The sequence below is a fragment of the Bos taurus genome, chromosome 16 (genome assembly GCF_002263795.3).
Source record: "Bos taurus isolate L1 Dominette 01449 registration number 42190680 breed Hereford chromosome 16, ARS-UCD2.0, whole genome shotgun sequence".
Lineage (NCBI taxonomy): Eukaryota > Metazoa > Chordata > Mammalia > Artiodactyla > Bovidae > Bos > Bos taurus.
The window spans coordinates 20,929,732-21,506,447 of NC_037343.1; the positions used below are offsets into that span (position 1 = coordinate 20,929,732).

The 576,716-nt window shown below is 38.5% G+C and overlaps 2 protein-coding genes and 1 long non-coding RNA gene across 12 annotated transcripts; 1 reads left to right on the forward strand and 2 right to left on the reverse strand.

Annotated features, from left to right (window-relative positions):
* Window positions 1–471: 471 nt before the first annotated feature.
* GPATCH2 (G-patch domain containing 2) lies at window positions 472–196,016 on the reverse strand. 5 transcript variants are annotated; one of them, XM_005216786.5, is made up of 10 exons: window positions 195,865–196,016; window positions 182,318–183,037; window positions 176,604–176,665; window positions 173,394–173,576; window positions 172,852–172,931; window positions 81,797–81,864; window positions 60,882–60,921; window positions 52,273–52,343; window positions 20,022–20,110; window positions 472–2,575 (listed from the first exon to the last, which is right to left on the reverse strand). In XM_005216786.5, the coding sequence occupies exons 1-10, from the start codon at window positions 195,918–195,920 to the stop codon at window positions 2,355–2,357; spliced, it is 1,590 nt and encodes a 529-aa protein (XP_005216843.2). In that variant the 5' UTR covers window positions 195,921–196,016; the 3' UTR covers window positions 472–2,354.
* An 87-nt stretch (window positions 196,017–196,103) lies between these two features.
* SPATA17 (spermatogenesis associated 17) lies at window positions 196,104–461,199 on the forward strand. Of its 6 annotated transcripts, none has more exons than XM_002693949.6 (11): window positions 196,104–196,405; window positions 228,154–228,243; window positions 230,268–230,349; window positions 244,493–244,543; window positions 261,410–261,513; window positions 305,435–305,558; window positions 347,275–347,478; window positions 352,875–353,023; window positions 379,075–379,210; window positions 427,322–427,404; window positions 442,283–461,199. In XM_002693949.6, exons 1-10 carry the CDS (start codon window positions 196,338–196,340, stop codon window positions 427,400–427,402), a joined length of 1,089 nt encoding a protein of 362 aa, XP_002693995.2. In that variant the 5' UTR covers window positions 196,104–196,337; the 3' UTR covers window positions 427,403–427,404; window positions 442,283–461,199. The 6 variants fall into 6 exon arrangements, 5 of the variants coding, with proteins under 5 accessions (XP_002693995.2, XP_005216848.1, XP_059731647.1 ...); XR_009490826.1 differs by lacking the exon at window positions 442,283–461,199 and adding an exon at window positions 399,158–399,239 and having other exon boundaries at window positions 196,118–196,405; XM_005216791.5 differs by lacking the exon at window positions 442,283–461,199 and adding an exon at window positions 431,261–431,567 and having other exon boundaries at window positions 196,118–196,405.
* A 35,516-nt stretch (window positions 461,200–496,715) lies between these two features.
* LOC112441782 (uncharacterized) lies at window positions 496,716–498,361 on the reverse strand. Its single transcript, XR_003029647.2, has 2 exons — window positions 497,891–498,361; window positions 496,716–496,870 (listed from the first exon to the last, which is right to left on the reverse strand). It is a non-coding gene; the product is annotated as an uncharacterized lncRNA (long non-coding RNA).
* Between the last annotated feature and the right edge of the window lie 78,355 nt (window positions 498,362–576,716).

Consider the following 576,716-nt stretch of genomic DNA (forward strand, 5'->3'; position numbering starts at 1 on the left):
CTGAGTTCAGTGATATCTTAGAAAGTTTCTTCAGCAGATTGATGCCTGTCCAGGAGAACAAGAAAAAATATTTATAAAGCTGCAACATATAGCTAAGGAGTCTCACGTGCCAGCTCATGTAAGGTCTGCTCTTCCTCACTGTGAGAGATAGACCATGGTGAAGTGAAAAAGAATGGTCAAGTCCATGGGAATTTGGGATCAGTCAGTCTCACAAAAACCTCATAGTGTTTTACCTGTGGCTCCAAATTTGGCTTTTCAAAATTCTAGGATTTTAAAAGATCTTCAGGCAGTGGGAATAAAACAAACTTATGAACAGGCCTTAGAGTGCTATACGCTACCATAAAGAAGTTTCAAACCGAAATATAGACAATCTCCCCCAGCTTTTTGCACCTTATGTAGATAGAATGAGTATTCAATAAAAAATATATTTTTTTTTAAAATGGCGAATTTTCAAGTAACAGACATTTAGGAAAGCATCAAACAAGTTACTTTATTCAATAAGAATGCTCACCTGGTAGGCTAAGAAGGGCATAAGAAAAGCAACTCACCTGGTAGCCTATGGTTCCCTAACCAACTTGTCCTCTTACCATGATAACCCTGCTTTAAGAAGATAATTCTTAAAAGGAACCTGTAAGTTGGCAAACCAGTAAGCCTTTCAAATAGCACGCTGAACTTCCTCTCCCCAACGAGCAGTATTTTCTTTTGAGGACCACGTGGGACAGGTCTATTACACGCACAAACCTCCTCTCCCCACTGTGAAAGACTCTTGGCGACTGTCAAATTCCCAAAAGCCTGTTAGACAGGAGCCAAGAGGAATTTTATCACAGTAAAATTACTCTGTGTGATCCTACAATGGTGCAGACATGTCATTACACATTAGTCCAAGCCCATAGAATGTTCCACACCAAGAGTGGACTGTAATATAAACTGTGGAGTTTGGGTGATTTTGATGTGTCAATGTTACAGCTCGACAGCTGTAACAAATATACCACTCTGGGGGGAGGATGTACATAATGGGGGAAGCTATGCATGTGTGCGGGGAGGGGATACTTCAGAAATCGCTGTACCTTTCCCTTGATTCTGCTGTGAATCTAAAACTGCCCTAGAAAAACAAAGCTTAAAAAACATTAGAGGGTTGATTCACATGTGTTATCTTGGCCTTCACTCAACCAATAAAGGTCATTACAAAAGAGAGTATCATTATTAGTTCTTACTAATGAACAACATCTAAACTAAGAGCAATTCAGAATCTTGGACATTATGAAGCAGAGGATTCAGATGTAACAATACTAGGCACATAATACAAATGACTTGTTTTGCTTCGTTTTAAAGTAACTGCTTAGGTGTTAGAAAGGGCAAACAGTACCGTTCATTTTTTTTTTGTTGTACTCCTTGTAAATGGGCTGGATCTTTGCCCAGACATCTGAATTCTTGGGAGAGCCATTAAAATCTTCAAATAAATTGAGTCGATATTCTAACTTACTCCGACGGTTAAAATCAGTTTACTACAGTTGAGTTGATCTTAAAAAAAATATCAACCTTTGGGAACAAAGAGGTAGAAGGAAGTCTAGATTATTAATAGAGTTTACAACTCAGTCATGGTGAATTTAAAAAATACATTTTTCTTTCCGTAATTATTTTATGTTCTAAATGAGGTAAAATTGATAAGATCTGCAGTAAAGTCATGTTGAGGGCACTGTGGTGATCACAATGATGAGGTTTATTTTTGTCGACATGTCAGAGGGCAACATTAATTGCTGTTTGTCAGCTGTGAACTTCAGGCTACAGTATCCAAGGATAGAAGACGAATGGGTGTCACCCTGTTGAGGAATCCTAACAAAAAAGTCAAATTCAAGGAATACGAAATTGGCCAGCCTTTCAAAAAAAAGATGTGCTTAGGACTTCACTGATGTGATGACAGGTGTTTTCTGTTAGGACAGACAGGGATGAGGTGAAATACAACCCTTTCCGGCCAATCCTATTTTAGAAACACGTAGGCGTGCTCAGTCACTGGGGCATCAAGCGCACACAGGAATGAATCAAGCTAAAACATGAGAAATTACTGACAATACAAGATCAAAATAAATAAGAGAAACGAGCTGTTCTTTACACCTAGAATGCGAGTCACTGAAAAATTTTAAAAGGTGAAGGTTTTTACTTTAGCACCATGGACTGTGATGAAATCCCATTTCTATCACTCTGGCAGAACTGTAGCAGCTAGGAAGCTAGAGGGACAAGTCTGAGGCTTTGATGTTAGGTTTCAGCTTCAACCACAGAAGCTATGCTGTCATTTTAGAACAATGGGCTATAGCGAGCGAATAAAACTTGTTAAACAGCGCCTCTGCTTTTCCTCTTTAGGCGGATTTTCCTGAATTGGAGGCAGTGGTTGCAGAGGTGCTTTTTGGTAGAGGAAACCCAAGTCCTAATCCTTTTGGCCTCTGCAGGGCTGGAATCGGCTCAGCGATCCCCTTGCCATCTCGTCCGAGGCCTGTCCCAGGGGTCCAGCCCATATTCTGGAGCATTCGGTTCCCAATGTTGTTTTCTAGGATTGGCTGGGCGTTTTCTCCTACAAATCCTGGAATTAGAAAATGACAAAAACAAAACAAAATCCCATGTTAGTATGAACACAGATGAAGGCCTTCTTAGGCTAAGAAAACCACATTCTTCGAAGTTTTCCTTTCAACAAAGTACCGCGGAGGGTTCTTTATTCATCTTTGGATAAAGAGCTTGCTGTAGTAGAAGGCTCAATGGAAAAAAGACCGTGGTTAGTTTCAGCTCTTTAAGTTATTTAACCTCTTTGGGTTTCTGTTTTCTGATCTGTAAAACAGGCATAATACAAAGCAATCAAAACTCAAATTACCAGACCATTTCTTGTGGTTATTCTTCCTTGATAAATAAGGGAGTGATCATCAAGCGAGCTGATGTTACAGACTGTGTAGGAAGAAAAGGGGTGGAAGTATGGACTCCCTGGTGGCTCAGTGGTAAAGAACCCGCCTGCCAATGCAGAAGACGCGGGTTTGATCCCTGGGTCGGGAAGATCCCCTGCAGAAGGAAATGGCAACCTGCCCGTTTTCTTGCCTGGAAAATTCCATGGACAGAGGTGCCTGGAGGGCTACAGTCTGCGGGGTCGCAATACTGTTGGACACGACTTAGGGATTAAACAGCAGCTTAAAACCATCTTGGTTTTAGGGAGAACATATTCAGTACCATCTCCTATATTGGGGCTTCCTCGAAAGTCTGTTATAGAATTCTGGGCTATAGTGTTTGCCCATAATTCCATCCCTAGGGTTCCAGGGATGAAGATGGCCCACTTTCTGAAGGTCTGCAGGATGCCTGTGGCATCCGAGCTCCGTCCTGGGTCCAGCATGTTTGTTTTGAAATGAGGGCTGTGTTTTCCGAGATAGTCTGAGAGTTGAAATGTGCAGGTGCTGACATCACTCACTGCTGTCAAAGGCTTGAGAGTCAGCTGTCTCTCCTGTGCCCTCATCCCCTTCCATCCCTTTCCCATCATCGTCCATCTTTTTCCTGATTTGGGTTTCTAACAGCACCTTCTACCCCACCTCTACCCCCCAAATTGGGATTCTTCGTCCTCCTCTTTCTCTAAGACTGTATATAAGGATCCTTTTAAGCACCAATAACAATAACAAAAATATTACCTATGGGACCGCAGTGTATAGTGTTCTGTTTCTTGATACGGTTAGTGGCTACAGTAGTGACCAATTTATTATTGTTCTTTAAAACTCTACCTACGTATTTCATTCCATTCTCTGTATATGTGCTGCTCAGTTGCTAAGTCACATGCAACTCTTTGTGACCTGATAGACTGTAGCCTGCCAGGTTCCGCTGTCCATGGGATTTTCCAGGAAAGAATACTGGAAAGTGAAAGTTGCTCAGTTGTGTCTGACTTTTTGTGACCCCATGGACTATACAGTTAATGGAATTCTCCAGGCCAGAATACTGGAGTGGGTATCCTTTCCCTTCCCCAGGGGATCTTCCCAACCTAAGGATGGAACCCAGGTCTCCTGCATTGCAGGCAGATTCTTTACAGAGGTTGCCATTTCCTCCTGCAGGGGATCTTCCCAACCCAGGGATTGAGCCCGTGTCTTCTGAGTCTCCAGTATTGGCAGGTGGATTCTTTACCACTGAGCCACTTGGGAAGTCTCTGGTAACAAAAGACATGTCAGAGTTGAACTAACAGTATATTTAATCTGGTAATTTGTATCTGGTTTTCTGGAGAATAGTGAGTGGGTTGTTCTTTAGGATTCTAACTTACAGAAGGGAATTGCAAAGTGATAGAGATGAGCTATATAACTGAAACTGATAATTTATAACTAAAACTGGTGAGTTTTATAATGAACTATAGAGTAATCAGTGGATTTTTGCAAGACCTTTACTGAACATTTTGATATTCTTAATCTTCAGAGCATCTTCAGACTGAGAACAGAATACATTGCTGTCATTGCTAACTTCATTACAGGGAGTGAGAACTGGATTACCACAATAACGAGTCGGTTTTGGACTTGTCAGATTGGTTTTTAGCTCACTGAAGCAAGTATCTTAACATGTAACAGACAAAAACCCTTCAATTGCCAGCAGCTTGAATGGCCAAAGATTGGCACCAAAGGAAAACTCTGGACTCATATTTACTGCTTGACAAACGCAAAATAAAAATACACAGAGATTTTATATATTTATCTAATTATACACAAAAATACATAAACATATAAAATATAAAAATGGGCTTCTTAATTACCAAAGAAACAAAACAAAGAGAAGCCTTTTGTTAAAACTTGTTTAATAACAAAAAGACAATTAAGGTTTTTCTTTTAAGTTTTTACTTTAAAATTATGATAATGACAACAACAAGGCATCGAATTTTTTTCTGAACAGCTACTTCTCAGGCGTGTCGGGTTACATGGCGTACTAGCATTTTGTCTTATATCCCTAATTTTTCTGTGATCACCAAAAATTAATTTAATGCATTGATAAGCTAAAGTCAGATCAGAGGTCTAAAGAAGCTTCAGGCTACACATCTGTTATATTTTTGATACAAGAGATTGCAAAGGTTCAAGTTTAAACTTAAATATTTAAGAGAAAATACAAAGTCAATTTAAACCATCTCTGCAAAAACCGCAGGTTAGTTTTGAGTTCTGAAATGAACAGCAAGTAACTGATTCATGACTGTAGTTTTAAAATGTTGGCATTTCAAGTGTGGTGGCTCAGTAGTGGCCACTCAACTCCACCCTGCTTTTTTATTTATATTTTAAATTGATGTATAGTTGATTTACAATGTTGTGTTAGTTTCTGGCGTATAGCAAAGTGATTCAGTTATACATACATATATAGTATATTTGCATTCTTTTTTACATTCTTTTCAATTACGGTTTATCACAAGATACTGAATATAGTTCCTGTGCTATACAGTAGGGCTTTGTTATCTATTTTATATATAGCAGCTTGACTGAAAATCAAAATCTGCTCATCCCAAACTCCTATTTTATCCCTCCCCCATTCCTTTCCTCTTTTGGTAACCGTAAGTTCATGCTTAGTTTTTATACAGGAAGAAAATAATTCATTCTATCTTTTTAATGCTGGTTTATTTCTCTTAATTAAAATTAAGCATTATTATCATGTTAAAAAAAAAAGACCACTTGATTTCTTAAATGCTAAATCTTTCCCCACAGCAAAAGATTTCTGAAACAAACAAAAAACAATGGCTATTCTATATAACTTTAAAAAAGAAAAAACAGATACTTCATTTTTCATGGAAAATGACTCTGGTGTGAGATCTACTGTTGGTCTCTCATCCTTCTTTTATGAGATTAAGACATGGGAGTGGAACAACTCCGTCTCAGCACAGCATCCGACAACCATAATTTCCTTTTCTTTTGCTCCTGGCGGTGCTAAATCCTTTAAGTCCTTTCCTGGGAGGCTCTCCTCCTGCTCGGGCAATTTTAGCAATACATAGCCTGCTAACCCTTCTGCAAGCTCCCGCTCCAGCCCCCTTTATTCTGGATCTCTTATATCTATTACAGCTGAGTCGGTCCTTTCCCCTCAAATCTTCCAAAGAGTATTGTGGATAGTAATTCACTTGCGTAATTGGCTCAAGAGATGAAAATCTTGTATCGGCCTCTCTTAGCTGCTAATCTATCCAGCTGACTGCAAGCCTAATTGGCAGCTTGTTTAGTAATTTGGCTCCTAAAGTGTTGTATTGATGTTGGATAAACAGCCAATGGAAGGGGAGGTGACACACGCTGCTTCCCACATAACACAGTGCATCGCTTCAGTCCTGACCCCGTATTCAGAAGGCTTTCAGTGGCCTGTGCTCGTTCTTTCTTCCCACCCTCTTTCCCCATTACTTTACTAGTCAGCTGAAGAGCATGGTTATTATTATTATTTGTGACATTATTAGAATTGCCAGTTCTCATACTGTCCTCTGGTCTCAGTAACTAATTTAGGGACATGGGTTTTTGATTGCTGTTAAGAAACAGCATTGAGCACAGATTGGGCTGTGAGAAAGTGGTGAGGGTTACTACTTTTTGTCAAATGTTTTAATTATTTCATTTTTTAATATAGAAAAGCCTCACTGAGATCATTATACACTTTATCGGCAATAATGCAGAAGCTTTTCATGTGAATTCTGCAAAATAAAATCGGTTCAAATAGCCAACTGCTTAAAAATACAAGGCTCTTACTTTTTAAACAATGAAATGTAAAATTAGTTTCTTGTTTTTTTTTTAACTAAGTGAAAAAAACTTCGCATAGTAGGGAATGAAAGACACGGTTGATATTGACATGTTTGGAGAAGGGAAAGCTTTTATTGACAGATAGTTTGGTTATAGGGGCTTCCCAGGTGGCCCTAGTGGTAAAGAATCCACCTGCCAACGCAGGAGCTAGGTGTGTTCGACCCCTGGGTCCAGAAGATCTCCTGGAGGAGGAAATGGCAACCTACTCCAGTATTCTTGCCTGAGAAATTCCATGGACAGAGAAGCCCGACCGGCTACTGTCCATGCGGTCGCAAAGAGTTGGGCACGACTGAGCACACACATTTTGCTTATACAGATACATTTCTTATGGGACGATTGTATTAATATATCAAAGAATAGTGTTTTCAGAAAACTAAAAAAAAAGTTTAAAAACTATTGGTTCTGAAGGCACACGGGGATATTTGTTTGCTAATATGATCAGGACTATTTATGGTCTACCTACTATGTACGTGGTCTGTGCTTTACTTGTTAGGAGTGTGGCATTCATAATCTCCATTCCTCATAACAACTGTGCAAGGCGGGGGGAGTACTGATATAATGGGCCTCGGAGAGATGAACTGCTTGACCATCACCACATAGTAGGCTAAGATTCGAACCTTGGTGAAGTTTATTCTAAAAACCTACGTACTTTCCATTACCCACACTGCCTTCCTACGAGAATTAATGGCAAGCAAACAACTTCAGTGGAGATGATGGTCCAAATTATTTTTAAAAAATTAATTGGGTTACATGTCAATTGCATTATCAACTTCTCTCAATTTGCATTTGGACAATACACAGCATAGTACTCACAATGACACAGTTGGATAACTTACAATATAATGTCTGTGACTCTCAGAGATTCCCAGTGCTTCTGTGGCCGTGATTTCTTTTGATCTTCCTCAGCAACCTGCAATGTTATTATTGGCTCCACTTACAGAACAAACTAAGGTTTAAAGAGGTAATAATGATTGTTGTTTAGTTGCTAAGTCGTGTTCAACTCTTTTGTGACCCCATGGATTGTAGCCCCCCTCCCCCCAGGCTCCTCTATCCATGAGATTTCCCAAGCAAGAATACTGGAATGGGTCATCATTACCTTCTCTAGGGGATCTTCCTGACCCAGGGATCGAACCCATGTCTCCTGCATTGGCAGGTGGGTTCTCTACCGCTGAGCCACCAGGGAAGCCCTTAAAGAGGTAATGCATCAAAGTCACCCAGTTAGAAAGTGCCCCAGTTAGACTGTGAATTTAGGACACCTGAATCTTAATGTCACCCTTTCACTGACTGAACATTGATCTTAAAATATTCTATCATCATTAGTTTCTATGATGTCATTTCTTCTGCCACATTGTCCCAAATGACAGAGATTTTAATATATTCACAAATTTTCTGGAAAAAACTTCATCTAAATTAACATAGCAAGTCTGCTTGAAGAGTGTTTCAACCCTCCTGAAATACCTCAAAATTCACTTTGATATTGACCCAGCTACTTTTTCTTTGGCTGATATTTAATACTGTGAACAGCGTGTACTGAGTTTTGTTTATTTATCCATTATAATAATCCCAGAATTTAACTGATGCATTTACTCCATTTACATTTATTGTGATCATTGATATATCTGGGTTATTTTTACAATGCTATTTAAAGATATTTACCTTGCTTTCTCTATACTTTTTACTTTCTCTTTTCTGGCATCCACTGCTTGCTTATACTAGCTTGAAAATTATATATTATTTCTCTATTCTTTAATTTTTAAACGTCAACATGCATACCTGGCTTTATTATTCCCTCACATTTTACATCTTGTTCAGAGTTTTAGCTCCATCTTACTTTCTTATTTAAATTTATTTATTTTTAATTGGGGGATAATTGCTTTATAATATTGTGTTGGTTTCTGTCATACATCAACATGAATCAGCCATAGGTATACGTATGTCCCCTCCCTCCTGAGCCTCCCTCCCACCTTAAACCCCATCTCACCCCTCTTGGTTGTTGCAGAGCACCAGATTTGAGCTCCCTGTGTCATACAGCAGATTTCTACTGGCTTTCTAATTTTACACAGGTTCATGTATATGTTTCAATGCTACTCCATCTGCCTTTCTACACCCAAATGAATCCACCCATGGTCACTGTCACCAGCATCACCATTACTTTTATACATTCAGTGTAAAGTTTAGCTTTATGCACACTTAACAATTACTTTGCTCCCAATTCCTTCTTGATTTTTATTCTTTTTTTTTATGGACTCTTTTTTTCTACAAAAGTTATTTAGTAATGATGGGTCTTTATCTGAAAATGTCTCAGTTTCATTTCTTGGGAAATAATTTAACTGGGATAGAAAACTCTAGGTTGATTCAGTTATCTCAGCACTTTGAAAATATTATCTCTTATTTTCTGGATTGTATCACTCTTTTTAAGTTTGTTGCCAGTGTAATTTCATTCCTGTGTAAGTTATATCTTTTCTCCTTGGCTGCCTTTAAGTTCTTCTCTTGCGTTTGATGCTCTAAAGTTTTATTATGGTGTGTCTAGGTATGACTTCATTTGTATTTACTATTTCCTGATAAAGGCTTATACTTTTGTACATGAAGATGTAAGTTTTCTTCAGTTGTAAAAATTCTGTTATTATTGAATTCTATAAATATTCTCCTGGAATAGTGTACCTCATTCTTCTATTTTTTCTGGAAGTTGTATTAGACATACACTGAACTTCATGCTCCTCCAAGTACCCTGACCACGCTTTCACATTTTCCACGCTTTATCCCTCTGTGCCCTCGGGCTTTCCAGGTAGCTCAGTGATAAAGAACCTGCCTGCTAATGCAAGAGACACAGGAGATGTGGCTTTGATCCCTGGGTTGGGAAGATCCCCTGGAATAGGACATGGCAACCGACTCCAGTACTCCTGCCTGGAGAATCACAGAGCAGCCTGGCAGGTTATAGTCCATGGGGTCAAAAAGAATCAGACACGACTGAGCAACTGAGACCATGCTTCTTTTAGGTAGTCTCTTCAGATTACTTTTCAAATTCACTGTTTTTTTGCTGCTGTAGTTTGTTCGTTTGGCTGTATCTAATGTGCTATTCAACCCATCAAGTGAAGTTATGATTTTTAAGATTTTTTTTCAAAACAAAATAATCTCAAATTTTTTTTTTTTTTTACCACAGCTGTCTTTTCTCTTTCTAGTTATTCCCTTTCATTTTTTAATCTGTTTTTACAACTAGTTGTTAGCTTTGGATTGTGAGACCATCTTCAGTAGGTTTTCATTTGTAGTGATTCTTGAGGCTTGGGTTGAAGGCAAGTACCTCTACAGCGGTTTTGCATTTCCTTCAAAGACCAGTTTTGATGCTAAGTTTTGGCATAGTGTCGTTTTAAACTAGAGTCTCAGGTAGGGACTCTTCACTTTCATGCATTGGAGGAAATGGCAACCCACTCCAGTGTTCTTGCCTGGAGAATCCCAGGGACGGGGGAGCCTAATGGGCTGCCATCTATGGGGTCGCACAGAGTCGGACACGACTGAAGCGACGCAGCAGCAGCAGCAGCAGCAGCATGTAGGGGTAGGCTCTTGGTTACATATCTTCAGAGTTTCCAGTTAGAGCCCAGGTAGAAACCAGATTCTTTATTTTCGTGTCCTTGTGAGTGAGTTTTGTTTCTAGTTTTCCCTGTTCTGAGGACAGAGCTTTTCAGATATTCTGCTCCCCAGCTTGGCTCTTTCCAAAAGGAACCAACATTCCTCCAGATTTCCTAGATTGGTTCCTTAGAATGAGTTCTCTTTTTCCCGCAGCCTCAGTAATGCATCTAAAGAGATGGTTTTACATTGTATTCAGCATGTCCAGGTATTCTGTAGTTTGAATATTTTCTTACTAGTCTTTCATACTGTCAGGAATAGAAATTATTTTCTTTCTTTTTTTATTGGAGTATAGTTGCTTTACAATGTGTTAGTTTCTGCTGTAGAGCAAAGTGAATCAGCTATACATATACATACAGTCCCTCTTCTAGGGATTTGCCTCCCATTATTCATCACAGAGCACTGAGTAGAGTTCCCTGTGCCATATGGTAGTTTCTTATTGGCTATCTGTTTTATACACAGCAGTGTATGTATACGTTAATCTCTATCTTCCAATCCATCCCACCCCCTCCCTCCTCTCCTTGATGTCCAAGCATTGGTTCTCTATGTCTGTGTCTCTATTTCTGCTTTGTAAGTAAGTTCATCTACACCATTTTTCTAGATTCTGCATAGATGCGTTAATACACAGTATTCATCTTTCTGTTTCTGACTTACTTCACTCTGTATGACAGTCTCTAGTTCCAGCCACATCTCTGCAAATGAAACGATTTCATTCCTTTTCATGGCTGAGTAATATTCCATTATATATATATATATATATATATATATATATATATATATATATATAATATCTTCTTTATCCATTCCTCTGTTAATGGACATTGAGGTTACTTCCATATCCTGGCTATTGTAAGCAGTGTTGCAGTGAACATCAGGGTGCATGTCTGTAATTACTGTCTATCTAATATGTATGCTTACTCTTTCCTTGAGTGTTTCTTGTATCATATGACAATGGAGAGCTGTTTAAAATGCTTCTGAGACACATAACTGAAAGGTGGTTCATATATCCAAGAGGCAGAGGGTAATGTATTTCCTAGGCTTTTGCTATATGTTCGGATGTGGTTTGGTTTCAAAACGAATAACAACAACCCCCTTCCCCCACCAAGTCTGCCTGTTTTAAAATCCGGGAAGAGATAAGATAATCTATAGTGGTCATACAGATCCAGGGATAAAAGAAAGTAAAAATATAATTATTGATAAGATAAATTTGAACAACTGAATAGTTATAGCACCTTGGAAAGGAGCTTGAGTACATCAGACATTTCCTGATTATGTTCAGTATGACTTAAAAGAATACCTTTGAAAAATCTTCACCCTTTATGATTTACAGTCTGCCTTTATCATCTTCAATATTTATAAAGATTATTTTATTATTGAAGTATCAGTAGGATGCAGAGGAAAAAACAAGAGCCATAAAAAGCTATAATGTAACTCCCTGCTAAGAACTTGCATGTTCACAAAGACACAGTTACTCTGGAGCAATATCTATACTGAAATATTGAACTTCAGTAGGCATTTCTCTGCATAATTTAAAACATAGAAAAGAAAGTCTACTACTTATGGTGAATACTTTCCCTATGGTAATATTTCAATAGAAAACAACATAGAAATAGCAAGTACTAACTGTGGATCACAATGAATTTAGTAATGCATAGAAGACAGAACATTTAAAAAATACGGTAGCCACAATATCTCAATAAACATACTGAAATCTTTTTAACTATCAAAACCTCAGTAAGCTATGACTTCTACCCCAACACAAGACCCTAACCAACACTGCTGATGGCCTTTAAACACGTGTTAATAATATCCCTCCTATTTTGTTCATTTCTTTTCTTTACCCTTACTGATGACATTTTTCAAGCTATAAAATGCACTCTGCCGGCAAACCTTCTTGCTTCAACAATTCTCTCTTTTATAACAGTAAGTCTACATCCTGTGCTACTGAAACATTCCACTATCTTTTGGTGTGTGACTTTGAATGAGGCAGAGAACAAGCCGTACATTTAAAAATCAATACCTAACCTTATCAATATTCATTTTACTTTGTCAATACGAAATACAAAGGTGAAAGAGCAGTAAATAAGCTAAAGCACTGAAATAAATTCGGTGTTCCTGTCACAATTAATAAATGTTCAACTGGTAACACTGCTGGCTGGTCTATAGCTTTATAAAGCGACTCAAATCATGCTTCAGTGTTACTGCTACACAGGGTGAGTGAAATTTTCAATACACTAGCAGGTAAAAAGGATCAGATTTGGGGTTATTAATTTCACAGGGGACTTTAAATCTTCAAAAACAATATGACTTATTATGAATATAAAATATGTAACTGTTTATCTTTAGCATCTTAAATTATTGTATAAACATAGTTTGGGATTATAAAGTTAAAGTGCCTAGTTATAGTTTTCTAACAATTTTTTTGCTAAACCTTTCCTAAACCTGCTGTTTTGTCCCCATCCTATTTCATATATATACCAGAGGGGATCACTGAACAATATTCAGACCATCAGCCTTTAATTCTTATTCTTGATTTCAAATCAGAAAGTGTTACCCTCATCTGCCTTTTTCCAGCTTAGGTTGAATGTTGACTAAAGGTAAAAGAACTGTGAAAACACATCTCAGTTTCAGAGGAATAGTTTCCTTCAAATCATTCTACATTCTAACCTACCTTGGAAGCTTAGGAAGATAAGATTCTTTGTTATGTGACTGACTATATATTCCAGAACTTGAAAAATATCATTTTTGGAGACAAGATGATCTAGGATTCATAACCTCATTAACAAAGTGTATTTATGCAAAAGCATTTCTTATGTGAATTTGGATAATAATCTTCACCTTAGAGTTGATTCATTAGTATTAGAAGATATTCTTTTTAAAACTAAGGATTTTTAAATAACGTCATTCTCTTCCTCCTTGAGATGAACAGTTATGCATGGATTTTTAAAAATGCATGAGTAACATAATTCTCCTACTCCAATACTATTTGATTAATTACAAAAATGCATTAACTTTCTATGAATTATGTTTTTTTAAGTAAAACAATGTAGTAATAGAATCAAACTCTTGAGTTGTAAGGAGAATCACAAAAATTTTGAAAAATAACATTTGGAATATGCTGGTAGATGCTTAGGAATGTTTTAGGCTAAAGTTTAATCTTTATACCCATACTCTATAAAAAATGATTTCTTCTGATGCTGTTGAGTTGTCACATCAAAATCACCCTGTAGATATAATTATATTATCCTCTTCCCAACCATTACGTATTTTCCTTCTCACTTCACATATGTTAGGACCTGACCCTGACAGTCTCTCTTACTTATTGCTGGCTCTGAAGTGCTTTAGTCACATTCCTAAGATTGTTCTTGTACCATTTCTGCCACAAATGTTTGAATCATTGAAAGATAAGAGAATTCAGGAGACCATTCAACCAGAATGGGAGTATTAAAGAATCCTACACCCGCCTTATGCATGATTTGAATTCAAAAACTTATGACATGTATTTAATCTAAAAGTGGCTATATGTTCCTGTATAAAGACATACATTAGAGATATACTAATGAATGTTCTGTATTTCTGCACAGCAAATTTAGATAAATGTTTTTGGCACTTCAGATATATAATAGTCTGTATAAAAAATAAACTATATAATAGTTTCTCTCTATATATAATTACATAAAAAACATGGAATATGATGGTCTTTACCTATATATTCTTACAAAGGGACCTAAGTATATTGTCACTAAAAGAAGATGGGTTTAGGAGTAATACAGACATTGGCTTGAATCCTCCCTTTGCCCTTCAATCATTCTACCTTCACAGATAGCTAAGAAGAAGCCCACACATGTCTGAATCTTCATTTTATGCTGTACAGTGAATGATAATAACATGTGAAACACCAAGTTGTTGCAAAGATAAAAAACAATAATAAAGGCTTTGGTACATAGTAGGCACTCAATAAGTGGTAAATATTTATCTACATAAATATTTGTTGTGGTTGTTCAGTCTCTAAGTCTTGTCCGACTCTTTGTGACCCCACGGACTGCAGCATGCCAAGCTTCCCTGTTCTTCACCATCTCCCAGCGAAGAGCAAACTCACGTCCACTGTGTCAATGATGCCATCCAACCATCTCATCCTCTGTTGCCCGCTTCTTCTCCTGCCCTCCATCTTCCCCAGGGTCAAGGTCTTTTCCAATGAGTCTGTTCTTTGCATCAGGTGGCCAAAGTATGCAGGAGTATTGGAGCTTCAGCTTCAGCATCAGTCCTTTCAATGAATATTCAGGGTTGATTTCCTTTAGGATTTACTAGTTTGATCACCTTGCAGTCCAAGTGATGCTCAAGAGTCTTCTCCAGTACCACAATTCAAAAGCATCAATTCTTCAGCACTCAGCCTTTTTTATGGTTCAGCTCTCACATCTGTCCATGACTACCTGAAAAACCACAGCTTTGACTATACAGACCTTTGTTGGAAGAGTGATGTCTCTGCTTTTCAATACGCTGTCTAGGTCTGTCATAGCTTTCTTTCCAAGGAGCAAGTGTGTTTTAATTTCATGGCTACGGCCACTGTCTACAGTGATTTTGGAGACCAAAAAAATAAAATCTGTCACTGTTTCCCCTTTTCCCCCATCTACTTGCCATGAAATGATGGGACTAGATGCCACGATCTTACTTTTTCAAAATATTGAGTTTTAAGTCAGCTTTTTCACTTTCCTCTTTCACCCTCGTCAAGATGTTCTTTAGTTTCTCTTCACTTTCTGCCTTTAGAATGGCATCATTGGCGTATGTGAGGTTGTTGACATTTCTCCTGGCCATCTTGATTCCAGCTTGTGCTTCATCCAGCTTGGCATTTCCCATGATGTACTCTGCATATAAGTTAAATAAGCAGGGTGACAATATGCAGCCTTGATGGATTCCTTTCCCAATTTTGAAATTGTTCCATTGTTCCATGTCTGGTTCTAACTGTTGCTCCTTGATGTGCATACATGTTTCTCAAGAGGCAGGTAAGGTGGTCTGGTATTCCCATCTCTTGAAGAATTTTCCAGTTTGTTGTGATCCACACAGTCAAAGGCTTTAGCATAGCCAGTGAAGCAGATGTTTTTCTGGAATTCCCTTGCTTTTTATATCTAAAGGATGTTGGCAATTTGATCTGGTTCCTCTGCCTTTTCTAAATCCAGCTTGAACATCTGGAAGTTCTTGGGTCACATACTGTTAAAGCCTATCTTGAAGGATTTTGAGCATTACTTTTCTAGCATGTGAAATGAGTGCAACTGTATGGTAGTCTGAACATTCTTTGGCATTACCCTTCTTTGGGACTGGAAAGAAAACTGACCGTTTCCAGTCCTGTGGCCATTGCTGAGTTTTCCATTTGTTGACATACTGAGTGCAGCCTTTAGCAGCATCGTCTTCTAGGATCTGAAACAGGTCAGCTGGAATTCCATCGCCTCCACTAGCTTTGTTTATAGTGATGCTTCCTAAGGCCCACTTGACTTCGCACTCCAGGATGTCTGGCTCTAGGTGAGTGACCATACCATCATGGCTATCTGGGTCATTAAGACCTTTTTTGTATAGTTCTTCTGTATGTGCCAACTCTTCTTAATCTCTTCTGCTTCTGTTAGGTCCTTGCCATTTCTGTCCTTTATTGAGCCCATCTTTTTATGAAATGTTCCCTTGATATGTGCAATTTTCTTGAAGAGATCTCTGCTGCTGCTGCTGCTGCTAAGTCACTTCAGTCATGTTCGACTCTGTGCGACCCCACAGACGGCCTCCCACCAGGCTCCCCCGTCCATGGGATTCTCCAGGCAAGAACACTGGAGTGGGTTGCCATTTCCTTCTCCAATGCATAAAACTGAAAAGTGAAAGTGAAGTCGACTCTTAGTGACCTCATGGACTGCAGCCTACCAGGCTCCTCCGTCCATGGGATTTTCCAGGCAAGAGTACTGGAGTGGGGTGCCACTGGCTTCTCCATGAAGAGATCTCTAGTCTTTCCCATTCTATTGTTTTCCTGTATTTCTCTGTATTTTTCACTTAAGCAGGCTTTCTTACCTCTCCTTGCTATTATCTGGAACTCTGCATTCATTTGGGTATATCTTGCCCTTCTCCTTTTCTTTTCTTGGCTATTTATAAGGCCTCCTCAGACAACCACTTGTCTTCTTGCATTTCTTTCTCTTTGGGATGGTTTTGGATACCACCTCCTGTACAGTGCTATGAACCTCCATCCCTATGAACATATTCTGCATGTAGATGCTTCCTACTTCCAAATTCCAAAAATTCAACAAAATTAAGAGGATGAAGATCAGATATTAAACTTACAAATACATGCATAATTTCATGCATGTATCCCCCATCCCTGGGATTCTCCAGCAAGAACACTGGAGTGGGTTGCCATTTCCTTCTCCGATGCATGAAACTGAAAAGTGAAAGTGAATTTGACTCTTAGCAACTCAGGTAATGTTTTATGTGAATGAACAACTGTATTATGGGTGCTCCAATTTTAAGTTATTCTTCAATTTTTTAGTGTTGAACTATGGAAAAGGTCTCTGAAATAGAGAATTTAAGCTTCATATCTTCTATTTCCTTGAAATCATGTCAAGACATCTATCTATATCTGTATTTATGTCTGTATTTTCCCATTCTCACTGCTTACTCTCCTGTTGATACAAATCTTATTTTCATATTGTATAATTCATCATGGCCAAAGTAACTCTTTCAATGAAAGAATTCCCAAATGAGGCTGAGAGAGATGGTTTATAAATCTGAATGGTTAAGGATCCCAGGCAATAGGCCAATGCTATAAGAGTAACTTTGTAATTGATCTTGTGTTCCTATTGTTTAGTGGGTAAGTTGTGTCTGAATCTTTTACAACCTCAAGGACCGTAGCCTGCCAGGCTCCTCTGTCCTTGGGATTTTCTAGGCAAGAATACTGGAGTGAGTAACCATTTCCTTCTCCAAGGGATCTTCCTGACCCAGGGATCAAAGAAAACATCTTTTGCACTGCACGAGGATTCTTTAGTACTGAGCGACCAGGGAAGCCCGTGTTCAGTACCTACATGGAAAACATTTTCTCAGAGTCATTTTGCTGAATCACAGACTTACTATGGTTCATTGTGGTTTATTTCCATATTGAAAGTGAAAGGTTTTTTTGCATCTACTTCTGCTTTATTGACTATGCCAAAGCCTTTGACTGTGTAGATCACAACAAACTGTTGAAAATTATTAAAGAGATGGGAATACCAGACCACCTGATTTGCCTCCTGAGAAATCTGTATACAGGTCAAGAAGCAACAGTTAGAACTGGATATGGAACAACAGACTGGTTCCAAATCGGGAAAGGAGTACGTCAAGGCTATATATTGTCACCCTGATTATTTAACTTATATGCAAATACATCATGCCAAATGCCGGGCAGGATGAAGCACAAGCTAGAATCAAGATTTCGGGGAGAAATATCAATAACCTCAGATATGCAGATGACACCACCCTTATGGCAGAAAGCAAAGAAGAACTAAAGAGCTTCTTGATGAAAGTGAAAGGGGAGAGTGAAAAAGTTGGCTTAAAGCTCAACATTCAAAAAACTAAGATCATGGCATCTGGTCCCATCACTTCATGGCAAATAGATGGGGAAACAATGGAAACAGTGAGAGACTTTATTTTGGGGGGCTCCAAAATCACTGCAGATGGTGACTGCAGCCATGAAGTTAAAAGACGCTTGCTCCTTGGGAAAAAAGTTAAGACCAATCTAGACAGCATATTAAAAAGCAGAGACATTACTTTGCCAACAAATGTCTGTCTAGTCAAAGCCATGGTTTTTCCAGTAGTCATGTACAGATGTGAGAGTTGGACTATAAAGAAAGCTAAGCGCCAAAGAATTGATGCTTTTGAACTGTGGTGTTGGAGAAGACTTTTGAGAGTCCCTTGGACTGCAAGGAGATCAATCCTGAATATTCATTGGAAGGACTGATGCTGAAGCTGAATTTCTGATTCTTTGGCCACCTGATGGAAAGCACTGACTCATTGGAAAAGACCCTGATGCTGGGAAAGATTAAGGGCAGGAGGAGAAGGGGACGACAGAGGATGAGATGGTTGGATGGCATCACTGACTCAATGAACATGAGTTTGACTAAAGTCCGGGAGTTGGTGATGGACAGGGAGCCTGGCATGCTGCAGTTCATGGGGTCGCAAAGAGTCAGACACGACTGAGCGAATGAACTGAACTGAATTGAAAGTGAAAGTTAGTTGCACAGCTGTGTCCAACCTTTTGTGATCCCATGGACTGTAGCCCGCCAGGCTCTTCTGTCCATGGAATTCTCCAGGCTAGAGTATCGGAGTGGGTAGCCACTCCCTTCTCCAAGGGATCTTCCCTACCCAGGGATCAAACCTGGGTCTCCTGCACTGCAGGCAAATTCCTTACCAACTGAGCCACTAGGGAAGCCCTTATTCCCATGTAGGTGTCTATACTTTAATAACCAGTTGGCTCCCTATCGCAGGTCTTCATCTCTGCCTCCCTTACCACTGCTCTTGCATGAGACCTTGTAATACATGCTAATCTTATTTATATCCATCCCAACCATGCTTAGGTCTTTGCTGTCTTTCAGGAAGGCCTCCTATTCCCTCTGATCTAGTGTCTTGTCTCAGCTCAACACTTGTGGTTTTCCCTATGCTACACTCATTTGAATGACATGGATTTTGAGGTGGAAATGATGAGAGATTTTTTATTCTAATTCTAACTTGTCTAAGTAAGGAAAGACCAATCTAAGATTGCTGCAGAACTGGGTCTAGGAACCAGATTGCTGTATTCATGGCCAGGCTGCCATGTACTGAAACATGGGTCTTGTGTTTTCAGAGTGCTTCAGTACTTTAGAAATAATTAATATTAATTTCTTCTGGGGTTATCTGCCTTTTCATCTATTTATGCTTTGTTTTTCCAAGTCTATAATTTTCTTGAAGCCAAAGACAGCCTTTGAAGTTTCTGTATTCTGTAATACCTCAGTTTTGCAGGTATGTGTGTGTGTGTGCTAAGTTGCTTAAGTTATGTCTGTCTCTTTGCGACCACATGGACTTTAGCCCACCAGGCTCCTCAGTCCATGGAATTCTCCAGGCAAGAATACTGGAGTGGGTTGCTGTGCCCTTCTCCAGGGGATCTTCCTGACCCAGGGATTGAACCTGTCCCTCCTGCACTGGCAGCTGGGTTCTTTACCACTAGCACCGCCTGAGAAGCTTAAGTGTTAAAGTACACATGTAGGAAGTACTTGGGCTCAGTAGTAAAGAATCCACCTGCCAATGCAGGAGATGCAGGTTTGATCCCTGGGTCGGAGAGATCCTCTGAAGAAGGAAATGGCTACCCACTCTAGTATTTTTGCTTGACAAATCCCATGGCCAGAGGAGTGTAGCGGGCTACAGTCCATGGCGTTGCAAAAGATTTGGACATGACTTAGCAACTAAACAACAACAGCAAGTGAGTACTCTAGTGATTGGCTGCCAGAAAAACTTATGCAAGGAACACTCGATACATCCTGACACCAAAGGCAAATGACTTGCTTTACTGGTTTCTTAGAACTGTGCTTCTTCCTCAGTGCAAGCTAAGGATTATCCGTGTTTCACTCCTGATGATGTATAAAGTTTGTATGTGTGCTCTGCCCCGAGCCCGCTTTCTTTTACCTGCTGTTGTAGGTCCAGGCAAAGGTGCGGCTTTTCTTCTCCGTTTGATATCTCCTGTGCACAGAGATCCTAAATGCATGCTTGTTTGCCTACAAGTAATTATCAGAAAAAACTATTAACAAAGGAGGAAAAAAATGACACATAAATACACAGCTTGTATAATCTGAACCTAAATCAAAACATTCTCAACAAAGATGGAGCAGCCTAGCCAAACCACCAATCTTGTTTATATCGAAACATAATTACGTTTGTTGACAAGCGTTCAGCCGCTAAATGCGCCATCATAAATTGTTACTGGAATGAATAATATAAAAGGAATGCTTTTTAATTTTCAAAACTGGCAATCTTTCTGGCTCAACATAAAATCAAGCACTGTTGCTTCTGACAGGAAAATAGCTAAGATTAATTATCTAAAGAGATCACAATATTGTTGCTAGGTTATCAATTGGTTACTAATGCTTTACTGTCAGAACAACATTTATTACAGGAAAAGTATGATCAATTTCCTTTAGGATATTATATGGCAGTGAATTCTCTTAAAACATTTTACGTAGATAGAAGGAAACAGTGATGTTCTTCCTTATAATTCACATGATTAGAATTCTTTAGTTATTTATTAGCTAGGTGAGGAAACATAATTTGAATGCATTAATGCTGGTTTACTGATACTAGACAGGCTAACATGCTATTGGATTACCTTTGTAAAGATATGATTTATAAGAACTAAGAAGCAGACCTTCTGTTATTCTTGGAGTAAGTCCAAATTAGATTTTTTTTGTTTAACCATGGACTCCTAAATTTAAGACTTTTAGTACAGTTAGAAATGGTTCAATTGGAAATGAAGACAAACTAATAAGATGGAAAAAATTTAAAAGCCTTCAAAAATTTCAGGCTATAGGGGACTCTTGTGTTAATTTCCTGGATTATAATCCCTGACATGGGGTTAGGATGGTGTCTAGGGGTCATGAAGCAGAAATAAATACAGCAAGTTTATTAGGAAACATGACATTTTAGTAATTCAGAAAAATATGTGGCAGTATCCTGAAGTTTTATAGGGTCCGATTTGAAAACTAGGTATTTTAGAGAAAAATGTAAAAGGAAAAAATGAATTCAGGTAAAAAAAATAAGAAAAAACATACATTTACACCCAGGTATTTAGATATAATGAAAAATTGGAGTTGGAGAGTAAAATTACTTGATATATAGAGTGTATCTATAACACACAAAGTACAATTAGTGATCTGGCTAATCCAGTGGGTGTATAATCTATCAATATAGGTAAAAACAAGTGGGTATATATTTAACTAGTTTTCTCTTCCATTTTGTATTGAGTACATACTCATTCTCTTTTATGGAATAAATATAATTATTAAAATACTTAAAAAATTAGTTCACTCAACTAATGACTAACTTTGCAGAAATACGTATACACATATATATATGTTGAAGTGTTTCTGAACATACATAACTGTGGCATTTTTATTGCTTTTTTAAACAATCTTTTCTCTCTTGACTGTGCTGTACAGCATGTGGGATGTTAGTTTCCCAACCAGGGACCGAGTCCACGCCTCCTGAGTTGGCAGGGCAGAGTCTTAACCACTCGACCACCAGGGAAGTCCCTTTATTGGATTTTGAGATGTGGGTTTTGGCTCATATTGCCAAGAAAAAAAAAAAAAAAGTTACAATCATAGCTATTTTTAAAAACTATATAGACATTTTAAAAATGGAAAATTATGTCTTTTATAAAGCCAGCATCATTTTTATAAAACAATTAATGAATTCACTTTTGGCAAGCAGTTATTAGTATCCACTACTGACTTAGCATAAGACCTTATAGAGGAGGTGAAATGAGAAGAGTAGGAAAAAGGAGGTGGAAGATACAAAAGGAAATGGAATGTTTAGTTCTTATTACTGGAAGAGTTTTAAATCCAAGTGAGGAGATTAAGTCGTAAGTATGTGAAATAATTAGGAACAGCAGAGGTAGTGGCAGGCACAATGAGCTTTCTTAATACTATTAGAGATTACGGTATTCAGTCCTTACCATAAACCTGAACACGTTTATTGAATATACCATTTTTCTTTGTAGGGAAAAAAAAAATCTGTGCTTCAGTAGAAAACTATAGGGTATACCTTTCTAGTCACGGGATTCTGAGTCTGTGGGCGCTATCTAAGTAACAGATAACTGAAAACAACAGAGGATAATTCTCGTCTGTAGTTATACAGATGAATTCTGTCCTCGGGAAGGACAGTCCTCCTCCTGTGGAAAACGCGTTTATATCCATCTGCACAGTCATTCAGTCTTCCTTACTTCACATACATTGGTGCTTCTTTCGTTTCTCTTTGAGCCCATTATAACATCTGCCTGGCTCCCTCATTAATCGATGAGTTAAAGAAAATCTCAAACGCTTATTCATTTTATATCTGTAAGAGAGACCTGACTTCATCTTTTTGTACATTATCCTCCAACATCTCTGGTCCCTCTTGGGACCTCCCCACTAGAAAAAGACTGGAGCAGCTGACCTTGTGCACACAGCATGTACCTGACAGTCTCTGACACCAGGACCAGGTGAGGAGGAGGGGAAAGAAACATTCTAGAGTCAGGAATAAAGTGGGAATCTGAATTCTGCAGTGTGGCCCTTCTCTGAGCGAGCCGCAAAAACCAACCCACGGACTCTCTACCTCTGATCCTCCAGTTAAAACGTAATGAATATTCTTAAATTAAGCCACTGCTGGACAGGTTTTCTATACCTATTGCTGAAAGTATTCCTAAATGGTAAAGAGTTTGCTCTGTTCTGAGAATTATGAGTAACTTCAGGATGTCTGGGGAGCAGTGTTTGCAGAAGGGACTGTCTCACACGAGGGAAGAAGAACACTGGGCTGTACCATGAGCCGTGCGTGTCATACATGCCCCGGAAGCCGTCTGGATTTTATAGCTGATGTAGAGTCGGACACGACTGAGCGACTTCACTTTCACTTTCATGCATTGGAGAAGGAAATGGCAACCCCTCCAGTGTTCTTGCCTGGAGAATCCCAGGGACAGGGGAGCCTGGTGGGCTGCCGCCTATGGGGTCGCACAGAGTCGGACACGACTGAAATGACTTAGCAGCAGCCGCAGCAGAGTCATGAAAGGTCATAGAGCAGAATAAAGCTGGTCAGATTCATGGGATGCTGATGAACTGGGGTTGGGAGGGTAACCAGGTTTACGGGTAGTTCAGACACACAGATCCTCCCAGGGTATTAGTCTCTGTTATAATGAAGAATAATATCAAATGGCCACACAGTGAAGCTCCTATGTGTGGACATGTCTGAGTGAAGATGTGGGCAGGGGTGGGAAGGCAGTCAATGAAAAGTCCTGATTCTGGATTATTTGAAAAACTAAGCTTGTTTTTGATTATTTTTAGATTTAAAGTTCAAACTGCACATAAAAAAAATTAGCCAAGGGAGTCCTTTTTAAGAAATACCTTTTAGAAATCATTAGAAGAAATATTTGAGGGTCTGATACATAGTATTAATAATTGCTCTTTGTGACTCTTAAGAAGGCTGACTTCTACTTACAGTGTTCTTGTACTAGTTGTATGGAACTGGAGTCTTCTAATTGTTTGAAAAAAATCACTCTCCCAAGTCAATGTTGCCTTTAAAACTTTTAATTTTTTTACACTGTTCAAATTTATTAGGGAGGTCTGCTTGCAAAGAGAGCGAAAAACAAATCTCAAGAACAACTCCCTCTTCTAAGCCTTTTTCTCATCTGCTGGGCCCCCAATTCCCTTTGTGGGTGTCTTTATAGAACAAGTGGGATAGATTGTTTTCCTTCAGCTCCCCTCCCCTACCCCCAACATAGCTACATAAAGTAAAAGAGACAGACCTTTTCAAGGAGAATAAAGTTAAAGTTAATAAAGTCAGTACACTGAACCCAAAGACCTGAGCCATGAGAAAAACAGCCAGCTGTATTTCAGTAATTCTATCAAGAATTGACTACCTGCTTCAGCACATTGAGAGATTGGGATTATTGATCACTAAGATTACCTTGTTGAAGCATGTCCCCCTCCCCACCCTGCTTCAGAGAGGTGCAATAGAGTTCCTACAAATAACACTAAATAAGGTCTACTCCGTTATTTAGTTGTCACTCTTAATGTAAAACAGAGCAGTTATTTTTTAATTTAAAAATCAATGAACGTCTCAAAGGCAGCCTAGTTGCTTTAGCCTAAATGAGTCATTTGTCTTTGCAAAGCAGAACACACGGATTATTATTCAAGGGGATAGCCGGCAATTTTGGGGTTTTGTTTGTTTTTCTGCTGTGGTGTTTTGAAAAATGACCATACACTGTCGTATGAAGAGACTCAAAATTGTTCAAAAATGTTAAGCTCTTTTTGTAAGGAAATTACCAATCAGCTCTATCAGTCTGTCTGTTTCAGTTACAGCCTTGGCTTGGGTAGAAAAGCGAGGAGAAAAGTCAGAACCTGATCACATTATGACTAATGACACCTTAAAATACTAGGTGTAGACACACATGTATCTTTAAGGGGAAAGGATAAAGAAATAATGCTTTTCTGTGATGGATTAAATAAGCAAAGTCACTGAGTTATGATTTGAAACACCATTTCCCATTGTACTCATGCTGAAAAATTTCCTGTTAAATATGCGAAAGCAGAGCTCAAAAAGAAACCTTTTCATTTTGTTTTGCTTTTGAAACAGACTTCACTTGGTTTATCTCATCATTTCTCTTTTTTTTTTTTTTTAAACATTTTTTTTAATCTTTTTAAAACTTTTTATTTTGTACTGGAGGATAGCCAATTAACACTGTTGTGATAGTTTCAGGGGCACAGTCAAGGGACTCAGTGATACATGTACATGAATCCTTTCTCCCCCAAACTCCCCTCCCATCCAGGCTGCCACATAACATTGAGCAGAGGTCCCTGTGCTGCACAGTAGGTCCTTGTTGGTTATTCATTTTAAATATAGCAGATCGCTATCATCCTTTTAAGTGAGGTGGTGGGAGGAAATGGGGCATTTTATCCAGAGGAAAAAAAAGTGAAAAAAAAAACAAACAGAAGTCTGGGAAAAAACAAAAAAACAAACACAAAGCAGAAACAAAAAATCTTAGGGAGGACCTGAGAACCTGGCTTTTGACAAGGGCTGACAAGGGCTGAAACAGGCAGTGTCAAACACAATAATATTAAAAGGAAAGACAATAACAACTTGTCCCTTCGCGGCAGGCGCATTTACAAATAGAGCTTTTCAGAGAATGAGGCCTCCTGAAAGCTGCCCCCTGGATAAAATGTGTTCCCGAGCAGCCTCAGACAAGCTGCAGAGAGAGACAAACAGATGTGACTATGGGCCCTGGCATTTGGCAAGAACACTCACTGTCAGTTAGAAAAATATAAGGCTGGACAGGGCATCAGCTGCACAGAGATGAAGCGGGTCTGTGGTGTCACTGGAGGAGCAGGGCAGTGCAAACCCAGCCCCGTGTGAACCCCCTGCTAGATCCAAATTACCCTCTATTCCCCTTTATTTGGTGTCAGTATGTCTCAGCGTATTAACTGAACAAGTAAACATCAGTATCTAGCTCTTTCCCTTCTGTGCCAATATGCACAATGTCAAGTACCGTTGAGCATAAATTTATTTCGTAACTTCTAGGATCACATTACATCCTTGTTCTTCATGGTTTTCCTTCAAAGCCCCATCTTGCGCATGAAAACCCTTTGCATTTGGTATGTCCTTCATAACCCGATCAGTTTTTGGTTCTGGCACCTTCTCTCTCATTTCTTTGGTCATGTGACACCCTAGTCCATCTCAAGCCCATTTCCCCTCCCTTTGGAACAATCCTGACTTCAGAGAGGGGGACGTTAAGTTATAATTCAGTGCACTGAATGCAATACTTGTGTCCTGGGAATCGAACTCTTGCTTTATTCTGGACATACCCTGTATTGTTATAAACCTTCTGATGTTTTAGGTCATTGCCCAGACTTCCCCAGATGCTAAAATGGACATAGCCACCAGGTCCCTCTCTAACACTATGGGCTGACCTTCTTCAAGCATCAGCTACTCCTGGTCCCCATGCCTACCTGCTACCCCACTACCTACCTGCTCGGGTGGCTCTTTACTCTGCATCCATCAACCTCAGGTCACCTGTTGTCAAAGGCTCCAGCCCTTGGATACAGTGACCTGCCTGCCAGTGTGCAGTTCCCAACAGCTTCTGAAGGATCTGTCCTGTCTGTGCCTCTTCCATCTCTTCTGAGAGGTCAAGTCCACATCTACTTCTGCCCAATCTGCTTTATTCTGCTGTACCCAGGTAACTGGTGGCTGCTGCTGGCACCGTTTCCTATGTGTTTCCTCCGTGCCAGGTTATAGGCCAATTAAGGCTTCCCCTCTGAAGCTCCTTGAGGGATGGAAGCTGTGTGTCAGGAGTTTCCAGGGAACTCAGGGACCAATGTCACTAGCTAAGGACTCTCCAGGGTCCTCAGAGAAGAGCAAGTGTGGATGAACTGTAGTGAATGGGGCGTAGGGGGGAGAGAATGGGAGGTGGGGACATGGAGGAGATAGTGGGAGCCTTCAGGGCTGCACTGGTGGCTCAGATGGTAAAGAATCTGCCTGCAATGCATGAGACCTGGGTTTGATCCCGGGGTTGAGAAGATCCCCTGGAGAAGGGAATGGAAACCCACTCCAGTATTCTTGCCTAGAGAATTCCATGAACAGGGGAGCCTGGAAGGCCACAGGAGTCACAAAGAGTCGGACACGACGGAATGATTTTCACTATTCAGGTGGGCCGGGAGCCTCATGAAACCAAATGCAAAACGTGTGTACTTTTTAGTAAGAGGATCCATGGTTCCTAACTGATTCTGAACTATTAATGGAGGCATTAATACCAAACACCATAGACTGATACCAAACTAGTATTCATAATCTAAAATAGAAAACACCTATCTTAAAATTTCTGTGCAAAGTTTAAAATATTCTAAACACATAGGCCACCCTTTCTACTTACAGTATCACAAAGAATAGAATTTAATAATGTCACTTAAAAAAAAAAGCTTTATCCAAATATCTATGGATATGTTCTATCTGAAAAGCATCCCCTTTCATTCTCCAGCTTCTCATCCTGTTTTATTTTTCTTCATGGTATGTGTGTGTGTTAGTCACTCAGTCGTGTCCGACTCTTTGTGACTCCATGGATTGTGTAGCCCATCAGGCTCCATTGTCCGTGGAATTCTCCAGGCAAGAATATTGGAATGGGTTGCCATTTCCTTCTCCATCTTCATGGTAACTAAATTAATATCTCCAAGTCAATGACCATGCAAAGGTGTTTGCTGAAAAGTATGGAAACCATGCCACAAATACTGGTGACGATTATCTCCCATTTGCTGGAAACTGTCTTCTCTTTGCCTCCCATTTATGTTGGACTTTATTTTTACAATGAGCATGGAACAAAAAAATACAAATTATAATGAGATGAATCAGAAAACAGCAAACAGGATTAATCAATGCAAGTGGTTTTGGCAGCTGAAGGTATTTCTTTGCCAAAGGCAGGTGGAACTTTTCCCACTGTGGAAGCTGAAGTATTAGACGAAGCTTTAGTTCTGTTGGCCTGATCTGCTTGAGTCCTCACCTAACCCTAATGTCTGACACCACCATTTCTGTTTTCCCAACTAGTTCTCTCAAAGAGCCAACTTATTACCGTATCTTGTCAATGTGTGAGAAGGACTTTTCCTAACCTTTGGCATGTTACTTAAGCTCCCTTGGCCGCAATTTCCTTACCTTCAAGAACTGTGATTAGATTAGTTATCTACCTCAAAGGTTTTTTGAAGATTTTATTTTAAAGATTGTTTGTGTAAAACACTTGGCACAAAGCCTGCCCACAGTAAGCAACTGGAAACTGTCAGCTATTCAATTTACTATTATCATCATCTCCGCTTAACAGATAAAAAGCCCAGGGCACAGAGAAATAAAGCAATTTACCCAGGATCTCACAGTACAGGGGACGTGATGGTAGGTAGCCGGGAGAATGCCTAGTGTAGAGTATCAGGAAACAGACACGAAATACACACACGACTGTATAAGCTCGTTTCATCTCAATACTATCAATGTGATAAAGATAATATCAATATAATAAGGGTATAAATCAAGGTCATTTCTAAATAATGAGTAGGAATTTTTTTGGGTAGTTAATAGGAAAGCTAAATTTTTCCTTAGAGTGATTCTGCTGGCTTTAAAGGTGTCACAGCATGTTAAGAATAAAGCGCTCATTTTCATTTCAAAAACTCATTAAAAACCCATGAACCTCTCACGAGTCTGAAGCCCACTGACTTTCTCAGGTCAACCCACTGCCACGGCGGACCTTCTCTTGGCCATCTCTCAGTACTTTCCACTTCAAAGGCGACTTGCTTCTCCATCGTGTGTTCCGTACCTTAGCTAAAGCCTCGAGGGGCTGTGATTCTGGTGATATCACTTCTATATCCCTAAACAGCTCATTTAAATCCTTCTTCTTCTTCTTTTTTTACCTCTTCATTATAATAAACAAATGGTACCTGAAAGGTGGCGGGGGGTTATTGTATGCAATTCAGGTAGATATTAGAATGTTCTGAGTGTATGTGAATGAGGACATTCTCATATTGGGAGGAAAGTTAATCTTTTCAGAGAGCAAATTATTCAGGAAGGTTTCTGCATTTCTATTTGGGAGAACTGCTGCTACATCTTAGCTTCCCTGGCACTGCCATCATCCTTCCCATATTTGTTTAATTTCTTCAGATTTTGCTTTAAGAAGTGCCAGTCACCAGGTCTATGTATATGAGCGAACACGTAAGACAATGGGTTCTACGCACTTGAAAAAGCTTCCTAATTCTACCATCTTTGAGAGCCTGCCCTTTCACCCTTCAAAGTTCTCCCTGCATTTAAATCTAAATGTTTTTTCTCTTCTTCAAACTTTCCTAGGCTCATTATTTTTCCAAGTGCTTTTTATTTATATTTCTTACCCATCTGTGTGCGTCTCTGTCATTACACTTATCCTATGGTATGGCCTCAAGTTGCTTTCAGATTAGAGTGGATGTCAGTTAAATACATACTGGAAACAACTAGAGGCTAAGCACCATGTCTAATTCGAAGAACCTAGCTTTGCCTCTGTCATCTCTGAGAAACAGGACAAATGTTTATTGAACTAAAACAAATCAAACTATGGTAACAACTGTTGCCTCAACATTTCATTTGGCAATCAATCATGCGTTTTTTTTTTTGGAAAACACTTTCTTAAACTGTTATTTAAATTCACTCAAAAACACTCATTTAACAATTAACAAAACTTGACCTTGAATCATGTAATTCACAAGACACTAAACGAAACACCAAGAATAAGACAACTCCTACCATGGAGGGGCTCATAGCCTAATGCAGTAGACACACATGAATAAGAAAGTACTATACGATGTAATCGGAGAAGGCAATGGCACCCCACTCCAGTACTCTTGCCTGGAAAATCCCATGGACAGAGGAGCCTGGTGGGCTGCGGTCCATGGGGTCGTTGAGAGTCGGAAACGACTGAGCGACTTCACTTTTCACTTCCATGCATTGGAGAAGGAAATGGCAACCCACTCCAGTGTTCTTGCCTGGAGAATCCCAGGGACGGGGGAGCCTGGTGGGCTGATGTCTATGGGGTCGCACAGAGTCGGACACGACTGAAGCGATTTAGCAGCAGCAGCAGCATACGATGTAATAAACCCACATAGCTATCTATAGTAGCAGGCCACCATTTTGGGGAAATTGCAGAAAATTTATTTCACCTGAGTTCAAATTTTGATATTGTCTCTTCAAGCAGAATCTATGATATTTGAGGCACCTTGGAATATTCTTTTATTCTTCACACCACAGTGAAAGTGAGAGTTGCTTAGTCGCGTCCGACTCTTTGTGACCCCATGGACTATGTAGTCCATGGAATTCTCCAGGCCAGAATACTGGAGTGGGTAGCTGTTCCCTACTCCAGGGGATCTTCCCAATCCAGGGATCAAACCCAAGTCTCCCACATTGTAGGCGGATTCTTTACCAGCTGATCCACAAGGGAAGCCCAAGAATATTGGAGTGGGTAGCCTACTCCTTCTCCAGCAGATCTTCTCAATCCAGAAATAGAATCGGGGTCTCCTGCATTGCAGGTAGATTCTTTACCAACTGAGCTATCAGGGAAGCTATCGATACTGATTTGATTTACTTGATTCATACCTGTAACTATACATTTCTGGAATCTGATTGCAATTGCACTGATATTTAGTATAGAGTCAACAATAAGTTTATTCTAATTCCCTTAAAAAATGATCAAGCTAGTATTGACACTCAGAGAGACTTACTCAAAATAAATGATTCTTTTAGATATCTCCATTAAATGCAATGAGCTATGTGTCTATTCTTGATAGCACCTTGCATCTGACATAAAGGAACCATCAGATCAGACTATAGATGCAGATAGAATCCCACATTCCCTTTCTGATCAGACACTATGAAATGCTTCCCAGGATGGTATTTGATAGTTGCCATTTTTAGTGATTAATACTATTATGAGTATTCATAATATTTTTAACTTTTAAAAGTGAAGTCCATGCACTTTTCATTTTCAGATCTACTTCATCCAATACCATATATAATATTTGAATTTGTTTATTGAACTGACTTTTTACCTATTGTCCTATTTGATGATTTCTGACTCTAAATGGAGCTTTTAGTTCAGTAGCATTGTGGAACATGAGTGCTGAGTTTCTTTCTTTTACTAGCTTCAGGGAATAATGGAGTGAAAAGGGCAGGACAGAGAATATATTTTATTATCTTAAAAATTATTTTGAACACATGTTGGGTTCTTAAGTCTTACAGAATTTATTATCTAAATTACCAGGAACATCCAAGCTTATTGACTGTTTCAGTTATATATGGGGTGCTATGCCAAATATTTTCACATACTTTATCTTTTTTAATCGTCACATAAACCTGATATACGTCTGAAGAACCTGAGATCCACAGAAACTGTTATTCATCAAAGATCAGGTAAATGAGAAGTAAAGTCCTCATATTTGAGCCAAGAAATGCTTGCCTCAAAAGAATCACTTTTTCCCCTATACCATAGTACCTCATTCAACTTAGTTTATTACACTCCATTTAATAAGCATCTACTGAAAATGTAATGCATGCCATGCCCTATGCCATAAAACAGGATTGAGAAATAAAAAAGATATGGCTTTCATTTGCTTTCATATGCGTTTCATTCATAGGGGTTAAAGTCTACTGATCATGTGGGAAAATGATTTCCCCTCAATATGCAAAGAGAATTCCAAACCAGCATGTAAGGCATTCCAGGCCCCTTGCTGGGAGAAGTCATCTGAAGAGGCACAGATGCCATGAGGTGCACACATGAGATGCTGTATCTGGGGCTCTGTAAGCGATTCAACATGGCGGGAGCTGGGCCGTAGGAGGGAGAGGGGGGAGGGGCGTCTCCTTGTAGCATCGAGTGTTGATAAATCCAACCAATCTGTCCATTCACAATTATTTTTAAATTCTCTGGAGAAAAAGAATGGAGCTGCCTGTTTGACTGTATTAATCAGTTTATCAACTAAATTGATGATTAAACTCATTGGGAAAATGATCATAATTTTTTTGTAGATATAATTCTGGATTTCATTGCAGCTGTAGGCAGAAAGTTATTGCACTAATGAAGAGATGGAATCAAATGTAGATCCCTTTCCAAGGCAGCTCCTGAAGTTGAGAGGTTTTGCTCGTTCTAGTAGAGTCTACAATTCCCTTGCATGACTGAGTTGGCAGATACAGGCTTAAGACTGAGTGCAGCTTAGTTTTGTGAAGGCTCCATGACTTTGCTTGTTGAGAGGGGACTTACAGTAATATCATAATTCTATATGCTGTAATGTACATTGGCTGAGCATGAATATAGAAAAGCAAAGGAAAATATGGTTGTCACTTTTAACCTCCAGGTTGAGGAGGTAATAAAAACTGAATTTTTAAATAATAGGTCAGCATGTCTCAAACTTCTGAAAGATGTACTACTTTGGAATATGCCAGACAATGTTACCATTTGGGCTTCCCAGGTGGCTCAGTGGGTAAAGAATCCACCTGCAATGTAGGAGATGCAGGAGATGTAGGTTCCATCCCTGGGTCCAAAAGATCTCCTGGAGCGGGGCATGGCCACCCACCCCAATATTCTTGCCTGGAGAATCACATGGACAGAGGAACCTGGCAGGCTACAGTCCGTAGGGTCACAAAGAGTCAGACATGACTGAAGTGACTGAACATGCACTGAACATTACCATTTAATATAACTTACTTGAATTTAGGTTAAATTATTGCTTACGAACAGAATTCAGTTGAGAGTCTATGACCCAGGTGAAATGCCACTTCCATTTTATGCAGTCTTTTCTAATTGCCACTGCCAGAATAATCTCCCACTGCTCAGAGAAAACAATGTTTTCTACTTTAAACTACAGCTATATATAAGTACATGAGCTAATTAATACTCTAGCCAGACTGTTTAGTCCTTGAAGGCAGTGGGGTCCACATCTGACTTATTAAGTAAAATCCCCTTGGTTCTTGCAAGCCTTATAATTCGGGCATTTATTAAACAGTTTGAATGAAATTTACCAAGGCATGCCAGAGTTTTTGGAGTGACTTGTTTTTATGATAATCAATATTCTAAAATAAAGAAGTGTTTACTTATGGAAATAGAAAACTAGAAAACTTACTTGGTCCATACTTTGGGCTCTGGGATATAAATGTCTGCAAAACCAAGCTTGCACACATAAACCAGCTTTTATAATACATGTAGGCACCTTGGCGGTAAAGTGTTTTACCTTTCTACATAATTTTGCATTTCATTAAGTGTAACTTTGTGAAAAGAATGCTTTCAGTTACTCCTCTTCCATGATAGTTTCTGGCAGATGAATGAACATTCCGAATGTAAAATTTCTGCAGCTGTTGCTGCTACTCTTTAGTCGCTAAGTTGTGTTCAATTCTTTTGCTATCCCATGGACTGCAGCCTGCTAGGCCCCTCTGTCTGTGAGATTTTCCAGGCCACAATGCTGGAGTGGGTTGCCATTTCCTTCTCCAGGGGATCTTCCTCACCGAGGGATCAAACCCACATCTCCTGCATTGGCAGGAGATTTCTTTACCACTTAGCCACCTGACTTATTCGCAAATGTTTACTAGACTGTGAAATATACTGTAAGAGCTAGGTAAGCTACTAGGGACGCTTGTGATGACTATGGGAACACTAATGCTCAATAATCAGGAGGGAGAGTACTTCAGGATTCTCCCAGTTCAATTCAATTGAAATATTCGCAAACTTGGAATGCATTAGTCTATATCAAGGGTTAGTTTTGCATCAAGATCTCTGAACCAAACATCTTATGAAATTTTGGTAAATCAGGTTATTACCTCTGTATCTGGGAGGTCTCTTGCCTCTAAGTGTCCATGAAGAAATAGTCAAAAGAAATTAATGGCAAATCTAAATCCTTTCCTCTTCTGATTTACATAATCAATTTCTTTGGAAAACCATGGAAGCCCTGACAATTTTTTACTTTTCAGAAAACAAATGCCAAATGACCAAACAAAAGTCATATTAGCTGTGATCAGTCAAAATGTCACTTTTTCTCTAAATAATGTATAAGTAATCTGAATAATGCTAAAAAATTACTATTTCAGAAGACAGTGGTTTTTCTTAGAAACAAGATACTAGATTTGAGAAAATGGTCAAGTGAATTTTTATATGCCTTAGAAGACTTGGGGGAAAAAACAATAAAGACTGTTGTATAAATTATCTACAGTTTGACCTGGGAAAGTTATTTAACTCCTCTGTTTTCTCATATGCAAAATGGGGATAATAAGAGTCTCTATCTCGAAGGGTAACTATGGAAATTAAATGAGTTAAAATAAAATACAGTTCGCACTCAGTATCCACAAGTTTTGTACCTGTGGTTATTATATAAAAATATTAATGAAAAGGTAATTATTAGAAAAAATAAACCTTCCTAAAAATCAAACAGTATACTGGAGTGAGAGTAAGAGTGAGAGAAAAAAGGAAGTGGAAAAGTAGGGCAAGGAAGATAGGTCTGCTTATCTTAAAAATAGAAAAACAAAGCCAAAGGAAAGATAAACCATAAAAAAAAAAAAAGCAATAGCCACCTGTATGAGGAGGTAGGAATAAGTGGTGAAAACTGAGTACAAGTCAGACTTCTTTGAAAGAAATTTCCTGATGAGATTTGATTGTGGAAGCTGTAACAATTTTTCTATTGTTATAAAACAAAAACAATTTTAAAAAACAGTCTCTACACCTAACTATGGATTAATATATCTATCCTTGGAAACTATTTCAAGTGACTTTAAAATACATGAATTTGTGCATTTCTAGTGAAATATAATACTAGGTACAAAAAGAATACAAAAAAGAAAAAACCTAAACTATTTTCGGTAATAATTTTATTAGTGGTCATGACAGTATGGTGATTCTGAGACTATTATGTATGTATGGTATGATCGATAAAATGAACAATTATTACGGTGTCACTAGAGGTAATACTTTTAATGTTAAAAAGGACATTAAAATCAATGACAGAAAATTTTACAATGAAGTCTTGCATTTGAACTGGAACTACTAGTATAAGCCAACATGTTAAAAAATTTTAAGTCATTTCATTATAAATGTCTAGAAATAATGACACCCCTCATATGCAGACTGTGGTTTCTAAAACTGTTTCCCAGTAAATGAATCAGTAATTCTTAAAGAAATGGTTGATTCTTGGTCTAGGCTGGAAAAGGTCCAAGAAAGCCTAGAAAATATAAATATACCAGACAGCAAAGAAGAAAGCAAAATCTCCTGGCAAGGAAAGATTCAGGAACCCATTTAAATAACCTCCCACCGCCCAAAAATGGGCCAATTTAATATCAATTAGGACGATAACAAATGGAGTTAAACGTATTTAAACATGAAATCTGTTTAAACCAATGAGTTAAAGAAACAGAATAAAATTTCACCAGTCACCTCTGGAAAGTGTAAGAAATCAATTAATTTTGAAAACTGATAACTAAAGGGAAAGGAGCAAGTATTCATCTTGCTTTTCCTATGTGATCTGTACCTCAGTAATCAAGTATTGGAAGGGGCTAAGTTTGAAACAGAAGTAATCCAATTAATGAACCAAAGTGTGAGGACAGAATTAACATATCGTCATCCCATGACCCTTAGTGAATGAATTTGGGCGATGATCTTTATGACTAACAAATCACAGAGAGAGAGATGCATAGAGAGGGAAGTCTAGGCCACCATCCCTCGAACAGTTATGCAGAAACAAAACAAAACAGCAAAACTGAACCTGAATCAAATTGATTCTCTAGCTCGAAATACCCACAGCAGAAAACTCAAGGGACAGAGGAAGAGGTTAAATGACACCATGTGGATAAAATCTGCAACATTCCTCAGATGTGAGAAACTTTATAGGACAAACAAGCTGACTTCTTCAAACAAAAAATTTCAAGGAAAAAATGAAAGGGGAGGAGGGTTTATAAATCAATGGGAAGTTACATATATATATCAAACAATTTTAACAGATAGATCTCATCTGGATCCCAATTCAAACAATGTGTAAGACAAGAGATTATAAAATAAGTGGAGACATCTGCGTATCAGCTATAATTAAACACACATAAACATATATATATATTCCTATATATTAAAGAATTATTGCTTTTTTAATAGATGTGATAATGGTACAATGGGATTTCTTTGAGACTGTTATGTTTTAGAGAAATATACTGACATATTTCAGTTGAAATAAGATAAAGATGAAATAAGGCTGGCCACATGTAATTACCTAAGCCAGTTGATATATTACCTAAGCCAGTTTATATTTTTCTCTGTATTTCTGCTTGTGATGACATTTTCCATAATAAAATATTGTCAAAAACTGCTTTTGCCATCTTGATATTGCAAGTGCAAAGGCATCTTTTCAACTCTTAAGACTGAAAGTATTAAGTCATCATAGGTTTTTCACATATTAGTGAGACTCTCCATGATTTTTAAGTGATCAAATCTGAAATTAAATAAAGTTATCCATGAAGTCCATGTTATTTAGTCTGTACACACCCAGGACTATAACTTGATACAAAAGGATTATAGAAATCCCTCTCTGAGGTTTATTGTCCTTAGAAAGGATAATGCATAGTTTTTATTCCATCTTTCTAATTAGTAATTTAAGCATATGTTCAGCATTTAACTCTAAATGTTTGCCTTTTCCCCAAGCTCGAAGACAGCTGTCCAAGATTTGAATGCCAGAAAACATTTAAATATCAACATCTGTTGAATTATGTTAATTTAGTGTAATATAATTGGGCATGAGTTGGAATTGATCAGAAGTATATGAAATAAACAAAAGGTAAATTCCCCCAAAATATCTTAGTATACAAACAAATCACTCTGGAGTGATGGAAAAATATTTCTAAAGAGTAAGGGCAAGGATAATACCACGGATTATGAAGAAACTGAGTCTTTTAAAAACATAGTTCTAACTCTGTGGGACATTATTTTATGATACTTGAATTTATTTTTGAATTGGCTTAGAAGTGAAAGGTCGTTACTATTAGCTAAAAAGTGATAGTTAATAGTTTAATATATGAACCTGTTCATAAATTATTAGATGAAACATTAAAACATTCTAATTACTTATATTTGCATTAAATTTTTTTAGATTGCAGATGACTCCTGTTATATAATGAAGAGTTACATACCTCAGAAATAAGAGTGGATATAATTTCTCTTCTATAGACATAAAATAGTATTTTACATTGAAAGTGTTTTCTATGTGGCAGATGGATTTACTAGGTTTATTCTGGAGATTGGAAGGTACAAATTATCAGTAGATGCTTTGCTTACTGTACTGCTGGTTTAAAACACTAATTTTTATATCAATTCTTTTACGAATCAGTTCCCTAACTGATCCTTTTGTATCAAGACTGTGCCTGTTGTCCTGGGAAGTATTCCGGCACATATATGCACTGTATGAACAGATCCTCGAATGTCCCTGTAATGCAATTCTAATTCAGGCCGCAGGAGTGCTACAAGCTGTTGCGACGTGGCCCCGCGGGTGTGCAGGCACCACTTCCTGGGGAACCATCTCTAGGAGGTAAAGGTGAGCTCGGTGTCCATGCCCGTTTAATCACAGGACCAATTGGAGAGTGCCAACCGCGAAACAGACACCGGTCTTTAAGGAAGTGGACTTCAGACAACAAATTTATTTCAGCTACAGGTCACTGCAACAGCTTTCATATGCTAACTATTCTTCATTATTAGTGACCATGGCCAAATTCAACTGCTGTTCCAGAGGTGAGAGGCTGTGCATACTTTTAGTCGTTTGAAAATATCTAGCTCATCTATCAGATCCCAAGAAAACAGGGAAGTAAAAATGAATGTTTCCCCAGAGTACTTGATTGCTTTTTTATTTACCATGCCCTGAACGTATTACATATTCCAAATGGCAAACCCCTTTTTCTTTTCTGTGTGGGTTATTCACATTAAATTTAAAAGCAATTGCTCAAAATTCTAATTGCTGATAATTTTCTTTAGGTGTAATCACAATTTAAAACAACTCTCTATAATCATTAGTTTAAAATTTTGGCAAGGTAGCTTAGAACTTTAGGATGCCAAAAGGACACGAGGCAGGACCGACTTTCTGAGAATATTGCTTTTTAAAATAAATAATTTGGTCATATAAAGAAAAATAGATTAATTAAATTCTTTAGAAAGCATTTATGCTGCATATGTGGGATGTTTCCAATTATTCCACTTTAAATACTTCCTCTACCTAGAACCTATTGAATTAAAAAAAAATTAGAACACATTTGCTATTAAATGTATTTCAATTAAATAAATATGGAATGCATAGATTCAAATTAAAGTGACTATGTGAATACTTGCTAATTGTTCATTCACACATACTGATGAATGAATTAAAATAATCTGAAAGATAGTTTTCTTTCTTTTTTTTTTTTTTTGAAAGATAGTTTTCTATCTGGAAGATTGAGTAAACTGTTTTAGAACAATAAAATCTAATGCCAATTTTAGGTTTGGAAAGAAAAAAAATAATAAAGGATTATAATTTTTTAAAATTACCATTTAAAAGCAGTTTCAAGCCATTATTTTGGAATGTAAATATTAAGTACACAAAATGTTGACTGATATAACTTGCTTTAAAATATGGTGTTGAATTATTAGTTTTATATGACAAAAGAGAATTTGTTTTAAATTAAATCTCTCCTACCATAGGATAGGTAATTCTCATTTTAAATAATTAAAATAAAGCATCATTTAGTTGCTGATACACTTGATTTTGTTCATACATTTCTGTGAAAAGCAACACTAACCAAATATAGTCTATGTCATTAACCAGTACTCTAATGAACAGTTATCCCAATTTATTAACAGCTGCTCAAGAATGTAGTAATTAATAGTTTCATTTATTTTTGGCAAACCTGCAAAATGACAAATAGTTTTATATCTGTTGCAAATTAGGTCTCCTTCCCAAATAACAGATGACACTATGGGGAAGGCTGAGCAAACTGAATCCTTGAACATCTTTGGATCTTTAGAAGATCAAATAAAAAACAGCTGCAATTTTATTTGTTGCATTTCCAAAAAAACACAGTGACTTGTATCATGATGTGAAAACAAATATGCTCTGTATTAATGTAAATAAGAATGTTTTTTCTAATTTGATGGAAGAAGGTTGACATGAATGTGTGTGTGTGTGTGTCTGTGGCTGTGATGGGATTTTTGATCCTCTGATTAAATCTATTGCCATTTTTCATTTTAGAAGACTCTTTTTACTACTAATTGGGTAAGAAGGTGACAGCAAAAAAAAAAGTTCACTACCCCTCCTCATTACTAATCGATATCACAAAAAATTAAGAGCACACAGCATCCAGGGAATTTCATGTCCTTTACCACTAGTTCGGTACAGTTCAGTCGCTCAGTTGTGTCCTACTCTGCGATCCCGTGGACTGCACACGCCAGGCTTCCCTGCCCATCACCAACTCCCAAAGCTTGCTCAAACTCATGTCAATCGAATTGGTGATACCATCCAACCAACCAACTCCTGTTGTCCCCTTCTCCTCCTGCCTTCAATCTTTCCTAGCATCAGGGTCTTTTCCAATGAGTCAGTTCTTCACATCAGGTGGCCAAAGTTCAGAGATTCAGCTTCAGCATCAGTCCTTCCAATGAATATTCAGGACTGATTTCCTTTAGGATTGAATGGTTTGATCTCCCTGCTGTCCAACGGACTCTCAAGAGTCTTCTCCAACACCATAGTTTTAAAGCATCAATTCTTTGGCACTCAGCTTTCTTTATAGTCTAACTCTCATATCGAGACATGACTGCTGGAAAAACCATAGCTTTGACTAGATGGACCTTTGTTGGCAAAGTACTGTCTCTGCTTTTTAATATGCTGTCTAGGTTTGTCAAAGCTTTTCTTCTAAGGAGCAAGTGTCTTTTAATTTCATGGCTGCAGTCACCATCTGCAGTGATTTCTGAACCCCAAAACATAAAGTCTCTCACTATTTCCGTTGTTTCTCCATCTATTTGCCATGAAGTGATGGGAATGGATGCCATGATCTTAGTTTTTTGAATGTTGAGTTTTAAGCCAACTTTTCCGCTCTACTCTTTCATCAAGAGGCTCTTCAGTTCTTCACTTTCTGCCATAAGGGTGGTATCTCTGGAAATCTGAGGTTACTGATATTTCTCCTGGCAATTTTGATTCTAGCTTGTGCTTCATCCAGCCTGGCATTTCACATGATGTATTCTGCATATAAGTTAAATAAGCAAGGTGACAATATACAACCTTGACATATTCCTTTCCCAATTTGGAACCAGTCTGTTGTTCCATGTCCAGTTCTAACTGTTGCTTCTTGATCTGCACACAGATTTCTCAGGAGGCAGGTCAGGTGGTCTGGTATTCCCATCTCTTGAAGAATTCTCCAGTTTGCTGTGATCTACACAGTCAAAGGCTTTGGCATAATCAATGAAGCAGAAGTAGATGTTTTTCTGGAACTCTCTTGCTTTTTCTAGGATCCAATGGATGTAGGCAATTTGATCTCTCATTCCTCTGCCTTTTCTAAATACAGCTTGAACACCTGGAAGTTTACAGTTCACATACTGTTGAAGCCTGGCTTGGAGAATTTTGAGCATTACTTTGTTAGCATGTGAGATGAATGCAATTGTGCAGTAGTTTGAACATTCTTTGGCACTGCCTTTCTTTGGGATTGGAATGACTTTTCCAGTCCTGTGGCCACTGCTGAGTTTTCCAAATTTGCTGGCATATTGAGTGCAGCACTTTCACAGCATCATCTTTCAGGATTTGAAATAGCTCAACTGGAATTCCATCACCTCCACTAGCTTTGTTCATAGTGGTGGTTCTTAAGGCCCACTTGACTTCGCATTCCAGGATGTCTGGCTTTAAGTGAGTGATCACACCATTGTGTTTATCTGGGTCATTAAGATCTTTTTGGTACAGTTCTTCTGTGTATTCTTGCCACCTCTTCTTAATATCTTCAGCTTCTGTCAGGTCCATACCATTTTTGTCATTTATTGTGCCCATCTTTGCCATTTATTGTGCCCATCTTTGCATGAAATATTCCACTGGTATCTCTAATTTTCTTGAAGAGATCCCTAGTTTTTCCCATTCTATTGTTTTCCTCTGTTTCTTTGCACTGATTTAACACTAAGCAGATGACAAATATAATACTACTAAGGACTAAGTAAAAGTGAATTAACAAACAGAAGTTTCTAAAAGATATTTAAAAATATAAGTCCAATTTAATAATATCAGCAATAAAAATATTTTTACTTGATTTCAAATTATGTATCAGACCACTAGATAAGTTAGCTTTTGTGCATCACAACAATAAATGTAAATGGCAAAAATCATGTAAGTAGGGGAGCAGGGCAAATTTTTGAAAAAGGTTACCAGATCTAAAACCTTGACTTGACCTACTATCAGTCTTTGTGAATGGCTTCTTAGAATGATGGGCTTCCCTGGTGGCTCAGCTGGTAAAGAATCTGCCTGTAATATGGGAAACCTGGGTTCAATCCCTAGGTTGGGAATATCCCCTGGAGAAGGGAAAAGCTACCCACTCCAGTATTCCGGCCTGGAGAATTGCATGGACCGTATAGTCCATGTGGTCACAAAGAATCAGACATGACTGAGCAACCTTCACTTTCTTAGAAAGATAACGACTAATCACTAACATAAAAATGGGTTAATGGGTTTAAAAAAGCACGATCTTTTCATGAATGGCACTTTAGTTAGTGTCAGGCATTGCTCTATGTATCTTTTACTGACTTTCAATTGGGAAGTCTATATTGAACTTTCTCATACTAATCAAAGGTTATGAGAATGAGAAACAATGTGGAATTATTTAATTGTAAATTCAAATGAGGTAAAAAGAGAGAAAAAGATCTAATTTTGAGAAGCATAAATTTGAATACTGAAATTTAAAAAAAAGGGGGGTTGAATATCAAGTCTGGAATTTAAGAGAAAGATACAGGTGAAAGAATAACTTTAGATGCTACTAGCACTTTTCACTTTCATGCATTGGAGAAGGCAATGGCGACCCACTCCAGTGTTCTTGCCTGGAGAATCTCAGGGACAGAGGAGCCTGGTGGGCTGCCGCCTATGGGGTCGCACAGAGTTGGACACGACTGAAGTGACTTAGCAGCAGCAGCAGGAGTTTTATAAAACACTTAGGTGTGTGCATGCTCAATTGCTAAGTTGTGTACAACTCTTTGTGACCCCATGAATTTTAGCCTGCCAGGCTCCTCTGGCCATGGGCTGTCCCAGGCAAGAAAACTGGAGTGGGTTGCCATTTTCTTCTCCAGAGGATCTTCTTGACCCAGGAATCGAATCTGTGTCTCCGGCTGCTTCTTTATCACTGAGCTACCTACGAAGCCCATAAAATACTTAGGCGCATTGTTTAAATGTTTAGCTGAGTGTGTGTGTGTTTATGTGTGTGTGTGTGTTCCACTTTGGCTAATAAGCAGCTGCATGCAACGATAACTCAAAAACCATGGCTGTTATTTATTAAATATTGACAGTGATAGTTAATACATGATGGTTTTTAAAAGCAACAGTTGTATATGCTTTCATGCACTTATATGCTGAAAGTGCTCTCTGTTTCTCTGAGTTTGTTTTCAAAGGCTTGCTGCTGCTGCTGCTAAGTCGCTTCAGTCGTGTCCGACTCTGTGCGACCCCATAGACGGCAGCCCACCAGGCTCCCCCATCTCTGTGATTCTCCAAGCAAGAACACTGGAGTGGGTTGCCATTTCCTTCTCCAATGCATGAAAGTGAAAAGTCAAAGTGAAGTTGCTCAGTCGTGCCCGACTCTTTGTGATCCCATGGACTACAGCCTACCAGGCTCCTCCGCCCATGGGACTTTTCAGGCAAGAGAACTGGAGTGGGTTGCCATTGCCTTCTCTGTTCAAAGGCTTAAAGTTATGAAAAAACAACAGAAGGGCATGAAGAAACTCTAGACATGTATTCAATACTGTTGTTGTTTAGTCACCAAGTCATGTCTGACTCTTTTTTTTTTTTTTAAACATCAGTCTTGGGAACCCCAGAGCTCTCCGTCGCTCATTTAAACTCAATTCCGGGTCTGCAGGATACTCCATGTCTGACTCTTTTGCAACCCCATGGATTGTAGCCTGCCAGGCTCCTCTGTCCTAGGCAAGAACACTAGAGTGCATTGCTATTGCTTTCTCCAGGGCATCTTCCTGACCCAGGGATTGAGCCGGCGTCTCCTGCATTGGCAGGTGGATTCTTTACCACTGAGCCACCAGGGAAGCCCCACATTCAATAGGAGAGATAATACACAGTAAGACTAATATGAAATGTCATAGTAAGAAAATGAACAGAGAACACTGAAGAAATGGAAGGATGATTGGAAAATAAAACCCCACAGATTAATCAAACAGAAACATTAGATGGGAATAACCAATGAAATCTAAACAAAAGAGGAATGTAAGACAGGAAAGATGTAACTTTAAGCACTGCAATGCAAAATATGGGGAGAACACATTTACTGAACACATGAGGATACTGTCATGATGAAGAAAGTTCACACCACTCAATATCTGACACACCTATACTATAATAAGGGCTCCCCACAGAGAATAAAAATGAAGCAACAAACTAAAAGACGTCTAAGATCAATACCACTGGAATCAACTAGATCAAATTATACCTCTGTCAATAATCATTGTTTGTTTAAATTATGTAGCTCCTTTGTGGCTCAGTCAGTAAAGAATCTACCTGCAGTATGGGAGACCTGGGCTTGATCCCTGGGTCAGGAAGACCCCCTGAAAAAGGGAATGGCTACCCACTCCAGTTTTCTTGCCTGGAGAATCCCATGGACAGAAGAGCCTGGCATGCTACAGTCCAGGGAGTCACAAAGAGTCACAAAGGTTTTAAATTATATAAACCTATCTTTTTCCCTTTTTACATTTTAACCTTTTTTTTTTTTTTTAATCTTTGTGAATCAGTCAAAACTTTGAATATAGGACCTATGAAGTATCACATCATAAAAGAATGGCAATGTTAATTATGTTTACAATAAGTATATGAACAAATAAAATGCATTAACATTTCATGAGTAACTCTCTGGATATGATGGAATGGCATGTGATGACAGGCACTGTTGCTGGTGAACGAAGCTGGTGAGTGGACGTTTGCAAATGAGAAACAAGTAGGAAATTCAAAGGAGCATTGCCCTCTGGGGAGGCGGAGGTACAGGAAACCTTGGAAAACAAAGTCCATCACTGATGAGAACTTCCTGAGATAATGGACTGAAACTAAGTGGGTTAGATGTTTAAAGGAGACTTTCAGGTTGTTCCCTCCTTGGTACTGTCGGACATAAAACAGTCTAAGGAGTTGGAAAAGAGACAATTCCCCAGCACCCATAATTGATTTAAAGAGCCGAGATGAACATTAAAGTGGATCTGGCAACAAAAGGAGAAATGCCATAAACTGCAAACCTAGAAAACTGCCAAACTGCATTATAGTTAGTGGCATTGGTGTGGCATTGGTAAATATGTCGGCAAAACCCTTCTATGGAGCTCTTGACCATTCCCCTGGGAGCTGAGGGTGAGATGGCTTATATTCCAGAGGTTAAAGCCACAACCACACAGCCCTTTGTACACTCAGAGCTTCAGTGAGGAATGCCCACCTCAAGCGCATCCTGTAGTCCTGCATGTCAAAATCTCAGCTTTGAGTCATTAACAGCAGACCTCTTGCGCTTTTATCTTTTCTTATGTGCCTGGTATGTTTCGGAAGTAAATGGTCCTAAGATTTATTGATTCAATGCATTACAGTTCTCTTCTCTAACCTTTATATGTTTCCATAAGTTGAAAAAGAGGAGTGCAGTCACTCAACCAAAAGGGGTAAGAAAAGTCAAGACCATATTAAAAATACCAAGGAAAAAAATGGCATCAAGGGAGGAACAGAAAAATTCACACAGATAAAGAAGACAAAAAATTTTCATCTTGCAATTAATAAATGTGTAAAAAAATTTAAACTTGAGTCTTTCCTTGTGTTTGTTTCAGCTTTACAGGTTGCCTCATGCCTAATACTACTGATAACCTCAGAAGGACAAGTTCTATCAAACAAGACTGAGAGCACGTGGAGAAGGCATGTTCAAAGAAGCGAGGTGAGCTCTTGGAAATGCAATTAGAGAACTTTTTTAAATCCATAAAAGATTTGAGATATACCATTAATAAAACTGCCCAGCAATCTTTGAAGGCAAAAGTATAAAAAAGTTTAAAAAAAAAATGGAGGGTCATTTAAGGGTGCTCCAACAGCCAAATAAAAGGAGAAGAGAGAAAATGGCAACCACTGGAAGCTGAAGGCACTGGAGCAACGTCTTTACAACTCGGAGGCAACAAGGTTTCCAAAGCAGAATTCAACTCCTGATGAAATGAATTAACGCGAGACTAGAATAAAGATGACATTTTCAGAGATGCAGAGTCTCACAAATATAACCACACCTGTTCTCTTTTTCAGAAAGCTCAGGGAAAAAAATGGCATGGGATTCAGGGAAAAGGAAATTCCAGATAGGAGAGAGATGAGGAAATCCCTAGGGGTGATAAGTCAAGAGGGATCCTAGGACATCAGATGTACAGCAGGTCCAGACAGCGAGCAGTTCACAATGAATCTGACAATGGACAGCTCCAAAAAAACGGTGCCATCAAGAAAGAGATTTGAGGGGAGTTACACTCCTGTGTAGAGGTGGTTGATAAACTGCGGTTGGCACAAACTTAGAAAACAAAGCCAATGAAAAACAAGATAATTATGTCCACAACAGGAAAGTTATACATCTATAAATAATATCTACATATATAATCATACTAATGCAAACAATGAATATTAACTTGGTCTGGATGTTATGATATAATCATTAAGGAAAAAGAAGGAAAGAAATGCAAATACGGTGTGTATGTGTGTGTGTAGGGCAGAACAGGAAGTCAATAGGTAATTCTAAACTAAAACCTTCAAAAAACAGTAATATAAGCATGTAATTAATTTAGGTCAATACTGGAAGAGCTAACAGTTAAAAGTAGGTTCTTTTGGAGTAAGAAGTTAGAGAATGTGGAAAAACAGAACTGGGGCCTACTGTACTCTGTTACGTCTTATGGAATGACTTAATGTTCTAAATTATGCATAAGAAAAATAGGATAAAATAAAATTGAACAAGTGCTTAGGAAGCACACAGATGTAAACAGACTTATAATACCAGTTAACATTAAGAACTCATATTTTAAATGTTTTATGGGCATACATTCATAGATTCCTTATAACAGTGTTATTGCTGCTGCTGCTGCTAACTCGATTTAGTCATGTCCAACTCTGTGCGACCCCATAGACGGCAGCCCACCAGGCTCCCCTGTCCCTGGGATTCTCCAGGCAAGAACACTGGAGTGGGTTGCCATTTCCTTCTCCAATGCATGAAAGGGAAAAGTGAAAGTGAAGTCGCTCAGTCGTGTCCGACTCCTCACGACCCCATGGTCTGCAGCCCACCAGGCTCCTCCGTCCATGGGATTTTCCAGGCAAGAGCACTGGAGTGGGGTGCCATTGCCTTCTCCAACAGTGTTATTAGATAAACACAACTAATTAGTTTATTTCACAGATAAATAAACTGAGGGACACAGAAGTTGAGTATTATCTCAGGGTCACCCAGCTGGTGAGTGGTGAAGTCAGGATCAGAAGTCAGAATTGCAGAGGCTGCACAGAGACCCCAAGACAAGGATTCAGTCTACTTCCATAGAATCAATTTCAAATTCATTCAGCAGGTATTTTATGCAGCAATATTTATTGTCGACGTGATGGGCATTGTTTCTGACACTGGGGGTACGCCAGTGAGTAAACCAAAGATTCTGCCCTCATGAAGCTTTAAGGTAACGGAGACAATGAGGGGTAGTAGAGGCGAGAAGGACGGCAGAAAGCAGAGCTGGTAGAGACTGAACACAGACTTAAAGGAAGTGGGGAGCAAGCCACACGAAGGGTGTTCTAGGCGGGGGGAAGAGATGTGCAAGGGCCCTGAGACGCAAGTGGGGTTGGCATGTTGGAGAACAGGAAAGAAGCTGCTGCACCTGGAGCAGGCAAGTAACGTGGTTCAAGTGGGAGGAGATGAGGTGAAGGAGGAAAAAAAGGAGGGCAGGTGCAGATCACATATGCCCTTACTGGCCAAGGCCAAGACTTTGGCTTTTACTTGGAATGGAACAGAAAGCCGTTAAGATTTTACTAAGTATGCTGCCGCTGCTGAGTTGCTTCAGCCGTGTACGACTCTGTGCGACCCCACAGACGGCAGCCCATCAGGCTGCGCTGTCCGCAGGATTCTCTAAGCAAGAATACTGGAGTGGGGTGCCATTTCCTTCTCCATTTACTAAGTATATATATCTGTCATATCTCTATGAGGTGTAGTTGGCATAAGCAAGACACACTGATTTTTTTTGGTCATGCTGTGAGGCCTGCAGGATCTTAGTTCCCTGGCCAGGGACTGAAGCTGTGACCCCTGCAGTGAAAGCTTGGAGTCCTAGCCTCTGGACGACTAGGGAAGCCCTGCACTACTTTTAAAGTGTGTAATTTCCTAAGTTTTGACATATGTATATACAAGAGAAACCTTCACCATAATCAAGATAATGCAGATACCCATCACTCCAACAGTTTCTTAATACCCCTTTGTAATCCATTCCTCCAGTACCTCCCTGGCCCTCACCTCATGCCTGTGCAATGACTGATCCACTTTTAGTCACCATAAATTAGCTTGCTCTATGGTATGAGGTATAGACTAGAGTTCATCATTTTTTTCTTTTGCAAATGGATACTCAGTTTTTCCAGTAACATTTGTGGAAAATAGTTTTTTTTTCCCCACTAAAGTAACTTCGTACTTTGTCAAGAACCAACCAATCATATATTACTGTATGTAATATACGTGGGTATATTTCTTTGATCTATTTTTCTATCTTTGCACCAATACCACATTTTCTTGATTCCTACACCTTTGTAATTAAGTCCTGACATTAGGTAGTGTTATTTGGCTATTTAAAAAGTTTGGCTATTTAAGTCCTTTGCATTTTCATATAAATTTTAGCAGTTGCTTCTCAATTTCTACAAAATAGCCTCATGGTATTTTTGTTTGGGCTATACTGAATCTGTAGATAAATTTTTGGAGAACTGACATCTTAAGAATATTGAGTCTTTTGACTCATGAACAAGGTATATCTCTCCAGTTACAAAGACCTTTTAAAATTTCTCTCAGCAACATTTTCATACACCAAAAAATATGGTAAAATGCTTAGGGATAAATCTGATAAAATATGTGTAACACCTATACAACGAAAACTCAAAAATACTGCTGAGGAAAACTGAAATAAACTTAAATATTTGGTTCTTAATTATGTGTTGTATTTCTTGTTTTATATTGTTATTTTCTTCCTATACCTCCTTTAGTTAATATTGATAACACTAATCAAAAATTTTTTGACTTGTCCTAACATTTCCGATTTCTCTTGGAGTCTGTAGTCCAATATATTTATTGTTATTTCTGAAAGGTTGTTTTCTCCTCAAAGGTCTTATTAACGGATTCTGTGAGGCAATGCTATAGGCAAAGGGCAGTCTTCCGTGTCAGTCCAAAGCAGTTCAGGAATTGGAGGTGAGTGAACCTGACTTACGAGTACAGAGGTCCAAGCACCAGAAAACCACAGTCACCACAGTCTTCCCCACAAAGTAATTCCTCTGTCAGAAAAACATTCCCCTTCCTCATTCTCAGAGAAAATGAGAACTGTAATCCTCTAGCCCTGCGGTTTACAGGGGGCTGAGTGAAGACACGATAATTTGTCATCTGGTCCCATCAAGCTTTCCCAGCTCCTCACAAAAACAGCACTGTGAGCTGCCCTGACTTTGTCCCTGAAAACACCTGGACCAGAGACCTGAGTCTTTCTGTAAGGGGTGGATGTCATATGTCCCTTGGCCATGGCCCATGATATGAAAGAATTCCAAAGGTTCTGCTCACATCTTCTTCTTCCCTCACTCAGGCTGAACTGCCTCTTGCCTCAGGTCAGAGCACACAAGCACATTTTGTGTATCCTCATCTCACGAACACAAGTTCAAAATAGCATCCCCCTCCTGGCTTCCCGGTGGCTCTAGCAGCAAAGAACCTGCCTGCCTGTGCAGCAGACATAAGAGATGCGGGTTTGATCCCTGGTCGGAAAGATCCCCTGAGGAGGAAATGGCAACCCACTCCAATATTCTTGCCTGGAGAATCCCATGGACAGAGGAGCCTGGGCGGGGTACAGTCCATGGGGTCGCAAAGAGACATGACTGAAGCGATTTAGCACGCATCCATGGTTACTTTAATACTGGAAACGTCTTGTAGATTTCTGCTTATTTTCTCTTTCTAAATACCTGCTGGGTTGATCTTAGAAGACAGAAGCAGGTATCTTATAGTTTAGAATCAGTAGTCTTATAATTGAGAATCTTGAACTAGCAACAGGACTGGGACCAAACTTCTAATATAAAACTTTCAAGTAGTCAAGTTTCCTCTAACTACCATCTTAACACACCCACAAGTTAAGGTACTATCATTATGATTTTTTTGAAATGAGTTATTTTAAACTGTATTTTTAATTTCAAACTTTAAAAAATTATTTTTCTAAATGATTTACCTTAATCATATTCAAGTTAAAGAATATGTTCTTTATGATACATATTCATTAAAATTTGTTGATAGTACCTTTGGCCTGTTAAGTGGTAAATTTTTGAAAATATCACATGTGTCTTTGAGAAGAATGTATGTGGGTGAAAGAGCTTATATAATAACATTAAGTTTGTTAATCATTTGTTATGCAAATTTTCTGATGGCTTAAGCTATCAGTAATATGAATGTTCTATTGAAGTGGGAGCGCCAAGATGGTGGGTTAGTGAGTTTCTCCATTCATTGATATTAATATTTACTTTATATATTTTAATGTACAAAAGAATAAAACCATTATTTTATTAATAAAATAAATGTTAATATTATAATATAAATTAATACAATTAATATATTAATATATATTCATTATATATTAATATATTATGATATAATATAATATAATATAATGTATATTAATAAAATATCAATTTTGGTAAGTTGAACCTTTTATCATTAAATAATGATTTTCTTAAGCTTGTTAAGGCTTTTGTTCTCAAGTCGGTTTGTTTGGTATGAGAGCTCTCTTTTACAGTATATCTGATACATGCTCTTCCATCTTTTAGTTTTCCAACTTTCTTTTGGCATTATTTCAGGTATGTCTCTTGTAAAGAACATATAGTTGCACTTTAAAAGAAAAACCAGATCTGCTTAGCTTTGTTTTTAACAGACAAATTTAATCCATAAATATTTATTATAGTTACTAATACATGGATTTGACTCAGTTTTCAATTTTTTTTTTCCCCCTCTGGGTCCCATTTTCTCTATGCTTCTTTTTCCTTCTTGACTTTTTAAATGGATTTTTTAAGGGGAGTAATATTTTATTCCATTCAACCCCACCTCTGCCAACCGGCTTGGAATTTACATACTCTATTTTTTTTGATTTAGTGGTTATTTATGATATTTTGCCATGAATACTTAATATAATCTTATCAAGTCATCTCTTAACTGACCAATGAAGTAAACATTCCCAAACAATTCAAGGACTTTAAGTTAGACTTTATCATCATCAGCATTATTTTCCATTATCTTAGATTGTTTTTTGAAAAGCTTTACAAATTACATATTATAATTATCAATTTATATAAACAATAGTTGTTTAAATTTACTGAAATCTTTAACCATTTATTGGCTTAGTATTCATTTTTTCATCTTGGACTTTCTGGGGAGATCATTCCCTTGAAATACATCTTTTAAAAAGTCTTCTAGCAAGTGTCGGGAGGAAACTTGCTTAGTTTTTTAAAATCTTAAACTGTTTTTACTTCATCTTCGTATGTGAAAGATGTTTTTTTCTAGGTACACAGTTCTATGCTGACAATGTATTTTCACCCAGTACTCTGCAGACTTGTCCACTGTCTCTGGTATCATTGTTGATACCCAGAAATCTGATGAGGTACATTCCTTTGTAGTAATTCATCTCTTATCTCTGGATTCTTTTAAGATCTCTTTGTTTTAGGAGTACTACAGCATGCTACTAGGTGTGGGTTTCCTTTGTTTATTCTAATTGGTATTCATTGTGCTTTCTGTATAGATTTATAACATTTAGCTGTTTTGGGAATTCTTAGCCAACATCTCTTCAACATCATGTTTTTTTTCAGCCTTTCTATACTCGCCATCAAAACCTCTGATCAAATATATCTTAGACCTTTTCTGTGTCTCTTAACCATTCTTTCATTTTTCCATCACCTTATTCAATATTTTTATGCTACATTCTAGCCTACTTCTTCAGTTCTATCTCCATTTCACAATCATACTTCTCATTTCTAATAATTATATGCTTTTGATTCAATTCTGCTTGAACAATTCTAACAGTGATCTGTTGCTTGCTTATTTTATTTCTATAAACATGTCATCCATAGTTATTTATAATCTGTCTAAAATTTCTTTAATCCATACTTTATAATTTTAGGATCTGACCTTCTTAGGGGTAACTATATTAGTTTTATGTTGACTATCACTGACCTGTCAGTCAACTTATTATGCGTGATAGTTTTTGACCGTCTAAATAGGATTTATGTTAGCTTCTGCAGATACCTAGTGGGTTCTCCGTCAGGGTTAGTTTGTACAACATGGTACTTGGAAGTTACATAGCTTGCTTGGGAGTGTTAAAAACAGTGGCAAGCACCCTAACAATGAGAGAGAGAGAGGGCTGCCAAGGTCAGTTATCTTGTTAAAAGTTGGGTTGGTGTAAATCTCAGGGCAGTCGTTCTGATCAATATTCTGATAGCTATTTTCACCAAAGTACAAATGAAGTCTTTAGAAACACCACATGCAAAATTTGGAAATGCGCTGTCTGAAACAATAAACTGGGGGCACTTCTTTCTAATATGAAAAAAAAAAAATAGCATTGACTAAGCAATATAACCCTAAGCACTTTTAAAAAAGAGTGTATTTTCTATATACTTATTTATATACATTATAATATACATGTTGCTGTCTCACAAAACCATTTAAGTTTTGGGGAAAAGATTAATTCTATTTTTTATAGTTAAAAATAATTATTCCTAATCCTTATCTAAAATTCATAAGCTATGGATTATGAACAGAGATTTCTTCTAAAAATGCGTTCTTTATTTTTCATCACCTTTAAAAAATACAAATAAAATGATGTATTTCTATTCATTACTAGTAATCCTGAAGTAGATTCTGATAAATGACACATAAAATAATGCTGACACTTTAGAGCCAAAGGCACCCTAACTATAACTCATCATATTCATAGTGGATTCCCTGGTGGCTCAGTGGATAAAGAATCTGCCTGCAATGCAGGAGACCAGGGTTTGATCCCTGGGTTGGGAAGATCCACTGGAGAAGGAAATGGCAAGCCACTCCAGTATTCTTGCCTGGGAAATCCCATGGACAGAGGAGCCTGGTGGGCTACAGTTCATGAGGTTGCAAGAGTACGAGACTACTTAGTGACTAAACCACCATTCATACTGGCATGGGAAAAAAAATTACACGATTCAATGATCAGGAGAAAAGGTGATTTTAAATTGCTTACCTGCTGGCTGTTTTCACAGAACAGTTTTTCTTGTGTCCTCTTTCAGCTCGGTTATCTCTCAGGAGCTGATGCTATCCAAAGTGTTTAAAACAAAGTTGTAGAAACAAAAATATTTTCATTACATTATTTCGTAAGTAGAAAAGTATGCTTCTCATTCAAAGGGGCTGTATTTATTCACTTGCATTACTTTTTTCTTTTTTTTTTTTACCGGTTTTTCTTAAAATGAAGATGACTAATTTTGCTAGAGATGCTACTGACATGCTTCTGAAAATGTCACTAGGAGATGCCAATGCTTCCTTGACAGCTGAACAGTGCTCAGAGTCACTTAATACACAGCCTAGAGCTGGAGGTCTAGAACTCAGTTCTAATTCTGGCTCTCTGGGTAGTCCTGGTGAAAGTCACGTAACCTCTCTTCTCCAATGCTCTACCACTGCATTCAGCTGTGAGTTTTTTGGGGCTTTGTCACCTCCGATGACATAAAATATCTAATCTTACTTCTCCGTATTTAGTGGCCTAACATGGTAAAGAAACACTTAAAAACATTCCTTTTCAAAGAAATTACTGGCTTGGAAATATATAATTAGAAAAAATATATATCTGACTGCCTCCTCAAAATGCCTCACCACCCAACTCCCCTTCACACTTGCTTTACTCTAACTAATTGGAAAGAAAGAAAAGCAAGTAGTCAATACTTTTTGCTGTGTGTATACTCAGACTGTAGCTTATCTCGGTTATACAGAAATGTGATTATATGCAAGACTGGGCTAATGAGAAGTTGTGCAGCATATTAGAAATTAACCCTAATAAAAATAGAAATCTTAGAGCAGTAATAGTGCAGGATAGATCTGGGTTCGAATCCCAGCTGTACCAGTAACAAGTCGCTGGGTTTTAAAAACAGGTCTACCAATTTATAAGCTGTGTAATTATCTCTAAGTCCCAGTTTCCACCTGGAAAATGGAGATAACAATACTATCCACCTGTAGGGCTGCCATGAGTGTCAAATAAGATAAACCATGTAGAACAGTTAGCACTAAGACCAGAACATAAAAAGTGCTGAGTAAATGGTTCAAATGCTACAATTATAATTAATGAACCTGACTGTCAGTGGCTATTGTCTGACCGGTATCAATAACTTTTAATAATATAACTGCTTTGAACTATCTAATGACAACATTTAGAGTCAATTACTAGCCACATTTGGCCATCTTTGAGAAGGAATAGAACTTAATTAGATCACAAAGAATGTTGTTAGATCATTATTTCAGGAATGTCTTAACTCAATAAGTCTACCTTAAACTTCTCCTAAATATCTGCTTCTTTCCATCCCCACGAACCACGTTCCAGTAGTGGTCTCTCCAGTGGCCTCCCTGCCTCCAGCCTTGCTCCCATCTAAGTCCACTCTCTACACTGAAGCCAGTCATTCTAAAACTAGATGTTATTACATTATACTCCTTAGATAACACCCCCCTCCCAAATCTTACACAAGGCTCTCATGGCCCTACATAATTTGATTGTATTTCTAAACTTGCAATTTATTATGCTTCTTCCTACCCCAACCTAACCTCCTTACTTCTAAATAATATATTCCAGCCATTTTAAACTTGTTAGTTTGGAATGTGTACCATATTCTTGCTCACCTTTGGCACTTTGCTTCAGTTATTCAATCTGCCTGTGTCTCCAAAGCCCAGAACAGTGTCTGGGACATTTTTAGTGTTTAATAAATATTTGTTGAATGAATGAATGAATGAGATAAAGAAACAGGCAATGAAATCTAGTATCTGATATGTAGCTGAAACAGTATCTCATTATTACTACTTATAGAAAATAGCAACAGTTTATCTTAAGTCCATTAATCTGAAAGTGTTTCAATGTAGAAACACTTCGTACCATGAAAACTAAATTGCTTCTGAAAATAAAATAAAAAAATTAATTACTTTGGCATTTCTAATTCTAGTGCCTTTGTAAAAAAACATATTCAAACCAACATTTGTGACACAGATAGCTAGAGGTGACATGATAAAATCTCTACCACCGCTTTCAATTAATATAGTAGTTAACTAAGTTTTCTAATTTTTAGATAAAAGATAGATATGGGACCACTATTCCTGTTATTTGTGTTAAAACAGTTTAAACAAAGAACACAAAAAGTCCCAAACATACTTTTCTGAAATAAAGGAATTCAACAATTTAATTAAAGAAAAATGCAACTACAATGACCAAAATAAATGTTAGACTATGTATGGAACTCTGAGGTCAGAGATCCTTCTATTAGAGTCACATGAGAATTTCTTTCTCAAATGTATAGCTTTGATGGGCTTTGTAGGGACAAATATTGGAATCATTTAATAAAATTCACCTATATTTAAAAAGTCATCACACAAAATGAAGCTCAGAGGAAAAAATACAGGCTCAGATCTCTGGGTCATGAATTTAACAAGTTAATACGGGAATCTAGATCTTGTAAGGGGGCAAAGATGAAAAAATTAATCCAGGGTTATTTGAACAGAAAACATGTTATTTGCCTTTGAAAGATTCCCACAAGACACAAACATGTGTCTGCTCTGCCCCAAAGACCAAACAAACAAACAAAGGGTGGCAGAGGGCTGGGGGGAGGGGGAATCAGATCAGGAACTGATGCCAAGACACAAGAGGCCTGGAGCTCTGCTCTGACAAGCACGAGTAGCTCATCAGGTTTGGGGAGAGTCTTCATTTCTCTTATTGCTAACGTTTCCTGTCTTCCTTGGACTCCTATCAGTGTCACAAGTGAGGTCAGTGTTCAGGGTTCTGACTCAACAATGTCAACTCCAGTTAATAACAGAACTTCTGAATATGGTGCGAAGTGCTTCTTACCTCCAGCTCTCAGATTGCTGGACTTAGGCCAAGCGGAGAGACAAGTCCCTTATTTAGTGACCTGCAGATGTATATTAAAAAATGACTCATGTAAGAATGACACAGACATTCATAAACACAAAAGCTAGTACAATGTGAGGTCTTACAAAAGGTACACAATTTTAAAAACTGCTGAACAAAAACAAGGAAGAGAAATGTGTCACGCATATCATGGCTGCTCCTGTGGCAGAAAGGGAGCTGAGGATTTCTGTGGCTATTCGTGATTATTTTAAAAAGATTATTAAAAGTTTCACATTCCTAACACAAGAGGAAGAAGGAAGCAAAGAGCAGAATTCCTGCTCCACAGCAATAATCTCCTGATATTCAGAAAGGATTCAAGCTCAAGACTGTTTCTGTTAGCAGCCACTTTTCAGGGACCTTCTCAAATGTCTACAAAAGAATTTCAAATCTCTCCATACTTGGCCTTTCACAAGGTCCTCACCTTAAGAGGAGAACTAAATAATCTCTAAACAATGACCTATGGCTCCTTAAGATACTAGTAAACTCATTCAAAATGTCATACTATTAGATATTCAAGGACGAAAATCCTCACCATTAAAACACACATACACACACACAAATGAGGCTGCTTAGAGCTGCTTCTGTCTCCTTACTTCCACTTCTAAACCAACTTTCACATGTCGCTTCTGTGGTCTCTATGACGCCCTCCCAGTGGTTTCCTTCAACATTTATCAATACACTATAATTACTGCTTTCCTACCCACATTTTAACCACCTTAGAGGAAAAGTTATGTTTTTTTTTTTCTTTTTAAACAAATATCTCTTTTTGTAAAAATAAAGAGTACTTGATAGGTAACGACTGATGGACAATAGTGATTTACTAAATGTGTAAAAAAGAAATGTTAGGTGAGCATGGTGTAAATGAAATGGGACTTCTTATTAGAGAACAAAAAGGAATCATAAGATGGGGGGAAAGCAGTGAGGGGTGGGATTTCAAAAGTGAGGTTAACACTATCATTTCTTTATGTTGGTAAGTTGATATGGGGAAAAAAGGGGTGATCATGCATGCTGATAGTCATTCATTCAACAATATATTGAAGGATTTTATTTCTTCATGGTCTTGCATTTTATCACTTGGACCTAAGATTTAGCCAATAGTTCACTGGGATTCCCTGGTGGCTTAGATGGTAAAGAATCTGCTGCAATGTGGGAGACGTGGGTTTGAACCCTTGGTTGGAAAGATTCTCTGGAGAAGGAAATGGCAACCCACTCCAGTATTCTTGCCTGGAGAATCCACATGGACGGAGCTGGGCTACAGTCCATGGGGTTGCAAAGAGTTGGACACGACTGAGCAACGAACACTTTCACTGGGCTAGTTATAAGCTGAAATAAGACATTTTAAATCCCTCAAAATATGAGTAGTTTGTATGTGCTTCTATATACACACATACATGTGCCAACTGTTTCTCATTATTCACTGATTCTGTATTCACAAATTCACCCATTTGCTAAAATGTACTTGTAATGCTCAAATCAGTACTTCTGGTGCTTCTGGAGTCATTGGCAGACATGCACAGAGTGGGGGAAATCTGAATTCCCGTTACTGCATGTTCTCAGCTGAGGTCGGACAAGACGATATCTATCTTCTTGCTTCAGCTCTCTTACTGTAAACAAGTGTCTTTTGCCTGGTCCGTTCAATGCTACATTATTTATTTATTTATTTATTTTTAAAGCATTTCTGTCTACTTGTGATGTTCACCTTCATTGTTTCAAATAGCCTTCTAGTACAGGGCTGACCTGCAGTCTGGTCTTCCCCCGTGCAAGAGAACTGTGATGGACCTTATAGAGAAAATATGTTCATTAGACAAGCTCCCTTCAGGCATAAGTTACAGCACTGCTGGCCATGAGTTCAATGCTAACAAATCAATAACATGTATTAAATATGGTGTCTTTAAACAGAAATACACATCAAACAAGGATATGTATTGATCAGTTAATGAAAATGTGGCCAGAGGTTCTCAGGAACCTAACCCTGTATTTTTCCTGGAAGCAGTTTTTTCAATATTTGCTACTTTAGGGTTCTTACCAACCTCATAGACTACAGCTACCACAACAAGCAAGAATCAACTGTATTCCTTAACTAATAACCTATCTAGACAGGATTAAAATCTGAAATGGTATATCAAAGCTTAAGCCAAAGGCTAATCCAAAAATCTGTTTCAAATATTTAAAAAATTTTAAAATGATGCATCAACTTTCTTGTCTATATCATATTAGCTATTTGTTAACTGCAGAAAAAAGTTTTTACTGCAGTTAGATTATAATCTAAAGCTCAGATTTATAACATCACTTTAGTATTTCTCAAATTCTAGACCAAAACCATCCCAAGAAACAGAAATAGAAACCAAAGTGGTTGTCTGAGGAGGCCTTACAAATAGTTGATAAAAGAATAGAAGTGGAGGGCAAAGAAGAAAGGGAAAGATATACTCAAATGAATGCAGGGTTCCAGAGAATACCAAGGACAGTTAAGAAAGCCTTCTTAAGTGAACAATGCAAAGAAAGAGAGGAAAACAGATTGGGAAATACTAGAGATCTCTTCAAGAAAACTGGAGATACCAAGGGAACATTTCATGCAAAGATGGGCTCGATAAAGGACAGAAATGGCAAAGACCTAACAGAAGCAGAAGATATTAAGAACAGGTGGCAAGAATACACAGAAGTACACAAAAAAGGTCTTAATGTCCTGAATAACCACGATGGCATGGTCACTCACCAAGATCCAGATATCCTGGAGTGTGAAGTCAAGTGGGCCTCATTACTATGAACAAAGCTACTGGAGGTGATAGAATTCCAATCAAGTTATTTAAAAATCTTCAAAGATGATGCTGTGAAAGTGCTGCACCCAATATTACCAGCACATTTGGAAAACTCAGCAATGGCCATAGGACTGGAAAAGGTCAGTTTTCACTCCAGTCCCAAAGAATGTTCAAACCACCACACAATTGTGCTCATTTCATATGTCAGCAAGGTAATGCTCAAAATCCTTCAAACTAGGCTTCAATAGTACATGAACCAAGAACTTGCAGATGTACAAACTGGATTTAGAAAAGGCAGAGGAATCAGAGATCAAATTGCCAACATCCACTGAATCATAGAAAAAGCAAAAGAACTCTAGAAAAACATCTACTTCTACTTCATTGACTACACTAAAGCCTTGGACTCTGTGGATCACAACAAACTGTGGAAAATTCTTCAAGAGATGGGAATACCAGACCACCTTACCTGCCTCATGAGAAATCTGTATGCAGGTCAAGAAGCAACAGTTAGAACCAGACATGGAACAATGGACTGGTTCAAAATTGAGAAAGGAGCATATTAATACTGTATATTTTCACCCTGCTTGTTTAATTTATATGCAGAGTACATCATGTGAAATGTTGGGCTGGATAAATCACAAGCCAGAATCAAGATTGCCAGGAGAAATACCTACAACCTAAGATATGAAGATGATACTACTCTAATGGCAGAAGGCGAAGAGGGACTGAAGAGCCTCTTAATGAAGATAAAAGAGGAGAGTGACAAAGCTGGCTTAAAACAACATTCAAAAAACAAAGATCATGGCCTCTGGTCCCATCACTTCATGACAAATAGATGGGGAAAAAGTGGATAGTGACAGATTTTATTTTCTTGGGCTCCAAAATCACTGCAGATGGTGACTGCAACCATGAAATGCTCCTTGAAAAAAAGCCATGATAAACCTACATGAAACAGTGTAGTAAAAAGCAGAGACATCACTTCACCAACAAAGGTCTGTATAGTCAAAGTTATGGGTTTTCCCCTAGTCACATATGGACATAAGAGTTGGACCGTAAAGAAGGCTAAATGCTGAAGAACTGATTCTTTCTTTCACTTTCAATTGTGGTGCTAGAGAAGACTCTTGAGAGTCCCCTGGACTCAAGAAGATCAAACCAGGGAATCCTGAAAGAAATCAACCTGAATACTAATTGGAAGTACTGGTGCTGAAGCTCCAGCATTTTGGCCACCTGCTGCAAAGAGCTGACTCACTGGAAAAGACCCTGATGCTGGGAAAGACTGATGGCATGAGTAGAAGTGGGCAACAGAGGATGAAATGGCTGGATGGCATCACTGACTCAATGGACCATGAGTTTGAATAAACTCCTAGAGATACTCAAGGACAGGGAAACTTGACTCAGTGACTAGAGAACAACAGAGAATATAAAATTATTTATTTAAAAAATCTTATTTGGGGATAAACTATATCCTGAGGTGACTTACTACTGGAAGCAGAATCTTATATAAACACAGAGGGTATGAACCATTTGGGAATGCTGAATAGTTGACATAATTATGTAATAATTACATTCTGAATAGACATACCCCAGAAGCAACTTAGTCAAGTTAACTTACAAAACTTTAGAAACATATACTGGTTGTTGTCATTTAGTCACTAAGTCGCATCCAACTCTTTGCAACCTGATGGACTATAGCCCACCAGGCCCCTCTGTCCACAGGACTTCCCAGGCAAGAATACTGGAGTGGGTGCCAGTTTCTTCTCCAGGGGATCTTTTTGACCCAGGGATCGAACCCACATCTCCTTCACTGGCAGGCAGATTCGTTATCACTGAGCCACTAGGAAAGTCCAGAAATAGTAGTACATATTCTATTATTAATGTGAGAAATAAATTTAAAAGTACACATCACTCTCAAGGAAAAGAGCCAAGTTTATTAAAAAAATCATTAAATCTGCACTGACATATTTTTCTTTGATTAGGTACATGTGTATTAAGAAATACATTATAGTTTATAATGAAGTATGTGGCACTTTCCTTTTATACGAAAAAAGAAATATGGCATATGCAACCAACTCTAGAACCTGTTGACCAACCTAAGAAATAAGATATCACCAATACATATAGTAATGTTACGAGTTACCACCACCAAGTGCAATCTCCTCTTCTATCTACCTACTTATATATCCCTCAGAAGAAATGATCCCTGAGAATCTGAGGCTTTTCTATGCATATATTATTGACTCACTCAAAAAATAACTCTTACAATCCACAATGAAAAAAGAAAAAAGGCTTAGCAAGAATGTAAAGCCTAAAACATATATGCTTTAAAACCTACCAATATTTTAAGCCCTAAATTAGCTTACCACACTGCAGAGAGAGTACCAGCACATTCAACAGACAAAGAAAACAGACAACTTATTTTATATGTAGAGTTAATCAGAATGAATGTTAAGTTCTTGCTAAGTCATCTAATCATTGTGCTGCCATGAAACTAGCAAGAAATTAAAAAAAAAGAAAAATCTCACCTAGAATACAGCATAAAGTGTAAGAAACTCTTATCATCTTATAAACTTCAAAAAATAAAAATATTCTCTTGCTGGCTAATCTAGTTTAATAATAAAACAATTGTTTAAAGCATAGGTACTATTTTCGTGCCTTTGTGAAAAACATATGGAAATGAGGAAGTCCTATAAACTCTAAACTGAACTCTAGATCCTTTCCACGGAGGTGACATGTGTGCTGAGGAAGGGAGAAGCGAGGTAAACAACTCTGATGCTCACTGACGGTCACTCTCTTGGTCAGTGCATTAGCACCGGCACAGTGAACTCCTTTTTAAATAAGCTAGGATGTTATCCTTTCTCATAAAGTTGATCTACTATCTTAAAGGGAAATAGTTAAATATTTGAAAGACTGAGTAACTTCCTTTTGGGTTAGAATGTTCCTTACCTGGCCATGCTCTGTCCTAGCCCCAGGGCTAAACCAATGGCTGCAGAGGAAAGAGAAAAGCAGTTAGCGGGAAACTCACTAAAAGCATGTGCTCTCGCATGATCAGTCTGCATGTGCTGTAAGAAACATATTTGCCACCTGGCAACAGAGCCTTACATACGCTGCATCTGAATGGATAGTTCATGTAATTCTAGGTTTACACCAATTTTGATAGAAATGTAAGAGTGCTCATAACCCAGTAATTTTCAATTAAATAAGCAAACTCAGAATTACATTTCCATTTAATTATGTTAACATAAACTGCTGGGACTGTATTCATTTTATGAATCAATTCTGGTGAGAAAATCTACAAATGCTATCGTTTACCACAACTTAATTATAGCATCATTACAACAAATGATGACCTTTTGATTGTTGGAGTTTAAAAAAAAAAAAACAGGAAAAATACAAGAACATTATATCCTCTGCCTATGCCTCCAGGAACAGTCACATAAAGCCCTTGATGTGAATTCTAAAGCATCAGCTGAAGGTGCCTTGAACCCATTCCTTCCATAGTTGTAACACCTGGATTCTGGTTCACAGCAAGTCCAACAACACTGAAAATACGCAAGTCATGGCGCAGCTGAAGCGTTCTGGTCTTGCACTATGCCTCGCCCTGCCTCACTTATCCCATACTGTTCTGGAGGCAACTTGGACTTTTAATGCATCTCATGATACCTTTTCAACAGGAGTTATCCTAAGTTGTGTGCTCAGTCCTCTGACCAGTATTCTGCTTAGAAACTAACTAAACATCAAGGAAATTGAGAGAGAGAATGTGGAAAATAAACCAGTGTGCACGCGTATATGGTAAGTCGCTTGTCGTGCCTGAATCTCTGTGACCCTTTGGACCGCAGCCCGCCAGGTTCCCCTGTCCATGGGATTCTCCAGGAAAAGTATACTGGAGTGGGCTGTCGTGCCCTTCTACAGGGGATCTTACCAACCCAGGGATTGAACCTGCATCTCTCAAGTCTCCTGCATTGGTAGGTAGGTTCTTTACCACTAGTGCCACCTGGGAAGCTCAAAAAAACCAGTAAAACCCCACAAATATAGGGAACGGTATTAACATTATGATTGCGTGTGGGTGTGTGTCAGTTGCTCAGTCGTGTCTGACTCTTTGAGACCCCATGGACTGTAACCCACCAGGCTTCTCTGTCCATGGGATCCTCCAGGCAAGACAACTGGAGTGGATTGCCATCCCTTCTCCAGGGGATCTTCCTGACCCAGGGATTGATCCTGGGTCTCCTGCATTGCAGGCAGATTCTTCACCATCTGAACCACCATGGAAGCCCCCAACATTATTAATGCTATTTATTTTTTCATGAACCATTGTACTGAACACATGCATGTGCCACGCACTCTACAGACACGTGACACGTATGTGTTGTTTTCTATCCTCAGAAAAACCTTACAAGGTTTTGCTCATGTTCCAGGTGCAAGAATGACTGAGGCTGAGATGTTTATTTGTCCAAGGTGCTCAGTGTACAAAGGACAAAGGGGTTTACATTGAATGAGCACATTTCCTGGTTCCCTCCAACACTTCTATGTATTCTCTGGCCTCTGTGGTATTAAAACCTGGGAATAAACAGCCTTGACATTAATAGGATGTGGCTATGCTCTTACCTGAACATTTATTTTTCAAGCTCATAGACACTGATGCCCTTTGGCAGGTCAGATTCCACTTTTGTTGTGGGAATCGACACTTACTGGTATTTGTAAATGACGTGTGGATTAATCAGCAACCAGAAATTAATCATTTAGTTCAGTTCCCTGAAAACTTGCCTGAAAAATTTCCCCTCTGCTTGGACTGTGCCTTTTCCTTTAAAGAAAAATGTTTAAAAAAATCAAATGCATACATGCATTTAAATGAAACAAATCAACAAAAAAGTCTGAAAAACAGCATTGTTTCATCTATCCTGAACCCCTAAGCTCTGTTTAGAGAGACCACTGACTCTGCATTTTCTTTTGGTATTTAATGATGTGTTTCTACAGAATATGGTTATACTGGCATGCTGTGGTTAATTTTAGACATTAATAAGTGACTTTCTATTTACTGTAAATTTAGCTCTTTCATAGCTCCCAATCCTCTATTTCAAGTTATACACACCACATTTGATTAGTCAATAGTGAGTACAGATATTACGACTACATGAACACTTTCTGCGGCTGAATTTTTATTTTTGCCCCTCCCAAAGTTGAGAGTTAACCTGTTTTTCTTCCTTTGCTAGTTTTTGGTGATCTTTGCTATGTACTGGTGATCTTTCCCAAAAAAGTTTCCAGGAAGGGCTGTAGAAAGAATCTGAACTATAGTGTTATATAAGTGGGTGTAAAGAAATGGGATGTGAAGAAGTGAAGTGGGCGTAGGATAATTCACGCTATCTAGAAGTTAGGCTTTCAAAGTATGAGAAAGATCAGAAAGAAATAGAAAGAAGTATTTAAAAATTTAAATTTAAAATTTAAAAATGTAGTATATAAGAAAAGACGCTATTGGAAGGAAAAAAAAAAAAAAACTTCTTCCAATCAGAACACAGAGATGCTGGAATCAGTCCTGGACAGAGGAAAGCTATTTTCCTTTAATACTAAGAAAAAGGAGAGCCAAAGAAGGTATATTTGGATTGTTGTTGTTGTTCAGTAGCTAACTCGTATCTGACCCTTTGCAACTCCATGGACTGCAGCACATCAGGCTTCCTTGTCCTTCACTATCTCTTGGAGTTTGCTCACACTCATGTCCATTGAGTCGGTGATGCTATCTAACCATCTCATCCTCTGCTGCCCGCTTCTTCTTTTGCCTTCAGTCTTCCCCGGCATTAGGGTCTTTTCGGATGAGTCCGCTTTTCTTCACTGGAAGGACTGATGCTGAAGCTGAAGCTTCAATACTCTGGCTACCTGATTTGGAAAAGTTCATCCAAATTTGTGGACTAATAGCCTTACTTTGGAAAGTTGAAGACAAAGTCAAGTTCTCGGGGCAGGGGAGAGGATGTGGGCAGCTTATTACAGGGACTTGGTGACAGGACACAGAATAACTTTTTGGGGACAAGAGAAACAGGAAATGTTGTTGTGGAAGGTCATGTGAAAGCACTGACGAAAGATCTACTGTTCAAAATTATTAATATATATCTGTGTAGCAACAAATCACATAATTTTGTGATTTTATTCAGCAGTGCTCAGTGGACGAGCTATGGCGGTGGGTAGATGGACTGATTCATCCCAGGTTAGGAGTTTATGGAGCAGGATGGCAGGCAGAATTCTAAGAAGACCCCCAGTGATCCATATCCTTGTACAGCTTGCTCTCTGAGTGTAGAAAGGACCCATGCCTATGATGGGATAATCAGTGCTATAATTAGGGTGTGTACTATGACATAACTGGCTTTAAGGAAGGAGGATCATTCTTGGTGGGCTTAAGCTAAGCAGGTGATTCTTTGAAGGGACTGAACTCTTCCTGGTGAAAGATTCAAAATATGAGCGTTTCAACATGAAGATTCTCCATAGTTGGCTTTGTAGTCGAAGGACCATGTTCTTAGGACCTGAAAGGAGCCTCCAAGAACTGAGAGAGATCACTGGCTGACGTGTCGTCAGCAAGAAAACCAGGACTTCAGTAGTACAGCCGCAGGGAACTGCATTCTGCCAACAACCTTCAAGAACTTGGAAGTGGACTCCTTTTTAAAAAAGCCTCTAAATGACAACATAGCTGATGCATGCTGTGACTTCAACCTTATCAGACACGGAGCAGGGCACCCAGCTGGGCTCTGCCTTTTTCAGATGTGTGATTTGCAAATACTTTCTCCCAGTGCATGGCTTATATTTTCATCTTATTAATAGGGTGCTTTACAGAACAAAAGTTTAAATTTTGATGAAAAGCTTTTCTTCCTCCATTGAATTGATTTTATCCTTTTTAAAGAATCAATCGAGCATACTGCTGTTAAAGTGGGTCTATTGCTGGGTTCTCTATTCTCTTACGTTGATTTATTTGTATACTGTTCTGTCAGCACATAGAGTCTTGATTACAGTACTCAAGAGAACTGTGAGCCAGTACATGGGTATTCTTTGAGTCACTAAGTTGGGGGTAATTTGTTAAGCAGCATAGAAAACACATACACAGTGAGGAGACTGGAGATGATATAATAAAGGACAGAGAATAAATATGAAAGAAGAGGGAGCTTCAAGGAGGACGAATCAGAAAGTGGAGGCGTTTTGGAATGCAATCTTTATTACAGTATGAGGACAGTGAGCATAAGAAAAGAGAAGAGTTGGAAGAAGACCAGGCTGTGATAAGAAAATAGCATAATAAATGTCAGATATGTACGGGGAACCAAGCTAATGGTCATACAAAGATTAACTCATTCAAACCTCACAACCTTATGGAAGAGTTGTAGTGCTATTCAAGGCCACAGAGCTGGCTGGAGTCAAGATTGGGACTAAGTCTGTCCAATTCCACACCCTGTATTCTTTTTTTTCTTAATTAATTATTTTAATTGGAGGATAATTACAATATTATGATGATTTTTGCCATATAGTGACATGAATCAGCCACGAGTGCACACATGTCCCCTCATCCTGAACGCCCCTTCCACTGCCCTCCCGACCCATCTCTCTGGGTTGTCCCAGAGCACCGGCTTTGAGGGCCCTGCTTCATGCGTCAAACTTGCACTGGTCATCTATTTTACATATGGTAATATACATGCTTAATGCTATTCTCTCAAATCACCCCACCTTCGCCTTCTCCCACAGAGTCCAAAAGCCTGTTCCTTACATCTGTGTCTCTTTTGCTGCCTTGCGTATAGGATTGTCATTACCATCTTTCTAAATTCCATATATATGTGTTAATAGACTATCTTGGTGTTTCTCTTTCTGACTTACTTCACTCTGTATAATAGGCTCCAGTTTCATCCACCTCATTAGAACTGACTCAAATGTGTACTTTTTAATAGCTGAGCAATATTCCATTGTGTATATGAACCACAGCTTCCTTATCCATTCATCTGCCAATGGACATCTAGGTAGCTTGCATGTCCTAGCTATTGTAAACAGTGCTGCGATGAACCTTGGGGTACACGTGTCTCTTTCAATTCTGGTTTCCTTGCACACCCTATATTCTTAACCACCATTCTCCTTCATTGCCTTCAGTTATTACAATTTGGGGGAGGGGAAGTCTATCTCTTTTGTTCTGTTTCCTTTTTTGCTCTTTATTAATGTCCTCATGAAACATAAAAGTTACTTAATTTTTTAGTGAAAACATAAGCAAAACAGGAAATATAGAGGAAACAGTGTCCTTGAAAGCCAAAGAGTCAGATTTATATAAAGACAGCAGAGGAAATGAAGGGCATGAAAGAGGAAGATGTTATAGAGGAGCTTATTTCACCAGAGCCAAGATTCCCAAGGAGACTTACGAGGGGGTTAACAGTGAAAGACACATCTGGGAGGAAGGGGCACAAAAAGAGTGAAGCTGATCGACTGCCCTAGGTGGTCAGGCTGAGACAGGGCTGCACTGTCTGTCTGTTCTCAAGATTCCGAGGGGCTAACTGTGGTTTCTGGGCTCTCTTCTCCCTCTGGGACATGGATGCCTTTGGGGGATGCCTAAGAACTAAGCCTGGTACACGTGACTTCATTTAAGCCTCACCTACCATGCTGAGAGACAGGGGGGCCTGGCGTGCTGCAGTCCACAGGGTCACAGAGTTGGACACAACTAAGCGAATGAACAACAACCACCACCCCGTTGACAATGGGAATAGCCATCACCTACGGAGCCCTCTCTACAGCCTTCTTTTTAGTAGAGCAATGCAGTCGGTAACTGTGGAGTAGAAGGGGGGTTTGGTTTTTTGTTTTCCTTTTAAGTAAGAAGTAGATAATAAATCTTTAGGGAACAAGGTTTTTTGAACTAAAATCTCTGCAGATGCAGAGTTCCACACTAATTCTTTCTCATTTAATCCCTTGCCCCCACCTATGGGACTGAACTACAAGTAGCAGAAATGTATAGCATTTTGTGAGAAGTCAAATAATATTACACCTATGCAAAAGGACAAAAACAACTTCAAATTCTCTTCTAAACATGTACTTTTCAGAAGGAAAGAGCTACAGCAGTTTATAATACAGATTTTTATTTTTATATAGAGCTTCTATTTTTTGACTCAGCAGCATAATTTTATGCTTAGTGTGCTGTGTACACATCATGGTCTAAATTTGTGCTCTCTAATATGGATACTGGGACTCCCCAGGTGGCTCAGTGGTGAAGAATCTGCTTGCCAATGCAGGAGACTTGGGTTCGATTCTTGGGTCAAGAAGACTCCCCTGGAGGAGGAAATGCAATCCAGTATCCTTGCCTGGGAAATCCCATGGACAGAGGAGCAGTTGCAAAAGAGTTGGACGTGATTTAGTGACTAAACAACAACAATATGGATACTAGCCATATATGGCTATTTAAGTTAATATGAAAAATTAGGTTCCTCAGTTGTACTAGCCACATTTCAAGTGCTCTAGACACACATGTTTAGTGGCTACCATAATCAGCAGTGCAGATACAGAACATTTCCATTACTGCAAAAAGTTCTATAGGATAGCACTAGTATAAATAGGTTATCATCGAAAATTTGAACTAGCTTTGGAAGTGTATATAATTTACAATGAACATCTTCCCTGTGAACCATCAGTATTTTACTGAAGAGACTCTGAAGTATGAATAAGTGTATAACTTATTTATGTTTAGGGGTGTTTAGGAAGTGCTTCCCTGGTAGCTCTGACAGTAAAGCGTCTGCCTACAATGTGGAAGACCTGGGTTCGATCCCTAGGTCGGGAAGATCCCCTGGAGAAGGAAATGGCAACCCACTCCTGGAAAATCCCATGGACTGAGAGGAGCCTGGTAGGCTACATTCCATGGGGTCGCAAAGAGTTGGACACGACTGAGAGACTTCAGGAGAGGAGAGAGAGGAATGGGGAAGAAGAAATGTCAGTCAAACTCCTAACTCAATACCCTTTAATAGGGTCAAGAAATGGAAATAAAAATAAAGGTGAGAAGAGAGAGTATTAAGAAGAAGCCACAGAGCATGTAAGAACTACATCCTCGTAGCAACTATAACTGAGGATGCCAAAAGACCAAGGCACATGTGTCAGTGTAGAAGACACTGACAGGGAGTTCTGCAGGACCGTCACACGTGACCTAGGATGACACGTGAAATTTGGTGCTTTTGGTTCTATCTCTGCCTGTGATTTTCAAAATGTTGTCTTCAAAGTGTATTCTATGCAGCCCTGGGCAGCAGAGAGAAGTCTGGTCTTGGTTTGGAGAGAGGAGGTCCCCAGAATACTGAACTAGAGGTCTTTGCATTCCTCACTCCAATGAACTTGCAAGGGCCAAAAAAAAAAAAAAAAAAAAGCCAGTTTCACTTAAGAATGTCCTTGACATAGCAAGATTCCAAGGGAATCACAGCAAATCAGAAGAGGAATTGATCCAGTCTGTTTTATTTATCACCATCTAAAGCTGAAGCTATCTTCACCATAGAGACATAGATGCTAAATTACAAACTGTAAATGTATGTTAATGTATTCCCAATGACCCTAACCTTTAATCTGGGCAAATCTTACATTAAGCAAACTCGATATTTACACAGAAGATAAAATAAAGGGTGAATATCTGCTTTATAAAGGAATTTATCATAGGATTGTAAGCAGTTACTTGTGTGCATTTAAAGTAAGTTTGGATTTACACACAATTTCTCACATAAATTTCCTAGACTTTCAAATGAAATAAATGCAAAATTTAAGTATCAATGTAAAAATCAATTAATAAATTATATTTACTCAATTTAAAAACAAGTATCTCATAAATAATTAGAAAAATATTGGAAAGAAAAAAATTCTGGACCACTTACAGTCAGTATATAAAGGAAAATGGAGTGAATAAAAAGTAATCCGTTTGATACGTTTAATATTTTTTAAAACTAGGTAGTCATAAAATGATTTTTATTTTGCAGATTTTTATACTTGTATCTTCAAAAAGTCAACCCAATAATTAAATGTGAATTTCAAAAGTTAGCATGTTATTTTTAATCAGACATTAGAGACTAATTTCTCTCCTTTAGTCAAACTGAGATTCTTGTCACATTTTGTGTACCTCTCCATAGTTATTTTAATGAATATTTCATTTGTCTGCATTATATTTTTAATTAAAAGAAACTTATCATATATCATTGGCTTCCCCGATGGCTCAGCAGTGAAGAATCTGCCTGCAATGCAGGAGACACGGGAGACATGGGTTCGATCCCAGGGTCGGGAAGATCCCCTGGAGGAGGAAATGGCAACCCACTCCAAAATTCTTGCCTGAAGGATTCCATGGACAGAGGAACCTGGTGGACTACAGTCCGTGGGGTTGCAGAGAATCAGACATTACCGAGAGAATGTACACACACACGTCATCGTATATTACTAACAACTGGACTTTCAACACAGAAGTACATGTTCCACGGAAACAATGATTAGATGGAATATAAAACAAGTAGTCTGGGCTTCCCTGGTGGCTCAGATGGTAAAGAACCTGTCTGCAATGTGGGAGACCTGGGTTTGATCCCTCGGTTGGGAAGATCCCCAGGAGGAGGGCATGGTAACTCACCCTAGTATTCTTGCCTGGAGAATCCCCATGGACAGAGGAGCCTGGCAGAGGGTCACAAAGAGTTGGACACGACTGAGCAACTAAGCATAGCACACAAAACAAGTAGTATAGTGAAAATAATAACAGTTTCATAGTTATGACACTCTCCGAGGCTCTTTAATATCTGTACAGAGCACATGTGAGTTTACCTTTAAAACCAAGGCTCCATAATCTAACATGAGTGCAGCAAAGTTGGCTGTTCATCAGATTTCTACAAGTAATCTTATTTTATACCTGAAATTTTGTAAAATATCTTTCTGGAAACTATTCAAATTTTAATGACTTAGCTCCACTATTCTCATATACTGCACTGAAAACTTCCAGTGAGGTGAGTTATTCCACACTGAGTCCCATGCTGGGGACTGTTCTATTACTTTAAAACCATACACTACTATGTATAAAATAGATGACTAGTGAGAACCTGCTGCATAACCGGGGAACTCTCCTCAGTGCTCTGTGGTGATCTAAATGGGAAAGAAATCCGAAAAAGCAAGGGATGAATGTATACGTATAGCTGACTCACTTTGCTATACAGAAGAAACTAACAAAACATTGTAAAGCAAATATACTCAAAAAAAAAAAAAAACCCTAAAAAACTATCCCTTTCTCTTCCCTAGCTCAGCAGCTCTGGTTCTTAGATTTGACACTTCCAAAGTCCCCCACACCAAACTTTATTAACTATGCAATCACTGGTACTGAAAATTCCCAAATGCTATTGCAGTAGAACCTGTAAAATATTTCCCCACATTTATTAAAAATAAAATTGTTGAAATTCTATGAAGTAAAAAATTTGAGATTCATATATCAGATTCTTTTTTTGTAGTTCATCTTCCAAAACAAAACAAATACCGACTTAGAGGAGTCATCAACTGAGTCGTAATTATCGCCTACTATCCAGTAAGAAGCTTCTAAAGGTGATTTTAACTGACTATTTTCAGGTGGTTACTACAGCTCTGAGGAGAGTGCAGTAGGATTACACAAAACCACAGTTCATCTATGCCTTCCCTATGCCCTGTGCAAGCATCAGGAAGGGAACTGGGGTTGTCTCTTTATTACTAGGCAGTAGTGGAACTTGATAACCTTGATCGCAGAGCCAATGAGTTTTTAATTAATTTATTATTTATTTGGCTGCACTGGGTCTGGGCTGCACTGGGTCCTAGCTGCTGCACATGGTATCTTTGTTGCATCATGTGAGATCTTTCACCATGGTACATGGGCTCTCTCTAGCTGGGGTGTGCAGGCTTAGATGCTCTACCACATGTGGGATCTTAGTTCCTTGATCAGGGATTGAACCCGTGACCCCTGCCGTTGCAAGGTGGATTCTTAACCACTGGACCACCAGGGAAGTCCTGAGCCGATGACTATCGATATGTGCATTGTGTTGTATATTTTGAGAAATTTAAGAAAAAGAAAAAGCTTCTATCCTTAGCAAATTCATGGTCCATTAAAGGAATTATATGCATATAATAACTACAGTCTAGAAAATAATGTAACAAATATTATAATCCAGTAGAAATAAAGACCTAAAGGCAGAATAGAGAAGGTGCTGAGAATTGCTGGTGGGAATTTGAGGGGAAAAAAAAAGATTTCTTGAAGGATATTGTAGCAGATACTGTTATGGCCTCCTCAATAGCTCTAGAATGTTCTAATTCTAAATTTCTGATTATGTCAGTATACTAAACAGCTACCTGTTTAAACCATTATTTGTAGGATATTTCGTTATTTTTTCCTGACAGGGGTCTCCAAAAGAGTGATCTCCAACCATTTTTGAGCACATAGTGCCTGAAACAGTTATGAAAATATCTTCTGCTTGCATATTTTATGCAGACATCTAAAATTTTCACTGTAATCTAAATATTTGTAAAGGACTCATTTTATATTACATATATATATTGATATTTTAAAGTCAAATAATTGCACCACTCTTTGAATATATACATTGAATCTAAATATCACTGTGCTTTTTATACCAGCCATCAATCCATTAAAAAAAGATACTAGGAAAGGCATTTCTTTAAAAGTTGAAAATTTTACATGGTTTAATTTTCTCCTGCAATTCCTTGAATTTCCAATTCACTCCCTCACAGAAGTGTATCCTAATGTAATATAATTTTATTCTTGAAAGCTTTTTCTTAGTTACCCTATCATAGTATTCTGCAACACACACATATATATATTTGCCTGAGTGCTCAACTTCTAAGTCGTACCTGACACTTTTGCGTGCTCAGCTGTGTCCGACTCTTTGCAATCGTACATACTGTAGCCTGCCAGGCTTCTCTGTCAATGGAATTCTCCAAGGAAGAATACCGGAATGGGTAGCCATTCCCTTCTTCAGGGAATACACACACACACATTTGTGTGTGTGTGTGTGTGTGTGTATATATATATATATATATATACACACACACATACATATTTACATATATATACACATACATACACATATATACACATACACGCCTATAACATTTTCTTAAAGATTTGTGATTATAATACTGGAACAAAATTTTTAAGAAGTTTATAAGTTAGTCAAGCTAATAATAATTGCTGTTAGTTGATAACCATCAATTACTTAAGATCTGAAAAAGTTATCATTAGTATACAATTAACCAAACATACAAACCAACATAAGTATATTTTGATAATACTAAAAATAAAAATAAAATTTTATTAGAAAACTATCATTAATAAGCTTTTCCCCAAATTAATTCACGTACCCATTGATGAATATTACTTTGGCATCAATTCTATTTGTATTTTTAATACCTTGAGTGCTCAGAAACCTTGTTCACACAAATTGGTAAATGGAAATAAAATAAAAGGAATTTGGTTAAAACCATCACTTGATTATTGAACTCCTTCAGAGTTTTATGCCTAAAAATATCACACAATGACTTCAAGATTCAGGGGTATTTTAAATCATCTACCAGATGCTGAAAACAAAGAATTAGAAACTATCTAGTTAAATTGCATTAAGCTTTGTGACTTAGTCATTTGATTTAATCTGTCAACATCAATATCAGTACAATATGAATGACCCCCTGTTTGGAACCCAAGAGGATTTTAAACCTCAGGGCAATGTGCCAAAATAAAATTAGAACTGAGAGGGCATCTTTTTTTTTCTAAGGTGGAAGAGAGGCAATTTTAAGACTCCCACCCAAAGCATCCAGTTCTGAGAGTCAAAGGTGTGTAGCAGAAAGAAGCAGTTCTTAATGGTCATGTGAGCACTCGCTGTGGCTATCCCTCAAGGCTTAGCCCACAGGGAGCAGAAATGTCCATCTTCCAGTCTTTTCCTGGAACAGTTCTGACTGCACACTTTACAAGCTGCTGTCTGAGGTTCTACAGTGTAATTTAGCATGCATCTGTGAGCCTCCTCAGAGTTCAGGGCGTGGTGGGCACTTCCTCTGCCTTCTCACTCCTGCTCGCTGCAAAATATAAACAGGCTGCCAGCACTTCTCTAGGAGGAATTTGTACACAGGTCTGGTGCCCTGCTTTTGTACTTGCCACCCGAGAGACAGACCCCTGGATTTCCTGGTTTTGTCAGCCAATGGAGCTTGCATTCACTGGTCCACAGGACTACAGCAAACAAAGAAGCAGTTTTTAAACAGGCACAGGAACCATGTCCACTTATGGCAAAACAGTGTCCCCTCAAGATCAGTGCTGAGGGAGCAGGCAAAACAGAGTCCCCTCAAGATGAGTGCAGAGGGAGCAGGCAAAACATCCATTTTTGTTTTTCCATGGAAGGGCCTTAGCTACATACTTTCCCAGTTGCTGACTGAGAGTCTGGCTTATAATCAGCCTGTATCTGAGGTGCTGCCTGTAATCCTTCCCTTTTGGACACTGATGATCTTGGCACACCCTCAATTACTAGGAGCCACCGAGAACAAAGATGGTGGCTTGGCTAATCACAAAGATTTGTGAGACAACCAAGAGCATCTCCTACATGAGACTAGTCTCATTGGTACACAATTAACTGAACAAACGTAAATATATTTTGATAATACTAAACATTAAAATTTGATTAGAAAGCTATCATCAATAAGCATCAAATAAGTAAAATCAGAAATGAAAGAGGAGCCATTAGAACTGATCACACAACAAATACTAAAATACATAAGGATCATAAGAAAATACTATAACCAATTGTACTCCAACAAATCAGATAACCTAGAAGAATGGAAAAAATTCCTAGAAACACACAATTTACCAAACTGAAATCATGAAAAAACAGAAAATTAGAAAAGATTAATAACTAGGGAGGAGATTGAACAGTAGTCAAAAACCATCCAAAAAAATTAACAACTGTGGGAAATAGATGGGGAAACAGTGGAAACAGTGTCAGACTTTTATTTTTTGGGGCTCCAAAATCACTGCAGATGGTGACTGCAGCCATGAAATTAAAAGACGCTTACTCCTTGGAAGGAAAGTTATGACCAACCTAGATAGCATGTTCAAAAGCAGAGACATTACTTTGCCAACAAAGGCCTGTCTAGTCAAGGCTATGGTTTTTCCTGTGGTCATGTATGGATGTGAAAGTTGGACTGTGAAGAAGGCTGAGCACCGAAGAATTGATGCTTTTGAACTGTGGTGTTGGAGAAGACTCTTGAGAGTCCCTGGGACTGCAAGGAGATCCAACCAGTCCATTCTGAAGGAGATCAGCCCTGGGATTTTTTTGGAAGGACTGATGCTAAAGCTGAAACTCCAGTACTTTGGCTACCTCATGCGAAGAGCTGACTCATTGGAAAAGACTCTGATGCTGGGAGGGATCGGGGGCAGGAGGAGAAGGGGACGACAGAGGATGAGATGGTTGGATGGCATCACTGACTTGATGGACGTGAGTCTGGGTGAATTCCGGGAGTTGGTGATGGACAGGGAGGCCTGGAGTGCTGCGATTCATGGGGTTGCAAAGAGTCGGACACGACTGAGCGACTGAACTGAACTGAACTGAATCAATAAATGTGATACATCAAATTAACAAAATGAAGAATAAAAGTCATGATTATCTTAATAGATGCAGAAAAAACATATGATAAAATTCAACATCTTTTAATGATAAAAATACTCAACAAATAGAAGGAATGTACTGCAACATGGTAAAGACCATATATGGTAAGTCCAAAGCTAACATCACAGTCAATGGTAAAAAGCTGAAAGTTCTGCCTCTAAGATTAGGAAAAAGACAAGAATGCCTACTACTCTTGCCACTTCTATTTAACACATATAGGAGATCCTAGACAGAGAAATCAGGCAAGAAAAAAAAGTAAAAGCATCCATATCAGAAAAGAAGAAGTAAAATTGTCTTTGCAGATGACTTGATACTATATATAGAATATCCTAAAGACTCCACCAAAAAGCTAGTAGAACAAATGAACAAGTTCAGTAAAGTTACAGGACACAAAATCAGTGTACATAAATTAAATTGGCTGTGTTTGGATACACTAACAACAAAGTATCAGAGAAAAAAGCTATGAAAACAATCCCATATACAACAGCATCAAAAAGAGTAAAACATTTAGGAATAAATTTAACCAAAGAGGTGAAACTTCTATACACCCAAAACTATAAATCATTTTGATATTTGGCAAAACTAATACAATTATGTAAAGTTAAAAAAAAAGTTAACTTAAAAAAAAAAAGTCATGTGGCCACATATGAAAAAAAATAAACCAAAATAAAACATTGATGGAAGAAATGGAAGAAGACACAAATAAATGGAAAGAGATTTTGTATTCATGAGGGGGAACAATTAATACTGCTAAAATATCTATACTATGCACAGATATCCATACAGTCCACAGATTGAAGGGAATCATAAAAATTCAAATGGCATTTTTCATAGGAAGAAAAAAAAATCCTAAAATATTTGTGGAACCACAAAAAACCCTAAATATACAAAGTAATCTTGATAAAGAAGAACAAACTTGAAGCTATCACACGTCCTGATTTGAAACTATTTTCAAACTATACAAACTGAATATATATATATATATATATATATATATTTGCACAAAAATTACAGCAATCAAAACAGTATGATAGTGGTTAAAAACAGACACATAGATCAATGGAACAGAGAGCCTAGAAATAAATTCATGAATATACAGTCAAGTTATTTATGACAAGAAGCTAAGAATATGCAAAGAAAAAGGGACTGTCTCTATAATAAGTGGTGCTAGGAAAACTGACAGCCGTCTGCAAAAGAATGAAACAGGGCCTCTATCTTACACCATACACAAAAAACACTCAAAATGGATTAAAGACTTTAACATAAAACTTAAATCCTAAGATTTCTGAAAGAAAACGTAGGGGGGTAATCTCCTTGATACTGGTCTTGGCGATGATTTTTTTAAAAATTTAACCCCAAAAGAAAAGGCAACAAAAGTAAAAATAAACTAGTGGGATTACATCTAACTAAAAAGCTTCGATGACAGCAAAGGGAGCATCAGCAAAATGAAAAGGCAGCCTACTGAATGGGAGAAAATATTTGCAATCATATATTTGATAATGGGCTTCTCTGGTGGCTCAGATGGTAAGGAATCTGCCTGCAATGCAGGAGACCCAGGTTCGATCCCTGGGTTGGGAAAACCCCCTGGAGAAGAGAATGGCAAACCACTCCACTATTCTTGCCTAGAGAATCCCATGGACAGAGGAGCCTGGTAGGCTACAGTCCATGAGATGGCAAAGAGTCAAACATGACTGAGCAACTAACACTTCCACTTCACTTTCACATCTGATAAAAGGTTAATATCCAAGATACACAACACAGGGAAGTTATACAACTTAGTAGCAAAAAAAACCCCAAATCACACAATTAAAAAATGGGCAAAGAATTTGAATGGATGTTTTTTCCAAATAAGACAAACAAATGACCAATGGATACACGAAAAGGTGTTCAACATCACTAATCATCAGGGGCTGCGGCTGCTGCTCCTAAGTTGCTTCAGTCGTGTCCGACTCTGTGAGACCCCATAGACGGCAGCCCACCAGGCTCCCCCGTCCCTGGGATTCTCCAGGCAAGAACACTGGAGTGGGTTGCCATTTCCTTCTCCAATGCATGAAAGTGAAAAGTGAAAGTGAAGTCGCTCAGTCGTGTCCGACTCTTTGCGACCCCATGGACTGCAGCCTACCAGGCTCCTCTGTCCATGGGATTTGCCAGGCAAGAGTACTGGAGTGGGGTGCCAGTGCCTTCTCCGAATCATCAGGGGACTGTAGGTCAAAACCATAATAAGAACATCTCACACTTGTTAAGATGCTATCATCAGAAAGACAAGAAAAACAAATGCTGGTGATGATGTGGAGAAAAGCAGACCCTTTTATATTGACAGTGGTAATGCAAACTGGCACTGTCACTATGGAAAATAATATAAATGTTCCTCAAAAAATTAAAAAATAGAACTACTATACCATCCAGTAGTACCATTTCTGTGTATTTATCCAAAGGAAGCAAAATCATTAGCTTGACAAATTTGTTTTTTCCCACTAACTTGAAAAGACATAAGCACCTTCATATTCACTGTAGCATTATTTACAATAGCCAAGACATGGAAACAACCAAAGGAAATAATTCCATTTATGATCACATGGATGAACCTGGAGGGCATTGTGCTCAGTACAATGAGCCAGACAGACAAATATAAATGGTGCATGATATCATTTATATATGGAATCTTAAAAAAAAAAAGTTGAACTTGTAGAAACAGACTAGAATGGTGGTTGATAGGGGCTGGGGTGAGGAGTGGGGTGGAGGAAATAGGGAGAGGCTGATAGAAGGGCACAAACTTTCGTTATAGATGAATAAAGCCTGAGGAGCTAATGTACACTGATGGCAACTATAATTAATATTGTATGATGGGAAGTCAGGAGATAGATCTTAAATGTTCTCACCAGGAAAAAGAAAAAAGTAAATATGTGAACTGGGATAGATTAGTTTGATGGTGGGAATTCTTTTACAATGTGTGTGTATGTACGTATAATTATCATGATGTACATTTTAAATATTTTGCAAGTTTTTATTTGTAAATTATACCTCATTAAAGCTGAAAAGGAAAAGAAAATGTATTGCAAAAACTGTGTAGCATCCTTAAAGGGCATCTCCTGCAATGGACAGATCAGCTGTGATCTTACAGTATAAATACAAGGAAGTCCTCCAAGAAAGCAAATCAGGACTGTTTGCCAAACTGGATGTCTGTGTTGTGGCAAAAACTGAGTACTGAGTGCTTTCTTCAGTAAATCAGAACTTTTGTGAAGTATCCTGTATTTTCTGCAATTCTATATTTTGTATGCAGGCATCTTTAATTTATACTACATACCACATACTACAAGGAGCCATAGCCAGATCTGATTGAAATTTCATGTCACTTGGAGGACTTCGATGAGGTTTTGAGATAGATAAGTAACTGGATGAGACTTTGAAGTGGTCTTCTTTGGAAAAGGCAAGAAAGGCATTTCACATGGTATGTATGCATGGAAGGAAGAGTGTGTGTTAAAAAGTCAATGAGCTAAATATGACACATTTTGTTAGCTCTACGCAACAGATAGTTTCCTCTTCTAATCCTTACTTTGTTAGGGGGCTTCCTGGTGGCTCAGATGGGAAAGAATCTGCCTGCAAAGCAGGAGACCTGGGTTCGATTCCTGGGTCAGGAAAATCCCTTGGAGAAGAGAATGGATACCTACTCTAGAATAGAGAGAATTCCATGGACAGAGAAGCCTGGTGGGGTACAGTTCATGGGGTCCCAAAGAGTTGGACATGAGTAAGCAACTAAGACTTTCATTTTTTCATGTGCCATACTCAAGTAACCTATCATGCCTGATTTAAACCTCTGCTAGATATCTATATTCCTAAACTCCCTTGCAGTTTTTACTAGGTTACTAAGTGACCTAGTAACCCAGTTCTGGCCAATGAGAATTAAGGGAAGGTGGGTGAGTGATTTTGAAATTTTGCTTCTTGAGGAAAGCTGCTTGGCCTGGTCTTTCCTCTTCTTCCTATCTTGAATGTAGACATGATATGTGGAACCATCTTGAGACTATGAGGCAGTAAATATGTATGTAAGAGAAAAAGACCAGGAAGATGCTATGTTGAAATGCATGCCCCTGAAAGATATGTTGGAGTCCTAACCCCTAGTACAAAAAACGCATGATCTTATTTTGAGATCAGGTCTTTTCAGAGGTAATCAAGTTAAGATGAGGTCACTAGGGTAGGCCCTAATTCAATACAACCTTATAAAATGCTGTTATATATCTGTATCTGTGTCATTACAAAAAGCAGAAAGTCAGACACAGATACAGGTACAGGCAAAAGGCTGTGGGAAGCTGGAGGCACAGGCTGGGGCGATGCAGCAAAAGTCAGGGAAGGACAAAGGTTGCCAGTCAACCACAAGCCAAGGGGGAACAAGGGAGAGATTCTCCTTCAGTTCCCTTGGAAGGAGCCAATCCCACTGACACTTCGATTGTGAATGTCCAGCCTTCAGAAATGTGAGGCAGTCAAAGCCCTCTTAAGGAAGAAAGAGCAAACCTTGAGGTTTCACGCTCCCTGATTTCAAACTATACTACAAAGCTATAGTAATCAAAACAGTACAGTACAGAAACAGTTACACAAATCAAGGGAACAGAGCAGAGAGCCCAGAAATGAACCCACACTTACACGGGTGCTTAATCTATGACAAAGGAGGTGAGAGCTTACAATGGGAGAAGATAGCCTCTTCAGTAACTGAAACCAATACATCACTGTGTGTTACCTATACGTCAATGAAAAAAAACTTTTAAATATAAAAAATTAAAGGGAGAGTACAAGAACACAAGAGGAATGTTATTCTGCCACAGAATAAAAAGTATGGAAAAAGAAAATAACTATGAGGCAATACATTTGTTTTCTAGGCCACCAGTTTGTGGCCTTTTGATACAATACCCCTAATAGTACACTAATACAGATGACGAAACAGAAAAAGAGAAACAGTCTGGCCCCTGATAATATCTTTATGGCTAGTGGCAAACTCTAGAACCTTCTTCCTCCTAACTTTTCATGTGAGAGGGGAAAAAAAAACCTTTTGGTTTGAGCTAGTGTTAATTTCATATTCTGTTACTTGTGCCTAGTACATCTTATAAATAAATGGTTTTTCAAACAGCCTTGAATAACAAATAAGGTTTTGACAGATATGGGTAGGAAGAAATGAATTGAGCAAAGAAAGTCAGTGGCTATAGAAGCCAGTGAAGCAGAGTACGTTATATTCAGGGAACAGAGGCAGACGGCCGGAACGCGGGTGTTCCGAGGGAGAGGCAATGGAACAAGCTGACGGGAAACTGGAGCCATAATGTGGAAGGTGTTTAATCAGATGCTAAGGTTTCTCTGCTGTCAAGAAGAATACTGGAAGTTTTCAGAGGGGAATAAAAGGATCAGAACTGAAATTAAGTAGCAGAAGTAAGTAGTGTGTACTGAAATAGTGAGAGAACAGAGGCAGAAAGATACGTATACAATATAATGGAGTTTTAGTTAAAATAATGGAGCAGGATATGGAAAAGAGGAGGTCAGACGAGATTACTAAAATAAAGTGGACTAGTAGCATGTAGAGTGCAAGGTAGAACAATGACCATTGTAGACCACTTTAGTCATTGACTGACATTATCCTGAGCACTGAGAGAATGGTAATCAAACACCTTGGGATGACCTGGGAAACTCTGAAAACAGTGGCATCTAAGTGCCATCCCCAGAAACTCTTTTTTAATTGATTGAGAACCACTGGGAGATGGGTGTGGAAGGATGTCAGGGTATTACAAATGAGGGTCAGACCTGCTAATTTGAGACGAAACACTCGACTGACATTACCAAGTTTGTCCTATTTTAAATACAAACTTCCATGTCTTCACTCATTCAGTAACTAGTACCAGGCTATGATGGTGATAAAGAGATCGTTTGCCCTCAGAGCATTGAACATTTTTATCAAATGTAATTTTTGACTTAAATATAGCTCCAGATCTATTTTCTTGAGTATTGGTTTTATATCAGAACAAAGACTGAGATGAAAACATACAAATGGTTGTCGTTCTGAGATTAAAAAATGCTTTATCCATTTTTCTTTTCTGTTTGAGGGAAAAAAATAGAGAAGGTCTTATAGGATAATAAAAAATGAATAAGATAAGCTATTAAAAGGGAAGATTGTGATATTGTAAGCTACAAAAATAAATATATAAAAATAATTTATATAAATAATCCTATCTCACATAAATTATATTAACAAAATTTATAAATTAAGCTACATATGAACAAATAATTTATGTCTTATATAAGTAAATAAATTTAAGAGGGAGGGGATATATGTGTACATGTAGCTGATTCACACTGTTGTACAGCAGAAACTAATACAATATTATAAAGCAATTATACTCCCATTTTACAAAAGTAGATTTAAAAAAATAGGATCTAGTGGGTACTAATATAATTGTTTTCCAGAAAAAAATTCATTCAATAATTAATTCATATCACTCCATACTTTAATGGCCTTTCTCAAGTTCAACCAGCTTCATGGGAGACAATAGGGTATTGGGACAAAATACACAACTTATTTAAGGTTTTCCAACAAAGATGTATTTAGAAACAGAATCAGCACCTAGAAAGCCACCCCATAACTCACTAATTTGCTGTTGTTCAGTCGCTAAGTTGAGTCCAACTCTTTGAGACCCCATGGACTGTAGCACATCAGGACACTTGTGCTGTGGTATCTCCCAGAGTTTGCTCAAATTCATGTCCAAACTCACTAAGCCAAAGCTTTACTTTTTTTTCAATTATCTAGTAAATTAGTCTCTTCTTTTTGTTGTTAAATGAAAAATACATTCTGGGTCCTTCACAGCTCATGTTGGACAGGAGCAGAGGGTACAGAATTAATGAGAGAAAGAATCACTCACTCTTCATTTCAATACTTTAGAAACGACTGTGGGAGGAAGGAAGTGAGAGCCTGATTCTACTTAATGTAATGAAAGTGTAAATGCTTTAAGATAATCTATGAATTTCAATAACACATGAATTTCAAATTTTATCACAAGTAAAAGAGAGACAGTATTTAAAAACCTTTCTTTAAATTTCTGCCATGGGTTTCATTTAAATTGTTCTATTAGACTACTGTTATTGGCAGATGATGTTTACTCTTTTTCAAGGTGTATTTAAATTAAACCGTCTTTACTAGCAATAGTTACCAATTTCCTCCCCCCCAAAAGATGCAGAATAGTCCAACAAGATTATACAGTGCACACTCACTCGTGGTGATGAGAATCTGGAGAAAAGTGAACCATTCTCTTGTTACTGACTGGGCCAGGAGTTGTCACCTGAAAGGAGATTTAAAACCAAAACCAGTCACAGGTGAGTCTGTAAAAAGGCAGTGAATAATAGGGATGTTTTCATTTGAAGACATCCACTCTGAAATGCAGAATGTAACAGTTCTCAAAATCTAAGACACAACTGCATGGACCAAAAGTATAATTAAATTCCTGGTAAGAATGAACTACTTCTTTCAGTCTAGCATAGTTCCTCTGCTAGAATTTTACGACTATTTAAAAAGTATCTTTATAATAGAAAAAAACAACTTTCTTAAGAACTAGACCACTGAGTCTCATTTCCAAATACTACACAAATGCAAATATATTTAATTGTATGTAAAAAAAAGAGGTTTACTTAATTAGTGTTGAGAAGATGGTATTTGCTAGGAACAACATCTTTGTATTTAATTCTTAAATGTAAATAACATGTATTATAATGCACACACTTAAATGCATACAAATTAATATGTACATACTCCTCTACATAAAACAGATGAGCAACAGGATCTGCTGTACAGCACAGGAAAAGATATTTATTATCTTGTAATAACTTACAACGAAAAAGAATATATACATACAAATATATATAACTGAATCACTTTGCTGTACACTTGTAACTAATGCAACATTATAAATCAACTGTGTGTAAAAAATGCATACAAAAATTTAAATTGAGGGAGCAGTGAATAGTCCTTTTTATCATTTTCCCATAAAGTTAGGAATTATCTGTGTATTTACATAGAACAATAATTTCATTTAAGAGAAAAGATTTTATGCCTTTATTTCTAAATCAAAGTAAAAACCTGATAAAGAATTAAAGGTTCATCTTTTTTGATAATGCAAGCTATTCCCATTTGCCAAGAAAATGTCACACTTTTCTGTCTAATCGAGGGTTCTCAGCAGGGACATAAACATAGCATCATGCAAGAAAGAATCCACAACCACAGCTGACAAGAGATAAAGTTACAACTTAAGGCTTTACGTTATGCTTCATCATATTAAAAAATAAAAACAAAACCCTCTATAATTACAGGAGTGCCACTTAACATACAGAATCCAGAAAGGCACGATGAGGCAACAAATGCCTCTGAAAAGAAACGAACATTTTCAAAAATGTATTTCATCTTCTTTCACTCGGGTAACAAGGATGCCAGCACACACTGAAATTCCAAGAATTGCAAATACTGCAAATGTGCACAGATGATGACATTAATAACCCTATGGTTTGAGCACCACAGGTAAACATGTGGCTCAACTCCAGGACTACATCCTGCATTCATCTCAGAATGAGGTTTTCATGCTACTCCAGTGGGTAACCCTGGAATACAGTAATCCATTTTCTACACCGTGGCTATGAGAAAAGCCGACTGTGCCTATGTCATGCTTTGTTAGAGGTTCATGATCACATTATCTCAGGGTGGACCTGACACTTTTATTCAGTTTACAGTATGTTCTATGTACAGGCAACTTATTTCCTTTGCCAGGGCTGCTGACAACCTTTTCCACACTATATTAATCTTGTTTACTGACTTTATCTGGGTACAAATATCAGAAAACTGAACTTTTTATCTCAGAGAAAAAATAAACAACATGTTGACAGAAGCAGAAGCTATTTTCAGGGCTAAAATTGCTTGTTTACCTGCAGCTATACTTATGGAAAAATGTTTAAGTCTTGCTCTGGCTTGAGATACATAATCTGAAATTTAATAAATGAAAGAATTTCACATACACCCATGTGATAAATTGCCCAATGAAAAACAATGCAACTGAATACAATAAAACAGAATTTATAACTAATTTATACCACAATACAAATGTAAGCTTTCAATCTAGTCAGAAATAATCATACTATATATTTCTCAGAAATCATATGTAGAAACTATGAGCACAATTCAATTGCTGTAAACAACTCACAGAAGATTTATAATAGCAAATGTAGATATTTAAATGAGTCTACATATTTACCTAGTACATAGCCCCCCTTTTTAACAAGATGTAAATATCCCATTTCATTATTTCAAGTCAATTTTGGTTTTACTTTTAAAGATATTCAAATAGGCATAATTTAGGATTTTTTTAAATGAAACAAACACTGAGATCTATATATAGTCTTTTCAGGTCAATGACACTGGTCTGACTCAGGAGTAAAATGTTCTAATAATGAGAATCTTTTGCTACTTTAGGTATTAGACACCTTTACCAAAAAGGTGAGAGAGATTGAGAAGGGAGTACGACAAAGCTGTTTACTGTCACTCTATTTATTTAACTTATACACAGAGCACATTATGTGAAATGCTGGGCTGGATGAATTACAAGGCAGAATAAAGATTGCCAGGAGAAATAACAACAACCTTAGATGTGCAGACAATACCACTCTAATGGCAGAAAGCAAAGAGGAGCTAAAGAACGTCTTGATGAGGGTGATGAAGGAGAGTGAAATAACTGGCTTAAAACTCAATTAAAAAAACTAAGATTATGATAGCCGGTCCCATCACTTCATGGCAAATAGAAGGGGAAAAGTTGGAAGCAGTGGTAGATTTCCTCTTCTTGGGGTCTAAAATCATGCAGATGGTGACTGCAGCTATGAAATTAGAAGACTCTTGCTTCTTGGAAGAAAAAAGTTATGACAAAGCTAGACAGTGTGTTAAAAAGCAAAGACAACACTTTGCTGACGAAGGTCTATATAGTCAAGGCTATGGTCTTCCCAGTAGTCACGTACGGATGTGAAGGCTGCACCATAAAGAAGGCTGAGTGCCAAAGAACTGATACTTGCCAACTGTAGTGCTGGAGAAGACTCTTGAGTCTCTGGGACAGCAAGCAGATCAAACCAGTCAATCAACCCTGAATAAAGGAAATCAACCCTGAATACTCATTGAAGAACTGATGCTGAAGCTGAATCTCCCATACTTTGGCCACTTCATGCAAAGAGCTGACTCACTGGAAAAGACCTTGATGCTGGGAAAGATTGAAGGCAGAAAGAGAAGAGGGTGACAGAGGATGACATGGTTGGATAGGATCACTGATTCAATGGACATGAACTTGGGCAAACTCCGGGAGATGGTAAGGGACAGGGAAGCCTGGAATACTCTAGTCCATAGGGTTGCAAAGAGTCAGACATGACTTGCTGACTGAATAACAACAAAATCTTATTTTAGAATTCAGCTTATGAAAATCGGGGCTATTCTAGAGTTTCAGTGTATTTTAAACTTGAAAACATGTGTTTAATACAATTGATTATTAGTAGTTACTTCAAAGAATTATAAAATATCAAGAAACATTTTTATAGAATTCTTCCTAAAAATCATAATTCAGGGTTAATCTTTCTAAAAATAAAATGAAGCAATTTAAATTATCAGGTCAAATTATTAATTTCTAGTAAACATTCAAGTATGGTGATTATTTTATTCTCTTAAAAAAGATGCCTTCCAGTTATTTCAAAAATGTCTTAGAAAGAAATGACAAATTAAAAAAAAATCATAACTCTTTAAACATCCTATAAGATATTCATGTTATAAAGTTTGTTACAAAAAGTTGATTTTATTTCACAAGGCCAGATAGGAAACAGGTGTTCTGTTCTTCATGAGAAACAGTATCTCCACAATCCAATTCTTGTTGTTTGTTAAAACGCTAGAGACAAACATTTATATTAGTTTTTATTTTATTAATTAATTAATTATTTATATTAATTAGCCAATATTTACTGATGATAACCTTAAACACCACACTATATGCTCTGAAATTTTATGATTCATTTGTTAAATATTACTATATCAATAGTGACTACAATCCTAAATAAAGTAAGCATATTTCTTTTCATTACTATGCTTATATGCAAATTATTTAAAAAATTAAAGTTCGATAGGAATGAATGGTCTCTGGGTAGTATAGTGTTTGTGTCAACTTCTGACCTTATAGACTGTGAAATAAACTTTAATGCTAAAAGATCACAGGGGTCTCAGTCTTCACTATTGTTATTTACAATCAACTTATCAACCTCAGAAGATCACAATATAGCAGTGCTAGATGAAAATGTCGGAGAAGGCAATGGCACCCCACTCCAGTACTCTTGCCGGGAAAATCCCATGGATGCAGGAGCCTGGTGGGCTGCAGTCCATGGTTGCAAAGAGTCGGACACGACTGAGCGACTTCACTTTTACTTTTCACTTTCATGCACTGGAGAAGGAAGTGGCGACCCACTCCAGTGTTCTTGCCTGGAGAATCCCAGGGACGGGGGAGCCTGGTGGGCTGCCGTCTATGGGGTCACACAGTCGGACACAACTGACGTGACTGAGCAGCAGCAGCAGATGAAAATGTTGGAGAAGGCAATGGCACCCCACTCCAGTATTCTTGCCTGGAAAATCCCATGATGGAGGAGTCTGGTAGGCTGTAGTCCATGAGGTCGAAAAGAGTCGGACACGACTGAGCGACTTCACTTTCACTTTTCACTTTCATGCATTGGAGAAGGAAATGGCAACCCACTCCAGTGTTCTTGCCTGGAGAATCCCAGGGACGGGGGAGCCTGGTGGGCTACCGTCTCTGGGGTTGCACAGAGTTGGACACGACTGAAGTGACTTAGCAGCAGAAGCAGCAGATGAAAATGTAATAGCTGTACAAGTAACACCATCAAAATTCATAAGGTCAATATGAACCCATATAAGGGAAATTTAGCCAAATTATTTCAATGACAAAGTATCTTTCTCAATTTTATTAGAGATGTTAAAAGAAATTTCTTATTTTTTCTATCACTGATTTATTAACACAGATATTATGACTTTCTCTCAAAGATAAACAAAACAGTTGGCTTTATATCTCATTTTCATTTTGTTACTGTTACCAAACCCACTGCATCTCATCCCATTCTTCTATAATTAAGATGGCTGAATGAGTTACTTTCCAAATCAGGTAGACTTCCTGAGACACGATGGTCCTATGAGATTAATAATGAGTTTATTCAATACGGATGATACCTCACTTATGTTCTCCACAAGTAAGATTCCTTCTATAAATTCACGACGTGTTATGTCGCCAAACAAACCCAAGAAACCATCCGTCCAGGCTTCTTTCTCTGCCTCTAGTAGAGCCATTCTCCTCCAACTTTTCTCTCTTAAAATTATATTTTATTTGCCTTCCAAATGTTATTCTGCTTCAGTGCCTACACTGACAAACACTTAGGTTGGCAGGCTGCCATTCAAAAGAAGGCCTTTCAGTTTTGTGAGGACGGCCCAATCAAATCTGCCTGGCCTCCAGGCTGCAGGGAGACATTGTCTGAGCCTCCCTGCCAGTTTGTCAAGACCCAGAAGTTTCCTACTTCTCGAAGGACTGTTATTAATTTGACTCAACTTCTCAGAAGAAAGAAACAAGCCTTTTAAGTTTAGCAGGCTCTGCATGAAGGCCCCCCTGGTACATTCAACAAATGTGTCAGTCAAATACATGTGACAGATATTAAGGAAAACAACTCAACAAAAAGGAGCTTAAAAATAGAACTTTAAAACCTAGGGACAAGAAGTTAAGGAGACGAAAGCAAAGAGGTAGAAGGAAACTTACTGTAGTTGCTAGTCTATACTTTCATCTTCATTTAAAAATAAGTGGAAGAAAATAATATTCTAAACATCTTAGAATAGTTGATTTTAATTCATAGTTGTTAAAATGAATGTGTCAAGTGTCCATCTTTTAATCACACACAGGAGAATAGAGAAAGATTCTCCAAAATATTTCCCATGAGGGCAACTGAGTTTTATATTGGTGTTCTAAAAAACTGGTACAAGACAGTTGGGAGAATGAATAAAATATTTCACTGTGTTATCTATTATCATATATAATATTACAGAATGGTCACAATTCACAAAAGGTACAATTTATTCGGGGATGGAAAACATTCAAGAAAATAACATTAGAATCACTTTTAATATAACATATACAAGAGTGGAAATTACTTTAGGATAACTTTGAAAGTAAACACAACAAAGGGACAAATTCAGGTAGTATAAATGGATATCATTTATAAGATTAAGGGGAAACAAAGCAGTGATCTGATTTCAGAGGAATAAGGGGGAAGAAAATCACCTGTGAGAAGGGAGTTGTATGCAATTTCTTTCTCCCTTCTCCAATTCACCTTACCAACTCACCAAATTCAACTTTCTAAATCACTGCTTTTCAATGTGTTGATTTTCTCATGCCAGAGCCATCCATAGCTCTTCACTGAAAGCAAAACTAAAGCTAATAAGAAATGCATTCAAAACCCTCTCTAATCTCATCTCTGCTTCCCACTGTGATCCCTCTCCAGCTTCTGATGCAATAGCTGATTCCTCCTTGTTCTAAACCCCAAACTGCTCTACTGGAAACAATTCAACAGATATTTACTAGTTATTACTGTGCACATAAAATCATGTCAAAATTTACTATATAATGAGTGGTATTCCATTCAGTTGGGTAATTTTAGTTATATTGTTACATTGATCTACATTGATTGTTACATTGATTTAGTTACATTGTTACAAAGATCACTAATCTTTATGATATCATGATAAAGTCCTGTGTTAAGAGACTCCTTCAATTTGCAGGTGTTTTTTCCTAAGAAAGGTCAGTAAATAATTCATGCACTAATCCATATTTTACTTTCATTTGTCTAGACTACTATTAAAGTAAACGTGAATTTATATGTTGTTGTTATTTAGTTGCTAAGTTGTGTCTAACTCTTTGTGACCTCATGGACTGTACCCTGCCAAGCTCCTCTGTCCATGGGATTTTCCAGGCAAGAATACTGGATTGGGTTGCCATTTCCTTCTCTGTGGGATCTTTCTGACCCAGGGATTGAACCTGTGTCTCCTGCATTGACAGGCAGATTCTTTACCACTGAGCCACCAGGGAAGCCCTGTGAATTCACATAGTAGACTACAAAAAATCCTCTTCACTGGCTATAAGAAACTAAAAAAGTAATAGGCGAAACTAGAATGCCCTATGTGTGCAGATAAGGTGCTGGATCTGAGCCCACCAGAAGTATTAGCTTCAGACAATGTCCTTCTGGAAAGAATAAACAATATACAATATGACATTGAAACATGTAAAATATCATGTAAGAAACGAGTTGCCAGTCCAGGTTCGATGCACGATACTGGATGCTTGGGGCTAGTGCACTGGGATGACCCAGAGGGATGGTATGGGGAGGGAGGAGGGAGGAGGGTTCAGGATGGGGAACACATGTATACCTGTGGCGGATTCATTTTGATATTTGGCAAAACTAATACAATTATGTAAAGTTTAAAAATAAAATAAAATTTAAAAAAAAAGAAAGAATATACAGGATGGAAGATCATTTCTGAGAACAACTGAATTATCTGAGATTGCAAAAACTGTTGTAGTAAATTATTAAATTTGTACACTAGAGTTTGGTCTTCCAATTAAGAAGATGCCTCAGAATTTGGGATTTTATAAAATCTAGTAACATTACAAAAAGATGTACTAGGTTCGCATCATTATTCATATCTTTATGTATAAGATATTCACAACCAATTTTGCTCTTATCAGCTGAGTTCACACTGGTTAAGACTTTCAGGGGTAAAAAAAACTGTCTTATTAGCAGCAACTACTTTCTTAACCTTTGTGTTAATTAGATTATATTATAGTAGAGATGTAAGGCTTCCCCTGAAAGCTCAGTTGGTAAAGAATCCGCCTGCAATGCAGGAGACCCTGGTTCAACTCCTGGGCTGGGAAGATCCACTGGAGAAGGGATAGGATACTCACTCCAGCATTCCTGGGCTTCACTTGTGGCTCAGCTGGTAAAGAATCTGTCCAGTGAATGTGGGAGCCCTGGGTTTGATCCCTGGATTGGGAAGATCCTCTGGAGAAGGGAAAGGCTACCCACTCCAGTATTCTGAAGAATTCCATGGACTCTATTATAGTCCATGGGGTCACAAAGAGTCAGACAGGACTGAATGACTTTCATTTTCATAGTAGAGATGTAACACAGTGAGTGAATCTGATGACTTTTACCTGATTGTCAAGGTTAAAGGGTCCACACTGTTCCATTATACTTTTACTATGCAATTTTTAACCCTTCTTGGGCCGATGTAAGCATGAACAACCCAACAAAGAAAGTGTGATAATGACCACTGATGACACATGAAGAATTAATAGAATTTGTAGAAACACTATTGTGATTAATGATGACAATTACATTGTCATCAGTCTTTTATCAGTTTTGCCGGCTTATAAGGTAAGTTTTCACGGGCAAGATGGCTAAAGTGAGTAGACATCATTATTCTCAAACACTAGATGAAGAAAGTAATACTCACTGAGGTGAGGGCACATAACACTCAGATTACAAAGACTAAACAGAGCTAGATCTGAACCTCAGTTGTTCTATTCCCAATTGCCCCCGACAGAGGACCACACAGAGGAGACAATACACCAAAATAAATGTTTCCTGTGTTGGGGAATTTGCCACAGAAGATGCTGACTTGAATGGAGATTATATTGTTGGAAACTCTTCAGCCTATAGTACATCCAAGGACATTCTGGTCTTTACTTGCGACTTCGGGGTACCCCATGGGGCTATTTTAAACGCAGGCAAGTTTGAGCATGGCATCTCAAACAAGGTTGTCAGTCCATGTTACAGACAGACTAACAAGAATAACAAATGGCTCCACTACAAGTCATTACAGGCAAAGTAGTGAAAAAAATTAAAAACTGCACTGGAGAGGAGTAAACATTTCATGATGAGAGTATGTGAAGGAACTTGGACAATTAGAGAAGCTGGGCTTTTTTTTTTTTCCTTCAAAAGCAGATAACAATGTAAATGTGAGATTACACCTTCAATCCAGAAAGGTTTTATGACCCAGAGGGATGGTACGGGGAGGGAGGTGGGAGGGGGGTTCAGGATGGGGAACACGTGTATGCCCATGGCGGATTCATGTTGATGTATGGCAAAACCAATACAATAAAGTAATTAGCCTCCAATTTAAATAAATAAATTTAAATTAAAAAACAAACAAAAAAAGAATAATTAAAAAAAAAATCACAGGAGATAAAGCACAGAGAAGCTCAAGGCTTTCAATAGAGGATTAGTCATCCTGGCAGAAATCGTATGTGTCAAAAGAAAGATGCTAACCTTTCAGCTGCTAGCGTCACGTCAAGTAGTGACTGCACACAGACTCCAGGTAATCTGGAAGTAATCTTAGTACCTTTTCAAGTAACACCAGTACATATATATCTTTAAAATAATTCTTAATTGCATGTTACGCTAAGCTGATGAAGATACAGAAATATACAAACATACATGTAGATATATGACAACGTTAGCAATTCTTATATTTTTCATTCTAAGACTAAACAATGTAATTGTTTTAAATCTTCACTTTAAACAGTTTTTTCCTAGTTAAAATAAGTCAGCATTAATAATTAAGAATTTAGAATTATTGGCCTATTAGAATAATAATGCTTCTAATTATTAAGTGTATAAATCCTCATTTCTGGTCTACAAAATGATGATCTAAAAGATTTAATAGAAAAGATTAATCACTATATAATTAAAGAACAAATACAGTGACAACTGTTTTTCACACTGCTCCATGGTAATTTTTTTTTTTTAGAGTAAGGAACTAAAAATTAACCAGCTCAGAATGATGGCCAATAGTGATTAAAGAAAGAGTTTCATTCTGCCGTCCTGTTTTAGTAGCAAGCTGTGAGTGGCCTCTGCTGGCTGACCAAAGGCTTCTTAAATCACTCATTTATGATGCTCACAATACCATGGGCTTCAAGAATATAAGGATATGTCTACATATGTTTACACAAAATCCATTGTGCATACAAAACTGCCTTTTATAAGAATAGATGCTAAAGTAATAAAAGGTGTATAAGATGGTGTAAAAATCTGTATCATCTTATCCCACTTCAACATTCTTAGATTACACACCAAATCTATACATTTCCTAAAATTCCAATTTATAAGCCATAAGTGTATTAATGTGGATTATCTTGTTCAATTCAAATCAAATAATTCACTTCTACATTTAAAGTATTTTCTTAAGGTTCATTTTATAAACACACACACACAAACTTTTTCTCAAAATTAAGTGTAATATTTAAGGGAAATGCAAAGGATGACTGAATTTAAAAATCTTTCAAAGAATTAGTGATCTAAAAAAAAAGACATTAACATTTTATGTAACGGTGTACGAAGACACTAATCGGGAAACACAGTAAAACAAAATAATTTAAAATTTTTCTATATTATTGTATCTATGCTTGAGTAGAAGTAATTTTATATTCAAAACTTAAAATTATAAGAAGCTGAAAACTTACTTAGTAATAGGTACTGTTGATTTAGTAATCATAATAGAGAAGAAAAAAGTTTCAATTTTTTTTTCTCAGCAACTTTCTATTAATAAAAATCTCTTGTGCATGATAGAGTTTGTGATTTTTTTTTATCTTAAACATACCATTATATATGATTCTCTTCATACTTGACCCAATCTATCCACTTAAAATATACCCCATTAAGAATTATTATCAAATATGCCTAATGATGTCAGAAGGTGACTACATTTATTTAAAAAAGTTATTGTTCTCATGTGTGACAATATTCCAGTACATTTCAACCCTCATTTCAGAATTCAGTCCCATTATCTTGCCTGCTCAAAACTGTTCACAGGGTTAGCTAGCTGACATATAAGATAACCCTCCATCTCACCAGACACCACTGGGATATGACATACTGACCCACAGTAAGCCCTTATTATTAGCCTGAAATATATAGCACACAAAGCAGCTCCTGCCAGGGAATTTGTTTATAAAAATTCCTTTATCTCTCTGGACACTCAAAATGCTTTTAAAAATAATGTCCAACTATTTAAAGGAATTTCAAACAATAAATAAAAATTTTAATGGGTGTTTTGAAGCTTCTCTTTCCATCTCTCACAATTCTGCAGAATCTAAAAAATAAAATAAGGAGTCATATCAGGAAATAGAAGCTGGACAGTGTTTCCTCCTTGGAGCTTAGCTTACACATTATATAAAGAACACACTTAAAAAACAAAAAGGATAGTTAATAATTCCCATTTCTAACGAGAATTACAATATGCTGGAAAACTTGGTACATGTAAAAAAATCTTGTTTTTGGTGGTAGAAGAGATTTAGGGGTAACATGGCAGTGAAGATGGTCACGATATTCAGCGAACATGACTGATAATGTAAAAAAGTTATGAAAGTTTTTTGGACAGAAATTCTATCACATACATTAAAAATTTACTTTGGGAATATAAGCAGACTAGGAAAACTTTTCAGTGCTTAGTTATAAAATTACCATAAATTTTTGAGTAAACATTTAGTAAATATTTTTACTATTTTATTATTTTTAATAGTAAATTTTACTAAATTTATTATTTAAAATACTTAAATTATTCTGAATCTTGGAAGACATGACCAACATTTCAGGAGCTAAAATTATTTTCTTTCCACATTAATTATTGATAATTTATTATAACACTATCAGTTGTGCATATGCCCTTTTAAAAATGCAAAATTTTCAAATTGTTTTTTAAAACTAGCTTATTTCTTTCTACTATAAGCTGACAGTGATGCATGAAATTTTAATTTACATCAAAAGAAAAAAATTACAGCTGGTTTTGACGTTTAAAAGATTGCTTCTAAAAATATCAAGGATACATTGATAGTAATTTATGAGAAAAATACTGAGAGTTTCCATATTTAAAAACTGATTATCTTAACATGGTTTATATTTAGCAAATAAAACACTTAAGATATTATATTCTACAAGCTGTTCTCCTTAAGTAAAGACTCAGGCAACCACCCAGTCTTGTATAATATAGATCAAGATTAGATTATTATACTGTTAATTGCACTAAAACATGTCTATAATTTAAAACCACATAACTACAACTTGAGAGGGGAAAGAAAAAGATCACAAATACAAACAAGCAAATTATTCTTATAAGTATATATAAATGAATGAATGAAAAACAAATCAAATATTAGTGAATAGATAACAATATAATCTTAGCATATTACAAACTATCTTTCTCAATGAATGGCTATACAAAACACAAATAATAACCTGCAACTCTGACCAATAATATTCTTTGACTAATGGCAATGGCACCCCACTCCAGTATTCTTGCCTGGAAAATCCCATGGACGGAGGAGTCTGGAAAGCCTGTGGTCCATGGGGTTGCTGAGGGTCCGACACGACTGAGCGACTTCACTTTCACTTTTCACTTTCATGCATTAGAGAAGGAAATGGCAACCCACTCCAGTGTTCTTGCCTGGAGAATCCCAGGGATGGGGGAGCCCGGCGGGCTGCCGTCTATGGGGTTGCACAGAGTTGGACACGACTGAAGTGACTTAGCAGCAGCAATATGTATTTCAAGTGAAAAAAAAAAACACAGTTAGACCCTCATATCTGGGGGTATTTGTTAGTAGAATTAGCTTTAAATTCAAAGAATTTAAAATTCTTTTAAATTGAAAGAAGTAAATATCTAGCATAACTCTGGTTACATCAAAAAATCAGTAAGACAGACAGAGGTGGTCATGTGAGATAAGGCCTGGCCAATAACAAGTATGTCAATCACTCGATGGAGCTTCTATGGAAGATTCTTTCAGCGGGATTTACTAGCTGGTATGTACCTTGTACAGTCTTTGTACTTCAGGATGTCTGGGGTGAAGGCAACAACACCCAGTTTTTGACTAGGAGTGAAAGATCAAAAGAATCAAAGGCTTCCACACTGCCATCCTTAATTTGGATAACGAAGCCATCAAATATCTTCTCATGACATTATGCTATGCTATGCTATGCTAAGTCGCTTCAGTCGTGTCCGACTCTGTGCAACCCCATAGACAGCAGCCCACCAGGCTCCGCCATCCCTGGGATTCTCCAGGCAAGAATACTGGAGTGGGTTGCCATTTCCTTCTCCAATGCATGAAAGAGAAAAGTGAAAGTGAAGTTGCTCAGTTGTGTCCGACTTTTAGCGACCCCATGGACTGCAGCCTACCAGGCTCCTCTGTCCATGGGATTTTCCAGGCAAGAGTACTGGAGTGGGGTGCCATTGCCTCATGACACTAGGAAGAAACAAAACAAAACTCTCTTTTGATCAAGTCATCGTTTATTTGGGCATCTTGTTACATGCTCCGAGCCCAATCTTAATTAATAATAATAATAATAGCAATAATGCTAACTGTATCCAGCAAGTTTTACCTTTATTCTTAAAACAAAACAAAAAATAAGAGCCATCCAGTGGCTCAAAAACAGGAGATACCGAACTTCTGTTTGACATGCCCAGCACTCCGTTGGGTGAACAGAACAGTGGTCCCCAACCTTTTTGGCACAATGGTTTCAGGATGGTTCAAGCACATTATATTTCTTATGCTGCCGCTGATCTGATAGGAGGCGGAGCTCAGGTGGTAATGTGAGTGATGCGGAGCGGCTGTAAATAGAGATGAGGCTTTGCTTGCTTACCTGCCGCTCACATCCTGCTGTGCAGCCCAGTTCCTAACAGGCCACAGATGGTGAGCGGAGTTGGGACCCCCTATCTACAAGATTCTAAAGAACTGCATAATACGAACCCTGCTAGCTAACATGTTACAAACTGAAAATATACAAGCTGACTAGACTAGAAGTCTGAGTTGGATAGGTAATAAGAGTTTAGGTAAGAAGAAGTAAGGTAATAGGTAATAAGAAGTAAGAGTTGGATAGGTAATAAAGTTTCAGAAATCTGGGAATTTGGTTCATTCTATAAAACACACTCTATGTTTGCAGCTCCAAACATTGAGCTAGGGTATCCTGACTGGTTGGTACTGTCAGACTCCAACAAGAAAAGGGTGCTTTCAATCGAAACACACAAAAGATGGTATTGTCATAATTTAGGTCACTGTACTTTCATCTTCAGTAAATCCCAACTCCTGTTGCTTCAGGGTCCCTATTATCAAGAGCCTGGGAGATGCAAAACAGTTTCCTCTCGCTGCAACAGAAACAGACAAGCCCTTCTGCTGATGACGGCTGGGCCCAGAGGCTCCTGCCTTCCCACTCCTGTAGAGCATGGGAAGGAGAACGGAGGCTGAAGCAGGGGGGGTAAGATAGAAACCACTGTGGTAGCTGCCCCCGCTCCTGTGGGGTAAAATGAGGGGGAACTGAGGAATGTCTGCCCAGTTCCAGCAAGCTGGTGAGGAGGGGAGTCTCTAGGAGAGTCCCAAGCTGGAGTTGGCACTCTGCCCAAATTGGAACAGAAGTAAAAATGTTGCATTGGTGGAGGGTGCATAGGGCTAGATGCATAGCCTGAGAAAATGCCAGTGGTCCCCCATGGCCTGGGGTGCTGGACGGGTAATCCAGGTGTTTCGGTAAACTAATAGGGAACCAGTGGATGAACAGTCTTGGGACCCAAAGAAGCAGAGGAGCTTGAAGATCAGAGACAAATGGCTGGAATATATGGGCTTCAGTGACGGGTACCAGCATAGTACCTCCAGACACCAAATGCAACTAGACTTACACAAGTGAGTGAAGTGCTGGGGTGCAGATCAGACTAGCCAGCCAGAGGTCAGTAGGGACCAAGGAGTAGCGCATGGTCAGTAGGATGATGCTTGGCTGAAAGTCATCTCCATCACCCCAGGACACATAAACTCCCGACTGCCCTCTTGGGGAGAAGCAGATGGGAGGGGAGGAGAAATGCAAGACCAAGCATTTGTTAGGAAGAGACTAAGTTTCCTAGCTGGAAGAAATACTTAATACTGAGGTACGGTAATTGGCAAATCTGCTTCACTTCCCTTGACTCCTGCATCCTAACTGACACACTCCTTCCCCATACTGACCCCGCTAATATGTGGAAACTCATGAGAAATATCAAATATAATAAACAAAGAAGCTATATTTTCTTTTGTCCAGGTCTTCATCTTTAGCCCCACTACACTTACAAACTGACATCAACCTTTCAATACTCAAGAGTAGAAGAGTTATCCTTACACCACGCTAGATGGAAATCTTTCTGTGTGATCTATAAGTAAGTAGTAAAGCATTAACTGTAGTTTAAGCTTTCTTAGTATTTTATAGCAAAATTCCACATAATGTAAATCACATTTTTCCATCTGGAGGTTACAAAATCAACTGTGACCAAAGCATCTCTTTTATAATAAGATTAGAAAACAAAGTGATAAGCAGTCCTATTAGTAATTCTTGCTGTCCACTGCAGTGATCACAATGGGATAGGATCATCCACCAGGTTTAAAATAATAAACTAGAATTATAGGTTTCATTCATTTTCTTTTTCTCCAGTATATAAAAAAATAGATTTCATCAATTTTCTTTTTCTCCAGTTTTTAGGAGCAGAACAACATCACGATTAAAAGTGTGGGCTTTGCGAGCCAGATGGCCTGGGTCTAAATACTGATTCCTCCAGGTTTCAGCAGTATGACTGCCTCAACTTCTTCTTCCATAAAATGGGGATTAATGCAGTACTCATTTTATAGAGCTACTATGAGAATGAAATGAGATAATCTGTGAAACACACAGATCCGTATCTCTTAATTATTACCATTTGTATTAATTGTCTCAAAATCTAATGTAATATGTATGGAATCTAGAAAGATGGTATTAATAAACCTATCTGCAGGGCAGCAATGGAGATGAATACATAGAAAACAGACTTGTGGACACACTGGGGTAAGGACAGGGTGGGACGGGTTGAGAGAATAGCATGGAAACATATACATTACTATATATAAAATAGACAGCAAGTAAGAATTCACTGTGTGACACAGGGAGCTCAATCCAGTGCTCTGTGACAACCTAGAGGGGTGGGATGGGGTGGGATATGAGGGGGGCGGTTCAGGAGGGAGGGAACATATGTATATCTATGGCTGATTCACGTGGATGAATGGTATAGACCAACACAATATTTTGTAAGCAATTATCTTCCAATTTTAAAAAAACATCGAATGCAAAGTACACTCTCAATAATAAGATAACACAATAAATATTACAATAGACGTAAGCAAGAATAAGTTTTTGTAGGACTGCTGTGAGTCGGAAGCAAGGAGAGTATGCATGCAGGGGAACAGTGCAATGGAGATGTTTATCACTGGGACCATCAAGCACTCTTTTCAGTGAATTACTTGAAACAGTTGAGCAATTGCTCCCCATGAACATATCTGAAATGCTGGTACATATTTAATATACAAAACACATCAAATTATAAAGAAGAGTTAGTTTACAAATGAAGTGAAAACCACAAGGTAGCCAGTCTAAATCACAAAATTTAATTCAGTAATTTCCACAAAGACATCATTAGTTACTATATAAGCTGGTGCTTTTCTGATGCTTTTCAATTAGTGGAAAGGTCATGAGTTTAAATAAAATAGAGTTAAGTATCTTATCTATAATAATGGTCCGTAAATTGAATGTTTTATAGCTGAATTGCTGTTCTTGGCCAATTTTAAGGGCCTGAAAGAAACCTGAACTGGCAAACTATTCAAATTCATGTTATTAAAGTAATAAAAGGAATGCACTGCCTCCCATGCCCCAGATGAAACACACACACACACTCACAGATATACATTAGGATTCTTTGATCACACACAACAGAAATAATTTCTCTCTCCACTTTGAATCCCTATACTTCATCGCCTCTTTCTTATATCATGTAATGGACTGCTTCATATTAAAATTTATATGTTTGTCTCCTCTATGTGAAAATACCACCTCTGGAAAGCAGAGGTTACTGTCTAATTTACCGATGTATCACCAGCAGAACTTGGTACATTTGTCTATACTGACCCATGTGTTGAATTCACCAGAAGGATACATACACTAGAGCCCATTTGCATTTTGCAATAGTTGCAAAACAACTTAGTATATATTAAGAAGAACTCACAAACAGGTTAAATACTATAGTCTTTCAAATATCTGCATAGTTTGTCTTAGAAGCCATGTCACCCTCTGTATAACTAAAACTATTCTAACACCATTTTATAAAATTAAATAGTATAAAACCCAAAACTTGGTAGGAAGTATGTTGAGTCATCTGAAAAATGAATTATAATTTACTAGGTGTTCTGCCTAAAGAATAGTTCATAATTTTCCAAAAATACAGAAAATGAAAAAGATGCTAATACTATCTTTAATGAATTCCTAGAACACTTTCACTCAAGTGTCAAAAGTAATATAGAAGGAACCCCAGAAAAAAGAAAGAAAGCTGCTCAATTATCATTCTGGAGTAGCACACTATTAAATGAATTCATAGACAGAAGCAAGTATTAGCATATATTCTAAGAGTATGGCAGGATATGCTCTTAAAATTCATTCTGAAAAACAAAAGCGTTAGTCACTCAATCATCTCTGACTCTTTGCAACCCCATGGACTGTAGCCCACCAGGCTTCTCTGTCCATTGAATTCTCTAGGCAAGAATATCGGAGTGGGTAGCCATTACCTTTTCCTGGGAATCTTCCCAATCCAGGGATTGAACCTGGGTCTCCTGCATCGTAAGCAGATTCTTTGCCGTCTGAGTCACCTGGGAAGCCTCTAAAATTCATTCTAGAAGGAAGCTATCCATAAAGCCATGGTAGCATCGAAGCATGAATATACCTAAGAGACTAGATATCACTAAAACTATTCTTGAGTTGCCTCATGGTAATAACCATGAGCTCCATAGATAGTAAACCACAGCATGGAATCTCAAACAGTTATCTTCTCACATGGGTAGTGTGTGAAATACCTTCAGGATGTCACTACAACCCAACTCCGCGGAACTGGCTGCACAATCAGTATACCTGCCAAGTAGCACACCCCACTGGACGGTGAAAACCAACAAGTACTGGGAGACTGTTTTATTCTTTTCTTTTTGTCCTCTGTGATGAACTCAATATGTATGCAGTAAATAGAATCTATTATTACTAATTTCACCAAACACTGACTGAGCACTTTCTAGGTTGTCCAGGTTCTTGGAAGCCGCCTAGAAATTTTTTCTCATGCTCACAATTCTGCAAGATTCTAATTATTATCTCAAGCTCATGAATAAGGCTTAGAGAGATGAAACAATCCACCTAAGACCACCTGCTTCACAAGTAGCCGAGCCAATATTTGTCTAAAAGTATCTGGTTCCTTCACTCAGCAAGAAAATACTGAGCCTTTACATTATTTTCTTGTTGAATAAAGGAACCAGATATTTATAAGATAGATAACCAACAAGGACCTACTGTATAGCACAGGGAACTCTACTCAATATTCTGTGATAACCTGTAGGAGAAAAGAATTTTAAAAAGAATGAACATATGTGTATGTGTAACTGAATCACTTTGCCGTACACCTGAAACTAACACAACGTCGTAAATCAACTCTACTCCAGTAAAATAAAAATATTAGAAAACGAAGAAAATATTGAGCCTTTACCATGTGCCCTGGGTTAAGGAATAGGAGGAGATATACTAGCAAACAATGAGGAGAACTCTGCACTGATAGGATGGAGAGACACACTGAATTAAAAACAAACCAATATGCACCAATACCACAGACTGCTGGAAAATACTGTGAAGGAAAGAAAGAAGGAGAAGGTGGAGGGGAAGGGGAAACTAAGTTGAGCTGAGTCTAAAGGATTGGATGGAGCACTCAAGCCAAGGAGAGGTGAGGTGGGAATATCCTTAGTCAGAAGTATCACATAGGAAGACCGGGAAGCGAGGAAGAGATGTTCAAGTAGTAGCTTGGAAGGCAGTGTGTCCAGGGCAGACTGGTCTGGGAGAGGACAAACAGCAGAAAGGAGTCAGAAAATTCAGTGTCCTGGTGACCTTAATTTTAAGAAGCTGTGCTCATTTCTACATGCTGGTAGTTCTCAAGCTCTATATTAAAAATGATTGAGGACTCCAAAGAGCCTTTGTTTTATGTGTATCGATCCTCAGTTCAGTTTCAGTCGCTCAGTCGTGTCCAACTCTTTGCGACCCCATGAATCGCAGCACGCCAGGCCTCCCTGTCCATCATCAACTCCCGGAGTTCACTCAGACTCATGTCCATCGAGTCGGTGATGCCATCCAGCCATCTCATCCTCTGCCGTCCCCTTCTCCTCCTGCCCCCAATCCCTCCCAGCATCAGAGTCTTTTCCAATGAGTCAACTCTTCATGTGAGGTGGCCAAAGTACTGGCGTTTCAGCTTTAGCATCATTCTTTCCAAAGAACACCCATGGCTCATCTCCTTCAGAATGGACTGGTTGGATCTCCTTGCAGTCCAAGGGACTCTCAAGAGTCTTCTCCAATACCACAGTTCAAAAGCATCAATTCTTCGTCACTCAGCTCTCTTCACAGTCCAACTCTCACATCCATACATGACCACTGGAAAAACCATAGCCTTGACTAGATGGACCTTTGTTGGCAAAGTAATGTTTCTGCTTTTGAATATGCTATCTAGGTTGGTCATAACTTTTCTTCCAAGGAGTAAGCATCTTTTAATTTCATGGCTGCAATCACCATCTGCAGTGATTTTGGAGCCCAAAAAAATAAAGTCTGACACTGTTTCCACTGTTTCCCATCTATTTCCCATGAAGTGATGGGACCAGATATCGATCCTACTGGAATTTTAAAAATGCCTTAATTTTTTTTAACCCAGGAATATATAACACACTTCATGGAGACTCGGGAAAATACCACCATATACTTGTGAAAAAAATGAAGCGAAAAATACAAATAATATCTTGGTATTATTATGAAAACAGTTTTCCCCTTGTGAACTCCCTGAAGGAGTCCCTGGGATCCTCAGACCACACTTTAAAAAGCACTGCTTTCTGCCACGGCTGTCCAAGTGTGGTCCCCAAGTCAGAGGTATCAACATCACCTGGGAACCTGTCAGAAATCAAAATTCTCAGGCTTCACCTCAAACCTACCGCATGAGACCCTCTGTGGGGGTGAAGCCCCACCACCTGGGTTTTATCAGGCCCTGCTGGTGATTCTGATGCTCACTGAGGTTTGAGCACCACTGTGCTAATAGACTTTAGGGAAGAAAGCAGGACAATGGAAGAAAAACACCAGCAGGGAGCCGTAAGAGATGCTTCTACAGCATGGAAAATTTGATTGTCGTAAGCATAGAGGAGAAGCTTAAAACCGAATGCAGGGGAAGAAAATTTTAAAAAGCTGAAGCAAGATAGAGAATCAATAGAAGAGACATTTCTTTTTCAATAAAGGTTTCAGACCAAGTGGAAACGGAAAAGGCAAAACTGGAAACCTTGACTGATTCTGCAAATATATATGGCAGCAAACTAAATTGTCAGTCTTCATGGGCAGACGATACCAGAAGGGCTAGGGTGGAAGTGTTGGTCCTGGGTATATGGTGGCCACAGACAGTAAATGGTACCAAAGGTGCTAACCAAGACATTATATTTATGAAGCGATAAAGCTACTTTTTTACTGAAATATCTCAGTTCACACAATTTTTCATAAAAGAGAGTAACACTAAATAACTCATCAAACCTTTTGGCAGAGCAAAGGAACAAATGAATGAGCTTGGTACATGATACATATTAATATCCTAATGCATTTAAAAACTGTCATTGTGTACCAAATAATATTTTGGTTCCTTTCATTGTATCTTACATAAGTCCTATAATATTATCATGTACTTATATCCATAATGATATAAGATCACCCTTTTGGCTTCCCCACAACCTCTCTGTATTGTAAACACTGTACTTTTATCATTTATTACGTTGTATTTTAATTAGCTGTTTACTTATCTAACCCTCCAATAGACTATAAGCATCTAAGGACTGGGAACTACGTCTTATTCAGCTTTGTTTCTCCCATACACTGCATAACATCTGGTACGTGGTTAGATATGAAATGAAACAGTATTCACTTGCGGATTTAAGTATTTATGTTCTACCTGGACACCTACATGAAAATCTCAAACCAGGGCCAGAGTTGACATTTTAATTGCTTTGAATTACATATAACAAAATCCTAGGTACACGTTTTCAAAAAGCTCTTGCTTACTGAATACAGACATATATCTTTTGTAAATGACAATGGGAATAAAACATAATTAGTGGGAAAATTCAATGTGCTTCTTTAATTATATATAGAAATATTCCAATGAATGCAAAATAAGATCAAAAAGATTCTTACAGCTCTTACAGTTAATTGCCCCCTCTCCATATTAAAAAAAAAAAAATTCTACACCACTTTCATTTTGAAGATGTAGGAGCAGCCATAAAAACATGGGCAAATACTATTCAATTCTCAAATCAGAAACCTTAGACTGCAATTTAAAAATATTATTGACTAAAGTGTTAGTTTTTTACCTAGAAACTACTCATGTTCTATAATCAGGACCTCGATGGTCCATATGAAAACAAGGCTACACTTCATATTCAAAATGAAATTCTGCCTTAAACTGCTTCTTCTGTTTACAAAACTATTTATCACCTGTGAAAAAATTCAGGATGTCTAGAGATAATAAAAGTTCACAACGGGTACCCTCTGCAGCACCACTACCTGGATTAAGCAGCCTCTTTAAATCTGGACGGCTTCTGTTCTCTCACCATTCTCACTGGGTGAGCAGATGCCATGTGACCACATAGTTGGCTGGGGCACAATATTTACTGTAACATGGGCTGTAAAGGTACTAACTACACTCAGCTTAGGCTATTACAGACAGCTGGCTCAGTTATGTAGCTCAACTTGGCATTCAATAATGGAGGTTCGGAGAAGGCAATGGCAACCCACTCCAGTACTCTTGCCTGGAAAATCCCATGGACAGAGGGGCCTGGTGGGCTGCAGTCCATGGGGTCGCTAGGAGTCATACATGACTGAGTGACTTCACTTTTATGCATTGGAGAAGGAAATGGCAACCCACTCCAGTGTTCTTGCCTGGAGAATCCCAGGGACGGGGGAGCCTGGTGGGCTGCCGTCTATGGGGTTGCACAGAGTCGGACACGACTGAAGCGACACAGCAGCAGCAGCAGCAGCAATGGAGGTTAGTGTGGATTTGAAAGTCATACTGTATTGTTCAAATTCATGCTTTGCCACTTTCTAGCTGTATAAGTTATTTCACATTATACTTCTGTGCAGGAGGGCACAGGGCAATAGTAATAACAGCCTCACAGGTCTCTTATGAGAGTTACATGCATTAATGCATCCCAAATGCTTAGAAAAATGCTTATTAGCAAATACTAAGGACTCAACAGATGATGGGTATTAGTCATAGCAGTACATCAGATTTTATAGCCTCAATCTCTTTTAGTTGACATCTTACATCAGACTGCGTTGTTGTTGCTGCTGCTAAGTCGCCTCAGTCATGTCCAACTCTGTGCGACCCAGAGATGGCAGCCCATCAGGCTCGGCTGTCCCTGGGATTCTCCAGGCAAGAACACTGGGGTGGGTTGCCATTTCCTTCTCCAATGCATCAAAGTGAAAAGTGAAAGTGAAGTCGCTCAGTCGTGTCCGACCGTCTTCGACCCCATGGACTGCAGCCTTCCAGGCTCCTCCATCCATGGGATTTTCCAGGCAAGAGTACTGGAGTGGGGTGCCACTGCCTTCTCCAGACCGCATTGTTAGGGCTAGTCAAATTTTTGTTCTTACTGTTTAATTCTAATCACCTGACTTGATCTTTTTAGATTGTTAACTCGGTCTCAAGTGTCTACTCACTCAACTTGAGTAGATGAGTACTTCACATTGAGGTAACAATCTAATAAGGAGGAAGTTATTTTCTTTTTAGGTTAATGGGCAAAATTAAGTCAAGCCAAAGAAAAGTGTTCAAAAGGCAATCTGTGTATCTAAAACAGTACCTCTAACATCTGTTGAATGAATGGATGCACAGCTGACTCAGGTTTTAGGTGGATATTCAGTATACTCAGAATCAGAAGTAAAACCGACAAGAAAGGAATAAGTAGCCTACTACATGGAGAAGGCAATGGCACCCCACTCCAGTACTCTTGCCTGGAAAATCCCATGGACGGAAGGGCCTGGTAGGCTCCAGTTTATGGGGTCGCTAAGAGTCAGACACGACTGAGCGACTTCACTTTCACTTTTCACTTTCATGCATTGGAGAAGGAAATGGCAACCTACTCCAGTATTCTTGCCTGGAGAATCCCAGGGACAGAGGAGCCTGGTGGGCTGCTGTCTATGGGGTTGCACAGAGTCGGACACGACTGAAGCGACTTAGCAGCAGCAGCAGCCTACTACAAACTCTTATTGATTTACTTTCATCGCCTCTATTGATTTCAGATTTCAAAAATGTGTAAAAAGTTTTTTATTCCTTATCATTTCACCTACCTCTTTTCCTTCCCAAAATAACTTTACGCCCACCCCCTCCCCACTTTCTTCTTTCTTTGATGGTTTACTGCAAACCATGCAGAATTTTCTGTTTGTGTGGTTAATCACTGTGACCCTCTATATAATTATCCAAATTTCAAACCCACATGTGTATCATCAGGCATGAGAAAATTTCTGGATTATAGAAGACAGACATAATTAAGGCATAATAAAATCTGGTGGCTCGTAACAATGATGCATCAGCATACAATAAAAACCAAAGAAAACCCTGCCAAACACGAAGACAAAACCATCACACCTACACATTTATCTCTGGCAATGGAAACACTCACTTCCAATTTTCCAGAGTCATATCTTTTGCTCTTTCTTTTCTGTACACACTCACATTCTGGAAAAGTGCATCACCTCTTAGCCTCACTCATTATCTTTTACTTATTTGTTTTTGGCTGTGCTGGGTTTTCGCTGCTGTGCGGGCTTTTCTCTATAGTTATGGCGAGTGGGGGTTACTCTGTATTTGTGGTGTGCAGGCTTCTCACTGTGATGGCTTCTCTTGTTGCAGGGCACAGGCGCTAGGGGCACCGGCTTCAGTAGTTGTGGTTCCCAGGCTCTAGGGCATGGGCTCAATAGTTGTGACACATGGGCTTAGCTGCTCTGCGGCATGTGGGATCTTCCAGGACCAGGGATCAAACTCGTGTCTCCTGCATTGACAGGTGGATTCTTTACCACAGAGCCACTGGGGAAGCTCCAGTCATTATCTTTTTATTGACTGGTCACACATATATACTGTCTTTTCTCATCTGGTGTTCCATACTTCCAACAACTAATCCCATTCTTCCAGAAATCCTTTAGATATATCTTCCTGGAAATGCTAGAATCACCTTAGACTCATTATATCCATAAAAAATTCATTATCATCCTTCTCAGATCAGCTTATTTTCATGAAGTTCAATTTTTACTTATGTTTTACTGTCTACTCATTTATCTATGGCTACTGGGAAGTGACAGCCTTTTTCTAGTCTCACACATGAGAATGTAGGAGTCATTTAACTAAGGTCATGGTATGGAAGAAAGAAAGAATGAATACTTTCCAGCAAGATGAAGTAATCTTGGCTCTGCCACATATTAACCACGTAGCTAAGGAAATAATTTCTCTGTGCCTCAACTAGTCTCATCCATAAATTGGGCCTATTGCCGATCTCACAGGTTTTCTGTAAAGATTCAGAACAGAGAAAACAGGGGAAAAGGAAGTACAACATTCTGGCACATAGTAGACACACACACACAAACACTGAATATTTTATCAAGACTTTGTGCCAGGAATTGTCACTCATACTTCAAATTCACTCCAGCCTCTTATTTCATTTTTCTTTTATTTTCAGGGTGCCTCTTACACTCTCCACCTATCCAAACCTTGGACCCCACAGGTGGCCGCTAGTGGTAAAGAACCAGCTTGCCAATGCACTAAGAGATACAGGTCTGATTTCTGGGTTGGGAAGATCCCCTGGGGAAGGGCAAGGCAACCCACTCGTGTTCTTGCCTGGAGAATCCCATGGACAGAGGAACCTGGCGAATCCAAATCTTGCTTACACATAAGACTAAATTCCTACAGTGCATCATTTATTGGTATCAGTCTACGTTTTTCTCATCTTTCTTTGAAATCTTGTCTTTCTTTCTTTGAATTTTCCAGGCCAGAATACTGGAGTGGGTAGCCTTTCCCTTCTCCAGAGGATCTTCCCAATCCAGGGATTGAACCCAGGTTTCCCTCATTGCAGGCAGATTCCTTACCAGCTGATCCACAAGGAAAGCCCAAGAATACTGGAGTGGGTAGTCTATCCCTTCTCCAGTGGATCTTCCCGACCCAGGAATCGAACTGGGGTCTCCTGCATTGCAGACGGATTCTTTACCAACTGAGCTATCCAGGAAGTGGGGCAATTAGCAATTATGGAAAATACTATACAATTCTGAACTTAATTGTTTGCTCTCCAGTCACTAGGAAGATTTAGCCTGAATGGTAGCCTCTGTGAGTACACTAAATCCTTAATCAGTGACTACTCTAAAAAAGAAAACAAAAACAAAACTCAGGTGTATGAGCTTTGATAAGTCACTTTACGGCCCTGGACCTCAGTTTTGTAATCTGTAAAAAAAAATTTAATATTTTCTTTAAAATCCTTTACATCAAAAGCATTCTGTCATTCTAAGTTGAGTTTTCAGATCATTTTCATATACTGCTAACTGCTAAGTCGCTTCAGTTGTGTCCGACTCTGTGCGACCCCACAGACAGCAGCCCACCAGGCTCCCCCGTCCCTGGGATTCTCCAGGCAAGAACACTGGAGTGGGTTGCCATTTTCTTCTCCAACGCGTGAAAGTGAAAAGTGAAAGTGAAGTCGCTCAGTCATGTCTGACTCTTCGAGACCCCATGGACTGCAGCCCACCAGGCTCCTCCATCCATGGGATTTTCCAGGCAAGAGTACTGGAGTGGGGTGCCATTGCCTTCTCCAATTTTTTTTTTTTTTTAAATATAGGTTAGAAATAAAAGAAAAGGAGTCCGGGTTTTTTGGCTCTTTCCTTCTTTCTGGATTTCTTTGGCCCTTTGTTCACTCCATTAATAAAGAACTTACCTGGCCACAGTAGAATAAGTATAAGCTCACCCTGCTAAACTCTACTTTGCCTGCCTGAGGCGAAGAGCCAACTCACTGGAAAAGACTCTGATGCTGGGAAAGACTGAAGGCAAAAGGAGAAGGGGGTGGCAGAGGATGAAATGGATAGCAACACAGACTCAATGGACATGAATTTGGGCAAACTAGAGGAGACAGTGGAAGACAGAGGAGCCTGGTGGGCTACAGTATATGGGGTCACAAAGTGTTGGACTTTGCTAAGGAACAACAACAACGCCGAGACAGCAAATCCCTTGACAGTAAGTAGAATCTGTTTCAATTAATCATTGTACCTGAAATTACTGAAGACGATATCTGGCACACAGTAGGCACTTAGTAAGTATTTGCTAAACTGAAATTAATTAAGAGTTTTAAGAAAGGCAAAGAATGTATAAGGCTACGTGCCTTGTACTAAACACAGGTGATCTCTCTTGAAATCCCTGTTCATTGCCTCCACACTACTTTCTCACTGCTATAATATCTTGACATTACTCAAAATACTAAAATATAGGAAATAAAATAATCATCACCACTGTACATGAAACCACATCAAACAGAAGAATCAAATTCATTAAAGTACAATTAAATCATTTAGGACTTCAATGTCCATACAAGTTAAATAAGAACAAAAAGGAAATGCATAAATTAATTTGGTAAATACAACTTTCCCACTAATTCAATAATTTGGATAATTTCAAGAATTTCAAGTTGACAATGATATAGGAATTTATTCTTCAAGAATTTCACCCTAATTAGAAACTCCTCCTAAATAAAATACTAAAAAAAAAAAAAAAAAAAAACTAAAGTAAAAAAATTTAAAAAATGGAAAACTTTAAAAAATGATCAGATTATATTATCTGAATACTTTGTAGATTTCTTTCCTTCAGACAAACACTGGGTTATAATCACAGACTATCTCTCCCTTACCAGGACCTCTGGTTTTCAGACTGTATAAAGATGAAATAAGTATAAAAGCAGTATCTCAGCCTTACCTTTTCATCATAAAACACATTGATTCTACACCCTTTAGAAAAAAAAAATTAAACTAAGAAGTTTTGAAATAGAATTTATTCAAGAGTCCCAAAAGGCATGTGATATAGTCATTCATAATTCTGAAGCAGCTCTTTTTTTTTTTTTTTTTGCATTCCACAAGTATTTACTGATCACACTAGGCCCTGTGCTAGGGACACAGGTGTGCAAGAGGTAGGTCCCTGCCATCCTAGGGACCTCTCCCCTCCCACCCATACACACCACTGAGGGCTGCTACTCTCTGAGCACAGGACTGTGATCATTACCCTCTTAGCAAAAGCTGAATGGGACTAAGTCAATGATCCTGCAGGCAGATCCCACCTGGAAGAACTCTGATGGAGAAGAGCAGAAGGTGGCCACCAAAAGGTGGCTGAAAATGAAGTGAATGTGTTAGTTGCTCAGTCGTATCCGATTCTTTGTGACCCCATGAACTGTAGCCTGCCAGGCTCCTCTGTCCATGGGATTCTCCCGACAAGAATACTGGAGTGGGTTGCCATTTCCTACCTCAGTTCTTTAGCAGTTCTAATGCGAATCACATGCATGGAGCAAGTTCATAACAAGAAGGCTGAGAATTCGTATCTCAGTGTTTTCTCTAAATGCCATCACATCATGCAACTGGCAGATTCTATAAATTTGGGATTAATGTTACTAAAATAATATTTTTATGTAGTGTGAAATTTATTTTGGTGGGAAATTTTACTTTAATAGCTTTACACTTTGGGGTTTTGTGTGTACAGAATCATTAATGGCCTAAGGCATACTTCATATTTTTGGTTTTTCTTTACTGGAATGGATATTACAGGGAACATAAGATGCTATGTTCAGTTCAGTTTAGTTGCTCAGTTGTGTCCAACTCTTTTCGACCCCATGCAGCACACCAGGCTTGTGTGTCTATCACCAGCTCCTGGAGCTTGCTCAAACTCATGTCCATCGAGTCGGTAATGCCATCCAACCATCTCATCCTCTGTCATCCCCTTCTCCTCCTGCCTTCAATCCTTCCCAGCATCAGGGTCTTTTCCAATGAGTCAGTTCTTCGCATCAGGTGGCCAGAGTACTGGAGTTTCAGCTTCAGCATCAGTCCTTCCAATGAATATTCAGGACTGATTCCTTTAGGATGGACTGGGTGGGTTTCCTTGCATGCTATGTTACATTTTCCCATTTGCAGTACCTGAATGTCTCAAGACAAATCTCTTGTGGACGTCAAGGATCTATTGTAATTGTTTCCTGTCTACCCACTGAAACTTAGCAAATGGGTGATACCCTGGCCTCTCCATTTTGAAGTGATTTGGGTTGGAGAGTTAATCACCATGAAGAGCAGAAGAGCTGAACCTTCAGCATTAAGCTGGGCAAAAATCCTAAACCACACTGCATGCTTTTTTGCCAACTGGCTCTTCAGGTCACTATAGGTCAAGTCATGTCCATCATTGGTACACTTAGCCGGACCCTAATTTTTCACACTGTTATGAAGATATGCTATTGAAAAGCATCGGTTCAGGGATAGATTCAAGCCCATGCCTTGTGCTGACTGCCATTATCCTTTCCCTTATCAAGTCAGTTTCTAGAACTCTGACCATCAAAAGGCAGACCAGTTGGTTTATCAGTGCTGAAAAGACATGCCGCAGTTTGGGGACTGAATGTTGGTGTAGTGAGTGCATGGGTAAAATTTAGAACTTTTGTGTAGTGAAAAGTGAACAGTTCAATAGGTGTTCAGTTCAGTTCAGTCGCTCAGTCATGTCCGACTCTTTGCGACCCCATGGACTGCAGCATGCCAGACCTCCCTGTCCATCACCAACTCTGAGCTTACTCAAACTCATGTCCTTTGAGTCAGTGGAGAGTTAATTAAATCCATAATTCTACACAGGAAGACATTACTAACAGTTTTTCTCTCAGTAATTCAGAAAAACAAACAAACAAAAAAACGTGACAAGTGAGAGTTCAAGTATAACATAAAGGCTAACTTCAGAATGAGAAGCATCCCAGTAATTCTTCCAAAATGTAACCTCTATGCTGAAGAAATGGTTATTTTCTCAGTTAAAAGAAAAAAAAAGGGGGGGGGTTATTAATTTTAAATCAAAAAGTTTTTATTTTTAAAACCATATATATTTGCTCAATTTAATAGTGGAGATTCTATCAAGACTAAACTGATGCACTACTTGAAATCTGAAAAGGGCAATGTCCACGTTGCTCCGCCGGTACTGTAACAATGGCAGGTCAAACTTTCGTTCCTCTTGTCCTACAAACAATTTTCAAGCCCTGGCTCGATAAATAAATTTGGTCTCAGCACTCCCAATCAGGGCCGGGCAATCCCCTCAGTAGCAGAGCTATGATAAATGGACTTATTTTCCCAAATCAAACACTTGAATTTAAATTCAGATGAGTTAATGCAAAGGTCAACATTGTAATCAGTTCTTTTGATCTTTATAGAATTTCTGGAGTAATACATAATAAATCTGAAACAAGGCAATTTGCAGCTCTGTATGTGTGGCTGGCAATAAAAATCTTAACGATCAGAGCCTTTATGTACTTAGGGAACGTTTTATAGTAATGGCTATGGTGAGAGCTCCAATGCATAGGGAACAATGGCAATAGATAACCCTGAAAGGCTTGATTTCTTGGTTGTTTCTACAATTTATTTGTATATGTATTTATGTAAAAACTTAATGAATGCACATCTATGTTTACTGTATTTTTGAAACAGTCACTACTTTGATGACAAGCACCTAGTTTTGAATTAAAATGTGGAACATAAAAATTGCTAAGGAGAAAAATTAGCATATCAGCTTCAACCTAAAAAGTTTCAATATTTAAATGACAATTCCATTTCTTTGGGTTTGTTTTTTTTTAACATTAAAATTTGTGGGGGAGGTTAGGCTATTTAAAACCTAAATAGTAGACTTCAATTTTACAACTGAAAAGGAGAGTACTTCCACAAAGGGGTTCAGGTACTTTTTAAATGGAAATTTAAGGAAGGAAGGAGGGCAGAAGGAAGAGGGAAAGGGAAAGAAAAGCAGATGGACAAACAGATAAGTAGAAAGCAGGCAGAAAAGCCTGCAGCTTAGTGCCCCCTCCATGGCCCTATTGGGAGGCATTGGGTGTATAGTTTCAGGCTACCCTCTTCCTGGTAAGTGTCTTAGAACCTTGTGATAACAATTGACCCTAAAGCATTAGAGTTCTTGGCTTTTTAACAAAATATTATGTAATTATTGGTGGAATAACATGAATTTTTATATTGCTAGCAGTGATAAATAATAACCTGCTAAGTTGTTTAATCTTTTTTTTTTTTTTGGTAATATAGCAGTGATCATTCTTCTCTAAATAGCAAACCCTTCTTGTTAACGTTATTACACCAAAGCTCACAGTGCTTGCAGGACAGACCAAGTCTTTGTGCAATTCTGATTCTAGTTCGTGAGAATACTTTGAAACATTCTGGTGGTAAAAGTACTTGACTTAACATTCAAGATAAGCCTTTAATGAAATGAATAATATGAAAAAGCATTTTGATTTCTAGCAGTGAGGGACCGATTGTCTACAAAATTTGAAGCAGGTGTCCTCAAGGACTATGGAGCTGAAGGTGAAAATTAAAAAAAAAAGGCTCCAAGTGTCATCTTCTATCTGTGCTTCCCCAATCTCTCTCTTCAGACCTATCTCAGAGGTAATTACCCCCAAATCTACTCTTGGTGGCGATTCTAACAATGAGCTTGAAACAGGGGACTCTCACAAAGATTTATTGTCATCTGGTTTTCTGGAGACTCAAGGAAAATACCAGTACTTAAGAGGCAAAAGTGTCCTGTGTTCTTAGGGGACAACATTTATGATTCCATTGGATTTAAACACTGCACAGGGTTTGGTTACAAAGGCAGAACTTATACAAACCTGGGGAAAACATGTAAGTTCCTTCCTTCATAAGCAAATCTGGTTAAGGTCCATTAGTAACTTTTGCAACATTACTATACTGACATTAGTTCTTTCATTCTAAGTTTTTATTTTTAATATATTTTTAATTGACATTCTAAGATTTGATCTTTTAAGACAGAGAAGAAGAACATGACATGGGAAAATGCTATCAATTTCTTCAAATCTGTGACTTTATTTCCGCAATAAGCCTAGGCTATTTCATATATTTCTGATCCCACTGGACTCAAGACAGCCCCGCAGTAAGAAAAGACTGGGTGGCTGTACTTTCTGAGACAAATCAGCACGGCTCTTGTTTCTTTCCCCTGCAGTTTCAAATTTACAGTGTACAGATGTCCTGTCATAGCAGTTAAAAACTACAGTCTTGTGAGTCACTAGGGGTCTGACAAGTTGCGTCTCTCAAAGTCTGATAAAACCCAAAGTCCTTGATCTGAGAAAAGGGATCATTCCATTTTTTTCAGCAAGTTTCTACAATGTACCCTATACGAAGAAAACAAGCAAACAAAATCAGAAAATTTAAGCTTCCATATTTTTGTTCAACCTCATAAATACCCTAGAAACTGGCAACAGCTAAACGCACACACGTGGAGAAAATCCAATTCTCTTCTTAATCCTTGACAATATTTATTTATGACTACAATGGGCAGGACAATGGATTGGGTAACTCATTACATCACACAATAATCTGATCTGTCAGTTCACGACATAAACCTTTCAGGTGAATGACACAGCAGAAGCAAAGAAGATCCAAATTTCATTTGAATAAAATGTTAAGCTACCTTAACATTCTGTTAACTTACCCCTTTTGTGAGTCGTATTTTAGATGTTCCATCTGGGCAGAGTAAAGCGGTTTCCGATATGAAGACCAAACTTCCTGATTTTCATATTTAGCATGTCCTATGGTCCAAATATATCATTCATACTCAAAAATGAAGTAAGATTCCTTTTCAGTAAAGAATTCTAAGATGTGTCCTGAGGTCAAGAGGGTCTAGTTTATACACATAAGCTTTCTCTCTTAAGGAATACTTGCTTGGTTGAAGCCTGCTGGTTGGGTAAAATCACTTTTTCTTTCTTCTAATAGTATTCTTGTCTTTTTCCACATGGGCGTACCCTTATTCCATCCTTAGAGTACAAGGTACAGCGAAGCTCTGTCTGCTTCTCAAGCTCACGCCTGGACGGTCACAACTTCCATCCCATGTCCACCGTGTTTGGTTCAAAGACGTGGATGTGACCTAGGCAAGGTCATTAAGAGTCTATTCCAGGATATTTTTGGAAGTATTGTGAAGAGAAGATTCCTCATTCCAAGGGGAAGGGGTGGGATTACAGACGTAAGCTACAAGCTTCTAGGGGTTGCAGTCATCCTGCCTCCATGAGGGCCTGTTTAAGAATGGAGTCGATCTTGGGCAGGGGGCGGGGGGTGGGAAGCAGAGCCAGAAACTTAAGGAGTCAGAGTTGGTCCCAATGCCATGATGTAAGTCTGTGCATCCAGCACTGCAGTTACCTGAGCCAGGAAGCTTCTCTTTTCAACTGCATACGGCAGGCTAAATTGAGTTTGTGTTTCTTGCAATTAAAAAGCCTTAAGGATTAATATAACCCTCCTGAAGTGGAAACTTCTGATGGTGCCTATGGTTTAGTATTCTCCCCTAAATTTGCCAGCATGCTCTTTTCTTCCACAGGCTTTTTCACTTTTCTTTCAAGTTTTTTTTTTTTTTTCCCCTCTGCTTTCTCACTGGCAGCACAGGGCAGAAGAGTGATGTCTGAGAGAAGCAGCCATCTGCACACCTCACTAAAAGCATAAGCCATTCCTGAACTGAAAGAGCTGGTGCAGGTGGCATTTGGGGGACACGAAAAGAAATTAATAGTATCACCAAGCACCTGCCGTGAGCCACACACCACTCTGGTTGTTTTATTTACCTCAGTTTCCTTATTTTCTACCTGCTGTAGTTTTGTGAAGAAGAAAGACACATATAGAGGTCAAAGAATACAACTGATCAAAATTCAGGACAGAGTAATGGTTGGGTGTGTCCACTGTGAGTCATCAGAGGCAACATCAACACAAAGCATGATCGTGCTAGTGTTTTTAATCTTGATGAAAGTGAAAGAGGAAAGTGAAAAAGTTGGCTTAAAACTCAACATTAAAAAAACTAAGATCATGGCATTGGGTTCCATCACTTCATGGCAAATAGATGGGGAAATAATGGAAACAGTAAGGGACTTTAATTTCTTGGGCTCCAAAATCACTGCAGATGGTGACTGCAGCCATGAAATTAAAAGACGCTTACTCCTTGGAAGAAAAGCTATGTCCAACCTAGACAGCATATTAAAAAGCAGAGACATTACTTTGTCAACCAAGGTCCATCTAGTCAAAGCTATGGTTTTTACAGTAGTCATGTATGGATTGGAGAAGGCAGTGGCACCCCACTCCAGTACTCTTGCCTGGAAAATCCTATGGACGGAGGAGCCTGGTAGCCTGCAGTCCATGGGGTCGCTAAGAGTCAGACATGACTGAGTGAATTCACTTTCACTTTTCACTTTCATGCACTGGAGAAGGAAATGGCAACCCACTCCAGTGTTGTTGCCTGGAGAACCCCAGGGACGGGGGACACTAGTGGGCTGCCATCTATGGGGTCGCACAGAGTTGGACACGACTGAAGTGACTTAGCAGCAGCAGCAGCATATATGGATGTGCGAGTTGGACTATAAAGAAAGCTGAGCACCAAAGAATTGATGTTTTTGAACTGTGGTATTGGGGAAGACTCTTGAGAGTAACTTGGACCGCAAAGGAGGTCAAGCCAGTCCATCCTAAAGAAAATCAGTCCTGAATATTCATTGGAAGGACTGATGCTAAAGCTGAAACTCCAATACTTTGGCCAGCTGATGCAAAGAACTGACTCATTAGAAAAGACCCTGATGCTGGGAAAGACTGAAGGTGGGAGGAGAAGGGGACGACAGAGGATGAGATGGTTGGATGGAATCACTGACTCGATGAACACGAGTTTGAGCAAGCTCCCGGAGTTGGTGATGGACAGGGAAGCCTGGCGTGCTGAAGTCCATGGGGTCACAAGAGTCGGACATGACTGAGCAACTAAACTGAAGGCTCATTTTCCCCACTTGCAATGGAAAGATCCTTTAACCTGACCTATGGGAACAGAGTTACATCAAATGTTTTCTTCAATATTTGGCATATTGTGCGCCACTCATAGCAAAGCCTGAAATTGAGCCATGGTAAACAGAAATTGAAATATTCTACAAAAGTATAATAAATGAACTGATATGAGGAAATGACCAATTCAGCACAGTTTTATTGGTTGTTGTTGTTTAGCTGCTATGTTGTGTCCAACTCTTTGCAACCCCATGGACTGCAGCACACCAGGCTTGTTTGTCCTTCACTATTTCCTGGGGTTTGCTCAAGAGTGAAAGTGAAAGGTGCTCAGTCCTGTCTGACTCTTTGCGACTCCAGTGGACTGTAGCCTGCCAGGCTCCCTCTCTCCATGGAATTCTCCAGGCCAGAATACTGGAGTGGGTAGCCTTTCCTTTCTTCAGGGGATCTTCCCAACCCAGGGATTGAACCCAGGTCTCCCATGTTGCAGGCACATTCTTCACTGTCTGAACCACCAGGGAAGCCCAAAGAATACTGGAATGGGTCACCTAATCTTTCTCCAGCAATCTTCCCAACTCAGGAATTGAACTGCAGTCTCCTGCATTGCAGGCAGATTCTTTATCAGCTGAGCTATCAGGGAAGCCCCAACTCACGTCCACTGAGTCGGTGATGCTATCCAACCATTCATCCTGTTACCCCTTCTCCTCCTGCACTCAATCTTTCCCAGTCATCAGGGCACCCTCCAGCTCAAACATGTGAGTGGAGAGCAACACTGAGGTCACACCAGACTGCCACCAGCAGTGACAGTGCCAGGAGGTACATGGGAGATTTTGGGAAAAGGATTGGAAGGAGTTTAGGGTGAGGTCTTGACCTCTGCAGTCCTCCTCATGCAGGGCCCTGGGGAAGCACCCAGAGTCTGGGAGCATAAACATGCATCTTTACTATGGTCTTCTGGCAAAAAGGGAAAACAAAAGGATTTGTCTTAAAAAAAAAAACAAAAAAAACACAGACTTGCCCAATCAGAAATTATCTGTTCTTCAATGAATAGTTATACATTTAACAAACAGTAATTTGATTTAATAGCTAGTTGTTTAAAGACCTCACTCTTGATTTTAGCCTTCTTGGCAGTTACACTATCCACCATTTTTCTGTGCTGCTCATCGCACCAAGCACAACTGGTTAAACCAAGAAGCCAGAGAATCACAAGGCCGAATTAGAATTTTGAGGGGCCCTGATGTATGTTTACAGTATGTTTAAAGTACATAAGAATTTTTTACAAGCTGTGATGCACCAGAAAACTATAAAAGTATGTTACACTAGATTCTAATATATATTTTCCAAGTTCACGGATAAATGTTGAACAGACATTTGTTATCTTATAAAGCCAATGATGACATTTCAGTATCTTTCTCTGACTAAAGAGCTAGACAAATGGGTGAAATGAATGGTGGGTCTGAATACAGGCCAACTCTTATGGTCTTACGGGTGAAATAAAGATTCTCTTAGCAGTGAGTCTTTACATGATAAAGAATGGTGAACATGTGCTGCAGAAACACTCAGTGACACCTGCTTCTCTGTATCTATGCAAAATAAAAAATACTTTGCTTGGGGCTAGTGCACTGGGACGACCCAGAGGAATGGTATGGGGAGGGAGGAGGGAGGAGGGTTCAGGATGGGGAACACATGTATATCTGTGGCGGATTCATTTTGATATTTGGCAAAACTAATACAATTATGTAAAGTTTAAAAATAAAATAAAATTAGAAAAAAAAATACTTTGCATATTCACAGGCTTTTATAAAATGGACTCAAGAACTTGTTCATTTAATTCAATTTTTTATGGATTTTTTTTTTTTGCCAAGATTGGGAGGATTGTGGTTTGGAGAAAGTGCTCCATTCTTAAAAAAAAACAAAAAAACAAAAAAAACCACCCACAAACAAACAAACAAAAAATCATGCTAAGAGTTAACACCTGAAGAGGTTTAACTGCCAGGCACAGATAAGCATTTGTCTTTGTATACAACTGCTTGTTCTTTTTCTCCTTCTAAACAAGCTTTGTCTAATAGTATCTAAACACCTTCTTTCAAAATATTTAAATGTTGGCTTAGTCTCTCTAGGTCTTTTCAAGCAGCACTGATCTAAGGCCACAGTCTCTCAGTTCAATTACAGAACCATTTCCTGAGCACCTATTATGGGCTGGGCACCATGGGAGATATTAATTCATTTCAAGTAATGACCAAAGGATAAATGATAACTCAGATAAATATTTTAAGGTTTTTATCAATCTGGTTATAAATTTATATTTCCCTTCAGGCTAGAAACTTTCTTCCCTAGATATCCTCACTCAAATATTAGAATATGCGTTTCAGGACTGTCAGTCATAGCCAACATTTATGAAATGAAGATGGTAAATGTTGCTCTGGGGTGAACATGCTCCAGAAGCATTTAAGGTATTCCTACTACAGTGTATAGAAAGATCAGGATCCCCTGAGCAAAATTTGCTTGATTTGATATCTTCCTTTTCCATCTTTGATCTTATGATACAAATGAGTGGTTTCACTCCATCCGAGTTACAGCTCACACCAGACTGTTCAAAGAGAAACATGAAGTTCCAATGGCCTCTTGTCATTTATTAACTACTTTGTTAATAAATGAATAATCATTTATCATTCAACAAGCATTTACTGGTCACTCATATCCCTTGGTAAGATAAATCCCTTCAGAACTACATATGAGGATGAACAAGGAAAGAGTCAACTTAGTCCACCAAGGTAAAGAAAACATACAAGACATCGTCAGCAAGTGAATCCAAAAACTAACTAGTCCTACGCAAATTAGAGGAGTTAGAAAAAGGGAAAAGTTTAATATCTGAAAACTTTCACTGCCTTTAGGGTCACAGGTTAGTTGGGTGCAAAACAGTCACGCTTTAGTTGAATGCCAATTGCTTTAAATTATATGCAAACAAAAATCAAACCTCATTTCCTTCTGATTAGTTCTTTAATGGGAGAGCTCCGCAAGGAGTATCCATGTACTCCCAGTCAGCTTCCAATCTTCCTAAATGCTCATCTCAAGTGTTCCTTTCTTTTCTCTCTGAATACTCTACATCTTCCGATTTTATCCTTCAGAATATGAAATTTTGATGCAGCACAGTTTAGTGCCAAGAGCTTAGGCTCTGTAGCATAAAGACAAGGAACTACCATTCGTTAGCTGTGACGTGAGGAAGGTTTTTAATCTCTCCAAGCCTAGGTTCCTCAATAACTAATATCTATTGTTATAGGTTGTGATGAGGATTGAAGACATGTGTAGTTACCTAGCAAAAGACTTGCCATCTAGTTGATGCTCAATAAAAGGTAATAATAATAATAATTTCTAGGATTTCATTTACACATCAAATATTTACAGGTACCTGCTCACAGTGCTGGGAATGATTGGACTTTAAGCACACAGTGTGGATCAGAGAAGACAATCATTGTCCTCGAAGCTGTCATTCCCATGAAGGGAGATAGACTTTAATCACATGAAAAAAAAAAATCATTTAAGATAGTGTTGGGAGAAGGCAATGGCACCCCACTCCAGTACTCTTGCCTGGAAAATCCCATGGATGGAGGAGCCTGGTAGGCTGCAGTCCATGGGGTCGCTAAGAGTCAGACATGACTGAGCGACTTCACTTTGACTTTTAATTTTCATGCATTGGAGAAGGAGATGGCAACTTACTCCAGTGTTCTTGCCTGGAGAATCCCAGGGATGGGGGAGCCTGGTGGGCTGCCGTCTATGGGGTTGCACAGAGTCGGACACGACTGACGCGACTTAGCAGCAGCAGCAAAATAGTGTTAAATACAAACTGATTATGCAACCATCATTAAGTATAATTCTTTTTAGTGAAGGATATTCATTCACAACTGAAGGTCAAATTTTCTTGCTACCTTCTTCGTTTAAAATGACTAACAAAGATTTATTGATAAATTAAAAGTGTTTAATAACTTGTTTCAGAAACAGAAACTCACAAAATTTATTTTTAGAAATAAAGTATAGCTTACTTTGTACTGGAAATAAACTAATTTTAAAATGTGATCTTTTAAAACCATTTACTTCTATTGGCCAGTCAAAGATGACTCTCTGCTTTATATAATCTTAGTGAACAAATATTTTCACTATGAGCAATAAAATATGATACTGAGCTGTATTTTTATAATTATATATTATACTAATATAATTATTTAAATACATGTAGGAAGGCAAGTAAGACATGATAATTAAAATATGCAATTACATGATTAGTAAGTGTAATTATGTAGCATACAATCAGAAACATTAAGGATAATTTTTGCTTACATGGACAGATAATTTTTCACATACTTCTGTGTTATATCATAAATCTCTAAAAAGATTCATAATTTGATATAATAGTATATTTCAATTTAAATTGTTTTAGAACCCCAAACTTCTTAAGAAAATGATAATTTTTCATTAATCACTGAAGAACACAGAGAGAGAAACCTGGACCAGTCAGGAGTACAAGGCTGGTAAGTCAGGTACAGAAAAAGATGTCTGATCAGGAAACTAAGTCAGCTCTTTGTAGACTGTACAGGTGTTCTACTTGATGCCAAGGTCACTAAGTAGCAAACACAGAGTCTCACAAATTAGTCCCTTTCCATCTCAGTATCAGTGAAAGAAAGAATTTCTTTAGATCAGTGCTCCTGGAAGCTTTAGCATCACTTGGAAATTGCTTTAAATGCATGTTCTCAGACTGTAACCCAGACTGGCTGATGAGAATCCCTGGGAGCAGTGTCCACCCTCTGGTATAACCAGCCCCCAGGGGATTCTGATAAACAGAGAAGTGCGTACAGGGCTCTAGGGTAATGAAGTCAAAGAATCCAGACTGCTAATCCTTTCTATCTGAACCTTGAAAACGGTGCCCCCAATATTCCCTATGCCAAGTAGTTTTAGCAGTCTGAGCCATACACTGAGAAACAGGAACACAAATGTCATTCTATGATGTATTTTGAACAATTATGTCCGATAACTTTTGAAAATGTTGTGCCAGAAATCATGTGAGACAGTTTATATCCATTTACACCATAAAATGCTATGAGAGGAGTACCATTATTCACCCATTTTACTAGGGGGAAACGAGCACTAGTTAGAGGAGTTATGTAACTAGTATAGCATCCGATGATTAGAAAATAAAATAGCATGCTTGAAGACCACCAAAAAAACTACAATCACTTAATATCATCTGCTTTCAGGTAAAATTTTCTGTTACCAGTCTTAGATGACATTGGTAATATTTCTCAGCATTAAATGCCAAGGGTTTTCATAAGAAATTAAAATCAATTCTTAAATAATATCCCATTCTAACATATCCATGAGTGGTATGTCTAGATGGGGGATGCCTAGAGGATATACGGACTGCCACACTCATAATCCAACTTAATATGTATGAGTGAAACTTCATATACTTTTTCGAGTGCCTGAAGCAACCTGAACTCCAGTACCCCTTTTTCATAGACAGGAGACACTTAAATACACAGCTATTTGTTAGATTCCTAAGCAGGTTCATATGACTTATCCATATCCATACTTAAGCTATGCAAAGTATCTTCTTTTAATTTAGTAACTTCTCTAGCAGAAGGCATATGTGGCCTAATACAAATCCCTTACTGGTGGATCCCTTCCAGAGACAGCCAAGGTAGAGAAAGGAGCCACCAGAGGGCAGAGGGAGAAGAGTCTATGTTCAACAGAGAATTTCATCTGGACAGTGATGAAAAGTCCATATGCTACCGTGCCACCATAAATTATGTGAGAACGGACGGTCAGGCCACAAAGGGGTTCCAAAAATAGGTTGAAACTGCTCATAGTCTGAAAACAAATTGCCTAAATTCCAATATGAGAAAACAATGTTCTTGACATATATTTTCATGTGGCCACGACTGGGTGAAGCGAGGTCTACAGAGATGAAATACAATATGCTTTGGCTTTGAAATTGGAAGTTGTTATTCCATCAAGACACTCAAATGCAAAGAAATCTGCATGAGTCTGGCGCCTCAAGGCTTACAGATTTATTAGGAAGGCAAGACAAAATGAACGATGGCATGTCAGTTGGCCTGAACCGTGGGAGTGAACCTGCATTTTGGAGAAATGGAAACCTTACAAGTCTTGCTTTTTCATCATCTCCGGAGTTAAAGTGAATTTGAATTATGCAATTATTGGTTTATCTAAAAATATACACTGAAGTGATAATGGCAGGAATATCATAAATCAAAAGCAAAGGAGCTCAAAGGATTCCACTGTCTGTTATTAATGAGTTCATTTTTCTTAAAGGCCAACAGCAAATCTAAAATGTTAAGAAATAGTTATATGATCTTTTTCTTGAAATGATGGAAAGTAAACAGAAAAATAAAAGGTTAAAAAAACCAGACTAAGAGGATGTTCACAGTCTTTATTAAAGACTGCTGGGATTAATAGAAAGGGAAATCAATCATCCAAGTTTGCAGTTACTAAATTTGCCAATTTTCATTTTGAGAACATCATAACCACAAGAAAGGCAACATACAAAACATGTAATTATATGGTCTCCATAAATGAATTCTGAGCCAACTCTATTAAAAAACAAAACAAAACTGGATATGTCTCTAAGGGGTAGAACAATCAGTCTAAGAATAATATTATATTGATTAATCTTATCACAGAGCTAAAATGTTGAAGGAGCCAAGTGAATATGGCTTCATTTGAAATCAAACAGTATTCAGTTGTCAATTTTGACAGTAAGGCCACAGGCCACACTACTAAGAATATGCATGCTATCTATATCAACAATAGTAAACTGTTTAAGGAGTATTAAGTGCCACTTTAAACAATAATTTTAAAGTTCCAACAGTTTTTTGGTATTTTCTATTTTGTTGCTTTTGAAATTATAAGTGTTAAAAGTTATATTATGCTGAAGGAAATATAAAAATATTATTCAACATAACCTCATAGGAGTCAGGACAGATTTCAAATGTGATTCAGGCTGAATGAAAATTATGTTCCCATTTGAGAAGCCATTTGTTAACAATGAAAAATATCATTAGCTCAGTTTTGTGAAGCAGAATGGCATTTTTAAGGCAACTGAAAAGTAACCAAAAGCTTTCAAACAGGGTAAAAATGTTATATTGCGCTACCAAGAGAGAACCGAGCAGTGTAAAGCCATATTGTCCCCCAGCATGAAGTGATCAGATACCTGCCTAACATGATGGACAGCTCTGGCCTAGTGAACAGGCAAAAAAAAATCCATTTGCTCTCATCCAGATGGGACCAACTGGACGCTTCAGCGCAAACAACTCATCCTTCTTCGGACCTTCTTGTCCAGCTCCTGGGCTAGCTCCAGCTGATAATGATGAATATCAAGGCTACAGTGAAGTGGGTGACAACAGAAGCCTTGTTATAGCTGCCAGTCTTTCGGTCTTGTCATTATTACACATTGAAGATTTATTTGAGTTTATTGTTGTGCACAGGGGCTAGCCATTTGCAATTCATCACCTACTACAGAAAGTTCAAGATAGTGGCCGAAGCTGTAATTGCCACCTCCACCTGCTTCTGGAAATTATGGGGTCACTAGCTAGGGCAGCCTAGTCTTCACGGAGCCCCCAAAGTCACAGAAGCCTCCAGGATAAAATACTCAGGCCTTATCTTCACTTGAGCATCTCTTGAGATCACATTAAAAATGCTACATTGCTTGGCAATTGATTACATCCTCTCTATAGTACAGCTGGCTCTATGGCAAACACTAAAAGGTTACTTACAGCCACAGAAACGAAATCATGACACTATTAGAGGTGTAGGAATCTAAGCATTATTGTTATTGTTATAAATGCTATAGTTACCATGTTTTTGATTCAATATACACACCCATTAACAAGGCACATTTCTTTCATTTAATCTGATATAATCTTCTCTTCTTCAGAAATCAAACTAGTCTTTTAAACTGCAAATCTGCTTTAAAAGCAGGCAGAATATAAACCCTATATGAATTTTTAAAAAACCCAGCACTTTGGTAGAATCAGCAAGAAAGTGAAAATTACACATAAAGACATATATTGCTTCTATTCAAGATATTAAAAAAAAAAACCTCATACAGTTGGTATTTGAATGTAGACATGCCAGTTAAATGAATTTGACTCAGTGAAAAAAGGCAATAATAAAATAAAAGCAAGCTTTTTTATTCTGAAATTAAGTCTTTTCTCCTGTATTAGTTTTATTTAAAGATATAAACAGTTTCTTTTTTTAAATTTCTCCTCCAAAATTGCTGGAAAACTTTCTGAGAGCTTTCCCCCGTACTAATGAGCCTTCAAGGTTTACAGCCAGTGCTAAAAACAAGCAGAAACTTACATGATTTCCAGTCTTCTGAAATGTATGATTCACTCATCAGTGTATAGGTGACTTGAAAATTTATGATAGCTGAATCTTTTCACACTTGGTATTATGCCATGGCGTGGTTTCTACATCCTCGCTGTTAATGGATTTCTAAAACCAAGATTTACTGAGATAGGTATTTTTTTTGTTTCAGATCCTCTTTTAAAAATCAACGTTGCGAGTAATGCAGAAAAAAAAAAAAAAAGGTAAGCTAAACTCTTAATTTAAAATAAAGCCTCAACTATTTATAAAGATTGTTCATATCTTATTTTATTCCCCAGAGTTTAATGATATTCAATGATTTCTTTTTATAAGGTTATAGAGGAATCAAAGTTCTAAGTGGCGAGTTTCTTAGTGGTTTTGTATATCCTGTAGCCTTCTGCCACACTGACTATAAGGTCAGCTCAAGAGGACACTATTTCCCATCCGATTCCTGTTTCTATGCTAGGGTATGAGGGTTTCGACGTGCATGATCAGAGGTTTGGTCCCATTTTGAGTCTCAGCCAGACTCACCTCAGGAACACTGTGAGGTAAGAAGTGAAAATGCTTGTGATACTTCTTAAACCATTTCTCCCAAACCATAATGTAACCATAAGCACCTCATTTAGCTGTCCTGGGTTGTCACTTGCTGGAAGGCTGCAGAGAATCAGATGCTGAAAGCCCTTCCCCCCCTCAGTTTTCCCCTCTGCTGACCAGAGGTTCAAAAAAGAGACACTTCTGATTTTCAAATCAGATTCAGCAAATCAAACTCGTATTTTGGTTAGGTGTTAGCTAGGGCATTCAGCAACAAAGAAGGGTGAGTGGAACTCTGATCTCATACAGATACAGGTTTTAAAGTAACATTAATATTTGTCCTTCACCTTAACCACTATGAACTCATTTTACGTATGTTCTCCCATAACAATTTTGTAAGGTAGGGATTAATATCCATTTTACATAAGGAGAGGCTGAGGCTCAGAGAGGGAAGGGAAGCCACACAGCCAGCTAAGTTGTAGAGCTAGACCTTAATCACAGATCTTACTCCAAATTCTTTACTTGGTACAAAACCCCAAACCCCAGGCAGAAGAAAAAGTCGTTCAGTCTGATGAAAAACTGCTCTTTCCTTCCTAAAACTGAAAAGATTTTTGAGATTATGTACTGAATGAATTTACAACTTTATATTTTCTCCAAGAAAGCTTATCTCCCCACTCCCCGCACTGCCCAGAACATGAGTCTAACTACTAACGGAAAAGAAACAAAAATAAAGAATAACATACGTGCTCATTTTATAAATACATAATTAACACTATATGAAAACACAGGATTGGTTTAAGGAACAATAATCCAGGCCAAGAAATAGAAGGTTAACAAATTCCAGATGCCTTGGTCCACACTGTTAACATTTATCTCATCCCTCTTCTCCTGAGGTAACCACTACCCTAAATCCTGATTTAATTGTTCTTTTTTATTCATTAGTTTTACTACTGCTTTGTTTCCCCAGTAAAGAACCCACCTGCCAACGCAGGAGACAGACATAAGAGGTGTGGGCTTGATCGCTGGGTCAGGAAGATCCTCTGGAGCAGGGCATGGCAACCCATTCCAGTAATCCCATGGACAGAGGACCCTTGGGGGGCTACTGTCTATAGGGTCACAAAGAGTCTGACATGACTGAAGTGACTTCACACACATATACACGCTTCCTTAAACAATATGGTTTGGTTTTTGTCAATCTTTGAACTTCATATAAATGGAATCATACTTGTATGATTGTATAACCCTGCAACTTGCTTTTTTCTTCCCATATTTAAGACTTATTGTTGTTGATGCATGTAACTGTAGTTCACTCATTTTTATTGTTGATATAGTACTGTATTCAATGAATATACTCTCTCTCACTAATTCATCCACTCTCTCACTAATACACATTTATAGGTGTTTTTTTGGGGGGGTCTAGTTTTCATTTTACAAAGACTGTTACTGTGAACTGCTATTATTTTTGAGGGTATCTAGGGCAACTGCAGGAGAAGGCAATGGCAACCCACTCCAGTACTTCTGCCTCGACAATCCATGGATGGAGAAGCCTGGTGGGCTGCAGTCCATGGGGTCGCTGAGAGTTGGATGCGACTGAGCAACTTCACTTTCACTTTTCAGTTTAATGAATTGCAGAAGGAAATGGCAACCCACTCCAATGGTCTTTCGTGGAGAATCCCAGGGATGGGGGAGCCTGGTGGGCTGCCGTCTCTAGGGTCGCACAGAGTCGGACGCGACTGAAGCGACTTGGCAGCAGCAGCAGCAGCAGCAGGGCAGCTGCAAATTCATGAGACAGGTACTCTTTAAAGGCTATTGCGTTTTTCCAAATAGTAGTAACAAGGTACACTCAGAGGCAATGTTTCTGGGATCCCATCAGTCATTATCTTGCTAACAACTTGTACTGTTCATTTTCAAGTTCTATCAACCTGATGAGTGCGAAGTCATATTTCAGTGTGATTTCAATGACATTTACCTAAATTCTAATGAAGTTGAACATATTTCACGTTTATAGGCCATTTATACTTCCTCTTGGAAAAAATACCCTGTTCTTTTTGTTTGCCCATCTTTTCTATCAGGTGCTTATTTTTTATTCACTAATTAATATTCTTTATATACTTTAGACTTTGAAGTTGGTAGTTAATTGTGTCCCTAAAAGTTCTTCTCTGCCTGAGCCATGGGGCACGGAGTGTATGTTTTCACTCTCTTCCACAAATGTAAAGTTCATAATTTTAATATGATGACATCAATCCACCTTTTCCTTTATCGTTTATACTTTACTTTTGATCTTGTTTTAAAAATTCTTTTGGTTTGAGGAAGCTGTGTGCCAATATTAACTCTACCCAAGTGTTACAGTTCTGCCACGCCACCCAAGTGTTGGATCCACTTGGAACAGACTTTCGTACGAACTGTGACATAGGGAACTCCAGTTCTATTTCCCCCATGTGAATAACTCATGTCCCTTCATCCCCGACTAATAAGTCCATCCTTTCCCTGATGACAAATAATACCACCTTTGTCATATGTCCAATGGCACTATTTATGTGGTTTTGTTTTGGGCTCCCTGTTCTGTTTCATTTGCAAACTGCCCATTACTGTACCTAAGATATTATCGTGAATTCTAAAAATTTTCAGTACATGCTGTTCATGCAGTAAAACAAGCAGAAGTCAAACTTTATTACCATTTCAACAAGTTAATAAGCTGAAGATACAAGATAATCTGTAAAATGCTTCTGAATCACAATCCACCTCTTATGATCCTCCAACTGATGATTTTCTAATCCACTGACTTTTTCAGAGCATTTTCATGCTATCTCACCATCTTGAACCTAAAATGATGACTGATTATATAAAATGTCTTGAGATTATTGTGGAAAAAGTATAGGCTTTAGAGTCATACCAATAAACGATTAGAAATAGGGCTCTATAGAGACCAAGTCCATAATCTTGGGGAAGTCATTCACCTTCCTGAAGCTGAAAGTCACATGATCTACACAGCATTCATCACTACTGTCATTAAAGGGTTTCTGAACATAGGAGGTAATATATTTAAACAAGCAGCACTAGGCTTGACATAGGGTAAGCTCTAAATAAATTATATATATTTTAACATTGAATATATGTGAATCAGGTATCTTTTACTAATAGGGCTTAATCTACAATAACATTAAATAACAATAAAGTCAGACAGCAAACGGACAAATTTAATGATCTGCTGCTGAACTTACATGCACAATAAAAGCCCTTAAGCTGACTAAATGCATTCAACTGACTATTAACAAGTCAAGAATGAACCCAAGAACTTCATCAGCCATTGTGCCACATAATCATGTTCTTCAGCATCATTAAAAAAAAAAAAAACTGAACTGTGATATCTGCCCTGTTTAGAGCTCACATATCCACCCCATGCAATCCCAAAGTAGTTCTGGGTTAACTTTAAATGGAAACAGATAATGAATGCAATTCACAAAGCCCTGCTTCCCTTCACTTCATCCAGCTACGTTTGTGCTGCTGTGCCGTCCTCAGTCACTTGTGTCCGACTCTCTGTGACCCCATGGACTGCAGCCTGCCAGGCTCCCCTGTCCATGGGATTCTCCAGGCAAGAATACTGGAGTGGGGTGCCATCTCCTTCTCCAGGAGATCTTCCTATCCAGGGATCGAACCCACATCTCCTGTGTCTCCTGCGTCGGCAGGCGGATTCTTTACCACCATGCCACCTGGGAATTATGCTTGGCGGGAATCAAATCTTGCTCATCAGACCCACTGATTCTCTCTCAAATACAATGTCTCCCTCCTCAACTCCAACTAGACTCACATCCCCACCCTGCCATAGTAGTACATATAAAGAAATAATTCAACAATGAATTAAAAACTGCTCCACATCTTGAAAGTTACAACAAAATTCTAGGAAAACAATACAATTATTTTAGAGCTGAGAAAGCAGAGGCAGGAAGAGGTTAAATGCCACCTCAGCTCACACCCAGAATGTGAACCAGATCAGCTAATACCAAAATAAACCTCCCACCCACCATGCTATGCCATGAGCTATTATTCTCCACTGTAAGCTTCGATTACCTCCCTGCTCTGAATTCTTTACAAGGTGGTGAGAACTGACTGGTTCTAGATATATTCTGAATATAGGGCCTTCAATGGCACCTCTCTACCTGTGACATGAAACATCAAACTCCTTTTCCTAATCCTTGATTGAGAGCTGGCCACTACCTTCCGGGAGTCCTGTTTCTCATTATCACCCACTTTATACTCCTCTGTCCTTAATAATAAAGGACTCGCCTTACCTTTATCTTGCCACATTATAAACATACATACTGGATTAAGGGAATGGGAAATGGGGAGGTTAAAAATACCTGACAACAAGGCAGGATTGAAAGCCAGAGGGAATGTGGGCCCAGGAGAGCCCAAGCTTGTATGCGACTGAAACACTGAGACGACCAGGAAGCACCATTCAAGGACAAACCAGAGATCGCGCTTGGCCAGAGAAACCAGACAGCAAGCAAGAGCCCCAGGTGAGAGACAGCCAGAGAGCTACGGAACTGTGAGCACACGAGAGAGCAACAGAGATGGAAAGACACAAAAATCCAAGGACAGAGAGAGCCCCACACCCCCCGGCCCCTCACCAGGCCGTTCTGTGCCTGGCTTGCCTTCTCTTCTTCCTCCTTCCTTCCGTTCCTGGTTACATCTGACTTGTCCTTTGCAGCTCAGCTCAGAGATCTTTTCAAGGGAGTTTTCCCCACACCCATCCTAGGAGGGCTGATCACCGCCCTTCCGGTCTCATCTGCACCCCCAGGAAAGTCCTTACGGTTAGCACAAATGGCTCTGCAAATTCCCCTATGACTTTCCTCATCATTCAAATGCCAATTTGTCAGGAGTATTTCCTTTCCATCTTTACTCATCAATGTCTAGCATACAGTGGGGTTCAATAAGTGCCCAGTGAGTGAAAAACTCTAGTATTTCAATTTCTCCAACAAATGATTTCCAAATAGAATACAGAAACACACTGTCTTAATCTCAGTTATAACACACACACCCACACAAATAAACACACTTTCTCAAACATATGTTTTCTTTCATCAGACTGAGCATCACCTATAGCACAGAGAACTATACTCTATATTGTGTAATAACCTATAAGGGAAAGAATCTGAAAAAAAGATACCTGTGTACATATAAGTGGATCACTTCACTGTATACCTGAAACACAACATCGCAAATCAACTATACTTCAATAAAAATAAATTAATTTAAAAAGATGAAATGTTATTAAATAAATCATTAAGTGAGGGACTTCCTTGGAGGTTCAGTGGTTACGATTCTGAACTTCCATTGCAAGGAGCATGGGTTTAGTCTCAGGTCGGGGGGCTAAGCTCCACCCAGATCAGCTTAAATAAATGATGATATAACTCAAATACCCTAAATACAATGGCCCAGTAACTATGAGCCATGGCTTGTGCACGGGCTTCATTTACAGCAGAGTTTCTCAGTCCCTGTGCTAATGTATGTCATTTGGGGACAGAGGGCGTCTGGGCTTCCCAGGTGCCTCAGCACTAAAGAATCTGCCTATCACTGCAGGAGATGCAGGAGACGTGGGCTCCATCCCTGGGTTGGGAAGAGCCCCTGGAGGAGAAAATGGCAACCCACTCAGTATGCTTGACTGGAGAATCCCATGGACAGAGGAGCCTGGCGGGTTACGGTCTGTAGGGTGGCCAAGAGTCGGACATGACCGGGCACATGTGCACATAGCACAACTCTTTGCTGTGGGATGGTCCTGCGTGCTGCAGGATGTTTAGCAACACCCCTGGTCTCTCCCCACTAGATGCCAGTAGCACCAATCCCCTCCTTGTTCTGGTCACAACTGCCTGGTCTCTTACAGGGATCAAAATTGCTTGTGCCTAAGAGTCACTGACTTAAAGTAATCTTCGTTTTCTTCAGGCACTAATGAGTTAAAGTTGGAAGAAAACCTATGACCAACCTAGACAACATTCTAAAAAGGAGAGACATTACTTTGCCAATAAAGGTCTGTCTAGTCAAAGCTATGGTATTTCCAGTAGTCATTTATGCATGTGAGAGTTGGACCGTAAAGCTGAGCGCCAAAGAATTGATGCTTTTGAACTGTGGTGTTGGAGAAGACTCTTGAGAGTCCCTTGGACTGCAAGGAGATCCAATCAGTCCATCCTAAAGGAAATCAGTCCTGAATATTCACTGGAAGGACTGATGCTGAAACTGAAACTCTAATACTTTGGCTACCAGATGCGAAGAACTGACTCCTTGGAAAAGACCCTGATGTTAGGAAACGCTGAAGGTGGGAAGAGAAGGGGACGACAGAGGATGAGACGGCTGGATGGCATCACTGACTCGATGGACATGAGTTTGAGTAAGCTCTGGGAGTTGGTGATGGACAGGGAAGCTTGGCGTGCTGCAGTCCATGGGGTCGCAAAGAGTTGGACAGGACCAAGTGACTGAACTGAACTGAATGAATTAAAATATCATTTTAACATTCCATAAGGATAGCTCCATTTTAACATCTTAACCTTGTCACTGACTGTGGTATGGGTATTTGACAGGGTAGAGGGGAAAAAAGCTTGATTAGCCCAACTTCCCTTGACAAGGCAAAGGAATACCAGAAGTTTGAGAATAAAGTCTTAAATGTGTAACTATGTATGCTGATGGATGTTGACTAAACTGATCATGGTAATCATTTAAAAATATACACCGAAGACTAACACAATGTTGTATGTCAATTTTGTCTCAAATTAAGAAAAAGAAAAAAGAAAAAAAAAGTTTTGATAATATGAATAATTCCATTCACATTTGGAAAAAAAAGAAAAAAAGATACTGTGTGTGTATTATTGACACCTTTGGGGATAGCTACAGTTTTCAAAGTCATTTCTGCAATATACTTGATTTTTTCCTTATGGGCAGAATCAAAGCAGACATTTAAAATTACAACTCAACGTGGGGGTAAATAACTGCATCTGCTACCAAACTTAATAAAATAATCACTGACACCACTGCTCTGCTGACAGGAGGAGCTCTGATGTCATTAGAAATGAGGAAAAGGTTTATTTAAAAACATATGCACAGCAGTCACTGGTATCAAATTAAATTTGGAGGGTAAAAAACTGAAAAATCTGTGGCACTTCAAGCAGCAGGAAGATTTATGATGACATTTGTCATGTGTGTGTGTTGTATTAAATGTGTTTCATGCAAGCCTACCATATTCAGCTGAAGGGCCTTCTCTCTCTTTTTTAACTGTATAAGATGCCCTTATTTCTCTTCATATTTTGATTGGTGCCAAGTTCATTTTCAAAACTGGATCTTCCCAGACTGGTACTCATTTCCTCTTCTCCTAATGTTCTTTTCCCCCAGTTTCTTCTGAGATGACAGCAGTTAACCAGAAGACTCACTGAAGGTGTGAGTGACTCATCTACAGACTAAGCACCCATCAACTGGATCATCATCTTTATGCCCAGTCTCTGGGGTGCCCAGCTCAAAGACACCCCTCCTCTGCAGGGTTTGGCTACATACTTGCTTTGCTTTTGAACTGACCCCTAAGATCTTTTCTGGGCATGTCAAGCCCTTAAGGACAGAAGAGTCCTCTCTCTGAGAACTGCTTCTGGTTTGGGTTTCTCTAAGCAAGTGTACTGGAATCTCAAAAATGAATGTACCTCTTCTATCAGGCATGCTCAGTTTTGATCCCCACCCCTGTGCATACACGTATTCATCTCCTTGCCAACAGGTGCCAGGGTACAGGAAAACAACAGCCACTCTGTGACCTAGAAGTCAGTCTCAACTCTTAGCAATTCAGTGACTGAAGAATGCTCCAGTGTCGATGAAGGGAACAAGAGATGTGGAAATTATACTGCAAAGTGGCATTCAACGATGCCTCTTTTCAAATATATATATATATGTGCGTGTGTGCGTGTGTGTGTGTGTGTGTTTTATACTAACTTCATCAGCAAGTGCACACAGAGTTCCAGTAATAATGTTTAATGTAGTAGAGCTTATTTCACAACTTTTCAGGCAGAGGGAATTTTCCTAATAAATTCTTGTTCAGAACCTCAGGCTGAATGAATGACTATGACAGACAGCAGGTTGGATTCCCGTCTTCTTAACCACTTTCTGGCACCTTAGCCACGCCTGAGGCAACTTAGGGGACTCCAGGGCTCCACAGAACACAGTTGGAAAACTATGAGGACAGAAAAACACTAATCAAGAAAATGCAGGGCCTGGTCTTCAGAACATGAGTGGAAAACAACAAAGTCAAGAGCAACAACAACAGACGTAGAGTCAAAAGACTGGTATGTGGACCACAGTTCTGCATCTTGGTTGTTCAGTCATTGAGTCATGTCCAACTCTTCATGACCCCGTGGACTACAGTACGTCAGGCCTCCCTGTCCTTCACCATCTCCTGGAGTTTGCCCAAGTTCATGTCCATTGCATTGGTGATGCCATCCAGCCATCTCATCCTCTGACGCCCTCTTCTCCTGCCTTCAATCTTTCCCAGCATCAGGGTCTTTTCCAGTGAGCTGGCTCTTCACATCAGCTGACCAAAATATTGGAGCTTCAGCTTCAGCATCAGTCCTTCCAATGAGTATTCAGGGTTGATTTCCTTTAGGATTGACTGGTTTGATCTCCTTGCAGTCCAAAGGACTCTCAAGAGTCTTTTCTAGCACCACAGTTCAAAGGCATCAATTCTTTGGTGCTTTGCCTTCTTTATGGTCCAACTCTCACAACCATACGAGATCACTGAGAAGACCACAGCCTCGACTATACGGATCTTTCTGCTTTTCAACAGACTGTCGAGGTTTGTCATAGTTTTTGTACCAAGAAACACTTCTCTTTGTCTAATCTGAAACACACGGTTCAATTCACTGCCCTTCCATTTTCTCATTCGTGAGCTAGGCAGACATATTTGCTCAAACCACAGGGTCTGATTAGTATCAACTCAGTCACTTACTGGCATCCCCAGTGGCTCAGTGGTAAAAAATTCACCTGCAATGCAGGAGACCTGGGTTCGATTCCTGGGTAGGGAAGATCCTTGGGAGAAGGAAATGGCAACCAACTCTAATATTCTTGCCTGGGAAATCCCACATACAGAGGAGCCTGGCAAACTACAGTCCATGAGGTTGCAAAAGAGTTGGACATACAAGAGCCACTTACTAGCAGGGTGATCCTGAATAAGCTACTTAAGCTTTCTGTGCTTCAGTTTCTTCATCTGTTGAAAATGGGTAATATCAATCTATCCCACAAAATTATGGTAAAGATAAACTGAGATACCTGGCACACAAGGAAACAGTGAAGATGAACTATTCCTCCTACTGTTTTCTAGCAGTAAATCTTGAAAACTATGGAAGTACTATAAAATATTACGCAACGCACTATTTTCTTGTTGCTGTTATGGACATTGACCCTGGTCCAGTTGCTAAGCTGTTATGGGATTTCCATTGAGTTCCAGTGGATCTTTAGGTTCCAAAGAGTCCCCATGTGTCTAATCTTTACTGTCAAATGTAAACTGGCCCACAAATAAGGGGTACTCTCCCTCTCCTCCCTGCTCCTTTTGTTTAATGGTCTCAGCTGGAATTTCTTTTCAGAATTTCACACCAAGCCAGGGGATTCTCCAACAGAGCAATAATTTGTCCATTTATGTGAACTATAGCTATATGGCCACTAACCCTGAGACAATAAATTATGTCTATATTCAGGAACATCAGTAAACACAAAAACTAGTTACACTGTTCACCTCTTCATATTTTTAACAAATAAAAAATTCTACTGTATAAAATGCTGCCTCGTTAATATGTTAATAAAATGCTGTTAATAAGACTGGTTCAAAGGTGAACAAACATCTTTCTTTCTATGAAGACCTACTGTGGTAGTGAGGCATAAAACACAGGCTCATGAATACAGTCTTACAACGGGAAAAAAAAAGAATTTTAATTCAACTGATGAACAAAGTACCTTTCTGCTATTATGCGAACGTCTGACGTTGAATTTTCAATACCTAAAAAAAGCCTACATTTCCAGAAATTACAGAAATAGAAAACAAATCCATTTTGACTGAACCTAACTATAATATTCTCCAAAATAAAAAGTAAATTAGTACGGCACTCTTCTTTACAGTGTATACACATGTCACAGGAGTGAAGAGAAAGTTTTAAAGGAGAATATGTGAAAAGGATAATTTATTCCAGAATAATTTACAGATAGAAAAGCATGTTGCAAATTACTCATGCAGTTCAAAAAGTTTCTTTAATACTTTCCTTGAAGTCTGATAAACATCCTCACTTCAAAAACGGGGAACAGTTTTGCAAATTGAGCAAGAGGACCCGACGATAGCCATATATAATCAGTTGTCACCTTGCAGCTCAATTAGCCCTCATGTAAAAACGAGGCATGTAAGGAGAAATGAGGTTTTGACATTATCTCTGCCAGCAAGATAATTACCCAGCCTTCATTTAACAGTAGGGCAACACTACTGCAGCAACAAATTAACTCAGCCCCATTTGCAATTCATGGTGTGTTTTCTCATTTAATACCATTTGTCTTACCCCAAGTGAATGTTTCCATTAGTTTTCTCTAGCACAGCAAATGCTCAGTGTGACTCCACACATTGTATCACTGCGTCTATGCTTACCTTCCAGCAACGCTTTGAAAGCATATTCACAATGCAATAGACTCTCCCATGTTTCTGTTTTAGCTACCACTTTTCTCTGGTTCACGTCCAGACAATACAGTAGTTGTATCTGTGCTCAGCCATCAAAGAGATGAAATTCCCTATGCCTACATCGATTTCAGAGGTGTTTTCCCTTTGCAGAAAGAAAAATCAAGAAAGACAAATATTGCCAAGTTCTAACCTGGAAGTGAAGTGAAAGTGTTCGTTGCTCAGTAGTGTCCAATTCTTTGCAATCCCATGGACTGTAGCCTGATGGGCTCTTCTGTCCATGGGATTTCCCAGGCAAGAATACTGGTGTGGATAGCCGTTTCCTACTCCAGGGGATCTTCTCAACCCAGGGATTGAACCCAGCTCTCCTGCATTGTAGGCAGATTCTTTACCATCTGAGCCACCAGGGAAGCCCCTTTCTAACCTGGGCACACTCATATATTAAGTTATTAATATATTTCCAGAAGACATTTTAGGAGAGAAACCTTTTTTTTTTTTAATGTGTTGGCTGATATGTTTATATAATAGCCTGAACAGATGACTTCATCATATCCTTAATTTTTCTTTCCACACTTTACATTAAAAGTTTTCCTAAGTGTGAGCTTAAAAGCCACTCTCTGCTCCTAAAAGCAGGGACAGTTGAGGACAATATTTTAAAAAGGAAGAGCATTAATGTTTAAAGGGTCATGAGCACAGAAACCAAGAATTGTACTGTCATGAATGGGCCTGTCATTAAATTTCACATTCATCTTTAATAGGTACTGCTAATTTGACTACTGATTTATTATTTGAGATTTTACACACTGAACATTTCACTACTGACAATACAAGAGGCCCTTAAAGTCCTCACAAGACTCAAGTCCCCAGAACTGCTTCAGTACAAGAAGACAAACCCATACAATGAATGCTGAGCTTCAAACACTCAAATATGTCAAGTATATTTATTTATAACTAATGTATGTTAGTAGGAGAAAGAAGGAAATTAACTCTGTAAGTGAATATATAAATATTCCAAAATAGGGGATTTCAATTTTTAAAATAAACAGTCACTAGTCCTCATGAAATTTAGGGAAATTCTTGAGGAGCAAAACAATACTTTCAAGAGTTTTATTTCATTTAACATAAGATTTGTGTAAAACTACATTACTTCATACTCTCAGGAATTAGGAAGAAAAAGATATATGTATGCACACTTCACAAAAAGTTGCACTGCTAAACAGTTACTTTAACCTTACAAACTAGCAAAGAAGTATCCATGATATACTAGATTTTTGTTTTTATTCTTTAAGCATTAAATAATTCATCAATATCACAACAGCTTCAGTAACTAACTGTTCTACGGAATAGATTTAAGGCTTGACACTTAACATATAGACAAGCTGTATCAAAAAGAATGTTCTATGCTTCATTATATGGTCCAACCAGTCTCACAGCTCTAGTCAAAGTGATGGCAAGTGGAAGAAGCTGAAAGAACCAATTTTTTTTTTTTTTTTCCAGTTCTTACATAAGCATTTTAGGAGTGAGGATTTCTTCTCAATTCAGAAAAATCTTTTATATACTTAATTGTCACCCAGCCTTGGCTTCACCAATTCAAATACAGAGAAAAAGATATGAAATAAAAACAAGGGAAAGCTAAATTTTCTTTTTGCGCTCTCCTGGTCTTACCAATCACACAGTCATCCGGTTGCTGTGAGGAGGGTAAAACGCTTAATCTGTAGATGTTCGTCTATCATTAGCTCTAAAACTGAGTGTGTATTACCACTACACCGCTAGGCTTCCATTCGGTATACTGCAATAGTAAATTACAAACAAGATGAAAGATAAGGAATTATATTATCTTTGTCATACACAGTGAATACAAATCAACACTTGGTCAAAGAAATATGAATGGATATTACATCCAGTATATGGAAAATTGATTCATCAGTCCAATCACTAATGAAATATATAACAAAATACTCATTCTTCTCTTTCATTGCTCATTAAACCTGCCTTTGGAAAAGATAAAGACAGGCAAGTATCCAAAGGTGATACTTAAGTTAGAACTTAAAAGATGGATATGAATTATCTTTAAAGTATGCAATTAAATATACAATAAAAACACTGATATACTATAACTGCATTTAACACAAAGTAGACAGATAAAATATGAAACAGACTTTTGCTAGTGCACGAGATTTTCTTCTAAGAAACTTCACAATCTTTAAAATGTAATTAAAAACAATTGTTTCACTGGGAAATGTGGTTGGAGGATTACTTTGAGACTCACAATATCATAGTTATTTTCAGGCAAATAGTTAAATACTAAAAGGTTTTTTATGGTATGAATATAGAACTGTAAAATGTAACTCTCATTAGGCAAATATAGCTCTTAATTATATCTTGCTTTGGCATCAGAGTATTGGCCTTTCTTTATCAATTCATGATCAGCACTATCTTTAATGTGGTGCTTTATGCATTTTAAAAAAAAAAATCATCTCTAATGAAGCACAAAGATACTAAAACGATGCAGCTGTGATGTACGGGATACCTTACCTTAGCTGGTTTAATTCAAGTAATATTCTGTTGCATCCAGTTGGCTTTGTGAACATACAAACATAATTCAGGAGAAATGACCATGGGCAACGTTGAGGAGTAACTGATGAAACAGATTTATTTAGACACTATTGATAAATTGGTATAAATATTTTGGCTTTAAATATCTAAGAATACCTGTAGTCTTCAACAAAGCAATTCCATTGAAGTAATTTATTCTAGGGAAATAATAGTGTGTTATGTATGTGTATCTTAAAAGGGGGAATCCTTCATGTACAAAGATGCTCATCAGAGTATTACTTATAACAATTTAAAAATGAGAACCTAAACAAAGGAAACACTTCACATCTACAGGATGGAATAATATCACTATTAATATCTATGGTTATAAATATACACTTATATGTTAAGGGAAAATGCATGATTCAAAACTGCATTACAGTGCACATTCATTCATTCATTTCTTAGTTCATTCAAACACTGACTGCATGTCTACTTCAGGCTATGGGCACACAGCAAAGAAACAAGACAGACAAGAGTATCTGCCCTCATTGGAGCGTATATTCTAACAAGAGGAAACATACAATAAACAAATACAGATGGTAGTTCAGGTAAGTGAGATCCAGTGCTGGGACAAGAGGGATGTGGTTTTTAGTCAGAGAAGGCCTCAAACGAGTGAGAGGGTGAGCGTGGGGCATACCCACTGGAGGAACATTACAAGAAGCGAGTACAGCTAGATTGGGAGCATGAAAGCAAGGAGGCCAGTCTTGCTGAGAGGAGAGGAGCGAGCAAAGAGACAAGCAGGAGGAGGTCAGAGAGGTTTGGGGGGAAGGTAGGGGAAGGGGGTTGTACTGAGGCAGCACCTTGCCTTCTACGTTACTGCAGGCTTCTGCTTTTACTCTAGTGAGAGAGAGGCTTTAGAGGGTTTGGGGAAAAGGTATGATGTAATGGGACTTCCATCAAACTGGTCACTAGCTGCTGCTTTGAGAACAGACTGTAGGAGAGCAAAGGCAAAAGCCAGCAGCAACAAGATCAAGGTCACACAGAAAAAGACAAATATCATATGATACCACTTATATGTGGAATCTAAAAAAATGATACAAATGAACTTATTTATAAAACAGAAATAGACTCACAGACGTAGAAAACAAACATATGGTTACTAAAGGGGAGAGCAGGGTGGGAGTGGGGATAAATCAGGAGTTTGGGATTGACATATACACAAATAGATAAACAACAAGGGCCTACTGCACAGCACAGGGAGCTATACTTAGAGTTTCCTAAAAACTAGTAACTGACGTCTCAGACTAATTTCAAGGAAAGATTCTGGTAACCTACACGTGGCTGTGCCTTTGGCAAGTACAGTTACTATTAAAATTAACAATATGCATTTAAATAGCAAAACAAAAAAGTCACATTTAGATAAGAATCAGTGATATACAGTGTAGAGGAATATTCTTGACAATCAAGTACAAAAGATCTGGTTTTTCAGTGGCTACTGAGGCAATAATAAAACAATTTCTCAAATCAGTATAATCTTTTGCAATTTCAATGGAAGTATAACTTAATGAGTTAACTACCATGTGTCAGGTCCTTTCCTAAAAATGTACTAAGTACTTCATTACAGTTTATGTAATCTAATATTTATAACAAACTTATAAGGATAGAGGGACTTACAAAGGTTATAAAACTTGAAGACCCATTTGCTGACTGGAGCCACGATCTGTCCAGTTCTGAGGCACATACTCTACTCAATACCACATCCTAACAGACACAGTCTGTCCAGCTCAATGTGCTCTGTACCAGGAGAGTCACTACACAGGACAAACAGTTCTGAAGACGTACCGTCACACATTAACAAATGCGTGAAGCAAGATGTAAGAGGTAGTGAAGGAATCACAGAAGTCTCTATGATGTAATGAGGTTATGAAGAGAAAACAGGTTTTAGGTAATAAGAAGACAGATGAAAAGCTACAAATGGAAAATCCTGAGTTCTAATGTTAGGATTGTATAAGAGAATGAACATATGTTCTGGAACCAAAAAGATTTAGGTTCAAATCTGTGTTTCAAACTTAACCAGTAATGTGATTTTTTGAGTAAATTATGTAATCTCTCTAGGCCTCACTTTCATCAGTTAATGTGTAGGTAACAATATTTACCTTGAAAAGGCATTTCAAGCAATGAATGAAATAACAAATACAGCTTAGAACAGGTACTTGAAAGGGAAATTAGTGGTTTTTTAAATTCCCTTTGCCAGCCCAAATGCCATTTCTATTCTAAATCCTCTGCAAATACTGCAGCTCAAGACAGAGACAAAAGAACATTTATTGTTTTTAAATTAGTTCAAATCACCAGGCTCATATAAATATTCAAATATTTCAAAAATAATCCTGGATTTGCATTTTCTTTTTATCGATAAAATTTCAGGAAATTTACAAACTAATAATCAACAAAGTGATGACGAGTGGAGGTAAAATTCTATATCAGGCTATTAAACAAAGAATTTATGAGGCCCTGGAAAGAAGACAATAATCACTGAGCTTATAAGGGTTCACTAAGAATAAGTCTTGCCAAGAGAATGGCATTTATTTTACTGGCAAGGCTACTATCCTGAAAGGAAGATGGAAAAATATTATAACTTCAGAATGGTATCTTGCAAACTCTTTAATAGGATTTTTTGCATTAAGAGTAGACTATGGCTGGTGAAGAGTTAGGTGGAATTATACAGAGATAATTGATTAACAGATTGGAATAAATCTGCAAAGAAGCTTCCGGTGACACACATCCTTGGTTTCTTCTGTTTAGTCATTATTATCAAAGTATTGGAATAAAAACATAGAAAGCTTGTTTCTTAAACTTAAGGTACAAGATCACGACAGGTGACAGAAATAAAGTAGTAGGAACACTATGATGTGTGTTTTTTTATACACACACAACACACACAGTTACTGCTCTAGAGAAAATGGAAGATTTCTACCTTGATAGAAGTTTATGTAAATTAGAGATTTTAATTGCAAATTCATAGATATGCTCAACAAAAATATTAGCCTAAATGTGATGTGGCAAAACTCCTTTCCACCTCCATCCCCAAATGAAGCACTTCTAGGCTGTTTTAAGGTAACTCATGTCCCATGGACAGAGGAGCCTGGTGGGCTACAGTCCAAAGGGTCACAAAGAGTCGGACACGACTTAGCCACTTTGCACTGCAGCACTAAAGTAACTCATGTCACAGTGTCCAGAGGAAAAAAAGAAAAATATCCCATGAATTCAATGGTATTTTACGTCTGGATACCATATTTGAAATATAAGCACATTTAAAAGAGAACAATCAGAAAGGTGAAAGGGCTTGGGAAAATGTGAAAAATAACTGATGATCTAGAATGAAAAAGATAAGATGTAGAATTCTTCCAATTCCAAATGCCATAATGTGGCAACTCTTAGTACCTTTCATTTACCTGAACACCCATCTTATGGGTGAAAAAACTGAGGTTTAGAGAGGTTACACAGATAGCCAGTAGAAGAACTGAAACTTAAATTTAGGTCTTGTGACCTTATGCTGTGTAATGCCAGAGAGTGAAACTAGAACCAATTATACTGCGAAGCTAGATTTCAGGTCACTCCAAGGAAGAAATAACGACCAAACCTGTCTCTTCATGTATAAAGTTTCCATGAAGTCTGGACACAAAGACAAATCTACATAGTGTTATCAAGAACACCTTCAATCTATAAAAACACGTCATCTATGTTTCCAGACATTATGGGCACCTGTATAGACTGAACAACCATTATGCAAGGTGGTCCACAATCCCTTAATCTGCCCAACAACCCCAATGAAACAACAGAATCCTACTAAATACTAAAAATAACTTCCACAAGGTCTTACAGCGAATACCTTAAAAGAGAATTAAAAAACAGTGAACCAATTAAAATCACAAGTCTTCTTGATTCTTTCTCCTAGAGTACTGGTACCTTGGCCACACGTTCAAATCACCTAATGCCTTTTAAAAAATACCAGAATTGTTCTGAGATGAGGTCAGCTGCTGAGACATGGATATGTCTTCCTGACAACTGGGTACAGATTTGGCCATACATACAGGACAAAAAAGCTATTAATACTTCTCTGGGGGAGGGGAAGGGTAACCATGAAAAGTGAGAAGAAAATAGCAAACAGCCTGTTCAGGCATCTTCACAAAAATGAAATTCCAATGCAATTTTGTACCCACGTAAGATACATTCAAACCTGAGACCCAAAATATATTATTTCGGATATCCAATATTAGATCTATATTAGATCTAACATATTAGATCTATATCCAAAATATTATAAGTACAAGAAGAAAGGCAGTCTGACAAGTAAAGTTCAGGACCCACTCATCTGAAATATGCTTTTTAAACAAATAAAATGACACTTTTTAAAGTCAAATACTGTAAAAGATCACTTGTCTTTTGCACAAGTGGCAGATCTGTTATCATTCTCATCATATTGAAAGCTTATCCAACAGATGCCCTCTCTGTACCCTCCAATGGCTCTTTGTGCACTCAAAATTAACCCACTATCACAGTGTTTCTTGGATTAACCAATGTAAGATATTTGAAGAGGGTCTTTGTTGTTGCAAAATGAGAAAAGTTGCATTACAAGCATTAAAATAATTGTGCTCACATGGAGGAAAAAAAAAATCAGCAAAATAGAGTGGCAGCATTTTATGGAAGCCATTTCTTGCAAACAACTAATACAGTTTTCAAGCTCTTTAATTAAAGAGATATTCTTTAAAATTGGGAAGAAATGTTAACTTGAATGTCATCCCTTTCCTCCTAGAATGAATGACCTCTGATAAGTATCTGAACCATTCAAACACAAACACACATAAAATGTGATTTTTTTTTTTTTAATTTGACAAATACGAACTTTGGTGTGGGCAAAAGCAAAGCAAAGAACTATTTTCTAAATTTAATTAAATAGAAAAAGACAGAGCTGACAAGCAGGTGAGTTGTCTAAACAAACTTTATTAGATATTAAGAAAAGGAGTGTCATTTTTTGTTATAAGAGCCCAAGGTGACTGCTTAGATTTTGTACTGCTAGTTAATTCTAGCTGGAGCACAAATCTTGTCTTCTCTTATAATTAATTCTCAGTGTCAAAACTGTCCAATGTCCTTTTCAGAATCAACCCATCCTGGCTGTTAATTATATTACAGAAATATGTTCAAATAATGTTAATGGTCTGATTCTAATGCTCACAGAACAAGTTATAGGTAAAGCTCAATTAATGACTGAGCTAAATATGTTTACTTAATTATTTTGCAGAGAACATGAGAATGATTTGCTTTTTGCCAAAGTGATACCTGAAGAGATGAGTTTTAAAAAAAAAAGAAATATGTACCTTCTGGACACAGGTACAGGACAGGAGCCACAGCTTGGATATTAAGACAAATCCTGATTATTCTTAGAAGTACGCATGACTGAAATATTATTTCTTAGATTAGGGGGTTTCTCAAATATTGAGAAACAGACACATAACAGAAACACAGGGACCAAGAAAAAGTCTTCTGAAGGGTAGTGCTACAAAATGTGCCTTTTAAACATTTTTATATATTCAATTACAGTGGTCTTATTTTCTTAGTGGTCCATATTTCCATAAGTCCCATCCCAGACAGTGCCCCAGAGGCGGCCACGGAAATCTGAATTGAAACCAAGAAGCCCACAACTGCCCCAGGGAAAGCCTGGAACTAAGAGTTGGCTTGCAACTCCCCAGAGCTCCAAGACTCGTCTAAGTGCAGGAAGTGCCCTTCCCCGGGTGCCAGAAATGTACCATGACATTCGATGATTGCATTTAGTTTCTGGATGGTTTATCTGTCTGTGAACAGCTAGCATGTAACTTGTCAAAGTGAAATGAAACAATAAAGGAAGTAATCATAGAGCTTATAAGAGAGAGGGGAAAAAAATGAATTTTTCTTAGCATGTATGATGGGTTAGCCATGTTGCTAGAATAAGATATTCATTCAACCTCTCTTCTCCCATAAGCACTGTAATATATATATATATTATTATCCTCATTTGCAAAAGCAGAAAGATTAAGTAAATTATCCCAAATCACACACTCAATAAGTAGTAGGTCCAACCTGCCACCAGGTCTTTTTGGCTGCAAAGAGCATGCTTTTCTCCAGCAATGTACAAAGAAAAGTAAAAAAATCAAGATCAATTCAGAGATAAGGTAAATACAAAATTCAATCTCATATGTGCATAGTTGAAGTGTAAAGGACCATTTTTCCCCCTCTTTAATTTCTGACTAACTTACACACAAGTTTGAGAGTCTAATCAGATCAGATCAGATCAGTCGCTCAGTCTGTCCGACTCTTTGCGACCCCATGAATCGCAGCACGCCAGGCCTAATACATAGCCCTTTTCCGGTGTCTAAGGACTGACTGGGCCTATGGTGACTTTTGCACTTAGAATCATAACATTCACAGGCTAAAAAAAAAAAAAAACAAGGAAAATCTTAAGGCGTCTTGATTCTTACACATGAGGAGACAAAGACATCTTAAACATCTTGCCATCTTGTTCAAAATCACAGCACTTGATTTTTGCAAAGCTGGGGTTAGATCTCAGATCTGACCCATGGCCAATGCTTCTTTCAGTTACAATGTACTGGGATTTTTTTTTTTTTTTTTTTGCTTTGTTATGCTAGTTTTGTTTCTCCCTCATATCTGGAAAAGGCTGTAGCCAGTAGTTATCATAAGAATATGATACAACCATGAAAATGTCATAAAAATCCTCTCAAAAATTAGTATATTCAATCATTGCCTTAAAAAGAAAACAAATCACCTGTTTTGTTAAAAAAAAATAATCAAATGGTATTAAGAAAAAGATGAAACTAGGTAAGCTTACTTAACTAAAATAAAATTTGGATTTGTAGGTCAAAATTCCAGGTAGCTTAGATTTAAAATATAACTGATGTAAAAAAATCAATGCATCATGACATGAGAAAACTGTTACTGATTCTTTATGTGCTTCCAATTTGATTGCTTTGGCCTTCCAAACAAATACATGGAAGTACCAGAAACCTATTAGTATGATAATAAAGCTTCGCTCCTGGATGTGTACAATCTCTTTGCTTGGAGGATAACAAACAAACAAACAAAAATCAGTGTAAAGATCTGCTCCAGATTTCACTAAAAGAATATTTGAACTAAGTATAAAATGCAAAATTTTTAAAAATGTTATAATAAGCAGATTTCCTTCACTTTTAGAATAATCAGCTTGTCTTCCTTTAAGGCCTTACGGAAATCCATTTCTACATGTCTTAAAAGCTAATAGCCTACCCTATTGTTCCTATTCTAGTTCATGTTTTCTTCAAAATTTCAACTTTTAAAAATACAAACCTAACTTCAAGTTATTATCCTCTATCACCATCCAAAACACGGTAAATAAAATGAGTCCTTTTACACACAGAAAATAGTATAAGTTGATAGGAATATGTTTACTAGTCAATGTTATGAGCATAAAAAATGGAAATATACAAAAGGCAGATACCTATACACTGATGAATACATATATGTGTGCATATATATATATATATACATACATATATATACACACACATTTATATACATCAATATTTGGAATACTTTTGCTTGGATCATATATCTTCTACCCCTTAAATCAAAGTTGTATAATAATTCTAAAATGCACTTTCTTGTTATGAATACATCTTGTTCCTGTCATGTGGAATGAAATAATTGGAACAGTGATGACAAATTGGCTGGTAATTCAATAATCTATTTAAAGTGAAAGTATAGGTTCCGAGAACTTAATATTGCTAAATCGCTAATGTTTCAGTATTGCAAATTACATAGTATTATAAAATACTGACTGCAAAAGAAACTGGGTAAGACTCTTCCTACCTTTGTTCAACCTATGTGACTCTTGAAAAAGAATCACATGTACACATCCATGCTAATGGGGTTTTCCTAGATTTTTATATATTCTATGTACTCAATAGTAGCTGGCCATATAATTCACATGCAGAACTATCCCCCTTTGAACTAAATGAATTCTGTTATAATGGAGAGTTGAGACTTGAAAAAAATTGCTTACAATTGCACATACAAGTGAAAAAGATAGCTAAGTCTAAATTAAGATGTTGGCTATGAGGTTTCCAATAGGACCTTGACATGACTGGTGACCTACTCATGACATGATCACACCAGTACGGATTTGGAATTCTATTAGTATTACCAGAGGAAAAAAAGTCAAGGAGTCATCAAGAAAACAAATCTATATCTTCTACTCCATCAGCCAATTACTGTTGTTAAAGTGGAATTAGATGGGTATTGACAATGCGAAGGGGAAAAGGATTAAGCAGATGACTGAATATATCACAAGCAGTGGTGATCATAGTTTGGATTTTTAGCCCTGTTTTGTTTTTGCTGTACAAAGTTTTATAAAAAATTTCCAAAAGAGGAATGTGCAAAATGATTAACTACTGCTAATATGCCCGACAAAATACAAATCATAATATATTTGCTAAATGGATGATGCACAAATATTTTGACATAAGGTTCTATTTTATACAAGCATATATATTCAATAGCTTAGCACAGATTTACTAGAGATCTGTACCAGTCCAGAAATAAAAGGACCCCTAGAAAGATTAAATAAAATATTATTTTAATTTGCTAATATTTCAAGGAAGAAAATTTCCCAATTTTATTTTGAAAACTGAATCGTCTTTGTAAAAGTAAGGATAATGCAACTTAACTGATTATAAAACCAAAACAGTTTTATTGCATGAGGAGGCAGTATAGTATAATACTTAGGAATGTGACCTTTGACTTTAGAGAGACCTAGTTTCAAGCTTGGGCCCTGCCATTTGCTATAATATGATCTTGAGCAAATTACTTAACCATGTCTTACTTTTCCAACCTGTAAAAGTGAGATATAATACCAAGTTATATGGCTTGTGAGGGTTAAATGACTGTGCTTGTGTGAAAAAGTCTGGCATTGTATTCAATTATTGTTAGCTTTTGCTATTATAAAAACTTAGAGCTATAGTTCTATGAACTCACCCAGTTATTTTTTTCTACAGATAAATTCAGTTTTGTTACATGGTGATTAGGATTTCCTTGGTTGCTAAGTGGTCAAAGTCAAGAAAAAGTCATGAAAGTATTGGTTATCAATGCCAAGGTAGTATGTTAGAGGCAGGTTTTACCCTACACTACACACCCTACTCCACTGGGTGGGGGGGCGGGGGAGGGGATCACAAAGCACAGGGCAGATTTGATTTAAAGGCAGGGAAAGAATTATTGGCTTAAACTGCAAACATTACCATCAAGACACACAAAAAGTTTGGGTACTTAAAATAGAATTATTACATCCAGGGCTTGATTAGTTCACTAAATTCTGGTTAAAGTTTCGGGTATGATTTTTTTGCCATTTTCTCCTTGTGTCTAAGTTTTTATCCATTTATACTGATTTTACTGATTGAGTAACACTGCCACCTTCCCCTTAACACAAAATTCACGTATTTTGATATTAAATATAATCATTACAGTCTGTTCTTTAAAGTCAAGTTTAGATGGTATATAAGAGATGAGTGTATTTATGCCAGTCTAAAATATCAATGTGAAAAGTAATCAGATGAATATATCATTGAACTTGGATCTATCATCATCTCATGCTACCTGTCTGTCTTCTTAGTGTGTGATTATAGAAGAGTGATCCTCTCATTCAACCTAGGTCTATGATGACTGATATTCTGCTGCTGCTAAGTTGCTTCAGTCGTGTCCGACTCTGTGCGACCCCATAGACGGCAGCTCACCAGGCTCCCCCGTCCCTGGGATTCTCCAGGCAAGAATACTGGAGTGGGCTGCCATTTCCTTCTCCAGTGCATGAAGGTGAAAAGTGAAAGTGAAGTCGCTCAGTCGTGTCTGACTCTGAGCAACCCCATGGACTGCAGCCTACCGGGCTCCTCCATCCATGGGGTTTTCCAGGCAAGAGTACTGGAGTGGGGTGCCCTCGCCTTAGTATATTAAAGTACGACCAGAGCCAAAATCTCCCAATTATCTCAAAATCACAGTAAAGATTTGCATCTCACACCCTGCCTATAATTTCTCTTTATAATTAGTATATAACTTTCCTTCAGTAATCATTCTTTACTCTTGTCATCATTCTCTTTTAAAAATTCCCCTTCCATAAGAGTACTGGAGTGGGGTACCATCGCCTTCTCCGGACTGATAGTCTAGGTTAGTTAAAATATGTAAACAGAATTTTCACTTATAATATCAGAAAGTAACTTTATTCACACTTAGAAATTAGGGTGTATCATGCCTACCCATTTTAAATCTTCACAAAACTCTTATTTTTAATAAACTGAGGTAACTTCATTTCTCAGTCTGATCTTTTTAAGAGTATAAGTTCTCCTAAACTTAAAATTCACAAAACAGTATATAAAGGAATATGACTTAGTTTTGTAATTCAAATAAAATTCAAACAAAAATAATTTTACAACAACATTAAAAAATAAAAATATACTGTTTAAAGAAACAGTCGCAAAGAAGGCCAAGAACACAGTAAGGAATGTAAAGGTTTCCAATGGAAGTTCACTCAAGATAAAAGTCACAAAAAATGCAAAGAGGCATGAAAATGTGTTACGAAAACTCTAGCTCTAGTTTAAAAATAAAATTGTAATCAAGAGTAAAAACGCAAAGAGATGCCTAAACACAGACAAGGGAAAAAAAAAAACCTCTAGCAAATCTAATAAATTTAACTTGCCCTGCCAGATCTTTTCAACTTATTGGAAAATTCGCTTGACTTAATATTGACACAGAGATGTGTAAATCAATACATTCAGAATGAAAGATATATTTTAATTTAAAAATGTTCAGACTGCAGCAGTAAATCTATGCACTTAGTACATAAAAATCATCAAGAGTTTAAATGCTGAGGTATAGTATTGGGGCTAAATAACACCTAAAGGTGAATGCAAATGCTGCATTTTTACCATTAAGACTTTGACTTTTTAGACTGCATGCTAAGGTAATCTTTACAAAATTTACTGAAATATATTTACAAGCAACAGATAAGCTGAATTTCATTGAGAATCCATCAAAGCCTGCAACCAGGGCACCACCTATCTGCTGTTTATAAAAAGTCCTATTTTTATATACAATTAGCAAGCTATTGTGATTTTTCCAAATGAAATGAGAAACAAAAGAAATGAAAGTATCCCCTAATCTCAGTGATTAGAGTCCACAGTTTTAACTGGTATTCAATATGGTAGGCTGATTAAGATTTTTGAGCAAACTCCAGGAGATAGTGGAGGGCAGAGGAGTCTGCAATGCTGCAGTCCATAGGGTCATAAAGTGTTGGACATGACTTAGCAACTGAACAACAATTAAATTAAGATGGGTTAAAATATGAAATACACAATAGATTTTTGAGTACAAAAAAAGTCAAATATATCATTATTATTTTTGCTAAAATAATTTTACCAGTATATACACACATTTTCAGGGTACAAAGCCAGAAATAATCATGTGTTTCACTTAGGAAAATGTATTACACAAGAAAGCTAGACTTAGACAAACATAAGAATATAGTTTCTCTATCTTCTTAAATAAATTTACCATATGTGTACAAGTTTAATTTGGTCAATCACATCATAAATCTAAATGATCTTTAGATTGGGAATCCCTCTCTTCTACATACTCCCCATCAGATACTATAAAGAAATGAAAACTAATAATCATAATTCTGATCACTGGTAAAATAACCTTTCAACTAACAAATCTGAAAGTTAATAGGGAAATGTTATATCCTTAAAAATTCTGTTTCAAACAAATAAGGATTAAGACACGTTTATATTTACTGCTGCTGCTGCTACTGCTGCTGCTAAGTCACTTCAGTTGTGTCCAACTCTGTGTGACTCCATAGATAGCAGCCCACCAGGCTCGCCCGTCCCTGGGATTCTCCAGGCAAGAACACTGGAGTGGGTTGCCATTTCCTTCTCCAATGCATGAAAGTGAAAAGTGAAAGTGAAGTCACTCAGTTGTGTCCAACTCCCAGCAACCCCATGGACTGCAGCCCACCAGGCTCCTCCATCCATGGGGTTTTCCAGGCAAGAGTACTGGAGTGGGGTGCCCTCGCCTTAGTATACTAAAGTACGACCAGAGCCAAAATCTCCCAATTATCTCAAAATCACAGTAAAGATTTGCATCTCACACCCTGCCTATAATTTCTCTTTATAATTAGTATATAACTTTCCTTCAGTAATCATTCTTTACTCTTGTCATCATTCTCTTTTAAAAATTCCCCTTCCACAATCATCCTCTCAAGCTTCACTACTTAAAAGAAGGGTCCTCAGACCAGATGTAGCAACATTTTCTAGAAGCTTCTTAAAAATGCAAAAATCTCAAGCCCCACCCAAGACTTACAGAATTAGAATTTACATTTTAACAAAGTTCACCACACCCATTCTCCAAGACTTGCTGGGTGACTAAGAAGTACTGCTTTAGACTTGCTGGAAAGAATTTCCATCTTCACAGTGTGTTTCTCTTGTTTTTATCCTTTACAGGTCTTGACTGGTGTTCAGGATATAGGGTTAGAAAGCATCTTAGAAATCACTGATTTCAAACTTTCAGGTTACAGATAGGCACACTAGAACTATGTAGTAACACAGAGCACAAGAACTTTGCATAAAAAGGCACTGATAAATGTCAAGTTGCAAGACAAAGGCAAGAAGAGAAATTGAAGCTGAAAGGGATTAAGGTCTTACACAAGTTCATGTGGTTAATTAGTTGCAGGGATTAAAACAACAATCTATGTCTCAGGCTGATTCCAATGCCCAATGCTCCGTCCAATACAAGAGGCTACTAGCAAGACAGGGCCGGAGTTCCGGAGGGATTCCAGCCCTCCTCATTCCTTGCTGGGATGTGTAGGAGTGTATGCCTCTTGTGACTAGGTGTGTGTGCGTACATGTGGACACTCACGGGAACACACATGCATGCCTAGTTCTGGAGTGCCTTGCAGAGCAACAGTTTTATTAATAACCAGTTAAAGCCTAAAATTCAAGTTTGCAAACATGGAGTCTATTTTTTCAGCTTGAAGTCAAATTTCCTTTTCTACAGTCTTTGACCATCTTCACTTCTATCAAAACATATCTGAGGTAGCTGAGAGGTGGGAATCAGGAGGTCATGAGTAAAAGTCACGTGAGGTACACTGCAAACAGACGCAGCAGCCTTAACTGGCCGGGCGCTATTACTTGAGCTGGTCCCTATTCATCTCTCCTACTTCTTTTCTTTCATATGCTTCTTCCTCGCTGTCACCCTCTTCCTGTTCCATTGCCCTGGGTCCTTTTCTTTAACTGCCACAGAATAGACAAAGTCCAAAAAGTAACTTATACAATGCTTGACACTCCTGGGGAGAAAAGCACTACCCAAATTATTACTAATCATAACTTATAATTGGATAGTATTTTAAATTTTGTACCAAGTATAAAAGCACTTGGTATAAAAGCACTTTATAAAGCATTTTCAGAAAAATTTTCTTAAAGCTATCACAATACCATAATGTCAAAATGCTTTTGGTAATGACAGTGAATATAAAGATTGACTCCATATAAGGACATTCTTTGGACATGGCTAATTGGTTTACATTTTCTCAATTATTAACATGCTATGAAAAATCGTAAGAGAAAAAATATTTGTGTGATAAGACCAAAAAAAATAACAGAAAGGGCAATACTACATTTATAAAATTTTACTTTTAAAAAAGCAAAAATACGTGTTAAAAAAAAAAATATATATGTATATAGTGAGGCTAAAAGATGAATGTTTCACATCAAAATATCACAGGGCTAAAAACAATGAATTACATCATGTCCTATCAAAGACTAGAAAAAAGTGGCAGAATGTAAACAATTCACAGTATATAACCAGTCAACAAATTATTAAACATAGAAAACTTTAATGATTTAAATAATTGCCTTGGTTACTTATTCAGCCTTATTCTCAACTAACATTTGAGTATAAAATATACTTAACTACAATAAACAGGTACACCTAGAGATTGTAGAGTTTATACTACAACAGAAATAAACTACTGAAATACACCAATCATTGTAAGAATGCCATATATGGATAACTTTATTATAACAGCAATAGAAATTAGAAATTTTGAGACTGAACTCCTTGGATAGGATGCAGTAAAACATGGGTAAATGAAAGACTACTAATGTCTCATAAACAGTCACTGTATTTAGACTACTCCCATTCCCCCCATTAACAGCACAGATGAATTAAACAGTAGATGAGTTACAGTTACCTCTAAGACAAGTCTGAAGGAATTACCTACAGTGTGGGACATAAAAACAATGGAATGGAAGCTAGGAGAAAAGGGTTATGAGATATTGAGAGTAAAATGAGAAAGTGCAACATACATCTATCTGGAGTCCTAGAGAAATAGAAGACGCATAATAAACAAAAGAGAACATTTAGATAAGGGCTGAAAATTTTAAAAAGCTGGTTAAAGACAGAAATTACTAGTTGCAAGAAAGACAATATAAAAGTGGGGTCAGTAAATTCACATCTGTGCATAATGTGAAACTACAGAATATCAAAGACAAAAAAAAAAAAAAAATTCAGCCAGAGCAGGGGGAAACAAAACCACATTGTCTAACGTGAGTCTGACAACAGGTTGCTTAACAGCAACAACAAATGCCAGGAGGCAGTCACAGAGTACCTTCCAAGTGCTGAGAAAAATGATTTAACCCAGATTTCTATATGCAGAAAAACTACTGTTCATAAACAAAAGTGAAATGAATCCAGTTGCAGATTTAAAACAGCAAATTTACCAGTGATAGACACTAAGATACCTTCTAAGAACTTACCTGAAGAAAAGGATCTTGCAAGGAAAATTTAAGACTATGTAGGAAGAAATGCTAAGAATCTGGTAGACTTTTAAAATCTAAAAAATTATATATTAATATTAACATCTAATTCATACATTTATAAAACGAAAAAAATTGGAGAGGAAGAGAATGTTTCGGCTTGAAGAAGTATGATCAAAATTAGTTTCATGGTCTTTGTATTATCAGAAGTCCTGACATTACTACGGATGTACCTTAAATTTAACACACAGCTGAGAACTCAGTATTTCTTAAACAGCAAGGCATTTTTACAACTCTTCATCTTTGGTTTGCTGACCTAAATTACTAGACTTAGAATTGGATGACCTAAGTTTCTGCAAAAGGGATACCTACAAACAAATCTGTGTTGATCCTCACAAGAAGCCCACGTTCATTCATTCAGTACTCTCACTAATAAACTGAGCTCCTACAATGTGTCAAACATTGTTCTAGATTCAAAAGAGAGAGGCCAACAAGACAGACAAGAGTCCCAGGCCCTAGAAGCATAAATTCTAGCAGTTGGAGACAGATGTAAGAAAAAAAATTTTTTCAAATTAAGTTAGGTGCTATAAAGGAAAGGGAAAAGGTCACATAAAGGAAAGGGAAAAGGTCACATAAAGGAAAGTAAGTAAAAGATGGAGGGAAGTAAGTGATCAAAGTAACTTTGCCTAAGACTGTGTAACAGTGAGTCAAACAGAGCTCTAACTCCAAATCTCCTAACCATGCTACTATATAACGCTACCTTTCCTATTTTTTGTGGAAAGACCTGATCAAAGTCACAGCTCAAATACCCTTTTGATAACCACTAGTAAAAGCAACTATTCTTTTTCTGGTCTCAATAGCGCAACTGGTTTAAGTCTCTGTAGTGGAACTTTTCTCTGTGTACACGCAAACACCTATAGGACCCTTGAGAGTAGGGACATTGTGTCATTCATTATATTGGATTTCAGGGACCTGGTACATAGAAAATCTCAATACCTTTCTATTCTTCAACTCAATAATGGTTTTGATTTTAAATATAGTCAAAATAAGTGGCATTCATTTGTATGAACTATACTTTCTTCAATTAAAGATTTGGGCATGCCATCAAAGAGACAAGAATAAATGGTAAGTGTTTTATTCCCTTATGGTACTGCCACGGCCAGTATCAAGTGCGGTGTTTTGGTTTTTTTCCTTTGTTGGCTATCAAATCTTAAAATGTTTTGAATCTGAATATCTTTAGTTAGTGTGCAGCTGTCTCCCTGACACCAAGTTACTTCCCACATATATGTATATATTATCTGCTGGCCCCTGAAGGCATTTGAATTTGGACTCCTGAAGTTAATGTGTAATAATAGTATCTTTACAGCTCACAAAATCCTATGACATATCTTATTTCATGTTATCTTTTATTATCCCTATTTAGGGATGAGGAAACTGAAGCTCAAAAGTGTTTTCTCCAAGGTCATATAGCCAGTAAATCTGAGAGAAGGTATTCTGATTTCTGATTCTGTGCTTTTGGCTTGAACTGTTACCAGCAGGGGCTAACACATGGTTCTCTGACTGATAAAGTGACGGCGGTGGGGACTCTGCATGAGAGGAGAGATGCCTCCTGGCAGGGAAGTTTACAGGTAAGATTTGAATGAAAATGTATTTTGATGAATGGGCAAGATTTCCCCAGACTGACATGAAAATGGTGATATTTCAAATGGTAAAAACAGCAGGAGCCAATTGACAGATGTTGGAAAGTTCAAGACTTATTTAGAATCCATCAACTGAGGGGGAGTTAGGATGTGAAGATGGGAAGACAGCGGAAGTCCTAATGGCAAAGACCTCGAACAAGAAGAAAAGGAATTTACACGCTTTTGGTACAGTAGTAGGTTTAATGTTAGAAGTCAAATGGGGCACAGAGATCACATTAGAAATTGAGGAAAGTTGATGATGGCAAGAAAGTAAGTAGAGAAGGAAAGACTAAATAAGGAGACTAGTTAGGATACATCAATGGTCAAAGACACTGAACTAGAGAATTGGAGAAAAATAATTACTAATTCACCTTTTTTAAAACATACCTTTTGCTTGAAAATGGTGAAGTTTACCTGGCAATTCCAAAATCTATGGTTAAAAATGTTAAAAACTTCAGTCTCCAGGATGAATTCACATTTAACTAGAAAGGCTACGGAGAGGCAGGTGGGGAAAACAGAAGAGGATTCTAGACCAAGAATTAGACTATTGACCCTGATCTGCTTATTAGTTAAGTCAGTTACTTTTCTCTTCAGAATCTTAACTTCCTTTTTTGAAAAAAAAAAAAAAAAAATGCTGTTACCCTTTGCAAAACTGAATGCTACCATGCAAAGGTAACAACTGTGATCTTAACAGTTATTGTTAAAATCTTCATTAATGAGAGTAATAGAAAAAAACTATTAACACTTAAGCAATAAATTGACTCTGTATTATTAGCCAATGTTTATGAAACCACCAGAGGAATACCACTAAAACCTGTTATTGGTATTTAAAAGAGAAGCATAAATGTTTCAGCTGATCTTTTTTTATGTAAAAGAGCATTATTTGATTTACTTTCATATCTAATGTGATGTGAAAATCAAATTAGAAGGTACACATAAGTCAGAGATTACTTTTAAGGTTTTCACAGCTAGCTAAATTTATTAAAACTTCTAATTTGTTAATATAGAAATTAATTTGGTAAGTACCAATGACTAACACACTTTATATTAAAGAATCCATATATCAAAAAATTAATAAGTTCACAGATTAAAAAAAAAAGCAGCACTACTTTTAGATGAACAAAACCTGTAATTCATGTCTGATCTTTGCCTTAGAAAGCATGTGTTTTCTTTACCAGTTAGCTCAATTAATGAATGCTATTTCAGCTATTCTGGCTATACAAATTACATTTTTTTACCTGCTAAATTAATCATATGACATCTTATATATTAGTGATGATACAAATTTGCCAGTGAGTTACAGGTTTGATTCAAATTAATGTCACTTCCATTCCTAATAGTATCACCTTCAAAAATATATTCTAGAATTTTAACTGATATAAAAAGTGTCAACTTAACATCAAGCCTCAGAACATGCTGACTGCAAGCACATTTTCGTAGATTTGTGGGAAAGAAAATTGATTCTTACTTTCATTTTTAAATTCTATGTAATAGCACAGTAAAGGTGCAGGTGGAAAAGAAAGGGGGATACCAATCTGACTTCACTGTGAAATAAATAAAGAAAGGTACACAATTAAAATGACAAAATCAGTGTTCACCATCTAGTATCTGAACATCTACTTTAAGTCTAAAGATAATATGAAGAGTATAAAGAATGGGAAATGTTAATGCATCATGTACTAAATTAAAAAACAAGAACAACTACATTCTAAAATACCATGTGGAAAACCAATCTGGTTTCACACTTAGGATACATTAAAAAAGAACAATCTGAAAATGTATACACAGAGATTTAAAAAGTAAATCTGGAGATTAATGAAGGGAAGACCTCTGTGTCAGACACACAGAATATAGTTGATTGCTATGTTTCCTTTTGGGTTACTGCTATCAGTGGAAAACAAAAGGAGGCTCCCAATATGACCCTAATCCAAACGAGTATTCCCTCTTCTTTGTACCAGGTACTTACATGGGATCATGCTGCGACTCTGTGTGTCTCTTTCTCCCCACATTTTGATTCTAAAAATGGATCTATGACAACAATCATCTAATAATCGCCAAAGCGCTTCTTTTATGAATCTGGCCTTTCCTCAAGAAGTTAAGACTGAAAAGTCTTTTAATCTCTTTCGGAAAAGAATTACTGGATTGCATTTAAGTTCAAGTTCAAGGGTATTAAAATGTACAGTGGAGAGTGAAAAAGGTGCTAGGTTATAGATTTTAACTTCTTAACTAGAAAACTGACTCAAAATAGATTTTCTAATTTACAATGAATCAAAAGAGAAAACATTAGACCATAGCAAAAGTGGCACAAATGTATCAAAAACCAAATGAATAAACATTTGAGGAGATTTATTATTAGAAATTGCAATAAATTTTGGAAAGATGAATTGATTTTAGTTAAAAGGTATAACTGACAATTTATTGGGCGGGAAGATGCATTATTTTCCAATTGTTATCCATCTACAGTAAAACTGATTTGTGTCCTATTGTATTTTATGGAAAAGGAGAGTGCAACTTTCAGTGATTTAGATTAAATGTATTAATCATAACCAGGCACTGTGAACTATATATCTACTATTAAAGAAGATTTTTGACATTTAATTCTGTAGCAATATTTTGGCTCTGTACCACTCTTCCTAAATCCAATTCCTGCTACAGTTGGCAGGTTTCTCCCTTTTAATTTTATGAGGCTTAAAGTAGCATTTAACCACCCATGCGGTAAATAATGCGGGATTAGAAATATTTAGTGTTTTGTTTCCCTTTCAAGAGTGGTAATCCATCAAATCCAAAAATGTTCTCTAAAATTTTTCTATATTTTTGGCAATCTCTAATATACGATACCATAAAAACTATAAAATTAAATAAAATGCATTACACAGCCAGAATAGATCTGCTTTTCTAAAGAACTGTGTGAACCAAAAAGAACATATAAAGATCACTTTGAACTAGCAACACGAGTCCCCTAATAAAAAAACAAAATAAAGTAAAACAAAAAAAATATGGATTAAAACATGATACTTGATTAGAATGTTTTAATTTTATTCCCTTGGGTATGAATATTAATGTGTGTGCAAATTATTTCTAAGCAGTTTAACCATTTAATATACATCTAAACCATATACTATTGAGAGACAAAGTATTAGAGTTATATAGGAAAACAATTATTAAAACATCTAGAGAGCTAGGTATTTGGCTAAGTGCTCTATACATGTAAAAATAAATTTTAAGTTTAGTACATTATCTGGTACACATTTGCCCCCAACAAATTAAACTGAATTCACAATCTTTTTCTCATACAAGTGAGGTACAAGATGAAAATGAAATGACTAACCTACAGAAGTTTCTAACTATAATCCAGAATAGTAACAAAACACTTTTACATTTAACATGTGAGCTTAAAAAGAATTAAAAATTTCAATTAAAAAGTATAATTCCGCTATGAAATCAAAGTAACTACTGGAAGTAAAACTGACTTTAAACAAAATCAAATTCCACTTTTAAAATTTTAATTTAATGAAATGTTCATTTGGTTATTAGTGAATCCAAATTATTACAATAATCACACTATAACTGCACGTGGTACTCTGAGATACATCAAAGTAATAAAGTAACCTGTCAAATGAGTAATTATCTATATTTAATCTATATATAAAACAAATGGTCCAGAAATGAGTAAAGTCTGTAATTCACTCTAGACACACTGATGCCATATATTCATGGTTAGAACATCTAATTTCTTCATGCATATTCATATCTTAATTCACTTTAAGTTTATGATGACTGTTATGAAAACAAGTGTATGTCCTCAAAGTGTCTAAATGAAATCAAGAACCACCTACAAGAAACAATATAATCTAAAAAGAAAATGTGTGTGTGTATGTATGTATGTGTTTGTAAAGGCCCTTTTTTCATATATAAAGTGTCTGCCTTGCCCTTGGTTTCATAGTGCCAGACTGTGACACTTAGAATTTTCTAGTGAGAAAAATAGGAGGAAAGAAAATTCATCCAGTCAGCTAGACAGCCAGCACCTCTAAGTAACATTACAATGGAAAGTAAAGGCATTTCAAGAACAATCATATGATCAATATATATAATTAGGTGTTTAAAATGTGTTAGTAACATATATGTACAATTTGCTGAAGAAAGTGTAATATAAATGAAACAATTTACTGAAGAAACAAGATGTTCAATCAAGGAGTCAGATTAATTGGTTTTTCCTATAAACAGACAATTCCAAAGACTGTATTAGACCTGTGCTAGTACTTTAAGATGCTAACTGAGGAAGGAGGATTAGGGGAAAGTTGTGATGCTAATAAATATGAAGAAAGCTAATGCCAAATTCATTGCATGAACATAATTTGCAACAACTTAAGAATTAACAATAAAAACTCATAAATCTTTCCTCAAAATAAGTGAGTGAGTGAGTTAAAGTCTCTCAGCTATGTCTGATCTTTGCGATCCCATGGACTATACAGCCCATGGAATTCTATACAGGCCAGAATACTGGAGTGTGTAGCTGTTCCCTTCTCCAGGGGATCTTCTCAACCCAGGGATCAAACCCAGGTTTCCTGTATTGCAGACGGATTCTGTACCAGCTGAGCCACCAGGGAAGCCCAATCAAATTTTGAAACAGACCACCTTTTCAAGCTGACAAGAAATTCAAGTGTCAGGTCTCATGGGATCAAAAGCTAACACTCAAAAAAAGCTAAATCACTACAGGTCCGGCTAAACAGACAGAAAAGAGTGTGACTTCTGATAATTTTCATGTGTAAGAAGATCAGCGTTCAGAAGACCTGGCTCTGATCCTTCATGATGAAGCTAATTCTTTGAAAATCACTTGAGTCCATACAATGAAATTACAGTAATACTTAAATCACAGGATGCTGGGGTTTGTAAAGATGCTCTTTACAAAATATTCCATTCTATTTAAATATTTATTGCTGTCACTCACCTTTTTGGATATGAAGAACCTAACTGATGATGAGAAAGAAAAGATATAAATGTCAGCAAGGGCCTAGTAAGTTAAATCAACAGGTACCAAAGGAAAGGAGAGAAAAAAACAGAAGAGTTGATAAGAGACATGGACAGCATAGTTACATGATGAAAATTATTACATTGAAAAATACAACATATATCCAATTCAGTAGATTTAACTTGATCAACTAAACACAGAGTAATTACGTACCCAATATATTCACTAGATTGACCAAACTATACATAACTAAGATGTATTATTTCAGTGGGCCATTAGGCCTGTCAATTTTTTACAAATTAAAAATTAATTGGAAATATTTTTACCCTTCAAGGGGAAGAGGCATAGCTTGATGGCTAAGTCTTTGAGGAGTGGGTCACAGGGCCAGAGTTTAAATTCTGACATGAACAATTACAAGCAGTGACCCTGAATAAGTCATTTAAGCCATTTGCCCCTGTTCTTGGCTGATAAAGTGGAGAGGAGAATATTTATCTCAATAGGCTTTTTTTTTTTTGAACATTAAATAAATTAACACACATAGATTGGAATACCACCTGGCAAATAAAAACTCAATAAATGTTAGCTAATATAATTAACAGTAATCAAATATCTCTGTCCTTTCATATTAGTTACACAAAATAAAAGCAGAATTATTTAATAATATACTAAAATGAAACATTATGCAGCCAAACAAAAGAATAAAAATAGGTATAATTTATAATCTCTTAGACTTTTTTTAAAGTTTAAAAATCACAGTGCAGATTAACTGATGCTGTATTTGTATAGATGGGTATGGGAAGAATTGGATATAGGGCACTTCTTGTGATATTTGTCTCTTAAAACCTGTGAATCTATTACTATTAAAAAAACAAAGTCAAAAGAAAATACTAGGTAGCATTTACCAATAAACATAACCCACCCACGAATCATACATTTCAGCTCCCTCTCAAAGCCCCACTAAAACGACAGTATGGAATAAAAAAGGTGTAACTTCACAAGGACAAAGGAGACAGGAAAGAAGATACCACCAGGCAATCTGTGTTCACAAAATCACAGAAGAAGAAAACAAAACGATCGCGCAGCTGACCACTCAACATTCTCCAGCAATGGGGTAGGGAGCGGGTGGCAAGAAAGTAAACGGACTGAAGCAACAGGTTCCAGAAAGTTTCAGAAATTGGAGGCTCCAGATATCTCTTAAATAGGGAACTGCTCAAAAACCTATTTTTTAAAGTTGATTCTTGGTCCCAATCCTTGGCCAATCAGTCACAGAACATTACCACCCCACCACCCCTTCCCTAGATCCCAACTGAAGCACAAAATGTATGGTAAGATGATGTGAAAGAAAGGGCCACTGACATATCTTTAATAGAATTAAGAGAATTCAGTGAAAGTCTGTAGACAAAGTGCCCAGGCTTCTGCTTTGTAATCAGAATGCTGGTGAGTGGAGTCAAACACGAGCCCACCCCACTCCCCAGCCCCCAACATCCTACCCTGCTTGAGACAGGAGATTACTTATTAGGAGATTATTGGGCTTCACAGGTGGTTCAGTGGTAAAGAATCTGCCTGCAGTGCAGGAGAGGCCAGAGACACGGGTTTGATCCCTGTGTCAGGAGGATTGCCTGGAGGAGGAAATGACAACCCACTCCAGTATTCTTGCTTGGAGAATTCCATGGACAGAGAAGCTTGGTAGGCTACAGTCCAGAGGGCTGCAAAGAGTCAGATATGGCTGAATGAATGAGTACAGTACATCCAAAGGATATCACTATGGATAACAACATTTAAGGATCCCCTAACCAAAAGGTGAGCATCTGTACACGGGGCATCCAAGCAGCTTTTTAGTGCCCTGCAGATGGAATCTTACCTGCATCACATCATGAAGTGCATAAAAGGACAAATTAAAAACAATGAAGGAGTTCCCTGGAGGTCCAGTGGTGAGGGCAGGGTACTTTCCCTGCCAAGGGCCTGAATTCAATCCCCAGCCTGGGAACTAAGATCTCAAAAGCTGTGCAGCATGGCCAATATTTTTTAAAAAATAAAAAAAAAAAAAAACCCGAAGAACTTAGATACTAACATTGGTAGGAAAAGATGTTACTTAAGGTTGTACTAGCAATTGGACAAAGGGTTGTAGTGGTGGAAAACTCCCTAAAAAGTATAAGGAAATACCCAGTAGACCCTATCAACATTTAAAATATTATTAAGCGCATGTTGTGGGCTAGGAGCTGGACTCCTGTCACTGGGGTGCTATGTGCTTGGGATACAATGCAAACATAAGATGAATTGTTTAGCTGCAAAATCGTGCCCAACTCTGCGACCTCATGAACTGTAGCCATGGAATTTTCCAGGCAAGAATACAATCTGTGTCTCCTGCATCTCCTACATTGACAGGCAGATTCTTTACCAATGAGTCACCAGGGAAGCCCCATGAAGATGAGTAACAGTGTAAAATAGAAAGGTCACCAGTGAATGAATGAAAGAATGGTGTTTCAGAAGATGGAGTGATCACTGAAGTGTGATGAGCTAGAGAAGGTTTTGAAGAAAAGGTATCGAGCCTGAACTATTCCTTGCAGAACATGAATCTAACAGAAAGAAGACGGGTGCACTATTGTGAGCAAAAGTATAGAAAGAATGAACATGGCTCAGTAAGGGCAGGTTGAGGGAGAGGTAGGGATGCTATGACCTAGTACCATCTGGAAAAGAGTGAAGTGTTATCTATAGGTCATAGGTGAACAGGGAAAGTCAGAATTACAAACCTGACTTTGATGATAAAGGGGGTAAAAACTATTTTTTTGGCTAGGGTGTAGCCATGTTTTAAAATGTTTACATGGAGTCACATGTCATATGGATTAGAGGGAGGAAAACTGGAAGAAAGCCCAGGAAGGAGACTAAGGTACTGTCAAAATGTAAGCTTATGAGTAACTACGATAGGGCACTGATAGATGAAAACTGGAAAGAAAGGGCTAAAAATATAGACAAGGAAAGGAGTGAGATACAGACATGTCTAGATGTGGAAAGAGTGGAGGAAAACAAAGATAACACATAAAACTAAAATATTAGTTGAACAATGAAAAACAACTTAGGAGCAGTGCAATTGAAGAATGAAAAATAACAGGATCAGTGCATCCCGTAGCAAATAGGTCTCTCTTCTCTCTCTCTCTCTCCATGTCCCAATTAATTTTCACCAACCAAACTGCAAGCTACTGGGGGACAAAGACATATCTTATTTCCCCACAGTGAAGACACCACATGCTTTCATTACATGTGCGTAGAACTGAACGAAGAAGTCTATGGCTGAAAACACAAGTAAGCAAGACGTCAAGTTTCTGAGTGAGAGGTAACATACACTTACTTTTTCATCCAATAAATGATATATTATACTTCTTTAAAACATTCTTGTTTTAAAGATCAAAAAATTAGAAGAATGTGTCAGATATATGTAAACTAAAAGGGATGACATAATATCTAAGTAATAATTTTATTTTCAGGATTATGTAGTTTTAAAAGAAACATTTCTAGTCTGCTGCTGTGTGCTGTGCTTAATCACTCTGTTGTGTCCGACCCTTTGCGACCCCATGGACTGCAACCTGCCAGGCACCTCTGTCCATGGGGATTCTCCAGGCAAGAATACTGGAGTGGGCTGCCATGCCCTCCTCCAGGGGATCTTCCCAACCCAGGGATCTATACACTTTAAAATCTATACTATATACTTCAAAATCTATACACATCTGAGAGACTTCAAAAAGGCCAAGAATATTACTATGACACGCCATTGAATATTACTATGATGGTGAACTGTTATAAACAAAGATCAGGTTTAAATATGAAGTTCTAAGAGGAAGATGCTATACTGTGAGGGGCATAAGTCATCACTTCTTGGTACACAAAGACATCATTAAACTTTTAGTTTATTCCTCTATTAAGGTGCTGGTAAATATTTTAGACACTTGTGATTTAACAGCAACAAACATTTTACAAGTTTTATTGGCTTAAAGTATATATACCTGTTGGCAATGGTCTCTTGTTTGTCAGAATCCAAACAGGACTGGATGACATGTAAAAAATATCTGGTTATCATTGGCTGACTATAGCATAGGGACCCCTTTTATTTCTAAGACTTCTGAGTGAATTCTCAGTTGTTCAAATTGACCTTCAGTTGGAGGATTTGCAGGTGACTTCAATATAGAAAGCACTTGTTAAATATTATTTGGAAGTGTTCTACCCATCATTGATTTTGAACTTTTCTGCTATTAGATACTTGACATATCTGAAGGCAAATTAGAAAGCTGAGTTTTATAGACCATCAAAATAATTCTATCAGCAACATAAAAGGCAGAAAACCAGAGTAGAAGCTTTGAAGAAAGTGAAGTGTTTGCAGCATTTCTGTTTCCCTGATTTTGATTCAAAAAAAAAAAAGGAAAGCAAGAAAAAAATTGGAAACTCTGACAATGTCACAATTTTAAAGAGCAACAAGGAATGGAATGTAAAAAATAATGTAAGTGAATCTCTATACAAAAACAGACACAGAAAACCAACTTATGGTTTACTAAAGGGAAAAAAGGGAGGTGGTGGAGATAAATTCAGAGTACAGAATTAACAGATACAAAATACCATACATAAAATAGATAAGAAACAAGGATTGACTGTATAGCAGAGGAAACTACATTAAGTATCTTGTAATTACCTATAATGGAAAATAACCTTTAAAAATGTACACATATAATTGAATTGCTTTGCTGTACACATGAAACTAATACTCGATTCAACTATTGGTCACTAAAAATATATATCTCACAAAAGGACAATCAATGTGATACAACTTACATAAAGAACTGAAACAGGAAAAGCTGACATATTGTTTAGGAATACATATGCATGTGGAAATCTTTAATATAAGAAGTTTGAGATACACGGAGGATTAGAAAATCCTGTTTCTGAAGGCAGCTGTTGAGAAAAAGGTTTGATTTTTGGTTATTCTGTAAACTATACATTTATATTACCTATGCACGTATCTTAGTGCAAGATTTTTCTCAATAAAAATCAGGCCATACATAAAAAAAAAAAAAAAGGAGCAACAAGGAAATGGGTCCTTAATCTTCATTTATGGAGTCCAATAGTTACCAATCAGCAGTTTTAATTTCTTAAAAGAGCACTTTACAACATATTGCAAAGCTTTTTAGGATAAAAAAGAAAAGAAAAAAATTTTTTAATGTTAAGCAACATCTTAAAAGAAGTATTTAAAAAAAATCTCAAGTGTTTTCAATCCAATACTTTTAAGAAGAATCATTAAAAAGTCCAAAATAATTTCCTTAAAAAAAAAAAATCAATCTTAAGCCATTTCCTTATTAATAAATGTGAATGATCTGAAACTGAATTTGTATGCAAGCACCAAAGTAAAGAAAATGAAAAAGAAGAAAGCACGGCATTTCATGATCTTTAGAAATATAATAAAAAGACTAGTTGCCCTGCACAATATTCAAGTAGCCATACAAGCAGAATGACTATATAATATTAAAATATTACATATCCAAACATTATGATTTAATCTAAACAGGAAGACCAGAATGCTATATAAATATTTGACACTTGCAAACTTTTTTAAGTAAAAATACAAAACAAATATTCAAAAGCATCAGAATTAATACTGTACTTTATAAATAAAAGTGTCCTTTTGCTACCTGCAGGCCCACCTTCAGTGACATTTAAAACCAGTGGTCAATCTGGACTGGAGTCAGGAGAGATGTCCAGGACATAACCGAACTTCCTGAATGAACAAGTGTGAGAATCCCGTTTCTTTTTCCATATTGTTAATAAAAGCAACGAGAAGAAAGGCACTAATTGATCAAGGCTGTAGATTCACTCAATGGACATGAGTTTGAGCAAGCTCCGGGAGTTGGTGATGGACAGGGAAGCCTGGTATGCTGCAGTCCATGGGGTCGCAAAGAGTCAGACATGACTGAATGACTGAACTTAACTGAACATTTACTCCAGCCTGGGAATCATATTCTCTCTAATCACCTGCACATCCTGTGGTTCACTATTACACTGTTATTGTTTAATCACTAAGTCATGTCCAGCTCTTTGCAGTTCCATGGACTGTGGCCCACCAGGCTCCTCTGTCGCTAGGATTTCCCAGGCAAGAATACTGGAGTGGGTTGCCATTTGCTCCTCCAGGGGATCTTTTTCTTCACAGCCATTTTTACTTACTCATCCTCCTCCCCAATCAAGTTTATTTTTACTTACTAAAATATAAGCTTCAGGGAACCTTGTCTGCCTTGTTCACCAGTGTAAACCCAAGGCTTAGAAGAGTATCTTGCATATAGTAGAGGCTCCATAAATGTTTGTTGAATGAATGGATACTATCCAAAGGTCAATCAGAATATCAAGTCTGGTAAAATAAAGGGTTTAGCCTACTGTGTGTGGATCCCACCTACTGGGAAAGCAGGCAGACAGCTTTAGACTCCTAATACAGTCTTAACCTGTAATCAGACAATGTACACTCTATACCACTGCCCATGCAACAGGACAAAACTGCCTGCCTTAATTCCTCAGAGATTACATCAGTTCACACGCATTCCCATGGACCACAAAGTCTGAAATGATCTAACTCCTGTCTACCTTGCTAACCAAATCCTGTCTGTGACATACTCAACACAAGTACTTGTACTTTAGCAACTCTGGATTCAATTTCCTGAATATTCCATGCTGTTTCAAACTTACACCTTGCCCATCCACACTTTTCTGTCTGCCAATTCCATCTCCAATAAGTTAGTGAGATCCAACTCATACTTGCAGATATTCCTCCTGTGTGAAGTCTACCCAGAACTTTGCCAAGCTCCATTAGAGGAAGGAAAGGAATAAGAGAAATAGAAAGGATATTATCATAGCTGAACTGAAGAAGAAATGTGAGAGCTACTAGGCACCCTGTTTATGGCTGGAGAGATACTGAGGAACCTTGGAAGGCATGTAGGGAGAACCACCTGAAACAAAGAGCAAGGAAGTAGACCTGAAATGGATGATGCAAAAGATCAAGAAGAACGTATCATAAACTACCAGAGAAATAGTGAGAAGGATCGGAACAGAGGATGTGGGTCCAGTGATTCGTCTGCTGGAAGCAGTAAAACATCTCAATTATTACTTTTACTATGGCACACACCTTGATTGCGCTCACTATTCAAGATAGCACAGAATACTGCAAAGATTTCAAACTAACTCACACTTCGAACAGGATTTTGTTAGAAAGGAAGATTTTTTTTTTTGTGAAGATAATCTATTTTTATTTATTAGTAACATGACGAATAAACTTCCAGACTGCGTTAAATTTGGCTTACTAACGGAAAAGTTAAATGTGTAAATCGTAAACATTGACCTATTATAGGGATTTTCTTAGAATTAAATGAATTACAATAAATAAATAGAATGTGGGAAAATGTCTGGCATATAGTAAGCATCATCCTAAGTGCTTGCATTCACTGCTAACATTTGCTTTGCCGAGTTCCAGGCTTCTGAGGTATTACAAACCAAAACAACAATATACGAAGTCAAGGCAATTCTAGTAATAAGTTGTTGGAGAAGGAGGCATAAGTACTTTAAATATATGGGGGGAAAATGTGTAAGTAGCCACATTTGATAACAGTAAAATACCAAGACTGAACATATGCTTATGCAATTTTTTCTAAAGGAATTTTAAGATTAAATATGGAGAACAGAATAAGCATTCAAATATTTGTTGAATGAATGAATGCATACTATATACCTGCATTATTTGAATTTATGTATATATATATATATATATATATATATACCAGTAAAGTGTAATATAATAAAAGTAAATATTAATACTAATATGAATACTACTTTTCATGGAAGAGAATAAAAATTGTTAAATTCATATTTTCAAATACCAACCAAGGATATTAAATTTACATGACATGAAATATAAAGTTGTGAATAATCACACCAAAATAGAGAATTTTAATTCAAACAAGAGATACTGTTAAAAAGTCTTCTGTAAAAGAAATATTTGTTATACATCTATTAAGCAGTCACTTTTCTATGATACAAAACCTACTTTATCTCAAAAGAAATTCTAAGAAAAAAATATCAGTTTCTAGGGTGAAATCTTCAAGATCAGATAAAAACTAAATTATTATCATACATAGTGATAGATTAGAATATACATGATGTAATTTATATTTAAAATATAAAAATTCTAAATATATATTCTTTTTCTATTCTGTAAGGTATCCAAAAATTCTTTAAAGATACAAATGAGTATCAATTCATAGATTATAATTAAGCATTTAATTATCAAATTCCATTGAAAAAAATAGATAACTAACACATGGTCAAATTACAGTTGAGGACAAATGCTGGGAATGTTTTTAAAACTCATTTTAGGTCTGTTTCTATCATAAAATCTCAGACTAGGCTAAAAGAAAGTTTATGTAGTTCCCTTATTTAAACCAAGTCCATTTAAAATGGCCCTCCCGTTATAAAAGGCTATAAATCAGACTAAATATTCCTACTCTAGCATCCTAAGAAACAATAAAACAACAGTTGTGTAAGACATATAGAGTAAATCATTACAGTAACATTATCAATATGCCACTCATGAAATCCTGTCTATGACTTCATAAATGAAGAAAAAACATAATATTCTTTTTCTCTTACAGAATGAATTGACTCAAGTGTCTGAAGAGATATAAGCTACTACATTGTTGATTATAAGCAGTATGCTTACTTGTATAGCATGACAATTTAGGTAAAGGACTGATGTTCACATTTTTTCAAATATTTAAACTTCATCAATGTATATTAAATAAAGTCAGTAAAATCAGATTCATTTGACAAAATAACCACCACCACCATCACACTTTCTCTTTACAGCCATACAAAAAAATGGACTGAAATAATTATAAAATCTTAAGATAGAACCCTTATGTACAATTCTTTATGTAATATTTATGTTGGATATTGGGTACTGTATTTTAAATGGAGCCATTTATTTTCTGATCTTTCAACAGACTACTCAATTTGAATGCTAATTTAGATAAATGTAACATTGTAGAAAGACCATCCCTTTTCAAAAAAAGAACATAAAGATCTTTCACCTGCATAATGCACTGATTAATTATGATGCTTAGGGATAGCACATGCTATCTAACTTAAATGCTATGCTTAACTCAGTTAATCAGATTCACTTTGCAAATACAGTGGTATCCCAAAACTGATTCTGGGATAGATCATTATTCTCAAGATTATTATTCTGAATTATACTTGATGCACAAATTCTGAAAATACAAGAGACTCAAGCTAAATCTCTTGGATAACGGCCAAAGGGTATTCCTTGGAATTATTGTTTGTTTAATTCTCCTAAAAGAGGTGAATGTAAGAGGCTGGTGAGCTAGGCTTCAATAAATTAGTGCCTTATTCGAACAGAAGACAGCAACAGTTAATTCCTCTCAGCATTAAATTCTCAGGACTTTGTCTGGATTCCCTTCATGCACATGAAGAAAATTACTTTTAAGAATCAGATAACTCTGGACCAAAATCTCCTGACCATTACTGGTCTTTCTACAAATAAATATTAATAGCTTAATAATTGTGGTAGGAGGAAGGGGGGAATGGAGAAAAGAAGCTTAAAACAATCTTTTTAGTTTGCAGTTGAGTTTTAAGATTTAATGCAGTGTCTGTCAATCTAAAATTCATTCAAAATTATTCTGCACAGACCACATTAAAGACAAAGACTGGCTCAAATATGAATCAGGTATAAAAGAAACATAAAAAGGCTGTAATCTAAAGCATTTTAAATATTAAATATGAAGGGATATTATATCTAAAATATGAACAGGTAAGTTTTAAAGTCTAAAATCCTGTACTTGAACCTATGATACAAATGTTCTCTACATCATGAGCTTCTGTGTTTCATATATCTAATAAGTGTGATGATCATTTATTTCATAAATACTCTGTAACAGAGATGGTACTGGGCCCATTATGGGAACATAATCGCATTTAATCCTGATAACACTTCTGCAAAGTAATCATTGTCTCTCTTTAACAGAAAGAGGAAATAAGATTCAAATTGTAATTACAAGCAAAAAGAAGAACCCGGGTGGGGATTTACCAATATCTGACTTCAAAGTCTGTAAACTTTATATTAGGCAGTACCACTCTGCTCTTTTACAAAACCAGCTAGAGTCAATGCTCACCCCTATTTAATTATAGGTCCTACATAGGCAACTGTGCATATTTACTAAAATTTATTTGTAACCCCTAAGTCAACGCTTACACAGTGCTTTCATGGTCATTCAGAGGCATGAGTAAAGCAGTGAAAAAAATGTGAATCATTTGAGGCACAAGTGCATTCCCCACTGAGGTCAAGTAAGGCAACAATCTGCTTTCTTGTTTCAGCTCTAACACTGTCAACAAGTGTCGTCTTTGTGGTTTACTTACGGGCACATTTTCCACCTTTTTGTGCTTTTTTTGGTGATTCCCTATCTTAAGTGGTCCCCAGCCATACTGTGGCAGTGCTGTCTACTGTTCCTAAGCACAAGAAGGCGGGCATGTGCCTTATGGAGAAAATACACGTATTAGATAAGCTATGCTCAGGCGTGACTTATAAGGCTGTTGGTCATGAGTTCAATGTTAACAGATCAATAATATATATCAAGTAAGGTGTTTTAAAACCCAAACGTACACATAAGGTTATGTATCGATTGCATGATGTCACGACCTAAGTGCACAGGAACCTACCCTGCGGTTTACCTGAGGAGCAGTGCTTCAGCATTCATTAATTCAGTGAAGTGTACAGAACACTACTATGGTGAATAATAGAATCTGATTGGAAGTTTTTCTCCAAAAATGTTTACATTAATATTTCAGTAGAGATTCTCCTTCTGTCATTTCTCTCTGAGAACATTATATTTGTGTAGTCATCACCCATCTGTTTAAGAAACCCCTTGCTGCCATTCCATTTAATGGGTTTGCAGCTACATGTGTCTAGCTTTGCTCGGGAAACTCATTTCTCTGTAAGGCAATCTGGCTTTCCAAGTGACAGTCTAAGCAATCAAATTTCATTTCTTACTACTGGATGTTACAGCTACCGTTTAAAGATGACTGTTTTGTAAGGTTATGATTTTTAACACTAGACTGTTACACGTAATGTGGACAGTACAAGCAACAACAACGAAAGAAAACTTAGCACAGGAATTTAAAAATATCAGCACAAACTGGAACTCTTACCTTTCTTGCCCAAGTCAGATATTTTATTGAAAAAAAAAAAAAGATTACAGTACTTAAAAATCCAAACAAGGACAATTCAGAATTGAAAGAAAGAAAACTGGAAGGAGCTCATTGTCTTCAATAAAATTTTGAATACAAAAAACATGGACCAGAAAAACAGTTTATGGCCTAATGCACTAGTTTCATGATAAACACACATATATAGTATATCTCCATCAAGTGAAACTTAATCACCTTTTTACAATTGAGAGACGAAAGGCAGCTTTTACTATGGTTAAGCCATGTATCATCAATACCATGAAGCTAGCCTATCAGTTGTAATAGCTTCTATAAAATACCACAGTGAGATTGCAATAAGCCTAGAAAATGGGCTACAAATCCCAGCTATGCTCAAGCAAGCAGTGAACCAAATATAAAAATAGGTAAAACTGAACCAAGAACTAGAGAGCATTCATCTAGATTCATGATTGGTAAGGCAAAGTTCATAGGCCAAGGTTTTAAAGTGACTTATTCAGGTCTAAAAGACAGTCATTATACAAAATAAAAGCATTTGTGTAATTCAGGAAAAAAAAAAAAAAAAAATCACGAAGTTTCACTCCAAAGGACATAGCACAAAAACGGTTACTTACAATGACCAAATACCACATTATTGTACCTTTAAAATATCGCTTTAAATATGCAAAGGTAAAGAGACTCAAAGTCGCACTTTATCACTTTTAATCTCTCCGGTTTAGACAAGTAATCTAAAAGATGTCACATATTCCTGCTTGATACATTTGCTGGAATCTTTCAGGCTATAACAACTTTAGGGAAAGAAAATGTCAACTTCAAGTTTCTTTTCCAATGATCATATTTAAATTAGCCATTAAATGCTGAATTAACAATGAATCTATACAATAATATAAAAATACATGTATTGAATCACAATTTTCATCAATTATTGGAAATTAATAAAAATAGTAATCATTTCAATAGAACCATTTTGAAGAACTCAAATGGTCTGAATGTAGTATAGTATCTATATCACCAATAGAAATGTTACATTTTCCCTTCTGCTTGGTAAAAATGAGCGCAAGCAAGTATCTTTGACACTCACAGTGACACACACATTTTCCATTCTAAGGATGTGTAAGCAGGTCTCACTTTTAAACATGACAATATGATTCAGTCATACAGTATTTGTTGCAATACCAGCTTTCACATGATTTCAATATGGTCTAAGCCAAAATGATCATTTTAACTGGTTTCAGGTATCAGACAGAGGAGATAGTTTAAAAGGTAAGAGTAAATGATTCCACTAGCACAGACTAGGTATCACCGTGACTAGTTTAAAACTAAAGATGACTTTTTCCAAGTACAATAAAAACTATTCTATAAAATACAATGAGTTTTCAATACAGAGCAGATTATCCAAGTAGAATGCAAACTTGAACAAAATACAAACTCTAGTAGATTATCAACCTTACCTATGACTCATCTTAGCCCTTATTAAAATACCCTGAGTAAAATTCAAATATTTTAAATAATGTTGGCTATGTACGATTTCTCTAAAAATGAACCATAAACGTCAATGCATCATGTTTTTAAATTACAACAGTCAGATATGTAAAAATGAGTTCTTATCCAGTCACAATATAAACATTAAGGAATACTGATGTGAAATCTGGAAGTTTTTAATTCTCTAGCTTTTGTGAGCAATTTGGCAAAGCAAGTGATACATATATGGTTTCAATGTAAAAAAAAATCATAAAAGAGAAAAATATATAAAATTTACAGTAGTTTCTACCCACCCTGGGCCAACCTAGATCCCTAAGAGCCTCGCCCATCAGGTTCACTTCTGACTAAAGGAAGAATACCAGTCCTCCAGCAAAAACAGCCCCATGCTTTCATCAAAGAGGCTCTCACTTCAGTGATATTCCTCCAGGGGAAGAGGACAGGAGCCAGGTTCCCTCGAAAGTCATTCCCCAGATGTTCAAAACGTAACTAATTTATTAGCATTAGAAGATTTGGTTTATAGGGGAATCTCACTGGTCCAGTTTGTAGCCTACAAAAAAATGGATTATTTTTAAGTATAACATTAGAATACGAATAAAGGATGAGGATGTGGCTTTTTATTCCACAGAAATGGATACATTTCCAAACATGACAAATAAACAAGAAAGCATGCCTACCATTGAAGGTGGGGTCCCTCCCGATTTTTTAATATTCTTGGAAGGCATTCCATGAAGGCGACTCAGTCTGGCTTGGAAACCTGGAAAATCAAAGTTCTCAGTTGAAGGAGAGTCTATGATCATTGGAGCAGAGAATAAGATCCTATCAATTCAGAAATCAGAGTCAGTTGGAGGAAGAAATATATTGAACAGTAGAGAGGAAAAGGTGAAATTCACACTTAAAAGATCCAAAGCAATGCTTAGTAGGGTTCTAAGGCAGCCGGCACATGACAATCAATTACTTAACTGTCAGTATTATCCAGGGCTTCTCTTTCCTCTCAATTTATCTATCATTTCAACATTTTTACCACGGGCCTAGCAAGAAAGCAAGTTAACCTTCTTAATAAAAGCAAAGAAGTATGGGAGCTGAATTACTGGTCACCATGTTTCTTCACAGCATCTTGTGTCTAGTCTTTCACTTCTACTTAGCACTTCCTCTGTCATGACTATTCCTAACTGACTACAGATCCCCTCTTCTCCACCAGTCAGGCAGTGCTACTGACCTCTTCTTCCCGGATGTGACATAAGGGGGAAAGAACCCGTTAGGATACTTTCAAAGACGGGATCAGGTAAATTTTTGTCTAGGTCAGTAGGATCTTCCTTTTCCCACCATGGAATGACTCCAGTGATGCCACAAGCTCCCCCTGATTCCTTTTCGTAGAACCAGTCGCTCTGCTCATCATCACCTGTGCAAATACAAGAAATCCCCCAAGGATTCAGTTTTATCATCCCAAGAAACAGAGTTGTCAGATTTAGATTTAAAAAATAAAAGACAGTAACTAAACCAGAATTTCAGATAAATGACTCATTTTTACTATAAATATATAGTGGTTGCATAAATTTTTAATATATGTCCAAATGTAAAATGTGCTCAGTCACTCAGTCGTGTCCGACTCTTTGTACCCCATGGACTGTAGCCTGCCAAGCTCCTCTGTCCATAGGATTCTCCAGGCAAGAATACTGGAGTGGGTTACCTGGCCTTCTTCCAAGGGGATCTTACTGACCCAGGAATCAGACTCTTGTGTCTCGACTGGCAGGCAGATTGGCAGATTCTTTACCACTGAGCCAAAGGAAAAAAGCCCAAATACAAAATGGGGCATATTTATACTGAAAAGTAATTACTTATCTAAAATTCAAATTTAACTGAGGATCCTGTATTTCATCTGGATATAATCTATAAAGAAGACTTTTTATTCTGTATGACAATTTCACTTAAACATTTCTTTAACATTATAAGAATTTCCATCAACAAGAACATAAAACGTTATGTTTCAGAACCAGTTTAAAAATGTGAAGACAATAATACACTGGTTAATTCTTTGGCAAAAACTGTAGGGAAATCCATTTAAGTTACTACTCTTTCCATATTAAGGAAAAACAAGCCTTAATCTCCTGCCAGGAATTAAAAAGTATAAAATTGTAGAACCTGTTCTTTGCAGCTGATAATGGTATATAATTAGCTTAATTTCATGATTTGTATGGAGTGCAAAAGGGGAAACAATCATGAACAGATGTGACTAAATGAAATTAATCTGATTAAGTTCATTAAGAAATAGTTGTGAAAAAGTTGATTTTAAATGAAAAGTGACAACACCACAGAGTTCACAGAGAAACTACACTGAACTACTACAAGCAAAGTATTTTTAAAACAGAACACTATTCATAGGAAGTCTGACTTTGGGGAACATCCTTGAGTGCAATCATGGAGTAATGATCAATTTAAAATTCAGCATGAAAAATATGCCCTCTGTATCAATCGACAGTATTTTGTGATTTTTTTTTTTAAGAAATAATAAAAAGATGTATAAGCAGTCAAAAAAAGAAAAAAGAGAGAAAGCAGATGGTTTTAAAAATAAGAGACAAATAGCATTTTGAATAAGATCTGAGATTCATTAGTCTTCTTCATGATTCTTAGAAAAGCTACTAATTCTAGATCCTAAGAGGGTCATCATAACTGCTGTAAACTTTTTCCCTTTACAGAACATTTCTGATTTCTAAAATCTCTTACTACAAATGTTTTTAAACATAAAAATGCCCTTAAACTTTAATTGAAAGTGATTTTATGGGAAATGCTGTATTTCAAATTATGAAGGAATGAAAAATATAAAAAACTTGGGAAATCAAAGTCACCTGTTTATTTCAATTGAGGATTCCATAGAAAATATTTTTTAAAAAGTAAGCATAATCCAAAGCACATATACATTGGTACTTTCATTGAGAGTTATACTAAAAGTTCACAGATCAGGTAAAAACATAATAAATGAAGGGGAATCACTTAAAACCATCTACCCTAGATCTTAATTCCAATTAGACAACATTATCATAGAAAAATGGGGTTATCTTAGTTTTGCTGTGATGCACTTTATTCTTAATAAAGAAATCAAATAGCTAGAGATTAAGAACTTGGATTCTAAAGTCAGAGAGACCAGACAGAATTCCACAGTTTTGTGACACTGGGGAAATTACTTCAAATGTAGTAGGCTGAGTTTCATTGTCTAAAAGCAAAGAAATGGGGAGGGGACCTTGTAGGGTTGTTTTCAGAATAAAATAACAACTTCAATGTAAAAACAAAACAAAACACTCTTAGTAATGTGAAACATAGGAGGCTCACAATAAATTCTAGCAGATTATTCGAAGCCATTCAATGCTTCTCAAAGACTGAGAGGCTTGTCAGAGTCCTTTTTTTAAAAGTTTTCCCATTTCATTTCATTGCCAAAACCAATGTTTATAATATAACTTCGAGTAGACATAGGTATTTTAACAAAAATTCATGTATATTAAGGTAGTGATGCTTACTCTCAGCCCTAAGGTTCTAACATGTTTCTGCGAAGTCTATGGTCTTGAAAACAGTTATGTATCTACTTACTGGGGACAAATGGCTTTTAAGTAAGCAGAAAGAGTAATAATTTAATTTACTTAATCTGTATTGCCAAGAGGAGGAAAAGACTAAGAAAGAAAACTATGGGGCATCTATTATTTTATTCTTTGTTTCATAACATCATTAAACTATTTAGACTTAAAAAAAAATAAATTTTGTGTTTTTCTTCCCCCCTTAGGTGTTACTGCTTTCCTCTAAAGATCTCCAGAAAGGAAGAAAACGCTTGTATTTGTATGTATCCTGTTCCCTTTTTAAGGATTTCGTAATTTCTAACCAAAGCAGGGAGTTTCAAAATAATGCCATGTTGAAGTATGAAAAGCTTCAGGAAATTTCAAAGATGGGAAAGATGTAAGTTGCAAGACTACTGTTTAACAGTGTACAATACTAAATTCATGAAAATGGTCTAATTACTTACAAACTGGATAGGATGAATGTCACAGCTGAATAAAAATGAAAAATGACTTGCAAATCCACTTTTATTAATGCTTAAACATAATCAAATACATATGGAATCAGGTGGAGAATGAGAACCAGGGTCTTGTGAACTTGCTAAGAGACAAAATTGAAAAGACTGAGGTATGTAAAGCTTTCTCAAGGAAGATAATCCTTCCTTAACATTATTAGCTCCCCAGACTAGCTTTTGGAGATAATCAATTACTTTAGGTTATGAAGACATAGCATGGAAAGGAAGTAAATCCCAGTCCACTAAGTAGTGTGTGGATTGCACGAAGGTAAATGGATTGAAGTCATCAACTCACGAAATAATTAGTAATAAGCACAACTTTAAAATGAAGGCGTTTTTCCCAAAGCAAGAAAAAAAATAGTATCTCAGTACCTTGTCTTCCTTCATCATTGGTAAACAAACCAGCATCAGTACTGCTGAGACTGCTGGAATCACTAAAATAAGGGAAAAGAAAAAAACAGATCAAAAGAACAATTGATCTCTCAGTCATCAAATTTTAAAGAGACATGGCAGCTCAGAGATGGAACTTAAGCTTGACAAAGATCTGCAAGAAAATAAGATGATTTTTTTTAATCAAACTGCAAACATCCCAGTTCCATTAACTACAGAGCATATTATTTTTGGCACATAAAACCACAGGAATCTAATGGGACTCTGACAGCAAGCCAGATGTGACTGCTACGAGGTGCTGACACAATTGATGCATTTTATTATCTGCTTTCATCAAATGCTTACTGCTCCTTTCTTATTCCACGCAATTCAGCTTTGAGCCCTGAACAACACTGCTCAATAAAATGGGGAAGTCTCAGTCAAAAGCAAGCTCAGCCTTTCTTCAGCACGTGAAATAAATACAAGGGCCTGGGATGGAATTATTTTTCATAACCACATTTGCAGATATTCCTGAAAGACATTACCTAGGAATTCCCAACAACTCTATTACTTGGCAAGGAGGAAAGAAGTTTACAATGGTAACAATCCATTAAATCAAAGCTAAGGTCTTTGTGAAGAGAAAATGAATACTGACAATTATTAAGGAGGAAGGATTAAAAAAATAACAGGTTCTCATTACTTCAACAGAGTTGGAGCGTATGATAGAGTCAAACTTAACATATAAATGAAAACAATAGGAAATATTCCACTGACATGAATTAAACAGTCACTGTTAGTTTTACTAGAAGCAATGCTTATATGAGAATCTGCTGCTGCTGCTGCTAAGTCACTTCAGTCGTGTCCAACTCTTCATGACCCCATGGACTGCAGCCCACTAGGCTCCTCCATCCATGGGATTTTCCAAGCAAGAGTACTGGGGTGGGTTGCCATTGCCTTCTCCAATATGAGAATCTAGTTAGTTTAAAAAAATCACAAGGACAAGGTCAGATGATAAGGGGTCTGGTCTTTAAAGAATATTGAGTGATGTTCTTAAAAAAATTCTCATATACTCTCTTTTTACTGTAATTCTTAATACTAACTGATCAGGAATTCACCCCAAGTGCTTTTTAAATTATGTTTTTTCATCAACAGGAAGAACTCTGTAATCTTAGTTAAAAAAATCATATTAATCTGTTTTAAAATATTTCAATTGAGAGTTCAGGATTAAAATTACAAATGAAATTCTAAATTCTGAATATAAAATATTTCAGTTTTTGTTTAAAAAATATGAACAAAAAGGTTAAGAATTTAGGTGGCATATTCTTCTAAGGACCTCTGATTTAGTACCTTTTTAACTTTCTTCAAATTAAGTGAATGTATGAAACTATATTGCACATGTGTTAATGAAGCAAATACTTTCTAAAAGCATCCCATCCATACTTATTTTCTTGTTTACAATCAGGTATGTTTTTCTATACATAGTGATATTAGAGTAATAAAAACACTTCAGAAACATTATCTTTCTGCTATTTAGTTGTTCAAGCTACTATAGATTTTTTTTTCCTCTGTGACTGAGTAGTGCTTTCTTGTCTTCCCCCATCAACACAAACACTTATAAAGGACCTTCTTGTACATGCTGCTGCTGCTGCTAAGTCACTTCAGTCGTGTCCGACTCTGTGCGACCCCAGAGACGGCAGGCCACCAGGCTCCCCCGTCCCTGGGATTCTCCAGGCAAGAACACTGGAGTGGGTTGCCATTTCCTTCTCCAATGCATGAAAGTGAAAAGTGAAAGTGAAGTTGCTCAGTCGTGTCCGACTCCTAGCGACCCCATGGACTGAAGCCTACCAGGCTCCTCCGTCCATGAGATTTTCCAGGCAAGAGTACTGGAGTGGGGTGCTACTGCCTTCTCCTTATTGTACATACCTTGGGTTAAATTCTTTTTCTGAAACCCTTGAGGCAAAATTATTCAAAATTCATACTTTTTACACTTTTAGAAAGGTTCATTCTAAAATGCCTAACAGATCTGGGATAGCACTTTGTAATCAAATATACTAATATATTTTTCAATTACATGAAGGAATATCCACATTAAATACAGGTCAGGTTAGGTCTGGCCACAAATTCTTTAGTTTTTCACAGCTTTCAGAATTTAGATTTACAGATAAAGGAGGGTGTGAACCTATATGCTTTTCTTTTTGTACAATGGTTTTCCAATCTCTCTGAATTCAGATTTAGCCCCTCTAATCTATTCTACAGATAGCCAGACACATCTTTTCAAAACATAACTGGTTGACTAATATTATAATATCCTGGACAGGATCCCGGAGCAGAAAAAGGGCAGCAAATAAAAACCAAAGAAATTCTAATAAAGTACTGACTTTCGATAATGTGTCAACATTGGCTCATTAGTTCTGACAAATGCATTAATATCAAAGTAAATGGATGATACTAACAACAGGAGAAACTGGGCGTGGGATGTGAGGGAACAGGGTATACAGACTACACTTTCTGTACTATCTTTGCAACCTTTCCGTAAATCCAGACCTAGTCTAAAGAAAGTTTATAAAACACACAGGTACATATATGTACGTGTATGTACATGTCTATGTAAAACACAGTATTCTACTAAAATTCTTAAATTACAGCCTCACATTTACTGGATTAAATGTAGATTTCAAGGCTTTTCATGGATAGGCCCCCACCTAAATTCTTTCCATTCCATCTCTGATCCTTATGTTCTTTCTCCAAGCAGTATCCCTGTCTCTTTCTTCTCTGCCTGGAGCTCTTCTTAAACATATAAGAAAATCGGAATTCCCTAAGACCAGCAATTAGTCCTTAACAATCCTTGTCCTGCTTTGAGATGTTTTTCCCTGTGTTCTCAACAACACGCTTTCTTATTTACATCTCATCTAACTGATATTTAGTAGTGCTCACATCATGTGGCTATTAGTGTGCTTAACAAATCAGAAAAAGAACCCCTGTAGAAGGCATTTTTCACTTTCAACAGCTGATAGTCATTATGGCTCATTTCCCAAAGCTACCTCTTCCCACTTTTTTTTAGTATGACTTTTATAACACAGTATTTAGAGAACAGACTTATGAATGCTTATTGATTTAATACATGTACACCAACTCTAAAATCCTGTCCCAGTCTGCTCATTGCCTATATTTTCTCTTCTTGATAACCTGGGCATCATCTGAGAGTTCTCTTTCTCATTTATCTTCCCCAAAGTACAGTCAGCCAACCTTCACTGATTCCAATTCTTAAAACTGCTCCCACGGTTTTATTCCTCTACTATCATCACCATGGTTTTCCCTGGTAGCTCAGATGGTAAAGAATCTGCCCGCAATGTGGGAGACCTGGGTTCGATTCCTGGGTTGGGAAGATCCCATGGAGAAGGGCATGGCAACCCACTCCAGTATTCTTGCCTGGAGAATCCCATGGACAGAGGAGCCTGGTGGGCTAACTCCATGGGTTCGCAGAGTCAGACACGACTGAGTGACTGAGCACATCACCATCAAGGATGGTCTGAAGGTCAGCCAAAACCAAACAAGACACTGTGGCCAAGATTAGGGATCCTGATCAAATGTAAATCTAATTATGCTAAAAATTCCTGATTTTTCATTACTTTTATAACGAAATTCACACTACCAGAGCTCACAGGCCTCCAAAGCACACTTATTGCTGTAGCCTCTGTTCCCACTTCAAATTGCAGTAATAAGGAACTACATATACTTGCTCACATACATTACACTTGCCTCACAGCCCACGCCTCTGGATGAGCTATTCTGTCTACCTGGGATGATCTGCCTTAAATCCTCCAATATCTGAACAAGGCTTCCAATCACCAGTACCTTCTGCTTAGCACGTTTCTTTATCACCATATGCTTGTGTGGCTATCCCAGATTATGAGGCTGGAGAGAATCAGGTTTGTCTTGGGATGAGTGAACATTACACAGTAGTTATTCAAATGTGTGTTAAGTCATTTGTGACCCCAAGGGCTGTAGCCTACCAGGTCCTCTGTTTATGAGATTTCCCAGGCAAGAATACTAGAGTAGGTTGCCCATTTCCTTCTCCAGGGGATCTTTCTGACCGATATCAAACCCAAGTTTCTGGCACTGCAGGCAGATTCTTTACCATCTGAGCCACCAGGGAAGCCCTAAATCACACACAGAGAAAAGCTTTCCATTCTTATCTATAAATCTTCCCACAGAAGGAATATATACCTAATTCTTAAGTGACCATAAGAAATAGTTGTATAAGTAAGTCTAAAATACAAGGAAAAAAAAATAATTTATTCAGGAGTGAAAACATCCTTTTTTGAAACTCGTAGAGTGATGACTGCTGGGTAGCCTGATTACAACCTAATACTCACTCTTTACAATGAAAATAAATAAAAGAGTTTCATCTCAGTTCTCGTCCAGGGCATACTGTCAATAAAAGGCACACATCGATAAAAGGAGGGGCTTCCACAATCAATCTAGAAAGCAGGTAACCTGGGAATAATCCAGAATTGAGGATTTACCTCAAATGCCACACATCCTCTTTCCCAGCAACTGAGCAAGATAATTACTTTCAAGTCAAGCTGGATGGTCCTCAGCCACAATGGTCCGATACTAGCATACAAATAATTCTCATTCCAGTAGAAAATGACAACTTTTTTGGAAGAAATGCAGGTAAGAAAAGTTTTCACAATCTTCCTAAAACATTTTAAGTAATTTTTAGTTTTTTAGAAAAATTACATAAATAGCAAACCACCTTTAATAAAAGGTACATGCTACAAACTTTTAGTAGGTCCTACTCGTATCTGTAACCACATTTACAAGAGAGAAAAAAATTACATATAAATATATAGAGAGAGATCCATAGCTCACACTCCACATGATTAAAATGATGCCAATCTTACCAACTAAAAATCAAATATTCTTTCCAGACCATTTTTAAAGAATATTTTTTCTTGATCATAGTTTTGCATTTGATTTTAAGGATACACTTAAAAGGATGAACAGGGTCACTGTTTTCTCATTCCTATAGGTAACATTAGTTCTGTGTAAAAGAAAAGTGATCACTTACCTTTTGAAGGTGTCAAAACAGTCCTTAACAACTCTTCATTGTGATAGACCTGCTTTCTAGAATGGACTGATTAGACTAATTGCCAGAAGATCGCTCCTTCTCCCATTTGTGTAAAAACAAGGTCAGGAGTTTCTGGACTATATATTGGGTTTTACAGTTCATAAGTGATCAGAATTCCTAGCAATCTACAGACTTCTTAAAATATCTAGTCACACACTGTGAAGTGGTATCAAGGTTTGGTTCTCAGAAATTAGAATACACCAATGGATCATGACACTGAAAAGCACCAACGGCTAAAGCTCTATAATTACACAAAAACATAATTATAAATGCAATGCTAAGAGTTATAAATGCGTTGTTATTCAAAAGCATTCTTTCCCATTGAAAATCCACTTCCTTGTCTCTTTGTAGCTGAAAATTAAGTCATTAGGACACAATCAAAAGACTCTGTATAAATCAAACAAGCAATTTTGCTTTGTGTGAAACATCATAAATTATAAGTAAACAACTGTGGTTAAACAGTAGTATCACTACTGTTATTATAACTTATAATCACTTTCAAATAGCATCAATTAAAATCTAAAACACAATCAACCACAAACATTGGAGACATATTTTTATATTTAGAGAACAGAAAAGTCACCTTTCACTCATGAGTTCATCTGAGACTTTTTGCTCTTCATATTCCATTTTGTCCTTATTGGTCTGGCTTATTTCCTCACTTTCTAAAACTACTCCTTCATCTTGGATTTTTGGTCCCTGTCTAACTATTTTCAATTTCCTTTTTTTGACTTTGTTCTTGGAAAACTCTTGATATTGGTAAGCTCTGTTGTCATTGTCCATGTCCTGATCTCTGCAGCCTTCCAGGGGCTGGGTCATCGTCCGCTTGTTGGGGTTCTCCGGTGGGAGGTCCACAGCCATGCGCTTGACCTTCCGCCTCCTGCGCAGAGTCCTGTTCCCAAGGCTGTCCATGGCAAAATCAGACTCATGCCAGAGGGGTCTTTTCCCTCGAACATTATTATTCAAGTTGGATGACGGCCTGCGCTTTGCCACTAACATTTGGTCGTCAGAGTCACTGTGATCCTTTTTATTATTATTGTGGTTCTCTCTATAATCCTTGCTTGGTTCTTCTAAACTAGAATCAGAGCCTTCACTTAAGCAGTGACCGGTCTCCCATGGGTGATGCACATTATACGACCTCCGTTTTCTCCCCCTCCGCTTCCTGGCCTGGCGTTTCAGAGGGCAAGAGATACTTCGAGAATGGTCTCCCGTTTCAGCAAATCCACCTCGAGCTTGCTCGGAGCTCTCCTCCAAGGCTGAGACAAGATCATGAACCAGTTCTTCCATGGTTCGACTGAAATGCCTACGTTTTTTTTAAGGAGAGAAAAAAAAAATTAAGTAGTCAGAGTTAACCACAATTCACACTAAATCTGACTAGAATTAATAGTTAATACAAAGAAATATTTAAAAGCTACTTAGTTTTTCTATTCAAGAAAATACAGTTCCAAATATTCTGACTCATTTTTAAGCTTTTTCTTGTATAAGTTATTTTATTAAACATAGGAATTACTTCAAGATAGAGTAAGCATAATACCCACAATGAAAGAGCTCAGTAATTTTATATTTTTATTGTCCAATTATGGAAAAGTTATTTCCCCTTAAATCTCCATACTTTAGTCTACAGCTGTCCTTTTCCTAGAGCCAGTTTTTCTAGAGCAGATGTAGGAGTAGAGAGAACTTTCTCAATCCCCTGCTGCCCCACCACACACACATACACACACACACACCAATTTCTAAGGAAAATACAATCCTCTACTCACCACATGCTCTACTCAGGCACTGCCATGATATGCAAGGCAGACAGACAGGCAGGCAGGCAGGTACATTCAAGATTTGTAATACATGTGAAAAAAAAATTTAACCAAACATAGGACATATATTTGCAGTGAAGTGAAAGTTGCTGAGTCATGTCTGGCATTTTGCGACCCCACGGACTATACAGTCCATGGAATTCTCCAGACTAGAATACTGGAGTGGATAGCTGTTGCTTTCTCCAGGAGATATTCCCAACCCAGGGATTGAACCCAGGTCTCCCGCATTACAGGCAGATTCTTTACCAGCTGAGCTACTAGGGAAGCCCTGGGCTAATCTCACAAGCCAGTGAAGCAGAAACTATGTTCATGTTTAACCTGGAGCCTCACTGGTCTCTTATGGCCCATGATTTGTTTACAATCAATCTGAAGCAGTTGCTTAGGGCTTAAAAAAACAGAGACCAAAACACTGAACTATGTGAGAAAATCATCCACTAGTCAGCAAGGATAAACATCAGTATTCTTTAGGAACCCTTGTAAATTACATCAATTCTTTCCAAACCCAACTCTCAAAGATTCTAAGTATGTTGGTAAGACACAGGACGCAGATATATGATTTTATCTTTGAAACACTAGAGGTAATTCAAATATGCACCTTTCTTATGAAGATCATTCACAATTATTTCTTAAACTGAGTTCTAGAAGCATCTAGGATCAAAATATTCTCCATTACAGAGGTTTATAGACTTTCTGGAGTCCATAGCAGGGGTGGCTTATTTTCCACTTTCTGCTTTGCGGGACAAATATCAACAACCTCAGATATGTGGATGCTAGCACTCTAACAGCAGAAAGTGAAGAGGAACTAAAGAGTCTCTTGATGAAGGTGAAAGAAGAGAGTGAAAAACTTGCCTTAAAACTCAACATTCAAAATACTAAGATCATGGCATCCAGTCCCAGAACTTCATGGTGAATAGAAAGGGAAAAAGTAGTAGCAGTGACAGATTTTATTTTCTTGGGCTCCAAAATCACTGTGTATGGTGACTGCAGCCATGATATTAAAAGATGCTTGCTCCTTGGAAGGAAAGCTATGACAAATCTAGACAGCATATTAAAAAGCAAGAGACATCACCTTGCCAACAAAGGTCTATGTAGTCAAACCTATGTTTTCCCAGTACTCATATATGGATGTGAGAGTTGGACTATAAAGAAAACTGAACACTGAAGAATTGATGCTTTGAATTGTGGTGTTGGAGAAAATTCTTGAGAGTCCTTTGGACAGCAAGGAGATCCAACCAGTCAATCCTAAAGGCAATCAGTCCTGAATATTCATTGGAAGGACTGATGCTGAAGCTGAAGCTCCAATACTTTGGCCACCTGATGTGAAGAACCGACTTGTTAGAAAAGACCCTGATGCTGGGAAAGACTGAAGGCAAAAGGTGAAGAGGGCAGCAAAAGATGAGACAGTTAGATAGCATCACTGACTCAATGGACTTGAATTTGAGCAAACTCTAGAAGACAGTGGACAGGGAAGCCTGGCGTGCTGTAGTTCACGGGGTCGCGAAGAGTTGGAAACAACTTAGCAACTGAACAACAAGAACAGCAAGACACATTTTCATAAAGGACCCAGTAGAAAATATTTTAGCTCTGCAGGCCATTAGGTCTCCATTACAACTACTCAACTTTTTCCATGGTAAGCCCAAAACAATCATCAGGAATACAGAAATGAATGGGTATAGCTGTGTGCTAATAAAATTTTATTTATAAAAACAAGTGATGGCCAGATAGTGTGTTGATCTATGGTCTATACACATAGTCTTCATAGTCCATAATCTCAGGCCCTCACAAGATTCCTTTAACAACTTTCAACTTAGTCTTTTCCTTTTAATAATAACTTGAAAATGAACACACAGGTGATTCAACTGGATTTAACACTTACAATATGAGGTACATATAAGGTTTCCAAAACTTGAGTACTTATTATGAGCCAGACCCATTTCTAAGTGTTTCATATGCATTACAGTATGTCTCCTACACATGAACCTTCAAGTTGCAAACTTTCAAAGATGCAAACGTATGTTCACGTGGCTGGCTAATCACATGAGTTAGTTCACATGTCTGGCATACGTTGTCATGTGCATGCATCCTTTACAAGCAGTTGTGCTTTTGTGTACATTACTGTATGGCATTTTATAGTGTCTTCGTTTTAAGCACAGGATGTTCAGAAGCAAGTGTAAAAGCAGCGGTGATGTAGCTGGTACTACTGCACTTTTCAAGGCACTGTACTGTAAGGTTTTAAAAAGTTTTCTTTATTTTTTGTGTATTATTTGTGTGAAAAGCACTGGAAATCTATTACAGTACAGTACCATACAGCCCATCGGGTTAGTTGGGTACCTAAGCTAAGTCTCTTTGACTTATGAATGCACTCTCAGAAACGAACTTGTTCATATGTAGGCAACTTACTGGACCTCATTTCATTCTCACATAATAACCCTATAAGGTGGGAGATGAAATACTCAGAGACAGAGATTTAAGGCAGCTGGCCCAAAGTGACACATGTAGGAAGTTGGAAAAGCAGGATTCAAACTATGACAATCTGGTTCCAGAGCCTGAGTGCTCCCCTAACTACACCCAAGAATACCTCCGTAACTCCAGCATACAGTTTGCATTTTTGTTTATGACTGATTTAGTAGCAGGAGATACTATTTATTATAGGGACAGATTTAATATGTATCTATATAAAGCTGATGACTCACAGTTAAGCATTATATTCTCCTGAACACAAAAAAGGGATGACAGACTTAAATTAGCACATTAGGGTGGGGAGAGTGAGTTGAATTCAAAGAACCAATGATGCCTCAGTTAAAATGCATTCTGTAAGCAATTAAGTAACAGGACACTGTCTTCCAGTTAATGTGGGTTTGTATTTTCCGTATCGCTCTCCTTTGACATTCTGAATGAGAAAACAAAAAGTCTATAGAGACACACAGTTTTCAAAAACATGGTGATTCAAATAAATATTTGGCCACCTGATGCAAAGAGCCAACTCATTGGAAAAGACTCTGATGCTGACAAAGATTGAAGGCAAAAGGAAAAGAGGGTGGCAAAGGATGAGATAGTTAGATAGCATCACCGACTCAATGGACATGAATTCGAGCAAACTCCAGGAAGTAGAGGATGACAGGGAAGCCTGGTATGCTGCAGTTCATTGGCTCACAAAGAGTCAGACTTGACTCAGTGACAGAATAACAACAATAACAATAACAACAATAATTGTGACACACAATTAATTGAACTCTGCAAGGCTGCTGCTGCTGCTGCTATGTCACTTCAGTCATGTCCAACTCTGTGTGACCCCATAGACGGCAGCCCACCAGGCTCCTCTGTCCATGGAATTTTCCAGGCACTAACACTTTTTTCTTTTTTCCTTTAAAAAGGTTCTGTATAGTACTGGGGTTTCAGAACACTGAACTTGATGAAGAGAAATACGCATCACAGAGAAACAAATAGTAAGTCAATACAAGGGCTAAAATTCCAACTACACTGATAAGCTAAACGCATCTTTTTTCCAATACCTATACGTTTTTATAACTGCTTTTTTGTTTTCCCTTTACTGCAAAGAGTATTTTGTTCTTTTCCTTTAACATTACTTCTTTGGAAGAAATGTTGTCTGAGAATTATTATCTTTGAAAACAATACTGCATCTTTAAGATAACTCGCTGTAAGCCAGTGCAGATGTTTTTCTGGAATTCTCTTGCTTTTTCTATGGTCCAACAGATGCTGGCAATTTGATCTCTGGTTCCTCTGCCTTTTCTAAATCCAGCTTGAACATCTGGCTGGCAAGAGAATTCTAGAAAAACATCTACTTCTTCTTTACTGACTAAGCCAAAGCTCTTGACTGTGTGTGTCACAACAAACTGTGGAAAATTCTTAAAGAGAGGTCCGTTGGCACCACTGACTCAGTGAACCTGAGTTTGAGCAAGCTCTGGGAGACTGTGAAAGACAGGGAAGCCTGGTGGGCTGCAGTCCATGGCGTTGCAAAGAGTCAGACACAACTAAGCGACTGAACATCAAACAACAAGCCAGTGTAACATGTAATACAATAAAGATTCTTTGTCTAAAAGAAGACTCAGTATCACCTGATTCTGGAGGAATTTACTTTTTAAAGAAATTGTTTCCTTATCATGGGTGAAAGACTGGTTCTAAATAGTAACATGAAATTAACTCAATGCATGAATATAACCTCCAACTAAAAATGCAGGTTATTTTGGAAGTGACAATTCAGTGCTTTACTTTGGCAGAGAAAATGTAATGGTCCTAACATTAGAAAAAGATTAGCACAGGAGACTTAATCCAGTAAAATTTTGATACTATTCAACTAATTTCATTTAAATTAATTCATTAGTACTGCTCTAACATAATTTAACAAAATACAACCAACAGTATTACTAAAAATGAAAGCAAACTTTCTTTAAAGCATTATTAAAATTGTGCCAGTCTTATCTGATCTTATATTTTCTCAGGAGAAACTAAAAAATATCTTAATGAGAAGAATCTAACATATTCCATCATGTGGTTCAAACACCAATCAACTAAAACTACTTTAAAAAGCTTTTCAGGAAAAAAAATAAAAAAGAACAACAACTTACAAATAAATGGAAAAAAACAAATTTAAGTGACATTCAGTGTTCAAATCACCTTTTCTCCTTTAGTTTCAACTCACCAGTCTTACAAGTCAATCTCAACCAAAGTATCTGTAAATGAGCCAGTACTATTACAGTTGGTCAAGCTGCTTCACTCACATCTCTCAGGTAAAACTGGCATCAACAAGCTTCACAGAAATAAAGTCATTATAAGAGACCTTCACATCATCAGTAGCTCCTTTATTCCCTTTGCCTTGGCAGTTATTAAAGACCACTGCCCTGAAACATGCTATCCTAAATATATTTTCTTAAATAAGTCCTTTCCTAATGGAGGTAAACACTGGAAATATGGAACTTTCCAGCACAAAAATCTGTTTATTAAGCAACCATAGTTTTAAAGGCTGAATTATAGTAAAATCCAGTGAATCACCACTTAGCTAACTTGAAAGTTTTGTATTCACATTTACAAAACAATTCCTCTTCATTTGGGACCCACTGGAAATGAAATCTTTTGGGCTTAGTTTGCACTGAGTATAATGTCTAAGAGAACGGTTCACTAATCATTTTCTTAAGCTAGTCCAAGTGAACAGAATAAAATTACAGCCCCATTATTTATATAAAGTTGGACTTTATCAGAGGAAATGACTTGATAAGCATTTTGTTTTTTCAGGTCATATTAGATTATGCTGAGCAATCTAAGACATATAATCAATCCAGAATCTGATATGCCCGTTTTACACAAGACTATTTGGCCAAAGGTCAAGTTTGTTTGTTTGTCCACCTCCAGGCAACATTAAATATCCACTAAATGAGTCAGTTGCTGTTGCTGGTTTCCTTTAACACGAAGTTCTAATTAATTCAGAAAAAGGCCTTCCTAAAAAAACATATGTTTTAGAGCAAGGTCCTCGACCTCTGGGCATGGACCGGTACCTCCAGTCAGATCAGTGGCAGCATTAAATTAGAAATAAAGAACATAATAAATGTGATGTGCTTGAATCATTCCAAAACAATCCCCCCTAGGCCTCCCTCCCCAAGTCCATGGAAAAACTGTCCTCTACAAAACCAGTCTTTGGTGCCATGAAGTTTGGGAACTACTGATCTGGAGTGAGGAAAATCAGATAATGTAGAAAACCTTGCAACTCAGTTTAAGGGTTTTTACGAATGTTTTTGGTTCAAGGTAGAAAAGTGAGGAAGCTGCCCTAGTTCTAAATTACCTCTCCTATGCCCTTGAAGAACTGACAAGTTGACAAATGGACAAAGGGCCTCAAAGGGTGTCAATAATGTAGAGGAAAGCATAGCAGGAGTTGAAGACCAAGAAAGCCCAGAAAACAAATGCCCCTCAGTAACCAACAACTAACTATTTTGTCAATGGCTATTACTTTTTTGAAGCTTGTATTAAGCAATAACTACTATTCCCAGAAGAGAAAAATATAGCATGGAAAAAAAACACAAGTGAATGTGTCAGTCGCCCAGTCGTGTGCAACTCTGTGCAACCCCATGGACTGTATCCCGCCAGGCTTCTCTGTCCATTGGATTTTCCAGGCAAGAATACTGGACTGGAGTGGGTAGCCATACCTTTCTCCAGAGGATCTTCCCAACCCAGGGATTGAACTTGCGTCTACGCTTGGCAGATTCTTCACCACTGAGACACCTGGGAAGTCCATATATCAAGGGCTAAATGTTGTAATTGATTTAACAAAATAGGATTCCTAAGAATTATCTAAAGCTTGACTAAGATTTCTGCTGCTTACAGGGATTTACAGATTTTCTTTCTTAAAGGTAATATTATTTGTTAAAATAAGTCTTAATCTCTGTCTAGTAACCTATGAAGAGATATATCTTCAATTTTCTCTATTTATGTATTTTAGGACAAGAAATTATGAGTAATTCTAACATTAAATGGTAACACTTGGGCTAACTTAGAAATTACTTGACCTATATGTGGTGGTGGTGGTGGTTTAGTTGCTAAGTTGTGTCCGACACTTGCGAACCCATGGACTGTAGCCCACTAGGCTCCTCTGTCCATGGAATTTTCCATGCAAGAACATTGGAGTGGGTTGCCGTTTCCTTCTCCATGACCTATCTGTATAAAACCATTAATCATAAGTAACCTTTTCTTTCTTTTAAAAGAGTAGCATGGGGTGGCAGGAAACTACCTTATTCTGAAACATGCAAATAATTAATTATAATGTTATATTGACACTGGACAATAAACATAGAATAGAAATCTCTAGAGGGAGAAAAAGGCTGGGAAGAAACTGTAAAGAACATGAGCTTTAACACTCAAAGCAAGAATTTGGAAGCTAAATTATACTACATTCATCAGTTATAGGACCTTGGACAAATTACTTATCTTTTGATTCTGTTTCTTCATCATAAAAATGGGTATAATGAGTACATTGTAAGGATTCTTGGAGGATAAGAATGAGTACTTAAGTGTGAGAGCAGTTACTTCATCTTGTAACAACCTCTACACACAAGAGGAAACTGTTACTGAAAAAAATCAAATCACTGTTCTTTTAAGATACAAACTATACTGTGAACACTGAGTATATCATAATAAAAGCTAAGACCGTCAACCTTTCTGAATTCTTGAACCTCTCTGAATGATGGAAAGAGGGAAGATAATAGGCACTTGAAAAAAATCTTGCATGGAATTTCAAGAAATCCATGCACTTCCTTAAAGATTTTTGATTAAAAAAAAAAAAAACTCTTAGTAAAAAAAAAAAAAAAAGTAATGCTGTGTTTGACCTATTCCTATCCTAATAATATACAGATACAAGAAAAGAAAAAAGAAAAGACAGGATATCATCCTTCTAAGTAAAGAGTCACAAGATTTGCCATCAAACAGAAAAACTCATTTCCCATGGTGGGAGCAAAAGTTCTACTGACTTGCTCTCAACTGGAGGCACTGCTGGCAGCTGCTACTTTGTCATTTCTGTCACAGGGGAACCCTCAGAAACCCTGCCTTCCTCCTTACCCCACTGCCAACAAGACAAAAAACCAATCATACATGGAAGGCTTCAGAAAAAAAAAAAAAAAATTGAATTCTATTTTCACATAGTGATTTTCTAACTCAACTTTCCAAACAGTGATTTAATAAGACTGCTCCTTCATTATTTAAATTTGAAGATCATTCTTTTGATTCTTTTTCTTCATTTAATGACCAGGAGTTACTCAAACTTTTTTCCTTACACTGTATTCACTTTCGAGATGTAAACCATTGAATAAAAAACTGCCTAAGTGAAAGAAAGTCAAAGTCTAAAACAAAATAATTTAAAGTCTAAAAAAAAATTCATAATATGTTAATAATATTCATAGCATATCATAAACACATTAATGCAACCTTCTAATATTTGGGAAATGACTCTCATGCATTGGTTATACATGGTGACTGCTCAATACTTTTGAATATATAACATATTCTGAATTCCTAGAATAGGAATGAGAATGAAGACCACTGAATATTAATTACAAGTACCTAAAATAATGCTTGACAGATAGATGTTTTAAAAAAAAGTCTAAGTAAAGAATCCGCCTGCCTATGCAGGAGACCTGGGTTTGATCCCTGGGTTGGGAAGATCCCCTGGAGGAGGAAATGGCAACCCACTCCAGAATTCTTGCCTAGGAAATCACATGGACAGAGGGGTCTGGCAGGCTACGGTCCATGCGGTTGCAAATTGTCGGACAAGACTGAGCAACTCAACAACAACTAGGTGAACAAATCAATCAAGGACTAAATGAATGAGCAAATAACAAGGAAAAATATGACCTCACTGAAAATTTGGACAATTCAGATTTCAAACTGAAATGGAAAACTGATTCAGACAAACCTAAGAATATGAAACTGACTCTAAAACAAACGGTCAGATTAAAAAAAAGCAGTTATTGAAAAGTAGTTTTCCAGAACTAAAGTTTTCACTATGCAGTTTTCCAGACCTAAAGAAAATAAGAATACCAAATAGGAATGAAATTATAGCAGAAAAGGTCCAGAATCAATATAGTTTATTTGTAATGGCTATTTTTAAAGCAAAGACACATAATGTGAAACAAATAGATACTACAGCTTGATACATCAATAATGATTTGATAGTTCCATTATCAATAATTAACTTTAAAAATCTGTGAGTTCAAACTTTAAAATCTTTCCAAAAAACTCAAAAGTTGACTTTTAAATAAAAATTACTAATAAAGTAAAAAGTAACAGCATGTCAAATTCTAAATGTGATTTATTTACTAAATAAATCAATTTTGAAAAGGCAGGTTAACATTTTAAGTACCGAAACAGATAGACCCTACTTTCTTTTTTTTTTAATTGGAGGATAATTGCTTTACGATATTGTGATTTCGGCTATAAAACAACATGAATCAGCAACAGGTATATGTCCCCTCCCTCCTAAACACTCCCATCTCCCTTTCCATCCCACCCCTCTAGGCTATCACGGAGCACTGGGTTGAGCTCCCTGTGTCACACAGCAACTTCCCCCTAGCTCTCTACTTTATATACGGTAATGTATTTTCCATGCTGTTCTCTCAATTCATCCCACCCTCTCCTTCCCCGCTGTGTCCAGTCTGTTCTCTATGTCTGCATCTCCACTGCTACCCTGCAAATACATTCATCTACAGTACCATCTTTCTAGATTCCATATGTGTGCATTAATATACAACATCTGTCTTTCTCTTTCTGACTTACTTCACTCTTCGACCCTACTTTCAAAAATGTGTATGAGGTGGCAGGAAGGGGAGAGAGACACTTCCAGCTATAAAGATTTTATAAAAATATGAACTATCAAGACTTACAAGAACAACTTGTACAAAAAACATATTTCCTGACACACACACAATAATCATAGGATTTTTTTAACTGTATAAAGCTTTTCTTCCTTAGGCTTTTAACTTATAAAATATCAGTTCTACTTTTTAACAAAAGATTAAGAGAGAAATCCTCTACACTTACCCACGTGGTGCCTAAAAATTGAAAAACTAACCTAGACACTGGAGAAAAGGTTGAAGTCAAGGTGGGAGTTAACTACATCAGGCCTAGTTAACAAACCTGTGCATATCCTTTCCAGTTTACATATTCCTTGTGATATGGTATCTCACTCAGACGCACAGGCAATATACTAGAATAACTAAGAATTTTTTTTTTTTTAGATATACTGGAAGTGTCCCTTCTCCAGGGGATCGTCCTAACCCAGGGATCAAACCCAGGTCTCCTGCATTGTAGGCGGATTCTTTACCAGCTGAGCCACAAGGGAAGCCCAGATATACTAGAATCATACTGCAAATATGATGCTTGGCTAAGTTATTAATATTTAAACAATATCTGCTCCTGTCTTGCCATCTCTAAAATACAAAGAACAACAGCACCTATTTCAAAAGATTTATTGGGTTGACCAAAAAGTTTGTCCAGGTTTTCCGTAACACTGTAGAAAAATGCCCAAACTTCTTGGCAACCCAATACCTGAGATGACATATATATGCAAAAGCTGGTACCAATTAACTACACCAACTAAGTAGCATCCTGACTGGCACTGAGATGTCGACATTGGGATAAAACACACATGTATAGTACAGTCAATGTCTGATGAATGAATAAAAAAGAAAATTCCATTAAGAAAGTCTGAATAACAAGATAGTTGCACAGATAAACTAGAAAATACAGGATCCAAATTTCTGGAACACTCGTTCTGTCAAATCAGGGATAATTCAAGAATTTTATTCAAAAACACAAATAACATGCTAGGCACTATATTATACTCTGATGCCATAAGAAAGGATGTATTCCATCTCAAGTAAAATAGAGAACTGAAAGAAGTTTCTCTATATTACAAAAAGGATGTATGTGTGTGTGTGTGTGTGTGTGTGTATGTATGTTCAGTCATGTTTGACTCTTGGTGACACACCTTGGGACTATAGCCCCCCAGGCTCCTCTATCCATGGAATTTTCCGGGCAAAAGTACTGGAGTGGGTTGCCATTTCCTACTCCAAAGGATCTTCCCTTACAAAGAGGTACCTGACCACGATTTGGATAGAAGGAGGAAGAGGAGTTTAAAAAGTCATATTTTTGCATTATATTGTCATCTATCCTACAAACCAGTATCACTACAGCAAGAGCAGACCAATCTATAGGGCACATTTTGTCTCCCCCTCTTAAAAAGATGCTGAATGGTGAAACATTAAGAAAGGTAATCTGGAGAGGGACTCCTGCTTGGGATGATAGGAATGTCCTGTATCTTGCTTTGTGTTGTGGTTACACTGTATATACAACCGCCAAAACTAAAAATACTAAGCACTTAAGAATTATGTGTTTTATTTTATGCTAATTACCATTAAAATAAAATGCTCATTAAAAAAAAAAAAGTGCTCCTTATTATTCTCACAGGAAAATGTATTTAAAAGGAGCATAACCAAGATAATGATTATAATTCCCTGTGCTATAACTTGTATCCTTGTTGCTTATCTATTGTGTACATAGTAGCTTGTATCTCAATCTCATACCCCTAATTTGCCCCATCTCCATTATTTTGTAATAATGTTTAAAGAAGTACAATCTGTAAAAATATTGAATCACAGTGCTGAACAGCTAAAACTAATACAATATTGTAAGTTAACGATATTTCAACTAAAAAAAAATTTCAAAGGAGCATAACCAAGTCTATTCATTATAAAATTAACTACAGAACGATCTGATCTCATTCAAAACATTCTAAGCAAGATATTCTTTTTTCAATGATAGGTGATGCAAAAGAAATTCTTGGAGATCACTGACTACTAGAATCCCTCAGATTCTCATTTGTTGCGGAATCTAGGAATGGACTGACACATTTCAGCTGCATTTCACGTGTTGTTCAACTTTATGGTTTGAGAACGTCAGTGGAAATTTTGTTTCACTGCTCGTCTTGGGTATACTTGGAGGAAAACGTCTTGTGAGAAACACAGGAGTAGAAATAGTTTTCACCTAGAAATCCAAAACCCAGCTTCCAGCTCTAGGGCTAAAGGCTGCATGGAAACACGGAACAAGTCCCTTAACCATTCCGTGCCTGTGATAATCTCCTATCACAGGGCCTTCATAAGGATAAAACGTAGCAATTTGTGAAAGAACTCTGCCAAGTCAAAGCAGTTTATTATTCTAAAGTGGTTTAGCGGTATAACACTGCAGTCGAACCCTAAATTTAACCCTGACATTTTAAGTTCTCAGGGGACATCCAATGCACATCTCATTTGAACTAGAATGGCACGTTCAAGGGACAGAAACTGGTAGGTTACGCCTACTCCAAAAAAAGAGGGGTAGGAAGGCAGTCTCCTCCACTTCTAAACTTCCAGAAGTCTAGATTTCTGGGAACTGATCTTCGAAAACACCTGGTACAATCTTGCAAATTTAAAAAGGAAAATGAGGAAATAATGCCTATAGTAAGATAGATTCTTCTGTAATCCTCGTCTTGTCAACAGTCAACGAAGAAATGAATTGCTCCGGGCGTACAGAAAGCTTTCCTCCTACATTATTGTGGCGTAGTAGACAAGCAATCAGCAAGCATTGACTGTATTCCTTCGCAAATCTTTAGCACACACTTCCACGCCTTCCTTAAACTGCGTCCATCCCAGGAACGAAAAGAGAGCAAGGCCTAAAGGTCTTCAGATCATCCATCACAACTCCCTCCCCCTTCTATTCCAGGTCCAGCGGGCCCCGGCCATCACACCCTTTCCGGATCGCCCATCCCCAGGGCGGCCAGCCTCACCAGCTGTTCCCGGCGGCTGGAGCTCCGATCGGTTGGCGCCCGGCGGCCCCGAACATTAACGACACCCAAGAGCCTGGCCTCGAGGCTCAGGCCCGAGAACAGACTCCAACTACCGCACCACCAGCGACTTCCCAGGAGCAGTTCAGCATTTTGAGCTGAGCTTCCGGAAGCCGACAGCAGGCGGAAAACGGAAGCTCGGAGCAACCATTAGTTCCCCTCCCCACCTCCACTGCTTCTTTCTCTGAAAATCTCCTCTTTTTTCCTCATAGAAGGGAGAGGGGTCAATAATTTGAAATCTTTAATTAGCAAAATTTCTTAGTTTTTCTTTCTGGTGTTTCGGACACTGAAAGAGTGTTGGAGGAAAAAAATGTGAAGTCAACGAAAGTTGAATCCCGGGGATCGGCGGAATGGTTTAGCCCGGTTGCCTAGGAGACCGAGAGTAACTCCGGAGGTGCACCGGGCAGGCGGAGGCTATGGCCACGTTAGCCAGACTGCAAGCCCGGTCGAAGAGCATAGCACAGCAATATTACTACAGGAACAGGTAGGGTATCAGTTAGGGGAGCGCGAAAAGGCCTGGCTTCACCCCCATCCCGTTACTCCTCAGCAGGAACGTCCTGTGAATGCATTGCGTAATTGAGTACCCCTCACTTCTCTTCCTCGTTGGTAGTCTGCAAACAGAATCACGAATTTTTGAAAGTAGTGTTAGCATACAGGGGGATTCCCGATGCAGGGGGCCATGGTTATCATCTGGAGATAATTTAAGTAAAATTCTAGTAGAAATAAAATTGTACGATAAGTGTTTTCCTTTGACATCATCACGCCACAATGGGATGAAACCTGTGTCCTCTTATGGAAAGTTTGATGGCCTCACGGGGCTCACCCTGTCTCCTTAGCTGGGTGAGCTCGGAGTGTCCCCCATCTACCTCCATTATGTCACGAATGTCGCTGAACTCAACTGTTCTATGACTCACTTGTCTTCCCAGAGTGGCAGTATGTAAACTATTCTGACAGGATAATCAATACCAATTTGTTAAGAGGGCTGAAGAAGACACTGGCGGCCCTATCCATCTCTCTACACCTAAACATCCTACAAAAGGTTCCTTTGAACAATGGTCTTCTGGAAGCAATGCCTCAGGACATTTTCTAAGCTAAGAGAAGTTCCAAAAAAGTGAAAAGGACATTGGTAGAATATAGTGACATACCAGACCAATAGAAAATATGCTAAGAAGACAATCTTGCTGAGCTGTTCTTATTCTAACATTTATCTCACCTAATACATTCTTGGGCTTCCCTTGTGGCTCAGCTGGTAAAGAATACACCTGCAATGCGGGAGACCTGGGTTCAGTCCCTGGGTAGGAAAGATCCCTTGGCAAAGGGAAAGGCTACACACTCCAGTATTCTGGCCTGGAGAATTTATTATTAATATTAATATTTTCAATATGAATGAAAGTCTTTAAAGAAGGAATTGAAATTCCCAAGTTTGTCTAGTTAAAAGAAAAAAGAACAAGGTATTGAATAGCAAAGAAGAAAAACGCATATAAAATGTTAACATATGAAAAAATCAACAGGTAATTTTCTTAAGAAATTGTTTTCTTTTTCCCCTGTGTTATTGACCAGATCAGTTCTTTGCACACTGTGTACATCAGAATCACCCGAGGGTCTTGGTAAAATGCAGACTGATTCTCTGGGTCTCAATTTTGGCCAGCATGTCCGCATTTCTCACATAGGTTCCTGTCAGGCCCCATTTTGCATAAGAAGGGAGACATTGTAAAAAAAAAAAAAAATGGTGTATGAGCCTATCATTTAATTCATAAACATCTGTACAAGTTGTATGTTTATTCCTTCTTTATACAAGGCAAGGAAAATGAGATTCAGCCAGATTAGTAATTTGTATGAAGTCATACAGCTAAGTCTCAAAACCAAAAGCCCAACTCTAAGGCCTATGATCTTCACTACCACCCTAGCCAAGATTTTCTTTGCACCACACTGATTTTGATGAATTAAGGGGCAAAAAGCACCAAAATCCAGAAGTCCAAACGGCCTAAGCACATGGTTGGCCAAATCTATTATCATATAGGCAACAGAGCGGGAAGAAACCATTTTAATTCTTCTTGGCTTGTTTTAATGTTTTCCTTCTCAGTTGGTAACAAGACAGTGGCAAGCATGTTTAACAGCTGACACCAAATTGCCTCTGAAGTTAAAACACGACTTTGTTGGGGAAAATAAACTATGACTAAGTGCTTAGATTAGCACCTAAATCCTCCAGGGCCTGGGTGTCCACTGAGGAAGAGACGAGCTTCTTTGCCTAACAGAGGGGAAAGGTTTGGAACTCCAAGAAGTGAGGTGTAATTGTGCCTGCTAAGTTGCTTCAGTCATGTCTGACTCTGTGCAACTCTATGGACTGTGGCTCACCAGGTTCCTCTGTCGATGGGATTCTCCAGGCAAGAATACTGGAGTGGGTTGCCATGCCTTCCTCCAGGGATCTTCCCCCACACAGGGATCCAACTGTGTCTTTTATATTTCCTTCATTGGTAGGTTAGTTCTTTACCACTAGCGCCACTATGGTAGTAGCTGATACAATGAGAAAGCTAGGGGTATGGAAAGATAGGTGCATTATCAGACCCCCCCCCCCCAAGCCCTCTGGGAAGTTGCTCTACAAGAAATGTTTTGTGGGTGTTCATATTTGGTGGTTTACTCATCAAAGAGGCTAAAAATCCTGTCTAGGATGTTACCGGGCAGCAAGAAGATAATACCCAGTTGTTGTATGTCTAAGTATTGGCCTTTTTTTTTTTTTCAACTTTCAAATTACTTCCTAGTTTCATTTCTAGTCTTCCAAACTACTGAGATTTCTTTGTGACTTATTGATCATTTATACTGTCCTATTTGTGGAAAAAAAGAGTTTGGGATATGTTCATTAATCATAGTTCATTTCCCCCATATCCTTATTTAATGTATCAAATACTAAAAGGAATGAGTTCAAAATGTCCCACTTCCACTGAATTCCACTGAGTTTCCACTGTGTGGTATCTTTTTTATGTCATATTATTTAGATTATATATGTATTCTAGTGCATCTCTCTTCATTATTGGCTCTCTCTTTTTTTTTTGTTTTTTTGGATGTGCAAAATGTTACACCTTTGAATCCCACTTGCAGTTGTTAAAATTGTTTTTATTATTTCTTTAAGCAAATTTAATGCAGTAACATACAACTTGTAACATCAATATTGAGCCACCTTGATCGGATACGAGTTAATCATATTGTTTTGTGCATTTCTCTTTGCAAGCAGAACATTTTAAGGTTTTAAATAATTAGAATCCAGGAAATTTGTGATGGGTTAAGTTAGTTTCTTTTTTTTAATTTAATTTTTCATTTTATGTTGGAGTATCGTTGATTTACAATGTTGTGTTAGTTTCAAGTGTACAGCGAAGTGATTCAGCTATACATATACACACATATTGATATAAAGCCATCACCCTATGTTAAGCTACTTTGTAATTCTTGTCCTCTGTCATGAGTTTTCATGTATAAGCTATATTTTATTTTATTTTAGATTTTAACATTATTCAGAAGAAACTTATTTTTTAACATGAACATTTCTTATGAGGACTTAATGCACTCTACTTAGATTCTCAGTACTCTTTATGGATTAACTATTCACTGATTAATTAAATACTGACAGAGCACCTACTATGTGCTAAGGACTGTTCCATGTATTGAGGATATAGCAGTGAACAAAAAAGTCATGAGGTAAACAGAACATAAATAAACTTACGTATAATATTTTATCTTAGGGTGATTATAATAGCAAAGAATAAAGCAGGGTAGGCAAGAAGCGAACTAAATATGCTGTTTTAAATAGAGTGGGCTGATGAGGCTCCTCTGATCAGGAGATATTTGAACAGAGTCCTAATAAAAGTGAATGAGCAGGCCTACTAGGTAGAGATCTAAGAGATGTTACAGCCTTCAGGGGCTGTAACATTAACTGCTATACCCCTGTTGTCAGAAGCCTGCATATATGTGTTGCAAAGCAGTGTTGGAGGTCAGATCATGTGGGGCTTTTAAGCCACAGTAAAGATACTGGATTCTACCCTGATTAAGGTAGGAGGTCATTGGGGATTTTCGATAGAGGAGTGACTTGATCTGACTCTGTCTATAAAGAAAACTTGGACTTATTTTTAAATTGGATAAAGCATTTTTATTTGTTTTCTTTTTTTTTCTTCTGCTTTCCTTCTCCAATTACATCATTTATTAGTTTAACTCTTTGTGAACTCTTTTGCTTGTTATGAAAACTTCAGTCGAATTTGCTTATATAAAAAAAATAACATTTGAAATAGTTTGGAACTGTATGTGGGCTTCCCTAGTGACTCAGACAGTAAAAGAATCTGCCTGCAATGCAGGAGACCCAGGGTTGATCTCTGAGTCAGGAAGATCCCATGGAGAAGGGAATGGCTACCCACTCCAGTATATAGTTTTCTAAGGATATATAAGCAGAAATTAACCTAATAGATGTCAAAACATCTTTTAATTAATTTAGCGATAGGGAAAAGTGTGTGTAGGGGAATATAGAGAAAGCAGGTGCTCAGGAAGAGGGCTGGAAGTTTGGTAGAGACACTATAGTGACCAGGTGGTCAACTGTCAAATTTCCAGGTCTCTCACCCTCTTAAATGGGGCATGGGGAATGCATGAGGCTAGAGAGGAGAGAGTAAAAAGAGAAATAAATGGGATTGAATATATGCTATGTGCTGAGAACTCTGTAAAATACTTTCACAAATATTATGTTGATTTCCACAATAATCATATGACGTGATTTTATTTTTCCTACTTTACAATGGAGGAAAATGAAATCTTTAAAGTGTAAATTACTTGTTCAGTAAGAACAAAGATCTAATGAAGTCTGATCTATCTCAGTCCAAAGTTATACTTGGATTGCTTGCTGTTTAGTCGCTCAGTTGTGTCCAACTCTTTTGTGGCCCCATGGATTGTAGCCCGCCAGGCTCCTCTGTCCATGGAATTTCCCAGGCAAGAACACTAGAGTAGGTTGCCATTTTCTTCTCCAGGGGATCTTCCCAACCCAGGAATTGAACTCATGTCTCCTGCATTGCAGGCAGATTCTTTACTGTTGAGCCATCAGGGAAGCCATGCTTGGAGTCTGGGGACTTTAATTCAAGTCCCAGCATGGAAGTAAGTACATCAAATACATAAAGCCTAACCTGCCTTTCTAAGGTCAGCTTGAGGAAAGGAAAACACCTGATATGGCAAGTACTCTCCAGTACAAGACCAGTGATTAGAGTGGACTTCATTACCTTGTGTCAATCTGAAGTATGATGTTCTTTAAGTTGGCCTGATTCTGGAATCCACTCTTCCCATGAACTTAATTTGTTTCTAACTGCAACATAGTCAAAGGTTCCTGACTGCCTTCTTAGGCTGATTACTTGGTTTGGTGTCCTTTTCTTTGGACAATCATTTTGGTCCTAGTAACCTAAATGGATAATAGCGTAATCAGATAGACGTGAGTTCCTTCCTCTGATTCTAATTAATTGCTGGTTGTTTCTGTTCAGTTATACTCTGTTATGACCAGTGACATTTAGCAAGGCTTCTGCCAAGTATGCAAGAAGGATTTATGCCAGCATGCAGGAAGAGTTAAAATCCTATTCTGTGTCACTTTAGACTTAAATTTAAGCTCTTAAATTTACGCTCTTACTTGACTTAAACACTTTTGATATCAGTTTTCTCATCTGTGAAAGAGACAATAAAACCTATTGACATGTCAGCTAAGAAGACTAAATAATTGACAGATTAATTAACACCCAGTAAATTCATAATATTATAGGCAGTCACAACAGGAGGACAAAGGATAAAAAGATCTACTCAGGATATATGATCAAAGGATCATATGATCTAAGATCAAAGTAGATCAAAGGATATATGATCTACTCAGTGGGTATAAAAAAGGCAGTTGATAAATTTAGTGTCTATTTCCGAGTATTTGTCCTTTCTTTATAAAGATTCTTAACATTTTGATATATACATTTAATGAAGTACGTAAACTATAAGTGTTTTGCTCAATAACTTTTACATTAGTGTATATCTGTGTAACCGTCACTCAGATAAAGTTCTTAAGTGTTTGAAAATGTTTGTAAATGAGAAATAAAAGGAAATGTGCTTAGTAATAAAGAATATGTTTCTAAAACCAATAGCCAACATCTTGTGTATTGATGAAATACAATATAGATTTCATTCAAAAGCAAGAGAAAAATGCATATTGATTCTACTATTTGGAACTTTTTTTTCTGGAAATAGTAGTCAATACTGTAATAAAAGAAAAAAATGAGTAAGTATTGAAAGGGAAGGAATAAAAGTTGATTACAGATCATGAAATTATACAACTGAGAAGATGTAAAATAATCCTTTAAAAAACCATCTTGTAAATAAGATGAATTTGGTAAAGTGTCAGAAAACAAATTTTTAAAAAATCAGAAATTTGTCTTGGTACCAGCAGTAACTAAATGGACTTAATATCAGACTAAAATGTTTCAAATGCAAGATCAGTGAATTTGAAGATATACCAAATATGTATTACTGGGTAGAGTGTTCTATAAATGTCAGTTAGATTAGGTTGGCTGATAAATGTTCATGTTTTGACAGCTGTCTTATCAATTATTCAGAGAGACATGTTGCAATTCCCCACTATAATTTCCAAACTAAATTTGTCTATTTCCCCTTTTAGTTTTGTCAGGTTTTACTTCATGTATTTTAAAGTTATACTATTAGTTGTATATGCCTTTAAAAATATCAAATCTGCTTGATAAATTAACATTTTTATCATTATAAGATGGTTCTCCTTATACATCATAATTTTCCTTATTCTTGAGTATACTTTAAATATTAAAAATATATTTTAAACTATGAAAAGTACTTGAAGAATTTAAAACATTATTGAGATGCCTTTCTTTTATGTGTGTGTGTGTGTATACAATCTCAAACTTACATTAAACTTACAATACGGTATAGAGAGACTTCTTACAAAAACTAAATATGGCAGAAAGCCAAGAAGAACTAAAGAGCCTCTTAATGAAAGTGAAAGAAGAGAGTGAAAAGGGTGGCTTAAAACTCAACATTCAGAAAACTAAGATCATGGCATCTGGTCCCATTGCTTCATGGCAAATAGATGGGGAAACAGTGGAAACAGTGAGAAACTTTATTTTTGGGGGCTCCAAAATTGCTGCAGATGGTGACTGCAGCCATGAAATTCAAAGACGCTTGCTCCTTGGAAGGAAAAGTTATGCCCAACCTAGATAGCATATTAAAAAGCAGAGACATCACTTTGCCAACAAAGGTCCGTCTAGTCAAAGCTATGGTTTCTCCAGTGGTCATGTATCCATGTGAGAGTTGGACCATAAAGAAAGCTGAGTGCCACAGAATTGATGCTCTTGAACTGTGGTGTTGGAGAAGACTCTTGAGAGTCCCTTGGACTGCAAGGAGATCCAACCAGTCCATCCTAAAGTCCTGAATATTCATTGGAAGGACTGATGCTGAAGCTGAAGCTCCAATATTTTGGCCACCTGATGTGAAGAACTGACTCATTTGAAAAGACCCTGATGCTGGAAAGATTGAAGGCGGGAGGAGAAGGGGATGACAGAGTATGAGATGGCTGGATGGCATCACCGACTCAATGGACATGAGTTTGAGTAAACTCCAGGAGTTAGCGATGGACAGGGTAGCCTGGCATGCTGAGTCCATGGGGTCGCAAAGAGTCGAACACGACTGAGTGACTGAACTGAACTGACTGAAATCGGGGTAGGTTGCAATCTGATAGCCCATTGCCTTCCAAATTCTTTTTCCACATAAGTACATTTTCTATATAATCACAGTACTACCATCAAAATCAAGAAATTAACGTTCGTACACTTCTACCATCCAATCTTCAGACTCCATTCAAGCTTTGCCAATTGTCCCAATAGTGTTATTTATAGCAAAAATTCTTGTTTTGTCTCTTCAGTTATCTTTAATATAGAATATTTTCTCAGATTTTCTTCAGTTTTCATGACTTTGCCACCTGTGAAGATCACAGGTCAGTTATTTTGTGGAATTTCCTTCAGTTTAGGTTTGTCTAATTTTTCCTCCAGTAGATTCAGGGTATGTACCTATGGCAGAAATATCACAGAAATGATGCTGGAGTCTTCTTAGTACATCTACCAGGTACTGTATCATCTTGATTCATCCAGTTACTGATAGAGAGACATTTGGATAATGTCATTAAGATTTTGTCTGCTAGGCTTCTCCACTGTGAGATTCTTTTTTTTTTTTTGTAATAGGTATTTTTTAAAAGCAATTGATTTGAGGCTATGAATGTATTCTGTTCCTCTTCTAACTTTCAATTTACTTATTTTCTTATTTATATCATTATGGACACGTGATCCTATTTTAATCCATGGGTTAGACCCCATTACCCTTACCTATCTTTATGCTAGCATTATCCCAGATTTGTCTAATGGGAGCCACTTCCTTTTGTGTTCTGCTCATGGTAATATTCTCCTGCTTTCTGACACAAAAAAACGTCGAGGCTAAGCTTTTACTTTTCCTGTCACAACCCTGGGGTTATCTCATTTTTTCAAGGACCTCTTGTTTCTTTTAGTAGATGCCTGTGTTGTTGGGCGTTGCTGTTCTCAGGCCTTGTCATGTGGACAGAGCTAGAAAATATGTGTATGCATGCATTGGCACAGAGTTTACATCTATACTTTATCTAGAAGTCTAGGTGTTGATCGATCTATCCATTAACCCATCCATGTGGCTATTGAAATCCATGAGTTTATGTTAACAATTCTGTTTCAAATCCAGCACTACAGAGTTTGTTCTAGTATTTTTGCCCCTTTTCTAACAGAAACCTGGCTCGTTATTTTTAACATATTCACTTATTTGAATAATCCCTCTGTGTATAATCAAACTCCTGTCACTGTAACTACTTCCTCTTTTAGGGATACCACCTTTAATTCTGTGTGAGGGTTTCCTCTCTGTGCTGAACTGCCGGTTCCCAGCTAACTCAGATACCTTTTCATCACTCTTGGTCTCTGATTCCCTGTGCTGGTGACCTTCCAACTGTACACTGTTTTCACCCTTCCTCAACACCCTAAAGCCACGCCTCTTCTCCATGGGAACACTCTCCTTACTCAGATGGGACATCGTACCCCAGGCTGCCCCTCCGTGTGGATGCCCACTGTACCCCACACAGGCTCTGATACTCCATGCTAAGCCATGGGGTCCTCCTATTCCCCCCACCCCACCCCACAAAGATCTTTGCTTTCCTTGCCCACTGCTGATTTCTTTAGTGAAGTGAGAAGGAGGAGGAAGAAAAGTAAATATAAAAAATTTTTAAAGTACGCTAACATGTATAAATCTACATGACAAGCTATGATAATTCCTACTTGATGATCTAATGCTAGACACTCCTGACAGTCCAGTTATTAGAACTCCCACTGCTTTCACTACAGAGGGCCATGAATTCGATCCCTGATTGGGGACTAAGATCCTGCATGCCATGCAGCTGGAAAAAAATTGCTTATGTATTAGCAACCCCTGATTCATTGGACTGTGAGGTAATAATAGTAACAAGAGCTGTAATGAAAACTATTAATGAAAGTAAAAAAAAATCTGCCTGCAATGTGGGAGACCTAGGTTCAATCCCTGGGTCAAGAAGATTCTCTGGAGAAGGGAATGGTTACCCTCTCCAATATTCTTGTTTGGAGAATTCCATGGACAGAGGAGCCTGATGGGCTACAGTCAATGGTCACAAAGAGTCAGACATGACTGAGTGACTAACTCTTAAATACACTGCCTGGCAATCCAGTTGTTAGGACTCTGAGTTTCCACTGCTTTCACTACGGGGGGAGAGGGGTGCCAGGGGGCAAAATCTCAATCCCTGGTTGGGGAATTAAGATCCTGTATGCCATGCAGCCAGAAAAATAAATAAATAAATAATGCCAGTGTGTTTGTAACCTATGATTCATTGAACTTGTACCATCTAAAATGTCCTATTTCTCATCATCCAGTAGTAACTGACCTTTTATTAGAAACATAGGTAATAATCAGAATCCAAAGTAGGAAATAAGCATAATTCCTGCATTTAAGGAGTTTGAAATCCTTAAGACCCAATAGTGAAGTGATATGGAAAAAATAATCATTTTGGACATCAATATGTCTTATAACCATGCCATGTCTTACCTGCTGCTCAGTCATGTGAGACTCTTTGTGAACCCATGGACTGTAGCCCACGAGGCTCCTCTGTCTGTGGGGTTTTCTAGGCAAGAATACTGGAGTAGGTTGACAGCTAATACTGGAATTTTATTCCTAATGTCTGAAATAGCTACAAGTTAAATGACAATAAGAAGCAAAGGGTATTGGGTTTTTAGTCTAGCATTTATTCAACAGCTAAGGTCAGACTAAGCATAGTATTTTGATGTGTAAAATGCAGATTTTTTGCATATTAAGGAAAAATATTTAATCACACATTTTTTTTCATTTTTTAATTATTGTCAGTTATTTTCTGGCCACTAATGATATATATGCACATAGTGTTATACAGGGTTATAATACTTATTTCTAGTTGATGATGAAGTGACTGGAAACTTCCCACTTTTTCTCAGTGTTTTATTAGATTCCTGGTAATGCTTTTGGTCTTTCATCATTATTAATTCATTTAGTATTCATTGTGATAATACTGATCATAATAAATTTATTTCAAATTCATTTAGATGTCATATTTTATTCACAGCTATAGGATTTTCATTGTAATTTGGAACTAATTAATATACCATTAAAATAAAGTGTTACCCACATTTTTCATTTTAAACATAAAATGTCTAGCAGTTCATGACATATTGTATGAGTATGCAGCATCCCAGTGGTAACCCAAGTATCTGTAAATTTCATTTTTAAGCAGTTAAAAAATGGCAACAGAAAAATGTGTGTAGAAGTCAAATTTCAGCCCATAACTTAAAATTTAGCACAAAGCTAACTACTAGTTATTTCAAAGCATTTCCCTTTAATTTAATTTAATGTATGGTTCTTATTAGTATATATATATATATATATACTTTTAATTAAATGGCTGTTTTAAAAACCCAGAGATTTTTAATAACTCCAAAAAGAAATTATTTAATCTTCCTTTTGACTAAGTATTATATGTTAACATTATTACTGGGAGAGTTTAAAAAGCATAAACTCAAGACAGATAATGTGATTGCTTATCTTATGTGATAATTACATGTAAGGGGTAAGCTCAAACTAATATATTAGTTGAAAAAAGTATTAGGCATATCTGTATACCGTATACTTTTTCTCTCTCCTTTGTAAAGGATGTCAGCTGTTTATTGCTGGTGAAGGAGAGAATAATGTTTTCATTAATTTCATTAATAGAGTACAGTTTACCTTTGAACTAAATGGGTTTGAACTACCCAGGTCCACTTATATTCAGATATTTTTTTCAACAGATGCGTTCTATAATAATGCACAATCCCCAATTGTTTGAATGCTGGGAATGATTGAAGGTGGGAGGAGAAGGGGACGACAGAGGATGAGATGGTTGGATGGCATCACCGACTCAGTGGACAGGAGTTTGAGTAAGCTCCGGAAGTTGGTGATGGACAGGGAAGCTTGGCATGCTGCAGTCCATGGGGTCACAGAGGTGGACACGACTGAGTGACTGAACTGAACTGCGGGTATTTGGGCTGATGTAAGATTATGCATAGGATTTTTGACTGAGTGGGGTGTTGGTGCCCTGAACAGCCTCATTATCAAGGGTCAACCAGATTTACTATAGGCATTTGAAATATTAAAGGCTCAGAATCTAGAAAAATGGTACTGATAACCTATTTGCAGAGCAGGAATAGAGACAGAGATGTAGAGAACAGACCTGTGGACATGGAAACAGGGGAAGGAGAGGGTAGGGTGAATTGAGAGAGTAGTATTGATGTATATACACTACCATCTATAAAGTAAATTGCTAGTGAATAGCCACTATATAGCATAGGGAGCTCAGCTCGATGCTTTGTGATGACTTAGAAGGGTGCGATTGGGGGGTGCGCTGGGAGGGGAACTCTAGAGGGTGGGGATATATGTATACATATAGCTGATTCATGTTGTCATATAGCAGAAACGAGCACAACAATGTAAAGCAGTTATTTTCCAATAAAAAATTTTAATGGTAAAAAGGGTTAAATAACCATGAAAAACCATTTTATCTATTATCATGAATTTGACTTTATATCAGCCTTTTTGAATAAATGTTTCTTTCCTTATCTTCTTTACCCTCTGTCTTCTTTGAATTGTCTGCTCTACTAGACATTGTGTTACTTTATCTTCTCTATTTTTGCCCTAAATGACATTTTTATTTCCTGTACTAGAATAGAATATTGACTAGGATAAAAATGTTAAAAGAAAAATGAAAGATTCCTTCTAACCCTGAAACCCCATGAAATAGTGGCCTTGTTTTCATGACTGATTGATGGCATTTGACACTGTTTAATCATGATCTCCCTTCTTGATGCTCTTCCAGTAACTTCTAGGGAACTGTAAAATACTTATGTCTTTTATTTGGGCCTTATGTTTTTTCCTGTTGTTTGACATCTTTCACTATAAATTTTTTTGAACCAAAGACCATTACATTTTGGAGATATGTGATGCCAAGGCCTCAGTGATAATATTCAGGGAATCTAATATCCCTTTGTATTGTACACAGAACTCTGAAAACTAGTTAAGAACTTTGCCTTCTGCCTTGACTTCAGCTATTACTTATCTTATCTTCCTTCCTTCCTTCTTTTTTTCCTTTCTCTGTCCTTCCACGGACATTAGTTTAGCTTCTCCTATGAATCAGATACTTTAGTATATGTTGGGATACAGATAAAATAAAAGGTGAGCCTTTCTCTCAAGAAGATAAATATTATGATTAGTATACAGAAGAATTTTCAGAGTACTATAAAGATACATCCCTTTGGAAGTTGTAGTTGCAAAAGTCATTTCAAGAACAGGGTATAGTTTTGTGATAGCTTGAAGGCAAGAGAGCACATGGCCTATTCTGGGAACTATAGGAATAGAATGGCTCTGTCATAGGATTGAAGTGGTAAAAGAAGACATGGGAGATGAAGTCTGAGGCCGGGTGGATGAACTATGACATCCTAAGAACCTTAGACGTCATTCAGAAGATTTAGGGGTGTTTTGTGGGATTGCCACAAAGGGGTTTTATGAAAAAATTGACTTTGATTTGATTAGATTCAGGTTTTAGACCATTTAAACAGTGGCTGGAAGGATGGAACAGAGTAGAAAACTAGTGCCTAGGAAACAATGGTTTTGCAAGAAGCTAATCTTTAAAAGGTGAAGACACAAACTAATGCAGAGAATTGGTCTTGCCGTTTCTGACTGATTGAATAATATTGTCATTCATGAGAAATGGCTTGCAGAAAAAGTTGGCGTAAAGCTCAACATTCAGAAAACTAAGATCATGGCATGTGGTCCCATCCCTTCATGGGAAATAGATGGGGAAACAGTGGAAACAGTGTCAGACTTTATTTTTGGGGGCTCCAAAATCACTGCAGATGGTGATTGCAGCCATGAAATTAAAAGATGCTTACTCCTTGGAAGGAAAGTTATGACCAACCTAGATAGCATATTCAAAAGCAGAGACATTACTTTGCCAACAAAGTTTCGTCTAGTCAAGGCTATGGTTTTTCCAGTGGTCGTGTATGGATGTGAGAGTTGGTCTGTGAAGAAAGCTGAGTGCTGAAGAACTGATGCTTTTGAACTGTGGTGTTGGAGAAGACTCTTGAGAGTCCCTTGGACTGCAAGGAGATCCAACCAGTCCATTCTGAAGGAGATCAGTCCTGGATGTTCATTGGAAGGACTGATGCTAAAGCTGAAACTCCAATACTCTGGCCACCTCATGTGAAGAGTTGACTCGTTGGAAAAGACTCTGATGCTGGGAGGGATTGGGGGCAAGAGGAGAAGGGGCTGACAGAGGATGAGATGGCAGGATGGCATTACCAACTCGATGGACATGAGTTTGAGTGAACTCCGGGAGTTGGTGATGGACAGGGAGGCCTAGCATGCTGTGATTCATGGGGTTGCAAATAGTCGGACATGACTGAGCAACTAAACTGAACTGAACTGAAAAGAGAAGAACAGAGGGTGGCTGTGTATGGAGGAAGGATGAGAGGAGTTATTTTAGATCTGTTGACTTAAAGTACCTGAGGAATATCACAGCACAGACGTTAAGATATCTTAGATACACAGATTAGGATTGCTGTGCATCCTCTGAGAACCTACTCAAATGCTTCCTTTGACTCCCATCTTTTCCCTACTGATTTTTTTATTTAAAAAAAAAAACCCTTTTCTGCTTTTATATTTTCCAGATCTTTACTTCTGACATGATATTTCCCTTTTCCTGTATGGTATTTCACTTTTCACAGGGTTTTCTTTACTGTTAAATTATTTTTCACTTCTATTAGTTTGAGAGTAGAGATTATGTCTTTGGTTTAAATGGCTTGCTAAATGTGATGGCAGCATCATGGCAGCAGAGGTTCTTCCTTTTCCTCTCCACTTTGATTTAAAACTAATCAGACATACATTACCAGAAGAAGAAAAGAAATTAAAAAAAGAGAGCACCTCTGCACAGCATACTAGAAAACCTGAGGTATCCATCCATCTGTGCACCTGAGAGTGGATGGATTGGACTGCAGAGGAGGTGGCAGAGCAAGGGAAGTGACACTGGATCTGGTGGCAGCAGAGGAGTCATGGCAGAGAAGGCAGATCCCAATCTGTCAGTGAGCTGGTGCAACCTTTCTGGAAGAGGAGGTAGAGGTAGAGGATGATGGTGGTGAGTAGGGGGTCTGTCCTGTCTGTGTTGCAACTAAAGGCACCAGGTTCTCTCTGAGGACACTCAGTGGCCGTGGGAGGTAAAAGAAAGGGAGGTAAGCAGAGCACAGAAAATGAAGGAAGTCGTCGTCTTTCTCCTGAGCAGCAAAAAGACTGCCCATGCCCCTCTAGGACACTCTCCCCCACCCCCGCCACGCACACAATTAAGGGACCTTCTACTGAGCTGTGGACACACTTAAAGTCCCAAGTAATAAGCGCACATCTCTCCAGGCTTTGCACTACCTTGGCTGTATTGTTTGGTGTATGCGCCCAACCTTAGGGGCAAGTCAGTGCCAGTAAGAACAAGAAACTTGTGTTTATAGCACTACCTTTGGGAAAACAAAAGGAAGGCTCCTAACTATTAACCTGGTGAACTGTTAGAATTAAAGTAAATAAAGCCTTGAAAAATAAAAAAGAAGGGCATGACAACCCACTCCAGCATTCTTGCCTGGAGACTCCCACGGACAGAGGACCCTATGTGGTCAATTGTGTTGCCAAGAGTTGGGCACATCTGAAGTGACTTAGCATGCAAAATAAGAAAGTCTACCTCAAATACAACAGTAGAGATGCTTTTCATCAGCCACCATAAATAGTAAGGGTAGCATGATATTACAAAATTAAATGACAATTTTCCAGCAGCCAAATCCAAAGGCATGGCATATTACAAATTAATAAGAATTTAAAATAAGTGTTATAAAGGAATTCAGTGGGCTACAAGAAAATTCAGAAAGGCAATATAATAGGCAATAATACTAAAAGTGTGAGAGATTTTAAAGCCCCTCTATTAGCAATGGCTAGATTGTCCAAAGAGAAAATCAAGGCAATGTTGGGATTGAACAACACTTTATAAGGAATGAATTTATTAGACATATATTGAACATTCTATCCAACAGCAGTGGAATGCACATTCTTCTCAAGAGCACATGGAATATTCTTCAGGATAGATCATATAATAGGCCACACACACAAAAAAAAAACTTGGCAAATTTAAAAGATTGAAATCATATCTATCTCCTCTGACTACAGTAGTATGAAGCTAGAAATCAACAAGAGAAAAGTGAGAAGATCTGCAAATATGAACAACATACTTCTAGACAACCACTGGATCAAAAGAAAAATCAAAAGGGAAATAAAAAATTGTCTCAAAACAAATGAAAATTAAAACATAACATACCAAATACTGTGAGATTCAGCAAAAGTAGTTCTGAGAGGAAAGTTTATAGCAATAAATGTATATATTAAGAAATTTCATCTCAATTGAGTAACCAAACTTTACTCCTCAAGGAGCTAGAAAAAGAACAAATGAAGTTCAAAGTCAGCAGAAAGAAGGAAATAAGGATCAGAATGTAAATAAATGAACTAGAGACCACAAAAGCAATAAGAAGGATCAACAAAATTAAGAACTGATTCTTCAAAAAAAGATAAGCAAAATTGACAAACCTAGACAAAAAGGGGACTCAAATAAATTTAGAAATGAAAGAAGAGATATCACAACTGATGCTACAGAAATACATAGAATCCAAAGAGACTGCTATTGAGCATCTACACCAAAAATTATACAACCTAGAAGAAATGGATACATTTCTAGAAGCAAACAACCTACCAAGATTAAATTAGGGAAAAAAAAAAAAAAGCAAATCTGAACAGACAATAATGAGTAAAGAGACTGAATTGGTAATTTTAAAACTTCTAACAGAAAACTCCAGGATCAGATGGGATCACTTCAGAATTCTACCTAACATTTAAAGAAAATGTGAACACCAATACTTTTCAAATTTTTCCAAAATGTTGAAGAAGATGTCCAAACTCATTCTGCAAGCATTATTTTGATACCAAGACTAGATAAAGATGCAACAAGAAAAGAAAACTGTAGACCACTATCCCTTATGAACATAGGTGAAAAAAATTCTCAACAAAATGTTAGTTAACTGAATTCAAGAACACTTTGGACACTATGACCAAGTGGGATATATCACTGGGATGCAAGGACTATTTGATATATGCAAATCAGTAAATATAATATATCATCATATCAATAAAATGAAAGACAAAAATCATATGGTCATCTCAGTAGATTCAGAAAAAGCATTTGACAGAATACAACATCTTTTGATGATAAAAACCCTTAATAGACTGAGTATAGAAAGAATATACATTAAAATAATATAGCCCATGCATGACAAACCCAGCTAACATTATTCTTAATGTAGAGAAATTGAAAATATTTCCTCTAAGATCGAGATCAAGGAAATTATCTTACCACTCCTACTCAGTATAGTACTGGATGTTCTAGCTAGAGTAATTAGGCAAGACAAAGAAAGACATCCAAATTGGAAAGGAAGGAGTAAAACTCATTATTTGCTGATGATAGAAATGGTATGGATGATAGAAGTAGACGATATTAAGAGGTGACAAGAATAGACAGAAGAACTATACAAAATGATCTTACTGACCCAGATAACCGTGATGGTTTGATCACTCACCTAGAACCAGACATCCTGGAAGTGAAGTGGGCCCTAGGAAGCATCACTATGAACAAAGCTAGTGGAGGTGATGTAATTCCAGCTGAGCTATTCCAAATCCTAAAAGATGATGCTGTGAAAATGCTGCATTCAATATGCCAGGAAACTTGGAAAACTCCACAGTGGCCACAGGACTGGAAAAATCAGTTTTCATTCCAATCCCAAAGAAAGGCAATGCCAAAGAATGCTCTGCTGTTGCTGCTATTAAGTCACTTCAGTCGTGTCCAACTCTGTGTGACCCCATAGATAGCAGCCCACCAGGCTCCCCCGTCCCTGGGATTCTCCAGGCAAGAACACTGGAGTGGGTTGCCATTTCCTTCTCCAATGCATTAAAGTGAAAAGTGAAAATGAAGTTGCTCAGTTGTGTCTGACTCTTAGCGACCCCATGGACTGCAGCCCACCAGGCTCCTCTGTCCATGGGATTTTCCAGGCAAGAGTACTGGAGTGGGGTGCCATTGCCTTCTCTGAAAGAATGCTCAAACTTCCACAAAACTGCACTCATTTCACAGGCTAATAAAGTAATGCTGAAAATTCTCCAGCTAAGTTACAACAGTACATGAACTTTGAACTTCTAGATGTTCAAGCTGAATTTAGAAAAGGGAGACGAACCAGATATCAAACTGCCAACATCAACTGGATCATAGGAAAAGCAAGAGAATTCCAGAAAAACATCTACTTGTGCTTCATTAACTATGCTAAAGTCTCTGTGTGGATCACAACAAACTGTGAAAAATTCTTAAAGAGATGGGGCTACCAGGTCACCTTACCTGCCTCCTATGAAATCTGCTTGCAGGTTAAAAAGCAATAGTTAGAACCAGACATGGAACAACTGAGTGGTTCCAGATTAGGAAGGGAGTATGTCAAGACTGTATATTGTCACCCTGCTTATTTAACTTATATGCAGAGTACATCATGCAAAATGCTGGGCTGGATGAAGCACAAGCTGGAATCAAGATTGCTGGGAGACAGCAATCCCACTGCTGGGCATACACACTGAGGAAACTAGAATTGAAAGAGATACATGTATCCCAATGTTCACTGCAGCACTGTTTACAATAGCTAGGACATAGAAGCAACCTAGATGTCCATCGGCAGATGAATGGATAAGAAAGCTGTGGTACATATACATGATGGAATATTACTTGGCCATTAAAAAGAATGCATTTGAAATAAAAACCACAATGAGGTTCCATCTCATGCTGGTTGGAATGGCTGCGATCCAAAGGTCTACAAACAATAAATGCTGGAGAGGGTTCAGAGAAAAGGGAACCCTCTTACACTGTTGGTGGGAATGCAAACTAGTACAGCCACTATGGAGAACAGTATAGAGATTCCTTAAAAAACTGGAAATAGAACTGCCATATGACCCAGCAATCCCACTCCTGGGCATACACACCAAGGAAACCAGAATTGAAAGAGACGTGTGTACCCCAGTGTTCACTGCAGCACTGTTTATAATAGCCAGGATATGGAAGCAACCTAGATGCCCATCAGCACATGAATGGATAAGAAAGCCATGGTACATATACACAATGGAATATTACTTAGCTATTAAAAAGAATGCATTTGAATCAGTTCTAATGAGGTGGATGAAACTGGAGCCTATTATACAGACTAAAATAAGTGAGAAAGAAAAACACCAATACAGTATATTAATGCGTATATATGGAATTTAAAAAGATGGTAATGATGACCCTATATGCAAGATAGCAAAAGAGACAGAGATGTAAAGAACAGACTTTTAGACTCTGTGTGAGAGGGAGAGGGTGGGATGATTTGAGAGAATAGCATTGAAACATGTATATTATCATATGTGAAATAGGTCACCAGTCCAGGTTTGATGCATGAGACAGGGTGCTCAGGGCTGGTGCACTGGGATGACCTTGAGGGATGGAATGAGGAGGGAGGTGGGAGAGGGGTTCAGGACGGGCGACACATGTACACCCATGGCTGATTCATGTGGATGAATGGCAAAAAAAACCCACTACAATGTTGTAAAGTAATTCAGATCAGATCAGATCAGTCGCTCAGTCGTGTTGGACTCTTTGCGACCCCATGAATCGCAGCACGCCAGGCCTCCCTGTCCATCACCAACTCCCACAGTTCACTCAGACTCAAGTCCATCGAGTCAGTGATGCCATCCAACCATCTATCCTCTGTCGTCCCCTTCTCCTCTTGCCCCCAATCCCTCCCAGCATCAGAGTCTTTTCCAATGAGTCAACTCTTCACATGAGGTGGCCAAAGTACTGGAGTTTCAGCTTTAGCATCATTCCTTGCAAAGAAATCCCAGGGCTGATGTCCTTCAGAATGGACTGCTTGGATCTCCTTGCAGTCCAAGGGACTCTCAAGAGTCTTCTCCAACACCACAGTTCAAAATCATCAATTCTTCGGCGCTCAGCCTTCTTCACAGTCCAACTCTCACATTCATACATGACCACAGGAAAAACCATAGCCTTCACTAGACGAAACTTTGTTGGCAAAGTAATGTCTCTGTTTTTGAATATGCTATCTAGGTTGGTCATAACTTTCCTTCCAAGGAGTAAGCGTCTTTTAATTTCATGGCTGCAGTCACCATCTGTAGTGATTTTGGAGCCCAGAAAAATAAAGTCTGCCACTGTTTCCACTGTTTCCACTGTTTCCCACAGTGATGGGACCGGATGCCATGATCTTCGTTTTCTGAATGTTGAGCTTTAAGCCAACTTTTTCACTCTCCACTTTCACTTTCATCAAGAGGCTTTTTAGTTCCTCTTCACTTTCTGCCATAAGGGTGGTGTCCTCTGCATATCTGAAGTTATTGATATTTCTCCCGGCAACCTTGATTCCAGCTTGTGTTTCTTCCAGTCCAGCGTTTCTCATGATGTACTCTGCATATAAGTTAAATAAACAGGGTGACAATATACAGCGTTGACATACTCCTTTTCCTATTTGGAACCAGTCTGTTGTTCCATGTCCAGTTCTAACTGTTGCTTCCTGACCTGCATACACATTTCTCAAGAGGCAGATCAGGTGGTCTGGTATTCCCATCTCTTTCAGAATTTTCCACAGTTTATTGTGATCCACACAGTCAAAGGCTTTGGCATAGTCAATAAAGCAGAAATAGATGTTTTTCTGGAACTCTCTTGCTTTTTGGATGATCCGGCGGATGTTGGCAATTTGATCTCTGATTCCTCTGCGTTTTCTAAAACCAGCTTGAACTTCAGGAAGTTCATGGTTCACATATTGCTGAAGCCTAGCTTGGAGAATTTTGAGCATTACTTTACTAGCATGTGAGATGAGTGCAATTGTGTGGTAGTTTGAGCATTCTTTGGCATTGCCTTTCTTTGTGATTGGAATGGAAACTGACCTTTTCCAGTCCTGAGGCCACTGCTGAGTTTTCCAAGTTTGCTGGCATATTGAGTGCAGCACTTTCACGGCATCATCTTTCAGGATTTGAAATAGCTCAACTGGAATTCCATCACCTCCACTAGCTTTGTTCATAGTGATGCTTTCTAAGGCCCACTTGACTTCACATTCCAGGATATCTGGCTCTAGGTGAGTGAGCACACCATCGTGATTATCTGGGTTGTAAAGATCTTTTTTGTACAGTTCTTCTGTATATTCTTGCCATCTCTTCTTAATATCTTCTGCTTCTGTTAAGTCCATATCATTTCTGTCCTTTATTGAGCCCATCTTTGCATGAAATGTTCCCTTGGTATCTCTAATTTTCTTGAAGAGATCCCTAGTCTTTCCCATTCTGTTGTTTTCCTCTCTTTATTTGCATTGATAGTGAAGAAGGCTTTCTTATCTCTTCTTGCTGTTCTTTGGAACTCTGCATTCAGATGTTTATATCTTTCCTTTTCTCCTTTGCTTTTCGCTTCTCTTCTTTTCACAGCTATTTGTAAGGCCTCCCCAGACAGCCATTTTGCTCTTTTGCATTTCTTTTCCATGGGGATGGTCTTGATCCCTGTCTCTTGTACAATGTCATGAACGTCATTCCATAGTTCATCAGGCACTCTATCTATCAGATCTAGGCCCTTAAATCTATTTCTCACTTCCACTGTATAATCATAAGGGATTTGATTTAGGTCATCCCTGAATGGTCTAGTGGTTTTCCCTACTTTCTTCAATTTCAGTCTGAATTTGGCAGTAAGGAGTTCATGGTCTGAGCCACAGTCAGCTCCTGGTCTTGTTTTTGCTGACTGTATGGAGCTTCTCCATCTTTGGCTGCAAAGAATATAAGAATCTGATTTCGGTGTTGACCATCTGGTGATGTCCATGTATAGAGTCTTCTCTTGTGTTGTTGGAAGAGGGTGTTTGTTATGACCAGTGCATTTTCTTGGCAAAACTCTATTAGTCTTTGCCCTGCTTCATTCCGTATTCCAAGGCCAAATTTGCCTGGTACTCCAGATGTTTCTTGACTTCCTACTTTTGCATTCCAGTCCCCTATAATGAAAAGGACATCTTTTTTGGGTGTTAGTTCTAAAAGGTCTTGTAGGTCTTCATAGAACCATTCAACTTCAGCTTCTTATTGGCCTCCAATTAAAATAATTAGTTAAAAAGATTGCCAGGAGAGATATCAATAACCTCAGATACGCAGATGACACCACCCTTATGGCAGAAAGTGAAGAGGAACTAAACAGCCTCTTGATGAAGGTGAAAAAGGAGAGTGAAGAAGCTGGCTTCAAAGTCAACATTCAAAAAACTAAGATCATGGCATCCTGTGCCATCACTTCATGGCAGATGGGGAAACAATGGAAACAGTGAGAGACTTTATTTTGGGGGGTTCCAAAATCACTGCAGATGGTGACTTCAGCCATGAAATTAAAAGATGTTTGCTCCTTGGAAGAAAAGCTATGACAAACCTAGACAGCATATGAAAAAGCAGAGACATTTATTTGCCAACAAATCTGTATAGTCAAAGGTAAGATTTCTCCAGTAGTCATGTATGCATGTGACAGTTGGACCATAAAGAAGGCTGAGCATTAAAGAACTGATGCTCCTGAACTGTGGCATTAGAGAAGACTCTTGAGAGTCTCTTGGACTGCAAGGAGATCAAACCGTTCAATCTTAAAGGAAAGCAGTCCTGAATATTCATTTCACTTTCATGCATTGGAGAAGGAAATGGCAACCCACTCCAGTGTTCTTGCCTGAAGAATCCCAGGGACGGCAGAGCCTGTGGCTGCTGTCTATGGGGTCGCACAGAGTCAGACATGACTGAAGTGACTTAGCAGCAGCAGCATTCATTGGAAGGACTGATGCTGAAGCTGAAACTCCAATACTTTGGCCACCTGATGCAAAGAACTGATTCATTGGAAAAGACCCTGATGCTGAGAAAGTTGAAGGCAGGAGGAGAAGGGGGTAACAGAGGAGAAGATGGTTGGATGGTATCACTGACTCAATGGACTTGAGTTTGAGCAAGCTCCAGGAGTTGGTAATGGACAGGGAAGCCTGGTGTGCTGCAGCCCATCGGACTGCAAAGAGTTGGATATGACTGAATGACTGAACAACAACTGATACTATATATAGAAAATCCCAAAGAATTCCTTAAGAACTGCTGACTTAATCAACAATTTCAGTAAAGTTGTAGGACTTGAATTTAGACAGAAATCAATTGAATCCCTTTACACTAATGATGAAACAGCTGAAAAAACAATAAATTATAGAATCTCATTCACAGTAAAATCAAAACCCATAGGATAAGTTTAATCAAGGAAGTAAAAGATATGCACAATGAAAACTACAGAAGTCTGCTAGAAGAAAATGAAGAACACAAACAAATAGAAAGGCATCCTGTATTCTTAGATTGGAATAAGTAATATGTTAAAATACCCATATAACCGCCAAACCATCTACAGAGTCAGTGCTATCCCCACCCAACACCAAAGGTATTCTTTACAGAAATAGAAGAAACAATCCTAAATTTATGAGGAAACACAAAGGCTCTGAGTGGCCAAAGCAATCCTGAGACAAAAAAACCAAAGCTGGAGGTATCACACTTCTGGATTTCATAGTATAATAGAAAGTCATAGTAAGAAAAGCAGTGTTGATCTGACACAAAAATAGACACATTGACTAATAGGACAGAATGCTGCTGCTGCTGCTGCTGCTGCTGCTAAGTCACTTCAGTCATGTCCGACTCTGTGCGACCCCATAGATGCCAGCCCACCAGGCTCCCCTGTCCCCGGGACTCTCCAGGCAAGAACAATGGAGTGGGTTGCCATTTCCTTCTCCAATGCATGAAAGTGAAAAGTGAAAGGGAAGGCACTCAGTCGTGTCCGACTCTTCGCAACCCCATGGACTACAGCTTACCAGGCTCCTCCATCCATGATATTTTCCAGGCAAGAGTACTGGAGTGGGGTGCCATCGCCTTCTCTGATAGGACAGAATAGAAACCCTAAAATTAAATCCCATCATGTATGGTCATCTAGTATTTGAAAAGTGAGCCAGAATACTCAGTGGGAAAGTGAAGTCTTTTCAATAAATGGTGGTGGGAAAACTGGAGAAACACATGAAGAGCAGTGAAATTGGACCCCTATCTCACAACACTCACAAACGTTAACTCAAGATGGATTAAAGAGTTAAATACAAGATCTGATACTGTAAAACTAGAAGAAAACATGGAGATAAAGCTCATCGATACTGGTCTTGGCAATAATTTTTTGAGCATGATGCCAAAATCATAAACAACAAAGAAAAAAATCCACAAATGCAACTATATCAAATTCAAAAACTTCTGTACAATATCATAAACAATTAAAAAGAATGTACAGAATGGGAGACAAATTTTGCAAATCATGTATTCAACAGGGGCTTATAACAGAAAAGCAAACAGTCCAATTAAAAAATGGGCAGAAGAACTAAACAGTCGTTTCTCTAAAGAAGACATCGAAGTGGCCAACAGACACATGAAAAGATGTTTAACATCGCTAATCATAAGGCAAATGCAAATAAAAACCACCATGAGATATCCTCATCTCCCATCTGTTAAAATGGCTATCATCAAGAAGGCAAGAGACAACAGATGCTATCAAGTCTGTGGTGAGAAGAGAACCCTTACATGTTGTTGGTGGGAATGTAAATTGGCCCAACCAGTGTGGCAAACAATGTAAAGTTTCCTCAAAAAATTAAAAATAGATCTACCATATGATCCAGCTATTCCACTTCTGGGTATAAGCTAAAAGAAATGACTACAGGATTTTTGACAGTATATATGAACTCCACACTTAATGCAGCATTATTCATAATAGCCAAAATAGGGAAACAGTTCAAATACCCATAAATGAATGAATGGGTAAAAAAGATATGGTATTATACACAGTGGGATATTGTTCAGTCATAAGAAAGATATCTTCCCATTTGTGACAACATGGATGGACCTTGAGCACATTATGCTACTTGAAATAAGTCAGACGGAGGGACAAGTACTGTATTAGATCACTTACATATGGAATCTAAAAAAATTAGACATATAAAAAAGAGGTGAAAATGGTGGTTACCAGAAAAAGGCGATGGCTAAGAATGATGGTGTTTAAGGGTACAAACTCGAAGTGAGTAGTGAGTAAGCCATCCAGATCCAAAGCATATAATAAATATAGACAGTAATATTGTGTATAATGTCTATAATCATGTAATGTGATAAATACTGCTATATCATCAATCATATTACAATATGTAAATGTGTCTATGTAATAAGCTTTATACCTTAAACTTAGCAAAATGTTACACATCAAATTTATTCAATAATAAATACCATACTAACTTAATACATAATTTACATATCGTAAATATTTTTTGATTAATAAGATAATGACAAGACTGGTATATTTTTTTCTTATTGCAGTCTACATAGATGGCCACCATTATGTAATAATGTAATAATTATCATTATTGCTTATTGAAAACACATTATTTATCAGTCTTTCAAGTTCTTTATGATATGCCTGCAAACATACTCATGATTGATATTATTGAAATTTTACAGAAGAAACTGAATTTTGGATTAAAAAGCTTGCTTAAGGTAAACCCAGCCAGTAAGTGGCACAGTTTAAGCTAAGGTCTTTGTACAAAACTAAAGAGCTGGCAAATATCCTAACATTTTAACTAAGTTAGGCTGTGGTTCATGTTATATTAAATAGGCAAGTTCCTTAGGTTTTAATGCCTAGATATGTCTAATACTTTCCTTAACATTGAAATGCATTTATATTTTTCTAAAGGATTATGTTTATTTCAATACAGATTAAACTTTTTAAAATTTGAAAATATTATACAACTCTTCTAAAATGACTTGCTAAATTCAGAAATTAATAAATTTCTCCTTTCACATTTTAGTCCCTAAAGGCAATCACTTTTAATAACTTTGTTCAAAGTAAGACTTTTTCTGTGTATACATTTGCATATTAATATAGTTTAAATTGTTTTCTATAAGTATGGGATCATATTACACTATGCTGTATCTTCCTTTGTTTTCACATTACATGTTGTGTCTATGTGAAGACATACTGAGCCACTTAATTTTTATCAGGACAAAATGTGTGTGTGCTCAGTCACTTCCAACTCTTTGCAACCCCATGGACTATAGTCTGCCGGGCTCCCCTCTCTATGGAATTTTCCAAGCAAAAATACTGCAGTGGGTTGCCATTTCTTACTCCAGGGGATCTTCTTGATCCAGGGATCAAACCCATATCTCTTGCATCTCCTACATTGGCAGGTAGATTCTTTACCACTGAGCCACTTGGAAAGCTCAAGGACAAAATAGTGTTCCATTTTATGGATGTATCACGACCAAGATAATCACTTGGTGTAATCACTCACCTAGAGCGAGACATCCTGGAATGTGAAGTCAAGTGGGCCTTAGAAAGCATCATTATGAACAAAGGTAGTGGAGGTGATGGAATTCCAGTTGAGCTATTCCAAATCCTGAAAGATGATGCCGTGAAAGTGCTGCACTCAATATGCCAGCAAATTTGGAAAACTCAGCAGTGGCCACAGGACTGGAAAAGGTCAGTTTTCATCCCAATCCCAAAGAAAGGCAATGCCAAAGAATGCTCAAACTACCACACAATTGCACTTATCTCACACACTAGTAAAGTAATGCTCAAAATTCTCCAAGCCAGGCTTCAGCAATACATGAACTGTGAACTTCCTGATGTTCGAGCTGGTTTTAGAAAAGGCAGAGGAATCAGAGATAAAATTGCCAACATCTGCTGGATCATGGAAAAAGCAAGAGAGTTCCAGAAAAACATCTATTACTGCTTTATTGACTATGCCAAAGCCTTTGACTGTGTGCATCACAATCAACTGTGGAAAATTCTGAAAGAGATGGGAATACCAGACCACCTGACCTGCCTCTTGAGAAACCTATATGCAGGTCAGGAAGCAACTGTTAGAACTGGACATGGAACAATAGACTGGTTCCAAATAGGAAAAGGAGTATGTCAACGCTGTATATTGTCACCCTGCTTATTTAATTTATATGCAGAGTACATCATGAGAAACGCTGGGCTGGAAGAAGGACAAGCTGGAATCAAGATTGCTGGGAGAAATATCAATAACCCCAGATATGCAGATGACACCACCCTTATGGCAGAAAGTGAAGAGGAACTCAAAAGCCTCTTGATGAAAGTGAAAGAGGAGAGTGAAAAAGTTGACTTTAAAACTCAACATTCAGAAAATGAAGATCATGGCATCTGATCCCATCACTTCATGGGAAATAGCTGGGGAAACAGTGTCAGACTTTATGTTTTGGGGCTCCAAAATCACTGCAGATGTGCAGCCATGAAATTAAAAGATGCTTACTCCTTGGAAGGAAAGTTATGACCAACCTAGATAGCATATTGAAAAGCAGAGATATTACTTTGCCAACAAAGGTCCATCTAGTCAAGGCTGTGGTTTTTCCAGTAGTCATGTATAGATGTGAGAGTTGGACTATGAAGAAAGCTGAGCACTGAAGAATTGATGCTTTTGAACTGTGGTGTTGGAGAAGACTCTTGAGAGTCCCTTGGACTGCAAGGAGATCCAACCAGTCCATTCTAAAGGAGATCAGCCCTGGGTGTTCTTTGGAAGGACCGATGCTAAAGCTGAAACTCCAATACTTTGGCCACCTGATGCAAAGAATTGACTCATTGGAAAAGACTCTGATGCTGGGAGGGATTAGGGGCAGGAGGAGATGGGGACGACAGAGAATGAGATGGCTGGATGGCATCACCAACTCGATGGACGTGAGTTTGAGTGAACTCCGGGAGCTGGTGATGGACAGGGAGGCCTGGCGTGCTCCAAGTCATGGGGTCACAAAGAGTCAGACACGACTGAGCGACTGAACTGAACTAACTGACTGACTTATACTATATCTATTGCTTATTTTGGTTGTTTCTGTAATTTTAATAGTACAATGATAAATCATAAAAACTAATTTCCTGAGTCATCTTAAGTATCTTCTTGTGCCTTTTAAAAAAACAGTTTTCTAAATGCACTTTATTAAAGACACTTCGATGCCATTTTTTGGTTACTTCAATCTTTTACGTGTTTTTCTATGTATGTTGTACAATTCTATAAATAGCTTTGTAGATAAAGGTAATACTTCCTCTTTCACATTGCCTTAAAGGAGCAGAAAATTAACATATTTTGTGGAAGTAACATTAACCACTTCACTGTTCAGAACAAAATATAATGTGCTTACATTTTTTGGAAAAGTGATGACATTTCACAGTAAAATTTAACATTGGAAACCATTCATCAATGCCTCCCTTCAGCTTTTTGACTAAAGGAATGTTTTCTGAAACTAGATCTAAGGAAGTGTTTGTTTCAATATAATTTTTCCTGAAATATACATTGGCATTTACAAGATGGGTTTGTTATATATAGGTCTCAAAGTAAAAATATACCTAGAACCCAGGTCAAGGGCTTCTAAAGTGAAAATTGCTTGTGTTTTCTTTTCTGTAAATTGGCTGTCTTTTGCTGTTCTTCCATTGTGTTGATCTTTTTCAAAGTTTCTGCTTTTTTTTTTTTTTCTTTCTTTCAGATGTAGTAACAATAGCACAAGGTCTTTAGTTTTCCTGTTATGGAATTCCCAGTGTATGAAGACACGACAGGTCTTAGAAATTGCTCCATGTCTGTCCTGAGATTTGTATTTTCATCATTCCATTATAATTTTACTACCATGTGTATATGTGTGCAGCTCTAACAAACATTTCTGAAGTTTTGTGACTTTGAACTTGTAGGTGAAAGTTTTCTGTATGTGTTCAAAGACCAAATTGTTTCTTTTTGGCCACGTACATGAGTGCCTTGTTGTTGTTCAGTTACTCAGTCATGTCCGACACCTTGGACTTGCACCCCATGGACTGCAGCATGCCAGGCTTCCCTGTCCTTCACTGTCTCTTGAAGTTTGCTCAAACTCATGCCCATTGAGTCAATAATGCCATTCAACCATCTTATCCTCTGTCATCCCCTTCTCTTGCCATCATTCTTTCCCAGCATCAGTCTTTTCCAATGAGTCAGCTCTTCTCATCAGGTGGCCAAAGTACTGGAGCTTTAGCATTAGTCCTTCCAATGAATATTCAGGGTTGATTTCCTTTAGGTTTGACTGGTTTGATCTCCTTGCAGTCCAAGGGACTCTCAAGAGTCTTCTCCAGCACCACGGTTTGAAAGCATCAGTTCTTTAGCGCCCAGTCTTCTTTATGGTCCAACCCTCACATCTGTACAGGACTACTGAAAAAACCATAGCTCTGACTATATGGACCTTTGTCAGCAAAGTAATGTCTCTGCTTTTTAGTATGCTGTCTAGATTTGTCATAACTTTTCTTCCAAGGAGCAAGCTATTGTACTGCATTCTCATGGTAGTTAGTATAGTGAGAAATGTTTGGGTTTTTTTTGGTGTTTTTTCCACATCTTCATCTTTTAGTTTATTTTATAATTTTAAGGAGATTGGTGCTATTTTATGCCACAAAATTTCAATATTATATTTGGAAAAGGCTTACATGCATTTTTGCCTCTTGCCTTTTCTTTCTTGCTTTTTATTCCTTTTTACTTCCCTCCCTTCTCCTGTTCTTATCATTCCTCTTCCCCTTTAGGGACAGTGATGGTTAGGAATGCAGCCTCAAGAGCCAGATTACCTAGAATCAACACTTGACTCTGACACCAACCAATATGTGACCTTGGGCATATCACTACACTTACCTGTGCCTCAGTATCTTCCTCTGTCAAATAGGCATGCTTATTTACTCCATTGAGGTGTTGAAAGGAATTATGTATGAGTTAACTCAGTGGTATGTAAAATCGTTGGAATAGTGCTGGCACATGAAGTATTAATTTATTTAAGACATTATTGGACTTCCCAGGTGGCACTAATGGTAAAGAACCCGCCTGCCATTGTAGGAGACACAAAAGATGCAGGTTCGATCCCTGGGTCTGGAAGATCCTTTGGAGGAGGACAGGGCATCCTGTTCCAGTATTCTTGCCTGGAGAATCTCATAGACAGAGGAGCCTGGAGAGCTGTAGATCATAGAGTCGCAAAGAGTCGGACACAACTGAAGCAACTAAGCATGCACAGGATATTATTATTCTCTTTATTTCTTTTAACTGAGTTGTTCAGACATCTGGCTGTCTTTTACCCATAATCACCCCAGGCTTCAAGTTTCTAAGAGCATACAGGCTCCTGTTGAGTCCTCAGCAGCTCCGTCATCCTAAAATGGGGTGGATGTCCATACCCTGAAAAATATAGTCAGGGAGTTTGCAAGCGGCATTCTTCATAGAGATTCAATGTGGCAGGTGGCATGCAGTCCCCTAGAGGAAGCAGCTCTGGGAAGACAAAAGTTGAGTGTTAGGAATGACATTCTTTGGGACTTCCCTGTTGGTTCAGTGGTTAAGACTCCATGCTTCTAATGCAGAGGGCACAGGTTTGATTGCTGATTGGGGAACTAGGATCCCACTTACTGTGTGGCCAAAAAAAAAAAGGGAATTATATCCATTATGTCTCTGGAGTCAAGCTTTCTTTTCTTTTACTCCTAATTGTCTAGCGTGTCACCACACAATTATGTCCAGTAAATCTTATTGCAAGGAGATGGAGGTTCTAACCTTGGGTTGGGAAGATCCCCTGGAGAAGAAAATGTCAACCCACTCCAGTATTCTTGCCTGGGAAATCCCTTGGACCAAGGAGCCTGGAGGGTTACAGTCCATGAGGGTCACAAAGAGTTGGACACGACTTAGTGACTAAACAACAACAGCAGCAGCAACAACAACAGTAGTCTTATCTCGGTGCCTTTCTTGATCTGGTAGAGTGACTATTCTCTTGTGTAGGTTTTACAGTTTATGCTTTACTTCTAGTAACCCTTACACTGATGTGTATAATTTTTCACTACTATTTTCAACATCTGGGTCACTGACTTGATGCATAATTTTTGTTCCTTTCTCTGCTTTTTTAAATTCTTTTCAATTAGGCTTTCTAGATAACTATTTCCTTGTTATCTAGTAGACAGATAATCCTTCTGCTTGTTTCTTTAACTCTTTGTCCCTGATGGTTTAATTGCCATTTTTTTTCTCAGTCAACTTCATAGTATTGTTTGAAGTATTCTTTTTTTCCATTCTGTTTTTGTTCTAATTGTCTGAATTTATTGGGCTTCTCTGGTGGCTCAGATGGTAAAGAATCTGACTGCAATGCAGAAGACCCAAGTTGGATCCCTGGGTCGGGAAGATCCCCTGGAGAAGGGAATGGCTACCCACTCCATTGTTCTTGCCTGTAGAATTCCATGGACAGAGGAGCCTTGTGAGCTACAGTCCATGGGGTCGCAAAGAGTCATACACGACTGAGCAATTAACGCTTTCATTTTCAGTGAAATCTATATATTTAATCTAGCAATGAAAATGAAAAAATAATCTTGAGAGAATTCTTGAGAGAATTTTTTTAAAAGTGAAAAGTAAGTGACTAACAATTCTTTATTTATTCAGTAGACAGAGTGCTAATTTTTTGCCAGCCAATGTTATAGGAGAGAAATTACTCTGTTTCATAGTAATTTCCATAAGCAATAGGACCTTATCAAATGGGGATGGGGAGAGAATTGTAATGACTGAAAAAATTAAGATGGAGATCTGTCTTGAGTAAAACTTTTTCTTCCTTGTATGGGGATGGGGAGAGAATTGTAATGACTGAAAAAATTAAGATGGAGATCTGTCTTGAGTAAAACTTTTTCTTCCTTGTAAGTCAGTAAAATCTAAAGACTGAATTTCTTGTCTCTTTATGAGGCCTATGACCCTGCCCCCTGGCTCCCTAATTGAAGTAGACCTTCTCAGAACTCTATCCAGAACAGGCAAAATGATGAATTCATTTTACTTAGAGGCAATTCATTTAACTGATGCAGTGAGTGAAATATGTGAGGATTTTAATCTTGTGTGATATGTGTAGTGGCATTTAAAAAAATAAATTCAAATAATTATGTTTAAAAATAATGACAAAATAGCACATTGCTTTCTAAATTTCCTTATAAACACCACTGGCAAATTAATTAGTTGCAAATAGATGATTATAAAAATACAAAAAGTAAAGCTATTGAAAACACATGGTCTCTCAGAGAAAGACTAATTTTTTAAACCTAGCTCATTGTTTCTGAAATATTTTCTTTATGTAGCATTTTGTACTAAGTAGCTTTAGTCGTGTCCGACTCTTTGCGACTCCATGGACTGTAGGCCGCTAAGCTTCACTGTCCATGGGATTCTCCAGGCAAGAATACTGGAGTGGGTTGCCATTTCCTTCTCCAATTTAGCATTTTAATTTCATTTAAAATAATATTTGAATTATAATTATCCTTTTTGAAGAAATTAAAAATTAAGTTTAACAGGTTGATTTGGTTTATAATTATATTAGTTACTAATGAAATGCTTTAAAAAAATTTGTTTTTAGTGTTGTGGATATATTTCGAAAAAAGGAGAATGATGCAGCAATTAAAATCCAGAGCTGGTTTCGAGGATGTCAAGTTCGAGCATATATCAGGTATATTGATTTTGCCATGGAAACCTCAGATATACCATAAAAATATACTCCTTAGAAAATGTAATTTATTCATGTAGTTCTCATTGCAAATTTTTTTTTTACTTGTAATGAAGTTAATAACTTATATGATGTCCTTTAAAGACATAGCTCTTTTTGCTCCTTGTTTCGTATGTATCAAAATACTAAATGATATTGACCATATCTCTGGAAAATTCTCAGTGTTATAAGTATACTTGATTAGATTATTTTCTGCAGCTTCCATAGGATGTGACAAATGGCTGAACCTATTTTTATAGCAATGAATTTATTGACTGGTAAGAAAGAAAAACAGAGCAAAACGAAGCAAAACAGAAACTATTCCAATCCTCTCCAACATGTTGGTAAATAAAGACAAATGGTACCAAAATGATACCATTCTGAGGACAGAGACCAAAGCTGATCCCTATCTTAACTGTTTCCACTTTTTCTTCAGTGCTCAAATTTCCTTCAGTTTCTCATCAATTCTGAAAAATACTGCCCTCGATGAGATGGAGAAAGAATATGACTAGCCCATTATAAGTCAGCTGGTGAGCTAGGGGTTATACTGTAGTCTTTCTTATATTAACTAGTAGGAGCCAGACATGGAAATAAAAGCAGGAAATGAGGTTTCTCTTTTGGCCACTCTGCCAAATAGGAACATGGCAGCAGAGTAGTTTTTAATTCAACAGACTAAAATGACGTTACTGGGGATAGACTGAGTAACATGAGTATGAAAAAGGAAAGTGTTTCTTGACTTCAAGAATTATTTCAAAGTACTTGTAGTGATTCATATCAATATTGCCTGGCTTATTTGTCAACATGTCACTGTGACCTGTTCTATAGTCTTTCATTGTATTATTATTCTTAATTTACTTTTGATTTATTTTTTTAAGTAATTTACTCAATTAGTTTCATAGTGATGCAAAATTTTTATAGATTATATTCCATCCTGGTGGCTCAGAAGGTAAAGAATCCACCTGTAATGCGGGAAAGTTGCATTCGATCCCTGGGTTGGGAAGATCCCCTGGAGGAGGGCACGGCATCCCATTCCAGTATTCTTGCTTGGAGAATCCCGGTGGACAAAGGAGCCTGGCGGGCTTCAGTCCATGGGCTCGCAAAGAGTCATACACAACTGAGCAACTAAGCATAGCACATAGTCATAAAACATTGGGTATATTCCCTGAGCTGTAGTATATCTCTGTAGCTTATTTATTTTGCACATAGTATTACCTCTTAATTCCCTACCCCTGTCTATTTCCCCCTCTTCCCTCTCCCCACTGATTAGTTCATTCTCTATGTCTGAAATTCTTTTTTTGCTTTTATTTTTAATTTTCACTAGCTTGTTTTATTTTTTAGATTCTACGTATAAGTGATAATATATAGTATTTGGCTTTCTCTGTCTTACTAATTTCCCTAAGCATAATACTCTCCAGTTCCATCCATGTTGTTGAAAATGGCAAAATTTCATTCTTTTTTATAGCTGAGCAATATTCTAGTGTGTGCGTGTTTGTATGTAATAATATATAGTATCTTCGCTATCCATTCATCTTTTGATGAATACATAGGTTTCTTCCATATCTTGGTAATTGTAAATAATACTGCTATGAATATTAGGGTGCATGTATCTTTTTAAATTAGTGTTATTGTTTTCTTCAGATATATACCCGGGAATGGATTGCTGGATCATATGGTAGTTATATTTTTAGTTTTTTTGGGAACATCCATACTGTCTTTGCTGCTGCTGCTGCTAAGTCGCTCAGTCGTGTCTGACTCTGTGTGACCCCATAGACAGCAGCCCACCAGGCTCCCCTGACCCTGGGATTCTCCAGGCAAGAATACTGGAGTGGGTTGCCATTGCCTTCTCCGCCATACTGTCTTTAAAAGTACGCATAAACTTGGCTTTGAATTTGATTTCTTGAATATGTGGAAAGGAATGTTCTAGGCAGAAATTGAAAATATATCATTGTTTCAATGAAAGCATACTAATAAGCATATTTTCTACCTAGGTATTTACACAGAGTAGCAACAATTATTCAGAAACGATGGAGAGGTTACTTAGGCAGACAACAATATCAAGTAATTGTGAAGGTAAATATTATGAAATTTATATATGTTAGCATTTGGATTATATAATTTATTGAAACTTATTCACATCAGTCACATTTATAGTAGTTTTAGAGTTATTAATAATATGTATATGAGAACAAAATTCAGCTTAATTTTTAGAATGAGACTTCTGAGAAAACGTTCCTGATTTTTCCATGAAAAATTGATAGCTAACTTCTTTGTACCCAAACTATATCAGATATTTTATTTTTGTTAAAGTACTCTTTACAGCATATGTATTTGTATGTACTTATTTGTTGAAGATTCTTTCCATTTTCTAGATGGTGAGATTTTTCAGAGTAAGCATTGTAGCTTGTTCATTTTTAGTCCACCAACATTTAGACTAATCTCTGGCTCACCAAACAGTTAGTAAACATTGGTTAAAGTGCCCCAAATTAATTCTACAAAGGAAAAATGTAAGGCAGTTGCTCTCTGTGCTACTTATCATTCCCTTTGATTGACTCTTGGGAGATTTTGAAGATTTACCTTAATAAATGTAGCGTAACGCAGTCATCTATATCCACCAATAGACTTGCAGAAGTATGAGATAACATGCCAACTTATACTTCAGTTAAGAGATTTTAGAAATTAGGAAAAATATTTTTTTTAATATAAAATGAGGAGGTTTCTAATCATTCTCCTACTTCACTAATTTTCTGATTTGTTATGCTTTCTACTATAATAGTTTAAATTTGTTCTTAATTTATTATTAGAGGCATTTAAATGAAGTTAAAAGATATAGAGGGAAAAAAGAAAAAATAAGTAGACAACTAAATAATGAGAGCGAGGGAATATATGTATTGTTATTGTTCAGTCACTGAGTCATGTCCATCTCTTTGTGACCCCAAGAACTGCAGCACGCCAGGCATATGTATACCTATGGCTGATTCATGTTGATGTATGGCAGAAACTAACAAAACATTTTAAAGCAATTATCCTCCAATTAAAAGTTAAAAAAGTAATGTATTCACCTTTGGTGAGAAAATTGTAAAACATGTTAATAAAATAAAGGAACTGTTTAGAGAAGAGCCTAATACTTTAGATTTAATGAAATAAAGTATTTTTTTTAAGGTGCTGGCACAAATTTTTACAAGTATTGGATCTCTCTCACAGCTAGGTTTAAAATCACTGTGATGTTTTTATAGAGTAGATCTGATGTCCCTACTGGGAAACCTATTTTAGTGATAGATTCTCTAAATATCATGATTCTCTTAAGTCCCTGTTTAATACTATATGTTCCCAGTTAATTAATATATGTCACTTCAGATTTTAAGAACCCACTAATACCACGGGAAATTTTACTCTTTTAATTTACCTGGCTGAATAGCTCACGTACGTGTCTGCAACAAACAAAGGGTATTTCATTACTTTAATGAATTGTTAGCATGGGTTTTCTTGTCTAGAACACTAATCTCTTACATCATTTTAAGGCTACTAGGACAAGGAATTTTCCTCTATTCTTAATTTCTCCTATATCCTTAATTTCTCCTATTATCTCCTAAGAATTATTCTTAATTCTCCTGTATTCTTATATTCAAGTGAACAAATGCACTATATAATTTTCTTTTACCTCTCTATATGTATTTTTGGAGTTTCTTCCACTGCTATTTTGAATCATTTAGACAAAGTTATAGAAAGTGCCCCTTATCTCTCAATTCGTCAGTGGATATTTTCTACATAACCATATTAAAATGACCAGAATCAGGAAACTGACGTCTATACAAGTCAATTGTCTGTTCTTTGGATTCTGTTCATATTTCACTGATTGTCCCAATGATTTAACTTATAGCAAACACATCTTTTCCAGGGTATAAACCCGTGTTTCCCATTGTATTTAGTTGTTGTTTCTCCATAGTTACCTTTGATGTGTTTGGTCTATCTATGCTTTTCATGACCTTTATTCTTGAAGAGTATAAAATAATTATTTTTTATATTATTCCTCAGTTTTGGTTTTATGTTTCTTCATTGTTATAGTGAGATTATACATTTTATATTACAATACATGTCAGTACATCACATTAGGAACCATATGATGTCAGTTTGTCTCATGGCAGTTGATGCTAAATTTGATAATTTAAGGTGGTATCTCACACTTTTAGACTTGCTATTTTTGTCTTATGAGGCAGTGTTTTAAGACTGGGTATATATCTTCTTCGTCACCAGAATTTTTTATTCTAGATTTACCATGTCATTATGATTCTTACTAGAGGAAGAATTATGTTTGTCAAATAGTGATTTTCTTAACCTTGTCATTTCTTCTACATTTTCTTGTTAGCATTTTCGTACAAGAAAGAGCCTTTTTCCTCTTTATTCATTCATTCGTTTATAACAGTTTTAACCCATGAGTTCCTATTTTGTTTAATGGATTATAATAAATTATCACTAATTGGTTTTCTGCTCAAATTTTCCCAGATTTGGTGAGTCGGAGCTCCTGCAAGTCAATTTTTAATAGAGTCAGATTACTTAAACAGAATGATCAAAAATTAAGTTGTTTTCTATGGAATAATGAGCATCTTTAACCTCATTATTTATTATTATTCATCATGAGATCTATGTCTTTGTGTAGACAAGACTGTAGAGTATACTTATGCATATGGCATTCAATGAACATTACCAACTTAACTTTCATGCTGCTATTTCTACTCACAAGTCACCATCCAGATGGTTATGAATGATTGACATCTCCTTTTAATCAAGCATATGAACATGTATACATTTAAGTGACTGTTGTCAAAATATTCAACTTTGGAATCTATATTTGTTCTAATGATATTGGAGTTGCTAAAAAAAATTTAAATCTTTAAAAGTTCAAGTAATGAGCCACCCAAAAAAATTTGTTTTGTTACTTTAGGGTCTTGACTGGATCACAGAGAATGTCACTCAGCATGATCACCAAGTTATTCTCCAGATTTGGATCTAATTATCTTTGGGTTCTTGAAAAGAAATGGAGATTTTCCTCAGTTAAATTGGTTCTTGATGGTTTTTAAATCTGTTAATCTGTACGGTGTTTTTGAACACATCTGTTTTACTTATTTACCTGTTTTTGCCATTGTGTGCATGGCATAAAGAACATAAAGATCTCAGTAAATAACATAATCCGATCTTGGCATATAATTACTAAATGAGATTAAAATAGCTGCCATTTACTGGCTGACTAGTGAGAGTGAAATATTGTACTAAGCATTTTATATACTCAACGTGTATATATTTTTATATATTTATATATTGAGTATATATTTTATATACTCAACTAAGCTCCTCAGGTGGCTCAGTGGTAAAGAATCTTCCTGCCAAGCAGGAGACATGGGTTCAATCCCTGGGTCAGAAAGATCCCCGGGAAAGGAAATGGCAAGCCACTCCAGTATTCTTGCCTAGAAAATCCCATAGAAGAGGCGCCTGGCATGCTGCAGTCCATGGGGTCCCAAGAGTTAGACATGACTTAGCAATTAAACAACAACAATAATACCAACTAAAGTCTATGCCAGTCCTGTGAATATTATCACCATGTTATAGTTTTAGGCCCAGAGATGGCTACTTCCCCAAGGATACATTGTTAGAGATAAGTGGAGAAAAGTTCAAACCCAATTTGATTTGTTTCCGAAACCCTTACATGGAGAGGTAGGCAGTTCAGTCTCAGTCATTATTGGCGATTTCCCTTCTCAGGTTTATACAGAGGTCCTGTGAGACTTAAGTAGTGCCATCAGAGCAGAAATCCTCACCTTTATCCAATCTTCATTCATAAGATACCTATTGTCCAAGCTCGTGTGTTCAGTCCCAGGATTCATCCTTCAAGGACTCCATGACAGTTCCGCCACATAAAGGGAAAGGGAATTTTTGCCAGAGCTGGTATCTTCCCTGGTGTTCAGAATCCCATTTTCTCCCCAGATGCCACCAAATTTATCCCTAGAGTTTTAGCCACATCCCAGACTTCCCTGGTTGCTCAGATGGTAAAGAATCTGCCTGCCGTGCTGAAGACCCAGGTTTGATCCCTGGATCAGGAAGATCTCCTGGAGAAGGGAATGGCAGGCACCCCACTCCAGGGTTCTTGCCGGGATAATCCCATGGACAGAGGAGCCTGTCTGGCTACAGTCCATGGGGTCGCAGAGTCAGACATGACCGAACGACTAACAATTTCTTTCACTTTTTCAGGAGCAAAAGGAATGCAAAATGTTGTATTGTTACAAAAAGTTAATGCCCCACTCTTTCCCAGGCATGTGGAACATTTTCTTCATTATTTATCTTTTTCTGCCCATGTTTCTCCCGTTAGTATCCCCCATCCCCTCAGTATGATTTCTCAGAGCTCAGGTTTTAGGGGAGCAAAGCTGGGGATGGACATTCACATATAAACTGACTGAAGCAAAAATGCGTAAAAGGAACTGCTACTCTCGTGAGCGGGGAGTGGAGCGTGAATTAAGGATAGTGTTTGAATCTATGTTAATTATCCTGTCACGCACATTAGTATACATTGTCACACATATAGTCCTATAGCAGCTATCTTTAAACCATCATTTCCAAATTTATTCTGCATAATTTTTTTTGCCTGACAGCTGCATACAATAATAATAATAATGCCATATAGTATATATTAGGTTGTAAAATGAATGGTAGAATTAGTGATTTTAAAACTTTTGTCATAGAACTCCCCCTTACCTAAAATTTAGCAAACTTTTTAATCCCCGTGTGCTAAAAACAGGTGCAATCAGTACAGCTGTTTTGGAAACTGAAAACAGAACTGGTTGGTCTCTTACCTGGTGGCCTCTGTTGTCATCTGAGCCAGCAGGGCATGATCTGAAAGCCACTGATTTTAATTTGCTTTTCTGAGGAAGGATCACAGGAAAATGATATTAATTGTCTGGAGGAGAAGAGAACCAAGTACTAGAGGACTAAGCATAAGAATAGACTTTTTACTGTAAACCCTTTGGTAGGTTTTGAATTTTAAACAATGTGAATATATTATCTATTAAATACAGAAAATTAATTAAAAAGGCAAGTCAATTTAAAAGGTACTCCCCCACCAAACACACACAGGCAGATAATAAGTACTCAGGTGGGAAGTTAATGTGATCTCTGAAGGTCAAAGTGGTGAGATTTATGCTGAACCTCTGGGGATCAGGAAACTATAGGTTGGGGAGAGGCAAGGATATTTCAATTAGGAACCACGTGAATGAAGGTTTGAAACTGGGAATGTGCGTGGTGTAACAGGAAGTGGTGAGGATGTTGATACAGGTGGCTGGAGAGAGGTTGAGGACTAGCAGAACATTGGTAAGGAGCTAAATGTGACTTTTATCAAATAATTTCCTACACTTTTAAGGGCCTTTCTTGTTTAAAAACATGTTTTACACTCATTGCTTCATATTTTCCAGTAATAGTCTGTCAAGTAGAAAATGCAGGTGTTCAGTCTTCTTATAGATGAAGACATGGAGACTCAAGGAGTTTAAAAGATGGGACTAAGGTCCCCAGTTTCTGATCCCTGTATATCCGTATGCTACCTACCTTCTAAAAATCTTTTTCTAAAGGTCCCCGAGGCACTCCAAAACTGTTCCTCCTTCTATAGACCTTTATTCAAGTAAATGGCACAACCATTCAGCCAGAAATCCAAACTCATTCTCGACTCCTCGTCACACTCTTTTCCCCATCTTCTATCTCCTTTCAGTCATCAACTACTTGGCATTGTCCCTCAGAAAAGTCTCTTGATTCTGACCTAAACTAGGAATCAAGTGTAATTTTACTCGCATGCCTACAATCCTCACCATAGCACACAGTGTAAAATTCACACTCTTTGACATGACATGGTGGATTTTCATTGTCTCATGATCCCTTCTTATCTACCCTTACTTCTTGCTACACCTGTATAAATATACTCTATTCGCTACTATATACAAAAGAGATAACTAATAAGAACCTACTGTATAGCACAGAGAACTCTACTCAATACTCTCTAATGACCTGTTTATGGGAAAAACAATCTAAACAAAGAGTGGATATATGGGTATGCATACCTGATGCACCCTGCTGCACACCGAAAACTAAGACAACATTGTAAATAAACCATTTGCCGTTGCTAAGATATGCTGTGTCCTACAGGCTTCTTGCAAATGCTATTTACTTTGCCTGGATGCCCTTCTTCACTGTGACCTGCTTCCCATTGGTCTGAATGCCTACTCATGCCTCAAGACTTTACTTAAAGATTGCCCTTCCCTGATCTCCTGAGGTTGAGCGTGGAATGGTAGGAGGTGTGCCTTCCTCATGCTTTGCTCCTGTAGGTATTTCTGTCACTGTGATCCGTTTGTTTACTGACATCTCTCATTTGACTGCGACCTCCTGAGAGGCAATGACTGTTCTAGTTATTATATCTCAAACGATCACAGTAAATGCTACATAGAAAGTCTGCAGAATCTTTTGCTAACTGGATGAATTAATTACTCATAGGGCCATAAGTTGGAGACCTCACTATGGCCAACACAGCAGGTGGGTAGTATTCATATGTGCCAAAAATTCTTCCCTACCCCCTTCCTTGTAAAGGAATGATTCCTCCCCATCGTGTTGGTTTTGGGCTAAGCCATATGTTGTGGACCATAGCCACAGGGAAGCTTAGCCCACAGGTAATGGGAGTGAGAAATAAGCATTTTGTTTTATAAGCTACTGAGATAGCTGCATTCTTTTTTTTTCTTTCTCAGCAAGGCTGATTAATGGTTGTAATGACAACAAAAGCATGGATGTTGATAAGAAAACATTCTGAGTTGGACATTCAGTGAAGCTTTTACAAGATGAAATTCTGAGATTTTGAGTCTGTGATGATGTTAGGACACCTCCATGTGGTGGTATCTTGTAAGGCGACTTTGCTATCTCTCAGCAGAGTCGCTGGCACATTATAATTAGCACTGAACAAATGCTTATTAAAGAGAACTTTTAGCTGAAGAAGCAGAACTAGAGATAAAGGTTTTAGAGCCATCAGCATAAGACGGCAGGATTTTCTACCTGATGGAAAAGTATCTGAACAGTAGAGCAGAAGGCCAAGAATTGAGGCTTATGGAATGCATTAGTAGGATTTAGGTAGAGGAAGGGAATTATAGGTAGATAATAAACAGAAAAGCAGAGACACAATATCACAGGAACCAAAGGAGAAAACTGTTAGAAATCTTGGAGTTATCAACAGTCTCACATGTGGCAAAGGTCAAACGGAAAGTAAATTGTGGAAAGTCAGAAATCCTAGGATCTCTATTTTAGATGGGTTCTGTATTTTTAGACAGAACCTTAAAATTCTCCCTTAAAATTCTACTATACCAAAATATTTCCATCCAGCTTTTAAATAATTTTCAAAGCAACACCAGCTGACTTATCCAGTCCTGAAGTGTTATGCATTCTCCACTATCATTCCCTCACTGACCAGAGATAACAGAACCATTCCAATTTTCCTTTGTGATTTGATTCCTTTTTCCTTCCTGGATGACAGCTATTTTTGTTTATTTTAATTTTCAACCTCCATTTCATGTCTTCCTGCTGACTGTTATAATGCTGTATCTGGCAACATAACCCAAATTTGTCCATCTGAAGAACTGAGGACTATTGATTCATAACCTTGAAAATCTTCCCTGTTAATAAGGATGTGCTCTGACTCTTCTTTTCCATTAACAGTGGATTTCGGTCACCCGGTGTGTGTGCTCAGGCCTGCTGGATTCCTGCTGTGTTTCACTGCAGCCTGCTCTTCCCATTGGGTACTCGACTGGTCCTACTGTTTCGGTCCCCTTCTTGTTTTCAACTGTATAATGTTCTAAGTAGCCTGTCCTTAGCACTCCTTGTTTTGTTTCATAAATGGTGAGATGAGTACAGTCATTTCTGTAGATGATATACCAGAATAATGTTGAAATATATCATCTGTCTCCTTTGGAAAACTAGCACTTTGAGTGTTATCGGAGTGAATTCGCCAATATAACCTATACAGGACAACTGTATACATCTTGTTATCCTTTTCAATTTCCTTTTACCATTCATGCTAAGTTGCTTCGGTTGTGTCCAACTGTTTGCGCCTCCGTAGACCGTAGCCCTCCAGGCTCCTCTGTCCATGGGATTCTTGGGCAAGAATAATGGAGTAGGTTGCCGTGTCCTCCTCCAGGGGATCTTCCTGACCCAGGGATCAAACCCGCATCTCTTATGTCTCCTGCATTGGCAGGCGGGTTCTTTACCACTAGTGCCACCTGGGAAGCCCATGTTTTACCATGACATAGTTTATATTGTGTTTAATATCAAGTATACACTCTGAAAGCAGCTACCCTAATATAGATGATTAATTCTATATACATTATCATGAGATAAATATATGTGTGTATATATATAAAACTATAGATGTAAACAGCTCAATGTTATGTTTTTAAATTGAGCTCATTCAGTAAATAACATATGTGGCCACCATATTAACAGAACTTGATTAAAACTTTTTGTTAAAGTAATATTACCAGCCTATGATAGAACCATTTAATTTATAAAAATAACTCTCATTAAAAAATAGATTATCCTTCAAATAATGTTATTGCCAAAAAGGCTCACAATACGTATATACTTATCATTTTACTGTTCTTCTTACAAAGTTTTTTATTTGATTAATATTTAGAAAAGTAAAAATAGAAAAATTCTGTTAGCTTTAAATGGAACAAAGGATATCATCTACTATCAACTCTCATTATGTGATGTCATGATAAATACCAGCAGGTTTGTTTTTTAATAGTAAAAATGCATAAAATTTTGGTCATTATTTTTAAAACTGGTGAGATTGACATGGTTGCTTGTACAGATATTTTTATTTCTTTTCATTAGATGAATGAATGTACCATATATAGCCTAACTCATTTTACAAATCTGTTTGTAGGGCTTTCCAGTCAGTTATACATTAAGGCAACATTTATCTCTCTTAATGTTAGAGCAGAAAACTGAAACATAATCTATTTTTCCCCCTCAGGATCTGGCATTTTAAATATCAAAGACTGGATAACTTAAGACTCTGACTTCCTAATATTAATTTAAAACTTTACTAACATTTTCATTATAATTATATGAATATAAGTTTAGTTTACTTGCTTTTAAAGATATATTAACTTTGAGAAGCAATATAATTGGCTTTTAATTTTGTGTGTGTGGTGGAAGAAGAAAGGTTATTTTAACAATCAGCTGTTGATAATGACCATATTGCTATCAGTGGTCAGTGAACAAGGAAAAGCATATGCACAAAATACTCATGATTATTTGATAATAAATCATTTTAATGATCATACTCAAAATTATAAAATGAGGATGGCGCTGATGTGGAAAATAACAAAGGCACAGGCTCCCCAGATCTGTTATCCATATGTTCATGGCTTCTAAAATTTCCAGTGTCATCACTTTACTGCAAATAGTTCCTCTGTATTGCCTGGCCTAGCAAATAAAGCCAGTTGATCTGGTCAGGTTTATGTAGATGCATCATTCAAATTTAGGCTTCTCGGATAATCAGTGGTAAAGAACCAGCCTGCCAGTGCTGGAGACGCAGAAGATGTGGGTTTGATCCCTGAGTCGGGAAGATCGCCTGGAGGAGGAAATGGCAACCCACTCCAGTATTCTTGGCTGGGAAATCCCATAGACAGAGGAGCCTTGTGGGCTACAGCCCATGGGGTCACAAAAGAGTCGGACACAGCAGAGCATACACACACACACACACACATCACTTAAATTTATTATAAATATGTATTACTTTCTGTTCTTGAAAATGATTGAGCATTTGAAACTCAGATTTGCTTGGCCTCCAACCTAAAGCCTTAACAGTAACAGAAAAGATTGGTTAATTTATGGTATGTTCATGTAGCAAAATATCAATACAGCCATTGTATATAAAAATATGTGAAAAAGAAACTTGAAACTAAGGAAGAGGAAATACCTGTCCTAGGTCTATCTAAACTAGGTGGAAAAACCTTTATTAGAAATTAAGGCATCAGGGATTTAAGGAAGAGAATTTGCTGAGTTTAAGACTTACGAGGCAGAACGTGTCTAGTTTCCAGGGTCTGGAACATGGCTGTGAAAGTAAGTGGACAGCATTGGGACTGAGAAAGACGGGGTAGTTGTGAGAACAAGTATTTGAGTGTGTTGTGGATACATGGATTTGAAAAGTCTCAAGATAACAGCTGGAGTTGTAAAGAGTAAGATCTTTTGCTTGGTTTATTGGAGCAGGGCAGGGAGGCGACAAAGAGGAAAGGAAGCGTGTACCTGAGGAGGATTGACAACTCCAAGAACGGAGGGAGAGCGACAAATGTAATAAGTTTAAGAGTTAACAGTGAGTTTTTGTTTGTTTATTTGTTCTTTGGGTTTTTGTTGTGGTTGTGGTTTTTTCAGGAGTTCTTCCTCCTTGTCTGAACTGCTTTGCAGGTAGGTATCCACTGGAGCTGAGAGAATGCCAGCTGCTTCTTGGAGTGGGGGAAAAAAGGTAGTTTCTCCTGTAAATGCGTGCAAGAAAAACAGAGAGAATTTGTCAGTTAGAAAAGAATGATAAGACGTTTCAGGCAAAGGGAGTAGTGTGAGTGTGGAAGTGAAGAAAATATAATAATTTGATCAGATTGAGGTTTAAAGGAGTGGCCTGGTAAGAGATAGGCTTCCCTGTGGCTCAGTGGTAAAGAATCTGCCCGCGAGTGCAGGAGACCTGGGTACCATCCCTGAGTCAGGAAGATCCCCTGGAGGAGGGCATGGCAACCCACTCCAGTATTCTTGCCTGGAGAATCCCAAGGACAGAGGAGCCTGGAGGGCTACGGTCCATAGGGTTGCAAAGAGTCAGATACGACTTAGCGACTACAAAATGACAATGGTGAGAGAGAATTGGAGAACAAAATTGGGACCTGATATGGTGAGTTTTGAATATCACTTGACCTGTAAGAGAGTGTTTCTCATTTATCCTCGCCCTCGCTCCGCTCTGTAATTCACCTGATAGAAAAAGAAACTCAAATATGAAATATGCTCCCATCAATATCACAGATCCATTCCCATCAAATAGCAGCCCCATCTGAAAGGTCCACATGGATATTAAGCACTCAGAAAATTGCTTTTAAAGAAAAACAACTTCCAGAAAAAATTTTAGAAGCCTTGTAAAAATTGAGCTAGGTGACATAACAAAGCCTGTATAGTGAACAAGTGGTTAATTCAGTGTTCAAATGCTGTGTTTCATCCCAGGAATTCTTTCTACTCTATCTGTTGTAAATGCAACATATTAATTCTGTTTGTCTTTCTCTCCTTTTTCTCCCTCTCCCTGTCTCATTCCCTTTCTTCATTTATTCAACAAATATTTTGGGAATGTCTAAAATGTTTTCATGACATTGAAATTACCATATTTTATGCTTGAGCTTCACCCCAGATCTTTAGTTTTCCTCTTTAAAATAGACTTGGTACCTTAACAGTAAGATATAAAATTAATTTATAGTAAGGAAACTTTTGAGAATATCTGCTAATGAATTACTATAGTCTGTGGTTCCTAGATATATTATTAATATTTAGCAGTTAGGAAATGCTTTGCTTATCCAAGTTCATGGAATGAATGGAAAAAACTTTTAGGACCGACAGAAACCTGGAAAATAATATTAAGAACATAGGCTTTGGTATGACATATCATTTAACTACTCATGTAACCAAAAGGGCAAATATTAGCATAACAAACTTCATGGCTCGGAATAGAAATATAGAGACTAAGATGACATTTTTAAAACTTTGGAAGTGTCCAGTGCGTCTCATAGATACCTTATGAAAATGTACAAGTCATAATCAAAATTATTTTTTAGTGTTTTTTTCTTAAACTGTGACAAAATATATGTAGCATAAAATTGATCATTTTGACTATTTTTAACTGTATCATTCAGTGACATTAAGTCCAGTCGCATTGTTATGCAACTGCCACCCCTGCCCAGCTCAAAACTCTTCCATCATCTCAAGGGGAAACTCTGTACCCAGTAAACAGTATCTGCTCTTCCTCCAGTGCCTGGTAACCACTATTGTGTTGTCTGTCTCTGTGAATTTGACTATTCCAGGTACCTCATATAAATGAATCATGCAATGTTTTCTGCCAAGTTTTGCTGGTATTTTCAGAAGCACCTGGGCTAAAGATTAATAAATGTAACATCAATCTGGGCTTCATATAAGAATGATAATTTAGAATCAAAGTACTTTTCTACCTTTTAAATATAAAATTAGTTAAAGTTTAGGTTCAAACGTATTTCTTTCTTCTTCCTTCAGAATAAAATTTAACTTCTTATACCTTTTTGAATTTTAAGTAAGTACGTGTTAGTCACTCAGTCGTGCCCAACTCTTTGCGACCCCATGGACTACAGCCCACCAGGCTCCTCTGTCCATGAGATTTTTCCAGGCAAGGATACTGAAATGGGTTGCCATTTCTTTCTCCAGGGGATATTCCCAACCCAGGGATTGAACCAGGGTCTCCTGCACTGCAGGCAGATTCTTTACCGACTGAGCTACAAGGGAAGCCTCTTTGGAATTTTACTTACAGTTAAATTATATACTTTGAGCCACAAAATGTATAAGAGTGACAATCCCTTTCCTAATGACCATCAGCTTTGCACCTTAAATTCTTTATCTCATTTTATTCTTCACAACTCCATGAAGTATGTGATGTATCATTTTATGAGGATAGAAGTCAAGACTGGGAGACTTCAAGTACCATGTTCAAGCTACCCAGCTGGTAAGAGCAAGGTTAGGAATTGAACTCAGGGCTGTGGCTTGAAAGCTCCCTGCTGCTAACTGAAGAGGAACATGAAAAAAGATAAATAATATCATTTTTCAAACATAAAGCTTTCACTGTGTTTCTTCTGTATAAAAATATTTAATGGTTATGTTTGCCCCGTGGAAATGCTATATTTAAGTAAATATTTTAAATTCACCTCAAACATCAGGAATTATGCCATGCTTGCTATAAGGAAGAAAGAGAATTTAAAATGAAGGAACATCATTGTGTTCATTTGTAAATAACATATTGCAGCCAACTGTTTCCTAATTGCTCAGACTGTTGATAAATAATCCAGCCCTGCTGCTCTCCACAGACAATTTGCTTTGGATCAGATCAGGCAATTCAAACAATACTAATTACAGTGAAACCCTTTTATATGAATTCCTGTTTGTTGCAGGGGAGAAAACCCCTATATGAAAGGTTAAGACACTTACCTCTGATTTTTGCTGAAACCTCATAATTATTATCCAGGCTCAAGTTCTATTAGTCTGATCAGTTTTCATTAAATAAAAATGGATAAAGTTGTATTTTGTGTAGAAAAAATATGTATTTCAATGTTTATTGTACTGTCATGAATTATGTTAATTATATCTTTTTAATTGAAAGAACAGATGTGAAAGTTTTACTTAAAGTAATATTTTCATTGAAATAAGCTCTGTTGCTAAATATTTACTGTCACAGAGATTTGTATATGAATAGATAAATGTGTCTGTACCAGAAAGAAACCAAGACTTTAGGAAGTCTTCATTATATCAGGGGATTTGCTATAACATGATATCATTGTATTTATGATTTTATGGTGTTAAAATGAATATTAAATGAAAGAAAATTCCCAAGGATTACTCAGGAGGCAGCTAAGTACATAACATTTTGTACAGATGGTTGGAAGGCACAATTTTGCTCCATCACTGCATCCATATCCTTGAACGATTTCGACTGAAGACAGCATTTCTTTGAATTTTTCATTAAACCAGACGTCTTGAAATATGAATTCCTTTTATGTTTCTGTGAGTTTTGGCTAAAAGAACCCCAGTGAATAAATCATACAATACTACGTGTCACCAGCACTTGTGAATATTTCTGCTTTGTTATTCTATTCTCAGTAGAGCACCATTGATTATCAAACTCAGCGGAGAGCATTTTATGACCATATATCTCCATTAGCTCCTAGTTTGACTACCATAGATTTTTCTGGTTAAGCCTGCATTATGTATTAGGAAGCCTATCTCTTCAATACAAAGTTTGATTTCATTTTTCTAAGCCTAGGACTCTTATTATGTATTATGTATAAAGATTCTTATGTTTTATATGTAAAAATAGGCTGCACTGTCTTTGTGTAAAACTAAAATGTATGCCATCTTTTTTTTTCTTGATTCACAGTTAGCGTATTACACTATGAAGATGAATCTCTACAATGCAATGGCTGTCAGGGTAAATATTTCTTCACTTGTTAAACAAATGAAAAGTCAATTGTGCCCTGAATTCGCTTTTAATAAAATGAGCAAACCAGAATAATGTAAATTTGATTGATATGCTAATGGTAAAGAGAGAAAAGAGTACATAGTTAAAAAGTTAGTTATACTAAATAGTCTTGGCAGTATTAAAAATTAGAGTAAAATGTAAAACACATAATTATCAATGCTTATGTTTTAGAATGTTAAATATCTGTGAGCCATGACTAGAGAAAGACTGTAAATATTAATGAAGCAATGTATTAGTTTCCATATGTCATATAGAATATTGTGATAAATAGACGAGCATGCTTCTGGAATATAAGGTTCCTGCCCAATACAAATCAATTAGAAATTATTCATATGATTTCACAGTAATAAAGTCAGTTTCCAGCTTAGACGTTTTATTTCTGTCATTTCTGTGTTCATTTTTATGTGTTACTTGCCTAATAGGAAGCTGAATTTTGTGATTATGAAGCTTCCTTGGTTTCTGCACAGATTAGGGGAAGAGCCACAGCAAAAGTATTATTTCTTTTGTATCAGTATGATAATAGTTTAATTGTGAAGCTGTTATAAATGGGGAAATTACTTAGGTGAATTTCATTAATGTCCTTAAAACCCATGTTTTAATTTTAATTTTACCTTCTCATATTCTCTTTCATTGATCTATTAATTCTTGTTTCTACTGATAATGGATTTTATTTTGGGTGAAGCAAGATAGGCAAATACTCTCTGAAAGTCCTGTGTTGAACTAAGGCAGTTAAATTTGCATTATTTTGATGACGTATACTGCTTTGGGAAAGGGCTTTCTAATGCAGGTGTGACTGTATGGGAGCCCAGCCCAGGGGCGATCTCCAGTATCTGTCTACCTCTCTGTGTTTCCCTAGGTTAAGGGGGAAAAAAAGGAAGAGGAAAAAGTAGATTTTGTTGTTGTTGTTGCTTCTCCTGAGCCAGAAGAGAAACTCCAGGTGCACTGGGCTATATTTACCTCTCTTAGAAATACAGTAATATAAGAAAATAATTTTTCCTCTTTTAACAAGAATGCTTGAATCTGGGAATTTAGGAGAGTCTAATTCTCTGTACAGTTCTGCTAAAGGCTTAACTTCTGAGCTTAAAATAATGTTAGTTTTTTTTTTTTTTTCTTTTTTGTGCACCTTTGTTAGGTATGTCTGAAAAGTAAAAAGCAATAGATAACAGAATCTAAAGCAAATGATGATGGAAGGCTCAAAGGTTCCCAGAGGCCATCAGGGGAGACAGAGGCACAGGAGTCAGGGCTAAAAAAACACATTCTCATGTTTCCTATTTAGCCCCAAATTTTGTACTGAATTCAGATCTGGCTGGAATTGTTAAGATTCCTTTTACCTTGACTAGGCACGTCTAGGACCTCCCAGGTGGCCCAGTAGTAAAGAATCCGCCAGAAATGCAGGAGATGCAGGTTCAATCCCTGGGTCAGGAAGATCCCCTGGAGAAGGAAGTGGCAATCCACTCCAGTATTCTTGCCTGGGAAATCCCGTGGACAGAGGAGTCTGGCAGGCTACAGTCCATGAGGTCACAAAAGAGTAGGACACAGCTGAGCAACTCAACAACAATAATAACAGGCATGTCTAAGAAATCCACATCAGTCCAAGCCACTCAGAAGGCAGTGTTTTTGTTATTCTAACATCATACTAAAATCTGTATTTCCTAGTGTTACCAAACCAAATTTGGGTCCACTTGCCCCCAGATAGTGAAGCTAATCTACGGACACCAGGTTGCGGTGAAGGAAGGTGCAGTGTTTACTGCAGGAACCAAGCAAGGAGTCCAGGCAGCTAGTGCTTAAAAGGCCCAAACTTCCTGAAGGCTGTCAGGGAAAGGTTTTTAAGGACAGTGTGAGGGTGAGGAGTTATGGGGTGGGTGGTCAGCTCATGGACATTCTTCTGCCTGGACATTCTTCTGGTTACTGGTGAGGTAATTGGGAGTCAAGAAAACCTTCCAGGTCCAGCGGGTCTTGGGGTCTGGGGTCTCCATGCTTGTGGGCAGTATACAGTTCACTTTTTCAACCTGGTTGGGGGTTTCAGTATCTGCAAAACAGCCATGTCAAAGGGCATGGCTCAGAATATTAGCTATAATCCTTGAGTAGGAGCTAAAGTTCTTTGACTTTGTTTAAAGGCTAAATTATTATTAATATTTTTCTTGATTGACTGTTTTCCTTTCTTTCTGCATTTTCTCACTTCTCTGATTAAATGTACTCTTTGGAAATTCAGGGAAGGCCTAGGAAGCTAGAGTTTTTCTACAAATAAGAGGCAGTTGGAGGACATGGGGTGGGGTTCTTTTCCATGAAGGCCCCATAGGATCCTGCTCAATTACACCTAATAGCATTGCCCAGTCTCACCTTTTCTTTGATTAATATCAGTGGAAGATGTTGAACTCTGTCTTGGTCCTGTGATCTTAGAAAACAGCAAACCTGTATGCACCTACTGACCCCCTCCCCGTCCCCCAACTCTTGTGTTTCAGAAGCAGCTTACTGCAAACAAACAAACAAACAAAATCCTTCCCCACATGACTTAGATAAGAGGCACAGATGCCCCCTTGTTCACCCATAGCAAAGCTAGACACAGTCCCCCAAATTCCTCCTTCACCTCACAACTGATTAGCTGAACTGTTTGTCCCTGCTGATCAACTGGAAAAAAACACGTTCATTAAGCAAGTTGTGGGTAAGCTTCTCTCCTTCTCCCAGGGCCCTTGACTTCAGTCAGCACATGGAGTCTCCTTAGTTCCTCCTCGTGAGAATGGGCTTTGGGGTAAAGCATCCTCTGATTTGCTATCTGATTATGCTGCCCTTTCATTTCCACTTGCCCATATCAGGTTCTTCCCAGCCATGTTCATACCTTCTTATAAAAGAAAAACTCTTTTTGCCTAACGTCCACCATGCTTGCAATTGTTACGGCCAAAGATTCTCTGTGTCTCAATAGTCCACCTCCATCTCCTGCAGGAGTCATTCACCCCCAGTTTCTTGCAGTAATTCTTTCAAGTCAAATCTCTCCTGGCTACATCCAGATTTTTTTTTTTTTTTTTTTTTTGACACATTCCAGGAGACAAGAGTAAAGGTGGGAATGCAGTGGTCATTAAGTGAAAGGAAGGAAGACTTGAGCATTACCTAGAGGTTGAAATGATCCACTGAAGACACTGAGGAATTTTTGCGAGGCTCTGTGGAGTGTGTAAATACTACTGTGGGAAATTTGAAATAGAAACGCTTCTCTGCAAAGACGTTCAAAGACTTCCTTCCGAGATTTGGATGAGCTAATTTGGTAACTTGGTAACGAGGAATCAGGACTAAGGCTCACTTGCATAGAGGCTGGTGTGACTGCCTAACAAAGATTAATTTTTAGCATGGAGTGATCACATGGCCAGAACTGAACTTATTTGTAAGTGGACATGGGCAAATCTATTTGTAAGTGGATTTCTTTGCAAGATGGTGCTCTGAAAATTTTGCTCTCTGCAGGAGTGAGAGGCTAAAGAGACCAATGCGTGGTCCACATACCTTCTATGTTGTACGCATCTGAAGCTTACAAACCTAACTGGATACCAGCAGCTGACGTTTTACTTCTAATCTCTACAACTATGCCTTTTCAGTTTATAAGCTACCAAATAATTTTGCTAAAAAGAGCTACCCTTTAAATAATTTAAATATGGGTGACAGTAAGTGTACAGGAGAAAGAATTTCTAAGAGTAACTGACAACTACAGAAAATATATATGGCCAATATTCATACAGATATATTTTTATATATGCACCTAAATCATATAGTAGAAAATTAAAAAAAAAAAAAACTTTTGTCTTACTCTGCTTCATATACTGAGTCAATTGCAAGTTATGTATTTGACTATTGACTCCAAGCATGACAAATTATATTCAATTGTGAGAGGCCACTGGAGCATTTCTGAAAAGAGAAGGAATTCAAAATTTTCATTTGTGGCTTATCCATTCCTAAATCGATGTCACTTTTATATAATGAAGAATAAATTATATATATGTGATTGTTTAATGACATAGTAATTCATATCTCAATTTGCTGCATTTATTTTTTAAAGGGTCACCTTTTCTCTAAAGACTTTACGATCCCCCTACCCATGTAGAGTTGATCACTCTCTTTTTTTATGTCCCTGTTTTACCATCAACATACTTCTGTTATAGAACCTGTAACAGTTTATTATCCTTACTAATTTACAGGCCTGTATCCACTCCCCACACACTGTACATCCCTTGGGGCCTGGATCCTATCTTCTTAGTCTTTGAATCTACAGTTCCTGGCTTATACTAGATGTTTAAATAAATGGCCTGAATTAATCAATGAATATTGGCTCATGTTTTTTTAAACAAGGAGTAAAAACAAAAACAAAAACTGTTTGCTTCAAGTACTCTTTAAGACAAAAAAATCGTGTCTAAGTCCCTTGGTGGCCTTGTTGGAAATTATTTAAGCCCTTACTGGGAGATCTTTAAGGCTGTCTTGAGTGCTTGATTAGGCTGGGTGGTGTAGGTAAACTGCACATAGGAAGGTAATATTTGGTCAGTGTAATTCACATGTGAATGGAAGGTCTCATGAGCATTGGGACCTTGCCAAAGTGTTATAAGACTTACAGGCTTGAAGGAGGTCTGCTATGATATCACCTGCTATTAGCACCCACTCTGTGCCTGTACAAAACCCCTGCTACTGATTTGCAGCTCGGCCAGTGACGGTCAATTAATACAGCAATAACTTGCTCAGTAAATTTTTATCTTAGCTCCCAGGGCCCTATTCCTCGTGTTTCTCCATGTGCCACTTTATTGCCTTTCTGGTCTTTAATTTGAATTTACTCCAGATTAGAGTTCTGCTTTTCCTCCAGCATCTTGTCTACTCCATTGTGGATCTCGTTCACATTTGTCCTCCAACATATTCTTTTTCAGTTCTTGCTCTTTGAACAGCTTTTAGTATCTTATGCAACTGTCTGAGTTGATTCCTTTGCTCAATTTCTTTCTCTCCCTGGTTCATCTACATGTGTGATAGTGTATCTTTTTACAGACTATAGAACTGACTCTCCATTTCAGATGCTAGTGAGCATTGACTTAAGCATTAGGGTGTCACCTCAGACCCTCCAAACAGACGACTCAGAGAATCAGTGTTCTAATAATAGTACTAATATAAAGATGAACAGCAGTATTACTTTATGTGTAGAAACTCCACTTAAAAATACCCACATGTAGCTTTAAAAAAAAAGTGCTATTTAGTGGAATTCTTTCATCCATCCTAAAGGTCTTTTACGTGTTCCTTTTCTCCAGTACTTTGATTTACAGTTTGCGACATCCAGAATTTTTTGCTTCTCTGTGGCTTTTGTTTACTTGCTGAACCCATCTAGAGGGAAGCCTATTGTATGGAATGGCACATATAGCTAATTCTTCCATTTCTAGGGATACATCCATTCAGCCTCAACTGTGTCTTTGAGCCCCTGTTTCTGCAATAGAATGGTTCCAGATTCTCATACTTACTACCCAAGCATGAATGGATATAGCTGGTAGATAACTAGGGTATACTTTAGTCAAACCAACTGCCAGTAAGAGCTATATGTCTCTGAGGAAAGAGCTTGCAATACCACATATTCACAAATCTTAGTAAATCAGAACCATTGGCAAATAATAATGCTGTGCATGTATGCTCAGTCACTTAGTTCTGTCTCTTTGTGACCCTATGAATTGTAGCCCACTGGGCTCCATGTCCATGGAATTTTCTAGGAGAGAATACTGGAATGGGTTGCCATTTCCTCTTTCAGGGGGTCTTCCTGACCCAGGGGTTGAACCCACGTCTCCTGTGGCTCTCACATTGACAAGAGGATTCTTTACCACTCTGCAACATTAAGACTTGGCAGTTGCCTAACAGTTGCCACTCTCCAGGCACCTAAGTATTTTAAATACTTTTAACTATTTCCTGAAATGATCAACTCTCTTTTCTTTTGTTCAGTTGCTCGGTTGTGTCTAACTCTTTGCACGGACATGGCAGCACACCAGGCTTCCCTGTCCATCACCAACTCCCAGAGCCTGCTCAAACTCATGTCCATTTAGTCAGTGATGCCATCCAACCATCTGATCCTCTGTTGTCCTCTTCTCCTCCTGCCTTCAGTCTTTCCCAGCATCAGGGTCTTATTTTCTAATGAGTTGCCTCATCACATCAGGTGGCCAAAGTACTGGAGCTTCAGCTTCAGCATTAGTCCTTCCAATGAATATCCAGTATTGATTTCCTTTAGGATTGACTAAAGGAACTGGTTGGTTTGATCTCCTGCAGTCCAAAGGACTCTCAAGAGTTTTTTCCAATACCACAGTCCAAAAGCATCAATTCTTCGACATTTAGCCTTCTTTATGGTCCAACACTGGTCATAGGTAACACCCTCTTCCAACAGCACAAGAGAAGACTCTACACATGGACATCACCAGATGGTCAGCACCGAAATCAGACTGATTATATTTTTTGCAGCCAAAGATGGAGAAGCTCTATATAGTCAGCAAAAATAAGACCGGGATCTGACTGTGGCTCAGATCATGAACTCCTTATTGCCAAATTCAGACTGAAATTGAAGAAAGTAGGGAAAACCACCATTCATGGATGACCTAAATCAAATCCCTTATGATTATACAGTGGAAGTGAGAAATAGATTTAAGGGCCTAGATCTGATAGACAGAGTACCTGATGAACTATGGACGGAGGTTCGTGACATTGTACAGGAGGCAGAGATCAAGACCATCCCCATGGAAAAGAAATGCAAAAAAGCAAAATGGCTGTCTGAGGAGGCCTTACAAATAGCTGTGAAAAGAAGAGAAGTGAAAAGCAAAGGAGAAAAGGGAAGATATACCCATATGAATGCAGAGTTCGAAAGAATAGCAAGGAGAGATAAGAAAGCCTTCCTCAGTGATCAGTACAAAGAAATAGAGAGAAACAATAGAATAGAAAGACTAGGGATCTCTTCAAGAAAATTAGAGATACCAAGGGACATTTCATGCAAAGATGGGCTCAATAAAGGGCAGAAATGGTATGGACCTAAGAGAAGCAGAAGATATTAAGAAGAGGTGGCAAGAATACACAGAAGAACTATACAAAAAAGATCTTCACGACCCAGATAATCACAGTGGTTGGATCAGTTACCTAGAGCCAGACATTGTGGAATGTGAAGTCAAGTGGGCCTTAGAAAGCATCACTATGAACAAAGCTTGTGGAGGTGATAGAATTCCAGTTGAGCTATTTCAAATCCTAAAACATGATACTGTGAAAGTGCTGCATTCAGTATGCCAGCAAATTCGGAAAACTCAGCAGTGGCCACAGGACTGGGAAAGATCAGTTTTCATTCCAATACCAAAGAAGGGCAATGCCAAAGAATGCTCAAACTACTGCACAATGCACTCATCTCACAGGCTAGTAAAGTAATGCTCAAAATTCTCCAAGCCAGGCTTCAACAATACATGAACCGTGAACTTTCAAATGTGCAAGCTGGTTTTAGAAAAGGCAGAGGAACCAGAAATCGAATTGCCAACATCTGCTGGATCATTGAAAAAGCAAGAGAGTTCTAGAAAAACATCTATTTCTGCTTTATTGACTATGCCAAAGCCTTTGACTGTGAGGATCACAATAAACTGGAAAATTCTGAGAGAGATTGGAATACCAGACCACGTGACCTGCCTCTTGAGAAACCTGTATGCAGGTCGGGAAGCAACAGTTAGAACTGGACATGCAACAACAGACTGGTTCCAAATAGGAAGAGGAGTACATCAAGGCTGTATATTGTCACCCTACTTATTTAACTTCTATGCAGAGTACATCATGAGAAACGCTGGGCTGGAAGAAACACAAGCTGGAATCAAGATTTCTGGGAGAAATATCAATCACCCCAGATATGCAGATGACACCACCCTTATGGCAGAAAGTGAAGAGAAACTAAAAACCCTCTTTATGCAAGTGAAAGAGGAGAGTGAAAAAGTTGGCTTAAAACTCAACATTCAGAAAACTAAGATCATGGCATCTGGTCCCATCACTTCATGGCACATAGAAGGGGAAACAGTGGAAACAGTGTCAGACTTTATTTTGGGGGGTTCCAAAATAACTGTAGATGGTGACTGTAGCCATGACGTTAAAGGACGCTTACTTCTTGGCAGGAAAGTTATGACCAGCCTAGACAGCATATTAAAAAGCAGAGACATTACTTTGCCAACCAAGGTCCATTTAGTCAAGGCTATGGTTTTTCCAGTGGTCATGTATGGATGTGAGAGTTGGACTATAAAGAATTCTGAGCGCCAAAGAATTGATACTTTTGAACTGTGGTGTTGGAGAATACTTTTGAGAGTCCCTTGGACTGCAAGGAGATCCAACCAGTACATCCTAAAAAGGAAATCAGTCCTGAATATTCATTGGAAGGACTGATACTGAAGCTGCAACTCCCGTACTTTGGCCACCTGATGTGAAGAGCTGAGTCATTTGAAAAGACCCTGATGCTGGAGATGATTGAAGATAGGAGGAGAAGGGGACGACAGAGGATGGGGTGGTTGGATGGCATCATCAACTCAATGGACATGAGTTTGAATAAACTCCGGGATTGGGTGATGGACAGGGAGGCCTGGCGTGCTGCAGTCCATAGGGTCTCCAAGAGTCAGACACGACGGAGCAACTAAACTGAACTGATTGAATGGGACAAGATGCCAGGATCTTCTTCTTTTTTTTTTTTTAACGTTGAGTTTAAGTCAGCTTTTTCACTCTCTTTCAGCTTCATCAATACACTCTTTAGTTCCTCTTCACTTTCTGACCAACTCTCTGGATATCATAATTCCACTTTGGAAGTTGGGAAATTGGAAAGATGTCTTGCCCAATGTCACATAGCTAGTGACAGTGTTAGGAATTGAACCCAGGAGGTTTGGTACCCACATTCCTGTTGTATCTAGCCACTTATAGTCTTGCCTTTACTTCTAGTCTTTCTCCCCTTTCTTCAAAAATCTGGATGAGAGCTATTATATGAACCCTAGACCAAGCTCTTAGGGAAATTTTATTACTTTCACTCTGGTAAACTGAACCCCTTGCCCTGATAATTCATGAACGTTTTTACTGGTAGCACATTCCATTCAGGGAATTCTAAATTTAGTGATAATTTGTAGAAAACTAAGTTGAGACATCCCAGTTCAGTGTCACGTGCTTCCCCTTGTAGGCCAAATGGGATGGCTTAGTATGAAAAACCTCACCTTATAAATGAATATTTGAGCTGTAGTCTTCACATATTGCTATTGTTAACACAGAATTTGACATCCATCATAACCCCAGATTCAATACTATTCTTGATACAATTTTAAATGAATTTCCATATAGGATGTAGCAAACTAAAAATGAATCTGTCTTTTCTTTCCTACTTGGACTACAAGATGCAGATCACATAGATTTTTGTGATCCAAAAACTATAATTTGGTTGTATTTGAACTTCCACCATGTCTGTTTTGGACCCTGAAAAATTAATGGAAAAGAGGATTCCAACTTGGTTAAAACTTTAGAAGCCCTACCAAATAGTTATCGGGACTGCTATTCTTCAACTGCAGCTCTCTCTCTTTATCCATTAACTCTTGGACTCTACTGGTCTTCAATAAACTCAGCCTAATGAGGAGCCATAACTGGCACAGACTTTGGAAGTTCGCAAAGGCAAACTGAGCATTATTGATTCCTTGCAATACCTTTGAAAAGCCTCCTTTGGGTCATCTGATACATCTTGAGTTCTCATTTGTCTGTCTGTCCTTGGACAACCAGAATAATCTCATATGCACGCAGATTGTAAGCAGTGCTAATGTGTAGTATCTTGGAGATCTCTTTTCAAAAGTATGTTCCATTAGACTTTTCCCTCTTGTTTTCAAAGATCTGTGAGGAATGAAAAATGGTGATAATCTAAAACTTAGTTTTAAAGAACTACAGATGTAATTAATTTTTTAAGATAGAATTTCTTTTACCCTAGAAACCTGGTCCTTGTCCTGAATCAACCACATATACTTTCTTAATGGTGTTCAGGGGCATCTGAACCTTTATTGTTGCAGTTGCTTTAAATGATTTCACTTGAAATTAGTGCCCTAACACATTTTAGTTCAGAAAGAAATCCTCACTTTAAGGAAAGTAAGAGCTGTAATAATAAGAGGGACACTAGAATTAAAGATAACTTAAAATAATCAATTTTCAAAGTAACCAAATTTATTGGTTCTTTTATGTAATAAAAATTTTTGTTTACAAATATCTAACTCAAAGCATCAATTGACCTTTTTCTTTTGTTTCCTTTTTGTGTCTAAAGTAGGAAAAATACAAGGAAAGTTTATATTCTGTGGCTTTAATCAGAAAATGGTTAAATATATATCAGATATATAAGGATCCATCTCAATCTACTAAACTATTTATAACCCTGTTTTCATATTTATACTACTATGAAGTATTTATGTTTAGAATAATGACTCCAAAATCAGATAGAGATAAATCAGTTTAGTTCAGTTGCTCAGTCGTGTCCTACTCTTTGCGACCCCATGAATCGCAGCATGCCAGGCCTCCCTGTCCATCACCAACTCCCGGAGTTCACTCAAACTCACATCCATCAAGTCGGTGATGCCATCCAGCCATCTCACCCTCTGTCATCCCCTTCTCCTCCTGTCCCCAATCCCTCCCAGCATTAGAGTCTTTTCCAATGAGTCAACTCTTCTCATGAGGTGGCCAAAGTACTGGAGTTTCATCTTTAGCATCAGTCCTTCCAAAGAACACCCAGGACTGATCTCCTTTAGAATGGACTGGTTGGATCTCCTTGCAGTCCAAGGGACTCTCAAGAGTCTTCTCCAACACCACAGATAAATAGGTAAAATAATTCAGGGAAGAAATACTGATTCTCTCTTTAAAAAAAAATTACTTATTTATTTTATTTATAGCTACACTGGGTCTTTGTTGGTGCACATGGGCCTTTGCTGTTGTGCTGAGGGGAGGCTACTTCTAGTTGCAGGGTGCCAGTTTCTCATTGCAATGGTTTCTCTTGTTGTGGAGGATGGGCTCTAGGCACATGGGCTTCCGTAACTGCAGTACATGAGTTCAGTTGCTGTGACTCATAGACTCTAGAACTCTGGCTCAATGGTTGTGGCACATGGGTTTATTGTCCTTCAGCATATCATATCTTCCTGGACTAGGGTTGGAACCTATGACCCCTGCGTTGGCAGGAAGATTTTTTATTATTGAGCAACCAGGGAAGCCCTGATTTCCTCTTATTTACTAGATTATATGTTGGGTTCTAAGAATACAAAACAAGTAAGACACAATGTTATTCACATGGAAGAAGCTATCCCCAAATGTTAGCCTAAGGAATAAGAGGGGAAGGGATCCTCTAGATAAATCCTAGCTTTTGCTGGATGGTAGGCAGATTTAAATGTTCCATCCCCATGCAAAAAATTATTTCTTTCTCCCTCCTACTACTTCTGGTACCAATGTCTTTGTGGAATGATTAAAGAAATTTAGAGAAAAGAAGTACAAAGACCAGTAGAGTAGGGAAACAGAATATTAAAGAGAAGAAACTGCATATGGAATAATTATCCAAAATCTCCAGATAGCTAAAAACATCTAGTTTAAAATATATATATTTCTAGTTTAAAAACATGTCTATTTTTCTACATATTGACATGATAATATGGTGACATTGAGAATGAAAACTTTGATATTACTGGTTTTAAACACCCTATCTTTGAAAATTTGGTAAACCCACTTTTCTGGGCTCACTGTATAGTCTTTGCAGAATGTTCAACATTCAAATAAGTAAAAGTAATGAATGAGAGTCCTGTTTATATGCTCTCATGTACAACTAGAGCTTTAGTCCTGGGCACGTTATCATCAGTGATATATTGTCTTTCATATTTTGATTTTAATTTTAGGTGTGAAAATGTTTTTTCTCTCTTTTGACAACATTAAGATTACTGTGAATTTTGAGGAATAATAATAAACCCAATGGAGGGAAAATATTTTCTATGAACAGATGGCTTTTGATATATCAAGGTTTTGCCATTTATTTTAGTGCTTAAAATAAACATTATTTATAAGACCACTTACATTTTGATGTTACTTAATGAGGAATATGCATCATTGATTTGACTAGCTTAAGAGGTCATTTAGAACTTGCCCGTTAACAAGCTGTAATCTGCTGAGCATGCAGTGACTTTGTTTAAAATTATCTATTCAGAGCTGATCAATGACAATAATTGTTTTATACCTATCACTTCTGAAAGTTGCTAATTACTTTGAAGGACGTGAACACTAGCCCTTTTTTGGGAAACTGTAACCCACTCACCTTGAAATTAAGAACATTATCCAAAATCATCTTGCCTCTTGAAAATATTTTGTTTTTTAAAAAAGTAAAAGTCTATTCACTAGTACTGGGATATCAACAGGACATTTAGGCAAAATTTAAGATGATATTTGTTCCTATAGCAATAAGTATAGTGGAACGCCAGCCTATATTATATCTTATATCAATTGTTGTTCAGTCAGTAAGTTGTGTCTGACTCTTTTTGACCCCATGGACTGCAGCATGCCAGGCTTCACTGTTCTTTGCCATCTCCTAGAGTTTGCTCAAACTCATGTCCATTAAATAAATATTGGTTAAACTGGAATTCCTCTAATGTAAAAAAAAAAAATTACTATGCATTTTAAATGAAAGAACATGCACACACTCTTTCTCTTTATACAGTACATTCATCACATGTTTTAGTGGAAAGAGCCTGGTCTCTGGAATAAGACAGAGCAGTTTGTATCCCAATTCTGCCATTTACTGTTTTGCTGGTTATGCTGTGACCTAGATCAAGTTACTTAACCTCAGTTTCTTTATTTTTAACATGGAGATCGTGCCCTATTCACAAGGATACCATGAAAATTAAGGCAGTTAGCATAATATCTGGAAAGGAATTGTAGCGTGACTTTGGGTGGATGTCTAGGGACTGAGGGCATTACGAGACTCTCTGAGAGTGCATTTGTGGACTCTGTGGATGTGTTTGGTGCTGTTTCTGGTGCCTGCTCCCTGTGGAGTGGGAAGGAGTCCATCCCATGGGCTTCTTTTAGTTCTCTGGCTATTGGCACAGATTTTTCAGCCAGCTGCAGACTCTGCCCTTTCAGCTTCTCTCCAAGTGAAGCCCTTTCAGCTTCTCCCCACTACTCTGCCATGACCTAAACATAAACCACCATCTTTCCTTCTCAGGACTTCAGCATGCATCTTTTATGTTTTCTGACATATCTAATCTTATTTAGAATTTAATGACGTTTCTATGTAGTAGGTAGTCCACCCCTTAACACTGTTTGATATCCTAATATTTTTCCATGCTTCCTGAGTCATTTCTATTGCTGATGATGGATAGTCTATCAGCGCTTTTGTTTGTAAGTATTCCTGTGTTTAATATAATTATTACTGTATATGCAATAAAAGTAAGCTGAGATTCATGTGAAGCCATCCAACTAGCTATTAATGTATAACCTCAGGCATTTATTTAAGCTCTCTAAGCATCAATTTCCTCTTCTATCAAAGAAAGCTAATGATAATCTCCACCTCAGAATGATACTGTAATGATTAAGTTAAATAAGCCAGGAAAATAGTCATTATTTGCATGTATGATTTATATATGTATATGTATTCCAATAGATTATTCTTTTTCATTAGGAAAATGCTTTTTATATCAATCCCTCCCATTTCTTTGCCAGACATAATATGATGTTTGTCAAATTAGAGGAAGATAGTTTCTAAATTGGGCTTCCCTGGTGGCTCAGATGGTAAAATAGAACTCTAGAAAAATTAATTTTTCTTAATTTAGAGAATAAAGCTCTAAAATAAGATCATTTGAAAAATATTTAGAAAGGCACTGTTATGCTAGCATTGTTACGCTAGCTTGTTACTCTACTTAGTTTTACTTTCCAGAACTAATTTCTCTATTTAATTGTTCTTACAATATGAACAATAAGTGGCTTAGCATCTCTTCAATTATTTTAGTCATTCTTATACTAGGCGGTTGACTAAACATTTCTTCAAAGTCTTCACATTTAATATTTCAGATTGTAAAATACCTTTTAACTGACCATATTTTAAAACAGAGAAAATTAGGGGATCACAATTCAAGTAAGACATTTATTTGGGAGAATGGCATTGAATCAAGTTATAAAGATTTTAAACTCAACGTATTTAGCTTAAAACCCTTAGGCTTTTCAGATAAAACTCAGTGGACCAAAGTTCAGTCTCTTATTAGTCACTTTTTCCTATGGACAAAAAAAAAAAAAAAGATGTTTAAAGAAGATGTGTGTTCCTAGCCCAGCTAACTGTGCAAAACATTGGAAGGACTTCATATCCAAAGAAAATTGTTCATCATGTGTGTTATTCAGTCACTAAGTTGTGTCCAACTTTGTGACCTCATGGAGTACAGCATGCCAGGCTTCCCTGTCCTTCATTATCTTCCAGAGTTTGCTCAAACTCATGTCCACGGAGTTGGTGATGCCATCCAACCATCTCATCCTCTGTCACCCCCTTCTCCTCCTGCCCTCAATCTTTCCCAGCAACAGAGTCTTTTCCAATTAGTTGGTTCTTTGTATCAGGTGGCCAAAGTATTGGAGTGTGTGAATAATTTATGAATATGCAAACTACTTGAAATTTTTAAAGAATGAAGTTAGTCTTTCTGCAAGGCTAAGTTAACATTTTTTTCTAATTTTTTCTATTTCTTCTTCTTCTACTCCTTTAAAGAAGTTGAGGTATTTTATACTATAGACTTTCGGTTTTCCACAAAATTAGGATCTACATATTAAAAGTTTTGTTTTGAGTTTTTCTAATAGCGATTGTATTAGCAAAGGTAAAGCTTAAAGTGATTGATTTTTCTTATGATTATTGGGGCTTTGAAGGCATTTAGTAGCCCATTTAATAAGTATGTTCTTTTAGACACCAACATTTCTCTTATCTAAAAAACTAGATACTTTAAACAAATATTTGTTCATTGAAAATTACAGTTCCCCTTGTTCACAGTTCTGTGTTGCAATGGTTTAGAGAACAGGCCCCCTGAAGTTCTAATTTGATTCTTAAGTCCATCACTAGTAACTGTATAATTATGGGAAAACTGTACAATTATAATAGCTGTATAATTATGGGGAAAACTGAATATTTTCCTTTTAGCATTTTCTCATCTATAAATAAGGCGAAGAGAGTATTTATGTCATTGTTGTTGTTCAGTCGCTCAGTCATGTCTGACTCTTTGCGACCCCATGGACTGCAGCACACCAGACCTCCCTGTCCGTTGCCAACTCCCAGAGTTTACACAAACTCATGTCCATTGATTTCATGATGCAATCCAACCATCTCAACCTCTGTCGTCCCCTTCTCCTCCTGCCGTCAATCATCCCCAGCATCCGGGTCTTTTCCAATGAGTCAGTTCTTTGCATCAGGTTGCCAAAGGATTGGAGTTTCAGCTTCAGCATCAGTCCTTCCAATGAATATTCAGGACTGATTTCCTTTAGGATGGTCTGGTTGGATCTCCGTGCAGTCCAAGGGACTCTGAAGAGTCTTCTCCAACACCACAGCTCAAAAGCATCAATTCTTCTGTGCTCAGCTTTCTTTATAGTCCAACGCTCACATCCATACATGACTACTGGAAAAACCATAACTTTGACTAGATGGATCTTTGTTGGAAAAGTAATGTCTCTGCTTTTTAATATGCTGTCTAGGTTGGTCATAGCTTTTCTTCCAAGGAGCAAGTGTTTTTTAATGTCATGGCTGCATTCACCATCTGCAGTGATTTAGTTAAAGAAGAATTAAAATGTGATGATGAAGGTACAAGAAAACATTTTATTTAAAGATTTTGATACAACTGTATTTAAAAAGTCCATTAAAAACATTTATTTCAATGAGACAAAATACAATCTTTCAGCCAGTTGGTTATTAAAAAAATAAAAAATCCATCTGGTCAGGAAGTGGAAGTGGTAGGAATCAGTAAAGCAAACTTTTGATCTTTCAATAGTTAATTTCACACAGTATTTTTAAAACCATTATAAATGTTATAAAATAAATTATAGTAACCTAGAGTATGTTTTTGTCTTTATAATATTTATTATAAATCTATGAGTAAACCTATATTTGCAACTATATATACTGTTATTGGAAAAGAAAATGGCAACCCATTCCATTATTCTTGCCTGGAAATCCCATGAATAGAGGAGCCTGATGAGCTACAGTCCATGGGGTCGAAAAAGAAACACAGCTAGCAGCTACACAACAAACTGTTACATTTGTGTGTGTGCTTCTCAGTCATGGCCGACTCTTTGTGACTCCATGGATTGCAGCTCGCCAGGCTCCTCCATCTATGGGAATTCTCCAGGCAAGAATACTGGAGGGGGTTGTTCTGCACTTCTCCAGGGTATCTTCTCAACCCAGGGAATGAACCCAGGTCTCCCCACAGTGCAGGTGGATTCTTTACAATCTGAGTCACCAGGGAAGCCCAAGAATACTGGAGTGGGTTGTCAGGCATTCATCCACAGTATCTTCTCAACCCAGGGATTGAACCCAGGTCTCCTGCACTGCAGGCTGATTCTTTACAGTCTGAGCCACCAGAGAAGCCCAAGGATACTGGAGTGGGAAGCCTATCTCTTCTCCAGGGGATCTTCCCAACGCAGGATCTGAATAGGGGTCTCCCAGATTGCAGGCGGATTCTTTACAATAGTATAAAAGTCTAAGAATTTATTTGATAAGATTTAATCATCATCCATCATTAACCTGATTTTGAAAAACTATTAATTTTTTTTTCTAAAAATGTTCACTGGCATATTTTATCTTTTTATTTACGTCAATAGATTCAGAGGCGATGGCGGGGGTATAAGATCCGGAAATACTGCTTTAATTATTATTATCTGAAGGAGTACCTGAAAGCTGTTTCTGAGACCAATGATGCGATTAGGTGAGTAGTATGATCACCAGCTCACTAATGACAGTTTTAGAAAGGTTACTCTGGGTGTGGATCATTATCAGACTTAGGAATAGTTTCTTTAAAGCTAAATGATATTTTAGGCACAAATTTATTGATAAGATAGAGATTTTTTTTTCTTTTTATCTTATCCATTTATGGCTTCTGTATGTTTAAATATCTTGTACTTTTGACTGTAAATTAGATGTCTGTGGGTATAGCAGGCCTGTCTTGTACTATGCAAATAGCTTAGTTTCAGTAAAATTACCTCATTTTGAAATGGATTTATCCATAAATAATTACATAGATGAAGCCTTATGTACGGCAATCCTCAAAACGTGTTCAGTGTCAAGAACTTGCCTCTCAAAGAAGAAAATATTACACAACACGTTAAAATGGACTGCTTTACTGTCAGTTTTCATTTCTTTAAGCACATAGAAAACACCTGAATTTAGGCCTTACGACGATGTCTTCTATAGATTTTAAGTTATTGTAACACTGTTCAATCATCTTTACCAAAGTTCTGTGTAGTAAGTTTTCACATTTCTTCAAAAATAGCCAGTCTTTTCTTCTTATATTGCCCCATTCTAGCAACTTAGAAGTGACATATGTTTATAGTAGATTTAGGTAAAAAGGAAATAGTGATGAATCACAGTTGACATTTATGTAATAGTTTTACTTTCAGTTTTCACATACATTATCTCATTTTACTGTTAATATTTTTTAAACTAGAGAAAATAGTCAATACTAAGTTGTTAAGACGCAGGTGTTGTCTGATACCTTACAATCATATATATCATAAGAAAAATCTGGCAACTATCTTCCCAAATTTTAACTTTCTTCCATATGTGTGGGTATAAAAGGGTCTGGTCTTTGGAGATTAAGTATGGGGAATTTGTAAAACTGATTTCTTTGGAAGCAACAATAAAGATTTGTGGAGGTTGAAATAGGGTTTAGTTAATGAGAGAAGTTGGAAGACTCAGAAACAGGTGGGCCACAGGGAGTGATATTTAATTTCTTCCTGTGTGTGTTAGTCGCTCAGTCATGTCCAACTCTTTGCGACCCCACCGACTGTAGCCTGCCAGGCTCCTCTGTCTATGGAATTCTCCAGGCAAGAATACTGGAGTGGGTAGCCATTCCTTTCTCCAGGGATCTTTCCGATGCAGGAATTGGATCTAGGAATTCCGATGCTGGAATTGGATTGATTGCATTGCAGGTGGATTCTTGACTGCCTGAGCCACCAGAGAAGGCCCTTAATTTCTATCTAAGAAATCCAGATTCTAGAGATGAGCTGGCTATCTGTAAATGGCATACTTGAGCTTGTCAGGAGGAAAGAGCTAGTGGAAAATGCAAGAGGGAGAATTTGAGCAGGACTGGGCCTGAATGAGGCAAGGGGAGGTTCTTAAGGCACCAGGATTAAGGAGGCATTTACTGTCAAGGTCATGAGGTACCAACCTTGCACTTTCTCAACCCTGTAAGTGTATCCTTAAATGTTATATTTTTGAAGCAAGTCTTGTTTGCTTCACACAAGTCCTAACCCTGAATGGGAGGAGATCCTCAAAGAGACAAATATGTGAAAGGTGGTTTTAGAAAGGCCTGTTTCTTCTGTTCAGTAGGTATTTCCATGCATCCTTGTTTTGTTCCTCATTTTACAGAGAATGTCTCTAGCCACTAGAGAGTCTGGTGCATCCATGCTGGCAATTTAGTTTCGCCTCATATTCTGTATCATAACACTGACTTATTCTTTTATTTCTACCTTGGTTATTGTTGTTCAGTCACCAAGTCGTGTCCGACTCTTCGTGACCCCATGGACCGTGGCGCCCCAGACCTCTCCGTCCCTCACCATCTCTCTGTCCCTCACCGTCTCTACCTTAGAGGCCACATGTTTTTAAGGTGTATATTTTCCCTCAGTGATTAGTTTCCTAATCATTTACCCCATCTTTGTTCTTGTATTTATTGATAGAATATTTATAGTTTCTTTGTTGTTACTGTCATCATCGTTATTTTTATCTGGAAATGGGTATTGTAAAAAGATAGTGTAGGGGAAGGGCCAAGGCCGTGCTCTAGGAAGGGTGAGAGGTCCCTGTGGCTCACAGTACAGCCCTACATGATATGTGTCTCTGTGTATGTAAACTGGCTTAGCGTTTTTGTTCATTTTAAGTTGACAGTGATTGGCACTTATAGGACTGCTGATTGCTTTTAGACTCTCCTTTCTTAGAGATCTGTGGCATAGATGGCATTCCTGTGCATCTCCTCACTTAGTCCTACCTCCTCGGCTTGTCTCTGGAATAGTTCATGGAATTAGCCCTAGCCAAACTTTGTTCGAAGGCAATGGCACCCCACTCCAGTACTCTTGCCTGGAAAATCCCATGGACAGAGGAGCCTGGTAGGCTGCAGTCCATGGGATCGCTGAGTCGGGCACGACTGAGCGACTTCACTTTCACTTTTCACTTTCATGCATTGGAGAAGGAAATGGCAACTCACTCCAGTGTTCTTGCCTGGAGAACCCCAGGGATGGCGGAGCCTGGTGGGCTGCCGTCTATGGGGTCGCACAGAGTCGAACACGACTGACGTGACTTAGTAGTAGTAAACTTTGCTCCACAGTCTTGTTCTCTTGAGTAAGGTGGGAAGTGCTATTTTTATCATCAGGATATGCCACCTAGTCTTAAGAATTTTGCATCTGGCACATCTGTCTGATGTCTGCATCTTTAAGTATTGTATCTCTATGATATTTCCAATCCTAGATGAATTTTCACTATTCTTGGTGGCACTTCATCATATATATTATTACAAGTATTTATTGATTGTATTGATGATAAAATTATATTTTCTATTTCTTATTGCCTTTTCTTATTTTATAGAAGTTTCAGAGAGAAGTGAGTAGAGAAAATTTTATTCTATCTCAAAGTTGAAAATATATAGTTAACTTTTTATTGTAAATTACAATATATTTTCCTTTCTGTTACATCAATAATTTTATGAATGCAGCAAAAATGTGGCACTGTGTAAAGTAGAGGAACACCCAGGGCAGAAGTGTTTGGTGTAGGTCACTACACCAGTGGAGTGGAAGCTAGGGATTCAGGTTGCTTCTCAGAGGCCATGAACCTAAGCCCTGAAGTTTGTGTAGAAATTATGATATTAATACATAACATTTGACTGAGGTTAGTTCATGGAGCATGATGGAAGAATTGGGTAGGGATAAATATAGAAGGGACCATACCACACTAGGGCATTTTAGGCCACATTTAAGATTGGAGTGGACTTCCTTTTTAAGAAGAGCAGTGGCATGATTATAACTGTGTTTTGGCATGTACATTCAATTACATTGTTCATAATACATTTAAATAGTCTGGTAAGTTTTAAAATCACCAATCAGGATATTAATTTTGCTGAGATAAAGTTTTCTTCTTTTTCACAGAAGAATATGCAACATTTTTTTGGGGGGGAGGTTGTAACTTTATTCTGTTTTTCATTGAAAATCATTGGAATCAGAACTTTACCCTTTTCCTTCACAACAAATTCCACCTGAAGCAACATAAAACAGTACACATTCATGACCTCATCATTTTGTCCATCAGGAATCTGAGAGGGACTTTGCTCTAGTCCTCAGCTCTCATGAGGTTACCCTCTTATTCCCAGCCAGAGATGGGGTCTCATATGGAGGTTCAACTGGGGGACGATCGACTTCCAAGTTCACTCACATGGGCCTCAATTCCTCTGCCTGCTGGCCACTGGCATCCCTCTGTTTCTTGCTCTGTGGACCTCTGTCTCCGTAGGACAGCTTATAACTTGGAAATTGGCTTCCCTCAGAGTGAGTGAACAAGAGAACAGGAGAAATGGCCAAGATGAGAGCCACGCTCTTTTGATAACTTAATGTCAGAAGGGACATCTCATCACTTTCGCTGTGTTCCTGTTCATTTAAACCAAGAGACTAGGTTCATCCCACTCAAGGGGGAGGACTGCACAGGGATGAATTCCAGAATGGGGACTGTAGGACCCCACTTCAGAGGGTACTTTCCATGTACAGCGACTTGCATATAGTGTTTGTTCAGTCAGCGTGTTGATTTTCAGCATTTGCCTAGGACAAAAGTTACTTTACATTTACTTAGGGCAATATATATATTTTTAAATTTAAATTTATTTATTTTAATTAGAGGCTAATTACTTTACAATATTGTATTGGTTTTGCCATACATCAACATGAATCCGCCACGGGTGTACACCTGTTCCCAATCCTGAACCTCCCTCACCATACCATCCCTCTGGGTCATCCCACTGCACCAGCCCCAAGCTTCTGTATCCTGCATTGAACCTGGACTGGCGATTCGATTCTTATATGATATTATACATGTTTTAATGCCATTCTCCCAAATCATCCCCTGCCTCCCTCTCCCACAGAGTCCAAAAGACTGTTCTATACATCTGTGTCTCTTTTGCTGTCTCGCATACAGGGTTATCATTACCATGTTTCTAAATTCCATATATATGCATTAGTATACTGTATTGGTGATATTTTTATGTGATGCATTTTCAAGATTATATTTTAGACTTTGCTATTTCATCAAAGCAATTATGATATAGCCCAATTACTTATACCAGCAAGCATTAAAATGTGTAGTTTCTGGATTTCAAATGCATTCCTCCATTTTGGGGCAAGGTAAAATCATTTACAGAAAATAAATTAGTAAAATATAGTCTATATCAAAATATGTTTTGCATTTGAATTGTGTTACACAATTCAAGACCAGACAACACTGGACTTAACTTCATCTGCACTTTCATTAGTAGAAATAGTTGAACTATTTTATAGTTAACAGTAAAAAAATAAATATATTTGTACATATACAAGAACATACTTTTATAACCAAGGTGGACCTATCACAAAGATAAATGGAATTGATTAATTTAAGGCTGAATTTGCATTTGGTAGACATGTTTCTTTATAATATCTAGCTGTATATGCAAAAATTGCCCCAGGTTATGAATGAGAAAATTACATAATGAAATTAAAAATTAGCAACAGAGTTACAGATTGGTAGCATTAATAAAACATTATTAACTTCAACTGCAGAAACTGACTTTTTTTGAAATTCAAGCTAAAAATAATATATTTTCCCAACTTCAATGCTTCAGTGTACTTGTTGGTTGCTAATAGTGCCTAGCAATAGGTCTGCTTTAAATATAAATTTGTGATACATCAAAAGAAATTAGTTTTTCAGCATGTTGATTTTCTTAACTTTTTTCTGTGCTCATTTCCTTGTTTCTGTTTTCTTTTATTCTTTCTTCATGTGGTTCTTATTGGCTGGATGTTGACCCTACACGAGTTATGAGTTGAGTGTCTTAAACTTCTCTGTCCCCTCCTTCACCCTGGGCCTCTACCTCTCCCATTCTATTTTTGTGAGAGACTTCCTTCCTACCCTTCCAGTGAAATATTGATGAATATTTTAGCAATAGTTTTTTTAACTTTCATGAAATATTTCTACTATTATGATCATTTCTTTTTTGTAGCATTGTGTTTTAAATAATAAAATATCTCATATTTCTCAGTTCTTATTTTATTAATAAAATATCTCATATTTATCTGAAATACTGGGGCACATTGGGTCTTGGCAGGAGGTGAAATTCACCTCAGGATTTATTCCTAACATAGTATTAAAAATATAGCTCATTCACTTCATTGTACAGCAGAAACTAACACAATATTGTAAAGCAACTATACCCCAATAAACCGAAAAGCAAGATTAAAGCTCTCAAACTGCTAAAAAAAAAAAAAAGAAGAAGAAAAGGAGGGAACTTGCAGAGATGTGAACAGGGTGAAGGCTCAGAAAAGTCTTAGACTCCAGAGTGCAACCGCAGTGAGACTTTGCTACTGCCAGGGTGGAAGGATTAAAGGAAGAAGTAGCTTTAATGGTTACAGTGAAAGCCAAGGAGAAATTTAAAGCTCCTACCCCTGGCCATGACCTTTTTATTACCTGTAGAGAAATTCAGTTATTGCCAAGAATTCAGCTATTGCCTCTCCTCACCAAAAGAGAGAGAGAAACGAGGAAGAAATACCACTAACTTCTTCCTCCTGAACACTAGTGTTTTGTTAGACTAAACCCATCTGGAAGGACTTGCTTGGTTGTGCAGTGGTTAAGACTCTGTGCTTCCAGTTCAGAGGGTGAGGGTTCAGTCCTTGGTTGGGGAAGTTCCACATGCCGCATGGTACAGCCAAAGAAAACCCCAGAAACAAACAACCAACCAACTTAACCCATCTGGAAACCTGCCAAAGTGATACAGTTTGCAGGACTTGGTCCCAGGGCAGGGCACAGAAGTATGTAGAATGGATTGGAGGTGTGGCAGTGAAAAATAATCAGCACAGAGAATAATTCAAGTTCAGAGGTTCACTTTTATTCGGTCTCTGTGTTATTGATTTTCTCCAGGGTGTTTTTCTTTTAATTGGTTATTTTCATCTTCTCTTCTATGTTGGAGCCTTTCTTTATGCAATTGGTGATCTTCCCCTATTAGTTTACACACGCTCATGAGAAAGTGGCGTGCCAGTTTATGGACATACATGTGCAGATCTTGTTGATTGGCAGGCTTCAGTTGCTTTTAAAGTGATTGGACAAGGAAGCTGTCCCATTTCACTGTGGTGTGGGGTTCAGGGGTGATGTCCAAATGCCAGTGTGTAGAAGTCTTTCTTTTAGGCTAGTTACTTTCCCCAAAGAAGAAATTTCTGATACTCTATCAAGGGAGACAAAGCTATAGCTGCATTTGAGTAAACTATAGAAGAATGGCCTTGTACTTCACACCTGCTAATGACCACTCTGAATCCTTTGCCTTTTCTCTCATTTCTTCAGAGAGCACACTTTTGATCTCTTACCTAGGACAGCAGTCTCCAGACTTTCTGGCACCAGGGACCAGTTTCTTGGAAGACAATTTTTCCAGGGATGGAGGCGCGAGGGATGAGGGGAGGGTAGTTCAGGTGGTAATGCAAGCAGTGGGGAGCAAGTGATGGGAAGCAACAGATGAAGCTTCACCATTACCAGTCCATGGCCTGGGAGTTGGGGACCCCTGACCTAAGTGATTGAAACCAGGATGCCACCATTCTCTGCACATACGTGTTAAAAAAACACACACACACAAAAGTATGTGACCATTGTGGCTGTGTACCCCAAGTTTCAGTTGCTAAATTGTAGCAGAACTGAGATGCGATTCTGGATCTTATGGCCTTATAAATGGTGTTCTTTTCAGTATATTATACTATTTGAATATTCACAAAATGAATAAAATTATAGAAAAATCTTAGAAAAGTTTCTCAGTTGGACTGTGTTTGATGCATAGTATTTAATTCTGCATGCCGCTATGTATATTGAATGTTGACCCAAAAATCTGCATCCAACAGAAAACAACCAGGAATTTAAGGGATTTAGAAATCATCAAGAGTTGGAGTTCTGAGACTGGAAAACATTATGTCTAAAGGAAGGCATAATGTCAGCCTACAAATTTTAAAGAACTGTCATTTATCAAAAGGGAAAAATTTAAGAAAAATGGGTAGAAAGCCTGTGTACAACAATGAAGACCCAGTGCGCCATAAATAAATAAATAAAAATTATATAAAAATAAAAATGAGTAGATTTGCATTCAACATGAAAAAGATATTTCCAATAATTGGATACTACTCAATAATAGACTGACTTACTGACTTGTGAGATAGAAAATATTCCAACAGAAGGATTCATCTTCAGTATCAGGTACACATTTGTGTAGAAAAAAATCTCTGCATTTGATGACAAGCTAGAAGATTCCCAATCTCCTTTTAAATCCAAGATCATTTGCTTCATGTGATAATAAATATGTTTAGAAGGAAACAAATTATATATTTCCCACAAAACTCAAAGCACTTTTAATTCCATAAAAATGCTAGGGAAATTTAAGTAAGACTAATCTATAGCATAAGGAGTTCATAGGAAAGTATATTGTATTAAAGTATCATTTACCATGACTAGGACAGATATAATAATAGGTATAAATAAAGATTTTGTATACACACGTTATATTATAGTTATGTATTTTAAATCCTTAATTTATCTAAAAGTTAGTAGTGCTCTAACCTGTCATGAAATTTTAAAAAATATTTGTAATACTAAAAGATACTTTTGAAATAACTTGTATATCCCTGAAGCATAAAGTTTGCTTTATATTCCCAGAGCTAGAAAAGGTTGTCTCAGAGTGGCAACACCCCCACAAATCACTAGTACTGGAGAAGAATGACTAATGTATTTATCATTAATATGACCATTATTCCAATTTTAATATTATATTTAAGATTCTTATATTCATTGATCAGTCAGTTCAGTCGCTCAGTCGCTCAGTCATGTCTGATATTTATTGATACACTTACCAAAATGCCAGATTGGAGAAGTCTAAGGCTGTTAAATGCCTTATCAGCTTTTTCTGATCTGGGTGGGGCTGATGAAACAAGACATTGATAAGAACACCCTCCAGTGCTTCCAAGGTCCCTAGGCTGCTCTTCCATATTGGCGTTAACAGCCTATTTTCTCGGTCCCCTTGGTTATTCTGGAATCCATACAGCCATATGCTTAACTGAGTTTATTACACTCTGACTTTCTGTCCTTGATCCTTTGCTTTCTTTTTGTGTGAACAATTTCCTGTTGAACTCTAAGAAATTCTCTTAAATCTTAAAATTGACAGTTCCTCTCTCTCTGTATATTTCCTGTTAAACTGTCAGGGTTTGTTCCCACTGATGACAGTCAGAATCCAGAATTAACAGCTTGCTGTTTCATAATATTTATATCAATATTTCTGTTAAATATTATCCTTGTAATCTGCTGAGTTGCATTTGTTTTCAAGGATAAAGCCAAAAAACAAAACCTTGAGTGATTTTTATAAATATGCATCTAGTGTTTAGGAAACTGAATTCAGAAGATTTGAACATAGTTTCTCATCCTTATAATGGTTATCTGTAAACCCCAGTATGGCCACCTTGATTGTCTTTAAGTGATCTGACTCTGGCAGGAAATCATACACAGTCTACAAATGCATTATGCTAATGACAAAACTGAAGAACATTGAGATTGCTTAACATTATGCATCGGAGAAGGCAATGGCACTCCACTCCAGTACTCTTGCCTGGAGAATCCCACCATGGGGTCACGAAGAGTTGGACAGGACTGAGCAACTTCAGTTTCACTTTTCACTTTCATGCGTTGGAGAAGGAAATGGCAACCCACTCCAGTGTTCTTGCCTGGAGAATCCCAGGGACGGGGGAGCCTGGTGGCCTGGCGTCTATGGGGTCACACAGAGTCAGACACGACTGAAGTGACTTAGCAGCAGCAGCAGCAGCAGCAGCAACATTCTGCATCAGGGAAGCACAGTACTAGACTTCTACTACTTTGGAGTTGAAGGCTTTTTAAAACTAGTCTGGCAGCACATTTCCAATTGCGCTTTAATTAACAAAGAAATGCAAACACAAAGAAAATCAGCCTGTCCTTTCAGACCAATAACAAGTGCAGGGCCCCAGAATCAAAGCCAGAACTCCTAAAGTGAAAATATCAATTAAGGTAGTGTTGGTATTTGCCCCTCCTTTGCTGTCACATATGGATTCTCCAGAACTTTCATCAATTTTATTAGAAAGTCAGAATTAATATTAAGTGGAGAAAATACTAATGAACACACTAAGAATCTGGAGTCTGTCTACTCTATCAATATTCCATACATGCTTGATAATAATAACTTCCTCTTTAAAGACATTTACAGTATAGACAAAAGTCATTATAACCGAGTAGCTGCTTACATGTTGCAAACATAAATGGAAAAATACTTTATAAGATTCACCAAAAATTTCTGGCCATTGGTATATCATATTTATGTGTATTTAGTAAATAACAATAAGATTGACTGGTAACGTTCAGTTTTCATTCTAATCCCAAAGAAAGGCAATGCCAAAGAATGCTCAAAGTACCGCACAATTGCACTCATCTCACACGCTGAAGAAGGCAATGGCAATCCACTACAGTACTCTTGCCTGGAAAATCCCATGAACAGAGGAGCCTGGTGGACCGCGGTCCATGGGGTCGCGAAGAGTCAGACACGACTGAGTGCCTTCTATTTCACTTTTCACTTTTCACTTTCATGCATTGGAGAAGGAAATGGCAACCTACTCCAGTGCTCTTGCCGGGAGAATCCCAGGGACAGTGGAGCCTGGTGGGCTGCCGTCTCTGGGGTCGCAGAGTCGGACACGACTGAAGTGACTTAGCTGCACTAAGCAGCACATGCTAGTAAAGTAATACTCAAAATTCTCCAAGCCAGGCTTCAGTAATATGTGAACCGTGAACTTCCAGATGTTCAAGCTGGTTTTAGAAAAGGCAGAGAAATCAGAGATCAAATTGCCAACATCCACTGGATAATGGAAAAAGGAAGAGAGTTCCAGAGAAACATCTATTTCTGCTTTATTGACTATGCCAAAGCCTTTGACTGTGTGGATCACAATAAACTGTGGAAAATTCTAAATGAAATGGGAATACCAGACCACCTGACCTGCCTCTTGAGAAACCTGTATGCAGGTCGGGAAGCAACAGTTAGAACTGGCCATGGAACAACAGACTGGTTCCAAATAGGAAAAGGAGTACGTCAAGGCTGTATATTATCACCCTGCTTATTTAACTTATATGCAGAGTACATCATGAGAAGTGCTGGGCTGGAGGAAGCACAAGCTGGAATCAAGATTGCTGGGAGAAATACCAATAACCTCAGATATGCAGATGACACCACCCTTATGGCAGAAAGTGAAGAAGAACTAAAGAGCCTCTTGATGAAAGTGAAAGAGGAGAGTGAAAAAGTTGGCTTAAATCTCAACATTCAGAAAACTAAGATCATGGCATCTGGTCTCATCACTTCATGGCAAATAGATGGGGAAACAGTGGAAACAGTGGCTGACTTTATTTTTTAGGGCTCCAAAATCACTGCAGATGGTGACTGCACCCATGAAATTAAAAGACACTTACTCCTTGGAGTAAGGAACTGGCGACCCACTCCAGTACTCTTGCCTGGAAAATCCCATGGACAGAGGAGCCTGGTAGGCTGCAGTCCAAGGGGTCGCTAAGAGTTGGATATGACTGAGTGACTTCAGTTTCACTTTACTCCTTGGAAGGAATGTTATGACCAACCTAGATAGCATATTACAAAGCAGAGACATTACTTTGCCAACAAAGGTCTGTCTAGTCAAGGTTATGGGTTTTCCAGTGGTCATATATGGATGTGAGAGTTGGACTATAAAGAAATCTGAGCACAAAAGAATTGATGTTTTTGAACTGTGGTGTTGGAGAAGACTCTTGAGAGTCCTTTGGACTGCAAGGAGATCCAACCAGTCCATTCTAAAGGAAATCAGTCCTGGGTGTTCATTGGAGGGACTGATGTTGAAGCTGAAACTCCAATACTTTGGCCACCTGATGTGAAGAGCTGACTCATTTGAAAAGACCCTGATGCTGGGAAAGATTGAGGGCAGGAGAAGGGGGTGATGGAAGATGAAATGGTTGGATGGCATCATCAACTCAATGGACATGGGTTTGGGCGGACTCCGGGAGTTGGTTATATACAGGGAGGCCTGGCGTGCTGCGGTTCATGGGGTTGCAACGAGTCGGACACAACTGAGTGACTGAACTGAACTGAACTAGTATGTAGTAATCAGAAAACTCATAATTAAGTAACAAGCTGAAATTTTATGTGGACAAATTTCAACATGGTAAATAATAACCAGCTCAGTTAATAGACTGCAGTCACAGTAATCATGTTTGAAAGTGAAATTCTGTTGCTCAGTTGTCTCCAACTTTTTTGTGACCCTGTGGACTGTAGCCCACCAGGTTCCTCTGTCCGTGGGATTTCCCATGCAAGAATACTGGAGTGGGTTGCAGTTTCCTTTTCCAAGGTATCTTCCTATCCCAGGAATCAAACCCAACTCTCCTGCTTGGCAGGGGATTCTTTATCACTGAGCCCTCAGGGAAGCCCACTAAGTACCTTTTATGTCTGTGGTGTCTTATATGTTATTTGTCTACACAGATCCCCTTTGGGGATGTATACTACTCATGTATGGGTGTGAGAGTTGGACTATAAAGAAAGTTGAGTGCCGAAGAATTGATGCTTTTGAACTGTGGTGTTGGAGAAGACTCTTCAGAGTCCCTTGGACAGCAAGGAGATCCAACCAATCCATCCTAAAGGAAATCAGTCCTGAATATTCTTTGGAAAGACTGATACTGAAGCTGAAGCTCCAATACTTTGGCCACCTGATGAGAACTGACTCATTGGAAAAGACCCTGATGCTTGGAAAAATTGAAGACAGGAGGAGAAGGGGACGACAGAGAATGAGATGGTTGGGTGACATCACCAACTCAATGGACATGAGTTTGAGTAAACTCTGGGAGTTGGTGATGGACAGGGAAGCCTGGCCTGCTGTAGTCTGTGGGGTCACAAAGTCGGACATGAACTGAACTACTCTATTTTAAAGGTGAAACACTAAAACTCAGGGTTTCAGTAGGTTGGATAAGTTCACATATCTAACTAGTGTGGATCTGGAAATTTGAACTCAGTCTTCTTTTTTTTAACTCTTTAAAAAATATTTTAAAATGTTATTGGAGTAGAATTGATTAACAACGTTGTGTTAGTTTCAGATATAAAATAAAGTGATTCCGTTATATATATATATATACATACATGAGTCTGTTCTTTTTCAAATTCTTTTCTTATTTAGGTTATTACATAGTATTGAACAGAGTTCCCTGTGCTATATCGTAAATCCTTGTTTGTTATCTGTTTTAAATATAGCAGTGTGTACATGTCAGTCCCCAAATCCCTAGTCAAAACATACTGCCTCTTTGTTCTTTTGAATTATTGCAAGTTATATCAGTTATATTTCAGTTGTGCCATATAGCAGAACTAGGCTCACTTAAAATGTATTCCAAACTTCTTATAAACCACCTTCTTTCCTCTTGAGACTAAAAGACTAAAAACTCACTTTCTTAGACTTCCTTGCAGTGGAGGTACCATATGACTTGGTCATGACCAATGAAGTGAAGTGTTAAAAGTAACCAGTTAAAATGGGAATTTGACTGTTGGAGGTAACTGAGTGTAAGATTAGAAACCATTATTATGTAGTGTAAAGTATTTGTCCAGAACCCATCTAATCAACTGTGTGTGATAGATCAGTGGTCCCCAGCCTTTTTTGGCACCAGGGACTGGTTTCATTGAAGACAGCTTTTCCATGGACCTGGTAGGCGAGGATGGTTTGGGGATGATTCAAGTGCATTACATTTATTATGCACTCTACTTCTATTATTATTATTACATTGTGACATATAATGAAATAATTACACAACTCACCATAATGCAGAAACAGTGGGAGCCCTGAGCTTGTTTTATTGCATCTGGGGATAATGGGAGACAGGGGCAGCCGCCCCCCACCCAGTGCTAGCATCACCACCTCAGCTCCACCTCAGCTCATCAGGCATTAGATTCTCACAAGGAACGTGCCACCTAGATCCCTCCCATGTACAGTTCACAGTTGGGCTTCTATGAGAATCTAATGCTGCCACTGATTTGACAGAAGGCAGAGCTCAGGCAGTAATGCAAGTGATGGGAAGCGACTGTAAATACAGATGCAGCTTCTCTCACTTGCCTGCTGCTCAGCCCTTGCTGTGCAGCCTGGTTGCTAACAGGCCATGGACCTGTACCACTCCACGGCCTGGGGATTGGGGACCCCTGCTATAGATTATTAACAATCGAGTCTTTGACATTAGCTGAAATAGGTACATTTCAGAATATTGGTGTCTGCTGCCTCCTCTTAGCCTCTTTCAGCAAATGCATATGAAAAGCAAAAAGAAAAAAAAAAATAGGTGAACTTGGACTTGTAGTCAGCAGGCAACCTGTAAGTGGAGACAGAAGGTAATACTGCTTTGCTAAGGGAAGTGCTCTTTGTGCACAGTGTATATTTAATGAGAGTTTTATCATTTGGAACTTTGTGGTACTGAAAAATCCAGCTGCTTCCATATCTCAAACTGAAGTGTTTATAGGCACTGGCTGTGAAGTTTAAGGGCTTCCCAAGTGCTCAGTGGTAAAGAACCCTCCTGCCAATGCAGGAGACACAGAAGACGCATGTTTGATCACTGGGTCAGGATGATCCTCTGGAGGAGAAGCTAGCAATCAACTCCAGTATTTTTGCCTGGAGAATCCAATGGACAGAGGAGCCCAGCAGGCTACAGTCCATGGCAAAAGAGTCATATGTGACTGAGCACAACATGAAGTTTAGGGGCATGGCTGGAGACAAATCTAAGGCTTGGCAAGTATGTGAGCTCAAGGCAAAGATCAGACTGAGGATGTCATCTTGTCTGATAATGGCTGATAATTGAGACCAACCATCCTCATGATGACATCTAAGCATCAAAGAACTATTAACACAGAAAATAACTGACTGGCCAAAAATAGGAGATGATGAGATCTAAGTCTACACTCAGAAATGCTCTTGCCTTAAAGGCAGCTATTGTATTTGAAAGAACAACCTTTGGGCAGCCTTGCATGATCAGGCAGAAACCAAAGTCTAAGTCAGGGCCACCCAGTGTAGGAATTCAGATTCAGTTCAGTTCAGTCGCTCAGTCATGTCCGCCTCTTTGCAACCCCATGAATCGCAGCACGCCAGGCCTCCCTGTCCATCACCAACTCCCGGAGTTCACCCAGACTCACGTCCATCGAGTCAGTGATGCCATCCAGCCATCTCATCCTCTGTCATCCCCTTCTCCTCCTGCCCTCAATCCCTCCCAGCATCAGAGTCTTTTCCCATGAGTCAGCTCTTCACATGAGGTGGCCAAGGTACTGGATTAACTTCCTCCTATTCTTTCATCCAGAATTCTCCAAAGCCATAACCTTAAAGTAAGTAAGTAACAATGGAAATAAACTAGCCTAATAGGAGATTTAATGTCAAACTGCCATTTACCTGAGTGATTCAAGAAACCTCAAGTCTTATATTTGAACTTAGGAGGTCCTAGACTAAGATCCCATAATTCTAGGCCTAAAATTATTCTTACAAACCACTTTTTAAATGCAGGGCCATGCACAGTGAAAGTACCAGGGAAAAACAAGATACCATGAGAGAGAAATAGAAAAAAAAAAAAGGAAACAGAATCACAAAGTATTAGTGTGTCAAAATTGCCAGGATCAGACTAAACCAGCCAAACCAAACCTTTAAAGAATAAAACCCAAGTTAGAAAAATTTGGCAGATTAGCAAACTGCCATCTTCCCGCCCAAATCTGTTGCTTTGGATGAATGAACACGCTGGCTGCTGAAAGATTGTGTGTCCATAGAAGTCAGTATCTAAGACTATAAGTCCCTGGGCTTGAAAACTATGTATAGATAAGATCTTTGGTTGTGGTTATTTGTGCATGGAAATGACCAGAAGCAAAAAACCCAAAGCCTACTCTGTTGTCAAGAGTATTTGTTTCTAGAAAAATCTCAGCCTGGCCAGCTGCAGCATAGCTACCCTCAGGCAATCATAAGGCCTCAACTTGCATAGAATGGTCATCCTGTCCAAAGCCCAGCTCATTTGTGGTCATGGAAGATGCTGGACCAGGAACACTGTCTCCTCAGGAATCCACCCCTCAAACCGAAGCTGTGTAGCATATTTGATGTTTGCTATGGGTCAATAATGGTGGCCCAGATGGTAAAGTGTCTGTCTACAATGCGGGAGACCTGGGTTTGATCCCTGGGTCAGGAAGATTCCCTGGAGAAGGAAATGGCAACCCACTCCAGTACCCTTGCGTAGAAAATCCCACGGATGGAGGAGCCTGGTGTCCATAGGGTTGCAAAGAGTCGGACACGACTGAGTGACTTCACTTTTACTTTCAGTAACTGCTGTCTTTCCCCTTTTTTCCTAATGGGGAGTTTCTGTTTGTTTATTCCTTTCCTCCTCGACTGTTGAGTGTTGGGTATATTGTGAGAGGATACTTTTAATATTAAGACGTAATAACTGATAAAAGGCGAATAACATTAACAGGGTAAAAGAGCACTCTAAAGACAACAAAAATAGTAAATATTGAGAGAAGTTGCCATCTCTAGGCTTAAAGAAGGGTATTGTAAGAAGGAATGTTTCTGGAAGAGCCACCCTCCGCCATTAATGATGAGATTCATACTTCATTGGAGAGGATGAGGAGGCAGCCCACTCAACTGTGGAGTTTTCTGAGATGTCATCAAAAAGGCGAGAGAATTCCAGAAAAACATCTACTTCTGCTTTATTGACTATGCCAAAGCCTTTGACTGTGTGAATCACAACAAACTGTGGAAAATTCTTCAAGAGATGGGAATACCAGACCACCTGACTTGAAACTCCTGAGAAACCTGTATGCAGGTCAAGAAGCAACAGTTAGAACTGGACATGGAACAACAGACTGGTTCCAAATAGGAAAAGGAGTACATCAAGGCTGTATATTGTCACCCTGCTTATTTAACTTATATGCAGAGTACATCATGAAAAATGCTGGACTGGATGAAGCACAAGCTGGAATCAAGATTGCCGGGAGAAATATCAATAGCCTCAGATATGCAGATGACACCACCCTTATGGCAGAAAGTGAAGAGGAACTAAAAAGCCTCTTGATGAAAGTGAAAGAGGAGAGTAAAAAAGTTGGTTTAAAACTCAACATTCAGAAAACTAAGATCACAGTATCTGGTCTCATCACTTCATGGCAAATAGATGGGGAAACAATGGAAATAGTGACAGACTTTATTTTGGGGGGCTCCAAAATCACTGCAGATGGTGACTGCAGCCATGAAATTAAAAGATGCTTGTTCTTTGGGAAAAAAGTTATGACCAACCTAGACAGCATATTAAAAAGCAGAGACATTACTTTGCCAACCAAGGTCCATCTAGTCAACGTTTTGGTTTTTCCAGTAGTCATGTATGGATGTGAGAGTTGGACTGTAAAGAAAGCTGAGTACCGAAGAGTTGATGCTTTTGAGCTGTGGTGTTGGAGAAGACTCTTGAGAGTCCCTTGGACTGCAAGGAGATCCAACCAGTCCATTCTAAAGGAAATCAGTCCTGAATATTCATTGGAAGGACTAATGCTGAAGCTGAAACTCCAGTACTTTGGCCACCAGATGCGAAGAGTTGACTCATTTGAAAAGCCCCTGATGCTGGGAATGATTGAAGGCGGTAAGAGAAGGGGACAACAGAGGATGAGATGGTTGGATGGCATCACCGACTCAATGGACACGAGTTTGAGTAAGCTCCGAGAGTTGCTGATGGACAGGGAAGCCTTGTGTGTTGCAGTCCATGATGTTGCGAAGTGTGGGATATGACTAAGCGCCAGAACTGAACTGAGATATCACAGACCAGAGCTGTTTTGTAGTTGGTGGGCCAGGCCCAGATGAGCAGAACACTGCCCATTGCTTTGCTCATGGACAGGGACAGATAAGCTAAAGCCCACTAGAGGTTGGGCACCACTGGATGGGCACCACCATGCCCTGCATGGTGCTGGCAGTCATGCCAGGGAGGCAACGAAGCAGGTGTATTGGAACCAAGAAGAGAAACTCCTGCCTCTGCTATGCCTTGAAACAGCCTTCCAGTACCCTCTATTTTCAGGCTAATGGTGTGCTAGCCAGCAAAAGGAAAATGTTTATGGATCCAAAGAGCCAATTTTAAAAATCAAGCAAAGAATGATAGATTTCAAGCTGAGAGGCAAAAAATTGATAATGGACATAAATGTTGACTTTGCAGTGAGGTGACCTATGGAAAATTCCATAGATTTGATCATTCTAACCCTTGCAGTCCAACACTGGCAACTTCTGTTGTTATTTAGGTTTTCTAAAACTTTTGGCTAAGAGTGGCAAGATGAGTTAGTTCTTCCCATGAGACAAGCTAATTCTCCTTCCATTTTTTTTTTCCTTTTCTGTGAATGACTGAGGCAGCAACAGCCATCTTACCAGTGATAGAAAGAGACTATGATGATCATACCTCAACATAATTAAATATGTATGTATTTATAATTTGTATGGTATAAAACAATATTCTTAGTGATATTCACTGAGTCTATGTAAGTGTATAAATGTTGCTAAAAAGATATATATTTAGATTTACAAAATTCATCTATATAATATGCTGTGAATTGTGAATTTAGCCATTGTTTTTATTTTAAATGAAATCGTACTCAGCTGTATCATAATATGTAACAACTTTTTATTCCTTTAATATTGTCTATGAATTTCTCAACTCCATTCCATCCTTCTAGCATTTGGATTGTGTGCATGCTCAGTTGCTTCAGTCATGTCTGACTCTTTGCAACCCCATGGACTGTAGCCTGCCAGGCTCCTCTGTCCATGGGATTTCCCAGGCAAGATTACTGGAATGGATGGCCATTTCCTTCTCCAGGGCCTCTTTCTGACTCAGGGAATCTAACCCGCGTCTCCAGCATTGCAGGTGGATTCTTTACCCTTTAGTCATTGGGGGTGCCCCAGTATTTGGATAGGTGAGAGCAGGAAACTGAAAGTCACATTTGGCCCTATAGTGTAAAGAATCTTTTAAGATGTCAGTTTTTCATAATTTCTTGAGCTCCTCCTCATCCTCTCCAACGTGTTTTATGGGTGTATAAGGGACTTGTGGCCCTACCTGACTTATCTTCAGGTAGCAGTGGCGGGTGTCTGAAGCTCTGCAGTTATCTGTCTTGTTAGGTGTTCTGCTGGTGAACAAAAGTGAGTGTTAGTCTCTAAGTTATGTCCGCCAGGCTCCTCTGTCCATGGGGTTTTCCAGGCAAGAATACTTGGGTGGGTAACCATTTGCTTCTCCAGGGGATCCTCCCAACCCAGGGATGGAACCCAGGTCTCCTGCATTGCAGGCAGATTCTTCTCAGTCTGAGCCACCAGGGAAGCCCGTTCCGCTGGTATGTGCAACTAAAACCTGCAATTTGATGTAACCAATCATAGCTTGATTTAGTTCGGGTGGTTTTGCTTAGCTGACCTGACCCTGCATCATCTGTCTGTCTCTCTGAGATCTTCCCCAGGCTTCAAATGACACCTTGGCCAAGGCTAGCTACCCTGCAGACTCTGATTCAAGGTTGTTTGTATTTTTGCCATTGTGGTCATTATGACTTGACCCCTGGCTCTCAAAGTAGATCTTTCTTGTCCCCGAAAGTATATATATAAACTTCCTTCTCCTTACTGAGGTCCCCAGCCTCTGAGATCTAATGCTTGATGATCTGAGGTGGAGCTGATGTAATAGTAGAAATAAACTGCACGATAAATGTTATACACTTGAATTATCCCTAAACCATTCCTCCCCTCCCCCAGTCCATGATAAAATTGTCTTCCATGAAATGAGTTCCTGGTGCCAAAAAGGTTGGGGACCACTCAAGATAATATAGGAGCCGAGGAAGACTTGCCCCAGTGCTAAGCAAACCCTTCCTACCTGGCCACACTATTTGATTCCCTTTCCTGGCCTGAAGCTGCCCCTTATTTTCTTGGGCTGCCTTGCACAACTGAGACCCTTCTAGGATCCCAAACAGGAGGCAGGAAAACTACAGTTGTCTTTGGCATCCTGCTCAATCTGCCAAACCTCTTCTCTGCCTCCAAGACTTTTTGCCCTGGAGTTCAGTCAGGCACGGGTCACTCGGTTCTGACCCCTCTCCTACAGGCCCTTCTGTCCACAGCCCCTTGGGTTGGAAAGGACAGACTCGTCACTCTCCCTTCTTCCAGTCTTCCCCCAGCTCATCTTTTCCTCATTCTAAGGTGGGACCTGCTCTTAGGCTGGCCTATCCTCTAATCAGATTAAACATCTCTCCTGTGAAGAAAACAAGGCGGGTGGGTAATGTCCCCTCACTATAACAAGTAGCATCTATGTCAATAGATACAAATTTGTGTCAAAATTTTGAACGCCTATAGTGTGTGTATATGTATATGATATGTTACCATAATATTTTTAGGAAAATTTTTCCTATTGGTGGCCATTTAATAGAACATTCCTCTACATAGATGTTTGGTGCATTTGTACTGTTATCTTTTTTTCTCTACATATAAGTGGGACTTGATGAAATTTTAAACATTTTATAGTTTGATGCATATTAGCTAATTCTCCATGCAAAAAGTATCAATTTATACTTCTAAAACAGTATGTAGAAGTTTCTGTTTCTTTTGCCAGTACTGGAGGTTGACTTTTTAAAATTAATCACTGCCAATTTAATAAAGTGAACAATTCTATCTAAATTTTATCTGACTTTTTTTTATTATTAGGAATTCGAATATATATTGGCCATTTGAATTATTTGATGACTTGCCTATTTATATTTGTTCCATTTGCCTAATTCATTTTATTATTGTTATTATTCATATGGATGTGAAAAATCCCAGTGAATGCTGGGAAACAAACCCTTTGTCATTCAGTTCAGTTCAGTTCAGTCGCTCAGTCGTGTCCAACTCTTTGCGATCCCATGAACCACAGCACGCCAGGCCTCCCTGTCCATCACCAACTCCCGGAGTTCAGTCAAATTCACATCCATCGAGTCGGTGATGCCATCTAGCCATCTCATCCTCTGTCGTCCCCTTCTCCTCCTGCCCCCAATCCCTTCCAGCATCAGAGTCTTTTCCAATGAGTCAACTCTTCGCATGAGGTGACCAAAGTTCTGGAGTATCAGCTTTAGCATCATTCCTTCCAAAGAACACCCAGGGCTGATCTCCTTTAGAATGGACTGGTTGGATCTCCTTGCGGTCCAAGGGACTCTCAAGAGTCTTCTCCAACACCACAGTTCAAAAGCATCAATTCTTTGGCGCTCAGCTTTCTTCACAGTCCAACTCTCACATCCATACATGACTACTGGAAAAACCATAGCCTTGACTAGACAGACCTTTGTTGGCAAAGTAATGCCTCTGCTTTTGAATATGCTATCTAGTTTGGTCATAACTTTCCTTCTAAGAAGTAAGTGTCTTTTAATTTCATGGCTGCAGTCACCATCTGCAGTGATTTTGGAGCCCCCCAAAATAAAGTCTGACACTGTTTCCACTCCCCATCTATTTCGCATGAAGTGATGGGACCAGATGCCAGTGATGCAATTATCTAACCTTGTTTGCTGTGGTCTTTCTATATTTAGGGAGAACCGGGTTTGATCCCTGGGTAGGGAAGATCCCCTGGAGAAGGAAATGGCAACCCACTCCAGTACTCTTGCCTGGAGAATCCCATGGAGGGAGGAGCCTGGTAGGCTACAGTCCATGGGGTCACAAAGAGTTGGACACGACTGAGCGACTTCACTTCACTTCCATATTTATGGAGATTTTGAAATATGCCAGCTTTTAATTCTTTCTGGTTGCTTTTCTCAATAAGTTCATTTTTGATTTTTAGTTTGCATGACTAAAGTAGTTACTCATATTTCTTTTGATATTTTAGTGTTTCTTTTGTCCTTTAGGTTTCCTTTGTCATTCTTTTAATGTTGAATCCATATGGAATCTACTTGATATAAGCAGTTTGAAATCCAGCTTAAGATTTTTTTTTTTAATGACTAACCAGTTATTCCAGTAGCATTTATTCAGTAATTCACTTATCTCTCACTCTTAAGTGCATCTTATCATGTATTAAAAGTCCTCCCATGTACTCAGGCTTATTTCGTGACTATCACTGCCTTTTGATTTCTGTCTCTCTTTGTAATCCTGTATAGTATCACGTGGCTTAAGTAGCTATAAATTACTTTTAGTTTTCAGTGGTGGCTATTTTTGATTAATTTTTATCCAACTGAATACTGAGTCATGTTGGCATGGTTCAAAAATATCAAATTAGGATCTCAAATGGGTTTAAGTAATATAGGGAAAATATAAGTAGTATGGGGAAAATATTTTTTAAGTAGTGTAAGGAAAAATATTTTTATAATTTGAGTTTTCCTGCCAAAGAATGAGGCATTCTTCATTTGTGTGGATTTTTAAAATAACGTCTATTAATAAAATTTTGTTATACAGAGGCTACATACTTTTTGCTAATTTTATAATTTTATTTCTAAGAATTTCATATTTTTCTGTTCTATTTGCTAATGATGTATTTTCTTTCTTTTTCTAAGTATTTCTTTTTTACATATAGGAAAGCAATATATTTGGCTCAGTTGATAAAGAATATGCCTGCAATGCAGGAGACCTGGGTTGTATCCCTGAGTCAGAAAGATCCTCTGGAGATGGGAATGGAAACCCACTCCAGTATTCTGGCTTGGGAAATCCCATGGGCAAAGGAGCCTGGTGGGCTATGGGGTGGCAAAGAGTCGGACATGACTTAGTGACTAAAAACCACATATTTAGACCTAGTAATTTTATACCTTCCTGATAACTGTAATTGGATCTCAAATTCTTAAGTTACTTAAGTTATATTAATGGTTTGTTTCTTATGCATTCACTCATCTAACGAGGGGCGGAGAGTGAGCTGGAGCTTTGGGCAGCGGTGCTCTTGCTACTGTCCTCCCAGTCTTCTGACCTCCTGTGGAAACTGAAGTCATGAATCAAGACTGGGGTGAAGTTCCATCACTCGTGGGCTGTCTCTTCTTTCTTCGGTTTACTTTATTCAGCAGCTCTTGGGCTACTTTTTCCCCGTTCTCCTCCAGCCCAGTTTCGCCATCAGCTCTTCCACCTCTTTGTGACCTCATGGACTGCAGCACACCATGCTTCCCTGTCCTTCAGTATCTCCAAAAGTTTGCTCAAATTCATGCCCACTGAGTCAGTGATGCTATTTAACCATCTCATCCTCTGCCGCCCTCTTCTCCTTTTGCCTTTAGTCTTTGCCAGCATCAGGGGAAATTGTTGGCCTCAAATTCTCTCCCTCAGTCCTGCATCCCACTCAGTCAGTCCCCAGTCTTCATCCCTCTTGCTGGGGAAAGTTACTGGGTTCTTCACCTGTTCATTTATTTCCCACATACTACTTTGTGATTAAGGGAAATACCCTGAGTTTGTACTTTCAAATTCAATTGAATATGACAGATATTCTCCATTTATTCAATTCCTAGTTATTCTCTTGAGTTTATAATGGGAATTTGACTGTTCCTTGTTTTTTTCCCATATATTTTTGTTTCTGTTTGTTCATTTGGCTGATTTCAGAAAGGCAAAGGAGCATACATTTACTGTCTTCCTAGAAGGCCTATCCTGAAGTGTGGCTCAGAGAATAAAGTGTCTGTCTGCAATGCAGGAGACCCGGCTTCAATCTCTGGGTTGGGAAGATCCCCTGGAGAAGGAAATGGCAGCCCACTCCAGTATTCTTGCCTGGAAAATCCCATGGACGGCAGAGCCTGGTAGGCTATTGTCCATGGGGTCACAAAGAGTCGGACACGACTGAGAGACTTCAGTTCACTTCTTAGGAGGCCATTTGTGTGCTTGTGGGTGCTCAGTTACTCAGTTGTGTTTGACTCTTTATGACCCTTAAAGCTCACCAGGCTCCTCCGTCCATGGAATTTTCCAGGCAAAACACTGGAGTGGGTTGCCATCTCCTTCTCTAGGGGATCTTTCCAACCCAGGGATTGAACCCACGTCTCCTGCATTGGCAAGCAGATTATTTATTGCTGAGCCACCAGGGAGGCCCAGAAAGCCACACGTAATTATTTTAGCAAGCACTCACTGCTAGAATTTATTGTCATTTCTTTACTTTTTTTCAATCATATTCTTTCTTCAAGGTATGGAACCTAAATTGTTTTGCATGTATACTGCCTTTATAAACCCCTTTTTGATTATTCATATACATGAAGTGAAGTCGTTCAGTCGTGTCTGACTCTTTGCAACCCCATGGACTGTAGCCTATCGGGTTCCTCCATCCATGGGATTTTCCAGGCAAGAGTGCTGGAGTGGATTGCCATTTCCTTCTCCAGGGGATCTTCCCGACCCAGGGATCAAACCTGGTTCTCCTGCATTGCAGGCAGATGCTTTACCGTCTGAGCCACCAGGGAAGCCCCTCAGAACTCATATACATGGTTCATTGTTAATTAAAGCAGTTTTATTTAAACCCTTGATTCTAGTATTCTCTATTAAGATATGAAAGTTTTATCTTTATAGTAATATTGACCATTTTTCTATTTCCTGGAGTTTTTAACATAGAGTATTCATTGAATAATAATATATACACACTTATACTGTGTATAAGTAAATGTGTGAATGAATAAATATTTTGAAGATGGGATCATATATTCTACTATAGTACATAAATATTTGTTATGTGTTATAAGTCTGGAGGATCCATATTAGACTCTCAATAGTGGCAAAGTCTGATTCTCTTAAAATGCATAATGCTTCTTTTTACTTATTTTTTAAAAAAATGAATTTATTTTAATTGGGGGCTAATTACTTTACAATATTGTAGTGGTTTTTGCCATACATTGACATGAATCAGCCATGTGTCACCCATCCTGAACCCCCTCTCCCACCTGCTTCCCCAGCCCATCCCTCAGGATCATCCCAGTGCACCCGCCCTGAGCACCCTGTCTCATGCATCAAAGCTGAACTGGCGATCTATTTCACATATGGTAATATACATGTTTCAATGCTATTCTCTCACATCATCCCACCCTCGTCTTCTCCCACAGAGTCCAAAAGTCTGTTCTTTACATCTGTGTCTCTTTTGCTGTGTTGCATATAGGATCATTGTTACCATCCATAATACTTCTTTTTAAAAACTTTTTTTTTATTATTATATTATATTATACATATATATATTATATATATGTATATATATTATATATACATATATATATTATATATATGTATATATACATATATATTATATGTATATATATTATATTATACATAATATAAAACATACTGCTTTAACCATATTTAACTGTACAATTCAACGGTACTAAGTACACCACATTGTTGTTTAACTCTCACCATTATCCATCTCTCGAATTTTTTGCCTTCCTAAACTGAAACTCTGTGTCCCTTAAACACTGCGTCCCCATCACCTCTCCCTATCCCCTATCCCCTGTAATCTGTCAATGTACTTTTCTAGTTATATCAATTTTACCATTCCAGGTACCTAGGATAAATGGAGTCAAACAGTATTTGTCTGTACCTACTGTATATTGGAATGTATTTCAAAGGTTAACTTAATATATGTCCTACAAACAGATTGTACATTCCCCCCACCCCATGCTATACAGTAGGCTCTCACCAGCCACTCATCTCACACATAAAAGTGTATACATGTCAATTCCAACTCCTAACCAACTCCGTCCCCCGCTCCATGCCCACACTCTCTCTGTTTGTGCCTCTATATCTGCTTTGCAAGTTGGTTCATTCTTTTATATATTGTTTCATATTTTACAGTAAATGTATAATTAAGCAAGCATTTACAATAATATTCTGATATCATCTGAAATGCCAATTCACACATTTTATATTCTCAGAGGCTCTGGGATGCAGATGAAAGAGCAAGTGTAGAGTCTTAGACCTCAGCACAAACCTCCCATTGAAAACTAGGGATTAATCTTTCAATCAAATAGAAGTATTGTCACTCAAGCACATTATGTTAGCGTTAATTGCTCAGTCATTTCCAACTCTTTGCAACCCTATGAACCCAAGTACATTATGACGCAGTGGTAAAAAATTTGCCTGCTGATGCAGGAGAAGGGGACGACAGAGGATGAGATGGCTGGATGGCATCACTGACTCAATGGACCTGAGTCTCAGTGAACTCCGGGAGTTGGTGATGGACAGGGAGGCCTGGCGTGCTGTGATTCATGGGGTCGCAAAGAGTTGGACACGACTGAGCGACTGAACTGAACTGAACTGATGCAGGAGATGCGAGAGACATTGGATCGATCCCTGGATTGGGAAGATCCCCTGGAGAAGGAAATAGCAACCCTCTTCAGTATTCTTGCCTGGAGAATCCTATGAACAGAGGAGCCTGGCGGGCTACAGTCCATGGGGTTGCAAAGAGTCGTACGTGACTGAGTGAGCACACAGCACACAAATCAAGTATACATCACATATGGGGTCACAAAGAGACACAACCGAGTGGCTTAGCATGCACACAGGCACAAGATATATTGATCACTTATGGTATACCAAGTACTGTGCTAAACCTTTGACCCTCATCATCCCCTTCCATTTTCACAATAAACCTGTGAGGTAGACATTATCACCTATTCTGTACTTCAGCTAGAGATAGCTTAGTTTTGCTACAGCTTTCCTCTAAGTATAATTTTTCATAAGATCCTTAATTGGGGTGGAAATATTTGTATAGACATTTGTTAAAGAATGAATAGTTAAAGTAAGGCTAAGAGTGGAATATAGACACTACACTATCTCATAATTATTTGGTAAGATTAAATAAAACCCATTCAAAGTCAATTGATTTCCTCCTTGAAATATATTTTATATTAAAGCTAGTCAATAAAACCACTTATTTTTATTAAACAAGTTATTTTGAGTTAATGAAAGGAGTGGTAGATTTTCCATTGTTGATAAATGCAAGATATTTGAATCATAAAATGCGGCTGTTTCATAGATTCATTTGGTAGGTAAACTGTCAGGCAGCCTCCACAAATGGGCTGTCGTGTTATTGCATTTATTTTTATTATTTGAACTCAAATGAACTACACAATTTCACAATTTATCTCTCGTGAATCTGAGCAGTTAAGTAGGGAAGACGGAAAGGTGCAGTTCCGTTCGACTCTAACATATCATTGGCTGTCAGGTGAGCCTTGTTATGCTGTCCATCCTCATTTAACTATCCCACAAGATCTCTTAATGAAGTTAAGCCCCAAGTTCACTCCAATAATTCTGTGGCAAGAGTTTGTGCAATGTAACAATTCATCACTTGTCAGGAAGGCACTTTTAGTTTATACATTTAATAAGGGCATCCTCTAGCTTGGTTAATTAGAAGTGAACAGTTTGCATATTTACTAAATGCAGAGTGTCATTGCCACCACGGCCTATTGCCTACATGAATTATTTCTCTATCTGCAATAAACAGCTGGGTAATTATTACTGCCATAATCAGATAAATTCCCTCTGTAAGGCTTTTCTTACATGGCAATTCTTTGAACTCATCCAAAGCTGGACAAAATTTATGAACTCCAGCAGTGAGGCCACTTTTTCATAGTAGGGTGTCCCTGTTCCCGATTTCAAGGACATAGTGGCACACCATAGACATTGTGTAAATAAGGAGAATAAATACGATTACCAAAAGATGATGTTTCAATAAACTGTATTTAAAAATATAATATTCTTATCTCAACCAACTAAATGATAGCAGTTTGGCTTTATCAAATTGTATCTAGATGACAGGTTCTTTTAGTAAGGGCTAGCTTAACATGTAAAGAAAATAACATTTTACTTTTCAAGGACAAAATTAATCTGTAATGTTAACTATGCACAGGACTTTTTCTTCTGTATAATCACTTTATATATGAAGATACAATGATGATAGCAATTAATTTGGTAGAATTTAGATAATAACATACTTGAGTGTCTAACTTAAAATACATGTGTAATCTTTCCTTTTAAAACTACTACTTATCCATAATTAGTAATTAAAAACATAATCCATATAATCACCTTAAAATATGAAATGATATCAACTGTTGATCACAGCCTTTTTATTGTTAACAAGAAGGCATTATCTTTAACAATTTGCTATTTCTAAACATTTTTAAAGTGAAGTATATAAAAAGGAAAAAATAACTTTATCCCTGAGATAGATTTAATAAAAAGAAAAAGCTTATTATATTGGGTATAATTTTGCTATGTATATCTATATATACAGATATTTTTAAACATTTTTCCAATTTAACTCTTTATACCATGAATTTAAAGCAATGTATGAAAGATATTTATGAGTAAAAAATAAGAACCATGGTAAAGGAAAATACAGAATGACAATTCTAATGATATGACTGATCTGAGGATAAAGTTAGTTAAGTATGTCCCATTGTCAGGATGGAGAAAATATTGCTGTATATGTAAGAAACAGCTTTTCTAGAAGTTTCTGGAAATTTCATATATGAATCTTCAAGAGGAGACACTGAGTAATGTCGTGAACAGTGGCTTCTGTAAACCTTTTTTTTTTTTTTTTTTTAACAGAAAAAAGCTCTCTGAATTTCAAGTCTCTCATCTTTTGTGGTGATATCTTGGGGGCATTGGGGCAAGGGTGGAAAGAAGCCAGAATGTATCAGTAAACTGTACTCATTTGAAAGCAAGGGACTCAAATATGCTGGTCTGTGGACTTAGCCTCTTGGTTGTCCCACTTTGAGGAATGAATGGATTGGCAGTTCTTTTCTCTCACTTACCCTAGCTGATCCTTTGACAGGAGGCAGGTGAAGGACACTTCCTTTTTTGCTTTTCATATTGCTGGCTGAGAGTAACTTCGTGTAGTGAAAATCAGATTTGGGTACTTCATATCTTGTTAATATACTTTTTCACTCATACTTGAAGATATATTTAAGTTATTGTGAAAGTCTATCACAATGGCAATCCACTCCAGTACACTTGCCTGGAAAATCCCATGGATGGAGGAGCCTGGTGGGCTGCAGTCCATGGGGTCGTGAAGAGTCTGACACAATTGAGCAACTTCACTTTCACTTTTCACTTTCATGCATTGGAGAAGGAAATGGCAACCCACTCCAGTGTTCTTGGCTGGAGAATCCCAGGGACGGGGGAGCCTGATGGGCTGCTGTCTATGGGGTCGCACAAAGTCGGACACAACTGAAGCAACTTAGCAGCAACAGCAGCAGCATTGAGAAAATGGGTCTGTTGCTAAAGGCTTATTGAAAATACCATCCAGTGGGCTATTTGGCCTTCACATTATTTGATGTCTTTGAAGCACATGACACTGTTGATCACTTTCTTTTCTAAGCTTTCTTATAACTTACATTCTCTGATGCCACTCACTCCTGTCTTCATTGCTATCTTTCTGATTGTTTCATGTCTAATTTATTTTGTGTGGTTGTTGTTATTTTAGTCACTAATTGTGTTCGACTGTTTGCGACCCCATGGACTGTAGCCCTCCAGGCTTCTCTGTTCATGGGATTTTTCAGGTAGAAATACTGAAGTGGATCACCATTTCCTTCTCCAGGGCATCTTCCCACCCTAGGGAATGAACCTGCTGCTCCTGCATTGCAGGTGAATTCTTTACCACTGAATGAGTGGTGAAGCCCTTCTTTTATGTACTCACCTTGATTTGCCTGATCTTGAATATCAGTATTCTGTCTTTGATGTACTTGTCTTTTTACTCTTTATCCTCTGGACTATCTCCTCCACTTTAGTGACTTCTGTTACCACTTGTATTCTGATGATTTATAAATCTGAATATTCTCCAACCCAGAATGTTCTGATTATCATAAACATTTACTCAAATGCCTGCCAACACTGCATCCACATTTGGAGATCCACAGACATCTCAAATTAAGCGTGTTTATATGTGAACTAATAATTCCCCCTCCAAATCTCTTCTTCTTATGGTGAATTGGACCATTTTTCATCTCAGTGCCCAAGCCAGAAATATGAGATTCATACTCAAGATGATTTTCTCCATTCTATTGATGACCAAGCTCTTTCACTTATTTTCAAGCCCTCTGTTCTCATTCCTCATTCCTACTGCTGCCTGAATGATAAAATACATACAAATCTGATCAATGTAATCTGTTGTATTACCTTCCTTTTAAGGGTTCCATAGGAAAAGATGACTTAGAAGTCCTAGAAATCTGTCAAGTATAAACACTAGGATTATATTTTAGAGTCTATTCTTAGCTTAAGAATTAGGCATACCCCAAATAAATGCATTGTATTCTGGAATAGTTATAATATATAAAATGAATCTTTGAAAAAATTGTTAACATGCATCTTAGTTAAAATATTATTGTAGAATAGGAATTCCTAAAGAGTGTATGTGTATAAAGAGAGAGGTATAAATAATACATATATATATATATTTATATATATAATAGATGTTTTGTGATAACGTCTTTATATAGGCAGTTGGTATCATACTACAAAAGCAGTGAATCAAAAAACCATCACTTTTTAAAAAATACTTTTTTCATCCCTGCTTTGTAATGCTTCTAAGCTTTTTCCCCTCTTGTTTCCCTTTTAATCTATCTATTTCCTTTCTCAGGAGTGACATTGAAGAGAATTGAGAGAGAAAATTACCCAGTTTCTTTCTATCTCCATTCTTTCTACTACTATTTTGTAATCTTTTCTTACCCTGCCTAATAGTACATAGGATAAGATTTTGTTTAGCATTCATGAAAGTGATATCTAAGATCAGTTATAAATTCATTGGTCAATAAATAGTTTTCTCAAACTCATTAGATAATTTACTGAAGTTACATGTGATATACTGCTTTGAAATAGTTGTCGTCATCCTGTGGTCGGTCACTGCTTTATGATAGCATCAAGATTAATTTAGAGACATCCCTCATTTGTGTTGAGTGGATTGCATGCAAAAGCAGCTGCAATTATTTTTGCTTTAAAATGAAGTTAACGCATTTCATTAAGAGACAGTGTGTGATTTTGGAGTAATCACAAAGTAAATAAGATCTTGCAGGTATTCTCATATGAGGTGGGGACTTTAGCTACTCAACTCTGACCTCTACCCAAAACAAAACTTCACTAGCTTGGTCCTTATTTTCCATGGCTGACTGATTCATTGTGATGATACACTCTCAAGGGACAGAGAATATATTGTGCCTCGATCTACCTTTTTGCGGGAAAGCTCCCATGCTGTGTCTCAAAGACACTATCTGTAAAGTCATCTCATTTCACAAAGAGCAGGAACCTTGTTCATGATACCTGCCCCTTTTCCAGCCTCAGTGAGATGTTGTAAAGAATGAATGCCTGTGAAGCACTTGGAGCTCCTGAAAATGATGCACTAAGTCAATATTCTTATTATTATGCCTATTGTTGTACTTAGCTCAATGTTACTCTCAATTATTGGCCGTCATATATATTACATAAAAATTTACTTCCTTTTCTAGAAGTTATTCAGAATAGTAAAAAGAAAATAATTTTACAGTGATATATGTGCATATTTTTTATTTTTTTTTTTTTTTTTTTTTTTTTTGGAAGAAAATTTGTTTTTTATTCATGTCACAACTTAAGATTTCATATCTTTTATCATTGATGTTTTTAGCTTTTCTAATACTTTGTTTTTATTTATTTTTATCAATGCTTGGCATTATCTGCAGTTTTAAAAACTTTCCAGCCATTAACTCATTAAATATTTGTTCTCTATCATTTATCACATTCAATCTTCTCAAACTGCTCTTAAATTTACATTGAGTCAACTTAACCTATCTTTGTTTCTATGGCTTTTTTTTTTTAATTTTATTTTATTTTTAAACTTTACATAATTGTATTAGTTTTGCCAAACATCAAAATGAATCCACCACAGGTATACATGTGTTCCCCATCCTGAACCCTCCTCCCTCCTCCCTCCCCATACCATCCCTCTGGGTCGTCCCAGTGCACTAGCCCCAAGCATCCAGTATCGTGCATCGAACCTGGACTGGCAACTCGTTTCTTACATGATATTTTACATGTTACAATGTCATTCTCCCAAATCTTCCCACCCTCTCCCTCTCCCACAGAGTCCATAAGACTGTTCTATACATCAGTGTCTCTTTTGCTGTCTCGTACACAGGGTTATTGTTACCATCTTTCTAAATTCCATATATATGCGTTAGAATACTGTATTTATGTTTTTCCTTCTGGCTTACTTCACTCTGTATAATAGGCTCCAGTTTCATCCACCTCATTAGAACTGATTCAAATGTATTCTTTTGAATGGCTGAGTAATACTCCATTGTGTATATGTACCACAGCTTTCTTATCCATTCATCTGCTGATGGACATCTAGGTTGCTTCCATGTCTTGGCTATTATAAACAGTGCTGCGATGAACATTGGGGTACACGTGTCTCTTTCCCTTCTGGTTTCCTCAGTGTGTATGCCCAGCAGTGGGGTTGCTGGATCATAAGGCAGTTCTATTTCCAGTTTTTTAAGGAATCTCCACACTGTTCTCCATAGTGGCTGTACTAGTTTGCATTCCCACCAACAGTGTAAGAGGGTTCCCTTTTCTCCACACCCTCTCCAGCATTTATTATTTGTAGACTTTTGGATCGCAGCCATTCTGACTGGTGTGAAATGGTACCTCATAGTGGTTTTGATTTGCATTTCTCTGATAATGAGTGATGTTGAGCATCTTTTCATGTGTTTGTTAGCCATCTGTATGTCTTTTTTGGAGAAATGTCTATTTAGTTCTTTGGCCCATTTTTTGATTGGGTCGTTTATTTTTCTGGAGTTGAGCTGTAGGAGTTGCTTGTATATTTTTGAGATTAGTTGTTTGTCGGTTGCTTCATTTGCTATTATTTTCTCCCATTCTGAAGGCTGTCTTTTCACCTTGCTAATAGTTTCCTTTGATGTGCAGAAGCTTTTAAGGTTAATTAGGTCCCATTTGTTTATTTTTGCTTTTATTTCCAATATTCTGGGAGGTGGGTCATAGAGGATCCTGCTGTGATGTATGTCGGAGAGTGTTTTGCCTATGTTCTCCTCTAGGAGTTTTATAGTTTCTGGTCTTACGTTTAGATCTTTAATCCATTTTGAGTTTATTTTTGTGTATGGTGTTAGAAAGTGGTCCAGTTTCATTCTTTTACAAGTGGTTGACCAGATTTCCCAGCACCACTTGTTAAAGAGATTGTCTTTAATCCATTGTATATTCTTGCCTCCTTTGTCGAAGATAAGGTGTCCATATGTGCGTGGATTTATCTCTGGGCTTTCTATTTTATTCCATTGATCAATATTTCTGTCTTTGTGCCAGTACCATACTGTCTTGATAACTGTGGCTTTGTAGTAGAGCCTGAAGTCAGGTAGGTTTATTCCTCCAGTTCCATTCTTCTTTCTCAAGATCGCTTTGGCTATTCGAGGTTTTTTGTATGTCCATACAAATTGTGAAATTATTTGTTCTAGCTCTGTGAAGAATACTGTTGGTAGCTTGATAGGGATTGCGTTGAATCTATAAATTGCTTTGGGTAGTATACTCATTTTCACTATATTGATTCTTCCAATCCATGAACATGGTATATTTCTCCATCTATTAGTGTCCTCTTTGATTTCTTTCACCAGTGTTTTATAGTTTTCTATATATAGGTCTTTAGTTTCTTTAGGTAGATATATTCCTAAGTATTTTATTCTTTCTGTTGCAATGGTGAATGGAATTGTTTCCTTAATTTCTCTTTCTGTTTTCTCATTATTAGTGTATAGGAATGCAAGGGATTTCTGTGTGTTGATTTTATATCCTGCAACTTTACTGTAGTCATTGATTATTTCTAGTAATTTTCTGGTGGACTCTTCAGGGTTTTCTATGTAGAGGATCACAAATCACAGAAGAAATCAAAAAAGAAATCAAAATTTGCATAGAAACGAATGAAAATGAAAACACAACAACCCAAAACCTGTGGGACACGGTAAAAGCAGTCCTAAGGGGAAAGTTCATAGCAATACAGGCACACCTCAAGAAACAAGAAAAAAGTCAAATAAATAACCTAACTCTACACCTAAAGCAACTAGAAAAGGAAGAAATGAAGAACCCCAGGGTTAGTAGAAGGAAAGAAATCTTAAAAATTAGAGCAGAAATAAATGCAAAAGAAACAAAAGAGACCATAGCAAAAATCAACAAAACCAAAAGCTGGTTCTTTGAAAGGATAAATAAAATTGACAAACCATTAGCCAGACTCATCAAGAAACAAAGGGAGAAAAATCAAATCAACAAAATTAGAAACGAAAATGGAGAGATCACAACAGACAACACAGAAATACAAAGGATCATAAGAGACTACTATCAACAATTATATGCCAATAAAATGGACAACGTGGAAGAAATGGACAAATTCTTAGAAAAGTACAACTTTCCAAAACTGGACCAGGAAGAAATAGAAAATCTTAACAGACCCATCACAAGCATGGAAATTGAAACTGTAATCAAAAATCTTCCAGCAAACAAAAGCCCAGGTCCAGACGGCTTCACAGCTGAATTCTACCAAAAATTTAGAGAAGAGCTAACACCTATCCTGCTCAAACTCTTCCAGAAAATTGCAGAGGAAGGTAAACTTCCAAACTCATTCTATGAGGCCACCATCACCCTAATACCAAAACCTGACAAAGATCCCACAAAAAAAGAAAACTACAGGCCAATATCACTGATGAACATAGATGCAAAAATCCTTAACAAAATTCTAGCAATCAGAATCCAACAACACATTAAAAAGATCATACACCATGATCAAGTGGGCTTTATCCCAGGGATGCAAGGATTCTTCAATATCCGCAAATCAATCAATGTAATACACCACATTAACAAATTGAAAAATAAAAACCATATGATTATCTCAATAGATGCAGAGAAAGCCTTTGACAAAATTCAACATCCATTTATGATAAAAACTCTCCAGAAAGCAGGAATAGAAGGAACATACCTCAACATAATAAAAGCTATATATGACAAACCCACTGCAAACATTATCCTCAATGGTGAAAAATTGAAACCATTTCCTCTAAAGTCAGGAACAAGACAAGGGTGCCCACTTTCACCATTACTATTCAACATAGTTTTGGAAGTTTTGGCCACAGCAATCAGAGCAGAAAAAGAAATAAAAGGAATCCAAATTGGAAAAGAAGAAGTAAAACTCTCACTATTTGCAGATGACATATTTTTTAGAAAGAATACTATACAAAAGTGTCATTTCAACTAAGTCTATTCAAAAGAGCCAGAAGAAGAAAAAAAATTGATTTTCATGAATGATTTTTGAATGGAGTCTTACTGCTTTTTAAAATCATGCAAAGTAGGCAAATGAAATAATGGAGCAATTGGATGCTCCCTTTTTATGATCAGAGTGAAGTCATGGTATTGTAATTTTATAACATTGACCATTATCTTCTCTTTTAGTTTTTTTCATCCTCAAAATATCTAGTCTATAGAGTACAAATTTGCTAGCATTACCCTTCGAGAGCCCGTTCTCCCTTGGTCAGGAAGCCTTTCTTCTGCTCTAAAGTGCATGATCCCACCCGCTGCTTGCTGTTGATGGCTCAAGTCTACCAAAGAAAGCTGGAGTTTTTTGTGCGTCATCCAGCCTCATTTCATTACCACTCCCCTCCACCGCAGCTCACCGTCTTTAGGGAAAGCCTGCTCATTGTTCAGTTCCCGACCACAGTGCCTTTTCCAACCCCTCTAATCAGAGGCAAGCTCGCTGAACTCAAGAATTGCATATGTATTTCTTCATAGACTTATTCTGTCTATAGGCTTGTTAGTTGTCCGCTATTTTATTTGCAAGCTACTTGAAGGCAGGGACTGGACTTCCTACATCTTCATTTCTTTTACTATTTTAAACATACTTATGACTGCCTGAGTGAATAAGCAAATGAGTGTTAATTTTCTTCATGATACTAACTCCTAAAGTAGCTTAAACGTTTTGAAGAGAAATTGATCTATATTGCAAACAAAGGATTTTCAAGAGTAACTGAGAAGTGTGTTATGAGAGCACTTTTCTAAATCTTTTCAAAATGTGAAAATCTCGACTTTAGATTTCAGAGTGAGGTGTAGTGTTCAGTAGCAGCCTGAGTTCTTGAGTATCAAGGACTATGTACTGTGGAGTGCTTACTTCTAAAGCGTATTTCCCCTTTTGAAAATGATACCCTAGTGAGATTTACAGCACCTGTCCAACATTCCAGGGCCCAGGTAGCCAGGTAGATAGCATAAGTGATTTAAATTATTTGACTGCCTGAAAGTGAAGCTTTTGTTTCAAATGCAAACATTTGGGGTATCTTAATGACTTTCAAATCATCTGTTCTAAGGCTTTATCAGTCTCAAAATATTTTTGGATGTCATACACCAACTTCAAGCTTGTAATTGCTTTATTTGTGGTTAGTGATTTTACTTATATTTTAGACTTAGCCTTCTCTTTTTTCTTTTATTACCTACTTATTTGGTTACATGAATATGTACAGATTGAGAGCAGACAATCATTAGAGATACAACATAAGTACATTCAATAAATTTAACTAAAATACTTATATGACATAATATACCACAGCAGAAACTGTGCTATTCAGCTAGTTTTATTTCGAGGGCTTTATAAATAGAAGATATCACTGACTTTGTCTGCCATCAAACAGAGTAAGGATACTAGCTGCTGCTGCTGCTAAGTCACTTCAGTCGTGTCCGACTCTGTGCGACCTCATAGACGGCCTCCTACCAGGCTCCTGTGTCCCTGGGATTCTCCAGGCAAGAACACTGGAGTGCGTTGCCATTTCCTTCTCCAATGCATGAAAGTGAAAAGTGAAAGTGAGGTCGCTCAGTCGTGTCCTACTCTTAGTGACCTCATGGACTGCAGCCTACCAGGCTCCTCCGTCCATGGGATTTTCCAGGCAAGAGTACTGGAGTGGGGTGCCATTGCCTTCTCTGAAGGATACTAGAGACTTGTTTAAATTCACTGTCTTATAATTGTTCTTCTTAAAGATGGTGCAGGTGATAGCTTTTTGTTTTTATTTGAGAAATTATGGAATTGGGGACAGCTGTGCTTTTAAAAAAATTTCTGTATAATTTTTAAATTCCTCTGTCAAAATTATGATTTCTATGAAAGTACTGTGATATATAATATCAATAACCTCAGCTATGCAGATGACACCACCACTATGGCAGAAAGTGAAGAGGAACTAAAAAGCCTCTTGATGAAAGTGAAAGAGGAGAATGAAAAAGTTGACTTAAAGCTCAACATTCAGAAAACTAAGATCATGGCATCTGGTCCCATCCCTAGCACCGAAGAATTGATGCTTTTGAACTGTGGTGTTGGAGAAGACTCTTTGAGAGTCCCTTGGACTGCAAGGAGGTCCAACCAGTCCATCCTAAAGGAAACCAGTCTTGGGTGTTCATTGGAAGGACTGATGGTTAGGCTGAAACTCCAATACTTTGGCCATCTCATGTGAAGAGTTGACTCATTGGAAAAGACTCTGGTGCTGGGAAGGATTGGGGGCAGGAGGAGAAGGGGACAACAGAGAATGAGATGGCTGGATGGCATCACCGACTCGATGGACATGAGTTTGAGTAAACTCCAGGAGTTGGTGATGGACAGGGAGGCCTGGCGTGCTGCAATTCATGGGGTCACAAAGAGCTGGACACGACTGAGAGACTGGACTGAACTGAACTGAACTGAACTGAACTGTGATATATATATCCCGTCCCCCTTGTAGTACTTCATAGTGCTTTAGCTAATATGGTGATACTCATATTAAGATCATTAACTGAATATAATGGTATCTCTTCATGATGTCTTCATGAGTAGAATCAAACTGTCTTACATTCTAACAGAGCTTACATTGTCCTCACTGTACACTCGTGCTTCTCAGACTTTAACGGGCAAGAGATCGACTCACGGTCCTACCCTCCAGAATTTCTGACTGAATCAGTCTGGGCTGGAGCTTGAGAGTGTGCATTGCTAGAGGTCCCCAGGTGAAGTCAATGCTGCTGTTCAGGGAATCACATCCTGAGAACCATCCACCGTCTTTGGCAAAGAGCCAGAGTCCAGGTTCTCCCCTCCCCTCCCTAAGAGAGGCTTTGTCATTGTGGTTTCTTCCCTCTTCTAATTAAACCATCAGAAGTGATGAAATGTACTAGTAGTCAGCTGAGAAATAAATAAAAAGGAGACTCACCTAATTTATACTAGATATTAGGCCAGCTATTTTGGGAGGGGCACATCAATGAGTACATCTTAACCCTAACCTTCAGGAAGCTTCATTTGGGCTCAGAATTGAGCCGGCTCATGTACTTGTTTTTGTAATCACTTCTCTTAGGTTTCAATCATCATTCATACGATGACAACTTCCATAATTATGTGAAGACAATAGGGTAAATTCTTTACAATATTAATTATATCCAGCGTAATGGGTCTACTGTCTAAGACTATCTTTGTAAAATCTATTTATTTATTCATTCAAATAGACATGGACAAAACAGACATAGTCTTTAGAAAATTTGCAGTCTAGTGGGTGAGGTACATTAAATAAGCAAATACTCTGGCTTATCTTCAGATCAAAGATAATAAGCAAATTTATCCATGAAGACATAATTAAAAATGTTAAATTCTGCAGAGGAAAAAACTAAATTATGGTACTATGAGTGAGAACAACAATGGGAGAAAATTCAGCTTGCTGTAAAGGGAGTTCAAAGCAGAAAATAGAATTTTATAAGTGAAAGTCTGGAGGTAAATTGTTTGCTAGGAAATGAAATGAGGGCCATTGGGTAAATTGTTTGCTGGGAAATAAATAAGGCCACGGTGACTAAGGCATAGGAGTGGCAGGAGAATGTGGTGTGAAGTGAGATGGAGAGTTAAGCAGGGCTGTTCCCAAAAGGCCTTGTGGTTTTTTTGGTCTGTTAGTTGTGTTGTGCTGATTAGCTCTTAAGCATCTTTTCAGTTTCAGTCTTTTTTTGTACACCAGTATGATGTACATTGGGCTTCCCTTGTGGCTCAGTGGTAAAGAATTCACCTGCCAACGCATGAGATGCGAATTTGATCCCTGGGTTGGGAAGATCCCCTGAAGAAGGAAATGGCAACCACTCCAGTATCCTTGCCAGTGGGCAATAGTCAAAGGGTCGCCAAAAGGTCGGATACAAATTAGCAGCTAAAGAACAACAATGATGTACGTTAGCATTCTTTACACACTCAAAGAATGGCAAGTGGACAATGTATGTTAAGAAGAGAGGACATGTGTGGCTGCAAATGCAAAAGTTTGTGTATTCCATTGTCACTTTGTTGCTGTTCAGTTGCGAAGTTGTGTCCAACTCTTTGGGACTCCGTGACTACAGCACGCCAGGCTTCCCTGTCCTTCACTAACTTCTGGAGTTTGCTCAAACTCATATCCATTGAGCCGGTGATGCCACCCAACCATCTCATTCTGTTGCTCCTTCTCCTCCTGTCTTCAATCTTTCCCAGCATCAGGGTCTTTTCCAATGAGTCAGCTCTTCCCATCAGGTGACCAAAGTATTGAAACTTCAGCTTTAGCATCAGTCCTTCCAGTGAATATTCAGGGTTAACTCCCCAGTTATTAATGCTATCATCTGATGATGAAGAAGAGTTGCAATTAATTTAAACTTTTTCAAAACAGATCAGCTTTTCCCTTTTGTGGACTTTGGAAAACTAATATGGATTTTTTTGCTACCATCAAAGTTACCATCTCAGAAAAAAAAGTTTATTGATATCTAAGTAAAATATTGGATTGGGCAAAATGTATGATATGAATATAGTATTGTGCTTAAAGATGTGGATTTTGCTCAGACCTAGATTCAAATTCTGACTCTGCCACTTTCTAGTTTGAGCGTGTGGGCATAGATCTCATCTCTGTGAATCTCCTTTCCTGATCTATAAAATGGGAGGAGTGATATCTGCCCCACAGGACTGTGGAAGGATTAAATGAGGTATGTAGATATCTTAAAGGGCTTCCCAGGGGGCTCAGTGGTAAAGAATCCACCTGTCAATACAGTAGACGCAAGAGACTCAGGTTTGATCCTTGGGTCGGGAAGATCCCCTGGAGGAGGAAATGGCAACCCACTCTAGTATGCTTTCCTGGAAAATTCCATGGACAGAGGAGCCTGGTGGTGTACAGTCCATGGGGTTAAAAAAAGAGTCGATCACAACTGAATGAACACACAGATGTCTTAGCCAGGAAGCTCTTGGAAACAAAATGTAAGTCAAGGATTAAACTACCGATCCTTTATTTGGGTGGTCCTAGTCTAGGGCAGTGAGGGTGAGAAAAAGGGAGAGTGAGGTGTCTTAGAAAGAGTGTAAGAGTATAAGAGAAAGAGTGTTTCTGTGTCTCAGAAACAGACTGTGAGACAGTAATTTGGCTCATGAGTGTTGTTGGGGGGCATTTGGGGAACAACATTTTGAAAGGAGTAGAAGAGGAAAGCAGAGGGAGAAGCTGACCTGCATCAGAAGTCTCCATCAGTATCAGGAAGCTCTGGGATTCAGATGGGCCTTGAGTGTAGTGCCAGATAGACACAGAGGCCTCTGTATTCCTTCCGTCACCAGCTATTGGGTGCAAGCTGGGGTAGAGGGTGGCAAAACCTGGGACGGGGTAGCTGTTTTTTCCAGTGGAATGTATTTAGTTCAAGCTGTCTGCTACTAACACTCAGGGCAGCTGTGTTGGGTGCTTTGATCCTTGAGTGAGGACCGAAGGGAACACCACAGGATGACTCCTTCATCCTAGACCCTGCTTCCTATCACACCCCGGAGTGACTCAACCCAGCACAGCGGTGTGCCTGCTGTTTTTAGCCATACAGGATTTCTCCCAGTTTGCCAGGAGACCTCTTAAAGCAGTACATGTAAGGCAGAAAAAAGGGAGAAAATTCTCTGCGTGAATCTTCTCTGTCCCTCACTTGCCACTGTTCAAGGTTTGTCCCATGCTTCCAGCCTTGTAGGAAGCCAGACTCTGTGCTCCGCCTCACGGAATTTTATCCATAAGGTGCACACTAGTGTGGAAAGAGAAAGGAGGAGCTCACTGAGGAGATTTTAAAAAGCATAAAAGATTCCTATTCAATGGAGTAGATAAAGCAAGTAGCCTAGTACCCCGATTACAGGAAACAATCTCTAATGTAACACCTTACTGTGTGCTAGTCGTTACTTTGAGCACTTTAACAGAGATTAATCAATTTCATCATCACAATAGCTTGATGGAGAAGATCCTGAGACTGATAATATATTTGCATTTTACAGATGAGGATATTAAGGCTCAAAGATTAAACAGCTAGTAAGTAGCCCGGGAGAAATTTTATAACCAGGTGTCATTTCAGAGTCTGTGTTGGTTAACTGCTCTGCTATATTGCTTCCAAATGGCTATTACTATTCTTATTATTATTATCATGTTAGACTATGTAAATATTTTATTATCATTATAGATATCATTAGCAAAATGTGTTCAAATATGTAAAGCTTTAGATAGTTTCAGTAATTTTTGCCTTTATTTTTACAAATATCTCAAAATGTTTGTACATATAAAAACTGGTGCAGAAAGTCTCGGGACTTATCCAAGTTTCATTAACTAAACAGTAGTACACAAGATCATAAGATGAAAGAAAATGTGTGGTTCATTCAATAAAAATATCTCCTGTATAGTATTTCTTGTATTAGGACGACTACAATCAAATATAAGGTTAGAGGCTCTGCAAATCTAGGCATTCTAATTCCATTTCTGCCATTAACTGATTTGTGATTCAGATTGGCTCATTTCATCTCTTTACGTATTTCCATATTTGAACAACAGGGCAATTAGTTATACCTATCCCATATATATCACAGGATTTTTTTTCAGATAGAAATTAGACTATATACCTGAAATGTAAAAACATATTCATAACAGTCTGAAGCTATTTGGAAAAATTTGTAATTGTTTAAAAAGTATTTTAAAAACTGCTGGACTGAAAAAATAGGTGAATTTTATATTTTTGTAGGAACCCTAGTTACAGTGGTTTCCAGCTTTTAATCTTTAATAGGATCATAATTTTCTATTGCATCCTTTACACTGAGCCATATCTTCTCTATTGCTATAACAAAAAACCTGTATATCAAGGATAAATAATTTATTCAGCTCTTCCTACTTAGTTATTTAACAAAGACTATTTAACATGAATATAATGGAGGTGTTCAATACGACTGTACTTGTTCAAGTAGAGCAATAAATCAGCATAAGATTGATTTTTTTAGGTAATTGTATGAATTTATTAAATTAATTAATTTTGTGATTTGAGATTACCCTCAATTACTTTTTCTAGGATTTTTCAAATTTCTTGGGTTTTTTTGTAGGGTTTTCCAGTTCCTTCTGGATTTACTCTGTGCTTATATACTGGAAACTAACATTCTCTTACATTCCTGTCAGTTTTAACTCTCCTTGTCAAGCTTCTTGAGTACACACAGATTGTTTTATGTTTCCATATCCTGAAGATGAACTGTTTTTACTTCTTTAAATAATTTCCACTGCTGATTTTGTATCCAAGTCCTATTTACTTCTTTGTACCTTACCTGTTTGTGTATGTGTTCAATTTTATTGGGCCTTTTTTTTTTCTTATGTTAGATCTCTTCATATTCATTAAATTACTTACACAAACTTCTTTATAGATGTGTTTTTTTAATTTTTGTGATCATTCAGAATATTGCTGTGCTTATCTTTGGGGTAACATAAAATTGGATCATGCGTATTTGAGTAATTATCCTAAGAGTGGCAGTTCATTGGCTATTTTAAATTCTCTTAAAGACTTATAAGAGGAATTATAGAAGAGATATTTATTTTTTACATAATATCAGAGTAAAGATGAAAATTAATGATGTGCTCATTTTTTTATGTAACACCTGATTGCTATTTTTCCTGGTAAAAATTCTCAGTTATTCATATGTAACTGCCTTGAAATGTGTACCTAAGGACAAAGAAAGGTCACCAATCCCTCTAACTCCTGGTTCTTTGTCAAAAATGGACACAGTTAATGAGGTTTGTTTGGTACAGAACAAATTCTCAGACACAGATAGAGATCCTTTCAATGGAAACAAATTTGTTTGGCTTTACCAGGTTACTTAGCGATTAATAATAGCCTTGAGATGCAGGTCAGAAAGGTCATTGTACCAGCTTGCCAGCACAATCTAAATGTGCAGCCAGCCCTGCTCTGTGGGTACAGAAGCCCCCAAAATACTATGCATAAAGTAAAACAGGCTATTTTCTGACTCCTTTTTTCATATTAATAAGCAATTTTCAAGAGAAGGGTGGCAAAATGAGGGCCATGCCACTCCAAGTAATTCATTTATTTTGCAATTTAATCTTATGTTGGAAAAAATAGCTCTGCTGCAATAGCAGGGCATGGTGATTTTTAAACGTCAGTGTGTTTCATAAGTAACCTTGTATGAAGTATTGTATTAGTAGACTTTAACAGAACGTTGCAACAAAAATATTTCTGGTCATGACAGTAGGAATGGGACTCTTTTTTTTTTTCTTTAGTTTTTGGAATTCTCCTCTCTACTTTCCCTGCTATCTTTGAGGCATGTGCCTAGAAGATTTACTTAAAATTTTACTTATAGAACTAGACAGTATGTTACATATTTAAAAAAAAAATAAAGTACAATTTCAAAACATTATTTTAATGTGAGTGGTTAAACTTGTTCTTTGAAAAAGAAAGGATTATTCTCCCATAGTTTGATATTATTATTCTATTTAGTAGGTATTTTTCACGTAGTATATTTTAAGAGCTAATTTTGTGTTTAAATTTCTTAGATACACATATATAAATGATGAAAAGTTTCATTATTTTAATGGGATTTGTTACACTTAGAATGCTGTGAACTTTTATGTACACAGTTTGACTTTTATTCTAATTATTGATATAAATGAATAAAATGTCAGCCTTTCAAAGACAAGATAGTACATGTACTATTGTTGGTAATATTTGAACTGTTTAACTGAAGTAAATTTAGACTGAATTAAGTATATATTTAAAACGCTATCATATTTTTAAAATTAGCCCATAAGTATGTAAAATAAACAACTACAGCTTTGTAAATACCAAATTTAAAGGAAATCAGTAGTTTAGATGTTTTATTAAGTCTAACATGGTTAATCTTCAGCCAAGGAAAATGATAATTAACTTACTTTGCATTTAATATAGTCCTTTAGCTACTGATTATAATATGTAGATATTTGACTTTCAAAATTTCACCACTGAAAGATCACTTAAATGCTTTTTAAGGATTGCAAAGATTCACCTAGAATGTGCTGGTAAGATCGATTACTCCACTGATTTTGATGAATGTGGAGGAAGGTTGCCCCTCAAAAACTGACTTGATTCTCATCAGTGAAAGAATTAAAAGGTTAGCGTATCTTTCGTATCACAAATAACCGCAATCTTTCGCTGCAGGGAGGCCCTGGAGGAGTTTGCAGAGATGAAAGAAAGGGAAGAGAAGAAGGCAGACCTCGAAAGGGAGGAGAAAGAAAGAGATTACCAGGCTCGAAAGATGCATTATCTCCTCAGCACAAAGCAGGTTGGTCTACCTGTCCCTGACAGCTCACGGAAGCCACTGGGGCCCCCGGCCTGACAGAGATAAACTAGCAGGCTGAATGGGACATGACTTGTTGAAAAGATACCGCAAAGACACTACTTCAAGTTCAATTCTGTGCTGCTCTATAGGTGCACGCAGGCACCCCGGCTGCCCCGTGACAGCAGCTTCGTGGAGGCAGCTGGGCCAGGCTGGTAGAAAGGTCCGAGTCCACCACCAAGGGCATAACATCCGTTTCCAAATCCAGACTGAGTGGCTCATGGTTGTGTTGTGAATTGATCAGGAACTAAGAAGTTATTAAGTTGAGGTCGCTTTCATGTTGTCTCTGTGAACTGAGCGAATGTTGAGATTAAAACCATCCTTTCTAAATTCTGATGCAAGTTTTCAGGTATAGCTTTTAACCAAACTGCGTGAGCAGTTGCATCTTCGTATAGAGATGTACATGTGGAATTTGGAATAGTAAGATGTTTCTTTTCTGATACGTGGGTAGGTTTCAGTGCCTCAGATCTCATGGTTACTAAGAAAATATACACTGCATGTAGAATGTTTTGCTCACAAAGAATAAGATTGTTATTGTTGTTGTTTAAAAAAGCATGAATTTAGGGTTGAAGTGTTTTGTTACTTGAGCTTGAAGCTGTGCTCATTCAGTCATATCTGACTCTTTTGCAACCCCAGGGACCGTAACCTACCAGGTTCCTCTATCCATGGGATTTTTCAGGCCAGAATAGTGGAGTGGGTTGCCATTTCCTTCTCCTGGGCATCTTCCTGATAGGGATCAAATCCAAGTCTCCTACATCTCCTGCACTGCAGGCGAATTCTTTACTGCTGAGCCATGCTGCTGCTGCTGCTGCTGCTGCTGCTGCTAAGTCGCTTCAGTCGTGTCCGACTCTGTGCGACCCCATAGACAGCAGCCGACCAGGCTCCCCTGTCCCTGGGATTCTCTAGGCAAGAACACTGGAGTGGGTTGCGATTTCCTCTCCCAATGCATGAAAGTGAAAAGTGAAAGGGAAGTCACTCAGTAGTGTCCTACTCTTAGCGATCCCATGGACTGCAGCCTACCAGGCTCCTCCGTCCGTGGGATTTTCCAGGCAAGTGTACTGGAGTGGGGTGCCATTGCCTTCTCCCTGCTGAGCCATAGGGAAGCACAATGGGAGCCTGAGGCTGGAAAGTAGCAATTTCTTGGGTTTTATTCTTTCTCCTAGACTTCAAGCCCAATTTTAGGGTTCTCGCTGAGTTGCACACGCAAATCTCTTCAGACAGGAAAGCCAGTCCAATCCCAGTGGGAGAGAGTGAATCTAAGACTGAATGTCTTCCTTAGAGGTATCTAAGGTCAAAACCATAGTAAATACTGGGCTGGCTGTGTACATTTGGAACACAGGTCTCTTGTACCTCTGCTTCTATTTGGTAGTCTAAATAACAATACTTTCAGTAATGATTACTATCTTAATAAGTACTTTAATTTGGATAGCTGAATTGTCTTCATTTAACAGGCAAGGAAACTGAAATTCAGATAACTTTGTGACTGGCCATAGACACAAAATTAGTAGTAAAAGCTCTGGTGTTCAAACTGAGGTCTTTCCACTCTAAATACCCAGGTACTAATTTAAAGATAATTTGAAAACTAAAAAGTAAAAGTGTTTTCAATTTTTATTATAAAATCCATAGCACTGTAAACATTTTAGTTGTGTGATTAGTGGGCTACATTTTAAAGATACAGAATTCCAAATCTTTTTAGCAAAACTTTTTTTTTCAAATGTTAATTACTAATGGTAATTTCAATTTTGTTGAGACTAAGCGTAGCTATAAATATAATCCTGTAATTCTTTAAACTTAGTACTCATTCTTGGTGACAGTTTTTTTCTTTTGAAAATTTTGAACTCCCTTTATACTTATAAACTTTCTGTGTGGTTTATACTTATGATTTGTAGTGTGATAGAGAAAGCAATTTTAAAAATGATGAAGTGGGATTTAACTGAAGCATCTGTTACTTCTGTTTTATCCAGAGTTGTTTAGTCATTGGGTATATAATGTAATAAATTGGAAAGACCATAATGGCTTAGCGGTTTTACTAATAAAAATAATACAGTAGCATATATCCATGGAGTGCTTACCATGTGTCAGAGAATATGGTAGATATTTTATACATGTTATTTTTTAAAGTATTTTGATTTCTTTTCAGTTTTAAATTAAGTGCCTGGTTTAACAAATCATTTCACAAACTCAACTAGGTAACTTGACTCATGGACCTTTATAAATTTTCAAGCAAATGACTATTGTGTTTGTGTTAACAATACAAGCCAACAATGCGGTATCCCATTTTTCTCCTTGTTTAGCCCATGCTGACTGCTAGTAATATCTGTGTATATAAACTTCAGTTTAGTGATCACTTGTCCCCAGAACTTCCTGGCATCCAATGAAATGATTCTTACCCTAAGTGAGAGCTTGGCTGCCAGCTCAGCTTTGTCTGATATAAATGCCCACACTCTCTACTGCACCATAGCCTCAGAGAAGAATCATTGGGATATTACCTAAAATTGTCTGAGCCTGTTTCACTGTGCACCTTAAAAACATCATGAGGATTAAATTTAATATGTTTAAAATGTTTCCAGGCCCTCAGAGAACATTCAGTAAATGATAACAATTGTATTTTTAGAATTTGAGCTGTCAAGGATAAACTAAGACTCTACACTTTGACTTTCTTCTATTTGTTTTAGCTATTGGAACCTCTCATTTTCTCATTTCCCTTCTTTGCTTTCCTTTAATTATTAAAGAAAATTAGTTAGAAGTCTTCATAATGATGCCGCCTACCTCTACATTTCATACCTGGCTTCACCGACCTGAGGGCAATACAGGGAAACGATGTTTTTAAATCACCTCCCTAAGAGAGGAATATTGTAAACATGTCAGGAATTTTCATTTGTATCTTCCAAGTTAATATATTTTGTCATACTGACCTTTAATATTTGATCACAAGTAACTTCATGGGAAATAGATGGGGAAACAGTGGAAACAGTGTCAGATTTTATTTTTCTGGGCTCCAAAATCACTGCGGATGGTGACTGCAGCCATGAAATTAAAAGACGCTTACTCCTTGGAAGGAAAGTTATGACCAACCTAGATAGCATATTCAAAAGCAGAGACATTACTTTGCCAACAAAGGTCCGTCTAGTCAAGGCCATGGTTTTTCCTGTGGTTGTGTATGGATGTGAGAGTTGGACTGTGAAGAAGGCTGAGTGCCGAAGAATTGATGCTTTTAAACGGTGGTGTTGGAGAAGACTCTTGAGAGTCCCTTGGACTGCAAGGAGATCCAACCAGTCCATTCTGAAGGAGGTCAACCCTGGGATTTCTTTGGAAGGAATGATGCTAAAGCTGAAACTCCAGTACTTTGGCCACCTCATGTGAAGAGTTGACTCATTGGAAAAGACTCTGATGCTGGGAGGGATTGGGGGCAGGAGGAGAAGGGGACGACAGAGGATGAGATGGCTGGATGGCATCACTGACTTGATGGACGTGAGTCTGGGTGAACTCCGGGAGTTGGTGATGGACAGGGAGGCCTGGCGTGCTGTGATTCATGGGGTCGCAAAGAGTCGGACACGACTGAGCGACTAATCTGATCTGATCTGATCTGATATAGATAATAAATGAAGTCATGTGTTACTTAATGTATTAATTTTAAGATAATTATGCTGATATACTGATGTACTCATACTGCCAGCATAGTTTTAAAGTCAGTTTTAAGCATAGTTCTAGTACAAATCTAATATACATCTTAAAATAGTTCCAAAATCTATTACTGATTTTTAATGGTAATAATTATCGCATCTTTATGCAAGCAAATGTATTAACACTAATAGGAATTACTCAGGTAAATAACTAATATTACAATGAGTGAATTAATAGACCCCTCAGGGTTTTATTAATTAAAAAGTTCAAGTCATACTAAAGCACCTTTTGTATATGTTTATTTCAATGAGAAAACTGAACATGGTAACTTATTTGCATAAATAATCAATCACCATTTACTAGTAGTAATAAGGTTAATTTGTTGCTACAGACATAATAAGATTAGTCAATTATATTTCCCAGAAAATACTGTTTGTTATGCACCTCATCACCTGTAACACAGGATTGGATTTAGTGCCCTTATTAAATGAACACATCAAAAAATCTCTGTCTCTGTAAAAGTTTTATGAAAAGAAAGCTAATTTTAGTTGATTTGAGTAAGTAAAATGCAAACACTGCTTACATTTGTAAATTTAATTTATCTTTCTGCAAAGATTGATTATTTAATAAAGTTATTTATTTTGATTCAGTAACCAGTCAAACTAAATCTAACACATATAGGACATATTTCCTTTGAAGAAAACCTCCTTTGCAAATTTGTTTTATTCCAAATAAACAGATTTTCATTCCCTTGTCCTTGTTCTTGGGTAATAAATTATGTTGTCTGCTCCACCTACTGGTAGATATATGCAAAGGACTATTGTTGGAGTCATTATAAGATACTGCCTCTGAGTGTTGCCAGATTTTTAAGGATCTCCCTGGAGGTGAGCAAAGTTACAGATACAAAAGTAAAACTCAAGGTCTATTCAGAAAATTTAATATTTAGAAATATAGATTATTATATAAAATTATAGACATTAATAGTTTCCTGATTATATTACTTTCCTGAAATAGTTTCCTGAAAATATTACCCTTTTTAAAAATTTAATATGCCAATCAAAGGATAAATAAATACAAAATATATTTACAACTCAGTATATTAAAAGTAGGCGTATTTTATTTGGGGCTTCCCTGGTGGCTCAGATGGTAAAGAATCTGCCTGCAATGCAGGAGACCTGGGTTCAATCCGTGGGTTGGAAGACACCCTGGAGAAGAGAATGGCTCCCCACTCCAGTATTCTTGCTGGGAAAATTCAATGGACAAAGGAGCCTGGTGGGCTACACACTCCATGGCATCACAAAGAGTGAGACATGACTGAGTCACTGACACTCACTTTTTCCACATTTTATTTTAGTTATGGAATTTAATAGTTTATACATATTCAAATTAGAACTAGAATGAAAAATATATATGCTTAATTAAAATTATATACTTAATTAAATACATGTTTTGTGGAAATATCTTTCATGTCATTGGTGTATAATAGATTTTTAATGTTTTTCCTTTAATGGGCAGTTAAAATTATCTTATCAATACTGAGAGAATGACTTTCAGTTATTTATGATCCTTTAAAAAGACACCATACTCTAATTAATATTGACAAAACTTTACTTTTAATTACTATATTTTTAGAGAAATAAATGGTTTCAGCTACTTTGCCTTTAAAATTGCATGGAATCTTATTTGTATACAGAAGGAAAATATCTTCATTTAAAAAATTAAATTTGATATGCCAGAAATTAAGTGGTAGTCTGTTGATATGTACAGCATCTTTATAAGACAAATCTTAGAAGATGAAAGAATGCATAAATTAAGAAATGTAGTAAAGCCTCCAAATCATTTATTGCTTTCAACTCTATGTTTCCAGTATCATAAGTGGGAAGATCTATGCCTTACATATATTAAATATTTAATATGTGTTGCTTCCCTGGTTGCTCAGATGGTAAAAAATCTGCCGCAGGGTGGGAGACCTGGGTTCACTCCCTGGATTGGGAAGATCCTCTGAAGAAGCGAATGGTTACCCACTCCAGTATTCTGGCCTGTAGAATTCCATGGACTGTATAGTCCATGGGGTCGCAAAGAGTCAGACAGGACTGAGCAACTCCCGTCCCCGCCCTTTTTTTATATGATTCCTTGCTTTTAATTTGAGTGATGAAATAACAGATGAATTGCTGTGTTTCCGTGTGCACCTGCCTCTGTGTACGTGTGTGTGTGTGATGTGTCTTCACATACATGATGTGTTTGGAAAGTGCCTTTGGGGAGTCATCTCATAAGGCATTGTCCTTAGACAAAGGTGTACCACAGCAATGATTGGGAAACTCAAGGGTGATATTAAAACATACCCCTGTAAGAAATTCTCTTGGGCTCATTTTAGGCCTCTTGATCCTTATAAAACCAATTCTTTCACTTCAAAACATTAATTTTGTTCATTCCCACTTTCTAGGTTGATCTCTATCTCTGTCTCTCTCCTCTCTCTCTAGGTTTATGACCATCCAGTGATCCTTCTTGAAAACACCAGCATTCTGATTATGTACTGCTCCTTGAGTTACCCACAGTTCATTGCACTCTCTTTTTAACCCTCTCTCTGAAATGGCTTAGTATTATAAGAAACTGATTCTAAGTGAGTTCATGTACAAAGATAGAGAAAAACTGGGTCCTGCATATGAAAGGGTAAAGCACGCCAGAACATCGTGTACATTTCTATGGTGGCCTTCCTGTGAGTAGCACAAAACACTTTTATTCTGTTTATCTTCACAATATTCTATAAAGTAGCAGTTATCTTGCTGGTGACTAAAATGCCATTGTTTGGTATTCATTTTTCCCTGGACACTTGGCAGATATGTTTTTTCGGGAAGATTATGTAGTGAATAAAGATTTGACCTACGATCTTTGGATTTGCAGTTTAAGAGGCAGGTCTTGAAGTTTGGTCATTTGTTCTTGGTGCCAAGTGAACTGTCCACATCACAAAATCATCATGTAATTTGTTACTATTGGCAGTCTCTGTTCAGAAAAGGCCAAGGACTGAACTACCATGAAGAATGAATTAGCTATTAACTTTTACATTTTATTTCCTTCCTCTTTAACATTATAGTTTTTATTATCCTGTAATATATGAAAGGGATAAAATTATCCATTATCAGAACTCTTTGAAGAGACAGATGAAGTGGTGAAAGAAAATATCTTGTTGTGTCCCCAAAATGAGTCCCTTTTCCACTCTTGTCTCCTTGCTGTTATCAAACCACCCACATCTAAGAAACAGGCAAAAATACGGATAGAAGCAAAAATAAAATTAAAGACTTCTTAAGTAGAAAAGTGCCTAGCTACTTTTATTATTTATATTTTTTTCTTTTCAATATACTGTATTTTAAAAGATATTTTTTTTTCTTTTTAGCAAATATCCTATAAATCTCTCCTGTACATGTGAACTGGGGCGGATTTATGTGTTGTGGGGCTTGAAGCTTATACAATTTGGGGGTTGACGTTTAAGAAGATAGTATGGCTCAAATGGTAAAGAATCTTCCTGCAATGCAGGAGACCTGAATTCGATCCCTGGGTTGGGAAGATCCCCTGGAGGAGGAAATGGCAACCCGCTCCAGTATTCTTGCCTGGAGAATTCCACGGACAGAGGAGCCTGGCTGGCTATGGTCCGTGGGGTCACAAATAATGGGATACAACTAAGTGACTGACACTTTCATTTCACTTCATACAATTTCATGAGGTACTTCCTTGTTGACGACAGCCACATCTCTGGAGCAGCATGAGTTTTTAGATGATGGGTCTCTATTTTCCTGTGTTTTCTGTGATACATGGGTTTGTTGTGTCTCTGAAGGTGAATGGTGTTTGTAACTGCAGGGAAAGTACCAGGGAGTGCAAACAGTGTTTCATTTAAGGAAATCCTTGGGTTTGTATGAAAACTTCTTCAGGGCCAATAGTATATGTAAGTTAAAATAAAAGTAATAGTTACAGATGCAAAAAAAGATAGTGTACCGTTACAAATACAAGAAGAGGAATCCTTTTTTAGTGAGCAAAAATCATTTCGTACACATTTCAGGTGTTAATGTGTACAATGCTGCTGCTAAGTCACTGCAGTCGTGTCCGACTCTGTGCGACCCCATAGACAGCAGCCCATCAGGCTCCCCTGTCCCTGGGATTCTCCAGGCAAGAACACTGGAGTGGGTTGCCATGTCCTTCTCCAATGCATGAAAGTGAAAAGTGAAAGTGAAGTCACTCAGTCCTGTCCAACTCTGTGTAACCCCACGAACTGCCACCTACCAGGCTCCTCCGTCCATGGGATTTTCCAGGCAAGAGTACTGGAGTGTGGTGCCATTGCCTTCTCCGAATGTGTACAATACCAGAATTCAAAATCTCAAAACAGAACAGTAGTTTTATTAACTGCCTGACTGCTCTATAATATGTGTTCTCTGTATTTTGGCCTCATACTCTTTCATTGCTTCTTTTGACAGTAATTTTGTTATATTTTCTAGAGAGAAGGAAAATTTTATTCACTCTTTTCTCTAGGAATGTTGACCTAAATTTCTTATTACTACAAAACAAGTTAAATGATGTATTTCTATTTGCTCATGCTGCATTATTGAGCTCAGTTTTGAAAAGGGAGAACTTCCATTTGTAAGGTAAATGATGAGAATCAAATTCTCCATTTATCACACATGTGAATTTTAGAATGATTTTCCTTGGTCCAGTTTCTGGCAGTTTATACCCCTTTTCAAACCCTGTTTCTTGTCCACTACCCACATACTTCCAGGGCCACACACCTTAGGGAGTTTGTGTTGCATTGCGGTCTCTAGATCTGTGTCTTCATTTGTGATGCCTGGTGAGTCTGCACAGTGAGTTGCAGGAACATTCCTGAAAGTTATTCCTATGTTGGGATCACTAACAAATTTTAAGTATACTTGAAAGTACCAGAAAAAAAATGATCCACAAATATATATGTAAATATATCCAACTAAACTTAAATATATGAAAGTGAAAGTGTTAGTCAGTTGTGTCCAACTCTTTGCAACCGTATGGAATGTAGCCTGCCAGGCACCTCTGTCCTTGGACTTCTCCAGGCAATAATACTGGAGTGGATTGCCATTTCCTTCTCCAATATATGCAAATATATCCAACTAAACTTAAATATATGACTGCCTTCTTTCTAGCTTGATCCCGAACATGTCCACAGCCACTCTCATGCCACCCAACCCAGGCAGATAAAGGATAAGGCAGAATATAGAGAATCAGTGGAATTAACTGATTGTTTTATTTTTTTCAAATTTTGCCAAAAACACAACCATGTGAGCACATTGCCAGGGTCCCTCCCTTTGTCTTGGAGAGGGCCTACCATAAAGGAGGGCCCCGAAGGTTATGCTCATCAATTTCACTCTTATTTCACCTGTGGTTGGACTTCGTTTTTGTACTGTGTGCAAACCCTGCTGCTCTGGTTAATCTTGCTCACATAAGATTTAACTTTTATTTTAATGTGCTTTAAATAATCATCTGCTTAATCAGATAGCCAATCTAGCATCCAGACCTTTAAATAAATTGTATTATTTTAGTCCTGTCTTTAAAATTTAAGCGCCTAATTTTCTTTGGATCTCTCTTATTTCTTTTACATTTTATTTTATAAACTCGGGGTCCATTTACTTCCATCTAGTATGTTGGTAAGTTTTTAATGTATTGGGTTATGGAATAGAGAGAGTTCTCATTAGATATTAAAAAATAAACTATATACATATGTATCTTATGTATTTATATGGATATATATGTTTGGTGATTTGGTGGTTTAGTCGCTAAGTCATGTCCAACTCCTGTGATCCCGGGGACTGTAGCCCACCAGGCTCCTCTGTCCATGGGATTCTCCAGGCAAGAATACTGGAGTGGATTGCCATTTCCTTCTCCAGGGGATATTCCAGACCCAGGAATCGAACCCGGGTCTCCTGCATTGCAGGCAGATGATTTACCAACTGAGCTATATATATACATATTGAGAGGACCAATATGTATGTATACAAACATACAAATTCAGACTCATATACAATTTTCAATACTGTTTTTTTAAAAAAATAACATTTAACTAATGTTTATTGGGACTATTCTCTAATCACAATCTTAAAATATATTCAGTACCAAAACCTGGTAATACAAGGATAAAAGCAGAAGAATAAATTTGTTCATAGTATACCATCCCCAAAGATAACCACTGTTAAAAATTTGGTTTATGTTCTTCCAGTAATTTTATATGCATGGATAGATATATACTATAGATAACTATATATAACATGTACATATATGCGTGTCTGTTTTTTACTTAGAAATGGTATCCAATACAGTTTTAATAGAAAATTCAAGTCAAGAAAGAATTAGGACAAAATGTGTCACAAAAGTTAATTCCCATTTCCTACCTCAGTGTAAAATGTTCTTCCACTTATCCTTGTCTCCAGCACACCAGAGTTTAAATTGCATTGTATATAAATCTTTTATGGAAAATAATTACAGCTAACTACTATGTACTTATTTCTATTGGTTTTGCATACAGTTAATGTTGCTGGTAAGTTAATTTCAATCAGTCCTATCCATTTCTTCATTGATTAGAAAAGACTGAGTTTGGGGTGATTCCTTTTGATATCACTAGTTTTATTAATAATATAATGAACCCAAAATCTAGAAATCCATGGAAATTAATACCATTGCTTTAACTAGATCTGATGAAATAATTGGGTCTGTAATACATTGTAGATTTGAAGATTATTCCTCTTATTTTGATTACTTTTCTGTTTTTAGGATACTTCATAAATACTTTATGGGCTTTCCTGGTGGCTCAGTAATAGAAATCTGCCTGCCAAGCAGAAGACACGAGTTTGATCCCTGGGTAGGTAAGATCCCCTAGAGTAGGAAGTGGCAACCCATTCCAGTATTCTTGCCTGGGAAATCCCATGGATAGAGGAGTCTGGCGGACTGCAGTCCATGGGATTACAGATTCAGATGCAACTTAGTGGTAGACTTTCACTTCACTTTCATAGATACTTTAGATTAAGACCAGTTCTAAGTTAGATGCTGTTATAACTGATACACAGTGCAGAAGTGGAATTTGTTAGCTCATGATTCATCCTAGCTCTTCTGCAAGACCAGAAGAATAACTATATATAGATAAGCCCAGCTCTCCCTATTTAATTCCCTCTTCTGGATTGGAAAACTTCAGAAATCTTTCAACTGAGTACCTGGTGGCCAAATTTTAAAATCTCAGGCTTTGGTAAAATTCATCTCCTTTCTTCCCTTCTCTTTTCTCCTTTACTCTTCCTCCATACCTCTTTCCCCACCCTTTATATCCAATAATCAAACACAGGGATCGAACCCAGGTCTCCCACATTGCAGGCAGACGCTTTAACCTCTGAGCCACCAGGGAAGCCCATAATCAAACACACTTTGTATTAAAAGTAGGAACATAGGGAGAGAAATTATACTTTCAAATGTTTCCTTAAAATGAACTTTTAACTAAGTCAATGGTTAAGATACTCAATCATTGTCTAATGTAGCTAATTTGGTCAAGATCACTTTTAAGAACATGAGTATTTGTTAACTTTTGACTTTAAGTTAAGGTATAGTCCAATATTCCCTGGTGGCTCGGGGGTAAAGAATCCTCCTGCAGTGTGGGAGACACAGGAGATAGGGGTTCAAACCCTGGGTTGGGAAGATCCCCTGGAGAAGGAAATGGCAACCCACTCCAGTATTCTTGACTGGGAAATCCCATGGACAGAGGAGCCTGGCAAGCTACAGTCCATGGGGTCACAAACAGTCAGACAGGACTGAAGCAACTGAGCATAGCACGCATAGTCCCACACAAGAAATTATCTATGACCTTAAGATTCTATGCAGAATAAATTAGATAAATATTTTAAATGACACAGAAAGTGTTCTCAGTATTTTATGTTTTTATTATAGTCACAAAAAAACAAAGAGGAATTGCAATCTTTTAATTTTAAATGTATGTAAAATGTTTCATTTTGATGTGTAGAGCATGCTTTTGAGAATTTTAGTATAAAGCGGCAAGTTTCCTGTGTAACCAATAGTCTTGTCAATTGCTATTTCTATCTACTGTAAGTCTTGACAGTTGGAAGTATTTCAGTCAAAAAGTGAGTTATGTTATCCACACAGTATCACAACAGAAAGAAAATTAAGGATGAGAAAATGGAAGGAAGGTGTGGAGAAAGGAGGAAAAGGGAAGAATTTATCTTTAAATCTTAATCTGTGACTATCCTTGGGACCTAAAATAAATAAACTGCATGTCTTAATTAGCTATTATTATACTGAAAGATTTGCCAAAATGATATAATCTATTTCTTAGTTTTGAGAAAAGTTATGTTTTCAAGATGTTTATTAGTTTGTCTCTCTAATGAGTTGAATTTTAATTTTTTTTCTTAAATTTATTGGGATTTATTTTTCCATTTACTTTCGAATTAAACCATATATGTGCTGTGCGTAGTCGCTCAGGTGTGTCTGACTGTTTGCGACCTCATGGACAGTAGCCCACAAGGCTTCTCTGTCCATGGGGATTCTCCAGGCAAGAATACTGGAGTGGGTTGCCATGCCCTCCTCCAGGGGATCTTCCCAATCCAGGAATCGAACCCAGATCTCAGGCATTGCAGGCAAATTTCAGTTCTAATATCAATTTGAAATAAACTGTGATCATGCAGTTCAGTCAGTTCAGTCACTCAGTCATGTCCTACTCTTTGCGACCCCATGAACTGCAGCACGCCAGGCCTCCCTGTCCATCACCAACTCCTAGAGTTTACCCAAACTCCGGTGGATAGTCGGTGATGCTATCCAACCATCTCATCCTCGGTCATCCCCTTCTCTTCCTGCCTTCAATCTTTCCCAACATCAGGGTCTTTTTAAATGAGTCAACTCTTCGTATCAGGTGGCCAAAATATTGGAGCTTCAGCTTCAACATCAGTCCTTCCAATGAACACTCAGGACTGATTTCCTTTAGGGTGGACTGGTTGGATCTCCTTGCAGTCCAAGGGATTCTCAAGAGTCTTCTCCAACACCACAGCTCAAAAGCATCAACTCTTTGGCGCTGAACTTTCTTTATAGTCCAACTCTCACATATATACATGACCACTGGAAAAACCATAGCCTTGACTAGATGGACCTTTGTTGACAAAGTAATGTCTCTGCTTTATAATATGCTATCTGGGTTGGTCATAACTTTCCTTCCAAGGAGTAAGCGTCTTTTAATTTCACGTCACCATCTGCAATGGTTTTGGAGCCCCAAAAAGTAAAGTCTGACACTGTTTCCACTGTTTCCCCATCTATTTCCCATGAAGTGATGGGACCAGATGCCATGATCTTCGTTTTCTGAATGTTGAGTTTTAAGCCAACTTTTTCACTCTCCTCTTTCACTTTCATCAAGAGGCTTTTTAGTTCCTCTTCACTTTCTGCCATAAGGGTGGTATCATCTGCATATCTGAGATTATTGATATTTCTCCTGGCAATCTTGATTCCAGCTTGTGCTTCTTCCAGCCCAGCGTTTCTCATGATGTACTCTGCATATAAGTTAAATAAACAGGGTGACAATATATAGCCTTGACGTACTCTTTTTCCTATTTGGAACCAGTCTGTTGTTCCATGTCCAGTTCTAACTGTTGCTTCCTGACCTACATATAGATTTCTCAAGAGGCAGGTCAGGTGGTCTGGTATTCCCATCTCTTTCAGAATTTTCCACAGTTTATTGTGATCCACACAGTCAAAGGCTTTGGCATAGTCAATAAAGCAGAAATAGATGTTTTTCTGGAAGTCTCTTGCTTTTTGGATGATCCAGCGGATGTTGGCAATTTGATCTGTGATTCCTCTGCCTTTTCTAAAACCAGCTTGAACATCTGGAAGTTCATGTTTCACGTATTGCTGACACCTGCCTGGCTTGGAGAATTTTGAGCATGACTTTACTAGCGTGTGAGATGAGTGCAATTGTGCGGTAGTTTGCACATTCTCTGGTATTGCCTTTCTTTGGGATTGAAATGAAAACTGACCTTTTCCAGTCCTGTGGTCATTAAGATAATATAATTTTGTTGTACTCCTATTAATTATTTGTATTTACACTTTATGTTCATAAGTTGCCTTATGATCATCTGTATTACTCTTGAACTCACTTCACTAAAATGATTCTATTTATTTTGCTTGCATTCTTAATTATATAGCCATACCAAAAGCAACTTCTCTGTCAACTATTATTGAAATAATGTCAGAATTATTGTTGAGCTTTCCCTAACCTTTCAACGCAGAGTTGTTCCTTTTTTCCCCTCTCTGTGTTTTAATATATCATTTACCACTGATGTTATGGTTACATCTACTTTGGCCTAAAGTAGGTGAACTTAAAAAAGAGAGCAATTGTGTTGTTTTAACATCCCCAATACCAAAGTTCGTAAGTTGAACTTAAGGTTCATAAGTAATGTCGATTGACTAATAAATTAATGGCTTATATACATGTCCTAATTCTGATTTATAATAATTTCAGATTCAAAATAAGAAAGGAAAACTTTTATCTCCATCTCAGTTATTCACTAGTTCTTCTTTGCATTAAAAAACTGTATTAAAAATAATTATTTTGAAAGCTGTAAAAATTTTTAGTAACTGATTCTTATATTGCTGCGCTGATCTGCTAAGTCTCTTCAGTCGTGTCCGACTCTGTATGACCCCATAGACGGCAGCCCACCAGGCTCCCCCGTCCCGGGGATTCTCCAGGCAAGAACACTGGAGTGGGTTGCCATTTCCTTCTCCAATGCATGAAAGTGAAAAGTGAAAGTGAAGTCGCTCAGTCGTGTCCGACTCTAGCGACCCCATGGACTGCAGCCTACCAGGCTTCTCCATCCATGGGATTTTCCAGGCAAGAGTACTGGAGTGGGGTGCCATGTCCCAAATCAAACCAGGTTTTACAACTAGATGGCATGGAGATGAATTTCAAACTCAGATCTGGCTGCCTTCAAAACCACACTTTCTCTTTATGTTATAGTTTGAAGGCAGCTGAGAAAGGTCCTATTTTAAGAACATTTTCCTGGATGATGGCTGAAATCATATCTTTGAAGTTCTGTTTATTTGACGGTATCTAGTAGACAACATGGGCTTCCCTGGTGGCTCGGTGGTAAAGAATCTGCCTGCCAATGCAAGACATGCAGGTTCAATTCCTGGGTTGGGAAGTTCTCCTGAAGATGGAAATGCAACCCATTCCGATATTCTTGCCTAGGAAATCCCATGGACAGAGGATCCTGGCAGGCTATAGTCCATGGGGTCTCAAACACAACAACAACAGTAGACAACATATTCAGCATCATTAGCTACTCAATTCCTTTAAACACCAGGAGGTAGAAGGCACAAGTCTAAGATGCCAGATCCTCTCACAAGAAGGCAAGGGGCACTTTGCCTTCTTCTTCTGGGTAGCTTTTAGGCAATGTGTGTGCTTTGTTAAGGCAAGAGAAGAGTCAGGCTGGGTACTTGTCTATTAAGTATTTTCATCTCTGAGGCATCAGCTGAAATTCTGAAACAATAGAAATCCTATTCTACATGGAGTTACACATTGTTTTGTGATCATATTATTTGCGATCAAGAGATAGCTCTAAGAACACAAATGTCTTTGACACCTCACTGTCGATCTGACTAGTAATGTTTCTTTCATTATGTTTCTTTTTTTTTTAATTTAATTTTATTTTTAAACTTTATTGTATTAGTTTTGCCAAATATCGAAATGAATCCGCCACAGGTATACATTTGTTCCCCATCCTGAACCCTCCTCCCTCCTCCCTCCCCATACCATCCCTCTGGGTTGTCCCAGTGCACTAGCCCCAAGCATCCAGTATCGTGCATCGAACCTGGACTGGCAACTCGTTTCATACATGATATTATACATGTTTCAATGCCATTCTCCCAAATCTTCCCACCCTCTCCCTCTCCAACAGAGTCCATAAGACTGTTCTATACATTAGTGTCTCTTTTGCTGTCTCATACACAGGGTTATTGTTACCATCTTTCTAAATTCCATATATATGTGTTAGTATACTGTATTGGTGTTTTTCTTTCTGGCTTACTTCACTCTGTATAATAGGCTCCAGTTTCATCCACCTCATTAGAACTGATGCAAATGTTTTCTCTTTAATGGCTGAGTAATACTCCATTGTGTATATGTACCACAGCTTTCTTATCCATTCGTCTGCTGATGGACATCTAGATTGCTTCCATGTCCTGGCTATTATAAACAGTGCTGCGATGAACATTGGGGTACACGTGTCTCTTTCCCTTCTGGTTTCCTCAGTGTGTATGCCCAGCAGTGGGGTTGCTGGATCATAAGGCAGTTCTATTTCCAGTTTTTTAAGGAATCTCCACACTGTTCTCCATAGTGGCTGTACTAGTTTGCATTCCCACCAACAGTGTAAGAGGGTTCCCTTTTCTCCACACCTTCTCCAGCATTTATTGCTTGTAGACTTTTGGATCGCAGCCATTCTGACTGGCGTGAAATGGTACCTCATAGTGGTTTTGATTTGCATTTCTCTGATAATGAGTGATGTTGAGCATCTTTTCATGTGTTTGTTAGCCATCTGTATGTCTTCTTTGGAGAAATGTCTATTTAGTTCTTTGGCCCATTTTTTGATTGGGTCATTTATTTTTCTGGAGTTGAGCTGTAGGAGTTGCTTGTATATTTTTGAGATTAGGTGTTTGTCAGTTGCTTCATTTGCTATTATTTTCTCCTGTTCTGAAGGCTGCCTTTTCACCTTGCTAATAGTTTCCTTTGTTGTGCAGAAGCTTTTAAGTTTAATTAGGTCCCATTTGTTTATTTTTGCTTTTATTTCCACTATTCTGGGAGGTGAGTCATAGAGGATCCTGCTGTGATGTATGTCAGAGAGTGTTTTGCCTATGTTCTCCTCTAGGAGTTTTATAGTTTCTGGTCTTACGTTTAGATCTTTAATCCATTTTGAGTTTATTTTTGTGTATGGTGTTAGAAAGTGGTCTAGTTTCATTCTTTTACAAGTGGTTGACCAGATTTCCCAGCACCACTTGTTAAAGAGATTGTCTTTAATCCATTGTATATTCTTGCCTCCTTTGTCAAAGACAAGGTGTCCATATGTGCGTGGATTTATCTCTGGGCTTTCTATTTTGTTCCATTGATCTATATTTCTGTCTTTGTGCCAGTACCATACTGTCTTGATAACTGTGGCTTTGTAGTAGAGCCTGAAGTCAGGTAGGTTGATTCCTCCAGTTCCATTCTTCTTTCTCAAGATTGCTTTGGCTATTCGAGGTTTTTTGTATTTCCATACAAATTGTGAAATTATTTGTTCTAGCTCTGTGAAGAATACCGTTGGTAGCTTGATAGGGATTGTGTTGAATCTATAAATTGCTTTGGCTAGTATACTCATTTTCACTATATTGATTCTTCCAATCCATGAACATGGTATATTTCTCCATCTATTAGTGTCCTCTTTGATTTCTTTCACCAGTGTTTTATAGTTTTCTATATATAGGTCTTTAGGTTCTTTAGGTAGATATATTCCTAAGTATTTTATTCTTTCTGTTGCAATGGTGAATGGAATTGTTTCCTTAATTTCTCTTTCTGTTTTCTCATTATTAGTGTATAGGAATGCAAGGGATTTCTGTGTGTTGATTTTATATCCTGCAACTTTACTATAGTCATTGATTAGTTCTAGTAATTTTCTGGTGGAGTCTTTAGGGTTTTCTATGTAGAGGATCATGTCATCTGCAAACAGTGAGAGTTTTACTTCCTCTTTTCCAATTTGGATTCCTTTTATTTGTTTTTCTGCTCTGATTGCTGTGGCCAAAACTTCCAAAACTATGTTGAATAGTAATGGTGAAAGTGGGCACCCTTGTCTTGTTCCTGACTTTAGAGGAAATGCTTTCAATTTTTCACCATTGAGGATAATGTTTGCTGTGGGTTTGTCATATATAGCTTTTATTATGTTGAGGTATGTTCCTTCTATTCCTGCTTTCTGGAGAGTTCTTATCATAAATGGATGTTGAATTTTGTCAAAGGCTTTCTCTGCATCTGTTGAGATAATCATATGGTTTTTATTTTTCAGTTTGTTAATGTGGTATATTACATTGATTGATTTGCTGATATTGAAGAATCCTTGCATCCCTGCGATAAAGCCCACTTGGTCATGGTGTATGATCTTTTTAATGTGTTGTTGGATTCTGATTGCTAGAATGTTGTTAAGGATTTTTGCATCTATGTTCATCAGTGATATTGGCCTGTAGTTTTCTTTTTTTGTGGGATCTTGGTCAGGTTTTGGTATTAGGGTGATGGTGGCCTCATAGAATGAGTTTGGAAGTTTACCTTCCTCTGCAATTTTCTGGAAGAGTTTGAGCAGGATAGGTGTTAGCTCTTCTCTAAATTTTTGGTAGAATTCAGCTGTGAAGCCGTCTGGACCTGGGCTTTTGTTTGCTGGAAGATTTTTGATTATAGTTTCAATTTCCGTGCTTCTGATAGGTCTGTTAAGATTTTCTATTTCTTCCTGGTCCAGTTTTGGAAAGTTGTACTTTTCTAAGAATTTGTCCATTTCTTCCATGTTGTCCATTTTAATGGCATATAATTGCTGATAGTAGTCTCTTACGCTCCTTTGCATTTCTGAGTTGTCTGTTGTGATCTCTCCATTTTCATTATAATTTTATTGATTTGATTTTTCTCCCTTTGTTTCTTGATGAGTCTGGCTAATGGTTTGTCAATTTTATTTATCCTTTCAAAGAACCAGCTTTTGGCTTTGTTGATTTTTGCTATGGTCTCCTTTGTTTCTTTTGCATTTATTTCTGCTCTAATTTTTAAGATTTCTTTCCTTCTACTATCCCTGGGGTTCTTCATTTCTTCCTTTTCTAGTTGCTTTAGGTGTAGAGTTAGGTTTTTATTTGACTTTTTTCTTGTTTCTTGAGGTATGCCTGTATTGCTATGAACTTTCCCCTTAGGACTGCTTTTACAGTGTCCCACAGGTTTTGGGTTGTTGTGTTTTCATTTTCATTCGTTTCTATGCAAATTCTGATTTCTTTTTTTATTTCTTCTGTGGTTTGTTGGTTATTCAGCAGCATGTTGTTCAGCCTCCATATGTTGGAATTTTTAATAGTCTTTCTCCTGTAATTGAGATCTAATCTTACTGCATTGTGGTCAGAAAAGATGCTTGGAATGATTTCTGTTTTTTTTTTTTAATTTACCAAGGCTAGATTTATGGCCCAGGATGTGATCTATCCTGGAGAAGGTTCCATGTGCACTTGAGAAAAAGGTGAAATTCATTGTTTTGGGATGAAATGTCCTATAGATATCAATTAGGTCTAACTGGTCTATTGTATCGTTTAAAGTTTGTGTTTCCTTGTTAATTTTCTGTTTAGTTGATCTATCCATAGGTGTGAGTGGGGTATCCATAGTGTGAGTGGGAGTGGTATCTCCCACTACTATTGTGTTATTATTAATTTCTCCTTTCATACTTGTTAGCATTTGTCTTACATATTGCAGTGCTCCTATGTTGGGTGCATATATATTTACAATTGTTATATCTTCTTCTTGGATTGATCCTTTGATCATTATGTAGTGACCATCTTTGTCTCTTTTCACAGCCTTTGTTTTAAAGTCTATTTTATCTGATATAAGTATTGCTACTCCTGCTTTCTTTTGGTCCCTATTTGCATGGAAAATCTTTTTCCAGCCCTTCACTTTCAGTCTGTATGTGTCCCCTGTTTTCAGGTGGGTCTCTTGTAGACAACATATGTAGGGGTCTTGTTTTTGTATCCATTCAGCCAGTCTTTGTCTTTTGGTTGGGGCATTCAACCCATTTACGTTTAAGGTAATTACTGATAAGTATGATCCTGTTGCCATTTACTTTATTGTTTTGGGTTTGAATTTATACTCCGTTTTTGTGTTTCCTGTCTAGAGAATATCCTTTAGTATTTGTTGGAGAGCTGATTTGGTGGTGCAGAATTCTCTCAGCTTTTGCTTGTCTGAAAAGCTTTTGATTTCTCCTTCATATTTGAATGAGATCCTTGCTGGGTACAATAATCTGGGCTGTAGGTTATTTTCTTTCATCATTTTAAGTATGTCTTGCCATTCCCTCCTGGCTTGAAGAGTTTCTATTGAAAGATCAGCTGTTATCCTTATGGGAATTCCCTTGTGTGTTATTTGTTGTTTTTCCCTTGCTGCTTTTAATATTTGTTCTTTGTGTTTGATCTTTGTTAATTTGATTAATATGTGTCTTGGGGTGTTTCACCTTGGGTTTATCCTGTTTGGGACTCTCTGGGTTTCTTGGACTTGGGTGATTATTTCCTTCCCCATTTTAGGGAAGTTTTCAACTATTATCTCCTCAAGTATTTTCTCATGGTCTTTCTTTTTGTCTTCTTCTTCTGGGACCCCTATGATTCGAATGTTGTAGCGTTTAATATTGTCCTGGAGGTCTCTGAGATTGTCCTTATTTCTTTTAATTCATGTTTCTTTTATTCTCTCTGATTCATTTATTTCTACCATTCTATCTTCTAATTCACTAATCCTATCTTCTGCCTCTGTTATTCTACTATTTGTTGCCTCCAGAGTGTTTTTGATTTTATTAATTGCATTATTCATTATATATTGACTCTTTTTTATTTCTTCTAGGTCCTTGTTAAACCTTTCTTGCATCTTCTCAATCCTTTTCTCCAGGCTATTTATCTGTGATTCCATTTTGATTTCAAGATTTTGGATCAATTTCACTATCATTATTTGGAATTCTTTATCAGGTAGATTCCCTATCTCTTCCTCTTTTGTTTGGTTTGGTGGGCATTTATCCTGTTCCTTTACCTGCTGGGTATTCCTCTGTCTTTTCATCTTGTTTATATTGCTGAGTTTGGGGTGTCCTTTCTGTATTCTGGCAGTTTGTGGAGTTCTCTTTATTGTGGCATTTCCTTGCTGTGTGTGGGTTTGTACAGGTGGCTTGTCAAGGTTTCCTGGTTAGGGAAGCTTGTGTTGGTGTTCTGGTGGGTGGAGCTGTATTTCTTCTCTCTGGAGTGCAATGAAGTGTCCAGTAATGAGTTATGAGATGTCTATGGTTTTGGGGTGACTTTGGGCAGCCTGTATCTTGAAGCTCAGGACTGTGTTCCTTTGTTGCTCGAGCATTTGCTTGGTATGTCTTGCCCTGGAACTTGTTGGCCCTTGTGTGGTGCTTGGTTTCAATGTAGGTATGGAGGCGTTTGATGAGCTCCTGTCAATTAATGTTCCTTGGAGTCAGGAGTTCCCTGGAGACAGGGTTTGGACTTAAGCCTCCTGCTTCCAGTTATCGGTCTTATTTTTACAGTAGTTTCAAAACTTCTCCTTCTATACAGCACCATTGATAAAACATCTACGTTCAAGATGAAAAGTTTCTCTACCGTGAGGGTCACCCAGAGAGGTTCACAGCATTACATGGAGAAGAGAAGAGTGAGGAGGGAGTTAGAGGTGACCCGAATGAGATGAGGTGGAATCAATAGAGGAGAGAGTGGGCTGGCCAGTAATCACTTCTTCATGTGCACTCCACAACTGGACTGCTCAGAGATGTTCACGGAGTTATACAGAGAAGAGAAGAAGGAGGAAGGAGACAGAGGTGGCCAGGAGGATAAAAGGGGGGAATGAAAAGGAGGGAGACAGATCCAGCCAGTAATGAGTTCCCTAAGTGTTTTCCACCATCTGGAACTCACAGAAATTCACAGAGTTGGGCAGAGTAGAGAGGGGTTAGGGAGGAGACACAGGCGACCTGATGGAGAAAAAGGAGAGTCCAAAGGGAGAGAGAGCAGTCAAGCCAGTAATCTCGCTCCATAGTGAAAAATGGGTACTGAAGATTGGGTTCTTAAAGGTACAAAATTGGTAACAAATACATAAAAGCAAAAATTAAAAATCTGGAGTAGAGTTTGGAATTTCAGAAATACGATGTTAAGGAAAAGAAGAAGGAAAAGAAAGAGAGAAAAAACGAACAAACAAAAACAAACAAGGTCGCGAAAATTATAAAGAAAATATAGGTACAAAATTGATAACTAATACCAAAAAGCAAAAGTTAAGAATCTAGAGTAGAGTTTGGAATTTCAAAAATACAATGTTAAAAGAAAGAAGAAGAAAAAGAAAGAGAGAAAAAAACAAAAACAAACAAAGACAAAGTCGCAAAAATTATAAAGAAAATACAGGTACAAAATGGATAACAAATACCAAAAAGCTAAAATTAAAAATCTAGAGTAGAGTTTGGAATTTCAAAAATACAATGTTAAAGAAAAGAAGAAAAAAAGAAAAAAAAACAAGGTCAAAAAATTATAAAAAATATATATATGAAGTTTACTGTAAAAAAAAAAAGGTCTTTTTTTTTTTGCAAAGTAATAGGTTATAAAAGTGAAAATTAAAGGAATAATAGAGGACTTAGAATTTTTTTTTTAATTAAAAAAAGAAAGAAGAATGATCGTAAAAATAGTAAAAATATATCTAGGACTTTCTCTGGTTTTGTTGTGAGTATTGTGGGTTCAGTTCATTTTTGGCTAGTTCCTTGGTCTGACTTATATTTCTCAAGATCTATAGGCCCCTTCCTATGTAGTCGGTAGTAACCACAGGGTTTTAATCTATTGCCTGTAGCTTCCAAGGTGGTTCCCTCTGTTATAGCTTCTTCTGTTTGCTGGTCTCTTCAGTGTCTGGTTTCCGCCCTGACACAAAGGGGACAGTGGAGGACACTCTTTTTTTTTTTTTTTTTTTTTTAGGCTCACTTGTTCAGTCGCGCTGTGGGGAGGGAGGGAGGGAGGGATGCTGCAAACAAATAACACTGGTGTGTGCTCGCAGTGCCTCAGCCACACTGGGTCTGCCCCCGCTCACGGCGGTGTAGCCTCCCTGCCCACACTGCTCAGGCTCTAGGTTGCTCCTCTGGGAACCATCTGTGGCCGGCTCTGGGCTGCATGTACCTCCCAGGTCCAAGCCGCTCAGGTTTTGGCACTCGGGTAGTCCTCAGAGGCGCAGACTTGGTTGGGCCTGCGTTCGTGCCCTTCCCAGGTCCGAGCAGCTCAGGTGATGAGGTGTTTGGCAAGCGCGATTGCTGTGACTTATCGCCTCCCTGCTGCTCAGTTATCTAGGTGTACAACCGGCGCACCTTCTCAGGCAGATGTTTACCATCCAGACCCCCAAGAAGTTTTAGTTAGCAAAGAAGCCTGCTTACAGTTTTATAGATAATGTTTCTCTGGGGCTGCGATTGTCCCCTTCCGGTTCTGGCTGCCTGTCACTGGAGGGGGATGGTCTGCAGCCGGCTATCTCTGTTCAGTCCTTTGTTCCATGCACGGGCCTGGTGGTGTCTTAGCTTAGGGCTGGCTTTTCGTGTGGTAGATATCCCACAGTCTGGTTTGCTAGCCCAAATTATTTTGCTCAGATAGCACTCAGGGTATTCAGGCCAGGTCCTTACTCTAAGCGATGCAGCCCGCGCTGTGCCTCCCTGCCCAGCCCCCGCTTGCTAATGGCATGTGCAGGCATCTGCGCTGCTTCTCCGCTGGGGGAGTTACCGTAGGTCTCGCAATCTGCGGGTTTTAATTGTTTATTTATTTTTCCTCCCTGTTATGTTGCCCTTTGTGCTTCCAAAGCTTGGCACAGATTCGGCAGTGAGAAGGTTTCCTGGTGTTTGGAAACTTCTCTCTTTTTAAGACTCCCTTCCTGGGATGGAACTCTGTCCCTCCCTCTTTTGTCTCTTTTTTTATCTTTTTTATTTTTTCCTACCTCCTTTCGAAGACTTGGGTTGCTTTTCTGGGTGCCTGATGTCCTCTGCCGGCCTTCAGAAGTTGTTTTGTGGAATTTACTCAGTGTTTAAATGTTCTTTTGATGAATTTGTGGGGGAGAAAGTGTTCTCCCCGTCCTACTCCTCCGCCATCTTGGCTCCTCCTCCTTTCATTATGTTTCATTTGTGATGAATGAATGAATGTTTCATTCATGATAAATGTTAATGTCAGTGAAAGAACTGGGACATAACAATGTCCCAAATGATAACACTGAAGCTATAGTTATTGATATGTTCAGTAGGGGTCTTCCTGCTTAGCTAAGCTGGTAAAGAATCCTCCTACAACGCAGGAGACCTTGGTTCTATTACTGGGTTCGGATGATCCACTGGAAAAGGGATAGGCTACCCACTCCAGTATTCTTGGGCTTTCCTGGTGACTCATATGGTAAATAATCCACCTGCAATGTGGGAGACCTGGGTTCAATCCCTGGGTTGGGAAGATGCCCTGGAGAAGGGAATGGCTACCCACTCCAGTATTATGACCTGGAGAATTCCAGAGGCACTTGGCAGGCTACAGTCCATGGGGTCACAGAAGTGAGACACCATGTTTGCCAAGAGTCATTATGAAATGGTCAGGACAGATAATTGGCAAAGAAGGGAAAGAAAGGTGATAAACAGCCCAGTATTTAAACCCACTTATCCCTGCTTTTGTTCAGAACAAGTTGAGAAAAGAATAGATGGAAATCAATAGTATTAGTTTTATTAGCAGTGAGAGCTGGATTGAAAGTTTACAGGAGAGATGAAATAACTAAGTAAGCGTGGACCCAATAAAGGTGGGAGAGGATGTGTTGACAAGCATAAAGTTGAAGGCTGTAACAGATGGAAGGAGAATTTAACCCTGTAAGTCAGAAGGAATGAAACAAGTGTAGGATCATATATGGATACTTTTGTAGGGATGATTGAAAGTTGAAGTAAATTTGCATTTTGAGGACTTCAAAATCCCAATTGATCTTATAAAATCATGCTGAGAAGAATCAGAGACAGACAGGGGCTCTGAGGGACCAGCTAGATTTGAAGTCGATGAATAAGTAGTGTCTCCAGTCTGCCTGGTTATATGATTTATTCCAGCAATTATCAGCAGCCTGAGCTTATAAGGATGGAGAATAACAGTAACAGCACTTAACAGTCATTGAAGACCTGCTATGAGCTAAGTATTCTAATTGTTTAACATGAATTACCTCTCTTAATTCTCATTGCCACCCCTTCTCCAATGCATGAAAGTGAAAAGTCAAAGTGAAGTCGCTCAGTCGTGTCCGACTCTTAGCGACCTCATGGACTGCAGCCTACCAGGCTCCTCTATCCATGGGATTTTCAAGGCAAGAGTACTGGAGTGGGGTGCCATTGCCTTCTCCGATAAGGTAGACAGTTATCCCCAATTCATGGATGAAGCACAGAGACATTAAGGACCTAAGGTCAATGTTAGTGTGTGGTGGTCTAGACCAGGGTTCACATTTGCAATGAGTACATGGTTCTGCCTCTTTTAAAAAGTTAGCATTTATTGAGTAAATTCTATGTCCTGGGCACTTTTCAAAGTGCTTTAGCTATAGTAACATATTTATACTTACATATGACCAAATGGGGCTTCCCTCATAGCTCAATCAGTAAAGAGTCTGCCTGCAGTGCAGGAGACCTGGGTTCGATTCCTGGGTCAGGAAGATCCCCTGGAGAGGGAAATGGCAGCCCATTTCAGTATTCTTGCCTGGAGAATCCTATGGACAGAGAAGCCTGGCAGGCTACAGTCTATGGGGTCGCAAGAGTAGGACACGACTGAGCGACTAAACACACAAGCACACACATGGCCTTATGGGATAGTTCTGTTATTTCAGAGGCTTCCCTGGTGGCTCAGACAGTAAAGAATCTGCCTGCAGTGTAAGAGACCTGGGTTCAATCCCTGGGTTGGGAAGATCCCTTGGAGGAGGAAATGGCAACCCACTACAGTATTCTTGTCTGGAGAATCTCATGGACAGAGGAGCCTGGTGGGCTACAGTCTGTGAGGTCCTGCAGAGTCGGACATGACTGAAGTGACTTAGAACAGTACCCATGTTACAGTGAATTTAAGTAATACAGGCTAGGATCACAGAAGAAGTAAAAGATAGAGTTGGGAATTCAGATTTAATTAATTAACCAGTAAGTTCTACTGCATAGTTGAATGGATTATGGTTTGGGGCATGGCCAGGATGGTGGATGTTAGGAACCTGAGTCATTAAAATAACCAACCATGTGATTCAGATTACTAGGAGAAAAAAGTGAGGGCAAAAAGAGGTAATAGATTAGGAAAAACTTGAGAGATCACTCCACTTGAGATCTTTCGGGAATAAATCTTATGGTTAACTAAGAATGTGGGATCTAGTAGACTAGGAAGTTAAGAGGATGAGATGTTTGTGTCTACGCTTATTGAATTATTAACACAGAGCAGACTTGAATGATGAGGATACGTAGGGCATGGCTAACGTTGTATCAGGATGAAGGTCGGTGAAGGTGAAGGAGTCGAAGAACTGTGAAGATAACTGTTGGTTGCTGTCTATACATGAAAATCACTTAAAATTTTGCCAGAACGCAAAGTAGAAGGAAAGCCTGAATGACATGCCAAAGGCTATCATGAATATGGAGGAATGCCTAGCGAGTCTGTATATAATAACCATAAGGAAGGGCAAAAGAAGAGATATTCAGACCGCTAGAAGCTAGATGCTGCATGATTTGAAAGTGACATTGGGGCACTGAGATAATGCAAATCTATCCCTGGTCACTGCGATCCAGGGAAGTACTGGATCTGAATGTTTTGCTCAGGAAGGCTGCAAGGGAAGTGGTGCTCTAGACGAGAAGGCAGCTTCAGTTATAATTTTTTTAAAAGGTAGAAAATGTATTTATTGAAAAGTTTGAGGCCATAGCCGAGTGGGTTAGCATACACAGGAGATGGGTTCCACAGGGCAATGTTGAAAAGATTCTAGGCAAGGGAATGAGGAGTGTTGGGAAGAGTAACAGGGTAGCTGAGGATGGATATACCAGAAATGTAAAGGAGAGCTGTGATTAATTTAGCAGAAAACTCCTTGGGCAAACTCAGTTTCACCAAAAAACAAATAGACAAATAATTGCTTGATCCGACCATATCCTATTGTGGAGAAATTTAAGTTGCTGTGCCTATTTTTTATTTCAGCAGTGAATTATGGATTAAAAAGTACAAGGGTAGTACTATTTCCTCAAATTTTGAAGGAAAAAAAGAACCCAAAAATGCACACAAACTTCTAAACAACCCAGTAGTACATCACCCGAAACAGAGACTAGACTGTTATGTTTTTTTTTTTAGAACAGATCAGTTTCTTGATCAAAATATTAATTGACCAACTTCTTTTGAAAAAATTATGTTATCAAATTATATTACCACCAGAGGGACTTATAGTTTAAGTAGTAATAAAAGATCATAGGGTCATGAAGCATATGGGATGGAATTTTCTAGGCTCCCTACCATTGAGGAGACCAGAGCAAAAATAGGAAAGCAAAAAGATAACTTTAAAAAAGCTAAAATAAAATTTTTATTTCTTGGAAACATACAGAAAAGTACAAAAATCATTATCACCCAGCTCAGTTGTCACAAAATGGCAGGTATAACTTGTATCTGGTAGGTACTAGTTAATAATTTCCATCCAAGAAGCCACAGGTCTTCAGAGCAAAACTGTGTGAGAACACAGTGGGCTGAAAACGAGGTGGCCTTTAGGATCTGGATGCAAGATTGTAGCCAACCAGATTAAGGCAACATAGTGTTCTATGGCCAAGAAGCATGGATAAAATTAAAAATTTTGATAAGACTTTGATAAAATGTAAAATGAATTTCTCTTGTTTCCTTAAGAAATAATCCTTCTTCAATGACTCATGGAATGTCAGTTTTTTTGCAGAGTCCCATAGAACACTGGAAATGATGCTTGACACATGCTGCATTCCATTGGTACATTTTCTTTAACAAAAGAAAATTTTCATTTACTTGCCTGTTTCTATAATGCCAAGCATTCTTCTTTTAGCTACTAATTTCTTGGAAGTCACCTTTTAACCCACAACTATGAAATCATCTTCAAACTAAATCCTCTGTTGAAGAACCAAGCAAGACAAAACATGGAGTTTCCAAAGAGAGTAAAAAAGGTGTGTAACTTAAAGTTTCTAGAGGGACGGTGATCATAAAAACATCATTTGCTATGTTTCCTCTATTTTCCTTAGGGGATTCGGGTTTCATTCGTGTGTGTAATAAGCCAGTTCAGAATGTGTGGCAATTGTGTATCAGAGGAGTCACAGTAGGGAGTTTTCAGATCACTGTGAATGGGGTGTCCACTTTAACTGCTCTACTGAGAATAACTCTTGATTAGTCACGCAGGAATCTCCAAGCTGTAAATCCACAGGGCCTCTCAGAGGTCTGCATGCTGCCCGTCACTCCAGTGATCTGGTGGCCTCCTCTGGCCTTGGTGACAATATAGTCAGGTTTTCCTCCCACTCTTTGATCATTTCTTCTCACTTTTTTTCAGTCATTCCTGTGTATCTTGTTTATTCTGTTATTATATGGGACTATTTGTAGTTTTTTAATATCAAAGTTATTTAAGATTCTCTTCCTTTGTATGTTGTGTTTGTGTTGTTGTTTGCTGGGAATGACTTCTCCCCACTTTACACACCAAACAAATCCCATCTTTTCTTTCAAGATCCTGCTCGACACTGGGCATCCTCCCCGCCCGCCCCACGCCCTCCACGACGGTCTCTTTCAAGGATGGCCTTCTGTCCATGTTAACAGTAATTTCAGTATTTTATATTTGAGGCTGTGACTCAAATTGAAAGAGAGGAATCAAAGCCAAATCTGGAGAACCTTCCAAGGTAGTAGACAGAAGAAAACGGTAAGGAAGCCAAACTGGGGGTCATAGGGATGGTGGGGGTGATGGTGGGTGTGGCTTGCTACAGACTGGGGGAAGGAACAGGGCTAGAAAGATGCCTAGGGAAGAAAACAAGGCACTTTCATCAGTTTTTGCAAGGACCAGTAATATTTAGAGATAAAGAGAGAAAGGAATCGTATAATGGGCAAGATTTCCCAGGAAATCTTTTACAGGAAATCTTTCTCAGAAAATCTTTTTATAATGCAATACGGTTAAAGGAAAATCCTGACTGGGGAGGGGGAAGATATTCTTTCAGTCCCAAGATTTTCTGAGTCATCATGATAATGCTGTATTTTGGAAACCTCAAACCAGCCTCCTCTTCTTTTTTCCTCCTCACATTCAATGAGTCACGATGTTTCTGCCACAAGAACAGAATCTGCTTCTGCAGGTCAGCTGTCACCTTCCAGTTACCACTCCAGGTGTGCGGTGTCTGTCCTTATGCCATTCCACCCTCCCTGGCATCTGACCCTGGTGACCTTCTCCGCGAAGCCATCTTCTCCTTCACGTCATGCCCAACCCCCCAGCCCCCGCCGTTCGCTCTTCCCAGTGCCCTTCACTTCATGAGCTTCTCTTCTCCCTTTTACTTCTTATAAATACACACTAAGACTTCTTCCTTGGAAAAAATTCCCTCAGTCTCTCTGCTCTCCCTTAGTGACTCCATCCATTTTCATATCTCCAGCCATTTTTCATTCAGGAAACACTCTGGTTGCTGGCTGTGACTGCTCTCTTAAGTTCCAGACCTAGTCTGATGACAATACATTAGACCTTTGAACCTGAATGCTTTGTGGGAAGCTCAGTCCTAATATCTGCCAAACAGAGGTGAATATTCCCACATTACTGCTCTTCTTGCTAATTCTCTGCCCGGGTCCTAAAGGCAAGATTTTCCCGCAACTCTACACTCCCTTATATTCTTCTTGATTAACCTGTTATCCATGTTTTTTGCCTCTGTTTCTATAAAATGCCCTCTGTCCATGTCACTCTTCTGTTCCCACGAGTCTCTTTTCTTCCCTCTGGGTAATTAAGCAGGCTTCACCTCCTTCACAGACTTCTGGTCTTATGTCACTTATGCAGATTAACATGGCTTTTTTTTTTTAATTTTATTTTATTTTTATACTTTACAATATTGGATTAGTTTTGCCAAATATCAAAATGAATCCGCCACAGGTATACATGTGTTCCCCATCCTGAACCCTCCTCCCTCCTCCCTCCCTATACCCTCCCTCTGGGTCGTCCCAGTGCACTAGCCCCAAGCATCCAGTATCGTGCATCGAACCTGGACTGGCAACTCGTTTCATACATGATATTATACATGTTTCAATGCCATTCTCCCAAATCTTCCCACCCTCTCCCTCTCCCACAGAGTCCATAAGACTGTTCTATACATCAGTGTCTCTTTTGCTGTCTCGTACACAGGGTTATTGTTACCATCTTTCTAAATTCCATATATATGCGTTAGTATACTGTATTGGTGTTTTTCTTTCTGGCTTACTTCACTCTGTATAATAGGCTCCAGTTTCATCCACCTCATTAGAACTGATTCAAATGTATTCTGTTTAATGGCTGAGTAATACTCCATTGTGTATATGTACCACAGCTTTCTTATCCATTCATCTGCTGATGGACATCTAGGTTGCTTCCATGTCCTGGCTATTATAAACAGTGCTGCGATGAACATTGGGGTACACGTGGCTTGATGGTCTGCTCTGAGCCAGGTATTGAGAAAGGTAATGAGTCAGGGTTCTCAACTCTTCTTTGAAAACAAAACTAAACGAATATCTGGACATGTGCTTCAAAGATTCCAATTGAATTGGTCTGGGGTGGGGCTTGGACATTAGTATTTTTCAAACTCCCCAAATGAATTTGACATTTAGCCAGAGTTGAGAACTACAAACTTAAGTATAGAAATGCCAAGAAATGGATGTTGTTCTTTATGGAGCTTAAATTCTAATAGTTGGGGAGACAGACATTCAAGAACAAATAGTCAAATATGTGTAAAATTAAAAGTGATAAGTGCCATGAAGAAAATGAACAGGGAACTTTGAGAGAAAGGATATAGTAGAACAATGTGTGTGAAACCACAAGTCTTTCCAATATTACAAGGAGTAATATTTAATGTGAATTTTTAAGGATGAGTATAGTTTGGCCAGGCAAGTAAGCAGATGAGAAGAAAAACATTTTTGATGAATTTGAGTCATGGAAGAGCCTGGCATGCTTTGAGCAAATAAAAGCAAGCCAGGGTGGATGGCATGTGTGAGGGATGGGAAGAGTGGCTGAAATGAGGTTGGAACCGAAAAAAGGACTTTGTTAAGAATTTGTTAGGTTTTCTTAGGTGCATTGAAAAGCCATGTATAGCATTTTAGAGACAAAAACAATTTTTAAATTTGTAATTTTACTCTGGTTTCCCTGTAGAGGATAAGAGGGGTTCAAACCAGAGCAGATGGAGGGAGACAAAGTATAAGTTTGAAGTTAGATAAGGGTGGTGGCCACGGATATTAATAGAAGTTTACAGATTGGATATATATTTTGAAAGAAGAATTAATAGAATTTGTTGGTGGAGTAGCTATAAGCAACGAGGGAAGATCACTCATCATCGAGGATGATTCTCAGGTTTTTGGCTTAAGATACTGAGAGCTGATGATGCCACTTACCTTTTTTTCTTTTCTAATAGGCTTTGTTTTAGGGCAGTTTTAGGTTTGCAGCAAAATCGAGCAGAAGGATTTTCATGTTCCTCATGGCTCTACACATTTCTTTACCTACTTTTGCCTTTTATGGGTGTTTTATATAAACACAATATACAATATGTGGTATTGCATCTAACTTCCTTTATTTTTCATAATGTTTTTGAGATTCTTCCACGTGACAGCATATATCGGTATTTCATTTCTTTTTATTATTGAATGGATAACTACATTCTGTTAATTTATTAACCTCTTGATAAACATTTGGATTACGTCCAGTTTTTGGCATCTATGAATAATGCTACTATAAATATTTGCATGCAAGTCTTTGTGTGGACATATATTTTCATATATGTGTGGATTCCCTTGTGTGGATTCCCAGGAATGGGATTGTTGTATTATATGTGAAGCATGTATTCAACTTTTTAAAAATAGGCTTTTTTTTTTTTAAAGCAATGTTAGGTTCATAGCAAATTTGAGCCAGAAGTTGCCTTATAAAATCAGTCCTCCATATCCTCAGATTCTGCATCTGTAGATTCAACCAACCATGGATTCAAGTACTAAAAATTCCTGAAAGTTCATAAAAAGCAAAACTTGAATTTTGTGCACAGGCAACTGTTTACATAGCATTTACATTGTGTTAGGCATTGTAAGTACTGTAGAGATGATTTGACATATGAGTGTGTATGTGTGCAGCTTATATGCAAATACTCCACCGTTTTATATAACGGATCAGAGCATTCTTGCACTTTGATATCTGCAGGATTGGGGAGGCAGATCTTGGAACCAATCCTCTAAGGACACCAAGGGATGACTGTACTCTCTACCCCCTCCCACATCAGTTCAGTTCAATCTCAGTCCTGTCCGACTCTTTGCGACCCCATGGACTGCAGCACTCCAGGCCTCCCTGACCATCGCCAATCCCTGGAGCCTACTCAGGCTCATGTCCATTGAGTCTGTGATGCCTTCCAACCATCTCATCCTCTGTCATCCCCTTCTCCTCCTGCCCTCAATCTTTCCCAGCATCAGGGTCTTTTTCAGTGAGTCAATTCTTCACATCAGGTGGCCAAAGTATTGGAGTTTCAGCTTCAGCATCATTTCTTCCAATGCATATTCAGGATTGATTTCCTTTAGGATGGACTGGTTGGATATCCTTGCAGTCTAAGGGACTCTCAAGAGTCTTCTCCAACAACACACTTGAAAAGCATCAATTCTTCAGCACTCAGCTTTCTTTATAGTCCAACTCTCACGTCCATACATGACTACTGGAAAAACCGTAGCTTTGACTAGATGGACCTTTGTTGATAAAGTAATGTCTCTGCTTTTTAATATGCTGTCTAGGTTGATCATAGCTTTTATTCCAAGGAGCAAGCATCTTTTAATATCATGGCTGCAGTCACCACCTGCAGTGATTTGGGAGCCCAAGAAAATAAAGTCTCTCACTGCTTCGTTTCCCCATCTATTTGCCATGAAGTTATGGGACCGGATCTTAGTTTTTTGAATGTTGAGCTTTAAGCCAACTTTTTCACTCTCCTCTTTCACTTTCATCAAGAGGCTCTTTCGTTCTTCTTCACTTTCTGCCATACGGGTGGTGTCACATCATTATCACCCAGACTCCATAATAAGGGTTCACTCTGTGTTGCATATTCTACTCCACTCTCATCTTGCTAGTGTGGTTTCTGAGGAAAAATTGAATGTAATTCTTATCTTTGCTCCTCTGTTAAGTGAGATGTTTATCTGCTCTGCCTTATATAAGGTTTTTTATCTTTGATTTTATTGAAATGTGAATATGATGCACCCACCTAGGTGTAGGGTTTTGAGGGATGTTTGTTTGCTTTGTTTGGCATTTATCCTGCTTGGTGTTCTCTGAGCTTCTTGGATATGTGATTTGGTGTCTGACATTAATATGGGGGAAATCCTCAGCCCTTGTTTCTTCAAATAATTCTTCTGTTCCTTTCTTTCCTTCCTTTATTCTTCTTTTGCTTTTTGGAAGTTTGCTTTTTGAAATATGCTCCAGGTCAGAAATCTTTCCTCAGCCTTGCCTGGTCTACAAATAAATCCATCAAGGCCTTCTTCAGCTCTGTTACAATGTTTTTGATCACTGGCGTTTCTTTTTGATTCCTACTTAGAATTTCCCTGTCTCTGCCAGCATTGCCCATCTGTTCCTGCATGCTGCCTACTTTGTGTGTTCAGTGCCTTCACTTATTAATCACAATTGTTTGAAATTCCGGGTCTGACAATTCCAGTATCCTTGCCGTGTTAGAGTCTGCTTTTGATGCTTGCTCTGTCTCTTTAAACTGTGTTTTTGCTTCTGTTCCTGCTGGGTCTGTTTCTGTAGGCTTTGTGTGCCAGTAGGTCCTGCTTCATACTTCCCCCTGAGGTTGCTTTCTAAAGGAGATTGCAAAAATCAAGAGATTCCTATTCTATGTAGAATTAAGTGCATTCTTGCAGCCTTCTAGAATTTGGTCCTGATTTATCTTCACGGGCTTATTTCTGACTATGGCTTCAGGCGGCCAAAGTAATGTTCATTGAACATGTGCCCGATGTTTTTTCCATATGTCTTTATTTTTACCATTCCCTCAGCCTGGACTACTTTTTTCCCTTTTATTATTGTGAAAATTCTACTCATCTTTAACAAATTCAGATCCTCTTTCCACAGGGTTTTCTAAAGGATACATACCTTTACCATAACCTTTGGTGTATACTTCTTATACAGGTTACTAGAGGATACTTACCACAGGCTGGTTATGTTGTTATCAGTAACAAAATTGTTTTCCTAATCCCTCCCACCTCTTCCGCCCAAGAACAGCTTGACGGGAGTGATCACTTTTTATTCATCTCTGTACCCACCTGAGATCCAGCAAAGTGTTTCTAAAGTTAGTAGACGCTCAATATTTATTGAACTGAATTAATATATAGAGAATGTTTTCTTATTAAAATTTCTTCATTTAAATCAACATTTCAAGAGAATATTTTAACATATGATAATAATGACTAGGATATCCTAATGATTCATAAAAACCATTTGTTAACTAATAAAGCCAGCTATACCTGGGATTTGCATTTAACATGACATGACCCCTCTTTCTTTTGACTGAAGACATTTAAACATTTTATGTCTTCATAGAGTGAAAGACGAGAAAAAGCATTTGTAGTCAGTAAAAGTTTGTTTAAAAAATATTGCCTTGGATAGGTAAGAACCATTCCAAATATATTCTCTGTGAATCCCTAATGTCTCCATGAAATTGTTATTCCTTCTGCAGTGCTGTATTGAGGGTTAACATGACTATTGTCTGTATCTGAGAAATGACCATATTTCCTTTTTGTTCTCAGCAAGAGTAATTGAAAGTAGAATATCTTACTAAGTGTTGGCCCATGACAGTGTTAACACTCTTGACTATCTCTTAATGGCAGAACGATTGTTTGCTGAGTGGGAGTTTTATAAATCCCCTGGCACTAGTATGTCCCGATAATTATGATGAAGTACATTGGTCAGTGCTGATTCGGTGGTCCCCACCCTGGCAGGTATTTCATTCACCGTTCCCTGGCCCACTTCCACTTGTCCAGTTATTAGAGACCTTTGCTACTCTTCTGTGCTTGCCTAGTGTTATTTTTTAAAATCACATTTTACAGAAACCTCGAACCCACACGTATTTTAGACAGTCTTCCATTTAGAACAGTTCATCTCTCATGGTATTCACAGAATCTAACTAATGGGGCAAGAAAATACTCTTTTAAGATCTTTTTTAAATTGAAGTATAATAAAATTTATAATGTTTTGTTAGTATCAAGTGTACAGCAAAGTGATTCAGTTGTACATATATATATATATATATACTCTTTTTCAGATACTTCTCCATTATAGGTTATTACAAGATATTGAGGAGAACTACATTCAGTATTTTACAATAACCAATAAGGGAAAAGAATCTGAAAAAGAATATACATATGTATGAATGTACATATGTATGTATAACTGAACCACTTTACTGTATATTTGAGACTAACACAGCATTGTATATCAACTATACTTCAATAAAAATTTTTTTAGAAAAGAAATTGAGTATACTGTGCTATAAGGTAGCTCCTTATTATTTGCCTATTTTATATATAGTATTGTATATATGAAAAAATACTTTTAAATTTTGTTTCTTTTAATGGCAATCAGTGGCTCCTGTTTGCTATGTAATTGTCGTTTGCAGAAGTAAAAGTTAAATATTCCCACCTACCCTGTAGAGTACTTCATTCCTGGAATAAGCAGTTACTTTGAAGGAAATGGCAACCCACTCCAGTATTCTTGCCTGGAAAATTCCATGGATGGAGGAGGCTGGCAGGCTATAGTTCATGGGGTTGCAAAGAGTCAGACACGACTGAGTGATTTCACTCACTTTTGAAATCATGAGAAATCACTATTTCTCATCTGATAAAATCTGAAATTGAAGCACTAGTATCTGTCTATGGGAATTATAGGTGTGTGTGGTCTGGTTTAAAATTCTTTTTATTTTTCAGAAACTTGTTTTACAAGTAAACCTCAATAACAAGGAGAAGAGAAAAAAATTAGACTATGGCTTCCTCCAGGCAATTACAAAATAAAGGTCAGCGTATGAGTGGAAAATGACCATAAAAACATTTTTCACGAAATACAGCCGTAGATGTGCCAAATATAACAACTATATCCATTTGCTTTCAAATAAATTGCATTTTTAAAGTACTTTCTCTTAGAATACTTTGGTATAAGGATAGAAACAGAGGAGAGCCAACTGATAGATTGTTAAAAATATGGAATGGTTCAAAATATTAATGTAATTCTAAGGGTGACTGGGTAACAAATGGTACATTTGCTCGTTGTTCAACCTGACATAATTAATATTCCAGGTCACGCTTAAGTTCCCATGATGGAGGGTCTGAAAGGGGAAATTCAAGAAAAAAATATATCTATTATATAACTCATTGCCTTTTTTTCCTTTCCTTTTGACGAGTCAGAATCATAGCCTTAAAAAAAAAAAAAATCAGTGCTTTCACACCTCATTTGCCGTATTCACCACTGGGCCACCAGTCAGCAGCCAGGCCTGATCCAGGGAGGTCAGTAAGAAGCTATTAGCAGCGTCCTCTCCTGAGATTTCTTGGGTCTTATTGAGTTGAATGTTAGCATGACAGTACTGCAAATAACTCAGTTGTAGGCTTCTTTTTTTTTTTTTAAACAGTTAGCACAGATTTCCCCATAGTGTTGGTCACTCTAGAAAATTATTGCTGAAAATGAAGTCCCCAAAGCAAGCTTGGCAGTAGCCCTTCTAAGTTGTGAAAAATGTGAAAACGGAAAAATATGTCATAGTCCCTGAGGATTAACTTTTTACTTATTACTGTGACTCATAGTAATATTTTTTTTAAAAATCCACAACAAACCCTTAGTCACAAAGTGGCTTGCAAATTAATGAAATATAGCCATGGAGACAGTAGTTGAGGCTGTTTCATTTACTTAAAGAAAATAATAATTAAATGAATACTGTATTAATATAAATAGGGTATCTGCTTGCTATAGGGATTGCGGGGGTTGGACCATTTTCATTGACAAAAGTTAGGCAAATGTATTAAATTAATTTCTAAAATACTGACACCTTGAAGATTTTAAATGATACATTTTCCATTCAATTAAAATATATTTTTCATCTATATATGATTGAAATTGCAAAGAGAATACACATGAGGAGGTCTCCATATAGGTTGCAAAATATAATTTAAGAAAGCTATCATGTCTACTGATCTATTTGCATTTCCCATCTAGCCTATGTATACATGTGCATGCAAATGTGAAGGAGATCAAAGATTTCTAATGGGGTAAAGCTAACAGTGGGTTGCTATTATTCAGGTAGATAGATATTTTTAAATGATAAATTATAATCTAGTTACATTGTATCTATTTTGCCATGTTAATCTGTAAGATTATGGAAATGATAAACTAATGGACTTCAGTTAACTAGATCATCACAAAACAGTATTCTATTCTCTTGTATGTCTTTCATAAACTATGAAGATTTAATTCTGCTTTATGTCAGACTAGTCTTTTTAGTCTATTTAGTCTTTTTATACTATTATATCAAATATAATAGTATAATATTTATTGTTATTTCTCATTACAATTGATTTATAGTCTCATCTTAGAAAATCACCCAAAAAAATCATATGAAAATTACCATCCACTTAAAAGTTACTATCCACTGAAAGCTACTTTGAATGTGTGTATAGATTTTCTTACATTAGCATCATTAAAAATATCTGCTTATGTGTCCACCTTGTTCTGTATTTAGTATTATAGTAAGAATATGTTAACATGACATTAAAAATGGCTTATACAATGCCTATAATGTTTTCAATACTTTCTTTCTTGTATGAATTATATAGGGAAAAATTCTCAAAGAAGAGTCAATTCAAAACATTTTTAAAATAGGTAAATATACTTACATTAACTTTTTCCTTAGCATAGGAAAAATTGAGTTGGAGGTGACTCAATAGGTCCAGAATAATTTGGTTCTAGATCACAATGTATTCAAAAGGAAAGTGAAAAGGATATAATCTAAAACTTTAAAAGAAGTCAGTAAGATTTTGAAATAAAGTCAAATTTTACTAAGATATTTATGTGGCTTGGGAAAGTAAAAGTAAAATAGACTTCATGGGCCTTTCTGAACAGTGCATTGTTTTTCTCTATAAGCATTTAGCATTCATTTTTTGAGTGTCAAGCACTTTGGTAGGCCCTCAGTTCAGTTCAGTTCAGTCGTTCAGTCGTGTCCAACTCTGCGACCCTATGAATCGCAGCATGCCAGGCCTCCCTGTCCATCACCAACTCCCGGAATTCACCCAAACTCATGTGCATCGAGTCGGTGATGCCATCCAGCCATCTCATCCTCTGTCGTCCCCTTCTCCTCCTGCCCCCAATCCCTCCCAGCATCTGGAGATGCAGAAATACCTAAAACAGAGTCCCTGTTCTCCAGCTGCTTGCTTAGGGAAGACCGACACACACAAAGATAATTATGAAACAATGTGATAGGCACTATGATAGACTTATCCCCAAGCAATTAAGGAAGCACTGGGGATGGGACTTGAAATCTTGTCTGAGTTGATACTCTTGTTGTTGTTTGTCACCAAGTCAAGTCCAGCTCTTTGCAACCCAATGGACTGCAGCATGCTAGGCTTCCCTGTCCTTCACCATCTCACAGAGTTTGCCCAAGTTCATGTACCACTCCTTGGCTCTCTCTCTGTCCTTTTCTGAATACATTGGCTGATACCTTGACAAATCAATCTGTGGGAAATTATTATGGCTTGATAATTCCCTTCCTGTCGTATTAGTTAGTCAGCTCAGTCATATCTGACTCTTTGCGACCCCATGGACTGCAACACGCCAGGCTTTTCTGTCCATTACCAACTCCCGGAGCTTGCTCAAACTCATGTCCATCAAGTCAGTGATGCCATATAACCATCTCATCCTCTGTCGTCCCCTTCTCCTCCTGCTTTCAATCTTTCCCAGCATCAGAGTCTTTTCCAATGAGTCAGTTCTTTGTATCAGGTGGCCAAAGTACTGGAGCTTCAGCTTCAGCATCAGTCCTTCCAATGAATATTCCAGACTGATTTCCTTTAGGATGGACTGGTTGGATCTCCTTGCAGTCCAAGGGACTCTCAAGAGTCTTCTCCAACACCACAGTTCAAAATTAGATAGAGGTTAATATGGGCTTCAGACTTTATGTTTGGGGGCTCCAAAATCACTGCAGATGATTGCAGCCATGAAATTAAAAGACACTCCTTGGAAGGAAAGTTATGACCAACCTAGACAGCATATTCAAAAGCAGAGACCTTACTTGGCCAACAAAAGTCCGTCTAGTCAAGGCTATGGTTTTTCCAGTAGTCATGTATGGATGTGAGAGTTGGACTGTGAAGAAGCTGAGCACCAAAGAATTGATGCTTTTGAACTGTGGTGTTGGAGAAGACTCTTGAGAGTCCCTTGGACTGCAAGGAGATCCAACCAGTCCATTCTAAAGGAGATCAGCCCTGGGTGTTCTTTGGAAGGAATGATGCTGAAGCTGAAACTCCAATACTTTGGCCACCTCCTGCGAAGAGTTGACTCATTGGAAAAGACTCTGATGCTGTGAGGGATTGGGGGCAAGAGGAGAAGGGGACGACAGAGAATGAGATGGCTGGATGGCATCACCAACTCGATGGACATGAGTTTGAGTGAACTCCAGGAGTTGGTGATGGACAGGGAGGCCTGGCATGCTGTGATTCATGGGGTCGCACAGGATTGGACACTACTGAACGACTGAACTTGAACTTAAATATGGGCTTTCCAGGTGTCACTAGTGGTAAAGCATCCTGTTTATTCAGGAGATTCAGGTTTGATCCCTGAATCAGGAAGATCCCCTGGAGTAGAAAATGGCAACCCATTCCAGTATTCTTGCCTGGAAAACTCCATGGACAGAGGAGCCTGGTGGGCTATAGTCCATGGGTTCGCCTGGAATGGCTATAGTCCATGTGGACACAACTGAACACACACACAGAGAGGTTAATACTTACTGAGGAGTTTGCCTGGAAATATAAAGTAAAATATATTTTATCTTATGAAATAGGTCTTTCCTGATAGCTCAGTTGGTAAAGAATCCGCCTGCAAATGCAGGAGACCCCAGTTCACTTCCTGGGTTGGGAAGATCCCCTGGAAAAGGGATAGGCTACCCACTCCAGTATTCTTGGGCTTCCCTTGCTGCTCAGCTGGTAAAGAATCCGCCTGCAATGTGGGAGACTTGGGTTCGATCCCTGGGTTGGGAAGATCCCCTGGAGAAGGGAAAGGCTACTCACTCCATAGTCCGTGGGTTTGCCTGGCATGGCTTTAGTCCATGTGGACACAACTGAACACACACACACACACACACACAGGTTAATACTTACTGAGGAGTTAGACTGGAAATATAAAATAAAATATATTTTATCTTATGAAATATAAAAATATTCTGTTCCCCAGGATAGCTCTTCAAAGGCAATACTGTAGTTCATCCTAATACTTTAGACTTGCTTATTCTGAAGAGGTAAATATAACAACTAGAAATATTTATGAATCTGATAGTGGCATAAGAGAAAAGCACATTTTTAGGAAAAACAGGCTAAATGGATACATTCTTTGCATTGAATGTCTACAGAACAACCAAACAAGTCATTCTGTCCTTTAAAATATAGGTTTTCTTCATGAATATGCATTTGCATGTATGAAAGGAGTAAAAACTGTAGTTCTATATGGTTTGTGTATTCAAACATCATTGAATTTTCAGAAAATGGAATATAAACTTGAATTTAACCTTTATTCCATGTACATCTATGGAACCACTATTGCATAACAGGAACTGTATTAAATAAGTCTTGACTATTTTGATGCAGAGTGTGACAAGGCCAGTCATAAAACAACAAGGGTAATGTTACATTATAGAACCATGTGGATACAACTCATTAAATAAAGGATGTATACATATAGCTGATCCACTTTGTTGTACAGCAGAAACTAACACAATATTGTAAAACAATTATATTCCAATAATGAAAAAATATAGGATGTTATTTTGAATGATTATATAAACACACACACACACATATATATATACACACATTGTACATACACATGTATTTTTATATATATACCATTTAGATTATTATTTTAAGGAACTTAAAATGACTAGCATTAGTTAGGTTGTATAATGAATGCTGCAGCTGCTGCTAAGTTGCGTCAGTCGTGTCCAACTCTGTGCGACCCCAGAGACGGCAGGCCACCAGGCTCCCCCGTCCCTGGGATTCTCCAGGCAAGAACACTGGAGTGGGTTGCCATTTCCTTCTCCAATGCATGAAAGTGAAAAGTGAAAGTGAAGCTGCTCAGTCGTGTCCAACTCTTCGCGACCCCATGGACTGCAGCCTACCAGGCTCCTCTGTCCATGGGATTTGCCAGGCAAGAGTACTGGAGTGGGGTGCCATCGCCTTCTCCAGTGTAATGAATAATCATTCAAATAATCAAATATTTATTAAGTTCATACTTTGTACCTGAAACTGGTTCAAACATTATATATTTGAGTTTGTGTGTGAATGTATGACTTCTAGAGATGGTTAAATATACATATACATAGCTAATGGTTAAAAAACAACATGAATGCCTTAAGGTCCTTCTGTTATTTTTTTCTCAGGTACAATTATCTCAAATATGTCACGTGTGGCAGAAACTATAGCTCAGTTGTTCTTAGTGTATTTAGTTTTCAACCATGAATGGTTCCAAAACTGTTGGCCTGGAGACAAAGGTCTTTTGTAATCTCAGACAAATTGGACTTCCCTGTGGTTCAGAGGGTAAAGAATCTGCCTGCAACGCAAGAGACCTGGGTTTGATCCCTAGGTCAGGAAGATCCCCTGGAAATGGACTGGCAATCCACTCTAGTATTCTTGCCTGGAGAATCAATCCCATGGACAGAGAAGCGTGGTGGGGGTCGCAACGAGTCCCACACTGAGCAACTGAGCTACTGAGTGACTAACACTTCTTTCTTTCACTTATATGAATCTGAAGTCCACCTCTTATATAGTTTAAAATAGTCAAATTTGTCTGGGACAACTTTATCTTCCCTTTATTTTATGTGAAAATGAAAGATAAAACCAAAATGATGTGGTTCTGCTTTAGATTCCAGGAATATATAATTCACCGTTCAGAAAAGATCCTGACCCATGGGAGCTGAGGCTGCAGAAGGCTAAGCCTCTAACACACCGACGCCCGGAAGTGAAGCGGAAGCGCTCCATCTGCCTTAGCGACTGGCTCGCTTGCACCAGCGCCCGGTCCTTTCCTCGGTCCGGAATTCTGCCCCCTATTGACAGGAAACGCTGTCAGGTACGCATTAATCTTACATCAGAATTGTCCCAGTGATCGTATTCTTTCTGTTTTTTTTTTTTTTTTTAGTTACTGTGTTTTGTTTTGTCTTTGTGAATAGAAAGAAAAATTACTTTTTACTGAATCTAATTTTTTTTTGGCTATGACGTGCAGCTTGTGGGATCTTATTCCCTGATCAGGGATTGAACCAGGGCCCTCGGCAGTGATAGCACTGAGTCCTAGCCACCGGACTGCCAGATAATTCCCCCAAATCTAATTTTCAATAATAAAAATGAAGTGCATTTTAAATATATACCAAAGAAATATTCAAATGTTTCCTTGGTACTGAATTTTATTGTTCTGACTATGAAAATAACACACAGAATTTGGGGCTAGTATGTATCTTTTTTATGTAACAATATTGTGGTAATGGCATTTGTTATAACCTGTTGTTGCTAGAAAAATCCTATATATTATCAGCCTCTCATCTGGTGGGTCTTGTACAAGTGTGCGTACCAAGTTGCTTCAGTCGTGGCCGGCTCTATGCAACCCTATGGACTGGAACCTGCCAAACTCCTCTGTCCATGGGTTTCTTCAGGCAAGAACACTGGACTGGGTTGCCATACCCTCCTCCAGGGGATGTTCCTGACCCAGGAATCGAATCCATGTCTCCTGCCTCTTCTGCATTCCAGGTGGATTCTTTACTGCTGAGCCACTGGGGAAGCCTGATGGTTTGTGTAATCATATACAATTATCAACCTAATTTGGATGGGAGTCACTGAAAAAGTATAACTTGGAGAATTAGGAGGGGGGACCAAAAATGCAAAATTCAAGCAAAGACAAAAAAAAAAATCTTCACTACGGATTAAGATATAGCAGGATCAATCCATGACTTTCTAGGGCTAAAGAGTGGAGTGGGGGGAGTTTTGATGATTGTCACTGTCCTGAAAATCCCAAAGAACAACACTTCTGTTGCTGTTCCCCGCCCCCACCCCTATTTAAACTGGACTAGACAAACTGCCTCCAGGAAGCATCCACCCGGAAATGGACTGACTTTGGTTCATGCAGCCAGGCTTCCAGAACTGCTACGGACTAGCTTCACATACAGATTTGCCCCTGTGTATCTGTTGCTGTATAACAAGTTACTCCAAAGTCTGATGGCATCAACCAACACACATTTCTTTGCTCAGTGTCTGTGGGTCAGCGTTGCAGGTCCAGCTTAGGTGAGTGCCTCTGACTGAGGAAGACCTCTCATGAAGTTGCAGTCAAAGTGTCAGCGGGGGTATAATTTTGTATCAAAGCTCAGCAATGGGTGGAAGGAGAGGAGGGTGGGGAGATCCTCTACCAAGGTCACTCACATGGTTGTTGTTTTCCTGTCTCTGTCTCTCCTCATTCAGTCTCTATAGTGCTCCCTTCCCTGGAGATCACAGGTGGGGCTGGAAGTGCCAGTCTTCTGATCACTTGGTCTTTCTGGTGACCGATCTCATCCGGAGGCTGAGAGACTTAGGGGCTGTAGCCTAAGTCATCTTATTAGCATAAACTTGGGTGTAATCTTGCCACGAGCAACAAAAGATACTCCTGTCATTGGGAAATTGCAAAGATTCTAGGAGCTCTGTGCCAGGGGAGCCAGGGACAAAGACCAAATATTTCTTACTGTACCACAGTGGTATATATATGAAGATATATATGTATACATTTACATAAAGATATACAGTCATATATATATGGAATACACATCTGTATGGAAGATTTTATTATATATATGTGTATGTACATACACATATACATATATAGGTGTGCACATAATCATATGTGCACATAATCACACATGTGCACATAATCATAGAATACATTTATCTAACATGCAACAAAATAATTACCCCTGCTAGTAATTTCCTTTCCCTTTCCTTCTTTCTCCATCTCCTTCCTTCTTATCCCTGATTCTCCGCCCCACCCTATCATGCATTCTTTTCCTTCTTTCTCTTATTTTCCTTTCACTTTCTCTCTTCACTCATCTTCTCTTCTCACCTTCTCTCTTATCATCTTTGACTTCTTCTTACTCCCTTCCTTTCTTGCTTTCCCCCCACCCTTCTTTCCTGTCCTGTTTTCACAGGATGGGAAACCAATTTCCTGTCAGTCAGTTCAGTTCAGTTGCTCAGTCGTGTCCGACTCTTTGCGACCCCATGAATCGCAGCACACCAGGCCTCCCTGTCCATCACCAACTCCTGGAGTTCACTCAGACTCACGTCCATCGAGTCAGTGATGCCATCCAGCCACCTCATCCTCTGTCGTCCCCTTCTCCTCCTGCCTTCAATCTTTCCCAGCATCAGAGTCTTTTCCAATGAGTCAACTCTTCGCATGAGGTGGCCAAAGTACTGGAGTTTCAGCTTCAGCATCATTCCTTCCAAAGAAATCCCAGGGCTGATCTCCTTCAGAATGGACTGGTTGGATCTCCTTGCAGTCCAAGGGACTCTCAAGAGTCTTCTCCAACACCACAGTTCAAAAGCATCAATTCTTCGGCGCTCAGCCTTCTTCACAGTCCAACTCTCACATCCATACATGACCCCAGGAAAAACCATGGCCTTGACTAGACGAACCTTTGTTGGCAAAGTAATGTCTCTGCTTTTGAATATGCTATCTAGGTTGGTCATAACTTTCCTTCCAAGGAGTAAGCGTCTTTTAATTTCATGGCTGCAGTCACCATCTGCAGTGATTTTGGAGCCCAGAAAAATAAAGTCTGACACTGTTTCCACTGTTTCCCTATCTATTTCCCATGAAGTGATGGGACTGGATGCCATGATCTTCGTTTTCTGAATGTTGAGCTTTAAGCCAACAATTTCCTGTACTTACCTATAATAAAAATGTACATGCGTGACTAGGGACATGTGAGATGATATATGCTACAGTCCAAATAATAATATTTACACTCTGACAGTCTGTCTGTACTTATGAGGTGATGTGTGAGACAATAATAAGTTAATTTTTTTCCAATATTATTTAAGCTTTGAGAAAAATTTATAAATATAAGATGACTATAAAGTAATGTGGGTTATTAAAAAATATAGAAGACTTTATTGACTTATAATTGGACTCACATTCTCAAATATTGGAAAGTTAGAGCTAAGAGTCCAAGAAGACTTGCAGGTTCAGGTTGAATCCTGAATGGTCTACACATTCTAGGAATGAGTATTTGAAAATGAGTACAATGAGAGGAGCTGACGTTTGAAGTTTTGTCTGAAATTTGGGGTGCCATCTCACTCCAGGTATGATTCGTACAAGTGATCCCTTGAGGTCTAAAAGAGCCTGTCAACAAAAACACAGGTCAGTAGAAGCCTTGGCACAAGAGAACCTTGACAGCAGCTGTCAAGTTTGCTAACCAGGAATGTATTCTATTCAGCTCAAAGGCAAGGTATTCATTGTCTAAGATATAAATGTATGGACCAGGCACCGAAACACATAGAAAGATGGACATTATCAAGGATTGTGGTCCTGAAGATTCTAGTGAATGAGAAAAGAAGAGTGGGTCTATTTTTATTCTAAATTTTGCTGCTTAAGTAAAATTTCTCCTCTTTCATTTCCTAATCTTGTTGGCAAGAGCAAGTTCCAGAACAAGTAGTGGAATAGGCCTAAAAATGGGTATGTATTGTATCGATACATCAACAAAGGTCAGAAGGCAGGATTTGACCACCAAGAAGACTTTGCCGCTTGTGAACACCAGTTCCTTCAAAGTCATAGCCTTGGCTTTTTGCTTATGTATTAGATGCTACCATTGTTCAAAATCTTTTCAAGCTTCTCTCAAAACTAGGAGTAGTAAAATAATAATAATTAAGCTAGGATTACAATTTTAGTGTATTTATTATTAATATGTTCTAAGTACAATGCTGAGTGTTACTTATATTGTCTTGCATTATCTCAAGAGCAATTTTGTGAGATAGTTATTATTCCATCTCAACATTTGAAGAGTAAGGGTCTAGAAAAGTAATTTGCCCCTGAGAGCACAACCAAATATTGTTCAAATCACAACCAAATATTGTTCAAATCACAGCACAACCAAATATTGTTCAAATCACACATTTGTCAAGTGGAGGATTAAAAATCTAAACAATACCCTATTTGAGTTCTTAATTGTGAACTTGTCATCATGTTACTGTATCTTTAAAAACTAAAGTTCCAATAAAAATCCATTAACTACTTTCAAATATAGCAATCCTCCTGTCCAGCTGCGAAAAGTACTAGATGATACTTATTTGCCATTTGTGTTATTTACGGTCCATGACTTTTATGGTAACTGGTTCCTATTATTGGTTTCTATTAATGTAAAACATAAGTGAACATAAATGAGGCGTGAATCATTTCTTTTTATTAGCCCCACAGTCTTCCCTCAGTGCTTGCAGTAACTCCAGCTGTGTCTTGTTAGTGATAACCTATTTAAAGAAGAGATCTTTAAGGATAAGGGATATGATTAGAAATCTTTGTCCATTTTATATCACTTCTGCACAACAATCATAGCAAAAACAAAATGTAATTGATTGCACAGCACAATCTTGAGCTGCTTCTGTTTTGTAGTGTGTTTCATATGATACTAACTAGACAACCAGTAGCTTGTAGTAACTACTGTAAGTAACTGCTAATTTAAAGGTGCAATATGCTATAAACCACTTCGTACCATTGCAGCTTAAGGACTTTGCTATTTATTTGTCCCATTAAATGAGAAATCACAAATATTTTATTTGTGACTAAATAAAATTATTTAAGGTTATTTTAAGGGGGTAAATGACCACTTTCCATGCATCTGTGAAGATAATTTCCTTCATTATCCAGTGAAATTATTCATATTTCTGATGCTTCTAAAATTGGATCCAACAGAACAATTATTAAGCAATAGAATTTAGAATTTTATATAAAAACACTTAAAATGCTTTAAAATATGGCTCTTCCTTATCTGGAGGGAGGCCACCAAATGTAAGATTTGGCATTCACCTAAAAACTTTATTTTAATTAAAAAAAAAAAAAAACTTGCCATCCTATTTCTATCTGTTTGAAAGCTGTGCCCAAGAATCTTTCCTAGTATTTTTGCTTACTCAAAAAGGGAGCGAATTCTTTTTAAATTATAAGAAATGTGCTTTTTAAAATTAGAAAACATAGCAACTTTTATAACTGCAAGTTAACTGATTCTTGTATGAAAACTTGTAAGTAGGGGAAATTCTGCCTAATTTCAAACATTTTTAGTATAATCACTTGAACTTGTCTGAACGTTTCTTAAGGATGTGATGCTCTTACCTTGTGCGTTTTCTAATTCAGATAAGAATAAGTTCTCGTTTAAAAATAATTTAGTAAATGCTACTTGCTTTTCTTTGTAGATATTGAGTAGGCTTGATCATAAATCATAAAATATTTACGTCCTCCTGTCTTGTCAGGGACCATTCCGCGACATTTCGGAAGTTTTGGAACAGCGCTACAAGCCTCTGGAACCGACACTGCGGGTGGCGGAACCCATCGATGGGCTTACCGAGGCCAGAGCACAGCTCCAGAAGCAGGAATGGGCACGAAATGTGAATGACAATATGTAAGTTCTTAGCTTAAAAGAAGTAGCTGTACCATATTTGGTCCCCTAAGTTTTTAAAAATATTTTCTATTTGCTAACATTTTATTTGTGTTAAAAGGTAAACAGCCCCTGACCTATTCAGAGACATCCATTTTTCGATATGCAAGTGTTTTAGATAAGGTTGGTGTTGATGATGATGTTAATTTTATACACATACATATTACGCAAATACGTATATATTACTCAGAGGAAAAAAGAAAAGATTGAATGGCATTTTAAGGGGATAAGTGATCATTTTCCATATATCTGTGAAGATAATTTCCTTCATTATCCAGTGAAAATATCCATATTTCTCATGCTTTTAAAATTTGATCCAACAGAACAAAAACATTTCTCTTAAAGTGAACTAAATTTTATTTTTATACATTGATATGAAACTATCATTTTAATAAGTCAGGTGCATTGTAAGTGTTTCAGTTCAGTTCAGTCCCTCAGTCATGTCCGACTTTTTGCGACCCCATGAATCACAGCACGCCAGGCCTCCCTGTCCATCACCAACTCCTGGAGTTCACCCAAACTCATGTCCATTGAGTTGGTGATGCCATCCAGCCATCTCATCCTCTGTCGTCCCCTTCTCCTCCTTCCCCCCAATCCCTCCCAGCATCAGAGTCTTTTCCAATGAGTCAAGTCTTCGCATGAGGTGGCCAAAGCATTGGAGTTTCAGCTTTAACATCAGTCCTTCCAAAGAACATACAGGACTGATCTCTTTTAGAATGGACTGGTTGGATCTCCTTGCAGTCCAAGGGACTCTCAAGAGTCTTCTCCAACACCACAGTTCAAAAGCATCAATTCTTCGGCATTCAGCTTTCTTCAAAGTCCAACTTTCACATCTATACATGACCACTGGAAAAACCATAGCCTTGACTAGACGAACCTTTGTTGGCAAAGTAATGTCTCTGCTTTTGAATATGCTATCTAGTTTGGTCATAACTTTCCTTCCAAGGAGTAAACGTCTTTTAATTTCATGGCTGCAATCACCATCTGCAGTGATTTTGGAGCCCAAAAAAATAAAGTCTGACCCTGTTTCTTCCACTGTTTCTCCATCTGTTTGCCATGAAGTGATGGGACCAGATGCCATGATCTTAGTTTTCTGAATGTTGAGCTTTAAAAGTCAACTTTTTCACTCTCCTCTTTCACTTTCATCAAGAGGCTTTTTAGTTCCTCTTCACTTTCTGCCATAAGGGTGGTGTCATCTGCATATCTGAGGTTATTGATATTTCTCCTGGCAGTCTTAATTCCAGCTTGTGCTTCTTCCAGCCCAGTGTTTCTCATGATGTACTCTGCATATAAGTTAAATAAGCAGGGTGACAATATACAGCCTTGACGTACTCCTTGTCCTATTTGGAACTAGTCTGTTGTTCCATGTCCAGTTCTAATTGTTGCTTCCTGATCTGCATACAGGTTTCTCAAGAGGCAGATCAGCTGGTCTGGTATTCCCATCTGTTTCAGAATTTTCCACAGTTTATTGTGATCCACACAGTCAAAGGCTTTGGCATAGTCAATAAAGCAGAAATAAATGTTTTTCTGGAACTCTCTTGCTTTTTCGATGATCCAGCAGATGTTGGCGATTTGATCTCTGGTTCCTCTGCCTTTTCTAAAACCAGCTCGAACATCTGGAAGTTCACAGTTCATGTATTGCTGAAGCTTGGCTTGAAGAATTTTGAGCATTACTTTACTAGCATGTGCAATGAGTGCAATTGTGTGGTAGTTTGAGCATTCTTTGGCATTGCCTTTCTTTGGGATTGGAATGAAAACTGACCTTTTCCAGTCCCTGTGGTCACTGCTGAGTTTTCCAAATTTGCTGGCATATCGAGTGCAACACTTTCACAGCATCATCTTCCAGGATTTGAAATAGCTCAACTGGAATCCATCACCTCCACTAGCTTTGTTCCTAGTGATGCTTTCTAAGGCCCACTTGACTTCACATTCCAGGATGTCTGGCTCTAGGTGAGTGATAACACCATTGTGATTATCTGAGTCGTGAAGATCCTTTTTGTACAGTTCTTCTTTGTATTTTTGCCACCTCTTCTTAATATCTTCTGCTTCTGTTAGGTCCATACCATTTCTGTCCTTTATTGACCCCATCTTTGCATGAAATGTTCCCTTGGTATCTCTAATTTTCTTGAAGAGATCTCTAGTCTTTCCCATTCTGTCGTTTTCCTCCATTTCTTTGCATTGATGGCTGAGGAAGGCTTTCTTATCTCTCCTTGCTATTCTTTGGAACTCTGCATTCAGATGCTTATATGTTTCCTTTTCTCCTTTGCTTTTCACTTCTCTTCTTTTCACAGCTATTTGTAAGGCCTCCTCAGATAGCCACTTTGCTTTTTTGCATTTCTTTTCCATGGGGATGGTATTGATCCCCATCTCCTGTACAATGTCATGAACCTCTGTCCATAGTTCATCAGGCACTCTATCTATCAGATCTAGTCCCTTAAATCTATTTCTCACTTCCAGTGTATAATCATAAGGGATTTGATTTAGGTCATGCCTGAATGGTCTAGTGGTTTTCCCTACTTTCTTCAATTTCAGTCTGAATTTGGCAGTAAGGAGTTCATTATATGAGCCACAGTCAGCTGCCAGTATTGTTTTTGCTGACTGTATAGAGCTTCTCCATCTTTGGCTGCAAAGAATACAATCAATCTGATTTCGGTGTTGACCATCTGGTGATGTCCATGTATAGAGTCTTCTCTTGTGTTGTTGGAAGAGGGTGTTTGCTATGACCAGTGCATTTTCTTGGCAAAACTCTATTAGCCTTTGCCCTGCTTCATTCCATATTCCAAGGCCAAATTTACCTGTTACTCCAGGTGTTTCTTGACTTCTGACTTTTGCATTCCAGTCCCCTATAATGAAAAGGACATCTTTTTTGGGTGTTAGTTCTAAAAGATCTTGTAGGTCTTCATAGAACCATTCAACTTCAGCTTCTTCAGCATTATTGGTTGGGGCATAGACTTGGATTACTGTGATATTGAATGGTTTGCCTTGGAAACGAGCAGAGATCATTCTATTGCTTTTGAGATTGCATCCAAGTACTGCATTTCGGACCCTTTTGTTGACTATGATGGCTACTCCATTTCTCCTAAGGGATTTCTGCCCGCAGTAGTAGACATAATGGTCATCTGAGTTAAATTCACCCATTCCAGTCCATTTCAGTTCGCTGATTCCTAGAATGTCGACGTTCACTCTTGCCATCTCTTGTTTGACTACTTCCAATTTGCCTTGATTCAGGGACCTGACATTCCAGGTTCCTACGCAATATTGCTCTTTACAGCATCGGACCTTACTTCTATCACCAGTCACATCCACAGCTGGGTATTCTTTTTGCTTTGGCTCCATCCCTTCATTCTTTCTGGAGTTATTTCTCCACTGATCTCCAGTGGCATATTGGGCACCTACTGACCTGGGGAGTTCCTCTTTCAGTATCCTATCATTTTGCCTGTTCATACTGTTCTTGGGTTTTCAAGGCAAGAATACTGAAGTGGTTTGCCATTCCCTTCTCCAGTGGACCACATTCTGTAAGTGTTTAGTTTCCTTATATCGAGGAAGATGATTGAGAAAGATAAAGGGCGATCTAAGAGCATATGCAATTTTAGATTATTATATTAGCATCATTGATTTGTGTCTAAATTCACACCTCTTTCTCCAAAGTACTTCTTCTCACTTCAGGCATTTGTCATCAGTAGTTATATGGAATTTATAAAAAGACAATTTAAAATCTAGAAAAGCTTTTTAAAATTATTATTATTGTATAAAGTATCTTGAAATTATCTTTGTAATGTCTTATAATAATAATTTACAATATATAATAAATAAATAATAATAGGCAATTATTATATTATTGTAATTGAAATTATTTTAATTATAACTTAATATGTATGATAAATAATTACATAAGTTAACTACATAATACATACTGCAATTACTTATTTATATAATATGTACTAATCATATTACATGTTATATAATAATAATTCTAAAATATATTACTAAGTACGCTTTGGTTTATAAAGAAACTAGAATTGCCTCTTATCTAGCACAGTGGATTTTGGATAGTTTTATCAGTCAGAAAAGAATATATAATCTGCTTTATTTTAATCATGCATTTCTGAAGAGACTCTTGAAAACTAAATAGTTTTGAATAAACTCATATGAAAGATAAAATTGGCAAGCATCTCAAGTAATTTTCATAAAGTTTTTCATTTTATAGTGATTACTTGAAGTGAGATTTTAGCTGTAGAGCATTCAGCAGATTCTTTCAATAATTGATTATTACCCAACATATAATGAATAAAAAAATAATAAACACTTTTCCCCCAATTCTTTTGGGGTGGTAAATTTCTTTTAGTAAAGAGATTATAGAAGATTAATGCTGCTCAGACTCAGCCAAGCAAAATATGCAGTTTAGTGATGAATATCTAGAGTTATATTATTCAGAATTATTTTCTATTTTCAGTGATGCCAAGGTTTATGAAATAACATTAACTTCTCAAACAAATAACTGACCACATATATTGTTGTTTTAGTTGCTAAGGCATGTCTGGCTCTGTGTGACCCTATAAACCATAGCCTGCCAGGCTCCTCTGTCCATGGGATTTCCCAGGCAAGAATACTGGCTGCTGCTGCTAAGTCACTTCAGTCATGTCCGACTCTGTATGACCCCAGAGATGGCAGCCCACCAGGCTCCCCCGTCCCTGGGATTCTCCAGGCAAGAACACTGGAGTAGGTTGCCATTTCCTTCTCCAATGCATAAAAGTGAAAATTGAAAGTGAAGTCGCTCAGTTGTGTCCGACCCTCAGCAATCCCATGGACTGCAGCCTTCCAGGCTCCTCCATCCATGGGATTTTCCAGGCAAGAGTACTGGAGTGGGGTGCCATTGCCTTCTCCAGGGGATCTTCTAAACCTAGAGATCAGACCAATGTCTCCTGCGTCTCCTGCATTGGCAGGCAGATTCTTTACCACTGAGCCACCTGGGAAACCCAACCATACTGATATTTCTACAGAAATCATTGCATATCAAACATATTGCAGTGTCCTTTCTTAGTATTTTCCTTGATAAACCTGGAAAGAGCAGGTATCAATGCCATCCCCAAAGAAAGGTGCTCAGCTTGTACTTTCTGTGTAATACTTGTAAACATTTTCAACCTCTGTAGTGTTGCTAACGACCATTTACTCTGAAACTTCCAGATTTAAAGTGCTTTTAGGATAACCAACCAATCAGGGACAAACTAAGTTGGGAATATTAAAGAAATTACTTATCGATTTGAAGCTATCATATTTTTAGCAAAAAGCTTTAGTAATGGGTTTTAACAACCAGCCTATGAATAATCCACTTTTTCAGAGAACTTCAGTATTCTTGCTTAGAAGGAACCTGGAGGGAGGAGCCTAGTGGGCTCCAGTACATGGGGTTGCAAAGAGTCAGACACAACTGAGCATGCAAACTTCAACTTCAGAGAACTGAAACTATTGTTTTGTAGCTTCTTTTGAAACTATTTTGGTTTCTACATTCTGCATAACTTAATTGTATCTTGTGAGGCAAAAGAAATGTTAGAAGTTTAGGTTTTATGTCTTTAAGATAATAATTCTGTGATAGAAATTAGGCCAAAAGTCTACTTTTATCACAGAGATACATAGTTTTTTGGGTTTTTTTTTAATGCAGAGAATCCTTCCTTGCCCCCCTCCCCCCCGCCATATTAGCAATTTCATCTGTAAGAGTGATGCCTTTGTCATCCAAGAACCTTAACTGAGAACCCTCTATCCAAACTGGGAAAATGGAACTTTCCATTTCCAATCTTAGGGATTCAAAAAGTAGCATTATATCAGAGGACTTGATATATTTAACTGTTTCATTTTCATATCATTGTGAAAATTGCACTGTGGTGAAAGTAGAAAGATGGGCTTTGTGACTAGATCTGTATGAGCTCAAATCTCGACTCCATTACACAACAGCAGTATATAATCTTGGGTAAGTAACTTAGCCAGTCTGAGCCTCTATTTCCCTGTCTGTAAAATGGGGAGATAAATGTTATCTTAAACATTGTAATGAGGATTGAACGAGATAACAAGTATGCCAAGAACATGTGAGAGTCTTAATAGAAGATAATTATCATCATGTTTTGTGTCTACTCCAAGCCTAATAGTTCTGTGCCTAAGACATCACACTATATGGATAGGAAATCACAGATTGCGTCGACAGGCTGGATCTCATCTACTTGCCCTAAGAACCAGAAGTTAAGGAGGACCACAAGCAGAACTCTTCATCGGTCATGGAAGATTTCTCATTAAGCTTCTAGTTTTCTAGGGCTGCCGTCACAAACTACTATAAACTAGATGGTTTAAACAACAGAAACTTCCTATCACAGTTCGGGAGGCCAAAGTCCGGGATCCAGTTCTCAGCAGGGGTGATTGCTTCTGTCCCAGTCTCTCGCTTAGCTTTTGGTGATGGCTGGTAACCTTTGGTGGTCCTTGGCTTGTATCAGTAGAAACAGAACTCCAATCTCTCCCACCTTCTTCACGTATTCTTCCTATGTATGTGTCTGTCCGTATTTCCCCTTTTTGTAAGGACACCAGTCATACTGAATTAAGGGCCCTCCCAACTCCAGTATGATCTCATCTTATAAAACCCACAAAGACTGTATTTTCAATTAAGGTCACAGTCTTTAATATATTCTTTAAAATAAACATAGAAAGTGGGACAATAATATTGTACATATAGAGTATGGAGGGGTTTTTTGTTTTTTTGGAAGTCATTTAAAAACTTTATTTGTTCTTATTACTAAACAAACTCTATTTTTCTCATGCCTTCTAGAAGAAAATTATTTTCCTTATTTATGTATCTATTTTTATGAAGCCAAGAAATTAAATAAGCAATTAGTAAATAATTGCTCAGTAACCTTTATATGAGAAGCTCTCAAATAGCATAAGACATGTAAAGGAGTATTTATTGATCCACCAAATGTTTGCATGTCAGGAATAGTTCTAGGCTCTTGAGGTATACCACTGAATTAAATAAACCAAGTCTCTACTCTCATGAAACTTCTATGCTTCTAGCTTTATTTTTTTGTTTGTTTTTATTTTTATTTTTTTTAATTTTATTTTATTTTTAAACTTTACAATATTGTATTGGTTCTGCCATATATCGAAATGAATCCGCTACAGGCATACATGTGTTCCTCATCCCGAACCCTCCTCCCTCCTCCCTCCCCATACCATCCCCCCGGGTCGTCCCAGTGCACCAGCCCCAAGCATCCAGCATCGTGTATCAAACCTGGACTGGCGTAAACTGAACTGAACACCCTAATGAAGTTCTAAAGAAGTAAGCACTTGAAAATAGTCAAGCATATGTTAAAGACAGTAAGTGCCATGATTTTTTTTTAATGTAGAATTTATTCATTCTCTGATAATCTAGAAAGGTGTTCTTCACAGAAAAGGAACTGAATGTGTTCTTTGTAAAGAAATGGTTAAAATTTTGGCAGAGAAAAGACGAGAAAGTAGATAAAATGTAGGTTGATGGTATGGGAAAAAATGAGAAGACCAATTTGACAGAAACTCATTTTTAAAAAATTAACTTATTTTAATCAAAGGATAGTTACTTTACAATATTGTGGTGGTTTTTTTGCCATACATTGACATGTATACCATGGCTGATTCATGACAGGAACTCATTTTTATGTGGGAGGCATAGTAAGGAAATTTTTAGGAGGCTTTAGGGCCAAGGATTTGAGGATTTATCAGTAGATAGTGGAGAACTTGGAGAAGGCAATGGCACCCGACTCCAATACTCTTGCCTGGAAAATCCCATGGACAGAGGAGCCTAGTAGGCTGCAGTCCATGAGGTCGCTAAAAGTCTGACACGACTGAGCAACTTCACTTTTACTTTTCACTTTCCTGCATTGGAGAAGGTAATGGCAACCCACTCCAGTGTTCTTGCCTGGAGAATCCCAGGGACGGGGGAGCCTGGTGGGCTGCCGTCTATGGGGTCACACAGAGTTGGACACGACTGAAGCAACTTAGCAGCAGCAGCAGCAATGGAGAACTATTAAAGGCTTCTGAGTACGAGGATGTTATGAAAATAATATGAATTTATTGACTGTGAGACAGATGTATTTGAGAAGAAATCTGCTGGAGGGAAGGAACCCACTAGGATAACGCTGCAGTTCTCCTGGTGAGAGGCAGAACTAAGGTGAGGGCAGGATTCAGCAGTCAACTCTTTCTCTTTACTTCCTTCTCCTTTCTGTACATAATCTCTCTGAGTGATTGCTTCCGTTTGAGAGACTTCAGCTATAACCATGTGACCCTGGTTTCCACCCTTAAGTCTCAGAAATCTTTCTCCTACCTTCCTTATTCATATTTTCAACTGCCATCTTTGTTTGCATCTCCTCCAGGTGTCCCAAACTCAGTGGACCCCACATTGGCCTGCTGCTTCTTGTCTTGAGAGTGTATTGCAGCACCACCTCTCTACCCAAGTAGAGACTTGTCAGTTACCTTGTTATCCCTCTCCAGAATTCTATTGGTTCCCAGATCCTGTCTGTTCTACCTTTCATGTATCTTTCAAATCCAGCCCCTCTTTTCCTTTCCACTATTGATTTGGTTTAGGACTTGTAATTTCCTTTTTTAAATGCTATAAATCCCATCTGGTCTGCCCATTCAGTGCATCTACCACAACCACACTAGGGAAAATTCAGCAAGTTAATATTCCCCAAAATGCTTTTTTGTGGCTTTTTTTTTTTTTTTTTTTTAAATCAACTCCAGGATAAATCTTAATTCTTTATTGCAAGACTCAAAGCCCTTCAGGATCGGATCTGGGCTTATTTCTCTAGCTAATCTGCCACCACGTTCTCTAAGAAACTCTCTGTCCAGAGCTACTGGGCTGTTACCATTCATCTTTATATCCATGCCCTCTTCTATTTCCATGAAGAGGTTTCCTACCTCCCTTGGTTTACTAAGTCTGTTCAAATCCACTTAAAAGCATAAGAAAGAATTGTTTATTTACTTCTTTAAAAGTGCAGGGACTTGCCTGGTGGTCCAATGGTAAGAATCCACTTTCCAATGAAAGGGGCATGGGTTCTATCCCTGGTCAGTGATCAAACTACTGAGCCCGTGTACCACAACTAGAGAGCCCTCATGAAAGATCCCACATGCCACAGCAAAGATCCTGCATGCTGCAACTAAAACCCAATGCAGCCCAAAATAATACATAAATACATGTTTTTTAAAATAATAAAAAGAGTGGAAAGAGCAATGCATATTTGACTTAGGGTCTTTCACAGAGCATTTAAAGGATTATTTTCAGATGTAAAATGGGACCATGCAAGTTACCGAGATGAAGTAGGGAAAGAAGTCATTATTAAGAGAAGGAAGAAATGGAAGGCCACAGCACCAGAGCAGTGTTTAGTTTACTCACTAAGACAGCAGAGGTGGAATGGAGTGATCATGAATCAGGTGATGTAGGCTCATACCAACTTCTCTTAAAGACTTAGGAGTGGTGCTAAGATCCTATATGTTAATACCTTCTATTAATTGTAAATATCCTGGCTTAATATAGGACACTGTAATTATGCAGACTACAACTATATCCAACATGGAGTGGGGTTAGGACATTGCAGTGGGAGTTGGTGCCAGTCTCTGCTCTGGTAGACAGAATATTGACCCCACACAGAGGCCACATCCTAATCCCAGGAACCTGTGAATATGCTACCTTATATGATAAAGCAGACTGTGGATGTGATTCAGGATTTAAAGTTGGAGAGATTATCCTGGATTATCCAGAGGGCCCAGTGTCATCACAAGGGTTCTCAAAAGTAGAGATTTGACTACGAGAAAGATCAGAGTGAGGCAATGTGAGATGGATAACTCATCTTTGCTAGCTTTGAAGATGGAGGAAGAGACCACCACCAAGAGATGCTGGCGGCCTCTAAAAGCTGGGGAAGGTGAAGACATGGCCTCTCCCCTAGAGCCTCCAGAACGGATGCAACCCTCCCATGCCTTGCCTTGAGTTTTAGTTAGACCCACCCCAGACTTCTGGCCTCCAGAGATTTCAGATGATAAATTTCTACTCTTAAAGCCACTCAGTCTGTGATGGTAACTTCTTACAGCAGAAATACAAAACTAATACAAGTGTCCTTCAAATCAAGGAGCTAGCTTGCTAGATCAGACTTTGGTGTTTAGGTTAATTACAAACCTGAGCTAAATTTGAGGGAAATCCTTAGATCCCCAAGGATTCAAGGTTCTTCTGCAGACACTTCGAGGAATAAAAAACGATATGACTGTGGCTTGAGTTTTCCTATAAAGAGAAGTTCAAGATTTAATCATATTGTGAGGATAATATATATATTGGGCTTTCCTGATGGCTTAGATGATAAAGAATCTACCTGCATTTCAGGACAACTGAGTTCGATCCCTGGGTCAGGATGATCCCCTGGAGAAGGGAATGGCTACTCAATTATTCATCTATCTGTATTTTTGGACACATCATGTTAGATCTTAGTTCCTTGACTAGGATTGAACTCAGGCCCTTGACAGTGAAAGCTCATAGTCCTAACCACTGGACCACCAAGGAATTCCCAGAATATTATATTTTAAACTTGTGTAGCCTTTCATAAGAGCCTGAGTACAGACAGTCCAATGAAAAATGAAAGGTATCAATTTTCTGATAATTTTTGTAGAAGAGGCAAAACTTTACTTCTGTCCACTTAGGATCTTTAATTGGGCCTAAGAATTTAATTGACATAAAACAGATTAAAAGGAGAAAAGCATACAGATTTATTTAATAGAAGTTTTACAATAGCCTTCATAAAGAAAATGAACACCCAAAGAAGTGGCAAACGCTATGTTCTTTCATATTGAGTTGAGCAATGAGAAGCAATTGTAAAAAACAGCAAATATATATGGGGAGTCCAAAGGAAGATAAAAGTTATTTAACAAGGTCTGTTTGTACAGAATTCTCTACACTGTGACCTCACATGTCTGGTGATAGGAATTTTCTTTCCTCTTGGTTTAGAAAAGGCGTCTTTTATGTGGGAGTGTAATCTCCTGGTTTTAGGCGGAAAAGAGAAAGTAAGTTCGCTTTTCTTGTACCAATTGTTTTTAAGAGGTTTTAGCTCAAAATAATCCTTGGCCAAAGTGGCCTATTTCAGGGTGGCATATTTTGCTACCTTCATTATTCAGAGTAGGTGAACAGTAGTGAACTAAACTTTTTTTTTTTTAAAGGACATTTAAAAACCATGGTGTATCCATAGATGAGATATGGTTATATTATTTATCACTAACACTGATGATAAGGAAATTTAATGCATCTCAAAACTTTTTTGACTTGTGTGATTTTGCAACACTTTAGACCTTTACAATTTGCATACTTTCTGAACTGTTATTGTATTATGATAAATAGGGATTATCATACATTTTCAGATAATGTTTTCTTAACAATTCAACTTTTATTTGTAACTCTTCCATTTATTTTAATTACTAGCACAGTGTGCAACATTTATTAATCAGTAGAGCCTTTTTAAGTTAAAATACTAAATTAGCTAACCCCATTAACACAGAGTACTCCAAACAAGCAGTAATAGGAGAGGTAGTTACTGTGCAAATCGTATTATCCACGCGGGTGCTCTAGGGCACGGTTAAGCGTGATTACCCTCTTTTGATCCAGTATTCCTCTGCCTCTCCCAGCTAATTTCCAGTGGAAATTTACAAAGTGCTGCCTTCATTTTTCCAGCTTAATTTTTCTAATGAAGTTCTGGTACTTTATAACACTGGGGATACAGATAATAAGCCTGTGTATAATTAAGAAGTTCTAGAATTTGTCTACAAAAGAGTCCTTTATTACTTCAACTCTACAGTGAGAAACATGCTCTCTTTATGTCCGCTGTTTCCTTGGAAATGATGGCTTTTTAAATAACTGACCACAGAATCCTAGAATTCTGTTCTTACAGACACCTAAGTCTAAGAATTTTAATATTCATGACATTGACATTAATGGTGGTAACGGAATATTTTTACTGGTATTGTGAAAATCTTGCATATACTTTTGATTATATGCCGTCAGACAAATCATAAAAACACACTTTTAGTCTTTTTAGTTAGATTTTATCATTTTTTAAAGAATTCCCCCTACTGCAATAGCTAACATACACTAAGTAAAGTTTTGCCACTTAGCTTTTGGTCCGTTTACAAGGCATGTGGAATTGCTTTTGTAAAAGAAAGACTGTCGTCCTGTGACATACTCACATTCTTATATGGGAATGGCATTTATACATCCCAGCCTTTCCTAGTTCAATTTAGGGTTCAAAAGTGCGTTGAAGGTCAGAAGAGACTTGAAGGCTCAACTGAAGTATGCCAGGCAGAGCAAGGAAGGTGACCTGAAGGATGTAGCCTGGACAGAGTCATCTCTCTGTCAACAAGCGCAGAGCTCATGTGGGTTTCAGTTTGCCTTCTGAGGTATCTAGTGATGCTTAGCTCAGAGCTTTGGTACTTTAAGCAAAGTGGCAGAGATGAGAGGGAAGGTAGAGGTGGAGCCAGAGAATAAAGGGTCACGTGTACCATGATAAAGTGTCTGGACTTTACTATATAAAACATAGTGTAAAAGCATCACAGTGTTTTAACCAATGGAGTGAAAAGGTCAGTCATCTCAGAGATATCACTCTACTAGCTATGTCCATGGTAAAGAAATGGGAGTCCGGGTACCACTGCCACAGTCTAGTTTTGAAATAAAGAAGACTTGCCCAGGAACAAGGACAGAGATAGTACAGAGAAGAGAAAGGCTGGTAAACTGATTTATAGGTGGAATCCTGTAAACCCTAAACCAGAAATAGGGGCCAACATGATATGGTGTGGATGGTGTGGGCAGGGGCATAGATGCATCTTAGGGCTTTCCTCAGTGCAATGAATAAAGATACATTCAAGATGATTCAAGAAGTTAAGGATGTGTTTAAAAGATGCATTGAAGAGTCTCATAGAAACCAAAGACAAACTGGACTAAGGTGACCCCTTAGGGCTACAAGGGTATCATTTTCTCTCTCAAGTGGCATTTCCACTTTTCTCTGTATTTCTGCTCGCTGTCTTCTTTCTACTGACTGGCTTTATCTGTGGCCTTAGTTGTTTTCCATAAATCTTCAGTTTGCCCTTAGTTTTCATGGCCACTCCAGGCCTGATTCAGTATAACCTTCCAGCTCTAGAATCCACAGCTAATTCAGCTTTTCGGTTCAAATTTCCTGAAAGAGAATCTGTCCTGCTCAATTCATATCATCAAACTGTCCCACACCAGTTGTAGGCCTAAAACACAATTAATGCTTAACAAATATATGTTAAGTCAACGGACATATTCAATTAACTTATGAATGGATGACAACTGTGGGTGGGGACCGTGTGCCACATTATAAATACAGTGTCTTATGAAAGTGTAGCCACGAGCAAAGATTTTCTCAGGTTGAGGAGTGCAGGGGCAAGAGGTCCTCTAGTACCTTTACTTGATAGCTTCTGAGTGAGGTGACTGGTCAGATAGTGATGTCCTTACTTAAGAAAAAACATGTAAGAAGCTCTGTTGGCATGATGGGGTGGAGGTTTGGCATATGAGACTAATTTGTGGGAAGATCTATTTGAGGTGCCTATTCTATATCTCATGCGAAGAGTTGACTCATTGGAAAAGAGTCTGATGCTGGTAGGGATTGGGGGCAGGAGGAGAAGGGGACGACAGAGGATGAGATGGCTGGATGGCATCACTGACTCGATGGACGTGAGTCGGAGTGAACTCCAGGAGTTGGTGATGGACAGGGAGGCCTGGCGTGCTGCGATTCATGGGGTCGCAAAGAGTCGGACACAACTGAGCAACTGATCTGATCTGATTCTATATCTAGGTAGATATTCCTTGTGAGCATTTGAAAATACTGGTCTTGAGTTAAAGAAAAGCACTGTCTATAGAGATAAAAATTTAGAAATGATCAGAGGTGACAGTTAAAATCTTGGTGGGGGAAGCATCTTCCAGGGAGGGGAGAGGCTACAGAGAGAAAAGATTTAGTAAAGATTCTTGGGAATTGCTTTAATGTTAGGGCAGTGATTCTTAATTAGGTTGCTTACCTGTATCACCTTGAAGCTTAAAATTATATACATATGCATTCCATAGTCTCAGTCACAGATATTTTGACTCAGCAGGCATATGGGTTTGAAATGTATGCCCAACTGATTCTAATGCAAAGTTCTAGTTAAGGTAAGAGCCATTAATTCAAGGTATGGCAGAAAATGAGTCAGTCAGGAAACTGGGTGAAAGCAAAGAATTCCAGGAGATATTTTACAAATTAAAGGAAAAGAGAATTCACTCCAATGACTGGATGAGACATGAGTTTGATCCCTGGATTGGGAAGATCCCCTGGAGGAGGAAATGGGAACCCACCCCAGTATTGTTGCTTGTAGAATTCCATGGACAGAGGAGACTGGTGGGCTACAGCCCATGGGGTTGCAGAGTCAGATGCAAGCATACATATGTGAAATATTTTAAATTTACATTTAATTTTAAAATTTAGAATATCAAAATATAGAATATTAAATGAAATTTTGTTGTGCATTCGCTCAGTCATATCCGACTCTTTGTGACCCCATGGACTGCAGCATGCCAGACATCCCTGTCCTTCACCATCTCCCGGAGCTTGCTCAAACTCATGTCTATTGACTCGGTGATGCCATCCAACCATCTCATCCTCTGTCATCCCCTTCTCCTCCTGCCTTCAGTCTTTCCCAGCATCAGGGTCTTTTCCAATGAGTTGGCTCTTCACATCAGGTGGCCAAAGTATTGGAGCTTCAGTTTAAGCATCAGTGCTTCTAATGAATATTTCCTCTAAGATTGACTGGTTTGATCTCCTTTATTTTCATTAAGGTGAAATAGTATTAGTGTCATATAGATAAATATATTGGCACCACTTTTGTAGAATTTAATTTTAACTTATTTTAAATACTCCATTTTAGAATCTTGCTGAAACTAACATCTGATGAAGCCCACCTTTATATCATAGAATATAAATTGTTCTGCTTTTAAATACATTTTTGTATATCTTTAGTACATTCACAATTTTCAAAGAATAATTAATGATGATTGAGTCTAATTTGAGATACAGTGTATCTTGGTTAGAGCCTCGGAAGTCATTGACAAAGGAGATGCTCATTTATAAATTCTGAAGAGAGATTGTTAACTACAAACTTGTCAGTTGCGTAAAGCTTCCAAGTGTGTTATAGTTGGACCCTGCAATTTTCAAAAAGTTATATTGATTGAAAAGTAATTTAAAATGGTAATTGTATCTTTTTAAAGTCCAGATTTTCTGGCTTTTATTAAAAATTAGGAGATCTAGAAACAGCAGTCCCCCAGTCTCAAATGGCAATGACTGATTAAAGTTTGCACTCTTAGTTTTTGCATAATGTATGTTACTGCCTGGCCTTTCCAGACATAGACATTGGAGACACTTGTTCTAAATGATAAGGTCCTCAAGAAAGAGCCCAAGATTTATGCTGTACACTTAGTATAATCCTTGTCAAGCATTTTTTTTTTTACATATTGGACTTGAGCTTAAACTAATTTTGTTTTGTTTTAATCCATCTGATCACCAAAATCATTCTCATTAAAAGATAAATCAAACAAGAGGAAATGAAGTCAAGTGTGACTGCTCTTTAATCTTTATTAGCACTATACTAGCAGTCCCAGTAATAGGGCAGCCTTTTCTTTCTTTTTTTCTTTTTCTTACCCAGAACAGCATTTTCCAAACTTTGCCTCTTGAACTCTAGTCTGGAAAATATTAATGAGTATCCTATCAAATAAACTTGGGAGAAATTATATTTGAAATAGTTAAACTTTTTTTGGCATTTACAGGGCTTTCCAGTCTTAAATATATTTTTATTTAGTATAAACTACTAAGAGGGGACATATACTACATAGCATTTTGCAAACGCACTCACTCATTGATTCCTCAAATATTACTGCAGCCTAATACGTGCCAGACACTGAGTTAGATGCCAAGAACAAGGCAATGAACAACATAGCTGAGGTGTCCTGGCTTCATAGAGTTGATAGCACGGTTAGCCGTGGAATCCCTTTATCCGCTGACTGGTTTGCAATATGCTGCTCTGATATAACTCAACAAAGAACATTTGATTTTTTTCCTAGCAAGTTTTTCTTTTTAGTGGCAGCTTATTTCATTCTTAGACTTTCTTAAGGGTAGTTTGTACAAGTGTTTCCCACAGCCTTATTTCTCTGCTTAATTATATGTTTTTTATATCAATTATACAAGTCCTGAATATATCTGAACTTAAAACATTTAATGTTGTAAATGGCCTATTAAAAAAGAGCCTGTGTGATTGCTATGGAGCTGGGGCATTTAAATTCAGTATCTCTTTAGTAGAGACTTTTCTTTTTTTGGTTAAGTTTTCCACAATTAGCTAGAGGAAAGTAAAGTCAACTCTGTAAAATATGTTTTGGAAAGTTGCACAGATGTAATGAAGTTATTGAATAAGCATGCCTGGAGATTGTTAATAATAATAATAATAATAATATATCCAGGGAATGCTAGTCCTCTTAAGCTAAGAAAACTGTAAGGAGAAGGGCAAAATAGGTCTTCCCATTTAAATTTAGAAGTTTGTAATACAAGCTCACTAACTAGCTGAACAGATAATCTAGCCATTTGCATTTTTTATATTTAAATATTATATCACCACCCTGGGGAAGAAATTTATGTTATTGATACTGCTGCTTGAATAGTTTATGAGTTTTCAATTTCTGCTATGAATTTTACTTTAAGTATGAAACACTTTATATATTAAATGCTTATAGCAATGGTTACATTAAAATCTCAACGAAAGCTGTCTTCATCCATAAATGGTCTGCCTAATTCCTATTTCAAGTTGTTACTCATTTTACAAACATCTCTTCAACTGAAACTCTACTAGATAAAACATCTTGATAGGTTATATTTTTGAAATCCATCTGTTGGTATTAATGAGCTATATATATTAGGTTTATCTGGACATTTATATTATGAATACATACAGTGAAAACACTTTATTTATCATATTGAAGATTATAAAAAGATACCTTTAATTGCTAAATTCATTCTCAAACTTATATTATTCTATGTGATAAAGGAAAAAGGAGATATTCAGTATTTTATAACCCTTTCTTATGAATGGGACAGTTGACCTGTTTTTTTAGAAGGGCTAAAATTATTCAGTATTCATATTTTCCAGTTTTATTGAGATATGTCATACAGCACTATAGAAGCTTAAGGTGTACGGAACAATGATTTCACTTACATGTATCATGAAATGTTATATATTCACTATTCATTATATTTAGTCAATATTCATTGTCAGTTATACATACTACCAATTTAAAACATATCTCATCCTAGTTCATATACAATTGACATAAATACTTTGTACATTTCCAATTGAGTGGCTTTTAAAAATGCTTTACCTTAAAAAAAATTCCTACAGTTGGTTAATGAGAACTAAGTCATCTGACAATGAAATCAGAAATGAACTGGCTATAACTCAGCCCTCAAAACATTAAATTTTCTATTTTCTATATTACAATAATGATTAAAATACTAGAGTCTAATAGAATATGTAATATTTGAGCAGGTGTACTTTTATGATAACATGGAAATTTTTGTTTGTTGATTAGTTTATTAGATTAAATTGACTTGCCCTTGTTCATATTTTCTCTCCTAATTCTTTCATCAGCTGTTTGCAAACTCTTATACCTAGGCATTCTTGCTTGTCAAATTAAGTTTTGTAAACCAGAGGGAATTGCCTCTGGAATTAAGGGAATTCCTTTATGTTAATTAGATTATAGTGGATTTTTCCCCCTTTTCTTCTCTTTTTTTATATACCACGCAATTAAATAACTGGTCTATTTTGAACATTACAAAACTCTTAATCCAGCTTCTCCTTTTGCAAGTATTTTAGATAGATCTTTCAGCAGACCTTTCAGCAGAGATCCTGGGGTGAACCCCAGCACTGACTCTTGTATCCTGTTTAGGCCTGTCTGTCCTCCCAGTGTTGTCAATGATTGGGACAAGTCAGGCTGCTCATTGACCAAGATCTTTATTAATGCAGCTTGTGATTTCTTCAGCATGTTATATGGTTCCCCTATAAGAACAATAAAAAAAAAATTGGCATATTTCCCACTCTGTATAGGATATACAATAAAACTGACAATTGATTTTTCTGATTCTTTGGTCATTTTTTAGTTGAAAAACAATAGCATCTTAGAATCGCTTTCAAGATAGAAGTAAACTATCCTTTGAGTCTACGAAATTCAATTAGTCAAATACGAAGACAGTACAATTCATATGACTATATTTGCTATGAATCTCATTATATTTTATTGACTATGAAGTGTAGGAGGTTTCCAGATTTGAAGATGAAATCATTTTTTACGCAATCTGTGATGATGGAAAAGTATTTATTTTTGTTTATTTTTTTCCAAATGAAGAGAGTGAAGGCATTGAAGTATCCTGTATTCACTTTAGAGTTCATTAGTAAGAAACCTCCAATAAAAGAAAAGGAAATGTCAGACATTTGATATCAAAAGATCACAAGGCTTCCAATTTAGCCACATAATGTTTTTTAAATTTATTTTTTAATTGGAGGAAGATTACTTTGCAATGTTGTGTTTGTTTCTGCCATGCAACAACACAAATCAGTCATAATTATACATACGTCCCCACCTCTTGAACCTTCCTCCCCTCCCCCCATCTCACCCCTTTAGATCATCACAGGACATCAAGCTGGGCTCCCTGCGCTATGTACAGTAACTTCTCTCCAGCTATCTATTTACACATGGTAATGTGGCTATGTCGATGCTTCTTCGTCTGTTTGTCCCACTCTTTCCTTCCTTCACTGGGTCCACAAGTCCGTTCTCGATATATGCGTCTCCATTCCCTCCCTGGAGATAGGTTCTAGAAAACTGGTATTAATGAGCAGCATAGTTTTGAGAGAGAGGAATGGGCCACCCTTCCTCTGTCCCCAGTGTGGATCAGCCTTCAACGTGCTGTGGGCAAGTCTGCCCTCATAGAGAGGGCCACACAGAGCCCTAGAGACAGTTACAGAGTTTGGTGATAGAATCTGTGAGCAAAGGATAAAGTAACTGAGTATTCCATAGGGATATTAAGGAAGATGAGATAAGGCTGCAGAAGCTTTACATCTTCTGAGAGGAGTCAGTATAAGCACCCTATGAAGAGCATCATTTCTATTTTCAAGGCCAACGAACTACACACATCCAAGACCCCACATGTGGGTTCCAAGTTTTACCTCTGAGCCTATACTCATACCAGTCTACGACTTTTGCATCCTCTTTTGCGGTTTTCATTTCTGCCTAGTGAACTCTGACCCATCTGTTAAAGAACAGATTAGATATTTCCCCAATTCTTTCTGTTCCCATACTCTTTTGTTTTCTCTTTTTCATGAAACTTTGTTTTTCTCCCGTTGTATACTGGTACAAGCTATTTGCTCTTTCCTGCATTAGATTTTAAGGGTCGCAGGTCAGGAAGCAACAGTTAGAACTGGACATGGAACAACAGACTGGTTCCAAATAGAAAAAGGAGTACGTCAAGGCTGTATATTGTCACCCTGCTTATCTAACTTATATGCAGAGTACATCATGAGAAACACTGGGCTGGAAGAAGCACAAGCTGGAATCAAGATTGCGGGAGAAATATCAATAACCTCAGATATGCAGATGACACCACCCTTATGACAGAAAGTGAAGAGGCACTAAAAAGTCCCTTGATGAAAGTGAAAGTGGAGAGTGAAAAAGTTGGCTTAAAGCTCAACATTCAGAAAACGAAGATCATGGCATCCAGTCCCATCACTTCATGGGAAATAGATGGGGAAACAGTGTCAGACTTTATTTTTCTGGGCTCCAAAATCACTGCAGATGGTGACTGCAGCCATGAAATTAAAAGACGCTTACTCCTTGGAAGGAAAGTTATGACCAACCTAGATAGCATATTCAAAAGCAGAGACATTACTTTGCCAACAAAGGTCTGTCTAGTCAAGGCTATGGTTTTTCCTGTGGTCATGTATGGATGTGAGAGTTGGACTGTGAAGAAGGCTGAGTACCAAAGAATTGATGCTTTTGAACTGTGGTGTTGGAGAAGACTCTTGAGAGTCCCTTGGACTGCAAGGAGATCCAACCAGTCCATTCTGAAGGAGATCAGCCCTGGGATTTCTTTGGAAGGAATGATGCTGAAGCTGAAACTCCAGTACTTTGGCCACCTCATGCGAAGAGTTGACTCATTGGAAAAGACTCTGATGCTGGGAGGGATTGGGGGCAGGAGGAGAAGGGGACGACAGAGGATGAGATGGCTGGATGGCATCACTGACTCGATGGACGTGAGTCTGAGTGAACTCCGGGAGTTGGTGATGGACAGGGAGGCCTGGCGTGCTGCAATTCATGGGGTTGCAAAGAGTCAGACACGACCGAGCGACTGAACTGAAGAACTAGGTTGGTCATAGCTTTTCTTCCAAGGAGCAAGAGTCTTTTAATTTCATGGCTGCAGTCAATATCTGCAGTGATTTTGACCAAGAAAATAAAGTCTGTCACTGTTTCCATTGTTTTCCCGTCTATTTGCCATGAAGTGGTGGGACCATATGCCATGATCTCAGTTTTTTTTTTTTTTTTAACATAAAAATAATAGTTGTTACTTTCTTGGCAAAGTGATGTCTCTGGTTTTTATTTTTTTAATTTTATTTTTAAACTATACATAATTGTATTAGTTTTGCCAAATATCAAAATGAATCCGCCACAGGTATACATCTGAGGTTGTTGATATTTCTCCTGGCAATCTTGATTTCAGCTTGTGCTTCATCCACCCTGGCATTTCGCTTGATGTACTCTGCATATAAGTTAAATTAGCAGAGTGACAATATACAACCTTCACATACTCCTTTACCATTTTGGAACCAGTCCATTGTTCCATGTCCAGTTCTAACTGTTGCTTCCCGACTTGCATACAGATTTCTCAGAAGGCAGGTCAGGTGGTCTGGTATTCCCATCTCTTGAAGAATTTTTCCACAATTTGTTGTGATCCACACAGTGAAAGGCTTTGGCATAGTCAGTAAAGCAGAAGTAGATGTTTTTCTGTAAATCTCTTGCTTTTTTGATGATCCAACAGATGTTGGCTATTTGATCTCTGGTTCCTCTTCCTTTTCTAAATCCAGCTTAAACATCTGGAAGTTCTCGGTTCACATACTGTTGAAGCCTGGCTTGGAGAATTTTGAGCATTACTTTACTAGCATGTGAGATGAGTGCAATTGTGCAGTACTTTGAACATTCTTTGGCATTGCCTTTCTTTGGGATTGGAATGAAAACACCTTTTCCAGTCCTGTGGCCACTGCTGAGTTTTCCAAATTTGCTGGCATATTAAGTGCAGTACTTTCAGAGCATCATCTTTTAGGATTTGAAATAGCACAGCTGGAATTCGATCACCTCTACTAGCTTTGTTCATAGTGATGCTTCCTAAGGCCTACTTGACTTCATATTCCAGGATGTCTAGCTCTAGTTGAGTGATCACACCATCGTGGTTATCTGGGTCATTGAGATCTTTTTTTGTACAGTTCTGTGTATTTTTGCCTCCTTTTCTTAATATCTTCTGTTTCTGTTAGGTGCATACTATTTCTGTCCTTTATTGTGCCCATCTTTGTATGAAGTGTTCCCTTGATATCTCTACTTTTCTTGAAGAGATCTCTAGTCTTTCCCATTCTATTATTTTTCTCTGTTTCTTTGCATTGTTCTCTGAGGAAAGCTTTCTTATCTCTCCTTGCTGTTCTTTGGAACTCTGCATTCAAGATGCACTCTGCATTCAAACTTGGTCTAGTTGGCTCTTTTTTCCTGCCTCTAGCCCAGGCGAAAAGACTTAATTCACATGCTTTGCATAACTCAGTGGAGAATTTATTGTGATCTTAACTCATTGAAGAATTTATTGTTATCTGGAGTCAAATTCCTAACTTGTAATAAAGTACCCTTAATCCTGCTTTGAGCTTAATACATATGTTTCATTAGTCACCCTTTAATAGAGAGAAGGCTTCTCTAGGACATGTTTGAAACCTGAACAGGTATTTGAGACTTGTTCCCTAGCTATGTGTCTCGCTATCTATGAATCATTATCTCCATGCCCAGTTTGAAATGATTTACCTAAGTCAAGGTTCATCATGACTTGGATAACTACTCTTTTGGGCAATCAATATATATGGAGAAAAATGTTTCACAATTTATAAAGATCTGTAATATATTTCTATACATAGTCTCCTAGGGCCATCTCATCTCTGCTATAAAGCTGTTCATGATCTCCTTTGCTTCCTTCATAAAGAACTCAATTTTCTAGTTATGCTGAGCCCCTTTCAGTTTCTTCAGCAACCATTTTCATTCTCTAACTCACTTCCATATATTTTGTATGTGTGTGTTAGTCGCTCAGTCACGTCCAACTCTTTGCGACCCCATGGACTGTAGCCCACCAGGCTCCTTTGTCCATGGGATTCTCCAGGCAAGAGTACTGGAGTAGGTCGCCATTTCCTTCTCCAATATTTTGTATATGTTGATTAATTTTAATTTTTGCTTCCTGAGACCTCTACCAATTCTTTTCTAACTCTGCAGACACTCAAGTAATGACTTATTTGTATATACCACTGTATCTCCACATTGAATTTAAGAATTTCTGCCAGATCTGTGTCTTTGATGACATTATAAAAATTAATAGGCAAACCCATAACACCTTCTTCTTTAATATAATGTTCAGTTAATTGAAAAGTACTGTCTGCAAGAATAAAGCACATCTGAATATATATTTAAAACTGTTAAAAGATACCATTTTAAAAGTAAAGTTGATCATTGTCTAAACTTTTGATTGAAAGCTCAATTTATTTTTAGGGTTTTCATAGCTGTTTGTACTTTTATATAGCAATCTATCTGAGACTTAAATAATTTCTTCTGAATTTGAAGATAGATTTTTAAATATTATTTATAAAATGAATCTAAATAGTTTCATTATATATACAGCTATACACGTACACATGTGCACTTAATACGCACTACATGTTTCTCTAATGAAACATTATGGCTCAATGGAATTAAAATTAATTCAGGTGCAGGGAAATACCTAGTCTTTGAGCCTTATCTTTTCAGCCATCCAGTCTCTTGAGAAAGCAAATTTTGCCCAGACACAAAAGAAAAATGTACTATTAAAATGCAATTCAGAAGTGATAAAAAGTGTAAGTGCAGCAGCCGGCTCCCAGCACCCCCTCTGTATACTAAGGGACATTGGGGCCACATTAATTTTTTGTGTGAGTGTTGTCCATCCCGTGTGCAAATTAGCACTGGAAGGACCGTAATCTGTCTTACATGAGAGCTCTTTTCCCAAGGGCATATATAATACATGCTTGTGGAATTTTGTATATTCAAAGCTCTGTGTTCTGTTTATTTTTTATCTTAAATAGATGTAGAAGGTATTTTCTTCGGAAAAATATTTAAAAGGAATTTCTTAATAAACATTAAAAAGAAATTGTAGAGAGGTGTGAAACTTTATGCAATAACACATTTCCTAAGCTTATTATTTTTTAAACAAATTCATGAATATAGTGGGAGAAATTTCAATTGAATTGGGATTTTTAAAAAGGCCCTTTCCTTGTCTTAATTAAATAAGATAATATATGTGAAAATATCAGCATCTGCCCCAAAATTTGTTTAACCTCAATTTCGTTTTTTCTGTGTCTGAATTTCAAAGTATTTTTCTTGGCAGAATATTTAATTTAGTCGTAAATTAAATACTTACTTCCCAGAGCTTGCTTTTTTCCCTCTAAAAGTTTCTTGTATTTAAAACAGGATCTAGCTCTAATATTATTGATACCATATCTCCTTTGATTATATTAATTAAAATTTTCTGATGTTTACTCCTCTTTCCTATATTATATGTTTCTTCTTAGATTATCTCTTATATTTAGATATGAGTTTTTCTTCCATCTTGGTGTTAGTTGCTCAGTCGTGTCTGACTCTTTGTGACCCCATGGACTATAGCCCACTGGGATCCTCTGTCCGTGAGGTTCTCCAGGCAAGAGTACTGGAGTAGGTTGCCATTCCCTTTTCCAGGGGATCTTCCCAACTCAGAGATCAAACCCAGTTCTCCTGCACTGGCAGGCAGATTCTTTACCGTGTGAGCCAATGCCTCATTGAACCATGGAATTCTCCAGGCAAGAATACTGGAATGGGTAGCCACTCCCTTCTCCAAGGAATCTTCCCAACCCGGGGATTGAACCCGAGTCTTGCATTGCAGGCAGATTCTTTACCATCTGAGTTACTAGGAAAGCCCTCCATCTTGGTAGTTTCCCCAAATGACAATCCATTTATAAATTCATATTAAAAAGGAAACTCTAACCATCAGATTAAAAGTGTATTTGTGTGTGAGAGTGGCTTATTTGACTGATAGACACTGGGATATGACCTTTTAATTAAGAAATTTCCAAATGTTGATATTTGAAGTTGTTGCACTGGGAACTCTCAGTATCTTTTGAGAAGAAACAGTTAGTCTTCTGAAATCTATTAGTCAAGCTGCCAGGTCACTTCAAGAGGAGCAAGGGAAGAGTTCAGTGAGTAATCTTTGAATTAGAATTCATATATTCCATTTGGTGCCTCACTCTGGCCTGCCTGTGCCCAGAGCTTTCTGATGTAATATTTCTGAGAATACATTCTTTTTATGAATATATGAACTGGGAGAGAAACCTGGGGGTTTGCATAGGTTTCTCACCTGTTTTCAGCTTTATTCTTCACTCTCACCCATTGCAGTAGCTTCCAGAATCTTCCAGGATTCTGCAGGACTAATGGCATAATTTCTCTTTGGCCTCTTCCTCTTTTGGAACTCGACTTTTCTATCTGCATTCCACCTGCCAAAAATTTGTTAGCATTTTCCTCTTCTGTTTTTTCTCTTGTGTCCTCTTTCCTATGAACTTATAACTTTTTAAAAAAATCCCTTTACTCTTATTTCAGAAGGTTTTGATGGGGGATTAAACAATTCATCAGGTTACACTATAAATGTATCATAATCTGAGATGTTCTGTGAGAGTTTAAAATTTTTAGTTTTATGTTGATCAAAATAAAATTAAAACTAATAATGATAATGATGACGGCGGTGATGACAGTGGTGCTGATACTGAGAGCTACGACAATAAGCTACTTCTACTTTTGCAATACCATTATTTATTGAATACTTACATGGTGTTTTCAGCACCACGTAAGTTTTGTGTATATTAAGTTGTTCATTTGTGGCTCAAATGGTAAAGAATCTGCCTGCAATGCAGGAGACCTGGGTTTGATCCCTGTGTCAGGAAGATCGCCTGAAGAAGCGAGTGATGACCCACTCCATGTTCTTTCCTGGAAAAAAATCCCATAGATAGAAGAGCCTGGTGGGCTACAGTTCATGGATTCTCAAACAGTTAGATGTGACTGAGCAGCTAACACTTTCCTTCCAGTTTACTCCATAGCATGAGGGAAAACATAGCAGGGGCAAAGCTAAGATGCAAATATAGGTCTGACTGACTCAAAAGCTTCCTTATCCATACTCTGTACCAAGAATGCCTTTATTATTTGGATAAGTTAAGATGTGAAGAAAGCCCATTTCAATGAGAGTTGCCAATGGTAGCCATCCTTTACATTTGGGGAATACCATCTTATTAAGGGCATTTTTACTTATGTGATGAGTTTTTAGTTACTTGGCACAATTAATTAATTAACATTTTCTATATTTAGCAAATATTTGAGACCCACAAAATTCTGTAAAATGTTAGTGTCTCCATTTGTGGAATAAGAAATGAAGATACATAGAAGGTAGTAACAGAAATAGTCAGTGGCCAAGATTGAAGTGAAGACCTGGTTGTTCTGATTCCAAGCCATGTGTTATTTTCCCTAAATTTATGACTTCTTTAAATTCTTTGTTTTTTAGTCAAATGTCTCTACAAATCAAATTAAGACAATTACCTTAATGTTCTTTCAGGTTTTTGCCATTTTCTTCCTATCATAAAAACAAAAAATACGTCCCGACAATGCATTTATCAAGCAAATATGGTCCTGATGTTTATGGAACTCAACATTTCCGAGATGAAAATCCTAAGAGATGGATCTGTAACAAGGTGAGTTGATGCAATATTAAAAAGAAAATAATGTTTCTTTGAAAATGCTAAAAATGGACACTGATTATAGCAAATATACTCTCATTACAACTAATATCTTCATGGTTACAGAATTATTTTTAGCTATTTTATAAGAAGATAGTGCAGCTTACTGTGTCAGTAAGAGGTTTAAGTTTTTTTGTGGATTTTTTTTGTTGTCGTCTCCTTGTGTTTTATGGTTCGGCCACCTGTGGTCAATGGCATGGATCATTAGCTTTGGCAAAGCCAATTAGGGTCAAGTCTGAATCTGTGGAATAGAGTTAAGCTAACTCTCAGGCATGGAGATCAGTGCTTCCTTGCTTTCTTTCAACCTTCGTGTATATGTAGATAGGTATTTAGGAAAGAAGGAAGAAGAAAGGAAGGGAAAAAGGAAAGAGGGAGGGTAAGAGGGAAGAAGGAAAGAAGAAAGGGGAGATATATGTGATACCCTATCTATATATATGACATAGAAAAGGAAAAAGCAGATAAATATTTACTTTTGGATTCCAGAATTATAGTTGCTAGCACTTAAATAAAAATTTCTAAAATGGGAAAACCCCTACCTACATGTCTTATACAATAGGAGGTAACAAGGAAAGTTCTTACTGGGTTTTTAACCTATTGTCTAGCAATTAGAAACTCAAACTTACTCATATCAAAATTATACAGATAAAGTGGAGCAGGAAATTATATTCTGGAAAGGGCCTAGAGCTACTGAGTTCCATACACTACCAGGCCTATTGTTTCTATTAGTAGTCTGTCAATGAGGATTTATTCATTTACACACAGTCTCCTACCAAAAGGACTTTTAAGACACCTTGCTTGTGTGCGTGCATGCTAAGTTGCTTCAGTCATGTCCGACTCTTTGCGACCCTATGAAATATAGTCCGACAGGCTCTTCTGGCCATGGAATTCTCCAGGCAAGAATACTGGAGTGGGTTGCCATGCCCTTCTTCAGGGGATATTCCCAATCCAGGGATCAAACCCATGTATCCCGCATTGCAAGTGGATTCTTTACTCCTGAGCCACCAGGAAAGACCCCGAAGGCACCTTATCAAGTGGTAAATACAACATAGGCCATATTCTAGAAATTTAAACAAGGGGAAACAATCTTAGATGAGAAGAGCACCTATGCCCACAAAATAAAGGGGGACTGGGAGGAGGGCATGGCAACTCACTCTAGTATACTTGCCTGGAGAATCCCATGGACAAAGCAGCTAGGCGGGCTGCAGTCTATGGAGTTGCAAAGAGTCTCACATGACTGAGCAACTGAGCATGCTTGCACGTGACTATGGTGGTCAGAGACTTAGGAAATACAACCTGTTGGAATCTAAGATGCAGAGAACAAGAGTTGCAGAGGCATCCTTACTGCTCAAGTGAAAGAAACATGTTAGATCTTTAAGGGAAATGAGATCTTTCTTTACCAAATTCTAAGAAAAGTTCTTTTTTAAGGACATTGTAAATAATGGCATTGTCAAAGGGAATTCGTGCTTGGATTCCTTTGGAAGTCGCTTTTTCTTTTGTAGCTACTAAGTGTTTTTTTTTTTTTTAATGGTCTTCTAGAACACTAAACATTAATTCCATGGCATAAGGAATATGTAAATGAGTAGTTCAATCTGGTCCACTGACTGATGAACCTGAAAGTTGATAACAATATTATTACATAAAAAATCCATAGTAAGACTATGCCAGGCATTTGTTTTTTACCTAATATGCAGCCATTCAGAATATAGGGTAAATATGATTTTTAAACCTTTTAATTTTGTATTTTGAATGTACATAATGTGATCTACAACTCATTTTTCTATTTGACGTGAATTTTATTTTTTGCTGTTTAGCCATCACCATTCTATTTAATTCAAGGAAATCCTCATTTCATTTCTTTAAAATGTAAATGACTTATCTTAGGACACTGTGATACTTCAATATAAGAAAAATCCTTGCGCCAGTGTCTCTTTCCTAAAATAATATGGTTCTTTTGGGTTTTATGCCATAGGTTTATTCATATGTTTGACATATTTCAAGACTATGCATTCGTCTCACTAGATTAATCAAGTTATAGAGACTCTTGGATATTCACTTTAAAAAAAAAGTTTATTTTGTTCTTTTGGAGGAATCATTGTTGCCTCTGTATACTTTTAGAAAGTACACATACTTGGAAAGTTAATGACAAATAATTGTTCTTGTAGATCCTGAAAACTAAGAAAGTGTAGAGATTCCTTATGTCTTAATAAATCATTAATCCACTTGCACAAAATCACATAGAAAGATATTAAATGCAAATTTAATTTTAGTCCTCATTTCCTTCTTTTCCGCTTCCTCTGATCTCTTAAAATAACCTTATTAGATTGACAAATTATTCCTGTGTAGCCAATAGATTCTATAAAGTACAAGGGTAGCCATTCTATTGTTTCTATGAAAATATTTTATGTTTTGACTTGCTGCTCAGTGATCTGCCCAATAAATGATTAAAAGCCCACTGATTTTTCTTTATTTTAGATAAAACTTTGTTTGATTTTGGAGACATGAGACCACAACTTATTGATTATTAGTAGATGAAGGATTGTTTTAGTGAGTTGTCGAGTTCAAAATGTTGAAGAGGGAAAAGACTGGTGTTGTTTTATGCTGCTTCTATTGGAAGATGGACTATTTACAAACATTTAAATACACATAAGATTTAGTTGAATGCATTAGATTTACTGAAATTAAGAAACAAATATATTTGGTTCCTGTTCTCCACTCTTTGCATCATGTTTTAAGTTTGTGTGCCTGGAGAATTTTTTTCTCTTTCGTTTATTTAAGCATGGAGGTTGTAACTGTCAGACCATTTGTTATACAACTAAGATAAAGGGTATACATTGAGAGAAAAGTAAAATGTTTTATTTCTCTAATCATATTCATATTAAATCAGTTAATAAATAGTATTTAATATTTTTGTTTTATTTTCATGTTATTAACATGAACAGTATATAAAGACATCACAAAGTCAGCAGATTAAGAGCAAATAATATAATTTTCCTGACAGTATGAAAATCAATAATGAAAAATAATACATATATATCATTTTTTGAATTTATGGAAATCAATAATAAAGTATACATATCATATAATTTACTCATATTTCTTTTATCTAACTGTAAAATGCTCTAAGTTAACTGTTAGATTCTAGGTCTGTGTCTTAAATGGTCAAACTTTTTTTAAGTTCACCTAAAGACTTTGTCAGAGAAGGCAATGGCACCCCACTCCAGTACTCTTGCCTGGAAAATCCCATGGACGGAGGAGCCTGGTAGGCTGCAGTCCATGGGGTCGCTAAGAGTCGGACACGACTAAGCAACTTCACTTTCACTTTTCACTTTCATGCATTGGAGAAGGCAATGGCAACCCACTCCAGTGTTCTTGCCTGGAGAATCCCAGGGACGGGGAAGCCTGGTGGGCTGCCGTCTATGGGGTTGCACAGAGTCAGACACGACTGAAGCGACTTAGCAGCAGCAGCAAAGACTTTGTATTTATAAATTCTTTGTTGCGCTGATCTCAATATCTGAAAGAGAAATGAAATTAAATAAGGAGAATCTATCAGTCACCATTAATTTCATCTATCTGACTAGGTCTAAAAGAGTTGGCCAAGAAAAAATTTTCTACTAAAAACATTCTTTTGATTGTCAAAACATCCGAACATGTTCATATTTACTGAAGCAGAAACAATAGTCTCAGGCCTTTATCTGAATAAGAATGAGTTTCATATGCATTTTGGACAACTGACTATAGGAACCACTTCATGTTTTCCCTTATTTGCAAAATTCAAGAAGAGACTTTTAAGATGGTTCATGTTGACAGAGCTTCTCCTCCCACGCCTTATTATAGGTGAATTACAGCAGTAGATCAGCCCTTTTGTGTTATTTCCACATGCATTTTGGTCCTAAACAGAATTTTTTAAGCTACAAAGCATAAAAATATCTAGTACTCCAAAGAATTAATTTAGAGAGCCTAAGCATATTGCACAGAACATAAAGTTGACCTTTACCGTCGACGGCGTTTGGAATGGAGTGGGATGTGGAACACATCATAGATTTAATGTGGCACGTCGCTGTCTGCAGAAACTTGGGTGGGACTGTGACTGCTTGCCCATGGCACCCGGTGATTGAATCTGCTGTCACCAGCATCCTGATAATAATGAACACCCAGCTCAACGACCGTGATTATGATTATCATAATTGATGTGCAGGAGCAGTGTGTGGGGATCATTACAGCTGAACTGTACATCAGAGAAACAGGCCTCAGTTATGGGTAATTTTACTCTTATGCATTGATTGGGATAAAATATGCCTTTCTCTTTAAACAGACCAGCTTCATATAATTTTAAGAATCTTTCTGTACACGCTGATGGATGATTATGTGTCTGCTGAAAACAGCCCCCGACCGTTGTTAGTTTTGTGTTGTTTCGTTTCATTAGCAAATGTAAACAATTAAATAATTCAGTGTAATTGAGGGAAAATATTTTGCTTAGGAGGATGGTCTTCAATAATCAAATATTCAGTTCAAGTGCTTTTTCTGTCTCTCTGACGATCTATCTGGGACTGAAGTTCTTCAGTGTTCTCCCTCTGATTATCCTTGTACCTGAATTCCAGAGGTCAGCAACCATCAGGGAAAATATAAGCGTATACAGTTTTTTATTATAAAGTATTGTGCATTTGAATATGCATACATTTTTGCATATACTCTAGTTTATTATGCCTTTAGGACAGAACCACTATTGTGTTACACTATATTGAAAAATAGTGTTTAACCTATAGAATAGCTTGGATGTGTAGTGTTGAGATGTATAAATTTACACTTCCTTAGCTTTTTCATCAATATTTTGTTTCAGATAGGTTTGTTACATTGTGTGGAAATTTTCAATTATAGTTTTAAAAATGAGTTCAAGAGTTTCTGATTTTAATTTTAATTCATGAATAAATATGATATTAATATATGCAGTGATGTTTCCAAGATTTTCAGTAGATTAGAACTGACCATATTAGTCTTTAATTATTAACCTAAGTGGGCTTCCGTGGTGACTCAGCAGTAAAGAATCTGCCTGCCAATGAAGGAGATGTGGATTCAGTCCCTGGGTCGGGAAGATCCTCTGGAGGAGGGCATGGCAACCCACTTTAGTATTCTTGCCTGGAAAATTCCATGAATAGAGGAGCCTGTCAGGCTACAATCCATGGCATCGCAAAGAGCCAAACAAGACTTACTGATTAAACAACATCAACCTAAGTACTCAGTTTGTGTTTGAGTCTAAAATAATACCTTTGAGTGATGAGCAAACGTAATGTAACACATTTTTTAAAAATTTTATTTTATTTTATTTTTAAACTTTACATAATTGTATTAGTTTTGCCAAATATCAAAATGAATCCGCCACAGGTATACATGTGTTCCCCATCCTGAACCCTCCTCCCTCCTCTCTCCCCATACCATCCCTCTGGGTCCTCCCAGTGCACTAGCCCCAAGCATCCAGTATCGTGCATCGAACCTGGACTGGCATCTCGTTTCATACATGATATTTTACATGTTTCAATGCCATTCTCCCAAATCTTCCCCCCGTCTCTAAGAACCATGGTAAATGGTTTTTTAAAAAAAATTTATTTTGTGACAATAAAAATTGTCACAAAGAGATTGAGAGATCGCTCCATTAGATTAATAACTGTACAGCCCAAGAGCGACTATGGCAAACGTTTCCTTCTGAGGTCTGTAACGTTTACATCACCCTGGGTAAGATGCTTGCCCTAGATGTGCAGCTGTGCCCTATGCTGTAGGGCACCATCTTTGTTTGACACCTAGAGGAGTTGCGGCTTGCCTATATATTTTCTTTCTGAAAGTTTTTAATCTCAATGTGATTCCTGAACTTAATTATTTACTTTTTTCTACTCAACTCAGATCTAAGGGTGAGATGATTATATATGCTCAAAGTCTCCCTAATAGGATCTTCTTCTTTTTCTACTTCATCTACTGAAAATATTATTTTTCAGGAATGCTGGATTTTATACCTTGTTCTCTGGTCTAACCTCTTGCTGTACCCAAAGCCCAGATGTCTGTTTTTTGACCATGCGCCATACTGTGCCCAGACTCTGGAACTCTATGGATGTGTGTATACCATGTGACAGAAGCTGCCTATCATGCTCACTGGAATGCACTTTCTTGTCAGTTCTTTCTCCCAAGGAATCCCCTTGATCTTTCCCCAGGTCATTTATGCATTAAAAAGATCTTAACATCTTTTATCTAGAATTTTTAGGTCACAGACCCTGAAACCTCCAGTTTTCTGAAAGTACCGATACTTTATCTCAGATATTGGAAATATTTTTGTTAGATATAATAACAAATGGTTAATTCTGTGGAATTATTATAAAGGGGATTGGTTCTATTATTATGTACTTCATTTAGTTAGCTTTTAATTTGCTGTGAAATATTTGCAGAATCTTTATTATTTTATATTAACTCTGTTCTTTAATGCACCAAACTTTTGTACATTATATATATGTTTTATTCTGTTGAATTTTAATTTTTTTGGCTTTTAAGGCTTTTTTTTTAAAGTTGTAGTTGATGTACAGTATTATATAAGTTACAAGTGTACAGCATAGTGACTCACAATTTTTAAAGGTTGTGCTCTATTTACAGTTATTGTAGAATATTGGCCATTTTTCCTGTGTTGTACAGTATAACTTTATAGCTTATTTTATACATAATAGTTTGTACATTAAAAAAATATCTTTATTATGTGTCAAGATGATACAGAATACCAGAATATTATTTATAAAATAATGAATTAGTGAAATCTTTACCTGGCTTAGAGAGAAGACATTCCTGTTATTTAGAAGTCTTGTGTGTTACTTCAATGATTCCATCTTTTCTGTTTCCAATGAGAGAGATCTGCTATCCTGAATTGTAAATACTTCCTTTGCTTTTATGCTTTTATTACATATTTGTATTCCTGAGCAATAGCTAGTTTTGCATATCTTAGGCATTTTATATAAATGTATTTGTATAAATGTGTAAATCAAATCACGTGTATTTTTCAAACGGCTTTCTATACCTCACACTTACTGTGTATGCATGCATGCATGCTAAGTCGCTTCAGTTGTGTCCGATTCTTTGTGACGCTATGGACTGTAGAAGGTTTCGCTGTCCATGGGATTCTCCAAACAAGAATATTGGAGTGGGTGGCCATGCCCTCCTCCAGGGAATCTTCTCTACCCAGGGATCGAACCCATGTCTTATGTCCCCTGCATTAGCAGGTGGGTTCTTTACAACTAGCACCACTTGGTAAGCTCTCTTACCATGTATAGTGAAAGTGAAAATGAAAGTCGCTCAGTCGTGTCCGACTCTTTGCAACCTCATGGACTATACAGACCGTGGAATTCTCCAGGCCAGAATACTGGAGTGGGTAGCTTTTACCTTCTTCAGGGCATCTTCCCAACCCAAGGATCAAACCCAGGTCTCCCGCCTCGCAGCGGACTCTTTACCAGCTGAGCCACAAGGGAAGCCCTTTATTTGCATTTAATTTTTTCCACTGTTGTAAAGTATTCCACACGTGAGTTGCCACAATTTATCCATTTTATTGGAGAAAAATATGCATTATTTGCAGCTGCTCTAATCAACCATTTTGATGTGACTATTATGTTGATTCCTTTATAAATCTCCTGGTTCACATGAGAGAAACGTATTACTGATTATAGGATATATATTGAATACATTTTCAAGTTTGTTCCATAAGATTATATTTTACAAAGAACTATTCAGATTTAGTTCACAACAGTGATACTACAGTAGTCCTTCCATTATTTATTATTGTCAACCTTAAGATTTTTTGCCAATTGGATAGATGCGATGTTACGTTTTAGCTAGCATGTCCTTGATTTTAATGAAGTTGAACTTTCTTCTCCGAGAGCACACACCTCTCAGTAGAAGTTGTAGTTTTCTCACATGGATTCTACACATTTATTATTAGACTTATTCCTAAGAAACTTATATTTTATTGTGATTGTGAAAAGCTCTTTTTTTCCCCATTCATTTTCTAACACTCTCTTGTTGTCATACAGCCTTTTGTGTTCTTCATATGTACTTTGGTTACTATGTTAGTCCGCTCAGGTTGCCATAACAAAATACCACAGACCGGGTGGGTTGTATTTGTTTTTTCACAATCCAGAGGCCCGGAAGTCCAAGATCAAAGTGCTCTCGGGGCTGGTTTCTGGTGAGGCCTCGCTTGCTGGCTCTCCTCCCCTGGTGTCCTCGCGGCATCTTCTGTGTATATCCAGGGAGCGACTGGTTTCTGGTGAGGCCCCGCTTGCTGGCTCTCCTGCCCTGGTGTCCTCACGGCATCTTCTGTGTGTACCCAGGGAGCGAGAGTGCTGTGGTTGGTGTCCTCCCTCTTCTAATACAGACACCAGCTCTATCAGATTATTCTGGCGTCAGAGTTTCTAGTTTCAAATGACTGCTTATGTGCCTGATTTTGAGCAGTTTATTTAAATTCCCTGTATCTGAGTTTTCTCACCTTTGGAAAGCGGACTATTTTACCTTCCTTACACTGTTATGATGCCTGAATTAGGAAATCATATTAATTATGTAGAAGGATACCCAACAAAGTAAATACTGTACATTTAGCTGTTATTGTATTGATGATCTTTTAAATTTTCTATTTCATTAATGTATTTTGACCACTTATGATGATCTTCTAAATCTCTAATACTCTCTGTATCATTTAAAATTTAACCATTATTAGCCCTATTTTCACACAGTGACATTATAGTAAAAGCTATAGGTGTAGCTCATTTTATTGTACTTTGCCACATCACACTTCTTGGATACTGCATTTTTTTAAAAAACAAATTGAAGGCTTGTGGCAACCTTTGTTGAACAAGTTTATCAGCTCCATTTTTTCCAGCAGCATTTGCTCACTTCATGTTTCTGTGTCACATTTTGGTAAATATTACCATATTTCAAACTTTAGTATTATTATTACTATATATTTATGATTATTCTATGATGAGTGATTTTTGATGTTACTATTTTATTGTTTGGGGGCACCAGAAACCATGCTAATGTGAGACAATGAACTTAATTGATAAATGTTGTGTGTGTTCTGACTGCTCCACTGACTGGTCATTCCCCTATTTCTCTCCCTGTCCTCTGGCATCCTTATTCCTTGAGACACAAAAATATTGGAATCAAGTCAATTAATAACCTTATAATAGTCTCTAAATGTTCTAAAGGAAGAATCATACGTTTCTCACTTTAAATCAAAAGCAAGAAATGGTTAAGCTTAATGAGGAAAGCATGTCTAAAGCCAAGATAGGCTGAAACCTAGGCCTCGTGAACCAGTTAGCCAAGCTGTGAATGAAGAGGAAAAGTTCTCGAAAGAAATTAAAAGTGCTGCTCTAGTTCATATAGAAACAGCCTTATGGCCTATAAGGAGAGTGTTTTACTAATCTGGATAGAGGGTCAAACTGCCACAACATTCCCTTAAGCCAAAGCCTAATCCAGAGCAATCTCCTAACTCTCTTCAGTTCTTTGAAGGCTGAGAGAGGTGAGAAAGCTGCAGAAGAAAAGTTTGTAGGTAGCAGAGACTGGTTCATGAAGTCTAAAGAAAGAAGCCATATCCATAACATAAAACTGCAAGGTGAAGCTGCCAAGTGCTAATGTATTAACAGAAGCTGCAGCAAGTTGTCAAGAAGATCTTGCTACACTAAGCAACAAAATTTCAGTGTAAGTAAGACAGACTTATAGTGGAAGAAAATGCCATCAGGGACTTTCATAGCTTGAAAGGAGAAGTCACTGTCTGTTTCGGAGTTTCAAAGGTCAGGTAGACTCTCTTGTTAGGTGCTAATGCAGTTGGTGACTGAGTTGAAGCCAGTGCTCGTTTATCAGTCTGAAAATCCCAGGACCATTAAGAGTTATGCTAAGTCTACTCGGCCTATGCTCTGCAGATGGAACAGCAAAGCCTAGTTGACAGCACATCTGTTTATAGCATGGTTTACTGAGTAGTGTAAGCCCACTCTTGAGGCCTACTGCTCCGAAAAAAAATTTCCTTTCAAAATATTGCTGCTCATTGAAACATAGAGACATGCTTTACTCATCACTTTGTATGTCACCCAAACTCTAATAACCAGAGGATTCATTAGAAGTAGTTTTTCCTATCTCATATGATCATAAATTTATCCATTGAGAAAGAAAATCAAATCCTGGTAATGCTCTTTTCATATCCAATGGTGGAATTTTTTCTTTGAAAATCAGTAGTGGTTTTATTTTGAAAAAAGTCTTATTGTTTTGTAGTGGTTCGAAGGGGTTTAGTTGGCAGTGGCGAGTTGAGGGTGGTTATACAGGGGGATCGGAAACCAAATTACTTGGACCTTTCTTGGCTGAAATATGATATGGTCAACACAGAGGAGCCCCCAAGAAGTTTCCATGTTGTGACTGTACTCCATGGGATGATGAGAAATAAATGTTAAAAGTATATTGAAAAAAAGAATTACTGCTAATTGACAACATACCTGGTCATATAAAAGATCTGACAGAAATGTACAATGAGATTAATATCATTTTCATGCCTGCTAACACAACATTCATTCTGCAGCCCATGAACTGAGTAGTTTTGACTTTCAAGTTTTATTATTTGGGAAATACATTTTGTATGGTATCACTGTCATAGATAGTGATTCCTCTGATGGATCTGCACAATGTCAATTGAAAACATTCTGGAAAGGATTCATCATTCTAGGAGCCATTAAGAACATTTGTGACTCATAGGAAGAAGTTTAAGTATCAGCATTAACAGGAATTTGGCAAAAATTGATTCCAGCTCTTATGGATACCTTTGAGGGGTTCAAGACTTCAGTGGAGGAAGTCACTTCAGGTAGCAAGAGAACAGGCCTTAGAAGTGGAGCCTGAAGAAGTGGAGCCCGAAGACTGAATTGCTGCCATCTCTTGATAAAACTTGAATGAATAAGGAGTTTCCTCTAAGGGCTGAGTAAAGAAAGTGGTTTCTTGAGATGAAAACTACTCCTGATGAAGGTGGTATGTAGAATTATTGAAATGACTAAGGATGTATCAATAGAATGTGACATCAACTTAGTTGATAAAGCAGTAGCAGGGTTTGAAGGGATTATCTCCAATTTTGAAAGAAGTGCTACTGTGGGCAAGATGCTATCCAACAGCTCAGGGATAGTATCAGTGCTCAGGGAACTCTACTCAGTGTTCTGTGCTGAGTGAAATGGGAAGGAAATCCAAAAAAGAGGGGATATATGTATAACTGATTCACTTTTCTGTACAGTAGAAACTAACACGACATTGTAAAGCAACTGTACTCCAATAAAAATTAGTTAAGAAAAGAAAGTGAAAGTTGCTTCAGTTGTGTCTGACTCTGTACAGTCCATGGAATTCTCCTGGCCAGAATACTGGAGTGGGTAGCCGTTTCCTTCTCCAGGGGATCTTCCCAACCCAGGAATCAAGCCAGGATCTCCTGCATTGCAGGTGGATTCTTTACCAGCTGAGCTACCAGGGAATCCCAAGAGAAGAAAGTAATAGTAAACTAACATTAATAAATCGGCTGAGTCCTAGATAATTAAAAGATTAATTTGTTTTTATTAATTTAAATATATTTCCTATACTACGCCTTAATATTATACAAATTAAATATTGAAGTTTATCAACCATCTAACTTGTCTATCAACCATCTACACTAAGACAAATATGTGAAAGCTTGCCATCAAGATGATTTTAAACTTACAGGTAACATTTTATATTCTTTTGTATCTTTGAATTGACTTTATAGCACTATAAAATAGTATTTTGAAAAAATTTTTGGTAAATTTACAAGTTGGTGCTTAAAAAAATGTCTTTAAGTCTTATAAAATGGCAAAGGGAACCAACAACAACACATACCACAAAAATAAAGGAGAAGTCAAATACTTCTTTTAATTGTGTGTTTCCTTATCACTACATATCACTTATGTAATGTGTGCCAAGGAGTGCATGGAACTCTACTCGTGGATTTCACAGACCAGATATCCTGCTTGAGAATTCATTTGAAGAAATTGTTCCATTGTGAAAATTATTGTTGGGGATTTAATTTCTCTTAACATACTTAACTGCATATTTTCCAAATTATACCTAAATGCAATATATTTTCTCCTAAAAGCATTCTTCATGGGGTTATTTAAACATTCATATTTATCCTAACAAGATGCTGGAAACCATACTCCCAGACTGCTTTTGAGAGGGCTACAGTTTGTAAATTCTATTATAGAAGTGCCAGATTGATATTTGCATCGTTAACTCTGGATTAATTTGTGAGTTACTTTTTAGGTGATTATGATGAGATTGTAAACTATTAGGGAAAATTTTACCTCTGTTAGCATGTTAACATATTAACAACCAAAATTTCAGATGACTGAAAACTGATAACTTGATAATCTGGGCAGCAACTGACTTTAAGGAAAAAAGACTCTGAGGTACAAAAGTAGTGAAAATATTTCACATGATGGTTGTAAAGGTACAAGTGTTAACGTTAACTTTTTTATTATATCTATTCCAAGAGCTATTTGCAAAGATTTTGCTCACAAAAATTGGAATATTTAATAAAACATAATTTTCCTCCTCTGTAATCCCTCAATTGGAAAATGTAGTCCCTTGATGATGATCTAGGGTTTTGAAGAATAAATGGATTTTAAAGAGAAAATTAGATGGTACTTATTATGTTGTCTAACTAGCAATGCATTGTCATTTGTCTGTTGTATTATAAATGGCTTGCTCTCTCTACTTTCCTCATTTAATCATGTAGCTTGTCTGTAAGCAGCATTAGAGGAGAAAAATGTTGCTGTATTACTTTCTCAGTTGTTTTCTCTGCTTATCCAAAGAGAACTCACACTTATTATAGCTAGTGCAGAACTCTTCATCTTCTCCCTGACACCTGGTTTCTTTTAAATTCCTTTCACCCAGGCAGTCACTCAACTTTTGCCAAATAATGGGGAGACTTCCTAGTTTTCTCCCTCTCTTCCTTAGGAAAGATTTTCCCCAATGACATTGCTTCTCCCAAGTGAAGTTATGTATGACTGGCAAGTTTGGTATTTTAAGAATTAAGCCATGATATAAAAATTACATCCTAGTCCAAAATTTTCTTATGGTAAATAAAATACAATTTTTATGTATATAGTCAGTGTTTTATTTGTTTTATTATATATTCTTTCTGAATGTGTTTTTGTTATTTGTCTAATTATTTGTCATGAGAAGACTGGATTGGAAGGGTGTCTGTGCAAGTCTCTTTGAGGCTCACTAACCTAATGCCATGTTGGCATTTCTTATAGAAATAATGAAGAGCACTAGCATTCACTGTTTATGTGTTTCCTTCACTTTATGTCGTGTATATAATATGTTAAGAAAATGACTTCCGTTTTGTCAGCATACTCCATAGAAACTCATTTATATTGTGAAAGCTTATAAACCATGAAAAATTTGAAGTATTTTTTTCAGAATTCTATTTTTTTTAAAAAAGTATTTGAAGTTGTACTTCTTTGAAGCTTTGCCTTGATTCTTGAGACACTGCATATTGTTTTTCTAATTGAATTCAGAAATTTCTGTCATTTATGTTTTGATACCAAATAAATAGTGTGTGAGGGTGGAAGCAATCTAATCTGCAAGCATGAATATATTTTCCAGTACTAATAGCATAATTAAGTGTTCAAAATGCTATATATAAAATTTTAGTGTACTTAGTTTTGAAAGTAAGTTTCCATGTTCATGGCATGTATTACTTAAATTTCAAAATAAAAATTCTAAAAATACCCCAGAAAAAGATGTTGAGAAAATATATTAGGTATTTTGGTAGCTAACACATATACTTTTGCTTTTTATCCCCAAACATTACTGATAACATTTCCCATGCTTCAACTTTCTAACTGTCATGTTACCTAGCTACAATAGATGTAATTGCCCCAAATAACAAAGGATCTGAAGTTGCAGGAATTTGTCAGATTGGAATATTTTCAGATATCAAATGTTCAGTATTTGGTGTTCTATTAAGAAAATCATCTCAGAATGTAACTACTCTATTCATATAAATGTAGGACTTAGTAGCATTAAAATAATCAGTGTTAGATTGAAGGGTTTATTTTTGATGATTGCTAACATAAAAATAAAGTGCATTTTCCAGAAAGCTTCTTTGTATTTGTAGGGTGCAGTAGAGCTTAAAATACTGCCCTTGTAAAATCTATTATTAGAAAACAAAGAAAGATGCTCTTTTTCAAATATCTCCTATCTTTTATGTATGTGTAAACAAAATTTATACATGTTTAAATTCTGGTAGATAACTATTTTCATCATTATCATATATTATGAACATAGGGGATGACACTGTATTTGTTTTTATTTTACTTTATTTACTTATTTATTTTTGAAGTTATAGTCAAAGAGTTAGCTGCCTTAAGAACACATTAACTGAAGTGTGTCTGCAGCAGGTACTCAAGGTCTGTCTTTGCCCTGGTGAGCTCACTAGTTCTTCTCTTCATAACTGTGAACACACACCCACATTCAGGAAAGGCATCATTAGATAAGATGGGAAAGGGAAATACATGAAGAACCAGCTGTCTTGTGTTGAAACTTACATATAATGATGTTCTATGCCACGATGGTTTTCTCTGTGGAAGTATAATTAACAAGAATAATGCAAGGCAAAGAATCCATTACAAGTGTATGTTACATGATTGTCGACTTGGCCATTTCTGCTCAAGTCCTGATTACCTACACTCCAAAGATGACTCGTGTAAGTCAAGTCACTATCTTTTTCCCCACTGAATCATTTGGTTTTATTTTCATTTGTAAGAAATAATTTTGCTGATCTCATTTCTTGTACTTATTTTATGTGGGAAGTTTGATTTAAAATATAGAGTGGGATTTTGTAGTTTTTGGTCTTACATTTAACTGTTTAATCCATTCTGTATTTTTGTATATGGTGTGAGATACAAGTGTTATTCTTTCACATGTAGCTGTCCAATTTTGCCAACACCATTAATTGAAGAGGCTCTCTTTTCCCCATTGCATATTCTTTTTTTCTTTGTCATAGATTAATTTACCATATGAGCATGGCTTATTTGTGAATTCTCTATTCTCTATATCTATATGTCTCCTTTTGTGACAATAACATACTGTTCTGATTACTATAGCCTTCAGTATAGAAGTCAGGAAGTGTGATACCTCCAGTTTTGTTCTTTCTCAAGATTGCTTTGGCTACTCAGGGTCTTTTGTGTTTCCATGCAAAATTTTAAATTATTTGTTCTAGTTCTTTGAAAAATGCCTTTTCTGGAGAAGGAAATGGCAATCCACTCCAGTACTATTGCCTGGAAAATCCCATGGACAGAGGAGCCTGGTAGGCTACAGTCCATGGGGTCGCAAAGAGTCGGACACGACTGAGCGACTTCACTTTCACTTTCACTTTGGTATTTTGATGGAGGTTGCATTGAATCTGTCAATTACTTTGGGTAGTATGACCATTTGAACAGTAATAATTCTTCCAGTCCATGAGCACAGTATATCTTTTCACTTGTTTGTGTTGTCTTCAATATCTTTTATCAGTGTATTATAGTTTTCAGAGTGCAAGTTTCTTACCATTTTGGTTAGATTTATTCTCAATATTTTATTCTTTTTCATGTAATTGTAAGTGGAATTATTTTCTTAATTTCTCTGAAAGTTTGTTATTACTGTATAGAAATGCATGATTTCTGTTTATTAATTTTGTGTTATGAAACTTTATTGAATTCATTTATTAGTTCTATTAGTACTTTGGTAGCATTTTCACAATTTTCTGTATGTAGTATCATGTCACCTGAAAACACTGAAAGTTTTACTTCTTTCTTTCTAATTTGGGTTTCCTCTATTTCTTTTTCTTCTCTGATTGCTATGGCTTATGTTAAATAAAGGAACTTCTTTTGATATGATCATATGATTTTTATTCTTCAATTTGTTGGTATAATGTATCACATTGATTGAATTGTGAATATTGAATCATCCATGCATCCCTGGGATAAATCCTACCTGAGCATGGCATATGATCCTTTTAATGTATGCTTTTTGTGGTAAAGCATCTGCCCACAATGGGGGAGACCCGGGTTCAATCCCTGGGTCAGGAAGATCTCCTGGAGAAGGAAATGGCTACCCACTCCAGTATTCTTGCCTGGGAAATCCCATGGACGGAGGAACCTGGTGGGCTACAGTCCATGGGGTCACAAAGAGTCAGAGGACACGATGGAACGACTTCACTTTTGTACAGTCTCAGCCACATTTTTTGGATCTGTTTCCTCAAACAAAGGAAACAAATGAAAAGGTAAGCAAATGGCACTACATCAAATTAAAAAAGTTTTTGCACAGGGAAGGAAATTATCAACCAAACAAAAAGGCAGCCTACTGAATGGGAGAAGATATTTGCAAATGATATATCCAGTAAGGGATTAGTATCCAAAATATACAAAGAACACATACAACTCAACATCAGAAAAACAATCTGATTTAAAATTGGGCAGAGGACCTTAATAGATATTTTTCCAAAGAGAACATATAGATGGCCAACAGACACATGAGATGCTCACTAATCATCAGGGAAATGACTTGAAAATTAAAATCACACTGAGATACCACCTCACACCTGGCAGAATGACTGTCATCAACAGGATAACAAATAACAAGTGTTGGTGAGAACTTGGAGAAAAGAGAACCCTGGTGGGCTTGTAAATTGGTGCAATCACTATGGAAATTTGTTTTTAATTCAAAAAATCAAAAATAAAACTGCCATATTAATCCAGGGCAAAACAGGTGAAGGGGATTAAGAAATAAAAACCTCCAGTTATAAAATAAATAAGCCACAGAGACATAACGTATCATAAGGAATATGCTTGATAATATTGTAGTAACTTTGTATGCGGACAGGTGGTTAGTAGACTTATCACAGAGATTATTTAATAATTATCCAAATGTCAAATTGCTATGTAGTACATCTGAAACTAACATAATACTGCACGTCATCTATGTTTCTATAAAAAATAAATAAAATACAGAGTAGCAAAGCAGGTTTTTAGTTTAATTCTGGAGACTCCTACATTATTCAGAAATGATGTTAAGGCTTCAAACTAATATCAGTACCCTTTTTGATCTCTGACTCCAGAGAATCTAATTGAGGCTATGGACCTTCTCTTCAGAAGAAAGTACAAATATACAGTGTACACAACACTTGCATGCCATCATTTTGTTTCATTGAAAACTAATTTCTTTCACAGAATAAGTGAAACTAAAGTTTTGTTTACAACTATTACTCTCAAATGTGTATTTTATAAAAATGTGGAAATGAACATAAAATTTTCAAGTAAAGAAATGAAATTTTATAGAAGTAAATTTCAATAAAAACACTACTATATTTTTATTAACACGAGTTAAAACATTGAAATGTTTGGGTAGACTTTTAGTATGGCAATGCTTTTATCTTTGAAATTAATTTGATTTAAACTTTTTGTTCTAATGGCAACAAATATTAAAAATAATTTATCTAGGTATATGTAGCAAATGGGATCAGAATGCCAATAATTTGCTCTGTCAGAGAACAAAGGTTGAAGTAAAAGAATATGGAAACTTTCTAAGAATCTATAGAGATTCTAGAGATTGAACTCATGTCATTTCAGCTCCTTTGTCCTTCAGCCATTGAGGCTGTGTCTTTTGGAGTCTGCCTTATTGACATACTCTGCGACAACCAAAAGCCGTGGATACATGTGTCATTTTAGGGACACTAAAGCAGAAGTGAACTTCAACAGAAATTTGTATTGTTTATGGGTATTCAGAGATTTCTCCCTATACAGACATAAATTGTCATTTTCCACTTCAGCCTGCAAAAGTACTTCATCTGGAATTAGAGAATAGGTGTAATTATCTTCCTTTAATCTTATTTTCCAGAGAAAATGCATGTTCTAAAGAAGCCATGACTTTCCAGCATTACTATGGCAGTAGTGTGTTGAAAAATAATAATAATTCAATTACCTAAGTAATTACAAACCTACTGTATTCCTTATCATATTGCTCTAACCAGGGCTTCCTATTTCTCTCAGATATTTTGAAGCATCTACTTAAAGTTGACTCCTTATCTTCAGGACACTTTATTTTCTATCCTGTTTGTATTTTCTCATGAAAATTCTCTGAAGTTGACTACTGTAAAGGAGTATAGATGCCTCCATTTCCAGATTTGGAGGTAGCATCTTTGGCAGTAATTCATGCTCTTGTAGGAAGTGATCTAGGGGATACATGGAACTCTTTTCATCAAATAGTAAAATGAGATATGTTTCCAAAGATTGCAGATAGAGTACCCAGTCATGAAGCTTTACATTTCCCTTCCAATTGAACTTATGCTCAACAAAAGAAATGTTAATCATCTTGATGACAGGAAGCAGTCTACCTGGTTTCTGAAAAGGACTCACAGAAGTTTTTCTGTCATTATGTAGGAACATACTAGATCAGAGTCATCAGTTGATTGCTCTCAGAAACATCTTGTGTCACTCAAAGGAAATGTTGCCTCGGTGGTTTACTTTGTGACTTGTTAGAAAATATCAACTATTTGGGAGAGGATGAAGTATTTCTTTTCTTTTATGTTCTAAGGCGTAAATCAACAGCACTTATTCTCATGCTACATGACTTCTCCCCTGTACTATGTGGCTTCATGTGTGCATTAGGAGATGATTCCAGGCAGAGTCTTTGGATGGAGCCAATGACAGTTTGGTTAATTTCTAACTTCTCAAATCAAGCCAATTTTGTGACAAAGAGCCCCATTCTCTGAAGTACTTTCACAAACAGCAGAAGTGCTCAGCTGTATTTACTTCATGTTTCTAATGGTGACAACTTCACTGCTCTAGAGGTTGTGGATTTACTGTGCTGTTTTATATTCTAAACCTCGAGACTCTGTCTCTTTATGGTACGATATTACGATGAATGCTTCAACACAATTTTGAATATTATGTATAACTACAGGTGTTATTTTGGGTATATCCTCTATTGTTTAAAAATTAAATCAAGTCTAAATAATAGAGATTTAGAATTATGGAAGTAAAAGGTTCTCCACACTGCAATATCCAAAAAGAAATAATCTTTATAATAGCTTTTGAGTAGCAAATGGCTTGGCAGACTCGACTGAGATTAGTTTCCTTATGGTTTTTGTGACTGTTTAGAGCTACTAAATTTAGATATTTAGTTTCTGAATATGTTTTCTGAAGTTTTAAAGAGAAGCAATTTCCCTCCAATTAAAAATTTTTTAAAAAGCAATTTGATGAGAAGATCAAAAACAACAATATGGCTAAATTAGCCACAGGTTTACTGGATAAATAATTGTGTTCAATATGCTTAGCTAATTGTGTATGTATTATAGGCATGAGTAATAATGGATTTATTTCCTAGCTATACCTCACAGACATTCAACAATCAAAATGGACAATAATCCTGTGGCTTCCTGCTGGGGCATATAGTAACTATTTAACTGCTGGATTTTGAAGGAGGTTTGAGGTAGTGCTTGGGTTCATAACCATTTAGTAACAGATATGAAAACAGTGAAAGCACTTCTAAGACGTGTTAATAACAAGTATACCCATACTGATGCATGCTGGCAGAATTTCAGCTCTCATTCCAGTGTGGCTCTTATTATAATCATACATCCCTACCCAAGTAATGGGCATTATCTTTATGGCCTTGTGTGTGTCTATTCTGGATCTCTGTCATGTGCATGGCCTGTTGATTTCTTAAGTCTTACATTATCTTCACTGATTGTTAGAATTCTTATAATCTATATGCATTTCAGCAGTGTGCATTTATTAAGTTAGAAGGACTTTTACTCTTCACTGTAAAGAACTGATTCAGCTGCTATTGCTTCTGTTCATATAGATCTACGTGTTATGTGTGTAATTCCATAGAACTCCAGAATTGCTCTGTTCACTAAAGAGCAGAAGAACTACTCTCTGAGAAAGTAAGCCCCACAAGCTGTAAATTTATATTGTTCAATATGATAGCTGTGTAGCTGTTAAGCACTTGAAATGTACCTTCTCTAATTTGAGATGTGCTGTAAGTCTAAAAGACCCTGGATTTGAAAGATGTAGTGCAAAAAAGGTTAAATATTCATATTTTTATGAATAAAATATTCATATTTTAATGATATAGGTATACTGTTTAGACATATTAGCTTAAATTTTTTATTGCCATATAATTAATTTCACCTATATCTTGTTATTATTTCTAATATGGCTACTAGACATACATGGCCCACATTGTATTTCTATTGGACTGTGTAGGTCTAAATGACATAGCTAAGCAAATATTTAGTCTAACAAGGAACTTCGTTTTCATGGAACCTGTGGAGAATTTGGTGCTGAGAACTCAAGCAAGCATTTTTATCTGATGTTGTTGTGCTTTTTCACTTTCAAACTTTTTCACTACAACTCAGTGGATTTGAAAATACCACTAGGTTCTTTGGCGTTAGTTGCTTCCTCCACACTCCACTAAACTACTAAATCACTCCTCCCAGCTCACTCATTTTAGGTCTAAGAAGTGAATCTAAAAGAAAAGGTACGTGGAGTGGAAATTTGGGGGGTTTTGCATATAATTCAGTTCAGTTCAGTCGCTCAGTCGTGTCTGACTCTTTGCAACCCCATGGACTGCAGCACGCCAGGCCTCCCTGTCCATCACCAACTCCTGGAGTTTACTCAGACTCATGTCCATTGAATCAATGATGCCATCCAACCATCTCATCCTCTGTCATCCCCTTCTCCTTGTGCCTTCAATCTTTCCCAGCATCGGGGTTTTTTCCAATAAGTCAGTTCTTTGCATCAGGTGGCCAAAGTATTGGAGTTTCAGCTTCAACATCAGTCCTTCCAATGAATATTCAGGACTGATTTCCTTTAGGATGGACTGGTTGGATCTCCTTGCAGTCCAAGGGACTCTCAAGAGTCTTCTCCAAACTACAGTTCAAAAGCATCAATTTATCTTACTATAAATAATTAAATAATAAAGCCAAGGGATTAAACTAGGGCTTTGGTGAAGTTTTTAATGACAGTGTAGGTATAGACTCTTGACTCTGGATCAGCTTTGCCCATGGCCAAAGAACCAAAAGAAATCACTTTTGTTCTGCATAAACGAAGTAGTAGTCCTGTTCCTACCACTCTTTTAATTTGATTTCATGAATTTATTTTGTGGGAAATGAGTATATTTCTTTAAACCAGGAATAAGATTATAGTGCTATATTTATAAAGATAGGTAAAATTAACATGGCTTTGTAAGTTGGTTAGGAAATGCAACCCACTCCAATACTCTTGCCTAGGAAATCCCATGGACAGAGAAGCCTAATGGGCTACAGTTGATGGGGCCACAAAAGAGTCAGACACGACTTAGTGACTAAACAACAGCAACAATAAAATATGTTGGTTAAAACATATGCAGTCTTAGAGAATTTATAAACACACTTAAGAGTTGTCACTAAATTGTAGAACTATATGAAGCCACTTCTTGAGCTGATCTGTGGTTCGAAAAAGAAGGCATGACTTGAGACAAAGTACATGAACCAAAATTTTCCATATTTTAGAGGCTATTTTCAAATTCTGATATAAATAAATAGGCGTGAGTCTTGGACCCAGAAAACAGGAAGAAAAATCAATCAAAAATACCCTGGATATTAAAACCGACTTTGTGCTCTAATGTGGAGCTACTTGATGGAGTGGTGTGGTGTCAACCATATCTTTCTTCTAATGCTAAAAGTAATGCACATAGACAGACTGACAATCACAGCACAGCCTCCCATCAGCAATAATTAATCTTTTAGTTAACAGAGACTAGAAAAGCCTCTCATCAGCCTCTTCTGAAGTCTGAGGGGCCCTGTTTTTTGATGTTTGCATTCTGAGGAAAATTGTCCCCACCAGTTCTAACAAATTGAAACACCAGGCTAATTATGGCAGCTAATGAAGTGTGTGGAATGGTCACAGCTTGTCGTGAAACTGTTCCTTCAGCTTGGATTAGGGTTTCATCAATCACTTTTTTAAACTGATCCAGAATTGCTTCTGCCCGGTGCTTGGCATTTTTAATGCCTTTTCTGTAATTGGTTTTTTCCCTAAAGCTTAGACTGTTTTTTGAAATATTATAGTCTCAAGACAGGACTTGCAAACTCTAGTTTGTAAAAAAAAATGTATTATTAGTGATATCAGCTGATCAAGTGGTAAGAAGCTAATAAAAGGACCACCGGAATAAAAGTTGATATACTGTTCCAATCCTGCTAAAGGTAGTAATAAAGCATACCTATGTATATCATTTTCCCAAACGTATGTGTAATACAATGTAGGAAAATCATAGTTTGTGGTTATGTGACTAAAATTCCATCAAGAGTTTCTATGAAATTAATACATAGATGTTAGTTTATTGCTAGGGGAGGATCACTCTCTGTTTATCATCCAGCATTGTTTTATAAGATGTCTACATTTTGCACTGAGTCAAGCATTTTGAAGCATTAAACCAAAGATATCTATATTCCCAGTTAAATCACTCTGCATAAATCTGCAGTTCAACTCAGAAAACCTTGCATAAAGGCTTTTACCTTATCTACAAAAGGGAATCAGTTATTTCTCAGGCATGACTATAATTTCTAAATAATTAAGACTTGTTTTAATGTTCAAAGTTCATCAAAGCAACTATTGAGCACCCTCAATGTACAGAGTACTGCCTCAATATTTAAGACAGTTCAATAAAGCAGAGGCATTAAAGTTCATAGGCTATGTCCTTTGATATGACATGAAGAAATATATATATATATAATATAGTACCATAATGCCTTAATTTTCAAAACATGGATTTTGTGACATCTCACAAGTTTTCATCACAAATTTAAAAATATTTTTTATTTTGACTCATGCTTTATTTACATATAGTTGAATTATTTAACATTTGGAGATTTTCTAGTTTTTTTTAAATTTGCAATTTAATAATTGTATAATTATGCAAATATAAATAATCTTTATACAAATATGAATAATTTAACAACTTACCTGTGGTCAAAGACCATTCTCTGAATTTAATCTTCTGAAATTTGTTGAGAGTTGCTTTATGGTCCAAGATGTGGTCGATTTTGGCAAATGTTCCAAGTGCATTAAAAAAGATATCCTTTCTGCAATTGTTGGATACAGTGGTACATATTTACCAATCTCCTGAAGATTGTTCAAGTCATCTTCTATGTCCTTGCTTATGATATCTATATCATATTGCTATTACTGATATCAGTATTACTTTAAGAGCCAAATGACAAATATCTTAGGTTTTGAAGGTCATATGGTCTATGTTACCACTACTCTAGTCTGCATTTATAGCACAAAACAACCACAGACAATACATAAAAGAATGGGCTTGACTGTGTTCCAATAAAACTTTATTTAAAAATTAGAAAGTAGGCTGGTTTGGATCAGAAAGTGGGCTGTAGTTTGCTGACCCCTATTAGGTACTAACAGAACCTCTGATTTATAGCTGGGTACATGATTGTATGAGATTAAAGCTGCATTTATCCGCCACCTCTTAAAGCTAATTGTAGTCCTGATACTAGATACTGGAAAATGGAAACTAAGTAAAAGTACGGGCTCTGCTCTAGGAATTATTTTTCAGAACTCTCCCTACATAAAAAAGTCTGATGGTGTGCAAGATAGCTAAAAGCAGAACTCTCGTCAAAGAAGATCTATGCAAGCTAATAAATTAGTCTGATAAAATTCCATTTGTTGTTGTTGTTCAGTGGTTTAAGTCACGTCCGTCTCTTTGCAGCCCCATGGACTGCAGCTCCCAGGCTCCCCTGTCCTTCACCATCTCCCAGAGCTTGCTCAAACTCATGTCCATTGATCGGTGATGCCATCCAACCATCTCATCCTCTGTTGCCCCCCTTCTCCTCCTGCCCTCAATCTTTCCCAGCATCAGGGTCTTTTCCAGTGAGTCAGCTGTTCACATCAGGTGGCCAAAGTACTGGAGCTTCAGCTTCAGCATCAGTCCTTCCAATGAATATTTAGGGTTGATTGCCTTTAGGATTGACTGGTTTGATCTCCATAAAATGTAAAAGACACAAACTTCCTAGGTCACAGACCACTCCTCACAGCAAGTGCGGAGAAGGAGTTCAGCATAATTGTGCTAGTTCTCCGAGCCTCAAGTCCCACAGGTGATACAGAGAGCCCCGTGGTGCCTGCACGTGCTCATCCAGTGTGCCACAGGACGAAACCCCATGTGTGTGAAATCCACCACTTTCATGGGAAGCAATAAGCAAGACTTCTCTATCTAGAGGGAGATCAGGTGCTTTGCAGGACTGCACGTATATACAGAGGTATAATTTCTCAGGGTGGACAGCTGCATATTCCTAATACTGAGAAGTGACCCTCACACTGGGTAAAGAATTATCCAGACTTCGTGATTTCAGCACATTCAGCAAGATTTGTAGGTCCTATGGTAGACTGCCTCCCTTTAAAGAAAAATGTCATTCTTTTCATTTCTTCCTTCTGGAGGGTTTGGTAGCTAGAGATTGACTGACATCTTCAATCATATTGTAATCCTTGGATCAACATGGCCATGAAAGATAGAGCCGTCATATAAAAGAATGCTGGGCCCCTTTCACTGTGGAGTATCACACCAACCCTGCACTTTTGTGTAAATGAGAAAGAAAACTCTCTCGTTTAAGTCATTGTTAATTGGGGGCTTTCTAACAGTTACAGCTAAATCTAATCCTAATTAATGCACTATATAAGAATGCCTTTCTATTGCTTCCATTTATAAAGTGACAGTGTATATATAAGATACTGGGCTCACAGCCTTTTTCTCTTAACTCTATAAATATTAGTTTATGATCTTCTATCAATTACTGTTACAAAAAATGTGTCTGAGACAAGAGTGATTGTGTGTGTGTGTGTGTGTGTGTACACACCCACGAGGGGGTGCTTTTTTAAAAAACAATATTTTCTTTATTCTAAAATACAATTTTTACCATTCCTTCAACTTTGAATAGCCAATTATTACCTCTAAAGTGAATTTTAATTCTTCTATTGTAATCTTAGTTTATTTACTCTCGTGACCTAATATCTCTGACTTAGTTGTTTTTATGGATATATAGTCCTCTTATTTTAGCCTCTTTATCCTTTTGTCTTTGGCTGTATATTACAGAATCTGTATTTTTTAGGAGTTGGTTGAAGTTTGCAAATATTTTCCAACACTTAAATTTTTCTTCAGGTTGCTATAATTGATGGCTTTCAGATACCTGGTTTTCATCCAACTCTGTTTTTCTTACCATAGTCTTTTGTCATTTTTCCCCCTCTTTTCCTTCTCCTGGGCTTCCCAGGTGGCTCCATGGTAAAAAAAAAAAAATCTACCTGCAATGCAGGAGATGAGGATTCAACCCCTGGGTCGGGAAGATTTCCTGGGGGAGGAAATTGCAACCCAGTCTAGTATTCTTGTCTGGGAAATTCCATGGACAGAGGAGCCTGGTGGGCTATAGTTCATGGGGTCGCAGAAGAGTCAAACACGATTTAACAATTGAACATCAACATGATCCTTTTCCTGTTTGAAGAACACTAAACACATTCATTGTTTGCCAACATAAGGAGCTGGTGGATTTGGTTCTTTTATCTCTTTGAATCAAGGCCTCTTTCTAGGTTTCATTTAGAAGGCAGCCCAATTCACTTGAACTAATTCCCTAGATCTCCAATACTAATAATGGAAGAGATGAAAACTTACAGTTCTAACCTGGTATTGCCTCTTACAACTCTTCTTTGCATGTGTTAACCTGAGACAGACTGCCAGATATTTTCCAGCAAAGATGGGTTTATTTGGGATCAGCAAAGAATTGCAATTCAGGATCTACAAAAAATGGTGAGCCACACGCAAGTCCACCCATGGCACAGGAGGAGAATGCTTCTAAGGAGGGAAAGGGAGGCAGGAGGGCTGTAGTAGACAAAGCGCCCGACCCTTTTCATTGACTGAGTCCTTGCCAGAAAAGAGGAAGGGTCTTCTTTCTTCCTGTTGGGCTCTGCTGTAATTGCAGGATCTGAGAGCTCCCCTTTCTGGTCTCCAAATTTTTTTTGTAACTGAGGTTACTGTTTAGTCATTTTCTGCACATAGCCTAGAGGTCCTGACTGCAGTGAGTCTTTGCAGAACCCATATAAAGCTTAGCCTTTGTTTCTGTAGCTCAGCAATTTTGTGTCCTCCATTCATTATCCTGACTCTCTTAAAAAGAGAAACATATCCTTTGATTTAAAAAAAATGATCTGAAAAGGAATCCAACTTTAATTCTTGAGGTAAAGTCAAAAATAAGTGAGGAGGAGTTCTAGAGAAATTTACTGGGACTGAAAATTTTATCTGATATTTGAAATCTTCAACAGACATGGCTGGTCTATCTGTCTGAGCTTCAGATCTCTTCATGATGACTTTCACTTCCAACCCCAAATGTAGACATTAGCACTGTAGTTTTTGTTTGCAATTTTCTTCCTGCATCTAACCAATTCTTCCATCTACTATTGATGGTAGAAATGAAAAGGATCTTCTTAAGGCTCTAACCATAAGATTTCTTGGAAGTGGAAATTTTTTCTTTAGGCTAATTAACTAGCCCCCATGATGGATAGGAACTTAATGGAACATTGGGAGGTTAACACCTACTAAATCATAATAACAGTTTGAAAATTTGAATAGGCCCTAACCATATGGTTGGAAGCAGAAAAAAATGAATTAAAATACTTAACCATTAATTTCCAAGCTCTTGGAAACTAATAGGTTTCTAGAAATATTATTAATGATGACTAACATTCATATCATAATCTATATTAGCTAAACATATGTCAGCATAAGAAATGTATAAAGTATCATGCATTAATATCCAAAGCTAAATTGCTAAATAAAGAATATTTACATAAAAGATAGCTCCTACTCATAATCTTTTACATAAAAGATAGCTCCTACTCATAATCATTTCAGGCTAGCATAATAATATTCAGTTCAATCACTCAGTCGTTTCCAGCTCTTTGCGACCCCATGTACTTCAGCACTCCAAGCTTCCCTGTCCATCACCAATTCCTGGAGCCTACTCAAACTCATGTCCATCATGTCGGTGATGCCATCCAACCATCTCATCCTCTGCCATCCCCTTCTTCCCATGCCTTCGATCTGCCCCAGCATCAGGGTCTTTTCCAATGAATCTGTTCTTTGCATCAGGTGGCCAAAGTATTGGAGTTTCAGCTTCAACATCAGTCCTTCCAATGAATATTCAGGACTGATTTCCTTTAGGATGGACTGGTTGGATCTCCTTGCAGTCCAAGGGACTCTCAAGAGTCTTCTCCAAACTACAGTTCAAAAGCATCAATTCTACAGCACTCAGCTTTCTTTATAGTCCAACTCTCACATGGATACATGACCACTGGAGAAACCATAGCTTTGACTAGACGGATCTTTGTTGGCAAAGTAATGTTTCTGCTTTTTATTATGCTGTCTAGATTGGTCGTAGCTTTCCTTCCAAGGAGCAAGTGTCTTTTAATTTCATGGCTGCAGTCACCATCTGCAGTGATTTTGAAGCCCAAAAAGATAAAATCTGTCACTGTTTCCCTATCTATTTGCTGTGACGTGATGGGACCAGATGCCATGATCTTAGTGTTCTAAATGCTGAGCTTTAAGCCAACTTTTTCACTCTCCTCTTTCACTTTCATCAAGAGGCTCTTTTGTTCTTTGCTCTTTGCCATAAGGGTGGTATCATCTGTGTATCTGAGGTTATTGATATTTCTCCCAGCAATCTTGATTCTAGCTTGTGCTTCCTCCAGCCCAGCATTTCGCTTGATGTACTCTGCATAGAAGTTAAATAAGCAGGGTGACAATATACTGCCTTGACATACTGTTTCTGGATTTGGAACCAGTCTGTTGTTCCATGTCCAGTTCTAACTGTTGCTTCTTGACCTCCAGACAGATTTCTCAGGTGGTCAGGTGGTCTGGTATTCCCATCTCTTGAAAAATTTTCCACAGTTTGTTGTGATTCACACAGTGAAAGGCTTTGGCATAGTCAATAAAGCAAAAGTAGATGTTTTTCTGGAACTCTCATGCTTTTTCAATGATCCAGCAGATGTTGGCAATTTGATCTCGGGTTTCTCTTCCTTTTCTAAATCCAGCTTGAACATCTGGAAGTTCACGGTTCACATCCTATTGAAGTCTCACATGGAGAATGTTGAGCATTACTTTGCTAGTACGTGAGATGAGTACAATTGTGTGGTAGTTTGAACATTCTTGGCATTGCCTTTCTTAGGGATTGGAATGAAAACTGACCTTTTCCAGTCCTGTGGCCACTTCTGAAATTTCCAGTTTGCTGGCATATTGAGTGCAGTACTTTCAGAGCATCATCTTTTAGGATTTGAAATAGCTCAACTGAAATTCCATGAGTTTGAGTACACTCCGGGAGTTGGCGATGGACAGGGAGGCCTGGTGTGCTGCAGTCCATGGGGTCCCAAAGAGTCGGACACTACTGAGCGACTGAACTAAACTAATCTGAACTGAACTGGAATTCCATCACCTCCACTAGCTTTGTTCATAGTGATGCTTCCTAAGGCCCACTTGACTTCACATTCCAGGATGTCTGGCTCTAGGTGAGTGATCACACCATCATGGTTATCTGGGTCATGAAGATCTTTTTTGTATAGTCATTCTGTATATTCTTGCTACATCTTCTTAATATCTTCTGCCTCTGTTGGTCTATACCATTTCTGTCCTTTATTGTGCTCATCTTTGCATGAAATGTTCCCATAGTATCTCTAATTTTCTTGAAGAGATCTCTAGTCTTTCCCATCCTATTGTTTTCCTCTATTTCTTTGCATTGATCACTGAGGAGGGCTTTCTTATCTCTCCTTGATATTCTTTGGAACTCTGCATTCAAATAAATATATCTCTCCTTTTCTCCTTTGCCTTTAGCTTAGCTTCTCTTCTCAGCTATTTATAAGGCCTTCTCAGACAACCATTTTGCCTTTTTGCATTTCTTTTCCTTGGGGATGGTCTTGATCCCTGCCTCCTGTACAATGTCATGAAAATCCGTCCATAGTTCTTCAGGCACTCTGTGGATCAGATCTAATCCCTTGAATCTATTTGTCATTTCCACTGTATAATTATAAGGGATTTGATTTAGGTCATACCTGAATGGTCTAGTGGTTTTTCCTACTTTCTTCAATTTAAGTCTTAATTTGGCAATAAGGAGTTCGTGATTGAGCCACAGTCAGCTCCCAGTCTTGTCTTTGCTGACTATATAGAGCTTCTCTGTCTTTGGCTGCAAAGAATATAATCAGTCTGATTTCAGTGTTGACCATCTGGTGATGTCCATGTGTAAAGTCTTCTCTTGTGTTGTTGGAAGAGGGTGTTTGCTATGACCAGTGCATTCTCTTGGCAAAATCCTGTTAACTTTGACCTGCATTGTTTTGTACTCCAAGGCCAAATTTGCCTGTTACTCCGGGTAGCCCTTGACTTCCTACTTTTGCATTCCAGTCCCCTATAATGAAAAGAACATCTGTTTTGGGTGTTAGTTCTAGAAAGTCTTGTAGGTCTTCATAGAACCATTAACTTTGGCTTCTTCAGCATTACTGGTTGGGGCATAGACTTGGATTACTGTGATATGAATGGTTTGCCTTGGAAATAAACAGAGATCATTCTGTCATTTTTAGATGACAGATGTGTTAATATTACATCTATGATAAAGTGGAGTTCTTATGTGACTTTTCAATATAAAACAATTCTTACTTTGCCTTTGTTTTCCTAAGAAAAGTGAATACATACTTGTCAAAATTTTACTTAATAACACTGAATAAAGTCAAGACCATTCTGTGTATTATTTGTTAAAAAGACAGTATGAATTACCTCTGGAAGATTTTGATTTGTTTGGAACTCTTTTACTCTATCAAGCTTAATTTAGGGATGTTTTCTATTAATAATTCATATTAATCATCAAGTTGCTAATAGATGCAAGACATTTTAATACTGCAGTAAACTATTTTAGCCTGTTCACATCAAAACCAAACCTGCACTACTTCAAACTTAAGGCTGTGAATGCTTAATAGTTTTATACTTGTTTTATCCTTTCTTATGCTGAATATATTTTATATTTCTTATGAAAATGATTTGTGAAATAGAATAATAATTTGACCAACATTATATGAATAGTGGGCTACCCTGGTAGCTCAGCTGGTAAAGAATCCCCCTGCAATGCAGGAAACCCTGGTTCAATTCCTGGGTTGGGAAGATCCCCTGGAGAAGGGAATGGCTACCCACTCCAGGATTCTGGCCTCAAGAATTCCATGGACTATATAGTCCGTGGAGTCTCAAAGAGTCGGACATGACTAAGTGACTTTCACTTTCATAAGAGTAGTTACCTGGTCTTACGTTTAGATCTTTAATCCATTTTGAGTTTATTTTTGTGTATGATGTTAGAAAGTGTTCTAGTTTCATCCTTTTACAAGTGGTTGACCAGTTTTCCCAGCACCACTTGTTAAAGAGATTGTCTTTAATCCATTGTATATTCTTGCCTCCTTTGTCAAAGATAAGGTGTGCATAGGTGCATGGATTTATCTCTGAGCTTTCTATTTTGTTCCATTGATCTATATTTCTGTCTTTGTGCCAGTACCAGTAACCGAATGTTCATCGCAGCACTGTTTATAATAGCCAGGACATGGAAGCAACCTAGATGTCCATCAGCAGATGAATGGATAAGAAAGCTGTGGTACATATACACAATGGAGTATTACTCAGCCATTAAAAAGAATACATTTGAATCAGTTCTAATGAGGTGGATGAAACTGGAGCCTATTATACAGAGTGAAGTAAGCCAGAAGGAAAAACACCAATACAGTATACTAACGCATATATATGGAATTTAGAAAGATGGTAATGATAACCCTATAAGTGAGACAGCAAAAGAGACACAGATGTATAGAACAGTGTTTTGGACTCTGTGGGAGAGGGAGAGGGTGGGATGATTTGGGAGAATGGCATTGAAACTTGTATAATATCATATATGAAACGAATTGCCAGTCTAGGTTTGATGCGTGATACTGGTTGCTTGGGGCTGGTGCACTGAGACGACCCAGAGGGATGGTACGGGGAGGGAGGTGGGAGGGGGGTTCAGGATGGGGAACACGTGTACACCCGTGGCGGATTCATGTTGATGTATGGCAAAACCAATACAATATTGTAAAGTAATTAGCCTTCAATTAAAATAAATAAATTTATATTAAAAAAAAAAGAATAGTTACCTACATAACAGGTCTGAGTTTATCAAGTGTTTGTAAGTATCAACTTTATATAATTTATGTACTGTGAATAGAACATATATTAATGGTTTAGCTTTAAAAGTACAATTTCAAAAGAGATATCAACTAATCAGCAGTTATTATATATTGGCCATGGTGAGAAATACTTGATTTCACTTTGTTTCTGATAAATTCTTACTTGCAGAACAAAAGTTCTGTAAGTCAATACAATAATAGACAGTTGAATTTAACTTTATTCAAAAGACTTCCTTCTCTTATGTTGCATGATTATGCCAACAGTATAATCAAAGGCTATAATTATTTAAAATTTTCTATTTTTATATCTTCTCAATCTTTAATTTTTATATTGTTCAAAAATAATGAAATAATGTGTTAAATATTGAGAAGAAATTCTTTTATGTATTATATGCCAATTTTATAAATGAAAATCTTTAACTTATAAACTTTAAATAAATGAGGAGTTATATGTAAGTGTTCTGTAATAAATTGTACTTTGTATGGCAAAAGCAAATAAACATTTCTTAGTATTTTGAATACCAAAGTATTTTACCAGCACATGTTTTTTTGTCCAGACCCTGTAAAGTTCAAGGGCATCTGAGTATGAAATAGCTTGTGAGGAAATTCACATTGCTTTCTTAATTTGATTAGGTTGGGGAAAAGGACACTAAATAGATCATCATCTTTAATAATTTTAGTTCAAATATAGACATTAGTATTATACATAGACTAGTAAATGTGTGTATAATTTTTCCCAAAGCTTGTAAAGGGAGTTGGCATTATAAAATATATTAATTTCCATTGACTACCGCATCTGCATTTTAGTATGCTTTCTTATATAGACTTGCTTATGGCAAGCATTGTTAAAATGCTCAGAAAGGGCAATATGGCAAAAAAAAGAAAAACCACATATGAGAAATCATACCTTTAAGTTTTTCAGATAAATATAGTTAGGTATTGTATATAATTGATCATAATGGGGCAGCAATGACTGAGAAGAATGTAAGTCATAAATAATTGTCCAAGTATAAAGGAAACTTAATTCTAAGAGAAGAGTAAACACTTTGGTGCACTAATTGTTGTAACTTTATATCAAAGTAAAACATGTACAGAGTTCAAGTGGAATAGACATTTATAATGCAGTGTCTGGAATACTCCTGACCCACTCCTCCCATTCTTCCTGTCCAGTCCTTCTTTCTAGAGATCACCACTTTCAATTCTTTAATCTTCTAGCTAAATAATATGCTATTTCTTGATTTATCAGTTTTAGATGATAGTCACTGATCTTCAACTATAGAAGATGAGAAGTTGGGTGTTTCATGCTATCATCTCCATGTTTTCTTGGAATGTAATTCTAAGTTTTGAGTCAGCAAATTATCAAACTTTACTTTTTTGACTATAGAAAGATTGTTTCCTATTAAACTGAGAAGTGTTCTAAGATATTTCTTACTTGTACTACTCTTGTTTTTCTTGGCATTAACCATTGTCTTTTCCCCCTTTCACTTTTCTTCACACCTCTTGTCAGATTTCCCCATGCCCTGTAACAGCCTCTCAGTATAATTTTTATTTCTGAAAATTCAATCTCACACATAATTGATATTGATTAGATACAGAATTTTTAAGTTGAAAGGTGTCTTTATTTTAAGCCATTGCCATCTGTCTTTCTGCTTTGGGGAATTTTTCCTGCATTCTTTTCCAATTCTTTTCTCTTTGTTTTCTCCGATTCTGTTTATTGTAGCTCCTGTAGTCAGAGATCAAATTCTCTACCTTTACCCTCAACTTTAAAAAAAAAATCTTGTATCTCCCATTTTCATATTATTGTCCTTTGTTTTACTTTCTGGGAAAGTTCCTTGGTGTTAAATTCAAATTTTTTTCTATCAACTTGTTTTTTTCTCCTTTCACATTATTAATTCACTTATCTTTTTAATTTAAAAAACCCAGCATCCTATACTTGCTTAATGGATGCAATATCCTTTCTGATTAATGTCTTTTATAATGTATGTTTTAGATTTTAGCAATATTTGGTTCTTCTTTCATTGTCTGAAGCTCATCTAAATTGTTTAGTTGTTGTTGATCTTTCTGTCTTTTAGGTTGGAGGCTTTTCTCAAACATCTTTTGATCTTTGGCTGTTCATTCCTATTTTAAAACGAGGCACTGAATTGGCTTTCACTGTAGAGGTGACCATCTGTGGAGGGGCCAATACTTATGGCCAGATAGTTTCCCCAATAACAGTTCTCTAATCCCTGCCAAGAGTGCTTGGGAGTTGGGAGCTAGGAACAGGCTAGGGAGTAGAAGGGTGTTCTCACCATTCAGTATGAAGACTTCTGCTTACGTCTCAGTATGGTGCCTAACCCTTGTCCTCTACTATGCCTGAATGCTTCAGTTTTTGTTTTTCAACGTTTTCCCTCAGAAAACAAACCATCCGAACCCAGGAGGAGATAGGAAGGGAGGTTCCTTAGGGGGAACTTGGGGAGAGAGACTGAGTTAAGCCATGTCCAGATTCTTGGCCCCCAGAAACTGACAGATAATACATGTGTGTTGATTTTAGCCTCTGAATTTGTGGTCATTTTTTATGCATCAAGAAATAATTAATACAGTATTAAATAAATATTAGTTGAAAAAAATTGTAATAATAGTTAAGTGTTCTATATAGAGACTTTGAGCCAAGCCTGTGCTTCACCTCTGCCTTCTGAGATGTCTGATGATTTCAGTACCTGAAGGGTCCGGGTATAGGAAGGAAGAGTAGGATGGCATTGCAAGGATATCCCCCTCTCCAGACAGAAAGTGTGTCTCCTCTCTATTCCTTTTAGGTCTGATACCACCCTTTGTGGGGCTTCCCTGGTGACTCAATGGTAAAGAATTGCTGCAAGGCAGGAGACTCTGGTTCAGGCCCTGGGTTGGGAAGATCCCCTGGAGATGGGAATAGCTACCCACTCCAGTATTCTTGCCTGGAGAATTCCACGGACAGAGGGCTACAGTCCATGGAATTGCAGAGTCAGACACGACTGACTGACTAACCCTTCACTTTCACCACCCTTTATCTGTTTCTCAGCATAAGTTACAATTTGAGGTCTTTGTTGTCTCCTGATTTCATGAAAGATGGAGTTTTGTAGATTTGTATAGTTCTCTGTGTTTGGGGGTACCATTTCTGAAAATGTAAAATAAGGCAAGAAATTCAGTACTCCGCCATTTTAAAACTAGAAGTTGTCTGAATAATTTCAAATGATACAGGTTACACAAATTTTATAGAGAGGCTTCCCAAAACATAATGTTACTTCCCAAAACATAATACCCAGAACATTTTATTCATACTGGTAGGTTTTCATTTTCAAGTATTTTTTGGATGTGATAGATGGAGGATATAAACACAGAGAGCCTGGGTCCTACCCCCAGAAACCTTATCATGTAGTGGGGAGATAAAATGTGGAGCAGAATTACTGTCACAAAACAGAGAACATAAGAGGGTTGTGAGAAAGATGTTCTCACACCAAAAGCATTCAGTACCTGACAGATGTAATTTGCATCTTAAGAGGCAAGGATTTCCAGGAGGAGGTAGCATTTTTATATGAGGCTTAATGTTTGGGTAGGATTTGCACCTAGTAAGAGCTTAATAAATATTTTCTGAATATAATTAATACTGTTTAGCTCTGGTGGTTTGACATTTTTCTTTCCACTTCTGTTAATGCTAAATATCCTTTACTTCAATGTGGTGTATCAGCAGCAATCAGTTTCATTCATTCTCATCTTAGTTTTCTTGAGAGTAATTCACAAAAACATTTCTATGAAGAAAATTCACCATTCAATGATAGTTAGTGATATATCCTATAATTACAAACAAAAAAATCTTCCTGTGAGAATTCCACCACATAAATGATGCATGTGTATTATTAAGAATTACAAATATTGAGTAATAAAGTGTCAAGTTCACATGTTCCCTGATGTTATTTTGGGGCTAGTAGATTAGCAATTTTTCAAGAACATAAGCAGTAATTAGAAATCTTTCATAATTTCTTTCAGAAACAGCATTTGGTTTTAATTCTTTCATTTAAAAAATCTTGTAAGAAAAAAACTGTGTCAGAACTCTTGACATTTTTATAGCTTGACAAAAATTAAGTATAATTAAAATGAAATATTTGGTGCATAAATTAAACTGCAATTAATATGTTTTCTGCCACTGCTTGAAGGATAAGATGAAAATGGTGTTGTTAGCAGGCTGCCTGCTGTGAGACTAATTTCTTGATTTTTCTACCCCACATTATCACACACTTTCTCACAGTAAAAGAATAAACCAACAAGTAGAAAACACTGTTTGATGAAAATGGTATACAGGAGATAAACTGGCTTTTATGAAGGCAAGGCAATATTACTTTTTTATTTTAAGATCTGATTACTAGTTTATTTCAAGGCTACAATTTGTATTTTCAAAGTCATTAAAATAAGTAGAAAATTACCCTTCATTTTAGCTAGCTATGCCTTTTAAATTACCCATTGTATTGTTTCAGGATGTTTTGCTTTTTCAGGAGGTAATTAGAAAATGAACAACAACACAAGGGATGCAGGGTCCTCCCCCTCCACCTAACCAAGAAATAATAATAAATTCCATCACAAAAATTTAGATGTGAACAATTTCAAGAAAAGTGGAGGAAAAGATATTTTCTCTTAGTACTCCTCTTGAAGGAGGATCACTGTTTTCTCACTGGAGCCCACAATTAAATAAAAAACAAAGAAACACTGGACCTTGACTAAAGTTAGTTATTGCCATCTTAAAAAATTTTTCCAGCTGCCACTTCCCCAGACAATGAATCAAGAATTATTTCTATGTGAATTTTTCCTAGCCAATTACTTTTTTGACATGAGACACCATTTGTGGAATCAATGAGAGAAATAGGTAATCATTATTAATAGTCTTCTTTATTTCTCCAAATGTCTCTTGGACAGTGCTTCTCAAGGGGTGTAAATGCATGAGTGGAAATGAGAAGGTATGGGTGAGGCCCCATTCAGCGGCTGACTTGCACACCTGATCCCTGGGAGCCGGGGTGGTGTCCATTCACGCTGTGTGACTCCAGCACTGGGATATGACAGTGTCTGTTGAAGTGAATTAGTGGAGCTCTGTTCATATACAACCAGGCCACGGTGCCTGATTTCCCCAGGGCCAAAGTCTGTTTATCCATCATTCAGTCATTCCTTCAGTCAAGTAATACTTTTCAAGCCCCTATTTTGTTCCAGCTAAACCCTCGGAGTGGCTTCCACGGTGGCTTAGTGGTAAAGAATCCGCCTGCAATGCAGGAGATGTGGGTTGGATCCCTGGGTTGGGAAGATCCCCTGGAGAAGAGAATGGCAACCCACTCCAGTATTCTTGCCTGGAGGATCCCATGGACAGAGGAGCCTGGCAGGCTACAGTCCATGGGGTTGCAAAAGAGTCACATAGGACATAATGACCCAAAAAACCCCCAAAACTTTGGAGTAGAACTGTGAATGCAATGTGTCCTGTCTTTTAGAAATTATTTCCACTGTTGAGATCTTTCTTAGAATATCTAGTTACTTAGAGACAGGCACTCAGTTCCTTTCCTACAAAAACTCTTAGAATTTAGAAAGTGAAAGCCCCTCAGTCATGTCTGACTCTTTGCGATCCCAAGTGACTGTACACTCCATGGAATTCTCTAGGCCAGAATACTGGAGTGGGTAGCCTGTTCCCTTCTCTAAGGGATCTTTCCAACCCAGGGAATGAACCCAGGTCTCCCACATTGCAGGCAGAATCTTTACCAGCTGAGCCACAAGGGAAGCCCTTAGTATTTAGGCATATAATGTCACAATTCTGGCTTCAGTTGTATTCCCCACTTAAGTGGTTCTCTTTAAGCCATTGTAATATCATCTTGGAACATTTTTGCAGCATATTCTCCGGCACACTAACTGGGTGGAAGCCTAAACATTCCCTTTAGAGCCGGTCCCATATAGCGTTCCTTGCATTTAAAGTGGAAGCATTCCTTCTACTTTAGGTTCCTTCTACTTCAGATCCCCTAGAGAAGGGAGTGGCTACCCACTCTAGTATTCTTGCCTCAAGAATTCCATGGACAGAGGAGCCTGGCAAGCTATAGTCCATGCGATTGCAAAGAGTCGGACACTACCTGCACTTCACTACTTAAAATGGGCTACCGTTGTGTTTGAAAGTTATGTTACTGGAACCTCCTACCCTGACACCATTCATTAGCTCTGTTATTAAAACAACTTACAGGCTACAGATGATTTTAACTACAACATTGTCTCCAGTTGGGTGTTCCATTTCAGTGACTTTATTTAGATGAGGTTCTTATTGTTTATAGTTGAAATTAAATTGTTAAGGCCGCATTTTATCTGTACATCCATATTTCTGCATCTAGGCCTATTACTTCTTATATATCTTTATGTCCTGTATCTCTTTTACTATGGCTGTAATCCATATACCCCATAACACGATGGAAAAGTCGAACAAGAAATCCCATTATTGGCCCTTCAGTTTACATATTGGCCTACCATTTCCCACTTCAGCATTAATAATCAAGGTGGGAAAGGAGCGTGCACTAAATAAGAACAAGATAAAACTGTTAAGGAAAAGAAACATATAAAAATGGAAAAAGAATTAAAAGTAACTCAAATATACAACTTTAGAATTTAGATGTACCTACTTATAAATAAGAATATGCACGCTGAAGCCAAAGATAAATGACCTTTGAATAAGCAACTGTTTAGGGTTATTTTTCCACAACTACTTTTTATAAAAGTTAAAGGGTTTTTGAGAGTTTCTTATCTGAAAATAGCTAACACTGAGTACTTGCTATATACCAGACAGTGTTTTAATTGCTTTGTAAATATGAACCCATGTAAGCCTAATGGAGAAGGAAATGGCAACCCACTCCAGTATTCTTGCCTGGAGAATTCCATGGACAGAGGAGCCTAGCGAGCTACAGTCTATGGGGTCGCAAAGAGTCAGACATGACTGAGGGATCTTTAAACCTACCTATGCACTCTTGTTGGAGAAGGCAATGGCACCCCACTCCAGTACTCTTGCCTGGAAAATCCCATGGATGGAGGAGCCTGGTAGGCTGTAGTCCATGGGGTCTCGAAGAGTCGGACATGACTGAGCGACTTCACTTTCACTTTTCACTTTCATGCATTGGAGAAGGAAATGGCAACCCACTCCAGTGTTCTTGCCTGGAGAGTCCCAGGGATGGGGAAGCCTGGTGGGCTGCCGTCTCTGGGGTCGCACAGAGTCTGACATGACTGAAGCGACTTAACAGCAGCAGCAGCAGCATGCACTCTTGTAATCCTAATAACAGCCCTGTGAGTGGGCTGTCATTATTTTTATATCATTTCATCTCTGTCTTTCAAACAAGGAAACAAGCACCCTGGCAGCTTAGCTCCAAAGTGAACCCGCCTCAGAACAGAACTCCTAAAGTTCTCAAAGAACCCTTACAAATACCCTCGGTGAGACTCCTAGCATGACATAACAGACAGATGAACTTGGTTACCTTTCTAGGTTCAGATTGATGTTGTATTGTCAACTCAGCTAAAAGCTGTTTGGAAACATATACAAATGATTTAATTGAATGAATACTTAATAAATCCTAAACAAGGGAGCTGAAAAGAGCACAATAATAGAGACTGTTTTGGGATGTCTTTCTGAAAACTCATAGTGAACAGAAAAAAAAAAGAGTAACTCTTAGAACTCTTAGCCATTGCACGAATGTTCTTTGTCAAAACAATGGAGATGTTCGGGCCATCACAGACTTTTCATGCAGGAATAATTCTGGGTGATCTTTCAACCTGCCAATAAACTCTTGTTTATAGACTATGGAAAATCCCAAGTACTACCCAGACTTAACTGTGGTCTCTTTCAGGAAATATTTTCCTGTATTGTCTAGTCAGCTGAAAGTTCTTGCCATTCTCCTTTTTTCTGTGTGTGTGTGTGTGTGTTTAGCTCTAAGGAAAATCTTTGCAATATGAATATGTAAAAAGAATATTTTAAGCTGACCAATGTGTGCATAACCTTTGGTTTCCATCCTTCCCTTTTAATCTTGGAGGTTTTTTCTACTTTAGTGTATCAGCTCTGCCCTGCTTACCAACATTGAAGCTGGTTGTGAGTATCTGATGAAAAGCCTTAAATAACTAGATAAACAGCACAGCTGCCAACCTAAAGTAATCTTACACTTTGAGGGTGAGTGGCCCAGGAAATTTGCTCTTTGTCATTTTGACTTGGGTTTGAAAATGGACCTGGGCTGCATTCCAGCTCAAAGAGCCGTTCACTTCCAAAGAGTCCTAAATTGTCCCAAGGAGCTCATTTTGGCAGTGGATTATTTGTGTTTGGCTGGGCATCCTAATGGCAAAAGCTGTCTGCTCTGGCAAGCAAGGGCTGTGGCAGGATTTAGAATTACATCCCCAGTGTTTTTCCTTGATGAGGTTATTTTTCAGAAAAGCCGTCCCTCACCCCCCATTTCAAAAGTGACAATGCACAAGTGTTGTGCTGGTGGTTTCTTGAACTAATAAATAGTTTCCCAGGGCAGGGTGGTCTGTTTTATATATTTGAGGCATATTATAAACAAATGAGAACCAGCACCCGATTTTTTCTGAAACCAAAGCTGGTTGGATGGCATCACCGACTCAATGGACATGAGTCTGAGCAAACTCTGGGAGATAGTGAAGGACAGGGAACCTGGCGTGCTGCAGTCCATGGGGTCACAAAGAGTTGAACATGACTTAGCGACTGAACAAAGCTGACTTAATGGCGAATCCAGCTCTTTCTGTATCAGAGATAACAGTCATTGGTTCAATAGGGCCAGGTAAGAAAGTGGGCTTCCCTGTGGCTCAGCTGGTAAAGAATCTGCTTGCAATGCAGGAGACCTGGGTTTGATCCCTGGGTTGGGAAGATCCACTGGAGAAGGGAAAGGCTACCCACTCCAGTATTCTGGCCTGGAGAATTCCATGGACTCTATAGTCCATGGGGTCACAAAGAGTCAGATAGGACTGAGCAACTTTCACTTTCAATAGAAAGTAGGGTTTCAAATAAAATAAGAATGATAAAGAATTTGTGAAAGATTTTCTATTACGGGATGTAAAGTACAGGTACTTGAAGAGTCACTCCTTGTTTATCTACACAACTCTCAATGCCTATTGTCTGGCTCTCCCACTTCCCTGTGAGGGATCCTGGGAAGACACAGCTAAGTTTTGGTTACCACTGTTGTTTAGTTGCGAAGTCATGTCCGACTCTTTGTAACCCCATGGGCTTTAGCCTGCCTGGCTCCTCTGTCCATGGGATTTCCCAGGCGAGAATACTGGAGTGGGTTGCCATTTCTTTCTCCAGGGCATCTTCCAGACTCAGGGATTGAACCCAGGTCTCTTACATTGCAGGCATATTCTTTACTGCTGAGCCACCAGGGAAGCCCTTTGTTTTACCGTTAGTTGGAAGCTATGTAGCAGGGTGCTGATACACTGTAGATGTTCAAATGTTAGTGCAACATACAGGTTAAAGTATATCACAGAATTCATTATTTTCTCACTCATTATATTAGAAGGACCCAGAACTAAGTACACAAAAATATCCAAAGGAATGAAGGAAGAAAATATTACAGCTTCTATTTATTTTTATCACATTTGTATGTCTATTTCACATTGTATTTACACATATATAATTTCAAACAGATAACCAAAATATATTGCTGCTGCTAAGTTGCTTCAGTCGTGTCTGACTCTGTGCGACCCCATAGACAGCAGCCCACCAGGCTCCCCTGTCCCTGGGATTCTCCAGGCAAGAACACTGGAGTGGGTTGCCATTTCCTTCTCCAATGCATGAAAGTGAAAAGTGAAAGTGAAGTCGCTCAGTCACGTCCGACTCTGTGCGACCCCATGGACTGCAGCCTACCAGGCTCCTCTGTCCACGGGATTTTCCAGGCAGGAGTACTGGAGTGGGGTGCCATTGCCTTCTCCAAAATATATTGAAGATGCTTTAAATATTTTTACTGATGGAAGATATGATCAAAATTCTTTCAGTCCTGTTTCACTACATTATTGTACCATAATCAGTCTCTCATATGTGTAAATGGAGTTTATTTAACTTTTAAAAGCACATGGTGGATAGAATATGAGCAGATTTTTACCCTTGAATGAAAGGCAGAGGAAGAAACTAATGGCAAATGCCAAGTGTTTTATCCTATTTAATCCTCATACCAATCGTGCAAGATATCTCCGTTTTATAGATGATGAAGCAGAATGAATTAGAAAGTGCTTCCCGTGCTTCTGTACTCTGAAAGGAATTACAAAGAATTGGTATCGTTTCTTCTTTGTTTGGTATCATTCACCAGTGAAATCATCTGGGCCTGTTTTGGAAAGTTTTTAATTATTTATTCATTTTTTACAAATAAATATAGACCTATTCAGATTATTTCTCCTGTTTGAGTTTTAGTAGACTGTGACTTCCTTGACTGGTCCATTTCACCTAAGTTATCAAATTTATGAACAGAGTTGTTCATAACATTCCTTTATTATCCTTTTAATGTTGTGGGATCAGTAGTGATGGTTCAGCTTTCATTTCTAATATTTGTAAGTCGTATCTTCTTTCTTTTTTCTTAGCCTGACTAGGTATTTGTCACTTGTTGAAAGAACTAGTTTTTGTTTTGCTGATTTTTTTTCTATTGATTTCCTGTTTTCAGATTCGACTCTGATTTTATTTTCTTTGGCTTTCTTTGGGTTTAATCTACGCTTTTCCTAGTTTCCTAGAAACTAGCTTCTAGTTTCTAAGTGGAAGCTTAGGTTAATGACTCGAGATCTTTCATCTTCTCTACTCAATGACTTCACTGTTATAAATTTCCCTCTAGACACTGCTTTTGCTGCATCCCACAAATTTTGACAGGTTGTATTTTAGTTTTAACTCAAAATATTTTTTTCTTGACTTTTTTTTTCTTTGACTATATACTATTTAGTAGTGTGTTATTTAATCTCCAAATATACCCAGAAATTTTACACTGTCTTTTTGGTATTAATTTTCAGTTTAATTTCATCATGGTCTAAAAGCATACTTTGTATGATGTCTACTGTTTTGAAATTGTTGAGGTACGATTTATGGCTCAGAATGTGGCCTATCTCGGTGAATAGTCCATGAGAGCTTGAGAAGAGTGTGTGGTTATTGTTGGATGAAGAAGTCTATAAATGCCAGTTACATCCAGTTGAGTGACGGTGCTGTTCAGTTCAATTGTATCCTTACTGATGTTCTGCCTGCTGGGTCTGTCAGTTATTTATAAAGCGGTATTGAAGACTCCAATTACAGTAGCGAATTTGTCTATCGTTTCTTGCAGTTCTATTAGTTTTTACTTCATATATTTTGATGCTCTGTTGTTAGGTACATACACATTAAGGACAGTTATGTCTTCTTCCAGAATTGACCCCTTTATCATGTAATGCCTGTCTTTATTCCAGATAATTCTCATCGTGAAGTCTGTTTTGTCTGAAATTAATGTGTCTACTTCAACTTTCTTTTAATTAATGTTAGATGGTATATCTTTCTCCATCCCTTCACTTTTAATCTGTTTTTTTTTTTTTAATTTAAAGTAGGTTTCATATGGGCTTCCCTGATAGCTCAGATGGAAATGGCAACCCACTCCAGTATTCTTGCCTGAAAAATCCCATGGACAGAAGAGCCTGGTGGGCTGCAGTCCAAAGGGTCACAAAGAGTCGGACATGACTGAGTGACTAAGCACAGCATACAGGTTTCATGTACCCACTATATAGTTGGGTCTTGTTTTGTATCCACAGTAACTGCCTTTTATTAGTTTATTTAAATATACTATTTATTAGTATATTTAAAATCACACTTAAAGTGATATTAATATAATTGGATTAATATCTATGTATTTATATCTGTTTTCCATTCATTACCTTGTTCTTTGTTGGTTTTTTGTTTTGGTTTTGCCTTCCACTCTTTCTGGCTTTGCTAGTTTTAATTTAGCATTTATATGATTTCATTTTTTTCTCCTCTTAGCACATCAATTCTACTTCTTAAAAAAATTTTTTTTAGTGGTTACTCTAGAGTTTGGAATATACATTTATGACTAATCCAAGTCCACTTTCAAATAACACTATATTATTTCATGGGCAGTTCACCTACCTTTTAACAGATTATTCCCAGCTCCTCCCTCCCATTCCCTATAATATTGTTGTCATTTATTTATCTTATCCATAAGCTATAATCACTGATTACATTGTTGTTGTTATTATTTTGAACAAGACTGTTATTTGTAAGATTAATTAAGATCTTTCCCTTCATCTATTTATTCTCTAATGTTCCTCATTTCATGTAGAAATGTATTTCTAATGGATATCAGACAGTAAAAGAAAAATACTATATGGTATCATTTATATGCATAAGCTAAAAATAATACAAAAAAAGTATGCGCAAAACAAAAACAGACTTACAGATGGAGAAAACGACCACCGGTTGCTAAAGGGGAGAGGGAAGGAGAGGGGAAAACTAGGAGTATAGAATCAAGAGACACTAAATACTATTGTAAAACAGATAAGCAACAGGATATATGGTATAGCACATGGAATTATACTCAGTATCTTATAATAACTTTTAATGGAGTATAATCTGTATAAATACTGAATCACTATGCTGTATGGAGAAGGCGATGACACCCCACTCCAGTACTCTCGCCTGGAAAATCCCATGGACGGAGGAGCCTGGTAGGCTGCAGTCCATGGGGTCGCTGAGAGTCGGACACGACTGAGCGACTTCACTTTCACTTTTCACTTTCATGCATTGGAGAAGGAAATGGCAACCCACTCCAGTGTTCTTGTCTGGAGAATCCCAGAGACAGGGGAGCCTGGTGGCTGCCGTCTATGGGGTCGCACAGAGTTGGACACTACTGAAGTGACTTAGCAGCAGCAGTAGCAGCATGCTGTATACCTAAAACTGATAGAGTATTATAAATCAATTATATTTCATTTTTTTTAAAGAGGAAAAAATTAGAAATAAACATTTTAAATAACAAAAATTGTTTGTTATAATAAGATAAAAAACATAGCTGTGGCTTCCCTGGTGGCTCAGTGATAAAGAATCCACCTGCCAATGAAGGCAACATGCGTTCAATCCCTGGTCCTGGAAGATCCTGCATGCCGCAGAGCTGCTAATAGAACAACTGTTGAGCCTGAGTTCTAGAGCCCTGGAACGGCAGCCGCTGAGCCCATGTGCTACAGCTACTGAAGCTAACATGCCCTAGAGCCTGCGCTCCACAACAGGAGAAGCCACCGCAACGTGAAGCCCAATCACCGCAACTGAGAGTAGCCGCCACTCTCCAAAACCAGAGAAAAGCCTGTGCAGCAAGGAAGACCCAGCACAGCCAAAACTAAATATATAAATACAGTTATAAAAATATATATTAAAAACATAGCTACAATTATCAAAAGTTTAAGATCATTTGCACAAAACTAACCTTTTCATTTACTGTCTTGAAACCTAGATTATTGTTGCACATAAATATTTATAGAACAAGTTGTTCATTATTCTCGTCTTCAGGATTCATCATTGCTAACGGTAAAAAATCACAGTAATGCTTCACGCATATGCCTACCCTCAGACATTCAAGTTTAAAAGTAATATGAATTACTTACTATCTCAAAATATACCCTCTGTGTCATGTGCTACTCTTGCAAATGCTACGTCGATTACTGAGTGCCCCTAGAATCACAGTATCAAATAGAAAGAAAGCCAGAATATGGATTTCAGCACCCCAAGAAAATAATACTTCATTATATAAAGTTCTGTTGCGTTCATGCTATCCAAAAGGAAGGATTTTGCTCAAACTAATGAATTTGTCTTTTACTTAAGCATTTTTGTCACGCAGATTTTTTTCATACTTTAAAGCAGTGTCTGTTACAACCTCTTGTCCTTCATGTCTCTTGGGCTTAGTCGCTTTTGTTCCATAAACACAAAGCAACAGATGTGGGGCTTTTCCCTGGGGCCTGAATAGCGTTACTCATAGAAGTCGATACTTAGAGTTGGGGCTCTATTGTGCCAGAGGGGAGAGCCAGATCACTAGTGACAAAGGTTCCTGCATATTCTTTAATACACTTATTTTCTGTATGTTTGGAATGCAGGAACCCTCTAAAGAGGTCGACCCTGGGCAGAGGTCCTTCCTTCGGAGGTTTTCTTAAATAAAATTACCCCGAATCATTTCCATTGAGGATAAACATCCTTTGCAAAGGAGAAACATATGCTTTTATATGGTCTGACCACTTACTTACAAAATCCACTGTCCATTTAGTGTTTCACCTCTCTAATGACTGCCAGTTTAACATGCCTGAAAAGCATTCGTTTCTGTTCTCAGTCAAATGCTGCTTCTCTGGTTACTCAACAAAAAATGATTTGTCCTCTCTTCCTTCCGCACTTCCTCAGCATTTGTGTGAATCAGTTCTGTGATACTTACCGCAAGTGTCCCTCTGTTTTAAGTATTTGGATGTAACACCCTTCCCTTTTCATTCATTCAGTCAGCAAATACTCTTTTGCACAAAACAGGGCACTTCCCCGAATGAAGCTTATAATCTCATGCAGGACACAAAATAAACATACAGTATTAAAGAGTAGTAATAGCTATGAAGAAAATAGGACCATTTAAAATAATAGAGCGTTTCAGGGGTATTGTTTTATGTGCAGGTAGTCACGAAAGGTCTCTTTGAACAGGGATGTGATGAAAGGGAGGAATGAACCATGAGGATACAGAGATAAAGCTGTTGAGGTGGAGGCATCTCTAAGTATAAAGACTGAGAAGTAACATGTTCAGTAAACAGAGGTTTTGCTAGAGACAATTCATTGAGGGGAAATGCAGAAGAAAAATTGTGTCACCAAAGGAGCTAAATCCACCATTGTCCAGGTCAAGGTAAAACATGTAGACTGTGAGCTCTATGCAGACAGGGGCCCATGCCTTGTGTTGCTCAGAAGTTCTCCAGGCTGTCATCTACAACTCTTAAAAACTATGTATTTGACTCACAGGCTTAGAGAATGAACTTATGGTTACCGGAAGGGAGAGTTAGGGAGTTTGGTATGGACATGTACACACTGGTATATTAAAATGGATAATGAACAAGGTCCTACTGTACAGGGGACTCTGCTCAATGTTATGTGGCAGCCTGAAGGGAGGGAAATTTGGTGGAGAATGGATGTATGTATATGTGTGGCTGAGTCACTTTGCTGTGCATGTGAAACTATCACAACACTGTTATTTGGCTGTTGTTGTTTAGTCACTAAATCATGTCCAGCTCTTTGTGACCTGATGGACTGCAGCACGCCAGGCTTCCCTGTCCTTCACTATCTCCCGGAGTTTGCTCAAACTTATGTCCATTGAGTCTGTAATACTGTCCAACCATCTCATCCTCTGTCACTCCCTTCTCCTCCTGCCTTCAGTCTTTCCCAGCAATAGGATCTTTTCCAATAAGTCAGCTCTTTACAACAGCTAGCCAAAGTATTGGAGCTTCATCTTCAGCATCAGTCCTTCCAATGAATGTTCAGGGTTGATTTCCTTTAGGATTGACTGGTTTAATCTCCTTGCTGTCCAAGGGACTCTCAAGAGTCTTCTGCAGCACCACAGTTAGAAAGCATCAATTCTTCAGTGCTCAGTCTTCTTTATGGTCCAACTCTCACATCCATGGGCTTCCCTGGTGGCTCAGATGGTAAAGAATCTGTCTGCAATGCAGAAGACTGGGTTTGATCCCTGGGTTGGAAAGATCCTCTGGAGTAGGGAATGGCTACCCACTCCAGTATTCTTGCCTGGAGAATTCCATGGAACATTCCTGGCAGGCCACAGCCCATGGGGTCACAAAGAATAAGACACAACTGAGTGACTAATATTTTCACTTTTTTTTTTTCTCATATCTGTACATGACTACTAGAAAAACCATAGCTTTGACTATGTAGACCTTTGTTGGCAAAGTGATATCTCTGCTTTTTAATGCACTCTCTAGGCTTGTCATAGCTTTCCTTCCAAGGAGCTAGCATCTTTTAATTTCATGGCTGCAGTCACCATCTGCAGTGATTTTGGAGCCCAAGAAAATAAAATCTGTCCCTGTTTTTACTTTTTCTCCTTCTGTTTGCCATGAGATGATGGCACTGGATGCCATGATCTTAGTTTCATGACTGTTGAGTTTTAAGCCAGCTTTTTCACTCTTCTCTTTCACCTTCATCAAGAGGCCCTTTAGTTCCTCTTTGCTTCCGGCCATATACACATAATGATATCATATCTGCATATCTGAGGTTGTTGATATTTCTCCTGGCAATCTTGATTCCAGCTTGTGATGCTTCCAGCCCGGCATTTCATCTGATGTACTCTGCATATAAGTTAAATAGGGTGACAGTATACTGCCTTGTCATACTTCTTTCCCAGTTTTCAACCAGTCAGTTGTTCAGTGTTCAGTTCTAACTGTTGCTGCTTGACCTGCACACAGGTTTCTCAGGAGACAGGTAAGGTGGTCTGGTATTCCCATCTTATTAAGAATTTCCCACAGTTTGTTGTGATCCACGCAGTCTTAAAAACTTAAAAAACAGAACAAAACTATGTGCTTAAGAAAGCTTCATGTATCTGGCTTTCAACTAATAAAAATTAACTGCTAATTTTGTTTTTTGTGTGTGTGTGTGGATGTGATGGGAGGTTTGCTGTGCAGTTAGATGATATCTATCTAGCAGTTTAATATAAATTATAACAAAATACTGTAAATCAGTTAAGACCTATTTGGTAATTGTTGATCTTTTTCCTCCTAGGATTTCCAAACTGTATTGCCATCATTTGATCTCTTCTCAAAATATGGAAAAATGTATTCAAAAGCTGGACAAATTGTATAAAGGTATGCATTTTTACTAAAAGGTACTTCAAAAACTACTATAGTAAATAATATAAAAAATCAAATGAGATTGACTTAACTATGAAGCATTTAAAAAACCACGCTACTATAATTTATGAAATACAGCTCCATATATTACTTTCATTCTAGTCTAATGGTTTTCAACATTTGAAAATCATGGATTTTGTATTTCAAATCTCTTCAAAATAAATTCAAAGTAGAACTAATACCTGAAGGACCTTCCTCTTTAAATTAATTAAAACAGTAGATAAATAGTTTTACATAATACAACGAGAAAGTATTGATGGTATCCACAACCTAAAATATTTCTCATTACTGTATGGTACAGTATTGTTTAAAATACTATATTCAATATGTGTTATTTAAATTGCGAGGTACCTTCAGGGAATTTCAAGTAAATAGCATCTTGGGTCTCTGATGAGCAGTTTGCAGACTAGAGAACATAGATCGCCACATAAAATTCAAGATCACAAAATAAACTCTCAATGAATACTGCATTTAATTAATCTAAGGTGTTTTAGAGTACAGAAGTGATTACAGTCGAAGGAAGCCTAATCAGAGGTATTCTGACATTTTCAGCCAAAGTTAAACGAGATATTGGATGAAGACAGAATAGAGCACTACAGTTGAAGCAAAGAGACAGGAATGTGGAATCAGGCTGGTTAATTCCCCAGGGTCCTCCCACACCAAGAACAGCTGGGGAAGGCTGTGGTCTGTTGGAAAGAACACAAAATAGATACAAGCAACTATGTTCCTCAGACTTAGTTAGTTTCCTCTCTCCCATTTATAACTGGATGCTTCAACCGGAAGTCAATAGTTAAATGCAGAGAGCAATAACCACTCTGTGACTCCTCCAAAGGAATACACTAGAGGAAATATGAAATATTCTGAGCTAATAGAAAAACATACATATAATGCCAAGTGGGATTACAGTTTCAAGGTTTATAAAGTATCATTACTCATTGGAGTATTTGTCTAGTATTCATGTTTCACAGCATGAAGTAGGCTAAATAAAATTTTTCATATTTGTATGACTTCAGGTTTTAAATCAAAGATGTATCCTGTTCATAGTGGCAAGGTTGAAAACAACTTGAATATTCACTGGTATGTGAGTGAAGTTACTCAGTCATGTCTGACTCTTTGTGACCCCATGGACTGTAGCCTACCAGGCTCCTCTGTCCATGGAATTCTCCAGGCCAAAATACTGGAGTGGGTAGCCATTCCCTTCTCCAGGGGATCTTCCCAACCCAGGGATCGAACCCAAGTCTCCTGCATTACAGGCAAATTCTTTACCATCTGAGCCACCAGGGAAGCATTTACTAGTATAAAGTTAAATGATAGACACATAAAATGTAATACTGTGACATTGTTAAATATGTTAACATAGATCTTTCCCGATTAATTTGAAAAAATGCCTACAATATATTTTTAAGAAAAGAAAAGCTGGATTCAAAGATAACTGAGTAGTCTGATTTCATTAAATATATATATGTGCATGCATGTATGTGTACACATCACACATATATATAATGTATATGTATATATATAAAACAGAATTGCATGTGCTTATTTATATATTACATATGTATGTATGCCTTTGTGTAAGGCAAAACTGTTAACGGTAGTTATCTCTTGATAGTGAGATTAGGGGTAGCTTTTAGGGGGATATTTCTTTATGGTCTCATTTTTTGAAATTTTTATCTAGTCAGACAGGAGCAAAACAAAATACTCCAGAAGGAACTACTTGCTCTTCCCTACCAATTACAAGATATCTTGACTTTATTGTACTCAATCATAATAATTTATAGACAATTATCTTTTTTTTTCTGAATACAAAATAATGGCTTGCTAAATTATTTATAAGACAAGGATGAGCAACAAATGTTTCACATTCCTTTTAATTAAAAAGAGTGCACAATGCACAAATATGTGAGAGACATTTTTAAAAACTGTTCATTCACTCTTCTCTGGGATTTTTAACTATTTTGTGAATTGAAAATAATATCAAAATGTCATCTCCTCCTCTTAGAAAGGAAATTAATATCTAGCATTTAATTTTGGTAAGTGATGGGTAGCAGCCTTAGCTGATGCTCTTCTATTAAGATTTCATTTCACCAAATACAACAAAGTGCTTCTGCTCTTTGTAAAGAAGGCTGAGTTGGGAATACTTGTCCCGAAGTGTTGAATAAAGATGCCTTGGTAATTTTGAGAGCTATCTATTTGATTGCTTCAGCTTCAAGGTAGTTCATCACTTCGCTATAATTCACCCAATATTGTCTCATCTCATACACCCGTATTACACTTTCCCATCAGTCCGATTAGAAGTACTGATGCCTTTATCAGATTAATCTCCCTTCCTTTTAGCCTGTCTGAGTTTAGGATAAGCAGAGCCAACACCTAACCATTATGATTAATGCAGTAAGACTTCAGCCTCTGAAATTGCTCAGAGTGAGGTTAGATTTTAAACACACATATGTTACACGTATATTTTAAAATCTACTCCCTGATTAGGATGATTCCATTTAATTTCTTTAATTTTTCTGTGTAACCACTTACTTTTGGAAACTTTGATAATTTCCAAAAGGCACCTTTGTCTAAATCAGAAGGTACTGTATCCCATCAGCTCACTCCACCATCTTTTAAGTTCCATTCATCTTTCCAGGTGGAAGCATCTCTTTAAAGGCTAGAATGGAGAAAAATTAGCACCATAAGATGAACTCATTGGTTAGTCCAACCTCAGTGTGAGTTTTCTGGCGTGATGAGCTTTTCACTTTTCTCATGTCTTTTTTTGTGATGGGCTTTGGCCCAGGCTATCATTCTGCTAAAAAGTGCAATTGTGAGGCCATATGAGATGTATTTTAATGGAATTATTTGTTAGTGTGAAAAGCAGTGTACTTGGTTCCTCTTTTGATAAGAATTTGGCATGGGCTTGACTCAAATCACTAAGAAAAAGAAGTTTAGTTAGTACCTGAATTGGGAAAAGGGTGAAATCCCATTTTTTCCCCCCAAAGGAAATAAGGTCTCAGCAGCTGTGTAAGGAAAAAGGATGATACATGAGGGGAGAGTAAGAATCAGGTATAGAAGCTACGTATGTGCCTGTTGGGGTTAAATTTTTATTTCAACAAGAAAAGTTACTGCACCTGGTCATTCAAGTTGGCACTATGTGAATTCATAAGCCTTTTCAGTTTAGTTATAGTGAACTGGCGATAAACAAAAAACAAAAATCATCTGTAGTGTTTTTATCCTTTGACTAAAGATAATATAACAAATCACTTACCTCTAGGAAGACATTCTGCTGTAGTTCCTTTATGACTCAGGCAGGCTGGCTGAGTGCTCCCTGAGACTAAGGGCACACACCATCCATGCTGTTGACCAGGACCTGCAGAGGTGTAGACAGAGATCAGAGAAAAGGGTGATTCTAGCAGGCTTAGAAATGAGTCAGATCAGTTCAGCTCAGACCCTTAACTGAGCTTAACTCTAAGTGCTGCTGCTGCTAAGTCACTTCAGTCGTGTCCGACTCTGTGCGACCCCATAGACAGCAGCCCACCAGGCTCCCCTGTCCCTGGGATTCTCCAGGCAAGAACACTGGAGTGGGCTGCCATTTCCTTCTCCAATGCAGGAAAGTGAAAAGTGAAAGTGAAGTCGCTCAGTCGTGCCCGACTCTTAGCGACCCCATGGACTGCAGCCTCACAGGCTCCTCCGTCCATGGGATTTTCCAGGCAAGAGTACTGGAGTGGGGTGCCATTGCCTTCTCCAACTCTAAGTGAGGAATATTTAAATAGAGAATTTGAGAACTCCTGTTATGTTTATTCTTTTGATTTTGCTGTTTTGATTTTAGACAACAAGACAAAATGTAAAAATGAGATTATGGTGTGAAGTGTGTTGAATAGAAGACCCCACTGCATGGAATCCTGGATTCTACTTTGATGGCACCTGAATAACCTTGACTCAAATCTCTCAGCCTCTGAAGTGTTTCCCATTCTCTCTGTCTCTGTCTCTGTTCTCTCCCTTCCCCTTAATTGGAACCATCTCTGGTTCGTTCAAAACTCTCCAAGTCTAAAAGGAAAATACAAATGAGGATCCTACAGAAAATACACTTAAACCATAATTATGATGATTCAATAAATGTAATATTTTACAGCTGACTACTCATGAATTAACTCCAGTGAGAAAAAAAAAATATATATATATAGTGTAGTGGGTCTTTTACCTCTGAGAATGTCTGTCACAACCATAACCCCTGGTGACCAAAAGTACCATAAATGGTTCCACTGAAATGGCCTGACACCATTGCCCTAGTCACAAGTGGTGAGCCAGTGTTGGGAGCCCAAGAAAAAGGGCAGCTAGCATGAAGAGTGAGTGATAAATGGTTTGAAGAATGAGTGGTTTAAAGTAGTTTGGTATGAAGGCTGTGCTCTGAGGGAAACAGCGATTTGTCAGACCACTTAGAACCCTCCTGGGATGTTGAACTTGAGACATGTAGACATAGACCAGTGAGCATGGAGCAGACATGTAGACACCCTCAGATACAAAAGACATTTGCAGTTCTTTGCTGAACAGGGAGCATCTGCTTGTGAGCGTCTATCCAGCTCATTGTCTTCACTTAGTAAGTGACTTCTGATTGAAAAACAAGTATCTGATTCATTTGATTATGAAATTTTAGAGTATTCCTCCTAGCCCTTTGAATCTTTAATAACAATTAACAATCTGCTAGGTATTTTGGAGATCCTGGGCCAGTATTTGTTAATTCCAACCTTAGCATGAACTTGTAAGACAATTGCTAGAATTAGAAAAAGTCTGAACATTGCCTACTTCAAAGTTACATGACAAGTCTTATGATTCAGTCTGTAATGTTGCCCTTCTCATTATGATAGTCTAAGCTAGAATTTTTTAAACTGTTTGGTTTTATGAGGTATTGTGTAAGAGCTTATAATTTGTGAAGTTTTATATGAAGAGGATTAAGAAGCAAAGACATCACTTTGCCAACAAAGGTCCATATAGTCAAAGCTATGGTTTTTCCAGTAGTCGTGTATGGATGTGAGAGTTGGATGTAAAGAAGGCTGAGTGCCAAGGAATTGATGCTTTAAAATTGTGCTGAAGAAGACTCTTGAGAGTCCCTTGGACACCAAGAAGAGCAAACCAGTCCATCCTAAAGGAAATCAGTCCTGAATATTCATTGGAAGGACTGATGCTGAAGCTGAAGCTCCAGTACTTTGGCCACCATGTGAAGAACTGACTCACTGGGAAAGACCTTGATGCTGGGAAAGATTGAAGGCAGAAGAAGGAAGTGGCAGAGGATGAGATGGTTAGGTAGCATCAGTGACTCAGTGGACACGAATCTGAACAAACTCTGGGGGATAATGAAGGACAGGGAAGCCTGGCGTGCTGCAGTCCATAGGGCTGCAACGAGTCAGACATGACTTAGCAACCAAACAACAGCAACATCTGAAAAAGATTCATTTTTAAAAAATCATTGTCAATCCTTTTCTTTTAAAAAACAGTTACCATTCATTTAGAGCCAAATTTGGTAAATATATTGGGAATTATAAGTGCTGCTGCTGCTGCTAAGTCGCCTCAGTCGTGTCCGACTCTGTGCGACCCCATAGATGGCAGCCCACCAGGCTCCACCGTCCCTGGGATTCTCCAGGCAAGAACACTGGAGTGGGTTGCCATTTCCTTCTCCAATGCATGAAAGTGAAAAGTGAAAGTGAAGTCGGTCCAACCCTCAGCGACCCCATGGACTGCAGCCTACCAGGCTCCTCTGTCCATGGGATTTTCCAGGCAAGAGTACTGGAGTGGGGTGCCATTGCCTTCTCTGATAATAAGTACAGGTTTGTAGAAAACTCAAATAAGTTAATAATAACAAACTTTTAAAAATAAGACATTTATTGCAAGGAGAGATTTGCTACATTTGGGGGTAGGGGAATAGAAGTAGAATAGAAAGATATGTTATTGGATGTTATGAATTATTTTATGCTGTGAAGTGTAAGAAGTTGAGTAGAAGTAGATAGATTCAGAACAGATCAGAGTCCTCTGAAACTTTATGCATTGAGTCTGTGCGTGCAGGTATGCTAAATTGCTTCATCGTGTCTGACTGTTTGCGGCCCCATTGACTGTAGCCCGTCAGGCTCCTCTGTTCATGGGATTCTCCAGGCAAGAATACTGGCGTGGGTTGCCGTGCCCTCCTCCAGGGGAGCTTCCCAACCCAGGGTCACATCTCTAATGTCTCCTGCATGGGCAGGGAGATTCTTTACCACTAGCGCCACCTGGGAAGCCTGCATTGAATTTGTACCAGATAACAAAATGGATGATTCAACTATCAAATTTCATTTACTCTAGAAGCCACTGATGAAAGAAAAAAACAGGATGTTATTGGTAAGTGGGGAGTGTATAACTTGGCCTCTTGTTGTGATGGTTTCTAACTTTACTAAACCTAGTTTCACTCTACCCCGATTATTTTTTTTTCTTTTTTTATAGGATTTATTACTTTATTGTAATGGAATCAATAATTCCTGTTCTTTTCTAATAATAATCTTAAGAGACTGGAATCTTACTATAATTGTGCTACTTGTACTCACAATATTCAGGGAATCCATTCTTTTAAAATAACTTTCAGCATTAGATTATGAGCTATTGCATAGCCTTAGTGCTCCAAAGTTACCTGTCCTGGAAACTCAGAAGCAAAACTGTGGGTAATACAAAATTGTGAATTGCCTGCTCCAGTCTGCAAGTTTCACCTGTAGTGAACTACCTTCCTCTCTATCCTTCTCTCTCTCTCTCTTGTGTTATAACACTACACCCAAGAAAAAGAATTCCTGCTGTTGATACATTCTTGAGAACTGCAAAGTATTTCATGATTCAGAATGCCAGTTTTACCTGTCTCACTGATACCCAAACTCTTGAATGATTCAAGTGCTCTGTAGCCAATTTATGTAATATATTCGTTTTTCATCATTCCACACCCCTGTCCACCCCATACATACATTTCTGATAACTATAGAGGTATCCAGATGAACCAAATATGACTTCACATTGACGAGAAAGAAGAATGAGATATGGCATCTTATTAGAGAATATAACTGGGGGAAGCAGAAGAAAAAGCAGTTTTTCTTCTGAAAAACTATTTAACTATCAATTCATCAACTTATATATACTTTCTTTCCTACATTCCCTATATGAGCTACTCAAGGAAATTAGCAAGACCTAGTGTTTGATTAAAACTGGTGATAACTCCATCACCCATCTTATTCACCAAAATGAACTTTGTATGAATATTGACCATTAACACATCAAGAGCACTGTGGATGTTCAAAGGCATCTACCTTGACAACATTCAGAATGGGATGGAGTTCTATCCTAGTGTTAGAGCAGACAAAAAATACATCATCACCTGTATTAGTTTGCTCAGGTAGCCGTAACAGAATAGCGCAGACTGCCTGGCTTCAACAACAGAAATTTAACTTCTCATAGTACTGGAGGCAGGAGGTTCAAGATAAAAGTGTCAGTATGGTTTATTTCTGGTAGGCATCTCTTCCTGGCTTGCAGACTGCTCTCTTACTGTATCTTTGCATGGCCTTTCCCGTCTGTACATGTACACACCAAATCTCTTACTCTTCTAATAAGAACACCAGTCCTTATTGGTTTAGGGCTGCATCTTTAAGACCTCATTTAAACTTAATTACCTGCTTAAAGTTTCTTTCTTTAAATGCATTCACATTAAGGATAGGGCTTCAGCATATGAATTGGAGGGCGTAGAAGTCACATTCAGTCCGTAACATCATCCCAAAGATGGAAACCTATCTTCAACTTTATCACACTGTAGATTAAGGCGATTGGCACTTCCATTAACCGTTGTCCAGAAGCCAAAGTAAATCTTTTTTTAAAGAGCATCTTGAGTCACTACATGTTTCATAAGCAATGAATATATGCAATGAAAAACAAATGAACAAGATAAAACCTAGGAGGGGGAAAAGCCTTAATGAAATGAAGATATTATCTACTTGATAAAGAGTCCAAAATGCTGGTCGTAAAGATGCTAACCAATCTCAGGGAAAGAGTGAATGAACTTGGAGGGAACTTCAACAAAGGGATAGAAAGGATAACAAATATCAAATGAAAGTCACAAAACTAAATATAATAGCTGAATTGAAAAATACTAGAGGAATTCAACAGCAGCCCAGAGGAAGCAGAAAAAGAATGAGTGACCTGGAAGTCAGTGCAATATAACTAAACAAACAAAGTAGAAAAAAGAAAAAAATAATTTTAAAAGTGAAGATAACTTAAGGGACCTATGGGACAACATGAAGTGGAACAAATTTCACATTATAGGGGTCTCAGAAGGAGAAGAGAGACAGAAAGAGGCAGAAAACTTATTTGAGTAAATAAGGGCTGAAAACTTTCCTGACCTTTCTGGAAGAAGATCCAGGAAGCCCAGGAAGTTCAAATAAGATGAGCCCAAAGAGATATACACCAAGACACATTTATAATCAGAGGTTAAAAACAGAGAATCTTTAAAGCAGCAAGAGAAAACTAACTTGTTCCATACAAGGGAACCCCTATAAGAGTGGAAGGGGGTGGGAGGCAGACAAACCAAAGCCCTGGAGAGTACCATTCTCTCTGAAGATGGCAGCTACTCCCCTGCCCCACCCATGAGAAGGCAGACCCAATACAAGAGAAGCTGGACATGTTTCCAAGAAAATTCTCTACTTGAGGTGTTGACAAAGATTTCAGTTATCAAAACACTGTGAAAATCGTACAAAGTGCAACCAGACCTGGGTTCTTCCCTTTGTTGGCAGTTTGGGCAACTCTAATGGCTGTTGAAGGTTGGCTCTGTCTCTCAGCTCTGCATGATCTTGGCATCATTTCTTAACCTCTCTAAACCTCAGTTTTCTCATCTATAAGAACTAGAAGAATAATACTTTCCTCTCAGGGTTATTAACAGGACTGATTACATGTTAAAATCACTTAAGACTATGCCTCTAGTTCAGTAAGTGTCCCAATAAATGATTGTTGTTATTTTTATTGCCAGAGTACTCCCTAAGGATAACTGAAAAGAAAAAAGTGTGACAGCTTGAAACAAGGACACACAGCTACTGCTTTCCATGCCCATATTTTCCTGTCATCCCTATCTTTCTCCTCTCCCTCTAACTGACTTTCCATCTTAAATCTTCTCCTGCTCTCACCCTGCGAAAGGCTCAGAAGTCACCACCAGTTGCTTAGAATGAAAATGGGAGTGGAGCAGCTGGAAGATCTATTTCTATTTCTGTTACTCAACGTTGTCTCCAATCTCATTTTTTTTTTCCTCATAGAAACACTATGAAACTTGTTTCTAAAATTTTGTTCCCGTTTTGGAGAAATTGGGATGTGTGTTGGACTGGATTTTTTGTACTAGCCCTGGACACCTAACCACAATAAATAATGAGTTATTTTCAGAGGTAGGTGCTTCACAAGTTCAGAAAGAAAATTTGGTACATACCTGTCTTTTGACATGGGACTTCTTGTGCCACATTATTAAGACTTAAATTTCATACATGTACAAAATGTTCAGGGTAATCTCATAAAGTGAAAACCCATATGTAATTGTATTTTCATTTTAGCTTTCATTACTCAAGCTACAAACACACATAAGAAATAGAGCATTTTACATTCAAAAACCCCTGATCCTATATTTTGATAATATTCAACTGCAAAAATAAGAAAAATAAGAGACAAGCCTTGACAGAGAGATGTAAACCTTAAGGGTAAATGAGAAAGTAAATAACAATCACCTCTATAATAAAACATTTATTTTACTAAATTTCAACCATCTACAGTTGATTTCAGGTATTCAAGATGTGTTTGAATGTACTTATCTATCTGGCTGTTTGACTCAATATTTACATTGAAAATCAGTGATGTTTAATAATTAAGCATCATTTGCATGGTGTAGTTCAAATGTTCAAATTATTCTAATTAATATTTCCAAAGCCATAAGGATAGGATTTGTTATCCCCATATTCAGATGAAATTAAGCCAGAACAGGTAACTAAACAAATGTCATATGGAAAATAGCAAAACTGGGATTGGACCTAGTACAGGTCATCAGCTCAGGCTCTTTGCTGTTATTTTGGAACGGCACCCCCGGCGGTGGTTGCTAACAGTCCTCCAGAGACCCTGCCTTTGCTTCTTTCGCAGGAAACAGCATTCTGGAACCGAGAGCATATATCAATCTTCTCCTTTCTTTTAGTGAACAGTTCCACTCTTTGGCGCAGATCAAGGTGGTGATGGTGATCTCTTTTGCTGTACTTTTTAAGGTTCAGCAAAACCAGCCCATTTCCTTGTGCCTACTGTTATGAAGAAAGAAAGTGTTGTGTTTTTGTTTTGTTTTTTCATTGCAGCGAGTGACTTCATTTTATAAGGCAGGGCAAAAGCAAGACAGCAAGAAAAGGAACATGAAATCTCATTTTGGGAATAAAGAAAACAATCATTTCAAACAGTCCCTAATTATGTGTAAGTACATGTGTGTAGAATAAAAATGTAGAATGCAATTAAAGCATTCGAAGTATCTCGACAAAAATTACACATGGGAATTCTATGGTCCCACATCTTTACGGCCGTTCTCTCTCAAGTCACTGGCTTATTGTACCAGAATATCCTCCCTTTAAAGAAAAATAAGCAGAAATAAAGAGACCAGCTCAGCACCAAGAAGAGGGAAAAAAGTGAGAATAACATATTGGGAACAGAAACTGCAGTCTAACTAGTGCCTTCCCACCTTCATTACCATCCTTCCAAATAAATCTCCCTGCTCCTCTTGAGCTGGCAAATAAAAAAATCAACCCACAAGATATATGTGCGTGCTTCTCCTGATGAGCATCACCATCCATCTACAGGACGTCCCACATGCCAGTTTAAAGATGGGCTAGAGGGAGAATTAAAGACTTCAGAAAGTCCACAGCATAATCAAGAAGGCTTTTTTCTTCTGACTACACAGCTTTCATCTCTGTCTTGTGTGATTTTCTCCCCATCTCCTTCACTCTGTGGCAAAGACCCTGATTGCTGATGGGACATTAACTGATCATATAGTTAACCTTCCAGGGCAACCAATTGGTTTCAAATCTATGGTACCAGGGCCTTTGATAAGTTGCATTTTTGGCAAGGACTGTTAATTCAGGCATATCCACATTTACACATTAGAATCTTTTTTTAAAGATTTTTTTTTAATGTGGACCATTTTAAAAGTCTTTATTGAATTTGTTACAATATTGCTTCTGTTTTATATTCTGTTTTTTTTTTTGTTGTTGTTGTTGTTGTTTGGCTTTGAGGTATGTGGCATCTTAGCTCCTTGACAAGAGATTGAACCCACGACCCCTATATTAGAAAGTGAAGTGTTAACCACTGGACCATGAGGGAAGTACCAGAATCTTGAATTGTGAGATTTTAAAAGATGTCCAGTTTCAATGTATTTTTTTAATTAAAAAATACTTTAAGATACTATGACAGGGTGCAGACATTGACTCAAATTGGAATGAAATTTCAGTGGAAGAACTAAACATATTTACCTGAAATTGTTAGATATTTTTCTTTATTTTTAGTTTAATACAAATAACCCTGCTCTTGAAGGTGATTTTTTTCATTGCTTGAGGTTTGATGGCATGTGGTAAATTTCCTAAAAAATTATTGATCTTTTTAGGAAATCTTCTTAGGAAAACTTCTCACACCTGCTGGGATTGTTTCTAAGATATACATATCCCTGCTTGAGTATTCCGAAGTCTTGAGAATAACTCTGCCTCTCAGGAGAGTATGTTCCATTCGAGGCTTTTTAAATTATGTACGATTTCTTTGTTATCTGAAGACTAAGACTTCATGTATTGGTACTAATTCAGTGCTTTAGAATGAATTGAGTTTCTTGTTCATATGCTGTCCTTCAGGCGTTTGGAAAAGATACCATGACTCACCTGAGATTTCTTTTCTCCTTAAATGTCTGTAGGTTCCAGAACTTCATCCTCAGTTTGTCTTTACTATTCCCTCTCCATGGCAGACGTCGCTAATCACAATCTTCATTTCTACTGACCAGATTTCAGAATCCTTCTCCACAGGGCTCCCCATGCAGCCACTATTCCATTTGAATTGGAATGTGCTGTGTGCTGTGTGCTGTGCTAAGTTGCTTCTACTGTGCCCAGCTCTTTGCAAACCCCTGGACTGAGGAGATCCCAGGCTCCTCTGTCCATGGGGTTACCCCAGCAAGAATACTGGAGTGGGTTGCCATTTCCTCCTCCAGGGGATCTTCCTGACCCAGGGATTGAACCCGTGTCTCCTGCATTGACAGGCAGAATCTTTACCACTGAATAACCTGGGAAGCCTTTGGAATGTGAATTGAACCATGAATTTAACCCTATTTGTTATTGTTGGGATTTTGGTTTCAATATGATAAAATTCAGTGAAGATGAAGGTGGAGAGTGGATTAAAGCTCTTTATTAATTTGAACACGCTCTAGTTTGGGTACTAGTCCAAGGTTGATGTCAGTGTTTCCTTCGAATTAAATTAAGGAATTATACAGGATGTCAACCATGCCCTTGATGATGCAGATTCCATTAAAAATAACTGTTTCTGAGCAGATCATTGGAAGCAAAATACCCACATTTGGCAAGAATCTCAGTGCTAGATTATTAAGAGAAGAAGGCAGTAAAAGTGAATGACTGAGTGGTATCTGTAAACATTATGTCAGAACTTTTGTTTGGCTTGGTTTAAGAAAGGATTAATTAGTTTCTATTCATTTTTATTCAAGTCTATATATTTCACAGCTTGTGTCAAACACCCACAGTCCAGAATATCCTCCCTTGACAGCTATGTATGCTTTCTGTTCACAGCAGGTTTCATTTAGGAGAGCTATTTCTTTATGAAATACTGAAAGAAGGTTTTTAGAAGAAGATCTTGCTTAGAAGCTTAATCTCCTTTTACACTCATCTTCACCTTCTGCCAAGAGAACTGGAGAATGTTCTCTCTTTGTTGCATGAGATCATGCTCATCTACTGCCAAACTTCAGAGAGGCCACCCAGACTACATATTTCTCCATCTGTCAGCACCAGGAAGCCTTTGCAATTTATGGATGGATAATTATCAATACAAGTTTGTGGCTCTTTCTCTGGGTGCAAGCTTCTGGGAAGAAGTTAGGGTGTGAAAATAGAGGGCCTATCTGTGATAAATCTGTGTTAAACTTGTTAGGTTTTATTTTATTTTTTAAAATAGTCAGGTTGCCTTCAAACAATAACAAAGCGCTGCATTTCTCCTCACTTGGCTTATGTATTCCGTATATGCTTGCTGGTGGCACAGACCAAAGAAACATCAAGTATCTCTGCTTATGGCTAGAAATCACTATAACAAGAGTTTGTTTACTTAGAACGATGGCCCAAATGCCTTTGCTTAATAAGAATGGAAGAACTATTACGTGAGTAAATCTTCCAGTCGGGGGCGGGGGGAGGGGGGACTCCAGGGAGATAGTTGGCCTGAAAGAAGGCCTTGGTGGCAAAATGGGTAAGAATTCTTGATAAAGAGTCCTGTTGACTCAAAGAGTGTTGGTACCATGTAAATCTTGCTAAAGAGCCTGGTTTAGGAGGGAAGATGATTAAGTCTGTCATAAGTTTACTTTGAAGTGAGTATATGATATTTCAGTGAAAATGTCTTACAGAATGTGAAGTTATGAAGTGGTGGTTCTGGTGAAAAGTCGGGACCATAACTACAGATTTAGGCATCAGTCAGGATATAGATTAAGTCTGAATTACTGACAGGGAATTAGTTCACCAAAGTAGTTAAAAAGGAAGCCTAGGAACAGAGGAGAGAAGAGAATGTAAAGGAAAAAAAGTGGAATAATGTAGACTGTCACAGAGGCCTAAGGAAAAGACCGTTCAGAGAGGCCTTTATCATCACCTTCAAACACTGTCCCTGAAGATGATGCCAGATGGTTAGAGAGAAAAAGCTTATTTGAATTGCTTTTCTTTATCACTGGTGCTTTCAGTTGCTTCCAGTTTCATCCAGTAACCAAACCATTCTCAATGATTTTTGTCATGTGCTTCTGTTCATGGTTGTAATTCAGCTGTGCTGTGCTGTGCTTAGTTGCTCAGTCATGTCCGACTCTGTGATTCCATGGACTGCACACAGCCCGCCAGGCTCCTCTGTCCATGGGGATTCTCCAGGCAAGAATACTGGAGTGGGTTGCCATGCCCTCCTCCAGGAGATCTTCCCAACCCAGTGATTGAACCCAGGTCTCCTGCATTGCAGGCAGATTCTTTACCAGTTGAGCTACCAGGGAAGTCCATAATTCAGCTAGGTCATCATAACGAGGACATGAACTTAGAAGTCCTCTTGACTAAATGTGATGGTTGCATCATCTCTATTTCATGGCATCTCTGAGCTCCTTAGCTAAGGATAAGAATGGAGTTCTGGTTATGAAATGAAATCCCTTCCTATGATTGTAAAAAGTAAGGTTTAGGACTTTGGGATTATTAACATAGCACCACGATAGACTGAGCTAACTAGCTAAACTTTTGATTCATGTTGTATTGTATGTGCCCAATTGATTCAATGGATCAACAGGTTATTACTTTAAAGAAATATATATGTGTGTGTGTGTGTGTATATATATATATATATATATATATACATAAAGTATATAGTTCCTTTTAACAACTGGTTGTTAGCAAAGAGGAGGACAGAAAAGACAAATATTAATATATGGAATGTGATTTCTTCCAAGTGACTTGCAGAATAATGTAAACCTTTTGCTCATTGGTTATGATGTTGATCCATCTTGTGAAAATTGTGCTCCTAATAACACAGAAGACCCAATAAACTCTTCACTTTTCTGTTTTCCATCTTGGCTCTTCAGTCTTGCAGTTGAGTTCCTGTTCATCATGCCAGAGATCAACTAAATTCTCAGAAACAGATGGTGTTCCCTTTACTACCAACTCATCCCTCTGTAGTTCTACAGTTGGCAAGGCCAGATGGAGTCACATCCTGAAATTAAACTTCTCACCAAATTCTTATAAAGTAAGCAGACGTGTTATTAATATGGACTTCTGGACGTGGAACAATACACAGAGATGATTGATTAGAAATGCTAATTAAAGGCAACACAGTGGAAGGACTGAAGCAGTGAGTTCATTCTGAAAATAAGGAGCGGATTTATATCCCCTATTCTTTGAGTCACAAAACTGAATCAGGAATATATTTTCAAGTGGTTGGCCAAATGACCATTGCTTGCTTGTGGTTTTGCATTTATTCTCAGACATCTAAAACTGCAAGCAGATAAATCCAGCAGAACTCATAGATGATATATTAAGTCTCAGAAATATTTTTTTTACTTGGGTACAGAAAAATTGGAGCAGACTCAAACTTCTCTTAAGTCCACTGGTGTTTCGTTATCCAAAATTCACTTTAAAAAGGAAATCTAATGATATGCTTAGTGTGACAAGGAGCTTAGAGAGGTGATTCACTAGAAGAATTAGGAAAAAAAATATATGCTGTCCCCGTGGTACAAACTGTAAAACCAACCCAGAGCAGAAGGGAAATATCCAAAGCTATAGGCTGGTTTCGTCCGAGTCATTCCAAGTCAAGTCATTATTTAAATACCATTTTTAGTAACTCAAGCTCAGTTACGTTTTTGTTTTTTTTTTTTTTTTTTGCATCCTCCTAAGAGAACATTTGAAAACAGTGGACCATGACAGGGTTCCATTATGTAAATATATAAAATATTAAAAAATATAGCTATTTTAAAAAACAAATGAATCAGGAATGAATGCATACAAGAATGAATGAATGGGAAGATGACTTCAAAGGCATGAAGTTTACAAACATGCCACTGTTATTCCATGTTTTTGTTTGTTTTACTAAGTTGTGTCTGACTCTTTGTGACCCCACGGACTGCCAAGCTCCTCTGTCCATGGGATTCTGTAGGCAAGAATACTGGAGTGGGTTGCCATTCCCTTCTCCAGGGGATCTTCCTAACCCAAAGATTGAACCTGCATCTCCTGCATCTCCTTCATTGGTAGGCAGATTCTTTACCACTGAGCCACCTGAGAAGCCCATGGAGTATTATGATGCAGCCAAATAATAAAGCATGCAGACATGCTATCAGCCTAAGCTAGCATCAGTGCAGGTTACTGAAAGACAGAAAACTAGCTATCACCTTGGGATCTCTAACAATAAACATATTTACTTCAAAATCATTCACAGTAGTAAATTATGGAATATGTCCTAAACCTGGCATTCATTTTTCCTCATTAAATAAGTCTTCCAAAAAGGCTTTAGATCATTTAAAGCATCTGATCAAACAGGCTGTCTATTCACATAGCAGTTTATAAGTAAACAATATTTAAACCCATTTAAGGAGATTTCCAAATAACCCAAGGTCTAGAAGAGGTCGTCTGTTTCTGCCTCTCTGGATGTAACTACCTTTCAGCCCCTACGAGTCTCCAAGGCACGAGGTCTTGTAAACTCACTAATATTTAGGATGCTTTGGGGGACGTGACCACATCATTCCTGCTATTTCTTCTTCTTCAAACCTTTATTACAGTTGTCAAGGAAATCTGAAGATTTTTCAAATGTCTAATCTCCCTGTCATGTTTTGAGAGGTTGAATTTAGACACCTTTTTTTCACCCTGTCTTTGCTCAAAAAGGCCCAGGATGACAGCCCCGCAGAAGCAGAAGATGGAAAAGGGCATTGAAAGTTCTTTTAGACTTTGGTAAGCTGAGAGTGATTAAAAGGAGAAAGGAGATTGAATGAGATCACTTTCCCAAAGCTTTACATGCTCTCTGATATAATGCTCTCAAAAGAGGCTTGTACAGTGAAGTCATTTTGGCTTTGGTGCTGTGCTTCGTGAAAGCCATGGATTTGAAGGAGCTTTCTGAATAGAGCTCTGTGGTAATACATCAATAAATCTGACCTATCATCGAGAGGAGCATTTTTAATAGCAGGCTTGGCAAGGGAAACAAAATTTGCAGATTACATGGCTACTTTATTTCATAGGAAAAAATAAAAACAATTATGCAATCCTTAATCCCTCTGATATAAGTTACTTTGCAATGACTCGTAGACACCAGAAGGTATTAGTCAGGGTCTAATCAGGATACAAAACCATGTAGCAATTGGAATGTGAGTTTAACATAGAAAAATAGTAACCATAGTGGAAGATCGGAGCGCCAAGGGTGGGCTAGTCAGCATATTTGCATGTGTGTGTGTGCTCAGCCGCTCAGTTATGTCTGGCTCTTTGCAACCCCATGGACTGTAGCCCACCAGATTCCACTGTCCATGGGGTTCTCTAGGCAAGAGTACTGGAGTGAGTTGCCATTTCCTCCTCCAAGGGATCTTCCTGAGCCAGGGATCAAACCCGTGTCTCTTGCGACTCCTGCATTGGAAGGCGGATTCTTTACCACTGAGCCACCTGGGAAGCCCAGTAAGAAGTACAAAGAACTCTAAAGAATATAGGAATAACAGACAAAAAAGCAGCCACTAGCCCCATGGTTAATAGACTAAATCTAAGGAAGAGAAACTGCCTGCTGGGGCTTTTGGAGGACTTGACTCTGGCTCAGCATTTGAAACCAGCAGAAAGTTGCTGTAAGTCTACCCTTTAGGGTGTTGGGGAAAGCTCTTCACAGGAGGTGGCTCTCTGGAGCTGCTCTGACTGCAAAACTGCTGTGGGGTGTGAAGGTTCCTGGCGGTGCTGCTGGCTGCCACACACTGCAAGAGTCAGACACTGGAAAGATTGTGGTGCAAGAGCTGGGTGCTCAGAAAGCTGCCCATACTGCTGAGGCCAAACTGCCCATGCTTCGGGAATCAGATACTGAAGATGCCACCTATACCACAGGGGACTTTCCAGGAAGCTCAAACAGTAAAGAATCTTCCTGCAATGCAGGAGACCCACTGGGTCAGGGATCCTGGGTCAGGAAGATTCCCCTGGAGAAGGGAGTGGCTACCCACTCCAGTATTCTCACCTGGAAAATCCCGTGGACAGAGGGGCTTGGCGGGCTACATTCCATGGAGTCGCAAAGAGTCAAACATGACTGAGCAACTATCATTTCACTTCATACCACAGGGGGCTTCCCAGGTGATGCTAGAGGTAAAGAATCTGCCTGACAATCCAGGAGACACAAAAGACGTGGGCTTGATCCCTGGGTCTGGAAGGTTCCCTGGAGAAGGGAGTGGCTACCCACTCCAGTATTCTTGCCTGGAAAAGTCCATGGACAGAAGAGCCTGGTGGTCTACAGTCCCTGGGGTCACCAAGAGTCAGACATTACTGAGCACAGCCCCCGCCGACACGTACCATAGGAGTCTGGCACTGAAGAAGTTGCACGTGCTGTGGAAGCCTGAGGCTGGAGAAGTCACCCAAGTTGGAGGAGCAGCCCCCACTCTAGGAACCTGCCTATGAAGCCAGGAAGCAAGGCCCTTCCTCCCTGCGACTCTCTATTGCCCTCTTGTGACAACACTTAACATCCCATCAGACAGCTGACAAAGGCAGACAGCTTACAGGTTGGGCAAGGAAGTGGGAGCTGAAATGTCATGAAAAGATAACTGGCAGAATACATACTTTAATGCAGCTCCTATACTTGGGATAGTGTTCTTTCATCTGCGAAGGGTTCTTTCTGATGCTTGTACCTGAATGACTGCTCGGGAACATTACTCTTTACTAGCACCTCCAAACATTTGACAAAGTTCACATCTTTATCACCAGTATAGATGATAGCTTCTATACAAATACGTGTATGTAGCTTAAATAACAATATACGTATATTTATAACATGCTGGTGAATCCATCCAACTCTTCACATTCCTATCTCTAAATACAGACACACCCCCTGCCCAGGTTTGAAATTGTCCCTGAATGATCATAGGTCAGTGTCCACATGACACCAGGAACAAGCTTCTAGTTGTCCTTTCCCAGTGGAGTCACAAGGATAGCACTTATTTTTCCCAGTAACGATACGTGGCAGTATGCAGTGCCCATCAGGGAAGCTCACTTGAGCCTTGGTGTCCAGGGTCTTTACTGGGGGTCAGTCTGATAGATGTGGCTGAACTCCAGCCTCTCCAGAGGTCAATCAGATACCCGCAGGGCCCACATAAATCAAAATGTTTGCTTAGTGATGCTATGTTAACATATAGCACATCTGCCATGGCCCAAAGTCCCCAGGTACACGAGGGCAGTCCCACCGGGCACAATAACCCAAGGGCTTATGGGTTACCTCTCAGGAGTCTGAAAAGACCCAGGGCTTTCCTTGAGGTGTGCACAGTGTGGCCAATCCTGAGTAAATCCTTTACTATTTATCATTTGACCTCCATCTTTGCCTCGTTGCCTTCATCTATAAACTAAGGCGAGATGGACCAAGATAATCTAGCTCTAAGGGACCACACTGATTCATTTATTTATTTTTGTTAAGCAACACAGTAGTAGAGTAAGTTTTAAAGAGTACTCTCAATACAAAGCAAAGATTTTTTTAAAATGTCTTTCTTAAGGTTAAGTGATAGCTCTCTTTATCTTTGCATCAATAAAGACAAATGGCATTTTTTCAAGCCACACTCCCTTCTGGCCCTCCCACTCTGCCTAATATCCCCACCCAAATCTCTGGAAAATGAGTGTCCCTCAGGAGACTGTGAAGATTAGTTCAGGCTAATTGCTGCTGGATAAGTAGTGTTTAGCAGCTGTTTAAAATAAGAGGAAAAAGGGAGATGAGTTTGTTTTGCAGCAAAAGAATTTAAGGACAATTTGCTAACTAAGGAGAACATGAAAAACTAAAAAGGTTAGCAAGGTTTAAGGAATCTCCTGGTCTAGGGGAAAAATCAGAAAGTGAATTCCTTTAATTTTCTGGAGAGTTCAAGTTTCAGTTCAGTTCAGTTCAGTTCAGTCGCTCAGTCGTGTCCGACTCTTTGCGACCCCATGAATCGCAGCACGCCAGGCCTCCCTGTCCATCACCAACTCCCAGAGTTCACTCAGACTCATGTCCATCGAGTCAGTGATGCCATCCAGCTATCTCATCCTCTGTCGTCCCCTTCTCCCGCCCCCAATCCCTCCCAGCATCAGAGTCTTTTCCAATGAGTCAGCTTTTCGCATGAGGTGGCCAAAGTACTAGAGTTTCAGCTTTAGCATCATTCCTTCCAAGGAACAGCCAGAGCTGATCTCCTTTAGAATGGACTGGTTGGATCTCCTTGCAGTCCAAGGGGCTCTCAAGAGTCTTCTCCAACACCACAGTTCAAAAACATCAATTCTTTGGTGCTCAGCTTTCTTCACAGTCCAACTCTCGTATCCATACATGACCACTGGAAAGACCATAGCCTTGACTAGATGGACCTTTGTTGGCAAAGTGATGTCTGCTTTTCAATATGCTATCTAGGTTGGTCATAACTTTTCTTCCAAGGAGTAAGTGTCTTTTAATTTCGTGGCTGCAGTCACCATCTGCAGTGATTTTGGAGCCAAAAAAATAAAGTCTGACACTGTTTCCACTGTTTCCCCATCTATTTCCCATGAAGTTCAAGTTTAAATCTGAGCTTATGAAGATGTTGGGTTTGTTGTTGTTCTTGTTGTTCTGCTAGGCTCAGAAGCTAAACCACATCCAAAATAAACTCAGCAGATCAGGCTGCAAAAGCAGAATAGAATGTTTCAGTAAACAGACATATTTACAATGCTTCCCACTTCAGTTTCAGCTGAGGCTGAAGGTGGATTAATTGTGGAGTACTGTATTGAAGTTATTTGGGATAAGAAATGCTAAAACCTTAGAGGTATGTTTTGAGCAGGATCGGGTTTCTGTTCCAAGGAAGCCAAAATGAATTTGAAAGCCATGATTGCCATACCCTCAGAGAAGGAAATTCTCTATCAAAGAGCAAGGCAGTCAGAACCTGGGTGAGCAAGTAAGTTTGACTCTGCGTGTGTGTGTGTTAGTTGCTCAGTCATGACCAACTCTTGGCAACCCCGTGGTCTGTAGCCCGCCAGGCTCCTCTGTCCATGGGATTTCGCAGGCAAGAGTACTGGAGTGGGTAGCCATTCCCTTCTCCAGGAGATCTTCCCCACCCAGGGATCAAACCCAGGTCTACCGCATTTTGGGCAGATATGTTTTTACCATCTGAGTTACCAGAAAGCCCTAATTCCACTTTGGGGGAGGCCAATTAACATCCACTACATGCCGTCACTTCCAGCTGACTGGTACCCCCTTCACTGTTTTTATAGAGTGGCATCTTTAGGGGGTGTAGGAGGCCGTTATAGGAAATCATTACTCCCGGAGTAGGCGAGGACAGTATATCACTAAACTTCATCCTGGAAAGTGGGAGGCAATTCACAGTTTGTATAATTCTAGAATGGTCCCATTAGGTTAAGATCTCATCTATTATGAAAATGAGAGAGAGACAATGACACAGAACCTAACTGGGGAAGAACCGCTTTGGGCCTAAGCAAAATTAGCATTAAATTCACTAAGATTTTAGCTCCAGACTCAAACACAAATCATCAAAGATGCATAGAGTAAGAAATGATAAATATATCCTTTTATTAACGTATTGAGAAGTGTTACCTTTACTTTTTCTTTTTTTTTAATGAATTTATTTATGGCTGCACTGGGTCTTCGTTGCTGCTCGTAGGCTTTTCCCAGTTGCCGTGAGTGGGGGCTACGCCCTAGCTGCAGTGCATAGACTTCTCACTGCCACGACTCCTCTTTTGCTGCAGAGCACAGGCTCTAGGTGCATGGGCTTCAGTAACTGTGGTACATGAGCTCAGTAGTTGTGGCTCACAGACTTAGTTGCCCTGCGGCATGTTGAATCTTCCTGGACCAGGAATCAAACCCATGTTCCCTGTGTTGGCAGGTGGATTCTTAACCATTGGGCTACCAGGGAATTCTGGTAAATATATTCTTAATATGAGCTAGTTGACTAATTTTGAGAAGTTGTCAGCTGCTACAGACTGAATGTTTGTGTCCCTCACCCCCCAATTCATATCTTGAAACCTATTCTTCAACATGATGGTATTTAGAGATGGGGTTTTTGGAGAGGTGGTTAGGCCATCAGGGTGGAGCCCTCGTGAATGGGATTAGTGCCTTTATAAAAGAGACCCCAGAAAACTCCCTTACTCTTTCCACCATGTGAAGACACAGCAGGAAGACAGCCATCTATGAACCAGGAAGCAAGCTCCCAGCAGACACAATCTGCCAGAGCCTTGATCTTGGACTTTTCAATCTCTAGAATTGTGAGAAACGGATATTTGTTGTTTAAGCCACCAGTGTATGTTGTGTCTGTTAGAGCATCCTGGAAGGACTTAAACAGCACACCACTTAACCAGTCGGATAAAATAAACACTATAGTTTGAGGATCAGAAAAGTTTCCTAGGCTGTCCTCACCGGTGCTACCTTGAGTCCAATCAACAGCAGCATCCACAGTGCCCCCGGAAGACTGTTAGGGATGCAGTATCAGGTACCGTGGAGACTACAGAATCAGACGCTGCATCTTCACAGGATCCTTGGGAGTTCAGAGACCCATTCATTCAAGTTTCAGAAGCACGGCTTGCAAATCTGGCCAGCTGCCAGTTTTTCTAAGTAAAGGTTTCTGAGTCGAGCTTTTTCGATTATGTCTTGTCCACAGCTACTTTTGCAGGACAATAGCAGAGCTGGGTACTTGTGACAGAGAATGTATTGCCCACAAAGCCTAAAATATTTACCATCTGGCCCTTTTCAGAAAAAAATCTGCTTGTTCCTGTGGTCCCTGTAAGATTTTCTAGAATATTGTTTCCTTGTTTGGTTGAGACAGGAAGGAAACTATTCTCTATTATCTGTGATAACACAGGGGCTTTTAGATTAGGGTTTTTACACCTTTCTCACTTTTAATTTCCATAATAATCTTTTTGCAGATAGAGTACACAATGTGTTCAAGATCCCGAATCTAGTTAGTGGTGGAACCAGACCTCAAGTCAGGACAGTCTGACTCCAAGTGCCATGACCTTTCATCAGCACCATGACTCACCCCATAAGAAGTTGAGAGCCTCGATGTTCTGCTTATCCAGGGGGTTAACTAGCCTTGGAAAAGAGAGCTACTGTTCCCCCAGATTTATCCATGACAGAATTATTACAAAAATCCAACTTTCTAATTCACTCTGAGAAATCGTGCCACTCTGCAGACCCGTAGATGGCAAATGTACTCTGAAGACCAAATTAAGGACAGAAGGAGACTTGGAGGGTTTCTGGAATCAGAGTTGGTCTCTGCACAGATGGGCCCTCCTGAGCCTCTGTGGCGGCAGGGCTCCACTTCCCCAGCTCCTGCTGGAAATTAGAGCCCATTTCACTGCTAAGTTCCCTACTTTCAAATTCCAATGATTTATTTGAATGATATCAACTTTGTGGTTAAGAGAAGGTCCCCAATTTTTGTGAACAGAGTCATTTATTCAAAGGAGTAGGAGTAGATTAATCCTGTCTCTGTTCTCCAGAAACTGACAGTGAAATCAGTTGAAAATAAGAAAGAGTGGTGTTTAAAATGGAAAACAACCCAAGCTCACTGGGCGTGTACACTCTGCTATATTTAAAATGGATAATCAGCATGGACCTCCTGTACAGCACGGGGAACCCTGCTCACTGTTACACGGCAGGCTGGATGGGAGGGGAATTTGCCGGAGAATGGATACGTGTATATGTATGGCTGAGTCCCTTGGCTGTCCACCTGTAAGTATCGCAATATTGTTGATCAGCTATACCCCAAAAGAAAATAAAAAGTTTAAATTAAAAAAAAAAAAAAAAAGGAAGACGCTATCTTGGAAACTAGAGCCTGAGTCAGTCTGGATGACTAGAAGTGCAAGCACAGCTATGAAAAGCTTTGACTTAATACTTTGTTTTAATCACCTTTCTCTCATGGATGTTTATTGTCTCTCTCTCCTTAGCCTTATTAACCCACTTCATCTAAATACACTCACCTTTCATGTCTAGAAAGCACTACTCATTTTCCCTTTATCTTTTTTTACTTCTTTTAAGATTTCAAGGTAAGTGGAGAAAAGGATTAAAAGTAGTTGGATAATTTTGCAATATAAAGTAAATTGTGCAAAAATATGTGACTGTTGAGGTCATCTTATTTTCTAGATTAGAGTGGAAGGTACTGACTACCACAGACCAATAATTTACCCTTTTGAAAACCTCCTAAAATGCCCTGTGTGCATAGTGTCATACACACAGTTTCTTTTTCTTTTCCAAACTCTGAACTTTAAATAACACAACCAACTGCAGTGGTGAATTTGGATTGTTCTCACATTGTTCTCTAGTTCTGAATTCGACCTTAGCTTCCTACCAAGACTACAAACCCCTTGAAGCTAAATATTTTACTAATATTCTTGGAGCATCCTCTTTAATTCTTGCCTGGGCCCCAAGTAAAATTTAATACTTGATTCTCAGTTGAGAGGGTGGGCCCATTGTATGACTGTTTTTCTGGCCCCTAACACAGTGCCCTTTATAGAATAAATACTGAAGAAACATTTGTTGTATAATCCTTTGCCAAAAAAAAAATATATATTTTTTAAAACAACAAAATGAAAAATAGTCCATCAAAAGTAAAAAATGGCTGAAACTTCACTATAGGTACACAGCAGGAAGTACGGTCTTTGTTAAAAAAAAAAAAAAAACTGGTCCATAGAGTAGGGCTTGTAATCCCTGTTGGAAATACACAGGCCTTCATGGCTATTCATCCATTCTCCAACACACACTTGTCTGTCTGCTCTCTGGAGAGCATGTCAGCTTAGACCTACCATCTCATCAGCATTTATGAATATGTATTGTTTGTTAGCCACCACTATCCAAAAAAAAAAGAAAAGAAAGCTTTAGTCCAAACAACATTGACATTAACACGGGCTCAAGATTTCTTCCAGACACCAAATGTTCTGGGCAGCCAGATGGTAGCCTGATCTCAAGGTTGGAAGAAAAAAAAACATATTTGATGGCTTTGATTTTCAGGTACCTTTTCTGCCCTACAGTCAATAGAGGACTTTGCAGAAGATTTCACTGCAAAGAAAGGATCTGGAAAGGAAAAATAAAATGTGTTTCCATCCTGACAGCCCAGGAGCAGCAGGCTGACTCATCTAAGTATTTAGCAACCACCACAAATGAAAGTCAAGTCCTCATGTTTAGCACTGAAGACATTTATGAAAAGACCTTTCTCATAAGGGCTTGAGTAGTGTGAACTAAAGAGACATATCCTTTACCTTTGGTGAATTACTCTAGGAAAGATCATTTATTACATTCAGTTAATATGTACTGAGGGCCAATGGCACTGTCTATAAGCTGGATAAAGAGTAGAGATAGATTTGCAGGAAAGGAATAGCGATACAGACGTAGAAAATGGACATGTGGATGGCGGAGGGGATGGGGAGGTTAGGACAAATTGGGAGAGTAGCGTTGACACGTCTACACTGGTTTCCCTGGTGATAGACGGCTAGTGGGAAGCTGCTCTATAGCACAGGGAGCTCAACTTGGTGCTTTGTGATGAGCTAGAGGGATGGGATGGGGGTGGGAGGGAGGTCCTGAGGGAGGGGATATATGTATACATATAGCTGATTCACTTCACTGTACAGCAGAAACTAACACAGCTTTGTAAAGCGATATACTCCAATAAACAAAAGTAAACCCCAATTCCTGATCTCACTGAGCTTACATTTCAGTGGGAGAAAGACCTCAAAGAATAAGTAAAATGCAGCAGTATGAGTGGGAAGGTGCTAAATGGGAAGAAGGGGCTGGGGGGAAGGGCTGGAATTTGACACAGGGTGTCAGGGGTGGTCTGGCTAGGAATGTGGACGCCCGGAGTCCACCTCCTAAGACCTCCCCGTGGTGGTGACTGCTTCAGGAATGGGCAGGCACCCAAATGTGACAACGGAGACCCTCAAAACAGCCAGGAGCAAAGGGCAGGGCGGTGCATCAGACATTGGCCCCGTGTGCTGGTGTCAGCCAGGGCCTTAGTCGAGGGAGCGAGTGTCAATGTCAGGCAGGTGCTTAATTATGACGGTGTCAGAGGGGAGGAGAGATTGGAGGCGCTCCTTGAAGAAGAGAGGACTAATGTAATCTGATCACACTTGAGAGTTTGTCTGGAATAATAATTTTCTCAGGACAAACAGGGTGCCCTTTGCATGGACTACTTTAGTTGAAACTTTAATAGGCAGCAAACTGAGGGCATACCAGCCAGTGTACCTCCTTCCTCACCTCCCACTCCTGCTCCCTTACTTTCCCCGTCCCTCTCCAAGCCTTGTAGTCAGTAAGCAGACTCCTCTTAGGCCAAAGGATAGCAAATGCAATGAACAGCTTGTTATATCAAGTGCTCTCAATTTTCCTTCCACAAAACCAAAGGGGCCACAAAAATTTCCTCCTTTTGCAACAAAATGTCAGTCTCCATTATCAGCTGGTACTAGCTGGGGGCCACTCTTGTTTCCTATTGCTGTGAGGCACATATGGCTGTGTGGAGAGGACCCCACAAATCATCCAGGAAGTTCATTTTTATTAGGAGCTTCTGCTTAATTAAGAGATGCATCATGCTCCATCAATCAACTTCTGTTGCGTTCGCGTCATCCCCAGTCACTCCACGACTAATAGATGTAATTCTGGGGCTTAGGGAAAAAGCAAAGATCTGAGGCGTCCTGGCTCCAAAAGCCAAGGGAGTGCATCTGGCCACTGCAGCATCGTGGTGGCAAGTCCCTTCAAAAATAAGACTGTGACTACAGAGACAGGGACTGGGGAGTGCTCTGAGTGCCTTTACTCTTCAAAGATGTGAACTTTGATTCATTGGACCAGATGCCTGTTAAGATGAACAGTGCTTCAACATGTCCATATTAAAAACACAATTGTATACAATAGAGTGAATTGTAATTTTCATTATTTAGAAAATGTTCATATTGTAATGCAGGAGACCCCTGGGTCTCGATTCCTGTGTCAATTCCTGGGTCGGGAAGATCCCCTGGAGAAGGGATAGGCTACCCACTCCAGTGTTCTTGGACTTCCCTTGTGGCTCAGCTGGTAAAGAATCTGCCTGCAATGTGGGAGATCTGGGTCAGTCTCTGGGTTGGGAAGATCCCCTGGAGAGGGGGAAGGTTACCCACTCTGGTATTCTGGCCGGGCGAATTCCATGGACTGTATAGTCCATGGACTCGCAAAGAGTCGGACATGACTGAGTGACTTCCACTTTTCACTTTTTCATATTGTAAGGTATGTAGAATCCCACAAGGCAAAATTGATGGACAAGAATGGGACCGTTGTATTTGTTTAACTCTTTTTGCCCCCGTTTAGATGCCTTATTCAAGGCAGGCAGTAAGTCAACACTACTCTTTTATAGCATCTTTCCCAAAGCACCTTCCAAGTACAGTCTATGCACATTATTCACGGATTCTGTATATGTGAATTCACCTACTTGCTAAAATAGCTGATTCTAGTCTTGAGGAGAAAAAAAAAGCTTGGATCATGTCAAAAAAACTTAAGAGTCAACCATAAAGAGCTTTTCGGTAACAAAACTAGAATGGTTGGAGGAAAAAATTATCCAATTTATGGTATTGGACTATAATCCAAGGAATATAATACTTAAACATGAGTGTATACTGATATAAATATGTAAACAGGGAAAACACACCTCCCCTATAGAAGCATCAGAAATAACATGGGTAGAGATCCACCCCCTCCTCCAAGACATTCCCCCATCCAGGAGAGGAAACTCAATCCCCCTTTCCCCTTCCCAGGAATCGAACCCACCTCTTGATGTCTCCTGTGTTATCAGGTAGGTTGTTTACCACTAGAGCCACTTGGGAAGCCCCAGGAATTTCCCCTTCCCTGTGTTGGCTGGACTTAATAACTCACTTCCAAAAAATAGAATATGGAAAGGGGGAAAAAATGTAACTTTACAGTGGAGAAAACTGCCTCAACCAAATAATTGGTTGATACCACCTCAACCAAATAATTAAAATTAACATCACTTGTGGTAATTACATGGCTCACGTGCACTCCCTGACATAATGCGTGCTTTACTTCACTGGTATTTTCCCCCAAGCCTTTAACCCTATTATAAAATAAAATTGAGGAACATTCTATAAAATTCCTAACCAGAACCCTTTAAAACTGTCAAGGTTATAAAAAGACGAAGAAACTTATCACAGACCAGAGGAGACGAAGGAGACATGACAAATGAATGCACTGTGGTATCCTGAATTGGAACAGAGAAGGACATTAGTAAAAAAAACTGGTGAAATCCAAACAGTCTGTCGCTTAGTCAGTGGTGTTATTTCAGTGCTAATTTCTTAGTTTTGACAAACATACACAGCGATGTAAGATGTTAACATTCAAGAAAGCTGAGTGGTGTCGGAACTTTCTGTACTGTTTCTGTGGCTTTTCTATAAATCTAAAAATTGTCTCTGAATAAATAGCTAAAATGAATACATACATACATACATAGATAAATCATGTAATATTTTATTACAAATACTTGATGTTTCAAACACAACAGAAGTGATTAAAAGTGAGGTAGGGGGAGGAATCAAGATTTTTTCCCCCTAATCTACAGATTCTATTCAAACTCTATTCATGTATTCTCCACTTTGCATTTTATGGGCTTCCCTGGTAGCTCAGCTGATAAAGAATCTGCCTGCAATTCAGGAGACTTGGGTTCCATCCCTGGGTTGGGAAGATCCCCTGGAGAAGGGAACAGCTACCCACTCCAGTATTCTGGCCTGGAGAAGTCCATGGACAAAGGAGCCTGGCAGGCTACAGTCCGTGGGATCACAAAGAGTTGGAGACCACGGAGCAACTTTCACTTTCGCTTTAGAGTTTATAGAGGGTGGATAGAAGCAAATATGAAGCAAGATGAAGAATAGAAGAGAAAGAGGAGAATTAAGAATGTAACTAATTAAAACTTTCAGAACTATACAAGCCATGGGTAATTCTTCCTAAGAGCTCAAGTGTCAATATGATTCAGCAAAATTGAAATAATGAAAATCAACAAAACCATGAGTGGCTCAGAACCTGTCTGAAAACTCAAATTCTGGAACTCTAAACTTCATTCCTGCTTTGGATATCATTGACCTGCCTTCTAACTTCTGTTTATTCACAGAATAATTGCTGTGTTTATCTCCCACCAGCTACTTTAGATTAGAATGGCTATTTTTGTTTCATTACGGTTTAATTGGGTTTCCCCTGTGGCTCAGCAGTAAAAAATCTGCCTGCAATGCAGGAGCCACAGGAGACATAGATTCAATCCCAGGGTTGGGAAGATCCCCTGGAGGAGGGCCTGGCAACCCACTCTAGCGTTCTTGCCTGGAGAATCCCATGGACAGAGGAGCCTGATGGGCTACAGTCCAGGGGGTCGCAAAGAGTGGGACACAACTGAATCAATTTAGCACACATTGTTAATTACAAACAATATTGTTCAGATCTTTTCAGGGCAGAACATGTCAGTGATAACATCACTTGCAGAAAGAGTTAAAAATATGATAGAAGAATCTGCATTTAAAAAAAATGACATGAGTACATCCAGGGTTAAATTTTGGTCTTGATGCATTTGGCACAGGCATCCCTAAAACCATGGCCTCTTAGCCCAATCTTCATCTATGCCGAGTGGTGCTAAGCTCTTCAAGGCATCGCATCAGTAAGAAGCCTGCAGAGAACTGTTCAGTGGAGGCCAACATACAGTTCACATGAGAGGAAAATCAAATTCCCTTTCAGTTTTGGAGCAGTGAAAGGTGACATGTTAACCCCCTGCATTCTTCCAATAATGAGGAAAGTAAATCTAAGTAATCCCTTACAGTGAATGGGAGGCCACATCAAAATTACAGAGGTCCATGTTTTTCCCTGGTGCTTTTCCAATCATTTTATCCTCTACCCATTTTGTTATGATTCTATTATTTAAATGTCTCATGCCCTATGTGGAAGGTATAAAAACTAGCAGCCAAACATAGAGTATATATTGTTATAATATAAATAAGATGTATTATATTGTTTTGTGTATATTATTATGTACATTCATTATGATAATAAATACCTGAAGGAAGTTTTATACCAATAGGGCATATCTCAGGCCATTTCCCCCCCTTTACTGTTAGATTTTTCTCTCCTGTTGACTGCATTTAGAAGTTTGTGACTGTGGGGAGAATACATAGGTGGGATGATGTAGCCTGAAGCTGCCTCCTCTTGCTACTCTTTGTGAATTGAGTTGGATTATGTCATTTCCTCTGATGCCCTATAACGCAGCCTTAAGAATAATGACCCTGCAATGTGGCTCAGCTGAAAATAGCTTTCCCAGTGCCAGAAAAAGATGATTCATACTTGGCATAGGAGCCATTTCTGGAAACTGCCAGAACAAAGAACAGAGGTGATTCACTAAGGGGCTCCATCATCATCCAACTCTCTCTGGAAATGATGGTACATCACTAAATACAATCCTTCCAACTGATATATTTTCATTTATACCTATGTGCGTATACCATGTACCTCTCTGCTTTTTATGTATATATTTATACTACAGATGTGTTTATAGGTGCACATACAGTATGAATGTATTTAAGGGCATATTGCTGAATGCAAGTTTGTGTACCCAACACACAGCACAGCGAGGCCAAACAAAAACGTTAGAGTTTGGAGGAGAGAAAGGCTTATTGCAGGGCCATGCAAGGTGGCTTGTGTCCCCCAAACCCTGAACTCCTCAGAGGGTTTCAGCAGAACTCTTTTAAAGGCAAGGTGAGGGAGGGGAATCGCAAACTTCTTGGTGTAGGAATTCTTTGTTCTTGCAGCTGTCCACATGGGTCAGGTCACTTCCTGTAAGCCGCCAAGAAAGTAATGTTGTTCTCTGTTCTGCAATTTTTATCTCCATATAAATGGACTCGAATGTCAAAGCCCTGAGAATAGGCTGTTCTTCCTATTTCAGGCTATAGACAACATTCTTTTACAGAAGATGTACAGCCAGCATGACTCAGTACAGGCAACACAATAAATCTAAGATGGAGTCAGATTTGTTCATACCCACAACAGGCAGAGATACAGCAAGTTGTAGACTACAGTTAATTTCCCATTTCCTGATTTTAACTATATGGTCTGAGATAGTTTGAATGGCACCAACCTAAAAATAGGAAGATTCATTGAATCTATAATTCCACCACCGTGAGTCCTCTTGTTCCCCCCAATTACTAAAATCACACTGAAAATAAAAAGACATGTATGGCTATCTCGTCCACTTCTACTGCCTGCCACCAACTTTATAGATGCTTCTAGCCACTTGAGTGATCCATACTTCTGGTGGCAGCGCTCCCCATCACTTCTTGAGGAAGGCTGTATCCTCAGAGCCCGCAGGGAATTCCTAGAGAATGTCTTCTCCGCAGCATCTAATATACCTCATTTGATGACTGTGTTATCATATTCCTCCTTGGCTATGTGTCAAAATGCACATTTATTTTTCTTAATCTTTTCTCAAAAATCAATTCTCTGAGTCCCTTAATCATTTTTATTGATCTCAGTAGAATTTTCTCTGATATGACAGCACCTGTCTGCTCCTGAACTGTTTTACTCATCTTTACCATTCGAGATTCAGCTTCAGCTGGGTACCGCGTAGAGGATGCCAGCTGATTTTTGATCTCACAGAACATCCACTTCCCACCATTTGGTGAGACTCGAAATATATTATAATTGAACCATAACAACTTGCTGCCTCCTCATGAGTGGTGTCTCCTGTGTGTTTTTTCAGTCAGATTCTCCTGTGGATGTAGATTCCTATTACTGAGTGTTTAGTGCATTGTCCAGGTCATGACTCTCTGAGTGTCTAAGGCCACATGTCTAGCTTTGCAACCACAATTCTTTTTCCTATCTCTTTTTTTAAAAGGCACTATATGTCAGCATTAATAGGGGACTAAAATGCAGATATTTTTCAAATTAAAAATGTCCTATTTTCAAAGATGATTGGCTAGCTGTACGTGGGAAGGATTTATTTGATAAACAACAAAGAATATCTGGGAAGTAACACAAGAATCCCAGGTTCATTGCTAGGTCACTGGGTTCCAGGATCCAGGGAAAGGGCAATTGAAATTGTAACCTCCGTCATGGACGGGGGTGTGACTGGTGGGAGACTATGCATGATGACAATTGCTACCATTTTGTAAATGTTTATAAAGTATTGGTTGCTCTTCTAAGGTTTCTCCACATAGTTCATTTAAACTGAAAACAAAAATTGGTGAGAGACACAATTTTGATAGTATGGATATTTTTACAGATACAGTAACCAAGGCGCAAAAACGCTTTAAAACACACTCAAGGTCAGCCTCCATCGTTACTAAGTTGGTAGAGTTGTTTTCAGGCTTCCCTGTTAGCTCAGTTGGTAAAGAATCCACCTGCAATGCAGGAGACCCCGGTTTGATTCCTGGGTTGGGAAGATGCCCTGGAGAAGGGAAAGGCTACCCACTCCAGTATTCTTGGGCTTCCCTTGTGGCTCAGCTAGTAAAGAATCTGCCTGCAATACAGGAGATCTGGGTTCAATCCCTGGGTTGGGAAGATCCCCTGGAGAAGGGAAAGGCTACCCACTCCAGGATTCTGGCCTGGCGAATTCCATGGACTCTATAGTCCATGGGGTCACAAACAGTCAGACATAACTTTCACTTTCAGAGTGGTTTTCAAACCCAGACGGTCAGCTAAGTGACCTGAAGATCTGTTTACTTTTTAGTGTCACAAATAAGCCTTGGGAAGTAGATGTAGATTCAGGTACAGTATTTGTGAAGTATCTGCCCTAGCCTTGGTTCTCAAAAATATACATGTGAAACTTTCTTTGACAGTCAAACTTCCAACAGTGTTATGCCAACTAAGGATTGTTCAGGGAAGTAGATGGTTCCGGTGGGAAAACACTTCTGATTATTCATGGTGTTTAAGGAAAAAGTTTTTCTTTAACTTCTTATCAGTAAATAGCAATAACAAAAATTTACTACTTCACTGAGGCTTCTTTAAAAATTCTTGGCCTGGAGATGGGCATATTGACTCTCATTCCAAAAGCAAATTCTTAAAACTATCCTCAATTGTAAAATCCTTCTTTGTGAATTTTGCTTCATACATGTGCACCAGGTTCCTTTACCACTTGTATGTGCAAATCAACTGCAGCAGAAGGACAAACATTTAGCTGGAAAGGATTAATTCAGAAGGAAAAGCGGTGGATCACCAGGTCCTTCTCAACCCCTCCTATTTCTTTGGCCTTCACTAGAGAAGCGGGAGCGAACCTTCATCTCCTGATTGTAAGGGAGGCCAGCTCAGTTAAGCTAAAATCAAATCCATATTCATCCAATCTCCCCCATTCAGATCACTTATTATGTTCAAATGAAAAGTATAGCATTTCAAGGAGATTCAATTTATGTTCCAAGGGACATAAGAACCATTCTTAAAATGTAAATGATTCTTGCCATGAATTATTCGTGCCAACCTCTGGTCAGATCTCTTAGAACTGTTCCAGGGAACTAAAGATGAATTTCCCATTTCTCATTCCCAGGGTTTAGAGGCCTAAAAGAATAAGTTTTTTAATCTATGACATACTGCCTGTTCCTAAGTGATTCTGGCTGTGTCAATAAATTTGTTCACAGCTCTAATTGTGTTAATGAATTGAACATAATTAAACTTACAACATGTCAGGAGTTTCTTCTGGCAGAACTCAGAAGATTAAAAAAAAAAAAATTCTCTGTGGGAAAACAATAAATGTACTGTAGAACTTCCACCATCACCATTTATCTCCATGGAGAGAAGATTGAAACAAGGGATTCTGAAATTGACTTTTTGAAGCATTTTCCTCTCCAAATAAAGTTTTATTCAGTTTGCTGTGAGTGTGACTTGTCTTTGATTAAATTTACTAGGTTGCAGACTTCTTGAGGACAGAATGTATAGATGATTTTATCTTTATCCCCAATACTTAGTAGGGGGCCTGTTAACATAAAAAATTTTGATGAGTGATTGTGACCATGAAAACAAACTCACTCTAAATAGTTCTACTGGGGCTTGTGGAGAGGAAGGAATCTATATTTATTTGGTCATCTTGTAGGCTCAGAGTGCTGGAGTACAAAATGTTATCTAATTCTCATAAAACCTACTGAAAGAGATATAACAATTCCCATTTTCATAAGTGAGGAAGTTACTCAATGAGGTTGAGTAGCTAAGAGCTCAGACTTAAGTTAGTGGGAGATTTGGGGTTCCACTCAAGGCTGCTTGATTCTAACACTGTGCTCCTTCATTTCACCAGCCTCCCTTGCATCCTTGGACATCAAGTGTTGGGGAGGTGTGCTTCTTGGGTCACTGGCTGACAAATATGCACTATGAAAAGTTACCAAGAGTTCTGTGAGGCACCAAAAGCTTTGCTTAAATGTTTGCCTTTGCCTAAATCATTAAAAGTAATAATAATAAATTTAGTGTGCTCAGTCACATGGTCGAGTCCAGCTCTTTGCAGCCCTTTGCGGACTGTAGCCCGCCAGGCTCTTCTATTCATGGGATTTTCCAGGCAAGAATACTGGAGTGGGTTGCCATTTCCTCCTCCAGGGGATCTTCCAGACTCAGAGATTGAACCTGTGTCTCTTGCGTCTCCCGCACTGGCAGGGTATTCTCTACCACTGTGCCACCTGGCCATTAAGAAGTGTATGCAACTCTTCTCTAGATATTTTATTGACATGTTGTCTTCAAAGTTCAGGATCATGACTTAGCATTTCTTTTCATTCTGCGGCAGCACAAGGCATAGGTCTTGCACACTCCGTGTTTAATAAGTGCTTACTGGTGACAAATGTTTCATTTGAATTGTTGCTTCATGAGACGTGGCTGCCAAAAGAGCCCTGCTTTTAACTTCCGAGACCTAAAAGCTTGTTTGACAAATAAGGAAAGCGAAGTCAAGACCCAGACAATATTCATTACTTATGGGCACGAGAAAGGGAAAAATCTCCAAACCTCCAGGTTAGTCAGAAGATTTATATTCACTTCAATTTTGCTAGAACCATTCACACACACAAAAAAATGTCATGGGGTTATTAGAGTGCTTGCTATTTTTCTAAGGGTGCAAAGCCTCATAGACCAAAAAGAAGAAGACAAGAAAGGATCCAGATAAGTTACAATCATTTTAGTATTTATTTACAGTTTGTAAGTAACTCTAGTATGCTCTAACCTACCCCAGCCTAATAAGAGTGGCCCCATGAGGATGGCAGGGAGTTACCATTACTCTCTTTTCACAGATGCAGAAATAGAATCATTTAACATTAGAGTTAAAAAAGCTCAACCCAGGGTGAATGCAACCCTCTCCTGTAGCTGGCCACCCTCTGTTCTAGGAAAGTGCCAGAGTTCCAGGCAGGCGAGCACCATGGGGTGCAATTCATGAGGAAGACAGAGGGTTCAAATTTCTCCAGCAGTCCCATCCTGAGAAAGCTAGGGCAGGTTTCAATGAACTTAGGGACTTCCGTGCATTGGGAGAAGCTGAAAGAATGAGAATGTAAAATGCATAATTGAGGGCAGATCAGATGGCAAAACAGCTCAATTTGTCTAAGGAGCCAAGAGAAATGATACAAATTAGACAAGTAATCAATAGCCTCAGATATCCAAGTGAACATTACTGAACCCAAATCTCCAGCATACTTAATTCTGTCTCTGAAAAAGTTTCTTTTTGTGCAGACATAAACGATACTGTTTTGCACTGCTTCCCCCAAAAAATTACATTTTGACAACCTGTAACAACAATGCCTCTCGATGGGTTTTTTCAATGTACCTTTTCATGTAAAGTACAGTCAGTCCTCATTATGTGTAGATTCTGTATTTGTGAATTTGCCTACTTGCTAACATTTATTTGTGACCCTTAAATCAATTCTTGCAGTATTCTGTGATCATTTAAGGACACGCACAAGAGGGATGAAAATCGGTGTCACCTGCATTTGGGCGAAGTGACAGCTCTGCCCCCGTATTCCACATACTATAAACAAGTGTTCTTTTCATGGTCTATTTAGTGCCGCCTTTCCCACATTCTTGTGCTTTTTGCTGTTTAAAATGGATCCCAAGTGTCATGCTGAAGTTCTGTGCAGTGTTTCTAAGTATAAGAAGGCTGGCTGTGATGTACCTCATGTAGAAAATACATGTGTTGCATAAGCTTCATTCAGATATGAGTTATAGTGCTGTTGGTTGTAAATTCAGTAATATTATGAATCAACAATATTAAAGAAGGTGTCTTTAAACAAAACACACACGAAACAAGGTTATGTATTGGTCGGTTGATGAAAAAGTTGTGGTCATAGGCCCTCAGGAACTGAACCCTGTATTTCCCCTAGAAGAAAAGATTCCATATTTGCTAGATGGTGACTAGTGTTCTGGGCTCCCCAAGTGGTGCTAGTGGTAAAGAATCTGCCTGCCAAGGCAGGAGACACAGGAGATGTGGGTTCAGTCCCAGAGTCAGAAAGATGCCCTGGAGTAAGCAATGTCAACCCAATCCACTACTCTTGCCTGGAAAATTCCAAGGACAGAAGTGCCTGGCAGGCTACAGTTCACGGGGTCGCAAAGAGTCAGACATGACTAAGCGTGTGTGCGTGTGCACACACACACAGCATTCCATCTAGAAGATGTAGAACACTAGTTTCTGGTGACTTACAGAACATAACAAAAAATAATGAGAATCAACTGTATATTTTAAGAGTTTGTCCATCGAGAGAGGGTCTAGGAGTGACAGATGACTGTGATTTGTGGCATGGCATATAATAGATGCTCAATTAAATGTTTTTGTCAGCAAATAAATGAAGCCAAAGGGTTTGCTCTGTGTGGCTTGGTGAAGAGGTTCAGTTCAGTTCAGTCGCTCAGTCGTGTCCAACTCCTTGCGACCCTATGAATCGCAGCACACCAGGCCTCCCTGTCCATCACCAACTCCCGGAGTTCACCCAGACTCATGTCCATCGAGTCAGTGATGCCATCCAGCCATCTCATCCTCTGTCGTCCCCTTCTCCTCCTGCCCCCAATCCCTCCCAGCATCAGACTCTTTTCCAATGAGTCAGCTCTTTGCATGAGGTGGCCAAGGTACTAGAGTTTCAGGTTTAGCATCATTCCTTCCAAAGAAATCCCAGGGCTGATCTCCTTCAGAATGGACAGGTTGGATCTCCTTGCAGTCCAAGGGACTCTCAAGAGTCTTCTCCAACACCACAGTTCAAAAGCATCAATTCTTTGGTACTCAGCCTTCTTCACAGTCTAACTCTCACATCCATACATGACCACAGGAAAAACCATAGCCTTGACTAGACGAAGCTTTGTTGGCAAAGTAATGTCTCTGCTTTTGAATATGCTATCTAGGTTGGTCATAACTTTCCTTCCAAGGAGTAAGCATCTTTTAATTTCATGGCTGCAGTCACCATCCACAGTGATTTTGGAGCCAAAAAAAATAAAGTCTGACACTGTTTCCACTGTTTCCCCATCTATTTCCCATGAGGTGAAAAGGTGAAGAGGTTAGCTAGAACCTATACCAACTGGGCTCTAACTTCCTGTTAGAGGAATCAGTAAATAATATTCAGCACCCACTCATTTCTCACTCTTCTGCTATCCTGCAAAGTACACAGGGGGATCAAACTGATAAAAGGAACATTTTCTGCTTGTGCAGAGTCAGTCGGTGCCTTTGGATCTGTGAATGAATGGCAATTTGTAAACCTAAATGAGATGGACAATGTAGATGACACGGGTCAATGCTGAGCAGTGAGATGATGGCTCAGGGGGCGCTGCTGATGCCCAATCACCTACAACAACAGATGGCAATGTCCTCGTTGAGACGACCAATAACTGACTACCCACGCAAGCCTCTCTCATCCCGAGGGAAGTCAGAGACCTCCTGGGCTCCTGAAACTTTGCTGTCACCTGCTTCTTCTACAGTCACATAGGAGCTTGAAACATGTCTTCTGATTATGATGGGGATAAATAAGACAACAGTGGTTTCTACTTGGAAGCTACATCCAGCAAATTGCTGAAGGTCTTTGCTGAGCTTAATCTCTAAAACCACATAGCTGTGCACTATTCATCTGTGGGCATTCACATGACACTTTTTTTGTGACACTGGAGAAGATTTTTAAGCATCTTCTCTTTTTCAAGAGATAGAACTGAGTGTGTGTTTATGTGGTGGGGTCTCAAAAAAGTCAGCTTTCAAAGCAAAGATCAGGGGACTTCCCTGGTGGTCCAGTGGTTAAGAATCCATCTTGCAATGCATGGGACACAGGTTCAGTCCCTCATCAGGGAACTAAAGATCCCAAATGCTGTGGTGCAACTAAGCCTGTAAGACACAAGTAGAGAGAGCCCATGCTCCACAACTAGAGAGTCTGTGCATGGTAACGAAAAGATTTACGTGACTCAACGAAGATCCTGCATGCCCCAACTAAAACACTTGACACAGCCAGATAAATAATTCTATAAAACACACACACAAAAAAAACGAAACTAAGATCAGGCAAGAGGGGCAGAGATGGAAAGAAGTTCCCAGCAGAGGCAGGGAAGGGAAGCTTGCGGCAGGGGATATTTGAGATCCGGCAACCATCCTCGGAGAAGGGCCCCTGTCCCATGAAAAAGGAAGAGCAGTTTTCAGTATAACACTTTGTGATCATATGTTCCCAAGTTTCTCTGTCTTAAACCCCAGAAGGCAGAGTGAAACCGGCCCTGGCTGTGGCGCGGGTGAGATGTGCGTGCTCGTTCCACTGTCCACTAAGGCACCTCTGCTTCAACTGGGAAGCCATGAGGATTCCAGGAGACATGTGCATGTGCTTACGGGATGCTCTGCAAACATGCCCGGTGATCGCCTCTCTGCACTCTGCAACTCCTCTGTGTCTCTGAGAGCCCCAGGGGACGCGGAGACAGGTGTCCTGTCACGGTGAAGAGTGTAGGCTTTTTTCCTCCTTGGAGAAGGTTGCACCAGGGAAAATGCTGCCAAGTGGCCAGCAGCTTAAAGCGGTGCCCAATTTGTGGACATTATTTCACTTGTGTCTACTCCAAGGGAAGTTTCTTTCAGTGCAAATGAGAGCCGGTCTGTCACCTTCGCTCAGGCATCCGCGCTCACCGTCGCGTCCCTCACACATATGGTGCCTGGCAGGGTGCACCTCCACTCCAAGGCGCTTTGTGGAGAGCATCTGCTAACCCTGCCAGCCTGATGCCTTCCAACCTCAGCATCACCTTTTCCCAGGTTTCTTGCTGAATCAACCAATTAGCTCGAATTGTCTCTGACTGCCTTGAACTATGTCTTGTTAAAACATGGGTGGATGGGGACCTGGTGAAGTCCGGAAGTCACTCTGAGAGAACCAAGCCTCCTAATACAGCCCTGGTGCTGGAATCTCCCTTCCACTTAACGCACTTAGAGGTCTTCACGTTTTAAGTTGTCAGTGTGACTTCTAGAAGAATCTCCGTAGGCATTCTGAGAATTGCCTTCACTGAAGCATTGCTCCCTCCAGGATCTTTCTGTACCTAAGAGCTGAATGGCATAATTTATTTTGGAAAAAAAATAACTGACTCTGAGCTCAAGTGATCAATGATATATCATAGATTATCTTTCCTTTAACAGCTGAACCTCAGCTCATCGTATCCCTGTGACAGTCCCCATGACTGTGCCCCGAAGAGGCAGATAATCACACACAAGTTTCAGCAGCTCTGTGTCTGATTACCAACAGGACTGAACTCAGAGACAGTAAAGTTTCTTGCATGTTCCCGAGGAATGTGTCAGTGGGGTACCTTGTGCTTTTGCAAGCTAGGTGGATGTGGGGAGCAGAGGTGTCCTGTCCTTGGAAAATCTAAGTGGCCTGGCATTTTGCCTTCTTGGGATTTGTCATTTTGCCCTGATTCCAAATACTTATTTTACTTCCTAAGATTCTACAGAGGAAAGTGCAAAAGCTAAATAGAAACTTAATACTAAGGGAAGCCAATATGAAACATGCTTTATATTTAATACTAAGGGAAGCCAATAAAAAACATGCTTTATATAACACAGGAAAGACTTTCCTAAGCTCCAAAAATGGCCTTTGGGTGTTATTTATGCTTTTTTTAAAGTCTTTATTGAATTTGGTACAATATTGATTCTGTTGTTTATATATATATATTTTTTAACCATGAAGCATGTGGCATCTTAGCTCCCCAAGCAGGATTGAACCCACACCCCCTGTATTGGAAGCCTGGAGACTTAACCACTGGGCCACCAAGGAAGTCCCTTATTTATTCTTTATAAGTGAAATAGTTCCCCTTACAGATTGCTGTTTACTACCACTGAGGTTTAGTCTTCCCCTTGAGCACTATTCTGGTTTGTTCCACATAGAATGCATACATAGGAGGCACCAAACTAGGGTCTCAGTTCACACAAACTCTGGAAATTTCTACCAATGAAAACTTCCACCCACACAACACAAACAAACCCTACATTTTTCAAGGCGATATCGGTCTTCATTATTTGCAAATCGCTTTGATATCACAGCCGACATCCTTAAGGGGTGAAAGCAAAAATAGACAGAAATCAAGATTTTCTCCATATTTAAACCATCTCTTTTGACCAAATGTATTTTTTTAGGTTTGTAGGCGCAGTGTAATTAGTGCATATGGTCCAGCTGTGAAGAAATAGCTGAGGACTCCTAACTTATTATTAATTAGGTTCATTAAAATGCAAGTAAGAGAACGTTGCCTAGGTAAACAATACCTTATGTCAAAGAGTCATTACTTGACAAGAGCTAGTCTCCCTAACTAAAGTCATTACTGATATTTTGCAGAGGGTTGGTTTTTTTTAAGGCACCATGGGTACCAGTTAACTACTCTTGACTGACATCAAGGACAGACATGCAGAGCTGGAAGGAGCTGGTGATACAGCACAGCAATGCTTCTCACATCATTTCAGAATACGTCTGGGGGAGGTTAAAGGTTGACAGCCCAATGACAGGCCTTCTTCAACTGCCGTGGTGTCACAGCAGGAGCACGTCAGGAAAATTTCCTCGGCCCCTCTGAATTTCTTACATGTTCTCATCTCTTTCCCTGTCTCCCAAGTAGGGAGGGATTGGCAGCTTTGTGACAAACACCTGGGAAAGAGAAATGTGCATTATCCCCGTTAGGAACCAGGGGGGTTAGGGGGGGAAAGACACCTGAGCTCGAGTGGGAAGGTTCTCCTGATATTTTGCCAGATCAGAGGGAAGAGCAGGCTGGATTAAGCCCTGGGGGACGTGGCCCACTGGCCCCTTGTCCTTTATTTTCGGGCACTTTTCCAAAGGAGTGTAGAGGTTCTCTGTGGCCTCTGCCCCCTGGAAATGCAACTCCACAGCCTCGTCACTCAGGAATTAGCTCAGCTAACTTGATGGAGACCTCCCCAGTCTGATGGGTGTGAGACCTCAGGCCACACAACATTTGAAAAATTGAATGTTGGCCTTGGAGAGAGTCCGGCTTCAGAGGCAGACACGGTAGTCAGGATCTTTGAAGGTCTTAGGTATTGTTATTCCCCAGGTCTCACCTTTTCTCTAGGGTTCGTTGTTTGAAGGAAATGGCAACCCACTCCAGTATTCTTGTCTGGAGAGTTCCATGGACAGAGGAGCCTGGTGGGCATGCGTCCATGGGGTCGCAAAGAGTCAGACACAACTGAGTAACTAACTCTTTCACTTTCTTTGTTTGAAAGCAACAGAAGCAGTGGGTACACACGTCAGCAGATTCCTAGAGTTCTGGAAAGGTTTCCCTGTCTTTAAAAGTCCACGCACGCGTCGGTATAAATCACTACAGGGATGCAGACTCTGGTCTAAATGAATCAAAAGAGGCTATTGACAGATGCTGAAATGAGTGTCTACCTTTAACACTGGGTCAATTGATAAGTGTCTGACCTAGACTTGTGACTGACATGAAGAGCTGTCAAGAAGAAATCATCTTTGCCAGTGATGACAGTGAGGCAGGAGGAGAGCAGAGAGAGGAAAGGGAAACCCAGAGAAGGACCTGACTCCCTGCTCGACATATTTGCATCCTCCCTGGTACAACCCAGGCAACTGCCTGTCTGATGATTACATTCAGCACCTGCTCTGGATGAAGGATTGGAGGAGTCCGGTTAAACCCTCAGCATCCCATGCAGGAAATTTGGAAGAAATTAGAGTTTGTCTCAGTCAAACAGAACATCATCACTCATTATTTTACATCTCTTTTTCAGAATAACTCTAAGAAAATATTAAATTTAAAGCAAAATTTTCCTGTGTGATCATGTAGGAAAGTTTCAGCCTTGAACCGGAATATGCAGTGGGATGTAAGACTAGTTCAGAAGCTCCCATATCTGTGCTTCTCCTATTTTAGCATTTGGGCATATGACTTCTTCAGAAGGATGTTGTTCAATGTATCCTATTTTTGAAATATCACTGATTCTGTATTTTAATTTAACTGATTTTTGCAGAGTTTTAGGTGCCTTAACATACCCACGAGCTGTAATTTTATTACTCAGCTTTTCACTTTTGAGTTTGATGCCCTGTCCTGACATCCGGACAGCAGGATTTAATTGTCAAATCATGATGCTACAGGAACTCAGACTGTCCTTTGCTGTCTGGCTGCTATTGCCACAGAGATGCCTCTTCCCCAACCGGACCCTGTGCTCACTGTCTTTCTCATTGACTTCTGGTCCTCATTGCAACCCTGTGAGGTCAGGCTTGTCACAACTGTTGCATAGACAAGGCAACTATGCCTCAGAAGGTGACGTAATTGAGCCAATGACACTCATGTACTTGCTTTTTGATATAACTTTGTTTTAGGTTGAGTCGGTGGTGGAAGGAAGGACTTGAGTATAGACTCTGCCATATGGCAAGAGCAGATCATTCAAATATATAACTTGGGAGAATGGCATGGTCAAGTTTTTATTTCAAAGAGAGTCTTCCAGTGGCAGTCAGAAGATAATCCTGGAGGGATAAAGACTAGTTAGAAGCTTGATGGTAGTCAGGCCTGGGATTGGAAAGGAGCATCCCAGAGACTATTTGTTGTTCAGTTGCTCAGTTGTGTCCAGCTCTTTGCGACCCCATGGACTACAACACACCAGGCCTCCCTGCCCTTCACCATCTCCCAGAGCTTGCTCAAATTCATGTCCATTGAGTTGGTGATGCCATCCAACCGTCTCATCCTCTGTAATCCCCTTCTCCTCACACTTTCAATCTTGCCCAGCATTAGGGTCTTTTCCAATTTGTCAGCTCCTCGCATCAGGTAGCCAAAGTTTTGGAGCTTCAGCTTCAGCATCAGTCCTTCTAGTAAATATTCAGGACTGATTTCCCTTAGGATGGACTGGTTTGATCTCCTTGCAGTCCAAGGGACTCTCAAGAGTCTTCTCCAGCACCAAAATTCAAAAGCATCAATTCTTCAGTGTTCAGCCTTCTTTATGGTCCAACTCTCACATCCATACATGACTACTGGAAAAACCATAGCTTTTACTATATGGACCTTTGTTGGCAAAATAATGTTTCTGCTTTTTGATAAGCTGTCAGTTTTGTCATAGCTTGTCATTATCAACAAGGAATAGTCTATTTGCTCCACCATATTTTATCTCTTGAGCGTACGCTGATAGTTGATCTGTGCCAGGCCCTTCGTCTGCTCCCCTTTTGAAAAGACCAAATGACTAGAGTATAGGCAGCTATTAAGGCACTTAGATTCTGAGGATCCACGGAGAAAGAGTCTGCTGAAAACAACTCAGAAAAGACAGAAGCAGACTCAGTGAAGGATTCATTGTGTGCAGCAAAAGCCCATGTTTCCCTCACGCCAGAGTGTAATCCTAGACAACGTTTTATGTCATTCCTGGTAGCACTTCACATATATAATTTTATCTATTACAATTTTAACAGTCTTCTAAGATAAGTATACTTTTCTTCTCTTTTTCTGGAAAGGGAAACTGAGACGAAAGTTAATAGCTTGCCTAAAGTCAGACAGTTAATGGCAGAAGTTGAAAGCGCTCGGTGGTGATACACCTGAAGTACCCAGCAAACTGGGCAATCTTGATGTGGTGGAGGCCAGCGTGGCCTCCAGGGCATTCTAAACACATCTTGTCCTTTCAGTTTTCCAAAATATAAAGCATTTTCAAACGCTTACTCTACATGAAATGGTACTGGCAAATTCATGAAGGCATCAAGACTAGCTGTTAAATCTACTTGCTGACTTGACATCTTCACTTGGATGACTAACGGTCTAACCTCGCTATGAGTGGAGGAAACCCTACCCCACGTTCACGGAAAACCTGCTCCTCCCCCAACCTTCCCCTCTGGGTAAGTGGAGAAGTCCTGCTTCCAGCTGCTTAGCTTGCTGGGAAACATCTCTGGTCCCTCTCTCTCTCACAGTGCGCACCCATCCTGTCTGAAACCTTGCTGGCTGTCCACAGTGGACTAGACAGTGCTTCCCACCCCACCCTCTGAAATTCACGTCCATCAGGGCCTCAGAATGTAACCTCATTTGGAAATAGAGTCTCTATAAGTATAATTCATTGAGGATAAGACCACATGGCCTTAGGGTGGACCCTGAATCCAGTGTCTGGTAACCTTATGAAAAGGGGAAGGACTCACAGAGACCCAGAAGAAAAGCATGCGAAGATCAAGGCAGACTGGAGCCCCATTGCCAGAGTCCTTACAATAGCCCATGAAGCCCTACAAACTCTGGGCCCTGGGCCGCTGTGGTTTCCTCTCCTCCTATGTGTCCCTTTCTCACTCTGCTCGGGCCACACTGCCTTCCAAATTCCTCCTCTTATGTGTCAGGCTCATTCCTGCTTCCAGCTGCTTCCAGCTTCTTCTACCCTTTTCCAGTCTCTTGAGATGACTTCATCCTTTGCCTGCATGATTCTCCCTTCTGATATCCTCATGGATCCCTCCTTTATTTATTTTCAGCCTTTTTCTCAGAGGTCACCTTCTCAACTACTATAATTAAAATCTTGTCCCCTATACACATACTTCGTTTCTCTCTTACTCTGCTTTATTCCCCAACCCCATAGCAATCATCATCTTCTAAGCCAACCTAAAATAGTACTGTGTTGTGGGTCCCAAACCCCTGCGAACTAGAATGGAAATCTTTATTGTGTCCATTGATATACCCCATGTACATAGTAGGGTGCCCAGAACACAGAAAGGACTCAAGAATATTTGTTGAGTGAATAAATGAATGAATGAGTGAGGGAATGAGAAGTAGTAAAGAAGGATGTTAGAGAGATGTCAGGGCCTGGATTATGTGAAGGCTTTTAAATTCTGGAATGGATTTAAATTTCATTCCAAGTGAGAAGAATAAATGCATCTCACTGGGGTGAAGAATTTCACTTTTTCTCCACCTGTCTGAGGAGTTCATGTGGTCCAATTTTCCCTGCCTTTAAAGAAGGCCGTTTGAAGAACTCTTGAGAATTTACTGATGGAATCTTAAATGATCTTCATACATGAACTTGCTTTATATCTCTATTTATCACCTATCTATTAATATCATCTGTCTAACCATCTATTTGTTATCTATCCAACCATCTATCTATCTTCCTACCTATCTATACATCTTTCTACCTTTCTCCAAGAGTTACTGTATTTTTCCTCAGGGATAATATCTAGTTAATTACCTTGAAAATATGAAAAAGAGATGACAAAGTTAGGAACCCTTCAGAAGGCTGATAACCAAGCCCTCATCCCCAGTGAGGAGACTCTTGCCTTATCTGTAATCAGAAGGGTTCAAATGGATGGTGGTTTAGAGAAAAAAACTAGCTTCTGCACCTCACCAATATTTGACAGCCCTGTCTGGCTGCCGGGCGGGTGCACCTCAGCAAATGACAATGACACTTACAATGACAATTGTAAGACAATGCTGTCTGTGGCCAAAGAAATGTTCAGTAACTGAGAACTGCTTCAGCCTTAGCTGACATCTTTTGCTGTTTGTTCATAAAATGTCTGTGCCTTTCTCCCAGAGGGGGGAAAATTACCTTTTAAAGGCCTCATCAAACTTTTCTCGGAGCGAAAATGGTCCATTTTCCTCGGAGCTAAAAGGTATGTCTCCAGTGAAATTTGTTATTGTTTTTCCCTTTCTGTTTGCGGGCTGCGAATTTGTTATCAGAATGCTTCCCTGACCTTCTCCTTCCCTCTCCATCACGCACTGACACATCTCGCCGAAATTTGCGTCTTGCATCACCTCAGGAAACTCATGGCTAATTTCATTATTTGGGAGAGAAAAATGCAAATGAAGCCAGACAGCTGGTGCTTTCCTCGCGGCTCAGAGTGATGGAGGGGCCGGGGCCCACCTCATCAGAGGCCCTCACACCCTCCTGCCCAGACAGGCCCCGGCGGGGGGACAGCAGAGAGGCTGCCGGAGCAGCAGGAACAGATGGCCAGGAGGGGAACAAGGTGGAGAAGCCCAGTGTGCTGGAGACACCAGGAAAAGGTGGCGTGTCAGTCGCCCGGGCGGTCAGATGGAGCACACAGGACGGTCCTTACACACCGCCACCTACTTAAGGGCAAACCGAGCCCAGGATGCAGGCTACTGGCATCGTCTGCCCATGGCAACCAGTATTCCTCTGCCCTGGCCTCCAGGCTTGTTTCCTTTTCTGGGTCTGTTCTCAACATCTCCCTTTTCCCAAAACTGTGATTAGAGATAGAGATAAAAGAAGAAGGAAGGGGAGGTAAACTCATTCATTTACCCTGAATGAATCTCAGTCTGCAAATCCAAGCAGGCAAGACACCCCAATTTTCTCTTTCTGTAACTGAATTTGGTTTTTGTTTTCTGGTCATGCCCTGATGGAGTGATGGAGACATTCTTTCACTCAAGATTCTCCCTTTCTCTGGAGTTGACTGAAGTATAGGAGATTTAGACCTCCCATGGAGGGGCATTAGTCCTTACGTCAAGTGTCAACTCTGCTCTCTGCTGAGATGTCATTCTCTCCTTCAGCTTCCGGTCATGGGTCCATACTGATCGCTGCTGACGAGGCCTCCATGGGCTGCACCATTCTTCTCCTTACTCGCAGGTCACACGCAGCCATCAGTCCAGTGTGCCAGGGCCGTGCCGGGTTGAAGAAACTCCATGGGCTGTCTCTGGCTTTTGACACTTGGGTTCATAGGGATCATTCTGTCCCTGCCCTTTTTTCCCCTCAAGGGTACAAGTCAGGGGCACGTTCCATCAATACCTCCACACCTTTACCTTGCCTGCTAGGTCTCCTTAGCACATCTTCATCTACCCTGGGCAAGAAACCACTTTGTACTCCTTCTGTAGTCTCTCAAGATTTCACCCAAGACCTGTATTCAAGAAAAAAAATAAAGAAAACAAATATCCAAAAGAGAGTGGTTGGTATTTCAAAGGTATGGACTTCTATAGAAAAGAGGAAAAGATGGGCATGAAGAATGGGGGCCACCAACCAAGTCTGAGTCAGGTCTCCCTGACCTATTTAGTCAGCTGATGGGGTGTGTTAGGTGGGGTGAGGCCACCTTGCTTACCCTATTGTGTCTGGTACTGTCTGTATACTTTCTCAGAGGGCCGCCTTCTGGGAGATTTCAATGACATGCTAGTCTGGGGAGCAGCATGGGATTCCTGGGCTCCAATTTATACCAGGATTGGGACGTAACATCCTGAAAATACTAAATGCAGCCCAAACTGCAGGGACAACATAGTTAGAAGCAGGGAGAGAAGAAGGGAGGAGGGGCTTGATGCAGAGATTTAATTATGGCCTTCAAATCATCATGCTGATTATAGAAAGCCTGGAAAAGGCTTTCGAGAGACCCACAGTCATTCCTTTCCACTGAACTGAGCCGTTTACATCTTGTAACACCTTTGCTCTGATTATCTTACTTTGTTCGCATAATATCTCAGTGAAATAGGGTTGCTTCAAAGGCCAGGGACAAAGCAGAAGTGTTATAAAATGTAAAAAGCCCAGGGCCATTCCTTAGTGGCTCAGCTGGGCTTCTTGGGTCTCCTTTTTCCTGGACTGGGTTCTCTTTTTGTCTCCTCCCTTCCCACTCCAAATCATGGGCCCCAGCAAATTTTCTTATCTTCCTATTACATTAGTTTGTACAAACCTTATTGTGTTGGCATGATTTTGTTTTATTTTTATTTTATATTGGAGTATCGTTGATTAACAATATTGTGTTATTTAGTTTCAGGTGTACAGAAAAGTGATTTGGTTAAATATGTACACGTATCTATTCTTTTTAAAATTGCTTCCCCATTTAGGTTATTACAGAACACTGAGCAGAATTCTCTACTGCTATACAGTAGGTCCTTGTTGGTTATCTGTTTTAAATACAGCAGTGTGTACATGTCCATCCCAAACTTCCAATCTATCTCTCCCCCTACTCTTCCTCTTGTGACTATAAGTTATGAGACTTCATTCTCTAAGTTGGTGAGTCTGTTTCTATTTTGTCAATAAGTTTATTTGTATCATTTTTTTAAAGATTCTGCATATAAACAATATTATATGGTATTAGTCTTTGTCTGACTTACTTAGTATGATAATCTTCAGGTCCATGCCCATTGCTATAAACGGCATAATTTCATTCCTTTTTATGGCTGAGTAATATTTCATTGTATATGTGTATCACATCTTCTTTATCCATTCATCTGTTGCTGGACATTTAGGTTGCTTCCATATTCTGACTATTGTAAATAGTGCTATATTAGTGAGGTGCACGTATCCTTTTGAACCATGTTTTTCTCTGGATACATGCCCAGGAGTATGCAGGTCAAGAAGCAACAGTTAAAACCAGACATGGAACAACAGACTGGTTCCAAACTGGGAAAGGAGTACATTAAGGCTCTGTATTGTCACCCTGCTTATTTAACTTATATGCATAGTACATCATGCAAAATGCCAGGCTGTATGAAGCACAAGCTGAAGTCAAGATCACTGGGAGAAATATCAATAACCTCAGATACACAGATGACACCACCCTTATGGCAAAAAGCAAAGAGGAACTAAAGAGCCTCTTGATGAAAGTGAAAGAAGAGAGTGAAAACAGCTGGCTTAAAACTCAACATTCAAAAAACGAAGATCATGGCATCAGGTCCCATCACTTCATGGCAAATAGATGGGGAGACAATGGAAACAGTGAGAGATTTTATTTTGGGGGGCTCCAGTATCACTGCAGATGGTGAATACTGCAGCCATGAAATTAAAAGACACTTGCTCTTTGGGAAAAAAGCTATGACCAACCTTGACAGCTTACTAAAAAGCAGAGGCATTACTTGGCCGTCAAAGTCCATCTAGTCAAAGCTATGGTTTTTCCATAGTATGTATGGATGTGAGAGTTGGACTATACAGTAGGCTGAGTGCCGAAGAATTGATGCTTTTGATCTGTGGTATTGGCGAAGACTGTTGAGAGTCCCTTGGACTGCAAGGAGATCCAACCAGTCAATCCTAAAGGAAATCAGTCCTGAATATTCATTGGAAGGACTGATGCTGAAGCTGAAGCTCCAATACTTTGACCACCTGATAGGAAGAACTGACTCATTGGAAAAGACCCTGATGCTGGGAAAGATTAAAGGCAGGAGGAGAGGGGGATGACAGAGGATGAGATAGTTGGATGGCATCACTGACTCAATGGACTTAAGTTTGAGCAAGCTTCGGGAGTTGGTGATGGACAGGGAAGCCTGGCATGCTGCAGTCCATGGGGTCACCAAGAGTCAGACACAACTGAGCGACTGAACTGATGCCCAGGAATGGGATTTCTGGATCATATGGGAACTCTATTTTTGGTTTTTAAAGGAACCCCCATACTGTTCTCCAAGTGGTTGGACCAATTCACAGTCCTACCGAGAGAGTAAGAGGTTTCCCTTTTCTTCACACCTTCTCCAGCTTTTATCTAGTGAGAAAATCCTTTCTGGTCCCTGACTCCTGATCCATGGATGTGAATGTACTACACTCATGCTGAGTCCTAAGGTGGCCTCAGTTCTTTCCATCTAGTAAACATCTTTGGAATGGCTCTGGTCTTTGAGAAACTGACCAGGCTGCTAGACACCAGCTCCATTTTGCCTTTTACAAGAACTATGTAGAAATTATCCCATTTCTTTAATCCTTTTGGAACACATGTAAAGTATAAATACTGGCGGATGTCTTTATATGCACACTGCAGTTTCTGCAAAATGGTCTCCCATCCCAAAATGAAAGGCTTTTGGTCTCTATTAATCCTCAGAATATTCAAATAGAAGGAGAAACTGAGGTGTAACAGATGTCTGGGCTCAGGGGGAAAAAAACAGAACTTGTAAATTCAATGATCTTGGTTTGGACAACTTTTTCCTTTTAAATATTTTCCCATTTTGCACAGCTCTTTGCCCTATAGGCTAGAAGGAGCAATGCATGAGTTACTGAATTACCGTCATCCTCTTTTTACAGGTGAGGACAGTGGGCTCTAAAAGGTTATGTCACTTAGACCCTCAACCACTGTCCGGCACTGCATCTCAGGGCTGAGTCTGAGCTCCGCTCAATGTCTTTGAGCCTCCTTTTCAGGGAAGAGCAGCTGAGTGAAGTTTTGTAAATGCTGTAATAAAATTTGTTAACCACTTCCATATGATTTTTAAAGTAAATGTCAGCCTGCATTGAAACAGGGAGCTAACAATGTGTTAGCAGTTCACATCCTCATTTAGTTCACTTTCCCAATACTGATGTCGTTGTGATGCCTGTCAGGATGGTGAACGACTCACCAGCTTCTCCCCACTACTGCCTCCCTGGGTGGTTTGTGAAGTTTAGTTATTGCTGTGCTTTCTCTCACCCTGATGTCCCTGGAAGGAGGGACAGCTGGTTTAAGGAGCAGCCAGACCTACATGTTCAGGCCACTGTAGTTGACCCTCTCTGGCCACGCAAGGGTGGTCCTCTCTGGCCTGGATTCTCTGGCCACTCAAAGGTCCTCCCTCCAACCCTGACCTTGTCTGCTGCTGTAACCATATCCAGAGCTAGCAGCACAGGCACATATTGATACTGTTATGGTTTGAACTACATCCCCAGCCCCCCACATTCATATGTTCAAATCTTAACATCCAGTACCTCTCCTATCAACCTTATTTGGAAATAGGACCATTACAGATGCCATTGGTTGAGATGAGTTTATCCTAGAGTAGGGTGGCCCCTTCATCCAATAAGACTGTTGTTGTTGTTGTTTAGTGGCTAAGTTGTGTCCAACTCTTTCACGACCCCATGGACTATAACTCCCCAGACTCCTCTATCCATGGGATATTCCAGGCAATAATACTGGAGTGAGTTGCCATTTCCTCCTCCAGAGGATCTTCCTTACCCAGGGATCAAACCCACATCTCCTGCAGTTCCTGCATTGGCAGGATTCTTTACTACTGAGCCACCTGCTCTTTTTAAATGGTTGCATGGTATTCTACTATATGACTATACCATAATGTAGTTAACTTTTATTTTATTAAGTTCCCTGAATGGGATGGACCTTCTAGGAAAGGACAATAGTGTCCCTAATTAGTAGTAAGTCAGTTCCAGACCCACAAACATAGAAAATAAACTTAGGGTCACTAAGGGGGAAGACTGGACCGAGGGAAGGGATAAATTAGGAGTCTGAGATTAACATATACACATTACTATATATAAAATAGATAATTATCAAAGAACTACTGTATAGCACAGGGAATTCTACTCAATATTCCTTAGTGACCTATATGGGAAAAGAGAAAAGAAATAAATATATATATATATATATATATATATATATATATATAACTAATAATTTTGCTGAATACCTGGAACTAACACAGAGTCAGACAAGACTGAGTGACTGAACTGAACTGAACACAATGTAGTGAATTAACCATACTCCAATATAAAATAAAAATTTTTTTGAAAAGAACAAAAACACAACTAAGTGGGTTTCCATCTTCTCACGTCTGCAGCCAGGACTGGTGTGTGTGCATGTGTGGGTTTGTAAGTCTATAAGGGAAAATGCAGGGTCCAGGGTCCTCAGGAAATGCCCACAGGCAGAAAAGAGGGCAGAATTCACAGCCACTCAGCAACTTTAGCCCTGGTGAGCATCTGAAGTACTGACTTCCTCTTAGTCCTCCTCAGAAAGGGGTGGGAATCCAAGTCAGACCCCGAATGTCGAATTTCACATGAGCCAGACATGACATTTTTATAACTCAAGATACAGAGGTCACACAAGTAACTGAAATGAATCTATGAGCAGAAATTTACATTGTTTGCAAGAAACCGATGGACAGTCGCAGTATTCTGAGAGAAGGTGGGAATCGCCAAATTTGAAGTTTGAGACAATGAAGATGTTCCATGAAAAAAACAAAATTTTTCTTTAAAAAAATAAAATATGTAGATGATGCAGATTTCTGTTTTTCAAAGGGCGGAGTCAGCTCTGGTCTGCCGCATTCCCTACCCCACCGCAGCTCAATGCGCATTGCCAGCCATACAGACGCCGCCGGGATACCAGCGAGAGGACCAATTAGTGCAAGCTGTGATGTGGGGTTAGGTCCTCCGAGGACCAAGCCCCTCCCCGTTCTCTTGGCAGAGGCCCCTGGAAGGGCCGTCAGATGTCAACAGCTTTCCATCATTCCTGTGGGTCCGGGGAGTGGGGAGTGGTCGGGGGGGCTTGCCGGCATCTGGACCACTCTCTGGCCTCTTCCATAATCGCTCACCAGAGCCCCCGAGCGCCCTCGTGCTGCACAGTCCTCCAGAAGCCCTCTTGGATGTAGAACCAAGTGGTACTCTGGCCTCTTTTAATTCAAGGCAGGGCTCCAGAAGTGGAGGGACGCACTTACGTAAAATAAACATGTCTTTCTGGCCATTTGCAGAATGAGGAAATGCCCTTGACATACTACTGAGCTTCTTGTCTTGAGAGCCTCTGAATGAAAGAAGACATTTATATTTGTCCATGCACCAATTCATTACGTAGTTGAAAAAAAGAATTACTTTCTATGTGGGTAGATGATCAGGTCTGTCCTGCAAAATTACATATAAATTGCAAGATACAATAGGAGATGTCAAATATTTCACATACATAATTTTTTTTGGCTACACCAGGTGGCAAGTGGGCCAGACCTGGGATGGAACCCAAGTCCCTTTGAAGTATGGAGTCTTAACTGCTGGACCACCAGGGAAGTCCCCATAAAAATTGTTCTGAGAACTTGTTTTGTACAAAAGACTCTCTCTATAGAATTTGCTGATAGGTGAGATAACCAGAAGACTAGTGGTGTATGGGTGTTTTTTTTTTCCTTTCATCAGCTCTTCAGTTTGTTCATTTCCTTTGAACTGAGAAATGGATATATAATCCAAAGAAGCCATGAATTCAAAACCCTTATGTCAAGTGCAAGAATATATTAATGATCTGGCAAGCAGCAAATAAAGTGATGGACGGGGAAGCCTGGCCTGCTGCAGTCCATGGGATCACAAAGAGTCGGACACAACTTAGTGACTGAACAGCAACCACAAGCAACAAACTTCTTTCCTAGTTCTCACTTGACTAAACCAACAACACTTATGAGCACACTTCTGCTCTACTGGGAGGTGAAGCGGTTTAGAAACTCAAGGAAGCAAAATCAGGCTGGTGGCTCTGAGTGGATGGTCTAGCTTTGTTACATAGGGAAATAGATACTTCAAAGCAGTGGATAGGGTGCAAATAGACACTCCAAATGCAGTGTGTGTTGCAACGTGATTTGTAATATTTATGGTTTATTTTACTCCCTGGCAAGATAGATAGATATGGATACAGAAATAGATAAGGATATAGATATAGATATATCTTATAATTTTATCTGGGGAACAAGAAAAGGCACAGTTTCTGACTCCAAGGGACGCAACACTATATAGCTCCCTAACTCATAAAATGACACTAACTACACAAGAAAAGACAAGTTTGGAAAGCATGTATAATTGGTACCATAGGAATTGGGTGATAAATCAAACACACTCCCAAGTCTAGAGGATTACCAACTTTCTAACTTTATAACCTCACATTAAGTGACTTCATCCATTCCATGACTTACCTCCCCTCCATTTCGGGAATCCACTTTGCCTGAAATACTCAGAACTCTTCCATTTTAGATGTAGTAACTCAAATTCATCACTGTCTTAACACAAGTTTCAGTCCCTCTGGTTATCTTTCTCTTGCACAACTTAGTCTACGCTCATCTTAAGGAGAGTTTTGTGTCTTCTTAACTTCTTAATCTCCTTTCCCTCTGTCTTCAACTCCTTCTCTAACCAACCCTTTCTCTCTATAACCAGTTCTTGTTTACCTTTATTTAATACTATGTCATCTAGAGTCTTGCCCCTGTGTCTAATGCAGGCATAGAAACATTAAAACTTCAACCTATAAATAAAATATTTAACTGATGTGCTTGCCTGTGACCTTCCCCAATGTGAACAGCAGGACAAGATGGTCAACCACTGCATGAGAAACCTCTCATGAATGAAGACACCAGATTCTTATCTTGTTTGTTCAAAAGCCTCAATCTAAGTATCAGACATGACTGATACTTAACAGAAAAAACAACAAGTATCAGATAGGAAAAGCTGGGAAAGATATATGATGATTTAGAATTTGTTTTATTTTGTTCTTTTGCCTACGCAAGGTGGGGGTGAAATTCCATCTGGAGAGGGGAAAGAAGAAGAATGGGAAGGAGAGAAATGAGACATGTGTGTGTCCTGGGAGAAGCAAGGTAGTAGCCTCTTTGGTAATAATTCCCTATTTGGGGATCTAAAGGCATAGGGTAGATACTCAATTTCCATCTAGAGCCCTAGAGGAAGTGAGTCTTGTATAGGAAACTTGCTACCAGAGTGGCCTCAGAGCACTAGAATAGTGTTAGCGGAAGTGTTACTAGGGAGTAGTGAGAGGGTGGGGTCTCCTGCAGCCACCAACTAGCAGGAAAGCATCAAAAATTCCCTAAGCCCCTCTTAGCCCCAGAAGAATCTGAGCTAGGCTGGTAGTTCTGTAAGGGCACGGGCAAACAACATGAGCAGAGGCTGAAAAAGGAGAATCAGCCAGGGCCAGCCAGGAAAGATCAAATGTTATCTCTCAACAGATGCCATGTGGAGATATCACACCTGAAAAACAGTTGGGGGTGGGAGCAGATGAATGGTGAAGCACAGAGGATTCTTTTCTAAAAATATTTCCTTTAGTTGCCTGTGCCTGATCCTCGCTGTGGTACACAGGATCCCTTAATTGTGGCCTGTGAACCCTTAGTTGTGGCATGTGGCATCTAGTTCCCTGACCAGGGTTCAAACCCTGGCCCCCTGCACTGGGAGCACGGAGTCGCAGCCACTGAATCGCCAGGGAAGTCATGCACAGAGATTTCTTGTACTTGAATGGTTTCATAATGATAAATAAATGCCATGATCTATGCATACTAAGTCGCTACAGTCACTCTGACTCTTTGTGACCCCAGGGACTGTAGCCCACCAGGCTCCTCTGTTCATGGGATTCTCCAGGCAAAAATACTGGAGTGGGTTGCCATGCCCTCCTCCAGGGGATCTTCCTGATCTAGGGCTCAAACCCTCATCTCTTACATCTCCTGCGTTGGCAGGTGGGTTCTTTTCCACTAGCACCACCTGGGAAGCCCAAATGTCATTATATATTTGCCCAAATCCATAGTGTGTACAATGTCAAGAGTGAATCATGAGGTAAACTATGGAGTCTGGGTGATTACGATGTGTCAGGGTAGGTTCATCAATTGTCACAAATGCTCCATCCTGGTGGAGGATGTTGTGTAGGGGCAGCAAGTCTAGGGAAACCTCTGAACCTTTCCTTCAGTATTGTCATGACCTAAAATTACTCTTAAGAAAAAAAAAACAAAAACAAAAACAGTTGGGAGAAGTTACATCTCAGTGTAGTACAATATTGAACTGAAGATCCCAACTGTTGACCAGATACCCCAACTCCACTGTATGGCTGCCATGACCCTATGAAAACCCCAGGAACAGGAGGAAGAAGGACCCCCCCCCAAAAAATGCCTAAACTTACCTGAATTTGGACCTAAAATGACCATGATCTATACATGAGCAAATCTGATGAGCTGACCTGAAATTATGAGATCAAGTTTCTTGCCATAAAAAAGAAATAAGAGATTCAAGATACGAATTGAATTAAGTTATAGGAAAAAAATACATATCTTGTCCCATACCAGCTTTGGGAACTCAAATTTTCATTACCATACTTCATTGTCTTTCTGATGTGCTGACCCTTCAAAACCTCAATCTTCTTTCATGTTTTTAATTAATTTACTTTGTATTGGAGTATATTTGCTTTACAATGTTGTGTTAGTTTCTGCTGTAAAACAAAGTCAATCAGCTGTATGTGTATATAAATATACACACACACATATATATGGACCTCCCTCTTGGACCTCCCTCCTACCCACCTCAGTCTTCTAACTTTTCCCTTTCTAATCACAGGCTGCTGAGTTCTGGGGGGAGAAAGCACACAGAGCAAAGGAGTTTGGAGAGCTAGGAGGTGAGGAAGGTGGGCTTTGAATTCTGCCTTCCTTTGATGGGCAAGTTTAGAAGGAAGGGCAATAAAATAGAGCTAATAGCTTTATGGAAGACTCCAGTTTACAGAGAAGGCATTTTATACGCAGTATCACACTCAGTGCTCACAATATCCTGGGAGGGAGCTAGATACCCCTTTCTGCTATTGATCAAGATCAAGCAGCCTGGCGGCAACAGAGCCTAGACTTTTCTGACCAAATCTCGTGTTCATTTCGTTCTCCCATGCTCAGGATTCTTCTTTGATGTCCAAAAGCTTGCCTTTGGTTGAGTGTCCTGTGGCTTATTCGGTGAAAAGTTAGCTTTCACCTTCTGAATTCGATTTGATCTTATAGTGACTATTGTTCCCATTTTACAAAGGGGTAAACTGAGGTTCACTCAGTTCAGGTCCCTGACTATTAAGACATTAAGCCTGGACTGAAAGCAGTTTTTCTGTTTCATGGTTTGGTGACCTCGCCATTCTATCCTGCTAATATTAAGCAGTAGGAGCACATTATTAATGTTATATGTTTAGAGAAGCAAAATACTGCCTTATTCATGGGGAAAAATAAATGACTACCTGAACTTTTTTTCCTTAGACTTTTATGAGTGTCACAGACTTTTATTGTCCATCCTAATACAAAACAGAGTTCTGTTTTATTAGATTCTCATTTCAACAGACTTTGCTAAAATTACATATTTTAATCTGAAAAATTGAGACATACGAATGTAATTTCTGTGAAAACGCCTAAAGTAAGCGAAGCATTGCTCTCTAAGCAGGAACTCTTTCAAATCAAATGCTGATGACTGTTAAGGAAACCAGTTTCTCAGTATTAACTTGAAAATCAGCAAATTCGTCCGTTGGTTTTTAAAATCACTTCTCCCTGGTTTCCTTTTCCTCTTTTGATCATTTTGCTGCACTTGCAATTTGATGTCTCACTCCTGGCTCTCCTGTCTGCAAACTCTGTTTAGTGCAAAGCTTTGCAGGAAAAAAAAAAAAAATCTCTTATTTGACCATGAACTTTCGATGATCTAGTTAGCGTTACTGTCAAGCTTCCCGCGGTCTTTTTGAAAAGCAGGACTTGTCCGTGCTGCCCTCTGGCCAACTTCAGTGGGACTAAAACACTCGCAAGAGCCATCAAACTGCCTGACGGCTTGTCACCAGCGAGGCTCCATTAATTTACACACATTTTCCACTGTTTTGGCATCTACCATGATAACTCTTTTCTCTTCCAAGCAGCTCCTGTTTGCATTTAACACTTGGGTTAATTTTCATCAGAGTTTAAATTTAGCCATCAGTTATTTCAGGGGAGCTGTCAGCCAACATATGGAGAGAGAAGCGGGAAAAAAAAATCCTTCTGAATTTATAATAAAGTGGAATCTGTTGAATGTGAAACAAAAACCAGCTGCAATGGAGGGAGGCCCCGGCGGGCAGAGCAGGGTCAACGAAGAGTTGCCGAGTGGATTAGCTGCGCTATTCACCGGAGCCGCATCTGGGCACCTCCGAGCTTCTTGATATATCAAAAAATGATGGAAAGACACAGTTCAATTTGTCCCCCTTTTATAAAGGATAATTAACCTGTCAGTCTTGCTACTTTAACAACTTCATTAAATGGGAAGGGAACTGGGTGCCGAGAAGTCTTGTCTTTCTCCAAAAGGAACACAGGGCACGTGTATAAATGGGGGAAGAGGAAGGAAAACACACGCACCCCGAGAATACCGTCTGGTTCCTGAAAAATGGAACACGCTCCTTCCAATTATGTAATAATCCCGCCTTGACTAGGACCTGCTCGAAGTAATTTTTCTGAACTCGGAAGGCAGAGGAAATAATGTCACAGCCCAACCGGGCCAGAGAAGCATACCATTTAAAAATTGAGGTTATGGGGTTTCAGATGTTGTTGGGCCAAACTATTTAAGACCGAAAGTGATGGCTACTAAAGGTGAACAGCATTTCACAAGTAATAAAAGGAAATGAAAACAGAGCTCCCTCGGTCCTCGCCCCTTTCCCCCAGCGCCCGCTCACAAGGGCTGCCGCCTATGTTAACTGGGCAATAAATCCTTTCTTGACTACTATTAAGGGTCCGAACTTGAATGTATTCATTCAAGAAAAAAAGCACATTTACACATCATTTACTGTTTGAAACCTTAAGTCATCCAACTTTTTCGTTTTTAAATCCAGCATTCTGTATATTTCAAATAACTGACATTAATTAAGAGTATCATTTTCTTTTTAGAAATTCTACTCTGTAAATGAGCCAAGAGGCACAGTAAAAAAAAAAGTTAATTATAAAATATTTTTCAAATTTTGTTCAAATCAAAATTGCTTTATTTCCAGTTGAAATGGTTTTATGAGGCTGGCAATTCTGTTCTGTAATATCACATCAAGTGATTACAAAATAATAACTTATCACAAAGTAATTATAAAAAATTTCAACTACCTAGAGTAAGGATAAAATGTAACATGATTTTCTTGTGAACATGGTCGGAAATTCTGAAAGTGATCATGTAATTCAAGAAAGAGACTATTTTAAATGAAAAAGCAAACTTGGAATAACTAAAAATACAAACTAATTTATATCTTCTCAATTTCTTTTGTTAATTTTCTCATGAGATTAAAAAGTATTACAAAAAAGTATTTTTGTAATAAATATTACCCCTTTAAAGTTCATAATTCCAAACTAAACTTATTTTATAATTGTTATAAACTATGACTTTTTACTTTGAATTCATTTATAATGTTTCATTTTTAGTAATTTGTGAACACACTAGAAAGGCAAAAAAAGTTCATTATTATCTTTTAGTGTAAGGGATGCTATTTAAATGAAAATCTTTCAATTTTATGAGTGAATCTTAGAAAAGAGAGTGACAGTGTTATTCATGAAAATATTTGCATGCTTTATTTGATGGAGACATCAAAATTCACCTACTTTTATCTTATTTGAAACAAGACTTGGTACAGCTCCTAGGACAATTAAACAACTACAGCAGTTCTGCAATTAATATTTTAAAGCATAGCTAAAGTTTTTCATACTTTTTATAATGAAAATAGCCTAATTTCATAGAAACAATCATTAAAAAAAAAAAGGAAAGAAAGAAATAGCAAAAAAAAAAAAAAATAGATGACCCTTTCTAAAGATCAGTGGTGTTCAGAGGTTTTCAGAGCACATTTGGTTTTATCGTATTAGTTATAGGATTTCTATTTACCTCACCTAGCTAAGGATTTTATCTATCATAAAGAAGACAATTCATCTTTGTTACTATTTTTGGAAAGAGAGCTGATCCTTAGTGGTCTCCAAAGTGACTTTCTCCTGAACTTGCCTGTCTCTCCACTTAGACAATAATTAAGACGATCCATTTTGCATGGTTCCGACTTAGACCTCTGTCTGCATGCATTTGCTGAGAAGAATTAAAAGCTTTGTTAGTTCTTCCCCCATCGTATTGTAAAAAGGGGACCCGTGATTCAGAGTGGCAAATGTTCTTGCCACTGGTGCTTTTCCAAGTCTTACATGATCTCAAAAACCATGGTGGCAGACATGCCACCGTGAGTGCTTTTCTGCCGCAGTGACACCGCACCATTTTACAGATAGTGTTTGGCATGTTTGCTTGCCATGTCTTTTAGAGAAAAGACCCCAGGGCCATTGAGATTAGCAGGCACCTCGCCGTGTCACCCTCTCCAGCTGGTCTGGCACCAGGGGCATTGCAGACTGAAAAGGAAATGACTCTGATTCCGTCTGCACTAATACTGGTAGACTGCAAATGTTAAGAAAAGCGGCATCGGTCAGAGCCTGTTGGGCATTCTCTGTATATAAATGAAAAGCAGCAGGGAGAGGGGAGAAGGTTTCAAAAGGAGATTAAATCCTACTTTAGGGTCCAGGGGCAGGTTCCTTTGACTGTGGCCCTGAAAGAAGTTACAGAATGATGCAAAGCCTAATGGTAGAAACCAAGTGACTCCACTTACCCAAATAAAATATTCCAAATAGTAAACATGACTGCCTGAATGTCCATGCAGTTTTGCCAGGCAATCGTCTCTCGCAATTTGGAGTGTACACACACATCCGACTGGATCAAACTTTGTTTTGAGTGAAGAAAATGTTTTAATTCAGCTGTGAGCATCCTTTTTGTTACTTATTCTAAGACAACAAAGCCCTGCTAATTTTAGAGAGAAAAGAGATGGAGTCAAAAGCTAAAATGAGCAGCTAGTCCCACCAAATAAACATGGGAAGAAGCTCAATTTCCTATTGTAACAAAAATGTTTAAATTGCCTCAGATTTAATCACTGTAATTTAGTCATTTTGTGAATGTAGGTCAGCCATTTGTTGGCAGTGATGTTTTCTTATTTAAAGAGCATTTTTCCCACTAATAACCTTCAAATTTGCAGCCAATGTATTCCGAAGAAGTGAGAATGATCAATGAAGCATAAATATAATTAGATCTCCTTATATGCAGCACAAGGAAAATCATCTACAAAGAGTTCTCTGAGCCTGATTTTAAGATCGAGTCCTCTCAGTTTGTACCTGCATTAGTAACTGAGAATGAAGTGGTGGTTATAACAGATGTGACTTAGGTGTTGGCAGCAACTGTGAAAACCTGTAATCTTCATTTCATGATTTTCTTCTTCTTATGTTATCACCAGACTATGTCATAAAAGTTACTCCTGCTACCATCACTGCCACCAGCACAATACAAGGAGAGGAGATATCATCTCAGTAGTTTAAGGGTTGCTTGTCTGGATATTTCTTAAACTATTCATTTGGCTTTGTGGTTATATGGAGACACATACAAAGCTGCGAGGTACATGGGGTTGCAGAGTGTGGATTAAAATCCACGTGTCTTAACACAGATTACAACGGAAATGCCTATACTACTTTCCATTTCTTTCACTCACATTTTAGAAACAGAGAAATTGCAATATTTCAAATCAGATCACCAGCTCTCCTGTGCAGTCCTAAATTTGCAAAGACTCATTTCTTTTTGGGAAGCCAGAGGTGAATTAGCTTCTCCTGGGTAAGAGAGGAATTGAAACTCTTCTTTGGTAGTAGAATTGCAGGTTAGGAACTCAATGTGGTTTTGAATCAAATAATAATAATGATGTCATTTGCCCATGACATGTTTTGTAGCTTTGAAAGTACAACTTTGTCTTATTATTTGAGACCTTGGTTTTCGGAAACCTTATGTTTAACAAAGTTGAGGATAGATTGTTTTGAAATTTTGATTAATTCACACGTGCTCATATTTTGGGCTGGCCAATGGCGGACTTTTCAGGGCACTAAGTTCCATTTGGTTTCAAAGGTTTCTCTTGCTTCATTGTGTGACAAGTAACTAAAGTTCTATGTGGCAAAATATAGCCACCTTATAGGTAAGAACTTTATAAATTTTCATATCCTAGGGCTCATTTCTATAAATTTCTCATTTTTAAAATTTTTATTTTTTAAATTTAAAATTTTAATCGAAGTATAGTAGCTTCACAATATTATATAAGCTACAGAAGGACAGTATACCAATTCACAATTTTTAAAGGTTGCACTCCACTTATGATTATTATAAAATATTGGCTATGTTCCCTGTGTTGTACAATATGTCCTTGTAGCTTATTTTGTACATGATAGTTTGTAGCTCTTCATCTAAGGCTCATTTCCGTAAGTTTCTCATTTTTATAAGTGTTTCTCAACTCACTATCTGTTAGCCAACCTAGCAAGTGCCGTGGGGTATCTTCTATTAATTGAATGTTCTAGATAAATAACCACTGCTGTCCCTGTATTTTTCTATTCACAAAGTAGTTGTCTCGGTCCTGTGAGGCCACCACTTATCAGTGAAGCCCTAGTGATTTCTCTCTCCCGATTCTGTAACAAGTAAAGACCACTCATTATATATTCAAATACACTCTTCCACTTGATAGCTCATTACCTCTCAGTATGGACTTGTCTCCGGAGAAGACAATGGCACCCCACTCTAGTACTCTTGCCTGGAAAATCCCATGGATGGAGGAGCCTGGTGGGCCGCAGTCCATGGGGTCGCTCAGAGTCGGACAAGACTCAGCGACTTTGCTTTCACTTTTCACTTTCTTGCATTGGAGAAGGCAATGGCAACCCACTCCAGTGTTCTTGCCTGGAGAATCTCAGGGACGGGGGAGCCTCGTGGGCTGCCGTCTATGGAGTCGCAGAGTCGGACACGACTGAAGTGACTTAGCAGCAGCAGCAGCAGCATGGACTTGTCTCAGCTCCCCTGTCAAACTCTCTAGAACACTTCCCAGGCCCTGCAATCTAGCAGATCCTGGAGAGTCACTGAGGTGGCTGCTCCATATCATTCTCACCATCACGAGGAAAGCAAGATGGTACCCTTTTACACACAAAGAATGAACTGAGGGACTTCCCTGGTGGTCCAGTGGTTAAGACTTCACCTTCCAATGCAGAGGGTGCAGGTTCAATCCCTGGTCAGGAAACTAAGATCCCACATGCCTGGAGGCCCAAAAAAACTGAAACATAAATCCAAAGCAATACTGTAACAAATTCAAGAAAGATTTTAAAAATAGTTCACATTAAAAAAAATGAATTAATTAAAAATAATTAACTGATGTTCAGACATATTGAATAGTTTTCTCATGGAGATCTAGTCATTTAGCGACAAAATCAGGGTTTGAAGTCTGGGCTTTTGAATTTCACAGCCATGGTACTTCTGCCTCAGACATCTGTGTATGTGTCTTGAACCCAGCACAATAAATGATTTCTCTTTCTGTCATCTCAGAGTGGCTGGCATGGTGCCACGTTCATGGTAGGCACCCACTAAATATGCTGCAATTCTATAATTTTCCAGCATTCCTCAGGTAGATGGCCAATCCACTTCATCTTTTTTTTCTTGGGGTGCTCCTCAGTTTCCTGACCACAGACTGAATCTGGGCCACAGCAGTGGAAGCTCAGAATCTTGACCATGAGGCTACCAAAGAACTCCGCCAACCACTTCATCTCAATCGTCCATTTACCTGTCTGCCCCTTGTATGAGGTTTTCTCTTACTTTTCTTCACAACCCAAGGGTCTAACACACAATTGTCTCTCAATCATCAAGGGAGGCACGATAGAGGAGGCACCCGGAGAGGAGGGCAAATGCAGCCAACATACCAAATACCAACATACCAAATACCACAGATAAGCCCCTCCGTGGTATTTGGAAAGATGAAACTTTGTAGAAAACTCCTGATATTATCATTAAGTTTTCTGGTTAAGAGATAGAGACTTTAAAAAAATAACATTTGTGCGGGACCATAATTGTAGATGTAAATGGCCATGAGATCAAGTAGAACCTGTGCAAACATCGAAAAAGTCCCTGAGAGTACTTTTGTCTGATTGTTTTTACTGAATCTCTAATCTTAGCTTGCTCCGAATGTCAATTCTATCATTCCTTAAAGGTTTTTTAAAGGCTGCTTTCCAGGTTAGCAACACGTATACGTTTCTGTTTGTTGTTGAATTAGGCACTGGAAGTCCCACCTTATGTGACTACGCACCTGCCTCTCCCTTTGCATGTGGATATATAGTGATCCATGTACAGAGAAGCAGTGAAATAGACAGAACTCTTTCTTATGGGTTGATTGGTATCCACACTCCCAAGTATGCTGAAGTCCTAATCCTTAGTATCTGTCAATGTGATCTTATTTGAAAATTGGGTCAGTGCAAACGGAGTCAGGTCAAGATGACATAGAAAACAAACTATAATTACCAAAGGGGAAAGGGAGGAGGGTGGGGTAAATTAGGAGTTTGGGATTAACAGATACACACTGCTGCTGCTGCTGCTAAGTCGCTTCAGTCGTGTCCGACTCTGTGCGACCCCATAGACGGCAGCCCACCAGGCTCCCCCATCCCTGGGATCCTCCAGGCAAGAACACTGGAGTGGGTTGCCATTGCCTTCTCCAATGCATGAAAGTGAAAAGTGAAAGGGAAGTCGCTCAGTCGTGTCCGACTCCTACCCACCCCATGGATTGCAGCCTACCAGGCTCCTCTCTCTGTCCATGGGGTTTTCCAGGCAGGAGTACTGGAGTGGGGTGCCATTGCCTTCTCCAGATACACACTACTATATATAAAATAGATAAACAACAAGGACATATTGCAGAGCTAAGGGAACTATATTCAGTACCTTATAATAGCATATAATGGAGAAGAATCTAAAAAAGGTAATATATATGTATAAACAGAATCACTTTTCTATACACCTAAAACTAATACAACATTATAAATCAAGTATATTTCAATTTAAAAATAGGAAAAATGATATGTGTGTGTATATATACATATATAATATAGTATCCTAAAATATTATAGAATTATAAGAAAAAAGATTTTAAAATATTCAGGCTAATTTGGAGTTAAGAAATGCAAAAAGACAAAATGATTGTCTGAGGAGGTCTTGCAAATAACTGAGAAAAGAAGAGAAGCTAAAGACAAAGGAGAAAAGAAAAGATATATCCATCTGAATGCAGAATTCCAAAGAATAGCAAGGAGAGATAAGAAAGTCTTCCTCAGTGATAAGTGCAAAGAAATAGAGGAAAACAACAGAATGGGAAAGACTAGAGATCTCTTCAAGAAAATTAGAAATACCAAGGGAACAATTCATCCATAGGTGGGCACAATAAAAGACAGAAATGGTATGGACCTAACAGAAGCAGAAGATATTAAAAAGAGGTGGCAAGAATACACAGAAGAAAAATACAAAAAAAATTGTCATGACCCAGATAACCATGATGATGTGATCACTCACCTAGAGCAAGATATCCTGGAGTGCGAAGTCAAGTGGGCCTTAGGAAGCATCATTATGATAAAGCTAGTGGAGGTGATAGAATTCCAGTTGAGCTATTTAAATCCTCAAAGATGATGATATGAAAGTGCTGCACTCAATATGCCAGCAAATTTGGAAAACTCAGCAGTGGCCACAGGACTGGAAAATGTCAGTTATCATTCCAATCCCAAAGAAAGGCAATGCCAAAGAATTTTCAAACTACCACACAATTGCACTCATCTCACACTCTAGCAAACTAATGCTCAAAATTCTCCAAGTCAAGCTTCAACAGTATGTGAACCAAGAACTTCCGGATGTTCAAGCTGGATTTAGAAAAGGCAGAGGAACCAGAGATCAGATTGCCAATATCCACTAGATCCTAGAAAAAGCAAGAGCATTCCAGAAAAACATCTACTTCTGTTCATTGACTATGCCAAAATCTTTGACTGTGTGAGTCACAACAAACAATGGAAAATTCTTAAAGAGATGGGACTTACCACCTTACCTGCCTCCTGAGAAATCTGTATGCAGGTCAAGAAGCGACAGTTAGAACTGGACGTGGAACAACACACTGGTTTCAAATTGGGAAAGGAGTACGTCAAGGCTGTATATTGTCACCCTGCTTATTTAACTTCTATGCAGAATACATCATACGAAATGGCAGGCTGGATGAAGCAAAAGCTGGAATCAAGATTGCTGGGAGAAAGATCAATAAGTTCAGATATGCAGATGACACCACCCTTGTGGCAGGAAGTGAATTGGAACTAAAGAGCCTCTTGATGAAAGTGAAAGAGGAGAGTGAAAAAGCTGGCTTAAAACTCAACATTCAAAAAATGAGTATCTTGGCATCCAGTCCCATCACCTCATGTCCAGAGGGACAATTTGATCACAGAGACTAATATGCATAAATGAATGCTAAATGAAGAGGAAATTGAAAGCAGAGAGCAGGTGATGCCTCTACAATCTAAGGAAACGCCAAAAGTTGCCACCAGAAGCTAAGGGAGAAGCATGGGCAGAGCCCCCTGCAAAAGCCCTCAGAAGGATTCAGCGTTGCTGATACCTTGATCTCGAACTTCTGTGAGATAATAAATGTCTGTTTTTTTAAAGCTACCCAGTTTGTGGGTACTTCCTTCTAGCAGCTTTAGGAAACAAATACATTTGGCTTACATAGGATTTCTAGACAGTGGCCTTTAATTAAATGGCTTCTGTCTCAACTTAAAACGAAAAGGAAAACGGTGTCTTTTTTGTTTGTTTTTCTCGCTGGCACAAAGATACATATGTTTGGATTATTATACAAATGTTGTAAAGAAAACATATTAATTTTAGAGTACTTAAGAAAAAGCCATTTTTGTCATATCTTTTTTGTACTCTGCAAACAAACTGAATGCTAATGATAGCCTGGGACTGAATATTTTACTAGAGATGATGCAAGATATCGTCCTTTATTGCAAAGGTGAATAAAAGGAAAATACAGGTGTGCTTATTGGATGGCACTGGGGTTTCTGGGAAGATGTCTGCAGGAAGGGAGCTAAGAGTAGGTAGTGAAGGTTGAAGCTTGTTTCCTCTGCGTCAGTTAAAGCAGCTCCTGTTTTAGAGCTGGTTTCGTGGACAGGAGTCCTGCATAAGCTTTCTTTTCAAAACGGGACTGAGCTGCTTTGAATAAATAAAACCATTTCTTTGGCACTGTTTCCTGTCATTATTCTTCAGAACTGCCAGCCCTACAGAGCTATAGGCCTTAGATAAGTAGGTAGACCAATCTAAAAGTTAATTAAAATATCATTTTTTTTTTAGATCACTCAATTTCTAATATCCCTTAAAATCACTGGATGAAAGTCTTAATTAGTTCAGTTAGTTCAGTCACTCAGTCATGTCCAACTCTTTGCGACCCCAGAATTGCAGCACGCCAGGCCTCCCTGTCCATCACCAACTCCCAGAGTTCACTCAAACTCACGTCCATTGAGTCGGTGATGCCATCCAGCCATCTCATCCTCTGTCGTTCCCTTCTCCTGCTCCCAGTCAACTCTTTGCATGAGGTGGCCAAAGTACTGGAGTTTCAGCTTTAGCCTCAGTCCTTCCAAAGAACACCCAGGAGCACTGATTCCCTTTTAGAATGGACTGGTTGGATCTCCTTGCAGTCCAAGGGACTCTCAAGAGTCTTGTCCAACACCACAGTTCAAAAGCATCAGTTCTTTGGCACTCAGCTTTCTTCACAGTCCAACTCTCACATCCATACATGACCACAGGAAAAACCATAGCCTTGACTAGACGGACCTTTGTTAGCAAAGTAATGTCTCTGCTTTTGAATATGCTATCTGCTGCTGCTGCTGCTGCTAAGTCACTTCAGTTGTGTCCGACTCTGTGCAACCCCACAGACAGCAGCCCACCAGGCTCCGCCGTCCTTGCGATTCTCCAGGCAAGAACACTGGAGTGAGTTGCCATTTCCTTCTCCAATGCATGAAAGTGAAAAGTGAAAGTAAAGTCGTTCAGTAAGTGTCTGACTCTTCGTGATCCCATGGGCTGCAGCCTACCAGGCTCCTCCATCCATGGGATTTTCTAGGCAAGAGTACTGGAGTGAGTTGCCATTGCCTTCTCCGGAATATGCTATCTAGGTTGGTCATAACTTTCCTTCCAAGGAGTAAGTGTCTTTTAACTTCATGGCTGCAATCACCATCTGCAGTGATTTTGGAGCCCAAAAAAATAAAGTCTGACACTGTTTCTAGTGGTTCCCCATCTATTTCCCATGAAGTGATGGGACCAGATGCCATGATCTTAGTTCCACACTGATCTAAATCCACACTGATGAGAATTCACACTGATGAATGAATGCTTCTGCTAGTCATATCACTGGTTTTATTGCCTTCAAACCGTTTGGAAGAGTTCAATTCGTTTGCTGGTATATTTTATTTTCTGATCTGAAAAATGAATGGATCTCCTGACTCTGTGAACCCTCTACTCATACTGATTATCTTTTTCTTAAAACTTCTTTCTAATAAATGATTTCCCTCCTTCTAACCTTAAAATAACAATTGTATATTTTAAAACCAAATCTGCTTCCTGAGGTGTTAATTTCAGATCCTTAGTGATCAATGTTCTTTATTTAAACTAAAAGACTATGTAATAAACACTGATTATAACGAGGGCCCCTGGTGTTCTTCTCATCACCTGAATGGATCTGACTCTCAGCCAGTCTTGACTGTATCAAACAGTTGTGCTATATTGAGCTGTGCCCCACATTCAACTGTTATGATATAAGGCCAACCACTTTCAGATTCCAATTCTTTCTCGATTCTTTAAAATATGGTCCTTTAGCCTCAACTAGGTCCCTCACTCCGTCCTCAACTACTCCTTGACTTCATTCCATTTATTCCTGTCTTTGTGTATTCACTTAGGGCTCTGCCTACATACAGATCAAACACAAAGATCAACAGCTCCTTCCATATTTAAAAAAATCAATCCCAGATTCCTTAAGGTGAACCCAAGCTTCTTTGTCTGCCCGCTTTCTTCTCTAAAGAGTCAAGTGTTTGACAGAGTCCATGACAGCACGAGAAGAGGATGCTTTTCTGACTCCCCCCTCCCCGCCCCTGTCCTTCCCTTTTTCCAGTCTAGAATATCCCATCTTTACTGCATCCTACAGTTGCTTCTTTCAGTTTCAGGGAGGTCTATCTTATTTCTCCAATCAGATTTTAAATGACTTGAGGGTGTGGAACAGGTCCTGACCTTCATTTGGGTTCCTCATAGAGCTAACAGCTCATACTACGCTTCAGTATTCAATTAATGCCTAGAAAAGAACATTGGATTAAATTAACTGAATTCTGAAGTTTCACCACACAGAAAGCATGTCTAGTATAGTATTTCTGCTTTGATGGCAAAAGTAGGAGTGATGGCAAAGTCAATTTCAGTGGATATTCTTGACAGGATCATCAAGATGATATGGACGTCAATATCAGCCATGTGCTAACTCCGGTTTTCCAGCACAGGCCACTCCTTCAGACTTGAGGCTGGTAATAAATCATTCACCTGTGACACCAAGCGTTTAGCAAAGGAGCCTCAGCTTAGAAAGCAGGAAGATCCAGAAGGTTGAAAATAAAGAGTCTCCTCTGTAAATCTTGTCCAATTATAAGCATCTAGTAGGTACTTAATAAATGTTAACAACACATGGATGAATATAAGACTAGAACTTCCACCAAGGATAATTGCCCAGACCAAGTACCATTCATTTTAGTAAGACAAACGTATTTATTTTCTCTAATATTTTGTATTCTTAAAAATGAGGATAGATAATTAAATTGCCTTCAAACGGTTCTCTGAAATTTGACTCGGAAAGCTCCAACAATTTTCTTTAATCTCTTAAGCTGAATCCATTTGTTCCTTCTAGAAAGAAAATTAAAATACAGCCACTTGAATAGAATACACAGAGTACTCTTGGCTCTGAATGCTTCTCTACGTTTACCAGTTCTCTGAAATAACAGGCTCTTCACTGGTTTTTTTTTTTTTTTTCTGACAAATGGGTGATGAAGTGACACCTTTCTAATGATTCAGGACCAGAAAGATATTTACATAGTTCACAGTGTTGAATCCATGTGTTCTGTGTATTTGGATCAGGACTGTCTATTGACCCAATCAGCGTAAGTGGACTGTTACTTTCTGGTGGTCTTTTAAAAGTCTTCTACTTAATGTTCTGTGTTTCCTCATCACCAACTTTGCCTTTCCTTAGTATTTTCCAATTTGGAAAAGAAAATTCTACATATTTAGGGAGCAGCTGCAAAACATGTCTTATTCATTGCATGTCACCATTCTGTTTCTCCAGCAGTCTGACTGCAAATTTCAGTGATCACATAGGTAATGGGGCATTTGGGATTTCTGGAATAAAACTAGCTGTGTCCCCATAACTAGTATTCCCAGATTGCCTCAGCATTCTGATATTATATTCAGTTTGTTCTTATCCAGATGGTTTTAGCTACACTTCCTTTATGCATTTCCTGTGTTCACCCTGACCTTGCCTAAGGGACTTCCCCATGGCCTCAAAGGCAGAAGAATGTACCTTCCCCCCAGAATATTCTAAAGCAGCTGATTCTCTACAGGAATTTATTAGGGGCAGAAACAATGAAACAAACTTGACTGCCTAGTATCCATTTTTAACACAGCCCAGGAAAGTAAGTAATCACTACATATTCACTGGCGTGCATGCACACACACACACACACACACAATAACTTAGTCTATAACACGATACCTGAGTTTAAAAATTCTCTAAATCAAGATACTCTTTCTCTTGTTCCCCTGACACTCACAGTAAGACTTCTTACACTTACAAAGCAGCGTCTCCTTTCAAGGGGGGATAAAGGAGACAGTGGCTCCTTTCCTTAATCCAGGGGAACCAAGGAAACGCACCTGTAGTGGAGAATGAATATTCTAATGCTTCCGAACCTTTTGGTGAAGGTGAAGGGGGCTTGTTGAAAACATTGCTGTGAGCAGATGGACCCCTGAAACCATCTGCTATGAAGCAACTAAATGTTCAATGATGCATTACAGAATTATTTAGCTCTCAAAGAGCCTGAAAGTAGTTAGTAATGATGGCATCTGTACCGAGAGCAAACAACCTATTTATATATGATCTATTACTTCATAAAGTGTTTGGAGACCCTCCCTTCTTAAAGAAGCAGCAGCGTTCTTGATGGCAAGGTATAAAACTGTTACTGAAAAAAGTCGTAAATTTAATCTTAAAATGAACATCCATTTTTCTCCTTTGGGTTCGGTCAACTTTTTGCTGAACCCAATTTTTTTCTCATTCCTCTTTAAAAGTGTAGCTGACTGAGATTGTTTGATGCCACTTAGAAGGAAACAGTGTATGTTTTCATTTCTCCAAACCATATCCCCTGAATACTTTAATAGCGATAAAAATGTACCATCTTTTTTCAAAAGTACAGTTTTCTATTATAACAGTTTGTGCTTTTTATTAAAAAAAAACTAGACCAACAAAATTAGAAGAAAGAAAATAAAATTTTTACCAAAGAAAATCACTGTTAATTTTCTTAAGCTCTTTTTCCATACTTGGTTTTAAAGCAAGCACTAAATTTAGTTCTATAATCCTTACAAAAGTATGTGTCTTCTCATAGAGAACTGATTTTGTGATACAGAACCTGATGATATATTCCCTTTATTCATGGTCTCATGGAAATACATAAAACTGAAACTGGTTTATTCATATACTAGAGTACTACTCATCCTGAAATAGAACAAGCAAGTAATATTCACAGTGCCATGGTTGAAGTTCAAATGCATCATGCTAAATGAAAGAAGCCAGACCTAAAAGGCCACATGCAGTATGGTTGCATTTATATGACATTCTAAAGGGAAAAACCATAGAATGAAGAGCAGATCAGTGGTTGCCAGGGTTTAAAGATGAGGAAAAGTTTGACTAGTGAGAGAAAGCATGAAGGATTTTTTTTGAAGTATAATATAATTGTTCTATATTTTGATTGAGGTAGGGGTTACATGACTATATGCATTTACCGAACGCATAAAACTGCATACTAAGAAGAATATTTTCTTTTTTATGTCCATTAAAAAAGAAATATTCAAATACTATTCAAAAAGAGTATACACCATAGAAGTAATCAGATCTCAGTTTTACACTTGCTTAAGGAAATGCATTTATCCATTCAACAATAATTTATTGAGTGCTACCATATTCGGAGAAGGCAATGGCACCCCATTCCAGTACTCTTGCTTGGAAAATCCCATGGATGGAGGAGCCTGGTAGGCTATAGTCCATGGGGTCGCTAAGAGTCGGACACGACTGAGCGACTTCCCTTTCACTTTTCACTTTCATGCATTGGAGAAGGCAATGGCAACCCACTCCAGTGTTCTTGCCTGGAGAATCCCTGGGACAGGGGAGCCTGGTGGGCTTCCATCTATGGGGTCGCACAGAGTGACTTAGCAGCAGCAGCAGCAGTAGCAGCTACCATATTCCAGGGCTTCCCTGGTGGCTTAGTGGTAAAGAATCTGCCTGCCAATACAGGAGATGTGGGTTTGATCCTTGGGTTGGGAAGATCCCCTGGAGAAGGAAATGGCAACCCACTCCAGTATTCTTGCCTGGGAAATCCCATGAACAGAGAGACCTAGTGGGCTACAGTCAATGGAGTCATAAACAGTCAGGCATGACTTAGTGACTCAACATCAACAGTCATATTCCAGGCACAGGTAGGACCTGGGGACAGAGCACTGAACAAACAAAATATCTGCATTCAGGGAGCTTGCATCCTAGTGAGGGAAGACAGTAAGGAAAATAACCAAGTTATGTTAGATCATGGTTAGTGCTATAGAGCAGAGCAAAGCCGAGAACAGAGTGAGAGAAAAGGGCATCCCTGAGAAGATAACATTTGAACAAAGTCTTGGAGATGAGAGGATGGGCTCTGTGGCTATATAGCTAGGGAAGATGGAAGAAAGGCTTGAAGGTCCAGAAGGAGAGCTGTGTTTGGTGCAAACCAAGGAGAGAAGGGCTGGCTGGCCTGGAGGGCTGGGAGGGAGAGCAGTGGGAGCTGAGGTCAGAGGGGAAGGGAGGTGGGTCTGGTGAGGATACTAGACAAATGTAGAGATTTGCCTTTACTCTTCATGACGAGTGCTATTGGAGGGTTTTGAGTAGAAGAGCAGTATGAGCTTAACTTACATTGAAAATTAATAGGGGAAAACAAATCTTACTCCATATTAGATCTATTTCTTTTACTTTAAACTCTGTATTCTATTGCTTTTGCTACAAGATACGGATGTTGCCTTTAGCTTGAAATAGGTAGGAAAATTCATTCTCAAGGCTCTGACCTTTAAAGGCATAACAATTTTTCATTCATATAAAGATAAAAAGTTTCAGAAAAGAGAATAACATGTCTTGTTGGAGGTTTACAGGAACATCATGACCAGACCTACATGGACAGCTGCAAGAACAAATGATTCTGATGTGAAGATGTTTACAACAATTAACCACATGCCCTCCCCTTTTGGTATAAGAGACGTCTGAATTCTAACTCAGGTAAAATGGTTCTTTGGGACACTTGTCCACCATTTTCTCAGTCTGCTAGATTTCCAAATGGAATCTCTACTTCTTGCCCCAATAGCTCATCTCTCAATTTCCTGGCCCATTGTGTGGTGAGCAGTATGACCTTGGACTCTAACAAAAAGAGATCAATTTGGCTGCTTTTGTAAAACAGAATGTATGGTATGTGTGGGGGTGTTAAACAAAAGTGGGAAACCAATCAGGAGATTAGTACAATCCATGAGGAGACAGGGGGACCCGGACTGAGGTGGTAGTGGTAGAACTGATGAAGAGTGATGGGATTCTAGACAGATCTGGAATTAAAGATAATAAAATTTCATCATTGAAGATGTAGACTGTGAAAGAGACATCAAGGAAGACTCAAGATTGGATTGATGCTAACTAAATATTATTTGCTATATATTGTATGTTGTCTATTAATAAATTTGCTGTTAACTATAGTGGGGAAGTCTGTAGGAAGAACAGGTTTGGAAGAGAAAATAAGTTCACAATATGAGTTTGTTTTTGAATTTGTTGCATTTGAAATGTGGACTTCCAAGTGGAGATGTCTGGTAAATAGTTGGATGTATGAGTTTGGAGTTCAGGGGTAAAATCCACAGAGGAAATATAAATATGGATATTGTCAGTATATGCAGATGGTATTTTCAGTTATGAGATCCATTCAAGTCATTTTCCAAACAAAGGAGCTGCAGGCACCCTTGCAAAACAGAAAGCAGATCTGAGCTGCCATATACTTACCCTCTAACCCCCAGAAATTGCAACAAGAAGCATGAAGTGAGCTTTTCCAAACATTTAACCTTAAGCTGAGAAATTAGTATTGAAATGATAGAAATTGAGAATTCTTTCATATCCTACTTCCTGAGATGATCCTGTGTAATAATCCCCATTACAAATACTTCATATTAACAACATCAAAGGTATGCACATGCCCAGAAGTGACTTTGTTGTGAGGTAATCTAGGGATCTGCAGCTTATATGTGCCATATCTATCTAGCTAGATACATATATGTATAGAAGGGATGTTTGGTTTCAGACAATTTTTAATTAAAATGATTTTCATTTGGTTATGTACAGAATTATTTAGAAGTAAAAATATAGCAAGAGCTTGGAATATGCATATAAACAAAATTTATACTGTGTAACTATGTATAAAGTATATACTCACACAAATGGTATATGTAAATGAGAAAAAAAGAGCTTTTACTTTCAAATCAACAGTTAACAAGAATTTTTTTTTATATTTAATTCATTTTTCTAAATTAGACATGTCTATTAAAGACTCGTGGAGAAGGCAATGGCACCCCACTCCAGTACTCTTGCCTGGAAAATCCCATGGATGGAGGAGCCTGGTAGGCCGCAGTCCATGGGGTCGCTAAAAGTCGGACAGGGCTGAGCGACTTCCCTTTCACTTTTCACTTTCATGCATTGGAGAAGGCAATGGCAACCCACTCCAGTGTTCTTGCCTGGAGAATCCCAGGGACGGGGGAGCCTGGTGGCTGCCGTCTATGGGGTCACACAGTCGGACACGACTGAAGCGACTTAGCAGCAGTAGCAGCAGCACTAAAGACTCGGGTTACCCTGGTGACTTACAGGTTAAAGCGTCTGCCTGGAATGCGGGAGACCTGGGTTCGAGACCTGGGTTCGATCCCTGGGTCCGATCCCTGGGTCGGAATCTAGCTCCTAAAATTGTTAATTTTATGTATATCATACCAAAATAATATTGTGAACAGAGTATTAATTTGTACCACTAGAAAACATGGAAATACTCTTTGTTGGATTAATTAATGCTTTTAATCTCTGCCTCTCCTGAGCTTACCAAATTAAAATGACAATTTCCCCCACACACAATTTGAAAACACTATTTTTTACTGAGATATAGCTGAGAAAATTTTTCTCTGCTAAGAGCTATCTGAATTTAATCACTAAAGATTTTTCAAAGTTGGGGCAAATAGTTCTCAATTACAAAATCAAGCAAATGCTTATCAAGCAACATATGATAATTCTGGCACCCAAATGCCTTGCAATTTTGCTTCTTCCTTTAAAAAAAAGTTTGTGACTATGACTTTTCTCCTTCCAGCATTACCAAACACAATAACTTTGCCTTACCAAATATATTTCTCAAGTATTGTAGAGTGGATGCTTAAATTCAATTTTTATTAATTTGATTAAGGTGTCAATATAACAAAACATTCTTCTATATAAAAACACCTCAGAAATCTTGAGCATTCACCCTTTTATCTTACTTTAACAACTCAATTCTTAATTGAAACTACAAATTTGCCTCATAAATATAAAAACATTTTAAAGTAACAGAAAAGGTAGAAATACTATACAACAAGCCTTCTTTTGCTGCCCTGAAAATTAAACCTAGAAAATATTTCATACAGGAAATAAGCATCCTCCCCAACCTCCCAACTTGTGTGGTGGGTCCATGTTTTATAATATATTTTTATTTGTATTTCTTGCCTCAAAAACAAAGTTCCTGAAATACAGGTGATAAATCTGAGGGGAAAACCATGCATGCATGATGCCTCCAGCGGGTACCCTAAAACTACAGAGGTGAAACACAAGCTCTCCCGGTGTCCCTAACGCAGGCTCCATCCGGCTCCACTTCACCTGTCAATCAAGGAGTCAATTCAGTAGTCAATCAAGGAGAGAGGCACAACCCGCAGCTTAATGACAGCCAGATGGCACCTGCCTTTCATGAACTGTGTTCGGAAGTCAGAGTCTGCCTGGGACTAGGCTTGGGTAATGAAGAGATGTTTTTGTATTCAGTGAAAGCGGTAATGGCTCACACTGGAAGTTCTAGCTCACCCCTCTGGAGCACCCTCACGGTGCTCCAGCATTCAGCGATGTGCCATAAACAGAGTGGTCTCTGATCATTAAAATAAGCAACCTCACTTCCTTCTTTCCGATCTGATTTCAGAGTGATCGGATGTTAATTGGCCCCAGGAAGGAGCTGGGCAAATTTCAGGGGTAAATAGCCAGCCTGCATTTCCCACATCTGAGAAACAGTGTTGACATTTAAACAGGGGCTGCCCGTGCGCTTCCGCACGCGGGTTTACCAGAGCTTTCAACCTTGACCTGAAGGGAACACCTCCTCTGGAAGTGACAGGTAATTTAGCCTTCTCGCTAAGTTCTGGGGCTCTCTGGTGGTGAATTATGTATGGTGCTTCTATGATACAGACACCTGTCCACTGAGAGCCAAACCAAAGCTGATAGATTCCTCTTAAAGACCTTAGATTAGACATAAACTACTCCCCCCCCCCAACTTCCGCCCAAGAAAAGTCATCATGATGCCAATCACCTCCCTTCTCCTTTCCTCCCGTGGTTTCAAAAGGATCTGAGAGAGCCCTAAGACAGAACCGAGCAAAGTTTGCTTTTTAAAAAGTCATTCTTCAGGTAGCACTCCTGTTTCTTCCCCCCGCTCCCCACTTCTCTGAAACCATCCAAAACCCTTTTACGTTGGAACAATAAACTTGTGAATGATGAATTACCCATGTTTGTCTCCTACCCCGACCCCGGCTCTTAAAATAATTCACTAAACTGTATCATTAAGTGTGTTCTGTTAATTAAATCAGTTTCCAGCAAGGTTGCCAGCCAGTTCAAAAGCAGCGTTCCGACTAAAAAAAGCAAAATGACGTCACGCTCTGTTCTTTGCCATAGGTTATAATTTGAGACAGGTGAAATCAAATGTTTTGGATCTAAAGAAGAGGAAAAGAGTAATGTCGATGGCACTGAGGAAATCCTGCTGGATATAAAGAGAGGTTAGAGAAATAGACATTCATGAAATGGTTTAAAGCTCATCACGGATGGCAGGGGACAAACGAGGGGCAGGGTTCTCCTAAATAAGCTTCAAATGTGTGTCTTGCTCAGATGGTCCCTCTCCACCCAGATTTTGGCCCTCTCCACCCAGATTTTGGCCAGGAGCTCATATGGCATCCACAGAACCACCTCAAGAGCAACTGAATAGTGAAGTCGCTCAGCCGAGTCCGACTCTTTGTGACCCTATGGACTGTAGCCCATCAGGCTCCTCAGTCCATGGGATTCTCCAGGCAAGAATACTGGAATGGGTTGCCATTTCCTTCTCCAGGGGATCTTCCTGACCCAGGGATCGAACCTAGGTCTCCCGCATTGCGGGCAGACACTCTAACCTCTGAGCCACGAGGGAAGCCCATTTATAGCGCGGGTGGTAACATGGAAGAGGGAGGGCTTCCCATCCCAGGTGCAAATCTCTTTCTGAAACACAGTTTGAGACCGAAATTTTGGTTGGAGCTCTTGCTATGAGCCGTTCAGCCCAGGACTAACCTTTCATCCTGTTTCTCCCCCTGGAATTGAAGGGGTGACGCCCACTCTTCTCTGTAGCAGTGGCCACTTCCCCTACTTCCTACCCAGGAGAGCCCAGCAAGGAAAATACCATCAACTGCTGACTCCAGGGCCGGCAGGTCCATATCCATTAAAGATGGGATGTAAATGGGGAAAAATCTCCTAAGAGGAACCCCTCCCACAGCCACTGTGCTCCAGGGTCCTTGCCGGAGTGCAGACAGAGAATCTCATTAGGAATCTAATACAATAAAGACATGTAGATCTTAAGGGTGGGGGTGAAGTGCAAATCAAATTAGCTTCATTACTTTATTCTGCACCTCGCAGCGCTTCTGCGGGTGGACAATTGCATTAGATCAGTGAGGAGATCAAAAGGCAAAACACTCCCTGGAAATTCATTGTGTATTCAAGCAAGACTAGCAGGGCTGAGGAGAACTGGGAGGAGGAGGCAGTGGTGAATTGTGTTGACCCAAGACATAAATTTCATACATCTACCCACACTGGTGCTGGGGCCTTTGCTTTGCTTCTCCAACTCCCAGGTCAATGTCTTGTTTCCTGTTGGTGGTGAGAGATGGCACAGTGAGGCCTAAAGTGAGAAGAGAGAAATCAGTGTCCATGCCTCCAACTTGGCCCTTGAGTCATTTGAATTTTGGGAGTTTTGCTTTGATGCTTCTGACATATCAGAAGGCCCTTTGCATTATTTAAGTAAATACAGGAGAAGGTTGCCCAAATGTCTCTAGACGTCTCTGTCAACCACTGAAATGGAGAAGGAGAAATGTTCAGGAAGGGAAATGTAAACATATTTGGCCCAAAAAATTGGTGGCGTGTGTATCTTGACAAGAGATACAGCCAGGAACATTCTTGTTCTTGCAAATTAAACTACAGGTAAATATGACAGCAAAGTAAAGAGCACCATAATTCAACACATGCTGTATTCAGTTAACAGAGAGTTAACTGAGGTACTAGAAGTTGGAGGAAGACAGAATTGTATGACAGGTACCAGAAACTAAGAAAATGCTCAAAACAAAGCAACAACAGCGAAATAACAGGCGATGTGTCTGTCAATGATTTCAGTGCTTTTCTAGATATGAGAAGATACAAGGATTGGGATCATACAATCTTCTCTGCAGGTTTTCCTCAGAGCACTGTGTGCCTCATTCCTGATCTCCACCCTGAACACCTTTCAGTGATGTTGAAAGTCAGTGGCTCGTGATTTAATCCTTATAGAGGCACATGGTAAGTGCCAATTTTTAGTTTGCAGACTTTAGTTACAAATAATTTATGACTATTGGTCCATTATTTGTCACAAATGAACCATTCTAATGTAAGACATTAATAATAGAGGAGATTCCATGCTTGGGTATATAGGAAGGCTCTGTACTATCTTCACAATAAACCTAAAACTGTTTTAAATTGTAAAGTCTCTAATAAACAGTGGATAACATGGCCATACTCTCAAAGAATTTTCACTCAAGTTATCGCAGAGATCTCTATACTAAATTCCTTTCCTAGTAGAGTTGGTGCTCATCAGAAAATCAGACCACTAGAGTATTGCCAGATTGAACTTAATGGAAATTAATCTTAAAATTAAAAAATTAGGGACTAGTTACTATTGACATCATCTGAAACTATTGTCTTATTCTATAACTGCAGAGGAAAGATGATAAATCCACTGAGGAAGTTTATTTTGGTTAGTTTGCTTTTGTGTGTAGGTCTTCTTTTACTGTGTATCTATTAATGGGACACTCTTCACAAATCAACAAATGCTGGATAGTATTGGGTTGGCCATAAAGTTCATTTGGATTTGTCCATAAGATATCATGGAAAAGCCAGAATGAACTTTTTAGCCAACCCAGTATTATCCAGTGGCCCCATGTGTTCTCTCTCTCTCTCCCCCCTCCATCTTCTCACTCACTCACACATTCACACATATAACATCTTATCCCCAATCCCTTCACCCGACTCCATGAAGATAATTGTGGTTGATCCCAATCACCTCTTGGGTCAAAGCCCATCTAAAAGTCCAGACAATCCATTGACCCACACATCAATAGACACATACTGACAATCAATTTTGTGCAGTTGTGGAGAGCAATGTGAAAGGGGATAGAGCATACTATAAGCAATTAAAGAAAATCCTAAGACAGAACAGGAATTGGCACACTTCTGTGGTTCATCTTCCCAGAACTGGTATAACCAATAGATAGCACCATTTCTAGGTTGTTCAGGGGGACTGCTGCTGCTGCTAAGTCGCTTCAGTCGTGTCCAACTCTGAGCGACCCCAGAGACAGCAGCCCACCAGGCTCCCCCGTCCCTGGGATTCTCCAGGCAAGAACACTGGAGTGGATTGCCATTTCCTTCTCCAATGCATGAAAGTGAAAAGGGAAAGGGAAGTTGCTCAGTGGTGTCCGACTCCTAGCAACCCCATGGACTGCAGCCTACCAGGCTCCTCCATCCATGGGATTTTCCAGGCAAGAGTACTGGAGTGGGGTGCCATCGCCTTCTTCATCAGGGGGACTGCAACTTCTCAATTCAAAGTTTTAGATTAAAAAAAAAAAAAAAAGATGAACTTGAGCCAATCCCTGAAAGAGTGTTGGATTTGAATAAGGTGGGAAATTGGGAGCTGAGGAAAAGGTGTGGGGAAGGGGCAACATAAGAAGGAGAGACTACTGTGATTTGAAGAGTGGATACTTACATGTAAGAGTGGGCAGGTAAAGCCAGTATTGAAAGGAGATCATGGGGTCCATCAGGAAGTTCTAATGATCGTGTGGGCACTGGGAATTACAATTTGTGGTCAGTAAAATACCAGCACTGTAGCATTAAGAATTTTGTGGTTGAACCTGTAAGAGACACAGGTTCAATCCCTGGGTTGGGAAGATCCCCTGGAGTAGGAAATGGCAACCTGTAAAAAATCCCATAGACTGAGGAGCCTGCAGGGCTACAGTCCATGGGGTCAGAGAAGAGTATGACACAAGTTAGCAACTAAACAACAACTATATATATGTGTGTGTGTGTGTTTAATAATTTGGGTGAGCAAGCTTCAGAAATTCTATGATATAATATCATATGACATAATATGTTAGGCTAGAATATAATATCATGTAATAGAATAATATCATAAGTGTTTGTGTCTTCAGTTGCTCAGTTGTGTCTGACTATTTGCAACCCCATGGATTGGGACCAACCAGACTCCTCTGTCCCTGGGATTTCCCAAGCAGGAATACTGGAGTGGGTGGCCATTTCCTGTGATATAATATAATATATTATGTTATATCACATTAAATTCCATGGCAACTAACTAGCCACTCCAGAGATAGCAATCTGATATATAGGGTGTTCCTAAAGTGTATAGAACGTGGGACAAATGTTTTATTTTATAGGGCTTCTGTCTATATAAACAATTTGACCAGAAAATTCATGAGTCAAGTGAGATACAGTGGTTTATCAATGAAGATTTAGAATAATGAAGAGGGAAGAGGCACTTCGCTTACCATTCAATCAGGGCCCATGGAGATTCTCCTTACTGTGTAGGTATCATCAATTCCTGTTTAAGCCCAGAAATCATCCCTTTGTTTCCTTATTGTCAAATGCACCATTCGAGCTAATTTACTAAAACATAGCAATACTGTTATTACTCATCATGCCATGACTTTTCAGAATCTATTTGTTTTGAAACAATACAGGTCATTTTTGCTTCTGCAGTTCCATAATACCATTTATTCAATACCAGCATCCATGGTGCCATCCATGAATGTCACTTAACGGTGACTCTCAAAGGTTGTTACTTTGCTTTTTCGAGGATGACCACGAACGCAAGACATAAACTGTGGGCAGGAAAATGTGAAGAATGTTTTATTTCCAGGTTATGTGAGATTGTACAATCAGAATTTTATGCATGAACAGATCTTCTGATCATGACTGCTCTTGAACCTTTGGCTGTCATTTCTGCATTCCTCAGTGATGGCCACACCCCTGCCTTCTCGCTGCAACCAGTGGCCATTGTGAGAAAACCGACTGATTCCATGCCCACGAGGAATGTTATCTGTCTCTCTCTCTTGAAGATCGGCTGGAGAAGGCATGCCGTTGGAAGAGCCTGTTGGTTTGGCTGGGCAAGGACCACCCCAGGACTGCCTGGCATGTGGCATGAAGCTTGTAAGGAGGTGGGTAACCATCCTGGTTGCCGACTGCAGGGAGCGCACAGGAGATCTGTCCTGCAGCCTAGAGCCCCCATTGCAGCCTAGAGTCCTTAATTGCTCCTTGTATCCTGTGTGAGTGAGGGTCATTGCACTCAGCATGTCGTCACCATCTTGGCTGACAAGTTTCACAGGTTTCACTTTCATCAGAGAGTGCCCCAGAGGGAGAAGCAACACGCAGGTCCCTGCGTGGGCTCTGGGCTCCTCTTCTCTCCCAGACAGGAGAGCTAGACTTTGAAAATTTTGAAGAAACCCCCTCCTGAACAGGTGTGGGGAACGTTGGGCTGCTGAGGGCTAGGTGGGGGTGAGGGTTCCCTTGCCTGGATCTGAGGATAGTAAACCTGAAATTCCCAACCACCTTTAAAAAAAGAGCAGTTTATAGAACAATCTTATGGACTCTGTGGGAGAGGGAGAGGGTGGGAAGATTTGGGAGAATGGCATTGAAACATGTAAAATATCATGTATGAAACGAGATGCCAGTCCAGGTTCGATGCACGATACTGGATGCTTGGGGCTAGTGCACTGGGACGACCCAGAGGGATGGTATGGGGAGGGAGGAGGGAGGAGGGTTCAGGATGGGGAACACATGTATACCTGTGGCGGATTCATTTTGATATTTGGCAAAACTAATACAATTATGTAAAGTTTAAAAATTAAATAAAATTTAAAAGAAAAAAAAAGAGCAGTTTAACAGTAACAATTAAAAAGTGCGCTACTGATTTGTTGATTTCATAATGGATTTTGTTCTGTTTGAAGGTCTTAATTTAACCCATAAACAGGGCCAATTTTTGTTGGGTTTCACAGAAACTTTGGGATTTGGGCAGAAATGAGTGGTTAATGCAAAAACAATACATCAAGTCAGGTTCACGAGCATACAAGGATTTCTGGATGTCAACTGAGGACATACGATGCCCTGATTGCTGTCAGCATCCTGAACCCCAGGATGAAGCTGCCAAAACATAAAGCCAACACACTGAGGACAGAGCTCAAAAAATCGTAGAAACAGGAGCTTTTTCTTGATTAGGCCATGTTTTAACTTATCTCTAGACTTTTGAATTATATGAACTGCCACTGGATCCTTTTGTAATCCTTAAACCAGTTTGAGATGGATTTGTTTAATTACTTAAAATCACATAGAGGACTTCCCTGATGGCTCAGTGGTAAAGAATCTGCCTGCCAATGCAGGAGACACGGGTTCAATCCCTGGTCTGGGAAGATACTGTGTGCTGTGGAGCAATTAAGCCCATGCGCCATGACTATTGAGCCTGTGTCAAGGAGCCACAATTGCTGAGCCCACAAGCTGCAATACTCAAGCCCTTGTGCCCTGGAGCCTGTGCCCCACAACAGGAGAAGCCACCGCAATGAGAAGCCATGCATTACAACTGGAGAGTAGCCTCTGCTTGCTGCAGCTAGAGAAAAGCCTGCACAGCAAAGAAGACCCAGCACAGCCAAACACAAATATAAATAACTTTTTTTAAAAAACAGAAAAAACATAGAGAACCTCATTGGTAAAAGCACTGACTATAAAGCACCCTGAGCTGGACTTCTCAGGCTAAGAAGAAAATAGAAATAACCAGAAAATGAATAGGCAGCTGAGAAAAAACTCCGAAAACTAGGGAGAGGCCCCTGAGCGTCCTTTAGAAAAATCACTCGGACTTATCCAGAAGGAAATGAGGATTCTGAATATCCTTTAACCTTTATCAAAGTGCCATAAGCCTTTATTATTTACTTTCCCTGTCATTTCTATCTTTCCTGACTCTCCAAGAATCACTGACTGTATCCTATTTGGGAATTTGACGGTTTTGTTCAGTTGCTAAGTCATGTCTGACCCTTTTGTGACCCCTCTGACTGTAGCCCGCTAGGCTTCTCTGTCCATGGAATTTCCCAGGCAAGACTACTGGAGTTGGTTGCCATTGCCTTCTCCAGGGGATCTTCCCAATGCAGGGGTCAAATCCGTGTCTCCTTCACTGGTAGGCAGATTGTCTACCCCTGAGCCACTAGGGAAATGCTCAGAATTTGATTAAATGTTCAGTTCAGTCACTCAGTCATGTCCGACTCTTTACGAGCCCATGGACTGCAGCATGCCAGGCTTCCCTGTCCATCACCAGTACCTGGAGCTTACTCAAACTCATGTCCATTGAGTCGGTGATGCCATCCATCCATCTCATTCTCTGTCATCCCCTTCTCCTGCCGCCTTCAATCTTTCCCAGCATCAGGGTCTTTTCCAATGAGTCAGTTCTTCACATCAGGTGGCCAAAGTACTGGAGCTTCAGCTTTAGCCTCAGTCCTTTCAATGAACATTCAGGACTGATTTCCTTTAGGATTGACTAGTTTGATCTCCTTGCTGTCCAAGAGACTCTCAAGAGTCTTCGCCAACACCACAGCTCAAAAACATCAATTCTTTGGCGCTGAGCTTTCTTTATGACCCAACTCTCACATCCATACATGACCACTGGAAAAACCATAGCTTTGACTAGACGGACCTTTGTTGGCCAAGTAATGTCTCTGCTTTTTAATGCACTGTTTATGTTTGTCATAGCTTTTCTTCCAAGGAGCAAGCATTTCTTAATTTCATAGCTGCAGTCACCATCTACAGTGGTTTTGGAGCCCAAGAAGTCTTTTGGAGTCTGTCACTGTTTCCATTGTTTCCCCATCTATTTTCCATGAAGTGATAGGACCACATACCATGATCTTAGTTTTTTGAATGCTGAGTTTTAAACCAGCTTTTTCACTCTCTTCTTTCAATTTCATCAAGAGGCTGTTTAGTTCCTCTTCACTTTCTACCATAAGGGTGGTGTCATCTGCATATGTGAGGTTATTGATATTTCTCCCGGCCATCTTGACTCCAGCTTGCACTTCATCCAGCCCAGCATTTCACATGATGTACTCTGCATGTAAGTTAAATAAGCAGCTTCACAATGTACAGCTTTGACATATTCCTTTCCCAGTTTTGAACCAGTCTGTTGTTCCATGTCCAGTTCTAACTGTTGCTTCTTGACCTGTGTAGATTTCTCAGTAGACAGGTAAGGTGATCTAGTATTCCCATCTCCTTAAGAATTTTCCACAGTTTGTTGTGATCCAGACAGTGTAATCAATAAAGCAGAAGTAGATGTTTTTCTGGAACTCTCTTGCTATTTCTATGATCCAATGGATGTTGGCAATTTGATCTCTGGTTCGCTGTCTTTTCTAAATCCAGTTTGAACATCTGGAAGTTCTCAGTTCACGTACTGTTAAAGCCTCTCTTGGAGAATTTTGAGCATTACTTTGCTAGCATGTAAGATGAGTGCAACTGTGCAGTAGTTTGAGCATTCTTTGGCATTGCCTTTCTTTGGGATTGGAATGAAAACTGAGCTTTACCAGTCCTGTGGCCAATGCTGAGTTTTCCAAATTTGCTGGCATATTGAGTGCAGCACTTTAACAGTATCATCTTTTAGGATTAAATGTTATCTTTTCTTTTTCTTACATGGCTCTAGAATACAATTATCTTGTATCAGGGTCTGTGGAAAGTAGCTTTCAGGGCAGGTCCTCAATGACCCCCTTCCTTTTCCTCATAACTGTGTGTAATTCCCTCCTCTTGAAGGTGGGCTCCCTGGTGACCTGCTTATAACACACAGAATACAGCCAAAGGGATGGACACTTCTGTCATTGGTGAGACAATACTGCAGTTTCTCTCTTGCTGGACTCTTGCTCTACAAAGGAAGAACATCCAAAGTTATAAAATATAATAGATATGGGATTATTTTAAAAATGCCAAGTGCTGCCTCTAAACCATAATAAAATATGACTGACAAGAATTGTTTGGCTGTCCTTTATTTCTCTCCTAGCCTGCAAGTAAAAAGATCATCTCCATAGCTTATGCCAGTATCCACGGTTTTATCACACCTTAAGATGGTCCCTGGGCTTCCCTAGTGACTCAGATGTTAAAGAATCCGCCTGTAATGCTGAAGACCCAGGTTCGATCCCTGAGTCGGGAAGATTCCCTGGAGGAGGGAGTGGCATCCCTCTCCAGTACTCTTGCCTGGAGAGTCCCAGGAACAAAGGAGCCTGGCAGGCTGCAGTCCCTGGGGTCACAAAGAGTCAGACACGACTGAGCAACAAAGCACACACACAACACACAAGATGGTCCCTAGGGGCCTGGCTGGTGGAAGAGCAAACACGTCTCTGTGTTTCCCTCTGTTTTCTTTTTTTGTTTGCCTCCCTTCCAGCCTCACCCACCCCCACCTCCACCCCCAAAGCACTGTGTCACTCTGTGCCTGCATTTGGCCATCTTTTCACTCCTGAGCTGAACTTCTGAAAGAGTTTAAAGGGGAGATGAACTGACAAGGAGATTTGCTTGTCTCACAGCTCAGCTCAGCCTGCCTTTAATTAAAAATGGTATTGATTTTTCCCTGTTCTAATGATAGGCACTGGTCTGCCCTCCCTGTGTTAGTCACTGACAGTTTAAGTATGAAACAAAGGGCATTTATTCAGCACTTAATGTGAAATTATGACTGATTAAATAGTGATTTATCAGAAGAACTACATCTGTGTAAGCGTTTTTTTTTTTTTTTTTAATGTTCACTCTAACCAGTTTGGAAGGTATAGCTGGATGATTAGAACAATTCTCTTCCCTTCTTACTTTTCTCCTTCCCTGGTTTTAGAACAAAATGAAAAACAAAATTTTTGCTGAATTCAGGATCAAGAATCACAGGAGAGAAAAGAATTTTATTTTTAAAATTGTATTGATGTATAGCTGATTTACAATGTTGTGTTAGTTTCAGGTGTATGCAAAGTGAACCAGTTATACATATACATATATCCACTTTTTCTTAGATTCTTTTCTTATAGAGGTCATTATAGAGCATTGAGTAGAATGCCCTGTGCTATACAGTAGGTCCTTATTAGTTATCTATTTTATATAGAAATCAGACCTGAATGTGTCCAAGAAGTCAACTGATAAGTTGCCAAGCTGCACTCAGGAAACAAAATATTGAACTTTACCTGGTCTATGCTCTTCTCGCACCTGCTCCCTCTCTGTTTGTATTTCACACGGTGTTCGGCACTGTAGAAATGGACCCAACATCCAAGATGGAAAGACAGTGCTCGGAGGAAGTTTGCAATGAAGACGCTAGAATCAGGGAAGAAAGTTATGCTCACGTAATACAGTCGACCATGCGGTGCAGCCAACCTTCATTAACCTTTCAGTGCAGCTCTTTTCCAGCCATGAGTTGGCCCAGTCTGCCCTCCTTCCTTAGAGACATGAGCGGTAGTATGTCTTTTTTGATTAAGGACACAAGCTCTAGTGGCCTTCGGCCTCTGCTTGATCTTCTTATACCTCACCTTCTCCATCTGCAAAGTGGGATTAATATTCATAGTACTGCCACCGTGTAGAGTTAATGGGAAAATTACGATGACAGCATTAAATAAGACAATTGGAACAGTGTCTGATGCATAATAAACACCCCCAAATATTACAAAATTTCATCATATATAGGACACTATTATAAGATATGTCTTAAATTTCACACATATTAACTTATTTTAAAAAGTACCTAAGATAAACAAAAGCAGAGAAAATGTGTTGCCCACAGACCTGCCCTACATAAATATTAAGGCAAGTTCTTTAGAAGCAAGGAAATTACACCAGATGCAAGCTCATATCAACTAAAGAAATGAAGATATCCAGAAACGGGAAATATGTGAAAAAGAATAAAATAAATTTTCTTATTTAAAAATTTCTCTAAAAGATAATTGTCCATTTAAAATAAAAATCATAAAATATATGACACAGTTTGTAACATGTATAAGAATATAGTGTAAGACAATAGCATAAATGAAGGGAGAATTTGAATTATATTACAATTCTTACATTAAATGTTAAGTGGGATAATAGTATTTGAAGGTAGTGTGTGATAACAGAATGATGCACACTATAAATCCTAGAGAAATCATTAAAAAAAAAGTTTAGCTAATGAGATAATAATGGAGAAAAAAAAATACATGCTACTTAACCCAAAAAAGCAAGGAAAATAGAAAATAAAGAACAACAACAAAAAAAGATGAGACAAATAAAAATCAAATTATAGATCTAAACAATCTAATCAAAAGTCAATCATTTTCCACTAGATTAAAAAAAGAAAGCTTCAACTATATGCTGTTTATAAGAAACCCACTTTAAATAAAAAGACAGGATAAAAATAAAAGAATAGAAAAAGTATTAGTGTAACTAAAGTGGAAATATTAATATCAGACAAAGTAATCGTCCAGAAAGAAATATTATCAGGGTTAAAAAGAGCATTTCTTAATGCTAAAGTATTCAGAAGGAATGATGCTAAAGCTGAAACTCCAGTACTTTGGCCACCTCATGTGAAGAGTTGACTCATTGGAAAAGACTCTGATGTTGGGAGGGATCGGGGGCAGGAGGAGAAGGGGACAACAGAGGATGAGATGGCTGGATGGCATCACTGACTTGATGGACGTGAGTCTGAGTGAACTCCGGAAGTTGGTGATGGACAGGAAGGCCTGGCGTGCTGCAATTCATGGGGTCACAAAGAGTCAGACACGACTGAGCGACTGAACTGAACTGAAAGTATTGATTCATTACCATTCCTACATGAGTATGTACCTGAATGGATGACAAAAAAAGAAAAAAAGAAAAAGAAGGAAAGAGAGAAAGAGAAAAGGAGAATGGTAAATATTTCATTTATGGTTGAAATTTTCAAAATTCTTCTCTTGGTAACTGATTATGAAAGATTATAAGACTTTCTCTAAAATGCCAAAGTAAATATTTTAGGCTTTGCTGACCACATTCAGTATTTATTGCATTTCTCTCTGTGCATATGTATAAAAGTTTAAATAATCCTTCAACCTGTAAATATTATGTTTAGCTTGTAGGTCATACAAGGATAATTTGCTGACCCCTGAAACAGAATATCCTTAGGTACATAGAAGACTTCAACAACACGATCACCCACTAGCTCTGATTGGTAATTGCAGAGCACTCCACTCAATACCGAGAGAATGCCCGCCCTTTTCAAGTGCGCATAAAACACTTGCTAAGATAGATTGTATGCTAGGCCATAGCTCACTAAACAAGTCTAGATAAACATGGAGGGACTGAAATATATTATGTTCTCTAGCCCAAAAAGAATTAGATTGAAAATAATGGGAAAATATCAAGATAATTAGAATCCCCAAATATTTGGAAAGTAAACAACATATTTTTACATAACCTATGTGTCTACAGAACTCAAAGGACATATCACTAGAGAAATTAGAAACAGTTTGAACTGAATGAAAATAGACAACATAACATTTGTGGATGCAGCCAGTGGCATACTGGAACTGGCTTATGTTGACTCACGAAAGCCGGTTGCATGCATGTGTTCTTGTCTTTGCATTCAATGACATCACATTGGTAAGTTGAAATTGGCCACAGTGGAAATATTTATACCACAAATCTTGACAGATTGTACAATCTAGAGCTTGTTTTCTTCTAGAGAGTCAGTTTAACACTGGATGTAGCTAAAGCAGTGTTCAGAGAGAAATTTATGGTTTAAACTACTTCTATTAGAAAAGAAAACTGAGCTAAAATCAAAGATGTAAGCTTTCAACTTAAAGTAAGAAGAAGGAAAGAAAATAAAGACAAAAATAGCTATCAGTGAAATAGAAGTCTAAAAATGAGATAAACCTATGGAATCAGAGTCATTTCTTTCAAATATCAATGAAAGGAATATTCCTCTAGCTAGACTCAATGAAAAATAAAAGAAATGCAAGTTACTAATATTGAGAATGAAAGAAGGAATACAATTACAGGTTCTTCAGACATTAAAAAGAAATTAAGAGAGTGTTGAAAGTGAAAGTGAAGTTGCTCAGTCGTGTCCGACTCTTTGCGACCCCATGGGCAGTAGCCTGCACCAGGCTCCTCCGTCCATGGGATTATCTAGGCAATAGTACTGGAGTGGGTTGCCATTTCCTTCTCCAGGGAATCTTCCCAACCCAGGGATCAAACCCAGGTCTCCCGCATTGTAGACAGACGCTTTACCATCTGAGCCACCAGGGAGTGTTATGAATAAGTTTAATGCAATAAATCTGACAATTGATATAAAATGGAGAAATTCCTTGAAAGATACAAATTACCAATAATAATTCAAGAAGAAATAGAAAATCTGTATAGTCCTATATTGGTTAAAGACATTGCATTTGTAATTTTCATGTCCATGTATGGCAAAAACCACAATATTGTAAAGTAATTATCCTCCAATTAAAATTAATTAATTAATTTAAAAAAAACAACAACAAACCTCCCCACAAAGAAAATGCCATGCTGGCTTCTCTGGTAAACACACACATTTTAAAAAGATGTGACACAAATGCTACATAAACTCATTTAGAATATAAAAGAGGAGGAAACCCATTACTTTATGAGTCCAGTATTAACTTGATTCAAAGACGATGAAAGGAAAGAAAATTTCAGACCATGAACACAGAAGCGAAATTCTTTAACAAAAGATTTTTAACTTGAATCCTTCTGTGTGTGTGTGTGTGTGTGTGTGTGTGTGTCTGTGTGTAGCTGGAACTCCTGGTAAATAAACTAATAATATTTGTTAGAAGTAAAGTCTTTATCTAGGGAATGTTCTTTACTAGATGTCTCTGATTTAGAATTGCTTATGGTAAACAACCTGATATATAACTTAGTAATATTTGAGACATGACTCCCTGGAGAACGTCATCTTGGCTATAAGAACATATGAGATATAAAATGGAGATATTCCATAACATAAAGACTTTCCAATGTGTAAGATGAACCACTAGCTTCACTTAAAGTGAAAGTGAAGTTGCTCAGTCGTGTCTGACTCTTTGTGACTCCAAAGACTGTAGCCTACTATAGACCGTAGCCTACAAGCTTCTCCATCCATGGGATTTTCCAGGCAAAAGTATGGGAGTGGTTGCCATTTCCTTCTCCAGGGGATCTTCCTGACCCAGGGATTGAACCCAGGTCTCCGCATTGCAGGCAGATGCTTTACCCTCTGAGCCACCAGGGAAGCCCAGCTGGATTAAGGACCTCAGGTATTATTCTGGCCCAGAGAGTTTGTGGTCAATGTAGGAAGGATGTGCCTAGGGAATTGCAAGTTTTCACAGACCTTTCCCTGCTTTGCTCCTGCCTGTTGGTTGCTTGTATTCTTGAAAGTATCAGTAAAGCTTGATTACGTGAGTTGGTTAGCTCGGCGTGTTAGCTCAATTGCTAAGTGGGATTTCTGCCAGGTATGCAAGTTTGGTTTACATTAAAAAATCAATCAATGCAATTCATCATGTAAATAGATTAAGAGTGACAGGTATAAACACAATACCATCTCATAACTCAATAATCATTTTTTCCATAAATATTTATTGAGTGCCTTTCAAGTGCCAGGCACAGCTTTGATACTCTGAGTACAGCAGCGGGACAAACATGCGCAAACACACCACCACCACCACCAGCAAGGGTCCTGTTCTCATCGAGCTGATACTCTACTCATATGAATCTAGCATCTACAAGAAGAAATGCAGATAAAATTATTTCTCAAGTATTTCAATACATAAAATGGTAGTTGCAAATATTTTGCTATAAATGAATAAAATCATATCCATATGTTTTGAGAAGGCAACGACAGAGGATGAGATGGCTGGATGGCATCACCAACTCAATGAACATGAGTCTGGGTGAACTCCGGGAGTTGGTGATGGACAGGGAGGCCTGGCATCCTGTGGGCCATGGGGTTGCAAAGAGTTGTACACAACTGAGTGACTGGACTGAACTGAACTGAAGTTCACCAAGAATCACTACACTATACCATCATATGTGTAACCTCTGGATATTTTTGAGGCACATCTTGAATATTTATTCATTTGAAAATGATATAGACAACTAGTTACCTCCTTTGACAGCTGAGTGGCCATTTCTACAAGGTTAGCCATAATCCTGCCTCGCTTAATGTTGCAAAATTGCTTTTACTCCAAAGCATTTGTTTAATAGAGGCCTCTGAAGTTCTTTGATGGAGGGTGGTTAGGACAAGTCTCAATCTGCACAAAGCAGAGGTTGGGACTCCCTATTGAACTGAGCTGGCTCTTTGGTCATCAGGACTATGAAAGTCGAGGGTTCCCAGTACATATTTCCAGCCCCTTCTTCCCAATTCCTTCATCTTCTCCTTTTCCATTGTCACAATCAGGCATCCTTGAACTTCACATCTGCACATGAGTTCTGGATCATCTCTTCCCTTATCCCACAGATGGGTGCTCCTCTAGCTTTGCTGGGCAGTGGTGGCACTGGGTGCTGCCAGGGTGGCTTCCTGGGCCGGAACCAGCGGATAGCAGGCGCTTCATTCCTTTTTCAGTATCCCTACTACTGACTAAGGAATCAGCATAAGCTAGACATTGCAGCCATGACATTAAAAGACACTTACTCCTTGGAAGGAAAGTTATGACCAACCTAGACAGAATATTAGAAAGCAGAGACATTACTTTGCCAACAAAGGTTCGTCTAGTCAAGGCTATGGTTTTTCCAGTGGTCATGTATGGATGTGAGAGTTGGACTGTGAAGAAAGCTGAGCACCAAAGAATTGATGCTTTTGAACTGTGGTGTTGGAGAAGACTCTTGAGGGTCCCTTGGACTGCAAGGAGATCCAACTAGTCCATCCTAAAGGTGATCAGTCCTGGGATTTCTTTGGAAGGAATGATGCTAAAGCTGAAACTCCAATACTTTGGCCACCTCATGCGAAGTGTTGACTCATTGGAAAAGACCCTGATGCTGGGAGGGATTGGGGGCAGGAGGAGAAGGGGACGACAGAGGACGAGATGGCTGGATGGCATCACCGACTCGATGGACATGAGTTTGAGTGAATTCCGGGAGATGGTGATGGACAGGGAGGCCTGGCGTGCTGTGATTCATGGGGTCGCAAAGAGTCGGACACGACTGAGCGACTGAACTGAACTGAGACATCCCTTTCCTTATCTTTTATTCAAAAAAGAATATTCTTCCTATTTGGAAGGCTTTGCCCTCACCACACTCCAGTACTCTTGCCTGGAAAATCCCATGGATGGAGGACCCTGGAAGGCTGCAGTCCATGAGGTTGCTAAGAGTCAGACATGACTGAGCGACTTCACTTTCACTTTTCACTTTCATGCATTGGAGAAGGAAATGGCAACCCACTCCAGTATTCTTGCCTGAAGAATCCCAGGGACAGGGGAGCCTGGTGGGCTGCCGTCTATGGGGTCGCACAGAGTCGGACACGACTGAAGGGACTTAGCAGCAGCAGCAGCCCTCACCGCGTTTGACACAAGGCATTCCTGAATTCCCTGGTACTGTGTGTCTCACTGCAGAGCTTGGTTTGCATTACAAAAGTCACCATATTTGCTGAAAATAGCTTCCTCTTAGTCCTAGGATGTTTGTGTTTTTGTTTAGTTCGGGCTTAATCCCAATAGGAGAGAACTTTTCAGTTAATACTGCCCCTTATCATTATAAGAATAAAATGAATGGAATGATTATAAAAGACTGAATTAAATAGTTTCCATACATCCATCAAGACATTTGGGTGTTAATTATAGACACTAGCATAAAACAAGCACTAGAGAATGGCTGAACTATAAAAAGTAGAAATTCCTTTATTCCTGTATTTTACATGCATTGTGAAGAGTCAAGATGCTAAATTCTATGGTTAAATTGACAAAGCATCTCTATGAATTATGATTTCTAAGAAATATATATTTGGTCTTCATCCCTGTTTCTGGCACAGAGCTCCTAAAACCCTTGAAATTTCCCAAATGATAGGTGATGAAGGTGTCTTCGGTTGTGTCAGTGAGATGCCTTTTGGAAACCACTTAAGAATGATGCGAAAGCTAAACTCCAGTACTTTGGCCACCTCATGTGAAAAGTTGACTCATTGGAAAAGTCTCTGATGCTGGAAGGGATTGTGGGCAGGAGGAGAAGGGGACGACAGAGGATGAGATGGCTGGATGGCATCACTGACTCGATGGACGTGAGTCTGAGTGAACTCCGGGAGTTGGTGATGGACAGGGAGGCCTGGCGTGCTGCAATTCATGGGGTTGCAAAGAGTCGGACATGACTGAGCGACTGAACTGAACTGACTGAAAGATGGGAGTTGGTTGCCAACGGAGTCAGCCATATGGAGGCTCAGATGGTAAAGAATGGACCTCCAGTGAGGGAGACCTGGGTTTGATCCCTGGGTTGGGACGATCCTTGGAAGAGGGGAATGGCAACCCACTCCAGTATTCTTGCCTGGAGAATCCCATAGACAGAGGAGCCTGGCCGGCTACAGTCCATGGAGTCACAAACAGTAGGAGAGGACTGAGCGACAAACACTAAGGATGGGAGCTGGTTGCCAAAGGAGCCAACCATGTGATTTAGCCTAAAACAAATAGACTGCCAGATATTTCTACAGTAAGGATGGGTTTATTTCAGGCTAAGCAGAGGATTGCAATTTGGGGTCTGCAACAATTTCAAGCCACAAACAAGTCCCTGCACTGCAAGAGGAGAACTCATAGAGGGAGAAAACAAGTTGAGAGACGGTAGCAAATAGTCAGCTTTTCATTGGCTGAGATTTACCAGGAAAAAGGAGGAGTCTTTCTTCTTCCTGTTGGGCTGTTATTACAGGGCATGAGAGCGCCCTCTTGTGGTCTCTCCACTCTATTTAATTGAGGTTTTTGTTCGTTTTTTGTTGTTTTATTTCCCTGGTGGCTCAGCTAGTAAAGCGTCTGCCTACAATGAAGGAGACCCGGGTTCAATTCCTGGGTCGGGAAGATCTCCTGGAGAAAGAAATGGCAACCCACTCCAGTATTCTTGCCTTGAAAATCCCATGGGCAGAGGAGCCTGGTAGGCTACAGACCATGGGGTCACAAAGAGTCAGACACGACTGAGCGACTTTACGTTCTCTTTAATTTTTTTTAAGTGTTAGAACTTTGAATCCCACCCCATCTACCTCCAAAGAGGGGAGAAGAGCTGGAGGTTGAATCATTCCAATGGCTAATGATTTAATCAATCTTGCCTATGTAGTGAAGCTTCCATAAAAATCCCCAAAGTATCAGGAGAGCCTCCTGGTTGATAAAGATGTGGGGGAATGCCCCCCAAGGGCATGGAAGGTCTGCACCCTTTCCCCATACTTGCCCTATGCATCGCTTTCATCTGGCTGTTACTGAGTTGTATCGTTAAATAGTAAAGCAGTAACCTAGTAAGTACAGTGTTTCTCTGAGTTCTGTGAGCCACTAGCAAATTATTCAAACCCAAGGAGGGGTCACTGGACTCTCCCATCTGAAGCCAGTTGGTCAGAAGCATGGGTGACAACCCAGGCTTGCAGCTGGCATCTGAAGTAGGGAGTGTGGTCAAGGGGCGGTCTTGCAGGACTGAGCCCTTAACCTGTGGGGTGACACTATCTCTGCGAAGATAGTGCCAGAAATGGCTATGAGTTAAATCGTCAGATACCTGGCTCATGTCAGAGAACTACTTGTGGGCATGGGGGAAATTCCCGCCTCACATACACACACACTGGAATGTGTTTTTCTAAATATGTAATAGTTTGGTCACTAAAGCATGTTCTTGCTTGAGATATGTTTATTACTGAATACCTAAAACTGACCATTCCTTCTCTTGGATCATCTTCCTTCAAACATGCCCTTTAAAAACAACAACAACAAAAACTCCTTCATTGAATCTTTCTTTTCTACTAGAACCTTCTTCTCAAGCTATAAATATGCTTACAGCTTTCATCGAGAAAGCATTTTCCCTGAATCCAGTTATATCCTAAAGCCATCACCTAGTGAGTTTCATTCCCTTTACCCCATGCTTCCCCAAATTATCCACAGGTGTTGTTTTAACTTCCTCAAGATCCACTAAGTTCTTCATCTTTCATCATCTACCCTCTATTTCTACTCTACTGAAAAGATGGTCACAGGGGAATCTTTTATCACATAATTTAAAATTTCAAGTGTGGTCTTCTCAGAATAGTGTTAGTACTGGTTTCCACACTTTTATTCTTGAAATTCCTCCTTATCTGGCTTCCCTGATGTATCCACTCTTATCCTGTCTTTTTTTATTAATTTATTTTTTAATTAAAGAATAATTGCTTTACCTAGACAGCATATTAAAAAGCAGAGACATTACTTTGCCAACAAAGGTCCGTCTAGTCAAGGCTATGGTTTTTCCAGTGGTCACGTATGGATGTGAGAGTTGGACTATAAAGAAAGCTGAGCATCAAAGAACTGATGCTTTTGAACTGTGGTGTTGGAGAAGACTCCTGAGAGTCCCTTGAACTGCAAGGAGATCACTCCTGGGTGTTCACTGGAAGGACTGATGTTGAAGCTGAAACTCCAATACTTTGGCCACCTGATGTGAAGAGCTGACTCATTTGAAAAGACCCTGATGCTGGGAAAGATTGAGGGCAGGAGGAGAAGGGGACGACAGAGGATGAGATGGTTGGATGGCATCACCGACTCGATGGACATGGATTTGGGTAGACTCCGGGAGTTGGTGATGGACAGGGAGGCCTGGCGTGCTGCGGTTCATGGGGTCGCAAAGAGTCAGACATGACTGAGTGACTGAACTGAACTAAACTGAATTGCTTTACAGAATTTTGCTGTTTTCTGTCAAACCTCAGCATGAGTCAGCCATAGGTGTACATATATCTCCTCCCTTTTGAATCTCCCTCCCATTTCCGTCTCCATCCCAACCCTCTAGGCTGACACAGAGCCCCTGCTTGAGTTTCCTGAGCCATTCAGCAGATTCCCATTGGCTATCTATTTTACATATGGTAATGTAAGTTTCCCTGTTACTCTTTCCAAACATCTCCCCCTCTCCTCCCCTCTCCCCATGTCCATAAGTCTATTATCTATGTCTATTTCTCCATTACTGCCCTGTAAGTAAATTCTTCAGTTTTTTCTAGATTCTGTACATATGTGCTAGAATATGGTATTAAGCAGCAAGGGAGATGCAACAAGTAACAAACAAGGGACACCCCATATGCTTATCCTGTCTTTTAAACCTTTCTCTCCTTGTTCCTTTTCCTGTTTTTCTAACCTTAAAGTCACCGAGGTATCATATCATTCTCTTACACGAAGGCTGTTAACAGGTTTCATAGTTGGTTGAATTAAATTTAAATTCCTCGGGCTGTCATTCAAAGATCTCCATAGTTTGACCCTGGAGTTTGAAATCCAAGGAGATGAATCTAGGTGGTAGAGGGCAAGGAGACTTGAGCTTTGGCCGGGGCACATTGCCCTGGATGACGGAGCAAGATAAGTACCCACATGAACAGAGGAGCAGAGAGCCCTGGCTGTGACACCGTAAGATATGGAGTCACGGAGGTCAAGGGCGCAGAGCTCTGAGCCTGCCGAAGCTCATCTGTCACTCCTTTCTCCACGAGCATGGATGACCCCAACATTCTCAGCCAGGAATGTCAGAAAAGGGTAAGCTGAATGACAGAGATACCCATGAGACCATGAGTAAATGAAAACTTCAGCAGAAGCAACCAGGCTGCTTGTGAAGATACACACTGAGATGAAGGGGCCAGTGTACACCTGAAGAGGAAGCAATAGCTAATTCACTGGGGCTATCTTAGACACTCGAGTGCTCCCAGGGCCTGGCTGAATGATTAGGCTTGTTATTGAGTAAATCAGAAATAAACAAGTAAACAAATACTCAGTAAACTCTTAAATTGAATCATCTGGCCTGGCGTGCTGCGATTCATGAGGTTGCAAAGACTCGGACACGACTGAGCAACTGAACTGAATTGAATTGCCTCCTCAAATTACAGTTTCTTAGAGAGCCTCTTACAGAAGTCCTGCTCAGTACATTGGCCAACTTTGCTCCCAGTCAGCTTTCAAGTTAGTTTTATATATATATATATATATATATATATATAAAAGTGTTCAATCACTTCAAGTCACTTCAGTCCTGTCTGACTCTTTACGACCCTATGGACTATAGCCCGCCAGGCTCCTCTGTCCATGGAATTCTCCAGGCAAGAATACTGGAGTGGATTGCCATTCCCTTCTCCAGGGGATCTTTCCAACCCAGGGATCAAACCTGGGTCTCCTGCATTACAGGTGGATTCTTTACCATTTGAGCCACCAAATAAATGAATAAAAAAAGAGATCATTCTGGCTGCTGTGTGAAAAATGTATCTAGGGGGTTGTATTAGTCCACCTAGGCTGCCATAATAGAAATACCACACATGCTAGGTCATTTCAGTTATGTCCAACTCTTTGTGACCCCACGGACTGTAGCCCACTAGGCTCCTCTGTCCATGGAATTCTCCAGGCAAGAATACTGGAGTGGGTTGCCATACCCTCCTTCAGGGCATCTTCCTGACCCAGGGATCAAACCCAATTCTCCTGCATTGCAGGCAGATTCTTGACCGCTGAGCCACCCAGGAAGCCCCATATATATAATTTATATTTTTGGCCATGCTGCATCTTCACTGCTGTACAGATTTTTCTCGAGTTGTGATATGTAGGCTTCTCATTGCAGAGGCTTCTCTGGTTGCAAAGCACAGGATCTAAGCACTCAGGCTTCAGTAGCTGCAGCTCGTGGGCTCAGTAGGTGCCGCTCCCAAGCTCTAGAGCACAGGCTCAGAAGTTGTGGTGCACAGGCCTGCTTGTCCCGAGGCATGTGGAATCTTCCCAGACCAGTGATTGAACCAATGTCTCCTGCATTGGTAGGTGAATTCTTTACCACTGAGCCACCAGGGAAGCCCCTTTCACACTAGTTTTTTTTGTTTGTTTGTTTTTTCCAAATGAATACTCTTTGAGCAGGGGTAGAATGTATAGTTTGAGATATAATTTCCCCCTACTTGTGTGAGAATTAGGAGAAAATTTAGACAGTAGTATTATGACCTCTGGAAATATAGAAAGTAACAGGCCTCTTCTCTCATATGGAGGACCCCATGATTTCTTTAGCTCTTTTAACAGACAAAATTTATCTACACAAAAAATCCAGGTATTGAGTGGGAATTCTGTAGGGGTTGCTCTAAGAAACTGTAATTTGAAGAGGCAATTGGATGATTCAGTTTAAGAGGTTTTGGATTTAATCAATAACAAAGCCCTGCTGTCATGGAGTGCTTTCTCTATAAAAGAAAGTAGGGATTGAACAAACACTTAGGAATAACTACCCACATCATTATAAATGTACTAAGCATAATTCTAGTACCTAGTGGCAGATGTGGGGGGGTTGGTTAGTTATGATCAAGAACTGTCATCATAAGCAGGTGATAGAACGCTAGTTGTGTAAGATGTGTGTTGAGTGTAATTTTTAAAAGCAGCACAGGGACTTCCCTGGTGGTCAAGTGGTTAGGGCTCTGTGTTTCCATTGCAGGGGTCATGGGTTTGGTCCCTGGTTGGGGAACTAAGATTCTGCAAGCCACATGGCACAGGTTTGTTTGTTTTTTTAAAATAACACAGGAAGCAGTGGGTTTCCCTTTTGCACAATTAATCGAGCAATTGTGCTAAGGGATTTTCATACCTTGTATATATGCTCCTCAGGGCTTCCCTGGTGACTCGATGGTAAAGACTCTGCCTGTAATGCAGGAGACACAGGAGACATGGTTTCACCCTGGGTCAGGAAGAGCCCCTGGAGGAAGAAATGGCAACCCATCCCAGTTATTCTTGCCTGGAAAATTCTACGGACAGAGGAACCTGAGGGGCTACAGTCCATGAGGTCACAGAGAAGTGGACACGACTGAGCATGCATGTGTATATGCCCCTCTCTGCAATCCTACCATCCTTTCTCATGGTAACAGAACCAAGAATGAACTATAGAGGTGACTTTAAGATCTGTGCTTTTTACCACCATAAATGCATCAGTTCTGTTCAGTCGCTCAGTCGTGTCTGACTCTTTGCAACCCCATGGGCTGCAGCACGCCAGGCCTCCCTGTCCATTGCCAACTCCCAGAGTTTACTCAAACTCATGTCCATTGAGTCGGTAATGCCATCCAACCATCTCATCTTCTGTTGTCCCCTTCTCCTCCCACCTTCAATCTTTCCCAGCATCAGGGTCTTTTCCAATGAGTCAGCTCTTCGCATGAGGTGGCCAAAGTATTGCAGTTTCAGCTTCAGCATCAGTTCTTCCAGTGAATATTCAGGACTGGTTTCCTTTAGGATGGACTGGTTGGATCTCCGTTCAGGGACTCTCAAGAGTCTTCTCCAACACCACAATGCAAAAGCATCAATCCTTCAGCACTCAGCTGTCTTTATAGACCAACTCTCACATCCATACATGACCACTGGAAAAACCATAGCTTTAACTAGACATACCTTTGTTGGCAATGTCTGTCCTTTATAATATGCTGTCTAGGTTGGTCATAACTTTTCTTCCAAGGAGCAAGTGTCTTTTAATTTCATGGCTGCAGTCACCATCTGCAGTGATTTTGGAGCCCCCCAAAATAAAGTCTGCCACTGTTTCCACTGTTTCCCCATCTATTTGCCATGAAGTGATGGGACCACTTTCCATGATCTTAGTTTTCTGAATGCTCAGTTTTAAGCCAATTTAAGTGCCTTTTAAAAAAGATTTTAATAAGAGTAATTCAATCACTTAACTAGAACTTATCTTTCTCTTTTCTCAGAGAAATCACCAGCCTTCTCAGGAAACAACTGTATTAACAGGTAATGATATAGTTGAGCAAAGCACAGACACTGGAAGCAGACATAGCTGAGTTGGGATGCTGACTCACCTTGAACCCTCGGAGTCTTGGTTTATTAGAAGAATGGAAAGAATGTCTACTTTGCAGGATTACAATGAGAAATGACTGTAGCATCCACCTTTTCACCTCTCACCCATTTTTGAGAATCCGCTCTGCAACAGGGAACATAGTAAGATGCTAGAGATATTTAGAGGCGAAAGGCCAATTCCCAGTATTTAAGAAGTTTACTGTGCTGGTGAAGGACAGGCAAGTAAACAAATGAGAAAGTGGGCTGAGTATGTGTTAGGGCACTGAGGAAGCTAAGAATGTGTGCAAGCTTCATAACTCAGCTGATCAATGGTCAGTAGAGTCCCTTCTCCTATCACCATCTTTCTTAAAAATTTCTGTCTGCTTTTTTTCATCTCTGGTTTTCCAGGATACTCGGTGGCCCTAAGGCTGCCAGGAGGAGAGCTGGCCTTTTATCAGAACCTCATGGTGAGGGGACAAACACTCCCCTCTCCTCACTAACCTCCCCTCCCCTCTCCTTTGCTTGGAGTTGCTCGAGTGCCAACCAAAGCCTGGTATTTCTTAGTACCTGCCAAAGCCTCTTCCCAGCCGATCTTTGCCATCTTTAGTTTCTATTAAGGCAAGGTCTCTTGGCAACGGTACCCTAAAAATCTGAGGCCAATTTCTCACCAATTAGACTGGGAAGTCACAAGTCAGAAACATCCAGATTTCTGTTGGCTCCCGTTCAGCTGTGTTCGATGATGTTTGCCTCCATGGAGCCAGCCAGACAGCCTAGAAAGCCTTCCTCCAGCGCCTGGAGCACCCGTTTCTTTTTCCCTCTGACCAGGTAGCTGTTTTCCGACTGCTTCCCACCTAGTTGGGGGAGAACCGGAGGTGGCCAGAGACGCCTGCCAGGGGACAGAGGGAAAAGTGATGGAGGCCATCTCACTCCGAGGAACTTAGATGGAGAACCTCCCAGTTCAAGAGAAAGTTGCCCGGACTGAGGGCAGGGGGAAGGCGGCTCCTTTCAGAGTTCTGCTAATGACCTGCGGGGGAACTGCACAGCAGTCATTTCACAGATCCGATGGCAGGTCACGGCGACAGATGTTCCCAACATATGTGGAGAATTAATTACCCACTAGTAAACAAAATCTGTGATGTGGAGAGTCATTTTGTCCAAATTTCTTCCGATTTTGCTGTTATTAGGAGCTTAATTTTTCTTGATCATCTAGATCCTCTTGGATTAAAGCACTCCTTAATGGGCTCCCAGGAACACTGCAAAGAGAAATAAGGGGCTAGGGGCTGCAGAGGGGAGGAGGAACTGGAGGAGGAGAAGGGACAGAAACAGTGAGGATGGAGTTAACCAAGGGGCTGATTGGGAGACTACACCATACTGAGTGATTAGCAAATTATTTGATTAAAACATTGGATGCTAGTCATATTTTTTTTTTTAATATTCTAATGGTTACCTCCTATTTAACAGTGCTTACACTTAATTTAACTGCGTGCTGTGCAACAGCTGGAGTTTCTAAAGAAAATTACAACATTCTGACAGAAATAGGCTTCCAGAAAGGTTTTCTTTCAAGTTGCTTTTAAGATTCTGAACATGTTCCTGTCTCAGGTCACGGAAGCAAATTCTGATATTCCTCATTTAAGAAAACAGACTTTCTCAAAAGCAGGGATCTAAGAGCCTCTTGATTTTTGTTAGCTAATCATTTCCTCGGCCATTTTCATTCACTGCAAAACCTGTCAAAGAGTCCATGATTCTTGAAGTAACTAAATCTTAGAGGTGGTTGAAAAAACAGTGTTCCCTATTCCTTCACATGTTTGTAACTTCTCTACATCTTAAATTCAAAAGGATCCCTTAATCTTCTATATAAAGTAGAATAAATTTAAGAAAATATTAGTCCCATCAAACATCATCTATAGTTCAACACACACTTCTTATTTTTCTCATTCATTCACTTCTTCCTTCATTCAAGGAATATTTGTTGGATTGGGTGCTGGAGGAACAGAAATGAGCAGTATAGGGTCAAGACTTCCCTGGTGGTCCAGTGGCTAAGACTCCTCTCTCCCAATCCAGGGGGCCTAGGTTCAATCCCTGGTCAGGGAACTAGAGCCCACATGCTACAGCTAAGAGTTCCCATGTCACAACTACATATCCCTCATGCCACAACTAAGATTCGGCATAGCCAAGTAATAAGAGTAATAATAATAATATAGAGTCCATAATTTCAAGGGCTTAAGCAAAAAGCATACACATAAACAACCCATGTAGACTACACCCAACCTCCTTGGGCTGAACGATGAGATGCTAGTAGCATCTCCTGCCTATCACTGTGATATCCAAAGTGTCCCCAAGCTGGCAGATCACCCTTCACAAGCCTAGATCTGAACCACGTGGTGCTGGTGGTTTAGTTGCTAAGTTACGTCCAACTCTTCAACCCATGGACTGTAGCCTGCCAGGCTCCACTGTCCCTGGGATTCTCCAGGCAAGAATACTGGAGTGGGTTGCCATTTCCTTCTCTAGGGGATCTTCCCAATCCAGGGATTGAACCCTGGTCTCCCACATTACAGGCAGATTCTTTACCGACTGAGCCACCAGGGAAGCCATGAGTCAATACCCAGAATGAGTTTAGAAAGAAGTGAACCAGAGATTCTTCTGAAATGTTGGTGAGAGCCTCCAAAACGTAGGGTATTTCTGGAGCACAGAAGCAACAGGAGGAGTCTATTTGCAGTGATGAGATAGAAAGAAACAAAATCTATTGATGCCGAGATTCAGTGGAAGGAAACAACATGCTTAAGACAAAGCCAACTTTTATTACATTTCTTCCTCTCAGCATTGATTTCCTGTCCTTTCCTTCTACAAATCTGACCCATCACAGGAAACAAAATTCTTCATAAAAAGGTCCATGATATATAACATGAGTTTGGTATTCATTTTTGCTGCATGTCACTGGGATCTGACAGTTGAAATTTATTTGGGTGAAACTTCTCTTCAAAAATAAAAATGGCTTATTCCACTTTCTCAGGAATTCTGAATCTCTTCTTAAAGTTCCAGAAATTTGAGGCCGTGGATTTGAGGAATCCACAGTCAAGGAACTGTAGTGGGTTTTACCAGCTGTCTCATTAGTTAGAACAAATGAAGCCTGTTTTATGAATATTTTATAAGGCAAGACCTTAGTTCTGCTGTTTAACTTGTTTGATGTTATATTACACTTACAACTGTACCCATTTTTATGGTGGTTGGTATTAGACTACAATAAACAGCTAATAACCTATCTGATTGTACAGAATATGATAATAATGGGAGAATTGTGTCTGTCTTGCATAGTGGATATTTATAGGTAAAAAATTCAGATTATGAACAGTCCCAGGCCAATGATTTGTGAACTTTCTACATCTCACTTTTTCACTTTATAAAATCTTAGTTTCACCCATGTATGAACCAGTCTTCTGGCATTTGCCATGATTTTGCATTTTATTCTTCTTTCATTAGGTAAGATAATAACAACCTAATATAATTCATATGTTTTCCTGTGTCTAATCTCCATACCATTGTTTTATTTTTCATTTCAGAGCTTATACATAATTCAGTCCTATTTGAACATGATCACATGGTATAGGATATCAAATATTTAGAAGCAGGCCAAAATATACCTGGCTCAAGAGACACTCATAGAAATCTTCAGCTGCAGTAATTTATGATTTCTTGCAACAAATGATTAAACCAATTCTCTGATTAATCAAAATTGTACTTTGGAGTTAGCCACATGAGACCAGAATTTTAAATCAAGTTATGCAGACTGCAGCAATATAAAGAACAAGATTGAAAAATTAATTCTATCAGAAATATTTAGTACACAAGCGTTAATCTTCCTTTAGACTTCTTGAAAGATCAAAGCCACACTCAAGTAAACTTTAAAATATACACTTTGCCAGGCACCAAGGAAAATGTCATATTCTTTTAAGAGGTGCACAGTGTTACCGTGAATCATTTCTCCTTGAAGGACTTCCACACTGTTTATATCAGTAGCTTGCTTTGATGGAGGCTCTTCTCTTACCACCTTTTCTAGTTACTATTTGTGCCCTGTCCCCAGAACTAAAGGGAAACACCTGAATTCTTTCCATTTCCTATTGCTCCTTCCACAAATAGAATTCAGTAACACTCCCTCATTTGATGTTCAAGTCACTTAACTAGACCACTTTTTTTCCATCTGCAAGTCATCCACTGAGTTCCATCTTCATTTCTCCACTTTGCTCAAACTTGGCTTAGTTTTCTTTTCTGTTCCATCCATGCTGTTGACCTTCATTCATTCACTCATTCCATGTTTTCTTCATCAACAATTTATCAGGAATCTAAAATATGACACAAATAACAAATCTATGAAACAGAAACAAACTCGCAGACATAGAGAACAGACTTACGGCTGCCGAGAGGAAGGCAATGGAGGGAAGGATTAACTCGCAGACATAGAGAACAGACTTATGGCTGCCGAGGGGAAGGGAATGGGAGGGAAGAATTGGGAGTTTGGGATTAGCAGATGCAAACTATTATATCAGATGGATAAACAGCAAGGTCCTACTGGACAGCACAGAGAGCTATATTCTATATCCTGTGATAGACCATGATGGAGGAGAACATGAAAAAGAGTATGTGTGTGTATGGCTGAGTCATTTTGCTATACAGCAGGAATTAACATTGTAAATCAAGTTTACCTCAATAAAACTTTTAAATTTGAATCAACTGTTTCCTAAGTGTCAGAGACTGTGTCAGGAACATAGAAAAATAAGACAGATTCTGCCTTCAAGGAGCTTGTAATGGTGGAATCATCCAGTGACCTAATATGAATTTGGGGTAGTAGGTAGTATGTAGGTAAACTAGCACTTTTCCCATAGCATAAAATGACCCTCAACATCCCAACGTATTTTCCTGGTACATGAGAAGGAAAACATGGGACATGATAGTATGTGATCCAGTAGCACAAGTTGTGAATGTCAGTGTAGCTCTATTTATTCTATGGAAATAAAGATTTATGGCAAGATAAAATCTAAAACTAAAATAATGAGTTTGGAGGATGGCTTGTCACCATCTCCTCTGTCATCAAGCTCTCAACCCCAAGCATTATCTCCAGTGGAAGAAGGGAACAATTAGTGAGATCCCCACCCCAGCGGTTGTCTCAATCACAGGTCAGCCACCCACTCCCATGATTACAAATCCTGGAATTGACCATTTATTTTTTAACTAACAATAGGTTGTTTTTGCCAGGTACCTTGCCCTATTTCCATGGAAAAGACTCTTTGTTCTCCAGTCATTTAACTACCACGGTTCTCAGATTCTCCAAGTCCTTCTTACTTTTATTTTCTCTCCTAGTTTGGCTACCAGACACCATTTCAACTCTCTTACCATCAGCACCTTAGATTATTCCCAATTTATTATGCTAGAGCTTATGTCCCATCCCTGTACATGGATTCATCTAACTAAAAAATTTTCTTGTCTTTTCATTCGGATCCATTACAGATTACTGGTAACATTTGCAATTGCAAAGGCTGGGTCCTCTCTGAGCTAACTGTATTAAACTAGGCTTCATCCCTGGTAGCTCAGATGGTAAAGCATCTGCCTGCAATGTGGGAGACTGGAGAAGGAAATGGCATCCCACTCTAGTATTCCTGCCTGGAGAATTCCATGGACAGAGGTTACAGTCCATGGGGTGAAAAAGAGCTGGACGCAACTGAGTGATTTTCACTTTCACTTTCAAGCTGCATCCTGGTGGCTCAGCAGTAAAGAATCGGGCTGCCAGTGCAGGAGATGCAGGTTCAATCCCTGGGTCAGGAAGATCCCCTGGAGAAGGAAACAGCAACCCACTCCAATATCCTTGCCTGGAACATCCCATGGACAGAGGAGCCTGGAGGGCTATATAGTTCATGGGGTTGCAGAGTCAAAAACGACTTAGTGGCTAAAAACAACAACAAAGGCTGCATCCACAAAATAAATTCTCAAATTTTCAACTCATTCCTAAACTCTTGCACCCACTTCCCCCTGCCCAGTGCTCCACAGAATCCACTATGAACTTTATTAACTTGATTGAAACTTTCAAGCAAAGAGAACAAAGTCACTTGAGAATTTTCTCATTTCCTTTCTTTCCCATAACAAATATGTCTCTGTCTCCTTCCATTCTTTTGTCTGGTGTTAGAGGGTAAGATGGCTTTGTTGTTTGAGATCATCAATTTGGCTGTGTTCTTAATACAGTTAGGATTCTTTCCCTCTCCTATGAATTCCATCAATTATTCTGTTGCCTTCCCATACTTCCCATCTCTCAGAATCCCTTTTTCCTTTTTGGACCGTGGCCATTCACTTTTGGAATGCTGAAAAGGAGCCAAGAGAAAGCTGTTCTCCAACTTCACAGTAGCTTAACAAAGACATAGATATGGCCATCATTGCAGGTTGACAAATCATTTGCTTATTTTCTTTTATATATAGCATTATAATATTGCAAAGTAAACATGTATCTTTGCTTACTGATAGATCCGTTTAGCCTCAGGAATCCATTCCTGTAGGTGGGCAGATAATGCCCTAATTACCTCCACGAGTAACTTTTGTGACCACAGTGTGTTTTTATTTTTTCTTGGCCACAAGTTTAAATATTCCTTGCATTGTTTTATACTTCAAAATACAAGAAGCTTTAAATAACTAAATAAACATGTTATAACCTATAATTATGGCTGATTATAAAGTGGGCAAGAGGAGACTTCTGCTGTGACTGGCAATAAAGAATCTTGGGCATTGAAATTAATTCAGTTTAATTCCCTAATCTAAATATACTGACTTCATAACAAAATTAACATTTAAAACATTAAAAGACATTTATACAAATTATAAACAAAACTTGAAGGAAATTAATTTATCTCTAATCACATTAACAATAATTACTTGATATATTAAGCACAACTAAATTCATATCCTATTATGACATGTTGACTTTTTTCCCTCCTTCTATTTTAAATGTGAGATGTATGCATTTAGAATGACCTATATGTTATAAAGTATTACTGCTTTTTTCGAACAAATAACAAAAGTCACCAGTCCCAGATGAAGGGCATAATGCAAGGATGGAAATTTCCCAATTTCAGTAGCTTTGTCTGCCTTTTAAACCATACTCCCATCTCAAAATTGTCTATGCATCTTTCACTTCTTGTAACAAACATTTGTTGAGCAAATGCCAGGCACTGGTCTGTGTGCTGAGCATTTAGAAGTGAGCAGGACAGACCAGGTCTTTGCTCTTGTCTTTATGTGTGTATTTATACTCTCATAAAGAGAGTATTTATGTGTGATATTCCTTTAGAAGAAATCATATCTGCATAAGGTAAATTCCTCATAGCCCATATGATCTCTTTCAGTATACATGTTATATTAAACTGTGACACAGTGGTGAAGAGAATCAAATAAGATAGAGACCACAGCTGTGGGGCATATAGACTATGATCTGTAGTAACATAGCTGAGAAGAAGGCTTGCTGCTGCTGCTGCTGCTGCTAAGTCGCTTCAGTCGTGTCCGACTCTGTGCGACCCCATGGACAGCAGCCCACCAGGCTCTGCCGTCTCTGGGATTCTCCAGGCAAGAATACTGGAGTGGGCTGCCATTTCCTTCTCCAAGGCATGAAAGTGAAAAGTGAAAGTGAAGTAGCTCAGTTGTGTCTGACCCTCAGCCACCCCATGGACTGCAGCCTTCCAGGCTCCTGCGTCCATGGGATTTTCCAGGCCAGAGAACTGGAGTGCGGTTCGAGAAGGCTTAGGAGCACCTATACATTCAGTCCCCAACGTATGAATGAGTTCTCTTCCAAGAGTGAGTTTGTAAGTTCAGCAAAATCAGCCCAGGTACCCAACTAACATGATCTGTTATATAGTCCTATACTATAGTATGTTTATTATACTTTTCACATAAATAATACATAAAAAAACAAACATACAAAAACTAAAGAAAACATTTTTCAGCTTACAGTACAGTACCTTGAAAAGTACAGTAGAGCAAGTATAGTACAACAGATGGCATACAGAGGCTGGCATTGGGTGAACAGGCTAGAAGAGCTGCTGACGGGAGGAGAGAGAGGAGGGGGGAGACGGTAGAGTGAAGGATCGTCAGCGATAGGAGACGGAGGGCAAGCTGAGTTCCACTCACACCTGACATTGATGGAATCCACCTTTGTGTCTTTGAAAGTTTGCAACTTGAAGATTCACGCGTAGGTGACTTACTGTACTCTCTTAGAACTTTCTTCATCACTACCTACCTTTCTTCATCATTTTCTACCTTCAGTTACCTCTAATAGATTTTGCTCTCTGTCATGCTGAGCCCAAATGATCTCATTTATTCTTCCCAGCATCCTTATGAAGAAAATTATATCATCTCTAGTTTAGAAATGAGAGACCATAATTTAGAGGAGGCAAAGAGAATGCCCAGTTCACATGTCTAGGGAAAAGCGGAAAGAAAGTGAACGTCGCTCAGTCGTGTCTGACTCTTTGCAATCCCATGGACTGTGGCCTGCCAGGCTCCTCTGTCCACTGAGATTCTCCAGGCAAGAACACTGGAGTGGGTAGCCATTCCTTTCTCCAGGGGATCTTCCCAGCCCAGGGATCAGACCCAGGTCTGCCGCATTGCAGACAGATTCTTTTCGGTCTGAGCCATTAGGGAATAGCAGAGTCAATAGTAAATTGTGGTCTGACTATAATACTAGCTGCCCCTGAAGTAATACTACCTGTGCTAAAGAAACACTGGGAAATAGAAAGCAGAAACAACCATCTAAGATAGATAGGTAAGTAAATAGATGTACCCTCCTATCCGCACTCCCCCACCCCCGGCGCCCCAAACAACCAACCTAATAGCTGCTCTCTTTAGCCCTAAGATAATTTTTCAGAGAAGGTCTTCTTTGGTGGGCAGCAACTTTAACAAGTTTTTCCTTAACAAGTAGCACTTTCGGTGAGCTCGAACATAAACTTTGAGGTTCTGATGCTTCAGTGAAAGCTCAATCTGTGACTGAAAGCCTCCACCATCATTTACAGGTTGTGAAGCTTGTTCGAATATTTGTTAAAAAGTTGAGGAAATTTGATTAACGTCCTTTCTCTAGTCTTTAAGGAGACAACAGATTTGATCACCATATTGAAAAAAACAGAGATAAACAGGGGGAAATGGTGGTGTTTCTTCATATTGACTCTTAACTCATTTTGTCTGAAAACCTATTGACTTAATTTGCAATGATTTTGTGAAGTAAGTGGATTACTGTCAATGTGAACAGTTTGCAAGTGCAACTTTTGTTCCCACAGCAAAAATGTTGGCTAAGTTGTCAGCACCATTAGCTGCCTGCATTTACAATCACCCAGGGAACCCCCATTGAACAGCCACCGAACAAGGACAGCTTAATGTAAATTGAATAGTGCCCCTAATATTACACTGCCATTTAGCATTCAACTTCTAAGTGTCAGGGTGGCCTGAGCCAAGTTCTACTCTGGTACCTGAAGAATGATTCATGAACTGCTATTAATGTTATCAACCATTACAGCAAAAACATGTAGCTGAAGTTGAAGAAACCATCCTGCTAGGGAACACCTTTTTTCTTTCTTTGTTTTTTTTTTTTTTTTTTTTGCTGAATTCTGGCCTGCCATCCCATTCATTCCAGAGGAATACTCATGTGAAGTTAACTGCAGTAAGGGGTTGGTAGATTACTCTAGCTAAACCATTTAGAGTAGGTACATAGTGTGCAATTCCTAGGCCGGGACAGGAAGGAGTGCATAGGCAATATTAAACCATTAAGCACAGGAAGATTGGGTTAGAAACATGGAGGTCACACATGAGAAGATAAAAGATGCAAATGCAAAGTGAAATCGAGGACACGAAGAGAGAAAGATTGCAAAGTTATTATCAAAGAAAAATCAGCATCCAGATGGGGTTGAGAAAGTTCAAGATCACCTCTAAACTCTGTGGTGGCTTCCTGATGGCTCAGTGGTAAAGAATCCACCTGGCAAAGCAAAAGACATGGGTTCAATCCCTGGTCCGGGAAGATCCCACATGCTGAGGGGCAACTAAGCTCATGGGCCACAGCTATTGAGCCTGTGCCCTAGAGCCCAGGAGCCACAACTCTGGAGGCCCGTGCTCTAGAGCCCACCCACTGCAACACTGGTGGTCATTTAGTCACTAAGTCGTGTCCGACTCTTGAGACTCCATGGAGTGTAGCCTGCCAGGCTCCTCTGTCCATGGGATTCTCCAGGCAAGAATACTGGAGAGAGTTGCCATTTCCTGCTCCAGGGGATCTTCTGGACCCAGGGATCGAACCCAGGTCTCCTGCGTTGCAGGCAGATTCTTTACCAACTGAGCTACGAGGAGAAGCCTGAGAATCACTAGAGAGTATCCCCTCACTGCAACTAGAGAAAAGCCCTCGCAGCAACAAAGACCTAGCACAGTAAAAAGCAAATACATAAAATTATTCTTTAAAATTAGAAACAACTAAAACTTGTGGGGTCCAAAGCAGCAGGAGAGGTGGAGGTTCACATCCTAGATAGATCTTCTGTTTAAATGTTATAACTCAAGCTCTGCGTAAGGCCTTGCCCACTTTCCCACCGGGATGCTCCCACCCTGGGGAGCTTAGCACACTCCAAGGCGATGCCCTTGTAACACTGCTCCACTGGCTGCTAGCCTGATGGAAACAAGGATCTGTTGGGGCAAGACCTGGACCATAGCACCTGGGCAGGGAGCAGCCCAAACACAGAGTGGACAGTGACTGGACCCAACTCTTTGAGGGGGCTAGGAGGGATAGGCCTCCCGCCCCATATTTTTTCCCGTTCAAGATTCTCAGGCAGTTCTAAATATCTGTTCTAAATATCTGTCTAGACACCCACCTTGAGATTAGAGCAGCCTAGTTTAAGCAAAATCAGCCTCTCTCTCTCTCCCTGGCAAGCCAGCATAGGGGCAGGCTCTTCTCCCTTGTAGACACTTGTATGCTCTTAGCTCTGCTCTCTGACCTATGACACCACGTACCAGTTCCTCTAGAAAGTGCTCCAAGTGGAAGCCCATTTGCTCAGGTAGTTACAGATCCTTCAAAAAACTTTCTTAGGAAAAATAAAATTGGTTTTGTATTTCAGTGTTTGTGATATGCCAAGATACAGGGGCTTCCAGGGTGGCTACAGTGGTAAAGAATCTTTCTGCTAATGCAGGAGACACAGGAGATATGTGTTCCATCCCTGGGTCAGGAAGATCCCCTGGAGTAAGAAAAGGCAACCCAGTCCAGTATTCTTGCCTGGGAAGTCTCGTGGACAGAAAAGCCTGGTGGGCTACAGTCTGTGGCGCTGCAAACAGGAGGACGCAACTAAATGACTGAGCATACCTGTGCACGTTAGGATGCAAACACAGAACCCACTTGCCTGGGTCTAAGGGCAGAACTGAAAACATTCCATCATTGGTAGGTCTGCAGAAGCCCAACTGCAAACCAAGAGGGAATAGAACTGATTGTGTTAAGTACCTGGCATTCCCTGAAGGTGGCCCAGGACTACATGCCCCACGTAGACACAATCAGCCTCAAGAATCTTGGTGGCGCACCATTCCTCTCTGTGAAGGAAGGATAAAGCAGTCAGGTTTAGAAAGCCCTAGAGTGTATCTTCAAATAATGGGTCAGAGTCACCTACTGCAAAAATCAAACCATGAACAGATAAGTCCAGCACGCAGCTTTTATTTATTCATTTAACTTATTTCCCTTAAGAATGTTTTTTTTCATTTTTATTCTGTATTGGAGTTTAGTTGATTAACAGTGTTGTGTTAGTTTCAGCAAATGATTGTAGAGCAATGTGATTCAGTTATACATATATGTGTATCTATTCTTTTTCAAATTTATTTCCCATTTTGGCTATTACAGACTATTGAGCAGATTTCACTGTGTTATATAGTGGGTCCTTGTTGGTTATCTATTTTAAACATAACAGTATGTATACATCAATCCCAAACTTTCAATTTATCCCTCCCCCCATTTTAGAAGTAGAGCACAAACTTTGGAGAAAACGCTCAGCCTTCAAGGCAGCTTTTGAAACAGGAATGGCTAGTGAAAATTATCATTCCAGTCTCAGAAAGATTCATGGTAATCTACAATTTTTATTAATCATACTCATACACAAATATATAAAGGACTCAGAAATATTACTTTAAATACACATGTCATAAATGCCTACAATCTGTGCTTTAACTTACAAAAGGGAATAGATGATGCTAGGGCAAAGGGATGTAGCCAAGGTGTCACAACAAAGCTTAGAACAAAGGAGCAGAGATCTAACTACTGAAATTAGGAGTTAGTCTAATACCAGTACCTGAGGTCTGCATGTAATTGACCCTCAATAAATGCAAACTAACACAAGGAAAATTTTCTTAGATCTCAAACTACAAGCACCAAGCTTTTCTGAATGTAAATACAATTTTGATCTGTAAATAGGCAGAACTTTCAGTAATGACCTCCTCACTCTCTACTCTTCACTCAACAGATGTCTCTGTTTAGTCAGTGGTTCTATTGTGTATACTTGTCATGTAATGATTTTGATTCTATAGAGAGTCTCTGTGGAAAGGGAATAAATATAAAAAGTACTTTAGAAAGCTGTCACACAAATTTTTAAAGAATACTTTGAAAAAATGGAAAGAAAGTCTCATTATGTTCTTCACACTAAGCAACTGGTTTCAATAAAAAGTCTTGAATAAGGACATGTTGGTGGATTCAGAAATTCTTGTCACTGCATGAGACAGGAAGATTGCAATTAAAAGCATTCTCCAATTAGTGTCCAAAATGAGTTAATGGGGAGTGGTTTGTATCACCCTGGGAAATAGAAGTTCTGAGTCCTAGGGTTGACAAAACTTCACAGAATGAGCAGTGTAAATTTACTGATAGACACACACACACACACACACACAGGAAACAGAGAAGAACTTCCGAACCTTGCTAACTACCTTGCTAAGTCACCTCAGTCGTGTCCGACTCTGTGCGACTCCATAGACGGCAGCCCACCAGGCTCCCCTGTCCCTGGGATTCTCCAGGCAAGAACACTGGAGTGGGTTGCCATTTCCTTCTCTAATGCATGAAAGTGAAAATTGAAAGTGAAGTCGCTCAGTCGTGTCCGACTCCTAGCGACCCCATGGACTGCAGCCCACCAGGCTCCTCCGTCCATGGGATTTTCCAGGCAAGAGTACTGGAGTGGGTTGCCATTGCCTTCTCTGGCTAACTACCTTAGTTTAGTATAAAAATAATCTGAAGAGAAATTACTTCTCATTTTGTTTGAAAAATTGGCAACCCACCCACAAGAAAACATGCCTGAAATTTGGAGGATCATGCCACTCCAGTGTTCTTGCCTGGAGAATCCCAGGGACGGGGAAGCCTGGTGGGCTGCCATCTATGGGGTCGCACAGAGTCAGACACGACTGAAGCAACTTAGCAGCAGCAGCAGCAAATGTTATCACTGTACTTGAGACAGTATATCTTCCTCTTTACCTTCAGAACAGGGACCACATTTAACAAAATGCTTTTCATCTACTAGAAAGACTTTCTGGATTGGGTTAAAGGAGATTAGCCGGGATAGACGGTATTTGCCGATCAGTTCAGACCCCTGCCTACAAACTCTCATGCCTTCATCTACTGCCAGCTTGCACCAGGACGGGGAGGCCCGGAGCCTATCAGTCTAAACAAACAATCCATCTCCGTGTTCCCTCCTAAAGCTCACACATGGATGAAAGCTTGAAAATTTTCCAGTACATAAAGAGAATAAATAAATAACAAAGCAACACAATGCTTTTTTTTTTTCATTCTTTCTCTTTCTTTCTGCTTTCAAGCTTCAGGCAACAAAATGCTTAAGCACCGAAATGAGCAAAAAGCGGTTTTGAAGAAGACAGGTCAAGACATTCATATGAATTTGATCACCTCCTTTTTATTCCCTAACATTCACCACAATAAATCAACTGGCTTTCCTCCACCCCCTCCTCACACCCCCTCCACCCTGCCGTCCTGATTTTGGATCGCCAAAGGTAAATCGGTGACAAGGGTATCTATATAAAATATTAATGGTGCCGAGGAGGGCTGGTGTGAAGTGTGAGCGCTTGCCAAGAGAGGAGCGATGGAGCCCAGTCGTTCATCCTCCTCAGCTTGCTCTACATCATCTGCTGGACAAATGTAACATCATTAGGAAGGGGGAAAAAAAAGGAGAAAGAAGGAGGGAGGAGGAGGTGGGAAAGTAGCCACCCCGCAAGGAAATGGCTAAGTTGGAGATTCCAATCCATCTAACAGAGCCAGGTGCCCTGAGATACTGTCAGCTCCTACAGACAAAACAGACTGCAGGAGAGATCACTGAATCAAACAAACAACCCCCCCCCCCAAAAAAAACCCCACAAACTGCTACAACTTTCTTTTCAGAAATGTACTCAAGTACCAGTGGCATTTTAAATCCATTTTCCAGTTTAGTTCGACTTAACCTGCTCAGGAAAGAGAAAGAGACATTTAGTTTATTTATTTATTTAGTTTACTTGATCTTAAGGAATTCAAACAATCACACCTCCAGGGGTGCTAATTTATAAGCATTTATTGTAGATTAAAAATAGTTAAAATGTATTGTGTATTAACAAATGATTGCAGATATTTTGTGAGTCAAAGTTTTAAAAAATGCAAGAAGGATAGAAAATAGTTTCAATCTTTATTCAGTGTCAAAGTCTAGCTTCTGGGTTAGTGTGTGGCTGCATTTTTCTATAATGAAAGGGGTTCCAGTTTTCTTTGGCTCTTTAATCAATTGTATGTATGAGGATTGTGTTCAACTGAACATCTAACAGGCAGTGAAATTATTGCTGGCCTCGTCCCCACTGGTCCGTGAAATACGGACCATTGGATCATTTGTACCAATAGGACTAAATCACCTAATCCACTATTAACTAAAGTTAAGAAAACCAATACTTTTTCACTGCCCCCCCCCCCAAAAAAAAATGAGCAGTGAGAATGAAACTAACAAATTGTCCTAAACTATTGGGGTGGGTTAAAAAGTGAAAATAAAGTGTCAGACTTTATTTTCTGGGCTCCAAAATCACTGCAGATGGTGACTGCAGCCATGAAATTAAAGGACGCTTGCTCCTTGGAAGAAAAGCTCTGACAAACCTAGACAGTATATTAAAAAGCAGAGACATTACTTCGCCAACAAAGGTCCATCTGGTCAAAGCTATGGTTTTTACAGTAGTCATGTATGGGATGTGAGAGTTGGACCATAAAGAAGGTTGAGTGTCGAAGAATTGATGCTTTTGAACTGTGGTGCTGGAGAAGACTCTTGAGAGTCCCTTGGACTACAAGGAGATCAAACCAGTCAATTCTAAAGGAAATCAACCTTGAATATTCATTCATTGGAAGGACTGATGCTTAAGCTGAAGCTCCAGCCCATTGGCCACCTGATTCGAAAAGCCAACTCATTGGAAAAGATCTTGATGCTGGGAAAGAGTGAAGGCAGGAGGAGAAGGGGATGACAGAGAACGAGATGGTTGGATGGCATCACTGACTCAATGGACATGAGTTTGAGCAAACTCCGGGAGATGGTGATGGACAGGGAATCCTGGTGTCTTGCAGTCCATGGGATTATAAAGAGATGGACATGACTGAGCAACTGAACAAAAATATTGGGGTGGGTTAAATAAAATCAAGGTTTCATTATCCCTCTGATTCCACTTACTCACCTGTTGCTCAGTTCAGAGCTTGACAAGTTATGATGTATCATCTAAACTACCCCAAATCTATACCTCTGAGCTATTTAGTTGCAACTTGGGGGGATGTACACTTACAAATAATTTTAGCATTCACTTTGGATGATTACCCATTCCTTTTACCAAGGGTTAAAATAGATCTAAACCCAGTTCAGAGTTTTCAGTTCTAATAAATCTTACCCCAAAGCCAGCAACTTTAGTAACTATTGCTCAATCAATTTAATTTCCAGTTTTAATGCATGGGTGCATGCTCAGTCATGTCCAATTCTTTTGCAACCCCATGGACTGAAGCCTGCCAGGCTCCTCTATCCATGGGATTTCCCAGGCAAGAATACTGGAGTGGGTTGAGATGCCCTCCTTCAGGGGAATCTCCCCCACCCAGGGATCGGACCCATGTCTCTTGCATTGACAAGTGGATTCTTTACTGCTGAACCATCGAGGAAGCCCTTAGTGCATGAATAGCTAGAATAACTCAGAACTCAATTGCTGAGTATTTTAGAAACCAGCCTCTCCCTTCTGCATTCAGTATCCTTTAAACTAAGAGTTTAAAGTAAAAGAAATCAGGTGCTCATCTTTTTAAAGAGCTTTGTTTCTAAATTATAATAAGTAAAGCTACTGTTCTTGCCAGCCACTTAAATCCAGGTCCTGTTGAAGGGAGACGATGACATAAGAGTAGTTCCAGATTTAAGTTACTGCAAAGAAATAGCACTTAATGCAACCAACCAGACTAAGAAACTGCAAAGTTATATTTAGTTGTATCAAACTTGATTCTTTAAGCTCTAACAGGATTTGATCATCAGTAACTCATTGAATTCTGAATTTGCCTAATAGTAATTCTTTTTCTTTTCTATGAATGACTATAGATTTTACTTAATTTAAATTGAGACATATGAGGAATTGCCTGGTGGCCCATAGGTTAAGACTTTGAGCTTTCACTGCAGAGAATGTGGGTTCAATCCCTGGTCAGGAAACTAAGATCTTACAAGCTGTAAGGCACAGCCAAAATAAATTAATTAAAAAAATATATATATAAGAAATAGATTGAGACATATGAAATTACTATGATGGTTATGAAAGAAATAAGAATAATTTTTATTGCCAATAATATACCAGGTGTAGACACTATACACAACTATATAACAAAATACAGTGAGTCTTTAAGAAAGCGGTACAAAAACAGGGAAACTGTTGAAAGAAAAATTTGTTGTTGGCACACATGGCCCATTATCTAATTCCGACTCTAGAAAGGAATGTCCCCTAATCATAATTATCACTGCACTAAAAATTCACCAAACCATTTTAGAAAAAATAAACAACAGGCAGAACTAAATAATTAAGGGGTTTTTTGCATTTCCCATTATGGTCTCTCTTGTAAAATAAAGAGTAGATGGACTGAAACATGAATATGGAGGCATGAATGAGAATTATTTTATTCTCAAAACAAACAAGCACTGAATAAACAACATTCACATTAATTTGAATGAAAATATGATGCATTTGCTTATTCTGTTTAATTTTGTACCACTTATGGGCCATGGGGAAATGTGCAAAATGAAAATAATATTGCCAATATCATTTGATTCAGATGATCTTGGTGGCTCATTTTTCATGGATCATCTCTTTGAAAATTTAAATTAGTAGGAAATTAATTTATTGCTAACATTTAAAAATTCTCTACTGTCTCTCCAAATAGAATTAATCTTCTATTGCATTTTGGAAACTTTAGAAAATATATAGGACAAAACGATGTTCAGAATTTTTCTTTTAAAAAATAAAGTTATGGCTTAGTAATTAAGTGTCTGACATCATCACCAAATTGGTCAGCTCCTTGTGGGATGGAACCATCTCTCCATTGTTTTATCTGGAGCACTGACAGGGGATAGGGCCTTCCCGTGGAAATGAACTCTGTGAGTTTGTACAAGTCACTACCTGTCTGAAGGCTTATTACCTTTTTTATAAACTGGAAGTTTGGATGAGATGATCAGTACAATTTCTTCTCACAAAGAGAGGTATAATTTGATGAATTATGAACCGAGGACGTAGCATTTGCTCTACTGGGTCTCAGTAGTTGTAAGTCTTCGTAAGGAAAAAAATTATGTAAACAAGTAGCACTTTGATAAGATGAAGAAAAACAGCGTAATGGACAAATTGCTGGGAAGATCTGGTAATCTGAATAGAGGAAAGAAGAAAGAGTTAAAAATGAAGAAGCCTTTGAGCAGGAGTCATGGCTGATAGGGAAGAGGAGAGAAGGCATTTCAGGCTGCAAGAACAGACTGAGCAAAGATAACGCGTGTCCGGAGAATGGTTGATTAGCCCAACGTAGCTGAGGCACATCAGAGATGAACAGAGGTAATGGAAGATGAAAATAAAACTGATACTAAGAACTAAGATTTAAGAGAAGGACAGAGAAGATCAAGCTGTGGTGAACAAGAAAGCTTTGACAGAGGAAGTAGGATTTGAGCTGAATCTTGGAAAATGAGAAGGATTTGAAGAGTTAAAAGAAGATAAGGTGGTTTCTTATAGAAATAGAGGAAAGTATATTTGATAGGTACGTTTAGGGCAGGAAAACAGTTTGATTAGAATAAAGCATTCATATGAAAATTAAGACTGTAAAAGGAGATCATGAAGATGTTAGAGAGGACAGAGCATTCCAGGCACAAGAATTTGCTTATTTCTTACGTACTGAGTAATCTTTGCTGTCATATGCAGAGGAACCAAATAATAGCATGGAAAGCCTTGGGTGGCAGAGGAATAGAAAACCTCTTGGTCTAGAAAACAGAAAGACTGGAATGGGGCAACCAGTGGGGAAACCATTACCCAGGTCCCATGAGGTGAAGAATACCACAAAAAAAGAAAGAACCTCAGGACTTGGTTGACGAAATCGATAGGACACATAAGGTAGAGAAAATATTGCGAGAAGTTAAGAGAATGTGGTAACTTGAGCAGTGATATGTAGGACATACAGAAATCTCTCACACATTTTGAGGGGTTGTATTCTTTACATGAAGGGTCTTTGCAAAAATGCAGCAGGCAAAACCAGGTCTCAGAGAATAGAGGGTACTCATTGGGAAGTTGAATACTTGGCAATAAATATATGCATCTGTTGATAAGTGTTCAATTGCAAGTAACATAAATCCCAACTATGAGTTACAAAAAAGTGAATCTAATTTTCTCTCACAACAAGAAGTTTGTTAGTAGATATTTGCTGTGTAGGTTCCGAGGCTTGGCAAACTTGTCTTTCTACTCTGACATTCTTAAGGTGAGGTGTTCATCTTTATGCTTCTCAACTCCTGGTCACAAAATGGCTGCTATCTCTCCAGACATTACTTTCATTTCTAAGGCAGGAAAGAAAGGTAAGTGTTTTCTATCTTATATTAGGAAACCAAAAGTTCCTGCAAACCTCTAACAGACTTCCATTTATGTCGGTTTGATCAGAGCTGACTGACTTAGTCACTTCTCACAGCAATGGAAAACGGGAATGTGTTTTCTGGGTATACTGTTTACCAAAGTCAAGATTATGTTATCAAGGAAGAAAGGAAAATGGATATTGTGAAGGCAATTGGAAAGATATACTAAAGTATATTTTAGAGCATAACAAACAAAAGTTCTAGAAAGTGATTGCTTTTGAGTGATAAAAATTTGTTGTCATGAAAACTTGATCAGTTGGTGACCCTTCTAAATCTCTCTCAAAGTTGTTTCTTTTCCTATCTGTCCCAACTCCATGCATGCTGCTTACCTGGCACAGACTACAGCAGTGACCTCACCTGGTCACTTTGCCATCATCCTTTTGCTCTACTATTTTCTGTACAATAATAAGAATGATCTTTTTCATAGAAGGAAGTTACAACTCAACTTACAGTTTACATTATTTTCAAATTAGTGAAAATAGAAACGCTATATATTGATATGATAAAGATATCTTAAAGAAAATCTTTAGCCTTAGATAATTTTTGGTATTAAATGTGAACAATGAGTTAAATAGCATTCATTCATCTGAAAAAAAACCACTATAAAATATAATAAAATTAAGTGGAAAGAAGAAATTAATAATTAACAACCCCCAAAATGGTTATTTGGGCTTCCCAGGGGGTTTAGCAGTACAGAATCTGCCTGCAGTGAAGGAAATGCAGGTTCGATACCTGGGTCAGGAAGATCCCTGGAGGAGGGCACGGCAACCCACTTCAGTATTCTTGCTTGGAAAATCCCATGGACAGAGGAACCTGGGTGGCTGCAGTCCATGGGGTCACAGAGAGTCGGACACGACTGGAAAAACTGAGCATGCGTGCAGGCAAATGGTTATTTGGGGGGGAAAATCAGTAAAACTGATTAATAATAGAAAGAGCTAACATTTTTGAAAGGATCAGTAAGTTAACATTCTAATAAGCCCTTATATGGAAAACAGAGAATCTACATATACACATGTATAGCTATATATAACAAACTGCACAGCATAATAAATGACATTAAATACAAGAGAAGCGATAATAAATTTTCCAAAATATTTTTGTAACATGAGAAATTGCTCTTTACAGTTTCACATAAGTTTGAATAAAGTGTGTGGCTTTTGCAAGGAAATGTCAAATAGAAAAAATTTCTCAAGAAAATGATAACTATAGAAGAAAATGAGAAAAAGTGAGTCCTGGGAAATAGGACTGGTTAGATGGTGATGAACTGAAATTATAATGGAGTAGTTGCAATTTAAGCTTACAAAAACAGAGTTGGGGAGCCTTTGAGAATTTTGTCTCAGACATGTCTCTTGAACCTGAACTTACACCCTTGTTGAACTGTCCCAGACTTAAGAACACCACTAGCCATATTCAGAACAACACCTACTAGCCTACTATCTTACGGTCCCAAGGTCTCCTCTTGTAACTATACAAACTTTTTGGACCCCAATCAACCCTTACTTAACAGGTACCCTTACTTCTTACCACTTCCAGATATAGTTCTGGACAAACATCTCATGTAACTGCTGCTGCTAAGTCACTCCACTCATGTCTGACCCTGTGCAACCCCATAGATGGCAGCCCACCAGGCTCCCCCATCCCTGGGATTCTCTAGGCAAGAACACGGGAGTGGGCTGCCATTTCCTTCTCCAATGCATGAAAATGAAAAGTGAAAGTGAAGTTGCTCAGTCATGTTCGACTATTAGTGACCCCATGGACTGCAGCCTACCAGGCTCCTCCGGCCATGGGATTCTCCAGGCAAGAGTACTGGAGTGGGGTGCCAGTGCCTTCTCTGTCTCATGTAACTAACTGTAGCCTTTTCCTTGATAAGCTCCCCCCATTTTGTAGTGAAAGGGAGCAGGACACTAGCCACTTCTGCCCCATGTCCTTTGTCTGTGGAAGACTCTAATCAAAGAATAAGTTTAATCAGAGAAATGAGAATAGGCAGAAACAAAGAAAAACAGTCAAAGGAGACTAAATAATAATGTAGTCATTAAACATAGTCAAGGACCTTTAGTTCCTTCTTAAGGGCTACAGATAATATTCTGAGCCATATACGGTGAGCTGTCTTATAGATACTGAAAGCCCAGGTGGAAGAAGTTAATTACATGATGATCAGACTATATCCATGACATAAGCTGCCATAATTCCAAGAATTGGCTTCAGAGAAATGTGAACAAATGGACCCTGGAACTAAAGATTAACTGTGCCTAAAACAATCAAGATGACGCTGGTCAGACTACCAATGACCCATTTGAAGATGACTGTTAGAGATGACTGTGCTGTTTCTGCCTGTATCCTCCTGCTTCTGTCTATAAAAAGCTCTTGCCCCACTGGCTGCCGGTGCAGAGGAATCAGCCTTTGGATGGATGTCCACTCTCCTCCCCTCACCCACCCACAGTTGCCGATATTTGAAATAAAGCAAACTTTCCTCTCCACCAACCTGGCCTATTTACTGGCTCTTGAGTGGCACGCAGCCAGACCCCACACACCTTTCCGTAACAGTAATGCTTCTCGAATCTGTCTCCTGTGCTGCCAACATGACAAATCTGACATAAACACCTTTTTATTTCAGTTAAGTCTTCATTCCTAAAATTTTGATTAATATGGGTAATGGGAAAGGGCCTGAGTTTTATACTATCTACATCAGGAAACCATTGAAAATGACTGGTGAATGAGAGGATTTGACACTCATTTTCAAGTGATCACTCCGTCTGAAATACGAGGAATGGGCTACAGGAAGCTAAGAGCAAAATCTGAGGGATCAATTAGGAGGTGGATGTAGTAGTTGGGTAGAAAAAGGGGCTAAATTGGACTCATTCCTGCATTGGATCAGATTCCTAAAGAAGAAACTCAGTTGAGTTATACACATGAAAGATCTTGCTAGATATTGTCAACATTCAAAAAAATGGAAGCAACAGCTGTATAAAATTGCTTATTTCCACTCATTCTTATTAATATTATATATTATTACTTTAGGAGCTTCCCAGGTGGTGCTAGTGGTAAAGAACCCATTTGCCAATACAGGTAGATATAAAAGACATGGGTTCAATCCCTGGGTCAGGAAGATCCTCTGGAAAAAGGCATGGCAACCCACTCCAGTGTTCTTGCATGGAGAATCCCATGGACAAAGAAGCCAGGTGGGCTACAGCCCATGGAGTTGCAAAGAGTCAGACAAGACTGAAGTGACAGCACCAAAATTTTGCCATTTTTGGTGATATGTAAACAAAAAGTTTATATCTTTCGAATTTAATTTATTTGAATAATAGAAGGACCAGTCATCTCTTTCATATATGTATTTGACATTTGCAGCTTTAAAAATAAATTGCATAGCAAATTCAGTAGTCAATTCTGACTTCATCTTAATTGGTCCATCAGCAACACTGGACACTTAGACCACTTCTTTTGTGTGTGTGTGTGTGTGTGTGTGTGTAATAAAGTTTTATTAAAGTATAAAGGAGATAGAGAAAGCTTCTGACATAGGCATCAGAAGGGGGTAGAAAGAGTACCCGCTTGCTAGTGTTAACAATGAAGTTATATACTCTCCAGTGAATCCAAAGAATGTCTGGAGGTTGTAAAGACCTCATCAGACCTACTCCCATAATTTACATTTTAAGATAACAGAATTAGCCAGAAGGTTTAATTCAAAGACTGTCCTTAATCCCGAGACTGTCCTCAGGCAGGATACATTATTGTTATATAATCCTAAGGAATGTGGAGAAAGAAAAAAAGTTTGTCCTTTCTTCCTCCTTGAGAATTCCAGACCTCTCTCTCTTTGAGGACCCCTAGACTCCCTATCAACCTGCCTAGGAACTGACTCTCTCATTCCCCCCTTTTCTTTTAGGAGAATTATGTTGCCTAGGGAAAAGGGGCGTCGTTCTCGTTCCATAACTACTTCCAAGCTGACAAGGGGCGTTGTCCCTAAATTGGTGAGGCAACATATTCTCCTAATCCTCATATTGAGGATATCTGATCCAGGGGCCCCAAATAGTAGCTGGAGGAAGCTACAGCAGTAGCACGAGTTTGAGCAACCATTTGTAACTTAAAAGCTTTCATGCGGCTAGAAACAAATCCAGTTATACAATTACAGATGCAGGGAGCAAACAGCAAAAACACAACATTCAGAATCAAAATTAAAAGTCACATTATGTCCATAGTTAAAGTACAAAGTTGCACCAGTCCATTTTAGGGTTGGTAGATGTCATCAGATGAAGAAGAGGCATCACATGTGATTGTTGTCGAAGGTATTCACAGACTTGGAGAAAGTCTTTTTCTTGAAATGGGGATGTCCACCACGGGAAGCCTTCCACTGACGAAGAGGGGAGCTCTCTGCAGACCCAGCAGTTAGACCGATTGTGGAATGCAGCATAGGAGTGAGCCCAGGACAGGAATATATTGTCTTGAGGATACAACAGCAGACTCAGGATATTTGGAGTCAGCAGAAGTAAGCTCACATAGGTTATCAGGCCCATCCGCTGCCCTTTGCTTAACTCTAGAGCTCGGGTCAGGGCCACAAGCTCCGCTAACAGATCACTGGTTCCCTAGGGGAGAGATTTTGCTTCCAAAACCTGTTCAGCAGTCACCACGGCATAACCTACTTTACGCTTTCCATCCTGAACAAAAGAACTGCCATCTGTAAATATTTCCATGTCAGGATTGTCTAATGGGGTATCCTTTAGACCCTCCCGAGCTGCATAGTTCAAAGTTAGGAATTGAGAACAATCGTGATCAGGTGTTTCATTTTCCTTCTCAGGAAGGAAAGTGGCAGGATTTAAATTTCCACAAACTTTAAGCTTAGTTACTGGTCCTTCTAACAACGACTGATACTTAAGAAGCCTACTGTCTGTCATCCAAATATTAACCTTAGAATGTAAGATTCCACTCACATCATGAGAAGTCAGTACAGTAAGGTTTCGTCCATTAATTATTTTTAAAGCTTCAGGTGCTAATAAAGCCGCTGCCCCAATTACTCTTAGGCAGTGGGGCCACCCACGTGAAACTACATCTAATTCTCTGCTTAGATAAGCAATAGGTTGCTGGTGAGGCCCTCGGGATTGTGTCAAAACTTCCCAATGCCACACCTTTTCTTTCGGTGACAAACAAATTAAATTCTGACCCTGTGGGCAAGCTCACAGCTGGAGCTTGCAGGAGAGCAGTCTGAAGAACCTTAAAAGCCTTTTGAGTTTCTGGAGACCAAACCAGTTTGTCGGTTTGGGCCTGCTGAGTTTCAGCTATAAGTTTATATAAAGGCCGGGTAAGTTCCCCATAACCCAGAATACAAATGTGACAGTAACCTGTGATTCCCAAAAATCCTCTCAATTGTCTTAAAGTCATAGGTAGGGGGTGATTTAGTATAGGTTTAATTCTCTCAGGGCCTATGGCCCTAGTCCCTTCTGATATGATTAGGCCCAGATATCTAACTGATTGTTGACAAAGCTGAGCCTTTTCTCTTGATGCCTTGTAACCACAGCCTGCCAGAAAGTTTAAGAAATCTTCTGAGGCTCGCGAACAAGCTTCCTCTGAGACCACTTCTTTTTTGAAACACTTTCTTCTACAGGTTTTCTAGATATCACAAGCCCTAGACTTCCAGCTCACAATCTGTCCTGTCCTGCTTGGGCTCCTTTACCCTCTCTGCTTTGGCTAATCCCCTGAATGTTGGAACATTCCATGGGTTTTGACTATTCGCTTTCATGCTCTTCCCTGGATGATATCATCTCATCCTACCCCAAGGCTTTCAGTTCAGTTCAGTTCAGTTCAGTCCAGTTCAGTTCAGTCCTTATCTTCATGAATGATGCCTCTCTTTCCCCAGTGACTCTATCCCCCCCTTCTTATTGTCTCCATCACACACAGTTTCAGAAATTTGTCCTCTGTAAATATAGCAAAAAAAGGTCAAAATATGAAAAACAAGAATGTCTACTTGACATTGTTCATAATAATTGAAAAACAGAAACAAACTAAATATCCATCATAAGTGAAGTGAAAGTGAAAGTCGCTCAGTCATGTCTGACTCTTTGAGATCCCATGGACTATACACTCTGTGGACTTCTCCAGGCCAGAATGCTGGAGTGGGTAGCCATTCCCTTCTCCAGGGGATCTTCCTAACCCAGGGACAGAACCCCGGTCTCCCGCATTGCAGGCAGATTCATTACCAGCTGAGCCACAAGAGATTGATTAAACATGATGCACTCATTAGATGGAAAACTATGAATATTTTGTTGTTGTTTAGTCGCTAAGTAGTGTCTGACTCTTTGCCACCCCATGGACTGCAGCCCATCAGACTCCTCTCTATGGGATTTCCAAGGCAAGAATACTAGAGTGGGTGCTGCCATTTCCTTCTCTAGGGGATATTGCTGAGCCAGGGATTGAACCCATGTCTCCTGTGTGGCAGGTGGATTCTTTACCACTGAACAACCTGGGAAGTCCATGAATCCTTTACAAACCATGAAATAGATTTACTAATAAGTGAAAAAGCACAATTGCAAAGCAGTATAATCTCAGGCAGAGAGAATACAATTCAAAATGGAAAGTGGAAAGTTTTCCTTTGAAAGAAGCTTTCTAAAGTAAGTGCTTTGTGCATTTTTGTTTTGTTCAAGTTTTCTTTTTTTTTTTTTTTTGAGAAGCACTATCATATTTATGATTTAAAAACAAAACTAAAAAATAATGCTCCTGAACCAAACTTGGGTCTGCTCAGTCTCATGCAGTAAAGCCAATTTGCTGGGTTGCGGTGGAAAAAACAAAAACAAAAAAAACACAGCATTTATTGCAGAGTACCAAGCAAGGAGCATGGACAGCTAGTGCTCAAAAGCCTTGAACACCCTGATAACTTCCAGGAAAAGGATTTTAAAAACAGGATGAAGGAGAGAGTTTTGGGGTACTTGATCAGCTGTGGGCATCCTCTGATTGGTTGATTGTGAGAATAACCAGGTGATATTTTGGGAGTTTATGTTTTCAATCTTTTGGTTTTATCAGGTCTGGGGTGGCCACCATACTTGTGGTCATCATGCAGTTAACTCCTTCTATCTGGTGGAGTTTTCAGTACCTGCAAAACAGCTCAAAGGATACGGCTCAGAATATTATCTTTGGCCCTTGAGGAAGAACTAAAAGGTCTTTGACTTTGCTTAGGGGCTGAACTATTTTTATTTTGTCTTGCTTGGCTGTTTTCCTTTGTTTCTGCATTTTCTCACTTCTCTGATTAAATTTACTCTTTGGAACTTGGAGAAGGCTGAGGAGGCTAGAGTTTTTCCTCCAAATAAGAGGCAAGTGGAGGACATAGTCAAGGGGTCTGTCCTGGGAAGCCACTATAGGGTCCTGCTCAGTTATAATGCCCCCTTTTCTTTGATATTCCTCAGTGTTGAGGGGGAAGAGTTGTGGGACAAGAAAAGAAATAAAGTGTTAGATAGAATGGTTAATTACAAAATCAGCATAGGAACTTGATTTTAGGAGGACTCAGTTTCAACATGAATGGCAAAATGGAGGTAAGTGAAGATTCATATATGGAATTATAAATGAGTTTTTCCCTAGTTAAATTTTCATAGAATGTCGGTTGCTCAGTTGTGGTCCAACTCTGTGACTTCATGGACTGTAGCCCGCCTGGCTCCTCAGTACATGGAATTACCCAGGCAAGAATACTGGAGTGGGTAGCCATTGGCTTCTCCAGGGGATCTCCCTGACCCAAGGATTGAACCTGGGTCTCCTGTATTGCAGGTGGATTCTTCACCTTCTGAGCCACCAGGTCAAATATAGAAATGTAGTTGGATATCTAGAAGCATATAACCATGGACTGCTAAGACATTAGCAGTATCAGGAAGTTGATGTAACAGCTTCTCAGACCTCAAGCTATTTCTGAGAAAAAGATTTGGGGGCAGGTTTAACAAAACAACCAAATAAAAAAAGATTAAGGGTGTTAGTGTAGTGACTGTGGCATATATTCAGCTATTTAAAATGCACATTTTAGGAACTAGTTACTAGTGAAAGTCACTCAGTTGTGTCCAATTCTTTGTGACTCCATGGGTATTATAGTTTATGGAATTCTCCAGGCCAGAACACTGGAGTGGGTAGCCTTTCTCTTCTCCAGGGGATTTTCCCAACCCAGGGATAGAACACCAGGTCTCCCACATTGCAGGCAGATCCCTTACCAACTGAGCCACAAGAAAAACCCAAGCCCACTAGTTACTAGAGTAATCATTAAAAACTTACCTTGAGCTTTTGACAAGAGAGTGGATGGCATGATCTAGTGAGAAGGTCATTGATCCAAGAGCTGGTAGAAGGCATCTGTTCTTGAATATACCACCTCCCAAGTGACTATGTTAAAAATGCTTCTAGAATGAAGACGGATTGATGGATGAATAGAAAAATGGATCGATATGTTACAAAGCCAGTATAGTAAATATAAATGATAATATTGAGGTCATGAGTATACAGATATTTGCTGTAAAATTCTTTCAATTTTCTGTGTATTTGAAAATCTTCACAAGAAAATGTTGGGGGGAATACACATTAAGAAGATACTATACTATTCTTCTTTAGTCTTATGAAAGCAGAGGGATCAGAAGCATTTGCTCAGAAAGCACCCCATAGTTATATTATGGCTAGTTATGTTATGGTAATTTGAAATGCCAGCAGTTTTAGGTCAATTAATTATGTCATAAATGCCAGTTAGCAATCACAGCCAAGCCAAAGCGTGACCTCCCTGGTCCCCCAGCACCAACAACTGTTCCCAACCTGTTTAAACACCAAACCAGGAGGTAGCTGCTTGGGGTAGCAGTTTCCCCGTTTGCATCTGTATTGCTGTGTGACCTTGAGAAAAGTGTTTAACCTCTCCTTTCTTGAATTGTTCCATCTGAAAATGGTGACGATTATTAATGATCACAGGACCTCTGAGGACTTCCAAAGTGATTTTTGAAAGCACTCAGAAACACCTTAGACAAATTAAAGAACTCCCTCTCTTCTATTGATTTCACTTTTCAGTATTTTTGAGAATTTCAAATGTTTCAATGTGCCCTCCTGACCCCATCCTCCAGGGCCTAACAGAGTGCCTTATACATAGTAATCACTCAATAAATATTTATTCACTTGATCTGATAACCTAACATTTCTAGAATGCATTTATTCAGGAAATGTGTTAGTCATTTGATCATTACAACTACCTCATCCCTAAGAATACATCACAAACCTTGAGCTGCAGCAGAAACGAACCTCAGATACCAATCCTAGGAGACCTTGGAGCGAAGGCAACATCATGTTTGGGGTTTGGTATTTTTCACAGCGATACATACCATAGAGTTGAGAGAAGAGATAATAAATCTAATTGACTGCCTTGGACAATCTCTGAGCACAGAGTCAGGCACAATCTGTCCTGTAATATTTAAATGAAAGCCACATGGAGTCAACATGATTCCAGGGAAGAGAAGAGACTGATATTCTTAATTCTGAGCAACTGTATTGGTAATCAATTGGAATGCGAGAGCAATTGAAAAGCTGTCCAGTTTTCAATTGCAGTATAAGTTGGGAAACAATTTGAAAATAATAGCTCATACAAAGAGTTTTTGCAGCAGTCAATATGGACTTCACATGAAGGACAAATAGGAATTTGGCAGCATATGCCCCGTTCAGCTACTAAGCATCAGACAGTGTCTGTAACAGCTATTGAAGGATTCCCCCCTCATAACAGAATGCGAAACCTTTCAGAGTGTGGCACTACTGAGACTATTAAATGGAATATTCACTGAGAAAGCATTTCCAGTGAATGCACACTAGCAGAACTGTGAACATTCCTATTAATGTATGATCATTGCAAATGTATTTACATGTGTGGTTTGCTGAACTGGTTCATATTAGAAATGTTTATCTTATATTTTTCTGGTATAACAACATTATGAAACTGCTCACTCAGATTAAAGATAAAGATAGCTCCCACCATCCCCCACAGACTCTAACACTTTGCTATTTTTTTTTCTTCTGTAAAAGGGTGTGTGGTTTGAAGACACAAAACCAAACAAAACCCTGCCCATTGTTATTTATTTCTTTACAGAAAGAAAACACAGTTCTCTGGCTCAATTTCACTTTATTACCAACTATAGAAATAGGGTAAGTTTATAGGATTCAATTATACATTTGTCTCTTAGAGGATTAACCCCTTTTTTTCAAAGCTGGTTTAATCTCAGGAGATCAAGTGTAAATAATATACAGGACCCCACACTGCTTACTCTTCCTGATATTGGGGTCCTATTTGGTATTATACTCCACATGATATACGTGGCAAATATTTATTACCGTTGAAAGCAAAGATAGCAGCTAATTGATTTAGATATTTCATTCTGCCGCAAAATGAGCTTTGAATCCAGTTTTTTTTTAATTGAAATATAGTTGATTTACAATTTCAAGTTAGTTTCAGGTATGCGGCATAGTGATTCAATTACCTCTCTATCTATATCCTTTTTCAGATTCTTTTCCCTTAGAGATTATTGCAAAATACTGAGTATAAGTCCTGTGCTATACAGTAGGTCCTTTTTGATTATCTATTTTTTATGAAGTAGTGTGTATATGTTAATCCCAACCTCCTAATTTATCATCCCCCTCCCCCGCTCTTTCCCTTTTGGTTCCAGTTTTTGTAACAATGAGCCTTCCAGAATGAATGCTGTGTCTTCTATCAGACTGAAGATTTACAAATTTAAAAACCTACACCATAAGCCATTTTTCCTTATATGTGTATGTCTCACTCTCTCTCGAGACATCTTTAGCCTTGTCTAAAGATCTTCACAAGCAGACTAACCACGCTCTCTGGGTTGCTTTAAGTGGGGTGTGCCTGAGGATGTCCTGGGTGGCTCCTGAAACTCCCTGCCAGCCTGCGGTTTGCTCTCTGGATAGAGACCTGTTTTCTGAAAACCTCATTTACATACCCACACAAACCCCACAGCAGACAGCTGTTTGCCCACCCTGACTGCACTGGTACCTGCACACACATGCAAATGAGGTGACGCATACTTAGTGCAGTTGTGTGTTTATTAAATTTACTCACTTCCTAATAAGCCTGCCTGACAGAGGCTGAAGGAAGACCTTTTAAGCTTTGATGTAGAACCTAGGCAATAAATACGGTGTTAGCTTTTTAAAAGACATCTTGAGGACTTTTCCTGGTGGTACAGTGGATGAGTCCCTCTGCCAATGCACAGGACACGGATTCGATTCCTGGTCAGGGAAGATTCCACATGCCATGCCACGGGACAACTGAGCCTGTACGCCTCAATTGCTAAAGCCTACATGCCCTAGATCCCATGTTCTGCCACAAGAGAAGCCACTGCAGTGAGAAGCCCATACAACACAATGAGAGAGTAGCCCCGCTTTCTGCAGCTAGAGAAAGCCCATGCGCAGCAACAAAGACCCAGTGCGACCAAAAACAAATAAATTATTTTAAAACAGATATCTTGAAAAAACATCAGTTCAGTTCAGTTCAGTTGCTCAGCCGTGTCTGACTCTTTGTGACCCCATGGACTGCAGCATGCCAGGGTTCCCTGTCCATCACCAATTCCTGGAGCTTACTCAAACTCATGTCCATCGAGTCAGTGATGCCATCCAACCATCTCATCCTCTATCGTCTCCTTCTCCTCCTGCCTTCAAGCTTTCCCAGCATCAGGGTCTTTTCTAATGAACCAGTTCTTTGCATCAGGTGGCCAAAGTATTGGAGTTTCCGCTTCAGCATCAGGCCTTTCAATGAATGTTTAGGACTGATTTCCTTTAGGATTGACTGGATGGAGCTTCTTGCAGTCCAAGGGACTCTCAAGAGTCTTCTCTAACACCATAAATCAAAAGCATCAATTCTTTGGCACTCAGCTTTCTTCATAATCTGATTCTCACATCCATACATGACTACTAAAAAGCCATAGCTTTGACTAGATGGACCTTTGTTGGCAAAATAATGTCTCTGCTTTTTAGTATGCTGTCTAGGTTGGTCATAGCTTTTCTTCCAAGGAGCAAGCATCTTTTAAAAGACGCTTATTTATGAAAAACCATAAATTCAGTGATTCTAGATGTTGATTTCTTCATCTCTAATTTTAGTGGCTGCATAAATACATTTCCCCAAAATGGTTAAAATTAGTCAAAGTTAAACAACTGTGAAATTTATCACTGCAGATAACATATTATTTTTCTCTATACTCCCAGCCATCTCCTATCACTGCAGTTATTTATTTCAAATTTGAACTCATCCTAAAAACAGATTCTCTTCTACACCAAAGACAATGGTGCCTTCTAGAATGGAAGATGCCTGAAAGGACAACTGCTAGTTTCTTTAGAACAGAGACTCCTAAGCTGAGGACTGGGGCTTTCCTGTTGGCTCAGTGGTAAAGAATCTTCCTGGCAAGGAGGAAGGTGTGGATTCGACCACTGAATCAGGAAAATTCCCTTGAGAAAGAAATGGAAGCACCCTACAGTATTCTTGCTTGGGAAATCCAATGGACAGAGGAACCTGGGGTCCATGGGGTCACAAAAGAGTCATACGTGACTTAGAGCCTAAAACTACAACAAAGTCGAGGACTGGGAGTCTTTGAGGGACCCTAAGGAGTTTCTAAGTCCAGGAACTCGAGTATTGCCTACAGTGTGACAATATAAACACCTGTTTAATATGTATATGTAAATATTGTAATTGGTAAAACTTTAAAAAGTTTCATTTCAAAATTTATGTACTGTAGATGTGCAATCATGCCTTGTCCTCTTGAGCTTCTCAAATAGAACAGCAATAAAATATAATTGCCATCGTATGTGCAAAGTGTATAAAATGATCATTGTTTCTTTAAAGATTTCCAGCCTCAAACTAGATAGAATTATGAACTACTATAATACTTTGGATCATCTTTGCTTCTCTCCATTCTGTTTTCAAAAGAGAACAAAAATCTATAATGCCTAGAAAGTCCCCAAACTTATGCTAAAGTAGGAATAATTACACCATTTCAATGTCTTATAAGTCCTAGATTTTCTCCCAAGCATCAGACCTCAAGAGCCCCATGAAGATGAACATCTACAACAGCTGCTGCTGCTGCTGCTGCTAAGTCACTTCAGTCGTGTCCGACTCTGTGCGACCCCATAGATGGCAGCCCACCAGGCTCTGCCGTCCCTGGGATTCTCCAGGCGAGAACACTGGAGTTGGTTGCCATTTCCTTCTCCAATGCATGAAAGTGAAAAGTGAAAGTGAAGTCGCTCAGTCGTGCCCAACTCTTAGCAACCCCATGGACTGCAGCCCACCAGGCTCCTCCATCCATGGGATTTTCCAGGCAAGAGTACTGGAGTGGGGTGCTATTGCCTTCTCCCTACAACAGCTACCCAACCACAGATTTGAGAAGCCCATGAAGGTCTGAGTCTAGCTCCTGTGTCTCTGTTGACTTTTTTAATTTTTAGAGGAAAGAGGAAGAGTCCTTTGAAGAAAATATACTATGGAGTGTGTAACTTACAAATGGAAAATTTAGACTTATCCACTATTCAATCAGCAAAAATCAAACTGTCCTTTCCCAGTTGATATTTTTTCATTGGAAGAATATAAGCTAACATCACAATAACCTTGTTTGCAAAGGCAGGAAGGGACATTTTTAGTTACTTCTTCCTTTGACTTTAGGCAGGGTGACAGTACAATCATTCTGGACCAAAATGCATTTTTCTATTTTCAGAACTCCCCAGGGAAAAATAGTTTCAGATTTTTAATAATCATAAACTTTAGCATTACAAAGATTCTCCCCTGTCTAGGCCAACATCAGGATTTTACCCTCAATCCCTTTCATTCACTTTAAATTTACCCCCTATTTTCCCCATAATGGTAGAAATTATAACTGTTGATCACATTTTCTTTAATTTCTTCTAAGTCTTATATTCAAGAATATTAGTCGTTTCTTGGCTTTCATGTCACCAAGCTGGGAAACCCAGACTTCTGTCCATGGGATTCTCCAGGCAAGCATACTGGAGTGGATTGCCATGCCCTCCTCCAGAGGATCTTCCCGACCCAGGGATCAAACCTGCTCCTTTTATATCTCCTGCATTGGCAGGTGGGTTCTTTACCACTAGCGCCACCTGGGAAGCCCTCTAAAGATTTTGCCATACACCTAATCTGAACATCCCTTCATGTTTCCGTGACTCTCCTAAGAATCGTCTATAATTTTAGTTTATCCCACTTAGTGAAAGACCTCGAAAGTAAATTCTCATCATTGTCATTTCTTTGTTTTTCTTCTATGTGTGCTTTCAAGATGAACCATGGATTCCATGGCACTCCAGGGCACCACTCCCCCCAACTCCCCCCAACCCCCACCAACGCAGCTGCTTAAGAAATAACCAACCATCAACATCCCTACCACAGCTGTGCTGACATGAAGTGTTTGCTTAAATAAAACCCTCACTCCAGATTTCTTTAATGAAAGGAGTCTATTTTTTTTTGTTCCCTTGGAGTATCTATGAAACAAGGTTCATTCTCCAGGCAAGGAGGCCTGTGCTTTGTTAGCTGATTGCTTGTGACATAATTAGCTGACAATCTGGCACCAGAATATTATGCGCAAACAGGACAACAGGGCGAGAGAGGGTGGTAAGGTTAACCAATTTGGAAGCCTTTCAACATGAAAGGAAACCCTGAAAAAGTAAATTATACCCTGGTGTTGATCTTTTAAGCTAAAATCAATTTGAGTCATTACGATGATTCTAGAAGAAACGATCAGTACCAATTTGTTATAGGTTTAGAAACATTTACCATAGGAAATGCAAAAACTCCAGTTTGATATTCCTATTCCTTCACTGATAGCTGCTGAGGAGAGTGTGAATGAGTGATCATGATTATAAGACTAGGAAACTTGTGTTTAGAATCCACCACACTGATACCCATGGCAGATCTGCAAGCTTCATGTTGCTCCCTGGAAGACTGTAGGCTGTTTTTCTGTGAATTTATCTTCACAGGTTATTCTGGGGACCAGTTACCACAAGTCTTAAAATACATGATGCAAACATGAAAACTGAAGGGAGAAATTAAAAAAAAAAAATAGGATGTGAACTCTAACACACTGATCATCCTTGTTAGAGAGAAACAGAAAAAAAAAAAAATCTATATTCTTAGGAAAAAAAAAACACCTTAGCTGAATGTCTTTAGTGAGTTGGTTTTGACATTAAAAGAGAGGTCTGAATTTCTCTTTGAAAAGCAATAAACTGTTCAGTTGCTGCCATCTTATGTCTTACCCAATAGCTTGTCTTTTTTTTTTCCCTCTCTCTTCTAATTCCAGGGTGGAGTTTGTCATCCTGTGGCTGTTTTTTGCCACCTTTTTCTCCTTCTGGACTGTCAGATTTCTAAGGAGACCTAGAGGGAGGAAGTTTGAAGAACTTGTTAGCCCACAGCTGCCTTTCTGTCGAGGATGGTGGGTTTGATTAAAGGGGAGTGCCCCCCCTGGATTTCACAGATCACATCAATCACGTTGATCAGCCCCCGAAAGGCAACATATTGTCTGGGACTCCGCCAAGGAGGGATATCAATTTCACAATTGCACTTATGTCTTTCAGCCAAGAACCAGTTTATTTTTGGCTACTGAAGTCTGAGACTCACTTTGGAGCCGCAGTTTACACTTTTCATGCTTTATGCCAGCCTCTCAGCGACAACTTTCTCTTCAGTCAAGTAGAGGCATCGTAACAGCATATTAACTCTGCCACATATTCCTTACCAGAGAGCCTTGGTTTATGTTTTGACAGAGTTTTGATGCTTTTTTTCCTCTTCCGTTATTAATTCTTCCTTTCATGAAGAGAGATTTCTTGATAGGAGAAGTCTCCTATCCAACAACACTCCGGGAAAATTTTCTAAGAAAAGTTAAAGAATTGTTTAAATCTTCAGTGTCTGATCAGGCTGATACCAATAACGATAACAACATCAATCACAATATGAGACAGTCGGCCTAATGGTTATGACATTTTTGGTGGCAAGTACATTGTATGTCTTAATGTATTTTGAATGATTTTTAATGTTATGTTTTGCAAATTGTAAAGAATCATTTATATATTGTATCTTAGGACCCCATCAAAATTAGACATAGTTTGCTCACATGAAATTATGAAGCTACTTGGTATTCTCTCTTCACCTTTATATATATATACACATATATATAGGCATATATATATATTCAGTCTGTGTGTGTGTGTGTGTGTGTATATATATATACATACACTGTTTTTAATCCATTTATTGTATTTTATTTTTCTATTTGTCAATTTCTCGTCCTGTATCTTTACTCTACTTGTCTGGAATTCTGCCTCATTTAAGGAATAAAATGCTTACTAGGAGATGTATTACAATGGAAATTAGATTAATCACTGTAACAAATATTTGCTGGGGAGAAAGAAGTTCTAAAATATCTTAGAACTTCATAAATAAAAACACATTTGCTGACAACTGTGAATATCATGCAACATGTTTCAGGTTAATAAACTAGAGCTGCTAAATAAGTGTATTATCTAGCCATTTTTGCTTTGTAAATTATGCAATGAGTTGAAGAATTAAATTCAACGACTTTTTAAATACAAAGTTCTGCTTGGTTTTGACATTGAAGAATTTTAAAAACCACATAAAGATTTAAAACTGAATACTATTATATTCTCTGTTAGGAACAGCATCTTGGAAAACTTAATGTTTAGTGACTACAGTTTCTGTAAAACTTCTTTAATAATAAATGATTAAATACTTACTGTGACATTATTTCTGAAGAATATTTATTCTATCTTGATGTAAACCTCTGATGAGACACTTCTATTTTACCTCTAAATACTCTGAAACAGGTTTTTAATACCAGTTTCAAATACTAAATTGAATATATTCTTTGAATAATTAAAATAGATCTCAAATAGAGCTATGTTTAAGAAACACTGTTTGATCATATTATTTTCTTTTGAATTACCAGAAGTAGGTGATACTTGTTTTTTTCAGTTATTTTCTCGGATAGCAAACCATAAAAAGACATCATCACAATGTGCTCCTGAAAATTAACTCAAGATCTTGGCTTCTGTTTTTTAGTGTGATTATATTACAGGCATTTGGAGCTGTAATAAGTGTTGAAACCTTATTGTGTTTAAATGAGCTAAGATGTGTGAGCTTCCATCAGCAATAACTATCTTTGAAATGTACTGCTGGGTTCTTTAATTACCTTTAAATGCTTTCCTTAAATTATTTTAAAATGCTGCCTTTTCAGTTTCTGGAAATATCAATGGATCTTTTTTCATGTATATTTACAATCGAAACTGTATTCTGTAGAGACTATCTTGCTCAGTTTTGGGGGGCATGGGGATTCTTTGATCTAGCATTTCTTTTCTATTGATACAAAGTACTGCAATACCTGATTCAAATTTCTAGCTTATTATTTCTTCAAAGGAGACTATTGTGCAGTCAAGTTCATTGTAGAGGGCAAAAATGCTAATTAACACTTTCATTCCAACCAGTAGTTTGATAAAAATCTTCATTTTTTAACCCCATGCTTGAAATCTGTTTTTACATGTGAATGACAGGGGTGTCTTTCACCAAATTACGTACAGAAGAAGGATTAATGATTGGTTTCTGTAGAGTGATATGATTTGTCACGGTGACATGTTCTTGAGAATATGTGGTGTGTCATATTTCTCTGAAATTTGGATTTTGATAGAGTAAATATTTTAATGTTGTTTTAACTCATGCTATTCATAACATTCATACTTATAAATTAAAAGTGTTTCTCTTCATATATTCAATCTCAGATTGTTGCATTAAAAATGGAGGAAAGCTATGATTTGCCTAAGTGAATCCCGCAACCTGTGATAATTTATCATTAATTTAACTGAGTTCTTGACTTTCTTCATCTTGATTTTCCTGTTAGATATCTACTACTTCAATGCATAGCCAATATTATCATGCACTGAACTAAGTCAGCAGTTTTGACATCTTCATTTCAATGTCCTTTTCTGTACCTTCAGCAATGTTAATGTTACAAATTATAGGAGGGCATATTAATAGCCATACCCAAGAAGCAGAAAGAAAAGTGCATTTTTTTAAACTAAGTACTAACTTGGGATTTCCCGGGCCCATTGTCAAGTCAGCCGAACCCACTGCTCCTCCATTGTGATGATAATGGATTCCGTGTTGTTGGCGCAAAGGTCGCGAGGTCACCGTAAGCTCCTTAATGGACTGTGAAATAACTTTAACTGCATTAACCTCTCTGGATCACATGGGTGGCACCAACAGCCACTCCTGAAATTCTCATTCGCTTATAGAGACAATACCATTAGATTATTATATTTTCAATTCCGAATAGCAATAGGCTCAAAGCAATTATGCAGCTAAGCATTTCCATTAAGTGAATAAGACCTTAAAGAAGATTAACTAGAACATCTCTTGTAGATATGTGGGGGTAGGAATGGATACTTATGAAAATTTCACTGGACTTTCAGATACGTTAAATGCAAAGGGTTCACTACCTTAGGTTTTAGGCTATAAAGTCATTGAATGAAATGAAAATCTCTTACACATATTATTAAGCCCAAATGGATTCTCCCTGCTTCTTAAGTTGAACAGTGTATTTAGAGGATAAACATTTCCATCTATTGATTTTTTAAAAATAAAACTATGAAACCAAAAGAACTGAGAACCAAGATTGTAAGCCACCCATGTTGGAAGCCCTATGCTATCCTTCCCCTGACTCCGTGTAACAGAGATAACCCCTTTCCCCAGAAATTTAAATGCTGTTTTCCTATTTTCTGCCTGCTGATTATTGTGTTTAAAAGACCAAAATGCTTTCCTTTGAAATCACACAAAGCTGGGAAGCTCTTATTTCTGAAGGGCAAAAATAATTGCTACTGGTTTGCATAGATGTAATCAGACATCTTATTTACCCACAAGTTAAACCCTGTTGGATAAGTATCCAAGTGAGATTTAAAGAGTACTGTGGTCATCAGTATTATCATTAAAGTACCTCATTGCCATAGTAATATGACATAACATAAAAACACACGACATTAAACACATGTTTTAAATGCTATTTGATTTTCTAGTGGGATCTCATGAATTGAAAAGTGAAGACAGACCACATTTCTTTGCTTTTAAAATGCATGTGGATATTTCCAAAATGAGGATCCAACTTGCAACTGCTTTTTATATTTAGATATAAAAGAAGATCCCCTTCTCCAGGAGATCTTCCCAACCCAAGGATTGAAGCCAGGTCTCCCGAATTGCATTGTGGGAGGATTCTTTACCAGCTGAGCCACAAGGGAAGCACATATATATGTAGATATATTTTAATTCTGGAAAAATCTGTTATAATTGAAGGTGTCCTAGAATTGGGAAACTATAGTGAGCTAATTGAAAGTGTAAGCATCCTTTCTTTAATCCTGATCTCTGTGTGTATGTTTTAACCTTGAAAAATAGTTTTTGAGGGTTAGATGCGAGTTGGTTTTTGTTTTCTAAAAATGGGAGGAAAAGATTGCAGCACAGAGGTGTGATCTTTGGACTACAAAACGGTATTGCTCATATTATCTACACAATCTGATAGAGGGGGTAAATTTTACTTCTACTTAGGCCAAATTCATCAAAATCTATTATTTGATCACAGTAGCTGCTATTATTTTAAAAACAATCATTTGTAAAGGTCTGACTCTTTCTCTGGGAAGTACTTTGCTTTACTTGGTCAGGGCCACTCTCTGACTGTTGCCTACCCAATGCATCAACCAGATTACTATTCATTTATTCAGAGAGTAATTATCGCACACTTTCTGTATTCCAGGGCTTCCCTGACAGCTCAATTGGTAAAGAAGCTGCCTACAATGCAGGAGACCCCAGTTTGATTCCTGGGTTGGGAAGATCCCTTGGAGAAGGGAAAGGCCACTCCAGTATTCTTACCTAGAGAATTCCATGGATTGTATAGTCTATGGGTTCGCAAAGAGTCAGACATGACTGAGCGACTTTCACTTTCACTTTTTCTATGCTAAGCACTTCTGATATGCAGACATTCTATAGTGGCAAGGAAATTAGCAGAGAGGTGTGGTAAATGTTAAGACTGAGGCTTATACAGTGTGGAAACTCAAAGAAGGGCATCTATCCATGATGGAATTAAAGTTGTGCTTCCTGTTTCTGTATTTCCTTTGTCACATCAGCTCACCATGAATCTACTACCCAAGAAGTTTGAAGCTATGTTACCTGAACTTGGCATGCTTACTTTGTTTCCCTTCTAGCTTTCTGAGTCAACTCTGAGCCTACCACTCCCTGTCGAGTCTAATGCTTTCTATATGGAAAGTTGATGGATGTGCTCAAGATGCTTGCTTGTTCCTTGACCCAACTGCAAAAACACAGACTAATCAATTAATTAATCTACTAATATGTACTGAGGATCTACTATGTTCTAGCAAGCTGTAGGTTAGGCTTTTTTACTCATATGTATTTTGAGATTTGAATTGATAAAGAGGCAGTAAATGACCATTAAGTGAGCACCTTTGTAATCCTTAAGGATTCCAAGTCTTTTCAATAATGATCAGGGTTCAAGTCAATAAACAATGCTAACATAGTGTAATAAATATAAAGTTCAGAACCTTTAGTGTAATTTCTATGTTTCTCTTGTAGCACAAGAGAATATATATATACACACATTCACTCTATATATAAGAACTGACTCATTGGAAAAGACCCTGATGCTGGGAAAGATTGAAGGCAGGAAGAGAAGGGGACAACAGAGGATGAGATGGTTGGATGGCATCACCGACTCAATGGACATGAGTTTGAACAGGCTCTGGGAGTTGGTGATGGACAAGGAAGCCTGGCATGCTTCATTCCATGGGGTTGCAAAGAGTCAGACACAACTGAGTGACTGAACTGAACTGAACTGATATAGTGGATGAAGCCCAATGTAAAGTCTACAGTATATTCAGCAACATATAAAAAGAATTATGTACCATAACCAGGCAGGATTAATCCCAGGGATGAAATGTTGGTTTAACATCCAAAATCAATCAGTGTGAAATATCATATCAACAGAATAAAAAACAAAGCTACACAGTCATCTCAATAAACAGGGAAAAATATTTAACAAATTGCAACATTTTTTGATGATAAAAATACTCCAGACTAATAATCCATAGCTAACATTATACTTAATGATGAAAGCCTTGGTGCTCTTCCCTTTGGATCAGGAACAAGATGAGGATATCTGCTCTTGCAACTTCTATTCAACATTTGTCCTAGAGGTTCCAGCTGGGGTAATTAACCAAGAAAAAGAAATGAAAGAATTCCAATTAGAAAGGAAGAAGCACAGTTATCTCTATCCACACATATATACATTTGTACACAGAAAGTCCTAAGTAATCCACTAAAAAACCATTAGAACTAATAAATGATTCAGCAAGGTTGTAGGATATAAGATCAATACACAGCAAGCAATGCCATTTCAGTTCAGTGAAATATCAGTGAACTGAAAATTAAATTAAGAAAACAATTTCATTAACAATAGCTTTCTTTTTGTAAAACATTTTTTAAAATATTTATTTATTTGACTGCATCAGTTATTAGTTGTAGCACGTGGGATCTTCTTTGCAGCTCACAGGAGCTCTAGTTGTGGCACATGGGCTCAGTTTCCAAGCAGCATGTGGGATCTTAGTTCCCTAATCAGGGGTCATGCCCATGTCCCCTACATTGGAAAGTGGATTCTTAACCATTGGACAAGCAAAGAAGTCCCAACAACAGCTTTTAAAAGGAGTGAAATGCTCACGAATAAATTTGATAAAAGAAGCATAAACCTTATACACTGAAAACTATAAAAAAAAAATTGAAAGTTATTAAGAAGACCAAATAAATGGAAAAACATCTCATGTTCATGGAGTGAAAAACTAACACTGTTAAGATGACAATATGCCACAAACTGACCTACAGCTTCAACTCAATCCCTATCAAAATTATCCTGAAAAAGAAGCACAAAGTTTGAAGACTTACACTCTCTGATTTCAAAACCTAATGCAAAGCAATAACAATCAAGGCACTGTGGTATTTGCACAAGAATAGGCATATATATCTATGGAATAGAACTGAAAGTCCATAAGTAAAGTTTTCAATGAGGATGACAAGACTATTCAATAGGGAAAAATTAGTTTTTTTTTCAGTAAATGGTGCTGAGACAATGGGATAGCCATATGCAAAAGAATGAAGTTAGAATCTTACCTTATATCATATAAAAATTAACTCAATGGATCAAAGAACTAAATGTTAGAACTAAAACTATAAAATCTCTTAGAAGAAAATATAGAAGTAGATCTTAATTATTTTAAATTTGTCAGAAAGTTCTTAGATACAAGATCAAAATCATGTGCAAAAAAGAGAAAAATAGATACACTGAATTTCACCAAAATTAAAAGCTTTTTTTTTTTTCAATGGAAATATCAGGAAACTAAAATAAAACAACAGAAAGAAAGAAAATATTCTCAAATCATATAACCATTAATGGCCTGACATGCAGAATATTACATAGGACACTTAAAACTCAATAATAAAAAGAATTTAATTTAAACATGGACATAGCATCTGAATGGACGTTGCTCCAAGGAATATATACAAATGGCCAATAAGCAGATGAAAAGATGCTTCATATCAGAAATATTGTGATATAACAAAATATATATATTTTAGTCTTTGTCCTCGTTTCTGATTCAAGAGTTTCTAAAACCCTTGGAATTCCCTCAGTGATAGGAGCAATAGGAGTGTTTTTTGTTTCTACTGAGGCAACTCTTGGTGGATCCCTTGATAGCTTCAGGATGGGGGATTGTCACCAAGAAGACCAAACCTTGATTAGAAGCTTGGAACTTTCAGTCTCATCCCCAACCTCAGATGACAGGGGTGGAGCTAGACATTGATGCCTACAAGATGGAAACTCTATAAAAAATCCCTAAACAACAGGCTTTAAAGAGCTTCTGGGTTGATGAACACATCCCTGAGACAGAATAGAAGCTCCTGTGTTTGGGGCCTTTCTGAATCTCATCTTATCGATCTCCTCATCTGACTGTTCATTTATACACTTTACAACATCTTGTTTAATAAATTAGTGATAGTAAGTAAAGTGTTTCCTTGAGTTCTATGAGCCATTTTCTAATAAACTGTTTAAGAGAAGAAGTGGGCTGTGGGAACCCCTGATTTATAGCCAGTTGGTCAGAAGTACAGTTGGCAATGTGAAACTTGTGATTAGCTGTCCGATGTGGTGGCAGTCTAGTGGGACTGAGCCCTTAGCCTGTGTTATCTCTAGGTAATTAGTGTCAGAATTGAATTGGTGTCTGGAGAGCTGGAGAATTGGTTGATATGGGGGAAAACCCATACATTTTACTGTAACAGCATTGTGAGTGAAGACAGTTCAACATCATTAGTTGTCAGGGAACTACAAATCAAAATCACAGTGAGACATAACTTCACATCCATAGGAATGGCTAGAATCAAAAAAGTCAAACAATGACAAAGGTTGTCGAGAATGAGTAGACACCATTACCCTCATGCGCTGTTGATGGGAAAACAAAATGGTGCCGCTGCTTTGGATGACGTTCTGGTGATTTCTTGAATGATTAAACATAGATTTACCATAGTGAAAGTGAAGTCGCTCAGTTGTGTCTGACTCTTTGCAACCCCATGGACTGTAGCCTACCAGGATCCTCAGTCCATGGGGTTTTCCAGACAAGAATACTGGAGTGGGTTGTCATTTCTTTCTCCAGGGGATCTTCCCGACCCAGGGATCGAACCCAGACCTCCAGCATTGTAGGCCGACGCTTTACCGTCTGAGCTACCAGGGAAGCCGTATGAGCTAGCAATTCCACTTTTAGATGTACAAAGGCAGACCTCATTATTTTGCACCGCATTTTCAGATGACAGTTTGCATTTTTTAGCAGAAAGCGTTTTTTAATCAAGGTATGTACTTTTTTATATATGGTGTTAGTCTGCACTTTTACTTTATAGACTACAGTACAGGGTGCCACTGTTCAATTGCTCAGTGTGTGTGATTCTTCGCAACCATATGGACTGTAGCCCACCAGGCTCCTCGTCCGTGGGATTCTCTAGGCAAGAATACTGGAGTAGCTTGCCGTGCCCTCCTGCAGGGGATCTTCCCAACAGAAGGATCGAACCCTCATCTCTTATGTCTCCTGCATTGGCAGGTGGATTCTTTACCACAAGTGCCACCTGTGAAGCCCACAGTACAGGGTAAGCATGACTTTTATATGCACTGGGAGAACAAAAAGTTTGTGACTTGCTTTATTGTGATATTGACTTTATTATAGCGCTCTGGAACCAAACGTACAGTATCTCCAAGGTCTGCCTATATACTCAAGAGAAATGAAAATATACCCACGCAAAAAGTTGTAGATTATGGTTTAGGTCAGTATTATTCATAATAGCCAAAAGTGAAGAATACTGGAATGAGTTGCCACTTCCTCCTCCAGGGGAACTTCCTAACCCAGGGATCGAACCCACATATCCTGTGCTTCCTGCATTGCAGGCAGATTCTTGACAGCTGAACTGCAGTGGAAGCCCTACGGTGGAACATTATTCAGCTATAAAAAGGAATGAATGTATTTATATTTGCTACAACTTGGAAGAAACTTGAAAACATGCTAAGTGAAATACACCAGCCACAAAAGATCATATTTTCTATGATTTATTCAAATGAAAATCCAGAATAGAGAAATCTATAGAAACATAGAGTAAATTAGTGATTGCTTAGGGATGGAGGAGAGATGGAAGAGGTGGATGGAGTAATGATAGCTGAAAGGTATACATTTCTCTTGGAGATGATGAAAATGTTTTAAAACTGACTCTGTTGATGATTGCACATAGACATTTTAGTAAATATACTAAAATCCATTGCATTGTGCACTTTAAATGAATGAATTATATGGTATGTGGAAAACATCATAAAATTGCTAAAAAAGAAAATTCTGTAGTATATATTCTAAGTCACATACTCTAGAACTAATTTCCTTTTAGATATGAGAAGTTATTTTCCAACCATAAACGTGCAAGAAAGAATTCGTGATTCTCAGGAATACACCTTAGGGATCAGATTGGGGCAGGAGTTAATGTAATTGGCAGCAGATCTTTGAGGTTATCGACAACTGAGCTTTCATGTACAAAAAGACAAAGTTGGCTTAACTTCTGTTCTCATATATAGATTTACACAAGTAAGACTAGGAACTTCAAATAGTCAATCATAAAAACTTAAAATATGGTGAGGCCAATTATCTGAATCATCATTTGAAAGCACCCAACTGCCTCACTTTTGCCTTTTTTCCCCTATAAACTGGACTTTAATATAATTCCTGTCCCATGTGGTATTTTCCACATCTCGGGGTTTGTATTATGCCTATCCTCTCTCTGCAGTTTTTCAATAATAGCTGATCTCCTACATATCAGGTACAAAGGACAGCATCCCTCTGAAAACAAGAAATAACATTATTTTTAATATTCTAAAATGGGGCCATATTTAACAAGTAAGTGTATGACCACCTCAGATAAATGCAATCATCCAACTCAAAGAGAGACCCAGCAGTCCGTGTCCCGTCCTTGCAAAGAGGAGCGATAATGGCTAAGTGTGTCTTGACGTAATTGTTCTCACTGAAGTTTATTTGCTTCAGGTCCCAAGGTGCCATTGCATTTTGCTATGAAGGCTCTTGCAACGTTACATTGTGTGTTTTACCTTCACAGGTCTTGCTCCCATTAGTATCCCCTGAATGATAGATTTTTAATTTACATGGGCATTTTTCATATATCAGAAGACAATTTTTAAAAGCCTGGAGGTACCTATATTCATTTAACATCCTTCAAGAACATTTCAAAACTCCCTAGAGGGCTATTTCCACTTCTCTCTTCAATGTATGTGGTCCAGGAAAATATGAGCACTATTACTGAATACTCAGCCTTTCATCTTTAGGAACGGATGATCTGGGAAACCCAATGGGAAGGTTCACTGAAGTTGGCCTGATGACTAATTGTCTTAAGATAAGCACAACATCTAGACCCAATGACATGATTAAGAGATTTAGTCATTCAACAATTGTGTACTGTGTGCCTTTCGGGGGCAAAGTATGGAGTCAGCTAGTGAGAGACACAGTCCCCAAGGGCAAAGGGGGAGATGCTATGCATACATGTTGCCACTGTATTAGTCCGTATGGAATGAGAGCCATTGAAAACATATAAGTTTCTGTAGGAATTCAAAGTGAGAGGAGAGCATGTTGGCTTCGTGAAAGTGGTAGTATTTGTGTGGAACTTGAAGAAAATGGTATTTCAGTTTGAAAGAGTGGTGAACACATTAAAGGCAAAGGTCAGTGGATGAGCAAAGAAACACAGATCTTGAAATGTTTTAAGAAAAGGTGAACTCTGTTTGGCTGGACCATAGAAAATGAATAGAGAATGGCATTGAAACATGTAAAATATCATGTATGAAACGAGATGCCGGTCCAGGTTCGATGCACGATACTGGATGCTTGGGGCTAGTGCACTGGGACGACCCAGAGGGATGGTATGGGGAGGGAGGAGGGAGGAGGGTTCAGGATGGGGAACACATGTATACCTGTGGTGGATTCATTTTGATATTTGGCAAAACTAATACAATTATGTAAAGTTTAAAAATAAAATAAAATTAAAAAAAAGAAAATGAATGGGAAAGAAGTCTGGAAAGTCAGTTGAAGCAAGATCATGAACGAGATTAGAATGCCAGCTTAAGAAATTCGGATGTTGCAAAGGTGATACCAATTAGCAGCCTTTTGCAACAAGTCCAGGCAAGTATGAAGGAGGGTTTTAAGGTGGCTCAGATGGTAAAGAATCTGCCTGCAATGCAGGAGACCCAGATTCGATCCCTGTGTTGGGAAGATCCTCTGGAGAAGGGAATGGCTACCCCCTCCAGTATTCTTGCCTGGGGAATTCCATGGACAGAGGAGCCTGGAAGGCTACCATCCATGGTGTTGCAAAGAGTCGGGTGTGAGTAAACAATTAACACTTTCCCTTCTCACTTTTAAAGATACAGGGAAGTTTTCTAGGACGTAAAGAAAGTGGTGTTTCAGCAGTTGAGTCCACAGAGAAGTTGGAGATTGTATATAGAGTGTGAAGGAAAGGAAAGAGGCAAAGGTCACCCCCGGGTGCCAAGGTTAGGATGTGGAATACAAATGAGAATATGAATAAGAACTAGACTAGGGAGAAAGATTATGAGTCAGATTTGTGAAATGAGATAGAACCTATCCAGGCATACCCAAAATGTCATCTGGAGCACACGAGGAAATGTGAGATTAGAGTTTGAAGTAATGAAGATTACTGTAGGACTGTAGATTATAGATTCACCTTACACACCAATGATACTTTAAAACTCCCTGAACTGATAAATAAGAAAAGTGAATTACATGTAAAATAAAATATTTCAAGAGACATTATTAGGAAATAAAAGTGGTCATTAAAAAAGAATAGGTGAAAAACAAACAAAAAAAGAGAGATAATCCGAAGACAGAATATTGAGCACATGCATGTTTTCAAATCAGAATAGACAAAGGGGGTTTCAGAAAGGAAAGTGGAAGAGAATTTCAAGAAAAAGAAGTTAGGAGACAATGGAGGAATAGTGCAAAGCTCATGATTTAGCAGTGAGGATGCTGTTTGGAGAGAAATCAGCAAACAACAAAATTGAATATATAGTAATGCTGTTATTAATTTATAGTCATATCATCATTTGACAGCTTATCAAGCACTTTTAAAACTTTTGAGTAATGTAGGACATTTTACTAATACAGGTAGCTTTTCAAAGTTTCGAGCTTAAATATTCATTTGCAGAAATTATGAAACCAATGAGAAAACCAGTAATAGGTCACAGAAAAGGCTAATTATTATTTATAGTGTAATTAATGCACCTGATAATTAATTAATAGAAACTAACCTCAATGAGATTCTTAAATTCCTACATCATTTGTAGCTGGATCAATCTTCTGTGATCATCTCATATTAAAAAGGCAAAGTGACCAAAGCTTTGAATTTGCAAAAGGAAAATGTAAAGGTCAGCTTTAATCTTTGTAACTGTCAGAAAACCTAGACAACTTTTTACTCAATTCAAAGGTTAAATAAAGGAACCCAAAAAGAGAACAGGTGTGTCCAGGGCAATGATTTTTAAACTCCAAAAGATTAAATAGACCCAAGAGATAAACTGTAAAACTATACAAATTTCCTTTCTCCAATAAAAAAAAAATTATGTTTAATTTTTTAAGGATGGATGTGTTTTTTTCCTAAACATGGCCCATGTGAGAAAACTTTCCATACAAAGTTCTAAGATGGAAAACCTGTGAATTTAGCAAATTGTTTCCTTTATTATTTTCTAAGTGAGTACCTCAGATATAAAGGCTAGTTCGTAAATTGGGAGTTTGAGATTAACATACACACACTACTATATATAAAATAGATGACCAAGAAGGACATACTGTATAGCACAGGAAATGCTATTCAATATTTTGTAATAACTTATATGGGAAAAGAACTTGAAAAAGAATGGGTATATGAAGAACTGAATCACTTTGCTGTACACATGAAATTAATATACCATTGAAAATCAACTCCAATATAAAATTTAAAATTAAATTTTCAAAAAAGATCATTTCATTTGGCTCATGGGAAGCCCTTCTGTTTCTTAAGGTAATTTAAGAAACTTATATTTATATAAGTTTATATTTAGTTTATATGTTTATAAATAGATAAACATATTTAGTTAGGAGAAAAATTCTGTAACTATTTTGAAGGATACTCGTGACTATTTTGATAAAATATTCAATTTAGCGCCATTACTGAAAGTTAGCACAGAACTGAGAAATGGGAATGAGAACAAGTCTCTGGTGCCAGATGCATGGAAACTTCAAGACATTGTTTACATTTCTATTGAACCATGGGCTTGGTACACTTTGAATATGCACAGACGTTATCACCCTAAATGTGTAGTATTTCTAACAACTTTAGGATTCATCTCACTCGATTCTCTTCAAGTGCCCTATGTGGCAAGCAGCACAGATATTATAATTCCTAATTCACAGATGAAGAGAAGGATTCCTAGAAGATGAAATGGCCACCTAGAGGACCACTGCGGATTAGTGGCAGAACAACCTTGCTCTTCAGTGTAGGCGATTATGCTCCTGTTCGCTCATTTAGGATCTGTTTTCCACACTGAAACGGAAGCTCCCTAAAGACTCTGTTGCTCCTTGCTGCACCCCTGCATCCAGATCATGGCTTGGCACATATTAGATGCGCAATAACTATTCCTTGAGTAAATGAATACATAGTGACATATTCAAATCAAATAGATAAACGTCAACAATAACTGCATTCATGGAATAAAAGGACAGGATCTGAATGATGGAGAATGTGTAAAACTTGGATCAGCATTAGGCAGATAGTATTCTTTCACTTTTTATTTTTTCTTTGATTTTTCCAATTTTAAAAAATTTTATTTAAGTATAGTTTATTTAAGCGAAGTGGCTCTGTTATACATATATATATTCTTTTTTGTATTCTTTTTTGTGATATTTTATCACAGGATATTTAATATAGTTCCCTGTGCTGTGCAGTAGGATCTTGTAGTTTATCCATCTTATATATAACAGTTTGCCTCTGCAAATCCCAAACTCCCAGTCCTTCTCTCCCCTACCCCTTCTCTTTTTATCAACAGGTTTATTGACGTATAAACTGCCCATTTAAAATATACAATTCAATGACTTTTAATATATTTACAGAATTGGGCAACTGTCACCACAGTACAATTTTAGAACATTTCTCATTTCCAAAAGGCTGTTCATGCCCATTTTTGGTCATTCCTCATTCCCACCCA

Bases quoted from the DNA above. Each gene is read 5' to 3' on its own strand.
- GPATCH2 (XM_005216786.5), bottom strand. From the start codon at position 195,920: ATGTTCGGGGCCGCCGGGCGCCAACCGATCGGAGCTCCAGCCGCCGGG. The intron at 183,038-195,864 runs GTGAGGCTGGCC...AAAAAAACGTAG, and splicing joins CCAGCCGCCGGGAACAGCTG to GCATTTCAGTCGAACCATGG. The intron at 173,577-176,603 runs GTACTGAGATAC...GTATTTGCACAG, and splicing joins CAATGATGAAGGAAGACAAG to GTGATGATGAGCAGAGCGAC.
- SPATA17 (XM_002693949.6), top strand. From the start codon at position 196,338: ATGGCCACGTTAGCCAGACTGCAAGCCCGGTCGAAGAGCATAGCACAG. The intron at 230,350-244,492 runs GTAAATATTATG...CTTGATTCACAG, and splicing joins AATATCAAGTAATTGTGAAG to TTAGCGTATTACACTATGAA. The intron at 305,559-347,274 runs GTTGGTCTACCT...GTTCTGCTTTAG, and splicing joins ATCTCCTCAGCACAAAGCAG to ATTCCAGGAATATATAATTC.